This window comes from Taudactylus pleione, unplaced genomic scaffold, assembly GCF_031769625.1.
Source record: "Taudactylus pleione unplaced genomic scaffold, aTauple2 ptg000548l, whole genome shotgun sequence".
NCBI classification, from domain to species: Eukaryota; Metazoa; Chordata; class Amphibia; order Anura; family Myobatrachidae; genus Taudactylus; species Taudactylus pleione.
The window spans coordinates 831,803-1,408,518 of record NW_028284950.1 but is presented as its reverse complement, the minus strand read 5'-3'; the positions used below and the strand labels follow the sequence as shown (position 1 = coordinate 1,408,518).

The 576,716-nt window shown below is 43.5% G+C and overlaps 2 protein-coding genes across 3 annotated transcripts; one reads left to right on the top strand and one right to left on the bottom strand.

The window, feature by feature from the left end:
• Positions 1-22,224: 22,224 nt before the first annotated feature.
• On the top strand, positions 22,225-102,436 carry MGST2 (microsomal glutathione S-transferase 2). 2 transcript variants are annotated; one of them, XM_088451441.1, is made up of 5 exons: positions 22,225-22,311; positions 61,115-61,214; positions 65,698-65,768; positions 76,809-76,890; positions 96,255-102,436. In XM_088451441.1, the coding sequence occupies exons 1-5, from the start codon at positions 22,254-22,256 to the stop codon at positions 96,391-96,393; spliced, it is 450 nt and encodes a 149-aa protein (XP_088307567.1). In that variant the 5' UTR covers positions 22,225-22,253; the 3' UTR covers positions 96,394-102,436. The 2 variants fall into 2 exon arrangements, with proteins under 2 accessions (XP_088307567.1, XP_088307568.1); XM_088451442.1 differs by lacking the exon at positions 22,225-22,311 and adding an exon at positions 49,849-49,989.
• A 16,377-nt stretch (positions 102,437-118,813) lies between these two features.
• Positions 118,814-520,815, bottom strand: MAML3 (mastermind like transcriptional coactivator 3). The gene is made up of 5 exons (XM_088451440.1): positions 519,387-520,815; positions 282,358-283,836; positions 134,582-134,809; positions 129,872-129,956; positions 118,814-121,955 (listed from the first exon to the last, which is right to left on the bottom strand). Exons 1-5 carry the CDS (start codon positions 519,927-519,929, stop codon positions 120,979-120,981), a joined length of 3,312 nt encoding a protein of 1,103 aa, XP_088307566.1. The 5' UTR covers positions 519,930-520,815; the 3' UTR covers positions 118,814-120,978.
• Positions 520,816-576,716: the final 55,901 nt, after the last annotated feature.

Sequence of the window (576,716 nt, the reverse complement as noted above, 5' to 3'; positions counted from 1 at the left end):
ACATAGAGGCGTCACCAGACCGCAAGGGCCTGATTCAGACCCTGTCGCAAGCGCTGAGTACTCGCAACCGGGTCGATGGTTGCCCACTGGGCATGCGCACGACGGAGCCGGCTCCGTCATGCGCATGCACGAGACCCGGCTAGCAACGGTGCTCCATCGCTCCGGGTCTCGCACCAAAGGGGGCGAGCTGTCGATGGTGAGTGACAGCTCACCCGTTTGGTAGGCGTGGCCGGGGGCGGCTTCACAAACGGAGGCGTTCCCAAGCGAACGCCTGCCGTTTGTGGGCGGCCCCACTGACATTACAAGTGATATCAGTGGGAGAGCTTCCGGCTCCATTAGAGCTATAAGCTCTCTGGGGCTTGCGGCCACGAGACCCTACCACAAGGTTCTTGTCGCATGCCCGATGGTTGCGATGGTCTTGACCATCACGACCATCATCCTGGCCGCTCGCAATAGCTGTGGCCGCACAAAAAAAAAAATGCCCAGATTCAGAGCGAGCGCTGTTTCAGAGCGTCCGGCTCTGAATCAGGGCCTCTCTCTCCCCTTCTCTTGCTCTTCCACTCTGTCCCCTCCTCCCTCTTTCACCCTTCCTCTCTCTGTGTCTCTCAGTCTATCTCACTCTCAGGCTCCCTCCCCATCTCTCTGTCTCACTCCCCCTTTCTCTCCCTTTCTCCTCCCCTATCTACCTCCCTCTCTCCCCTTACACCCTCTCTCTCTTCTCCCTCCCTCTCTCCTTCTGTCTGTTTCTCCCTCTCTCTTCCTCTATATCGCTCTCTGTCTCCCTCCCCATCCCTCTGTCTCACTCCCGCTCCCCCCTCTCTCCATTTCTTCCTCCCTCTCTCCCTCCCTCTCCCCTTACTCCCTCTCTCCTCCCTCCCTCCCTCCCTCTCTCTTCCTCTATCTCACTCTCTGTTTCCCTTCTCATCCCTCTGTCTCACTCCCTCCCCTCCTTTCTCCATTTCTATTGCCCTCTCTCCCTCCCTCTCTCTCCCCTTACTTCCGCTCTCTGTCTCCCTTTTCATGTCTCACTCCCTCCCCCTCTCTCTCTCCCTTTCTCCTCTCCCTGTCCCTTCCACCCTCTCTCTCCCTTTCTCTCTCCCCTTACTCCCTCTCTGTCTTTCTCCTCCTTCTCTCTCTCCCTCTATCTCACTCCCTGGTCCTCCCTTCCTCTCTCTCTTCCCTCTCTCTATCTCTCTCCCCCTCCCTTCCCCCTCTTTCCCTCCCTGTCCCTTCCTCCCTCTCTGCTTTCTCTCTGTCTATACTGTATATATTGTATATATAATATATATATATTTCCATATCAATAAATATCTATATATCTATCTCAAGATTTATATATCTATCTTATCTATATATATCCCCCCACTCTAAATCCTACTGTGTACCCTCATTGTCACTGATGTGCGGGAGCGTGCAACATCAGTGACATTGAAGGAACACACTAGACGATGTTACCGACATGTCGTTCCAGCTGGATCGGACAACATATTGTCTAGTGTGTACTCGGCATAACACAGACACAGCTTATCATAGCATCCTGTGCTTAGTTATGTGTACTACACCCAAACTTAACAAGGTCAAGGAAAAAACAGAAAATACATTTGGTGCTTTTCAGCCAGATAAAGATCTTTTTCTGCTGCAACAGATTCAGAAATAGTTGAGTTTACTTGGAAATAATCACATTGTATTTACACTTGTTTCTCTTCACAAATAACACAGGATAAACTTTATAGATTTGTACCCAGCACAACGTTTCCACATGTGCAAATAAACAGATTTTAACAGGCTGGTTAACTAAATTCACCGACCCAACAAGACATTGTCTGGTCTCTGCCACACGGATCCACGCTAGCAGAAGGATACCATGAATGACACCACTTTGTAAGATTCTCCTTACAAAGAAACATGCATGATAGCAGTTTCACTTGTCAGATGGCTTTTACTGATGAAAATGTTACATCTTCACATTTCCCAAACAGCATATGGCTCCCTAACACTAAGCTAACATTACCAGCTCTCTATCACCTGGCTGACTAATTCAGCATCAGGAGCACCTTCCCCTGAATCCCAGAACCCTTTACGCTACACACACACACACACACACACACGTATCAGACCCATGCGGTACAGCTGTGTTTTAAAGGTATCCAGCAGGGCACAAAAACATCCTTGCCCGTGTCTATTCTTTGTTCCAGAGAATGAGTTATGTTCTTTATAGCATAACATGGCAAAGAACCATCTTTGCCACTATATATATATATATATATATATATATATACACACACACATATGTATATTCCCTCTAAAGCCTTAATAGCATAATGGATAATTAATGAAAGATCTAGAAGTGGTCTTTTATCCTATTAGTGCTCCAGCCCTGGAAGGCACAAAATGGGAAAGGATGGTTCTGTCCCTTTAAGGTCACTATATGCTGTTGCTGATTGCAAGGACAGCTGGGCAGTGTACTGTACATCTGACTAACGAAGACCATACTGGTGAGTGCCATGCAAATGGCTTGATGTCGCTATTTAAATGGAAATATGTGGGGTAATCATTGAAGTTTCAACCCCGCAACCTCTACTCCCTGCAAGAGGAGAATTGCTGCTCTGGGAGGTCCTGGCTTGCTCCTTTCATGCTACTCCCCTACCAGTGCTGATGACAGTGCTGCCCTCCTGCCAGTGCTGATGACAGTGCTGTCCTCCTGCCAGTGCTAATGACAGTGCTGCCCTCCTGCCGTTGCTGATGACAGTTCTGCCCTCCTGTTGGCTTTGATGACAGCACTGCTAATGTTGCTTATAGCACGTGTGGGGGGAAAGAGCTTGGGTACAGTGGTGCTTGCATTGCGGGGGGTGCTGCAGTGCCTTTTGAAGTTGGAGGTACCAGCTGGGGGGAGACAATACAGATGATGTACCAGTTGAGCTGCTGCTGCTGTCTCTCCCCCTCTGCAGTAGCGGCTCTGCTGCATCACAAGCAGTATCTCAGAGCCCAGGCACATCTCCCACAGCCACTACCACTCCAGACTGGGGGTCCGGGAGCCTTCACCACTGGGTCAGGAGGCAGCAGCAGTATCGGCTTTCAGAGGTGAGTGGTGACTATGACTAAGTAGGCGAACTAGACCTACTAACACTAGAACAATAGAACGATTATGTGGGAAAAATCAAACATGTTTGATTTTCCTAACTAGATGGACAGGCCATTTTTGGCAGTTTCTCATCATTTGGGAGCAAACAAATGATCATCGTTTGCTCCTTCACACTACCCATTTATCATTCCAACCAGCCAACTAGTTAAACCACCCCCAGCCTGCATGGTGCCTTTTTGACAATGGGTTCCATGGCCTCATGGGTTCTGCACCACATTCAAACCCTACCATCAACCCCAAGCAACTGGAACCATTACTCATCAGACCACGCTACATATTGCCAGTCCTCCAGGGTCCAATTAGCGATAGTCCAGCGTTACTAGGGGCATTCTGTTTGGTCTTCTGCTCCTACATCCCATTAAAACTAAAGAAAGCTGCACTGACCATAATACATAAATTGACTGAGGGCCTGATTCAGCAAGGATCGCAATTGCAAAGTTGCACACAGGCGGCTTTGCAATTGCTATCCTTTGACACCCCCTGCTGCATTTGCCATCCCAGCACTGCGACGGAGATCGCAGGCTGGGATCACCATCACGACTATCAGTGGTCGATGGTCGCAAAGGTGGATGATGCCAGGTGGGTGGGCAGCTGAGTAAACCTCAGCTTACCCAGGCTGGCTTGCGAGCCCAGCAGACTGAGTATGTCCACGCAGTCCCTGGGCTCGCCACTCCCGGAAAATGGGGTGGACACGCCTTGTTTCCAGGAGTGCAGGCTGCCCCCGCACCACGCTGCCCCGCCTGTCAATCAGGCAGAGACATTCAAGGGCTTGCGTGCGTCTTAGCAGGAACCATTCTGCACACTCACAGAATGGGTCCTGCGCACGTGCAGATTCCCGACAATAGGGAATATGCATTCGGCACTGCTGAATCAGGCCCTGAGTCACTAATTAAGTGACCTATGCACAAGCACGGGTATCCTTCATACTGGACTGTTAGGGGGTGTGGGGGCTGAATTTGGGAAACAATGACTTAGACTGTAAGCTCCCACTGGGTTAGGAACTGCTGTAAATGTAAAATCATTCTCTGGAAATGGCTGTGTGATGTGCTGCCTCTATATAAACATACCTCCCAACATTTTGAAATCCAGTCCCGGTACTTCTCTCGCACAGCCCCCAGTCTCTCCCGGCACAGTGTGGATATTATCAATTCTCATACTCCTAGCAATTGTAATAGCAAAACACATCTCCACAATTCCATTCAAATATACAGCAGGCTCTACACCCCAAACACTGTCTCTCTCTTGCCAAGGGCATGTTTACATCACTGAGTTTTAACTGGGCCTCTTTCCTGCCACCCTCCCCCCTATTCCCCCATCCCCAATGTTATGACTATAACCTCATGGAGCCAAACAAAACGTTTATTCCTATAGGATCTGATAGTGAAAATTACTTATTTTCAGAACAGGGAATGCTGTCTTTCTATGTGAGTTGCTGTAGAGCGTGCCTTGGAAACCTCTACGGTGTCAACAAGTATTACATCAGTCTATACAAAGATACCTGTATATCCAGTTCTACACTTTATCTTCACATACATTAAGCAAACATTCAATCCAAACTGTCTAATATGAGGTGATATTGCAGCAGGAGAGTTCCATATATGTTCAAACAGGCATTTACATATCATATCAAACTGTTCTTTATGTGTGCGGAAGCGTACACACTCCTCACTTGCAGCAAAAGTGCAGAGTTGTGGGAAAAACTTCTTACAATTCTCTTATTACCTGATTTTGTTTCTTTTCTACCCATCTGAGAACATTAATTTGTTATAAAGAACAATAAACAGAACTGTGATATTGTAGTACTGGAAACATGAGTGCCAACTACTAACATTGCAGCAAAGTATCATTCAAATAACCAAGAGATGGTGAATTGTTTATTTATTGTGCTTACTTTGGGCCTGATTCATAGATGTACACTAATGCTGCTCTGCTGAATCTGTGTACGCAGCGGCAGTGCGAAAATATGGAAATGCCGCAGATGCCTAGAATTGTATTGACATCCACCTTCTCAAATCCTATGGTCGCACAGAATGGCTTGATGTACTGAGATGCTGGGGGCCTTCTTGTTGCCTATGGGATCTCAGGCGCAGGCTGTGACACACCCAGAAAATGGTCGCAACACACTTGCGTTTTTGCCGCCACTCCCTGTTACATTCCCCAAATGCACACATACTGTACTTAGTTGCTGCGAGCGACGACGATAATGTACTCTGCTGCATGCGCAGTGTGTTTTAGACACATGCACGCGTTACCGATAATCGTTCAACTGTGTCAATATTTCCACTGCATCCATCGCTGAATTATTCATAATGTTGACACCATAATGTTGACAGTTGTGATGTTGACATAGGTGAACTGTCGACATCATAAATGTCGACGCCTGTACTATGCTCACATGGCCAGAATGTCGTCATATGATATGTTGACATTTCCGTTAGGGTTACTGTTAGGGAAACCATTAAGGTTAGTGTTAGGCTGAGGAATAGACTCACATTACAAACATAGGAGCATATTCAATTGAGTGCGAGAATATCAAAAATCCTGCACCTGCGAGATGTTTCCTGTAGGTGTGCGATTTTTGCTTTTTTTTTTGGTGAGTCGGGAGGTTTTTTTCTTTGCACCGCCAGAGCAAGTGTTATTTTTCCTAAAATCGTTAATTTTAGGTAAAATCAGTGGGACGTGCTCTGGTACCCTGGCGGCACCCCCCCTTAGGACTAATTAAGCAATGGGACTTTTTCAATTATGTCAGTGTGTGGTGTTTGTAAGTGTGTATGAGTGAGTGTGTACATGTGTGTGTATGTGTGACTCCCGGTGTATGTGTGTGTGTCCCAGTGTTAGTGTGGCCCCCCGGAATGGGCGCTGGGGGTACTACATCTCCCAGCAGCCCTTGCCCCTCCCTCCAGCCCCTGGAGCCTACCAGCAGCCCCCGGGACTCCCAGAAGCCCCCTCTCCAGTGAGAAGATAGAGGGGAGGCCACCAGGAGCCGCGGAGACCCCCGGCCAGGTAACTGTAGAAACCTTTTTTATTTTTACACAGTGTGGAGTTTTCAGAGCTGAAAACCCCACGACCATTATTTTTTTATTGGATACCGTGGGTACCGGGAGCGCGCATACCCGCGGTATTCTAAAATTGGGTGCGAAGGGCGCAAGGTTTTTTCCTTGCTAAACCTCGCGCCCGATTGAATCTGCCCCATAGTGTCGACAGTCTAACCATGTCAAAATGATATCAGTGTTATTATGCTGAATGTTGACATGTTCAATTTCGACATAACCACATGATGAATGTTGACATTATAGCAAACACCAACAAACCAGGCAACAATAGAAAGGGGAGACAGTATGGGTGCTGTTCTAGATGTCAGTCCTATTTCCTAGAACAAATAAAGCATTTAGGTAATAGATCCCTTCAGTTCGGTTTATTTGTTTGGAGGCTTTCCACCTAGCAACAGCAAGTGGGCAGATTACACATTCCTAGTTGTTGCTTTGAGAAATCAGAATTTTTCCAAGATGCGTAGTTCTCCAGTAATGCCTGCAGAGAGTCGCTAGTGCATGCATGATAGCCTATAAAGTCTGTCCTTTAAATGCTGTTCCGGTCACAGCAGCCCCACATAAGGAGGATCCATTAAAACGGCTAGTGCCACTTCCAGCTTTTCTCCTTTTTGCATCTAATTATTGACTAATAACACTGTACAACAAATTAATACTTTTAATTTGTTTCCTTTCTAAAAATAGTCATACATTACTAATTTGAGGTCAAGAAAAACTAAAATGATTTCAGAATGTTTTTACTAGCTCTATTTTTTGAGCTACACTACTTGCACTATACTGTATGTACATTAGTAATATAGTCATAGTGAAAAGCTATTTTAAAATAATCTGATATTTTCTTGATAGAAAATAAATAACAGTTGTTTTAATTCAATCAATCACAAATAAGAATACAAAATGAAACAAACATACAGCATACAAAACAAACATACAGCATAGGAAAGTACTATATAATATAGTGACCTATTCATGGGGGTGCTTTCTCTTTGCTTGTCGCTTGTACTCCTCTTCTGGGGCATCTCTTGTCACTGTCCAACAGTAGTGATTCACCTACCCTGATATCTTTGTTCCATTGCTGAAATGTCTTGGTGGAATCGCTCACTATGCTTGTCACTCAGTGCACCACAGTTATCTTGTGTGGGTAATCCCGTGAATCGCATACATTTGAATAGGGGAGGGGACAAATAACTGATTCATTTAATTGGGTCATTAGGCCCCGCCCCCTCTGCGCAGAACGCAGATTGCTGGTAAGATTCTCTCCATTCTGCCCACTTCACTAGTAAAACCTCTACATCGTCATAAATGGTCTATATCTTGGAACTCAGAGCTAACTGAGAGTTTTAAATGTCATATTCATTCTTTGCATGCTGAAATCAATTAGAAGTATCTATTTTCACATCGGAAACATTTTCATTGTTGTGCAGTGTAATAGCAGGCTGTTAGAAACAGTTGCTGAATCTCTTGCCTGACAGGAGCGATTAGAGAAATATAAATATATAAGGAGAAATGTATCAGACCTTCTTCAGATTAGAAAAGTTGCCCATAGCAATTAATCAGCTTCTACCTAATATTTTACAGAATATATTTGATAATGGCAGATTAGATGGGCCAAGTGTTTCTTATCTGCCGACAAATTCTATGTTTCTATGTTGCCAATGCTGACCCATAAAATCTTAAAGTAGCAAATGATAATCCTATTTCATAGTTGTAGGCCAGGGAGTCCTTGAGGCCTCCATATATCAAACTAATTTAAAATTTAGACAAATCTGCCAATTGTTTGAGGCTGAGACGTCAGGACGACATGTCGAGCAGCCGATTGGTAAGTGTGTATACTTACCTGAGTCGGACGAGCGTCAGCCAGTCGTCCATCAAGTCGACCTTGTGTATACCCAGCATAAAGTAGATGAATGTGCATATCCCCTTCAGGGAGATAGTCACTCTGCTGCTGCACTAGTATTGTAGCTTACTGTAAATTGAATACATGTAATTACATCAATTTAGGACACCTGCTGCGTAGCGGGTGCAGCTGTTTCAATTCAAAGTAGCCACGTAGGTAGGGAGTACAATGACAATTTTACAGAAAGATCACAGTGTAAACTCAGAGGTAGGCAGCAGACAGTCACCAGGCCAGTAGGAGCAAAGTTTGTGGCATTTGATATGTATATTTGTTTTTCATTCTTGCATTTTCTTCTTGTTTTATACCTAGACAGTAGTTGCAGTGGTGTGTGTGTAGTACAGGGAATAGCAGGGTGCATACATTGGGATAGATCCTATTAGTTGGTAGTACAGTATGGTCCCGGCAGCATGCAGGTAACCATCCTCCTCCTGTCCCACTGCTGGTTGGATTAATTGTCCGTACAGGGACTCGCTATTGGCTGCATATGCTCCTGGAGCTGCACGGTAGTGCTGTGTTAGTGTTGGGTCTGTGAGTGAGGAGACTGGGAGAGAGCATTGATGTCCGCATACAGAAGCCAAATAAGCAAAAGCAAAGAACCGTTAGGCTTACTGATCTCTGTATTCAGGTAGGTGGTGTGGCAGTTTACTCCAGCTGCCCCTGAAGGGGGCAACATTCAGCGATTTAGGTGCACCAAAATGAGATTATATCTTGCCCTTACCCCAACCTAAAAATGTTGTGACATTACTGAAGTCCTGACCGGCTGCTGGAGGGTAGGAGGTAATCAAGTGTAGTCCTACATCTCAGACACTCAGCAGTTCAGTTAATCCAGGAGACAGCAATGTTCAGGCTATCAGAGGGGGATGAGACTATCTGAACTATCCAGATGCTGATAGCCCTGTCAGACCTAAAGACAAGCAATCAAGGCTGGCAACATTTACAGCCGAAGTATTAAGCTAAATACCACCATACAGAGCCGTAACTAGACTTTTTGGTGCCCTGTGCCAGAAAGAGCATTTGCGCCCCCGTCATTTTTCAAAGGGACATAATGCACCCAAAAAAGGGCCATGGCTTCATGGGGAAGGATCAGGGAAGAGATATTGGTGGCCAGGAGATGCTGGGGAAGAAATAAGAGGAAGCTACAAGCAAGAATGATAATAAACAGAAATTTGACAGGCCCAAACAGCGCCCCCTGTCCTGCGGTGCCCTGTGCGATGGCACCGGCCGCACTACCCTAGCAACGGCCCTGCCACCATGAGCCTTATTACAGACGCAGACAGGACCAAGTCAGTGTAAGTCTCCTGGTCATGCTTATCTAACTTTCAATAAGCAAATTGTTACGTAAGGTATACGGGATGTAGTTAGCAGACCGGCGGACGGGATGCCACCGGGCTAAATCCCGACGGGGGAAGCCCGACAGGGGACTTAAGACAGGCATCAAAATACCGATGCTTATCTCAATCCCAACGCTGGAATCCAGAAGGACGCTATCCCGAACAAGGTCAGTCCAGGGCCTCTTAGCTGTTAGCCGCCGGGGTGAGGGAGTTTTAGGTTTAGGCAGCGTAGTGGGGTTAGGGCTAGGTTTTGGTGGGGGAGGGTAGGGTTAGGCAACCCTAGGAAGGAGGGCTAGTCACCACGGAATCGGTATGATTTACCGCCGGGCTCATGCCCGGTGGTTGGAATCCCGACAGTGGCATCCCGGCAGAAGAGGAAATCCCGATCGTCCAAGGTAAGCATTGTCTAACCTAATTCTACACCCTAACCATCCCTTAGGGGTGCCTAACCCTTACCTTCCCCCCCAGTGCCTAACCCTAACCTCCCCTTCCCTGCTGCCTAAACCTAAGTCCCCCGGGGGATGCCTAACCCTAACCTCCCATCAGGGGTGCCTAAGCCTAACCCTCCCTACCCCTAGCCTAACCATAACCTCCCGGGGGGTCCTAACCCTAAGTTCCCCCCGGGAGCCCCTAACGTAACCCTCCCCCCCGCGGCTGTCCGCGCTCGGCGCCCGGCATCACTTCGATCGGGATGCCGGGCGCCGGTCTCCTAGCGTGGGTAAATTGACAGGCGTCTATCCCTCACCGGGATTAAGCAGTCGGGAAGCCGGCTGTCAGGATGAGGTCCGCCGGCTTCCTGACTGCATACCGGCATCACTGGGGGGTATGTATAAACACTGTATTGCTAGCTATCTGTATATATTGTGTGTGTGTATATGTCATTTACATGATATTGAGATGTGTATTGAGATAGGTTATCAGCATATATCGTGGCTGAGAAGTGTATTATATGGGGATTGTATAAGAGTGTTGCGTATTGTGTGAAGTTATGTTGTGACGACTGTTTCTAAAATGGCACCAAGTGAACAATCAGGGTTTTTTAAAGGAAGTTTATATGTGGGAGTGTCCCCAAGCCCCTCAATCCCCCACTGGCATCACTAGGGTGGTGCAGGGGGTGCTTTTCTGTTATTTTGGTGTGACCCCGTAGGATGGTGTCACCGTGAAGCCAGGACATGGAGAGAGGCAGGGGAGAGACTGTGGGCTTCCCCAGCAGCTGCAGGAGCGATGGGGAAGCCCACTGTGTGCCGAGAACGGGAGACAGTAATGCCCCAAGATCGGCACACACAAGGGGACATGACTTCGCAAGTAGTGGTCATGCCCCCACGACCCCTTTCGAGAGCAAGCACCTATGGCGTACGAAAGGACTCAGTGAGCCGCAACGGTGTCACCCAGGTAACTGATGCCTCTATTCGAGGGAGGAAGCTCCTGGAATCAACTTTACACGTAAAAGCACAGAAGGGGTTATCATGAAGTGGGACTAATCATTGATATACACATGTCCCTTCATTAACATGGGCCAGACGAGTTCCTATTGCTCCACCAAGAGAGCAGGTAAACTCAGTGGCATCTAAAAACCATTGGTTACCTAGCAAACAAGGAGAAGGTCTCCACATGTCCTATACAGCCGTCTTGTTAACTTCTTGCCACTCACAGAGTATATTTTAATACGGTATCAGCTCAGGGAAAGCACCGAGTACATAAGATGGGAATTTAAGTGGCAACTGCTGGTTGCTGTGATTTACATTGGACAGAACTTGGGGTGTAGGGTGCTGCCTCCTCCCAGGTGCACTGTGTTGGTAAGACCTGCCTTTTGGTGATGAACCTGATAATTATATAATTTAGTTTGATATTGGTTTATTGTATTGTGTTGCTAACTTACAATATAATAAAGATACAGTTGTATCTTCCCTGTGGTCTAACCTGCGCAATCCTGAACCTTAGAGGTACCTTGAGCTACCTAGGGACTACAAAGTGAGTAGACTAACCTCTTAGGTCTCGCCTACTTCCCAGGGTTGCTATATTTCCAAACAAAAAAATGGGACACATTCGCAAGGATTCCATTGGCACAGTGAACTCGCACAGCACTCTATCACATAAACCCCATAATATGTCATCTACAATGCAGTGAATGCAAAATACAGGCTGTACATATATTTTGCTCATTTTTGGAGGATTTTGCAGTATATTTACTAAAGTGAGAGTTTTGAGAAGTGGAGTTGTTGCCCATAGCAACCAATCAGATTCCACTTAACATTTAACTACTAGCACATTCTTGAAGATATTAGCTAGAATCTGATTTGTTGGTATGGGCAACATCTCCACTTCTAAAAACTCACACTTTAGTAAATTTACCCCTTAGAGCACATTTAAAGTTCGCAATTTATCCTGACTATATGCATGTTCAAAAATGTGTCCACCGAAAAATGTTAAAACTATTTTTAAACGCTCACACGAGTATGATGTAGATGATGATGAGTAAGAGTAGAAATATTTGCATGAGCCATGGATTTGTTGCAGCAACTTTTTGTTCTTAAGAGTAAAACTGCACACAGGATCCTACTGTGTCAATGTCTAATCTGTTTCTGTCGTCCACCCATAGTGAGTTCATACAGTAGGTGAGAATACACATTCCACTGAAGAGTTGCTGGCAGAGATGCAACTAGGGTCTTTGGCATCAAGGCCAAGATGAAAAATGCCCCCCCCCAACTGTGTGCGGGCGCTGAAGGTGCGCTTGCCAAAAATGGGTGTGACCATATTCCACAATGGGCATAGCCACTGAAATATGGGGGCATGTCAACATTAAATGTAACCTCCCAGGGCACTCAGTATTCACTATTCATGTAGGATATCATGGTCCTGAAGATGCCTGTTTGTGTAGGAATATTACCAAGGTCATCATCATACAACAGCAATCAACCAGACTCGTGCCCCGTATGCCATTTCCTGCCCCTGCGTCTCTCAGCCACATCATCATCTCCCCCTGCACCTCTCAACCACACCATCTCCCTGCATCATCTCTCAGCCACATCTTCATCTCCTCCCTGCGTTGTCTCTCAGCATACCATCATCTACTCCCTGCATCATCTCAGCCACACCATCATCTCACTGCGTTGTCTCTCAGCCACACCATCATCTCCTCCCTGCATCTCTCTGTCACATCATCTCCTCCCTACTTCATCTCTCAGCCACACCATCATCTCCTTCCTGCGTCATCTCTCAGCCACACCATCATCACCGAGTCTCTGAGCCAAACCATCATCTACTCCCTGCATCATCTAAGCCACACCATCTTCTCCCTGCATCTCTCAGCCACACCATTATCTCCCCCTGCATCTCTCAGCCACACCATCTCCCCCGTGTCTGTCAGCCACACCATCATCTCCTCCCTGTGTCATCTCTCAGCCACACTATCATCTCCCCCCTGTGTCTCTCAGCCACATCATCATCTCCTCCCTGCATCATCTCTCTGCCACACCATCATCTCCCCCCTGCATTGTCTCTCAGCCGCACCATCATCTCCCTGCATCATCTCTCAGCCACACCATCATCTCCCTGAGTCTCTAAGCCAAACCATCATCTACTCCCTGTATCATCTCAGCCACACCATCTCCTCCCTGCATCTCTCAGCCTCACCATTATCTCCTCCCTGCGTCATCTCTCAGCCACACCATCATGTACGAGTCTCTGAGCCAAACCATCATCTACTCCCTGCATCATCCGCCACACCGTCATCTCCTCCCTGTGTCTCTCAGCCACACCATCATATTTCAGCACACCACCATCTCATTGCATCTTCTCTCAGCCACACCATCATCTCCCCCTGTGTCTCTCAGCCACACCATCTCCCCCTTGTGTCTCTCAGCCACATCTCCTTCCTGCATCATCTCTCAGCACACCATCATCTCCCCATGTCTCTCAGCCACACCATCATCTCTTCCCTGCACTATCTCTCAGAACACCATCATCTCCCCCCTGCTTCATCTCTGAGCCACACCATCATGTCCCCTGCATCATCTCTCAGCACACCATCATCTCTCACCTGTCTCTGTCACACCATCATCTCCTCCCTGTATCTCTCTGCCACACCATCACGTTCCGCCTGTGTCTCTCACCATCCCCCTACACTCTCTGTCACTCAGCCACCCACCTTCACTCTGTATCTCTGTCTCCCCCTCCCTTCACTGTGTCAAAAAAACCTCCTCCTTCATTCTGTCTCTCTGTGCCTCCCCCTTATTCTGTGTCTGTGTGCCCCCTCATTCTGTCTCTGTGCCTCCCTTCATTCTGTCTGTGTCCCCCTCATTCTGTATCTATGTGCCCCCCCACATTATGTGTCCCTGTGTCCCTCCTTCATTCTGAGTCTCTCTGTGCCCCCCTCCCTTCTTTCTCTCTGTTCCCCCTCTACCCCGGTAACTGCCAGCCACCCTCACCTCTGCTCTTCTTCCCGGCAAGACAGGGAGCGTGATGTTACATGATGCTGGCGTTGCGCTCCCTTCAGCAAGGTGGGGGGTGCATTCATGCCGTCGAGCACCATGGGCCATGCTCGGCTGCACAATGGCGAGTCTGTGAATGTTGTAAAATGTCTCTGTACTGTACATCAGCAAAATCTCAAAACTCTCGTAGACTTGCCACACGGACAGTATACGTATATATGAAAATATACTGGTACTTTGAATACTGTTGTGTAAAATGGGAGCAACACACCCCATTCCAATAATGTTCCTTTTTAAGTGTGATTTTATTTTCACAAAAACATTGCCTTTTCCCTCGCAACTGACTACCTGGATAGTCGGTGTTTGTATTATCTGCAGATAGTGCTATTATTTTAGCTGTCAGTTTGTATTTGTTCTGAACTTCAATAATCAAACCTGACATCAGATCAGAAGTTTCTCCCTGAATATTAGTAAAGTCAATAATTTTCACCATGATAACTACACCTGGCACAAATTAGCAAACAAGGACAGGGACTAGTAACTTTTTGGCCTTATGATTGGAACAGTCTATCATAACAGATATAATTTGTGCATCTTCCAGTTCACAAACAACTTCTTCCATTGCGTACAACACCAGTACATTATAAGTATTGACATTCCAGCGGTTCAAATCCTGACCGCGAAAACCTGACAGGAGGCGATCCCGACGAGGAATGGTAAGTATCCTAACCCTGCCCTCCCCCCCTAACTCTCCCTTTGTGGTGACTAATCCTAACCTCCCCTGGGGGATGTCGAACCCTAACGTTCCCCATGTTGTGCTCAACCCCTCCCTACCAGCACCCTAAACCTAAGTCTCCCGGGGGGGGCCTAACCCTAAACTCCCCCACAGTGATGCCTAACCCTAACCCCTCCTCTCCGCAGCCTAACCCTAACACACTCGGGGGGGGTGCCTAACCCTAATTCCCCCTGGTGGTGCCTAAACCTAACCCCCCCTTCCCCGAGGTCATGACAATACTTACCCGGCCGTGGATGTTCGGGATTCCGGCAGTTCGGGATTCTGATGCCAGTATCCTGATCTCATTTGGAGTATCTGCATTATGCCGGGTGGCGGGATTCCGGCGTCGGTATATCAACGGCCGGCATCTTGTCTGCCGGCAATATCGATACATCCCATTATAAGGTCTCTTGATTTGTGCCATACACATGTACAGTACATTTATTTTTTTCCCTTACAATTTCTGAGGTGCAGTTCTTTGAACAGAAACTATGATTATGCTTTACCATATGGAAAGTCATAGTTCCCTCATATGCTGCCAATTCATAGGACTCATTATCCGGTTTGGCAGGTGTAAAACAACTGGTCACTTTCCCAGAAGATGAAGTTACAAGTCTGTGTTTCTTTGTTTTAATATGATCCATAATGTCAGACCTCCAACCACTGAAAACACAGCACTGCACATTGAGCATAACACTGTTTTATTCTTGTTCTCTTTAATATTTTTAATAAAAGGAAAGTCAGCACGCAATTTCAGTTATCTGGCATTTCTCTTTGGTGGTGGTATTCTTTAATAAATTTTAATTAGAACTATTAGGTCAAATGCAAAATAGGATATAAAATAAATGACAGCACACGGAACTGGTTTAATATCACTGTACAACATATTAATACTTTTAATTTGTTTCCTTTCTAAAAATATTCATACATTACTAATTTGAGGTCAAGAAAAACTAAAATGATTTCAGAAGGTTTTTACTAGCTCTATTTTTTGAGCTACACTACTTGCACTATACTGTATGTACATTAGTAATATAGTCATAGTGAAAAGCTATTTTAAAATAATCTGATTTTCTTGATAGAAAATAAATAATAGTTGTTTTAATTCAACCAATCACAAATAAAAACACAAAACGAAACAAACATACAGTATACGAAGTACTATCTAATATAGTGGCCTATTCATGGGGGTGCTCTCTCTTTGCTTGTCGCTTGTACTCCTCTTCTGGGGCATCTCTTGTCACTGTCCAACAGTAGTGAGTCACCTACCCTGATATCTTTGTTCCATTGCTGAAATGTCTTGGTGGAATCGCTCACTATGCTTGTTACTCAGTGCACCACAGTTATCTTGTGTGGGTAATCCCGTGAATCGCATACATTTGAATAGGGGAGGGGACAAATAACTGATTCATTTAATTGGGTCATTAGGCCCCGCCCCCTCTGCACAGAACGCAGATTGCTGGTAAGATTCTCTCCATTCTGCCCACTTCACTAGGAATACCCCTACATCGTCATAAATGGGCTATACCTCGGAACTCAGAGCTAACTGAGAGTTTTAAATCTCATATTCATTCTTTGCATGCTGAATCAATTAGAAGTAACTATTTTCACATCGAAACATTTTCATTGTTGTGCAGTGTATGTTTTAACAGTCCACACACAGAGAGCACTGGATGTGAGTAGTGTGATGTGTGATCCCCCTGCTACGGCTGGTTCTCTGGGAGATGACTGTCACACTGAGAGAGTCTGACATTCCAAACTCTTTCACAAGGTTTACTGACACATCTACTGTACAAAGATGAGACATACAGATGTGTACTGCTACGTCTTTGCTCCATACGCCATGTAGCGCACCATGCTAGTCGCGTCACCCGTGGCATATGGAGTCACATCATAACGTACTGAAGCGCTGGAAAAGCCGGAGAGTGTAGTACAAGTTTCTGTCCACCAGATGTTGCTTTTCCTAAACTGCACATGCATAAAAAAATACTGCACTGTCTGTATTACCTCCTGCTCATTTGCTGACTGAAGCTGTCATTCGGTACGCTATTGTTGTCATCGATCAAGAGCAATAATTGAGTGTGTAATAAATTATTAAATAATTCTGTGTGCGAGTCCTGAGTACACTTTTGAAAAACAAATTATACATGGCTGATGCGCTGTGTGCTCAAGAAAGTGGTGCTCCATATGCCATGTAGCACCCTGCTAGTCGTGCTATGCTGCCTCATAGTACTGTGCATGCCCAGTGGATCTGGTCGGGAGTGACACACAGTGCATCAGCACTAGGCTGATGCACTGTGTGCTCAAGAAAGTGGTGTGCAGCACTCATACACTGTACTGTACTGTAGTGATTTCATGATAAGAAACTAATAGTGGGGTCTGAGTGAAGGAGGGGTCTCTGGATTACAAACTGACTGTGCGTTTTAAGCTGCACACTTGCAGTACTGTCAGCATGTCGGTGGTGTGGTGGCTGCCGGCTCCAGGGGCTGCACATGGGAGCTCCGGCACATGCCCAGTGGAGCCGGTCGGGAGCGAGAAACAGTGCATCAGCACTAGGCTGATGCGCTGTGTGCTCAAGAAAGTGTTCGGTGCTCATACACTATACTGTACTGTAGTGGATTAAAGACTAGAAACTAGTAGAGGGGTCTCTGGATTACAAACTGACTGTGCATTTTAAGCTGCACACTTGCGGTACTGTCAGTACTTCAGTGCTTTGGTGGCTGCTGGCTCTGGGGGCTGCATATGGGATCTCTGGTGCATGCCCAGTGGAGCCAGTTGGGAGTGAGACACAGTGCATCAGCACTAGGCTGATGCACTGTGTGCTCAAGAAAGTGGTGTGTGGCGCTCATACACTGTACTGTAGTGAATTAATTACTACAAACTAGTAGTGGGGTCTGAGTGAAAGAGGGGTCTCTGGTATACACACTGACTGTGTGTTTTATGCTTCAGACTTGTGGCACTATCAGCGCTTCACCGGCTGCGGCGCTCATACACTGTACTGTAGTGGTTTCATGACTTAGACACTGTAGTGATTTCATGTATTAAAAACTAGTAGTGGGGTCTGAGGGGTCTATGGATTACAGCACTTCAGGCTATGTGTCAAGTAGTGACTTTTGTACAGTATGAACAGCACCAACAGTGCCGCAAGTGTACAGCATAAAATGCACAGTCAGTTTGTAATCCAGTAATACAGTACTGTATGTGAGCGCCACACACCACTTTCTGGCTTTCTAGTGCTGATGCACTGTGTATCACTCCCGACCACTCGACTGGGCATGCACAGTACTATGAGACTCCATATGCCACAGCATAGCGCAACTAATGCTACATGGCATATGGAGTGCCGCACACCACTTTCTTGACCCTTTTTTTGAGCACACAGTGCATCAGCCTAGTGATGATGTACAGTACAGTGTATGAGCACCACAGCTGGGACAGCGCCGACAGTAGCATAAAATGCACAATCAGTTTTGCTACTCAGACCTCACTACTACAGTAGTTTCTCTGCAATACTCTAGTCTACAGTATGTGATTGGCAAGCCTGTCAGAGCTTACTGTTCTATTGTACTGTATTCTGTAGTGCCATAATGTAGTTTTAATCAGTGGAGAACTGGACACTCAGTGGTGAAGCTATGTATTGCATGCAGTGGATGTTGTCAAGTCTCACTGCGCCATGTCATGCTATTCTCATGCCGCGACTTAGATGCATATATCGCGCGCTATGAGCAACGATGAAGCAGGACACATCTGTAGCTAGTGAAATATCAGGTAATAGTAGCCACATATACAAGTACCCCCACTGCTTGTCTGTACTGTTCAATATTTGGTAAAAGATCATCTTCTTCTAATTTCAGATATGATGCATCCATTCATTTTGTTTCACTTTTTACTTCTGACTTTCCAAACTGATTGGGAACTGTACAAATTTTGGCAGACTGAGTAGAAAACTTCCATCTTCTCACTATGGACCTGATTCAGACCCGCTCGCTAGGATGCGATTGCTCGTAGCTGGCTGATATTTACATTCTGCGCATGCGTATGCATCACATTGTGCATGCCCTAACCACTGTGACAGATTGGGAAGCACTTGCTCGCCCAGTATAGACAGCCCAGTTGAATGAGTGACAGGAGAGGTCGTTTGTGGGTGGTAACAGGGGCAGGCCACTAGAAACAGGGGAGCCGAGGTACAAACGCAGGCGTGCCTGTGTGTTTCAACGCGTTTCATAGGCGTGCATAATTAACAGGTAGCGTCATTGTACACGTCACCTGGTTGTATTTCACACTGAAGTGATCGCAGTGCTTGCGGCCAGGTATAGTCAACCTCAAGTGCTGCGATCACATCCGATGGTGCTCGATGTACCAATATTTTCATGCTCTTCCTGGAGATGACGTGCGCAAGTGGGCGTCTTATGACTGGCTGGTCGGCGTCTGCATACACAAAGTGATTGCTCGCCAAGATATAGTGGGCATGCTAATACCTTGCCGTGCGATAGCCTGCCTTGCTGGGCGTGCGCTGAATTTGCATATGCTGGGAGCGAGCAATCGCCAATGATCTTCCTTTAAATCTGTAAACTTTACATTACAATTCACATTTGGTCTTAAAAACCCATTTAAATACAATTATGTTTTTCTGGAGATAACTCAAGGGGCATATGTACTTAGGTGCGAGCTTACTATAAATCTTGCACCTGCAGGGTTTTTTCGCAGGTGAGAGAATTTTGGTATTCCAGAGGATGCAATTTTTTTTTTTTTGAGCACTCAATTTTTTTTGGATTGCCTACACAGTAGGTCCAATAATTCCTAACATCCATATTTTAAGAAAAAATTGTCACCACCTGCATTGGACCCCTTTGGACCTCCCCCCCCAATGACTAATGGAGGTTTCCTATTAGCTTAATTAGTCCCTAATTACTCACCTTCTGCAGTGCTGTCCTCTTCCCCCATCTCTTTTCCAGTGTATCAGAAAACTTCCAAGGACTGGCCAGGCACAGAACAGGTACTACTCCTAACCCACTACTTCTAACCCTGCACCCCACTACCCTTAACCCTGCACCTCCTCCCCGCACACACCTACCTACACTCTACTACACTACCACTGCTAACCCTGCACCACTACACTACCTCTAACCTAGCCAGGAACTACATCTCCCATAGGCCTCCTCTTCCTCCAAGCATCCTCCTTCACAACTTGACCAGCAGGAGGGGAGCTGATAGGGAGGGTGAGAGACCCAAGAGCAGAACACATTGGTAAGTGCCAGTAAATTGCGCATTGCTCCAGTGCAGGGACAGTTGCTCCAAAAAGCAGTAGCAAGCATTACTTACCACGCCTGTTGCCGGCTTCTGTGCATGTGTGACCAGAGGTCACGCATGTGCATAACAGCTGGGTACACAGTGAGAAGGCAACAGGGAGATCCACTCCGATCCCTTTTTGCAAACTTCGGACCTGCGTCCCATAGGAAGGAGCAGAGCTCCGAGAAGCAGCATCTGAAGATGGCATTTGTTCCCGCAAATAAACTCCGTAAAAATTTGTTTTCGTAGTTTGCTTAGTATTATGCAGTCCTATCGGACCCCTAACAATGAGTGGCCCGAAACTACCACTTCCACATGTGTAACAGGCCATTTAAGGGATGTAGAATATCCCCCATTTTCTATTAAATAACTTTATCAGCAGCTGAACACTAATGACATCTGCATGGATAATAAACACGGTTGAGAACCATGGTTGCAGTATCAAAATGACACATGTCTACCAACGCTACAGCAAGATCAGTAGCATGAGGAATATTTTAGGTCTGTTCATCGGATGTGTTTCTATGGAATCAGTATGATTTACCGCTGGCCGCGGCAGCCCGACAGAGGAGGAAATCCCGATCGTCCTTAGGGTAAGTATAACTAACCTAATTCCCCCCCCTAACCCTCCTTTAGGGGTGCCTAACCCTAACCTCCCCCCAAGTGCCTAACCCTAACCCCCTTCTAAGTGCCTAACCCTAAGTCTTCCGGGGGGGTGCCTAACCCTAAACCCCCTTCCCCTAGCCTAACCCTAACCTTCCGGGGGGGGGTGCCTAACCCTAAGTCCCCCCCGGCAGCCTCTATCCTAACCCTCCCCCCCAGCAGCTGTCCACTCCCGGCGCCTGGCTTACCTTCGATTGGTAAGCCGGGTGTCGGGCTCCCGGCGTAGGTCTAATAACAGGCGTTGAGATTTTGACGCCTGTCATTTGTACCTTGCCGGGATTAAGCAGTCGGGAAGCCGGCGGTCGCAATGCAACGTTTTTATTATTTATTATTATTATTTATCTAAATGAAGCTTTATAATCTAATGAAAGTATACCATAACCTCAAAGTTAAATTCTGGTCATTGTACATATGAGCAATATCCTTTGCTATGAGCAATGTATCGCAATGGGAAGGAGCCTGTGTCTTCTTACTCCATGAAACTATAATAAATTATATTTAGGATACCATTATAAAATGTCTATCATGCATACAATGGTATTATAAGTATATATTATTATATACAAGTATATTTATATTTAGATTCTGGTAAAGCCACTTGCCAAGCCACCAGGTATAATGTGTTTTCTATAGTACAGGATGATATGATTATAGATACCCACTTATAGTAATGCACATTTTGCTTTTACAGCACTTACAGTATGTACAAATAATAGCGGTTATAAATGCATATATTTTAAACAGTTGCATAAATTGTCAACATAATTTACAAATCGGTACTTGTGTACTTTACGCAGAGCCGTAGCCAGACTTTTTGGTGCCCTGTGCCAGAAAGAGCATTGGCGCCCCCCTCATTTTTCAAAGGGACGTAATGCAACCAAAAAAGGGGAATGGCCTCATGGGGAAGGGCCAGGGAAGAGATAGGAGAGGCCAGGAGATGCTGGGGATGAAATAAGAGGAAGTTATAAGTGAGAATGATAATAAACAGAAATTTGACAGGCCCTAACAGCGCCCCCTGACCTGTGGTGCCCTGTGCGATGACACCGGCCGCACTACCCTAGCTACAGCCCTGACTTTACGGATTAATTGCAGAGAGAACCCAATGAATGTTTTAAATGGTACTTGTGTACTTTATGTATCAATCATGGTAATGTCTAAATCCCCTTCACGGAGAGGAACCTGACGTCATCAGCCAGTGTCCAGCGTCATTCCCTACCATCCAAGTGGGCATAAAGGGGGAATATAACCTTGTTGTGATCGTAGCGAGCCAACGAGCCCAAAGCGTGGCGATCGCAGTGGGCCCGCAAGGGGACAACTTTCTTCTTTAGGTGGGGACAACTTTCGGTACTTGTGTATGTAATGTTACATACACAAGTACCATTTAAAACATTCATTGGGCTCTCTCTGCCATGATGCAATGAGTCCGTAAAGTTCACAAGTACCTACAAATCTTTCAGAACTTATTTTTTTCAAATAGCCAGGTAGGGCAAAATAGGAATTAATCAGCCAACTGTTCAGGACCTTTGTCCGATGACCTATGGCATATTCAGTATACAGTACTACATACAGTACTAGACAGCACTGCAGGAGTTAATGTGTTGTTACGGATGTGGTGGGTGTGTCTTACACTACTCTGCTTACTGACAATCTTCTCTTCCATTCTCACTCTCTCTAATAACATGACTGCCGACATAGTCCTGCTTGCTGCTGTTTCCCTGCTCTCTGCCTGCCAGCAAGGTAAGTGCTTTGCTCCATATTCCAAATGGGCATGTACTGTACAACCCTGGTGTTTGCCAGTCCATGGTGCCATCCCTTTATGTTCTTGTTCAGTATCTGTTCAGGGATTTTACTGTTCATGGTTCTATAATACATTGTTATTATAAAGGTCTGGCTGCAAGCTTGGGGTTGCAGGTCAGCGAGGCTCTGGACCAGATGTGCTGATGAGAGAGAATACTTTGAAGCTAGTGTAAGCATCAACTTATTGTACAGTAAGTCCCCTATTCATCCAAGTGGATTGGTATTGGTATTCCATCTTCATGCAATGTGAGGTGCATCCGGCAAGTAAATGGGGGTCATTCTGTGTGATATGGACATTCCTTGGCTATATGTTCTGTGATTTAACGCAATGGCTTCTGATATTTCTAAGTATTATATACTAAAAAAAAATCCGCAAAGGAATGTAGCATCAGAAGGGTTAATCTGAAGTTATATGCCCTAGAGGCTTCCTTAGACTATGAGGTTCTCCTATTGCATCATGCACATACATTCAGCATACGTGCTATATTACAGTGTAAATCTCATGTTTGCTTACCTTATGTATGATGATGGTGTATCTCAGGAAACTCTTATAAAAGTAAAGAAAGAACTGTGGGGCAAATGGATCAAGTGGAGTCAAAATGAAACGGCCACTTACTAAATGCGAACAGATGAGCTTTTCCTCACTTGTCTAATAACACATAGCGACATCTGAGGATGGAGCTTTAGTTACTTATATCTCCCAATGCCGCCTCCAACATCCTCTTTCATGCTCCCTCCGTCCTACATGACATCTCAGGGTTTTCTCCTGCATTCGCAGCAGGGCCATCCAGAGGCTATTATTGGCTCCATTTACTAACAAAGCATAACGCTTTTAGTGCTCGCTAAAGGGGTTATGCCACCTTTCTGCATTTAATAAACAGCGGTAATCTAAGATTGCCGCTGTTTTCACAGCATTGCTCTCGCCATCTTTTAGTTGGCGAGAGCGATGCGGTCCCCATTGCCGGCAATGGAGACCCAGCGGTGCCTTTCTAGCTTCAGTGAAGCCTTCCAGGCACTGCCGGGTTCCCGTGTCATGCACATGCGCAAACGGACCGTCGCAAATGTGCATAATACTGGAGCCCCGTTGCTGGCAGCGTTAGGCCCAGCAGAGGACCTCGCCGAGGACTTTGCGGGACTTCGCCGGAGGGGTAGTATTAATAAATACTAGTGGCATTTTCATTTGTATCACAGTCATACTGAACGAAAATTGCTGCTGGTATTTTTGTTCTATTGTAAATGGGGCCCTATGTATCACATCTGTACCAGGATGATGTGATGGGACAGGAACCGCCAGAGGGCTCAGTTGTTACTGCAACATCTCTCCAGTGTAGGGTTGCTCTACGTGTGTCCTGAGTTACATTACCGGCTACAGAGAACCAAGATCTGCAGCATCGTCCGGCGTATGTAACCGACTAGCTGAGTCACCTTGCGTGTGAGCAAGGGGCACTGCAGGCATCATAATGCGGCCAGGCTACACATACTACATACACTTACAGCGCACTGACCTCCACCGCCACTCCGCAGCCGCCCCGGTACTGAGCTCGCTGCGCATATTATTTTTAAAACTTTTTTGGAGAGGGGGCGTGGCCACACCTCTCGGATTTGTCCACGCCCCCAGTGTGTCCCAGATTTCTTTTTTTTTTTAAATATAGTAACCCTACTCCAGTGACGCTCTTTTGGTACACTGCAGCGCTAAGACATATTGCATTGCAGGGCGTGCCCCAGGGGGAGCCGCACCCTGTGCAGAACAGTACCTAGTCACCCCTTACCTTCGCGTGGCCTAATCACCATAGGCTGCACCCCCTATATGATGTTGTTTGGGGGCATGCTTCCCGTTAACATCAGGCTGGGGGTGAGCCCAGCACTACGTCAGTAGCTGGCCTGCCCCTGCTTCCCCCAAACCCTCCGCTCAGCCCCTCACATACTGTACATACTGTATCTACTCCAGCTTCGTAATAGTACATAATAAATGTGTAAGCAAACTAAAAAAATGCAAACTGCAGCCAAATTGCAAAGCCGATGCAAAGATATATGGTGTGCTGGGCTGCTGTGATGTAAGACGGGGGGGGGGGGAAGTGGTGCCGGACCCTGGCCCATACTTGCCAACCCTCCCTCACTGTCAGGGAGACTCCCTGAAATTGCACCTGAAGAGTCTATTAATCTCCCTGATTGCACCTTACCCCATTATGAAGCTGTTATATTTAAAAAAAGCGGAGATATATACATTCAAATGGAATCTTTAGTATAATTTCCCTGCATTGATTATACGGCACAATGATCCCTATGGTACATGCATTTCTGAGAAGTATCAGTGTGTTTTCATCAACAAATAGATCTTACTGACTGCTTTTAGGCTTGTTTACATTTGGATGTAAGTCAGTTTTATGACACACCTTTTAGATGTAGCAGTACACTCCACTTTATAGCCACGCTCATTAGGTGTTGCTTTCACGGGATCGGTATGAAATACCGCCAGCCCTATGACCGGCAGTTCGCATTCCGGCAGCGGCAGGCCGACAGAAGCAGAGTTCCCGGCAGCGGAAGCCCGACAGCGCTGGAAATCCCAATCGTCCGTAGGTAAGTAAAAACTGACCTAACCCCCTAACCCTCCTTAGGGGTGCCTAACCCTAACCTCCCCCCCAAGTGCCTAACCCTAACCCCCCTTTCCCCGCTGCCTAAACCTAAGTCCTCCGGGGGTGCCTAACCCTAAGTCCCCCCCAGGGGTGCCTAACCCTAACCCTCCCGGGGGGGTGCCTAACCCTAAGTCCCCCCCAGGTGCCCTAAACCTAACCCTCCCGCCCGTGGCTGTCCACTCGCGGCACCCGGCATCCCTTCAATCGGCATGCCATGCGCCGGTCTCCCCTTCGTCGGAAAAATGACAGGAGTCTAGATTTAGACGCCTGTCATTTAACCCTCGCCAGGATAAAGCAATCTGGACACCCGGTTTCCCGATTGCATCCCGCTTTCACAATCTCCCTGAAATGCTTTTTCAAAAGTAGGCACGTATGCGGCCGGGCCCCTCCAGCAAGCCCGTGCCCGGGTAGTTAGTACCCGCTCCCCCCCTCTCAGCACCCCTGGATTTTACAGAGATAGATAGATAGATATGACAGAGATAGATAGATATGACAGAGATAGATAGATAGATAGATAGATAGATATGACAGAGATAGATAGATAGAGATAGATAGATAGATAGATAGATAGATAGATAGATAGATATGACAGAGATAGATAGATATGTAGCGTTCCCCCTAGGCTGTTTTAGCGGGGCGCGGCACCCTGCCCTCCAGGAGGAGGGCAAAAAGCGCCCTGCCCTCACAGCCTGCGGGTGCTGTCCTCACCCGCGGGACGCAGTGTCCTGCGGGTGGAGAAACGTGCAGTGACCCGGTCACCGCCGGAGAATAGATGCCGGGCGCATGCGCCCGGCATCTATTCTCCCTTTCTGCAGCACTTGGGGGCTGCCCGTAGTTTCCGTAAGTGCCCCCAAGTATGACGAAAAGGGGACGCGTCTTATAGACACGCCCCCTTTTCATGACCACGCCCCCTTTTCGGACGCGCGCCGTTGCCCTCTCTAGCTCCGGCGCCCTGACTGCCACCGGAGCTAGAGTGAACACTAGATATGCATAGATAGATAGATAGATAGATAGAGATAGATATGCATAGATAGATAGATAGGTAGATAGATATGACAGAGATAGATAAATAGATAGATATGATAGAGATAGATATGAGATAGATAGGACAGAGATAGATAGATAGAGATATGATAGAGATAGATATGACAGAGATAGATATGATAGATAGATATGATAGAGATAGATATGATAGATAGATAGATAGATAGATAGATAGATATGACAGAGATAGATAGATAGATAGATAGATATGACAGAGATAGATAAGATAGAGATAGATAGATATGACAGAGATAGATAGATAGATAGATATGACAGAGATAGATAAGATAGAGATAGATAGATATGACAGAGATAGATAGATAGATAGATAGATAGATAGATAGATATGACAGAGATAGATAAGATAGAGATAGATAGATATGACAGAGATAGATAGATAGATATGACAGAGATAGATAGATATGATAGAGATGGATAGATATGATAGACAGATAGATATGAGAGAGATAGATAGATATGATAGAGATATATAGATATGACAGAGATAGATAGATAGATAGATAGATAGATATGAGAGAGAGAGATAGATAGATAAGATAGAGATAGATAGATATGACAGAGATAGATAGATAGATAGATAGATAGATAGATAGATAGATATGAGATAGATAGATAGATAGATATGACAGAGATCGATCGATAGATAGATAGATATGACAGAGATAGATAGATATGATATAGATAGATAGATATGACAGAGGTAGATAGATATGATAGAGATGGATAGATATGATAGACAGATAGATATGAGAGAGATAGATAGATATGATAGAGATATATAGATATGACAGAGATAGATAGATAGATAGATAGATAGATATGAGAGAGAGAGATAGATAGATAAGATAGAGATAGATAGATAGATATGACAGAGATAGATAGATAGATAGATAGATAGATATGAGATAGATAGATAGATAGATAGATAGATATGACAGAGATCGATCGATAGATAGATAGATAGATATGACAGAGATAGATAGATATGATATAGATAGATAGATAGATAGATAGATAGATAGATAGATAGATATGACAGAGGTAGATAGATATGACACAGATAGATATGATATAGATAGATATGACATAGATAGATATGACACAGATAGATATGATATAGATAGATAGATAGATAGATAGATAGATAGATAGATAGATAGATAGATAGATAGATATGACACAGATAGATATGTCAGAGATAGATAGATAGATATGACAGAGATAGATAGATAGATGTGACACAGATAGATATGATATAGATAAGATAGATAGATAGATAGATAGATAGATAGATAGATAGATAGATAGATAGATATGACAGAGGTAGATAGATATGACACAGATATATATGATATAGATGGATGGATGGATAGATAGATAGATAGATAGATAGATAGATAGATATGATATAGATGGATAGATAGATAGATATGACAGAGGTAGATAGATAGATATGACACAGATAGATATGATATAGATAGATAGATAGATATGACAGAGGTAGATAGATAGATATGATATAGATAGATAGATAGATAGATAGATAGATAGATAGATAGATAGATAGATAGATATGACAGAGATAGAGAGATAGATAGTTAGATAGATAGATATATAGATAGATAGATAGATAGGAGGACAGATATAGATAGATAGATAGATAGATAAATAGATATGACACAGATAGATATGACAGAGATAGATAGATAGATATGACAGAGATAGATAGATAGATATGACACAGATAGATATGATATAGATAAGATAGATAGATAGATAGATAGATATGACAGAGGTAGATAGATATAACACAGATAGATATGATATAGATAGATAGATAGATAGATAGATAGATAGATAGATAGATAGATATGACAGAGATAGATAGATATGACAGAGATAGATAAGATAGAGATAGATAGATAGATATGACAGAGATAGATAGATATGATAGAGATAGATAGATATGATAGATAGATAGATAGATAGATAGATAGATAGATAGATAGATAGATATGAGAGAGATAGATAGATATGATAGAGATATATAGATATGACAGAGATGGATAGACAGATAGATAGATAGATAGATAGATAGATAAGATAGAGATATATAGATATGACAGAGATGGATAGATAGATAGATAGATAGATAGATAGATATGACAGAGATAGATAGATAGATAGATAGATATGACACAGATAGATATGACAGAGGTAGATAGATAGATATGACACAGATAGATATGACAGAGATCGATAGATAGATAGATAGATAGATATGACAGAGAAAGATAGATAGATAGATATGATATAGATAGATAGATAGATAGATAGATATGACAGAGGTAGATAGATATGACAGAGGTAGATAGATATGATATAGATAGATAGATAGATATGACACAGATAGATATGATATAGATAGATAGATAGATAGATAGATAGATAGATAGATAGATAGATATGACACAGATAGATATGACAGAGATAGATATATATGACAGAGATAGATAGATATGACACAGATAGATATGATATAGATAGATAGATAGATAGATAGATAGATAGGATAGATATGAGATAGATAGATATGACAGAGATAGACAGATAGATATGACAGAGATAGATAGATAGATATGACAGAGATAGATAGATAGATAGATAGATATGATATAGATAAGATAGATAGATAGATATGACAGAGGTAGATAGATATGACACAGATAGATATGACAGAGAAAGATAGATAGATAGATAGATAGATAATGACACAGATATATATGATATAGATGGATAGATAGATAGATAGATAGATAGATATGATATAGATAGACAGATAGATAGATATGACAGATAGATATGACAGAGAAAGATAGATAGATAGATAGATATGACAGAGATAGATAGATGATAGATAGATAGATAGATAGATAGATAGATAGATATGACACAGATATATATGATATAGATGGATAGATAGATAGATAGATAGATAGATATGATATAGATAGATAGATAGATAGATATGACAGAGGTAGATAGATAGATAGATAGATAGATAGATATGATATAGATAGATAGATAGATAGGATAGATATGACAGAGATAGATAGATCGATCGATCGATAGAGATGGATAGATAGATAGATATGACAGAGATAGATAGATAGATAGATAGATATGACAGAGATAGATAGATATGACAGAGAGAGATAGATAGATAGATAGGAGGACAGATATAGATAGATAGATAGATAGATAGATAGATAGATATGACACAGATAGATAGATAGATAAATAGATAGATATGACACAGATAGATATGACAGAGATAGATAGATAGATAGATAGATATGACAGAGATAGAAAGATAGATATGACACAGATAGATATGATATAGATAAGATAGATAGATAGATAGATATATATGACACAGATAGATATGACAGAGAAAGAAAGATAGATAGATATGACAGAGATAGATAGATGATAGATAGATAGATAGATAGATAGATAGATAGATATGATATAGATAGATAGATAGATAGATATGATATAGATGGATAGATAGATAGATATGACAGAGGTAGATAGATACATAGATATGATATAGATAGATAGATAGATAGATAGATATGACAGAGGTAGATAGATAGATACATAGATATGACACAGATAGATATGATATAGATAGATAGATAGATAGATAGATATGACAGAGGTAGATAGATAGATAGATATGACAGAGATAGATAGATAGATAGATATGACAGAGATAGATAGATCGATCGATAGAGATGGATAGATAGATAGATAGATAGATAGATAGGAGGACAGATATAGATAGACAGATAGATAGATAGATAGATATGACAGAGATAGATTGATAGATAGATAGATAGATAGATATGACACAGATAGATAGATCGATCGATAGAGATGGATGGATAGATCGATCGATAGAGATGGATGGATAGATAGATAGATAGATAGATAGATAGATATGACAGAGATAGATAGATAGATAGATATGACAGAGATAGAGAGATAGATAGATATGACACAGATAGATATGACAGAGATAGATAGATTAATAGATAGATAGATATGACAGAGATAGATAGATATGACACAGATAGATATGATATAGATAAGATAGATAGATAGATGTGACAGAGGTAGATAGATATGACACAGATAGATATGATATAGATAGATAGATAGATAGATAGATATGACACAGATAGATATGACAGAGAAAGATAGATAGATAGATATGACAGAGATAGATAGATGATAGATATGATATAGATGGATAGATAGATATGATATAGATGGATAGATAGATAGATATGACAGAGGTAGATAGATAGATAGATAGATAGATAGATAGATAGATAGATATGACACAGATAGATATGATATGATATAGATAGATAGATAGATAGATATGACAGAGGTAGATAGATAGATATGACACATATAGATATGATATAGATAGATAGATATGACAGAGATAGATAGATGATAGATAGATAGATAGATAGATAGATATGATATAGATGGATAGATAGATAAATATGACAGAGGTAGATAGATACATAGATATGACACAGATAGATATGATATAGATAGATAGATAGATAGATATGACAGAGGTAGATAGATGATAGATATGATATAGATGGATAGATAGATATGATATAGATGGATAGATAGATAGATATGACAGAGGTAGATAGATAGATAGATAGATAGATAGATATGACACAGATAGATATGATATGATATAGATAGATAGATAGATAGATATGACAGAGGTAGATAGATAGATATGACACATATAGATATGATATAGATAGATAGATATGACAGAGATAGATAGATGATAGATAGATAGATAGATAGATATGATATAGATGGATAGATAGATAAATATGACAGAGGTAGATAGATACATAGATATGACACAGATAGATATGATATAGATAGATAGATAGATAGATATGACAGAGGTAGATAGATAGATAGATAGATAGATATGATATAGATAGATAGATATGACAGAGATAGATAGATGATAGATAGATAGATAGATAGATAGATAGATATGACAGAGGTAGATAGATATAACACAGATAGATATGATATAGATAGATAGATAGATAGATAGATAGATAGATAGATATGACAGAGATAGATAGATATGACAGAGATAGATAAGATAGAGATAGATAGATAGATATGACAGAGATAGATAGATATGATAGAGATAGATAGATATGATAGATAGATAGATAGATAGATAGATAGATATGAGAGAGATAGATAGATATGATAGAGATATATAGATATGACAGAGATGGATAGACAGATAGATAGATAGATAGATAGATAAGATAGAGATATATAGATATGACAGAGATGGATAGATAGATAGATAGATAGATAGATATGACAGAGATAGATAGATAGATAGATAGATAGATATGACACAGATAGATATGACAGAGGTAGATAGATAGATATGACACAGATAGATATGACAGAGATCGATAGATAGATAGATAGATAGATATGACAGAGAAAGATAGATAGATAGATATGATATAGATAGATAGATAGATAGATAGATAGATAGATATGACAGAGGTAGATAGATATGACAGAGGTAGATAGATATGATATAGATAGATAGATAGATATGACACAGATAGATATGATATAGATAGATAGATAGATAGATAGATAGATAGATAGATATGACACAGATAGATATGACAGAGATAGATATATATGACAGAGATAGATAGATATGACACAGATAGATATGATATAGATAGATAGATAGATAGATAGATAGATAGATAGATAGATAGGATAGATATGAGATAGATAGATATGACAGAGATAGACAGATAGATATGACAGAGATAGATAGATAGATATGACAGAGATAGATAGATAGATAGATAGATATGATATAGATAAGATAGATAGATAGATATGACAGAGGTAGATAGATATGACACAGATAGATATGACAGAGAAAGATAGATAGATAGATAGATAGATAATGACACAGATATATATGATATAGATGGATAGATAGATAGATAGATAGATAGATAGATATGATATAGATAGACAGATAGATAGATATGACAGATAGATATGACAGAGAAAGATAGATAGATAGATAGATAGATATGACAGAGATAGATAGATGATAGATAGATAGATAGATAGATAGATATGACACAGATATATATGATATAGATGGATAGATAGATAGATAGATAGATAGATAGATATGATATAGATAGATAGATAGATAGATATGACAGAGGTAGATAGATAGATAGATAGATAGATAGATATGATATAGATAGATAGATAGGATAGATATGACAGAGATAGATAGATCGATCGATCGATAGAGATGGATAGATAGATAGATATGACAGAGATAGATAGATAGATAGATAGATAGATATGACAGAGATAGATAGATATGACAGAGAGAGATAGATAGATAGATAGGAGGACAGATATAGATAGATAGATAGATAGATAGATAGATAGATATGACACAGATAGATAGATAGATAAATAGATAGATATGACACAGATAGATATGACAGAGATAGATAGATAGATAGATAGATATGACAGAGATAGAAAGATAGATATGACACAGATAGATATGATATAGATAAGATAGATAGATAGATAGATATATATGACACAGATAGATATGACAGAGAAAGAAAGATAGATAGATATGACAGAGATAGATAGATGATAGATAGATAGATAGATAGATAGATAGATATGATATAGATAGATAGATAGATAGATATGATATAGATGGATAGATAGATAGATATGACAGAGGTAGATAGATACATAGATATGATATAGATAGATAGATAGATAGATAGATATGACAGAGGTAGATAGATAGATACATAGATATGACACAGATAGATATGATATAGATAGATAGATAGATAGATAGATAGATATGACAGAGGTAGATAGATAGATAGATATGACAGAGATAGATAGATAGATAGATATGACAGAGATAGATAGATCGATCGATAGAGATGGATAGATAGATAGATAGATAGATAGATAGGAGGACAGATATAGATAGACAGATAGATAGATAGATAGATATGACAGAGATAGATTGATAGATAGATAGATAGATAGATATGACACAGATAGATAGATCGATCGATAGAGATGGATGGATAGATCGATCGATAGAGATGGATGGATAGATAGATAGATAGATAGATAGATATGACAGAGATAGATAGATAGATAGATATGACAGAGATAGAGAGATAGATAGATATGACACAGATAGATATGACAGAGATAGATAGATTAATAGATAGATAGATATGACAGAGATAGATAGATATGACACAGATAGATATGATATAGATAAGATAGATAGATAGATGTGACAGAGGTAGATAGATATGACACAGATAGATATGATATAGATAGATAGATAGATAGATAGATATGACACAGATAGATATGACAGAGAAAGATAGATAGATAGATATGACAGAGATAGATAGATGATAGATATGATATAGATGGATAGATAGATATGATATAGATGGATAGATAGATAGATATGACAGAGGTAGATAGATAGATAGATAGATAGATAGATAGATAGATAGATAGATATGACACAGATAGATATGATATGATATAGATAGATAGATAGATAGATATGACAGAGGTAGATAGATAGATATGACACATATAGATATGATATAGATAGATAGATATGACAGAGATAGATAGATGATAGATAGATAGATAGATAGATATGATATAGATGGATAGATAGATAAATATGACAGAGGTAGATAGATACATAGATATGACACAGATAGATATGATATAGATAGATAGATAGATAGATATGACAGAGGTAGATAGATGATAGATATGATATAGATGGATAGATAGATATGATATAGATGGATAGATAGATAGATATGACAGAGGTAGATAGATAGATAGATAGATAGATAGATATGACACAGATAGATATGATATGATATAGATAGATAGATAGATAGATATGACAGAGGTAGATAGATAGATATGACACATATAGATATGATATAGATAGATAGATATGACAGAGATAGATAGATGATAGATAGATAGATAGATAGATATGATATAGATGGATAGATAGATAAATATGACAGAGGTAGATAGATACATAGATATGACACAGATAGATATGATATAGATAGATAGATAGATAGATATGACAGAGGTAGATAGATAGATAGATAGATAGATATGATATAGATAGATAGATATGACAGAGATAGATAGATGATAGATAGATAGATAGATAGATAGATAGATAGATATGATATAGATAGATAGATAGATAGATAGATATGATATAGATATGACAGAGGTAGATAGATACATAGATATGACACAGAGAGATATGATATAGATAGATAGATAGATAGATATGACAGAGATAGATAGATTAATAGATAGATAGATATGACAGAGATAGATAGATAGATAGATATGACACAGATAGATATGATATAGATAAGATAGATAGATAGATGTGACAGAGGTAGATAGATATGACACAGATAGATATGATATAGATAGATAGATAGATAGATAGATAGATAGATAGATAGATAGATAGATATGACACAGATAGATATGACAGAGAAAGATAGATAGATAGATATGACAGAGATAGATAGATGATAGATATGATATAGATGGATAGATAGATATGATATAGATGGATAGATAGATAGATAGATAGATATGACACATATAGATATGATATAGATAGATAGATATGACAGAGATAGATAGATGATAGATAGATAGATAGATAGATATGATATAGATAGATAGATAGATATGATATAGATGGATAGATAGATAAATATGACAGAGGTAGATAGATACATAGATATGACACAGATAGGTATGATATAGATAGATAGATAGATATGACAGAGGTAGATAGATAGATAGATATGACACAGATAGATATGATATAGATAGATAGATATGACAGAGATAGATAGATGATAGATATATATGATATAGATAGATAGATATGATATAGATGGATAGATAGATAGATATGACAGAGGTAGATAGATACATAGATATGACACAGATAGATATGATATAGATAGAGAGATAGATATGACAGAGGTAGATAGATAGATAGATAGATAGATAGATAGATAGATAGATAGATAGATAGATAGATATGACACAGATAGATATGACAGAGATAGATAGATCGATCGATAGAGATGGATAGATAGATAGACAGATATGACAGAGATAGAGAGATAGATAGATAGATAGATAGATAGGAGGACAGATATAGATAGACAGATAGATAGATATGACAGAGATAGATAGATAGATATGACACAGATAGATATGATATAGATAGATAGATATGACAGAGATAGATAGATAGATAGATAGATAGATAGATAGATAGATAGATATGACACAGATAGATATGATATAGATAGATAGATAGATATGACAGAGATAGATAGATAGATAGATAGATATGACACAGATAGATATGATATAGATAGATATGACAGAGATAGATAGATAGATATGATATAGATAGATAGATAGATAGATATGATATAGATGGATAGATAGATAGATATGACAGAGGTAGATAGATACATAGATATGACACAGATAGATATGATATAGATAGATAGATATGACAGAGGTAGATAGATAGATAGATATGACACAGATAGATATGATATAGATAGATAGATATGACAGAGATAGATAGATAGATCGATCGATAGAGATGGATAGATAGATAGATAGATAGATATGACAGAGATAGATAGATAGATAGATAGGAGGACAGATATAGATAGACAGATAGATAGATATGACAGAGATAGATTGATAGATAGATATGATAGAGATAGATAGATAGATAGATAGATATGACAGAGATAGATAGATATGTAGCGTTCCCGCTAGGCTGTTTTAGTGCGGCGCGGCGCCCTGCCCTCCCTCTGGAGGGCAAAAAGCACCCTGCCCTCCAGGAGGAGGGCAAAAAGCGCCCTGCCCTCACAGCCTGCGGGTGCCGTCCTCACCCGCGGGACGCAGTGTCCTGCGGGTGGAGAAACGTGCGGTGACCCGGTCACCACCGGAGAATAGATGCCCGGCATCTATTCTCCCTTTCTGCAGCTCTTGGGGGCTGCCCGTAGTGTCCGTAAGTGCCGGGCACGCCCCCAAGTATGACGAAAAGGGGATGCGTCTTATAGACATGCCCCCTTTTCATGACCACGCCCCCTTTTCGGACGCGCGCCGTTGCCCTTTCTAGCTAGAGTGAACACTAGATATGCATAGATAGATAGATAGAGATAGTTATGTATAGATAGATAGATAGATAGATAGATATGACAGAGATAGATAAATAGATAGATATGATAGAGATAGATATGAGATAGATAGATAGATAGATAAATAGATAGATATGACAGAGATAGATAGATATGACAGAGATAGATAGATATGACACAGATAGATAAATATGATATAGATAGATAGATATGACAGAGGTAGATAGATAGATATGACACAGATAGATATGATATAGATAGATAGATAGATATGACAGAGATAGATAGATAGATAGATAGATAGATAGATAGATATGACACAGATATATATGATATAGATGGATGGATAGATAGATAGATATGACACAGATAGATATGATATAGATAGATAGATAGATATGACAGAGATAGATAGATAGATAGATAGATAGATAGATAGATAGATAGATAGATAGATATGACACAGATAGATATGATATAGATAGATAGATATGACAGAGGTAGATAGATAGATAGATAGATAGATAGATATGATATAGATAGATAGATATGACAGAGATAGATAGATAGATAGATAGATATGACAGAGATAGATAGATAGATAGATAGATATGACAGAGATAGATAGATAGATAGATAGATAGATAGATAGATAGATAGATATGACACAGATAGATAGATAGATATGACAGAGATAGATAGATAGATATTACACAGATAGATATGATATAGATAGATAGATAGATATGACAGAGATAGATAGATATGACAGAGGTAGATAGATAGATAGGTATGACACAGATAGATATGATATAGATAGATAGATAGATAGATAGATAGATAGATAGATAGATAGATAGATAGATAGATAGCGCCCCAGCAGCAGCAGCAGCAGCAGCAGCAGGGAGGGAGTTGCACATATGTCTGCATTTCTGACAGAGGCACCTGGCACTTACCACCAGTGTGTCACTCTTCAGAATGCAACTGCAGCTCTCATCCCAACACAGGCTCCTCGTCTCAGTCTGTCTCTTCAAAGGGGCGGAGCGACCCTGTGCCTGGCTGGGAGTGAGGGGAGGGGAGGGGAGGAAACAGCAAGGGACAGGAGCTGTGCTGTCCGATGTCAGGCTGTCTGTGTGAAGAGTGACAGCACAGCCTGAGCCTATGTGACTAGCTACAGTAGACAGAGGGCCTGATTCAGAGCTGGACGCTCTGACCAGAGCGCTTGCTCTGAATCAGGGCCTCCTGCCTCAACTTGGAGCGGCCTTATGGACGCTCGCACAGCTGTGGGTTACCACCCACAGCTTATGCGAGCGTCCATGATGATGGTCGCGATGGTCAAGACCATCGCGACCATCGGGCTTGCGACGGAGACCCTGCGGTAGGGTCTCGCTGCCGCAAGCCCTGGAGTGATTTTGGCTCTATCAGAGCCAAAATCACTCCCACTGACATCACTAGTGATGTCAGTGGGGCCGGACCCAGACGGTAGGCGTTCCCAAGGGAACGCCTCCATCTGGCAGCCACGCCCCCAGCACGCCCACCAAAGGGGGCGTGCTGTCAATCAACATCGACAGCACGCCCCCTTTGGTGCGAGACCCAGAGCGACGGCTACCCCGTCGCTAGCCGGGTCTCGCGCATGCGCACGACGGAGCTCCCTACGTCGTGCGCATTTGGGTACCATCGACCCGCTTGCGAGCGTCCTGTGCTCGTGAGCGGGTCTGAATGAGACCCAGAGAGCAAGAGAGAGCAGTGACTGCACCTTCTAACTAGGGATGTGCGCCGGACCATTTTTGACGGATTTGGATTTGGTTCTAATTTGTCATCCGGATTTGGATTTGCCAAACTGCGGTGACTGGCTTTGGCTTTGGATTTGGATTTTTTTACAAAAATTGACAAAAAAAAAGCTAAAATCACATAAATTGGTCTGTTTTTTCTTCCTAGAGTATTATTAACCTCAATAACATTCATTTCCAGTCAATTTAGACCATATCACAGCTTATAATATTGGTTTCAACATTATTGGCCAAAGGTTGCAGTGAGCTGACAGGTTACTAAGCGACAAAGCAGCGGCACAACGACACAGACACCACAGTATAACATCTATGACACACTGCCACACAGCAGTGGCAGAAATGAAAGTAGTGCACCCACCCAGTGGGGTACGGCCAGCAGAATCACAGTACTTGTTTACATAGTGGGCTACGGCCCAAGGAGTCACAGTGCATCTTATTCACATTACACCACACATTGGACCTCATTCAGAGTGGGTCGAAGCGGCCGCACGGTCGTACGGGAAAAGGGGCCAGATATGCAAATGATTCCCTCACAAGTTGCGTCCCTAAGTTCGTATCGGTAGCTGGCCGACCAAGGGGAGGAAGCGGCCGGATTTTAAAAAAATACGCCCCCTTCTCGTACGCATTGCACGTCATCTCCGGGCATATAAGGATTAATCAAGACCATCGGAACTGGTCGTAGAGCTTTAGGTTGACCATACCCTCTCTTAAGCTCTACGATCATGTCAGTGTAAAAACCTCCCATGTCACATGTGCCATGACGCTACTTTGTTAATTATGCACTCCCATAAACCGTATGCACTCCCATAAAACGCCGTTTGCATAATTAGGCACGCCTGCGTTCGGATCTCCACTCCCCCGTTTTCAAGCACCTTCCCCTTACCACCCACAAACGCCTCAATCTGTCACTCAAACTACCGACCTGGCTATGTTCAAGGAGAGAGAAATTTCTGATCGTAGCGGCTAGTTTGCGCACGCGAATTGCGAACTTTACGCATGCACAGTATAGCGAACATTGGTGGCGTACGACCGTGCGGCCGCTTCAACCGACCTGAATGAGGTCCATAGTGCCCCTGATTCACATTACAACATAAAGTACTGTCTCTTATTTATGTTACAACAACACACAGTAGTGCCCCTTTTACACAATGCCCACAGTAGTGCCCCTTTTACACAATGCCCACAGTAGTGCCCCTTTTACACAATGCCTACAGTAGTGACCCTTTTACACAATGCCCACAGTAGTGACTCTTATACACAAACCCCACAGTAGTAATGCCCATTATACAATGCCCACAGTAGTAGTGCCACTTATACAATGCCCACAGCAATAGTGTCCCTCACACAATGCCCCCAGCAGTGGTGTCCCTTACACAATGCCCCCAGCAGTGGTGTCACTTACACAATGCCCCCAGTAGTGGTGCCCCCTATGCAGCCCCCTTAGTAGTAGGGCCCCCTATGCAGTGCCCCCAGTAGTAGTATGACTCCCAGTAGAATGCCCCCCATTAGCAGGAGCCCCCAGTAGTATGCCCCCCGTAAGCAGGCCCCCAGTAGCATGCCCCCCATTAGCAGGCCCCCAGTAGTAGGTCCCCCCCAGTAGTATGCCCCCATAAGCAAGCCCCCAGTAGTATGCCCCCCATTAGCAGGCCATCAGTAGTATGCCCCCCAGTAGTATGCCCCCCATTAGCAGGCCCCCCAGTAGTATGCCCCCCATTAGCAGGCCCCCCAGTAGTATGCCCCCCATTAGCAGGCACCCCCAGTAGTATGCCCCCCATAAGCAGACCCCCAGTAGTATGCCCCCCATTAGCAGGCCTCCCTAGTAGTATGCCCCCCATTAGCAGGCCCCCGCAGTAGTATGCCCCCCATAAGCAGGCCCCCAGTAGTATGCCCCCCTCAGTAGTATGCCCCCCATTAGCAGGCCCCCAGTAGTATGCCCTCCATTAGAAGGCCCCTCCATTAGTAGGCCCCCCATACACACATAAATAAATAAAAAAAAAAAACTTACCTGTATCCCCGCTCCAGCCGCCGAACCGCTCTGCTGCCATGCGACGAGGAGGGAGCCGGAAGACGGAGCTCCTGAGTGAGCTCCAGCCGGCTCCCTCCGTGCAGCAGCCAATGAGAGTCTGTGTGACTCTCATTGGCTGCTGTAACAAACACACAGCTGCCGCTGGCGGCTGTGTGTTTGTTCTGTGTAGGGCAGACCGCTATCACAGCGTTCTGCCCTACACTGAAGGAGCCCTGATCTCGGATTTTCTAGCGAGAATCCGTCATCAGGCGGCCGCCGTTCGGCCCTGAACGGGGATCCGAGTCAGGCGGGGAACACCCGAACACGGTTCGGGTGGACACGGATCCCCTATGTTTGGAGCCGTTCGGATTCCACAGAATCCGAACCGCTCATCTCTACGTCTAACACCCGTTTCCGGCAGCATGATGTAGATGAAAGATGTCTCGATCAGATAGTGGCGTCCCTCCCCGCAGTGACACCCGGCGTGGCGCGGCTGCCTAAAAGAGGGTGTGGCCTCGTATAAGAGGGCGTGGGCTCGGGGGAAGGGGTCTGGTCTCCGGAAGGGGGCGTAGCCTCGTGGCGCGTACCCCGTCTCGTGGTTATCACTAGGGTGGTGGGAGGTGCCGGAGGTGTGGGCAGTGCCGTTTCCCTCATTGTGACAGGAGCCGAGCGCTGCACTTAATGCTACATTGCAGCACCCGGCTCCTGTCACTGAGGGGGAGCCTGCTCCTTGGTGTCATCCCCCTTGGTGAGTGACACCTGGGTGCGTCCCACACCCCCCTTGTGACGCCATTGCGATCAGAGACATCCTTCATGTTTATGGTAGGCTGATCCAGTGGCGCCCTCTAGTGGCCGGCGTCCCTAGGTAGCTGCCTAATGGTAGTGCCGGCCCTGAATCTATCGATCTATCTAATTATATATATATATATATATATATATATATATATATAGACACACACATAGGTTGAGTCTCCCATATCCAAAATGCTTGGGACCAGCGGTATTTTGGATATCGGAATATTCCGTATTTTGGAATATTTGCATAAAATAATGAAATATCTTCGGAATGGGACCTGAATCTAAACACAGAATGCATTTATGTTTCATATACACACCGTCTGAAGGTTATTTTATTCTATATTTTTAATAAATTGTGCTTTAAACAAAGTTTGTGTACATTGAACCATCAGAAAGCAAAGGTTTCACTTTCACAGTCATGCCAAAAATATTCCCTATTTCGGAATATTTGGATATGGGAGACACAACCTGTATATATATATATATATATATATATATATATATATATATATATATATTTATACAGTGGTGGCCAAAATTGCGGCCACTTTTTGAAATTTGAATGTTTTTCAACTTCGAATGCTTATAAAAACTGTTACACTTCATGCAGTGCAATGATTTATATGTCAAATGAAAGGAAATTTAATGCTGAATTCAACACAATGAACAGAGGTCAAATATTTGCATTCCAAGGGAAGTTATGCAGTGAAAACAACACTGAATCAGGCCCTCAGTTCACTGCTAATGGCCGCAGAGCCATCTGTCCCTGACACAAATTTGTTTTATTCTCCTATCATCAATAGCTGTTGTGCACATTTTCCGGCCTTTTCCTTCTTTGTTTTGTATAGATTGTTTTTCCATATAGCGTAAACAAAACTTTCGTACTCCTGATGTTCCCACCAACTTCTCTTGCAATTGCTGCATACGAAAGACCATTTTCACATAACGCCACAATCCTGGATCTCTTCCTGGGTGACCAGTCACCACTTTGCCTGGACGATATTGTTGTAGTTATTTTTTACACCGTCAATAGCACTAAACAATACACACAAACATCCAACCGTAATTGCACTTCAATAACCAACTTTATTCTGCAAAATGAAACCGCCAAACTGACCTTTCCCACCTTTGAAAATGACCTTGCACCTACTCATAAACGACAGCTGATTGGTCCTCAGAACGACAATTCCGATTGGCTGGTAGTAGCTGTTACTACAATCCGCTTCTTGAATCTCACGCATCTGTGCTTCTTTGTCTGACTGAAAATAGCATAACTTCCCTTGTAATACAAATATTTGACCTCTGTTTATTGTGTTGTATTCAGCATTAAATTTCCTTTCATTTGATACATGAACCATTGCACTGCGTGAAGTGAAACAGTTTTTATAAGCATTCAAAGTTGAAAAACATTCTAATTTCAAAATGTGTCCGCAATTTTGGCCGTGTGTGTGTGTGTGTGTGTGTGTGTATATATATATATATATATATATATATATATATATAATGTTTACAGTGCTATTTTTCTAGAAAATAGGTTCAGGCTCTCCTGGGAGGGACAAAGGTGGGCGGAGCTGTGAATAATGTGGGTGGAGCTACAGCAGAGGTGGCCCATCAATCGGTGCATTAAGCTGAAAAATATGCATGAAATAACTGGTGTGAAATATGTCCCCCATGCTCTCTATGGCTTCCATGCATCTGGCTGCCATGTTAGGGGGGTAATGGATATCAAAGGAAGCAGGCAGCATCTGAGTGACAACCTTTATGTGCAGTGGACTTCTTTGATTAATGCACAAAATGTCTGCAATATCAGCTCTCCCTCCCATGACATCCAATTACGACACCATCTTAAGAACGTGCATGATATGTGCATGCTATATAAGTAACGTCATAAACAGTATTGGGAAGGTAACAGCCCCAGCAGAGCGGCAGTGGAGTACGCTATACCATATATGAGAAAGGTTACATTTTGTGGTTAAGTGATCCTTTAACTACTCTGCTCCAATAGACTCAGATATGAGCAGCATAGATAGGGAGACCTGCCTCACATTCTGGGAGGTGATAATGATGGTCAGGATAACAAATCAGGAATTCAGAATACTTGGGACTGTGTAATTAGATCCTCGATCAGCCCTGGCCTGGTGATTAAACACAGGGAGACGGGGGCATACAGAATAGTCCTCTCACCCTGCCAGGGAAGCCAGGAGGGGGATCTCGCTGTTCACTTCCCTGCGCTATTAGAGAGGAGGCTTGGGCAACCTAGTGCTCTCCAGATATTGGGGCACTACAGGTCCCATCACAATCTGATTGCCAATGCTGGCACCTCCACACCAGCTGGGGACGCTGACTGACCCTGGGCTGTGGAGACACTTACACTACTTGGGAGGTGACTCAGTACAACATTTTCCTCCTCCTCACTGGCCACATCGCTGTGCTGTCAGCTATGTCTCGGTCGGCCCTCATTGCGATGACAGATCCTCCGCGGGCCACTCTGGTTGTTATGACAGGTACCGATGGGCTGCCTGTAATGCAAGTTTATCACTACCGGGGGCGGGGCCACCTCATTTCAGCTCGTCACCGGTATGTCCTCAGCTTTCCCAAACATCCCATGCCACCAAACCGGGCAGCTTGCCATTAGTTCCCCCAGCTCAAGCAGCGCTTACCATGCTGCCTACAGGAAAAAGAAAGCTTACAGTGCGGTTCCAGAACGTCGTTCTGGATGGCGTCATTTTGCACATGAACTTCTGGAACGGCATTCTGGAGAGTTCCAGCAGAAATATAGCATATACATACATACATATATATATATATATATATATATATATATATACACATACATACATACATACATACATACATACACACACACACACACACAGATATACAGGCCCGCCAAGAGGGAGGCGCAGCCACGCCCCCTTAGAAAAAAATTAATAAATTTCAGCGCCGTGTAGCGGCGATGCGCGCTGGCGTGGTGGGCGTTCTGAGCCCCCTCAGCCGGGCGCAAAGCCAGGGGGGGCACAATCAGTGTAATCGCTCCCCCTCCACAGGCATAGGAGACTGCTGTGGCTGCTGCTCAGCAGCCATGAGCAGTCTCCCACTGCAGCTCAGCACACGCTTTGTGCTGGGCTGCTGTGAGGGAGGAGGGGGGGGGGGCGTTGGACCCAGGCCCCCGCCGTGCCCCTCAGGAAGCCCGGGCCATTTGTCCCCGCCCCCCCCCCCCCCTCTCGGTGCCCCTGTATGTGTATATATATATATATATATATATATTTATTTACTATTTACCAAACTCCTGGAACCCATAGCAACTATTATGGTACTTGTATACTTTACGGACTCATTGCAGAGAGAACCCAATGAATGTTTTAAATGGTACTTGTGTACCGAAAGTTGTCCCCACCCAAAGAAGAAAGTTGTCCCCTCGCGGGCTCGGTGGCTTGCTACGCTCGCCGCAAGGTTACATTCCCCCTCTATGCCCACTTGGATGGTAGGGAATGACGCTGGACACTAGCTGATGACGCCAGGGTCCTCTCTCCGTGAAGGGGATTTAGACATTACCATGACTGATAATAATAATGAGTGTAGGACACCTGGGTTCTCTCTGCAATGAGTCCGTAAAGTACACATGTACCCTTATTATTATCTATATATTAATAGCAAAAGGACGACTTTTATGCCTGACATATTTCTATGATGCCGTTGTCTGAGCAGGGCACTTCATATACCAAATGAAAGGTTTTGGTCCGTAAGTGCAGCATACAGCTGTACTTACTCGTGCCGTGATGGGACTCACACCTAATTGGATTGAGCCCACAGAGTATGTAGCTCTCCCAGCACACGTGCCCCCAATTATTGTGACTCATATTTTCTATCTGTGGCTGCACGATCCTGCCTGAGACACAGTGAAAATTCTGCAGCCATAGTGGTAGATGCACTGAGCCTTTCAAGAGAGATAAAGTGGAGAGAGTTAAAGTACCAACCAAGCAGCTGCTGTCAGTTTACAGGCTGTGTTTTAATAATGACAGTTAAAAACTGATTGGTTGGTACTTTATCTCTCTCCACTTTATCTCTCTCAAAGGCTTAGTACATCTACCCCTATGTATTTTGTTATGCATACATACTCCTATCTGTCCCCCAGACACATATTTCTACTACTATTTATTATTCAGCTGCACTCACAATTTATGGAACCTTTTAATGGTTTACACTTTACAGTCAGCGGTTCATAACCTCAACCATAAAGTTTTCCCAACAGGTCATGTTTTAAAGATTTCTGTCTGTGGAAGCAGGAGGGATAATGACTGACCTAGCAAAATACATTAGCTCACCTGTCCATGATTAAAGACATCCACAAAACATGACCAGTTGGTGGTACTTTAGCACTGGAGTTGATCACCCCTGGTTTAATTACAATATGTTCTGTGACAGAAGTGTACTAGCCGACAAAAGAGAGAGTCACTTTTTAATGATGGCTGTGAAATCCCTCGGGAAAATCTCCCGACATATGGGATAAGGGTACCAGGACTTTGAACATGCACACGAAAAGAAGGCATAGCCACGTGCCACACCTCCATTGCACATAACATTGGGCCGGTTGGCTTTGTGTCACACCCCAGTACATATTACCAGGGCCAGTGCTAGGGTGTTCAAACTATAAATTTGCGCCCTCCCACCCCTTTTCAAATGACCCCACAAAGTAGCACAAACTTACTCACATTACACTGCACATAGTGCCCCTGATTCACATTACACCACACAGTAGTGTCACTTATTCACATTACGACACACAGTAGTGCCCCTTATACATAATGCCCACAATAGTGCCCCTCACACACAATGCCCACAGTGCTGCCACAATAGTAGTACCCCATACACGCAATGCCCACAGTAGTGTCCCATACACACAATGCCCACAGTAGTAGTGGCCCTTACATGCAATGCCCACAGTAATAGTGCCCTTACATGCAATGCCCACAGGAATAGGGTCCCTTATGCAATGTCCACAGGAATAGTGTCCCTTATGCAATGCCCACAGTAGTAGTGCGCCCCTATACAATGCCCACAGTAGTAGTGGCCCCTATAAAATGCCCACAGTAGTAGTTGCTGCAGCAGTGCCCCTATAGTAATGCCCCCTGCAACAGTGCCCCTATTGATTTGTAATACACTCTGTAGTAGTGCCCCCTGCAGCAGTACCCCTATAGTATAGTAATGCTCCCTTCAGCAGTGCCCCTATAGTAATGCCCCCATAGTAATGCCCCCTGCAGCAGTGGCCCCTATAAAATGCCCACAGTAGTAGTCGCTGCAGCAGTGCCCCTATAGTAATGCCCCCTGCAGCAGTGCCCCTATTGTAATACCCACTGTAGTAGTGCCCCCTGCAGCAGTACCCCTATAGTAATGCCTCCTGCAGCAGTACCCCTATAGTATACAATGCTCCCTTCAGCAGTGCCCCTATAGTAATGCCCCCTTCAGCAGTGCCCCTATAGTAATGCCCCCATAGTAATGCTCCCTGTAGTGCCGCTTACACAGGAATAAACAAACAAACAATTCTTACCTTAAACCCCGCTCCTGTGTCCTACGCCATCCGGTCCGCCAGGCTGCTCCTCGGAACTATGACGTCTCTCCCATAGTGCCCATGGGGAAGTTGGAAGCTGGAGTTTAGGAGAGAACTTGAGCCTCTGGCTACCGCTGCGCTGCAGGGAAGGAGTCGGGCGCCAGCTGATAATAAAATCCCAGTGGGCGTCCAGCAAATGGAACCTCCCTGTGCCGCCGGGTGCAGCGACGCTGTTGGATGCAGGGGCTATGGGCCCCTGATCCGGCACCCGGTGCACGCGCAGCTCCAACCCCCCCTAGTTGCCCTGCCTATACAATGTCCACAGCAGTAGTGCCCCTTATACAATATCACAGTAGTAGTGCCCCCAATACAATGCCAGCAGTAGTAGTGCCCCTTACACATAAGGATACACAAACACAACACTGTACTTACATGAATACCCGCTCCTATGCCCACCACCATCCTATAGCTCCTTGTGCTCGGGACTGTGGGAGACACATAATGACGTCTCTCCCTACACCCACTGCTGGAGCCAAAAGGTCGGAGCTCAGGAGTGAGCACGAGCCTCTGGCTGCAGGGAGGAATCTGCTGGGCGCCTGCTGGTAACAAAATCTCAGTGGGCCCCCTGCAAATGGAAAAAGCGTTTGTGTCGCTTCTCCAGCCTGGCGCCTCCCTGCTGTGCATGGCCAGCTGAGTGTATTACGGCGGCTGTGCATTTCATACTGGGAGCGTGACCAGTGCTTTCCAAGCTGTCCCCAGCAGTACAATGATTTGCAGAGGAACAGTGAGAGATTACTCTCAACCTTCCCCCCCTTTCTGCAGGGGACTGAGGCTTGCAGGAGGGATGGGGGGACAGTGCCGAAACGCGGGACTGTCCTACCAAAATCGGGACAGTTGAGAAGTGTGCTTTCGGAACGGTTTGGTGAAGGCACTTTGCGACAAATAACATCACTATATTTCTCTCACACTCCATAGATGTGTCTAGTAAAATTTGTGTTGTTTGGCTACGGTAATATGTGCGCGGCACATTGCCAAGAACTGAATCTCCCTTCAAGATACCCTAAAGATGGTATAAGGTCACATGGTCAACAGGCACCATGTCGACATGTGAATTGTCAAAATTTTCAGAATACCAAGGGTTAGGCATTGCCGGGTGGGTAAGGGTTAGGCTGCAAGGAGCGGGGGATTAGGGTTAGGCACTAGGGGGTGTGTTAGGGATAAGGGATAGTAGTAAAATACTCAAGGACCGCCTCTCCATAAGACGTATCCTGAAGTGCTGGTCACATGGCCACTGGAACTCGGAAGATGGAGCTGGACACGTAGCTACTGCCATTACCAGGTAAGTGACCGCTGGGCCACCAGGGACTTTAGGTCAAGATTCTATCATGTCGACATGTCATCCATGTAGACATGATGAATTGACATTTCGACCATGTCAACATTCATGAGAACTGACAATCTGATACCAGCAACTAAATGAATTAGATCTTTTTCCTTTATCAGCATAATACAGCTTGTTGGAGCTTGTTGATTTATCTTCAAGTCAGCAAGGTTTCATATAGGCTCCCTTTGTTTTGGGTTTTACATTTTGATATTTCAATTAAATAGATTTATATACACATATATTATTATACTTCCTCTGGTGAATTTGAACATATGGTAGAAAAGAGTCCTGCTGGCTGAGCTGCTATTACTATTCCATTCACAGTGGTGTAAAATGATTAATTGGTCATCTTCTAACATTACGACTCCTCCAAAAATGTGCCCCCACATTATAGCGCTTCACACAAACAAGCTACAGCATCACATCCCAATTCTCTGCCAGCCCAGTCTGGATCAGTCCAGTACAGCAAAACTTGGACAGAATCCCCATTACTTCACGGAGACTGAACATCAGAGGGTGAGACTGTATTTTCATTAGAGCCCCACAACTGCAGAAATGGCCAAATACAGTAACAGTCGCAACCAAATACCTAATAACGACCTATGCTAGCTGTAAAATCTATATTCATATAGCATGTAATGAGACAGAACCCGAGAAGTAGTTATAAAATATTATTATACTCCAGAAGTAGTTATAAAATGTTATTATTGGAGATAAAAATATTTTATAACTACTTCTCGGGTTCTGTCTCATTACATGCTATATGAATATCCAAATGAGATCATTGTTTTTCGATCAGTGTTAAGTGTATGTATTTGCATATGTTTGTTTTTAATTTGTTGTGTGACTATAGCAACGTGTCGCAGGTCTGACTTCACTTTTTTTGGCGCTGGATATCCGGCTTAGTTTTCCGTGGTGTTGGTGGAAGCTATAAGGTTAGCACACTGTTAACTGTATTTTATACCCTGAAGACTATGCATTGAAGGAGCATCGAAACGTTGGCATCAAACCTGCGTCTGTGAACTTTCTTATACACCTGCCATCGCACATATATACATACATATATATATATATATAATGAAAGGAGTGCGCTCCATGGTGCAGATAAACACTTTTTTAATGTCACACAATATTGCTAAAAACACACGTCAGCAGTATAGTGCTGCTAGTACCTTATTAAAAACAGTGTGGGCTGGTTACCACGTGGTATGTTTAAAATACTCCACCGGACTACACTCCAGACACCGTCCCAGGGATCAGTCAGGCTCACACACCCCGCCGCTGGACACTGGCAACAGGCCGCTGCTGTTCGGACCGCGTCAGTCCTGGACATGCTGTGAGGAGAGCCATTACGTGGTAACCAGCCCACACTGTTTTTAATAAGGTACTAGCAGCACTATACCGATGACGTGTGTTTTTAGCAATATTGTGTGACATCAAAAAAGTGTTTATCTGCACCATGGAGCGCACTCCTTTCATTATATATTGATAGATTTGTGGACCTGGATTCCGGCCTTTTTTAAAGGAGAGCTGCTGTCCTTGAATAAGAGAACCAGGGCCTGGTGTTTAAAAAGAAATTCTAATACTGAAACCATATTAGTGTAATTGCTGGACTCAAATGAGACTTATTGGTCATCATACAGTGCATGTTTTAATATGCGCAACCACTGAGACACATATATATATGTGTGTGTGTGTGTGTGTGTGTGTGTGTGTGTGTGTGTGTGTGTGTGTGTGTGTAAACCAGAGGGTGCTATACAGAAAAAATATTAAAATATAAGAGTGATAAAATCATATGATAAGATCAGTAGGTCGACTTTATTGTGTCTACAAGTCCTTTCCACTAGGTTACCTCAAGATGTGAAATTGTGGAGACTGATATATCCAGGATGAAAATAATCTCTCACCAAAGGTCACACGACAAGAAAAATGCCCAATGGATGATCAGTAAATAATTGTCATTTTCTTTTATTTTTGATTAAAAAAAACAGTACATATTTTATAAAAATTGCTTACAACATATAGAAGGTGACAAAGTATCCACAATCACTATACAGTTGAGGTGATGATATAATCCTGACACCACCCTTACGGGTGTGAGCTCGATAGGCAAGATCCTCACGCTTAGTGTATGGACACAGCACCAGAAAGCCTGCGCGTTTCGTCCATAAATGGACTTCTTCAGGGGTAAGAAATCTTTAAAAAAAACAGGGTGACTTGAACAAAGGTATCCAAAGGAATTCATACATAGACTTTACCAGATAGATAGACATACAGTATAGAAGAACAATACAAAATACACACCAAGAATTATAATGCAATGTCGTGATTGATGTACTGGAAATCGTTCCTAGATCATTCATAACAATAGGAAAAAATTAAATGATTGCATGATCTAAAGAAGAATGAAGTTGCTTCGCTACCCAGCGTGAACACTTTTTCCTGTACCCCAGTTGCTCATGAACGATGTTGTGCACAGGACCCAATGAGATGTTCATTTTGTCAGCAATATCATTAACTCAAATGCATCTGTCTTCTTGAATCAGACCTTCAATGCATACAAATTGTCATCTGTGGTGGGCGTGCCTGTTTCTGTGATATGACGTTATCACCATACTCAACAACTTGGCGATAACTTTCAGCTGCTGATGTGCCCTTTAGATTTAAAAATCTGATCACATTACACACCTCAATGTTTGACCATGTTTCCACTAGCCCCTCCATCTTACACCCGATGGTGGGACAGTATGACTTATATGAGACGCAGTCTAATGGCCATGATGGGAAGCAGTGGTCTACCTGCTCTAGCCTGTCGGGAAATTAGAATGAAATAGAGAACTTTACACACGTGAGAGGTCTTGTTACCTTACTCATTGGACCACGGTATTGTATATATACGAGGGTTGTCCAAAAAGTAATGCCTAAATGCTCATAACTCTAAAATAATATGCAACATTTGTTTGAAACTTTGTCAGTTTGTAGTTTAATATGTCTGCTAGCTATATATGTATTTTTGTTTAGGTAGTCCAAGAAATGCTATGGAATCCAATATGAAACAAAGAGCCATCTTTGAATTTCTGGAAAAAAAAGGCTGCAGTGCTACAGAAATCCACAGAAGACTGAAAAAAAGTGTATGGTGAGCATACAATTGACTATAGCAATGTCAGAAGGTGGATGAAGTTTTTTCAATCGGGAGAATCGTCCATGTGCGACAAACCTCGTGGTGGCAGACCATCAACTGCAGTGACAGCAGAGAACCAACACAAAGTCGATGCCATGATTTAGAAAGACCGTCGTGTGACCATCAGACCATCATAGATATCAGTGATGAACTTGAATGTAGCCATGGCACTGTAGAAACACTAATCAATGATTTGGGATATCGTAAAGTGTGTGCTAAATGGGTTCCAAAGCATTTAACCAGGGGTCATAAGGCCCAGAGGGTGGAAGTGGCAATGACCTTTTGACCAACTTTGAAGCCAACCCTGAGACGTTTCTGGAAAATGTCATTACAGGAGATGAGACCTGGGTATTCCTTTATGACCCAGGAGCAAAGGCCCAATCAAAACAATGGAGACACCCAAGTTCACATAGGCCAAAAAAGTTTAAATCACAGCGATCTGTAAATAAAGTTATGGCCACATTCTTCTGAGATTGCCGAGGTGTTATTCTCATCGATTACTTGGAAACAAACCAATCAATCAACAGTGATCGATACATTATTACACTTAAGAAGCTGAAAGAGGCCATCCGCAAAAAAGGTTAACAATTCCACTGTCAAATGTCATCTTACACCACGACAATGCCAGACCTCACACTTCGATGGCAACATCTGCGGTCATTGCCAAAATGGGGTGGGCAATAATGCCACATCCATCATAGAGTCCTGATTTGGTCCCTTTTGACTTTCATCTGTTTGGTCCTCTCAAATACTGTCTCTGAGAGGGTCAACATTTTGAAGACAGAGTTTGTTAAAATCGTCATATGTTCCTGGGTCAAACACCAACCACTGGAATTTTTCAAAAGTGGATTCACATCTTGGGTTCAGAGGTGGAGAAAATGTTTGAGGACAGATGGTGAATATTTTGAGTAGAGTCATTCTGTTACTAAGACTTCAAAGTATTTTACTGCAAATTTTCAAACCTGTATCTATAAAAAAATGTAAGTTGCAAGCACTTAGGCATTACTTTGTGAACAACCCTCGTATATTATATTATATTATAATATATATATATATATATATTACAAGAAACTCGAGTCAGGTGGTACAGGAAGGCTCAGGCTGTCACTCAATTGGATGCTGCAGTCAGCTGATCGGGTCTTGTCATCACAGGACTTTAGCACAGGCTTTGATGTGGTCTGAGGCCTAGCAGGCTGGGAAATACTGCATCCTGTATGACCTGGATGTGACAGAGAGTGCTGGCAGAATAGGTTCTGCCAGTCAGATGGTGAAGTGCTGCATAACTCAAGAGTTCCAAATTGATGAAAAACCATACGGTGTATGAATTCGTATGTACCTGTGGGAAAACACTGAAATAAGCCTATTTATTCTTTTATTTGGTACGGGTCCACTTATCAGTTTATTGTACACACATTGGTGGCATTTGCACTTTATTGCACTAGGAGGCGCCTTTGTCGTTTGTTGTATTACAGATAGGAGGAGGTGGTGTGGATCCAGACAAGGAGCTTTTTGCCGTCCTTCACATGGATTCTCCTATGCACTTTTTATGAGACATTATTGGAATTGAATTCCCATGGACTGATTTGGACTTTTTTTTTCTATATTGTATACACTTTTTTAGCACCAAGTTATTTTTTTAATATATATATATATATATATATATATATATATATATATATTATATTTTATATATATTTATTATATTACATGATGTGTCTGGCTTCACCCGGGTGGACCTTAGATGTTTACTGTTTCCATTTCCATCTCACAACTACAGTAACACCTTAACACTTCACCTCTATAGTAATGCATCCCCTCCCTCACTGCTATAGTAACACATTATCCTCTCTCATCTGTGTACTAACACATTCCACTTCCTCGCCTCTGCAGGTGCTCACCTCTGTATTAACACATTTACCTCCCTCGCCCGTGTTGTAACACATTCCCGTAGTAACGCATTTTACATTCCTCTCCCTCACCTCTATAGTAACACATTACCCTCTCACTACTGTTGTAACACATCTTCCTCTCTTACCTCTAGTAACACATTACCCTCCCTCACCTGTGGCTATTGAGGAATCTATGAAAACACATTTTACCTCTTTGCAGTGCTGTCTCTTCATAAGTCATGTCAGGATCACACAGCTAGTGGCTACTCCAGAGATGGGGCTCCAGCACAGCTCAGTATTCAAATACAGGAGCCATACCAACTGCCAGTGATGTTTGGCAGCAGTTGGGGGTGACAGTTGGTGTGGCTCCCCTATTTGAATATGGAGCTGTGCTGGAGCCACGATGAGTCAAGCAGGACATTGCACAGGGAAAGGAATGTTGCCCTTTTCACTTCCTTTAGGAGTTGAATTTCGAAAAAACCCTGCTTAGTGGGTGCCTATGTCATGGAAGAAATATACTCCTCAAATTTCATGCTTCTAGGTCCAGGGCTTTGGGCTGGGCATTGATCAGTCAGTCAATCAGAACATTTGTTTCAGATATAATTCCTTTGTAAGGGATACAAAAAAATGAATACCTACACCCCAGAAAACAACATCCATGCCAATGGCTTCCTGGATGTCCATGGTCTGATATCACTTCTGGAACTGACATCACTGTGGGACTGCCCTGAAGCTAGTCACGCTGAACTGTGTAGGTTGCCATGGTGAATGTAAACAAGTGACTGAAATAACCACCACCAAAACTGTAAATAATAAAAAGATTGTAAAAATTGTGTTGGACACTGATGTCTATAAATAAAACTATGAGATTATGTAATATCAATCTGCATATAAATACAGAGCATTGTATAAAACTAACGCATAAGAACATGATCATCATAAAAAAATAGTCCACATCCAATAGCAATATCAACAGAGCAGGCATCATGGGAACATACATAGAACAAAATAAAGTCCCTGGTAGGCGTCTGTCTGTTTGTTCGGGCTAATCTCAAGAACAGTCGTGGATTTTGATGCGGTTTTCATTATTCTATACAGCATTTGTCAAGGAAGGTTTAGGTGTATGAAACATTAATGTATGATAAAAGGAAGCCGAGCAGTGAGAATTTTAGTGAAGCAAGTCAATGGAAAAACGTACGTCCGAGCGCCTTCTTGGCTCACACTGTCTAAACTGTTAAAGATATAGCACGATGGACTTTATTTTATACCATGTAGAGAGTGATACATATTATTCGGTTTGTCCCAAAAAATTTATGTGTTCCCTGTTTACTGATACAAAATTTCAGTTTTTCACTTTTGTTACCGTTCCTATTTTATTTATGTGAAAAACGATTCTTTAATTTCAAACGAGTCCAATTCCCGGTTGTGGCTTGCTGGCACTTATGGTTCTACAAGTTCCGCAGGGCAGGCTTCCTTGGACCTGTAGTCCTACTGTAAAGAACATTATTATTTCTATCTTTAACCCATTACCCCCACACCCACTTCCATCAAGGGGTAAAGGGCTTTCAGCCCAGGGCTGGTTGATCCTCAGGAGGGAAGACCCGATTTTATTTTTCAGGTCCCTAATTCTTGATTGCCAGCCCTGGGCTGACCTGTTGGTGAATGCTTTGGCAGGGGCACCCCACACTGTGTGTCTTCCTGCTATGGAATTGCCACCCTCGATTCAGCCCAGTCCTTGTTATAGCAAAATAGGGGGAACCCCCATAACCCCCCACCCCCGGAATTTTCTGTTCCAGAACGGGCTCAGAGGTGCAGGGCAGATTATGCTTTTTTTCGGGGGGTGACCCCACGCTATTTTATTCTTCATTTGTAACCCTTTTACACCTATAACAGAGAAGCACTGCACAGATGACACTAATCTGTACAGTGCTTCAGCAGAACACGCAGCTCACAGGCACTTCTATTGATTTATTCCATTATGCTCCATGTTCTATCATGTTTTTAAACATGATTCTTAGTAAATCTGTGAGTTGTGTTTCTGTCTGTAGAAAGAACTTGCGTGTTAGTTCGATGGTCTATTGACTTATATTTGCATGTTTTGCCATCTATTGCAATCTATTTCAGTATAGAATTGTGTTTTTGCACACGTATTTGCCTTAGTAAATCTCTGAGTTTAAAAACAGGGAAAACTGCAAGGGAATACAATCTCAGCCTGAAGCGATTTTTAAGGTGCGTACACACTAGACATCGTGTGTATGCAGGAATGTGACTAGCGACACCCCTGCATACTTGCCAACTCTCCCACATTGTCAGGGAGACTCCCTGATATAGTAGCAATCTCACTGATTGCACCTTACCCCCATTATGATGCTGTTTATATATATACACATATACACACACACACACACACACACACACACACACACACACACACATAAAATGGGATCATTAGGGGTACATTTACTAAGGTGGGAGTTCTATTAAGAAGTGATGTTGCCCATAGCAACCAGTCAAATTCCAGGTATTATCTTCTAGAAGGTGCTAGATAAATGAGAAGTAGAATCTGATTGGTTGCTATGGGCAACATCACTTCTTAAATAAAACTCCCATTTTAGTAAATTTTCCCCTTAGTATAATTTCCCTGCATTGGGTATATGGCACAATGATCCCTATGGCTACATGCATTTTCTGAAAGTATCAGTGTGTTTTCATCAACAAACAGATCTTACTTACTGCTTCAGGGCTCATTTACTTTTGGATGTAAGTCAGTTTTATGACACACCTCTCAGATGTAGCAGTACACATACACTTTAATGTGGGCTAACAGGTGTTACTTTCACTATTTCCCTGAAATGCTGTTTCACAAGTAGGCAAGTATACACCCCTGCTGACTGGCCGACATATCTGGCGTACACACTAGACGATCCGGTGCCCGACCGCCCAGGATGTCGGTTCCTGTTGCTTCCCATTGCATGGGGTCATCAGCCGCTTTTTCAGGTTGAGCTGTATGTAGGGCCGACCTGACTATCTATCTATCCGTACATTAACAAAGCACATACTCATATCATAACAAAAATGATTATATTATGTGAGCAAATGCCATGTAGATATAGTTATAACTACATCTCACACAGCCTTCGTACAGTGGAAAAATGAAAAGAAAAGGAGTGTGAATAATGTATGATATTTTCCTTCATTGTGAGTACATAATAGGTTCACTTTACTGGTAGGTGCTTCACAACTAGTACAATGTGAACTTAATATGGAACCTGTTATTTTACAGCATATGCTGTTGTTGTGATATAATACAAATGTGTCACTTACTACAGCCATGGCCAAAAATAATACAAATGTGTCACTTACTACAGCCATGGCCAAAAATAATACAAATGTGTCACTTACTACAGCCATGGCCAAAAGTTTTGGGAATGTCACAAGTATTGGTTTTCACAAAGTCTGCTGCTTCAGTTTTTATGATGGCAATTTGCATATACTCCAGAATGTCATGAAGAGTGATCAGATGAATTGCAAGTAATTGCAAAGTCCCTCTTTGCCATGACAATGAACTTAGGGCCCAATTCAGACCCGCTCGCCAGGAAGCGTTCGCTCGTAGCTGCCAATGGTTCGCATTGTGCGCATGCATCGCAATGTGCGTGCGCAAACCACTGCGAAAGATCGGAAAGCATTCACTCGCCCAGCATAGACAGCCCATCTGAATGAGTGACAGGAGAGACCATTTTTGGGTGGTGACAGGGGCAGACCACTAATAACGGAGAAGTGGAGGTGTGAACGCAGGCGTGTCTGAGTGTTGCAACGCCATTTCAGAGGCATACATAATTAAAAGACAGCATCTTAGTACACGTCACTTGGTGGGATTTCACATTGAAGTGATCGCAGTGCTTGCGGCAAGGTATAGTCAACCTCAAGCGCTGCGATCGCATCCGATGGTGCTCGATGTACCAATGTTTTCATGCACTTCCAGGAGACGACGTGCGTAAGTGGGCATCTTATGAATGGCTGGTGGGCGTCTGCATACACATAGTGGGCGTGCTGATGCCTTGCCATGCGATCGCCTGCCTTGCTAGGCGTGCGCTGGATTTGCATACTTATCGAGTGAGCGTATGCAGCTAGCGAGAGGGTCTGAATGAGCTCCTTAATCCCCAAAACAAAATTTCCACTGCATTTCAGCCCTGTCACAAAAGGACCAGCTGACATCATATTAGTGATACGCTCATTAACATAGATGAGTGTGTTGACGAGGACAAGGCTGGGGATCACTCTGTCATGCTGATTGGGTTAGAATAACACTGGAAGCTATAAAAGGAGGGTGGAGCTTGAAATCATTGTTCTTCCTATGTTAACCATGGTTACCTACAAGGAAACGAGTGTAGTCATCATTGCTTTGCACAAAAAGGGCTTCACAGGCAAGGATTTTGCTGCTAGTAAGATTGCACCTAAATCAACCATTTATCGGATCATCAAGAACTTCAAGGAGAGAGATTCAATAGTTGTGAAGAAGGCTTCAGGGCGCCTAAGAACATCCAGCAAGTGCCAGGACCATCTCCTAAAGTTGATTCAGCTGTGGGATCGGGGCACCACCAGTGCAGAGCTTGCTCAGGAATGGCAGCAGGCAGGTGTGAGTGCATCTTCACACACAGTGAAGTGAAGACTTTTGGAGGATGGCTTGGTGTCAAGAAGGGCACTCTCTCCAGGAAAAACATCAGGGACAGACTGATATTCTGCAAAAGGTACAGGGATTGGACTGATGAGGACTGGGGTAAAGTTATTTTCTCTGATGAATCCCTTTCAGATTGTTTGGGCTTCTGGAAAAACGCTTGTCCGGAGAAGGAAAGGTGAGCACTACAATCAGTCCTGTGTCATGCCAACAGTAAAAGCATCCTGAGACTATTCATGTGTGGGGTTGCTTCTCAGCCAAGGGAGTGGGCTTACTCACAATGTTGCCTAAGAACACATAAATAAAGAATGGTACCAAAACATCCTCCAAGAGCAACTTCTTCCAACCATCCAAGAACAGTTTGGTGATGAACAATGCCTTTTCCAGCATGATGGAGCACCTTGCCATAAGGCAGAAGTGATAACTAAGTGGCTCGGGGAACAAAACATCAAAATGTTAGGTCCATGACCAGGAAACTCTCCAGACCTTAATCCCACTGAGAACTTGTGGTCAATCTTCAAGAGGCGGGTGGACAAACAAAATCCCACAAATGCTGACAAACTCCAAGCATTGATTAGGCAAGAATGGGCGGCCATCAGTCAGTATGTGGCCCAGAAGTTGATTGACAGCATGTCAGGGCGAATTGCATAGGTCTTGAAAAAGAAGGGTCAACACTGCAAATACTGACTATTTGCATAAACTTAATGTAATTGTCAATAAAAGCCTTTGACACTTATGAAATGCTTGTCATTTTACTTTAATATACCATAGTAACATCTGACAAAAAGGTCTAAAAACAATGAAGCAGCAAAGTTTGTGAAAACCAATACTTGTGTCATTCTCAAAAGTTTTGGCCATGGCTGTACAATCCATATCCTCTTCTAAACATGTGGGTGCAGACTGCCTTGAGCTGGTTGGCTAAATGGGTTGGGTATGAGATGCTGGCAGTCGGGATGCCGCTGGTGAAAATACCAACAGCAGCATCACGACAGTGATGATCCCGACAGCGGTAGGTAAGTATAGTAAAACTAACTCTCCCTCCACGGTGCCCAAACCTATCCTCCCCTCTAGTGCCTAAGCCTAACCTCCCCCTCCCCGCACCCTAACTCTCGCTTCCAGGTGCCTAAACCTAACCTCCCCCTCCCCTCCACATCCTAAACCTAGCCCTCCCCGCTTAGTGCCTAACCCTCCCCTAACCCTGATGCATACCTTGTGGATGCCAATAGTCGAGATACTGGTGCCGGGGTCCCGACACTGTCGGGATTCTGGCGCCGGTATTTAGACCACTGGGATTCTGACTACATCCCGGCTATGGCCCGTATTCAATTTGAAACGAAAAGCCATTTTCGCGTGTTTTTGACGAAAACTTTTCACCGATGACATCATTTTCGCCTGTTTGGATTTTAATAATAACAGGCGGAAAAAAGTGCAGAATTGGGCTTTTGGGGTGCAACATTGCGGAACCCCCGTACAGCCTTCAGACAGTCCCCCAAAGGTAACCTGTGTCAAAAATGTAAAAAAAAAAAAACATTTAAGGACACTCCAAAAAATCACTTTGAATTTGGGGGCGAAAACAAAATGTTGGGGGACAAAGTTAAAAACTAGCGAACTATACTCTGGGGGTGTCAACAAGTATGCCCCAGGTGTTTTTTTGATTGCAGGTGCTTGCGGCAGGTGGATTTTTCACGATGTTTTCAATTTAACTTTAGCAACTTTTAAATATGCTGACCCCCATTTTCAAGTACCCCAAATTTGCTGGGATAAGTTATTTTCTGGAAAAAATACTCCTGAATACTATTCTGCACCACGTATAGAAAAACGATATTTAGCAGCTATTGAGCCCTTTTAAAACACCAAATACCTTCAGCAAGCCAAATCGGGGGGTACCATAGCTAACCCCCATGTCAGAGCATCTTTTGGGGGGTGTCAGGTTGATTTCCCCAAATGTGACAGTACTTTCCGCCTGTTCAAGTTTCGCCGGGTTCCGTTTTCGCGTACTTCCATACTGAATACGGGGTAAAACCGGCACGGCCACGATACTTTTCTGCCTACAAAAGACACGATGCAGGCGAAAAGTCTGGGAGGCGGAAAAGTATTTTGGATCCGCTTTAATTGAATACGGCTCTATAGATCAATATTGCAATAATAGCACATGTCTTAAGGTGGGTACATACCAGAAAGATATGCAGATGATGGTTGTTCATACACACTGAACGACCATCATCTGTGCTGCAGCGGGTCCTGGCGGCCGGCTGTGCTGCCCCTCAGCCCGACGCACAGCCAATGGGGGGCGCGATCAGCGTGATCGCTCTCCCCTTTGGCATAGGAGACTGCTTGGGCTGCTGCTTTAGCGTGTGCTGGGCTGCTGTGGATGGGGAGCTGTGCCGGAGTCAGGTAAGTAGTACCCGCTCGTGGCTCCCCCCCTCTCTCTGCACTCCTGTGTACGGGCGATTGGCTGATCGCCCGTACACACTTGCCGATGGACAGATATGTCTGCAGACATATCTGTTCATTGGCTGTGCAGCACGGCCAATGCGATATGTCTGTGAACGATGTTGTTCACAGACATATCGTCTGTACACACTGGCCGACGGGGGCACGATATATTGGCTGATCAGTTGATCGGCCAAAATATCGGCCAGTGTGTACCCAGCTTAAGTTACCTCACATGGGCGCAGCAGAGGTTATCTTTTTATCTGTTTTCCCATTGTACTAGGTCAAATCTAATTCAGTTTGATCACATATTGATGGTGAAGTATGATATTTTTTGGAGTCCACACAATGTACGATCATCAGCTTGTCAAACAACAAGGCTGACAAACCAATATCGCACTGTATGCATTCACTGTAAGCCAATATGTAGCCATTATATATTATATCATATTGTATTATATAAGATAAAATAAGGACTGATGGATTATGGGAAAATAGGCTTTGGAACACTTATACAGACACATGCATGAATAAAATGTTTCATTTTGTTTCTTTGGAGAAATTGCCCATAGCAACCAATCAGCTCCTACCTATTATTTATATGTACTTGATAAATGCTACTTCAAAGCTGATTACTTGTTATGGGCAACTACTCCACTGGTCCAGTGTTAGGAGACAGAGTGATAAGTCTGTGATAAGGTGCCAGCCAATCAGCTCCCAACTGTCATTTTTCAAACACAGCCTGTGAGATGACAGTTGGGAGCTGATTGGCTGGCATCTTATCACAGACTTATCACTCTGTCTCCTAACATTGCTTAGTAACTAGACTCCTTAGTGTGCTTGTTAGAGTGATGCGTTACAGTCTAACATGTTAAACATGATTATCTCATGCAGCATATTTTGCCAACCTGGTTGGAAAATCCAGAAGAAAGCACAAGGTGATACCTCCAGCTGTTACTGGGCCTCCAGAGTTTGAGAGAACCTTCAGAGCACAGTATGTAAAAGGAAAGATACAGATGTTGTCTACAAAAGTGGAGGACTCTAGAAATGTTCTCAAATGTTTTTATTGTGATGTGACACCTATAGATGTTCACACAATGGGCCTGATTCAGACTAACTCGCGAGCGGCTGTCCGCTCGCAAGTGGGTCGATGGTGTGCACTGCGCATGCGCACGACGGAGGGAGCTCCGTCGTGCGCATGCACAAGACGCGACGAGCGAAGGACTTTCCTTCACTCGTTGTGTCTGATCAAAGGGGGCGTGCTGTCGATGTTGATTGACAGCACGCCCCCTTTGGTGAGCGTGCCTCGCAGACGGGGGCGTTCCCAAGGGAACGCCTACCGTCAGAAGCCGGCCCACTGACATCACTAGTGATGTCAGTGGGAGTGATTTTGGCTCTGATAGAGCCAAAATCACTCCGGGCCTTGCGGTTGAGAAACTCAACCGCAGGCTTCGGCTCGCAGTGGCGATGGTCAAGACCATCGCGATCATCAACCTGCACGCTCGTATATGCTGTGGGTGGTGAATCAGGGCCAATATTATATCACAAAATCAGTATTTATTTTTAAGATGCAAAAATGTCCTCATTTATGTACTAAAATGTGTTTTTGTGCTGAACAAATAGTAATTTCGACGTTGTTTTTTAAAGCAGAGAGCTCTGTCATACAAGTTACATAAAATAATGACAGCGTTAGTAAAACCATAACATTTTTCTAATTATCATAAGAAGAGGTGAAGAAACAGATATAAATTACTATCCCTCCCCTGTTATAGAGTATGTATTGTTTTATTTTGGCAGCAAGTTGATGTAGATCGATTTGATATTGATATTTGATATTGTGTGAACATAAAATGGGAGATTTAATTATTTTTCCCTTTAATTCTTCCCGTAGTAACTACTAAATGCAAATCTTGTATGGAGCCATCTTTAGAAATATATCACCGCAAAGATGGCGCCACCAGATGAGTATAGGAGGGGGAGGGGTCACCACACAGGCAGCCACAATGGCAAATGAATGTACAAATATTTAAGAAGATAGCGCTGAGTGCATTTATATTCTCAACGAGATAAAATAAAATTCTTTATATAAAAGTCTTGATTTAATTCACTTTAATATATAATATAACACATTAAAACTTCCTTCTCCACAAAACTTAAATGGAAAGAACTCTTGCAAGACTGCTTCCAGAAAGCTGGTTTGCATGGGGACCTCGCACACAAGTGAGGAAGGCAATAGATTGGCACAAATCATAATAACATATACAGTATACGGAGAGGAGGTGGAGGAGATAAAAGTGCTCCCTCTCACCCAGGGCACTAAATTGTGAAGTAAGAGCTCCACCTATGATGTGATGTGGGTGTACTCACTACACTACAGATGGGGGCATGTGAGGAGTCTGATGGGCCTAATAAGGGGCACGTAGGAAACACCTGGGCCTGGGGAGCCTATTTTTTTGTTTGCTACCCCTCATGTCAAAAGCTGGCTACACCACTGTGTGGCACAGTGCCCCTCCTAACCCCATTGGCCCTTATGCACCGCAGATCCTGCACCCATGAAAATTATGCCATTGGCGATTTTTTTTTTGTATACACTCCACTTGAAAAAGGAATATAGATATTATTTTCTTACTTACAGACTTTCAGTGGAGTCTGATACATAAGAAAAATTATGGAATTATCCAAAAAATAAAACAAAGTACTGAGTGTTTTAAATGTACATTAATATTGAATATAACTCTGACAAGTTCTGCCTGCTCGAACCAGCCTTTTGTGTCTATTTATTAAGGGGTTTCTATTCTAAAATCATGCAGAAATGTCAGTTTCCGTATGAATTAAGAATAGTTGCGATTTAAGAAATCTAGAAAACTTACGCAGAATACAGCAGTATCTATTAATTGCAATGGGGACTGCGGTCTAAGCCAATTTGTCAGGCTTGGCTCTATTAGTTACTGCAATCATCAGATGGTGCTAGCCGCTTTATCCCCTATGGAGGTATTGTCACCAGAAAGGGATTGTGTGACCTTTCCCAGGGAGCCCCCAAGCTTCTCCCCTCCAGGTGATCAAAGTTTACATATGCACATGGCTTTACTGCCAGCCTATTAGAATCAGAGCTACTGTTCCAACAAGAGGTTTTTTTTTATTAAATAACCCTGAAAAATCATCACAGTGAATAATACTTTTCGGGGTTCCCACTTTACCAATAATAAAATAGGCCTCTTAATACATTACTTTCTATCAAGGAAGTGCTATTATTGCATTCATTAGGGATAGAACTGATATTTGTATTGTGAATAAAGTATTTTAATAAAAAAAATTTTGTCAGTAGGGACAGTGGTGTCACTGGGGTCGATAACTCGCAGTGCGCCAAATAGTGTACCCAAAAAGGGGTGTGGCCTCACAGGAAAGGGCCCTCTAAGGATGTGCCCAGAACTCCTGGAGACTGCCCCCGGAGGCTCTCCCTGCACTGCTAGCTCCTCTTCAGTGACAGGGAGCAAGGTGCTGCACAATAGCATCATTCCTCGAAGGGTAACACCCGATGCAGTGCGCACCCCCCTAGTGATGTCACTGAGTAGGGATCATTTACAAGTTGGAAAAAAAATACAGAAACATACTGCACCTTACTGTTCCCCAATTTGCATTCTCCGGAGCTGATGCAGAATTGAAAGCAATCTGTCCCCGCCATATCTCCACGGGTTACATTCAGGGGATGGGTATGGGATGCCAGCTCTCCAGATCCCGGCAGTCAGAATCCCGACGCCGGCATCCCGACCGGGTTAGCATACCGACACATGTTTTTCAGTATTCTAACCCTCCCTCTCTCCCTACTCTAACCCTCCCTCCCCGATGCCTGACCCCAACCTCCCCCACCTTATTGCCTAAACCTAATCTCCCTCTCCCTGCACCCTAAATCTAACCCTCTCCCCTTAGTGCCTAAAGCTAATGCTCCCCCCCAACCTTGCTGTGGTCAGGATTCTGGTGTTGGCATTCTGAGCGCCGTAATCCCCATGGTCGGGATATTGACCGCATCTCTATGTTCAGTAGCCCAGCACTGGGATGCCGCCACTTAAAATTAGCATTGGTGGGGAGAGTTAGGTTTAGGGTGTGAGGAGGGGGAGGTTATGTTTAGGCACTAGGGTGGGAGGTTAGGTTCAGACACCGGGGAGGGAGGGTTATGGTACCTACCGACAGGTGTCGGTATCCTAACCCTGTTGGGATGCCGGCTTCGGGATTTTGACCACCGAGATCCTGAGCGCCGCAATCCCATAACCGTCTCAACCCTGCCATCGCCACTATATTGTTAGTAAAGAATCCCGGCATATGCATATGCTGGGTCACCTACTCCTAACTGCCCGGTACCAGCAAAGCCACCATTATACACTTATTTTTATTGAAACTTTACATTCTTTTGACATTTATGAGTCTTTTTATGAAGGGAGATATAGGGTTTCACACTATTTATCAATGGACACCTCCCTGCTATTGCCGGCAGTAGCCCCCACCAGCAAGGACATTTGCCAGCTATTTCTGGTGAATAGCCTTCCCTATAAAAAAGCATGGTGAAGCCTATTTAAATATTGCGGCGATTCATATACCACCACAATCCTCCTTTTTCTATCCCCATAATGGCATTAGCAGGAAATATTTCTAGAAAAAATGCTTTATACTGTATAAATAAATCAGTTTTGTCATCGTAATAGTTGCAAATTAATTATTCAGTTTGTTTAAAAAAAAAAAAATTAAATATAATAAAATATAAACTGGAAGACTAAAGCTGGCCACACATCTAAAGATTATCTGTCCAACCAGCCAACTAGTTGATTGGTTGGAATGAAAATCTGGTAAGGTATGAAAGCAAATGACAATCAGCAATTTGCTCCCAAACGCCGGAAAATGGACTAAAACTGTTGTTTGAACAAATTGTTTAGATCAAACATTTAACAAACTTGTCTGAACGTCCATTTTCACCTGTTTTCTGGCATTTAGGAGCAAATTGCTGATCATCATTTACTCCCCTCCGAGCCTATAGGCTTCTATAGGGTAACGCCAGGTTTTTCTGGCGTTACCCTCCGCACCGATAAAAAGGTGGCCGGGGCATAGTACATATGGAAATGCGGTAAAAAAACCCGAAAACTTGGTTTTTACCACATTTTTCCTTTAGTACATCCCGCCCAGAATGTTTTTGCCATGTGCCATGTGTCACTTTTGTGTTTCAATTACACTCAGCTTTCTATTCTCTCCCAATTGCCATAATATTAGAATAGTAACTTTGACGTCAGCTATCTTAGGTCACTAACATTTTAACATTACTGTATCACTTACAAATCATATTCACATTCTAATCTTCAAATCCCATTTATCTGTTAAGAGACTGTTAACTAAGTAGATTAGTAACACCTTAGTCATTTATTTTCTATTCAGACAATTGACCTGGCTCAATAACCCATTTTACAGACTATAAATAACATTCTCTTTTGCAGACAGAACTGTATTGAATTCTATGCAATGTTCTTGGTTGATCTTTGGGCTGCCGGCTACTTCTTTAATCAAGGTAAATGTTTAATTATGTACATGCTTAGAGCTATGAAGAACGAGAGGCTAATACTGAGTTGAACACAAAGTGTCTGTAGTTGCTGGCAGCCGCGGAGCCTGATTTACTGCGTTGTGCTGATGTGGAGTACGTACAGTGGATGCCAAGATCTGTGCGTCTGCAAGCAGGAAACCACATCACCCACTGATTTTATGCCGGCACCCACAACCGTCATCGTTAGGGTCGGCACTTGCAGCCAAGCTAGCTGCCAGAGATCCATCAGGAACAGACTTCATTCCCCATACACATGATTCAGAATCGCACGGAACTCAAACTATGTGACACTCCCATTACACTCGTCACGAGCTGCATGCTGGCACTCGCCACGAGCTGCATGCTGGCACTCGCCATGTGCATCCATGCACAGAGATCCATCCAACTCAGAATCAGCCCCAAATTCTGCCTCAGTATATATGCCATACTAATACAACTGACAGTTATATACTGTACATAGTATAATGACCACAATGTGAAACAATAGATCACCAGAAGTGGCCAATGAGTTCTATGAAAATGTTACCATTTTGGTGTGTTTGGCATGCTAGTTTTATTAAGCTTTTTAATTGGATAAAGGAAAAATATCACACAGCTATTTTGTCAGATAAATCTATCAATGACTTTGGACATTTGGGAATTTGTGTGTGTATGAGGGGGCAGAACTGTGCAAGTGGGGCAGGTTCATATATGTGTGTGTATGAGGGGGCAGAACCGTGCAAGTGGGGCAGGTTCATATATGTGTGTGTAAATCTGGCTCTGATACTAGCCTGTGACTCCCATCCATTTACCTCACCGAACATCCCAAGTGCCGGGAGCTGTGAAGCCATGTAGACACTCCACCATGTGGCAATGCCTGCTGGAGCAGAACAGGCTTTTCTACCCTCCTGATATACGGGAGCCTCCCGAATATCGGGTACTGTTCCCGACCCCCCGGAAAGGCAGGCAAGACCTGCCGCCTGATCCCCTGATTACAACTAGAAACCCCCCGCAGCGGGGGGCCAGATGACGCGACTCGTGCTAAATCACGTCATCGTGGCTCCGCCCCCTGCTTCACAATGCCTTTATTGTCGGTACTGTGAAGATGGAGCGGGGGCACGATGATGCAATCGCGCAGACATGCCCCTGGACCCGCCCCCATGCTGAGTCAGTGCTCAGCCACGCCCCCCGCTGTGTGCAGGCATTCAGCACCCTCCCGGTAGAAGGGAGCTGAATGTCGGCAACTATGGGCAGCAACCATGGAGCAGGCGGGAAGCCAAACGGCCATTGGATCTGGAGGTAGAGGGGGCATGGCGGTAAAGCCGTATGTATCAGTCGGAGTCTCAGTGATAAAGATGGCTACCCAGCACACTTCTGCGAAAATATAAACAAAGTGAAAGTGTACATACTGAGAAATGAACAATGGGAATGCATCCAAGTACAGATGTGCAGTTATACATACAAATTTTAAATAATCTCTATAATGAATAGTTATATATATATATATATACACACACACATACTGATAGATAGATAGATAGATAGATAGATAGATAGATAGATAGATAGAGATATATTGTGAGTCGTCAATAGTATTATGGTTATTTTATAATATAATATATGGCAAATTTACACGTAATCTAAAGGCTTATGAGATCTGCAAGAACAAAAAGCAAAAGCAACCAAAAAGACAGCATTAAACAAAAGCTTTCAAGCTATTTTATCATTTAAGTCTTTAGGGTGGATGGTGTCTAAAGTAAAAATCCAGCTATACTCAGTTTGCAAAAGTATCTTAGCTCTGATGCTAGGAGGAATATGATCGATCATTTTGTGCCTTAGGCTGGACAGAGCATGTCTAGCTTCTTTAAAGTGTCTCGCAGTGGGCTGGTCTGAATCCTTTCCATCCAGTGCTGCTTTTATTACTGAACGGTGTAGGGCCATTCTCTCCTTGAAAATCTGTGTTGTATGTCATACATAACTTAAACCAGAATGGCAAGTACACAACATACTTGCTAGAACAGGTTAATACATTAGCGATCTTGGTTTTTTTTCCGAAGTGGTGATGATTGAATGTGGGCCCCATTTCCATATGACTACAAGTAACACAGGAGGAACATTTGTAACATCCTGGGTTTTTTCTTGTGACATAGGTGATTATATTAATAATGGAGTGATATCACTCTTCACGAGGATGTCATTTAAATTGCAACCACGTTTGTAACTAATCAAAGGAGTTTTGCTGGAAGATCGCAGTTAGTGCTGACAATTGACCATAATGCTTTTGCAGCCCTGGGGACCACTGGGCTGGCAACACCAAATACAGTTACGAATGGGATACAGGGCCTGATTCAGACCCGGTCGCTATGAGCGTACGCTCGCTCAATGCGTATGCAAATATTTTAAAGTGACGCGGCGGGGAGCGATTACTCGCCAAGGCATAAGCACGCCCATCTTACCTGTACGAGCGTTCACTTTGTGTATGCAGGTTCCCCTTAGCGAATGCAGAGACGCCCACTGTCCCACCTCATCTCCTTGAAGTTTGTGAAAACATTGGTATATCAACCACTGTCGGATGTGAACACAGTGCTTGTTGTAGCTTTTTTCTTCCGCAAGCATTTCGAGGAAAACAGAGTAAAAAAATGGCTGGTGACGTGTACTATGACGCTGCCTGTTAATTATGCATGCCTCTAAAACGGCGTTGAAACACTCGGGCACGCCTGGATTCGCACTTCTCGCACCACTCACTCTGCTGGGCTGGCTTTGCTGTACGAGCGAGGGATCAGCGAACGCACTGTATAGTTTGCGCACGCGCACTGCGATTCATACGCATGTGCAGATTAGCAGCCATCGGCAATAGCGAGCACACTGCGGATAGCGTCCGGGTCTGAATCAGGCCCTCAGTCCCTATTGTTTCCTTGGACATACAGTATTTGATAGTAGTTGTTCTCTATTGAGCTTAAGGACTTCCATTATTTTGTTGCAGAAATAATTTTTAAAGAACTTTTGCATAACTAGGTCCTCTTGTGATTCTACTACATCCAGATTTCTTGTTATACGTGCTACTCACATAATTTGGGATTTGGCCAATCCCTTTTTCTGCGTGGGAGGATAAAAGCTGGGGGGGGGGGTGACAGGGGCACCTGCCCCGGGGGGCCCCCACACATAAAGGGTCCCCACAAATTGCCCCCACAATACCCAGATCCCGGAGTACAGCATTTCGCTGCCTCCGGTCTGGTCTTGACAGTAACTGGCCGATCACTCTTGTTCCTGCTTCTACCTGTAGGGCTGGGTTAACAATGGGGCGACTGCCCACTGCGGGGGAGTGGCTTGAACGGTGAGCCGGACAGCTGCATGTGCGTTTGACAGCCACACTGCCGGAAGGTTTGCTCTTACCCCAGAACCAGTGCTCCGGGTGGCTGTAAGGCCCCTCATACAGGCCGCGGAGTTACCATTTCTGCTGGGTCCTGCTGCTGGAGCCTCTCAGTCACTGCACCATCCTGTCTCATTGAATACGGCAGCTGCTCCTCCTGGCCCCTGCAGGGTTGCTGCTGGATGGAATTCTGCTTACTGCTGTCCTCCTCATCTCCACCCCTGTAGCCTCTTACATTGCATCTGGATCTCTCTCTACCTCTACCACGGACAGACTGGTTACAGAAGTAACTTATGAGTAATATTTCCTGTGGGCGCCTATGTGTTTGTTTTTTTCCTGTTGGTGTCTATGGGCCCTATTTACTACATTCCGGTTGTAGTGTGATATTTTCGCCTAAATTTGCATTGTGAATTTAGCAAATATCACAGGAATTTATGAAAAAACCCTTGCAGGGACAGATAGAACTTGCAATAAAGCTCTGCCCCTGCGAATTCCCATCCTGCAGTTTTCTCACTGTATTTTTCACAAAGAATACAGTGAGAAGGTGTCCGCGCATTTGCTGCCGAAGATGGCGTTATCACAGGGTTTTCCCACTTATTTTTTTACAAATAATTTTTAGTAAATCTTGGGCAGATCACATTTCCCATTACAAGAATGGGAAATGTGATCTGCATACCAAAATAAGCGAATGAAAACTACTCTAATTGCCTATAATAAATTTATATGATACTAAAATAATGTAAAAATGGTGTAAAAACACCCTTTTTCAAAATATTTTAGTAAAAATAATATTGATAAATAGGCCCATATATGTGTGTGTTTTTTTGCTGTGTGTGTCTGTTTTTTTTTATGTGAAGCCCATGGGCCCCATTTAACAATGAGACATAACCCCTTAAGCACTCGCTAAAGTAATTAACAAACGGCGGTAAGCTAAGCTTATTGCTGTTTGTCAATGTACAACTTAAGCCACAATATAATATATATATATTTGATAGGGGCCCCCACAGACTTTAATCTGGTCCCGGCTGCAATAGCAATTTGTCCATTACTTATCCTGATGGTGACATCTGAGAGATGAACTTCATGCATTGTCTCATTGGGGGAGAGCAGGGCCATAACTAGAGTGGTGCGACCAGTGCCATAGCACAGGGCACTGCAGGGCAGGGAGCGCTGTTTGGGCCTGTCAGTATTTTGTTTATTATCATTCTCACTTGTAGCTTCCTCTTCTTTTATCCCCAGCATCTCCTGGCCTCCCCCATCTCTTCCCTGGCCCTCCCCATGAGGCCATGGTCCTTTTACGGGTGTGCATCTCATGTCCCTATTTGGAAAATTGGGGGGGGGGGGGGGGGGGGTGAGGGGGGTGCTAATGCTCTATCTGGCACAGGGCACCAAAAAGTCTAGTTATGGCTCTGGGGGAGACTCTACGTGACGTCACAGCTCCCGGCACCCCGGCAGCGTCCTGCACCTGTGACTGTTAAACTTTCTCTGTATTATGAGGTAAGCACATCTTTGTTTGTATCCTTCAAGCACCCTGATGAAAAGACCGTCCAGGTCTAGAAGCATTGGAATAAACAGCACCTAATTCTTCAAGAAGTCTGTGGAGTGCCACCTGTTCCTTTCTATATGGGACATTGGGCCTGATTCAGAGCCACTCGTAAGCGGCAGCTCGTTCGCTCCGAGCGATGTTTGCCAAACTGCGCATGCATACGGATTGTTATACGGATGCGCGAACCAGTCAGTGCGGCCGAAATTCATGTGCTCGCAAAATAGCGAATGCCTGATAATTTGAGTGACAGAATGAGGCGTATGTGGGTGGTAACAGGGGAAGGTGCTTGAAAACGGGGAGTGGAGATCCGATCGCAGGTGTGCTTAAAGGTCAAAACAGGCGTTTTATGGGTGTGCATATTTAAAACAGCAGCGTCATTGACCACGTCACTGGGTTTTTTTTTAGCCAGAACTGCTCGCAAAATTGTGGTAGCAAAAACCAACCACAAGAATAGCGAGCAGCTCGTACCCTGTTCGATGTACTCGATTAATCTAATAAATAGCGGACATGACGTAGGATGCGAGCGGCCAGGGGGCGTTTTTATCAAATAAACGAGCGCATGTTTTGTTCGCTCGTTCAGACATGGAGGTGGCAACAGACCGCAAGGAGCGTACGGTTCATTTGAATAGCCACCCCCTTTTTCTGAACGAGCGAGCGCTAATTGCGAGCGGCTCTGAATGAGGGCCATTGATAGCTATACAAATCTTGGGAAGAAGAAGCAGTCAACATATAAGTGTATATACATACACACAGAGCCGTGACTAGCCATTTTGGTGCCCTGTACGAGAAAGAGCATTGGTGCCACCCCCCTCCCAAAAAAAAAAAAAAAATAGGACAACATATTAATTTTTACTTTTCCAATATCTGTTATGCTGGGTTTATTGTGTGCAAGGAATGACTGCTCCAGCCAGAGGGCACAGACTTATGGACTGACTGTTGTCACGGCAAACACACATATGTAGTCTCTGTAACACATATGCATACACACACCCATGTAGTCCCAGCAAACACGCACACACCCTGCAGTCTCAGCAAGCATGCACACACCCTGCAGTCTCAGCACACACCCTACAGTCTCAGCACGCATGCACACACCCTGCAGTCTCAGCACGCATGCACACACTCTGCAGTCTCAGCAAGCATGCACACACCCTGCAGTCTCAGCACACACCCTACAGTCTCAGCACGCATGCACACACCCTGCAGTCTCAGCACACACCCTACAGTCTCAGCACGCATGCACACACCCTGCAGTCTCAGCACGCATGCACACACCCTGCAGTCTCAGCAGACTGACATGCACACACCCTGCAGTCTCAGCAGACTGACATGCACACACCCTGCAGTCTCAGCAGACTGACATGCACAAACCCTGCAGTCTCAGCAGACTGACATGCACACACCCTGCAGTCTCAGCACGCATGCACACACCCTGCAGTCTCAGCACGCATGCACACACCCTGCAGTCTCAGCACGCATGCACACACCCTGCAGTCTCAGCACACATGCACACACCCTGCAGTCTCAGCACGCATGCACACACCCTGCAGTCTCAGCAGACTGACATGCACACACCCTGCAGTCTCAGCAGACTGACATGCACACACCCTGCAGTCTCAGCAGACATGCACACACCCTGCAGTCTCAGCAGACATGCACACACCCTGCAGTCTCAGCAGACATGCACACACCCTGCAGTCTCACATGCACACAACATACACTCTCAGCAGACATGCACACACCCTGCAGTCTCACATGCACACAACATACACTCTCAGCAGACATGCACACACCCTGCAGTCTCAGCACACATGCACACACCCTGCAGTCTCACATGCACACAACATACACTCTCAGCAGACATGCACATACCATGCAGTCTGTGCACACATGCAGTCTCAGTAAATAAACATAGACACATGGGGGAGATTTAATAAAGTTTGGAAAGAGATCGAATTGGAGATAAATAGCACCAACCATTCAGCTCCTAACTGTCACTCTACAGGCTGTGGGTGGTATTCAATTAGTTTCGCACCCGCGATAATGTTTCACCTGCCGAACTTTTCGCCTACATCTCGTCTTTTGGCCGCGGAAACTTATCGCGCGCATCTCCGCTATTTACCGTATTCAATTCCAAGACGCGAAAACGGCGACACACAAAGTTCTAACAGGCGGAAAGTGGTGTCAGAATAGGGGGAATCAGCCTGAACCCCCCAAAAAGACGCAGAAACATTGGGGATCAATGTAGTAGTGCCAGATTTGCCCTAAAAAAACTGTTTGGGGTACTTAAGTTGGTACAATAGCATCTAATTAGCGTCTTTGCACAAGTGGTGAAGAATGGCATTAAGCAGTATTTTGTGGAGAAAATAACTAGTCCTGGCAAATTTGGGGTACCTGAAAATGGGTGCAAGCATCTTTTAATGTCTCTAAAGTGAAGTTTTAATAAAAGTGAAATTCCTCCATCATAAAAGCACCTGCAACCCCAAAAACACTTGACCCCTTCTTAGAGCACCCCCAGAACCTTATTTTGATAGTTTTTGAATTTGTCCCCCCACTTTGTGCTTTTTCGCCCCAAAATAAAAGTTCTTTTTTGGGGTGCTCTTAATTTTTTTCCTGGAATTTTTTTACACAGTTGTCCTATGGGAGGGTGTACCAAGTGCACCTTTGCACCCTAAAATAAATTTATGCACTTCTTTTCTCCTGCTATTCAGAGGCAAATCTTTTTCACCTATTACATGGCATTGACTTTCCGCGTACGCGATAAGCGGATGGAATTGAATATGGAGATAAGTTTCTGACAGGCGAAAAGACGCAATCAGCGATAGTTTTTTGCGGATCTCGGCTTTTCGCGTATAATTGAATATGGCCCTGTGTTTGAAAAGTGACAGTTAGGAGCTGATTGGTTGGTGCTATTTATCCCCAATTTTATCTTTCTCCAAGCTGTATTAAATCTCCCTCATAGGTAGGCTCAGCACACATACAAACACACACATGTAGCCTCAGCACATGCATATACACTTGACAGACTTCAGGGTCGGCTCTAGGGGCACTCGACCAGTGCGGTCGAACAGGGGCGCCACCCATAGAGGGCGCACCCCTCCCCAACATCCTGATTTCAGCGGGTCAGTATTGTCTCGCTGTTCCACCCGTTGGCCGAAGTGGCCCATAGGTGGACAAATAGGGAGGTTGGGGACCCCGGAGTCTGAATGGATGCTGCGCACATTATTTGGCCAGCCTGACATTATTTGGAGGTGTGCCTTGTTATAAGGCACCATGATCCCTATGGCTACAAGCATATTCATAGAATGTTTCTCTTGGACACTTATATGGAACCACTAGCACAATGTGAGCAAGCCCTGGAAAGTATTAGTGTATTGTCACCAACATGTAGATCTTACTGAGCAACAATTGCAACATATATACTGCTTTGGGCTCCTTTACATTTGGATGTAGGTCAGTTTTATGACATGCCTCTCAGATGTAGCAGTACACTCCACTGTAACACTGCTTTCACAATCTCACTGATATTCTTTTTCAAACAGGGGCGTGCAGTCAGGACAGAACCTCCCCTGTCATACTCCCTAGTCCCTACCCTATCATAGTCCCTGTCATGCTGCAGAGTTTTATTATAAAAACACAGTGCTAAGTGTCCCAGGTATTACCAAGAGGAGATGTTACTCACCGTCTGCTGACTTCTCCAGCGCTGATATCGCCTCCTGTAGCTGCCAGTATCTGCTTCTACTCACAGGAGAAGCAGGACTTGAGCTGTGTCAGGCTGGCCGTTTGTAAGTAAAGTTCGTTGAAAAAAAAGTCACTGCTGCTGCCGGCCGGAGCCCGGAGATGGTGAGTTAAGGTGGCCACACATCTAAAGATTATCTGTCCAACCAGCCAACTAGTTGATTGGTTGGAATGAAAATCTGGTAAGGTATGAAAGCAAATGACAATCAGCAATTTGCTCCCAAACGCCGGAAAATGGACAAAAACTGTTGTTTGAACAAATAGTTTAGATCAAACATTTAACAAACTTGTCTGAACGTCCATTTTCATCTGTTTTCTGGCCTTTAGGAGCAAATTGCTGATCATCAGTTACTCCCATACGTTACCAGATTTTCATTCCAACCAATCAACTAGTTGGATGGTTGGACTGATAATCTTTAGATGTGTGGCCAGCTTTACACAGGGTTGTAGGGGAAGGGAGCCTCAGCTGTGTTTAATCATACCTTTTACCTGCATTATTGCATAAAGTAATAGATTCCAATCCAGTATACTTAAGAATTTGTCATTTATTAATTAATTAATTCATTAAATAGATCTAGCCCTTATCTGGGAGCACATATTTCCCCAGGGTTAATGCAGCAATAATCACGATTGATGTCATTACCAAAGCTTTATAGCTTTCATTACAGTCCTCAGGTAATACACCCCCTGTACACCCACTGACATCATCAGATAGACAAAGTTTGCTCTTATGGTCTGTTCCTGTGCTTGGCAGTTAAAGAGAAAAATATTCTTTTATGAGATGATTATGGTTCAATATCTTTATATTTGGTTGCGTGAATTTCTCTAGCACACAATTATACATATATGGACAAGCTATTATCCCATTCTGCAGATAAACAACTTCCTTGGGAGTTGCCCTTAAAGATATCTCATCTAATTTTTCCATTTAAATGTGTACAAACCAAAATTGGCTGTGCAAAGGCCATACTGAATTTTATGAACTGTATTCATTATAAACCATACAGTATATGTAAAAATGGAATTCCACAGCTGTTACCGCCGAGGGGGTGATTTAACGTTCACCCTCCTCAGCTGGTCTATTTTTAGTAACTGCTGCATTAGCCAGCTCCTGCTTCGCAGCGATAGCAGGAGTGGTATTAACGCAGAGTCTTAGTAAATAGACCCCTTAATGGTAATGGACATGGCATATATAGACATGATAAATACAAACACTTTTCTACCTACTATATGCACTGGATAATGACATTTTCTTATGGCACCAAGTTTGACACTTGATAATGAGCTTCTCTATGACTTTCAAACAAAATTTCCAAAAACTAAAAAAAATCAATACTTGAAGGGTATGTGTGTGTGTCACCTCCCCTGTTTGTAGCAGTCATGGCCAGGCTCAGCCAGTGACAGTGTTTGCACCCCATTTGTAGCAATCAGGGCCAGGCTCAGACAACGACAGTGCCCCCCTCCCCATTTGTAGCAATCAGGGCCAGGCTCAGACAGCGACAGTGCCCCCCTCCCCATTTGTAGCAATCAGGGCCAAGCACAGATAGCGACAGAGTCCCCCCCCATTTGTAGCAATCAGGGCCAGGCTCAGACAGCGACAGAGTCCCCCCCCATTTGTAGCAATCAGGGCCTGGCTCAGACAGTGACGGCGTGTGCCTCCGCCCCAATTTCTAGAAATCAATCAGGGCCAGGCTCAGATAGCGACAGTGCGTGCCCCCCATTTGTAGCAAACAGAGCCCGGCTCAGACAGTGACAGTGTGTGCCCCCAAGCCCTGTTTGTGCCCCCTACCACCCCCCCGCATTTGTAGCAAACGGTGAGTACTTTACACTAATGTACTTGAACACTGCTGATAGGGCGCAGCCCGGGAACCTCTGCGCCAGAAACAGGGCTCAGCAGGCAGCTGCTCACACTCTCCCCTTCCTCTGTGCACGTCCTGGTTCCTCTCACTGTGTGTGACATCATGACTGGTTACACGCACAAGTCACAGAATGTGATAGGATGCAGGTGTGTGCTGGAGTCAGCACCCGGCAGCTGTCTAATCACTGACAGGCAGGAGGGACTCAGCCGGCCCAGAGCTCAGACTTTTTTGGTGGAGCTCGCAGTCCACCGGAAATACAAAATGCCCTCCAACGCACCTGGGGTGCCTAGGTGTAAATCCGCTACTGATATATATAGCCCAATGTTTCCTGTGTGTATTATCAAATAGACTGCTGTAATGTATGTACAAATGTAATTTATTCAAATATTAATATGCACGAGGCATGTGTATTCCACATTGCTGGGAAATGTCTCTATGATGTTAAGTTAATAATTGACATATATATGTAGAGGCTTCATAGAAAATAAACTGTTAGAATTTGCCTGTCGTTTCAGAACTGGCGTCCCTGTTCGGTTTGCTGTACATTTATGGGCGTCACCTGTACTTTGAGGGATATGTGCAGTCTTCTAAGGACAGGTATGTTGGATCAGTCTCCTACTGTATGTAGAACAATGTGTAGTTAGAATTATGTGGAAAATTATAAATTGCAAATACATTTGTGAGACTGTGCGCAATAATGTGCCAGAGGAAAGCCTGGCATATTATTGTATCACTAAGGATACAATGAGTGCAGGGTAAGACCAGGTACTATACATAGCTATTCTTCACATTTGCAAATACCATCATTTATTAAATAGACTTATCTACTGACAGGGTAAAGTAAATTAAATATTAGCTTTGATAAGTCTATACCGTATTAAACTAATGAAAACATTGTTTTATATATTGCTGTAGGTTTCATCATGTGTTTTGAGTTTTGTATTTTTTAATCAGATTTTCACTAAGACAGAGGACCTGATTCAGACCTTCAATCACTCGTTGCTGGCGATGTTAGCAAATGTGCGCATGCGTATAGTTCGCAGTGCGCATGCGCAAACTAGTACGAGCGACCGGGATGCGCTCGCTCGCCCGCCCTGCAAAAACAGCCCAGTGGAATGAGTGACAGGAGAGGCTTTGTGTGTGGTAACAGAGGCAGGGCAGTAGTAACGGGGGAGTGGAGTTGTGGACGCAGGCGTGCCTGAGTGTTTCAACGCAGTTTCAGAGGCGTGCATAATTAACCGGCACGTCACCTGATTGAATTATACACTGAAGTGCTCGTAGTGCTTGCGGTAGGGTACAGTCAACCGCAAGCGCTGCGGTAAGATCCGATGTACCGATGGTTGTATATACTTCCTGGAGATGACGTCCGCTAGTGGGCTGCTAAAGACAGGCTGGTGGGGTCTACATACACAAAGTGATCGCTCATCAAGACATAGTGGGTGTGCTTATGCCTTGCCGAGTGAGCGCCTGCCTTGACGTCACTTAGCTGAATTTCCATACGCTGGGAGCGAGCGGTCGCATCTTGCGAGCGGGTCTGAATCAGGCCCTGTGTGTTTATGTATACTCTTCTTATGCATGTTTTTTTTAATACATAGGGCCTATTCATGATACGTTAAATGGCCCGGTAACCCTGCAGAAATGCTAGTTTCCGCATATTTAGGTTACCGGGCCATTCATCATTAGGGATCCGATAGAACCCCTTGGTATTCAGCAAGCTCCGAAAACTGAGTTTTTGGAGTTTGCTTCCGAGAACAAGCGCCATCTTCAGATGGCGCTTGTTCTCGGATCCCCACCCCTTCCTATGGGAAGGAGTACCGAGAATATGAAGAGGGATCCCAGCGGATCCCTCCGCAGCCTCCTCACTCCCTCCCCAGGGGGTACGGGGAGGAGCAGGTAAGTAACATAGCTACACAAGTAGATGTGATTCTTTCCACGGGGACAACTGCTTTTCGGAGCAGTTACCCTTCACCGGAGCAATGATGAATTGCTCAGGTGTCATGCCTCCCCCGCTGTGTTAGTGTTAGTATATATATATATATATATATATATATATATTTACATATATATATATAGTGTTAGTGTGTGTGTGTATATACAGTCAGGTCCATAAATATTGGGACATTGACAGAATTTTCAGATTTTGGCCTCTATTCACTACCACAATGGTTTTGAAATGAAACGAAGAAGATGTGCTTTAACTGCAGACTTTCAGATTTAATTTGAGGGTAATTGCATCCAAATCGGGTGAATGGTGTAGGAATTACAACAGTTTCAATATGTGCCTCCCACTTTTTAAGGGGCCAAAAGTAATGGGACTATCAACTCAAAAGCTATTTCATGGACAGGTGTGGGCTATTCCCTCTTTATTTCATTATCAATTAAGCAGGTAAAAGGTCTGGAGTTGATTCTAAGTGTGACATTTGCATTTGGAATCAGTTGCTGTCAACTCTCAATATGAGATCCAAAGAGCTGTCACTATCAGTGAAGCAAGCCATCATTAGGTTGAAAAATCAAAACAAACCCATCAGAGAGATAGCAAAAACATTAGGTGTGGCCAAATCAACTGTTTGGAACATTCTTAAAAAGAAAGAACGCACTGGAGAGCTCAGCAACACCAAAAGACCCGGAAGACCACGGAAAACAACTGTGGTGGATGACAAAAGAATTATTTCCCTGGTGAAGAAAAACCCCTTCACAACAGTTGGCCAAATCAAGAACACTCTTCAGGAGGTAGATGTATATGTGTCAAAGTCAACAATCAAGAGAAGACTTCACAAGAGTGAATATAGAGGGTTCACCACAAGATGCAAACCATTGGTGAGCCACAAAAACAGGAAGACCAGATTAGAGTTTGCCAAACAACATCTAAAAAAGCCATTACAGTTCTGGAACAACATCCTATGGACAGATGAGACAAAGATCAACTTGTACCAGAGTGATGGGAAGAGAAGAGTATGGAGAAGGAAAGGAACTGCTCATGATCCAAAACATACCGCCTCATCATTGAAGCATGATGGTGTGTAGTGTCATGGCTTGGGCATGTATGGCTGCCAATGGAACTGGTTCCTTTGTATTTATTGATGATGTGACTGCTGACAAAAGCAGCAGAATGAATTCTGAAGTGTTTCGGGCAATATTATATGCTCCCTTTCAGTCAAATGCTTCAGAACTCATTGGATGGCGCTTCACAGGGCAGATGGACAATGACCCGATGCATACTGCATAGAGTTTTTTAAAGCTAAAAAGTGGAATGTTATGCAATTGGCCAAGTCAATCCCCTGACCTGAATCCGTTTGAGCATGCATTTCACTTGATGAAGAAAAACTGAAGGGAAAATGCCCCAAGAACAAGCAGGAACTGAAGACATTTGCAGTAGAGGCCTGGCAGAGCATCACCAGGGATGAAACCCAGCGTCTGGTGATGTCTATGCGTTCCAAACTTCAGGCTGTAATTGCCTGCAAAGGATTTGCAACAAAGTATTAAAAAGTGAAAATTAGATTTAGGATTGTTTAGTTTGTCCCATTACTTTTGGCCCCTTAAAAAGTGTGAGGCACATATAGAAACCGCTGTAATTCCTACACCGTTCCCCTGATTTGGATGTAATTACCCTCAAATTAAATCTGAAAGTCTGCAGTTAAATCACATCTTGTTTGTTTCATTTCAAAGCCATTGTGGTAGTGAATAGAGGCCAAAATATGAAAATTCTGTCAATGTCCCAATATTTATGGACCTGACTGCCGGCTGCAGCACTTCCGGGGTTTACGTTTCGCTATGGAACGCAAACCTGAAGCCCCAGGCACCACAATAATTGTGCGGTGCCGGTGTCCCCTCCCTCCCTCACACACTCTCATACTGCACAGCGATGACTTCTACCTGCTGGCATACTCATCCTCCTCTGCCGAACGTCAGCTCCGTGGGATGTCGGAGCAAGGCTGCGGGAGATGAGCCAAGGGGGCGTGACCATGCAGGGGGGCGGGGTGTATGCAGTGGTCAGTCGGCCTCGGATGGAGTAGACAGCAGGACACGCATGGCAGCCGGAGGAGCGGTGCAGGATTCGGAGGCTTACTCTGGCTGTGTGTAGCAGCCATCAGGGCAGAGAAAGGGACGGCGGCCAGGAGGACCCATGAGCTGAGGTGACCTACTCCTATTACTCCCTTTCTGTCGCCTGTTTTGAAATAATACAGCTCCCTGCCCCCACAGTACTACTACTCCCTGACTGCCCCACACTACTACTACTCCCTGACTGCCCCACACTATTACTACTCGATGACTGCCCCACACTACTACTACTCCCTTTCTGCCCCCACTACTACTACTCCCCGCCTGCCCCACACTACTACTACTACTTCCTGCCCCACACTACTACTCCCCACCTGCCCCAAACTACTAATACTCCCCACCTGCCCCAAACTACTAATACTCCCCGCCTGCCCCCACACTACTACTACTCCCCACCTGCCCCACATTACTACTACTCCCCACCTGCCCCACACTACTACTACTCCCTGTCTGCCCCCACTACTACTACTCCTTGCCTGCCCCACACTACTCCTACTCCCCACCTGCTCCATACTACTTCTTCAAGCCTGCCCCGCACTACTCCTACTCCCTGCCTATCCCCACACTACTACTCCAAGCTTACACCTGATCTGTGTTTTTATTTTTTTCCTACAGGGGCCAATGTGTTTTTTTCCTGCAGGGGCCAATGTATTTTTTTTCCTGCAGGGGCCAATGTATTTTTTTCCTGCAGGCGCCAATGTGTTTTTTTTTTCTGCAGGCGCCAATGTGTTTTTTTCCTGCAGGTGCTAATGTGTTTTTTTCCTGCAGGGACCAATGTATTTTTTTCCTGCAGGGAACAATGTGTTTTTTTTTCCTGCAGGGACCAATGTGTTTTTTTCCTGCAGGCGCCAATGTGTTTTTTTCCTGCAGGCGCCAATGTGTTTTTTTCCTGCAGGCGCCAATGTGTTTTTTTCCTACAGGGGCCAATGTATTTTTTTTCCTGCAGGGGCCAATGTATTTTTTTCCTGCAGGCGCCAATGTGTTTTTTTTCTGCAGGCGCCAATGTGTTTTTTTCTTGCAGGGACCAATGTGTTTCTTTCCTGCAGGGACCAATGTGTTTTTTTCCTGCAGGCGCCAATGTGTTTTTTTCCTGCAGGCGCCAATGTGTTTTTTTCCTGCAGGCGCCAATGTGTTTTTTTCCTGCAGGCGCCAATGTGTTTTTTTCCTGCAGGGACCAATGTGTTTTTTTCCTGCAGGGGCCAATGTGTTTTTTTTCCTGTAGGGGCCAATGTGTTTTTTTTTCCTGCAGGGACCAATGTGTTTTTTTCCTGCAGTCGCCAATGTGTTTTTTTCCTGCAGGCGCCAATGTGTTTTTTTCTTGCAGGGACCAATGTGTTTTTTTTCCTGCAGGGACCAATGTGTTTTTTTCCTGCAGGGACCAATGTGTTTTTTTTTCCTGCAGGGACCAATGTGTTTTTTTCCTGCAGTCGCCAATGTGTTTTTTTCCTGCAGGCGCCAATGTGTTTTTTTCTTCCAGGGACCAATGTGTTTTTTTCCTGCAGGGGCCAATGTGTTTTTTTTCCTGTAGGGGCCAATGTGTTTTTTTTTCCTGTAGGGACCAATGTGTTTTTTTTTCCTGTGGGGGCTAATGTTTTTTTTTTTAACATGTCGGGGGTCAATGTGTTTTTCTTCCTTGTAAGGGCCATTGTGTTTTATTGATATCTGTAGGGTTGAGCTTATTTCCCTTTCATTGTAAGGACCTGGAAGTGACGTGAGGTGAGGGTGGAAGTGCGGTCCCATACCCATAAAGGCCACCAAACAAAGACATTTGTCCCCTCATGGGCTCGGTTTGCTCGCCATGCTTTGGGGACGGTGGCTTGCTTCACTCGCCACAGGATTATATTCTCTCTCTATGTCCACGTGGATAGTAGGGAATTACTGTACATTGACACATGTACACATGACGCTAGGGTCCTCTCCATGAAGGGCATCTAGACCCTACCATTTTGGTAGGGTCCAGTGTTTGTTTATCCAGTGGGGACCACTGTGTCTTATTTTTTTCTGTGTGGGCCAATGTGTTTACTTTTTCTTGTGGGAGGGTCAATGTATTTGTTTTTTCTACTTCAGGGTCCATAGGGGGTCCACAGGGTTGACCTTTGGGTATAGCTGGATCTGGATCCATGGGCACCACGCAGTTAAAGCTTTAGCTGCTCCCAGGATGCACTTGGGTCCGTCCTCCTCTATACCCCGCCCCCGGCCACAGCACCTCAGTTTGAGTTGGTGCCCGGCCGGAGTCGGGTCACCTGCGCAGGGGGGCTGCAGGAGCAGCCCCCAAAAGATTTCTATTTTTATTTAAAAAAAAAAAAAAAAGAGCGTGTTAGATTTTTATTTTAAAACAGAGGCTCTAGTGTGGCAGCGACGGGCTGTCTAGGCAGACGCCCACGCTGCCGCTCTCCTTCCCCGCTGGCGCCGCGACGCCAGTACTGCACTGGGGATCGCGGCGGGAGGCCAGAGTCCGTACTAGCCGGACTCTGGGTCCCTCCCTGGACTGCTGCCGGAGTCGCCGGGGACAAGGTAAGCCGCGAGTCGCCGATTAGCGGCGGCTCGCGGGTTTTGCCTGCAAATGCAGTCCTTTGCCCCCGGTCCTAGGGAACAGACCGGGGGCCGCTAGCGGTGGCGGCGGGCTCCCCCTCTGAGGAGGAATAACCCGTGGGACCACTAGACCACCAGGGATATATGGCAAGCGGGATGCCGGCAAGCCCTGGGGTTAATATGCTAGCCAGGGGAGGAAGCCTTCCCTGTTTAGCGGCTCCTCCCCTCAGCTCAGCGCGCCTTTCAGCACGGAGTCTGGCGTCGCTGAGCTGCAGTTACACGGCCACTCCTCCTCTGAGGTCTCCAGCGGCCATTTTCTCACAGTGGCAGCGCAGATCTTCAAGGAGCACGCGGACCGGTCCCCCTGTGTACCTCTCCCCTGATTAAGGACAGCGTACACAGCACTATAGCCCTCCCAGACACTGAAAGTGGGAGGTTGATTGTAGTGTAAAGGTGCAGTGAGTATATCTTCCTGCATGGTATGTGACTTTTGCTAGTGCTGCCTGTCTGTGCTTACTTTCCGCTTACTGTCAGCTTATACCTATCCCTTTCCTTCTCCTACAAGCCCTACAGGTGTGTGGGGGAGGGGCGTTTCTACTGACCTCACTTATATAGATCACGTATTTGTGAGGTCCGTCACATACAGTTGTGTGCTACACAGTGCCGTATTGTGGGCTGTTGTTTAGCACACCGGTGAGTGCGTTTTCTTCTGCCCTGTTGCCAGATATATTTTTTGACTATATAATATATTCTGTCATGTCAGACGAGGAGGTTGAGCGCTCAGTGGCTCCGGTGTTGGCCTCCTGCGGACGCTGTTCTGCAGGAGTAGATAGGGAGGATTTGTCACAGGATGGCCTGTGTAGTCGATGCCAGGTGGCTCCTGGCCCATCCAGACCTTCTCTGGCGCAGGAACCACCGTGGGCGATGTTTTCTCAAGTGCTGGTGTCTATTGCGGACCGTCTGTCGGTCCCGACTGCTCTCCCTACTAGGGCGTTGGCCCAGCCGACCATCCCCCATTCCCCGGGTGTCCCGCAGTTATAGCGGAGTCCTCCTGGGTCTCAGTCGGTGGGTCCCTATGCGGGGTTGCCTATGTATATACAGGCTTCCCCTGTGCCGCAGCAGCCTGTGGTACCTTTTCAGGCCCCTATGGTGACTCCTCCACCCTGGGTGGATGTGCTCTCCAACTCCGTGCAAAATTTGGCGGCCGCTTCCTCGGCTTTTCAGTCAATGTTGCAGACTGACATGCCTTCTAGGATTTCAAAACGCCCACTCATGACACGGGCTGCTCAGGTATCGGACTCAGAGGGTTCCTCAGATGATGGGGAGGTCCCTGATGACACTGACTCGGACGCCTCGGTCCAGGAAATGGATACCAAGTCGTCCATTAATGTGCGAGCACTAGTTAGGGCGGTGCAAGCTATTCTTCTTATAGAGGATGAGGCACCGGTTCCTAAGTCGAAGTTTCCTAGTTTCAAAAAAACTAAGGTGGCTTCTGCGGTGTTTCCCCTGTCGGATCAGTTGACGGATCATATGGCGGTAGCTTGGCAGGCGCCCAGTAAGAGATTCCTTCCTCAGAAGCGGTTGGCTTCTAATTACCCCTTCCCTGAGGCACATTGTAAAAAATGGGAAACTCCACCGGCGGTGGATTCCCATGTCACCCGTTTAACTCGGGGCGCCACCTTACCATTACCGTCGATATCCTCGCTGAAGGATCCCACGGACAGGAAAGTTGAGACTTGCTTAAAGTCTATTTACTCCCTCTCCGGGGCGGTGGCCCGACCGTCCATGGCCATCTCCTGGGTGGCCAAGGCCATTGAGGGGTGGGCCAATGCATTGGAAGATACCTTCCCGGACGACGCTCCGGATGTCCAGCGGGCGTTGTTGGGACAAATGAGGGACGCTGCTTCTTACATTGGAGAAGCTTCTTTAGATGCTAGTCTGCTGACCTCGCGGGTATCGGCTGCAGCGGTGTCTGCCCGCCGATCCTTATGGTTGCGGTCCTGGAGAGCGGACTCTGATTCAAAGAAAGGTCTGGAGGCCTTACCTTTCAATGGGGAATTACTATTTGGTCCGGACTTGGACAAAATAGTGGACACCCTGGCTAAATCCAAGTCGGCCTTCCTCCCTTCGGCGGCACTGCCTGCTAAGGTTCGGAGTTCGGCTTTTCGTTCCTTTCGGGTTCAGGGTAAGGCGAAAGGTCAGTCCTTCCCGAGACAGTCTGTGAGTAAGACGGCCTCTAAACCCAAGAAGCAAGCCTGGAGTGCTCGGCGCCCTTCTTCCAAGCAGGAAGATAAACCTGCGGCCTGATGGGACGGGCCTCCCTCTGGGGGACCTCAGAGTGGGAGGCCGACTTCTTCTATTTGCCCAGTGCTGGCACAATACCACCACGGATGCCTGGGTTCGAGAAGTGGTCTCCCAGGGGTACGCCCTGTCTTTTCGGCACAGACCACCCCACCAGTTTTTCTGCACAGGTCCTTCTCAGGACAAGACCAAGGCGTTACAGGTTCAGGAGGCTATAGAGTCCTTGCTGAAAGCAGGGGTCATTGTTCCCGTTCCTCTATCACAACGAGGGACGGGGTATTATTCGTCTCTGTTTCTGGTGCAGAAACCCAATGGTTCTCATTGCCCTATCCTCAACTTGAAGTCTCTGAACAAATTCCTCAGAGTTCCCAAGTTCAGGATGGAAACGTTACGTTCCATTATTCTGGCGATGGAACCGGGGGATTACATGGTGTCCCTGGACATCCAGGACGCCTACCTCCATGTTCCGATAGCATCTTCACACCAGCGGTATCTGAGGTTCGCTATCCTTCAACACCACTATCAGTTCCGGGCGCTACCCTTTGGTCTCTCCACGGCACCGAGGGTGTTCACGAAGATTATGGCGGTCATGGCCGCACATCTTCGGAACCAGAATGTACGGCTGCTGCCGTACCTGGACGACCTCCTGTTGCTGGCGAGCTCCCCGGAGGTACTGCTTCAACATCTCCACCTGACGATCGCTTGCCTGCAAGCACACGGGTGGTTGATAAATTGGAAAAAGTCCTCCCTGATTCCATCACAGCGGATGGTTCATTTGGGAGCCCTGCTGGATTCGCGTCAGCAAAGGATCTTCCTGACTCCGGAGAAGGTCGCCTCCCTACAGCTGCGGATACGCAGTTGCCTGAGCCGTTGCCGCCTGTCGGTCCATTCGGCTATGAGAGTTCTGGGGTCCATGGTGTCGACATTCGACATGGTGGAATTTGCCCAGTTCCATTCCCGGCCCCTGCAGGGGCTGATTCTATCAGAATGGAACGGGTTACCTCACCGGATCCGCTCTCAGGTGCTGGTGTTGTCTCCGGACGTTCGGCTATCTTTGGCTTGGTGGCTTCAGACAGCTCATCTGGTCGAGGGGCGCCCATTTTGGATCCCGGACTGGGTCCTGCTCACGACGGATGCCAGTCTCCGGGGTTGGGGGGCAGTGACCGGCTCTTTGTCGCTTCAGGGTCGTTGGTCAGCGGAAGAAGCACTTCTCCCCATCAACATCCTGGAACTGCGGGCCGTATACAGGGCCCTGCAGTCGTCCGGCCCCGCTCTTCACGGAAGGGCGGTACAGGTGCAGTCCGACAACGCCACCACGGTGGCGTATATCAACCACCAAGGCGTAACTCGCAGTCAGGCAGCGATGTCGGAGGTGTCTCGTATCCTGACTTGGACGGAGGGTCACATTCCAGCGATCTCGGCGGTCTTCATCCCCGGAGTCCTCAATTGGGAGGCGGACTTCCTCAGCCGTCACGACGTGCATCCCGGGGAATGGTCGCTTCACCCAGAGGTGTTTCAGCTACTCGTGGACAGGTGGGGACTGCCGGAGCTGGACTTGATGGCCTCCCGTCACAATCACAAGTTGCCCGTTTACGGGTCAAGGACAAGAGACGCAGGTGCAAGTCTGGTGGACGCGCTGTCGGTGAAATGGACGTTTCACCTGGCGTATCTGTTTCCTCCGATATCCCTGCTTCCTCGGGTTCTGCGGAAATTCAAGCAGGACGGCGGCATGCTCGTGCTGGTAGCTCCGGCGTGGCCCAGATGTTCTTGGTACTCCGATCTCAGGAGCCTCTCCATCGACGCTCCGTACCTTCTTCCTCAGCGTCGGGACCTGTTGTCTCAGGGGCCCTGCCTTTACCCGGATCTGGGTCGGCTGTCTTTGACGGTGTGGCTCTTGAGACAGCCGTCTTGAGGTCTCGGGGCTTCTCCAGTTCGGTTATTGGTACCATGCTCAGGGCACGCAAGCCTGCTTCAGCACGGATTTATCACAGAGTGTGGCACACTTACTTTCAGTGGTGTGAGTCCAGACATTATGATCCTCAGGTGTTCCGAGTTTCTAGGATCTTGGAATTTCTTCAGTCAGGATTGGATCTCGGCTTACGCCTTGCATCTCTGAAGGTTCATGTGTCCGCCTTGTCCGTGTGGTTTCAACAGCGGATTGCAATACTACCAGACGTTCACACCTTTTTCCAAGGTGTTCTCAGGATCCAGCCTCCCTTTGTGCCTCCTGTGGCTCCTTGGGACTTGGCGGTGGTGCTACGGGTCCTGCAGGGTCCTCCGTTTGAGCCTCTTGAGGCGGTGGAGCTCAAGTGGCTGACATTTAAGACGGTTTTTCTCCTGGCAATTGCTTCGGCCAGGAGGGTGTCTGAATTGGGGGCGCTTTCCTGTCGCCCTCCTTTCCTGATTTTTCACCAGGACAGAGCGGTGCTCCGCACTCGTCCTGAGTTTTTGCCCAAAGTGGTCTCGAAGTTCCATATTAATCAGGAACTTGTTGTGCCAGCTTTTCAGTCCCCTGATCTTTCAGCTGGTGAGACTTCCTTAGATGTGGTCCGGGCGCTTAGAATTTATGTAGACCGGACGGCTTTGGTTAGGAAGTCTGATTCCTTGTTTATCCTCTTTGGTTTTCACAAGAGGGGTTGGCCTGCCAACAAACAAACGTTAGCCCGTTGGCTTCGTTCCGTGATTTGTGAGGCTTATGCACAGGAGGGCTTACCTGTGCCAGCCTCTGTTAAGGCTCATTCCACTCGTTCTGTGGGTCCCTCTTGGGCTGCTAGACGTGGCGCTTCTGCTGTTCAGCTGTGTATGGCGGCCACTTGGTCTTCAATTCAAACGTTTTTGAGGTTCTATGCGTTTGACACCTTTGCCTCTCAGGATGCATCCTTTGGGCGCCGGGTACTCCTTTCAGCACAGGAGCGTCCCCGCCCTTAGTTGTACTGCTTTGGGACATCCCCAAGGTCAACCCTGTGGACCCCCTATGGACCCTGAAGTAGAAAACAAGAGATATGGTAAGAACTTACCTTTGTTATCTCTGTTTCTACGAAGTCCATAGGGTCCACAGGGCGCCCGCCCTGACGCACCTGGCTTCAAATGGGCTGTGTGGCTGGTCACCGGTTTTCCGTCTCCCATTTCTGTGAGTATGGTTTCTTGTGTGTTCCAGTCTTCCTTCTCTCTGTTTAGTCTCCTCCTCCGGCCTTGGCTGCTTACCAACTGTGGTGCTGTGGCCGGGGGCGGGGTATAGAGGAGGACGGACCCAAGTGCATCCTGGGAGCAGCTAAAGCTTTAACTGCGTGGTGCCCATGGATCCAGATCCAGCTATACCCCAAGGTCAACCCTGTGGACCCTATGGACTTCGTAGAAACAGAGATAACAAAGGTAAGTTCTTACCATATCTCTTGTTATTCTGCGGGGACCGGTGTGTATTTTGTTTTTTTATTGCTGAGGCTAATGTGTTTTTATGTATTTCTTGTGGGGGCAATGTGTTTTGTTTTTTTCCTGTGGGGGCCAAAGTGTTTTATTTTTTTTCTTGTGCATTGTTTGTCATCTGCGCAGGGGTCTGAGTTGCAGTGCGGATTTAGACGCATGCACCAAGAAGTGTGTTACAGGAGGTTGTCTAAAGACTTAGGGACCTATGTATCAAGCTGTTTGATGCATAATATTATGAAAAAACTGCAGTTTCTGCATAATTTTATGTATTGTACTAAAAGCACAATGCAGGAGATTTCACAGAAATCTCCAGCAAAGTGCTAATTAGCGCTGCAGATAGCGGTCCTCATTATTATCAATGGGGACTACTATCTGACCCCTATGTACTGAACTCCAAAAAGCGATGCTATTCAGAGTTTAGCCCCGTTAGTTTATACCATCTTCAGATGGTGTAAACTACTGTAAGCCAATGGGGACTCCAGGGGCAGGAGAGAGATCTTTTGATCTCTCCCCTGCAGCCCCAGCCAGCTCTGGAAGCTTACGCTGTGCCAGCTTCCACCGGTGAAGACTTTCAACAAACGCAAATTCTTTTATAATTTGCTGGTGATTCAACTTGCAGGGACACAGTGGTTACCACAACCTCTGTCCCTGCGAGCTCCACTTGGTACATAGCGGGGATATATTCATTACAGATGAAAATATCCCCATGCGAGTTGAACTGATAACAATCGCTGCAGTACCGCGATTATTAGTACATAGACCCCTTAGACACTGACAGTTGGCATCTCAGTACTTCCATATTCAAACGCATGGCTATACACCAGGGAAGGGCATTGTAGTGTTTATAGCCTAAAGTCACAGACGCAACTGCAGCAAAAGACACAAGGACAGAGGCTACTGTGTCCATCTCAGAATCAGACCCTATGAGAAGGGATCCCGACCCCCTAGACAGTCCCCACCTCCTCAACAGACCCCGCACCTATTAGGGCTGCTTCCATAAATTTCCCGGGCTGGTTTTCCGTCCCAATCCGCCCATGTATATATATATATATATATATATATATATTGGGTGCCCTAATGAGGATCACCACACAAAATGATGCTTTGATATCTTCAGCATACAGCAACAGAATATAAGAAACAACCTAGCTCCATTTAGGGCACTACCTCACTTCTTCAGCCCTATTTTTGTAGTCTTCTGTATGTCTTGTACCTTTGTCTCATGGGACAGAAGATCGCTATTTGTATTTGTCAACTCCATATCACCAACTTTAGGTACAAATTTATCATTGGAATCTGTACCTCTAAGAGGACTGCACACATACAGTATAACAGAGAGCTGAAAATCACTGCAAGACATTTGACATGTTCTTTTGTGGAGTTTTGCAGCTTTAACCCATCACTTGTAAATGGATCAATCGTATCAACATGGTCAGAATCAAATTCCAGGGTGTTGTCCAACTTCTTTTCCTTTTCTGCTTTTCCCACTTCCAAGTGCCACATTTCATCAAGTGCAGTGAGCTGGTCTCAGGGCCTCATAAAGGCTTGTGGGGGCCCCAGGGCAACTAAGTTGTGGGGGCCCCTTCCAAGCCGCACATAGCTTACACTCCCCCCCCCCCCCCCCCCGAAAGCCCCACACAGAGCCTACCCCCACATGAAGACAGGGGCAAACGCAGGATTTTTTTTGGGGGGGGGGCTCCTAAATATAAATATATATATTTATAACATACACTCTCACATAAACAGTATACACAACATACTAACACATATATACACAGTATACACATACCACATATACACAAGGAGTCACATACATACATATATATACATACACACAGGGCCGCAATCAGAAATTATGGGGCCCGGTACTGACATAATAGTCAGGGCCCCCCCCCAGCGCCTCCTTCCCTGCAGCCGGAGGACGGAGCTCACTCCTGAGCTCCGGCTCCTGCAGTGCGTGTTCGGGAGAGACATCATGACCTCTCCATGACGTCTCTCCCTCTCCCACAGTGCAGAGCGCGGAGCTGACGGGAGAGGACTATGCACAGTGCACTGTGGCGGACGGCGGCGGGCACCGGAGCGGGGCTTCACGTGAGTATGTTTTTATGTGTGTTTGTGTGTTTATGTGTAAGGGGGCTCTACTTCAAGGGAAACTACTTCAAGGGGCACTACTACTACTACTATTGGCACTACTTCAAGGGGCACTACTGCTACTACTATGAGCACTACTTCAAGGGACACTACTTCAAGGGGCACTAATACTACAACTATTGGCACTACTTCAAGGGGCACTACTGCTACTACTATGGGCACTACTTCAAGGGGCACTACTGCTACTACTACTGTGGGCACTACCAGTACTATGGGCACTACTACAAGGGGCACTACAAGAGGCACTATTACTCTACTTGAAGGGGCACTACTACTGTGGGCACTACTGCAAGGGGCACTACTACTATATACTGTGGGCACTTATACAAGGGGCACTATTATTGTGGCCAATGTATTGGGGGCACTGTTACTCTTGTGGGCAATGAATAGGGGGCACTACTACTGTGAGCAATGTATAGGGGCACTATTACAAGGGGCACTACTACTGTTGGCAATGTATAGTGGACACTATTACTATTGTGGGCAATATATAGTGGCACTACTACTGTGGGCATTGTATAGAGAGCACTATTACTGTGGGCATTGTATAGGGCGGACTACTACCAGGGACGCTGCATAGGGGCACTACTACTGTGTACATTGTATAAGAGCACTACTACTGTGAGGCAATGTATAGGGGTCACTACTATAAGGAGCACTACTACTGTGGGCATTGTATAAAGAGCACTACTACTGTGGGCACTGCGTAGGGGGCATTGTATAAGGGAGGCAATTGGGAAGCCGACTGCCTAAATACCGGCAGCCGGCTTCCCGACTGTCTTATCCCGGCATGGGTGAAATGCCGGGCATCTAGATGTAGACGCCGCATTTCCCCGATGCCGGGAGACCGGTGCCCGGCATCACGATCGTAGTGATGCCGGGCGCCGCGAGCGGACAGCCGCGGGGGGGGAGGGTTAGGTTTAGGGCTTCCGGGGGGGACTTAGGGTTAGGCACCCCCCTGGGAGGGTTAGGGTGAGGCTAGGGGGAGGGAGGGTTAGGCACCCCCGGGGGGGACTTAGGGTTAGGCACCCCCCCGGGGGACTTAGGTTTAGGCAGCGGGGAAGGGGGTGGTTAGGGTTAGGCACTTAGAGGGGGGATTAGGGTTAGGCACTTGGGGGGGAAGTTAGGGGTAGGCACCCCTAAGGAGGGTTAGGGGGGTTAGGTTAGTGGATACTTACCTATCCACGATCGGGATTTCCAGCGCTGTCGGGCTTCCGCTGCGTCGCACTCTGCTCCTGTCGGGCTGCCGCTGACGGGAATCGGCCGGCGGTATTTCATACCAATTCCTTGTATAAGGGCTCTACAACTGTGGACATTGTATAAGGGCACAACTACTGTGGGCATTGCATAAAGGGCACTACTACTGTGGGCATTGTATAGGGGGCACTACTATTGTATGGCATAATGTGTATAAGGGGTACTACGGTGTGGCACACTATACTACTGAAAAAGAGTGCGTCGTAACTACGCGCACCCTTTTCCAGTGCATGCGAGCCTTCGGTGCGCACATAAGTGCAACCTTAGATTTTCCATACCCCCACTATAAAATTCCCAATTCGACCACTGGATATACATATATATATAATATATATATATATATATATACACACACACACACACATATATATACATATACACTTCTAGTTACAGATGGCACCTTCTTGACTTGTATTTTCTCCCAGCCTACTTACCGCTGGGTGATGTCCTCAAGGAACAGGTCTGTGCCATGGTTCAGGGGTCAGGGCAGGGGAGCACAGGATGAGAGGTGGGGCGCGCGCAAGGCCCAGCAGCTGCAGAGCTTGTCTTGATAGCATTGGAGGCGGAGCTGCAGTGGGCCAGCCGGTAACATAGTGATGTCACCGGCGCCGGGCCCAGCTGCTGCAGACCCCAAATCCACCGCAACTCACTGTGTGAGACAGTGAGACTGTTTTATTTTTCTAGCCTTCTCTGGGGGGCGAGTGTAAACAGGTGCTGGGTGCCGTCACGTGGGTGCTGGGTGCCATCAGTGTGTACGGGTGCGGTCGCTGGGGTAAGGACATTTTCACCTGGAGAGGCAAGACCGACACAGCTTCAGCAGGCCACCCTACAGGTGCTTAACGGAAGCGCCGGCCCTGCCGGAGAGAGAGGGGTGCCGGCTGCAAGTCAATCCACAGCTTGCGGGCCGGCAGCCAATCAGGAGCGGGCGCTCCTGATTGGCTGCCGTTCCGCGAGCTCTGATTGGCTCGCGGCCGCTGACCTATGTTGAAGTGCTGCCAATGATATTTCTACCTGAATGCCGGCCGCACCGCTGCCGCAGCCACCCGGGCCCCCCTCTCTCCGGGCCCGGTACTGGAGTCCCGGCAGTCCCCCCCTGATGGCTGCCCTGCATACACACACACTCACTGAAACAGTACACAAACATACCTTCACTTGATGCTGCAGCTGCTGTCATATTGACTCCGCCCCCAATGTGGCCAGTCACTGTCGGGAGGAATCTGTGTGTCAGGGGGGTTTCTGAGTACCTAGAGGAGCTGGCCCCTCTCCTCCCTAGATGAAAGCTGATGCAGCAGCACTGACTGTGAACAGCAGCTGCTTTTGCTGAGCCTCAACCTGGGAACAGGTGTCGCTGGACAACTGTTCTCGACAGGGTCACATTGGCCCTTTGTGGGGGGGCCCCGGGACGACCACCCCTGTCGCCCCTCCCTTAATCCGGCCCTGGCTGTTCTTACAGCTGGGTAATTTTTCCCATTGCAATTTCCAACTTGTTCTGAGTCTGCAGAAGTTTACTCTCCAACAAGTCCCAAATTTTGTTCACTATTTCAGATTCTGCAACTTTTATTTTACAGTCATGCTCTTGTTCTCTGGCACTCAGTTTCACCTGGAGATTGTGCAACTGTTTCTGTGCACTTGATAATTTTTAAAAGTTCTTATTTTCTTATTTTCTCCTCACAATTCCTCAATCACATCATGTGGATTCACCAAGTTCTTTCACCAAAAATTCACTTTGCTCTGCTGTTTCATGCAAATTTAATCTAGAAATAGATTTATTTCAACAGGACACTCTGAAGCTACTCTGTAGCCAAAATAAATTCACCTGGAACATCTGTATTTGTTTCTCAAAACTTGCTTTAAGACATGTCTTTTGCATTCCTGTCTCTTTATCACTGAGCGTGATTCTGCAGCATATACATTTCATTTTTCCCCACAGCATTCATGGAGCTTCTCATTTAGACAATCTCTCTATAATTCACACTTTGCAAGTTTTTCTTGCGTGGACACAATTAAAGAGTCTTTTTCTTTCAACACCAGAGCTGAATGCACTACCTTTCCATTTGTGTCACTTTGATATACCTTTACATGGGGATGTAGTCTGGAACCCGACGGTCTAAAGGATATAAAAGGATATAGCAGCCGTTTAATTGGTGAGTGTCAGAACACTGGGGGAATATATGATATTTGGTATACATAGAGAAGATCAAAGATACCTTTTGATGCATGCATTTTCACTAAGTGATGGTGAGTCTGGATATGCAGACGAATACATAAGAGAAGAGAAAAAACAGTGTTTGATAAACCCTTGTTTGTTTTCTGACTTGTTATAACAATAGAAAATTACTACAATGGAAATCAAGTGTTCTATATATTAATCCGAATCTAACAGCGCTTGTGAACCACTCCATTTTTGTATTTGTCTGTTTAAAAGGTTTGGTGTCCTTGTTGAGTTGGTATTGAGCTGCAGTTAGGGGGCGCAAGGTACTTTACCCTCTCTTTCTCTTTAGCTTTGTATCCCACACCAATTGCCACCCCTCTGTGACGTTTTCATCCAAATCCATCCAGTGGAAAGCCCAGAACAGGTTCCCCGGGATGATCGGGATTGGGATGAGACCAACGCTAGGAGGTTCAGTTGGATCCTGGCCAGTTTTATTCAGAACTTTGACCCAGAGAGGCTGGATGGATTTGGACGACATCACATAATAAAACTTAATAACTTGAAGATTTAAACCCAGGCAGTGTCGGGTACTTCAGCTAGTACTACTATAAAAGAAATATGATAACTTAATTTGTACTGTAAATTACATAATTCTCTAGCAGATCAGTGTCACATATTATGTTTAACTGTTATGTTTAAAGTGACCTTAGCCTATAGATCTATCTATCTTTTTATCTCTCTCTTTCTATCTATCCATAATTAATATAGTAAATATGCTTCACCAGTTGTGGCATATAAAACATTGTTAGAAAGTAAACTGCCTGTGTGTTTTAAATAATATTATTTGTGTATTGTGAGTATTAATGAGCTATATTGTTGATTTTGAGATTGCTATATTTATCCTGTATTTATAAAGCAAGGAGATGTACTGACCCACTCAGTGTTAAAAAATACTCATTACTTTGTACCAAAACTAAAACTAAATTATAGTAGGAGAAACATTGTTTTAGGATGAGATGCATCAATGTATATTTTGAGGTCAAATAAAGTTTTCGGAGGTTTGGCCGCTTACCACTTTTAATGTATGCACCATGCTCCGGAATGCGATACATTCTGGAGTTTGCATGCGGTGGGCAATGCAATAGAAGCCTATTTGCACTTCTCCCTGAGAGGAATACAAACAAATCCCTCCCAGTATCCCACATGGCGCGTGTCACTCAGGTCATGTACAGAAGACCTCCCAGGACCTAAACCCGGGAGATCCTTCTATCGCAAAGGACAGCGCTTACTGTGAGAGCTGTGCTATGTGATTTTCTTCAAGAATACGGCATTAGTAAATGTTGTTATGCTTGCAATGAGTGTCAGGATACATCGCATTCAAAATGTGATGCATCATGCATCCCGCCCTTTGTGTGAAACATTTATTTCAATCTACTAAGGAACATTGATGTTTTGAGAAACAGGTGGAGTAATTTCATGCAGACTTCCTTTAATAGATTTTATTTTTCTTCTGTTTTCATGTTATGTACCATGTACTCTGTACACTATTATACACTGGACAATGTGCTAAATTCCATGTATGTTTCTGTTAACCCAGTATTTCTCAACTCCAGTCCTCAGAACCCTTAACAGTGCATGTTTTCCATGATCTCCAAGTTGGTGTAGATGGTTAGAGGGAAGCACATTATGGTACTGACCATGACAGGGCACTGGTCCCACCTCCTCAACTCCTCCACAGTAGGCATGTGATAGTTTTCAGCCCCAGGCCCATATCACCCTTAATTTCACCCTCTATACCTCTGGTGCTAGAAGCAACTCAATTGTGTTTTTAGGGGATGGAGAGGTTTGTGGATGGCCTAGCGCTTCAAAGGCACTAAACATTCCCTGTGGACGTGGCCATGATCCTTTGTGGCATCCTATAGGATGTGTGGCTGTGTAGTTTTAGTAAATGCTGGGAGGTATGATTATGAGGTATAAATGGAACCAAATAATGTGTGATTTCCCAATATTTAGCAATATAATATGTGTATCCAATAAAAAGCTGTGTGTTACACGGAGCTAACACTTGTTTCATCATTCTCTCTAGGATGAAGGGATTTGCTGTGAGCAAGATGGCATTGATTCTGCTACTGGTCATATCTGTGACTGGAGTCACTAACAGCCTCTTAGACAAATACCTGCATGTAAATCCTTTGAATAGCATACGTCACAGAGTACTGGGATAAGGAAGCAGAGAACTCATTGTTTACGAACATATATATTTTCTTTTTTTTTTATTACTATCACTTCGTACTAATTTTGAAAAAAATCGGATGTGTGGAATTGATGATTTTCAGCCATCTTGTTCTGTGATGTCACAGTGCTGTTCACTGGCTGGATCCAACTCAGAACAGGCAGCATAAAATAATGGTTAAAGTGATAAATAGGAGTTCATGGCAGGGAAAGAAGGGGAGAAAGGATCATGGGAATCAGTACATTGCAGCGAGAGAGACGAGATATGTTTGTGCTCTATACCACAGTTGAGCGACTCATTTTAATATGATAAAAGTTTGGACCATTTGCAGCCTGTTGCCAATGTATTTCCAGCCCCTAATTGGAAACATGGATGATTCATCATATGAAAATGGAGGATAGTTAATAAGTCTCTCGAGATATTTTATTCTACCTCATGTCAGCTCTGTTGATACTTGCATTGCCTTTTAAAGTATTTGTTCACAAGTCCTACAGTATGTGTGGTTACATTTCCAGTCAATTGATCCATGACCAGGATAAATATCTGATTCTTAGCCTGTAGTCAGTTTAAGAAAGTATCCTTCATAAAGATGATGCTGCAATTACAATCATCGGACAACACCTCACCCCATTAGTCACCTAGTGCAGAATTATACACCCAGGCATTGCCTTGTTACTCTCACACAGAGGACAGATCTGTCAGTGCAGTAGTGTTACTTCCAGCGGAGGGTAAATTATATTACTATATAATCTCCTATGTCAGTGTTGTACTAAGTATATTTGTACAGTATGTGCTTTCTATAGGAAAATGTGATTCTTCCCAAAGCTACATTTAGGCTATTATTACATCTTCAGATATTTTCCAAAATGTAGCCAGCTAATTCTCCAGAATAATAGGGAACCCAAAAATGTATACTTCAATTGTGGCCTGACACCGTTCTAGAGCCCAGAAGAAAACGTAACCATTTTAGTTTTTTCTCCTGAATGTGTTTTACAACTGTGCATCAGTGTGCAATACCCGTAAGGTGCGTACACATGGTACAAATAAAATGCACGATATGAACGATAACGATATCGATCATATCGTTATCATTCATATCATGCATTTTTCGGTGCCTCCAACCCACCAACGACATGCGATGCGTGGACACGTATAGACGATAAAGATATCGTCCATCGACCATGCATGCAGGCCAGCCTGGTCGATATCGACCAGGTTACTATAGGGCCGTCGTTGGGGAGTTGGTGGTGTGCTGGATGATCGATATCGATCATCAAGCACACCCGGTAGATCATTCAACTATATCATTATTGTTGACAATCAACCCGTGTTTATGCACCATTAGGATGGCAGGAAGTGTGAATAGGGCTTAGAGTGCTTTTCCAGTGCTTTTCATTTTGTCACCCCTAAAATGACATGTCTTTATTGGCTATTTTAAAAATAATTTTTGCCTAATTTTCCATTAGAGGGGGTGTCCTAGGGGTTCTGAACACATTTTGGGCCAAAAATAGTGATTTTGCACAACTTTCCACCTGCGCTGAGATGATGAAAACTTTTCGCTGGTGTTTGTCTATGGAGGATTCACACATTCAAAAACTTCGACAATAGGACTGCACGATAAGCATTTTTGTGCGCAAAGTTCACACGTTCTGAAGTAAAATCTGACATATCTGACATGCCTGGACGATGAACGATGCGCGTTCCCGATGGTCAGATAACGATATCTGACATCTGATGTGTTTGCAGTTAGACTTGGACGATTCCATTCATTTTAATGCAGTCAAAAATCGTTCAATCGTTCAAAACTTTGGTAAAATCGTTCAAATCGTTCAACTGACAAATCTGACCGTGTGTATGCTCCATAACAATTATTTCGGGAGTTGGCAAATAACAAGTATATAAAATACTGCTCATGAATAAAATAGTTTGCTAAAGAAAGTTGTGCCATTTTGTGCTTTGCAGATTTGCTGGAGCATCAATAAGGTATGCATTACCAGTACTAGGAGGTTAGTAAATTGCCTGTATCTGCAATACAAATGAAGATTTATCAGCAGTATCCGGCCTATACTGACCAGCAGATGAATTCTGAATCCCCACACAATTATTTGCAGTCGTATATGTCACTATATAATTTAGGTAGTGGACGATTATACTACATGTCAAGCAGTTGCCTCTCAACCTAAAATAAATATAAAATAAATTGGGTAAAAGTAAACAATAATTAAAAGTATGGTATATCTTAGTAAATTAAATCATTATTTCAAACATGCACTACAAAGTATTTGAAATAGTTAATAATATATAATAAATAATAACTAGTATGCAGCAAGTTTTATTAATTCCTAAGGCTTATTCCTGTGTGCCGCTTTAGGCAAGGTTTTCCAGATCTCCTAAACGTAATTGTGTGTGGGTTTGGTGCTTAATCCCCCTGTGCCAGTGGGTGTCCCAAATCCCTCTGGGTGTCTGGGTTTATGTCACTGTAGCTATTGAACTACCTGTCAGGGGCTGCTCTGTCAGTCTGTTCCAATTGCGTAGCATGGCATCTCCTACTACCAGGAAAAGCTGGCCTCTACCGAATTGTTTTCATAAATTGCCATTTTGTTAGCTATATGGGACTGCTGTCAATGCCTGCATCATTAGTGACCATGCCATCTCATAGTAGCATAAAGACGACATAGCCTTCAGGGTAGATATCTGGGGCTCCATTTAACGAAACATATTACATTTAACACTCGCTAAAGGGGTTACGTCCTTCTTTCAGTATTTAACAAACAGCCGTAAACTTAGCTTATCACTGTCACTGTACTGCTTACCATCTATAGATGGTGAAAGTGATACGTTCCCCATTGCCGGTAAAGGGGACTCAACAATATCCTTTCCAGCTTCAACTGAGCTTTCCAGGCATTGGCGAGTCCCCGCCAGGTGAAAGTGTAATGCGCATGTGCAGACTGGCCGTCGCTGCTAGCCAGTCAGCAGGGAGAATGCTGCCAAGGAGGGGGGCATCTTTGAACCTCGCCGGAGAGGTAAGTAATGTTACATACCAACGGGATATTCATTAGTACCACTGTGATACTAAACACAATATGCCACTGGTAATAAACATTGTTTTTAAACATTGTTTTTTTTCTACTAAATAGGTAAAGGAAAAGAAACTCTACGTCAATGTGTGTAATCTATAGAGAAAGCTCATTTTCCATTGACCACTCATTAATATTGGCTGTAGGTCAGCGGCGTAATTATAATGGGTGCAGGGTGTGCGGTCCACATGGGCCCCTGGGTCCAGGGGGGCCCACACTGCACACTCTGCAACCATAAACTCTTTATATTTACCTGTCCATTGGCTGGCGCTGCAGAGCAGCAAAAGTCACTGGGAAAATGGTGGCGGCCATTTTCCCGGTGACTCTCGCATGTGCAGTACTGCTGTCCTCTGAAAAACGGTGCTGGCGCCATTTTTCCAGAGACCTGGGCATGCGCAGTAGTTTTTGACACTAAGCCAGAATCTACTGCTGCACCACCCGCCGTGGCACCACTAGAGAGAGGAGGGGGCCCACACTGAGGGCCTGATTCAGACCCGCTCGCAAGCGGGTCGATGGTTGGGCATTGCGCAAGCCCCGTAGTGAGTGAGAAATTCACTCGCTCCGGGGCTCACTACAAATGGGGTGGCTGTCGATGTTGATCGACAGCTCGCCCCGTTTTGTAGATGGGGTGACTGTACAAACGGAGGCGTTCCCGAAGGAACGCCTGCCGTTTGTGGGCGGCCCTACTGACATCATCAGTGATGTCAGTAGTGAGCTTCCTGCTCACTACTGAGCAGGAAAACACTGAGGCTTGCGGCAGACAAGACCCTACCACAAGGGTCTTGTCGCAAGCCCGTGGCTCGCGACCATCACCTGGCCGCTCGCAAAAGCTGTGGGTGGTCACCCACAGCTTAGCAAGCAACCAGGAGGCAGGTTTTTAAGCGGCCGCCCTGATTCAGAGCAAGCGCTTGCTTTTTGCGAGCGGCCCTGAATTAGGCCCTGAGCCTGCACACGGGCCCCCATCTCTCTTAAAACGCCCCTGGTGTAGGTAACATCTTTTAGACAGCCAGCTGCACCATTGGTCAATGTTTCTCACAATTTGGACTCTTAATAGTTAGGGGCTATTTGCCATGTTCTTGTGATGCAAGGAATAGAAAAGCAAGGAAAACACTGCCTGCTTGTGCATGTAGCCCGCAGTACTGAGCAGCTCTGAAGTTTTGAACTAATGTAGGAATCACCCCTTCCCAACACTCAGGGCCTGATTCAGAGCCGGACGCTATTTGCGCTCGCTCGTTCAGAAAAAGGGGCCAGATATTTAAATAGAGCGCTCGCTCTTTGCGGTCTGCTGACGCCTCTATGTCTGTACGAGCTAACGAAACATGCGCTCGCTATTTTTTAAAAAACGCCCCCTGGCCGCTCGCATCCTACGTCATATCCGCTATTTATTAGATTAATCGAGTACATCGAAAGGCGTTTGAACTGCTCGAAGTGCTTGTGGTAGGATTTTCCTACCGCAATCATGCGAGCAGTTCAGGCTAAAAGACAACCAAGTGACGTGGTCGATGACGCTGCTTTGTTAATTATTCACACCCTTAAAACGCACGTTTTGACCGTTTGGCACGCCTGCGTTCGGATCTCCACTCCCCGTTTTCAAGCACCTTCCCCTGTTACCACCCACAAACGCCTCATTCTGTCACTCAAATTAGCAGGCATTTGTTATTTTGCGAGCACACAATTTCCGACCGCAATGACTGGTTCGCGCATGCGTATTACAACCCATACGCATGCGCAGTTGTGCGAACATCGCTCGGAGCGAATGAGCGGCCGCTTACGAGCGGCTCTGAATCAGGCCCTCTGTCCGCATATTTTATATTTGCAGCATCTGCAGTGTTACATGGTTCTGCCAAGATGCGAAACTGCACGTTTTACATTCTAGCTAGATATACTGTAACTCTTATTGTGCATACACACGTAGAGATTTAAAAGATCAATTTGAATGATATCGTTATCTTTCAAATCGGTCATTTAAATGGTCCCTACCAACTTACCATCGACCAGCAATGTGCAGCCATGTATGGACAATAGCGATATAATCCATCGGCCGTGCATGCCGGTCAACTTGCTTGATATCGAGCAGGTTACTATAGGAATCCCCCATTGTTGATTGCTATAGTCGCCGGTGAGTAGGTGGTGTGCTGGATGATCGATATCGATCATCCAGCACAACAGGGAGGGTGCATGACAATCAGCCAGCGATATTGTACCGCTGGCTGATCGCTACGTGTGTATGCACCATTAAGCTAGGTACACACTAGACTTGCAAACGATGTGATGTCGTCAATGATTATCTCTTGAACTCCCGGACAAACGATCTAGTGTGTAGCTAGCTGTAATAAGACCCAAGATTACTGATTGTGAGGTCATTATAAATAGGTTGCAAGTGCGTTTTCAGTAACTGAATATACTGGAGCTAAATGCTAAATCAAGAGCAAAACACCAATCTGGTTTTATTAAAGCAAACAAAAAATAAACTAAAGTAGCTTTAGAGTCTAAATCGGGACAGTGGCTCTGGCACTCTATAATAATGCAGGATGGTTTGTGCTAAATAAGGCTACATCTCCTCACTCTAGATACAGGTGTGACCATGTCTCATGTTTGCTGTATGTACCATGAAATGCTGGCTGTTTTTTTGTGATTTATTTTGGCTCTTCTTAATGCCTATGACTTGTATGTGCGTGTATATACAATTTATGTATGGAATATGAATGTATGCATGCCTTTTATAATATTGTTCTTTCCTACAAAAATGTTGTCAAATTTAAAGTGTAAAGTCATATTTTACAATGTACGTGTTACCACTATTCATTAATGTACATTTGTATTGTTTACGATAAATAAACATTTCTTACACTCTTTGTAGCAATGATTTTCCTAAAAATGTAGTGGAAACGTGCAAATCAGAACAAGGAAACCATCAATATTCTAATGCTATAATCCATTCCTGCACATGTCCATGCCGCACCAGTCTCTGGCAGTAGATGTAACAGTAGCAGACGACTGACACGTGTAGGCCGTTCCAGCTATCACGTTTTTAACTCGTTCAGTGCAATTTTCTGTTATTAGTCTTCCTGCAAAGTTCCCAGTTTGTAAGGAGACAGAGATAGAAAACCTGGAGCCAATCAAATCATTGGACAGATCGCAGCAGCAGGAGACCTCTTAGACATGATACAGCTCTGGGGGCCATGGTGGATAAGTTGAACAACAAAACCCAGTTACGTAACACACCATTTAATGTTAACATCCTATACTCTACTCCAGTGTTTCCCAAACTTGGTGCCATGGCACCCTGTGGTTCCGCAGGGCACTTGCAGTGGTGCCACGGGTTGGTATTCCATTACCAATTCAAATTATTTATAGTCAATGTGATGGGCAAAACCAGTGCTGGTGACTGCCATTCATAAAATTTGTGAACAAACAGTAGCACAACCCTGTCTACCACCACATAACTGGTGACATAAGGGTGACATTTCATAACTGAATCATTTTTGCTGAATTTCTCAATATGAGACGTTTGATCTAGGGGTACTGTAAAAATATGCTGATATTCTAGGAAAGCGTGATTCAACAATGTTTGGGAACCACTGCTCTAACTTATGGTAGATTTTAGTTTTTGTGTAAAAATATACCTGTCATCTACTGTATGTACACATTGGAGGCAGCCATTTTGTGGTCCTATTCAATATTTATGACCTTGCAGCACACCAATTCAGAATGTAAATTTCTAAAAAAAAAATATATATATATATATATAAAAACTAGAACGTAAGACCTTCCAAACCAATACCAAAGTGATCTGTTCAGTATCATACTGTAAACATTGAGAACCTCATTCAGAGTCGGTCGTTGCGGCCGCACGGTTGTACGACCAACGACCGCAAAATCCGATCGTACGGCAGGGTGATCGTAAACAAAGTGATGCCCTTTCGTTAGCACTGCACCTCCTCTAGCTACCGACTGATCTGAACGAACGAACGAGTCAATCGTAGTCAGGCGCTGTCAGTTGCTGTATGCTAATTATGTTCTGATGTTTGCGGCCGTATGTGTTGTATTGATGGTCACATGTCATGTTTACATGGACTATCGATCAGCTTGTTATTAGCTTGTTGTCAATTATCTAATTAAGTGTTTAACTCTTGCTGTTCTTTAAAACGAGTTTTTATCATATGTCAATAAACTTTATTGTTCATTTTGTGGTTGTTTTCTCCGTTTTTTTTTTTTCACACAATTTTAAAAACAAAGTAAGGTTTATTAACTGTGAATGTACATTTGCTAATTGTGTTAACTTTAGAAATGCATGTGCATTTTGCGTTCGGATCATTTGCACTCTTATGTTTGCAATTGCACACTGCGTGTTGTAGCCAATCAAATTCTTTTTATTTTTTTTTTATTATTTATTTTTCGGGACACATGATTAAAGGATTGGCCAATAGTGTTTTTTTTGAGGAAAGTGTAAATATTTTAGCCAATCATATTTTTTGTACCCCATGTATATTTCATGTTTTCTGTAAAATCGGCCATTGCCATCATGAGAGCCGCAGCCTTTACCAGGAGAGAGTTGCTTGTCCTGGTAAACATCCTGGACAAGCGGATTACCCACGCTGTGCCGCCCATTTCCAACCGCATAAAGCGGGCAGCCTATGCGGAGGTGAGGCGAGCCCTCCGATCAGCGGGGTACAGGCGCAATATTGCACAATTAGAGAGGCGCTGGTCGGACCTGCGCCGCCGGTCGCCTGCGCTCCTCATGAATTTGCGGGCGCAAATATGCAGACGTAAGTATGCGTTTGTTTTAAAGTAATAATTAGTGGACTGTTAAAAATGTATGTTCCTTTGCCAATTATTTTAGTCAATGTTAAAAAACCCTCCTGTATGTTGTCCCTATTGTCCAGAATGTGTAAAGTGTACTTGTATTGTGTAGCCAAAATTCTAAACGAATTTTTTTTTTTAATTTTATGTTTACATTTTAGAAGCACAGCGGAGATAGAGAAGGGCACGCAGAATGCAAAGACATGCTGTTGTAAACTTGCAGCCCTCACCTGCATCTCCTCAACCCAGCCCTCCCTCCCCACCACCATACTCCCCCAGTAACCCTCCCTCCCTCTTCCAATCCTATCCAAGTATTCCTCCCTCCCCTGTCCACCCATCCCAAATGTCTCAAATCTCCCCTCCCTTGGATCTTTCCTGCCCCATTTCCCCTTCAACCATTCCCCCCACTCCCGAATATTCTCCTTCACCGGAAGGATCTCCACCCACATCTGTTGCTGTGTCCGAGCACTCTGAGGGTATGTTTTTTTATAATTTTTTTTATATTTGGGTGTTGTTGTTATCCATGTTTTTGTACAAATTTATGACCTTTTTTATTTCCTTAAAAAATTTTCTGTATGGGGTTCCAAATCATTGCGCAGTAATGCTATTTTTCAGAATTACGACCTTAGGTTTTGTGGCTGGGCCTTTTTTTTATTGTGGACCCAAAAAATATAGGTTTAGTAGTTTATTAAAAATGTTTTGTATTTTTAGGAAATAATGATTACATTCGGATTAGTATTTTACAATGTAAAAAAACATGTCACCAAACTTGGCAAGGTGCTAGGAACCAGACTATCCTTGTTGATGTTGTGTACACTGTGTTTAAAATGTACTAATGTACTTAGGCAAAGTGATGTTTTCCATAGCAAACAAACACATTGTATTTTAGGTTTATCCACAACATTCTAGAAGTGAATACGTGCATTGTGTTTTAAGGATATGGCCATCATGACTTAAGAATACACCTCCCATTATTTGTAACATCATCATAGTGGTTTTTGGCTTATGCCACATAGTTAGGGTTTCCAATTAGTTTAACAACATAAAATTAGAAACCTATTAATAATGTTGTGTGGCTGATACTTTCAAACACACCTTAACATCATTGTGTTTAAACACTTTTTGGTACATTGAATAATGTGTAATGTTCAAATGTTTGTAATTTTAGTATTTAGTCCTCAAAATTTTTTTATTTTCCACAGATCTAACCCACATCCTGAGGGAAATTCGGGAGGACCTCAGAGAGACCTCGGGATATTTAATGCAGGCCTACTGCTGCCTCCAACAAATAGTGGGGCGTTTGGAGGATGTTTAGTTTTTTTGTTTTCATATTTTTTCATTTTTCTGACACAAAAAAAAAATTAAAGTTTTTGTATTTCAAACATTTGTCCTCTTTTTTGCCACACATTAAAGGGTGTAATTCTGCATGTAACCAAATTTGTGAACAAAGGTGGGTGCCTTTCCATAATGTAAGAACTTAAAAAATGTATTAGTAAACCTTAAGAACATTTGCAGTAATGTTGTATATTTTTTAATTATGGGTTGGCATACATTATCCACCTCTAAATGGCTATCTTTTAAAAAAAAAAAAAATCAACATTTGTATTTAATTGAAAACATTTATCAAATAAGAAACATGTTGCCAACAGGCTTTTACTGGTAAAAATAATTGCATAACAGATTCACACATAACAAATGTCCTCATGGTTTGGGCAAATAAAACATCTGGCGTAGTCAAACATTAACAACTATAGTAAAAAACAAACAGATTTTTGAATGGGAAACATACAAATTACTAAAACAAAAGGCAAATTAACTAAAGATGTTGGGGGATATCGATGCAAAATGTGTTAGTTGTCCAAAAACATACAGGGTATTGCCAATGGGTTCCATTTTTTTTGCAGGTTTTGGAAAGTGTTGTGATTTGGTTGGTAGGAAAAGAAAACAAAAGAAAAAGGTACACATTAAAATACATTATGCAAAAAGTGTTTTTTTTAAAATGTAAATATGCCTACCTAAAAAAACGTGAAACAACATAATCGCGTCTGACCCCCCCGACAGCATCACAACACCTTCCTCCGGGGTGCCATCCTCTGGCAAGGCCTCCTCTGGCTGCATAGGTACTCGACTCCTTATTGCAATGTTGTGTAAAATCCCACACAGGACCACAATGCGAGAAACCATATCCGGTGAGTACATGAGTGCACCACCAGAGTGATGGAGACACCTGAACCGGCCCTTTAAAAGGCCGATACAGCGCTCCACCACCTGTCTGATGGCAGTAAACGCGGCATTATAGTGAGTTTGGGGCCCTGGTGTGGGAGTCAAATAAGGAGTCAGCAGCCAAGGCGTGCAAGGATATCCACTGTCACCTGATGGAAATGGGACACCAAAAGATACATACATTTACCATGAGAACCTGTTTACACTATTACTAGAAATACTTAATGGATTTTTACTTACCAAGAATCCACGTGTCACCAGCTTGCAGTGTGCTTAATATTGGCCAAATCCCTGAATGCTAGATCACATACGCATCATGGCTGCAGCCTGGGAATTTGGCATTCAGGGAGAGGATCTGGAGGGAGGCATCACATAGCACCATTACATTTAGGGAATGGTAATGTTTTTGGTTCCTACATATTTGTTCCTTGCATGCAGGGGGCTGAAGTGCTATGTGAGTGCCATCCACTACCCCTATGACGTGTGGAAAGCCTGCAATTTCAAAAAACTTCTGCTTTACCACATCAAGGGCTTCCGTATCCAAAGGCATACTAATAAAATGTGCTAGATGATTGAAAAATGCATCTAGCACATGCCTCAGGATCCGTGAAAATGAGGGCTGGGAGAGGCCACCCACCAGCCCCACAGTGGTTTGGAAGGACCCTGAGGCGCAGAAATGTAACACCGCCAACAACTGTGTAAGTGGTGAGATTGCTGTAGGAATGTTAATCTGACTTTCTAGATCATTATTTATTATTGAAAGAGTGTCTAGGATAATATTTGGAGGCAGGCGATAAGTGGTTACAACCACATCATAAGGCATTCCAAAAAGGGTGACACGCATTCTATATATCTTGGCCCTTGCACACCTGCTATGCCTACTCCCAGAAGGAGGCTGAGGAAGGTTGGTGGGGGGCAACATGGCCACTATTAGCTATCCAACATCACTCTGTAAAGTTAAATTTATATTTTAAATTGGTTCTACAGAGTATTTTTTTAATATTTGTGCAAAAATACTTAGCTTTATAATAATAGTGCATATTCTTACAGGGTCGGGCAGTGCCATCTTCGGAAATCACTACATGTGTATTTGTTGTATGTTTTTAAAATTAGAGGGAATAAAAAAATTATTTAGATTTTTGGAGTAAAAACCAATATTACTACTATTATTGTTAAAACCATGCTTAATTTTTATAATCGCAAATATGAATTGTTGGTAAATGTACAAATTTACATTTACCAAATAGATCAATAAACAATATTAAAAGTAATATTTTTCATTATTTTAAAAATAAAATTAAAAATAAGTGTAGGTTTGAATAAATAGGCACTTACCTGATTCAAGTCCGAAATGTACTGTTAAACACCTTTAATAAATTTAAAAAAAAAAAATTAGTACCAAAAAATTTAAGTTTTTTAGGATTGTTGATCCAAAAAAAAAAAAAATTAAATGCAGTAGGCTGGCACACTTACTTGATTCTTCAAATAACATTGGATTTTTAAAGGAGACAAAAGCCCGGCCAACCAAACCGAACAAGTAACCGGCTCAAGCACAACAATTAACAGGGTTTGTTAAATGTCAGAACCAATCAAATTTGACAAACAAAAACCACCACCAAAAACAAAACACTAAAAAAACCAAAATCACAAAATAAAGGAACACGAAAACCACCACCAAAAAAATTAAAAAAACCACCACCCAAAAGAAAGTAAACAAAAAAAACCCCACCCAAAATAAAGGGACACAAAAAACAACCACCAAAAAGAAAGGAACAAAAAAAAACCTACAAAAATAAAGGAACAGAAAAAACAAACACCAAAAATAAATTAAACAAAAAAACCCCACCCAAAAATAAAGGAACACACAAAAGACATACACCAAAAAGAAAGGAACACAAAAAATAACCACCCAAAAAAAAAGAACAAAAGAAAAAAACCCAAAACCAAAATAAAAAGAAAAAAAGAAAAAAAACACAAACAACACACACAAGCACCTCTCAAACAACTCACACAAGCACCTCTCAAACAACACACACAAGCACCTCTCAATCAACACACACAAGCACCTCTCAAACAACACACACAAGCACCTCTCAAACAACTCACACAAGCACCTCTCAAACAACTTCAAACAATTTAACTACTATCAAAAACCTCCTGCACCACCAAACACTCCAACTACAACCCACAAGTAAGGGAACATTTGGCTTTGCCTTAAATAAAGAAACCAAACCCCAATTATTGAAACATGCAGGAAAGGTGTGCATTTGTAGTTAGGGAAATAAGGATGCACGGGTAACCAATCCAGGGATGCGCTCACATCTAGCACAACGCACGCAGTAATTACGGAATGCAGGAAAGGTGTGCATTTGTAGTTAGGGAAATAAGGATGCACGGTTAACCAATCCAGGGATGCGCTCACATCTAGCACAACCCACGAAGTAATTACGGAATGCAGGAAAGGTGTGCATTTGTAGTTAGGGAAATAAGGATGCACGGGTAACCAATCCAGGGATGCGCTTACATCTAGCACAACCCACGCAGTAATTACGGAATGCAGGAAAGGTGTGCATTTGTAGTTAGGGAAATAAGGATGCACGGGTAACCAATCCAGGGATGCGATCACATCTAGCACAACCCACGCAGTAATTACGGAATGCAGGAAAGGTGTGCATTTGTAGTTAGGGAAATAAGGATGCACGGGTAACCAATCCAGGGATGCGATCACATCTAGCACAACCCACGCAGTAATTACAGAATGCAGGAAAGGTCTGCATTTGTAGTTAGGGAAATAAGGATGCACGGGTAACCAATCCAGGGATGCGATCACATCTATAAAAAAATCTGCACAAGCAGTATTCTTCATGCTCTCTCACAGGTTAGCAGAATGTCAAGCGAGGAGCATGGTGAGCAGAGGCCAACTGAGCCAATTAAGTGCAAATCACATTTTTTACACAACACAAGAACTGGTCATATTTCCCTTAAAAAATGTTAAATTTTTTTTCTATTTTAAAAATTGTTGTAGGTGCTGGGAATCAAAGTCCACCAGTAGAGGAGGAGGAGGCAGACCCAAGCAGGCCAAGAAACCCTCCGTTTTCACGGATCGAGCTTGAGACATTGGTGACCATGACAATGGAGAACCTAGTCAATGCACCAAGAAATATGGGTGCTGGAGCCAAAGACAGGATTTGGGAGGAGATATCCAAGGCTGTTAATGCTGTGGGGACAACCTACAGAACACAGAAAGTCATTAAAAAACGGTAAGAAAATGATATTGTGAGTGTACTGAAGTCCAAAGCTTGATCTTATTTAAATAAAGTAACACTTAAAATATCCAAAATAACATTGACAGCTGGACGGATTTCAAGTACCAACTGAAGAGGAAGCTACGGAGTAGGGTGGACCATGCTGCGGGGACAGGTGGTGGTCCCATCCCTGTGGAGCTGGCCTTGACAAGGTTGGAGACGTTGGCTCAGGGATGTGTGACGGAAGAGGAGATAGTCGGCGTGTCCACTATGGACACTGACATGGCCGACTTCAACGCTCCACATGTGCAAGAAGGTAATTTTATTTTGTTAGACAAAAAGTATAAAGCTCAAACGTCTGTTTTTTTGGGGGGGCAAAACAAATAACTATTTTTTTTTTATATTCCAGACTCAGAGGAGGTAGTGCTTGCTCCTGAGGTCCGGTCTGGGTCCAGCACAGATGGAGACTCTGCAGGGGAGGACCCAAGTACTCCATCTGGGGACCCTGTGGAGTTTACTCCAGGGCAACCATCAGACCGAGCAGTGCCTCTCCTCACCAGGTTGGTCTCCCAAACTCAGGAGAACACATGTGTTCTTCTGAGGATGGAGACCACTCTGGTGAGGGTGGCGGTAGCCCTGGAGACCATTGCTGGGGCCCTAGATCGTTTGGCCAATACCCAGGAGCAGGCCAACCCACCTGCCATGATGGAGTGAGACTCCCTTCCTCCCAGGACCACCACTACTGGCGGCCCAACAGCCACCCCCGAAAGTATGGAGAGCCCTATGCCTAGGCCAGAGGAAATCCCATCTACCTCTGGCCAGGCCAGTCAGCGTGTTACACGCCAGTCGGCTGTCCGTAGCTTACCTCTTCCTCTGAGCCGGCCCAAACGACGCAAGTAGCCCTGGATATCTCCTCCCTCACCTGTTGTCCAGTCCCCATATTTCTTGTCACCAATGTCTCAAGCTCTTTTTTTTTTTAAATAAAAAATGTGGGTTTTTTTAATTAAAAAAAATTATTTTAATTATATGCGAATGTTGCCTAAACAATTATTATTTACATTGTGATGAAAGGCAAATTTCAAAATAATAAAAAAATGTAATACCAAAAATGTCTATCTTTAACTATATCAATGTATATACAAGGTTTAAAAAGTGTGGTATCTGAAAAGGCTGCTACGCAAAACACAATGTTAGATGTTTTAAAAACTGTTTTAGCAAAAAAATGTTTAAAAAGCACAAAGAAACATTTTGGTTACAAATTCACTGATGCACACGCAAGTGAAATGAGTTACAAGGTAATTAGCAGTGTTAATAGTTACAATGCAGCAATCTTAGCTGCTTGGTTTGTGTGGTTCCAAATCGAAACATCGCAGGTATCATCAGATTAACGATTGTACTCTTGTGGCCTACGGATGCTTCTTGCCTACCTTAGCCTGGACGATCATCCTGTTCGTAGAGTGACGTTTTCATGCATCCGCAATTCGTGGTCGTACGAAGCAGGTAATTTATGCACTCCCCTAAAACGCCTGGAAACGCTGAAGAACGCCTCCGTTTGCAGACCACCACCCCCGTATACTCCCACAAACGGTCTTTCCTGTCAATCAACTTTAGCAATCCACTTCCGTGTCGGAAGCCCTACGACTGACAGTATTTTTGATCGGTAGAGCTCGTACGCACATGCGCACTGCTAGCCGTGCACAGGCGCAGAAAGAAAAACATCGTATGCGTACGACCGTGCGGCCGCAACGACCGACTCTGAATGAGGTCCTGAGTCACCAGCATGAGAAGATGAATTCGTGAGTATGAATGTAATTGTTGAAATTAATTTTATTGCATTATTGTTGTTTTTCAATATATATATATATATATATATATATATATATATATATATATATATATATATACACACACTTTGTGAATTTATCAGTAATGCTTTCCTAAAAAAGATAATTAATAAGGCTTTCTTTATATGCTGCTGGTGGATATTCCATAAAATGTGCATTTGTTATAGGTTACACTAATAGCTAAATGTGTGGACACCACAAGAACTTTGATACATGGCCACAGGCTGTGGGAAATCCCTACTGAACAGTAAAAATAAAAGATATCACTTCTTTGTCATTAGGGTCAATATTTATTTATTTTTGAACACATGGATACCTACATATAATGATAAGGAATCCAACAGAGCTCATGAATCTGGCTTGTGTGTAAGGATTTTAATTCATATAATATGTTTTTAAGGTTGGTGTCTGTGTTTTTGTTTCAGCATTCCTCCTAAGTGCATTACAGGTCACAATGCACCCTAGATACCAGGGCATGGAGGAACTGGTTCTACAAGTGCCTACATGTCCTGGCAGTCATGGGTATGCTGGTGCTTGCAGTACTAAACCCACTACTATACACAAAGACTTGAAGCCGGTAAGGGCATACTGGGATCAGTAGTACACCATGTAGAAGTGCTTAATTTAACTTTTGATTTTTTTAATTATCCCACATCCACCTACCAGGGGTGTGGAAAAAGCACTAGTGCATTAAGCATGGAGCTGGTTATTCCAAGGAGTACACAATACCCCTAGAGAATACAGACAAGTGCTGATGTCCTAAGGCTGGTTGGCACTGTAGCAGGGAAACCCCATCCTGCCGGCTTACCTATTATTATGCCACCAGAATAATTTAGAGGTCCACACAATTTGTAGCCCCTTATATCAGCCTAGGCTGGCATTATTAGAGCTGGTATAATTTTTTATTTTACTCTTGAGCAAGTGGAGTTGTTGTCTGCCAGTCGTGGAATATCATCATTACCCCCACTTGCAACTTCTTTATATCTCCCTAACATCAACACCATTATCTTTAAAATAGAACTGTGCCTAAGCTTTTTGTATTAACTCCAAATTACTCAGACTTATTACCATTGTCACAGCCCCCATTCCCATTAGAACTTAGAAAAAGAAGACTTCCGGTTCCGGCTGTGATGTGGTGAGCAGCACGTGGCTGAGGCTCCGTTGCTAAACCCGTCACTCCACAACTTCACGGTCGTTTTACCAACCTCCAATCATCACCACTCACCTGCGGATACTACCTGGGTGGTATATGGAAAAGTAGGCTGATGCCCGGAAAGAACCAGAGGCCACGAGGATACAGACGCCGCACTGAAACCAGCATGGCGGGCTTCATTACCTGCTTCTACTCCGGACTCGCTCCAGACAGATACGGAGCTGCAACATCAGCCTCTTGACACCCAGCCAGACCCTTCAGGTACCGATAATGCTCCTATAACGTATGGGGAATTAGTACAAGCAATAAAGGATACAATGCGTCCACTACTGCAGGAACAGGCAGCTACGTTTGCCCAGGCCATTAAAGAAATACAGAGTCAGGTACAGCAAGTGTCTCAAAAGCTCTCAGTTGTTGAGCATAGATTGGGAGAGGCATTTCAAGATATATACAACCTAAAGCAGGATATTACCAAACAAACTAAATCACAGTAACAGATGTGGAGTAAAATAGATGACTTGGAAAACAGGTCCAGACTGAATAACCTGCGCATAGTAGGGCTCCCAGAATCCCTTAAGGGTCCGGCATTATATTCTTTTCTTGATACCACACTCCTAGACTTACTGCAGATCTCGGATGACTGTCCTGGTATCGTTATTGAAAGTGCACATAGAGTGGGATCTGTCCGTGACTCACCCCAATCACACCCTAGAGTGGTTATAGTCCGGTGTATGAACTATATCCACAAAGAGGCTATATGGTCAGCATCCAGGAAAATTCGCCCCCTGACTTGGAACGATTTGAGATTATATGTATTCCAAGACTACTCAGCAGAAGTTACAAGAGCCCAAAAAGAATATTCACCTATCTGCTCCCGTCTCATTAAAGAGGGACACAAATTTGCTTTAATGTTCCTGGCACGTTTACGCAGTGGCAGAACTGCCGGAGACAATGGAGTCAGTTGCCGCCGGGCGCCAGCCCTGAAGGGGCCAACTCCTCCATTGTCACCCGTTCCGTGTCCTGCTCTACCTGCAGTGCTGTGTGAGCCTGTGCTGAAAAAACATAGGAGCCGCCGAGCTGAGCCCCGATCAGCACCAGCGGCGCTCCTCCTCCTGACCTGTCTGGACTGCTCTGGATGGAGGACTTCACACAACATGTGATCGTGACCCTGCCTGCCTGTCTGAGGAGCCGGAAGACAGTGCGGCCGGCACTGGCGTGTAAGAGCTGCGCCCCGCTGTAACTATGGGGACACTGGAGAGAAGACGGGAGTCAGCGCACATATTTAAATAAAATTAAAATAGATCTAATCTGCTTACAGGAAACACATTTACTAGAACCAGAAGTCTCTAAACTTGGGATGCTTTGGTGGAAGGTTGTTTCCTCTGCTTCGTATTCTTCTAAATCCCGCGGTGTGGTATTATTACCACATAAACGTGTTCAAATATTAATTCATAATTCATATAGTGATCTTGCTGCCCGTTTTTTAATCACAGATCTATGCATAAATGATATACATTAAATGATATGCTTTCTAAATTGTACGTGCATGCTTCTTCCACTCTAATAGTATGTGGAGACTTCAATTTAATTTCCTCCTCATATCTAGACCGTCAAACCTCAGCAAAAAAGACTCTGCGTCCACCTAAACAGGGCGTACTCTATCTCTCCCAGCAGCTACACCTCACAGATACATGCTGAGTCAGACACCCGCTGGAGAGAGAATTTACATGCCATTCAACAACTTATAATTCTTTTTCTAGAATAGACTACATCCTTTCAGCAGACTCCCTTTTTCCACGAATCAAGTCGATAGAAATAGAACCCATAGTGATATCCGATCACGCACTAATATGGATGTCCATTTCCTCTGAAATGATGCTGGTTCGTTTAGACATTGGAGATTTCCTTCTCACTTAATGCAATCATTTAAATTCCGTGATAAAGTAGAAACCTTCTGGCAAAATTATAAAATTGATAATTTAGAATATGAAATAATTGACCCGTTACTATTTTGGCAGGCTTCTAAATTTGTCATTTGCGGCAATATAATTTCTTATTCGGCACATGCAAAAAAGGAGCTTGATAAATTTTTTCAAATCTTCCCAACAAGCACTAACGGAGGCATATCAGCTATATTAATTATCCCCTACCACACCTCATAAAATTGATTACATTGAAAAAGAGAGACAGTTTGAAGAACTATTGGTACAAATGGGAGATTGTTATTCTTTCTCACAAAATGATACATTTTTTAAATTTGGAAACAAAAATAGTAGACTTCTCTCTAACTTGTTGCGGGGTTAATTTCCCACTACTTTAATTAAGCACCTTCGATGCCAAGATGGTACTCTTACCACAGATAGTCAGCAGGTTTTGGAGATTTTTTTCTAATTTTTATAAACAATTATATTCAGTAAAACCATCTGATGACAATCTCCACTTGTCATTTCTAAACTCTTTAAATATACCTCAGCTATCTTCCTCTCTGGCCTCCACACTACTGGAGCCTGTAACACAAGAAGAAGTACAAATGGCCATCAAGTCCTTAAAAACAGGCAAAGCTCCTGGCCCAGACGGACTGACGAATGAATATTACAAACTCTTATCCCCAAGAAACTTTGGTAATGGTATTTAATCATATACTAGGGAATAAACTGCTCCCCGACTATTTCAACTCGGCTTATATTAAGATACTCCCTAAGCCAAATAGAAATCTAGAACTTCCGGGATCGTATCGGCCGAGTTCTCTTTTGAATACAGATTATAAATGATTAACTAAATTTCTAGCTAATCGCTTGAAGACCGTACTTCCATCTATTATACATAAAGACCAGACAGGGTTAATTTGGGGTCATCATTCTGTACTGAATATAAGGAAGGTCTTATCTGCAATCCATTGGTTACACTCCTCAAAACCATCGGATATAAATGTCCTTCTCTCGCTTGATGCAGAGAAGGCGTTTGACTTAATTTCCTGGAATCATCTCTTTGATACTATGTCTTGATTTAATTTTCCCACGCAATTTATAACTATAATTAAGACGCTATATAAATTCTCTGCATCACAAATTATATGTAATGGCCATCTATCCTCATCTTTTCCAATTTTATGCGGCACTAGACAGGGGTGCCCATTGTCACCTCTGTTATTTGCGGTGGCTTTAGAGCCTCTGGCAATTGCACTGCGTCAATCTTTAGAATTTCGGGGTATCGAGTGGGTCAGATGGAGTTAAAGTTAGCCCTTTTTGCTGATGACATGCTCTTATTTGTCTCAGATCCGGCTCGCTCGGTCCCTATTATCTTAGACATTATCACACAAATTGGTTCCTTCGCAGGATATAAAATTAATATAGACAAGTCAGAATTGATGCCCGTTTCAGATCAACATTGTCTACTTACCTCTTTATCAGCATTTCATTTGAACAAGATCAAAATCAAATATCTTGGGATATACATTACTCCAAAACTAGAGTTGCTGTGTTGAAGAACGTGATTCTTCCCAATATTTCCTACGCTATGCAGATGTTGCCAATAGCCTTGTCAAGAGAAAATATTGATTTATGTACAAGGTTATTTTCTAAATTCTTATGGTTAGACAAGAAACCTAGAATAGCAATGGCCAAATTACAGAGATCACGTGCTGATGGGGGATTAGGAGTTCCTAATTTAGCTGCCTTCTCAGCAGCGATATTTTTCAGATACATTTCCGATTGGTTCTTAAATAAAGATAACTATACCTGTAATGAGCTGGATAATATACTGTAATTACGAATCCTTACTCTCCATTGCTCCACTCCACTCGTAATCTTATACCCCCTGACATTATTTCTAACCCTCTATTTGCAGATACTTATAAAGCATGGATATTTATTAACAGGAAGTTGAGAAGGCGCCACAATAGTTCCAATTATACTACCCTGTGGGGAAACCCACTTTTTAAACCCTCTTTGGATAATATCACTTTTTTGATGTGGAGAGATAGGGGCATCATGAGGGTAAAAGATGTATTTGATCCAGGTGGACAATACAATCTTTTTCGCACTTACATACTAATATTGGAATTCCACACAAACAATTTTTCATGTACCTACAGGCACAACATTTTATTTCATCATTACCGCCAGCAATGTTACAGACAAATTAACCCGATCATATATCAGCGCTTGTTACCTTTCTCCACCAACACCCTTATCATACAGCATACCTTTACAAGAATCTTATTACCACAGATCCAGAAAAATTATGGAGGAATACTGTTCAGAATTGGGAAAAGGATGTTTGACTTGTATTTCTCACTCCTATATTCTGAAACTTTTTGACTCTATGATGAAAATCTTACGTTCAGCGATTTTACAAGAAGTTCCTTTAATAACCATCAATAGGGCCTACATTTCTCAGTTATGTAGAAAACATATGGTGCCAGAGGAGACGGGACCGTGCCCTAAATGCCATTACCACTCTGCCTCCTTCTTTCATAACTTCTGGGAGTGCACTAAAATAAGACAATTTTGGAATAATTAACCAGTTTTCTAAATTTGATGTTTGGATTGTCAGTGTGTCCTGACTCTTTGGCTCTTTTGTGCACCAATTTTAAAAACTGGGATCTTGGTCAAAAGAAAAATAGCATTCTCCCATTGTTGACGGTGGTAGTTACTTTAGCGAATAAGGCAATTCTTCGAAAATGGATCTCAAGCTCTGCCCTTTTGATTACTGAACTAAAAGCCTTGTTATTACAATTGCTGTAATTTGAACGCAAAGCAGCAACCTTAGATATTGGTAAAGGTGCTTAGAAATTTAATGACAAATGGGAACCGTATATTCTGATACTTGAACCTCAGATACAAGAACACATATTTAAGCTGTTTGAAAGTACTGAATGGTACTTATATAAACAATTACAATCATCAGAATAATTTCTTGAAGTCCATTAGTAAGGTATGTATTTATATACTTCCGTGATATCAAAATTGAGGAAGACCATATTAGAATTCACATTTCTATCCTTTCTTGTTGACAGGAAGATAGACTTAAGTACACTACAGAACCATGGTTGCTATTACTACTATTATTATTATAATTTGTATTATTTTTACTGTTATTACTATTGTTTTTGAATTATACTGATTTCCATTTTTCTTATTTATTTTTTTATTATTTATTTATAGCTATTATTGTTATTTTCATTATATGATTGTTGGAATGATATGGCAATGTCACTATACCATTTTTCCATAATGTATGGGTCATTTGGAAATGTTTATGCTATATGTGTCCTATTTACTGGCACATTTGACTACTTTTCTAGTTGACTACAATTGTATAACATTGTCTAATGTTGGAACTCTTTTTCTGATTGTTATGCCTTTGAAAAATCTTTAATAAAAAGATATTACAAAAAAAAAGAACTTAGAAAAAGTTGATTTTTTTTTCTTCCACTTACATAGCAGAGTTTTTGCCTATGTAGCAGTAAGAATTTTTTGAAAAAAATCCAATTTTATTCCATAATGTGACAAATAATCTGTTCATTGCTATGGATGAAAGGGGCTCACAAAGATTGGCAGCAACGATAGCTAATATTGTAGTTGTAGTCAACGTTTCAGAGCTGTACTTTCTCCAGGACCTGACACGTTGAAACATTGACTGCAATGACTATATTAGCTGCAACTGTATGAAATTATTTGTATGAACTTTTTTGTTCCTGAGTGCAATACATTTCCTTCATATATCATTACAAACTTGGGAAGGGCACCTGGACACGTTGTTCATATGTATTAGGTTGAGTGCCAGGTATTTTATTTTTTTATGGCGCCACTACATAGTTTTATATAATTTTAAATATTTTGCTCATCTTTAAGCTCAACCTCATACTATATAAATAATTTTTTTTGTCATAGAGGAAGGCAAAACAAAAGTCTGAGTGAAACAAATTTACCTGTACGAGAGGAAGATTTATTTTTCCCATACTACTGCTGACTGCCACCAAATGGGAAGAAACGGCAATATACACCAGTCCACACACCGTACTGTTCATATAACATTTTATTTTTCATCAAAAGTGGTATGCCAATATCACCATTTTCTACAGCCCAGGAATCTACAATTTCAAGAAACAACCCAATAAAAAAAATCTGAAAACTCTAAAAACCTAAAAAAAAAACCTCAAAGAAATAAAAAACCTGATTTGAATGGAGAAGGTTGTTGTAAGTTATACATAATACAAAAAATAAAATTAGAAGTTATTTGAAGTGCAATACCACTGCTTTGATGATGTGTTAGAGAAAGAAATAAAAATACTCTATTTTAAACAAACAGTATATATATATATAATATATATATAATTATATATATATATTTACTTTTATTTATATATTTGTACAGACAGTAGACCCAGTGATATCTGCATTATTGTAAAAAGATATTTACAAATAACCATTTTCAAACATTTACATCAGCACCATAGTTAAAAAAAAGGAAACATAATCTCTCTATATATTACTTGGTCCCAATGTTGAGCATTTGGAGGAAAGCTTTACAATGACAGAGATCAATCTAAGTTTACCCACAGATTATGCCCTTTTGTCTACCGGCCACTAATATGAAAGTGAACTATGTAGCAGAAGCATCGGTGTGTGGTGTAATAGAGTCAGTGACATCTAATGGTGGTGGATGACCTACACATTGCTGTCATCTTAGGAGAATGCGTCACTAATGTATATCTGTCTCAATTTCAAATGCGGATTTAGATATTGGATAAAATTTCTGCTAAAAAAAAAATTAATGCTCCCCCCGATAAAGTTTTGTTTGGAGGTTTATGTAGACTAGCTATACCCTGGTCACTTTTCAAAATCATGATAGAATGATATTATTATTAAAAAGAACTAGGGGGACATACACGTGACTACAGCTACATGATTTGACATTACAGAGCAGTGCAAACATACCAGTCAATAACTAGTTAGAAAATAAATACAATAAACTGTATTTAGACCCACCCCTAACTAATTTGGTGAGACAAATATGGGGCAAAATGAAACAGACAAAATTCAGTCACATTCATAAATTAGATTATTGTTTTTCTTGTTGCTAAAATGCTCAATGTTAAACCACAGTTTGTGGTGAGTCCACTGTCGCTATGTTTTGGCACTGGATTGTGTTGTCCTCTTCTAGCAGCAGGGCAAGTATATGCTGTGTTATCACACTGAAAGATATCTATGTTTGGATACAGTGATTGACAGGAATGGACAGTTACATTCTACTGAAATTACCCGTTTTTTTTTTTTTGTTGCGGTTTTTGTGTTTTCCCACTTTTGTCTGTTGAATAGATGTTCCTGTTCTCATACTCTACAAAAAGTGGAATAGCAGTAATGAATTCAATTTACAAAATAAGATTGGTGAAAGAGCTTTTAGTGGCTAGCCATACAGTAACAATTGCTCTGCTGATCGGCCCTACTTTATTTTAGGACAGAATCTTTCTGTTTGATCAATACTTATCTGTGATGTAGAAACGTGTCGGCCCCCAAAAATATTGGACTCTCTGAGCAGAGGTCACTTAAAAAAAATAGATATAGAATGAAATTGTAATGCCAACTTCTAGGACATGAAGTGCAATCTGTGCCTTATATTTTTTTCATCACTAAAGTGGGATCTTACGTATTTACTGCACTCTCCACTTCTAGGGCCCTGTGAGACTTCAGAGCTCTTTCAGCATTGGAAAGGTATACAATATATTTCTGTGTTTTATCTGGTTTCCTGATGTAAAACCGGGTCACTTGTTCCAGCCGCCTCCCTGTCTGCTTTATAAAACATGATAGTTGATGGCTAAGCCGGTTAGCCAAAAGATTACGCAACAGCAAATAAATAAGTTTACTCCATACGTAGTATCTCTGCCCCCATGATACAGACCTATTGCAGTCTCTCGGGTTGTCGTGCAAATATTTGGCCACTCTTGCCTTATCACATCTAACACATGAATCCACTGACAATGGACAGTCTCTGTAGAGCAGACCACACTTGCTCACATCACACTGAGGCTGCAAACTACAGAACAACCTTCTCCACACAGCCTGCTACTGGGAGCATGAAGTGCTACTGCCACCCTGACAGACATGCGTTACCACCTGACATTCCTGTAACTGCCCGCAGTTGAGCTCATCTGTACAGAATAGGCACGGACGTGTGTACCGTCCTTTTCCATTTAGCACAGTATCATTTTTTATTTTATTGTTAGGGTTGTTATGGATTTCCGAATAATTCATCAAGTTCCTGCATCCACTCGTCTCCAGGCCCCCTGCTCATAATTGAGTCTACTAGGTCTGCACCATCTGATAGACCTGAAAAAGGACCAGCACTGGCATCTGTGTAGCTGTATGACATGTCCTGACTGGGATTCCTGTCATAACCCTGACTCTGGTGGCTCTGAGGAAAGTTTACACCAGGTAATTGCTGTGTTGGAACTTGATTATAACTTGGCATACTGGGAACTCCAGGGTTCATAACAGGCATTATTTGTCTGGGCTGATTGGTGCCTTGTTGTCCCGGTAACGACTGCATCATTTGCCTGCTCATTGCTGGGTTTAGGGCTCTTACTGCGCCAGTATTGTCTACAACACTTTGACTGAGCCCTTGCTGGAAATGCTGTTTGCTCATCCTTGACTGCCCAGATTGCACTGTATAAACTGCTCCATTGTTGTAACCCCCCATTTCACCACTAGTTCTTATCCCTTGTAATCCACGCTGGGGCCAATTTTGTGCACCCTGTGGTAAAGATGTCATCATGTTTTGTAGTCGTGGAGCTTGAGGTCTGGTCATAGTTTGACCTACAGGTCCTTTCATTTGCTGATGTTGCTGGGTCATCACAGAGTTTACAAGCATATTCTGGCCAAATCCTCCAACCATTCCCAATGTTTGTCCAGAACTGGGCTGCCGCGGGCCCTGCACAGCACTGTGGGCCATGTTTATGCTGTTTTGGTTTGGATGCTGCATCATTTGGTTTACTCCAGTGTTCATGCTGTACATTCCTGGCTGACTTGATGATGTATTACTATATGGAGCCATGCCCATCTCAGGTTGCAGGGGGCCTGTAGGCATTGTGCCTGGATTTTGTGAAGGGCCCATAGACAACATGCCAGCATTTTGAGCCATCATCCGGGAAGCTCGCATATTCTGGAGTGCTGCTTGGTTTCTTGCAACTGCAATGTCCTGTGGAGACCCTGCTGGCACAGAAGAAGATCATGAACATGAAGCAATGACATCTACACACATAGATGTGTACATATAGCTCAGTCACACTGAATATGTTAGTGCACACATGACTGGAGTGATTAGAGTATACTTGCATTCTATAGGTCAGACCATACCCATATTCTAGTGAGTATATCATATGCTTATTGCAGAGACTTGAACATACCGATAGTGTCATGATAAAACCATTGCTTAGTATGAGCAACATGAATAATATTCTAATTCTGGTGATTGCACCACACTCTCACTTTATTGAGTAGATTTTTGAAACATTGCATGTTATTTACTAATGTTTGATAATTGTTAGTAAATCTAAGCCTATACACTCAATAAGTCATCTTATTACAGGTCAGGTATTGTTCTGCAAATTCAGGACTTGAAATATCATTATCCAGCTACTAATCCATTTTCTATCAATAACGCTGGAAGAATAGACTGCATTTTGAATAACAGTCTAAAAATCAAACTGAAGTTCAAGAAGTTGTACTAGAGCAGGAATAAGAGGAAAAAAACATAAAAATCAATATAATAGGAAAATTGCATGCTGTGCTAGACTCATGATGTGTAGTCAATCATGTTTAACCTTGTTCAATACAGTAACAGTTAAAATCTATATGCTTGCGTCGCTGTGACAGGATGTATTGATTGTAGTAAAACAAGTGCAGCTCCATAGCACCTGCTCCTGTAAATCTCTGGGATAATAATTATATATTCTTATACACGTTGCCAGAATTCTTCAGCAATTCAAACGAACGTTTAACAGAGGTAAACGACATAACCCTGCGCACAGTACACTCAGGTGCACCACTATTGCATAAACACTGTATGAGAGTAGCCAGCACCAACACAGCACAACCTAGCCTCCGAGCTCCTAGCTGCATTACTTGTATAAAGGATGCGCCAAATTTAGCTACACTTGAATTATTATATAGGAAAAGCCAGAAGCATGGCAGGTCTGTCAAGCTTGTAGTGCCTGGTAATATCCCTTTACATCCAGTAATATGTGTTGAAAATTCAATACCAGGTAGACTGCAAGTCAATGACTCAGTAGTATGACGTTTTTGGATTATCCTGTTCCTGACACTCCAGAGGAATGTAAAATAAAGGATACCCCCTTCTCAACAATGGAATATAACACGTTAAGTGAGTGTTTAGCACATATTGTTAAGCAAAGACTTCAGTTGTTCATGTTAATTATTTAACTCAGTTCCATAATATAATTAATTAAATTGGGTTAACTTAATACATACTGAAGAGTTAAATTCAAATAAAAAAGGGTAGATAATTTCCAAAAAAAAAAAAAAACTTTTATTCCTAACGTCCATGATTAAAGGTTGCTGCATGGAAACAGATGCTAGTGGTATTTAATACTAAGGTAATGTAGGCTACCCCAATAGTGTGTTCACACTCAGCTCCATTAATATTTTGATAGAGCATGCCTTGAGCTAGCGAAGAGAGGATACTGTATGTCTGACACAAAACTGCAGTGATTGAGAGTTCTGTCCCAGTGTCTCTGTGTGGCATGATGATAGAGGCAGAGAAACAGGCTTTATCATGACATGATGAATTATTATTATCCAGTGGCTGGAAAGACCTGATCTATGCAGTAATCCCTCCGGCAGCTAAGAGGTCAGGAGCATCAATCTTGGGTTTACTATTTCCAGATTGCTGAATCCGTTTGACATGAAGTCAGGATAACTTACACGCAGAGCAGACACAGGTGTTATTGCTCCTGCAATGCAATATCTCTGAGCCAGTGTGAGGGTAACCCAGGTTTATCAATACAGCAGTTTTGTTTTATTTGCTAACCGGCATTTCTGAGCGCTGTGGAAACACAATATAGTTTCGCCTTAGCTTTATGTTTGCCAGGCACAATTTACAACTGACTCGTGGAGTTCATGGTTTGTCTCCATAAATATCCCCATGAGTTAAACATGGAGCAGAATGTATTACTCTCTAATTCCCTGCAGGGTGGATTTAGTGCCTGAAATATACTGCAATCCTCTTCATCAGACTAATATGCTGTATTAGGAAGCAATTGGAAATCTTAGCAGACTGTACACAGACCTGAATGTACAGATGAGGTAACCATGCCACTTGGCAGATGATCCTATGTAAATCACACACAGTGCAGATAAAGTTGTTTCCAAAATACCTGGAACATGACACAGCCATAATTGAAATATACTGCATTGTCCTAACTACCGGTGTGAAAATTGTCAATGCAACTTTTTTTTTATAATAATAAAAAATAATATAACATTTTTATTTACTATATAAAAGCAAAAATTTGTCCTTCTGTTTTTCTATACAAATCCACAGTTTACAAGCCACGATCGTGAAATTTTACATACAAGCGTATTAAAACACGGCGGAGGCAACTAAAAAAATTTGAAATCGAAATTAATTACTGTTATTTTTTAATTAATGAAAAACCACAATTTTTGCATATCATTCGCCCTCTACAGGTCAGGTATGGAATTACAAAAGGATTTAGCTTATCTACTATTTTTTATTTTCTATCATCTCTACTATATCAAAGTGGAAATTTGTCCTACTGTACTTCAAATCCACAGTTTACAAGCGAAGATCGTGACATTTTACATATTAGCGTTTTAAAAGATGGCGGAGGCAACTTAAAAAAAATTTAAATCGAAATTAATTACTGTTAATTTTTTATTAATTTAAAACCCCTCTTTTGCTGGACGCTCATTGTGAAGCCTCACGACATATGGGTAGGGTCTCGGAACAAGAATTTTGTGTTGTCATGTTTTGTCATGATCTTAATGTTTATTATCGAAGAGAGCTTTAGCAGGCTTTGCCAGCATTCTCAGCTCTCTGACTACACCAAATTACGCAACAATATTTACTTCTTTCTTCCAACTGTGTCAACATGATGACTTTGCAAGGACACTGCTGTACTGTGAGCTGCCAAAATATTACACATGGAATGCTTCTCCCGAAGTTTTTCTGCGCAGAAAACAGGGAGTCACAGTAGATGGTCATCCTGGTATCAGAGCAACAGAAGTTCTTGGCCATGTTTACACTGTACATCCTACAAATTTAGAATGCTTCTATCTCCGAAGTTTGCTTTACACCGTTACATGTCCTACTTCCTTCGAAGACCTTAGGACTGTTGATGGGGAAGCGTGTCACACTTTTCGTGAGGCCTGCCTAAGGAGAGGTTAGTTGGAAGATGATGTGTAAACAAACATTCTTAAAATCCCGACCAACGCCGGGTAGTAGACTATAAAAACTGATGGTTCTGCCAATCACCATGTTGGGGTTTATAATGTTGAAGTTGGCAAACTGAAAACAAATGTACCCTCTCTATTTTCTTTCTTCTGGTCTACCCATTAAATGACAAGATGTGACCAGTTTGGCCATAAGGTGTATCACCAAGTTGGGTTAAGATTTGGTCATTTAGCAACAATTACATGCTGATACATGTTTGTCTAGCCTTGTGGATACAGAATGGCTATGGGTATAGTGTCGGATTAACAACAGGGCAGCCAGGGCTCTCACAGAGAGCCTCCACACACGTGGGGCAGGGTGGCATAATGTGAACTGGGTCATTTAGTTGTTGTATAATGTGAACTGTGTGCACTACAGTGTGTTCCATGCATTTGTGGTGCTGGAAGTATTTACACATAACACTTAATAATGCCGTCAGTATATAATTTTGTTAATTTTACTGGTAGGGGCCGCACCAAGTTAGTTAGTTGCCCTGGGGTCTCCACAAGCCTTAATCTGACCCACGATAGGCAACTGCATTTAATATACAGGTACAGAAAATGTCAATATTAAAAATGGAAATATTCACTATTCACTAACAAAGTGTAAAAATACAGTTACACTTACCAAACAAAAAAAAATTATCTAACAATAATCTAATACAAATTAGACTATGAGATGAAATGTCTAATTGGTCGTTGTAGATTACTCCACATTTGCTCCTTTTTGGTAAATGACCTGCATTGTTTGTGATATATTAGGGAATGGGGGGGGTAGTTGGACCTTCCAGGACTGGAGCAATGACTGGACTGGAACAATGTCTACAATATTATTTATCATGCCTTGACGGGATGTAGTTAAATGAGCGGCGGGGAATTTCAGATAGGCGTCGAAATGCTGACGCATATCTTAATCCCGACGCCGGAACACAGAAGGACTGAACAAGGTAATTCTGGGGTGCTCTTACTGTTAGCTGCAAGGGCGGGGGGCGGTTAGCTTTAGGCAACTCTGGGGGAACCAAGGGTTAGGCACCCCCCCCGGGGAGGGTTAGGCTAGGGGAAGGGGGGTTAGGGTTAAGTGCCACTGGGGGGAGGTTAGGGTTAGGCACCCCCTCGGGAGGGTTAGGTTTAGGGTGCACGAAGGGGGGGGTTAGGATTAGACATACCCAGGGGGACTTAGGGTTAGGCACGACCCCGGGAGTTTTAGGGATAGGCACTCCCAAGGAAGGGCTGGGGGGGGTGGGGACAGGGGAGGGTAATAGTACTTACATGCCCCAGTTGGGATCTTCATCCTGTCGGGCATCCGCAGTCTGTATTTGAACCGGCGGCTAAACAGCCGCTGGCATTTCAATAACATTTCGCCTTGACATGTAGCTAGAAAGTGTACAGGCTCACATGGTATCTTTATGATTGTGTGCACAAACTGTGGAGCTCTGCACGTGTGGATGGCTCTCTGGAATTGTACATATCATACATATGTATAGCTATGTATATGTGCAGTGTAGCATCCACCACTCCACATCGTGTCTTATAACATGGGCTCAAAATGTATTTCTGTTCTTAGCAGTATGTGTTTGAAGTGTGGAAGGAAACCAGGAAGCGGAAGAAACCCATGCAAACATGGGTAGAACATGCAGGGCCTCATTCAGAGGTAGACGAAGAAGCAGCTGCGTCTATTGGTGGACGCCCGTTTGCAACTTTATACCATTACAAAGCCCTTCCCTGGTGTACATTGGTGTGTCTGAATGTGCAAGGACTAAGACGCCCACTTGCAGCATCTATAGGCACTGCAATACCGCCTGGTGCATCTTTAGATGCCACCATCGGTCGCACCAATGAAACTTGCACCAGCCTTATGGCAGCTGCACATTGTCCGTCAGAGTATGGCCTCCAAACTGAACCATTGAGCACCTGAGTGAGCGACCAGTGACAAGCCAATTACACTCCAATAACACGCAGACCATCTCCATGTATCTATTTAGTCACCGCCCGGGAATGCACAATACATTTACAAAACACTTCTGTGTGCATGCATCTGAAACCGCAACTGCGACACTGTATGAACACAACCAGGACGCCTGCGTGGTGCAACTTAGCCGAATACGCAGTAGCAAAATATTGCTCTACTGCATCAACATCGATACCAGACCTACAAACTCCATGCAGATAGTGCCTTGGTCTGGGATTGGACTCAGGGCTGTTGATACTGTCTTGCAGAGGGTTCTTACCTCTGGAATGTGTCTGGAGCTTTATACATCAAACCACAGAGTTTTAACCACATTTTACCTGTAGTACATCCCACCCTCAAAGGTTTGACACCACTGTGGGCTATGCAGAATTGTGCATGCACATACATCTGTCTGAATTCAGAAGAATCTCTTGCACCAAGGATAGGTCTGGTGCAAGTAGCCGCTGAGTATTAGGATTACTATATGATCAAGAACATTGATAAGGGCAAGGCAGGAGCGTGAATCAGCCCCTGTATGCTTTCTCCCCGTGTTTCTTCTGGTTTCCTCCCACATTCCAAAAGACATACAGGCAGGGGTGTAACTCACAGAGACAATGGAGGCGCCTGCCTCTGGGCGCCAAGCCCCGAAGGGGCTCCTCCATCTATAGCATGTGCAGCAGCACTTGTGTGATTCAGAGAGGAAAACGAGTGTGCCGCTGATCTTCCACTGCAGCTCTGCACCCGCTTCTGCTGCAGCATTGATCAGCTCTGTACTGGGAGCCCTGCTAACACCTGCAATAGGGGACATGAAGGATCCCATCTGATACCTCTCAGCCTGCGCTGTAGCAAGCGATGGTGCACCCACCATTGCTGCTGGACAGTGAGCTGGGACCACAGACACCTGCCTGATCTCCTATCCCAGTGACCACTGTTACAGAGAGCCACACGCCGGGAACCGTTGGAGGCTCACCAGCATATGGTACTGCAGGGTCAGCTGAAACTCTGTGAGTCTGTATGACTCTGACCCACCATCGTAACTGGGGCCCTGGAACAAAATGTGCATTTTATGTATATATATATATATAAATATATATATATATGCCAATTTTTTTCCCCCTTATTTGGGGGGGGGGGGGGGGGGCACCAAACTCTAACTTGCCTCCGGGCGACTGAGATGAACTTACGCCCCTGCATACAGGTAGGTTAACCTTAGTGTCTTTGTGGTGGGGAATAGATTTGAAATTCCACTGGGGCAGGGACCGATGAGAATTATTGACAACAGCAGGCGGTATGTTTTGCCATTCCGCCTTAAGTACAGTGACCAACTGTCACACTGAAGACGGTGAGTCAGCCTAGAACGCGCTCGTCGCTCCAATTCATCCCAGAGGTTCTCAATGGGGCTAAGATATGAACTCTGAGCTGGCCAGTCCATCCGGGTTACCGAATTATCTGTATACCAGTCCAGCATCGCCCTGGAACCATGACAGGTGGCATTGTGGTCCTGATAAAACACAGTTGTTTCTGTAGAACTGCAAGTGCATGGGCCTCCCTACGAAGTGTTATTGTCAAAACCACCACATTCGTGGCCATTTGGAACTCGTGTGCAATGGTATGACGGTATGCATTATGCTTCCGCGGGGGGGTGTCCAATCACTTTTGTCTACATAGTGTATATGGGATCCGGTCAGTGTCCCGACAGTTGGGATGCCGGCGCTTAGAATGAAGGCACCGGAATCCCGACACCTGTCAGAATCCCGGCGCTAACATCCCGATGGTTAGTACTGCAGTTATCGGGAGGGTTATGAATTAGGGTTAAGCACTAGGGGGGAGGGTTAGGTTTAGGGTGTGGGTAGGGGAAGGTTAGGTGTAGCCCTAGGGGGGAGTTTAGGTTCAGGCACCGTGGAGGGAGGGTTAGGGTAGGGAGAGGCATATGTACGTCAAAAGTATATTTTATATGTAAAAACACATGGCAGTTATGATAATTGTATAGTGTAAGCGTACATGGATTTGTAGAAAGGCCATATAGACATAGATGGGCTGTTTCTGAGTGATTCTGAGATCACTGCAGCCTAAGGATATGCCAATTAAGCTATGTGTTCGTCTATGTGTACATTTGACGGATTTCATGTGTCTCGGTCACACCGCCCACTGTTTTTTTGCGTCCGTGCTTCAGTTGTAAATATCCACTAATGAAGCCTGACTTACACTAACTGCAATGTATACTATGCTTATTAAGTGTCAGGTTATAAAAGTGCAGTCGAAGCTACTATATAAGTGATAGTTACTATTATTGGTCTGACTGAGGCCAGTACTCCCAGCTGAGGTGGTTAACATCATAGCACCGTACTCCTGCCCATTACTGACAACACAGGAGCAGCATCACGGGCAGACGTGCGACTGATAGCCCCTCGACCTGCGTGCCACCCCCATTCCCCAATGCTTTCTCAACAGCTGGTAAGAAGAAAAGCGGGGGCTAGGGCACCAAGTAACCTTGCAATGGCCGTGAAATATAAGGTGTACATGGAAGGAAGCTACTTTGCCATATTGTCCATGTTAATCCCGACAAGTATGAAATATGCAGGTTGCATGGTGACTTAACTGGTTATATAATTAGTGACTAATGAAAAGAGCAATACTATACTCAAGAACACTGTGGTCCCTTCCTCACCCCTCAGTGACAGTGCAGTGTGCACTCTCAGCTCACCTTGAAACTGGCTAACTTGCTGGACAGTGTAAGGATTCCTCTGTTGCGGGAGATGCTGCCTGTTCATGTGTGGCTGCTGCAGCTGCTGTGGAAATAAGAAAGAGATAGTATAAGAGAGGAGACAAAGCTGAGTGAATGAGAAAACATGAGGACAATATTCCCTCCCTGAAGTCACTATAAGGTCTAGCCAGAGCCGTAACTAGACTTTTTGGTGCCCTGTGCCAGAAAGAGCATTGGCGCCCCCTCATTTTTCTAAGGGACATAATGCACCCAAAAAAGGGCCATGGCTTCATGGGGAAGGGATAGGGAAGAGATAGGAGAGGCCAGGAGATGCTGGGGATGAAATAAGAGGAAGCTACAAGCAAGAATGATAATAAACAGAAATTTGACAGGCCCAAACAGCGCCCCCTGACCTGTGCTGCCCTGTGCGATGGCAACGGCCGCACTACCCTAGCTACGGCCCTGGGTCTAGCTTTGAAGTACAGTGCTTCCAAACCCAGGGCCATAACTAGAGTGGTGCGACCTGTGCCATGGCACAGGGCACCGCAGGGCAGGGGGTGCTGTTTGGGCCTGTCAATTTTCCTGTTTATTATAATTCTCACTTGTAGCTTCTTCCTTCTTTTATCCCCAGCATCTCCTGGCTGCCCCAGGAGGAGCCATATCTCTTCCCTGGCCCTTCCCCATGAGGCCATGGCCCTTTTTCAGGTGCACTATCTTATGTCCCTATTTAAAAAATGGGGGGGAGGGTGGCACCAATGCTCTCTCTGGCACAGGGCAGCAAAAATCTAGTTACGGCTCTGTCCAAACCATTAGTGCTCATTGTGCTCCAAGTACACCAACTGGATGTCTGTTGTAGCCATACCATGTCTCACTACGTGTCAGGGGCACAGCCACTCAACACTCCCTGCTGGCTGCTGCGGCTACAGAAGTGCTGGGTGCAAAGCAACTAAGTAGCTTTGTCCATTGCATACATGGCCAAACTATCCACACATTCAGTGCTTTGTAGATGGAGCTGGATGAATCAATCCACATACTGTAGGTGTAGCCAGGCTAAGGGCATGAAGCATGGGATATGCAAAAGTATGACCTGCCTGTGCAGGGCAGGAAGTTTCTCATTGGTGGTAGGCTTGCTGGGAGGTTCCTGTTTCCTGGGCAGTCTGGTATGTTTTAGTCGTGCTGAGTTGCTGAGATATTTTGTTTCTCTCCAGAACGTTGTTACCCCAGTCTTTCTACACACACATACATCTACATGGTGTCAGAAGTTGACAGACATGGCTCAAGGTCTCATTGATCCCCTCGTCTTCGATGAAAACATAACTGACAACTGGCTCCCTCTACACCCACATCTACAGGATACATCGTGGTACAGAATCCAGTATAAGTGAAGGGTTCATTTACAGACCCACAATGCTCCTTGATGTGTGTGTCTACTTGTCCACATAGCACGTCTCACAGTGTACAGCCCCTTCTCTGTCCTTGGCATTGACTACAGAAAACCTTATTCTACATTGTAAATCAGATGTGTACACAACTAAACATACACATGGGAAAATTGTAATATAGTACAATGTATGTTATAATGTGCATCCACTTTAGGACCACTACCTTCATTCATTCTAAATGTATGTTACTAATCTAATCAGCATCCCAACAGATTGTGGAGGTATTAGGGTTATGGGGAGGCTTATGGTGGGTTCACACTGGTCGATATATCAGTTGAACGGCCGATATATTGTGGGTGCGTCATCAGGTGTGTACCAGCGATATGTCTGTGAACAATGTCGCTCACAGACATATAGCATTGGCTGTACAGCACAGATATATCGGCACATCGTACTGTGTGTACGGTCAGTCGCCTGCGCGCATACTTGCAGAGGCTGCCGTTGACTGACATCACGACTGGGCGGGCACATGTAACGTCAGGCATGACACAACGAATTGGCGACTGGTAAGTTTATATACATGTGCCAATCGTCAGATAGGATGGCGGATCGGACGTATGGCCGATCCGTCATCTTAGCTTGTACCAAGCTTTAGAGTTAGGGGGAGGGTTAGGCTGCGGAAGGGGAGGGTTAGGTTCAGTGGAGGCCCCAAGGTTTTGACTACAGCGCAGTCCAAAATCCAAATAGGGGAGCCACACCAACTGCCAGTGAGTCCCAGCCATCTATGTTTGGCAGCATTTGAAATGACAGTTGGTGTGGCTCCCCTATTTGAATTTTGGATTGTGCTGCAGCCAAACCTCTGGAGCCGCCACTGGTTAGGTTTAGGTTGCGGCATGGGAGGGTTAGGGTTAGGCTGCAGGACAGGGGGAGTAGGGTTAGGCTGCAGGAGTGGTGAGGGGCGGGGTAGAGTTATGGGGGGCATCCACTAGACGATTTTATCCCTGTCCAACCTCTTAACGATTTTCCCTTGAAGTTTCCCTTGAAATATGATCTTCCACTCTGAACAATTTGCAAAAGATTTGCAAAAGATTTGCAAAAGATATGCAAACGATTTGCAAAAGATATAACAATAAACTATGTTGTTTTAATCTGTGATTGAGAGTTTTCAGCTATAGTGGGCAGATAGTGGTTCATCGTTTGATCGTTCAGCGTGAACGATGTGTAAACGATGTGTAAACGATGTGTAAACGATGTGTAAACGATTTGTAAGCAATCAAGTGAAATTGACCTGCATGTTCAGTCGATGGAGGAGACGATCAAACGACCAGCGGGAGCGCGCATCGTACATCGTTAGAAACAATTACTGCACGATTTGCAAACGATGTTCAAACGATGTTCAGACGATTATCGAACGATTTTATCATTATCGTTCAATCGTTCAACTTTATCGTCTAGTGGATACCCCCCTTAAGGGTTATAATACTTACAGAAATCTGTCAGTACTCTATCCGTATGTTATTCTCCTAAAATACTGCCTATATTAATAATTAGGATTAGGGAACATTGTGAGGGTCTTTATTCCAGGAGTCACTTTTTTGTGGATGGAACTTTTTATTACATTGACCAAATTGCACCTAGAAATGTGCTTTTGAGTAGTAATGCAAACATAACTAGCAACATGCATCACATTAAAGCACCTGATCTCTTATTATTCATCAATACTGCCCCTAAGATATGTGTAAACTGCTGATTCCAGATATTTAAGGGCAGAATTAAGTGTTGCTGGAAAGTAACAATAGAGAAAGCAGGAGATAATCAGAGCTGTCTCCTGCTTTACGGCAGTCGGCCCTTGCATCTGCCATCCCCATTGCATGAGTGAGCTAACACCATCTTCAGCTGCTGCTAGTCCATAATCCTCACTGGGGCAGCCCTGCCAGAGAGGAATCTTGCTCCTGGAGAGCCGTACATGTAGTAGCTCACCCAGTATCTGAAGGCATTAGTAAAGTGACCGCATGATCTAATTCTAACTGATTGCCGGGATGGGCTCTTATTTTGATTTAAATTAGTGCATCTGAAAGAAAAATGAATTCTCATTGCAACAATATGCTGTGATAAGGATTATTACTTTTCGGGGGCAGACACATATTATAATAAATATGTCCCTTAGTAATTTTAAATAATTAAAACTGAGAAAAAGAAAAACACTGGCTTTGCATTTTATTCTGAAACAAAAGTTACTTTTCACAATGAACCTATTAGTAGCATTTAGAGATATATAAAAGTTCCTGCATCTTGAGATACATCACATTATATTAACAATTGCTGGGTAGCTGCATATTATTATACTACATTATCAACCAGAGAAGTTGGTTGCAGTGTCCTTCAGTGGGATTAGCGGACAGGAAATCAAGTTGGGTATAGGAAATGTCTGCTACCACAATCACAAATTAATCTGAAGATATCTTCCTTCCTTATAAGATCCTGAAACCTTCAAATATATATCTGTGAATTTTATTTGTAGGTCTTGTGTAAAAGGCAATTTAGATTTTATATTTACTTTATAGCATCAGTAAAGGGGTAGATAATTCTTTATAATACATAAATTTAAATTTTAGTCATGGCAAGTTACTTGTTTGTTTATCTCTGTAAGAATACTAAGAATATATTACCCCCACTGGTCTTTATATAGTCTATTACTGAACACTGTCAAAATGAGTCATGTGACACAGCTGCCATCACAGCCATCCATACATAGGGTAAATTGTCTGCCAATCACTCAGTCATGTGACACAGCTGCCATCACCACCCTCAATACATTGGGAAAAATGTATGGCAATGACATTATTATATATATAACATAGCTAATGTATAAAGTATCACCCAGTTTACAACCTGAAAGGTAACATTTTCCGAGAAGACGTGTGCAGTTAGTAAGCATGGCTACTAGAGGGCACTGCTGCTTCATTTCAGCTCAGTCATGGCTGATGTTTATTTATCATACTATTTTCTACAAAATGGAAAAAGTTGTTTGATTATAAGATTATTCAGAGCCTGGTACTGTAGATATTAGGATCATGTTTTTACCTTAAACAGAACAAGATTATAATCATGCTTCAGATTACTTTCTGAAGTACATATTTTATCTGGTGAGAGGAAACGCGTAATGTGCTCACAATAGTGTACAATAAAGATGACATAAGATGGCAACGCTCGCTGCTCCACTAGGACCAGAGGGAAATGTGCCACCGTTTACCAAATGAGGAATCGTGACCACAATTGTTACTGACGTGGGTTTGTTGACGGAGGTAAATAAGCATTGTCACTGCACCTGCTCAGCCAGGATCTGCTGCTGCTGCTGCCTCTGCTCCCTGAGAAACTGCTGCTTTTGCTGCTCCATAGCATGTAACTGGGCCCTCTGTTCTATCAGCATCTGCTTCATTATGGCAGCTTGAGGCTGGCTGGGCATGAAGCCAGGACCCCCCGAGTTTGCACTAGCTCCTGGCACAGACTGTTGCATGGGACCAGCAGGTCTTGACATCCCAACCGTATTCTGCTCCTGCGAAGAAGAAGAAGAAGAAGAAGAAGAAGAAGAAGAAGAAAGAGGCTATTACTTTCCTCATTTCCTGGGGATACAAAATAATCTACAGATAGGAAAATATCATAATAAAATACAGATTGTTCAGTGCATTTCTGATAACTTTCAGATGTATTAATATGAATTTTAGCTTTTCTATTAATAAAATATAAATCAGATACAACTTGGAGGACAAAAAAATAAATCTTGAATCAATACACAGCACAGTTCAGCAATTTTTGAGGGGAAAACGTGTACGATCCTAATAAGACATAAAACATATACAGAACAAGAGGAGGGATAGGACCAACAGAATAACCATTCCCTAACACTGACGCAGCTAGTATATGACCTCACTTGCTGAGCAGGAGAATCAAATTATGGGATGATATCCAGACCTAAAATATATTTTACAGGAGCCCAGAGCTTCAATCATTGATCAGCCAACCCATTACCAGACAGTAGTGACACTTCATGCTCCTCTATATCAATCTAGTCCTCCTAATCTTAGAAATAAGTGAACATTTTAAGACTGCTCCTATCTGTATGCTTTGATTTCATAGCAGTCATCATTATCAGTGCACCAGACTCATCAGGAACCTGGCACAATTACACCTGTGCCCAACTCAGCGTAGTCTGCAATTACAATACCACATGCTCACTAAACCTAGTCTGTGTGTGACAAAGGGCGTATTAAGAGATGAGGGGGCCTGTGTGTAGTCTCCATCCGGGGCCCCCTCCTCTTCTCCGGTGGCCGGCAGCGCACTGGGCGCCATTTTCCTGGCGATTACCCTACAGCGTATGCGCAAAATGACGGGAAAATGGTCACTGCCGCCATTTTCCAGACGATTTGTACAGCTCTGATACCGCCGACGTGGGACTCCTGAGAGGTAAAAATTCTAAATATGGGTGCAGGGTGTGCAGTGTGCACACCTTGCACCCATTATAGATACACCCCTGGTGTGTGACCACCCTACCACTCAGTTATACCCCTCAGCTGCAAGTGGAGATGGCTCTGGAGCATGCAAAGTAAATAAGCACACAATATATGTCAGCAAATCTGACGTGTTTAACCCTGCATCAGCCCCTTTATATTTCATATGGCTTTTGTGTATCGTTGATATTGATGTGAACGGTCATAGGAAGGAGAAGCAACAGCATTCCTCCACAATAAAACCATGGTCATCCTATAGGAGTTGTGGTTTCCTGAATAAAGTACAATCAGATCACCATCAGATCCATGCTTCTGTAATGTAGGCAGGGTTACCAATAGAGAAAGTACGGCTGGTAATATATTGTGTACATCTACACTTGTTCCAGTTACAACCTCTGGGAACAATAATTTCTTTCTGTTCATTCCCTTTGCTATGGATGCCGATGATCTGTCTCAGTGGCAATGCCATCACTTTTATTTGTCTTTGTGGTTACATCATATTAGAACAAAACACTAAAAGAAAAAAAAACCTTCAGTTGCTGTTAATTTGCTCAACAACCAACTTCAAATTAGTTCCATTATAACAAAGGATTGTAATGTGAAATGGTGAATTAAAGAGACCTTTGTCTAGGCTGTATTAATTCATTGTTATCAGCCAAGGAGACAGCCTGTCATTTGAAGACTGCTTATCTTTAATTTCCCAAGGGCAGAACATCTACACTACATTATGATTTTTAATCTAGCAGCAACTAGATGGTCACACAGTTTACTCCTCTAAAATACGATCATGCCTGCACAGGCTGTGTAATGAAGGGAGGAGGCAGCAACCTCCCTCTTATACATTTCACTGCTCTTATCCACATGCTAAACGCCCTCTCTGAACTGGTAACGAAGTGCCCCTCCCAATGTCGCTCATTACCACATCACACAGGAAAACTTCTTCCCATCTGCAGATGCCTAGTACATAGAGCGGCATGCGTCACACACACACACTGATGGAGATAAGTGACCCTTATGGCCCTGGTGATGGATATATGAAGTGCTGCTGGGAATATAGAAATATGTCAGTCTCTGCTATCTAGTAGTGACTCACTCTTGGCTGGCTTTTGCACAGCATTACAGTCATATAGACCGGAGGATCAGTAACGCATTAAATCAATATGAACAAAACAACTTTAGCTGCTTTTGCTAATACAGTAGCTGACAGAACCTACACCGATGCAATGGTGTGACGTTTAGTAATATTCAGGCTTTAAACTGACCATGGCACCTTAATAAGCACCCTGTTCTGTTCATGGTTCTATTGGGCCATGCATAAAAGCCTGTTCCTCAAAGTATCGTCCAAATGATCTCCAATGCTCATATAACAAGGCAAATTAGTATCAGCTTTTTTAATAAAGCACCTTTTTAATAAAACTCTAAAACCCCAAACAAACTACTGACTAAAAGTAAGATTGGCAATTACTAAAGCTATGAAGAATTTACTACATTATGGTATAAATGCACAATACCGTCCTAAAGGAGGGCAAGGTACTCGCTTACAGCACATTGAGGACATGGCATTATCACCTGGATTTGTATAAATGCTTTTGGTTCATTGTAATTTTCGTTATGTAGTCATTATGTCGACATTCAGAATGTCAACAGTACATGTCAGTGTTAGGGTTAAGTTTAGGGTTAGGGCTCAAACATTTTAAAAAAACTATGTTGACATGCACAATGTCCGCAAAATGACGGTGTCAACAGAACGTCCATGTCAACATACCATATTGACATTACATACCACACCTGTCATTTCTGGTGTTTTAAAACTCTACATTACAGAGATTAAAAACAAGAGGCTAGTAATACATAGACTTCCTGTATCATCCCTTTAATTCTGGACATGTGAATTACTCAGGTTCTATGGCTGAATAAAACCAGGTGAAACAGAGACTTGAAGTCACCCAGCCACAGAACCTGTGTAATTCATATGTGCCCCAAATGAAAGGGATGATATGGCAAGCCTAGCAACTCTATGTACATTTATTTTACGCCATGGATATACGGCATGAAAGGATATCTACTGAAGCTGACTTACTAAACAGATTAAGACTATTGAGATGGAGTTTATCCTCTTACATACAACATGCATACAATAAAGAAGAGTACCAAGACCTAGTTTAGTGGTAGGCTGATCCTATACCATACAGTCTTGAAAATACTTTAATAAGATTTGTGTTAAAAATCTGTTTCATATTGTTGAACCTGGCATAGTGTCAATTGTACATTACATGGACGAAGCACAAAATTCTTGCTTTATACCAGCAGATGGTGTTATCAGTCTGATGCTGAGTGTCATTCCCCTCTCTGGGTGATTGCTGCTCTCTCTACGTCCCCCCCACCCCAACTCCCCTTTCAACATCACCACCTTTTTCATTCCCTCCCCCATACTTGCAGATGGCTTAATCGTGACTACAGTTCTCCCCACCCCTCCAGCCCCCACAGTACGTCTGGGATAATGCTGCTAACATACAACTAAGCAGTCAAGTGTGACAGCATAGAGCAGGTAGCCTGGCAACTGAGAGCATAATACTGAACAGATGGTGTAATGGACAACACCAACACACACACACACACACACACACACACACACACACACACACACACACACACACAACGGCCCGGAATTCCCTGCCGCGTGAAAAAAAACATAAAGGCTTGTTTAAAACTTGAAATGCATTACATCTTACACTTTTCTCTGGCACTTGCAATCATTTTAATGAACAGTAAAGAAAGCCTTCAGCTTGTGACAGGCATGTAAACAGCATATATTGACTGGACGCCTTTCGAATAGTCTTGTACGACTGTAATGCGTCAACGGTTTTGATGTTGTTAGACCAGTGTCACTGTGGTACAAGAAGTGCAGCTGCTACAATAATATGCTGAGAACATCCTTCATGCTAAAAGGATCAGAAATGATTGTTGCAATGCTAAACCCACACCTAATACTGTTTAGGACAATTTGGATTTATTACCGCTTCACTAAATTAAATGATTTATTTATCAAACTACCATTTTGTTATAACTAGATAAGTGAGGCATAAACACTGCAGACTGCTTCAGCAACAGCTAACTGGCTGCGTTTCAGGGACGTATCTATAATGGGTGGATGGTATGCAGTGCACCCATAGACTATACTTAGTTTTCTGCTTATGCTGCATAAATCACAGGGAAAATGGCACAGACTCCATTTTTCCAGAGATACGCAAATGTGCGGTAAACCCTGAAACAAAGCGCATGCACCTTCATGAGAGGTGAACGCTCAATGAAAGCAGACAAATCATGCTCTTAGTATTCGGATGCCTGAACATTACACTATCAGGGACTGTATTGACATTGTATTCAAATTATGCCTGAACATTACACTATCAGGGACTGTATTGACATTGTATTCAAATACATATACTTTATTATGGAGTTGGTCCCCCTTTTGCAGCTATAACAGCTTCCACTCTTCTTGGAAGGCTTTCCACAAGATTTTGGAGTGTCTCTGTGGGAATTTGTGCCCATTCATTCTGTAGAGCATTTATGAGCTCAGCCACTAATGTTGGATGAGAAGGCCTGGCTCACAATCTCCGTTCCAGTTCATCCCAAAGGTGCTTGATGGGGTTGAGTTCAGGGCTCTGTGCAGACCAGTGACAGTCAAGTTCTTCCATACCAAACTCATCAAACCATGTCTTTATAGTTCTTGCTTTGTGCAGTGGGGCACAGTCAAGTTGGAATAGAAAAGGGCCTTCCCCAAACTGTTGCCACAAAGCTGAAAGCATAGCATTGTCCAAAATGTCTTGGTATGCTGAAGCCTTAAGATTGCCCTTCACTGGAGAGAAGTGGCCTAGGCCCTCATTCAGACCCACTCGCGAGCGGCTGTCCGCTCGCAAGTGGGTCGATGGACTGCACTGCGCATGCGCACGACGGAGGGAGCTCCGTCGTGCGCATGCGCGAGACGCGACGAGCGAAGGACTTTCCTTCGCTCGTAGTGTCTGATCAAAGGGGGCATGCTGTCGATGTTGATTGACAGCACGCCCCCTTTGGTGGGCGTGCCGGGGGCGTGCCTGCCAGACGGAGGCGTTCCCAAGGGAACGCCTACCGTCAGAAGCCGGCCCCACTGACATCACTAGTGATGTCAGTGGGAGTGATTTTGGCTCTGATAGAGCCAAAATCACTCCTGGCCTTGCGGTTGAGAAACTCAACCGCAGGCTTCTGCTCGCAGTGGCGATGGCCGCGATGGTGAAGACCATCGCGGCCATCATCCTGCACGCTCGTATAAGCTGTGGGTGGTGACCCACAGCTATACGAGCGTCCAGGAGGACGCTCCATATTTATGGAGGTGGGCCCTGATTCAGAGCGAGCGCTCTGGTCAGAGCGTCCGGCTCTGAATCAGGGCCCTAGTCCAAACACTGAAAAACAGCCCCATACCTTTATCCCTCCCTCACCAATGCAGTCAGGCTGGTAACGTTCTTCCGGTATCCGCCAAACCCAGACTTGCCCATCTGACTGCCAAACAGAGAAGCATGATTTGTCACTCCACAGAACACAGTCCAGTGTCAGTGTGTTTTACACTACTCCATCCGACGCTTGGCATTGGACTTGGTTATGTGAGGCCTGTAGGCAGGTGCTCGGCCATGGAAACCCATTTCATTAAGCTTCTGTTGTACAGTTTTTGTGCTTGCATTAATGCCAGTGGAAGTTTGGAACTCTTCAGCTATGAAATCAGCAGAGCGTTGGCGACTTTTACGCACCATGTGCCTTAGCAGTCGTTGACCCCGCTCTATGATTTTACGTGATCTTCCGCTTTTAGTTGCTGTTGTTCCTAAACGCTTCCACTTTCTAATAAAATCCCTTTCAGTTGACCTTGGAATTTCTAGCAGGGATGAAATCTCACAAACTGTCTTATTGCAAAGGTGGCATCCTATCACAGTACCACGCTTGAAGTCACTAAGCTCTTCTGAATGACCCATTTTGTATCACAAATGTTTGCAAATGGATACTGCATGGCTAGGTGCTTGATATAATACACCAGTGGCAACGGATCTGACTGAAACACATCAATTAAATAATTAACAGGTGTGGCCAAATACTTTTGTCCATTTAGTGTATATATATATATATATGTTCCAATGTAGCCTGGCACTACAAACAACGTGAGCATGAGCTGGGTGCCTTCCTGGATAAAGATACACTGTCCAAGGTTCCCATAAAGAAGAACAAGACGGCACTCCAATTGATAATATGACAAAAAGTGTATTCAAATCATCAGCGTGACATCAATAGCATGATGCTTTTGATGTCACGCTGATGATTTGAATGCACTTTTGTCACATCATTTGGAGTGCCGCCTTTTTCTTTTTTATGGGTACCTTGGACAGTGTGTGTATATATAATATATATATATATATATATATATAAAAATATAAACACACACAAGGGTGGTTCAATAAGTAAGGTAACAAGACCTCGCACATGTGTAATGTTCTCCATTTCACTCTAATTTCCCGCCAGGCCAGAGGAGGTAGACCACTGCTTCCCCTCACGGCCATTAGACTGCGCCTCATACAACTCATACTGTCCCACCATCAGGTATAAGATGGCGGGGCTGGCGAAAACATGGTCAAACATTGAGGTGTGTAGTGTGACCAGATTTCTGCGTCTAAAGGGCACATCAGCAGCTGAAACTCATCGCCAACGTGTCGCAGTGTACGTTGATAACATCATGTCATAGACAGATTTTTGGGTTTGGTGCACTGCTTTTGAGAACAGCAGGACAGACATTTAAGATTAGTATCGATCTGGCCGTCCAAGCACGTCCACCACAGATGACAATTTGTGCCGCATTATAGGTCTGATTCAGAAAGACAGACGCATTTGAGTTAGTGATATTACTGACAAACGGAACATCTCAGTGGGGACTGTGCACAACACTGTTCATGAGCAACTGGGGTACAAGAAAAAGTGCAGCTTACAGAAGTTCAAAAAACCAATAGGATGTCTCTCATGCACTTGACGTGGTACCATGAGGAGGCAGTGCAGGTCCTGCTGCATATTGTTACAGGTGATGAAACGTAGGTACATCATGTGACACCAGAGATGAAGCAAGCATCCATGACATGGAAACACACAATGTCCCCACCTTCAAAGAAATTCAAAACAAATCCATCAGCAAAGTGGGTCATGGTGACTGTGCTTTGGGACCAGAAGGGGATATACTGTGAATGGTGTCCGCTATTGTGACACATTGAGCCAATTGCGGAGGACCTGGATTGCTGAGAACAGGCATGGCATTGCTGCACGATAACACCAGGCCACACTCAGCCAAGCAGACACGTGAGTTGACCTGGCACCGAGCGATTTCCATCTCTTTGGGCCATTGAAGAAGCACCTGGGTGGAAGGCAATTTGCAACGGACGGTGAAGTTCAGTGACAACTTTATATACAGAGAAGGACATAAGAATAACCACCAAATGCAAAGATCCTCATGGAATCCAAATATAATCCCTATATTGATTTTATTTTTCTTTCATTTAACGAGCTCCAACATATAGCACAGCACTGTGCAACAGACAGACAGAAACAAACACAAAATGAGAAACAGCACATTAACATAGAGAGGTACAAGGACCCTGACTGCCATGGTAATCATTGAATCAACCAAGAGCTGATTGCCACAAACTAATGTCATCCTGAGGGACCAGATGACATTATCCTCCAGTGCAGTAAAAATACACTGTAAACGTTTATAGAGATTGATTGGATATTCCAGCTGTATTTTATGTTTGTTTCTGTGTTTGTGTTTGGGGGGACGAGGAATGAAGGGGAGGGGGGGTAGTTAATCAGATAAAAGTAAGTGTCTGGTAGAATGTTACAGCTCTGGTCTACAGGGGGTAATATCTATTTAAGTATTGCTTTCTTCCCTATAGCACACCATATTCCATCACACAACATATTCCAAGATTATATTGCGCAAATAGAACTCCATGTCTTGCGTCAACTTTATATATGGAGTATTTTGACTTTTAAAAAAAATATCTATTCTTTTCCTTGCTGCCTTGTAGATGGGAGTCTCACTTGTCATACTGGGATCTATGTTCTAAGCCTTGGAGAGAGATAAAGTGAACGGAGATAAAGTATCAACCAATCAGCTACTAATTGTTACTTTACAGACTGTGGGCCTCATTTATCAACGATTGATATTCTTGTTATCACTTGTTTATAAACTTAAATGGTGCTCCAACCAATCAGATCCTAACTTAGGAGCTGATTGTTTGGAGTACCATTTTAAGATTAGTAACAAGTGATAACAGTAATATCACTAGTTGATAAATGAGGGCCCATATTTGAAAAATGACAGGAGCTGATTGGCTGGTACTTAATCTCTCTCAACTTTATCTCTCTCCAAGGCTAAGTACATAGACTCTACTGTTAACAACCCAAGCCGATAAAATTTACTGGATAGCGGTAGCTGGAGAAAACTGTAATTATTGTACATGGCTTCAGCTTATAGAACATGTGTTTTGATCCATATATACTATTTCAGCTTTACCAGGTGATAATATGTAAACCCCAAATGGGGAAGTTGGAGTACAAAAATGTAATAAAATCACATATGTTTCTTTTACAACAAATAAAAATATAAGGTTAGTTGTTTTATACGTATGCCGCTGGTCAGAATACCGACAGCAGCACCCCAACAGTGATAATCCTGACAGTGGTAGCTAAGTATACCTAAACCTAACTCTCCCCCCTTAGTGCTTAACCCTAACCCACCCCCTAGTGCCTACCCCTAAACCTCCCCTAACCCCTGATATGTACCTTTGGGATGCCGGCAGTCGGGTTACTGGCGCCAGTATTTAGACCATCTGCATCCCGCACGCTGGGATGCTGACAACATCCCGTTTTCTACAGTGCTATGAAGAAATAAGAGGTCTATAGAACATCAAGTGGTATTACAGCATCTGACGATGCACCAAGCGGTATTACAGCATCTAACGATTCACCAAGCGGTATTACAGCATCTAACGATGCACCAATCTGTATTACAGCATCTAACGATGCACCAAGCGGTATTACAGCATCTAAAGATGCACCAAGCGGTATTACAGCATCTAAAGATGCACCAATTGGTATTACAGCATCTAACGATGCACCAAGCGGTATTACAGCATCTAAAGATGCACCAATCGGTATTACAGCATCTAAAGATGCACCAAGCTGTATTACAGCATCTAAGGATGCACCAAGCTGTATTACAGCATCTAACGATGCACCAATCTGTATTACAGCATCTAACGATGCACCAAGCGGTATTACAGCATCTAAAGATGCACCAAGCGGTATTACAGCATCTAAAGATGCACCAATTGGTATTACAGCATCTAACGATGCACCAAGCGGTATTACAGCATCTAAAGATGCACCAATCGGTATTACAGCATCTAAAGATGCACCAAGCTGTATTACAGCATCTAAGGATGCACCAAGCGGTATTACAGCATCTAAAGATGCACCAAGCGGTATTACAGCATCTAAAGATGCACCAAGCTGTATTACAGCATCTAAGGATGCACCAATCGGTATTACAGCATCTAAAGATGCACCAATCGGTATTACAGCATCTAAAGATGCACCAATCGGTATTACAGCATCTAACGATGCACCAAGCGGTATTCAGCATCTATAGATACACCAAGCGGTATTACAACATCTAAAGATGAACCAAGCGGTATTACAACATCTAAAGATGAACCAAGCAGGATATTAGAGCATTTACAGATGCACCAAGTAGTATTACAGCATCTTAAGATGCACGAAGTGGGTGCCTCAGTCCTTGCAGTCAGACACACAGCCGTACACAAGGGAAAGGGCTTATATTAGCATTAGCTAAAGCGATGGCGGCAGTGTGCGACTCAGAATCAGCCCCATAAGTACATAAAGTTCATCACTTGGTGTAATGTCTTGTTTATTTAGTAGCGCTTGTGTTTATTTATATGCATAATATAGATAAAATAAACATGTTATCTATTTTCTTCAATATGTGATATCTTTGTTCTTCATTAAATGTGTGTTAGCTACATATATGTTACCGTTGTTTTGTTAAATACCAGCCTTAATAAACGGATGACCACTTGGCAATCTGCTTACAGTTGAGTATTACCAGCTACTTGAATGGTTATGTAAAATTTTACTGACACATTGGGGGGTATTCAATTAGCCGTGGGGTTTCCCCGAGGCTAATTCCCGTGCCGGAGCAATTTAATTAGCGGGAATTAAACCGCACACGAGCCCCTGCAGTCGGACTAAACCTTCCAGCTCATGGAGGTGCGAGGTAAAGTCCACGGAAAAAAACACAAAATTGGGTTCGTTCGCAGGGAAAAAAAAACATTGATTCCGCAGTTTACGCGGAATCAGTGGGTTTCCACGTCTGAATCCCGATTTTCCGGCGCGGGTGGGTGTGGACAGACAGAGACAGAAAGATTGATTAGCTGAATTTAAAGTTCATGGAAAATCTTACTACACAGGCCTGATGATTATTGCATGACTTCTAGTGGCTAAATCCAGCACAGCACCCTGCTAATAATGATCCTTAACACAGTGAGATAGCCACAGCAGCACCCTGCCCAGTATCTGTGGTGAGGAAGGAAGAGGAGGGGAGGAAGAGAGGGATCTATGATAATGTCATTGTGCTGGAGGGGGAGGGGGGATACATAGATCAGAAGAGGAAAGAGGGGGATAAGGAGGAGTCATCAGCCTCTTCCGCGACAGCACAGAGACTTAACAATGACACAGACAGAACAACATGTTTCACAGCCAAGGCAAATAAGAGGCTGTGAAGAAGCAGCTCACTCTAGGTACATCCCTACTAAGTGGATTAGCCTGAACCCGGCTTCAGTGTTTTTGTAAAGCTGCAGGATAATAAACGGAGATGAGGCTGAAACCTCATTAAGTCCCATGAAAATAGTTTTTGTATTTTTCAGTCTAACGTTAGCTTCCAAGTTCTCACAAGTATAACCTCAGCATTGTTTTATATCAGCCAGATTTTTCCTATAGCAAGTCATCCAATGTGGTCTAACTTTATTTAATGCTATGTTGAATTATGATAATACGTTATCCAGAATCTTATTTACATGTGTCCCTGGGCCATTTTTCATATCCCCCTACAAATCTAGCTCTCTACTGTTACAACGCCCAATACATTTAATCTGTATATATTAAGCTGCTTGAAACTGTATATACACATGCACACCAAAGGTTTGCATTGTCCGACGTACAATTTTCTGGTTGCTTCCAGAGTCTTATTCTGGGTACACAATAGGCGACCCGCCAATGTGACGCCTGACGGTCAGATATATTGGACGATTGGTACACACTGCACAATCTGGTGAACGACCGCCCGATATATCATTCACCTGCACCATTCACCTTCCTGGAGTCGGCAGCTGATTTGCTCCGTTGGTCGTGCATGCATGGCCGACAAGACGACCCTGATGTCTGCGCGCGAGCGCGTGCATACACACTAGACGATCCAGACAATATGTCGGTCCAATCTGGTATATCGTCCTAGAAATCGCCTAGTGTGTACCAAACATAAGTGGCTCATTCATCAGCACAGACGGTGTAATGGTTAGCATTACTGCCTCACAGCACTGAGGTCATGGCATGGGTTCGATACCCACTCCGGCCCTAACTGTGTGGAGTTTGTACAGTCAGGTGCTTAAATATTGGGACATTGACAGAATTTTCATATTTTGGCCTCTATTCACCACCACAATGGCTTTGAAATGAAACAAACAAGATGTGCTTTAACTGCAGACTTTCAGATTTAATTTGAGGGTAATTACATCCAAATCAGGGGAACGGTGTAGGAATTACAACGGTTTCTATATGTGCCTCCCACTTTTTAAGGGGCCAAAAGTAATGGGACTATCAACTCAAAAGCTATTTCATGGACAGGTGTGGGCTATTCCCTCGTTATTTCATTATCAATTAAGCAGGTAAAAGGTCTGGAGTTGATTCTAGGTGTGAGATTTGCATTTGCAATCAGTTGCTGTCGACTCTCAATATGAGATCCAAAGAGCTGTCACTATCAGTGAAGCAAGCCATCATTAGGCTGAAAAATCAAAACAAACCCATCAGAGAGATAGCATAAACATTAGGTGTGGCCAAATCAACTGTTTGGAACATTCTTAAAAAGAAAGAACGCAACGGAGAGCTCAGACCCGGAAGACCACGGAAAACAACTGTGGTGGATGACAGAAGAATTATTTCCCTGGTGAAGAAAAACCCCTTCACAACAGTTGGCCAAATCAAGAACACTCTCCAGGAGATAGGTGTATATGTGTCAAAGTCAACAATCAAGAGAAGACTTCACAAGAGTGAATATAGAGGGTTCACCACAAGATGTAAAGCATTGGTGAGCCACAAAAACAGGAAGACCAGATTAGAGTTTGCCAAACAACATCTAAAAAAGCCATTACAGTTCTGGAACAACATCCTATGGACAGATGAGACAAAGATCAACTTGTACCAAAGTGATGGGAAGAAAAGAGAAGGAAAGGAACTGCTCATGATCCAAAACATACCACCTCATCAGTGAAGCATGGTGGTGGTAGTGTCATGGCGTGGGCATGTATGGCTGCCAATGGAACTGGTTCCCTTGTATTTATTGATGATGTGACTGCTGACAAAAGCAGCAGAATGGATTCTGAAGTGTTTCGGGCAATATTATATACTCATATTCAGTCAAATGCTTCAGAACTCATTGGACGGCGCTTCACAGTGCAGATGGACAATGACGCGAAGCATACTGCAAAAGCAACCTGAGTTTTTTAAGGCTAAAAAGTGGAATGTTATGCAATGGCCAAGTCAATCCCCTGACCTGAATCCGATTGAGCATGCATTTCACTTGATGAAGACAAAACTGAAGGGAAAATGCCCCAAGAACAAGCAGGAACTGAAGACATTTGCAGTAGAGGCCTGGCAGAGCATCACCAGGGATGAAACCCAGCGTCTGGTGATGTCTATGCGTTCCAGACTTCAGGCTGTAATTGCCTGCAAAGGATTTGCAACAAAGTATTAAAAAGCAAAAGTTAGATTTAGGATTGTTTAGTTTGTCCCATTACTTTTGGCCCCTTAAAAAGTGGGAGGCGCATATAGAAACCGTTGTAATTCCTACACCGTCAGGGGCAGAACTATGGGAGACAATGGAGGCGCCTGCCGCCGGGCTCCAGTACTGAAGGGGCACCTCCTCCATTGCTCCATGTACCAGGAGTGTACCATCACGGCCACCCAATACATGGCACCTCTTCCCGGCACCTGAGAAGCCACCATAGACTAGTGGAGAGCTCCGTGTCAGATCATCAGCTGCCACCTCGGTCTATCTATAGCCTGTCCCTGCTCATTAGTGTCGCCGCTGCTTTTGTCAGTGTCTCACTCCTCCCTGGCGATTGTATCTGCATGCAAAATGCTACATTACAGTGTCAGTGGCTATGACAACATTCTAACTTGCCTCCGGGCGTCTGGGATGAACTTACGCCACTGTACACTGTTCACCTGATTTGGATGTAATTACCCTCAAATTAAATCTGAAAGTCTGCAGTTAAAGCACATCTTGTTTGTTTCATTTCAAATCCATTGTGGTGGTGAATAGAGGCCAAAATATGAAAATTCTGTCAAACTCCCAATATTTATGCACCTGACTGTATAATCTCCCTGTGCTTGAGTGGGTTTTCCCCCGGGTACTACACAAATATACTGGTAGGTTAATTGGCTCCCAACACAAAGTAACCCTAGAGTGTATGTGTGTGCACATGTGATAGGGAATATAAAGTGTAAGCGCCACTGGGGCAGGGGCTGATGTGAATGGCCAAATATTCTCTATAAAGCGCTGCAGAATATGTGTGTGCTATTTAAATAACTGGTAATAAAATAAATAAATGTATTTTTACAAGCCTTTACTGTAAAAAAAAAATTACATTTGCAGTAAAGGACCCATTCATTATCCTTGTAATGCAGGAAATACCACTGATATCTCCCGGTTACATTTTACCCCTGATAGCTGCAGGAACGTAGAAACTATTCAGCAAGCTTCGAAAAGCTTCTTATTTTTATGGAACTTGTGTGTGTAACTGTATGCCACCCTGAGATCATGGAGTACAGGCCCCTGTAAGTCTTCACAAGCATCCGTTTACACAGCAGCTTGTGCGCGAGAGGGATCTTTTCAGATCCACTGGAAGGGGGGCGGAGCTATGATGGAGCAGGTGGGGTGTGTGTGGGGGGGACAGTGAAGAGGGTCGTAGCAAGGGGCGGGGCTGAGCGGTGTGCGGAAACCGAGGGCCAGGTTTGTTACTATGTACATACATAATTTAATACACGTGCCATTTTCCAATCTAATTATTCAAACTGACCCAGGTTCCAATTCGTTTCGATAATAGGCATTCTACTCACTATAACTGTGCTATATAACCTGTAGTTAAATATAGTAAAGGGAGCTAGGTGCAAATTTCCTATATTCCCGGCCTCAAGTTATTTGAGAGTGAAACCTTTCAGAAAGAGGCAATTAAAAGACAATGGGATAGATTTACTAAATGGCAGGTTTGGTGATGGTGAGAAACCAACGCGCATTGCTGGCAGTTTTGACCTGAAAACAAGCTAGCTACTATTCAGCAATTTGGATGGTGAGTTTCAAACTGCCATCAAATGGCAAAACTGCCGTCGGTTTTATCAAACCACCAGAAAAACCTGCAGCAAAACTGCCATAGCTATCTGGCAAATCAACTTATGAGGAAGCTCAATTATGAGGGCAATCATTATGTATTGATTTTGGAACCAAATAATTAACACGTTTCTTAGGGGGGCAATATTATTTTATTACAGGTTGAATCTCCCATATCCAAAATGCTTGGACCATGTGGACCATGTGCAGGGCCGGATTAAGGTCTGTGGGGACCCCTGGGCAGCAAACATGTGGGGGCCCCTATTACATGTGACAAACTGGGGGTATGCGCAATGGGGACTTTATGCAGAGCCCCCAGTAGTGTCATTGCCCACAGTGGTAGTGCCCCGTATGCAGTGCCCCCTATGCAATACTCCCATTAGTAGTGCCCACTGTAGTAATGACCTCTGTATAAATGCCCCCAGTAGTAATACCCCTGTAGTTGTGCCCCAAATAGTAATGCCCCCCCCAGTAGTAATTGGGCGTGTGCCCAATAGTAATGCCCCCCTGTATAAATCCCCCAGTAGTAATACCCATGTAGTTGTGCCCCCAATAGTAATGCCCCCAGTAGTCATTCCCCCTTTAGTAGAGCCCTCTGTAGAAATGCCCCCAGTAGTAATGCCCCTTTATTAGTGCCCCCAATACTAATGCTCCCTCTCTAGTAGAGCCCCCAATAGTAATGCCCCCTGATTAATACCCCCAGTAGTAATGCCTCCCCCCCGAGTAATGCCCCCAGGAGTAATTCCCCCCCAGTAATGCCCCCAGTAGTAATGCCCCCCATAGTAATGCCTCCCCCCTCCCCGAGTAATGCCCCAGTAGTAATGCTCCTCCCTGAGTAATGCCCCCAGTAGTAATGTCCCCCGCCAGTAATGCCACCAGTAAAAATGCCTCCCACCTCCCCGAGTAATGCCCCAGTAGTAATGCTCCCCCCCGAGTAATGTCCCCTGTAGTAATGCCCCCCGCAGGCCGCTTGCACTAAAAAAATAAAAATAAAGCTCATACTTACCTTAAGTTAAGCCCCATGTCCGCTTGGCTGCTCCTCTGCACTATGGCAGAGACGTCATGACGTCTCTGCCATAGTGCACTGTGTGAGCCGGAGGCTGGAGCTCATGTGAGCTCAAGCCTCCGACTCCGGCTGCCGGTTACAGCGGGCGCCTGGTAAATGGAGCCTCCCTGCTGCGCCGGGGTTAGGTTGGCCAGAGGAGGCGGAACTGGTTCCGTCTCCTCCGGTCCACTTTAACCCCGATGGGTGTGGGGGCCCTTAACGTGTGGGGCCCAGGGACGATCGCCCCTGTCGCCCCCCCCGTTAATCCGGCCCTGACCATCTGTAATTTGGATATCGGATTTTTCCGTATTTTGTAATATTTGCATACCATAATGGAATATCTTGGGAATGGTACCCAAATCTAAACACAGAATGCATTTATGTTTCATATACACCTTATACAGCCATGGCCAAAAGTTTTGAGAATGACAAGTATTGGTTTTCACAAAGTTTGCTGCTTCAGTGCTTTTAGACCTTTTGGTCAGATGGTACTATAGTATTCTGAAGTAAAATTACAAGCATTTCATAAGTGTCAAAGGCTTTATTGACAATTACATTATGTAAAGAGTCAATATTTGCAGTGATGACCCTTCTGTTTCAAGACCTCTGCAATGCGCCCTGGCATGCTGTCAATCAACTTCTGGGCCACATACTGACTGATGGCCGCCCATTCTTGCCTAATCAATGCTTGGAGTTTGTCAGAATTTGTGGGTTATTGTTTGTCCACCCGCCTCTTGAGGGTTGACCACAATTCTCAATGGGATTAAGGTCTGGGTAGTTTCCTGGCCATGGACTCAAAATTTCGATGTTTTGTTCCCCAAGCCACTTAGTTATCACTTTTGCCTTATGGCAAGGTGCTCCATCATGCTGGAATAGGCATTGTTAGTCACCAAGCTGTTCTTGGATGGTTGGGAGAAGTTGCTCTTAGAGGATGTTTTGGTACCATTCTTTATTCATAGCTGTGTTCTTAGGCAAAATTGTGAGTGTTCCCACTCCCTTGGCTGAGAAACAATCCCACACATGAATGATCTCAGGACACTTTACTGTTGGCATGCGCGAACCACCCAATACAATCAGGAAGCGATCACAGTGAGCATGCAGAGTCCTCACACAGTGATTGACAGGAAGTGACCGTTTGAGGGTGGTGACGGGGGGTGGTCAGAGATACGCAGGCGTGCCCGGGCGTTTAGACGCCATTACAGGGTGTGCATAATTAACCCCCTGCGATAGCATATGCTGTCAGTAGTCTAGATGGCGACAGGAAGTTTAGCAGTTTGTGCAGTAGGGTCAGGTCAACCACAACTGTGCGAGTGGTTCCGATGTTACTCGATGGTACTGACAACTTGCGGACACCGCCATGAAATACTTTGTGGTCCTTGCTTCAGCATTAGTGCACCTTTTCAAACAGCAAAAATCTTGATTCTACACGTAGGTTGTCATAATAAAAGCTGCACTTGAATATTATAATGCATTTATTTACCTGTTTGAATGAAACATTTAAAATGTGTAAGAATAATATTGCAGCCCAACAAGTCACACCATTTTGAAAAATAGCCAACCTACTACATTGAATGAGGGAACCCCTGTGTTTATTGATGCCAGGATGTGGGAGATCTGTGATCTGCGGTGATCACCAGAAAACAAAAAGTTTAAGGGCACATTGTTTGAAAAAAGGGTCTCCCCTCTTTCATATGAGCATGCCCCCAAATGTGTAGATGCCAGGATGGTGGAAATCATGCATGGTAAGTGCATACTTCCCTACTTTTGAAAAACCATTTCAGGGAGATTGTGAAAGCAGCACCTATGAGCGCAGCGTTACAGTGGGCGTGTACTGCTGCATCTGAGAGGCGTGTCATAATACTGACTTACATACAAATGTAAATGAGCCCCAAAGCAGTCAGTAAGATCTATTGTGAAAACACACTTATACTTTTTACAAAATGCATGTAGCCATAGGGATCATTGTGCCTTATAACCAATACAGGGAAATTATACTAATGATCCCATTTGAATGCATATATCTATGTTTTTTTTATATAATAGCTTCATAATGGGGGTAAGGTGCAATCAGGGAGATTGCTAGACTCTTCAGGGAGTCAGTGAGATTGCTACTATTTCAGGGAGTCTCCCTGACAATAAGGGTGAGTTGACAGGTATGGTTAAGTGCCCTCCGCTACTTGCCCGATATACTAGTACTTCTGCAACTCAGGACAATATCATCTGGTGATCATAGGGGATCATCATTTGAAAGAAGGGGCTCTCCTCAATCACAACTGCATCTCTGTTAGTACACGCCGTCAGATGCATACGATGTGCGACTTTATAGCAACTTAGATGTATGCGCAATTGAAAAAACATTGACCATTTGTGTATTGCTTGGGTCTCGGAATAAGACCCTATATATGAATGTACTAATAAACATGCATAAAATTATTTTATCAGTACCCAAAACCTATTACGTTACCCTGAGAAAATGATCAATCTGCCACCATGACCTATTTTCCCAGTGCATACCCCCTTAACTGTCCTACTTTGAGCAAAGCAGGACAGTCCTGTTTTATGGGCACTGTCCTGCAATCAAACCCGCGTGCCGCAGTGTCCCGCGGGTGGAAAGGATGGGGGGGAGCACTTTCTCATTGCTGCTTTGTAGCGGGTGAATAGATGCCATGTACTGTACAGCATCTACACAGTGAAGAGAAGAGCCTGGGAGCCGCCCGGCATCTCCAGGAGTGCTGTACACAAGGGACCGTCAGTGATAAGAGCATCCCGCACATCCGGCCGCAAGTCCGCCCAGCCAACATCGCCAGTGACCAGCTCCATCCCGGTCACACTTTCCACATCCCCCCTCCTCCCTGGCTTTTTTTGAATCAGTGTCCCGGGCAGAACACCCCCCAGGGGTGGTCCCACCACACACACTGCAACCCAGCCTCCCAGCAGCTCACCCATCCACACCTCTGGCTCCGCACCACCAGCGGCACGACCAAGAGCCAATTTCAGCTGCATACTCCGGTCGCTGACCTTCGCAAACCAATCAGAACAGCCGTGCACTTGCAGCACACCAGCAACACGCTGATCCAGCTCACCAACAAACCTGCAGCTTCCAACCTATCTGCAACGGCCGCAACGTCGACCTACATCACCATAACAAAAAACCTACCGGTAGGTAAGTACTGCCAAGACTCACACCAACACGCGGGACGCCGCACAGGTGTTCCAACCCACTCTGCAAATCCCCCCACCCCCCGAGACTTCCTAGACTGTCGACCATAGGTCCAGCAGGGGTGACGTGCAAGGTCACTGAACCGCACGGGAAGGAGCCCCCTAAAAAGGTCCACCTACCTCCCCAGTCTCATCACCACTCATCACTGAACCCCACCCACCTGCCCGGGATCTTAACAGAGCAGCATTGTGACTACTCAATAAAAGATTTTGCCCAAAATTACTGTGTCTCGCTGGCCTCATTTTGATCCTATTCCATTCCCCTTTTCACATTACTCCAAACTACACTCCATACCCAATCACACCCTCCTCACTCCCAAAACATCACCACCACCAGAAGAAACATTCTAATTAACACCACTAACAAACACACACAAGTCATCACCATCACCATTACTAGCAGGAAGAGCGCACCTTACCCCCCCTACCCCCATACGTTTTCAGTGCGGGAAAGGTACTCCCACACAAAGGTGCAGCATCCCGAAACCACAACACACCACCCCCTGGTCAACGAGAGCGCAGTTCTACCGCCCATCTTCATATGTCCTGTGGCTCCTTTCATGGGCGCACGGAGACTGTCACTCCTTCCAGACTCCATATGTTGGGATGTATGTCAGTGTAATAAAAAAATAGAAGAATTTCAGGATCATCCTGTTAAAATGATAAAAGTATGCTACACTGATGAATCCACATCTTAGGATATACTTTGCAATACTGCATTTTACTCTCATCACATGAGCATATTTATTGCATGCATTGATAGCTATCTACGAAAACATGGAAATCATTTCTACCAGAATTAAGAACAGCTCCCTCTTTCCGACCCTTATAGTGCTACCCTAATAATATTAATTTATGCACCTCTATATGTATCCACAACCAATAATCTATACCAACAGTCTGACCAAATACTTAATCACCAAGTATCCCCGGCTGCAATTGTGTGAGTGCTTAACACAAAAATCATTCCCAATTAGAAAAAAGATCCACTGCCGATGTTTATGCTTCCAAATCCCGACACGTAACATAGAGTACTTAGCTTGCACCATATAAGTGTTCTCACCCAGGCAATTATCTACCTAACTGTAATGAAGCTCTGTTGTATTATTCAAAAGCACTCTGGCTGAGCTGGGGTTAATGCAGACACTGCACACAAGTTGCTGCTACTAAAACTGGGACTAAAGCCAATAGCTTCCATTTTTTGACAAAACATCACCTGCTGCCAAAAGGAGGCCCCTTGCCGCAGCCAACCTACATGAAATCAACAGCAGAAAACAGGAGGTTCCTGAGCATGGTGTGAAGTGACATCATCCTCCACACCTTCCTGAGGCCTATTCAGTGTGCTATACCTGACCATATGGTATACTATGGGGAGCTACTTCCTCCAAGAAAACAACCATTGTGTCACCATATGCACAAGCTTAGACTGGCTACCTCAGCTTACAGCATTCTCCAAAATGTAGAGAACGTCCACAGGGATCAAGTTGGCAATTTGACTTTTTCCTCAGAATTGTTTCCATACCAGTCCCATGCTTCATTTATTAATCTTACAATACAAACGTGCAAGTTCAGTGACACTTTCATTTTAAACATATAAATATATACACCTAAGTAGGGTTGAGTCTCCCATATCCAAAATGCTTGGGACCAGGGGTATTTTGGATATCGGATTATTCCGTATTTTGGAATATTTGTATACCATAATGAGATATCTTGGGATGGGACCCAAATCTAATCACAGAATGCATTTATGCTTTATATAACCTTATACACACAGCCCGCAGGTAATTTTATACAATATTTTCAATAACTGTGTTGCTTAACAAAGTTTGTGTACATACATGAAATCAATTTGTTTCATATACACCTTATATACACAGAGCCTGAAGGTTATTTTATACTATATTTTTAATAATTTGGTGCCTTAAACAAAGTTTGTGTACATTGAACCATCAGAAAGCAAAGATTTCACTAGCTCAGTCATGCTAAAAATATTCAGTATTTTCGGAATATTCCATATTTCTGAATATTTGGATATGGGAGGCCCACTGGGGCATGAAGGGCCCACCAGGGAATGCAGTGGTAGGGGCCCATGCTGGGTGTGGCCCAGTCACCCAAAATGCTTGGCTAATCAATAAGTCTGGTGTAGATTCTATAGAAGGGAACCAATCACCCATATTGATCAGTGGTACTGCTCCACCAGATAACTGACCAGAGTAAATGTATAATTTGAGGTCTGGAACCTGACACCTTGAAGAGGGGGTGGGCCCTTAGGCAGTGGGGCCCACCAGTGATTTCCCCTGTACCCCTGTGGGCCAGTCCAACCCTGGTTATACATGTATATTACAGTCAGTTCAAGTGATTATTTACTTTATCCACTCATCCAAATTGTGTTACCTTGGACCTGACTGGACATAAATATAAGTATATACACAACACAACACGTAGAAAATATCCAGGGAGAAATCTGTCATCCCTGAAAAGCATGATTCATTTTTGCATGTGCAGGGAAATGTCTGATTCCCACCGACACTGCTGTCAATGTGTGACCTGACCTACAGTAAGTGTGTGTGTCTCAATAAAACGCGCCCAGTTCTGCATTTCGACAATGATTTTGTAAAAGAATCGGCAAATTTAGATTTCCAACATGTTGGACCTTGCCGATTCTATTTACAAAATCATCAGCAAAACGCAGAATTGGTCCGATCGATTGCTGATGTATTGGCTGGCCCCATTACTTGACAGCATGGTTGAAACACGCTAATCTGTGAGTGACTATGAACCAGGTAAACCAACACCAACATCTATTGACTATATCACTCTCTAATGGCACTAAGAATCCAGATGGTTGGCAATTGGGCGGCTTTCTGCTCACCGTGCTTTATTCTGCCAGGCTGTAAGTGGATGTACAGTACTGTGCAAAAGTTTTAGGCAGGTGTGGAAAATGCTGCAAAGTAAGAATGCTTTCAAAAATAGAAGTGTTAATAGTTTATTTTTATCAATTAACAAAATGCAAAGTGAATAAACAGAAGAGAAATCTAAATCAAATCAATATTTGGTGTGACCACCCTTTTCCTTCAAAACAGCATCAAATCTAGGTACACTTGCACACAGTTCTTGAAGGAACTCTGCAGGTTGTTCCAAACATCTTGGAGAACTAACCACAGATATTCTATGGATGTAGGCTTGCTCAAATCCTTCTGTCTCTTCATGTAATCCCAGACAGACTCGATGATGTTGAGATCAGGGCTCTGTGGGGGCCATATCATCACTTCCAGAACTCCTTGTTCTTCTTTACGCTGAAGATAGTTCTTAATGACTTTGGCTGTATGTTTGGGGTCGTCGACCTGCTGCAGAATAAATTTGGAGCTGATCAGATGGTATTGCATGATGGATAAGTACCTGCCTGTATTTCTCAGCATTAAGGACACCAAAATTTGACTCATCAGTCCAGAGCACCTGCTGCCATTTTTCTGCACCCCAGTTCCTTTGTTTTTGTGCATAGCTGAGACGCTTGGCCTTGTTTCCACGTAGAAGGTATGGCTTTTGGCTGCAATTCTTCCATGAAGACCACTTCTGGCCAGACATCTCCGAACAGTAGATGGGTGTACCTGGGTCCCACTGGTTTCTGCCAGTTCTGAGCTGTTTCTGCCAGTTCTGAGCTGAAGGGCTGGAGAGCGGTACAATAATGAGTGTTTAGTTCTCCAAGATGTTTGGAACAACCTCCCTGCTGAGTTCCTTCAAAAACTGTGTGCAAGCGTACCTAGAAGAATTGATGCTGTTTTGCAGGCAAAGGGTGGTCACACCAAATATTGATTTGATTTAGATTTCTCCTCTGTTCATGCACTTTTCATTTGGTTAATTGATAAAAACAAAGCTCTGTTGTATTATTCAAAAGCACTATGGTGCACTTCTATTTTTGAAAGCATTCTTACTTTGCAGCAATTTTTCCACACCTGCCTAAAACTTTTGTACAGTAAGCAACTGTATGTATAAAAGGTTTCAGGTATTCCACTTTCCCATGTAGATAATTTGCGAGGGGTCCATCCACACCCGGAAACCTCACAAATACCTTTATATGTCTATTAGGGCTTTGAATAATCAATGCTGTGCTGCTTGAGATCAGGAACCTGCAGAACTGTATATGCAGCAACACTGAAAATACTGGTCATGTGATTTGTGGTGAAATCAATACCTGACTGGGTGTACAATTACTAGCAAACAATATATAGCTTGTGGTGAGAGGTCCACAAAAGGGATCCCCACTTACCTATTACACAATGTAATAACAGAGACACTACGGAAGAGGGACATCAGTGAAAGTGGAAATGTCCTTTACGGAAATTTAACATTGTTGGTTACTGTTTGATGTAGTTACTTCCAGTTTTCCCTATTCTACACATCATCGGTCTATTGCTATAAGGGCTGGTGGACTCCTGCCCATGAGACATCATAGTGGCTTCATAAATGCTCTTCCAGACGATTGCCCTTCTATGGAACATAATATTTTGTGCACAAGGCACTATGCGCTACAGCACAGAATGACACTACAGGACCTGGTGATAACTCTGTAAGAAACACAGGTGAGTAGCGACACAAAAGTATCACTGACATATGAATATCTTACCCCCAAAACAAAGTGATTTCAATGTGATTAATATTCAGAAACCAATATATGTATGCAAACATAACCTCAGAACACCCAGAAATACAAAGCTCAGGGTCAGATCCCACATTTGGATAACAATAACAAGAAAATAATTGGAAATAAAAAAAATCATTTATTTTGGGAAATATAATATAATAGGCAGGGCTTTATGATATTAAGCTATACAAAGATACTCCAGCATAATGGTAAATATGCTTCTTGACAAGCCAATTACATTTACCTTGTATGTTTTGCAAGTAAACAGGTGGTAAATGAAATGTTGCAGTTTATTTGCATTTACAGTAAGAGATCTTGGGAGTATAACTATAAGAAAAAAATATCAGATCAAATTTCAGCTGTCAGTATTATTTTTGTACAAGAGGACAGATATTTAGTTCTATTGAGATGTTACTGTTACATTACCACTATTATCAACTATCAATTCATTTACAAAGTACTAACATTACGAAAGAATAGAACAAATGCAAGTAAATGTGCACAAAGTTATTATTATTATTATTCCGGGATACGACACATTTCTGCCCTCTGGATAACCATATGCACTGCAACGAGTACAGCTGTGCCGTGTCCTGGGGTAAAAAATAAACAACTGGCTGCTAAAATATATATATATTATGTGATGTCATCCAAATCCATCCAGTGAAGACCAAGAACAGGCTTCCCGAGGTCCAACCGAGACCCTATCCCTCCTAAAACCTGGACAGGATCCAACTGGACCACCTTGTTTTGGTTTCATCCCAATCAATGCAGGAGTGTCCAAATGAATAACCGGACAGACAGACAAGCAAACAATTAAACAAACAGGCCAATGAAATATTATATATATATATATATGTATATATATTAGGCTTTATCCACGGCACTCAACCATCTACGGTACATTAAAAAATCATACAAGCTCGGCACTCACATTTCAATCTGTATATCCTTTCAATTCTGGTAATGTTAGTTCCAAAGTATTGCAATCATTTGTCCAGCTGACCAGTCACGTCATGGTCTTCCCATATGGTCAGTGTCTAGACTGAGTCTCAAAAATACGACATTGTTTTGTCACATTTGGTTTCAGCTATCACACAGATTTTAAATTCAAATTATGCTTCAATGAGTATGGGTCCAGGAATGTGAGGGTTTGTATTATTTTTTTATGTAAATGGTGTGGTCACATGCCAAGGGCACCGCAGATGGTTGAGTGCCATGGATTAAGCTTATTATTTATATACTTTTTTTGTGGTCACACTTTCTAGGGTATCCTGCTTTTACAAATTTAAGTCAAACTTTGTCAGTTTATTCCCAGGTGCTCAATAACTTATATGCCTGGGTGTGGTTCTGTCTCTTTAAGCCAGGACCCATACTTATGGAAGAATCATCATGTAATTTGTATTTAAAATCAATTTAGTAGCTGGAGCCAAATGTGGCAGAGCAGTTCTCATATTTTTGAGAATCAGTGTAAGGACTTTGCCACTAATATGCACTTTATATAATAGGCTATAAGTCCTGTTGTTTTTTAATACACACTAATAGCGGTATTGTCGCCCTAAGTCAATCCCCCCCCCTTTTTTTCTTAATTCTATAGTAGTATTTTCACCAATACTACACATTATTGATATGGAGCTGACGCCCTTTTAGATATATCTATTTGGGCTTTTCCGCATTAATATATACTAACAGTTTTACTGTTTACACTTGTCACTATTACTTACTGGCGCCGAATCCACTTTTTTGTATTATATATATATATATATATATATATATATATATAATTTTTATTTATTAACAGTTTCTTATATAGCGCAGCATATTCCGTTGCGCTTTACAATTGGAAACATTGATAGAACAAAACAGGGTAATAACAGACAGACATAGAGGTAAGAGGGCCCTGCTTGCAAGTTTACAATCTATAGGGAAACAGGCATTGATACACAAGGATAGGTGCTATATATATTGTCTGGCCAGAATGCAGAGTTTCTTGGTGGGCTGCATGATCCAGTCACACATGAATGTCGGCAAAATGTCAGGAGTATGTGAAAGAAAGACAATTTGTGAGGTTATGTGTGGACTGTGAGAGGGGATGTGATAAGACATGGAAGCTATGAAGGTTATGTGGTCGGTTCTGGAATCTGATAAGCTTGTCTGAAGAGGTGAGTTTTCAGGGAACGCTTGAAGGATTGAAGAGTAGAGGTAAGTCTTATTGTGTGTGGTAAGGCATTCCATAGAGCGGGTGCAGCCCGAAGAAAGTCCTGTAACCGTAAATGGGAGAAAGTAATGCGTGGGGATGAGAGACGCAGATCTTGTGCTGAGCGGAGAGGTCGGGTTGGGAGATATTTTGAGATGAGTGAAGAGATGTATGTTGGTGTAATTCGGTTAATGGCCTTATGTGTAAGTAACAGTATTTTGTATTGAATACGGTAGAAAACCGGCAACCAATGGAGGGACTGACAGAGCGGGGCAGCAGACGATGAACGTTTGGCAAGGAAGATAAGCCTCGCAGCTGCATTCATAATGGATTGTAATGGCGATAGCCTGTTTTTGGGAAGACAAAGTAAGGAGACTATTGCAATAGTCAATGCGGGAAATAATGAGTGCATGGATTAGAGTTTTTGCAGTGTCTTGTGTGAGATATGGTCGAATTTTGTATATGTTTTTTAGATGTATGTAACATGATTTTGAGACAGATTGAATGTGGGGAACAAAGGACAATTCAGAATCAAGGATGACACCAAGGCAGCGAGCTTGTGGGGTGGGGTGGATTGTTGAGTTATCAACAGTGATAAAGAGATCAGATTGGTAACTGTTATTGGCTGGTGGAAATATAATTAATTCTGTTTTAGAAATATTAAGTTTCAGGTAGCGAGATGACATCCAAGATGAAATGGCAGAAATACATTCAGTGACACGGACCAATACAGATGGTGATAAATCATATATATATATATATATATATATATATATATATATATATATCCTGAAGATAGTACTAAAAGTACTGAAATGTCGATTTAGGACATAGTTGCCTTGTCTGTTTATTTTGGAGAGTGTCGCACCTTGGGCTTGCTATATATACAGAAGAAAGCTCCAAAGATAAAGTAAATTTGTGTCATCTGAGAACAGAAGCTCTCTATAAAAGCAGCATGTCTTTGTTACAGGTAGCTAAAATACACAGGACAGACAAACTAAGTTGTGCAATTTTTTACCGTGGGTAAAACCCAAGATCATTTTGCTAATCATTTAGAAACCAGGGAACTAACGTGGCGTGTAGTTCGCACCTCCAGACTAATTGAAAAGTAGGAAAAACCCTTATATTAATATCAAAATCTTAGGTACAACCTCTGGTAAACCCAACAGATAATAATATATTTAGAGTTTTTTAAATAGGAAAATATGGCCAATAAAGACATAATTTTTCATGTCATTCGCTCTTAAAAGCAGAAAAATTGGTAAATGATTTAGGACATGTACGTTGAGGGGTTGTGTTAATGGGAAAGGTTTTCTGAACTTGCCGGTGAGAGTTGCAAATGTTTTTCCCCACTTTTTACAAACTTCTATATACACACATAAAAATCACTAGAGACATACTAATATACTATAGCCACTTTTATTTGCTAAAATACACTTGCTGGCTATAATTTTCCATAATTTATAAAAGTTGCAAAAATCAACCATTTGTAACTATATAACTGCCTTCAATACTGTGATAATTATTTGCATGAGATGCAAAATGGGTGTGTTGTGGGAGTAACAACCTATTAAATTAATAACCAGTCAATATATTTTTTAACATTTGGAGATATAATATTTGTTGTTCAATGACTATGAACATATTAAAATTGTACACTAAATCAACAATACATAGTAATAATAATAAATGAGTTGACCAACTGCTTGTTTAATTTTACCCTTGGCCACTGTAGGGATCGATGATCTCTAGGACTAAGGGTGTAACCCAAATTGGGATGTAGTCGCCATGCTTGCACCGGAATCCCGGCTCCAGGATACCGACCGCCAGCTTTCCCCAAGGTAAGTATTAGGGTTAGGACTAGGAGGAGGGTTTTACACTTAGGGGTTAGGCACTAGGTGGAGTTATAGGCTGCAGGAAGAGGGTTAGGGTTAGGTTGCGGGGTCGTAGGGTTATGGGGAGGGTTAGGGGTTCAGTGTTAGTATACTTACGTAGTTGTGACAACCGACCACCCGGATCCCGTACCCAACCCCCGAAAATACCTTCCAACATTACAATACAGGCCAGAAAAAGATTCTACTCTCTCCCGGTAACATGACTAAAAAGCCTCTGTTGAAAAGAAAAGAAAAAAAAATATATATATATATATATATATATATATATATATATATATATATATAAAGAAACACAGCTGATCCGGCACTCCTGATTGATGAAATAAGTATACCTGCTCATGGTGCCCTCCTTGCGAGGATCAGCGCCCCCGATATATAAGAACACATAGAGGCAGCACTCGGAGACTTTCAAATGGAATGTGCAAAAGCAATAATTTAATCCATCAACGTTTCGGGACCTCCCGTCCCTTCCCCAGGATGTACAGTACAGAATATTCTGTACTGTACATCCTGAGGAAGGGACGGAAAGTCCCGAAACGTTGATGGACTAAATTATTGCTTTTGCACATTCCATTTGAAAGTCTCCGAGTGCCGCCTCTATGTGTTCTTATATATATATATATATATATATTAGGGGTGTGCACCGGCCACTTTTCGTGTTTTGGTTTTGGATCTGGATCTTTCTTCGTGTTTTGGATCTGGATTGGTTTTGCCAAAACCACCCTTCCGTGATTTTGGGTTCTGGGTTTTGTGTTTTGGATCTGTATTTTTTTTTTTAAAAAGCATAAAAACAGCTAAAATCACAGAATTTGTGGGTTTTTCTGCTCCTATGCTATTATTAACCTCAATAACCTTAATTTCCAGTCTATTCTGAACACCTCACAATAGTGTTTTTATGTCCAAAAGGTTGCACCGAGGTAGCTGGATGACTATGCTAAGCGATACGAGTGGGCGGCACAAACACGTGGCCCATCTAGGAGTGGCACTGTAGTGGCAGACAGGATGGCAGTTTGAAAAACTAGGCCCCAAACTGTACATAATGCAAATGCAAAGTAAAAAAAGAGGTGCAAGATGGAATTGTCCTTGGGCCCTCCCACCCACCATTATGTTGTATAAACAGGACATGCACACCAAACCAATCATTTCAGCGCCAGGGTCAGCCACACGACTGTGGCTGAAATGATTGGTTCGTTTGGGCTCCCACAAAACAAGCTGGCAATTAATCTGTCCCTGCACAAACTGGCTCTACGGAGGCAAGATGTCGTCCTCATCCTCCTCATCCACCGATTCCTCACCCTCTTCAGTGTTCTGTACATCCTCATCCTCACAGAGAATTAACTCGTCACTGCTGGAATCCACCACCACAGGTCTCTCTGTACGTTCTGGAGGCTGGTCTCCCTGGAAGAGTTGATAATTCATTTTTATGAACATCATCTTCTCCACATTTTGTGGAAGCAACCTCCTACGCCTTTCGCTGACAAGGTTCCCGGCTGCACTAAACACTCTTTCGGAGTACACACTGGAGGGGGGGCAACTCAGGTAAAATAGAGCCAGTTTGTACAGGGGCCTCCAAATTGCCTCTTTTTCCTGCCAGTACAGGTACGGACTGTCTGACATGCATACTTGGATGCTGTCACCGATGTAATCCTCCACCATTCTGTCAATGGTGACAGTATCATATGCAGTGACAGTAGACATGTCAGAAATTGTTGCCAGGTCCTTCAGTCCAGACCAGATGTCCAAACTTGGTCCTGCCTGCCCTGCATCACCGCCAGCGGGTTGCTTAGGATACCTAAGTTTTTTCCTGACAGCCCCAGTTGCGGAAGAAGATGAAGAAGGAGCTGTTGACGTGTCACGTTCCGCTTCAGCTGACAGTGTTTTCACCAGCAGGTCTTTGCACCTCTGCAGGCTTGTGTCGGCCGGAAAGAGAGACACCACATAGGCTTTAAACCTAGGATCGAGCACGGTGGCCAAAATGTAGTGGTCTGATTTCAACAGATTGACCACCCTGGAATCCTGGCAAAGCGAATGAAGGGCTTCATCCACAAGTCCCACATGCCGAGGTGAATCGCTCCGTCTTAGCTCCTCCTTCACTTTCTCCAGCTGCTTCTGCAAAAGCCTTATGAGGGGAATGACCTGACTCAAGCTGGCAGTGTCTGAACTGACTTCACGTGTGGCAAGTTCGAAGGGCTGGAGAACCTTGCACAACACGGAAATCATTCTCCACTGCGCTTGAGTCAGGTGCATACCCCCTCCTTTGCCTATGTCATAGGTGGATGTATAGGCTTGAATGGCCTTTTGCTGCTCCTCCATCCTCTGAAGCATATAGAGGGTTGAGTTCCACCGCGTCACAACCTCTTGCTTCAGGTGATAGCGGGGCAGGTTCAAGAGTGTTTGCTGGCGCTCCAGTCTTCGGCACGCAGTCGCTGAATGGCGAAAGTGGCCAGAAATTTTTCGGGCCACCCAAAGCGTCTCCTGCACGCCTCTGTCGCTTTTCAGAAAATTCTGCACCACCAAGTTTATTGTGTGAGCAAAACATGGGACGTGCTGGAATTTGCCCAGATGTAATGCCCGCACAATATTGGTGGCGTTGTCAGATATCACAAATCCCCAGGAGAGTCTAAGTGGGGTAAGCCACTGGGCGATGATTTCCCTCAGTTTCTCTAAGAGGTTGTCGGCGGTGTGCCTCTTACTGAAACCGGTGATACACAGCATAGCCTGCCTTGGAACGAGCTGGCGTTTCTGAGATGCTGCTACTGGTGACGCTGCTGCTGTTGCTGCGTAAGGTGATACATCTACCCAGTGGGCTGTCACAGTCATATAGTCCTTAGTCTGCCCTGTTCCACTTGTCCACATGTCCGTGGTTAAGTGGACATTGGGTACAACGGCATTTTTCAGGACACTGAGGACACTTTTTCTGATGTTTCTGTACAGTCTCGGTATCGCCTGTTTAGTGAAGTGGAGTCTAGACGGGATTTGGAACCGGGGACACACTACCTCCATTAATTGTCTAAATCCCACTGCACTAATGGCGGATACCGGACGCACGTCTAACACCAACATAGCAGTCAAGGCCTCAGTTATACGTTTTGCTTCAGGATGACTGCTATCGTACTTCATCCTCCTCGCTAAGGACTGTTGGAGGGTCAATTGTTTAGTAAAAGTAGTGGTGTTCCTACTTCCTCTCTGGAATGATGAACGACTCCCAGCAGCAGCAGCAGCGGCAGCAGGAGGCGTAGCAATGCAGGATCCTCCGGAGGAATCCCGGATAGGAGAGTCAGTCATGCCAGTGACATGGCCTGCAGGACTACTTCCGATCCTGACTAAGGAGGAAATTGACGAGGAGGGAGTTGACGGTGTGGTTTGCAGGCGCTTGGATACAACAGGACAACGGGATTTAGGTGTCCCTGGACTGCTTACGGTCTTAGCCAAAGTTTCTGAACTTGACAGTAACTTTTTATGAATGCGCTGTAGGTGCCGTATAAGGGAGGATGTTCCTAGGTGGTTAACGTCCCTACCCCTACTTATTTCACCTTTACATATGGTACATATGGCAAGACAGTTGTTGTCCGGATTTGGATAGAAATATTGCCAGACCAAAGAGGTGGAATGTTTGGTCGTCTGCCCAGGCATGACCGTGATGGGCTTTTTCATCCCACGGTCAACAACTTTCTCCCCCCGGAGCCTGATTTAAACAAACCACATCACCATCAGAATCCTCGCCAACTTCCTCCTCAGCGCCAGCTACACCAGTATCCTCATCCTGTTGTACTTCAACAGTGACATCTTCAATTTGCATATCAGCAAGTGGACTGTGGGTGCTCCTTTCAGCACTTGCAGGGGGCGTGCAAATGGTGGAAAGAGCCACCTCTTCCCGTCCAGTGCTGGGAAGGTCAGGCATCGCAACCAAAACCACACTTGGACTCTCCTTGGGGATTTGTGATATCTTCTTAGAACGCACAGTTCTTCGCTGTGCTTTTGCCAGCTTAACTCGTTTGATTTTTTTAGTGGGAGGAGAGCTTCCATCGTCATGTGAAGCTGAACCACTAGTCATGAACATAGGGAAAGACCTTAGCCACTCCTTGCCACTCCGTGTCGTAAATGGCATATTGGCAAGTTTACGTTTCTCTTCAGATGATTTAAATGTTTTTTTAAGGTCATTTTCCTGAACTTTGTCATTTGGGATTGTATGTGCCCTCTACTATGACATTGGGCATCGGCCTTGGCAGACGACGTTGATGGCATGTTATCGTCTATGTCATGACTAGTGGCAGCAGCTTCAGCACTAGGAGGAAGTGGTTCTTGATCTTTCCCTATTTTATTTTTATCGGAGAAAGTTTGGTCCTCCATTTATGTTATATTGATATATACGTGCGGCTAAGGCGCACACAAACACAGAAAATAATTTTTTATTTTTGTTGGAGACTAGTGCACTTTGTGGGTTACACCACCCTTTAAGAAATGAGCCAGCCGGCCCTTTACTTATGGGACACAGGCGCACGCTTGGCGCTGCTCCTTTGTTGATGCACGTGCAGCTACAGCCCACACAATTCACAAACACAGAAAATATTTTTTAATTTTGTTTGGAGTGTCCTTTGGGGGTTACAGCACCTTTTAGCGGTCAATCCAGCCGGCCCTTTATTTATGGGACACAGGCGCACGCTTGGCACTACTTTGTTGATGCACGTGCAGCTACTGCGCACACAATTCACAAACACAAAAAAATATATTTTTTTATTTTGTTTGGAGTGCCCTTTGGGGGTTACAGCACCCTTTAGCGGTCAATCCAGCCGGCCCTTTATTTATGGGACACAGGCGCACCCTTGGCACTACTTTGTTGATGCACGTGCGGCTACTGCGCACACAATTCACAAACACAAAAAAATATATTTTTTTATTTTGTTTGGAGTGCCCTTTGGGGGTTACAGCACCCTTTAACGGACAAGCCAGCCGGCCTTTTACTTATGGGACACAGGCGCACGCTTGGCACTGCTCCTTTGTTGATGCACACAGTGCACACAATTCACAAACACAGAAAAAATATTATTTTTTTTTCCACTTGGGGGGAGCACCCCTGACGGACAGAGCACCCCCTGGACAACACTACAGCACCCCTTTAGGACTGGGACACTGCACAGGACTTTGGAGTGGACACAGCCCCTATGGACAACTGACTGCACAACACAGTCCAGCCAGCCCCAATGGACTTTGAAGTAGTGGACACAGCCCCTATGGACAACAGCAGCACAGCGCAGCACAACACTGCACTGCACTACACTACACAGCCCAGCCAGCCCTAACTCCCACCCTCCCTCTTCACTGTCCACAGCCGAGTGAGAAAATGGCGCTGACGCGTGTACCTTATATAGGGTCCAAAACCCGCGAGACCCGGAAGTTTTGCCTCGATTTCAGATCCGAGTCAGGCGGGAAATGTCGAGCCTGACTCGGATCGGGGGGGCTCGGGGGGGTTCGGATTTCAGAAATCCGAACCCGCTCACCCCTAATATATATATATAGCATACTTCCAAAACTTTAAACAAATATTATAATGTACCGTATAACTATTCCAAATAAAATTTTTTTTTAACAACAACTAAAGTACGTTTTACTTCACTGTTGGAAATCAGACACAATTATATGCGGTAGTAACAGACACAGCACCCAACATCAATTTCCCTTAAAAAATAAAATATAGTAAGTGTGTGAATGTCAGTGCTTTTTAAATATGTAGGCAGGTTGCTGAGCTAACTGTTGTGTGCTGACCTTCTGAAAGAAAATAACTGGCCTATTGAAGCAGCATTGTGCCTGTGGTTCATGTGAGCCTGGAACTAGTCGGACTCCGGCTCACGCTATCAATTATGGACGGCAAGGAGCAAGCCTGCATTGCGACCAACCATTTAAAAAAAGGAAACATAATGGTCATTATGATGACATGCACTAAGTCCTTGTAGAGGATATTTCTATGCTTGTAGATGAAAGAATTATTGGTCTCTCTCATTCTACATGTGTGGTTCTGACTGCCCTTTGCTGGCGATGTGGAGAGGTTTGATGTGCGTCATTCTTTTTCTTTGAGATCAGTTCTCCAGGGGATATAGAAGAATAGTGTGGTTTGCTATTACTGCTGCTGTGCTGTTCCAGTGGAGTGATTTTTAGGGAAGGGGTTATTTGTATGCACAGCAGAGACACTGAAATGGACTTTCTCTTTCTGACCTATATAAGACTGGGAAACAAAGCCAGCATTCAACATATAGACATGGAGCTGCTGCAGCATAGAGTCTATTGTTCAGTTATGAATTGAGACATGCCAGCTCTGTAACTTATACCAGACTTTTCCAAAAGACCTTTGTGTTCTGAGCTTGTTCATGATAAAGTCAGGAAGCTGCTCCAACTCTGGCACTGCTGTCCAGACTATAAAGTGCAATTATTTGGGGGCTCCCTACAGTCCTATAATACCAAGAAAAGTGGAATTCTGTAGTCAAGGTTATCCCAGTCATAACAGCGAGGCTTGATATGTATTACAGAAAGGGAAGGGTCAATGCACCAAACATAAAGATCAGGATGTTCTCTTCTGATGTAAGGGTTTGTACCTTGCTTATTCCGAGTACAGAGCTTCATTCCTCACCATATTCCACTTCCTGGCAGAATATGTCTCACGTTGCTTAACAGTATTAGTATCTGTGTTCTGGGACTCTCCAGAGAAATGTATCTAGTAGTGGTCCAGTAGCCACTGCTTTGTATTGGCTGGTGCTGATCCTATCTTATTAAATATCTGTCTGTAGGTCTTGGCTATAAAAGGATGAACATGCTGACATGCTTTACAGATTACACATTTGCATTTTCTCTATACCAGCGCTATTGAGTATGTTTTTGCTTTTCTTATAGAATACACAGAGAATATATTTCCAGTAATTCTACATAGTGGTACACCTTAATGTTAAACTGTTATACCCACACTATCCAGAATGCTCTGCAATCAGGTTCTTCAACCCAACTGCCAAGTTATCAGCATGTAAGCAATTTACCAACAGATTGCTGAATCATTACTCTGCTTTATGCAGGTTTACACTTTGGGATAGAAGCAGAGCTGAATGTACGCCAGTTTGCATAGCATAACATGTGTGAATCTGCACTGTGCATATTCAGAAAAGTTATCAGCTGTACAGAGGCGGGACTGAGGAAGGAAAGGCGTTCTCGCGTAGGCAGAGGGGCTGTTCATGGAAATGTGGCCTGAAAAATGCGGTCAAACCTCAGAAAATGCAGTTTCCAGAGGTTTGACCGCAATTACCGCATGCACCAAGCTCTGGAAAGCGAAGCCTATGGGCTTCCTATCTGAGCTTTCCCCAAGAGCTAGTACCCGCGCGCCCCCTCAGCGCCCTGGGGCTATGTACCAAGTAGCATAGACACGCAGGTAGACAATACCTTTTAATGTAGAATGCTGGTTTTGAACGGTTTTATCTATATATATATATATATATATATATATATACATACACACAGAGAGAGAGAGAGAGAGATACACATACATATATATACACACACACACACACACACACACACACACACACACACACACACACACACAGTGAGTATCACAGACCAATGGCATATGAAAAAGAAAAACAGAGAAAATCATCAAAAACAGTGAGGCTGGTTCTGTGGCAGAAAATTCAGATGAGTCATTTTCTGCACCGCCACCTGGATACAAGTAGCGAGGACAGGAACAATGAGTCAGCGGAGGTTGTTTACTGTTTGTATGAATTTATTTCAATTTTCAATCTGGAATATGTGTTGAAGCTTTGCACATAAAGATGCACGTTTGTTGACTTTCTTTTGCACAGGAATGGAAGCATGCACAATACTTGTAATGAGCCAAACTGAGGCAACATGCATTAGGGGGAAAACAATGTGGAAACTAATTTTAAAAATATCCATGTTGTAAGTGCATTTATTTTTTATCAGTTATTTATATAGCGCACACATATTACACAGCGCTTTACAGAGAATATGTGTCCATTCACATCAGTCTCTGCCCCAGTGGAGCTTACAATCTATGGCATACTTGCTTACTCTGCCTGAAATAGTAGCAATCTCCCTGACTGAAAAGTCTAGTAAGCTCCCTGATTGCACTTTACCCCCCCATTATGAAACAGTTATATATATATATATATATATATATAAAAAAATCCCCAGAGATATTACTGTACATTTAAATGGGATCATTAGTATAATTTCCCTGCATTGGGTATAAGGCACAATGATCCCTATGGCAACATGCATTCTCTGAGAAGTATCAGTGTGTTTTCATCAACAAATAGATCTTATTAACTGCTTTGGGGCTCATTTACATTTGGATGTAAGTCAGTTTTATGACAAGTCTCTCAGATGTAGCAGTACACTCCACTTTACCACCATGCTCATAGGTGCTACTTTCACAATCTCCCTGAAATGCATTTTCAAAAGTAGGCAAGTATGATCTATGGGTCTGATTCAGCAAGGATGGCAATTGCATAGCTGCACACAGGAATATAAAGGCAGCTTTGCAATTGCGATCCTTGCTATTATGCAAATGCAGCAGGAAGTGTACGACACCCCCTGCTGCATTTGCCACCCCAGCACTGTGACGGATGGTGGACGGCGCTGGGCCTCCGGCCAGCTGAGTAAGCCTCAGCTTACTCCGGCTGGCCATGTTGATCAACACAGATACTGGGCTGGCCACTCCCGGAAAATGGGGAGGATACGCCCCCGTTTCCGGGAACGCTGGCCGTCCCCCGCACCGCCCCTTAAATGCCTCTTCCTGTCAATCAGGCAGAGGCACTCAAGGGTCTGCGTGCGACTTTGCAGGACGCAAAATGGGTCCTGCACACTGATTCCCGATAATCATGAATCTGCGATCAGCAGTGTGAATCAGGCCACACACACACACACACACACACACACAAAGACTAGGGGTTTCTTGGAAGCCAATTAACCTACCAGTATATTTTTGGGGATTGTGGGAAGGAAACCCAAACCCGTGCAAGCTCAGGGATAATATACAAACTCCACACAGTTAGGGCTGTAGTCATGACCTCATAATGCTCTAATGCTAACCATTACACCATCCTTGTGCATTTCACTATAACCTATCTAACCCTGCTGCTACAATTTCTGTAGGAGCGTTATGTCCTCATAGGAAGGGGGGCACTTATGTAGTATTGGATTTGCAGGTTGGTCAGAGCAAAGCTGATGTTTCTAGCAAATATCTGAATGTATTTACACTAGACTCATTTAATCTCTGCCTGCAGCAGTGACCTGTATAACAGCAGCTGATGGTGGCAGACTATGTGTGCCGGGGAGCACTGTCACAGGATACAGCTGCAGCACAAGGGAGCTCAACATATGTTCCGTGTTTTTCACATGTAAGCACGACTTTCAGTATACATTTCCCCCACCAGACAGATGGCTGACTCTGAAACTCAAACCTCATTTCTCCAGCTATTTGGATTCAGTGTGATGTACCAACCCCAGGGTCAGGGCATAATCGCTGTCAAGTGCTGAAAACCAACAGCTAGTTCTGTGCTCATCAATTTTGATCGTGTGACTGCCGGGCGCTCATAGAAAACTGCGGTGACCATGCCAATTGTCAACCAGCTACTCCTAGAACCAAGCGTGCATATTAGCCCATTCATAGACACATCTACTATATGTATATGACAAGCATTAGAACTACCACAATAGCACACACACAACCTAAATAGTGTACAATGTTTAATACTGAGGAAAGAAATGCATTAGGCCTTATTTACTAAAGAAACAATGTAACAGCATTTTTTCTACCTAACAATCATTCTATTTACAAAGTAGTACATTCACATTTATGGTATGAATTTGTTGCATTGTTTTATTGATACTGCAAGGCAAAAGCACTGTAATTATGCACCCACAATACCTATGTATGTACTCGGTTATCAATAAGGGCTATCCCGATTTCTGGCTCAGTTACTGACTGCAGTGAGTGCAAGAAGCTGATGGGAGCTATAATAATAGTGTCTCTGCCATTATTCATCCTTTAGCTACTTTGCAGGGGGAGCTGCTGACCATAATGTAAATTCAATTCTAAACGTGTTTTGTGTCAGCTTATTATTATCCATGTCATGATGTTACAGTGATCAGGCGTGAACTGTAAGCTACAATTAAGGCAGTGGAGAATAGGGTGAAAGAAGTAATGGATCAGCATTGAGACTGTATAGGGGTCATGTTATCGGGTCATTTTGTTGTAAAAATGTATGTCTGGTGCTCACATGTCATACAACACCACAGTCTACAACTTGTAGTGGGTACAGATTGATCCGTCCGTTGATGGAGCACACTTTCTGTGACATGGGCGTCTCTGGACAGGAGCCATGCTAAGGCACGGAGTTGTTCTGTCTCATGGGAGAGTTGTGGGCGTGTATGGGGGTTTCTGTACTCAACCATAGAGCGTGCAAATGGGAACTGGACACCGGTTTCAGATGGATCTTTTAAACTCAGCATGGGGAGGGGGCAAGTCCAGATACTCATGACGATTGCAGGCGGGTGGGATAGGGTTTCACATGTAGCGCGCGGCTCTTCGGCATATACCAATATGGTTTATCGCATTAGCATAAGGAAATTAGCAGCCTGCCTTGGCCGTACAGAAGTGGGCAGGATGGGGAGATATTACCAAGAATTTTCGGGTCCACGAGTAGGGGACGGGGCTAAAATGATGCAAATCTAGTCCCGCCCCTTGAGGTAATCAACAGAATCTCCTCCCCAGGCTTCTACCGGGGAGGAGATATATAAAGTCGGCAAGTATGATTTAAAGATGCACACAGGATGCCATACTCAGACAGAGAAACTGCCCCAGCCATAGGGCTGGTGCAAGTTGCCATGGTGAGTCGGAAGCAGGGCACCAATAGTGTGTCTAAATATGCAGCGTCTTAAGACACTGCAAGCGGGTGTCTCAGTTATTTACAAATCTGAGGGCTGTAGCACAAAAACTGCAAAAGCTGCAGCCGCTGCCACGGCTGAGTGCACCTCAGAGTCAGGCCCTTTGTGAATAGGACCAGATGACAGATACCTATAGGCCTGATTCAGAGATGGACACTATGCCGATGTTGCCGCAGTTGAGCAATTAATGGTGGTCTGCGCATGCTTTGGTGTCGCACTGCAAACGTGCCATGATGGTCTTGCAACGGCGGTCACAGAGGGGATTTATTCGCAAAGTGAGTGACAGGCAGGGACCATTCGTGGAGGTAACAGGGGAGTGGCAGCTCAAGCGCAGCCATGTTACAGCTTGCTATTTCTATCCCATGTGCAATCACAACGGCTCCAGCATCTCAAATCACGTCTTCATTCTGCGTGACCATAGGGTTACATAGAAGACTGATAATCGAGTGATCTGAATCTAATGCTGTTTCTTTGTGGGCAGTTGCTTGGATTTGCTAAGCCCCTGGTGGGCATCTCAATATAAATCCCGCCGGCTGCAACGTTTGCATATTTTCGCACAGCCAATGCGCACAAATGTGAAACAGTGGTGACATTAGTGTACATCCCTGCATCAGGCTGTCCTTATAGGTGATTTATATGAATACATAGGTATAAAAGTGGGGGCTTTTTGCTTCTCACACAACCAGTTTCTTGGGATTGTTGGTCCCCGACTCTAATCAGTCACTGTAACGCTGCCCACCTAAGGTGGTACTATAGTAGAGAGATACAATGTCCTTGCCCACACCAAGATAGTTTACCATAATCTGTGTCTGGGAAAGATGTCCATCTTCAGTGACATTTGTGAAGCAGGAAATAGGCTACACATTAAACACTGTCATTAGTGCACTTCGGTCCTACAAAAGGACTGATCTGGCTATAAATATGTCATTGCTATTAGTGTAAGTTGGAACTAGGAAGGCCTGACTCATAAATATGTCACTGCCTTTTGTACTCTTTGGTTCTGTTAATTTGATCTGTCAAGAAGAAGGATTAATGGAGTTAGACAGCTCCCACATTGTGTAAATGTATGTTACATACACATAGGGGGTCAACTGACACACAGGAAGAACAACCCATCTCTGCATAAAGCACAACTACGGCATAGCCCTAATGCTGCACATAGCCGGGGAGCCAGTTAGGCATAGGCCCCAATTCTAACTCTTACATACAGCTCTATCAATACATTCCTGCTTGGAAGTTTTATTTAAAGACAAACCATAAACCCCAACAATAACAGGTAGTATCATTTAATTTTCAGTTTGGTTCCCAGATTATGTTAAAACAGATATGTAACAATAGTGATATTGCTATTTCACATACCTACAATGCATTACAGCCACTTAGTATTTTTTATTACTTTTTTTTTGTTTTTCAATGTGTTAATTACAATTTATTTAAAGATTAGATTGTATTACAGATTCCATTATAGTAGTCAAGGAACGGCATTCTGGAATCAATTTGAATGCATAAACTACTTCAGTTTATTTGGTGCAAATATATATATACAGTCAGGTGCATAAATATTGGGACATTGACAGAATGTTCATATTTTGTCCTCTATTCTCCACCACAATGGCTTTGAAATGAAACAAACAAGATGTGCTTTAACTGCAGACTTTTAGATTTAATTTGAGGGTAATTACATCCAAATCAGGTGAACGGTGTAGGAATTACAACGGTTTCTATATGTGCCTCCCACTTTTTAAGGGGCCAAAAGTAATGGGACAAACTAAACAATCCTAAATCTAACTTTCACTTTTCAATACTTTGTTACAAATCCTTTGCAGGCAATTACAGCCTGAAGTCTGGAACGCATAGACATCACCAGACACTGGGTTTCATCCCTGGTGATGCTCTGCCAGGCCTCTACTGCAAATGTCTTCAGTTCCTGCTTGTTCTTGGGGCATTTTCCCTTCAGTTTTGTCTTCATCAAGTGAAATGCATGCTCAATCGGATTCAGGTCAGGGGATTGACTTGGCCATTGCATAAATTTCCACTTTTTAGCCTTAAAAAACTCTTTGATTGCTTTTGCAGTATGCTTTGGGTCATTGTCCATCTGCACTGTGAAGCGCCGTCCAATGAGTTCTGAAGCATTTGACTGAATATGAGCATGTAATATTGCCCGAAACACTTCAGAATTCATTCTGCTGCTTTTGTCAGCAGTCACATCATCAATAAATACAAGGGAACCAGTTCCATTGGCAGCCATACATGCCCACGCCATGACACTACTACCACCATGCTTCACTGATGAGGTGGTATGTTTTGGATCATGAGCAGTTCCTTTCCTTCTCCATACTCTTCTCTTCCCATCACTCTGGTACAAGTTGATCTTTGTTCCAGAACTGTAATGGCTTTTTTAGATGCTGTTTGGCAAACTCTTTTCAAACATTTTCTTTATTGACAGATTGCCAAAAAAGAGCAAAATACAAAATACAATGTCAGGTACAGATATTTGATAAAAAATATCCAGTAACATACAAACAAATGTAAATAATAATATATAGCAGAAAAGGGGATAAAAAACACATGCATAAATCCCATATAAAAAATTTGGTCAAGAGGGCCAACCGCATCAATCAAAAAGGTATTCCTGAATTTAGGATCTCCGACTGATACCATTCCATCAAACCAAAACATTTTCTTAATGCTTCTTTTAATACATCCGAAACTGTATGAACATAGGGGAGCCATGTTTCAAAAAAGGTTTTCGTCTGTTTTTCTTTATGTAAAGAAGCTGCTGTCCAATCCATAACAAATAAATGTAAAATAAATTTATGGGAAGTGTATCAGTCGAGATCCATTGTGATAAAATGACTTTTTTAGCAGCTGCTGCCAGTTTAATGAGTAAAACGCGGTTGCCCCTGGTCAGACCGTCACTACCTCTATTTGAATAAATACCCCAAAATAACCATTCATTGTTTGGCAAACTGTAATCTGGTCTTCCTGTTTTTGTGGCTCACCAATGGTTTACATCTTGTGGTGAACCCTCTATATTCACTCTTGTGAAGTCTTCTCTTGATTGTTGACTTTGACACATATACACCTACCTCCTGGAGAGTGTTCTTGATTTGGCCAACTGTTGTGAAGGGGTTTTTCTTCACCAGGGAAATAATTCTTTTGTTATCCACCACAGTTGTTTTCCGTGGTCTTCCGGGTCTTTTGGTGTTGCTGAGCTCTCCGATGCATTTTTTCTTTTTAAGAATGTTCCAAACAGTTGATTTGGCCACACCTAATGTTTTTGCTATCTCTCTGATGGGTTTGTTTTGATTTTTCAGCCTAATGATAGCTTGCTTCACTGATAGTGACAGCTCTTTGGATCTCATATTGAGAGTCGACAGCAACTGATTCCAAATGCAAATGTCATACCTAGAATCAACTCCAGACCTTTTACCTGCTTAATTGATAATTTATTTATTTATTTATTTATTACCAGTTATTTATATAGCGCACACATATTCCGCAGCGCTTTACAGAGAATATTTGTCCATTCACATCAGTCCCTGCCCCAGTGGAGCTTACAATCTGTATTCCCTACCACATTCGCACACACATACACACTAGGGTTATTTTTTTTTTTGTGTTGGGAGCCAATTAACCTACCTGTAGATATTTTTTGGAGTGTGGGAGGAAACCGGACTACCCGGAGGAAACCCACGCAAGCACAGGGAGAATATTCAAACTCCGCACAGGTAGGGCCATGGTGGGGAATCAAACCCACGACCTCAGTGCTGTGAGGCAGTAATGCTAACCATTACACCGTCTGTGCTGCATGAAATAACGAGGGAATAGCCCACACCTGTCCATGAAATCGCTTTTGAGTTGATAGTCCCATTACTTTTGGCCCCTTAAAAAGTGGGAGGCACATATAGAAACCGTTGTAATTCCTACACCGTTCACATGATTTGGATGTAATTACCCTCAAATTAAATCTGAAAGTCTGCAGTTAAAGCACATCTAGTTTGTTTCATTTGAAAGCCATTGTGGTGGTGAATAGTGGCCAAAATATGAAAATTCTGTCAATGTCCCAATATTTATGCACCTGACTGTATATATATATATATATATATATATATACATATACACATACACACAATTGTATATATACTAAATAAATGGATCTGGCATCGCCAGGAGGTCACCTCAGCTACCCCATCCCCTCAGTAGCAGCTAGCCCTGGTCCCTCTGTTCCTTTCCCCCTCCTGGACCGTTATACTTGCCAACCCAGTTCCTGGCCCTTTTCTCCGTCAGTGCGGTACGCATGTGCAGTGGGTTAAGGTTTAATGTGCACATGCCACAGCCGCAATTAGGTCATCACGCAAACGTGCATAATTATCTAATTTATTTCAGGAGACAATTTTATTATATATATATATATATATATATATATATACACACAGTCAGGTGCATAAATATTGGGACATTGACAGAATTTTCAGATTTTGGCCTCTATTCACCACCACAGTGGCTTTGAAATGAAACAAACAAGATGTGCTTTAACTGCAGACTTTCAGATTTAATATGAGGGTAATTACATCCAAATCAGGTGAACGGTGTAGGAATTACAACGTTTTCAATATGTGCCTCCCACTTTTTAAGGGGCCAAAAGTAATGGGACTATCAACTCAAAAGCTATTTCATGGAAAGGTGTGGGCTATTCCCTCGTTATTTCATTATCAATTAAGCAGGTAAAAGGTCTGGAGTTGATTCTAGGTGTGACATTTGCATTTGGAATCAGTTGTTGTCGACTCTCTATATGAGATCCAAAGAGCTGTCACTATTAGTGAAGCAAGCCATCATTAGGCTGAAAAATCAAAATAAACCCATCAGAGAGATAGCAAAAACATTAGGTGTGGCCAAATCAACTGTTTGGAACATTCTTAAAAAGAAAGAACGCACCGGAGAGCTCAGCAACACCAATAGACCCGGAAGACCACGGAAAACAACTATGGTGGATGACAGAAGAATTATTTCCCTGGTGAAGAAAAACCCCTTCACAACAGTTCGCCAAATCAAGAACACTCTCCAGGAGGTAGGTGTATATGTGTCAAAGTCAACAATCAAGAGAAGACTTTACAAGAGTGAATATAGAGGGTTCACCACAAGATGTAAACCATTTGTGAGCCACAAAAACAGGAAGACAGATTAGAGTTTGCCAAACAACATTTAAAAAAGCCATTACAGTTCTGGAACAACATCCTATGGACAGATGAGACAAAGATCAACTTGTACCAGAGTGATGGGAAGAGAAGAGTATGGAGAAGGAAAGGAACTGCTCATGATCCAAAACATACCACCTCATCAGTGAAGCATGGTAGTGGTAGTGTCATGGCGTGGGCATCTATGGCTGCCAATGGAACTGGTTCCCTTGTATTTATTGATGATGTGACTGCTGACAAAAGCAGCAGAATGAATTCTGAAGTGTTTCGGGCAATATTACATGCTCATATTCAGTCAAATGCTTCAGAACTCATTGGACGGCGCTTCACAGTGCAGATGGACAATGAGCTGAAGCATACTGCAAAAGCAATCAAAGAGTTTTTTAAGGCTAAAAAGTGGAAATTTATGCAATGGCCAAGTCAATCCCCTGACCTGAATCCGATTGAGCATGCACTTCACTTGATGAAGACAAAACTGAAGGGAAAATGCCCCAAGAACAAGCAGGAACTGAAGACATTTGCAGTAGGGGCCTGGCAGAGCATCACCAGGGATGAAACCCAGCGTCTGGTGATGTCTATGCGTTCCAGACTTCAGGCTGTAATTGCCTGCAAAGGATTTGCAACAAAGTATTAAAAAGTGAAAGTTAGATTTAGGATTGTTTAGTTTGTCCCATAACTTTTTGCCCCTTAAAAAGTGGGAGGCACATATAGAAACCGTTGTAATTCCTACACTGTTCACCTGATTTGGATGTAATTACCCTCAAATTAAATCTGAAAGTCTGCAGTTAAAGCACATCTTGTTTGTTTAATTTCAAAGCCATTGTGGTGGTGAATAGAGGCCCAAATATGAACATTCTGTCAATGTCCCAATATTTATGCACCTGACTGTACATATACACACACACAGTATGTATATGATGAAAGTGCTGTTGCACTGAAATGTCGACTAGACTGTATTCTATGGGTGTGTCGTCCTTTCTTTTCAAATCCACGAGTGCCTCCGGTATTGGTATGTTTTATATATATATATATTCCAAAGGACTGTATTGCATGTCTTTATTTTCTGCCACTATAATGGTAATATCTCTTTACACGTACATTGATTCATGCAGCAAGACATTTGTTCTCTTTGTAGCAGGAGAGGACCAAAAGAAAGCAGAAACAAAGAAGACATAGCACAGTCAAGGGCAGGGGGGATTACACATGCCTGGAATTCCCCCTCTGGGACAGTGATACTGAATTGTCTTTTATAGGAAAATAAACTGTTGCACGCGTCTTTCTAGCACTTCACAATCCTTTTAGGTTTTGCAAGGCAGCAGGATTAGTAGTGCTGCTTGGATGCGTGGAGTATGCATATGTACAGATATTATGAAGGTCTTGGAGAAAGGCAGGGCTTGCCCCTGTAGATGTGATGATAGATGATAGCGCATGGATATGACAAGCCACAGCGGAGGAGGCTGAATTATTAGTTATCTGTGAGCAGATGGGGGTTCTAATGAACTGGTGCAAGTCTGTTCATGTGTAATGTGCTCTCTTAGTATAAACAGGGTTTTATGTACAAAGGTCAATCTTGATCAGTAAATATATAACAAAACACGTAGCAAACAACCATCTAACAATTTGGGCACAGGCAGTCACATCTTCCTTTCCATTGTAATTCAACACCTTGTAAGAAAATATAGCTTGCCTTTTGCCACTGCAGGTGTGATTTATGAGTAGTGGAGAGTGTTTATCATTAACTGAATGTAACTGGAAGAACACTGTCAAAATGTTTTTTTTTTTTATTGAACAATGACAATCATTTAATAGAAAATAACGGTAAGAAAGCATAGGGACAGGCAGGGCTGGCTCCAGGTGTTCCAGCACCCTGTGGGAGAAATGTTGGAGCACCCAAGCGATTCTAAACCTAACATCCTCCTCCCTGCACCCTAAACCTAACCACATCCCGAGATGCTGACTACACCCCCACAGCCCCTTCACCACCTGCACACACACACAGAGCCCCTTCACCGCCTGTACACACACACACAGCCCCTTCACTGCCTGTACACACACACAGCCCCTTCACCGCCGGTGTACACACACAGCCCCTTCACTGCCTGTACACACACACAGCCCCTTCACCGCCTGTGTACACACACAGCCCCTTCACCGCCTGTACACGCACACAGCCCCTTCACCGCCTGTACGCACACACAGCCCCTTCACCGCCTGTACACACATAGAGCCCCTTCACCGCCTGTACACACACAGCCCCTTCACCGCCTGTACACACACACAGAGCCCCTTCACCACCTGTACACACACACACAGCCCCTTCACTACCTGTACACACACAGCCCCTTCACCACCTGTACACACATACAGCACCTTCACCGCCTGTACACACACACAGCCCCTTCACTGCCTGTACACACACACAGAGCCCCTTCACCGCCTGTACACACACACAGGCCCTTCACCGCCTGTACGCACACACAGAGCCCCTTCACCGCCTGTACGCACACACAGAGCCCCTTCACCGCCTGTACACACACACAGCCCCTTCACCGCCTGTACACACACACAGAGCCCCTTCACCGCCTGTACGCACACACAGCCCCCCTTCACCGCCTGTACACACACACAGCCCCTTCACCACCTGTACACACACACAGCCCCTTCACTGCCTGTACACACACACAGCCTCTTCACCGCCTGTACATACACACAGCCCCTTCACCACCTGTACACACACACAGCCTCTTCACCGCCTGTACACACACACAGCCCCTTCACCGCCTCTATGCCCACACAGCCCCTTCACCGCCTGTACACACACACAGTCCCTTCACCATCTGTACACACACACACACACACAGCCCCTTCACTGCCTGTACACACACACAGCCCCTCACAACCTGTACACACACAGCCCCTTCACCACCTGTATACACACTCAGACCCTTCACCACCTGTACACACACACAGCCCCCTTCACCACCCGTATGCACAAACAGCCCCCCTTCACCACCTGAATAGGAGACTGCGCGGGCACGGATGCGTGTGATGTCACACCCGCCCAGCCCAGCACTGCCCAATCTTGGAGCACCGTGGGAGTGTCCAAGAGCGCCGCTCGGCCGCTGGGAGGGTGGGCATCCCGGCACATGACAGGCAGCACAGTCAGATAGTGACAGGGCCGGCCAGGGCAAAATGGCTGCAGAAAATCAGCTCGCCCCCTGTAGGTGCGCCCCTGTGCGGCCGCTCAGGTGGAACATGCCTAGAGCCGGCCCGGGGGGACAGGGAAAGCATGAACGTTTGCTCTATGAACTTGCCAACGATAACATTTGCTTGGTTTTTCAAAGCACAGAGGAGACTATTTAATAATATTTATCAAGTACCGCTGTAATACTTGTTTTGTTATTGCTGTCCTGGGATAGGAATAACAAAGTAACATTAAATAAAAAATACTTTAGTCTGTAATTAAAACAATGTTTCAAAGATCAATATTCTTAAAATATGTGATTTCTTTATATATATATATATATATATATATATATATATATATATATATATATATATATATATAGAGTAGCACAGGCCCGGCACTCAAATTCCAAATAGAAAGTAGGTGCCCTTCGCAATGGTATCAAAATAAAGTCATGAGGGAGCGGCGGCACTCAGCAAAAACAAGCACAATAAAGAAGGGTTACATAAACCTCTGTATTCACTTCAACGTTTCAATCGTCAAGATTTTCATCAGGAAGTACAGAAACCACATACAACACTTACCTATATGCACAATACACACCACGAGTGCAGCTGATCGCGTCCATCAGGATCACCATCTGACGTCATCACCCCGCACTATGCAGCGGGCGCGACGTCTGACGTGTCCGTCACTATGGAGACCAGAATAAACACCTAAGACAAACCGTGCCTTCACCAACATAGAAAATAAATACATAGACAAAACAATAAGGTAATCTACTGTAGGTGAAGACCGTAAAAGTAGAATGTGAGCATCATTAGTACACAGTAATACAGAGACAGAAATAGTAGAAGGAAGATACGGTAGCAGAGATGTACAGTCTAATGGGACCTACATGTAGGCAAATTAAGATTTAGCTGAAGCATGTTAGCGACAATGTTTCATTGAGCCCATTAGGTTGTAACGTATTAAGACGGTGTATCCAAGGGCTTGGCGGATGGCCGATCTGTGCAGTTGCGTGAGAGGATGGCATTGCACAGATCGGCCATCCGCCAAGCCCTTGGTGGCAGTGACACTGATCAGCCTGTGGCACGCCATTTTAAACTTCATCGACACAGTTTGTCGACTCTGCGTTACAAAATGATTGATCATGTCCCTGTCAGTGTGAGAGGGGGAGATAGAGCTAGACGTTTGCTGCAGATTGAGGCAGGTTGGATACACCGTCTTAATACGTTACAACCTAATGGGCTCAATGAAACATTGTCGCTAACATGCTTCAGCTAAATCTTAATTTGCCTACATGTAGGTCCCATTAGACTGTACATCTCTGCTACCGTATCTTCCTTCTACTATTTCTGTCTCTTTATTACTGTGTACTAATGATGCTCACATTCTACTTTTACGGTCTTCACCTACAGTAGATTACCTTATTGTTTTGTCTATGTATTTATTTTCTATGTTGGTGAAGGCACGGTTTGTCTTAGGTGTTTATTCTGGTCTCCATAGTGACGGACACGTCAGACGTCGCGCCCGCTGCATAGTGCGGGGTGATGACGTCAGATGGTGATCCTGATGGACGCGATCAGCTGCACTCGTGGTGTGTATTGTGCATATAGGTAAGTGTTGTATGTGGTTTCTGTACTTCCTGATGAAAATCTTGACGATTGAAACGTTGAAGTGAATACAGAGGTTTATGTAACCCTTCTTTATTGTGCTTGTTTTTGCTGAGTGCCGCCGCTCCCTCATGACTTTATATATATATATATATATATATATATATATATATATAGTGATAGAAACACTGGAGAAGTCTGGGATGGCATATATGTGTGTCCCAGATTCCTTTCATATGTGTTTTAAAAAAAAACAGGAAAAGTATGCCAAACAGACCAGAAGTGTTGGTAAAAGCCAGATAAAGGGTCCTGGGGGTGTGGATGTGAGATGAGAGGGAGGGCTCCATCCACAGGCCATTCCAGGTGTTGGGCCTTTCAGTCTGAGAGCAGGCTGATTAGTAGTTGCACCTGGAAGTGGCTCAGATAAGCTGTATTAGGTTTTGGTTGAGTGTCTCACATACCCTGGGGGAGAACAGACACTGAGGTTTGTTCAGAGACACTGTGTTATTTGGAAGTGCTGTGCTTGTGGTAAGGCAGAAGGCCCTGTCACTTGTAGAGAGGGAATAACCTGTCTAGTTAGTGCCCAGATGGGCTAGGATTTATTTTTATGTTTTGTTTTTGTGATTTACATTGCACAATAAAAACTGGTTCCGACCAGCTTGCAAGAAAAGCCTGGACTGGTGTGCTGTTTCCTGGCAACTGTGTGTAAGGAGGTGTCCATCTACCCTAGGAGAGGGACCCCCTACCCCGACTATATCACTATATATATATATATATATATTCCATTATTTTACAATATTTTTTTCTAGCTAAGGAGAATTGAAAACCCAAGTTTGAGCTTTCAGTTTCACTGTTCTAGCCGGGTCCCCTTAGGTGGTGGTAAATTAACCCTTACCGCTCTGGGCCAGAATCACTGATTTCACAGATAAAAGGATAAACTGTAACAATAACAGGGTTTTTTTTATTGCTTTGATAAGTAACAATGAAAAAATATGTTGTTAAACAGGCTCCTAAATTGGAATAAAGCATACCTCCCATCTGTCCAGCTTTTGGCAGGACAGTCCCGCTTTTCAGGGACCGACCTGCCATCCCACCTGCAGGCTGCAGTGTCCCGTGGTGGTGGGGAGGTTAGAGGAAGCATGGCATTTGCTCACTGTGCGGGGAGAGTCCTGGGGCAGCCCAGGAGCTCCGGGAGTGCTGGGCACTCCCCCATAGTGATGAAAAAGGGGGCATGCAGTGAGGCCAGCCCCCTTTCCATGAGAACATGCCACTCTTTTTCGGGCGCGGGCAGGATCCCGATTTACAGATTCAGAATGTTGGGAGATATGATCGTGTGGTTTTTAATGATATTTAAAAAAAATATCCTAGAAAATTAACTGTCCACTTCTATATGGTTAAAAAACATATACCCAGAATATTTAGAATAACAGACAATGTAGAAAACTACTGATCCTGGAAATATATTATACATGCCACTGTTCCCGAACAAATCTCCGGGGGAGGTTACAGTGGCTGACAGATCGTTATCATCAGTACATGCTGCATTACTATATTATTGGGCTAAATCTGCTACAACTGGTAAAAGGAAATTGATGCCAGCCATAAGACCTAGATATTTCTCATTGTTGAAACTGGATGACAAATAAAATCTTATACTTATGAACTTATTTAATTATTCCAAGAAGCCATGTCTAGCAGGGACAATCCTGGAAGCTCACAGCCGTGTCTGTACGTACAGCAACCATTTTCTGTTTCGCAGCCCATATGTAAAGTTGAAGACAAGCGAGCAGGTCCTCAGACCAATCTCCTCAGCCTTCTCACCACTTTGTCTCCCAAGGTCAGAAGATAACATTCTGTGTGTCAGGATCTGCAATTCTTTTACTGAAAACTATTTTCATTTATTTTCTTTTACAACAGAGTAGGAGACGCTGTCATAAAATAGCAAAACGCATTACAGTTCCTTAGCATTGAAAACAATCATCGGTGAAGCATATTTTGTTGTAGTGATTTATGTCTATTTCTAGCATACTTATAAATATAAATTCATATTTCAATAAGTGTTGTTTGTGAGACAGCTGTGTGACCTCCTGTGGCAGAGAAATGAAGGCATACCTCCGCACACTGTGCTATCAGGCAGTCTGAAATGGCTATTTGGTACAAAGGTCATGCGAATATTAATGACAGACAGCCACAACAATGAATTATATCTGGGATAGTTTAACTTCTTCAAAATGCAAAGGTCTGTTTGCCTATGGGAGATTCACAGCCTGCCGCACTGCTTAACAGTTAGCAGTAGGAGACTATACAGTATATCATAGCATGGAGGTGTTATCAGAATGTCCCCGGTCATAGAATCTGCTGATGAATATGGTATAATGTGCTAAATTGTGAAGAATGACTTGTAGGATTTGAATACACTGAGAATATTTTGGTACCATATATAAAACAGATTCAAGAATTTCAGTATCACAGCTAGATGGGAACCAGCTCTACTTCAATGGGGGCTGCCACGGAATAAAAGTTAATAATAATAATAATAACTCAATGTATCATCATACTATTTGACATATTAGCTCTGGATATTGAGACAAAGGGCCTGATACAGAGCTGTACGTTGATGCCGCTGCGAATGTGCAGAAATATGCAAATTGCGCTGCTGTTGGAATTTATATTAAGACGCCCACCTGCCGCTTCACAAATCCAAGCAATAGATCAGTCGATTATTGGTCTTCTGAGTAACTCTGTGGTCGCAAAGAACTGCCTCCGGAACGGAGACACAGGAGCCATTTTGCAGTTGCAGGCAGAGACGTGTCCCAAATATGATTGCGAGACACCTGTGTTTGCATTGCCACCTACACATTACCGCCCACAAAAAAGTCCCTGCCTGTCAATCACATTGCGAATAAATCCTCTCTGTGAGTGACATCGGTAATGAAATTTTAACGCATGCAACTCAGACGCATGCGTAGACACTGATAATCGCTGAACTGTGTAAACATCGGCATTGCAGCTATCTCTGAATCAGAGAGGTGTTGAGAAAATGAAAGAAGAGACTTCTGTAAAATATGTGAAGACCTGCGCGCGCCAAAGGCCCGAAAAGGGGTGTGGCCAATGAAATGGGGGCGTGTCTTTATGACGTGTCCCATCTTCGGCACTTACGGACATGCCGGACAGCACCCAAGCGCCGCGGTCACTATGCAGGGATGCCAGGCGCATGCGCCCGGCGTCCATTCACTGACGGTGACCGCTGCTCTTCTGGTTTCCCCACCCACGGGACACTGAGGCCCGCGGGTGGAGGACAGGGCTGTTTCAGCGGGGCGCCACACTGGAGGGCAGGGTGCTTTCCGCCCTTCAGAAATAGGGCAGGGCACGGCGCTCCGCTGAACCAGCCTAGCGGAAACGCTACATAAGTGTGGCAAATAGCTGTACTTACTTGTGCTGCTAATAAGATCTACTCCTATGTGTTTTATGTACCTACCCCCAACCATCTACGCCTTAGACCCCTGCTTACGTTTACCCAATACCATGCTTTCTATGTAGACATTTGCCAAATGCCATGCTTTATATGCACGGTAAAGTAGGCATTTCTCCCGCATCCTGCCCACTTCAATAGGAATGGGGAGAATTTCCATGGTGATCGGAGCCATGGCGATGAATTGATTGGCCAGTATATCTGCCAGTGTGTACCCAGCAGGACTACAGATGTGTCTTCAGCACGTAGTATCAATACGCCATACAGCACGAGACGCCTGGTCCAAGAGGAGAAGTGTAGCATCTTTTTTTCTTAAAATTTAGCATCTCATTTCAATCGTAGATGCAGCTAAACACAGCTCACAGTGTACTAGAGATGCTGGGCTGTGACTTTAACCGCACAGATATTAGTTTTACACACATACACAGTTGCAAATGAAGCACAACACAACTTGGCATGAGAAAGAGCCACGGACGCTGCATTATTTTACTCACAATTTTTATTTGTCAATAGTGTGAAGTTGCACTACCATCTTGGGGCCTGAGTCAGAGTTGTACGCATATCACACAGTACTGCGTCTTTGTACGCATCGGCTGTGTGATAATATACTAATGCTGCAGGAGACGTATTGTGTAAATAGATGTCTCCTGATGTCTTCTTTTTTTTAATAACAATAATTTTTATTGAGACAAAAAAGATTTTACAGTTATGAAGACATATATGAAAAACATCACATATAGAACATATAAATAAAAAAAAAAATAAAAATAAAAAAATAAAAATAAAAAATAAATCGAGGATGAGAATACAAATGTAAGACTGTGAGATAACAATAATCAGAGTAGCGTGAATGTCCTTTCAAAGACTAACAAAAAAGAAAAGTCTCCAACACATTTTGGACGTAGCAGGAAATATGGAATGTAGTTTAGTAGGGACTAAATACCAACGGGTATATACTTTATAGCAGGTTTCACGTATTGAAACACTGATGGAGGCTTTGGCAGTACGTAATTTAATTTCTTCCCATTGGTCATCGTCTAAGATCACAGCAAGATCAGATTCCCATAGTAACTCATGTGATTCACGTGGAGGACGGTCAGGGGTTAGAACTGAATTGTAAATTGTTGAAATATTCCCTCTCTTCCCAATTGAATATAAACACATACGTTCAAATGAGGTAGGCTTGCGCAATATAGGAGATTTGGTTTGAGAGCAGATAAAACTAATAATTTGAAAATATTGGAAGAAACAAGAGGAGGGTAAATTTAGGTGATCTTGTAAGTCTTGGAATGAGGAAGGAGCGAATTCGCCTTTGATATGGAGAAATCTGTCTACGCCTCGAGCTCGCCATGGAGCTGCCATATTTCTATCACATCCTGAAGGGAATTGTGGATGGTCCCATATTGGGGTGAGTGGGGACGGATAGGGAGAGAGGTCATAAGTGATGCGTGTTTTGTCCCACAACTGGAGAGAGAACTTAACAGTAGGGACAGAGTACACTGATGCCGGCCTACAATTTTTGGGGAGCCAAATCAAAGTATTAAGCGAACCACATTGAGTCAATGAATTCTCAATATCAACCCATTTTTTTGTTTCTGGGCCAGAATGCCATGACAAAATATGATTAAGATGACATGCGTCGTAATAAGACTGTATGATAGGGAGTCCCAGGCCCCCCGTGATTGTACTTTTGCTGAGAACTGATCTCTTGATACGGGGCCTGCGTCCCGCCCACACAAATCTGTTACAGAGTTTTTGTAAAGAGGCAAGGGTTGTGCGGGGTATCGAAATTGGGAGAGTCTGGAAAAGATATAGTAAACGGGGGAGAAGATTCATTTTGAGAGCGTTTATTCTACCAAACCATGAGATATACAACCGATCCCATTTCTGAAGATCATGTGTCAAATTATTAATCAGAGGGACAAAATTAGCCTGATACAGAGAACAGTAGGTTTTAGTGATGGATATCCCGAGATATTTTATAGCGGATGGCCTCCAAAGAAAAGGAAATTTAGACGTGAACGTGGTCTGCAAATGGGGAGAGACATGTAAAGCTAAAGCTTCCGATTTAGAATGATTAACTTTGTATCCTGAACAGGAACCATAAACGGAGAGTTCTTTTTGAAGGTTAGGAAGGGATATTAACGGATTGGAAAGGGTCAGGAGGACATCATCCGCAAAAAGGGATATTTTGTAATGGTTTTGACCAACTGTAATACCCTGGATATCAGTATTAGCTCGAATACGAGCTGCAAGTGGTTCGATACATAGGGCGAATATAAGGGGTGACAATGGGCATCCTTGTCGTGTTCCATTGGTAAGGGTGAATCTGGGAGAACAGATCCCATTTGTCAGAACCGTAGAAGAGGGACAGGAATAGAGGGCCTTAATAGCTGTAATAAAGTGGCCCCTGAATCCAAATGAAGAGAGAGTAGAGAATAGGAAGGGCCATGAAATGCGATCAAACGCCTTCTCAGCGTCGAGTGCTAGGACTATAGAAGGTATTTTGGAAACATTAATATGATGGATCAAATTGATAATGCGTCTTGTGTTGTCTGAGGCCTGACTTCCCAGCATAAAGCCTACTTGGTCAGAGTCAACCAAAGACGTCACCACCGAATTTAGTCTAGTAGCAAGAACCTTGGCAAATAATTTAAGATCGGTGTTTATTAAAGAAATGGGCCTATAGTTGGTACAAAGGGAAGGGTCTTTACCGGGTTTGGGAATAACTATATTACGAGAGGCCAAAGAATCAGTATGGAACGGGGTTCCATTCATGACTCCATTAAATAGTTTAACCATATATGGCAACAACTGAGGGGCAAATGTTTTGTAGTAGGCCATTGAGTATCCATCTGGGCCTGGAGCCTTAGATGGTTTCTGGACTTCTAGTGCCGCTTCAATTTCCTCGATTGAGATATCACTATTTAGGAGCTGACAAGCAGATGTATCAATTTGGGGGAGGGCACAAAATACATTTGGGATTCAGTGTTATGAAAGGAAGGGTCAACAGGTGGTTTTAAATTATATAGAGCTCGATAATAGTCTGAAAATACCTTATTGATACATTTAGGGTCATAGGTTAAACTGCCAATGGGGTCTTTAATTGAGTAGATGGCCTGGCCCGCTTTTTTAGTGTGAAGTTTATTAGCCAATAAGGTATGAGCCTTGTTGCTTTTGTCGTAGAAATTTTGATTAGCCCAGCGTAGAGACCGTTCAACCTCCTCGGCTTGGAGAGTTTGCATTGCAGATCTTGCTTTAGAAAGTTGGGCAAGAGTGGTCTTGGAGTGAGTGCGTTTATGTTCTCTATCTAGATCTGCAATGGATTTAGTCAGGTGAGCTATCTGTTGCTCCTGTTCTCTTTTCCTACGAGAAGCATATTGGATAATTGATCCCCGTATGACCGCTTTATGGGCCTCCCAGACTATCGATGTAGTACAGTCTCCCTGTTCATTAAGGACGAAGTAATCCTGAATTTTGGTTTTTATCAATTCTTGAAATTGGGGGATTTTTAATAAAGTTTCATTAAGTCTCCATGGAGATCTACCAGTTTTAGATTCTAATAGGTTAAATGTTACCAACAAAATTGAGTGATCCGACCAAGTGTTAGGAATTATCTTGGACTGAATTGCAGACTGTGAGAGAGAGGCACAACAAAGAAATAAATCAATACGAGAATATACATCATGGGGTATGGAATAAAAAGTATAATCTCGGGTTGTAGGGTTAAGAAAACGCCATACATCGAATAGCCCAGTTTCTGCTATATTTTTTTGTAGTGCTAATGATGGGGTTGACATGTCTCTACGAGAGGGGGAGCCTGATTTGTCCAGGTGAGGAGAGAGAGTCATATTAAAGTCTCCGCCCACTAATGTTTTACCTTTACGGTAGATATTGAAATCATGAAAAAATTTACGAAAGAATCTGGTTTGGTCAGTGTTAGGGGCATATATGTTAGCTAACGTAATCTCCTCATGGCCAATCTTACCTCGTATCATAATATATCTGCCCTCAGAGTCACATTTTGAATCTAAAAATTGAAAAGGGAGAGAATTTCTGATCAAAATTGCCACGCCATTACGTTTAGAGGTATGGTTGGAGTACCAAACCTTTGGGAAGGTTTTGGAGGATAATGACGGGTGCGAGTTATTTTTCAAGTGGGTCTCCTGTAAAAAAATAATATCTCCTTTCATTTTACGGAGGGTCTTGTGAAGATGTGAGCGTTTTTGGGGTGTATTAAGCCCTTTTGTGTTAATGGATAAACTCGTTAGAGGCATTGTAGCAAGGGTTCAAATTACGTCTAAATGAATACCAGTGAAAAAACTCCGGAAAACGTTGAAAAAAAATAAAATAAAAAAAAATAAGAGAGATGAAAAGAAAAATAGAGACTAAATAAGCGTCCGATAATATCCTACAGAACTGGATAGTCGGACACAAAGGTAGAGCTCCACAGGGGTGGGAGCTCACAGGTGGGATTGAATAATGTAGTCAATAATAGGCCTATTAACAAGCCCAATTAATATATTTAACTATAATCCCTAATTTTGGGGGGGTGGAGAGACAAGTAAGAATACCACCGCTCCCCCCTAAGAGCTACATATAGTAATCATTGGTTGATACTGAACATTAGATAACACTATGAGCAAGAAAAAGAAGAACAAAAGGAAAAAGAATAAATAAATAAATAAATGTTAGGTCCAGTGATAGAGCCATAATAGACAATATAACTGTGAAACATTATAGTAACAGGTAAAGAGGCAAATCTAGTAGTATTAGAATCAAAAACCCACAGTGCACATGTACATATATGAACTCAACATTTACATATAATAACATGAATATGTTCCAGTACATAATAAATCAGACTGAAAAACATCAGTATTAGTAGGACTAAATTAAAATCCTGAGAAAAATATCTTTACCTGTAAATTAGGCAAGGCCATAGCAATAAAAAATAATAATATTCAAAACATTTCGTAAGCTTCTAGTGATCAGTGGAGATATAGGATTAATTAGAAAATAGCTTGTAAGAAACAGTTAGAAAATTAACCTTAGACCTACAATAGGCAACAAAAGATTCAAACCCAAATCGGAAGTAAATCAGGTTGGCGATGATGCTCCAGAGCGATTAGGAACTGGATCAGGGGTAGTTGCCAAGTGCAGTTTTCTAAGCAGTTGATTCCCCTCTTCCACAGAGCGGATAGAATGAAAGCGGCCTTCAATGTTCACCGAGAGACGGAAGGGGAATCCCCATCTGTATTTATAGCCATGATCCCGGAGTGTAGCTGTGACTGCTCGAAGGTCGCGACGTTTAGCTAAGGTAGCCGGGGCCAAGTCTTGAAATACTTGTATATGGGATCCATCGAACAAAAAGGAGGTGGCGTTCCTACTGGCCAAAGTGATGGTGTTCTTGATCTGGAATGACAGCAATTTAAGAACAACATCCCTAGGAGGTTCAGAGTCTTTAGGTTTGGGTCGCAATGCCCGATGAGCTCGCTCTATCTGTATGGAATCAGCAGTCAATGAAGGAGCTATTGAAATAAATAATCTCTTGAGATAGGGTTCCAAGTCGGAAGCTGCAATGGCCTCCGGGACATTACGGATTCGGAGGTTGTTTCGTCTCTCGCGGTTTTCGAGATCCTCCGTCTTATCTCGGAGAAACTCCAGTTCGCTGTGAAGGCAGTCCATGTTGTTGCCTGTTTTTTCTTGAAAGTTCCGATAGGTGTCTGCTTGTGATTCTAACAGGGATGTACGAGATTCCAGATTAGCAATGTCAGATTTCAATTCACCAATAGCCGTTTGGAGAGCAGTCGTGAATGAGGTTTTGAGGTCCAAAATCATAGACTGAAGGGATTGAATGTCCTCTTTTGTCGAGGGGGCTGACATAGGATCCATCCTTGATTGAGATATAGATGTAATAGGTGAAGTAACTGAGGTCTGTGACCCACGACGGGAGAAATGTTGTGAGATATCTTGTGATGCGGTTTTTCTTGCTCTATTTCCTGATCTGCTCATAGTATCGCATTAAACAAGGATAAAATAGCAATGTGTGAACACATAGAGAGAAATAATGAGTATGCTGGTAGCTCGGGAGCGGGGGGAGCAATGGATCACATCTTACCCCAAGTACAACATGAGTCTATGTCCAGAGCGACTACAGTGTCCACGAACTTTATAACAGCTGGTAACAGATGTAGATCAATAATACTAGTGCTCTATGTTCCAGCAAAACAGAGATCCCGGTCCAGCCGACAGATCTCACACTGCAGCCTCTGTAAGGAGTGAGACCCCGGGGGAAGTGCAAGAGGATTTCAGGAGTGTGCAGACATTGGCATCCAAGGATAGGGTGAAAAGAAAAAAAAAAAGTGGCAGGGTACCAATTTGTGATTGTAATCACCACAGTATCCCCTTTTATAAGAGTCAGGTGTTTAAGGAGTAGCAGGCAGGGGCCGCAGGTCACTCTGGCACTCAAGCTGCAGTAGACGCTAGCTATTTGTATAGTGTGCCAGTCTGGTACACTGTCAGGGAGGATACAGGGCACAGGAGGATTGTGTCTGGGGATGTGTGGGAGGAGGACTACGGGGGCCCGTTAAGGGATAGAGCAAGGACTCATCAGCTGCTCTTCCCTCAATACACACTTCGGGCAGCTCTCACCGCAAACGCAGCATGCAGGGGCCTTCAGGTGTGTCACCCCCACTGTGTCCAATCCTCCGTCCGTCAGATGCGGGGTCCCGCGTCACAGCAACTCCTCCGCTGGTGGGGGCCCCCGAACTCTCCGGTGGTGCGGCAGGTAAGACGTAGGGCTCTCACCGCAAACGCAGCATGCAGGGGCCTTCAGGTGAGTCACCCCCACTGTGTCCAATCCTCCGTCCGTCAGACGCGGGGTCCCGCGTCACAGCAACTCCTCCGCTGGCGGGCGACCCGAACTCTCCGGTGGTGCAGCAGGTAAGACGTAGGAATTTGGTGGGTAGCGGTGTGAGCGGGGGGGACCCGCGAGGGCTTTAGGTTGAAAAGGGGGGATGATTTCGCTGGGTGTTAGAGTCGCGACGGGCAGCGCCCGTACTCTAGGTCGCGGCTTTTCGGCGGCAATAAGGTCCCAGAGTTCCTAGGTTCACTGAGCTGTCTTCCTAGGTGCAGTGTCCACACAAACGGGTCCGCAATGTGCACAGTGTTGGGGACCTGCAATCAGGGGTGACATAGATCCCAAATTAGCGGGTAAAAGGGGTTATTTCATTTGGAGTAGCTGGAGCTCCTGATTTATGCTGCCACTCAGTTCTGCAGTCAGGCCACGCCCCCGTCTCCTGATGTCTTCTGTGATCCACTGCAGTGTCCGAAGATGCAGCATTGGATCATCTGTGTGACCATCGGTCATCTGAGTAACCCTCAGGTTATTTAGGATGGCATATGTTTTCACGCTGCCGGGGCCAGTGAAGCAATATTGGAAGATGCGGAAACTGGCCTCGGCACTGCCCTTCCGTTCATTAGGGAGCACTGCGACCGTTGTCATGGATCAGGGCCTTGGAGCATTATAGCTGCTCTGTGCAGCCGCCAGTCCACAGGCTCCCTTAAAACCATCCCTGCGTGCTGTATTGGAGGGGATGTGATCAGAAGGGCCAATAAAAAAACACAATCATAGGCCATGGAGCTTCTCATTGTTCTGCAGCCATTGCAAAGTGTTGAATGCTGCTTAACATTGCAAATAAACCCAATTTAAGAGGACAAGTGGGAATGGGTTCCTACAGCATACTTGGAACCAAAAATGAAATGCGGGGTGGAAATTATGGTCTGACAAATTATCAAGTCACATGAGTGTCCTGGTTTTTCATATCTAAATAACAAGAACCCTTCTGCCTGCATATCTAGGGTGCACCAACACACACACTGAGAGATGATGCACCAGTCCACTATTTCTTGCTCTAGAAACTCACATGGCACAGCAATAGATGGCATTGATGTTCAATACAGATATTCAAACATAATAAAATCAAATCAAAATATGTATGCATTACTTCTGGGAATGTACAAAACACTAGACAGGCAGTAAGTGTGAACAGCAGGTGTTCCTGCAGAGATGAATCTCCAATGCCAGTGGCAGAAGCGTGAAGTGCCAGTCAATGTGCAGGGCAAACACAGCTACAGTCATCTTTTAGGTACTTTTGAGCTAAAAAAAAAAATGTAATCTGAAAATTATTGCTTTTTAAAAATAGGCTTAATATTGACTCACACATACTAAGATCAGATTACAATGTGTGATATATTTTGTGCGCTAATAGAAGTGCATTCCTTTATATTTCTTGAAATACACATTCTTGCACAAAGTGTACTTGGAAATGCAAAATGTGTCCCATAGTAAAAATAGGCTGACACTTGCTGTACAGCTCCTCTAATGACCTGTTTTATGGAAGGAAAAATGCTCTATGGCTCCTAGCTAACAGCAATGTGCCCCAAACCCACCCCCTTTATTGTACTATCTACACCCCATCCACCAGTCTCATGTAAATAATATTGCGTCACTAAACACATGTGGGTATGTAGCTCCCAACACTCCCAATTTAGGTAGGACAGTCACATATGAATCTGAAATGCCGATAACAGAGTAACCAAATAGGTGAATACAGATAATACCAACTTCACCATAGCGTAAGTGCAAAACGGGTGGGAAAATCGTTCCTTCCCTAAAACTCCAAAATAATACTAAAAAGAAGGGAATCCTTTAGCTAAACTTTGTAGGTTATACCAGGATGTTAGTTTAACCACTTGCCTGGTGAACTCTTTAATACCCCTTTCACATCGCAAACCTGGGTCGGATCCGGGTTTTGAATCCGGGTCAGGGCCTTTCACATCGCCATAATAACCCGGGTTATTGCAGATTTGGTGCCTTTTAACTCAACCCAGGTTGCCCATGTTAAAACAGTGTGATGTAATTTTGAAAGGATTGAAAGGGGCCGGGGAATGCTTGCAGTGCAGCAATCATGGCCGACAGAGCACATGTCACAGATGCAAAGTGTGCAAAGGGCCTGATTCAGAGACGGACGCTCTGAACGAACGCTCGCTTTGAATCAGGGCGTTTTGGTTTTTTTTGTTCGGCCTCCTGGCCGCTCGCATAGCTGTGGGTGACCACCCACAGCTACTGCGAGCGGCCAGGATGGTGGTCGTGATGGTCAAGACCATCGGGCTTGCGACGAGACCCTTGCGGTAGGGTCTCATTGGCCGCAAGCCCCAGTGAGCTTCCGGCTCTAAATAGAGCCGGAAGCTCACCATTGACATCACTAGTGGGGCTCAGTGGGGCCGCACCCAAATGGCAGGCGTTCCTTCGGGAACGCCTCCGTTTGGCCAGCCACCCCCCATGCCCGCTTACCAAACGGGGAGAGCTGTCAATCACCATCGACAGCTCGCCCCCTTTGGTGCGAGACCCCGAGCGACGGAGCGACCTTCGTTAGCCGGGTCTTGCGCATGCGCACAACGGAGCCGGCTCCATGAATAGCATGAAGCAGAGAAGAGCCCTGATTTCAGCTAAACAGGGCTCTTCTCTGCTTCATGAATAGACCCCACACACTTAGGAGCTGACTGGTTGGTACTTTATCTCCATCCACTTTATCTCTCTCCAAGGCTTAGTTCACACTGTAGGTGTCATATTCACTGTAGGTGGTAGTGTAGCTTTAAGATCAACCATAAGAAGCTGTAACATGCCTTTAAAAACAAAGATGATGAGGATGATAAATGATGAAGAGCTCATTCTTTTGAGCACATGCAAGAAACTAATCATCTGCAATCTGCACTAAAACAAATATTACAGACGTATTTATTATTTATTATTAAATGCAGTTTTAGCCTTTGGACATCCTCTCATTAAAAATGCATGAAGCACATGATGATTGCTCCATAATCCCAGGACTACTGTAACTGCTCTGGAGTTCATGCACAACAGCTGAGCATGAGTGACCTACAGGTACAACCCACTCTGGGGATCTGACAACTTAAAGCCATGAAAGGCTATAACACAGCATGTACCTGCTGGCCGGCATGCTGATTTACATCCTTCCTTGCTCTACCACAGGTCCGTGTAGCTCTAGAGCTGAATGCGACAAACCCACACACTCGAGCGAAGGAGATTCTGTGGCTTTTTGCAGAACACTCTATCATTTTTTAATTTCTGATCAAGTTTAACATGATTTTAACTTAAAATGTGGTCACCATTTATTCTTTTTTAATTTTTTCTCCACCTGGACGTTATACTTCCGCTACTTGCACACCCTGCCAGATGTAACCTGCGCAGTGCGCCCCAGATGGCTGCCTCGGATGGTTCTTTCTTGGGCAGGATGAACAAACACGTGGATCTATTAATTCAGTGCATTTCATATTTCAAATGTTTTAGTCACCCGTAAATCTCATGCCCGAACTGTAGCACTGTTTGCTGTATTTACTAATCCCTGTTTTTCAAAATGTACTTCCACCCCCACTGTATGCTATACTGGTGTGCTATACCTCCACTGTATGCTATACTGGTGTGCTATACCTCCACTGTATGATATACTGGTGTGCTATACCTCCACTGTATGATATACTGGTGTGCTATACCTCCACTGTATGCTATACTGGTGTGCTATACCTCCACTGTATGATATACTGGTGTGCTATACCTCCACTGTATGATATACTGGTGTGCTATACCTCCACTGTATGATATACTGGTGTGCTATACCTCCATTGTATGATATACTGGTGTGCTATACCTCCACTGTATGATATACTGGTGTGCTATACATCCACTGTATGCTATACTGGTGTGCTATACCTCCACTGTATGCTATACTGGTGTGCTATACCTCCACTGTATGATATACTGGTGTGCTATACCTCCACTGTATGATATACTGGTGTGCTATACCTCCACTGTATGATATACTGGTGTGCTATACCTTCACTGTATGATATACTGGTGTGCTATACCTCCACTGTATGATATGCTGGTGTGCTATACCTCCACTGTATGCTATACTGGTGTGCTATACCTCCACTGTATGCTATACTGGTGTGCTATACCTCCACTGTATGCTATACTGGTGTGCTATACCTCCACTGTATGCTATACTGGTGTGCTATACCTCCACTGTATGCTATACTGGTGTGCTATACCTCCACTGTATGATATACTGGTGTGCTATACCTCCACTGTATGCTATACTGGTGTGCTATACCTCCACTGTATGATATACTGGTGTGCTATACCTCCACTGTATGATATACTGGTGTGCTATACCTCCACTGTATGATATACTGGTGTGCTATACATCAACTGAAGTGAATCCTCCATGGGCAGGATGTACTTCATGTGGATCTATTCACACAGGATATATCATACTGCCACACATGTGTCACTTTTCCCATATATGCCTTGGGTCCTTGTATGGTTTATCACCCACAGTGCAACCTTTGTAGTGCGCCCACCATGGCTGCCTCACCTGGTACACTTGTGGATGGGATGAAATATACGTGGACCTAACTATTATGTTGGGACCCTACTCCTAGCATCAGGACGCTGCCACCACCCATTTGTGTCATCTCTTCTAGGCGTAACCTATCCCACCCAGGGTAATCCTACATAGTGCGCCAAAGACGGCTGCCTCATTTGGTACCTTTGTGGGTGGAATATATAACCCATGGAAGTTATTTCCCAAAATGTCTGCACCAACCCTGCAATATGCTTATTGTGCTCTCTAGGTTTCGGTTGATTTTAAATTATCTCTGTGTGGTTTTCTATTCTTTTTGCAACACCAAATCCTTGTACAATGTACCATGTTTTCTGATGTCTGTAAAGCGACTTTGAGTCCTATTGGAGAAAAGCACTATATAAATAAAATTATTATTATTATTATTTTTATTATAGAACTGGTGGGTCAAGTAGACTGCTGGGAGTGGGATTCCTGCAGGCCAGACAAACTGACCACATTGTATTTGCTTCAATCACATTTCCTGCATTGTGCATGTAATACCAACATCAAACCACAAAATCACTCACATAAATATACCGTTATTCAAATATACAGTATGTATTAGTGAGGCAAAGTAACACTAACATTTACAAGGATGCTAACACTCATTTTTCCTCCTTATTTTCCTTCAAATAAAATGATCAATGTTTTTTTTCGTTCTATAATATTTTATGTTTTAAGGTTGTTTACACAGTATGCGCTCGGGATGCCGACGCTTACATTACAGGCGCCAGAATACCGACGCCGGTCAGAACCCCGCCGCTGGCATCCCGACCGTCGGGATGCTGAAGGGTTGTAGCGGGGTGGGGGGAGGGTTAGGTTTAGGGGTTAGGCACTAAGGGGCGAAGGTTAGGTTTAGGGAGCGGGGAGGGGGAGGTTAGGTTCAAGCACTGGGGGGGAGGTTAGGGTTAGGCACCACAGACAGAGGGTTAGGGGGAGGGATAGCATAGCGACCACCAAGTGTTGTTATGTTAACCCTGGCGTCGGGATTCTTACCGCTAGGATCCCGGCAGTCGGTATTTCGTACCGATTTCATTTACTCAAAGCCTATGATGACACTACCTATCATTAACCTTAATCTCTCATATCTATAAGGAAAACTGTCATACAGAAACAGAATATCCTAAATATTCCTGCAGGTCAGCCATATGAGAAGCAACCCGAATGTATACAGGCTACAGGACGAGTGTGAGAAACAATGGCAATTACTACGACAGAGCTTGCATATCCACCCAGTATTTATACAGTATATATATATATATATATATATATATAAATATATATATATAAATATATATATATATATATATATATATAGTGGGGCAAAAAGTATTAGGACAGCCACCGGTTGTGCAAGTTGTTGCATTTTAAAAGATGAGAGAAACATAGTTACACTTTAACTGTGAGAGGCAGAATCAGAACAAAAAATTCCGGAAATCACATTGTATGATTTTTAAACAATTTATTTGTATATTCTTTTGGAAAAGATCTGTTACTTCTTCTTTGGGAAGCTCATCTATCCTCCACTCATTACCTGTATTAATGGCACCTGTTTGAACTGGCTAACTGTATAAAAGACACCTGTCGATACCCTCAAACAGTCAGACTGCAACCTCTCCACCATGGCCAAGACCAGAGAGTTGTCTAAGGACACCAAGGACAAAATTGTAGACCTGCCCAAGGCTGGGATTAGCTACTCGACAATAGGCAAGCAGCTTGGTGAGAAGAGATCAACTGTTGGCGCAATTATTAAAAAATGGAAGAAATACAAGATCACTGACAATCTCCCTCAACCAGGGGCTCCATGCCAGATCTCACCTCGTGGGGTATCAATGATCTTGAGAGCGGTGAGGGATCAGCCCAGAACTACACGGGGGGGACCTGTTCAATGACCTCAAGAGTGCTGGGACCACAGTCACAAAGGTTACCATTAATAACACACTATGTCGTTGTGGATTCAAATCCTGCAGTGCCCGAAAGGTCCCCCTGCTTAAGCCAGCACATGTCCAGGCCCATCTAAAGTTGCCTGTGACCATCTGGATGATCCAGAGGAGGATTGGGAGAATGTCATGTGGTCAGATGAGACCAAAATAGAACTTTATGGTATAAACTCCACACGCCGTGTTTGGAGGGAGAAGAATGACGAGTGGCATCCCAAAAACACAATACCCACTGTGAAGCATGGGTGGAAACATCATGCTTTGGGGAAGCTTTTCTGCAAAGGGGACAGGACGACTGATCCGTATTATGGAGAGGATGAATGGGGACATGTATCGTGACATTTTGGGGAAAAGACTCCTTCCCTCAGTAAGAGCATTGAAGAAGCAACGTGGCTGGGTCTTCCAGCATGACAATGACCCCAAACACACCGCCCGGGCAACTAAGGAGTGGCTCCGTAAGAAGCATTTAAAGGTGCTGGATTGGCCTAGCCAGTCTCCAGACCTCAACCCAATAGAAAATCTGTGGAGGGAGTTGAAAGTCCGTGTTTCTCGGCGACAGCCCCAAAACATGACACATCTAGAGAAGATCTGCAATGAAGAGTGGGCCAAAATACCTGCTGCAGCGTGTGCAAACCTAGTCAAGAACTACAGGAAACGTTTGACCTCTGTAATTGCCAACCGAGGTTACTTTACAAAGTATTGAGTTAAACTTTTTGATTGTCCAAATATTTTTTTTCCTAAATTTTTTCTCACAGTTAAAGCGTACCTATGATGGAAATTACAGACCTCTCTCATCTTTTAAAGTGCAACAACTTGCACAATCGGTGGCTGTCCAAATACTTTTTTGCCCCACTGTATGTGTATATATATATATATTTTTTTTTTTTTTCTCGAAACATTGTTGCACTATTTATTGTTTTTATTACAACAATCTATATACAGATGTGTCCTCATACATCTATTCTTTTTAAGCTGTATGACATGAAACACCTAGTGCAACAATGCTCTGCCAGTACACCAGTGTTTCCCAACGCCAGTCCTCAGTATCACAAGTGAAATAATTACTCCACCTGTCGATCTTATAAAATGTGTCAGAAGAGATGCACGCCGCGAGGCACTGGTATCGGGTCTCTGTCTTGATTTTTTTAACCGGAATGTGTATTTCTTTCCCTGAATTTTAAGACTTATTTTGCTTATCGTGTACAAGGGGCCTGATTCAGAGATGCACGCTAATCTGATGTTTATTAATTGGCAATCTGCGCACGTGCATAAGTCACATGGTACATGCATCAAGGTACATTACCGTAGTCGCAGTATGATTAACAGTCAGGGATCATTTGTGGGAGGTAACAGGGAGTAGCGGCGACAAGAACGGAGACATGTCGCAACCATTTCGGCCAGTGTCACATTCTGCGTAAGAAAAATGTCTCCTGCGTCTCAAGTCCCACAGCCATTCTGCGTGACCATAGGGTTATGATAATCATAGGATCTGCTGCGTCTTTGTATGCAGATGCTAGGATTTGACAAACCACAATCATCGGCATCAGCAACATTTGCATATTTTCACACATGTAGTGCGTACACAGACTGCAACCTCTCCACCATGCAAACAGGGTTATTTGGTGCAACATGGCCCCAATTGTGAGACAATAATGCTAGCCAGAATGGCTCAACAAAATATTACTACATATGCCAACAGGGTATTTCATTTTTTTTTTTTAAGACATTTTCTGCAACAATTGGTCCACGGTCTGAATAATTTGGCAAAGTACTGTATGACCGCACAGGGTCCCCATTCTAAAAGTACCTAAAATTCCCATTAATGTTTCTAACATAAGTTGTGGATACTGTGAGGAGGGGTTCAGGTAAGTGGAAATCGTTAATTTTGTTCCACCAAGTTTCTAACTTACCCCTAAACTATAAACTTATTTCCCACCAATACAACTAACCAATCCACCAAACTGAGGGACCTAAAAAGTACTTCTATGCCCTAAATAGGCTCCAGGGGGAAATATTTACTATGGTTCGATTTTGATTTCTGTTCGATTTTGCATTAGATTTTGGTTCGATTTTTTATGAAGGGATTTACTAAAGGCCAAATCGAATGTCAAATATAACAGAAAAAGGAATTTATGAAATCGAATTTCTGAAAAACATCGATGTTTTCACATAGAGGACAATAGGTTCCCTTCATTTACGAACATTCGATTTGTAAATCGAATGAAAAATTAACTCAGGCTCGAACTGCAAATCCCAAAATGAACAGAACTTCATGCATTCGTTTTTCAGCATGATCAGTTCGATTTCACACAGATACATGCATACATCAGTGAGATGCATGCATGTATCTTACTGTAAAAAGCTTGTTTTAAAAAATGTTTATGTGGGGTCCCTCCCCTAAATACACAACCAGCCATGGACTTTTCATAGCCAGTCCTGGTTGTGTAAGTACAGGGAAAAAATTGCGTAGGATTCCCCGGTACTTAGCACAACCAGCACCAGGCTCAGATCCGGTCCTGGTTCTGGAATTACAGGGGAAAAAAAGGTAGGGTTCCCCTGTAATTTCCACAACTAGCACCGGACCCTTTCTAGCGGGGGGGAAGGGGGGTAATGTCACAGGCCGGGAAACCCTATCACCGGGTTCCCCAGCCGAAACATTACTCCTGACCGCTATTCAGCCCTGGCTGGGGAGTTGGGGACACCCCCAATAAAGGGGTCCCCCTCTCCAGGCCTAGGGTGGCGGGTTGATAGTGTAAGTGTAGTGTAAAAAAAGAATACACATTGGCCCTGATTCAGAGCCGGACGCTCTGACCAGAGCGCTCACTCTGAATCAGGGCCCACCTCCATAAATATGGAGCGTCCTCCTGGACGCTCGTATAGCTGTGGGTCACCACCCACAGCCTATACGAGCGTGCAGTAAGACCATCGCGACCATCGCCAGTGCGAGCAGAAGCCTGCGGTTGAGTTTCTCAACCGCAAGGCCAGGAGTGATTTTGGCTCTATCAGAGCCAAAATCACTCCCACTGACATCACTAGTGATGTCAGTGGGGCCGGCTTCTGACGGTAGGCATTCCCATGGGTACACCTCCGTCTGGCAGGCACGCCCCTGGCACGCCCACCAAAGGGGGCGTGCTGTCAATCAACATCGACAGCACGCCCCCTTTGATCAGACACAACGAGTGAAGGAAAGTCCTTCCCTCGTCGCGTCTCACGCATGCGCACGACGGAGCTCCCTCCGTCGTGCGCATGCGCAGTGCACACCATCGACCCACTTGCGAGCGGACAGCCGCTCGCGAGTGGTCTGAATCAGGCCCATTGTCTTTACAAGTAGAACTGCAGGTACCAGCAAGCCTCCCCCGCATGCTGGTACGTGGAAAACACAAGCACCAGCATGCGGGGCATTAACTCTTTACAAGCTTTTTACAGTAAGATACATGCATGTATCTCGCTGATGTATGCATGTATCTGTGTCAAAACGAACTGCTCATGCTGAAAATGAAAGCATGAGGCAGTTCTATTCATTTGGGGCTTTGAAGTTCATTTTGGAGTGGGATTTGCTGTTCGATTGGGATATGAACATGCAAAAATCGAACAGCAAATTCCTTCTTAAACTGAAACAAGATCGAATTTGAGTTGAAAATCGAAAGCAAAATCCATTCTTAGTAAATTTGAGATTTGCTAAGGGTTTTTGCTGTTCAAGTTCAATTTGATCTCAGTGATTCATAAAACTGAATCTCTAATCAAACTTTAGTAAATTTACCACCAGAAGTTTTAAACTGATTTTAAAAAACATTCCCAATGATATCTCTATTTACCCACATAGTTCCCAGTAACTCTAGGGTGACTTGAAGAAAAAAAGGTTAATTCTGAAAGTGGTTTTACAGTTTATCCCTTGGCTTGAACAAAAACATCTGGTAATAAGAGAGATAATACTATTTTTTCAGGCACCAGGTTACTGTTTATCTTTTGGTCTTTAAGGTATAGTAAGACCCCAGCCTGAGCTCACAAGCCATGTGACCGACCGTTTGTGTGACAGAAACTCAAGGTTTATGTTGCCTATTTATCTTAGAAAAAGTACAGTGTTTTTGTAGCTTTAAAATGCGGGTACAATAAGCATCAAATGATTACTCACTGAAATACTTTGCTAGGGATCAACTTTTTTCAACTATTTTTATATATTTCCAGTCTTGAAATGGAGAAGAAGAAAAGTAGACACAGAGCCTAGAGAATTTATGAAAGAGTAGAGTTCTTATTTTCAGAGCGTGACCAAAAAGGTATTTGCCTGGTGTGTTGTGAGATTACGGCAGCAATTAAAGAATAGAACATAAGGCGGCACTATCAGCCAAAGAATTTACAATACTTTACTGGGCTTAGTATTAAGCAAAATGTGTCTGCCTAAGTCTTTAGAAGTGGGGCATCTAGTATGGTAGGAAAGAACAAAGGTGTCTAGTACGCTGGACGTAAGACAGTTTTGTTTTGGACAAAACATGAAAGTGTGACTGCATCACACGCCGAGGGTCTCTACGCTACAAAAATTTACCATGTTATGACAGAGGATGTCTGTGTTGTGCATAGAACAGGGTGAAACATAGGAAATGCTAAATATGGCGGTGTTCTGTATCACGTGGAAGTACACATGCCAAGTCGAGGAAATGTGCCAGAAATTAAACAATTTAGAGAAAACTAAGGCAGTACTTCCAGAAATGATGGAAATTGTACTGTAACTGGCTAACACAACAATTACATTACCTTACCAGAGGTCAGCAAGGCAAGGGTAACCTAGCAATACATATGTAGGATAACCTAGCAACAGATATGTAGGATAACCTAGCAATAGATTTGTAGGATAACCTAGTAATAGACATTTAGGATAACCTAGCAATAGATTTGTAGGATAACCTAGCAATAGATTTGTAGGATAACCTAGTAATAGATATGTAGGATAACCGAGCAATAGATATGTAGGATAACCTAGGGGTGTGCACCGGCCACTTTTTGTGTTTTGGTTTTGGATCTGGATCTTTCTTCGTGTTTTGGATCTGGATTGGTTTTGCCAAAACCACCCTTCCGTGTTTTGGGTTCTGGGTTTTGTGTTTTGGATCTGTATTTTTTTTAAAACAAAAAAAAAAGCATAAAAACAGCTAAAATCACAGAATCTGTGGGTTTTTCTGCTCCTATGCTATTATTAACCTCAATAACCTTAATTTCCACTTATTTCCAGTCTATTCTGAACACCTCACAATAGTGTTTTTATGTCCAAAAGGTTGCACCGAGGTAGCTGGATGACTATGCTAAGTGACACGAGTGGGCAGCACAAACACGTGGCCCATCTAGGAGTGACACTGCAGTGGCAGACAGGATGGCAGTTTGAAAAACTAGGCCCCAAACAGTACATAATGCAAAGAAAAAAAAGAGGTGCAAGATGGAATTGTCCTTGGGCCCTCCCACCCACCATTATGTTGTATAAACAGGACATGCACACTTTAGCAAACCAATCATTTCAGCGCCAGGGTCTGCCACACGACTGTGGCTGAAATGATTGGTTCGTTTGGGCCCCCACAACACAAGCTGGCAATTAATCTGTCCCTGCACAAACTGGCTCTACGGAGGCAAGATGTCGTCCTCATCCTCCTCATCCACCGATTCCTCACCCTCTTCAGTGTTGTGTACATCCTCATCCTCACAGAGTATTAATTCGTTCCCGCGGGAATCCACCACCACAGGTCCCTCTGTACATTCTGGAGGCTGGTCTCCCTGGAAGAGTTGATAATTAATTTTTATGAACATCATCTTCTCCACATTTTGTGGAAGCAACCTCCTACGCCTTTCGCTGACAAGGTTCCCGGCTGCACTAAACACTCTTTCAGAGTACACACTGGAGGGGGGGCAACTCAGGTAAAATAGAGCCAGTTTGTACAGGGACCTCCAAATTGCCTCTTTTTCCTGCCAGTACAGATACGGACTGTCTGACATGCCTACTTGGATGCTGTCACCGATGTAATCCTTTAACAGACAGACGCACGCTTGTCGCTGCTGCTTTGAGGATGTAGGTGCGGCTACAGCCCACACAATTCACAAAGGCAGAAAAAAATTTTATTTTTTATTTTTTGTGGAGCGCACTTTGGGGGTTACAGCACCCTTTAACGGACAAGCCATCCGGCCCTTTACTTATGACACAGGCGCACGCTTGGCGCTGCTCCTTTGTTGATGCACGTGCAGCCACAGTGCACACAATTCACAAACACAGAAAATCATTGTTGGCACGTCCTTCAGTCTGGACCAGATGTCCAAACCGGCCCTTGACTTATGACACAGGCGCACGCTTGGCGCTGCTGCTGTGTTCATGCACGTGCGGCTACTGCGCATACATTTCGCACACAAACACAGAAAAAAAAAAGAATTGTTTATTTTTTGTGGAGTGCACTTTGGGGGTTACACCACCCTTTAACAGACTTATGGGACACAGACACACGCTTGGTGCTGCTCCTTTGTTGATGCACGTGCAGCCACAGTGCACACAATTCACAAACACAGAAAATAATTTTTTATTTTGTTTGGAGTGCACTTTGGGGGTTACAGCACCCTTTAACGGTCAAGCCAGCCGGCCCTTTACTTATGACACAGGCGCACGCTTGACGCTACATTGTTGATGCACGGGCGGCTACTATGCACACAATTCACAAACACAAAAAAATATATATTTTTTTTTTTTGGAGTGCACTTTGGGGGTTACAGCACCCTTTAACAGACGAGCCAGCAGGCCCTTTACTTATGACACAGGCACACGCTTGGCGCTACTTTGTTGATGCACGTGCGGCTACTGCGCACACAGTTCACAAACACAGAAAAAAATAATAATTTTTTTTGGAGTGCACTTTGGGGGAGCACACCTGATGCACAGATCACCCCCTGGACAATACTACAGCACCCCTCTAGGACTACAGCCTTTATGGGACACAGCACAACACAGTCCAGCCAGCCCCTATAGACTTTGGAGTGGACACAGCCCCTATGACTGCAACTGACTGCACAACACAGCCCAGCCAGCCCCTATGACAGCAGCACAACACAGCCCAGCCATCCCCTATGGACAACAGCAGCACAACACAGCCCAGTCAGCCCCTATGGACTGAGTGGTCACAGCCCCTATGGAGAACAGCAGCATAACACAGCCCAGCTAGCCCTAGCTCCCACCCTCCCTCTTCACTGTCCACAGCCAGAGTGAGAAATGGCGCCGACGCGGGGACCTTTTATAGAATCCAAAATCCGCGAGATCCGGAAGGCGGGATGATAACGTTTTGCCTCAATTTCAGATCCGAGTCAGGCGGGAAAAGTCGAGCCTGACTCGGATACGACTCGGATCGGGGGGGCTCGGGGGGGTTTGAATTTCAGAAATCCGAACCCGCTCATCCCAATAGATATGTAGAATAACCTAGCAATAGATATGTAGGATAACCTAGCAATAGATATGTAGGATAACCTAGCAATAGATATGTAGGATAACCTAGCAATAGATATGTAGTATAACCTAGCAATAGATATGTAGGATAACCTAGCAATAGATATGTAGGATAACCTAGCAATAGATATGTAGTATAACCTAGCAATAGATATGTAGGATAACCTAGCAATAGATATGTAGGATAACCTAGCAATAGATATGTAGGATAACCTAGCAATAGATATGTAGGATAACCTAGCAATAGATATGTAGGATAACCTAGCAATAGATATGTAGGATAACCTAGCTATACATATGTAGGATAATCTAGCAATAGATATGTAGGATAACCTAGCAATAGATATGTAGGATAACCTAGCTATACATATGTAGGGTAACCTAGCAATAGATATGTAGGATAACCTAGCAATAGATATGTAGAATAACCTAGCAATAGATATGTAGGATAACCTAGCAATAGATATGTAGGATAACCTAGCTACCGTGTTTCCCCGATAATAAGACACTGTCTTATTTTTTTTTTGGTTCCAAAAAACACCATAGGGCTTATTTTCGGGGTAGGGCTTATTTTAACTAACATTGACAGCAGTGCCCCTTATGCAGGCCCCCCTGTAGCAGTTCCCCTTATGCAGGCCCCCCTTGTAGGAGTGCCCTTTATGCAGGCCCCCCCTGTAGCAGTGCCCCTTATGCAGGCCCCCCCCCCCTGTAGCAGTGCCCCTTATGCAGCCCCCCCCCCTGTAGCAGTGCCCCTTATGCAGCCTCCCTTGTGTATAAGTGCCCCTTATGCAGCCCCCCCCCTGTAGCAGTGTCCTTTATGTAGGCCCCCTTATTGCAGTGCAAGCCCCCCTGTAATTGATCCCCCACCAGTACAGTACCGTACTTACCTGAGTCTCCGCCATCCGGGATGTGCCTCTCACTTGCGCGCTGACTGGATCTAACATGATCCAGCAGGCGCGGCTGCACAGGATCCTCAGCGAGCGGGTGACGTCATGACGTCACCCGCGCACTGCATGACTGGGAACGCTGATCTCTACAGCGTTCCCAGCTCAAAAAGAGATTAAGGTAGGTCTTATTTTCGGGGTAGGGCTTATTTTAGACCGGGCTACAAAAGTAAGGGTAGGGCTTATTTTCAGGGTAGGTCTTATTATCGGGGAAACACGGTATACATATGTAGGATAACCTAGCAATAGATATGTAGGATAACCTAGCAATAGATATGTAGGATAACCTAGCAATAGATATGTTGGATAACCTAGCAATAGATATGTAGGATAACCTAGCAATAGATATGTAGGATAACCTAGCTATACATATGTAGGATAACCTAGCAATAGATATGTAGGATAACCTAGCAATAGCTATGTGGGATAACCTAGCAATAGATATGTGGGATAACGTAGCAATAGATATGTAGGATAACCTAGCAATAGATATGTAGGATAACCTAGCAATAGATATGTAGGATAACCTAGCAATAGATATGTAGGATAACCTAGCAATAGATATGTAGGATAACCTAGCAATACATATGTAGGGTAACCTAGCAATAGATATGTAGGATAACCTAGCAATAGATATGTAGGATAACCTAGCAATAGATATGTAGGATAACCTAGCTATACATATGTAGGATAACCTAGCAATAGGTATGTAGGATAACCTAGCAATAGGTATGTAGGATAACCTAGCAATAGCTATGTGGGATAACCTAGCAATAGATATGTGGGATAACGTAGCAATAGATATGTAGGATAACCTAGCAATAGATATGTAGGATAACCTAGCAATAGATATGTAGGATAACCTAGCAATAGATATGTAGGATAACCTAGCAATAGATATGTAGGATAACCTAGCAATACATATGTAGGGTAACCTAGCAATAGATATGTAGGATAACCTAGCAATAGATATGTAGGATAACCTAGCAATACATATGTAGGATAACCTAGCAATACATATGTAGGATAACCTAGCAATATATTTGTAGGATAACCTAGCAATAGATTTGTTGCATTGTGTTAAGCTTTGTTTGGTACAAGCGTATACTCGTCTCTTTCACTACCAGATCTCTAAAGGGGATTTGTCACATTTTCCAACATGTGACTAGATTTTTACTACATACAGTATGATGCTGATAGAAAATGTGTCTTGCTATGAAAAATGCAGCTAGACCAATACACAAACAGAACCATTTGTGATCTCTTTGCTTTTGCACTACAGTAATATGAAGCTTCTTTGCAGTTGGGATAACTGACTTGCATTGTTCTCTCCACTGTAAAATGAAAAACACAGAGAATGATCTCCTTTAGGATTCTTCAGGATGTGAAACAAATCTCAACACAAATCTGTGAGCGAACAAACTCTTAAAAAAGCTTGTGTGTGTGAGCAAACATCCTCCATTATAAAGTTAAATAAATCCTTTTTAGAGGTAAGGTGAAATTTCACTTGAACTGTCAGCTTCGCAGAGGTTTGATGTGCCGGCTATACAATGTTTGAATTCTGAAAGGATTTTGAGAGGACCTGGCTCTCTGCTGGACCAGATAAATGCAATAGTCATCTTATCGCTCCATCTAATGTGTTATTGGGATGCAGTCAGGAAGCCGACGGTCGAAATGCCGACCCCCAGCTTTCCGACTGTCTAATCCCGGCAGGGGTCCAACGACAGGTGTCGAAATTCCGATGCCTGTCATTTTACCTACGCCGGGAGCTCGACGCCCGGCATACCAAACTAAAGTATGCCGGCAGCGGCCACAGTTGGTTTAGGTAGGGGCTCTTGGGGGACAGGGTTAGGCACCCCCCCCGGGAGGGTTAGAGTTAGACACCCCCAGGGGGAGGTTAGGGTTAGGCACCCCCCGGGAGACTTAGGTTTAGACTGCGGGGAAGGGGGGGTTAGGTTTGGGAACATACAGGGGGGGTTAGTGTTAGGCACCCCTAAGGAAGGGTTAGGGGGGGTAAGGTTAGTTATAGTTAAAATTCTTACCTACTGGGATCTTCAGTTGCCGGTCTTCCGATGACGGCATTTGCGTCCGGCGGTATTTCATTCCGATCCCTTATCATTTTGCAGTGTAGGCAGGATCTCATTCTAGTGAGCAGTTTGGACCCAAGATGAGAGACCCCCTCAATTGTGCTTGCTATGGTAAAATACATCCTTATCTAAACTTGTCTATAGGTGATTATCTCCTTTGATAGACTTAACATTTATAATGAATCTTGTGAAAAGATTTTTTTATTGTCTTAAGGTGTTACAGTGATTACTAGGGGGTCTATTCATCATCACTCATGGGCCAGTTACACATGCGGGAATGCTAGTTTCTGCATGTTTTTTTGCAATAGGCCCATTCATTATTAGGGGCCGACTAATATCCAGCAAACCCGGAAAACATCAGTGTGTGCCCTACGGCTCTGCCCATGCATGAACTCCAGTCACGCATGCACAGTTGGCTGGATTGGCAATAGTAAGTAGGGATGGTGGGGACAGCTGCTTTTCGAAGCAGTTGTCCCCACACTGGAGCAATATTAAATTGCTCTGCTACTTAATTATAAGCAAATAACCACTAGTTGCAGTTTAATGGGTTTTGGTCCCAAGCATTACAGGCACTCATGTACTGGTATCAGTCTGGGGATCTTGAGAGAGTATGTTCTAGATAAATAGAGCTATCAATATGTGGTGATTGTACCCTTGCTAAGGTCTGCATAGCATGCTCTTGGATGGTGTCAGGGTGTCCCATGTTTGCTGCCTGGGTTTCATTGGTTAATGCCATAGTTGCCCATTAAAAATATCTCAATATATCTCACAAAGCTGAGTCTAAAGTCTAAACACAAACGCATCTGGGGCAGATGGCTACAATCAAAATACTCTAAATACCCTGCTCAGCCCAATATTTACCTATTCCCCATTATCAGCTTACTCCCCTCAAAACTGGAAAAAGTCTTCTTGGCGCATCTGTCTGGCAATTTGGAGAACGCCCTTCTCCTATGGCGTACTGTGTTTGTTGGCCTTGCCCCCCTCCCTCTTCCCCTCTATCATGCTTGACTCTAGACCCCCTTCTCTGAGGTTCTTACATGTGATATAATGCGGCTTATCTTAGGTTATCATTTACTTACCTAGCTCATCTAATATCTACATATTATATTTTAATCTGTATATTTGGCATATTGCTAATGCTAACTGCAGTTTGTAATTGTTCTTATATCTCAGATTTTCCACTGTGTAATGCTTGACATGTGTCACCCTACTGTAAGTAAAATAAACATGTAACACTTCAGACATATACAGGGCCAGCGATCACAGCCATTAGATGTGTCAATATGGCCATCATATCTTGGCTGGATGTGGGCACCATTCCACAATCCAAGTCCCTGCTCTGCGGAGCATTGGAGTCCAGGAGTTATGGGGAACTGCAGAAGAACCTAGCACCAGCCTTGGACGTATACGTACACATTGATCTCCTTATACACTGGATAGTTTAAGTAATCCAGTATTAATAAGTAACAATAAAAATGGTCTATAGTAGTCAGTGTTTCCCAAAACTCATTCCTCAGGGACCCCTAACAGTGCTTGTTTTCCAGATGCTTTTGTTGTTGCACAGATGTATTAATTACTAGCTGACACATTTTAAGAGATACACAGGTGATACTAATTATATTAATTGTGATACTGCGCGGATCTGTAAAACTTGCATTTGTTCTCTGAATGCCAAGTTTGAGAAACACTGGTCTATAGTACAGTGGTTCCCAAACTCGGTCCTCAAGGCACCCTAACAGCCCAGATTTTAAGAATAGTCATGCTTAAGCACAGGTGACTTAATTAGTACCTCTGTCAGTTTAATTATACAATCTGTGCACAGGTATGGATATCCTTAAAACTTGGACTATCAGGGTGCCTTGAGAACAGAGTTTGTGAAATCCTGGTATAGGCATTAGCACAGAAAGTCTAAAAAACATACTTTCTGGGCAAAATTTACTGTGGGTTGGCGGCGGTTTTGCTATCTGCAGATTTACTAAGGCAAAAACCGCTGCAAAACTGCCATCAAAACACATTTTAGAATAGAATAGAACAGGGCTGTCATTTAGAAACTGCTGCAAAACAAAACCCCCGGGGTTTAGAATAGAATAGAAACCGCCACCAAACCACCGAGGCTTAGAATAGAAACTGCCACCAAACCGCCGGGGTTTAGAATAGAATAGAAACCGCCGCTTAGTAAATTTTGCCCCCTGTATCAAACATACAGAATGCCCAGCTACATCCTTGCCGCTGGTGTTCGCACCCATGCCTCCATAGTAATGTATGGTGCGTTCGCAGTGCGCGCCATAGCATACCGTAACATATGCAGGCACAGGGAATCGCATGGCATGATGTGTGCAGACGTTCATGGCGCGATCAGCAGCAATGTAACTGGGTGCATCTCTATCTCTCCAGTGGGTTGATTGAGTGCTCACATTCATACACACAGCAGACTAGGAGAAGCTACTACTGCCACCTCGCATGCACAGCAGCTCTGTTCCATCCCTTATACTGCACTATGTGGCTGCAGTTCTAGTAAAAGTACTGCTATTGTGGGCATGATTGAATCAGTTTCCAAGCAAGTGGAATCCTATCCTTTGCCTAGGACATACGCAATCCCTTTATTTTTATATTTTGCAAGACAGCGCCTATCAGAGTCCATGTATTTGCATTAATGCTTTGATACATTGCCCAGGTAAGTAATTTCTCATTGCTATGATATGTGGCAATAATAATTATAGTCATCGGGGCGGGCTTTTATGCAGGCATTGATAAATATACCCCAAATAGCCTTAGTAAGGAATACTGGAAAGTTGCAGTAAATAAGTCAGACTTGCTAACGTTCCTAGAATGTTCAGAAGAGTCCTGAATTTTGGGGGCTCTCCTGGACTCCTGAGAGAGTGGGCCAGCTTGGAGCATATCATCTTTATTAGTAAAGTGGGTGGCCCAGAGCATAGAACCACTATAGATATTGCATTGTAATATTATGGTGGCGCCCCCTGCAGTACACTGTTGTGAATCACAACTTTGAACAGCAGAGCCATGATGATGCAATGTCACTGCCCCCCTCCACCTGGCACATTAGACATAACATGGTTGCCCACTCCATGAATCTCCCAGAGAGGGGCATTTAAAATGTTGGCTAGTATGCTTGTTGAGGGGATTGGGAGAGTAAAAACCCTATGTCTGGCAAAAAAAAAATAGTGTATTTGCTGGAAATATAGCTTAGTCCTATACATCAGAGTTACCGATGGTAACAGGAAGTCTATTTAACATGGTTTGCAGTGGTACATGTACTGACACAGGCCTTTTACTGTTAAAAGTACTGCTTTATTTATTCAGGATGCTTTATTACGTAAATAAAATATATATTTTTTCAATTGCCAGTTCAGATATTCTTTACTTTTTTTATGTTTTATTTTTAACTGTTATTTTTTTTGTCACTTTGTGGAACTGACAGCCCAAGTAAGGTAACTGCTCTGCCCAGTATCTCTGAGGAGTCAATTTTAACTATGCCATGGTGATTTTCAATTGCTGTGATAAGTAGCTATAGAAAACCAGCCCTATCACCATGATTTAGTAAATAGATGCTGTAATCTTGAAGACTATTCTGTATAACCATAACATCCTCGGCCTATTCATCAACACTAAAATATCGATGGAGGTATAGTAATTAGGTGTAGACGCATGGGGCACGATTCTATTCAACGCGATATAAATGGCTCCGGGAGTGAGCTCCCGCAGCTATTCAATACACCGCGCTGCCAAGTCCAACTAATGATTTCTTCTCTCATCCCTCCGGGGATGAGAGAAGAAATCCAACAAATGTCCCGGCGCAAGGCTGTTTTCTGCCCTTCGCGCCTGGAAAACAGCCTCGCGCCGGGAAGTTAGGTCGGGGAAGTATGTATCCATATCCTGCATGTGACATGTTGCTACAGTATGTATCCACATCCTGCATGTGACATGTTGGTACAGTATGTATCCACATCCTGCATGTGACATGTTGGTACAGTATGTATCCACATCCTGCATGCCACATGTTGGTACAGTATGTATCCACATCCTGCATGTGACATGTTGGTGCAGTATGTATCCACATCCTGCATGTGACATGTTGGTACAGTATGTATCCACATCCTGCATGCCACATGTTGGTACAGTATGTATCCACATCCTGCATGTGACATGTTGGTGCAGTATGTATCCACATCCTGCATGTGACATGTTGGAACAGTATGTATCCATATCCTGCATGTGACATGTTGGTACAGTATCTATCCACATCTGCATGTGACATGTTGGTACAGTATATATCCATATCCTGCATGTGACATGTTGGTACAGTATGTATCCGTATCCTGCATGTGACATGTTGGTACAGTATGTATCCACATCCTGCATGTGACATGTTGGTACAGTATGTATCCACATCCTGCATGTGACATGTTGGTACAGTATGTATCCACATCTGCATGTGACATATTGGTACAGTATGTATCCACATCCTGCATGTGACATGTTGGTACAGTATGTATCCACATCCTGCATGTGACATGTTGGTACAGTATGTATCCACATCCTGCATGTGACATGTTGGTACAGTATGTATCCACATCCTGCATGTGACATGTTGGTACAGTATGTATCTACATCCTGCATGTGACATGTTGGTACATTATCTATCCACATCCTGCATGTGACATGTTGGTACAGTATCTATCCACATCCTGCATGTGACATGTTGGTACAGTATATATCCACATCCTGCATGTGACATGTTGGTACAGTATCTATCCACATTCTGCATGTGACATGTTGGTACAGTATATATCCACATCCTGCATGTGACATGTTGGTACAGAATATATCCGTATCCTGCATGTGACATGTTGGAACAGTATATATCCGTATCCTGCATGTGACATGTTTTTACAGTATGTATCCATATCCTGCATGTGACATGTTGGTACAGTAGGTATCCACATCCTGCATGTGACATGTTGGTACAGTATGTATCCACATCCTGCATGTGACATGTTGGTACAGTATGTATCCACATCCTGCATGTGACATGTTGGTACAGTATGTATCCACATCCTGCATGCCACATGTTGGTACAGTATGTATCCACATCCTGCATGTGACATGTTGGTACAGTATGTATCTACATCCTGCATGTGACATGTTGGTACATTATCTATCCACATCCTGCATGTGACATGTTGGTACAGTATCTATCCACATCCTGCATGTGACATGTTGGTACAGTATATATCCACATCCTGCATGTGACATGTTGGTACAGTATCTATCCACATTCTGCATGTGACATGTTGGTACAGTATATATCCACATCCTGCATGTGACATGTTGGTACAGAATATATCCGTATCCTGCATGTGACATGTTGGAACAGTATATATCCGTATCCTGCATGTGACATGTTTTTACAGTATGTATCCATATCCTGCATGTGACATGTTGGTACAGTAGGTATCCACATCCTGCATGTGACATGTTGGTACAGTAGGTATCCACATCCTGCATGTGACATGTTGGTGCAGTATGTATCCATATCCTGCATGTGACATGTTGGTACAGTATGTATCCACATCCTGCATGTGACATGTTGGTACAGTATTTATCCACATCCTGCAAGTGACATGTTGGCACAGTATCTATCCACATCCTGCATGTGTCATGTTGGTACTGTATATATCCACATCCTGCATGTGACATGTTTGTACAGTATCTATCCACATCCTGCATGTGTCATGTTGGTACTGTATATATCCACATCCTGCATGTGACATGTTGGTACAGTATATAGCCATATCCTGCAAGTGACATGTTGGTACAGTATGTATCCATATCCTGCATGTGACATGTTGGTACAGTATATATCCGTATCCTGCATGTGACATGTTGGAACTGTATGTATCCATATCCTGCATGTGACATGTTGGTACAGTATGTATCCGTATCCTGGAAGTGACATGTTGGTACAGTATGTATCCACATCCTGCATGTGTCATGTTGGTACTGTATATATCCACATCCTGCATGTGACATGTTGGTACAGTATATATCCACATCCTGCATGTGACATGTTGGTACAGTATATATCCGTATCCTGCATGTGACATGTTGGAACAGTATATAGCCATATCCTGCAAGTGACATGTTGGTACAGTATGTATCCATATCCTGCATGTGACATGTTGGTACAGTATATATCCGTATCCTGCATGTGACATGTTGGAACTTTTTGTATCCATATCCTGCATGTGACATGTTGGTACAGTATGTATCCATATCCTGCATGTGACATGTTGGTACAGTATGTATCCATATCCTGCATGTGACATGTTGGTACAGTATGTATCCACATCCTGCATGTGACATGTTGGTACAGTATGTATCCATATCCTGCATGTAACATGTTGGTACAGTATGTATCCATATCCTGCATGTGACATGTTGGTACAGTATATATCCATATCCTGCATGTGACATGTTGGAACTTTTTGTATCCATATCCTGCATGTGACATGTTGGTACAGTATGTATCCATATCCTGCATGTGACATGTTGGTACAGTATATATCCGTATCCTGCATGTGACATGTTGGTACAGTATGTATCCATATCCTGCATGTGACATGTTGGTACAGTATGTATCCATATCCTGCATGTAACATGTTGGTACAGTATGTATCCATATCCTGCATGTGACATGTTGGTATAGTAAGTATCCATATCCTGCATGTGACATGTTGGTACAGTATGTATCCATATCCTGCATGTGACATGTTGGTACAGTATGTATCCGTATCCTGGAAGTGACATGTTGGGAGGTATGTTTCTACATCCTGGATGTGACGTTAGGAGATAAGTATTCATAAACAATTACTTATAAAATCTGTCTCTGCAGTTTTGCTAAATGGTGCTGTGTTATTATCGTCCTGCATGATTACCCTGAAAGTTAACACTGGAGACGCCTATTGATACTGCTGGGACTTTCCATCCAGCAATAAATACCTGATATACACCATAGTATATTGCCTTAACAAAGTCGTATTTAATAATTTATACTAATGCATGTGTGTTTTAATATTTGGAATATATCCAAGTATTTTAACCTTTCCCTGACATGTTGTTGTATAACAATTATAATATACTATGGAAAAGTACAAATCACCACCTTGGGGGCCCAGCAATGGCAGATTATGGTGGTGACAGATGGACCCATCCGCTACCCCATTTGAGCCACATTATTTGCTAGAGAAAGTGACAGCATGGACCTATAGCTCTGCTCACACGTGAATACTCTCAGCGGCCCTGCCAGTCATAGGCGGCCAAATGAGTAGGCACTGGATGGGCCTTTTTTATTTAGGAGTGCAGTAATAAGAGTATTATTTGGTACTATGAAAATATAGCAATATAACTGCGCTGCTTAACAACTTTCCCAAGAAGAAGTGTTTATTTTGTACCGCTTGGAATGTACAGTATATGGTAGTGAGGACAGAAAGTCTTCTGCAGTAGAAGAACATGGTCATCTTTGCTTGCTCTAAAAAAAAAAAGATCTGAAGGCAGGAGAGATCCCTGTCAGTCTGTGCCAAGGACTGTGCTGCGGCCACGTCAAACAGACAATGGTTATGGAGAATAATAGATGGAGAGTGAGATAAGAAGAGACAGATTTTAGAATCCTGTGTCCCAATGCTATTACACCTCTCAGCACAACATCAATCCTCATTTTGCTCCTCTGGGTGTCTCTGCATGTGTCTGGCCAAGGAGGCTCACTGCACAAAGCTGGCTTATCTCACCTCCTCTCCAGCCAGCTAAATCAGCAGGCATTTCAGTCTCCTTGACAATTAAGATATCAGTGCATCTGTCAGTGTGAGTCTCCACATGATGAGCCCCTATTCTCAGGATTCTGCCACTCACTGTTTTCAAGATCAACAGTAAATACAAGTTATTATTTTGTCATTTCACAGTTTATGGAGAGACATTGCTGGTGTAAAATGAGATAGTCTCAATCATGTGGGGATGGCACATTTCAAAGTGTAATATTTTTTTAAATAGGTTACAGGTAAGTGAAAACTCTAACATGGCATCTTAACCTCTTCTTGAACAAATGTATTTTAGATCTTGGTGAACAAAACATTTATTCCTGTTTGCACTTTATTGTCTAAGCTAAGGGTTAGCTTTTTTAATTTTGTTGTGCCAACTTTGATGCCAGTTTATTGCCCAGAACAATATAAACCAACTGATACGATTTGATTTTGAGTCAGTACAATATTGTCCCAACTTCCGGGAAGGTGAGAGCGAGATATACGAGCATATACATCACTGTTGTGAGCGGGTACCGTCTGCAATTGCCTCTTTTATGCATGGTAATCTTTTTAGAGGAAGGCAAGGTGTTGGTTCAGTCTAGTGCTTCTTACACTCTAGGTATGCCCCAGAGATATGGCAGCACCCACCTGATGTGATCATGCTCTTAAAGTAGAATAATCAAGTGACAAATTGCCTTGCCCCAATTTCCGAGGAGTCACTTTGGGCCTGGCTGAATTCAGGTATTACATACAGGACAAACATGCTAGTTGAAGTCACTATTCCAAAGTCAGTTCTCTCTTCAAACGTTCTTTTATGAAAGCTCTCCAAAACATTTTAAAAGCTTGTCCCCAATGGGCTAGGGAGTGTTGTGAGGAGATGGAGAGTGTTGCCTTTTCTAGGCAGTGTGTGCCATGTGGTCAGGACTGAAGTCAGTCTCCATTGTTTCAGGATTGTTCTGCTGTTTTCTTTGGGAGAAAGCAGTGCATTTTCAGGGTTTACCGGGCTTCAAAGCATGTACCCTAGTACTAGCCTGAAGGCTGTGTAAGAGGGCTCTAGGCGATGATGCTGGAGTATTATGATCGCAACAGTGAAGCAACAGTGTTAAAATGACATATTTAGTCATGTACAATAACTTTCTTCATTGTATTAGTGGTTCCTGAGATGCCTGCAACCAGGGCTGCCATCAGAGATTGTGGGGCCCGGGACTGTCAAAATAGGCAGGGCCCCTCTCCTTGGGTTGGGGGGAGGGGGACAGTTTGTCAGAGGTGGATATTAACATGATAATCTACAGTATAATAGAGAGAGTATAATACAGTGAGAGCGAGAGAGTGGGGTGAGGGTATGAGAGCAAGGTGTGGATGTGAGATCAAGGTAAAAGTGGGAATGCAGGGTAAGGGTGGGAATGCAGGGTAAAAGTGGGAATGCAGGGTGAGGGTGGGAAAGCAGGGTGAGGGTGGGAATGCAGGCTAAAAGTGGGAATGCAGGGTAAGGGTGGGAATGCAGGGTAAAAGTGGGAATGCAGGGTAAGGGTGGGAATGCAGGATGAGGGTGGAAAAGCAGGGTGAGGGTGGAAAAGCAGGGTAAAAGTGGGAATACAGGGTGAGGGTGGAAAAGCAGGGTGAGGGTGGGCATGCAGGGTGAGGGTGGGATTGCAGGGTAAAAGTGGGAATGCAGGGTGAGGATGGGAATGCAGGGTGAGGGTGGGAATGCAGGGTGAGGGTGGAAAAGCAGGGTGAGGGTGGGAAGGCAGGGTGAGGATGGGAAGGCAGGGTGAGGGTGGAAAAGCAGGGTGAGGATGGGAAGGCAGGGTGAGGGTGGGAATGCAGGGTGAGGGTGCAAAAGCAGGGTGAGGGTGGGAATGCAGGGTGAGGGTGGGAATGCAGGGTAAAAGTGGGAATGCAGGGTGAGGGTGGGAAAGCAGGGAGAGGGTGGGAATGCAGGAATCTCTGTACCTATATGGGAAGTGGGACCCCCGCAGCCTCTCCTGCTCCTGGCCGATTGAGCATTTCCTTTTTACTGTGGCCGCTGCTGCTGCTGCTTCTCCCTCTCCCTCGGATGCTTTCTTCTTGGCCCAGCCTCTCCCCGCTGGCTTGCGGTTGCCAGACTGGCTGCTGCTGAGAGTGTCTCCCAGAGAGAGGGGCCCGGAGGCAGCGGCATTTTGAATTTGGTGCCGACCGCGAGTTAATATGAGATCGCGGACCGGCAGCCAATCAGGAGCCGCTGCTGTGGCCTCTCCTGATTGGCTGCCGGTCCGCGAGCAACGAGTGGCTCGCGGCCAGCGCCACTTTCATAACTCCTCCAGCGCTTACCCAGTAAGCATCTCACGGGGGCGTTCCACTGCCAGGCTGGCGGGCCCCCTTTCTGTCAGGGCCCGGCAGTCCCCCCCTGATGGTGGCCCTGCCTGCAACACATCCACATATTCCATTATTCAAACATAAAACTGCACCCAACACTGTAAGTTATAAGGATACCAGGGGGTTTATTTACTAAAGTGGAGGTTTTCAGAAGTGAGTTTTAATAGAGATTCTACTTAACATTTAACTAGCACCTTCTAGAACAGTGTTGGCTAACCTTGACACTCTAGCTGTTGTGGAACTATATATCCCAGCATGCCCTGCCACAGTTTTAGCATGCCCTAATAGCAAAACTGTAGCAGTGCATGCTGGGTTATGTAGTTCCATAACAGCTGGAGTGTCAAGGTTAGCCAACACTGTTCTAGAAGATAATAGCTAGAATCTGATTGGTTGCTATGTGCAACATCTCTTCTAAAACTCATTTCTAAAAACTCTTACTTTAGTAAATTTACCCCTAGCTATTATCTTCTAGAAAGTGCTAGATAAATGATAAGTAGAATCTGATTGGTTGCTATGGACAACAATTCCACTTCTAAAAACTCTCACTTTAGTGAATATACCCCCAGAAGTCATCAAAAAGGATAGAGGTGCAGCAGGGAAAGTTATATTATTCAGGTCTTGTAACTGCAAGTTCACTGCTTATAACATCATCTTAGCAATGTCTTTATGCAGTACTCACATAAATCTTTTTTTTCATCAAAAGACTTTTGACTTTTTTTCAGAAAATATCATTAGTGTGCTCATTCCTTCTGACATAGCAAATAAAATGTATTCAAATGAGCAAAACAATTATTTTTTTTATTGAACTGCAAAGTGACCTAAAATTCAAAGTGCAACTGGTGCTATGTAAGTAAATGTTAATAAAAGCAAACCTATTTACTAAATACTTTTGGTTCCTGTCGTTATCAAACCACCTTTTTCAAACAGCAAAAAGCAGAATTGCCCTCCCAGCTTTCCATACTAAAGCTGCGTATCCACTTGCAGATGATAGTGGAACGACAGTATGATTACAACATCGTAATCGTACAGTCGTTCCTCATCCCCTGTAGTGCCTACACTGAATTATATGTCGTTCAGTGTAGGCACCCTCTCTCATCCCTGAACATGGCCAATCTGCTGTTATCGGCAGATTGACCAACATGTTCAGGCGATGATTGATGTCGGAAATGACCAGCAGGAACGCGCGTCGCTGGTTGTTTACGACATTAAACTGAACGATTTCTGCACGATAAATGAGCGATTGAACAATTACGATGTCGTAATCGTTCAATCGCTCATTTATATCTGCAAGTGGCTATTTTTTTTTGCTAGTTTTCAGTGTCTTGAATAAACGTATACAATGTGTTGGAATAATATGCTAGCCTGACAAGCAATACCAATTTAGAAAGTAGAACACTTGCTGCATCAGAAATATGCAAAGGCATCCTCTATGATGTGGCCATGCCCCGGTTCCGAATGCCATAACAGCAGTATTGGGAGGTATGAAAGATGATTTGCATAAAAAAGCAGCCAATCTGTCGGCCAACCAATAGTATAGGAGAAATAAGCCTCTCAGACCAGCAGGGAAGGTGTGCCTCTGTGATGTCCCATAGTTTTCTAGAGTATACTGGTACGTGTCAAACATGGCTACACTACTCTGTGTGCCGGTGACAGATCTGACTGCCAGTCCATTTGTGCCCAAATAGGCCATGCCTTGCATAACAGCAGTCAGGTTAGGGGGTGTGGTTCAAAAGGTCGACAGTATAAAGATCGAGCCCAGAAGGTCGGCTGGTTCTGAATGTCGACAGTAAGTAAGATTGACACGGTCATTAGGTCAACCATCTTTCTGTTGACATGGTTAAATGGTCGACACATGCTAAAGGTTGACATATCGATGCTAAAATGTTTTTTTTTTTTTTAGCCTTACCGTAAACCTAACCTTAACACTAAGCCTAACAATAAAAATCATGAAGAAAAACATGTATCGTAATTTTAATGACATGTTAAATGTCAACCTTTTGAATGTGTCAATCATTTAACCCTGTCTACCTAAATACGTGTCGACAGAATGACGATCAACAAAATGACCATGTTGACCATTTTTTACTATCGACATTCAGAATGTGTTGACCATCTGGAGTTGATCTTCTGAACATCAACCTTTTTATGGCCGACCAATCGACCGGTATCCCTTGAAAGAAAGGATTTGTGAACCTGCTAAGGCAAAACATCGTTTCATAGAAGGACTTCTTTATATAAATAATTCTGGTCATTCCATAGTCTTACAGGTAAGAGTTAATGAGCTCTGCTTTTCATTTCCCCCTGAAGGATGAAAGAAACATATGACCAAAGCAGATACAGTCATTTACAATTTTACTGCTGCATTATAATGGAGTAATAAGTGCAACTTGAAACTGCCAATTATCTCATAAGAGGGTGATCACCTTCTCCATACATAAATGCAGGTTTTCCATTCTTTCAATCTTTCCATAGAAGCAGCAGCCGCCATAGAATGACAGATGTCGCAGCTCTTGCTATAATGCAAACTATAGCCCTGGAACTCACAAAGGCCAGAACAGAATGAGAAGGGGGCCTGTATGTGCTGAGAGGGAGAGGAGACAAAAGTGCAAGTGAATAAAATGAGGAAAAGAAATATGTTACAAGGAAAATAGATTGTGCAAGATCAAGCAGTCTGCATGCCACACACACACACACACACTGCAAAAGCAAACTTGTTTTACTAAGAGACATCTGTGCCACCGCTTCGATGCACTGTAGCTAATTACACTACGCCCGCTCACAGGAATGACAGCCGCTTATTCTCCTGTGGTCTGGAACATCAGAGCATGCTCAACAAGGGGAGGGCTGGTGGGGAGAGGAAAGGCCAAACACTGGGGACAGACAGAGAACAAGTGGAAAGATTGGAGTGTTATATCTGAGAAGAGGCTGGATTTTCTACATGCCTACCCATGACATTCCAGCTCAGTTCATTTCTTTGATCCTGACATTTCAGGGACAACTACTGTATTCAGGAGAAAACGATATACATATATATTACAGCACTACGGAACATGTATGCAGAATTGAATGATACAATTTACAGGCACTCATCCAGGCCTGCCCAGTTCGACCATTCAGATAACTAACGAGTCCTAAAATATTAAAGCAAAAATAAAGTTAAAACTTATGCTGGGCATACACGGCCATTTTATCTGGCAGCCCGCCAGCCGCAGATGTCGCCGGCATACACTGTGAGATTTCTCTCACAGTGTATCAGCCCGACATCCGCGCTCTGCCCCCGGGGGAGGAGACATTTCCCTGTTCCTTCGAACACAGGAAATGTCTGTCTATCTGCCGCGGCTGGGCATGCACTGCCCAATGCGGTCGACAGTTTACCGGGAAATATCGCATCGGACGGGCATGCTGGACAATCCGGCATGCCCGACCGAGCAACATTTAACCCTCGGTCGCCCCCCCACACTACAAATATTGGGGCGATCCGCCGATATCAGGCGGATCGCCCTGATAATTGTAGCGTGTATGACCAGCATTAAACTATTTTTTTTTGCAAACAGAAATTGTTGGTGTACACGGATAATATGTTATTAAATCTACAATACAGTAATCACATGAGAAGAAAAGTAACTATGGGGCCTAGCTTTAGCTCCCACAGCCTGGCTGAAGGGACAACAATCGAGACCAATTGTTCCGATGGTGACCCCAAGCTGCAACCTGGGATCACGCAAGTGCAGCAAGGCGGTGTGTGACACCTCCTTCTGCATTTGTATTTTAAATGGACGGAATTGCAGAGCCGCTTGGGTGCGGCTGTGCAAATCCGTCCATCTCTGAATCAGGCCCTAAGTCGGAAAAGCTGGTACACAGGGGTGAGATCGTAGTCCCCATTGATAATAATGGGGACTGTGATCTGTATTAGCCTTCTGCAGGAGAATTAGTCTTGTGCAGGAGATTTCTGTGAAATATCCTGCATTAGGCTATTAATCATAGCAACAATTACTACAATTATGCAGAAAGTGCAGATTCTACATAATTTCATGAAACAAACACTTGAGAAATAGGCCCTATGACTCCAATGCCGAAAATTTGTAACCTAAAGCGAATGTGCTGTTTTCAAGGATTCGTCTTTAACCCCAAACACATTATACTGGAATACTACTGATCTGTATTGATTCCACGATTTCCAGATTTGTCTTATTTGCTGCACTGATGTTGCGGGCTGGTCCCAAGTGTTTGCTGATTAAATAAAATAAATCAGTGTATCTTTCTGGCCAATAAACTGAGCAGAAAGAGAGCCATGTGCAGTATGCATGTGATAGTCACTGGAGAACTGCATTACTTTATGGCCCCAATAGGCTCACACATTTCATCATAGTAAATCTTTTCTGTATTACTGCAAAGAAGGCACATACGTATCACTGCTATCTGCAAGAGGACAGACTGATGGTAAGAGACATTATAGGGGTAAATGTAAGACTCCAGACAGTCCAGTGCGAGACTGCCCAATGTTATAAAGTAGCAGTCATTTGACAGGCAAAACCAGGCTGATTTTGCCTATTACTGTAAATAACTGCTACTTTATAACATTGGGCAGTCTCGCACGGATCTCGCCAAAGCTTGAAGTCCGCAGCCTATTACATACTGTATACCCCTTTATCTCCTGAATGAACAAATCACTTCAGGTCATCATTTAAAATGACTACACTAACTTTAAATGCATCTAAATGGCTTTAAAATGACATCTACTGTGGCAAAGCAAGTCTATGAACTTATTTGGATCAGAATAGGTCAAACAGGATGCAAAAAGCAGATGGCTGGTGATGCACATTGGCGCATGATTGGGGTCATTGGCTGAAGTTCCATGAGGCCACATCAGACCAGGTTGTTCGCTTCCAAGCACTGAATGACTGAATAGATGTGACAGTAGATTTGGCCACAGTTTGTGTACAGTCAGTGTGGCCACATGTCAGTAACTGCACTACTGAAATGCATCTATGTCATTTACAGTCCTGTTTTGTTTGTCTACCTTAGCATGTGAGCTCTTAAGTTTTAAGTTTTAAGATTTAAGTTTCTCAAACAATCACATCCATGTCATTAAAATAATTTCTTACAGCGCACCTGAATCCATAAAATGACGTAGACATATAAAGACAGGAAGCTATGGATACAAAGATCTTCCTTCATTATAGAGCTGTAAACAAATTCTTAAAACAAATAAATCTATAGGGTGCCGCAGGGATTGGCTTATTTATTTCTTATCAGTGATGTGGAGTCCGGTAGTATAAAGGATCTCTCTCTATCTCTAAGCCCCAGGGCACTCATCCTTCCCCCTCTCACAACAGTCCTGGAAGAATCAAATCTGGGTGCTGGAGTATGTTTCCAGCCTTGCAGTTTGCCAGACAGGAGATCAATCAAGCATTTGCTCTCCTCTTACAGATCTTCTCCTGCCACACACAGGCAGAACAAGGCAGAGAGGAGGGGAGACTGTGTGCAAGGAAATGACATATTTCATCTTGCTGAGCAGGCAGAGAGAGCTTGGCAGTTAACCCTTCCTTGCAGTTACAGCGGCCAGCAAGACAATGGAAATTTTGGAGACGTGATATTGGACTGTTTTAGACTTTGTGGGAGAAGGATTTAACTACACTTGTGCTGTTTATCTTTAATCTTGCTGTGATAGTTGCATAATTTAAATAAAAAATACCTTGTGTAATGTTGCCAGTATACAGAATAGTGCATCGCCTTTAAAACTGACAAAAACTCCTATGCTAAACTAATCATAGAGGGAATGCAATTTGGAAACAAATTCAGGTAAAACAAATGGCAAACGTGGGGCAATTTGCACGCACAGGTAAATACACTGTATACAGTAGCTTACACAGGGTTTAGCCTGTTTACATTGCAACATCCGAAGATGAGGAGAATATGTTTGTATATGATCAGCATAAAGCTATACATGTATAAGATACACATCAGCTGGTATATTTCACCAAGACAATGAATGTAAATATTCTGTAGTATGTACTGAGAGCACCGCCTGAAAACTACACACAAAGGAGGTTGATGTATATGTTAGGCCAGTGGTTCCCAAACTGTGCGCCATGGCACCCTGGGGTGCCTCAGGACACTTGCAGGGGTGCCTCAGGCTAGTGGTCCAGCACCAAATCAAATTCTTTATGGTCAATGTAATGTAAATATATGGGCAAACGGAAGCACAAACCTGTCCACCACTATATAACCAAACCAAAGAATGACAGATAAGCACAATTTACATCACTTTACTACATTTTTTTCTGAATTTCTCCATAACAAACTATTGGCTTAGGGGTGCCATGATAAGAATGCTTATACTCTGGAGCGCCGTGATTCGAAAAAGTTTGGGAATACTTCAACAGTACACAGATATGTGGCATAACAGCAACTTTTGGAGGGAAGCAGAGGCCTGCAGTGCTTCCGATTTTTAGTTTAAAAAAGTTGGCAGGACTTCCACCGTTTAATATTAGCTGGTAGTTAAACACAGAGGGGTGCAAGTATAAAGGCAGATAGGAGGGAGGAACGGTGCATTCAAACACTTTCCTCCATATCTGCCAACAGACTTTGGGCCTGATTCAGACCCACTCGCAAGCGGCTGTCCGCTCGCAAGTGGGTCGATGTTGTGCACTGCGCATGCGCCAGACGTGACGAGCGAAGGAAAGTCCTTCGCTCGTTGTGTCTGATCAAAGGGGACGTGCTGTCGATGTTGATTGACAGCACGCCCCCTTTGGTGGGCGTGCCGGGGGCGTGCCTCCCTGACGGGGGCGTTCCCAAGGGAACGCCTACCGTCAGAAGCCGGCCCACTGACATCACTAGTGATGTCAGTGGGAGTGATTTTGGCTCTGATAGAGCCAAAATCACTCCGGGCCTTGCGGTTGAAAACCTCAACCGCAGGCTCCGGCTCGCAGTTTCGATGGTCGCGATGGTCACGACCATCAAACTGCACGCTCGTATAGGCTGTGGGTGGTGACCCACAGCTATACGAGCGTCCAGGAGGACGCTCCAGAATTATGGAGGGCGGCCCTCATTCAGAGCGTGCGCTCTGCTCAGTGCGTACGGCTCTGAATGAGGGCCTTTGTACGGTCATCCATTGTGGGGCACCGTGTGAGACCTATTGCGAGGATGCCTCTTGTCCTCTTAGCACCAAAATACTTAGTCACCTCTGTGGATGTCATCTCTGTTGCATTTTTGAGAAGAGCTTCGCTATATGTAATACCTAAACACAGGGCTGGTGCTAGGGTCTTTGATGTCCACCTGCAAAATATACATTTGTGCTCACCTACAAATATGTCCTTTTGACATGTCTCATATTTATTCCTTATTCACGTTACGACACACAGTAGAGCCCCGTATACACACTACGCCACACAGTAAAGCCCCTTTTTCACCTTATACCACATAGTAGTGCCCCTAATACACATTATGTCACAAAGTAGTACCCCTTATGCCACACAGTAGTGTCTCTTACACACCTTATGCCACACAGTAGAGCCCCTTATTCATCTTATACCACACAGTGGAGCCCCTTATTCACCTTATACCACAGTGGAGCCCCTTATTCACCTTGTTGCCACACAGCAGAGCCCCTTACACACATGCCACACAGTAGTGCCCCTTATACACATTATGCCACACACTAGTGCCTCTTATACACATTATGCCACACAGTAGTACCCCTTCTAAACATTATGCCACACAATAGTACCTCTTATAAGTATTGTGACGCATAGAGCATCTTATATGCATTATGCCACTCAGTAATACCCTCATACACATTACGCTACACAGTTGGGACCCCCCTTACCTATCTGTTAGTGAGTAGACTCTGACTAATGCCCAGCCACTCACCAGGGGCTCAGGCTATTGGTGCCTCCCTTAGGGTACATAAGGTGACCTAGGCCTAATGCACAAAGTCACTTTTACTTGTGGCATGAGCAATCTGCCCACCTAACATGCCCCACAGGCATGTGGCCTGATTGCACCTGTGTACCTAATACCTGACAACTGGTGGTCTAGGGAGGGGGAGTGATAAATTACAGGTGGCCAAGGCTACCAATAAGTAGAGAGAAGCTGCAGTGTCACATGTGATATCATGCGATTGGCCACAAGATATCGCATGCGGGGCTGTGTAGTTTAATGAAGGCTGGAACGAGTGATCATTCCATCGTTCATTAAATCTTCCTAGTGTGTACTGGCAATGGGTATTCGCCCCAACCACCGGCAAGATTGCTGGTCGTTCTAGTGTTTACCCACCTTTAGGCAGATCTAAATCAAGCAGATAATCCACTAAATGTACGCATTGTTTTATGTTGCCAAATACTTTAATGCCTGTCCAAATAGTAGACATGTTTCTGGTCACCTTCTTCTTATTGCCTTTGTATTTCCCACCCCATTCTCATTTCCAAGGAGGTGTGATGAGTATCCATTTATCATGTCCTCTGACAGCTACTTAATGTCATTAAGAGGAAACCGAACAAACACCATATTGCCACACCAAGGAAACAAGGCACTGTACACAGACTAGAAAATTACAACTCCACGTTTGTGCTAGTACTTGCTTTATTCTTTTTATTTTGATTCATGAAGAACCTTGAGATAATACATTAAATGCTTTTGTTACGCAAAAGATTTCAGGGCACTGCATAAATAATGCATGGATCCCAGAATGCACTGCAGGCAAATAGGCCAACACATTAAAGGCATAAATGTCAACAAGTCTTTTATATTAGCTCCAAGCTAATACCTTGAGTGAAATAATGGCTATTATTCTCTTTATTTCATTGTACAGTCATGTGACAAAAAAACTAAGTACACCCTCTTTAAAATCTGTGAATTTATTTGATCAGAATATACCCAACATCAGCTACTGCTTTATATTCAAACAGCAAAAAACTTTATTTATTAAACCAAAAATAGCAAAAAAAGAAGCTAAAAGGAAGAAACTAAGGGGGAATATAATTAGCCATGGGGTTTACCCTGCAGCTAATTAAATGCGCTATCCACGCTGATTACCAGAGGCAGCATTTTAAAGAGCGGAGTTACTCATTGATTCCTCATTTTACGCGGAATCAGTGGGTTAGCGTGTGTAATCTCAATGTTTACCGTGCGGAGAAAAGGCTAATTCATTGAATAGTTATTCCCCGCTCTGTGTGATTAATTAGCTGCGGGGTAAACCCCACGGCTAATTCAATTCCCCCCATGTGTGAAAATGTAAATAAATGATATGATTCAGTAGTCTGTGAACCACTTTTTAGCAGCAAAAACTTGAAATAATCATTATCTGCAGGAGTTTAGTGCTTTTCTCTTACATCATATTAGTGCCCCTCTCTTCCTCACAGATTAGCTGATGTTTGTAGGCTTACTTGTTTTGCCCAGTTTTCATCTCAATTGTTTTGAGGTCTGAGGGCCTGATTCAGACCCGGACGCTAAGCCGTGATCACTCGCTATGGGCGATTGTCACCCGTCTGCGCATGCGTATGCAGCAAAATACGCACGAGCGAACCAGTCACTGCACTCGGGAATCGTGCGTTCGTAGTACACAGACTGGACGCTGCTTTGAGTGACAGATGGTGCCGTTTGTGGTAACAGGGGAAGGTGCTTGAGAATGGGGGAGTGGTGCTGCGAATGCAGGCGTCTAAACAGCATTTTATGGGTATGCATAATTAGCATGGAGGCGTCATTGTACATGTCACTTGGTTGTATTTCAGCCTGCGGTGATCGCAGTGCTTGCGGCGGGGTAGGGTCTACCTCAAGGGCTGCGAGCAGCTCAGCTTGCTTTCGATGGTTCTGATTAATCATACACTGCCTGGAGATGACATGTGTTAAGAAAGAAAAGTGGGCGTCTTTAGACCAACGTGTGCTCGCTCTGCTGTCGCTCTCTAAGACATAGAGAGCGTCCTTACACCAGACAGCGCGATCGCGGAATTTGCATACCCAGCCCCTTTTGGCTGCGAGAGAGTGCAGCTTAGTGTCCGGGTCTGAATCGCCCCCTGAGTTTTGACATAATTATTCCAAAACTTTTTGATTTTTCCACATCAGTCATTCCATTACATATTTGCTGGCATAGAATTGCCTCTAGAATTCTCTGGTACAAATAGGAATTCATAGTGGACAAAATGGCGCCCTAGTCCATGGGCTTCAAATCAAATTCAAATCATTCTTCCAGCTCATAACAATTGGTGTGAAGTGCAAGTGATTATACCGTTTGTTGGTTTTTGCCAAACATTAAATTCATTAAGGTTAAACAACTCCATTTTGCAGGGGCGGATTGGGCCGCCGGGACGCCAAGCTAGTTCCCGCTGGACCAGTCTCCTTGGTGGCCGGCAGCCGCCCAACCCACCCCGCACCCTTCAATGACTATCTCCCTCCGGCTCCCCACCGTCTCGGTGCCGCAATCAGCTCCGATCGGGCAGCTGAACAGCGCAGCGGCACGGCGGCCGCCCTGCCCTTCACTGAGAACCGGACCCACCCGAACTTCGGGGATCCGGGGCGATCCGAGGCGCCCCTCGGATCTCTCCTCCTGCCCCGGATCCCTAATTATCACACGAAATAGGAGATAGTCTTCCCCATGCAAATCAAGAGGAAGCCTCAGGATAGAGATGACAGCAGAAAAGCAATGGAAAATGCTTTTTTGTGACTATCTTGGGAAGGCCAAGTGTTACTGTTTTATTTATATGAACCTGTGCACCACGATGATAGATAGATAGATAGATAGATAGATGGATAACACACACACAGAATAGTTAGATAGCTAGAGAGAGAGATACTTATTTATTAACAGCATATTCCATTGCACAAAGGAACTGTTCAATGACAAAAACTGGCAGAGAGGTAAGAAGGTCCTGCTCGCTTCCTTACTAGACAGAGATGGGTGGCACTCAAGTAAAATTGCCTTGACAAGGATGAAATTCTGTGTCCTGCAGTCAGACGTCAATTTCCCCCACTTACCAAGAAACATATCACCTGTGGCCCTCTATCAGCAACACTGTCTCTGACAGACAGACTGAGGACAGATGCTCACCACTCAAATGCAATTATATTTATCGGCAGGCTGGGAGCAATACCTCTGAAGCATGCAGAAATAACCGACTGAAGATGTTCCTTTTTGTGTCTAAAGTAGTGTGTAGCTACTATATATATATATATATATATATATATATATATAATACACCAAAGAGGCAGCACCCCATGCACTTGCAATGCCAGCGGTGGATGCCCTCCTAGGTAACTCTGCAAACAGGATACCACAAATAGCGAGTGGATAGGTAGCACACCGCACAATAAAGTCCAAGCACAGCTGGTTTAAAAATATCTTGAAAGATATTTTGTTTTTGAAACCAGCAGTGCTTGGACTATATTGTGCGGTGTGCTACCTATCCATTGGAGATATATATATATATATATATATATATATTCCATAGACAAAACACCTTACGGTTTCACATGTCCCATTAACTCTTCTTAGACATGATCTGAAATTTCACAAAACCTATAGAATTTCTGCCACTCAAACTTAAAAACGCAATGAAATTCCGATCATTAAGACTGACGTCTTAATGGACGTGTTCCTATCGCAATAAAGATATGGTATGCCATCACACCCTGTGCTTAACTGCAGATTCAGCACTCTCACAGTGTGAGAATGTTGTCACTCACAAAATGGTGGAGCTGCTAATTCACAGAATTGTGAATTCACCGGGCCCCCCAGCCGAAGCATCACCCCTGACCACTAGTCAGCCAAGGCCGGGGATCCCCCCAATAAAGGAATCCCCCTCTCCAGGGCACCCCAGGCCTGGGCTGATAGCCAGGGGCTATCCCTGGCACCCCTGGTCGGTGGGTGCCGGGTTGATAGAGTAGTGCAGTGCATAAGTATAAATATTGTCTTTTGAAGTAGGACTACAGGTCCCAGGAGGCATCCCCAACATGCTGGTACTTGGAGAACCACAAGTACCAGCAAGCAGGTGATTAAGGGCCCGCTGGTACCTATAGTACCCCATGGCGGCAGCCTTTAAGCTCTTTTTCATAACTGCCGCTTCCCCCAGGAATTCCACAGCATCTTCACCTGGAGGACGGCAGCCTTTAAGTTCTTTTTCATGGCTGCTGCTTCCCCCAGGACTTACGCAGCATCTACACCTGGAAGGCGGCGGCCTTTAAGTTCTTTTTCGTGGCCGCCGCCCATCCAGGACTTCCCCGGCGTCTTCTTTCTTTGGCAGGTCTTCTCTCCTGCCACCCGGCCGATGGACTGCCATGCCGTGTCCTCGCACTGGCTTATATAAGCAAGACGAGGGGGCAGGGCGATGACGTCTTTGAATTTAAAAAATGGCGCTGAGGCGCCATTTTTTTAACTGGGCACGCGCGGTTCTCACCATTGAAGGCGGAACGTTCGCCTCTCTCAGCCAATAAGCGCTCCGTACGGGGATTTCTGTATTGAAGTCGCGCGGCGCAGCGGTCATTCGGGTAGCACTGTCCTTAGAGGACTGTACTAAAGTTCGCTGGTCCACATATTTCATTTTGGGTTTTTCTGCCAAGACCCTGGATGCCTACTTTGGAATGAAAAGGACCTGATCCACGCATAGGAGGAGGTGAGTATGGATTTTTTATTACAGGTACACCATTGAATTATCTACATGGAGAAGAGGACCGATGGGCTACAGCAGGGGTCTTCAAACTTGGCCCTCCAGATGCTGTGGAACTACACATCCCAGCATGCACTGCACATAGTTTTAGCATGCTGTTATATCAAAAAGGTGGCAGTGCATGCTGGGATGTGTAGTTCCACAGCAGCTGGAGGGCCAAGTTTGAAGACCCCTGGGCTACAGGGATACATAGGTGAGTATGTGAGATAGTGTGTGTGTACATGTGTGTGTACATGTATGTGTTAATAACATTTTTGCTGTGGAACTACAGGTACCAGCGTGCCCGGAATGCCCCACATGCTGGTGCTTGTGGCACTCCAAGTACCAGCATGTGGGGCAGGCTTGCTGGGAACTGTAGTTTCACAGCAAAAAGACAATATTTTAACTCTTTACTTGCACCACACTTTACATAATCAACCCGGCACCCACTGGCCAGGGGTGCCGGGGATAGCCCCAGGCTATCAGCCTGGGGTGCCCTGGAGAGGAGGACCCCTTTATTTGGGGGGTCCCTAGCTCCCCAGGGATCCCCAGCCTGGGTTGACTAGTGGTCAGGGGTGATGCTTCGGCTGGGGGGCCCGGTGAAAGGGCTCCATTGGCTGTGGCAAGGCCGAGTGGACTTCCTGCTCTAATAGAGCAGGAAGTCCACTACTGACATCACTAGTGATGTCAGTAGGGCTTCCCACAAACGCCAGGTGTTAATAAGGGAACGGCTGCGTTTGTGCAACCACCCCCCCTCCTCGCCTACAAAATGGGGCGAGCTGTCACTCACCATCGACAGCCGCCCTGTCTTGTAGCGAGCCCCGTAGCGACTGAAGTTCAGTTGCTCGGCGGGCCTCACGCATGCGCACGCCGTACATGCGCAGAGGGGAAAGATCGAGGTGCTTGCGAGCGCTGTGCGCTTGCGAGCGGCTCTGAATCAGGGCCATTGTGCAAAGAGGACATTGCTCATCGCGATGTTCGGCAGCTAGGGAGGGGTACACATGGAGGCTGCGGAAATATGCACAGGTGCCCCAGCCCGATGACATGCTTCTGATAATGCTTACGGTAGCTGCAATACAAATCTCTCATCCATGATCCTGCCCTTCCCAGCACATTCCAGTGGCCGGGCCCCAGCCAGCTGCAGGGCAATAGCAGGGGGAGTTGTGGTGAGATGCAGGGGACAGGAGTGAGAAACAAGGGGCTGTGGTAACATGGCATAGTTTATGAGATGCAGGGGACTGTGGTGACATGGCATAGGTTGTGAGATGAAGGGGACTGTGGTGACATGGCATAAGTTGTGAGATGCAGGGGACTGTGGTGACATGGCATAGGTTGTGAGATACAGGGGACTGGTGACATGGCATAGGTTTGGAGATGCAGGGGGCTGTGGTGACATGGCATAGGTTATGAGATGCAGGGGACTGTGGTGACATGGCATAGGTTATAAGATGCAGGGGGCTGTGGTGACATGGCATAGGTTATGAGATGCAGGGGACTGTGGTGACATGGCATAGGTTTGGAGATGCAGGGGGCTGTGGTGACATGGCATAGGTTTGGAGATGCAGGGGACTGTGGTGACACGGCATAGGTTATGAGATGCAGGGGACTGTGGTGACATGGCATAGGTTATGAGATGCAGGGGACTGTGGTGACATGGCATAGGTTATGAGATGCAGGGGGCTGTGGTGACATGGCATAGGTTTGGAGATGCAGGGGGCTGTGGTGACATTGCATAGGTTTGGAGATGCAGGGGACTGTGGTGACATGGCATAGGTTTGGAGATGCAGGGGGCTGTGGTGACATGGCATAGGTTATGAGATGCAGGGGGCTGTGGTGACATGGCATAGGTTTGGAGATGCAGGGGGCTGTGGGGACATGGCATAGGTTTGGAGATGCGGGGGGCTGTGGTGACATGGCATAGGTTATGAGATGCAGGGGACTATGGTGACATGGCATAGGTTATGAAATGCAGGGGACTGTGGTGACATAGCATAGGTTATGAGATGCAGGGGACTGTGCTGACATGGCATGGGTTGTGAGATGCAGGGTGCTATGGTGACATGGCATAGGTAGTTTGAGATGCAGGGTGTTGTGGTGTCATGGCATAGATTTGGAGATGCAGGGGGCTGTGGTGACATGGCATAGGTTTGGAGATGCAGGGGGCTGTGGTGATATGGCATAGGTTTGGAGATGCAGGGTGCTGTGGTGACATGGCATAGGTTGTTTGAGATGCAGGGGGCTGTGGTGACATGGCATAAGTTGTGAGATACAGGGGACTGTGGTGACATGGCATAGGTTATGAGATGCAGGGGACTGTGGTGACATGGCATAGGTTGTTTGAGATGCAGGGGGCTGTGGTGACATGGCATAAGTTGTGAGATGCAGGGGACTGTGGTGACATGGCATAAGTTGTGAGATGCAGGGGACTGTGGTGACATGGCATAGGTTATGAGACGCAGGGGACTGTGGTGACATGGCATAGGTTATGAGTTGCAGGGAACTGTGGTGACATGGCATAGGTTTGGAGATGCAGGGGGCTGTGGTGACATGGCATAGGTTATGAGATGCAGGGGACTGTGGTGACATGGCATAGGTTTGGAGATACAGGGGGCTGTGGTGATATGGCATAGGTTTGGAGATGCAGGGTGCTGTGGTGACATGACATAGGTTGTTTGAGATTCAGGGGACTGTGGTGACATGGCATAGGTTTGGAGATGCAGGGGGCTGTGGTGATATGGCATAGGTTTGGAGATGCAGGGTGCTGTGGTGACACGGCATAGGTTTGGAGATGCAGGGGGCTGTGGTGATATGGCATAGGTTTGGAGATGCAGGGTGCTGTGGTGACATGGCATAGGTTGTTTGAGATGCAGGGGGCTGTGGTGACATGGCATAAGTTGTGAGATACAGGGGACTGTGGTGACATGGCATAGGTTGTGAGATGCAGGGTGCTATGGTGACATGGCATAGGTTGTTTGAGATGCAGGGTGTTGTGTGGACATGGCATAGTTTTGGAGATGCAGGGGGCTGTGGTAACATGGCATAGGTTTGGAGATGCAGGGGGCTGTGGTGATATGGCATAGGTTTGGAGATTCAGGATGCTGTGGTGACATGGCATAGGTTGTTTGAGGTGCAGGGGGGCTGTGGTGATATGGCATAGGTTTGGAGATGCAGGGGGTTGTGGTGATATGGCATAGGTTTGGAGATACAGGGTGCTGTGGTGACATGGCATAGGTTTGGAGATGCAGGGGGCTGTGGTGACATGGCATAAGTTGTGAGATGCAGGGGCCTGTGGTGACATGGCATAGGTTTGGAGATGCAGGGTGCTGTGGTGACATGGCATAGGTTATGAGATGCAGGGGGCTGTGGTGACATGGCATAGGTTTGGAGATGCAGGGGACTGTGGTGACATGGCATAGGTTATGAGATGCAGGGGACTGTGGTGACATGTCACAGGTTGTGAGATGCAGGGGACTGTGGTGACATGGCACAGGTTATGAGATGCAGGGGACTGTGGTGACATGGCATAGGTTATGAGATGCAGGGGACTGTGGTGACATGGCATAGGTTTGGAGATGCAGGGGGCTGTGGTGACATGGCATAGGTTATGAGATGCAGGGGGCTGTGGTGACATGGCATAGGTTTGGAGATGCAGGGGACTGTGGTGACATGGCATAGGTTTGGAGATGCAAGGGGCTGTGGTGACATGGCATAGGTTTGGAGATGCAGGGGACTGTGGTGACATAGAATAGGTTTGGAGATGCAGGGGGCAGTGGTGACATGGCATAGGTTATGAGATGCAGGGGACTGTGGTGACATGGCATAGGTTATGAGATGCAGGGGACTGTGGTGACATGGCATAGGTTGTGAGATGCAGGGTGCTGTGGTGACATGGCATAGGTTGTTTGAGATGCAGGGTGTTGTGGTGACCTTTCACAGGTTTGGAGATGCTGGGGGCTGTGGTGACATGGCATAGGTTGTGAGATGCAGGGGACTGTGGTGACATGGCATAGGTTGTGAGATGCAGGGGACTGTGGTGACATGGCATAGGTTTGGAGATGCAGGGTGCTGTGGTGACATGGCATAGGTTGTTTGAGATGCAGGGTGATGTGGTGACATGGCATAGGTTTGGAGATGCAGGGGGCTGTGGTGATATGGCATAAGTTTGGAGATGCAGGGGTCTGTGGTGATATGGCATAGGTTTGGAGATGCAGGGGGCTGTGGTGACATGGCATAGGATTGGAGATGCAGGGTGCTGTGGTGACATGGCATAGGTTTGGAGATGCAGGGGGCTGTGGTGAAATGGCATAGGTTTGGAGATGCAGGGTGCTGTGGTGACATGGCATAGGTTATGAGATGCAGGGGGCTGTGGTGACATGGCATAGGTTTGGAGATGCAGGGGCTGTGGTGACATGGCATAGGTTTGGAGATGCAGGGGGCTGTGGTGACATGGCATAGGTTTGGAGATGCAGGGGGCTGTGGTGACATGGCATAGGTTGTTTGAGATGCAGGGGACTGTGGTGACATGGCATAGGTTTGGAGATGCAGGGGGCTGTGGTGACATGGCATAGGTTTGGAGATGCAGGGGACTGTGGTGACATAGCATAGGTTGTGAGATGCAGGGAGCTGTGGTGACATGGCATAGGTTGTGAGATGCAGGGGGCTGTGGTGACATGGCATAGGTTTGGAGATGCAGGGAGCTGTGGTGACATGGTATAGGTTTGGAGATGCAGGGAGCTGTGGTGACATGGCATACGTTTGGAGATGCAGGGGGCTGTGTTGACATGGCATAGGTTTGGAGATGCAGGGGGCTGTGGTGACATGGCATAGGTTTGGAGATGCAGGGGGCTGTGGTGACATGGCATAGGTTTGGAGATGCAGGGGACTGTGGTGACATGGCATAGGTTATGAGATGCAGGGGGCTGTGGTGACATGGCATAGGTTTGGAGATGCAGGGAACTGTGGTGACATGGCATAGGTTGTGAGATGCAGGGAGCTGTGGTGACATGGCATAGGTTGTGAGATGCAGGGGGCTGTGGTGATATGGCATAGGTTTGGGAGATGCAGGGTGCTGTGGTGACACGGCATAGGTTATGAGATGCAGGGGGCTGAGGTGACATGGCATAGGTTGTGAGATGCAGGGAGCTGTGGTGACATGGCATAGGTTGTGAGATGCAGGGGGCTGTGGTGATATGGCATAGGTTTGGAGATGCAGGGTGCTGTGGTGACACGGCATAGGTTATGAGATGCAGGGGGCTGAGGTGACATGGCATAGGTTGTTTGAGATGCAGGGGGCTGTGGTGACATGGCATGGGTTTGGAGATGCAGGGGGCTGTGGTGACATGGCATAGTTTTGGAGATGCAGGGAGCTGTAGTGACATGGCATAGGTTGTTTGAGATGCAGGGTGTTGTGGCGAGATGAAATTGCTCCTGTGTGAATACGGGAAGGGTCGCTAGTTTAAAATAAAATATATATTAACAATTTAAAAGTGGGCCAAAATGTGGGAGATTATTTATAGACTCTCTCAATGTGTGTAAGCTATCCGAAATAAAAAAAGTGTATTCTTGTTGGGTTTTTTTCTGTTAAAGTCTTAAAATATAGAATACAAGTTTCTACTGTGCTGCAATGGACATATACAGTATAAAAGGAACAATGATCCTCATGTATAATAAAGTCATGATCATTCTGCAGCTGCATATTCTGAATTTGTTCCTCTCTCTGTGGAACCCTGTAAATCAGGGGTGGGAAACCTTTTTTTCTGCCGAGGAACATTTTGATATATATATAACATTATTTGTGTGCCTGGTTCAGGCCATGCCCCCTCTGTGTGACGTCACACAGAGGTGGGGCCACAATCGTTGGTGATTACAGCAATGCCCAGAGCATCCTGAGGATGCTCTGGGGAGCTGTAAGGGCAGCGGTGTGACCGTCTGAAGCATCCTAAGGATGCTCCAGGCGGCTCTGCTGCATAGATTCTGGCTGCAGTGTGCCATTCTAGGCACCCTGATAGCCAAATGGGGCTAGCAGACAAAAAGGCTCAGAGGACCAGACCAAATGATTCCGCAGGCCCGGGCAGGAGGTTCCCCATCCCTGCTATAAATGAATACTCTGCAAAAGTAAGATATCTTTGCAGATGTTTCCATGCATTTTTGTGGCAGCTATGTCTAATACAATTGTACATTAAAGAAAGTAGACACACAGGCAACAATTAAATAGGCTGTCAAAACAGGTGGTGAATACAGCAATATAATATTTTTTTTCCCTTTTCTCCTTCACGATTCCTTTCTTTTTAACAAGCAGTGTGGGCTTAACAGATAAAATGGAGCATTCTATCTGCACTTTCCAAGTCACACTTATCAAGAGAAAGGAGGAACAATGCTCTATTTGATATTTAGTGCTTGGTGCCAATGATAGCACGCCAAATTTCTAACAAGCTGTCCATTAGAGTGATGAAGATACTAATAATAGTCGCATATGTTTTTAATCTTTCTAGAGTTTTTTTTTGTTCTGCGTTGGCATCACTGAATGGCTTTTAAATACGCCTTTGAACAAGGAGACCTAATTACCTTGTGCAATGGCAAACACATATATGAACAGATCGGTTTGTCTGACACAACAAAAAGCACATTTATTAAAGAGGCAGCGTATGTTCTGCCCCCTTAGAGCCAGAGGAGGCCGCACTCTAAGCTTACAATGGGAAAAGTTATCCCGAATTTAAAAATCACATCCAGAGAGCACATTAATTTTGTTTCAAATATTATTGATTGGAGATTATATTTATGAATAAAACAAAAAATGACCCTTCTCCTGCACTATAACACTTAAACCGCAAGTTAGAACACGTCAATAAATCTAGGTAGATCCCTTGTCACCACGAGATCCAAATCAACACATACAAACCCAGAATATCCAGAAAATGCCTACATATGTTGTATATATTATATATTATTCATAATGATAAAGTCAATATAAAGTCAATATAAAGTCAATAAGAATATAAATATCTTGCAATCATATACTCTGGAGTCCTTTATTAAATCAGACATATTCTCACATCAAGGAATCCTCTTATTTGGACAGAGGGATGAAGATAAAGTACAATACACAAGTTCTTCCCAACAAAAACGTCTTCTTTTATGATTGGTCAAAACTTGCAAACTTCTTACAGGTTGAGTCTCCCATATCCAAACATTCCGAAATACGGAATATTTTTAGCATGCCTGAGAAAGTGAAACTTTTGCTTTCTGATGGTTCAGTGTACATAAACTTTGTTCAAAGCACAAATGATTAAAAATATTGTATAAAATAACCTTCAGGCTGTGTGTACAAGGTTTAAATGAAACATAAATGAAATTCATTTATGTACAAACTTTTCTTAATGCACAAAATTATAAAAAATATAGTATAAAATGACCTTCAGGCTATGTGTATAAGGTGTATATAAAACATATATGCATTCTGTGCTTAGATTTGGGTCCCATTCCAAAGATATTTAATTATTTTATGCAAATATTCCAAAATACGAAATATTCAGATATCCAAAATACCCCTGGTTCCAAGCATTTTGGATATGGGAGACTCAACCTGTATATACTTTTGTATCCTGGAATTAGAACCGTATACCAGAAGCACCCAAAAAAGGCCACTTACTGTGTAGTATTTTAAAATTCTCTATTCATAAAAGAAAACTGTAGTATAAAATAATGCATACATAGCACTTGTAACAAGTACAAGACTTCATACTTTAATGAAAGTCATGATTGCTGTAATTAAAATCACCAAAACACACCAAAGAAAGAAAATGCCATTCATGGAGTAGTATATAAAGATGTAAAACACGGTTAACATATGTGGTCACACTTCACCTGATCCTGGATACTAGTTCACAGGTTCACAGTGGATGCTATCACTTCAAGGTACAACCACAAGAGGATCCAGCCAATCTACACATTTCATTGCTGCGTAACTTCATAAGTGATCGTTCTATCAATCAGCAACATGTCAGGGAAGCAGTGCGCCCTGTGCCACTCTGCTGCTCCCGTCTCCTCCCCCTAAGTGCATACCATTACCGTCATGCAGTGGATGGAGGGTTCTCTATCACTGGGCAACTCCTGCACTGCGAGCAGCTGTGCAGGTCTCTCTACAGTCCGCACACACTCCCAGAGCCGGGCAGACGGTGAACATGGTGGATTCCGCCTGTGTGGAGGCACTGGCAGCACTGCCTCCTTATAGCCCTGCTATCTTTCTCTCTCATTTTTTTTTTGTGCCAGCACTCACGCACAACTTTTACAGCTTTTGGGGTGCATCCTTCAGTGATATCTTACAGGCACAGATTCAATGCAATATAGCAGAAATAATAGGGCACTCACCAATCACCCTGCAGTAAAAAAGGCTTTTTCATTTGTCTACACATCGCACAATGAAAGAAGCTAAAGTAACACTGTTCTGTTGCTGATCTACACAAAGATTTATTTGCATCTTTTTTTTTAATTATTATCAGTTTAAGAATGACATTCTGAAAATTGGCCAAACCGCATGGATTTACTAGTATAATTTTCCTTCTGTGGCGTACGGGCTTCAGGTTTTCTGAGATTAATATTAGAATACTATGATATAAGTATGATTCTTAATAAACCAATTGTGTAGATGTAGTTTTCTTGTTAGATTTATTTATTTTAATGTAGTTGTAAACTAATGTAGTCCCATGTTTTTCTTTTAGTGCAGTTCCCAGCATGTTGGGATATGTGTAACAATGTACTTTAATTAGTAGGCAAACAGTGAACCTTTGATAAAAAGGTATTTGTAGTTATTCCAAGTCTAATGCGTGAAGAATATATATATTGCTAATAAACTGTATATCACAATAAGTGAGTGCGATTGGTGGAACGCTCTATGCTACAAGAACTTTGGCCGACACAGTGGAACATTTGCCAAGTATTTTGGAAGCCAATGAGTTTTATATTTTCTCTATGTGAAATCTCTTGAATTTATCATGAACGTACACTTGTTAGTATGTATGAAAAGTGTTTTACAAAGACAAATCATTATTTATGTGTTGTGTATCTCCCTTTTAGACCAGGCCATACTTTATTGAATGTACAGAAAGGCCCTGCACATACGGTTGGTTAGGTTCCGGACCCCACCAATCTTCTGATGTCTGAAAAACCACTAAATGAACAGAACATGCACCAAGACTATTGAACACATTGCACAACAACAAAAGTGCTGTATTAGTGGAACGACAAAAAAGTGGGGCCCTCTTGTATATGCGTTTTAAAATTGTGGATCAATTGACATGAGTGTATAGGTGTGCTAATTAGGACTATTAAAGAAGTTGTGGGACAGATGGAAATGTTTTGCTCCTCTGATGACGTTCTATAACGAAATCCGTTAGCACTGTACAACCGCAATATAATTTTTTGTATATGCACATGACTGTTATATTGGTGGACATCATAAACATCAAGGACTGAATATGAGTTTCTTTCTTCCAATCTTTGAATTGCAAAATAAATTGCCACTTGTTGATTGCCAGAATACAAGGCCTGCTTTTTACCCTCTGGTTGGGATGAACAAGTTTAATTTTCATTACAAATACAGATAGCAGTGTGGAGACTGGGGGCCTTTGTTCTTAATTTTTTCAATATGAAAATGCATTTGAATTTCACACTGAAAACTATTGGTATTAGTATTACTATTGCTAGTACACTGTAGTATATTATATGCTTTTATGTGAAATGTGTAATTTTTCTACTAAATTAATATTTTTCATGTGTTTCACGGTTAGTTGGCTTTATCACTCCAGAGTATAGAAGCTGATATATTATTTTTTTCTCTTTTTATAGTTATTTATTTGGTAGTAACAAGTCCCATTTACCAGTAGCCCTCTATGTGAATTTACTTTATTATTATTATCTAAAAGTCTAATTTACTAAACGGCAAAATATTTTATTTTGTTGTTGTAGACTGCGCTGATAAAAGATTTTCACTGTGATAGAAAAACTGTGTTATCACAGAATCTTATACATGTAATAACTAATGATTAAGTAAATGGAAATAGTAAAATTTAATATTTCAGTACTCTGAATCTGACCTAACTAAAATATTGGTGTATAATAATTATATATAATATTACGAAGAGATTATTTACATTAATAATAGGAAGTATATAATACACCATTTTACTGACAAATATAATTTGGACACTACTTTAATTTTAACTAGATTTAATTGGTTTTAATTAGAGATGAGCGGTTTGGTTTTGGTTCAGTTAAGTTCCGATCGGCTCTCACGTGCTTTAGATAGTCAATAAGATAAATCCGAACTTGCACTAACATGGCGAAAAGTCAGTCATCGATGATTGGTGATCCGTTGCCGGATCAGGAAATTGCAACATGTAAAAAATCCCTGACTCACCGATACCGACCATTTTCAGGTCAGGTTCAGGGAATCAACATTTTTCAACATATTAAATATCCCCGATTCCCAGACCCCACCATCATAGAATGGGAATTACGGCTATCAGCAGATGTATGCCCCATTAAATTGGGATTATGTTTAAATGGACAAATACAAAGTTAATATAATCTGGTGTAGTAGACACTGGGACTGATTCAGCAAGGAACGCAGTTGCTAATACGCACGCAATTGGCCGATTGTCACGTTCTGCGCATGCATATGCATCACAGTGTGCATATGCGAACTAGCCATTGCGATCGGGACTGCGATCGCAGCAGCTACGCAGACCGATCGCAGAGTGATTGACAGGAAGTGCTGTTTGTTGGCGGTAATGGGGGGTGGTCGGGCGAACGCAGGCGTGCCAATGCATTTGAACGCCGTTGCAGGGGCGTACATAAATTAGCCACTTCAATGCCATACACAGCCTGAGGCCTAATAGCGTGCGTGGAAGTTAGCAATTTCTGAGTAAGGTCAGGGCTTGTGCAAGTGTGGGTGAGGCTGCGATGGTACTCGATGCTACCAATGTTTTTGCAGTCTTGCTAAACATTACTGATGTGTGTACGGTAAAGTGGGCGTCCTTATGTTGTTCTGCGACGGCATAGTGATGGCAATGGACTAGCATACTATCGCAGTTGAACTGCATGCGTAATCGCTATGGCATTTACAGTTGCGTTCTGTAGTGAATCAAGCCCACTGGGCATTTATAAGATGTTAAACTGTAACTGGTCAGGGATCTGCTGCAAGAATATACGAGTACTACTGCTTGAATGGTGCTGCCAGAGATGTTTGCCAGCTCATGTGAGATACATGTCGGTAAGAGCATTTCTCTTTCTTCAAGCTTATTTTCTCCTGTGAGCAAAGTCCTCTGTCCAAATCAATACCATCACCTAGGATGTCAAGAACTTGTAGCCTGCCAGAAGTATGCCAATGATCTCTGGCTGACAGGACTGGGAAATGCACCAAAATCTTCTGCCTGAGTTTGATGCGCTTGGCCTGCCAAATCCCTACTAAGCCAATGCACAGGCTCTCATTTCCTTGCCTCAAGATGTTATTCTGGCACAAATACAGGACTAGCGTCAGTACAGAGCTTCTGTAGTGCAACAGGATCAGGATGAGGGATCCCAGACTACAACATTATGTGAATATAACTTGCACCCTTCCTCTTTAGTATTAGTAAATAGAATTACAATGCAAGTTTTCAATGTGCAATGCATATGAGGTATGTCTATAAAATAATGAGACTGTGATTGCACCTAGTAAACAAAGCTGTCAGAACCGGTTCTAACTGCATATGTAGTAACCTTGAACTTGACAAGCAGCAACACTCTATGACGTTCAGCTGATTGTGACTCGCCATTTAATTTGGTTGTGTTTTCTGTAGAGTGCCGAAAAAATGCTAAGTATAAAAGTTGAACGTGTCAATTTGAATTTTTTTGTAAAATTGCACAAATCATCAACAGAATGTTTTCAAATTCTTACTACGGCCTATGGGAATGACTGCCTGTCTCGTGCGCGTGTGTTTGAGTGGCACAAAAGATTCAGCGACAAAAGACAGTCAATGCAGTGGAAAACAACCTCATCACCAAGAATGAAAAAAACTCGTCAAAGCAAGTTATAATTCAAAGCAATGCTCATTGTTTTTTTCTTTATCAAGGGTGTAATTTTGCAAGAATGGGTTCCAGAAGGCACAACAGTAACCAGCATTATTATTAGGAAGTTTTGAAAAAGCTGAGAGAAAGAGTCAGAAAGGAACGGCCGGAACTGTGGAAAAATGGTTTCATTCTTCACCAGGACAATCCGCCTGATCACAAAGCACTTTCTGTGAAGCAGTTTGTGACCGACATCACATTACTACACTTGAACATCCTCCATATTCGCCCGATTTAGCACCTTGCGACTTTTATCCTTTCCCAAAAGTTAAATCAGTGCTTAAAGGGACACATTTTGAATCAGTTGATGCTGTAAAGAAGAAAACGGCAGCTGTGTTGAAACAATTAATAGAAATGTATTTGCTCCATGCCTTCAACCAGTGGAAAACAAGACTACCGCGATGTATTAGTGCAAATGGGGAGTATATTGAAGGGGACAAACATTACATTTGTAATACTAATAAATAAAGATGAGTTATTTAATCAGTCTCGTTATTTGATAGACATACCTCGTACTTGCCAACTCTTCCTGATTGTCAGGAAGACTCCCTGAAATAGTAGGAATCTCCCTGATAGTGCCTTTAACCCCATTACGAAGCTGTTATATATATATACTGTATATAAAAAAACAGAAATATATACTTTCAAATGGAATCATTAGTATAATTTCCTTGCACTGTTTATGAGGCACAATGATCCCTATGGCTACATGCACTTTCTGAATAGTATCAGTGTGTTTTCATAAAAAAATAGATCTTACTAACTGCTGTGGGGCTCGTCTACATGTGAATGTAAGTGAATTTTATGACATCCCTCTCAGATGTAGAAGTACACTCCACTTTACCGCTGCGCTCATAGGTGTTACTTTCACAATCTCCCTGAAATGCTTTTCCAAAAGTAGGCAATTATGGTTCAATGTAGAAAAAGTACTATTCATTGACAAACATTTTTCACAGTCCAGCATGAAAAAGATCTATATTATCTTATAGGTGGGGTTAGATTGACTAAAATATCTAAAACCAGAAAAGTGGAAGTGATGCCCATAGTAACCAATCAGATTATTCTAGAGCAGGCCAAGCCAAACTATGACTCTCCAGCTGTTGTGAAACTACAAGTCCCAGCATGCTTTACCAGCTGTTCGGAGGGAGGGTATGCTGGGACTTGTAGTTCAACTACAGCTGGAGAGCCACAGGTTGGCCAGGCCAACCTAGGTAAATGGCAGCTAGAATGTAATTAATTGCTATGGGCAATATCACAAACTTCCTTTTTAGATGTTTTAGTAACTCTACGCAACTTAAATATTACACAGTCCTAGAATTATAAAAGCATGCTACAAACTGTAGGCTAAATCTGTGTAATCTAAAAAAGTAATATAATTCATACCACCAATTAAGTTTGGTTTGCAAATTGTGGTCATCTTCTGGTTTGTAGAAGAAAGAATAAGCCCAATGTAAAAAAAAGTGGGTTCTTTAGTGCGTACCTATAAACGTGCACCCTATCTATCTATATAGGTCTCCCAAAAAAAACTCAATATAAACATACAAAATAGCAATAGATAAATATGGTGCTTCTAAATAAACATATAACATAGGAAAAGTCTGTTGTATAATAAGAGTTTTGATAGCAGGTTATTTCTATACAATCCAACACTGTACATAGCATCTACTCACTAAACCTAGGTGAGAATGGAGCTTTTAAAGTTTTCTTTTCCTCTTTCGATTTCCCCTTTAGGGATATTACTCCTCTCGGTAAATAGGGCAATCCTGATATGATGCAGTGGTTCTGGTTTCCACTGATCTCAGCCTCACTAAAGTCCCACTAAACCCTGACAGTAGTAGTTCCTGGTGCCAATTATTCTGATCCAGCTGCAAGGTCTGTTTCTGAAAGCAGATATTCATTGCAGATAGTGCAAATATATAATCGCTAGAATCAAGATGGCAGCATTCACTACTAAAATTTCTCCCTGCCTAGCTGAGTGCACATGAAGATATCAGCAAGGCAGCGGGAGATATGAATACCACTGTCAATTTAGCAATCCTAGCAAATTTATGCTGCGCATTGTATATTTTTTACAGTATGCTCTTACTTTCCTAGCTGATATAGTTCACCCTGAAAATATAATAACTGTGTGTGTGTGTTCTGAAATACAGGTAGCGTTTAGAATGTACATGCAACGATAAAAAGGTGGAGCCCGTCAGTGGCGGGACTACAGAGTGGTGGCCCAGGTGCAAGAATATGCTTTGCCTCCCCCCCACCCATTCCTGGCATCCCAACATATTTTCACCACCCCATAACTCCAGTCTGTCCAGCCCTAGTGTGTCAGCCTCATTCTCTCCCCCAGCCCTAGTGTGTCAGCCTCATTCTCCTCCCCCAGCCCCAGCGTCTGCCTCATCCCCCCCCAGTACCAGCGTGTGTCCCAGCCCCAGTGTGTCAGCCTCATTCTCCCCCCCAGCCCAAGCGTCTACCTCATCCCCCCCCAGCCCCAGCGTGTCCTAGCCCCAGCATGTCAGCCTCATTCTCCCCCCCAGCGTCTGCCTCATCCCCCCCCAGCCCCAGCGTGTGTTCCAGCCCCAGCGTGTCAGCCTCATTCTCCCCCCCCCAGCCCAAGCGTCTGCCTCATCCCCCCCAGCCCCAGCGTGTCCTAGCCCCAGCGTGTCAGCCTCATTCTCCCCCCCCAGCCCAAGCGTCCGCCTCATCCCCCCCAGCCCCAGCGTGTCAGCCTCATTCTCCCCCCCCAGCCCAAGCATCTGTCTCATCCCCCCCCAGCCCCAGCGTGTCCTAGCCCCAGCATGTCAGCCTCATTCTCCCCCCCAGCCCCAGAGTCTGTCTCGTCCTCCCCAGCCCCAGCGTGTCAGCCTCATACTCCCCCCAGCGTGTCAGCCTCAGTCTCCCCCCCAACCCCAGCATTTCAGCCTCATTCTCCCCCCCAGCCCTAGTGTGTCTGCTTCGTTCTCCCCCCCAGCCCAGTGTGTTCCAGCCCCAGCGTGTCAGGCTCTTTCCCCCCAGCCCCAGTGTGCGTCTCAGCCCTCCCCCCCATTCCGCTGCCGCCAGTTATTTATGTTGTTTCCTTGGCTGCTTCTTCCTCGCTGCTCTTCTAGATCCTCTCCCTCCAGCGGCCCGGCCCCTTGTTATGACACGGCGCGTCATAACAAGGGGCCGGGCCACGGTGCATGTCTTTCATGTTGGAGCCGGAGTGTGCCCACTCCGGCTCCAACCATTTACTTAATGGGGACTGGGTCGGCGGGCAGCGGTGCTGTCGGAAGCAGGCGGCCATGGGTCCCTGCACCACAGCGGGCCCCGATGCAAGGCACCGGCTGCACCGCCGCTAGTTCCGCCCCTGTAGCCCGTATAATTAACAAGTATCGAAAGTCATATGTCACCCACTGTGTCTCACACAAGACAATGCAAAAAGGCATTAACAATTACTAGATTTCCCCTAAATAAACATTCACTCCTACAAAGCATTTTGAGCACAGTGGCTAGGTAAGTTGCTAGACAAATGAAGATCTCTGAACCACCAAAACTCATTTTGATCTTGTTTTCCTCAATAAGGAGCAAAATGAGTAAAGATGCATGCAAAGCCACATTGTAAGATATACAAAATTAAACTGGACATGCCCGTTAAGTTAATGTGTCTTTGATGCTATCACACCTGCATTTTAGCTAACCCTATTGCTGGATACACACTGACAGATACATTGGCCGATCAATTGATCTGCCAATATATCTGCTGCCCGTCGGCCAGTGTGTACCCGCGATATGTCGGTGAACGTCGTCCTTCACTGACATATCACTGTCCATCGGCAAGTGTGTACGGGCGGTCTGCAGACATATCTGTCCATCGGCAAGTGTGTACGAGAGAATCAAAACCAATTTGCGACAATCTGGTTTAATCTTGGAATTAGTCGTACAAATACCAGAAATGGCCCATTCTGGGGTCAATGGTAAATAATTTACCAAGTCTGATAATGCAAATTGTTTAACATGGAGCCAAAATGTTTTTTATGGAGGTGCAATTTTTAAAAATAATGATAGAGGGAAGCATCTGGTCTTGTACATTTTGGGCAAGTTGATGAGGACGAGAGTCCACTTAAATGATATCCTCTATGAAAAAAAAGTATAAAACATTTCCTGGTAGGTTGTAGCAGACAAAACTCGAATAGAATATAAAAGAATAGTCAAAATTTTTGATTTGCTGAGGTCAGGAAAATGCTTCTACCAACGTATTATACCAGTATCATAATGACCGCTGTAATACGGTGCCCGAAGTATTTTGTAAAACAAGGAGATGGCATCCCCAGACCCAATAGAGGATTGAAGGGCTGTATCCTGTATATGGAAATTTTAAGTAATTGTGTGCAATTGGCATTTAGTATATAATTGATGCAAAGTAAATGTAAACCAACAAAATGGATAAACAAAGAAATCTGAAATACCATTATGGAATATTATATAACCTTATGTCCATTTATAGAAAAGAACACACTGCTTGGCCTCATTTAGAGAATACAAGCTGTCTACTGTATGGTCATGGCGAGGACAAAGCTGCACTCTCCAGAGAAAGTTACGTCTCCTATACAAGGACACTGCATTGTTTTGGCAACAAATTTATAAGTATCAACTTACGTAAACGTAACGTAATGTGTTACTTACTAAAACATTAGACTGAATTTTCTTAATACATTTCATGTCACTCAAAACACAACTTTTAAGGAAAAATTAAATGCTAACTTATTTTATTAAAGATGTGTATTTTCTTATTAATGAGGAGTCGTTTTGGTGCTTCCGAGAAATGAAATGGAAACGTTATCTTGGGAGAGTGGCTCAGAATAGATTGGTGACATCATTCTCACGGTCCCCTCTCAGTCGCGTCTGTCTCTGCGTCGGTGTGGACAGCAGGGACAGAGCAGCATAGAGAGCAATGCAAACACTGGCTGCTCTCCGGCTGTTTTCTTCAATTGCAGCTCAACTTGTGTTGATGAGCTCTAAAAGCTGAAGGAGTGTGAGACAGCCTGGAAAGACTGAGGATCAAATGAAGACTTTTACAAGGATATATCAAGTATAATGATGCTGAGCAAGTTGTGAAATGAAATACATAACTGCGTTTGATGCCAGAGACTATGGCAATGCAGTAAACAAAACAAAAAATTTAAGAACTCAGCCACATTTGTGTAGTACCTCAATGATATAAGGTAAAAGGTACACAGGCTGATAAAAACTATGGATCTCATGGCAGCTTAAGACTGTGTGTCACTACAAAGGCTTAGTCATACCTGCCTACACTTCCGAAATTCAGGTGGCACTCCCGGCCGCCTGCAAGAGAGGGCAAGTCTCCCGGACCATCGAGACACCCATGCCACCCCCCCCCCCCCCCTCCTCACAGTCTCCCACTTACAGAGTGAAAGTGGGCAGTCTGGAGAGCGGGAGAATTTTGATACGTCATGGTAGCCAGAAAGTTGGCACGCATGGGCCTAGTACACTCCTAGTAGGACAAGAAAACAGGTAGTAAAGGATGCATGTTCCTAACACCTATTTGGCTTACAGTTTAACCTACATGGTGAGTAATGCGCCATTAGAGCGGAGATAAGAAGACTATAGATTTTAGCTGCCACTGAGCTCAAATCCCAGAATTCTTAGCTAGTCGGTAGCTGACATGATTCTTTGGGAATAGCTCAGCCATATCATGGAGTAGTGCTGACCATTCTTTAACCTGTCAAAAATGTAAGAACAAATAATACACATATTTAGTTAATTCAACTTAATTTACTGCATGTTAAGCAACACGGTTAGATAATCAATAATTAATATAATAAGATGCTTTGTTCAGTATGAGTTTCTATTGAAAAGAAAACACTTGGCCTAATTCAGAGATGTACGCAAACCCGATGGTTTACGTACATCTCCGATGTTTGTTGATACGGGCATGCAGAGGATCTGTACTGCACATCTGTAGATGTCTGTCTGCGGTGACAATCGCAGTGCCCCATCATCTTTCATTGGATAAAAAGGATTTGCAAAACTATTGTTGTCAATCTGTCTGCCACCTCATTCTGGAATAATAGCATTTACGTGTATCAATTTTTCAGCAGCATCAAGGGTTAACTGTTTGTAAAATGTGTTAAAAGTTAGAAATCGAAGCTGGCTGCCAGCCAAGGTCTGGTTTAGTCAATGAGTTTAAGTAGCCAGACAAGTGCATATTCTCATCCAAGAGTTGAGTGTCAGGAACATCATTCAATGTATCCAAACACATGGATGGTCATATCAGACAGATCAAGTGGCCAGATCACTTCTGCCTTTATTGAGGATGGTTAGTCAGAGAGGAGAACGCACACACAGGGAGTGTGACAGCAGGGGTTCACAGCACTGCGCTGACAATTCATCATAAGCGCAGGTGAGCGCGGCGGCTGATCTCAGTCTGCTGCATACTATTCATCTCACCCAGATTCACGGATCTATACACATTACCCCATTGTGACTTACTTCCACTTTGGACGCTCTATACCCATTTATTCAGATGGGACTCCCTTTGGACATCCCTACCAGCCTCATTAGATATTGATTACAGCTATCAATCAAAGCAGCACATTTATGGTATACCGTAGAGGCTGAGGGCCTGATTCAGAGCCGCTCGTAAGCGGCCGCTCGATTGCTCCGAGCGATGTTCGCACATCTGCGCATGCGTATGGGTCGTAATGCGCATGCGCCAACCAGTCCGTGCGGTCGGAAATTGAGCGCTCGCAAAATAGCGAGTGCCTGCTAATTTGAGTGACAGGATGAGGCGTTTGTGGGTGGTAACAGGGGAAGGTGCTTGAAAACGGGGAGTGGAGATCCGAACGCAGGCGTGCCAAATGGTCAAAACGGGCGTTTTAAGGGTGTGCATAATTAACATAGCAGCGTCATCGACCACGTCACTTGGTTGTTTCTTAGCCTGAACTGTTCGCATGATTGCGGTAGGAAAATCCTACCACAAGCACTGCAAGCAGTTCAGACGCCTTTCGATGTACTCGATTAATCAAATAAATAGCGGAGATGACGTAGGATGTGAGCGGCCAGGGGACGTCTTTACAAAATAGCGAGCGCATGTTTCGTTCGCTCGCTCAGACATAGAGGCGTCAACAGGCCGCAAAGAGCGAGCGCTCAATTTAAATAGCTGGCCCCTTTTTCTGAACGAGCGAGCGCAAATAGCGTCCGGCTCTGAATCAGGCCCTGAGTACACACAAACTGACACACAGGTAGTCTGTTGCTCTCCCAGTGGCTGCAGCCACATGTGGCTTTGATGTTCAGTCTGAACTGCTAATTAGTTATTCATTTATTTGGTGGCTCTGTAATGTTGAACAGGTTACTTGATTGCATAGGATGTTTTATAATGTATTAGCCTTTTTTGAACTTCTGAAATCAATAATGGTGCTGTAATGTTTAAAAATGTGTAATTGTATATTTTTATAATGTTTTTTAATAAAAATACATTTACAAAACCAAGCCGATCAATTGTATTGCCTGTATTAGCACTGCTTTCTTCACACATTGCTGTTCCTTTTTCTGAGGGTTGGCAGTCCCTTTACGCAGCAGCTGTACAGTCAATTTATCTGCCTTGCGCCTGAGATACTCTTTAGTTTTGTTAGACGCACGCACAGTGGTTAGCTAGATAGTGGGCATCTATTGTCCTAGTTTTCCATCATGCCTTATATGATAGCGTCTGCAGTGGATTCATGATTTATGACCACACGTGTTACGCCAATTGCTCAATATCTACAGTGAGATTGACCAGTGTCAAAGCAAGTGAGGAGTGGGGAGTATTTGATAGTGACGACAGGACTAGTGATTTATTTTTAATCTACTTTACATGCTAGAAGTACATTTAACTATAATCAGAATGCCCAACCACATAATAATGCCATTTTCAGATACATATGTACTTTTTTTGGTTTATTCTGAAAAGTGGACATGTGGACAGTTGCTCTGTTTATTTAAGGATTCAAAAATGAGATATGATAAGATAACAGATAAGTATCTACTGCTAAGTGGCACAGTGATGGCTATCGACCTTCTCAAACTTAGAACCTAATTTGATTTCCAGTTTTTAGCGATGTTTAGATTGTGGCTATTTGTTGTAATTGTACTCTGTTTGCTTTGCAGCTTGAGCATCCTTAGCATAGCATAGCATTATGTAGGATGATATAAAAAAGGATAATTCTCAACATGACACATATGTCCATAAGAAGCCCGGAGTGCATCCTTACCAATGCTCAGATATCTCTTCATCCATATCTGCCACGTATCAAAATAAGCAAACCTGGGGCTTAGTAACTGACCCTGCTTTCCAGAAAACAGACTCCAGTTTTAAGTTCCAGTTCATTTCTTGTTGATGCAATTTCTGTACTATGAATTCTTGTTCTGCCCGCTACAAATGTGACTCAGTGCCAATGGTTATTGTGCCAGAAACATACAGTAATATATATAAAAAGTATCAACACAAAGTATAAGTATTAAGCTGGATACACACGTAAAGAATTTCTGTCCAACCATCCAACTAGTTGATTGGTTGGAATGAAAATCTGGTAACGTATGGGAGTAACTGATGATCAGCAATTTGTTCCTAAATGCCAGAAAACAGATGAAAATGACGTTCAGACAAGTTTGTTAAATGTTTGATCTAAACGATTTGTTCAAACAACAGTTTTTGTCCATTTTCCGGCGTTTGGGAGCAAATTGCTGATTGTCATTTGCTTTCATACCTTACCAGATTTTCATTCCAACCAATCAACTAGTTGGATGGTTGGACAGAAAATCTTCACGTGTGTACTATGCAGCTTTATATTTGATTGATCTGTAAAATGGAAAATACAAGAGGATATTGCATAAGGTCCACCAAAGTGTCCCCAGAAATGTAGTATAGTGTTGGATATATTGTATTTTGCTTGTATGGCAAGCATTAAGGAAATACCAACATGTTACTTTGCACCTGTTAAGTGTGCATACGAATAATCTCCTGTCTAATGTGGCACTTCTATTACTCTCTCCATTACGGAGATAGGTCCAGCACATTTTTAGGATATTATTACCATATTAATGAAATGCTGGGGCCACCAGCCACATTTTCTTTTGATTTTCTCAATAGCAGCAATGGCTAAACTATACTACAGCAGCAGTCCTCCATGGAACACAATAAGAATTACATATATATATATATATATATACATACATACACACACACACACACACACATATATATAAAATTTACAGTTAGTTGCATCACACAGAGACAATACAATGTATCTTATTAACAGGTTAATTATACAGAACACATATTATGCAGCACTTTACAGAGAACATGTAATAATTACGTAGTAGTCCTGCCTCCATTAGAGTCAATTATGTCAGAGCCAGGTAACCCCTGTGTCTTTGGAGCGTGGGAGCACCATAAGGAATCCCTGGTTGAAATTCAACTCCGAGTCATTACCCTACCGCCACGAGTGAGTTTGTGTACCAAAATGTGCCTGTATTTAGACCCCACTTGTGGCCCCTTGTGCATGGAGACATATAGGAAGAGTTGGCAAGTGCAAGTTGAGTATAGTAAGGACAACTATATAATAATCCTACAAGGTCTGTCTCGAATCAGACATACACAGTGAGAGCAGGCACACACCCCTGTTCCCCACCAACAGCTTCCATTGCAGGCGTGGTGAGGACTGGAGCCAGCTGAAAGAAGTTGTTGCTGGCTGGGGTAAGTGAAGGTGGAGGTCGAGTTGCTGCACTTCGCCGGGCTAGAAGGGGTCCTACACGATAAAGGGACCCACCCCATGACTTTTGGCCCTTCACTGGATATCATTTTGTGTATTTTAGTCATAAACAAAACTTGGTAGCTACCCTTGAATAACCTCTTTAACTCTTAAAGGTAATTAGGAACCCGTGGAAAAAAAAATCTAATTTCCTTTTCTAGTATGGTCATATTTTTCACAAGACAGATCTTCAAATGATGGTCACTGCAGTGCGTTCCATTGTAGACACATTCTTGGGACATGTCCAATTGCCCTTGACTTCGGAAGTTTGATATTATTACAGATATGCAATTATTCTTCATTATTCTTCATTAAAAAGGTCTCGGTGCTGCAAAGCTATACAGAGCGTTGGATGAACTTTTACCACCCATTTTCCTAGCAACAGAATGAAAGAATGGTGGGGGCAGAAAATATTTAACTGTGCCCAAGACAGATTAATAGACAAAGAGAAATCAAGCGTTTGCTCCTGTTTCATTAAATCCTCCCAGCCTCCTCCATTTCTAGGAGAATGGGCCTGAGCCAGCAATCAAAATAACATGTCTTGAGCGGCTTGCTGAATGCAAATGATAACATCGACAATTAAGGTTAACACTTTCTTTGCATAGGAGCATTTATCAAAGCAATGAATAACATTCATAACAAATGTTCTAAAACATCAGTAACTTTACTAATAGAGAGAATATACTCCTATACAATTCTATTATTATTATTAGTGCCTATTGTGGGAACTATTTGTCCTAACAAAAATATTTCAAGAAAAACTCAAACAACATTTGAAAGCAAAAGAATAACATCATTAAAGTAATGTATGTATGTATATGATTTTTCTAAGGGACCGCTGCATACAGTAAGTTTTGAAATCTTAACCTTGCTCATGGGCTGTTATGGACAAGGACATTACATGCGTTTTCTACATGGGCCACATTATAGTAAATTTACCCTGTGTGAATCAGGACTAAAAATGTAAACAACAAAGCATAGCATGCCAGTTATATTTACCCTCATCAATAGCCTCTCTAACTCCACAAATCTCTAGAGAGTATTTCTGTTACCCGGGCTCTAATTCAGTGTTCTCACCGGTCCTAGCCTAAATTCACTGGATTTCAGCAATTATTATTATTATTATTATAATTTATATGGCGCCACAAGTGTTCCGCAGCGCCTTACAAGGTACATAACCAAAAAGTGACTTACATTAAAATACAATACAATGAAGGACAAGGACATGGATAATATACATTGATACATAGGTGGCCATAACACTCAATAAACAACAAAGCATAAGCACCAAGTCTTAGGTGTCCTAGTGGTGAGTAAGAAGTAAGGAGAAGCACAAGAGGCTAAAGGGCCCTGCTCGCAAGAGCTTACATTCTCAAGGGGAGGGGCAGACAGATGGGCATGATACAGATGGGGAAGACAGGGAGGAGGGAGCATGTAGTAGCAAGTTAGGATGAGAGCTGGAAAGCATTGATGAAGTAGTGGGTCAAGGAACAAGAAAAGGGAAGCATTGGTATACACTTTTGTCTAGCATAACAGAACATAAAGGAGGGGGGTTTGACCAATTAAGAGTTAAATAATCTAAGGGCCTGATTCAGGTTGGATCGCACGGCTGCGTTCGCACGAACCGGCTAGCTGCGGAAATATGCTAATGAATGCACGGCACCCGCATCACTATACCAAGATGCCCATCACTGTATAAAGCAGCCCACTTCCCATGACATGCATCTGCAAATCAGCGAAAACATCAAGTAACATCGGAACGATGCATGCAAGAGCACAAACATCGACCGGCAGCCATGTAATCCAACCTGAAAAATGCCCTAAGTTCCTAAAAACAAACCCTGCACTTGTGAGACATATACTAATATAGACAAGGAATGAACTGCAAGTACCACTCTAAGATACTACTGGAGAATTACAGGATGTTGAACTGATGGATTCAGCAGACACTGTGCAATACTGGAATATAAAGGATGGATTATCCAACCTGTACATGCTGGATGTAGTACCCAAAGCTTACCAGTAACACAGTTCAGAAATATAGAGTAGGGATCGCCATTGGTGAGGAGTCCATCAATGGTTACCATCGGTGATTACAATTGATGGCACAAAAAAAATAAAATATCTATGGTGAACCATCGATTGTTTGCACTCCCTTGATGGTCACCTCTGCTGTGTGCACGGTGGGCGGCGGGCCAATTAAAAATAGGGGCAGGGCTTAGCGGCCACCAGGTGGAAGGGCTAGGCTCTGTCCTGCCCCAAAATAATATATAAAAAATTGGCTCCCTCTCAAACATCGATGGCGGAGAACAATTGGTTATCTGCCATCGATGGCAAAACCCGTTAGCTTCGGCAGGCAACCATCAATGTTTTGAAAACATCGATGTCCGATGGCCATCCCTAGCATATAGCAAATCACAGATGAGGCAAATGCAAAAGGTAGAAGTTGGTAGGATGCAGCAAGCAATAGGAAAATGCAAATCCAGAATACAAACAGGTGGTCAGCCAAGCAAATAAGGCAGTGTAAGTGCACAAACAGAAAGTTGGTTTGGGCGGAGTGGAGCTCACAAACTGAGATCAGAATACAAACTGAGCGGGAACACTGGAGAATATCAACGCTGGTGTGTAAACTCTATAAGATAGTAATGCTAAGGGCTGTTATTTCATTCCAGTCTTATTACCAGGGGCAAATTGGTATCAACAGATGGGCAATCACACATCCATTATTGTTAGAAACAATAGAAATATTAGGGAATTTTGTTTTGTTTTGTTTTCTTTTTCCACTTTTTTTTTTTGGGTGATTCTCTTTCTTTTTTTCTCTGTGTTTTCTAATGCTGGGTACACACTGGCAGATATATTGGCCGATCAATTGATCGGCCAATATATTGGGTGCCCGTCGGTGTACCAGCGATAGATCTGTGAACGACGTAGTTCACAGACATATTGTGTCGGCTGTGCTGCACAGCCGAAGGCAGATATATCTGCAGACATCTGTCCATCATGCTGTGTGTACGAGCGGTCTACTGTTTACTGTTTATTATCATTCTCACTTGTAGCTTCCTCCTCTTTTATACCCAGCATTCCCTGGCCTCCCCTATCTCTTCCCTGGCCCTTCCCCATGAGGCCATGGCCCTTTTTCAGGTGCACTATGTTATGTCCCTATTTAAAAATTGGGAGGGGGGGGCGCCAATGCTCTCTCTGGCTTAGGGCACCAAAAAGTCTAGTTACGGCTCTGTCTGCAGAAATATCTGTTAGGTGTGTACTCTACTTTTCATAACCCTTCTCACAATTTTGCTCTATCTCTTCTCTCTCCTGTTCACTCTCTCTGTGCCTCTCACTGTGTAAACCAGTTGTCTTCCCACAACAGCAATTAGTATAACAGAGATTTTTACAGTGTTTTCTACATGGCACAGAGCTGCCACCATGGCATAATGACAAATGGATCCGTTTGAGTCCCACAAACTGATATAAAGCTGAGGCAATAAGTATATGCTCCAAAATGATGACGGCATATACACATTGGGAGAAAGAGACAACAACGAATATAACAAACAGGTAAAATAAACTGAGCATTCCTCATATAGTGTAATAAATAAATTGGATCATAAATTATTTCCAAAGTCTTCGACCCAGGAATTTACCAGGGTAGGAGACTCGGGAATTTCCACCCGGGTTGACCCTTTCTGACAGAAATAATACCCGTGTTAATCAGCAATTACTGGGTTGAAATGTTTGACTTGGTAATTTTCTCTTCTGTCTGAATGGGGGTTCAGACTGGGACAGGTAAAACGACCTGGCACGCAAATGCCGGCTTTTTGGGGAAATTCTGTCTGAAAGTGGTATAATATCACCATCAGTAGTAAATAAACCTAAAACATGCCCACCACTACTAGTGCCACTGATAAACAGTTTCAAATCTCTCATATAAATCTCTAACCCTGGCAGGAGCATCGGAACAATTTTATGTTGGGGGTGGGCAACATAAAATTGTTCAGACGCCCCTGCACCCCTCCCTCTCTCTCAGACTGCACGGCCCCTGCACTGCACTGAGGAGGTGTAATGTGTGGTCTTTTAACTTAGAGACCGCACATTATACCTCCGTGCGGTGCAGGGGCCATGCAGCCTATTGCTATAAAGTACAGCCCCTGACTGTCCACAGTCACCGTGCCTTTCAAATGTTTTTTTTGGGGGGACCGCCCCTTTGATCCTCCACCCTGTTCCGACACCCATAAACCCTGATAAGTAGAAACAGCACAGATAGTAGGGGGTATATTTACTAAAGTGCGGTTTTATAGAAGTTGAGATGTTGCCCAAAGCAACCAATCGGATTCTACTTATTTATCTAGAATCTGATTGGTTGCTATGTGCTACAGGCAACACCTCCACTTCTATAAAACCGCACTTTAGTAAATATACAGTACCCCTAGGAATGCATTGCACTGAACATGGCAGGGGTATCTGGACATGCAGATCCATTTCATATTTGACGGGGTATCTGGACATGCAGATCCATGGCAGGGGTATCTGGACAAGCAGATCCATTTCATATTGGAAATTACCATGACTAATTAAATGCATACTTGACGACTTCTAAGTTTTCCTCCCTGGGAGAAGCCAGGGGAGGAGACGCAGATGGATGGTGCTGGGGGCGGGGTCAGACGGTTCACATAATTAAGACCCATAATGTAATTTGTCATGGACGCAGCATATTTAAATAGGGGGTGGGCAAAATTACGCTACTCTAATAGAATCGCATCATTAGGTCCCGCCTCCTACTCACGGACCCGCCGATCCCTTGGAATATTCTCCCCATTCTGCCCACTTCACCGGGAAGTGGGCGGAATGCGGGAGAAGTGTCTATTCTTCTGGGGGTGCGTGGGGTTACCCGACAAATCGGGAGCCTCCCGCAGGTCCCGGGAGGGTAAGCAAGTGTGATTAAATGTGGTCCTTACTGGAGATGGCTGTATATCTATTCTCAAACTGTTTCAACAAATGAATTTGAAAACACAAAAGTATTTATTACATTTTATATGGCTTATAAAAAATAAAATAAAAAATTCAAGCTAAATTCACGAAAGTTGCGGCTCCAGCTGGTTAGCACACAGTTGAGTCAGTTTGTATTGTACACGGTCCACCCAGATTGCTTATGTGATACAAATCAGCGTTTGGAGCTAAAAATGTGTACATTTACAGTAGGTGGTTCTTAATTTAGAAAATGTGAAAAAGGAAGGAAGTACAAACATTCGTTATGTAAGGCACAGCCTGGGCTTCATTCTTTTCCCCTTTATTAGCAGTTTAAAGTCACATCACTAAAGTGAACCAAAAAATGCCTTGTGCTAAGCGATCCTGCTAATGGGAGCAGAAGTGCACATAATATGGCACTGTTCACATTCTTCCTCCTACCAATACCGTTTGCCTTTTGTCTGTGATAAAATAAAAGGCACACAAGCTTTTAATATGATGGAGAGCAAGTAGCCAATTTGTTAAAGCTCTGCAGTGGCCGTGATCTATTTAGACTTCCTGAAAGACAGTCATTCTGCCTTTGTTATCTCAGGTTTTCATGTTTACAAAAAGAGGCTATTTTTTCCCATTCGGATAGACCACCAATTTAACATGCTGCCAGCCATCCAATTATTCATATTCACGTGGAGCCAAGGCTCCCCCACCCTTGCGCACACACTTTTCTTTGGGTGCAGTACGCCTTTCTTCTAAATGTAATTAATGAGGCTCATTGCACATCTAGGAGAAGTAACCTCACAGCACCAGCTATCCTCATTGACATGTTAATGGGAGGGTCAGCCGCTCCTGACCTTCTCCCCGGGATGTTTATATACAACCAAATCAGCCAATAAAATGCTATACATCTGAGCTATACAGGCAATGTGGAGCATTTTACAAAGCATAGAACATTTCCTTTAGGAAACATTGGCCTTGGATTAACCTGTTTCCTAAGAGGAACGTGTAATGCACTGGTTAAGCGGCACATGTAGCACATTCATCTGTGTATACAAAAGGGACTATCAGTGAACAGAGAGATTTTTAACAGTCACTATTTACGATTGTGTGCTTAAAGCTGTTAGTACAGGATAAGTCTGACATACGGCCTCATACTGTACACTGTTGCAAGTCTCAGCTAACAGACCCTCTAGACGCGCCAGATCCCGGGTGACTCAGCTGTGCCGGGCATTTTACTCGTTCAAAATGTGCACCTTATTCGCTTAAATAAAACAACTGGGAGCGACAACACAACATTGCTAGATTACACCAATCACTTTAATGTGCGATATTTGTATATCTGTCTGCAAAGAAGTCTGATTCTGTGCCAGAAGAGCTCAGATGCTAGAAGCCACAGTTTATCCTCATGCTAAGTTCCATTGTGCTTCAACTGTGATATCTATGCGGCTAAAGTGACAGCTCAGCGACTCTAGTACACTGTGGTGCAAAGATGAAAGAATAATACGGTGCACTACTCCTCTCGGAGTGTCTCAGTCGCACCGGGGGTCTTGCGCCATATGGCATATAGACAATAGGTGTATGAGGACACATTAGTAAATTTGGCAAGCCCTAGGCTGGAACACTATCATGAACACTTTATTCAATTCACACATACACTCATCAGCCATAACAATAAAACCACTGACCAGTCAAGTGAATAGCATGGCTTATGTTGTTACAATAGCACCAGTCAGGGGGTGGAATATATTAGGCAGCAAGTGAACAGGCAGTTCTTGACGTTCATGTGTTGGAAGCAGAAAAAAATGGGCAAACGTAAGGATCTGATCAACTTTGACAACGGGCAAATTGTGATGGCTAGTAGATTGGGTTAGAGCATCATCAAAATTGGTGTTCCCGGTATGCTGTGGCTAGTGCCTACCAAAGTGGTCCAAGGAATTAGAACCGGAGAAACGGACAACAGGGTCACGGGCACCCAAGGCTCATTGATGAGCGTTTATCCGATCTCACAGAATAGCTTCTGTAGCACAAATTGCTGAAACAGTTAATGCTGGCTATGATAGAAAGGTGACAGAACACATAGTGCATCGCAGCTTGCGGCGCATGGGGCTGCGTAGCCATAGACCAGTCTGAGTGCCCATGCTGACTCCTCTCCATGGCCAAAAGTGCCTACAATGGGCACGTGGACATTAGAATTGGACCATGGAGCAATGCAAAAAGTTGGCCTGGTCTGATCACGTTTTCTTTCTCATCATGTGGACGGCTGGGTGCGTATACATCGCTTACCTGGGGAAGACATGGCACCAAACAAGCAGGTAAACTTCATTTGAAAATAGTATCTACACATCTCTTTGCTAGCTTTGGAATAATCCCCACTCAACTGTACGCTTTCTAAGCCTGTTCTAGGCATCATGACTTCCCACAGTGTGAATTAAGTAATAGTTGGAATTTATGAGGTTAGGATAGGTGAGGAAAACAGACACTATAAAATATGTCACTAACTAAGAGCAACAAATGTATGACATTCATATGATAAGCGTTCTGTGACAGGTTCGTGCAAATCTATTCACTGTGGAATTCAGGTCAGGAAGTCTTGAGTCAAATATTTGGTTAAAGGAAAAAAGTGGGTCGCAGAGTCATATACAATGCTAAGGAATTAGAAGCTGCCGCTATTGAATGGGGCAGTGGTTGCTCCAGGGTCCGGAGGAGAGGTGGGGGATGGTAATTCTGATCCATCTTACAGAGGAGGACAGCAATGGCATCCTCTGAGCATGCAACTGTATGGGGGAAGATTTGACCATTTAGGGACCTATATATCATAGTATAAAATGTGGATGGGCTCTTTTTAAAGTGCATGACATGGCGTCTGAGGCATGATATTACACTGAGATGGCATTCCATAATGAATGTAACTTTTCAAGGCTTTCATGTAAATATTAATAAATGGGCCCTTTACAGTTCACACATGTCACACAATGCACATCCGCCCCCACACACGCAGAATCGCCAGCGAAATCTCTGTTTGCAGCAATGCTGGAGAATGAAAGGAGTGGTTTGTTCTGAGTGACAACTGAAATGCTGGTGTGTAATGAGTAGAAGAAAGAATACATTTTCTCTTACTGCCCATCAGGAAATGGTTTGGGGCTTCAATGGTAATAAAAAGAAGAAAAAATCAGGCAGTTCTCTACCTTGTTGTGATAGTCGGATATCACTGACATGACAGCAGCAGGCACAGGCTGCTTAGTATTCCGAGCCTTGCCTTGTCAGCAGGTGTATACTTTACAATTGTAATGTACCGAGGAACAGTCCAGGGACATTTCAAGATTCAATCGTAGACCATGTACAAAAAAAACAAGGTTTCAACCACATCCAGAAAGTGTAAACATATATAATTAACAAGGACAAAGTATACTTTAACTCCATGTGGCATTTGTGAGCACAGATTTTATTAAACCACATAGAACCACACTGTTATCCTGAAAAACATGAATTAAAGATTTGTTTTTAACTTAGAAAAAAGGAACCAACAAATGTAACCAACATGATGCCAAAGAGTACAGCAGAGTCTGGTGCCTATCTGCCCCTGTTCTCCAGCTCCGCACTCATTCTCAAAGGCAGCTGCACCATATTTCAACACCGGTGAATCTGCCATTTTAGTACTGAGAATAATGGTTACCCTCAAATATAACTGGCATCATATGTAAATCAACACACCCTGCATCATCCCTCTTCATTCTTTTACATAAATCTTTCTAGCAATTCGACTGGTGTCAGCGTAACATTACACAGACTTTTACAGACAGGCTATTTGGCACATGTAAGAAATGGTAACATGCTAATATTTGCTGACAAGTTAGCACATGGTGTGACAGCCAATAAGAAGTCAACACCGGGCCATGAAAGAAACACTTTACACATGCATCACAGCCAGCACACAGTATATCCAGACAGTATTTCCACACTGTGTTACAGTATGGAGTTGCAGCTCCCAGAGGGAACTCATGCCTGAAATACGGTGCATCAGAGCAAGCACACTCACATTAGTTGTATTATTCAGTCAATATGTCGACACCAAATGGTTGACAGTTAAATGATCGACATGGACTAAGGTTGACATGGTCACAAGATCGACACACAAATAATTAGTTTGACACAGAAAAGTCAACACTTTTTATTTTAACCCAAACCCTCCTTCTCTAGTGCCTAACTGTATCCCTCCCCCTGGTGCCTAACCCTCCCCCTAGTGCCTAACCCTAACATCCCCTTCCGCAGCCTAACTCTAACCCTAAAAAGCCTTTTTATCATGTCAACCTTTTGCATGTCAACCATCTGGCGTCGACTTATTGACTATCTAGACACTGTAGATCTTCCATCCCTATACCCTCAAATTATAACATAATATATAACTATTATCAAGTTTTGTTTATATAACACCAACATATAATGCAGCGTATCACCATATCTCCCAACTGTTCTAATTTAGGAAATCCCTGATTTTAGGGGACTGTCTCATCATCATGAAAATCAATGTTACATTATTCCAAACAGTCAAATCCAAATGTATGATTGTATGTTTTAAAGAGCATCATTAACTATCCACAAAAATACCTGTGGAACTTACAATACAGTTTATTTATCTACCACACAAACACACGCACATTAGTCAGTGTTGTCAGACGGCAAATAGTATGTTTTATTTATTTGGATTGTAATTTGAGACTGCACCACCTAGAGGAAGAAGTGCACATGAGCTTGGGGGAACAAATAAACTCCACACAGATAGTAGCAATTCCGCAACTGTCTCTGTGGTGTATGCAAGACCCAAACATCAGAAATGTTCATTTTGACTGCCGGCACGTGTGTCCCTCTCCGCAGTGGGCGGGTGATGTGCACACCTACCAAAGGTGCTCACAGCAATGCACGCGTGTTTGAAGAAATAGAAGAGAAATGGTTGTGGCCTAGTGAATCAGAAGGTTTAGGCACACTCCAGGGTTGGGAAAACAGATGGAGCCATGGTAATCTCATACTGTAATTTTTGATGGTGAAATGATTTGTGGATAATATCTTCACCCCTTGGGCCTGACTGCAGGCAATACTGATGGCCACATAGTTGAGCGATATTTTGCTACTGCGTGTAAAAATGAATAATTCCTCCGGCACATGCGTTACACAGAGAAGCATCAGAAGTAACTAGGAAAGTGATGGAAGTTCCTGGGCGGTGGCTTAGCGCATGCTTAGTAGATGTTCCATCTTATGGGCGTATTGTGGGTGTGTTTTGGGCGTGTTGGTGAAAGTGTTTGCATACACAGATGCTCAACCGCCCACATAGAAGGCCAAATACAGACGGAGACACAACACCTGCCATAAGGCTTCATTAATTAAGGATCGCTATTGCGATCGTAGCTGCATTTACGCACAAAGACCCACTGCAAAAATAATGCTAATGTTTGCAATCGCAATGCCGTTGCAGCCTAACATAAGGATGCCCACGTCCCCTTACTCACATCCGTAATTCTTAGCAAGTAGGCAAAAACATCGGTACCAACAAGTAACATCGGGGCCACACGCACAGTTGCTACAGGTCCGACATTACTCCGAATTTTCTAACCTTAGCGCACGCAGTGAAAACTCAAGGAGCGTATGCCATCGCATTGGCTAATTTATGCGCGCCCCTGAAACAGCATTCAAACACGCTGTCATGCTTGTGTTTCTCTGACAACCCCCCGTCACCACCCCCAAACGCTCAGTTCCTGTCAATCACTCTGCGATGGGTCTGCGTGGTGTCTGCAATCGCAGTGTGATTGCGGTAAGATATTTACGCGCAGAAAGCCACAATCGGCCGCCTGTGTGCGTGGTCCATAATGAATCAGGCTCATAGTTCTAAAGATACACCAAATTGGTATTTCAGCACCTACGGACACTGACAGCGGGCGTCTCAGTCCTTGCACATTTGGACACACGGATGTACACCAGAGAACTTTGTAGCAGCATTTCTATAAATGGTCTCCATCCACCTCTGAATCGGCACCATTGTGTTTTCCCATCTGCTACCTGCTTTGTTCTTCTGAAATGAACTGAATTTCATGACTCCAATAATCTGAAAGTCAGAAAACCTATCTCATCTATAAAGGGTAAACCTGGTTCACCATGCATTGACCAACATACACATGTGAGTAGCCACACTAGTGGTCATGCAAATTCATTCTGATAGTCAGAAGATGACTCCACACACAAGTGATACTGTAGACCAGTGTTTCCCAAACTCGGTCCTCAAGGCACAATAACAGTCCAGGTTTTAATGATATCCATGCTTGAGCACAGATAGTAAAATCAAAATAACTGAGGTACTAATTAATATACCTGTGATCAAGTACGGCTATTCTTAAAACCTGGACTGTTAGTGTGTCTTGGGGACCGTGGTTGGGAACCCTGCTGTAGACTCATCTTTTGCTTACGTTCTGCAACATGCTCGATAATGTCCTGAATTTATTTGGATTATCATCAGACTTGTTTTCAGCAATGTACACTGTTGTCAGACACTGGGCTGCAATATTGCAGTGTTTGCAGCTGCATCTGTAAATGTCACTGCTCAGACCATCTAATGTATTGGCAAACATGTATTTAATACAGTAAACATCAGTATGCTATGTATGTTGAAGTCTAGATATCCCAATTAGCTAGCTACCACTAGATGGCAGGGTGAAAACCGAGGGCAAGGATGTGGTTGCTTTGGGGGTCCAGAGGTGATGGACTGCCATTTGGGGGCGACAAGCCAAGTACTAGGAAAATCCACACTTGTGGCATCATGTCCTATGCCCATCAAAGGTCCTATCTGAGCCAGACTATATGTAGGGGTAAATGGGACAGGGAGGTAGAAGGTGGCTGTGTGGACCAATAGCTTCCTATTGATCGACAAGGTTGCCCTCCTAACCTGTAGTGGCTTTTGGCAAGGATGCGTGTACAGCCAGCAGTTAGCATCAGAGACTTAAGGCCCCCACACACCAGAAAGATATCGTCCCAACTAACCAACTAGTTGGCTGGTTGGAATGATAATCGTCTAGTGTGTGGGAGCAAACGATAGTCAGCCGTTTGCTCCCACACGCTAAAAAATGGCCAAAAACGGTCGTTCCAACTAGTTGGAGAAAATCAAACATGTTTGATTTTCACCAACTATCGTTCTAGTGTAAGGGGAACACTCCCCCCAACTGAACGATAAGTAGCCGGACACTGGCCAGTAGTGTCCGCCTACTTCTCCACCGTGCACCTTCCAGCCTGGGATCCCTGTCAGCGGCAGTGAGCATCAGTGTTGCAGCTGGATCTGTCCTGCAGCGCTGCTGCTGAACTTCAGTCAGGTACCTGTCCGTCTCACTAGTTTCACCGCCCGTCCCCCCCGCCCGGGACGACCCTGCCCCTGCGATCATGGTAGCCCCCCCGGATTACCACACACCCGCGATTGCACCTTCCTCACTCCCCCCCTCGCACACCGGCGATCGCGGCAGCCTTCTTCCTCCCCCCGGGAATACCACACACCCGCGATCGCGGAACCTTCCTCCCTTCCCTCCCAGACCCCAGCCATCGCGGCACCCACCTCTCCCCCTCAAACTCCCCTCCCCGGGAGTACCGCACATCCGCGATCGCTGAAGTTTTCTCTCTCCCCCCAGGACTACTGCACACCCGTGATCGCGGCATACCCCCTCCTCTCCCCCCCCCACAGACCACCGCACACAGCGATCGAGACCCCCCTCCACCCCTCGGTACCACCACACCCTGCGATCCCGTCCCCTCTCTCACTTTCCTCATGGAGGTGGTCATTCAGACCCACTCGCGAGCGGCAGTCCGCTCGCAAGTGGGTCGATGTTCCCCACTGCGCATGCGCATGATGGAGGGAGCTCCGTCGTGCGCATGCGCGAGACCCGGCGAGCAAAGGACTTTCCATCGCTCCGGGTCTCGCACCAAAGGGGGCGTGCTGTCGAGGTTGATTGACAGCACGCCCTTTTTGGTGGGCGTTCCGGGGGCGTGCCTGCCAGACGGAGGCGTTCCTATGGGAACGCCTACCGTCTGAAGCCGGCCCCACTGACATCACTAGTGATGTCAGTGGGAGTGATTTTGGCTCTGATAGAGCCAAAATCACTCCTGGCCTTGCGGTTGAGAAACCCGACCACAGGGTTTCTCTCGCAAGTCCGATGGTCGCGATGGTCAAGACCATCGCGACCATCTTGTTGGACGCTCGTATATGCTGTGGGTGGGGACCCACAGCTATACGAGCGTCCAGGAGGACGCTCCATTTTAATGGAGGTGGGCCCTGATTCAGAGCGAGCGCTCTGGTCAGAGCGTCCGGCTCTGAATCAGGGCCGGAGTCTGATACCTGTCTGGTCCATATTGTCATTGTGTGTGCATACATATATATGCATATATTTACATGTATATGTGTATACAGGTTTACATACATGTATATGTGTATGTATACGTATATATGTGTGTATATACATGTTCATAAACATATGTATATATACATATGTGTATAGGTATATATACATGTGTGTGTGTATATATGTATGTGTGTGTGTGTGTAATCATGTATATATATATACACACAAACACACACAACGGCAGCACTCAGAATAATAATCGGAATGGAATTGAAATGCCGGTGGCTGAAGTCCCGACAGCAGATGGCCGACGGAGGAGATCCCAGCTGGGGTAGTTAAGTATACTAACCCTCCCCCTAACTCTACCTTAGGGGTGCCTAACCCACCCCCCATGGGTGCATAAACCTAACCCCCCCCTCCCCGCACCCTAAACCTAACCCTCCCGGGGGGTGCCTAACCCCAACCCCCTTCCCCTACTTCCCCTAGCCTAACCCTAATCTTCCCCAGGGGGGGGTGTCTAACCCCAACCTTGAGTTACCTTTGTGGTTTTCACCATTGACTTCAATGGTGAGAACCGTTCACTGACTGAGAGGCGGTGGGCTCGCGTCTCTCAGCCAATGAACGCTCACCGGCAGGGTTTCCATGGTGAAATCCCACCACTAAGCTCTCATTCGGGAAGTACCGTTCCTATAGATCGGTACTTCAGTTCGTGGCTCCGCCATTTCCGGGTTTTTTTGCCAAGTCCCTGGATGCCTACTTTGGAATGAAGAGGACCGAACTTCGCATAGGAGACGGCGAGTATATTTTTTTTCACAGGTCCCCTATGGATACTCTACTGGACAAGTGGACCGATGCTACAGGGATACATAGGTGAGTATGAGTACATGTGTGAGTGCATGTATGTTTAATAATCTTATACTTTGTATGGTGTGTGTGTCCTGTGTTTATTTTAATATTACTTTTGTAGTGGAACTACAGGTACCAACGGGCCCGTAATGCCCCGAATGCTGGTACATGTGGTTCTCCAAGTACCAGCATGCGGGTGAGGCTTGCTGGGACCTCCAGTTCCACAGCATAAGACAATGGCCCTCATTCAGAGCCGTACGCTCTGAGCAGAGCGCACGCTCTGAATGAGGGCCGGGCTCCATTTTCATGGAGCGTCCTCCTGGACGCTCGTATAGCTGTGGGTCACCACCCACAGGCTATACGAGCGTGCATTGTGATGGTCGCGATGGTCGAGACCATCGCGACCATCGAATTTGCGAGCCGGAGCCTGCGGTTGAGGTTTTCAACCGCAAGCTCCGGAGTGATTTTGGCTCTATCAGAGCCAAAATCACTCCCACTGACATCACTAGTGATGTCAGTGGGCCGGCTTTTGACGGGAGGCGTTCCCGTGGGAACGCCCCCGTCAGGGAGGCACGCCCCTGGCACGCCCACCAAAGGGGGCGTGCTGTCAATCAACATTGACAGCACGCCCCCTTTGATCAGACACGAGCAAAGGACTTTCCTTCGCTCGTCGCGTCTGGCGCATGCGCACGACGGAGCTCCCTCCGTCGTGCACATGCTCAGTCCATAACATCGACCCACTTGCGAGCGGACAGCCGCTCGCGAGTGGGTCTGAATCAGGCCCAATATTAGTTAATCTATTTTTTACTCACACTATACACAATCAACCCGGCACCAACCGTCCAGGGGTTCAGCTTTTGCTGCACATAATGTCCTGGAGTGCTGGGGAGCTGCCAGGGAAAGTTCAAGGGAAATCGCACACGATATCGTATTGTGACCACATCGCCTAGTGTGTAGGCACCTTAAGTCCCCACGGTGGTTCCTAATCCTAACCCCCCCCCCGTCCCCGAGCTAAGTGTTGCACTTACCTGGCAGGAGGACGTTCGGATCGGCGTTCCGGCGTCGGAATTAACATAGGCGTCGGTATTTCGACGTCTCTGTTAAATCCCATGTCAGGATTCCGCAGTTGGAATTGAGACCGCCGGTCTCATAACTACATCCCTATCGATCATATTAGTGCTCATGATCGCATTGCAGGATGCGATCATACCACCCGGATGTATGAAGTTCCACCTTCAGAGACAGCGGTCACTTCACTACTGTGCTTGGATCCTGCGCATGTGCGGTCTGCAGACCACGCATGCTCTGCGGCCATTGCCAAGGGAGGGTTTCTATGGAACCCTCTCACGGACAGATTTGTGATGTGTAGCCCATAGGCTACAGCGGCTTACGCCATGTTCAGATGGCTTAAGGTGCGCGCATCAAGGTCCAGAATGTTTTGCATTCTGGAACTTAATAAATCTGTCAGCACTGCATCCCCTATAGAAACTAATGGGGGTTGCATTGCCAACGGAAATGGAGGGATACCAACAGATATCGGAGAATACTTAATATTTGCGGCTATCCCCTGAAAACGGGTGTTTTCTGGGATTACAGCACAAATATTGAATGATAAATGGGCCCCTATATATTTTATGACCATCTGACTTCTACTGCATCCGGCCACCGTCCTCCCGACCATCGCGGCTCCGTATCCGCTGATCCATTCCAACTCTCCTCCCCTCATTCGGCACTGTCCAGTGTCATATATATATATGCATGTATGTATGTATGTATATGTGTGTGTGTGTGTGTGTGTGTGTATATATATATATATATATATATAATTGATACAATTTTTTTATATATATATATTTATATATATATATATTTAAACACGCACAGATATATGTTTGTTCAATATATTTATTTAAAACGTGCAGGAGTAGGCAGGCAGTCTCCGTCTACTTCTGTGACATCACAAGTTGGACAGAAGTTGGCTGGTCTGATAAAAAAAAGTTGGCAGGTTGGCTGGTTGGATGGAAAGTTGGTTAGATGTGTGGGGAAGCGTTTTAGTTGGACAGACAAGTTTGACGGAAGGTCAGTTGCTTGGTTGGAGGAAAGTTGGTCTGATGTGTGGCCAGCTTTACAGTAAACACCCCTATTGTTAGTGCAGGAGACGAGCACAGGGGTACATTCAGGTGGGGGCATGCACAATTGGGAGATAGTTCTCTGTATCTGTTCTTGGTTACACACGAGCCATTACAATGAAAGCATGGCACATCTTATTATATTACTTTTCAATATCCTTACAGTGCTACAGGACATCATCATACTTTACCAAACAATCATGTACAACAGTGTCTGATTCCTTGGTTTGCTAAAGGACAACTGACTCTGGGCCTGATTCAGAGATGGACGGATATGCAGAGCCGCACACAAGCAGATGTGCAAATCTGTCCATCTCAGATGCAAATGCAGAAGGAGGTGTCAGACACCTCCTTGCTGCATTTGCAATTCCAGCACTGCGACTGATGTCGCAGGCTGGGATCACCATCGGGACTGAGGGTCACGATGATTGCTCCATTGGTCAGGCTGGCCAGGGCCTGGTCACGCAAGAGGCCTGAAATCTGCATCCGCCGACACAGACCCTGGCCTCATCCATCCTGGAAAACAGAGACGATACGCCCCCATTTCCGGGAATGGTGACCAGGCACACCCCTGCTCTGCCCCTCCCAAACTCCACAGCATGTCAATCATATTGCTGCTGGGGCAGTCTGTGAGTGAGATCTCAAATGCGCAGACACCTAACCATCGGAGATATGCGTCCATCCTGAATCAGGCCCTCTGTGCTTAGACTAGGTGCAAGGTTGGTACCTCTATATATGTGGGATCAGGTACAGCATATACCACTTTACAGTTACAAATTTCTTTCAGCACAAGTCAGGGCCAGTTCTAGACTTTGCGGAGCTCAGGGTGAAAGTTTCCTTTAACGCCCTGAGCTTATGAGGGCGTGTCCATGGGTGCAAAAAAATAAAAAACAAAGAAAATACTAATTGTGCGCTGCATGGGGGGGGTCTGTTTGCCTAATTCTTTCCTTGTGAAGGCAGACAGGTCACTCTTCCTTGCTGCTGCTCCTCTGTCCTCTCTCTCCCACAGCTCTCCCAGAATGGCACTTTACACTAATGAGTAATTATCCTAATTGCTTCTGCACATGGAATGTAGTTTTATTGTCATGTGTGTATCAGTGTGCAAAGGTAGAGCTAAAGAAGATGAATGGCTAGAAATCTTACTAGTGACCTGGGGTTACTTACAATCTCTGTCCATCTGATAAAAGAGCAAGATCATGTTCCCTATCTCTATCCTCTCCCATTATGCTCAGACTACCAGCAAACAGCAGGGAGCAGACATGGGATTTCCTATCGAGGAACTTTGCATACAGGAGGCGCTGTGCAGCCACTGTATTCTTGCCAACATTTTTAATGAACTCCTAGGGACACTTTGCTGCTGAGATGGTGCATGTAATCACAGTGGCACAATACTGTCTCTGCAGTCCTAAAATTGTTTCCAAACATGCCATTTTACCTGTATTTGACCATGATTATGTTATTTTGCATTTTAACTACTGTTCCATGTACACACTTAGTGGGGGTTTCCCATATCCCAGGATTCCACCCTCACCACCATCATTGCATTTCAGATTTTTATTGAAGCTTTTTCAATATGGAAAACAAACAAAAAAGACAATACAGAACGAGCGTTTAGCAAAACATCAATAAACACAAGCACAGAACAATAACAGAAAATCTGAATAATAGGTATGGCCAAGTACATACATAAGATATAGTAAACATGGCATGTACATAGCAAAAATAATAACATATCACAGGAAATAGATACTGTGAAACACGGAACCATAAAGGGAATACAATATTATTAAACAAATACCTATGCAGGGGAGGTTTAAAAGAGGAGGTGGCCTGTCTGCAGCCTCCGTGCGGGCCCCCTCCTCTCTGGTTGCCGGATAGGAGGGGGCACGCACAGCAGCTGCACACGGACCCCATCGTCTCTGGCTACCGGAGAGGAGGGGGCACTCACAGAGGCTGCACACGGACCCCCTCCTCTCTATGGCTGTCGGAAAGGAGGGGGCACGCACAGAGGCTGCACACGGGCCCCCTCCTCTCTGGCTGCCGGAGAGGAGGGGGCACGCACAGAGGCTGCACCTAGTCTCTGGTTGTCATAGAGGAGGGGGCACGCACAGAGGCTGCACACAGGCCCCTTCCTCTCAAACCTCCCCTGCATAGGTATTTATTTTTTCTTTTTACGGCGCCTGCGAAATATTCCTGAAGATATCTCTAGTGCGCTTGTGCAAATCTCTGGAAAAATGGCCATTGTGTCGTTTTACCAGTGATTTCAGTCTGCAGCACCAGCCGAAGCGGGACTCTTGAGAGGTAAGTATAATAATTGTTTGGGTGCAGGGCGTGCTAAGTGGACCCCCCCTGGACCCAGGGGCCCGTGTGCACCAAAAACCCTCAACCCATTATAGATACGCCAATGTCCCTATGATAGAAAAGAAAAAGCGAAGCGGCAGAAACATACCATAAAGTTATACTGAGGAGTATAGGGCTACTAAGAAGTAGGAAGTTCTAGCGCATACTCAGATGATTGTCAGATTCGCCAGAGTCTGCCAAACTTGAGAGGGCACTTTCTGTTAAGGTACTGTATATGAAGCGTTAATGTGAGACGGTAGCAATGGTCAGAGCCACCCAGGATGGAAAAGGGGCAGTATTGGAATTCATCAAGGTTCTGGCAATAGAGACACTGGCCAAAACTAGAAAACTATTAAAAAAATAGGTAAGTGGGAGCTCATGGAATCCGCCAGGCTGAGGCCAAATTCAGGGATTAAGTAGGGGAAGTCATATCCAGGTGCCCTGTATAGAGTAAGACTGTTTTTAGTAACGTGTCTTTTTGAAGCTTGTTATTATGTGCGCTTTCCTCCAAATCTCCAAAGCTCAGTACTTTAGGTAAAGTCAAGTTCTTGTTTGGTGAGAAAATGTTCGTCAGTCCCATTATCCCATTTACATAATCCCATCCAACAAAATTAAATCATTATAAGTGCCTAACCCTAACCGTTGGGGTAAGTGCCTAACCCTAACCGTCGGAGTAAGTGCCTAACCGTCCGGCAAGTGCCTAACCTTAAAAATAATATGTGGCGACCATTTAGTGTGGCGACCTAATGGCCCTGTTGACCTTCTGTCCCTGTCGACCGTTAGTTTGTCGACCTCCAGACCCTGTCAACCTATTGCCTGTCTAACTTGTATTGTCTATCTAAACATAGTATACCTTTTTACTGTAGATCTAATGACCGGATACCCTTAGACTTGGATGTAGGTCCATATATGGTGCATACAAACAAATTTCCTTGCTTGTAATTACAGTGGCGAATATCATACTTGTGCCCCCTTGCACTGGGAAAGGTGTGTTAGAGATATTTACGTGTACATTTAACACAGTGAGGGCATGGAGAGGCAATCTGACCACTCCACTTAGAAATGCATCCAATTGTCACTTACATCTATCTATGAGATAAGCTTTTTAGGAAGCATATCCCATACGCATGATGTAATTGTCTACATTGCTGACAGTCGTATAATTGACTACAGACAATATGTTAGATTACAGGTTGCAGGTATCCGATTCTTAACATGTGTAACTCAAAATAAACAGATAGAACCGCAATTTTGTGGCCATATTTTAAGCAGAGTTTTGGAAAAGAGACATCTCCAATACCAATGGGACACGACACTTGTGATCTAGATATCCTGAGGTGAACAATGTCTGCACATATCGAGGCTGATTCTGAGGTGGGAGCAAAGCAACAAAAAAACAAGAAACTGGCTGCACCTATTCTGCACCGCAGGGGGAGCAGATTTACGATGTGCAGAGAGATTTAGATTTAATTGGGGCATGTCAAAAACTCACATCTACATTTCAGTGTAAAAATAAAGCTATCTAGCATTTGTGGGCCACATGCAAGAGCAACTAGCAGGGCCAGATTATAGGGAGGGTGACAGAGACGGTTGTCCCGGGGCCCCCAAACATAGGGGGCCCCCCTTAACTGTCCCCGGCCGGCCAGCCCCTTCCCCAAGATTAACCGTTTTTTTTTCTTATATCGGAGCCGCCTGCACCGGGCTACGATTAAGCTCCGCCCCCTCTGCCATTTGGCTCCGCCCCCTTCTGCTGCTGCTGGCCTGCTGCCTCTTAAGTAAGCAATAATGTTTATATGTGTGTGTGTCTATATGTGTATATATATATATATATATATATATAATATGAGATATGGTAAGAACTTACCCTTGTTATCTCTATTTCTACAAAGTCCATAGGGTTCCACAGGATACCTTGGGGTATAGGTGTGACGTCAGTCATCGGGCACCAAAGAGTTAAGCTTTCAGCCTCCCAGGATGCACTAGGTCCCCCTCCTATACCCAGCCCCCGAGCCAAGGCACCTCAGTTAGTTATCAAGCCATAGGCCGGAGGAGGAGAAGGAAGAGAGAGAAAAAAGATCTGGACACATACAAGAATCACATTCTCACCAGAGGGAGACGGAAAACCGGTGACCAGAGCAAAGCCCATCTGCAGCACAGGTGCGACAGGGCGGGAGTCCTGTGGAACCCTATGGACTTCGTAGAAATAGAGATAACAAGGGTAAGTTCTTACCATATCTCATATTTTCTACTTCAGGGTCCATAGGGTATCCACAGGATACCTTGGGGATGTCCCAAAGCAGTATCCGAAGGAAGCATCCTGAGAGGCGAAGGTGTCAAACCTGTAATACCTCACGAAGGTATGGACAGAGGACCACGTAGCAGCCCTGCAGATCTTGACTGCAGAGGCACCATGTCGAGCTGCCCATGAAGGACCCACAGACCTAGTGGAATGAGCCTTCACAGAAGGAGGAACCGGCAGGCCTTCATGAAGATAAGCTTCAGAAATAGCCATACGGATCCAGGCTGCCAAAGTTTGCTTTGAAGCAGGCCAACCCTTTTTACGGAAGCCATAGAGGACAAACAAAGCGTCCGACTTCCTAAACGAAGAAGTGCGGTCAACATAAGTCCTTAAGGCCCGCACAACATCCAAAGAGGCCTCACCCACGGAAAGACCCGGTGAGTTAAAGGCCGGAACAACGATTTCCTCGTTAACATGAAACTGGGAAACAACTTTGGGAAGAAACTCGGGCCGAGTGCGGAGCACTGCCCTGTTCCCATGAAAAACCAAGAAAGGGGGTCTACAAGAAAGAGCCCCTAACTCAGAAACACGTCTGGCTGAAGCAATAGCCAGAAGGAAAACAGTCTTAGCTGTTAGCCATTTAAGATCCACTGAGCCCAGTGGTTCAAACGGCGGTCCTTGGAGAGCCCTCAGGACCACAGCCAAATCCCAAGGCGCCACAGATGGAACAAAGGGCGGCTGAATGCGGACAACACCTTGCATAAAGGTGCGCACATCCGGGATTGTAGCAATCCTATGGTGAAACCAGACAGACAGGGCCGAAACCTGTACCTTCAAAGAAGCAAGGCGAAGCCCATGATCTAGTCCCGCTTGTAGGAAGGCGAGAATCCGAGACAGACGAAACTCCCGCGGTGCATAACCTCTCGGTCGACACCACTGGAAGAACGTATGGTATATCCTCGCGGAAGACGGTTTCCGAGCTCGTAACATGGTACGCACCACAGAGCTGGAAAACCCCCGGGACCTCAGCATGGCCGTCTCAACAGCCACGCCGTCAAAGACAGCCGCGTCAGGTCCGGGTGAAGGCAAGGACCCTGAGACAGAAGGTCCGGTCGTAGCGGCAACCACAGAGGACTGTCCACGGACAGACCCTGAAGGTCTGAGAACCAGTGCCGTCTGGGCCACGCGGGAGCTATCAACAGGAGCATCCCTCCTTCCTGTTTGAATTTCCGGATTACCCGCGGAAGAAGGGAGACCGGAGGGAACAGGTATACGCCCCTTCGTCTCTTGTGCGAGACCCGTACACCGGCAACTTGTTGTTGTGCCGGGACGCCATGAGGTCGATCTCTGGAAGACCCCACTTGTCCACCAGCAGTTGAAAAACGTCCGAGTGCAGGGACCATTTCCCCGGATGAACGTCCTGGCGACTTAGAAAGTCCGCCTCCCAATTTAGCACTCCCGGGATGAGGACCGCTGATATGGCCGGAAGATTGCGCTCCGCCCAAACCAGGATCCGAGAGACCTCTACGAGAGCCGCCCGACTGCGAGTTCCTCCTTGCCTGTTTATGTAGGCCACGGTGGTAGCGTTGTCCGACTGGACCTGCACCGGGTGACCCTGGAGAAACCGATGTGCCTGCTGGAGAGCATTGAAGACCGCACGGAGTTCCAAGATATTTATTGGAAGCTCCGCTTCTGTCGGCGTCCACCTGCCCTGGAACAAGTGTGGACCCGAAACTGCTCCCCAGCCCCGAAGACTGGCGTCCGTTGTCAACAGGACCCAATTTGGAACCCAGAACGGACTTCCCTTGTTGAGGTGGGTCGTCTGTAACCACCAAGCAAGGGACAGGCGAACCTCCGGGGTGAGCACAATCGTCTGGGACTTCAGAGACTGAGGCAGCCCGTTCCACTTGGACAGGATCAGGTGCTGCAGAGGTCTGGAGTGAAACTGGGCGTATTCCACCATGTCGAACACCGACACCATGGAGCCCAGTAACCTCATCGCCGAGTGTAGGGACACCCGGCGGCTGTGCAGACAACTGCGCACCCTTGACTGTAAAGCAGAGATCTTGTCCTCCGTCACGAAGATCTTTTGCTGTCCCGAGTCCAATAAGGCTCCAAGATGCAGAATCCTCCGAGACGGGATTAGAGTGGACTTCTGCCAGTTGATTAGCCAGCCGTGCCGTTGCAGCAGTGCAATGGTCAGGTCCAAGTGGCGTAACAGGAGCTCTGGAGATCCTGCCACCAATAACAGGTCATCCAAGTACGGCAACATGCGGACTCCCTGCAGCTGCAGAGAAGCCGCCATGAACGCCATCACCTTGGTGAAAACACGTGGTGCTGTCGCCAGGCCAAAAGGTAACGCCCGAAACTGGAAGTGGTCGCTGCAGATTGCAAACCTGAGGAACTGTTGATGGCGCAAAAGAATAGGGACATGCAGGTAAGCGTCCTGTAGGTCCAATGACACCATGTAGTCCCCAGGTTCCAGCGCCAGAATGATGTACCGTAGGGTCTCCATCCGAAACTTCGGTACCCGCAAAGACCTGTTGAGTGCTTTGAGGTTGAGAATCGGACGATACGACCCATTGGGTTTCTGTACCAAAAAAAGATTTGAATAGAAACCCTGGCCCCTCTGGGAGAATGGAACAGGCACTATAACTCCAGCCTGGAGCATAGTGTGCAATACCTTCCGCAGCTCCGTAGCCTTGTTCTGGTCTGATGGTAGACCCGTGGTGAAGAATCGAGCCGGAAGGAGAGGGCGTACCCGTGGGAGACCACCTCCAGAACCCAAGTGTCTGTCGTAGTGGTCGACCAACACTGGGCGAACTGCAGCAGGCGGCCTCCCACCCTGGGATCCCCCAAAGGGAGGCCCGGACCGTCAGGCCGCAGGCTTGTCATCTGGCTTGGGGGCCGGACGTCTGGTACTCCATGTCTGCTTCCGGGGCTTGACCGATTTCTTAGGGCCAGCCTGTCGAGGAAACGACTGTGGTTTGGGCCTGCCCTGGGCCCTAGATGACCGAAAGGACGATGGTCCAGAACCAGAAGGAGCAGCGGCCGACGGGAGACAAGCCGATTTGGCTGCCGCCAGCGTGGCCACAATCTTATCCAGATCCGGACCAAAGAGAACTTCTCCGGTAAACGGCAACGCCTCCAGACCCTTTTTGGAATCTGCGTCCACCTTCCAGGATCGCAGCCACAAGGTGCGACGAGCAGCTACCGCTGCTGAAGAAATCCTAGACACCAGAGTACTAATGCCTAGGGCCGCCTCGTTGATGTAGGTGGCCGAATCACGGAGATTGCCAATCAACTCCGCCTGTTCGGCCGGACAGTCGGAATCAAAAGAAGCCTCTAATGAATCCGCCCAGCGCTCCATCGCTCTGGCAACCCAGCAAATGGCCATAGCGGACTTCAGGCAGATCTCCACCTTGCGGTCCGTAGCATCCTTAAGGGAGGACATGGATGGCATCGGCAATGTGGCACTACGGACAAGACGGGTCACGTGAGAATCCACCTGTGGAGGGGATTCCCACTTTCCAAAATAATTATCCGCGAATGGATAAGCCACCGCCAGGCGTCTCTGCGGCTGGTATCTTTTGCCAGGCTGTTTCCACGCCTCCTCTAAATGGTCCACCAACTGACCCGAAAGAGGAAAGACTGTGGCATCGCCCTTCACATCTTTGAAAAAGGCATACTTAGATTTAGCCGCTGGGGGAACTTCGTCCTCAATCACCAAGGCTGTGCGGACCGCCCGAATAAGTCCAGGAATATATACTTTGGACTTAGCATCAGCGTCCTTAGCATGGAGAGGTTCCTGATCGTAAGGATCCAGAATCTCCCCATCATCAGACGTCCCCTCGTCATCCTCATAAGGAGCCGTCAGAGACGCCACCGGCCGTTTATGCGGCCGCATCACAGACTCCCCTTGCAACACATCCGACAAGTGCTGTACAGAACTCGTCAGGGAGTTAACCCACGCTGGCTCCTGAGAAACCGGGAGCGGGGAAATAGGGAGACTGCGGGGTACCACCAATTGTCGTGGGAAACCCTGCATGGGTGACGACACCACTGACTGCTGGGACAAACCCATCGGTGTAAACGCGGGCTGCGGAGCTAACTGGCCCACTAAGGCTGTAAGCGCTTGAGCGAAACAAGCCCAGGGCGGCTCCTGTACCGGTGCAGTAACCGTAAGAGGCCGCGCCATAGACAAACACTGCCGGCAGAGGCCCTCCGCGCTACCCTCCCCCTCCGCTAACGGTACTTTACACGTAGTACACTGTAGCCGGAGGAGAAAATCACTTTCAGACATGATGGCACCACGTATGTGACCCCTCTCATCAATTATATATTTAAGAGGCGAGAGACCACCCTGCAGCACCGCACCACAAGGGCTTAGCAGAAAAAACAGGGACAGTATAAAGCTGACAGTTTAGAAAAAAAGTTACAGGCAGCAGCGCTAGCACAGTCACATACAATGCAGAGAAATAACAATTCCTGCACTAACAGCGCTGATCACTCAACTACACAGACACAGGGCTTGGTAGGACACAGCGCTGCATACACAGACCTGACCACAGCGGATGAGAGGTATGCGGGGGGACCCAGACCACGATGCTTCCAATGCAGGCTTCCAGCAGCGTTCACCATGCTTCAGAAAAGATGGCCAATGAGGAGCAGAAAGAAGGCTGGCCTGGGGGAGGAGCGCTGACACAGGGCCAGTCAGCACAGTGCAGAGAGGGCTGTGTGCAGCGGGGGAGGCGCCGGCTGTGAGACAGGGAAGGCGCGCTCCCCTGGCATGCATTTAACCCCTGGGACGCCGCAGCGCTACCGCTCTGCTGCGGTCCGCTGTCCCAGGGGGTAGTGGAAGCGCAGGTTGGTCGCCTGGCTCCACGCTGCAGCCAGTCCCCAGGGAGCCCCCTGCCTGGGGACTTAGGACCATGTGATCAGCGGGGACCCCCCGCGGGACCCCGCTGCTTACGTCTGTCCCCCTTGAATCCGGCCATGGTCCGGAACATCTGGGGTCACCGCTAGCTGTGACCCCAGATGTCCACCAGCATCCCGGGATCAGTACCGGCGTTCTGGTACCGGCGGGGTGTAGGGAAGACAGCATGGACGTCAGGACTGACTGTCCATCCAGATGTGCAGCCACAGCTGCATGAAGAAAAAGCTTCAGGGGCTCTTCTAAGCCCCCCTCTAGCAGGTGCCTCCGACTACGGCTGGGCACCAAACGAAAACTGAGATGCCTTGGCTCGGGGGCGGGGTATAGGAGGGGGACCTAGTGCATCCTGGGAGGCTGAAAGCTTAACTCTTTGGTGCCCGATGACTGACGTCACACCTATACCCCAAGGTATCCTGTGGATACCCTATGGACCCAGAAGTAGAAATATATATATATATATAAAAAATACACACACACACACACACACACACACACACACACACACAATAGGCCTGCCTGCCTGATACACACATATATATATATATATATATATATATACTAATACATACATACATACACACACACATATCGGGAAGGTCGATGCATGTATGTGTGTATTTTTATATATATAGTATATATATATATATATATATATACAATAAACATCTAAACATTTATTGATAGGGGCCCCAACACATTTGTTGCCCAGGGGCCCCCACAGACCTTAATCCGGCCCTGGCAACTAGTATGCAAAAAAATAAAAATAAATGTATTTGCACCACTTGCTTTGTTTCAGGGCCCTTTTTTGGGGGGGAAGTTCAGTATCCCGGCATAGGGAAAGTCGCTTAGAATACTGGAGCCGGGATCACGAGCAACGTAAACCCGTACCCATCCACTTTTTTGGCTTTGCTCCCAATTCAAAATTAGCCCCATTATCTCTGCAATCTACATACACATACTAAATGCAAATTTCTATAATTTAGGTTAACAATCCTTGTGCACTTACCTGACTATGACCTGGGAGAGCTCCATAAGCCATTTGTTGATTCATGAGTCCCTTCTGCTTCATAATAAGCAGGCGTTTCTGTTCCTCTGTCAAATGGCTCATCTGGGGCGGCATTGGAGGTTGCTGCTGCTGCTGCTGTATGTATGGTAACATGGTATTCTTGTTTTGATTAGCAATTGGGGGAGTCAATCTTTGACTCATATCAACATTAAAGTGTGTCAGTGGTTTAGTATTACCATAATTGAGCATATTCTGTGTTTTGCTGATGGAGTTTGAATTCAAATTGTTTGTCTGCTGGCTTATCATGTTCAAGTGGCTTTGAGGGAGGTAGTTATTCATTGTGGTTTTCGTTGGATTATTTGCCATTGGAGGTACAATAGGGTTTTGGTTGTTGAATGCTTGAGGATACATCATTGGGCTATTTGGCTTCTCAGTAACATAGGCTCCACCATATGGACTAGATGGAGGTCCCACAGGTACGGGTGACCAGTTGGATGGCTGGTTTGTATGTTGCTGTTTCTGCTGAATGAGTTTTGCTCGCTGTTGCTGCTGAACTGCCATTTGTTTAAGCTGCTCAGCTGGAGACAAATCAGCACTTGGAAGGTTCACAGATCCACTCCCTGAACTAGAAGGGGGGGTCATGACATAGCCATTTCCAGGTCTTGTAGAGCTCTGACCAGGAGTATGAGGTGGATTAGGTGTTTGTGGCGATTGGACAACACAACTTGCTGGTGAGCCAGCAAGCATTAAAGTAGATGGAGCACTGGAAACTGAGTGTATGCTAGACACAGAGGATACATTAGAAAAAGAAGGACCAGATGAAGAGGGACGAACTTGAGGAGAGCCCATGGAGACATGTGGGAAAGGAGAGTGAGATGGATCACTCTTTACACTGGCACTTTCTTGAGGAAGGGGTGTTTGGGTTGTAGGCCTGGAGAAATCTAGCTCCTTTTTTTCCTCAAAGTTCTCATTAAATAAATCCTCAATGTCATCTTCAGGAACAGTGTTTGCAAATTCATCTATCAACTCCTGCCACTCCTGATCATTCAAATTTATGTCCGAAAAAAGTTTGTTTTGGTTGGAAAGGGAAGTATCAGAAGTGTCTATTACTGAAGGATCATCTAGTGGTTCTTGCTTCATTTCCTTGGTTAGGATATTAAAGCTCTCCTCCAGTTCACTAGAACCATTTACTGCTAGTTTAACATCCTGCTGTCCACCATTCTTATTTATGTCTTCAAGTCCACCAGAATGAGTTACACTGCTCGGAACTGGTAAGTGTGGCTTTATATCAAGCTGGTGAAGAGGTGACACTGAAGGCAGTGGCATGTTTGACAAATTATTAAGTGTGTCCATACCTGGAATCTCCTTCCTCCGCCGTTTAGCTGATGGAGAAAACCTTTCGTCACAGATGCCATTTTGCTGTTCTCCGTTGAGTGGTGACCTCGCACCTTCTAATTTTTTCTGCACGGCTTCTTGGAGCTATGAAGAAAAGACAGAATATGGTTGATATGGGTCTGAACATTTTTCTGCAGCTACCTGAACATTTACTGTCACAAATATATTCATAATGTTTACCCTCAACAGGAATATATCATATGCATACTTGTTTGTAAGACCCAAACTTTGAAAAAAAAAAAAAGTTCCAAGTTATCCTCTACCAACTATAAACAGTGCATAGTAACAAATAAAATGAAAGAAAACTAATCTATATAAGATTCTTGCCAATGCAAGTCGAAAGCTTTATAAAATACATGCAAGACAAGAGGATACTGAAACCTTTTGATATTTATGCCACATGCACACAAGTCAACACAGTATCAGAGTGGCTTCAGCTTGGGATATATATGCAATATATATATATATATATATATATATATTTACACACACACACATACATATATACAGTATGTTGATTGGAACAAATAAAACAAAAATAGCTTTGATGAAAGTGAAACACCACTGTAGCATGTCTCCACCAACATGTACATGCAGCAAGATAATGAACCCTGCCGCTTATAAGTGGTACATGAAAGAGTGTCTGAGTCTACTAAACACACAAACAGCAGCAGAAATAAAGCACATCTATGACATTTATCTTAGTCATACTTGTTAAGGTGTTTGAAGTGTTTTCAAGACACTCCTTTGGCTTCCTCAAATCAAAGACTTATCCTGGCTTAGACCGTAGTGGCATCACAGACACTCCAGCGGATACATGGAGGCATGTTCTTTAATACACTTTCTCTTGTCAGGGCCTGTTACACCCAAGTGTTATGGGACCTGAGGAAGGTAAGGCCTCTTGCCGACTGCAGATCAAAGGAAGCATAGATCCACAGCACTGAGATCACATCCCTGCCCCACAGTAGCTATGGCAGACAGTACATGAATACAATAATATTCACAACTTGCAAAACACATTATCCATAAGATCTGTGATCCGTCATGCTGTTAAATAGGTAAACGAAGCATCTTGTAAGAAGCATTGTTTACCATTCACAACAGCATGCGATGCATCGGGCTGAATATGAAAGCGCACCGAGGTGTCGTAAGTTTTCAAATCGCACAGGGTATGGGCCGCACAAAGGTGCCTTATTCCTTCTAATACACGTTTTCCTAATGAAGTGATGACATTAGAACTCATCGCTTATACATATTATTTACAGGACTCTATGCATATATTAGTAACACTTATGTATTTTGTTATCAGATTAATATTTTACTTTCTCATACTGCTAGCATGTGTAATAAAGAGGAAACTTCATTTTCACTCCTACCTCAAGGAGCTGCTGCAAAACTGTCCCTGTGTACATATTACAATGTGATTTATTTCACCCTGAACATACAATATCCGGGCAAAAATTATCAATTTAATATTTTGAACACAGAAAAAAAAAGATATATAAATAAATATAAATAAATAAATAAAATGTCTGATAAACTGTTGAACAAGAGGTTGAAATGAAGCCTTATATTTATAAATGCAGTATCTTTTGCATAAACACAAGAAGGGGTACTCGAGGTTTTATGTGCCTGGAGGAATAGATCTGCTGTAAACCACCAGCAGCAATTCATTCCTCCAAAGAGATTAAGTCAAGGTGCTGTTGTTATGGTAACAGTCTTTGCCTATCATGATCCGTCTTCACTTGGCTCTGATAACCTATTCACTGCCAGCACCACCTAGAATACAGGAACACAAGGCTCCTAGCAGTTCCAAGGCAGGTAGAGGATGTGCTCTGTAAGAAAGTGCTGGGAGTTTTATTCCAAGCATCATTTTCAAACATTCATCGTCTCTGCTTAGTAGTTGTTTTCTCTACAGAATTTAAAGCTTCGACTTTATGTTAATGCAATCAATTAAAAATTTGGGCTGTGAATAAATGGCTGCTATAGTCACATGTGGAAAACATTCTCTTAACCAGTCAGATGAAAATCAAGACAACTGATCCCTATGACAACTAGGGCAGGCCGTACATGTAAGAAGACTTATCAAGTTTGTTATGGGCTTGTGGGAATTTTTGTAAGCTGCTTTTTTTTTTGTTGTTTAGCCATGCTAATATAAGCTAAATAATAAGCACACAAATCTTCCTATGTGGCATCTGATGAAGGATTTATGCAAATGTATCATCCTGAAAGTGTTATATTTCTCAGCAAAGTTCTCTATTCTACCTTACGTATCCTTGATTTTTTTTTTTTAATTACAACTATGATTAAAGTACAATAAAAAGGCTAGAACTCCAGATGGTGTGGATGACCTGTTGATACAGGTGCGAGTGGAGATGAAGGGCTGGCCTTTCCTATATGATGTATTTTATCAGTCATTACTTCACTAGTCACTAGTCCTGTCACACTACAGATCCTTCATATACAGTAATAATCCCTGCTGCTCATTATTTCTAACTACCAGTAGAGGAAGGTCTTAAATGAAGCTTCCCGGAAATGTCCGGATTCGAGCACGTTTCCACTATTTAGCCCCACCTGCTTGCTGCCCGTCCCCGTCCGACACTCCTTTACCTGAGATGACCAACTTCCTTTAAGTGTCTGCTGCAGGAGCAGAACACAGTGCGCATAGCAAATATAGTGCAGGACATGGTAAAGTCAGACCAGCCTCCCTAGGCCCATTCTGCTTAAATGTTGTTATTACTAAATGTGAAATGAATGAGAAGGTTGCTATTATTAAACATATATATATGTGTCCATAAACTGCACATCCTTGTGTTTAGATTGCATATTTAGAGGGGATTGTGACATTTCCACTGCTATAGAATACTAGTGTTAATTTACATGTTTCATAATTAAAGATGATTCAATAAAAGTCTTATAAATGTATCACAACAAATATCAGTGACAAATTGTTACAATATTTTTTCATAACAACAGATTGTGGATCCCTTCTCCTGCTAGCATGGAATAGTTGTGAACTCTACAGCTTACATTCAGGAACAGGTTTATAGTCTACATACTCCAGATGGTTACTATTAGAGCGGTAGAGGCGCAGAAGTTACACTTGCTTTGTCATTCTCAGAGAACTTGTACAATCACTTACATAGTAACCATGTATCTCTTATTCCAAGGATAATCCATGTTTTTATAGAGTTGTCCTTAGAAATGTTGTCCCTGACAATGCCCTTGTTTTATAATACTGAGTTACATTTGCCTAGATGCAGCTGTATATGCTAACAATGACTAAGTTTGTGTTGTAGTATGAGACAGGCCCCATGTTGTTTTTTAGGGGATGCATTCTACACGTCGATTTATGTGCATAATGTAGGGGGTAGACTAAAGATGGATACACACCATATGATGGTGCAACCCGGCGAGTGATGTAACGATATAAAGCGAGCTCCATACACAATGTACGATTCACCATGCTGTATGTAACAGCACTGCTTCCTTCATTGCATCGTCCCATCTGACGTGCAGGACAGCATATGGGACGATGTAATGAACAATGGCAAGGACTGACAGATCGATGTGTACAATATATCGATGTGTACGATATATCGTTCAGGTCCGCGTCGGAACTATATATATCATGCATTTTGTTGTATAGTGTGTGCCCAGTTTAAGAAATATTGCCTGATATTGAATCACCTTGAAATACCTAGAATCACGGCGCCCTAGAGTATCAGCATAATTTTCCACGGCACCCCTGGGGCAATAGTTTCTTATTGAGACATTCAGCAAAACTTAATTGAAATATATTGTGCTTAGAAGTCACCCTTAGGTTCAGTCATGTGGTGGCTGACAGGGCTCTACTTTTTTTGTCCACATATTTTTTGATTGGCAGCAGCCACTGGTTTTGCCTACCACACTGACTTAAAATCATTTTACTTATACTGGACCTCCAACTCAAGGCATCCCTGCAAGTGCCCTGAGGCACCCCAGGGTGCCACAGAAACCCAGTTTGGGAACCATTGCCATATGGGCAATCTTGGCATGTATTTTTTACACTTTGTTGTACTTTCATACTTTTTTTTTTCTTAATAAAGTAACAGATGTATCTACCAAAATATTTTACAATCTAAAGACTTCGGGCCTGATTCAGATGGTGGGGATTGCACAGCCGCCATACAGTTTATTATTTAAATGCTGCAGGAGTGGCTATAGGAAGCAGACACTTCCTGCCAGCAAGTGCAATCTGAGTGCATCACTGGATCATCATCGTGACCATCAGCTTACTCAGGCTGGCAGTTTGTGAGGGCAGGAAATCTGCGTCCACCGATGTAGACCCTGGTCTCGGCATTCCCGGAAATCGGGGGTGACCCAGGCACACTCCCACTCCGGCCCCAAATGTTGCAGCATGTCAAGCTGCAGCTTGGGGGATCTGCGAGCAACATCACAGTAACTGTTCTACACATGCGCATATCCCAAATAATCGGATTAATACGTAAACTATTGGGTTTATGTACTAATCTAAATAAGGCCCTTAATAAACTAGTAATTTTCTATGTATTAACTTCAAACCTACAAACTATTCCCATGACCTGCAGAACGTTGGTGACTCCTTAATTCTGATTTTATTGCATGTCAATTTTACAGATCATCCTCGCCTAGATTCCACCAATATTCATAATGTAAAATATCTGTATTATACATTCAAATTTAGAAAGTGCATTAAATCAGGAAGCAGTAGCAAACTTTCATTCCAATGAAGAATAAAGTAAACAGTTTAACTTACTATAATGTTAAATTATGTTTCCTCCCTGCAATCGGAGAAATATACCCCTTTCACACTGCCATCAAGTTACCCAGGTTATTGCACATGAGCACGCAGCAACCCGGGTTACTGCCTAGTGTGAAAGGGGCCAGTTGAAATAACCCGTGTCGAGTGACCCAGCATTTCCACTCGCGGTGTAGTGTGAACGGGTAACCCAGGACAAGGTGACCCGGGTCCCGATTACTGCCTAAGGATCTAATCTCCAAGAGCCGGCTCAGCAGCGATGGCGGTGACGTCATCGACCCGGCTTTATTGCCGGGTTGGGCTGCCAGTCTTCAAGGAATGTCAGGCGGGTCACACCCAGGATCGGCGCATGCACAAATCCCGGATGCGACCCGCCATTAGTGATGTGAAAGGGGTATTATATTCTATAACAAACAGTAAATGCAGTTGACCATAACATGGAAGATGTTGAAGAATAAGAGAAAAGAGAGAGAATGATCTGTGGAATAGGAGACTTGGGGGTATATTTATTTAATCGTAAAACCTGCTGTTTAGTAAATAAGATATGTGATATTGATGTCAATGAACATGATGAACATGACTGAAGTATAAAGTACAGTATGTCAGTTATCTGATGTTATACCAGCATTGGAGAGATTAGCTCTGTATAAGAGCAAACAGACAAACATACTAATAGTGTATGGCTTGCCCTTGGCGTAATATGCACTCTATAACCGATCAATAACATAATTAATAATAAGCATGCAGGAACTGTAACCTTTCTTTCTGCTTTGCTTTGTAGTAACCGGGTGTAGAGTCAAACAGCAACCTCAGTAATCAACCTTGACTTGACCTCATTATGTACAGTGCTGCAGCAGTTACATATGCCTGAACCTTTATCAACACAAAAAGTGTCACTATGTAAAGCAAATCAGTACTTTGTGTTCTGCCTGTGACTCCACATACAGCATACAGCATATTCATTGCAGTTGTGACTGAATACTTTGGTCCTGGGCTTTTGAGGTTTGTCTTCTGTACATTCAAGCAAGAATTGATTACACAATCATGCTTGTTTTCCATAGAGAAGGCCCCTCCCCTTTAGAATGTAAGCTCTCACGAGCAGGGCCCTCTACCCTCACGTGCTTCTTCTTCCCTTACTTATATTTTAATTTACAGCAGCACCTAACACTTGGATGCTGACACCCTGCATGCAGCACTGTTATGCAGTAATTTTTATAAATCCTGTATTTGTCCTGCATTGCTTGGCCGGCGGTTGTAATCCTGACAGCGGCAGCCCGACAGAGGAGGAAATCCCGATTGTCCTTAGGGGAAGTATAACTAACCAAATTCCCCCCCCCCTAACCCTCCCTTAGGGGTGCCTAACCCTAACCTCCCCCCTCCCAAGTGCCTAACCCTAACCCCCCTCTAAGTGCCTAAACCTACCCCCCCTTCCCCGCAGCCTAACCCTAGGTCTCCCAGAGGGGGTGCCTAAGCCTAACCTCCCCCCGGGGTGCCTTATCGTAAATCCACCCGGGAGCCCCTAACCTAACCCGCTCTCCCCGTGGCTGTCCGGCTTACCTTCGATCGGTATCCCGGCCTAAGTCTACTGGCAGGCGTCGGGATTTTGACGCCTGTCATTTGTACCTTGCTGGGATTAAGCAGTCGGGAAGCCGGCTGTCACAATGCCGATAGCCGGCTTCCCGACTGCTTCCTGTTTGTACTGTTAATAACTGTTTTTCTTGTGTGCTCATTTGTTTATGTACTTTGTAAGGTGCTGCAGAACCCTTGTGGCGCCATATAAATAAAGGATAATAATAATAATAATAATAATAATAATAATAGAGACCTTTGTTACTTTTGTCTTCCACTCATAGTATTATGGCTAGAGTAGGACTACATTGCTCTGTGCAAACATGTTTGAGACATGTGGATGCACCTCAAAAAGCTGTTTTCTTTTCCATCTTTACGTGGTCTCTTCTGCCCGGATATGTTTAGGAAGCCGGCGGCCGTAATCCCGACCACCGGCTTCCCGAATCCTCTATCTCGCCTAGGGATAAATGACCGGCGTCTAAAATCTAGACGCCTGTCATTTTCCCTGCGCCAGGAGACAGGCGCCCGGCATCCCGATCGAAGGGATGCCGGGCGCCGCGAGCGGACAGCCACGGGGGGTTAGGTTTAGGGCACCCGGGGGGGAATTAGGGTTAGGCACCCCCCGGGAGGGTTAGGCTAGGGGGAGGGAGGGTTAGGCACCCCCCCGGGGGACTTAGGTTTAGGCAGCGGGGAAGGGGGGGTTAGGGTTAGGCACTTAGAGGGGGAGGTTAGGGTTAGGCACTTGGGGGGGAGGTTAGGGATAGGCACTCCTAAGGAGGGTTAGTTAGGTTAGTAAGTACTTACGTTAGGGACGAGCGGGATTTCCAGCGCTGTCAGGCTTCTGCTGCCGGGCTCTGCTGTTTTGTCGGGCTGCCGCAGCCGGGATTCGATCTGCCGGTCATGCGGCAGCCGGCTATTCATACCGAATGCCTTTTGCCACCCCTATCTACTGTGCTGGAAATAAGATGGAGACGCCACTCAGTGCTTATCACAGATTTCACATCCAATTGTCAGATGATTGTCTGTTGGCTCCTGGCAGCACTGGTAGCTCTCATCTGCTGTAAACACCCTTCCATTAACTCTTACCATGCATTTTATCTCCTTTATCTAAAGTGTTCCTGAAGTCTGTAAATGGCAATAAAGGGAAATGTGCTGAAATTCCCAGCACAACAAAAGTGTTTGCTATGTATGTATCTCAGGACTTGTTAAAAATAGTGTATCATTAATAATGAAAAAGAAAAATCAGACCAAACAAATAGTGATTACCAATCACAAGCCTGGCTTATGAAAAGACAAACTAAAAACGGACTGTATACAACTGCATAAAAAGTGAGGGTGTAAGGGGCCATCCAGGGCTGTATGTGGCCACCAAGCCTTCACTTGCAGCCCCCAGCACCTTCCTGCTTTGTTGTCAGATTTGTTTGTTAAAACTTGTTTACAATGACTACTATGTTATTAAAGATAGGTGTATCCTTATTTGATTAAATGTATTAATTTAACGTATTCCTCAGAGTAAAGAAAGGTACACACCAGACAGATAAGAGGAATGATTAGCTATTTTATATTTATTTATTCTTCTAACATCTGAAACAATCCTATGGACATGCGATTTCCTGTATACACACTACACAATTATAGTTTGTATCTGAATGATAAAAGAAATTGAGGTGATGTTTGTAAAAGCACCTTGTCGGGCAGATCAAGTACACATTGCATTTGTGCCACAATTACTGGTGATTGTCGTGCATCACTTCTGATGTTGGGAGCCAATCCAACTGATTTGTAAACATTCATTGGCTCCGGGCGCTGTGTACATACTGTGCAATAATCAGACAGATCGGGTGAGAATTGTGCCTATCTTACGGGTAATGTGCAGCCTTTTTGGAGGTTTAAGGGCCACCCATGCGGTCCCAGAAGTAGACCATGTTGCTTATCGCTGTTATAAAACAACTGCAGTCATATCCAGTAGTCATGAACACTGTCATATCAACATATTATATACATATAGACAAATGGATCTGAATGTTTACAAAACAGTCACAGATAGTTTTGCATGTTTATTCACTGTGGCAATGTGGTAAATGCAATATGAAACTGATGCCAGTCTGAAAAATACAACATTTTTAAAACACGGATGTCCACAAACAGACAAATAAAATGTAATAAACGCTGGACAATACAGCATGGTAAAATATATAGACAGAGCAGGCTTTACTGCAACATTTATACCTGTGCTTCATTTGTACACTGAAATGATACATATGGCTAGGCATGGCACACAAAAGTGGTCTTCTACAGTACCTTCGGGGGATTGCAGACCCCAATCGCCTTTTCTCATACACGCACAACCTGCCTCTCATGACTAGAAGCATTTCTGTGTTTGGCTGCTCTAAGATTCCGCATACTTGTACTTGCCTACACTTTCAAACACCACCAAGGGAGATCCTAGAGTTAGTTCAAGAGGAAGGGGAAGGGGGGATTATGTAGCCACATCATCAGAATGACATGATTCACAGTGAATTGTGTCACCAAGGCCCTTCTCCAAAGGTGGGCGAGATGTAGGACTCTTATGGGAGTTCCCCCCAAACTTCTGGAGTCTCCCAGATGTGGCTACATATGAATAACAGCTTATGATTAAACTACACTGTCCAGTCAGGAGTCAGCTGCCGTTTCAGCCCTGTATATGTGATGCCTCCTTTCCGTCAGCACTGCTGATAAGGTTATTTCTTGAGGAGGAGCTATCACACAAGAGAAAGACTTTATTCCCTTCTTACTTTTCTAAATCGGGAAGGTCAACAAACATTTATACTAATTACCAAATATTTTAAAAATATCAATAAAAACTATGATATACAAATATTATATATATGCATTACATCAGTGATTCCCAACCTCAGTCCTCAAGGCACATTAAAAGTCCAGGTTTTAGCGATATCCATGCTTGAGCAAGTAAATAAAAATAATTGCAGTACTAATTAAGACACCTGTGCTCAAGTATGGCTATCCTTTAAACCTGGACTGTTAGTGTGCCTTGAGGACCGTGGTTAGGAACCCCAGCAATACATGCTTTATAGGAATAACTTTGCTTTATGTAGTTCAGACACATTTGGAGTGCTAAAGTTATCCTACATGTAGATTCTCATTTTCTGCCCATACTTGTTGCATATAGGTATTTTACATGCACTCCATGTGGTGTAAGGTAATCTATACTAATATAATAAAAACGTTATGTCTGTCTGTTCCAAGTTGGCGTGAAAAGTAGTGAACCGATTTTCATGAAACCTGCATCATTATGTAGTGGATACCCTGCACTTTATTTCATCTGGATCCGTCAAGTTAAAGCTGAGCAATAACAACATAATGTATTGCTAACATCAATACAAGAGATAGGTGTGGCACAATGCGCGCCGCCGGTAAGGGGTGGGGGAGAGGTGATATGTGCCCGCGTTCACTTGTACAGGATAAGCTACATAGCAGCCTGTGCACATGGCACACAGTGACATTGCTATGAGTAGTGGGTGAAGGCGCTGCTGCTACCAGTCTGTATAGCGCTGTGGGTCACGTGAGGTTGCGGGAATATGCAAATCTCAGCTTTCCTTTTGAGTGGGATGACCACAAACCCCTTCTCAAGTGTTAGCAATGCTGCACGCAATTGTGGTCACCATTGGAGACTTTGGTACGCACGTGCGGCAGTAAGGATGTCTCTGACTTTTCACACATGCGCAGTAGCAAAAATCACTCAACTGTGGGAACATTGAAACTGCATCCATCAGCAGGCCCATTGTTGTGTTATAGGAACTTCAACTTTGTATCCAAGCACTGATATTTCAAACAATCTTGCACTGCAAGCAATTCCAGCATTACATCATCATTGGCCAAATATACTGGCATTCATACTGCTAGCACTTCATCAACATGCGACATTGGGGGCCTGATTCAGAGTTAGGGGCAAATAAAAATATTGAGCCATTTGCACTTTGGCAAAACTATGTTGTAATGTAGGTGGGGCAGATTTTAAATGTGAAGAGATATTTATTTAATTCAATTTAAAACATAGCTGGCCAGTACATGCAAAAGGTGCATGCAAAAATATAAATGCATTTACGGCTCTTTCATTGTTTGTTCCAGGAGAAAATGCTTCTTTTTTTCCTACAGTATCTCTGAATCAGGCCCTGAGAGCACACACACCTGATGTGGACAGACGGGATAACATGTAGTTATACATACTGTGTCTGAGCAGACTATATAGCACAGTACAGGTTGTGCCGATCAGCCTAGGAGTTATGTGTGGGCTTTGAGTAGGCAAACTGAAACAGCTGCTTTGAGATATATTTTCTGCCAAAATAATGTTCAAGTGGGTTTTAAACAAATGTATTTAGTACATTTGCAACATAATATTAAAGGGCATATTTCTCTTAGATAGACACAGTGACACTCTTATTTACAGCATACAAATATCCTAAAAAGCCACATTTCCTCATTTAGGGCCTGATTCAGAGGTGCACACCGACGGGGCATCATTTGCCGCAGCCATGTCTGCATCTTTATGCTAATGCCGCTGCTGATTATGGGTCCGATTCAGACCCGCTCGTTAGGCTGCGTTCGCTCGTAGACTGCCGATGTTTGCAATGTGCGCATGCGTATAAGTCGCAGTGCACGTGCACTTACTAGTCCATGCGATCGGGAAGCGATCGATCGCTGCGCATAGCCAGCTCGCTAGAATGAGTGACAGGACGAGCCATTTATGGGTTGGGACAGGGGGTGGTCAATGGAAACGGAGGAGTGGTGGTGCGAATGCAGGTGTGTCAGAGCGTCTTAACGCCATATCAGAGGCGTGCATAATTAAGACGCAGCATCATAATACACATGACATGGCTGAATTACACACTGAAGCACTCGCAGTGCTTTCAGGGGATGCAGTCGGGATGCTGACGGTCTAAATGTCGACCGTCGGCATCCTGACTGTCTAATCCCGGCAAGTGTCTAATGATCGGCATCGAAATCCCGACGCCTGTCATTAGACCTACGCCGGGAGCCCGACACCTGGCTTACCGATCGAAGGTAAGCCGCGGGGTGAGGGGGAGGGTTAGGTTAGGTGCTCCCGGGGGGGACTTAGGGTTAGGCACCCCCCCGGGAGGTTAGGGTTAGGCTAGGGGAAGGGGGGCATAAGCATCCCCGGGTGGAGGTTAGGGTTAGGCACCCCCCCGGGACACTTAGGGTTAGGCTGCGGAGAAGAGGGGGTTAGGTTTAGGCACTTGGGGCTGAGGTTAGGGTTAGACACCCCTAAGGGAGGGTTAGGGTGGGGAGTTTAGGTTAGTAAATAGAAAAAATACTTACCTGTCGGGATCTTCACTGCCGGTCCACCGCTGTTGGGATTTGAACCGCCAGCCGCATGGCTGACCATACTGGTTCCGCTTGCGGTAGGGTATGGCCAGCCACAAGTGCTGCGTATGGGTCTGATGTTACTCGATGATACCGATTGTTGCATACATTTCCTGGAGATGATGTGAGAAAGTGGGTGTCTTAAGACAGGCTGATGGGCGTCTTGATACTCACCGCAATCGCACGCCAAGACATAGTGGGGGCCTGTTAATGCCTTGCCATGCGATCGCAGGATTTGCATACTTTGGCTGCGTGCCAACACATCTAACGAGCGGGTCTGAATCGGGCCCTATGTTCCTACTGAGCTGCCCACAGACAGCGGCGCTAAAGTGTTGGTCACAACATAGAAGCTTGCACCAGCCCTATGGCAGGTGTCAATTCTCTGTCTGACAATGGCGTCCTGTGCCAGCTGTCAGCGGCACACATGCATCTGGCTAACCACCATATGTTCTGCATCTCCCAGCAGTTACCATCGGGACTCATGTGCAGTGCAAATGGGACGCATGCACAGTACTTTTACCATTGCCCAACTGCATGCATATCAGCAGTGAGTGCAGTTAGCGTGCACCTCTTTATCAGGCCTTTAGTCTCCTTTTAAAAACAGACATGATAATGCTTGCTATATATGAATGGGATTTCTGTAGAGGTGTGATCTTTGTCTTTTTTTCCCTCTTGTCTTTTGCATGCTCCAGACATGTACCCTGCACCCTGTACAGCTGCATCGGGCAGTGCTGTACTCCCCGGAGCTAGTGGCAGCTCACGTTTACTACGGCATCATGACATCATGTGTTCAGGGGGCGCAGTGTGCACTGCCGCACTGTTACGGCACTGATCCTCCGTCACTACAGACAAAGCTGAGGCCGAGTGTTGCCTTTGTGACACGGAAATGACAAGCCTCACTTTTTGCAGTCTGACCCTGTGTAAATGCTGCTACAAAAAGCTCTGCTCCTGTCCCTCCTATAGTAGTCTCTGACATGAATTGTTAGCTCACTAATGATTTCAGAACACTTCTCTAAAGGAAAAAACAGTAAGTGTGGGAATCACCTTTACTACATCATTGGGACATTTATTAACAATCGCTGTCATATGTATGCTAGATTTTGAAATAAAGGCCACTTGATACAATAGTTCTGATAACCCTTTGGGTGGGTAGATTTCCTGATTCTTACTTGTGGTCACACTGGAGGAAATAGGACACATTTTTACATATTTAGTTCCCATAAAGGGACTAGTGTGACATGAATATAGCTCAGGGAAGAGCTTATACAGTTTCTATATGTATTTCTAGTCACTAGGAAAAAAATGGTATGTAGTCAGGAAGCCGATGGTCAAAATGTCGACCGCCGGCTTCCCGATTGTCAAATCCCAGCAGGGGTTTAATGATAGGTGTCGAATCCCGACGCCTAGCATTATCCCTACGCCGGGAGCCCGACGGCCGGCATACCGAACGAAGGTAAGCTGGGCGGCGGGCGTGGTCAGCCGCGCGGGGGGGGGATAGGGTTAGATTAGGGGCTCCCGGGGGGACTTAGGGTTAGGCACCCCCCCGGGAGTGTTAGGGTTAGGCACCCCCCCGGGAGTGTTAGGGTTAGGCTTGGGGGGTTAGAGTTAGGCACTCCCCCCCGGGAGGGTTAGGTTTAGGCTGCGGGGAGTGGGGTTTAGGTTTAGGCACTTACAGGGGGGAGGTTAGGGTTAGGCACTAGGGGGGGAAGGTTAGGGTAAGGCACCCCTAAAGGAGGGTTAGGGGGGGGAGAGGGTCTTCACATCCGGTCTTCCAGAGTTTATAGTATTTATAGATATTGTAATAATAAACATTAAAGTCTAAAGCCGGGTACACATTAGACGATGTGCAAACAATGCGATGGTCTTCCCGATTACCCTTGAACTCCAGGACAAATGATATCGTTCGTACACACTGTGTAATCTTCCAAACGACATATTGTGCGTCGTTCGGTCGTTAGATTGTTATGATATAATGTTAACATATCTCCTGGTCTGGTAGTGCGTACACTGTACGTTGACCATATCCTCAGATTTAACAGCATGTATGACAGATCTGAAGATGCGACGGACAACCCGACAGAGCTCGCATAGTGCATACACACTGGACGATTTGAAAGATTTGTCGTTACGATCTGTCGGAAATCGACAAATCATTTAAAAAATCGTCTATTGTGTAGCCAGTTTAATGCATCAGTACCAGGTTGGAACACCTGGGAACATCCAACAAGATTAATATTCTGATCTTTTATTTACATAGTCACGACATATTACACAGTGCTGTACAAGTTGAGAAATGTAATTAGGCACAACAGTCATTTCTCCCAATGTAACCACACTGCCACATAGCTGAAATGAGATCCTCAGTTCATTATGTTGCAGTGAATATACCACCATTCCGCACATGATTAAAGTTGATGACAAAAGTCTATCAAACTTTAAAGGATAAAATCAAAAACATTTTCAGTCCCTCCTTTAAAGAGTCTCACCAATCTCTTTAGTCTATAATATTTCTGTTCAAGGGGGAAGGAGTATCATGTTTTGATGAATTTGCAGGAAACATCAGGACTTGTCATGCAGTCCCAACACCCAGTACACATTTAGTGAGTTGGAGAAACAGCGATTTTGTAGCGATAATTAAATATTGCTTAGGGGCACTTCAATAAGCATTGATCCCACAGAATGTTTGAGAGAGAGCAAGTTGATTCAAGGAGAGCCTTGCATCTGCTGTAGGTGTATTCTGTAATGTGTGTTAGATATTCTCTGTCCAAAATCACTTGCAAAATGGCTCATGTGACACAAGTGTTCAGACCCGTTGACTGGGTTCATACAAAAGACAGACGGATAAGGCAAGCACAAAAGGTACAGTACCTCTTGCCTTGAGAAAATGTAGGGGATAACAGGCAGCTACAGTCTTGTTGCCAATGATTTCCTGTCTGTGTTAATGAGGCTCAGCTCCCGACAATCCTTTATTTAGAGGTTTAAACAAGCAGAACCGAAACTGAAAATCTATTTCTCCAAAATAAACACAAAGCAGCATAACAACATAAAATGGCCCCAATTTGTGTCATTGTTTCTCAGTGGCACGGAATGTGTTAACGTACATCAGCTGTGATATTGCTATGAATATAATGAGATATTAATGGGCTCTGAATGTATCCCTGTCTGCAAATCTGGTTAAGCATAAAATAAGAAATCAACTAAATTCTCATAATCTCCAATTTTGATATAGTAAAGCAGAAGTAAATGCTAAAATATAGTAATGCTGAAGGGAGTTTGGGTATTTCTCTTTATTTCAATTATTTTCTATACAACTATTAAAACTGTGTCTTAAGTGAGTAATGCATTAGGATACCTTAAAACAAGTATGGAAGATAATCAATCAATCCTCCTCTGATAGAGACCAGTACAGATCCCTTTCCCATTTGCTTTGATAAGCCAATTTATGTTTTTTAACTTCCAAAACTTGGGATTGGTACCATCATGTTATCCCCCCTTTATGGCTGGGTGAATTAAGCCAATCAAGAACATATGCTGGGAAAAAAAAAAATTGTGCTAATTGTAATACTCTGATTGGCTACCGGTTGTATAAGCACCAGTTTTGAAGAAAAAATACAATAGTTACTCTGACCTGCATCTAGAGACAACAGTTGCCCATTAAAATCAGCAGCAAGTCTAAAAGACTGCCATGCTACACTTCTCAAAATAGATGCAATTGTGCGCTTCAAAATAATTACAACTGTTACAAATATTAATACAAAAAAGTATTATCCACTGATTAAAGTGAGGAATTAAAATAAAGCCTACAGGTTTAGTGTTGTAATTATGCATGTTACATACAATCTACAAAAAGCTCTATTCATATGAAGTTTTTCACACTATTCCAAATAATAGGCTAATTTAAAAAGGTTACTAGATATAGCACATATTCAGAACAATATTAAATGCACATAAAAATTAGGGATGTGTGCCGACCCCCGTGTTTTGGTTTTGGATATCTATATCCTTGTGTTTTGGATCTGGTTTTGGGTTTGCCAAAGCCATTGCGTGTTTTGGTTTTGGATCTGTATTGTAACAGCTAAAATCACATAATTTGTTTGGCTTTTTTATTGTTCCTACAGTATTATTAACCTCAATAACATTATTTTACACTAGTTTCCAGTCACTTTTGACCACCTTACAGCTCATAATATTGTTTTAATCTGGTTTAGACCCAACATTTGCACCAAGCTAGCTGGCTGACTAAGCTAAGCGGCAGCAGCAGTGGGCGGCACAAACACGTGGCAGTTCAACTTCCAACATGGCACATAAGGAAACATATGTTTTCATTATTCAAGAGGCCTGGGGGAGTTGGGGTATGTATGTAGTTGAAGGCAGGGGACAGGAAGGGTTGATTGGTAGTAAATTTAATAAATTTTTTTGATTCCGTACCAAATTTATGAGGGAGAAGTGGAAAGCTTAGGTGAACAATATGTCCCATGTTTTGCCCACAAAATCAACTTGGTGGTTCAGAATATTTTTTTTATTAAAGGGGCATGCAGGAGATGCTGTCTGTGGCCATAAACTGTTCTGGACATTTTTGGCATTCAGCAACCACATATCAAAGATTGCAGTGGCAGTTCAACAGTACAGTTTTCCCCAAATAGGTGTGGCCACGCCTCCCGCGATTAGGCTATACAGGTGATTTCTCACATGCGGAAATTGTTATTAAGAGACTGCATGTTCTCTACAATATGTGCTGCGTTTGATTGTCACTTTACTTTGCGCCTTTTTCATTTTGCACTTGATTTTTGTACCCATTGATTTGACTTGGTGGCGTGACCAGTCTCAGATCAAATGCAACAAAAATCAGGCAGTGGGAAAAAAAAATTGACAAAATCAAATGCGAACTGTGACAGTCTTTCCATTCGTTTTCATAACGCCAATGTGATTTGTTGCATGAGAGCTAAAACATTAATGTAGTCCATGGCTTAGAGGGAACATTTATATCTCTATATATCATTCATGCTCGATATACCTAAAAACATTTAGAACGTTATTAGATAACACTTCTTAGAGCAGAATGAGAAAGTGGACGTCAATGACATGTCTCATTAAATTCCTTGTTATTTGACAAAGAATGCTGAGAACCACAGCTTTCAAGCAGGTTTTTCCTGTACAGATCTTTCTGCATGCAGATTTATTAGCATATCAAATGTGAGGGAAGGCCTGAAAGAATAGCAGCAGTCTAGCAGACATATAGGAACTGTGAATAAAAGAAGGACCCCCAACTTTAGAAAGAACAAAGCCTAAAGCCCAAATGAATGATTAGAGAGACTAATATTTCACTGTAAGCTGCCTTTGTGTTTGTATAGGCAGGAAGTCACTGTGCTGCTTGTTTAACAGAGAATGAGAGACAAGCGGATCCGGATGTGTCAGAGACTGGGGGCGTCTCACCAAAGCAAAGGCTACAGCTTACAAATCACCTGTCCCAGTTTTCCAGTCATATTAAGGGAATAGTTGGAGAGTTCAATCTATCTGCAGTTCTCACTGGTGACAAAAGTGGAGAAAGCAGATTTATACGCAGCAGCATTTAATAGTCTGACTGGATGATTGGTATCATGGCTGCATCTGAAGATTACAGGATCCTTGTGGAAGAACTTTGGAGAAACTCTTACACCCAAGAAATGAAGCTAAACTTGAGAGTAAAAGGGCTCATTCACAGAGACCTGTGTGAGCATCTATATTATGCTTGAAATGACACTATTTGTATGCATTAAACTCACCTGAGGGCATATTTTTTTTAAGCAAAACTTAATTGTGTTTTAAGAATTTTAAATAATGCTGCTAGAAGTTTAAGTAAGGACAGTACCTTAGAACAACATATAGCACAAGTAATAAATAATGACAACTTAGAACAATTCTGTTAATTTGGATACCATTCAAAAGTGTATCAGTAGTACACGCTGCCATGTCCAGTTTTGTGTTAATGTCTGCCCTATATTCCAGTCACTGATCGATAAATGAACTAACATTCGCTTCAATCCTTAGCAAACTTTTATCATTTTAGCTGTTTAAATATCTATTAAATAAACTATTAGAGCAAATTATGTCCATTATGAGGATTTTCTTGCCAGATGTTGTCCATACTTTTTCTGGTGACATTGGCCTATACAGTAAGTGGCACATTTTACTTACTAACTGGATCCTATTAAATATGTTACTATATACATTCTCATTATTACATACAATATATCATCCCACAGAAAGATAGTCCCGCACCATAACCACTCTGACCAGATGTGCAAACAGGTACAGGATCATGGAAACTCATGGATTCCATTTCCATTCATGTTTAAATGCTAGTAAAAGCAGATTATTTTTACAGCGGTGGGACCTCTATCTTGTGTTCTGAAGTTACAATGTAGAATTGGTACATTCTTTTGTAATCAGCCACTTAAATATTCAAAGTATTGTAACATATAATATTTACTGTACAGTAAAATAAAATGTTATTAGTAGTCCCACCAGCACTCTGTTCTTATATTTATATGGTAACTTACTCCATATCATGTACTAACCCATTTGTTATCAAATATTATTTGATTGTATAGCAAAACAACTTCTGCCATAATCTATACAGAGGACATATAGCTAGGGACAAAGTCACTTTCCAAATACAGATGTCACATGTTTTTGGGATATAAACAGAAATTGGGACTAAAGTGAAAAACTTGGAACAGTTTGAGGAAAAAAATTGGTGGTACGACTGTTCAATAGTAATCCAAGAACCTACTAGTACTGTATATCTGATGAGGGAACCTCTGGTTAATTTACAAATACTGGTGTTATTAGTGATTATAATATTACAATTGATCTGGGTTTATGTTGTTAGGGGATTTCATATAACATCCTCATCTGCTGTGAATTTTTAAAATGACTCTCTTTGAATAAAACTTTTGCAGTACATCCCAACAAAATAAAATGCCACATGTTTTGATAGGGTGGCATTGGGTTAATGGATATGGCTCCATAGCATAATCAATGCTGCCTGTGTTTCTGATGCATATATAATGTACAATAGTAGGAGGTATACACAAGAAGCAGAAAAAGGGGGGTATGTGATCCAATTTCTGCAGCTACTAATAGGCTGTCTGGAAGTTCCCCCTCTGAACAATGTGCACTTGCTCTCACTTGCTGGAGTATTGATTTTCTGCTACCTGCTTCAGACCCGGCTGCAGTTTAAGCCTTGTGTCCTCCACGTGACGCTGAGCAGAATCAGATTTTCCTTTTAGTCAGTTCGATCAGATTTTCCTTCCTAGAGCTTAGAAGGCACACTTGGGACCTTGTAGTAATTGCCTCCCAACGCTGAACTGCTGATACCTTTATTGGATTGGCGTACTGTTTCAGAGGCCGGTGTTTAACGTGCAGTGAGCCACAGCAATGCAAACACCTCTAGTGTTTAAACAAGCATCCATTAGGGCTAGGAAACAAGGCTGTGCCTGGCTATAATCTGCCTTTTTTTTTTTTTTTAAAGCATTTTAACCCTTTTAAAAATAAAATAAAACCTTTTAGTCTATCTGAACACGTTTTTTTATATGGAAAATTTGCTGTGAGACAATTAAAATGATCAAGTTGCTCAATAACATTTCTCTACTGCTGGTTATCACCCATATTTCAATAACAGCAGCAATGCAGTTACTGATGATTTCAGTTATCATATAATATATATATTCTTGTTGTTACTTTACATAGTGAGGTTACAAAAGACTCACGTGCAGCAATTCACCACCTTATGTGGTTAGAAGTACCATTGTTTAACCGCACTTATAGCAAAGAACCCTTTCTATGCTAATGGATGGTGAACCATCTTTCTTCCTTTCACAAATGATGACCTATTGTCCTCTGAACAGTCCGTGTTATGAATAGCTGCATAGAAAAATCTTTATATTAACTTTTGCATTGGTTTTCTTCAATTTATAATAGTATGCATCATGAGTTAACGTTAAAAAACATATTTTTATTAATCCACATAAAGAGTAGAATTTTGATTGAGACACCAAAAATGCACATTTCAAGTTAGATCCACACAGTAACTTATAATACCGTAAATGCTAAAAAAGCATTCTAGCACTTATTTAAATAGTCACACCATTAATTTCCACCAATCACCATCCATAAATACACAGAAGTCAAAAACTAAAGAGAAAGACAACAAAACAAATCAAAAACATTCAAAAGTAAATTAAAGTAACTACTAATTGTATTATTTGTATATATAATTTTGCACAGTTATGAGCCAAAGCCAATGTGATAGTTAAAATAAGGCATTCTCTGCGGGTACTAATAACCGGGCTCAGGCTCGTTAGAGTGGCCACCAGAACACACGTACTTTTTTAGTCCATAGTTTGTGCTTTATTTGGGTATATTTTATAATTTTTACTATTGTCAATATTAGGGGGTAAATTTACTAAAGTGAGACTTTTTAGAAGTGAGTTTAAAAAGTGATCTTGCCCATAGCAACCAGTCAGATTCTACTTAACATTTAACTAGCACCTTCTGGAAGATAATAGCTAGAATCTGGTTGCTATGGGCAACATCACTTTTTAAACTCACTTCTAAAAACACTCACTTTAGTAAATTTACCCCTAAGAGTTTGAATTCTGAAAAAATAATCTTTCCTGTGTCACAAAATGGCACTGTCTGACACAATCTGCCGTTTAATGGAGATCATTGCATGAGCTCTGTCACAGGGAAACAAATGGCTTGGCTTGTCGCCTGAATGTATACCAGAAGCCATCAATCAATTGTGTGGGAAAAAGTGTCACACAACAGGCTCCTTGCTCCAAGCTTTGCACAAGTGTGACTATAGTTGCACATATATGATCACATGATAGCACACGTCATAGAAGATTATATGAACATTCACACGATAATCAAACTATTTTACAAGTTATCTAGTCCACACCAGACATCATCAATCTCGTAAAATCATCAACAACTGTTATAGTGTGGTGATAAGAAAATTAGTTACTTTACCTTCACTACATGTTATTGGATGATTTTATGATTATTTGCAATTATTTGAATTAACTCAAACATATTTTTCTCCAAGTCATTTCAATTAAATATTAAACCCTATACAGTATTTCAGAATTATTCCATCATTTTAGAATGGAGATGACAGTGGTAGTAATACAAGTTGTGGTGGAAGTATCTCCTGAAGAAAGGGAATTATCTTACGGCAGGTTGTGAGTCCATCAACCAACGTTTATAGACAATAACTCCATTATAGGAAATAATGTGCACACCTTCATATAAACCTATACAGGTGAATGATGTTTGTCCAATAGGTAAAATGCTGCTGTATTGGAGGAACAAGCTGACATAATGTGTAGTCAAATTGATCTGTTAGCAGGTACTGAAAAAGTGGGCAATGCTCTCACAAAGGGCGGGATATACTGAGCATCGCATCCGCGATTCTGTACATACCGCCAATCACCGTGTATATACCACGAAAATATTGTTTATGACCCACAAGTCCCTTTGGCGTCATTCTGTGGGAGAGCTGGCAGGGATCCGATTGGATCCCTCTCAGGGGGCGTTGCGAAACGAAGCCCCTGTGGACAGAAATCCTCAAGCTGTTACAGAGCGTATCTATCCAGCAACGAGCTGTAAATGTACACAGGGAACAGAGATATACTATGAAAAAGTATTTTCATTTTGATCTGTTAAACATCCGCTCATTACAAAAGAGAAACAATCACACGATGAAAGACAATAGAATGGTAAAAATAAAGGTGATCTGAAACAGAATTATAAGAAAGAGGAAACGAGTTGGCACAATACCTCAGTAACTAGTCCTGAATAGCAGTATACATTTATAGGACAAATAAGCATGTTCCTCAATATTCTAAACTACAACATCACATATATGGACTAAGTGATTTGCGTCATTAAGGTCTCCTACTAATCCTGAAGTTTCACTGACATTTTAGGATAGTAGGCAACTATGTTTTAGACACTCCCATATTAATGTGTTTGAGTGAAACGTGGAACTACGGTAAGTTAAGGTGTAAATGGGAAAAAAAAACAGTTACCACAGGAATCAATGATCCTTATGGCAGATGCGTTTCTCAGAAGTAAACAATATTGTATGAACACTCTGGGGGAGATGTATCAAACCTTGGAGAGAGGTAAAGGGGAGAGAGATCACGTAAAATCCAACCAGCTTCTTACTGCCATTGTACAGGCTGGGATTAAATTACAGTTAGAGGGTGACTGGTTGGTACTTTATCTTTCTGCACTTTATCTCCCACCAAGATTTGATAAATCTCTCCCTCTGTGTGAAACAGCCATGAGTGTAATGCTGGGTACACAATGGCCGACATATGGGTACACAATAGCCGACATATCGGCCGCTCAATTGAAAAGCCAATATACTGTGTGCGTCAGCTAGTGTGTACAGACAATACAATCTGTCTCAAAATCATATTACATACGTCTAAAAAAACATATCCAAAATTTGACCATATCTTACACAACACCTTCCAAAAAATTGTATATATGCACTCATTATTTCCCGCATTGGCTTTTGCAATAGTCTCCTTACTGGCCTTCCCAATAACAGACTCTTGCCACTATAATCAATTTTGAATGCAGCTGCGAGGCTGATCTTCCTCACCAAACGTTCAGCTCTATAAGTCCCTCCATTGGTTACCGTCCTTCTGCCGTATTCAATATAAAATATTTTACTTACACATAAAGCTTTTAACCAAACCACACCAACATACATCTCTTCACTTATCTCAAAATATCTCCCAACCTGACATCTCTGCACTGCACAAAATCTATGTCTCTCATCCACATGCATTACTTGTTCCCATTCATGGTACAGGACTTTTTTTCGGGCTGCACCCACCCTGTGAAATGCCCTCCCATGAACAATAAGACTTTCCGCTAGTCTTCCAACATTCAAGCGTTCCTTGAAAACTCACCTCTTCAGACAAGCTTATCAGATTCCAGAACCGCCCACATAACCTTCATAGCTTCCCTATGTAATTACATCCCTTCTTGCAGTCTACACATAACCTCACATGTTTTCTCTTTCTTCAAATTCACATCCTCCTAACCCTAGGCCAACTTTCCTGTGTGACTGGATCATACAGCCCACCAAGAACCTCTGCAATCGGGCTGGACCAATTTGCAATATGTAGCACCTTTCCTTGTGTATCAACACCTATTTCCCTATAGATTGTAAGCTTGTGAGCAGGGCCCTCTTACCTTTATGTCTGTTACTACCCAGTTTTGTTCTATTAATGTTGTTTGCAATTGTAAAGCACAACGAAATATGCTGCGCTATATAAGAAACTGTTAATAAATAAATATGTCTGTGTACATCGTTGTTCACAGACATATCGCGTCGTCTGTGCAGCACAGCCAATGACAGACACATCTGCACATTGTTCTGTGTGTGCAGGCGGTCAGCCGACTGCCCATACACTTGCTGCATAGGCCGCCGGTGACTGACATTACAACTGTGTGGGCACATGTAACTGCCCGCCTAATTATGACGTCAGGCATGACACATTGGGCCAACTATTGGTAAGTGTGTATGCCCTTACCAATTGTCAGATAGAACGGCGGAGCATCCGGATGGCCAATCCCTCACCCTAATGTCTACCCAGCTTAACACAGTGTTTTAATTCACATGAATATATGTTTATTAGAACAGTTTCTTATTCAGTTGTGATGAGACAAAAGTTATTATGTTAGTATGTTATTCAATTAGGATACAGTAACGGTATATTAGAGAACAATATTTCAATTTTTTTTTTATCTTTGCCTATATATATGGTCAATTCCACTGAGTGTTTCAACATTGAAATACAAATGTGTCAATAATCTTAACAATTCTTCACTTGGAGCATGGAAAATAATTAACTCCAATGGGGTTTTAGTGTTTATTTCATTGGCTTTCAGAATCTAACAATTTAACATTATGTTCAACTCAAATGTTCCAGAATAAGCATGTTTAACAAAGAGAAGAATATGTCTAATGATTGAAACGAGAATCAGGGGTGGAGGTTCTTAGACCTCTATGACATACTACTGTGACTGCTGACATACATAGAATATTTTTTTTTATCACAATTTACTAACACTGGATGTCAAAACTGGCACCACAAAGTGACAAGAACACCTTAGTAAAGTGAACATGAGCCACAAAATGCTTTCCAACCTTACTCATTGCGATAAAAGTATGATTCTGCTTTTCCAATTTTTTCCCCTAAATCAGCTCAGTTTACTGCAATTGGAAAGTGAGATAAAATAGAAGCTAGGTATTATAAGGTGAGCTCTGAGCCAGTTTTGCAATTATGTTAGTTACAGTATGTACAGTATGTATTACAGACCATACCACAGCTGTATCAGGTGTTACTTCAATTCACATTAGATTTCCATCTTTCTTGTGGCAGCAGACAAATTGGGGGCATGACTGTTCAGATCAGTCCTTATTTCCACACACAAAGCTCAGAACTGCTCGTATCATGCAGTCCTGCAAATTGGAGCCAATACCATGTCCTCTGTTATGCTAGGATTGTTAGTACACCAGGTTTCATCATTTACATTGCCCAACCAATATTTCTGGTCTTGAGTGTGATTCAAAACACATGGCACTTGGTGGTGTAATAATAATAATAATAATGGATGCGGAGATCTAATTTGGACAGAACGTAGGAGATATCTCCATTATGTCCTGCGTTAAAGGGTTTATAAATGCTGCTATCCTATAGTCCCGAAATAATGTGGAAAATACTGTTATTTACTTTACCATTTTTGTCAGTAGGCAATTAACCTGCCAGTATGTTTTTGGATTGTGTGAGGAAATCGTAGCACCTAGGAACCGTGAACACAGGGAGAACATACAAATTCCGCACATATAGGGACATTGTTGGACTTGAACCCAGGACTGGAGAGCTGTGAGGAAGTAATACTAAACACTGTAAAGGTGGCCATACACGGGACGATTTTTAACACGATTTTGGCAGTTTCTACAGGTTGGACAGACTAATCGTTTGAAAATAGTTGTATTTTGAGTCTTCTGTGACCCCGATGTGCGTCCACGCCGTCGTCTATTTGGATCGTAGATCAGATGGTTTTGCAGAGAGATCTCAAATGATCGTGTACGATGTGATACACTTCTATGCATCTTATCCTATGATCGTAACGATCAATCGTACACCATTTGACCACATCTTATGAAGAATTTCAAGGGAAGAATTTCAAGGGAAATCGTACAACTGATCTTACCAACTTTGAATCTCACCATGTATGGGGGCCTTACCTCTGTGCTGCCAATGTCCTAATACAAATATTTACACACAGCTGAATCTCTGTTTTTCTAAGATGCTAAACAACTACTTTGTACACTTCTTTTGGTAATGAGCTATAGATTCTTGACTGCTGGGCCATATAGTTTATGTATAAGCAGTGGTAGAGGTGTTGCTCATAGATGTGGTCAGGCATACAACTCATGTGAAATAGTTATTATAATTATTATCCTTTATTTATAGGATGCCATAATGGGTTTGCCGCACTTGCATAGTACTGTACATAAATATAAAACAGTGAAAACATAGCAAAAAAAAGTGCAAAAGACTTACAGTACAACATATTGCAGTAATATGCTGAGCCCAATTCTGTGCTAATGATTGTAATGGGGAGGTGATGGTATAGGTCAGGGAAGTAAAAGCACAAAAGGGAAGAGGGCTTTGTCCGGGAGAGCTTACAATCTAAAGGTGAGGGGCAGATAGGCAGGGGTGAGACAGTGAGCAAGGAGCATAGAAAGGTGATTTAGGATGAGAGTAGGAAGTAAATGATTGGGTTTTGGGAGCCAATTTGAAGGTTTGGAGAAAAGTAGAGCGTCATTTAGGGAGAGTTCCAGTGGTGGGGAGCAGCATGGACAACGTTTTGTAGGCAGGGGTGGGAGGAGAAAATAAGTTGGGAGAGAAGGTGACATTCATTGGCTGAGCACAGCGGAAAGAGATGTAGTCGGAGATGTTGGTGGGGCGGGGGTTGGTGAGGTCTTTGTAGGTGAATGTGAGAATTTGAAACAGGTTCTGAAGGGGAATGGGAGCTAGTATATGCCCTAGCGAAGAGAAACAGTTTGTTTGAGAGGAAGATGAGCCAAGCAGAAACATTGAGGACAGATTGGAGTGGTGAGGCGTTGGAGTCAAGCAGGCCAGATAGGAGCAGGTTACAGTAGTCCAGTCTAGAGATGACCAGTGACTGGATAAGAGTCTTATAGGGTACTTCTTAGAGGTTTCAGTGAATTCAGCAGCTTGGTGCAAAATTTGTATGTAAAAAAGCCACTTATTGCGAGGTTTATGGGACCTAACCTAATGTTAAAACGCAGTGGAAACATAGAACTGGTCAGCATGTGTCTGCAGAATACGAGAACATGCAGTATAGGCCTTGCATGTAGAAGGAGGCTTGCATTTGCACCAATTCCAATGTACAGTATGAGAAATAAAAACATGATGTGTTCACTATCACATCTACACATGTGTGCATATCCATACACACTTAATAGTCCTAAAATCTTCTTTTCAGTTATCCACTCAACCAGGGTCTTCAATGTATTCAATCCTTTTTTCCTCAGTAGTGTAGTGTATGAAAACAAAAAGAAAAAAAGGACACAATGTGTAGGTTGTTCCAGGTAACACACAAAAGAGGGGCTCTTAAAAAACCGCTTAAAGGGAAACCATTCAATTCAACCAGAACGTACCAGAACTTACACAATTGTAGTTAGGTTTAAACCTATAACAGTATCTTTATATCGTGCACATATAATCCGACGGGAACACCAGAAAATGTGTGATACTTTTAAGAGGTCGACGTACCCCACTCACATTAAAACATAGCTGAAAAAACACATCAAGGTATCTTCTCTCCCAATAGGATGCGTACCATACTCACACAAATACTTTGTGGATTCCTCCTATAAAGGTATCTTTTCCTTTCCTTCATTCATATATGAGTTGATTCAAACTCCATAGCACGTTTAAAGTAAGTAATTTATTCCAAAAAAATCCAATAAAAACAGGATGATGAAACAAATTAGATAAATGTCCCAAAATATATGTATAATAAGTCCCAATCTGAAGTGTGAAGAAAGCCCAGTCTCTTCAAAGCAGGTATGATAATGATGGAAACGCTAATGGTTTAAAATAATCGTCCGGATCGATATATAAACCAAAATAAGATATACCTTCAATGCTTCAGAGATCTAAAGGATTCAATTGTTTCAGAATGGTACATACCCCTAAGCCTGAAGGTATATCTTATTTTGGTTTATGTATCGATCCGGACGATTATTTTAAACCATTAGCGTTTCCATCATTATCATACCTGCTTTGAAAAGACTGGGCTTTCTTTGCACTTCAGATTGGGACTTATTATACATATATTTTGGGACATTTATCTAATTTGTTTTATCATCCTGTTTTTATTGGATTTTTTGGGAATAAATTACCTACTTTAAACTAGGGGTGAGCGGGTTCGGTTTTACTCGGTTTTACCCGGATCTTTTTATTGGCTATCGCCGAACATGTGTTTTGGATAGCGAATAAAATCGAGCCAAATTTGCGGTAAAGTGGCGATAAGAACCGAGTAAAACCGAACCCGCTCACCCCTACTTTAAACGTGCTATGGAGTTTGAATCAACTCATATATGAATGAATGAAGGAAAGGAAAAGATACCTTTATAGGAGGAATCCACAAAGTATTTGTGTGAGTATGGTACGCATCCTTTTGGGAGAGAAAGATACCTTGATGTGTTTTTTCAGCTATGTTTTAATGTGAGTGGGGTACGTCGACCTCTTAAAAGTATTACACATTTTCTGGTGTTCCCGTCGGATTATATGTGCACGATATAAAGATACTGCTATAGGTTTAAACCTAACTACAATTGTGTAAGTTCTGGTACGTTCTGGTTGAATTGAATGGTTCCCTTTAAGCGGTTTTTTAAGAGCCCCTCTTTTGTGTGTTACCTGGAACAACCTACACATTCTGTCCTTTTTCTCTTTTTGTTTTCATACACTACACTACTGAGGAAAAAAGGATTGAATACATTGAAGACCCTGGTTGAGTGGATAACTGAAAAGAAGATTTTTGGACTATTAAGTGTGTATGGATATGCACACATGTGTAGATGTATAACTATTTCTCTTAAGTGCGCTCTTTGATCTTTTTTTCCCAAATTTTTTTACTTTTGTGTATACATTTTCTTGATATTGGGCAAGATTGGATAATAGATTGGAGCTGACATTTATATATAACTTTGCGCCCCTACAATATCAATTATCACTATCACATCTGCTTGGACATGTCAGACACTGGTATTGTGTAAACCAGTGGTTCCCAAACTTTTTCAGTTCGAGGCACCCTTAGGGACTCCATCATTTTTTTCAAGGAAATAATTACTGAGCAATCCCATTTTGTAAGCAGTTGGGTGAAAATAACTTAAGTATTTAAAAAAGAAAGAGAATAAAGAGAAATCTGAGCTATTCTTACCCATTGCCCCGTGTCTCTCTCCCTTTGCCCCCTTAGTCTCTCTCCCTTTGCCCCTCCATGTCCCTCCCTTTGCCCCCTCCGTGTCTCTCCCGTTGCCCCTTTCATATTACTCCCTTCGCCCCCTCCATGTCTCTCCCTTTGCCACCTTCATGTCTCTCCCTTTGCACCTTGTCATGTCCAAAAAAACTATCATGGACAAAATAAAAACAAGACACTGGCCGGCCTCATTAGACCACCGGCCGCCGTGACACCCCAGTGACAGCACTGCGGCACCCCAGGGAGCTGCGGCACAGTTTGAGAACCACTGTTCTAAACCATAAACCGCATATGAAGAACACAAGTATAACTGGAAGCATTGTTGGTTAATTTCAGGATTAAATATATATACACAAGTATACCTCCATATATACACACACTTTTTCCTGGTAGCTATAGAAAGTGAAGCATTTTCCAAGCATGGCGGCAGTGCAGCCATAAAAAATTTTTTAATTAAGCATTACTAACCATAGAGATGTAAAACAATTACTTTTAATCATTATTTAATAAAATTTTATGTCAGTGGCAACTTAAGACTCCAGGTATCCAGTCCCCACGCTGCTCTTAAGTCCCCAGGCACATATGCGGAACTAAAAGCCCAGATTTAGCGTCAGTACCACTGCTATAGAGAAACAGTTATTAAAAAAGCTGTTTAAAAATAAAAATATATTTAAAAAAATAAAAATGTACACAAAAAATGATAAAAACATATAGACTCCGATATATCTAATTATATATTAACTACCATTCCCTCACTACCAGCAAAAACGTGGGTCGCTGTCGAAATTTAGCATTAATGAGACAATGACCTGTGATTACAGGGTTATTGCCGATGGTAGCCATATTGGTATTCCGGACGAAGTAAAAACACAGCCTCTTACCTTGTGAGTCACATAACATAACATTATGGTAAATTCTACTTTGTTAACTAGTACAAAATACTAAAAGGATACTTGTATAAATAGAAGCCTACTATGATTTTCACACATAAAGGAAACATAAGACTCTACATACATATAAGTACATTGCTCTGTAAAAGAAAAAATTAAAACATACACATCATATTGTATGTTTTATTGTTTAAGAAGATGCCATTAAAAAACAGCAATAACATATTAAAGGACCCTTTATATCTAAATGGATGTCAGGAATCCAGCTTCAATAATATTGTTAATCGAGATTCGGATATTTCTGAATCTTTAGCATTAACAAACCATACTGTCACGTTACTTCACTGGAGGTCACATTACTATATAAACAGGCGTGTATGGAGCAGGGAGGAAGATCGGTGGGGAGCGCACATGATAGGTGAGAATGGCAATGATTGTTTAGCATTACAATTATTTTAGTTTGATTGGGGACATTGGGATAGCTGGGGATTGATGTTTGGTAGTCACGTCTTGTGCTGAAAGCATTGTCACAGCAGAATAGCCATATTCATGGGTCTGATTGCAAGTCAGTTTTATTGTGGTAATGGATTTGTTATCCTTGGCTATGGTCCCAAAAGAGAAGTTCCACCCCTTTTGTGCTGGTGTAATGTGGCGAGGGATGAGTACGTTTTATCCGATGTGAGGTTGAATTCATTTAGCATTTTATTACGATCAGACTCAGGAATGTTTGTCTGGAAAGGTTACATAATGTACAGTGTAATAAATTATAATATTTTCCAATTTACGTACTCTAAGGGTTATAACTGACTTGATGACACCTAGTCAAGTAGAGATCTATAGATGTTTTTTTTTCAAATGTTGTGACTATTATCACCCAGTTTTGTAGATGGAAATTGATTTTGGTCTCTTTCCTTTATTTGGCTGAACATTTTGAGACAGGATTGGGTGCGTCCCTGAGATGTTCTGAATAAATTAACCAATATAATGACTTGTTACGGCCCAGCCTTCCAAAATAATGCAAACTAAGTTATATTGGCCCCTACTTTTGCTATATAGGAGTTATATCCATAGCCAGGGAATACAGAATGGTAAGGCAAATAAATACCATACCATGGACAGTTGTTTTTTTTTCTACTTAAGGAGGATAATAAATACTAGAAATACTAGAACTGTGAATGAATGTGTGTAAACCCACATGATTAAAGTTGAAGTGCTGTTTATTAGACAGAGATAGAGAAGCCTCTCTGCTGTATGTGATATTCATCAAAGCCTGTTGTGAGAGAACTTTTACACACTTCAATGAATGCACTCTAGAGAAATACTTCTCCAATTCTTCAGTGCTTTGTGCATCAAGACGACAGGTAAAAAAAAAGTACACATGGATTATAGTGAAAGTGAATACAGGCATTTTCTCTTCTATCTCTTAAATGTTGATATTCCAAAGCTCATACAGTATATGCTGTATAATAAAGCTGCGCAACGTATACAAGGCATGAGTTGGTGGGTTGTGTAGCTGAATGTTTCAATTGCATTGTTTGCAAAATAAAATCCAATTTCTTAGGTTCCAGGGCAGTGTCTGGGAGGTGGCTATTAGGTTGTGTAAAAGGGTCTGTCTTATGGCTGTGATATGCGAGTGTGGCTAAAGTGTATTGGTAAACAGACACCTCTTAGTTCACAGTGGAGGCCAGGCCATACTCAGACTGAAAATCTGCAGGTGCCATAGGGCTGGTGCAAGTCTCGATGTTGCTACCGATGGTGATGTCTAAGGGCGCACCAGGCAGCATTACAGCGTTTACAGATGCACAAAGCGTGCATCTCAGTCCTTGCACATTCATACGCACAGATGTACACCAGGGAAGGGCTCTGTAGCGGTATTTGCATAAAGTCATAGACGGGCGACTGCTAAAAGATGCAGCCAAGTCCATATTCAATTTGGAGCAAAAAGCCGTTATCTGCGAATATCTTTCGCTGATGACGTCATTTTCGCCATTTTCACGTTTCCCCATATTCAATTTCAAAGACTTTTAGCAGATGCGAAAAGTCTTTGCAAAAATCCAGGGAAAAGTTTTCACCATAGAATAGGTGGCAAAATAAAGTGCAGAATTGGGGTTTTGGGGTACAAACTAAAAAAAAGTACCCTGCCCCCAAAGGTAGTCTGTGTCAAAAAACATTTTTTTTACAACAGGACACCCCAAAAAAATGTACTTACGTTTTCGGGCCGAAAAAAAAAAGTTGGGGGACAAACTTTTAAACTAGCGAAATAGACTGTGGGGGGGTCCCCAATTATGATCCAGGTGTTTTTTGATTGCGGTTGATTGCGGCAGGTGGATTTTTAACAATTTTAAAAGTTCACTTTAGGGACTTAAAAATAAGCTTGCACCCATTTTCATGTACCCCACATTTGATGGGACTAGTTATTTTTCCCCAAAATTTTTGCTAAATGCTATTCTTCACCACTTTGTCAAAGACACATAAAAGCACCTATTGAGACCGTTTAAAGACCCAAAATACCTTTAGCATTGCTATTCCGGGGTACCCATAGTGATCCCCATGTCAGTGCATCTTTTGGGGGGTGACAGACTGATTTTCCTAAATCTGACAGGACTTTTCGCCTCAAATTGAATATGGCCCTAAATGTAATGTACTTGTTTTGCCATTATAAATACAAATCTTAGAAATATTATTTTACATGTCCCATAAAACATGACCTGACCATTACAATGTACATCACATATGACGTACCAAATAAGAGCCATTATACCATGCACTCGCTCTGAAAAACATATATATATTAAAAGACAGGAAATTAGGGACAACTGTCAACTATTTTCATTAATTTGAGACATAAAGAGTAACATTATATTATACATTAAGCAGGCAGAAGAACAGAATTTGAGCAAATATCTGCATGCATTAAGGCATTAACCTACTAAAAGCATGCAAATAAGTATGGAAATGGAACCCATTGGTTCCAATGACCACACACCCACTAGCATTTGTGCTTACAACTGGGAGCATTTGCGCTTATTGCGCCTTTGTTTGGACGCTGCATGCTCTATTAAATGGTCAATGGAGTGCCCCTCTACCCACAACTGTAGGTTACCACCCCATGTCAAAAATAATGTCAATGCGTAACCAATCTCTTATTGTTATTTCTAGTACAGAGGTTCCCAAACGCGGTCCTCAAGGCTCCCCAACAGTTCAGATTTTAGAAATATCCATGGTTGAACACAGGTGTTTAAATCAAATTGACTGAGGTACTAATGATGTCACCTGTGATCATGCATGGATATCCTTAAAACCTGGACTGTTAGAGTATCTTGAGGATCGAGTTTGGGAACCTCTGTTCCAGTAAATGCACGGCGGTTAAGCTAACAGCCCACATCACCAGACTGGCTTGTATTTCAAGGGGTATATTTACTAAAGTGAGAGTTTTTATAAGTGGAGATGTTGCCCTTAGCAACCAGATTCTAGCTATTAACTTCTAGAAGGTGCTAATTAAATGGTAAGTAGAATCTGATTGGTTGCTATGGGCAACATCTCCACTTATTAAATCTCTCACTTTAGTAAATATATCCCCAAATCTGAAGCTGTATTTTACATTATTTTTCTTTTCATGATGAATATTTGAAGCCTAAGTTAGTAAAACCATTAACTTACATTATGAACAGCAGTTTCTATAACTGTTATATACCAAGATTGAGTGTGTTCCATTTATTGTCATTCTAACAGCAGAAAGTCTAGGAGCAGAAGTCACCATGCACAATTCTAGCAATGCAAAGTGTAAAGACAATAATGACAGGTATGTGTGTTCACTATCATCAGCTCTTTACACATTTAGTTGTCAAACTAGCACGTAAAGGAATCCATTTACAAAAGACAGATGCTTTAGAGAGTGGCATGTTTAGGAGGTCATATGTGAGGGAATCTTCATTGCCTGCCATCCAATTAGGTGTGACTAAGTCAAACACGTGAATAACTGTGGTCATAAGTAGCACTTACGTTACCGTTGGACTTGTGGATTTTTGTATGCAGACCCATAGGGTTGCTTACAAAAATCCACGAGTCCTTTGTGAGATAGGCCTGCATTCAGTTGCAGCTGTCGGCAACTCGCCCTCCTTTCTCCTAGTTGAATTAACCCCTTAGATCAGGGCCTAACTGGCCATCAGGCTCTTCTGGCATTTGGTGTCATTTTGTGTCAGGGCCGGTTCTAGGAGGACGGAAGTACCCCTGCCTTCCACCCCACGTCCCCGGATACTTGCTATTAGCTCCGGGGGAGGAAAGGGGTGGGGGAAGTAGGCCGGGAAGAGAGGGGGGCATGACGCGGGCACAACTCCTACAGTTGTGAAAAGGGGGCGAGAATCAAGGCCAAATTCCCCTTTTTGAGTGAACACGCCCCCATTTCGGATGCACACATAGGAGTGCCCTTCTGTGATAGCCACCTGCCTACCGTAGAATGAACACTAATAAGCATGAGGCTATATAAGAGTCCTTCATATTTTGTGAATGGCTACTAATAGTTAACCGGTTACTAGGTAGATTAGCTTTGGTTGGAGTTGTGATTGGTAAATGTTAGCCATGGGCATAGCTGCCAAAGGTGCAAAGGGTGCAGCTGCCGTGGGGCCCAGTGCTGAGGGGGGCCAATCTTCCTTGTCAAAGTTGCATTAGATTAGATTACATTATATAGATTTTTCACCTTTGGGTGGTACATAGGGGCCCTTACAAACTTTTGCTATGGGGCCTTCAAATAACTAGTTATGCCCCTGATTTTAGCCTGTAGAGTTATCTGGGGGCGTTCCTGCTTGTGGTCCTCTACAAGGTTCATTTGAACTTGGATCTGCCTCTTTTCAGTTGGAAAGTCCCTCCCCCCCAAAACCTTGCTCATTTCGTGTTTGTTTGTCCTTGCTAATCTTTTTACGATTTACAATGATGTGAATCTAGATGGGAAGGCGCTAGAAACCAGTGGCGATTAGACTTTTGTAGGACAGTGAGTATGTCCTACTTATGCTGGGCAGGGCATTGGGCGATTACATTTGCAAAGGCGCCAGTACTGTGCCATAGTAAAGGGTGGTGAGTTCTTCACAACACCGGTTGCGCTTGTAAAGTGGCATTTATTCATCCTCCATTTTAGTAGTAGAATAATTGGCCAGAGCTGAATGTTTCATAGCATCTTCTTAGCCACCGTTTAGGAATTAAGGCCCTGATTCAGAGCCGGACGCTCTGACCAGAGCGCTCGCTCTGAATCAGGGCCCACCTCCATTAATATGGAGCGTCCTCCTGGACGCTTGTATAGCTGTGGGTCACCACCCACAGCATATACGAGCGTGCAAAATGATGGTCGCGATGGTCTTGACCATCGCGACCATCGGAACTGCGAGTAAAAGCCTTTCGGTTGGGTTTTTCAACCGCAAGGCCAGGAGTGATTTTGGCTCTATCAGAGCCAAAATCACTCCCACTGACATCACTAGTGATGTCAGTGGGGCCGGCTTCAGACGGTAGGCGTTCCCTTGGGAACGCCTCCGTCTGGCAGGCACGCCCCCGGCACGCCCACCAAAGGGGGCGTGCTGTCAGTCACCATCGACAGCACGCCCCCTTTGATGAGACACTCCGAGCGAAGGAAAGTCCTTCGCTCATCGGGTCTCGCGCATGCGCACGACGGAGCTCCCTCGCAGTGCGCATGCGCAGTGGGGACCATCGACCCACTTGCGAGCGGACAGCCGCTCGCGAGTGGGTCTGAATGAGGGCCTAAATTCTGGTAATTTAATTAATAAAAACTGTGGCCTTAATCCAATGCAGCTGTTTTTATATTTAGAGTTTGATGAGTTATTGGTGAGTTACTATTGTTAATTACATTAAAGGAATGGACACCTTACTGAAATGAACGAAGCTTACATGACATAAACCCATTATTGGATATTAAAATAGTGACACCTATAGTTATTGCATTTACCCAACAAACAGTCTGTCCTATGTCTTTGCTGAAGGCTGACACATTTAAATAAGGTACCCAAAAGATTCAACATTTCCACAAAACCAATAGCAACCAATTACACCTTCCCTTCATTGTCTAAGTGGTAGTGGAGATGAAAGCTAATCAGCAATTGGTTCTAATGTGTCACCGCATATTTTACACCTAAATGCAATATATGAAGGCTGCAGATTGTATGTTGCACTACCGCATTTACATAAATAAATGTTATGTAATGATATTTACTAATAATTTAAAGCTTGTTTTCTGATTATATTATGTTCTGTGTCACTTTTACGAAGCTCTTTCTCACCAAAATAGAATTTCATTCAATGATTGACTCTCTCTCACTTGTAGTAAATACATGATGATGGGAAGAGCAAAACATATGAAAAATATTGACAAAATGATAATAAGTAGTACGCTTCATAAAGCTCATTTCAGTAAGTGATGGTTTAGAATAGTGAGTGCTCTGAAATGTAACTGAATGTTAACAGACACTTTCAATAAAATGGAAATAAACAAAAAGAAAGAACTTTATTATAGCATGCTAATACATACTAATTAATTACAACAGTTATTTTTAATTTTTATAGCTGCACAGAGCTATCTGTATTCCCCATTTTTTGGAATGTACCTACCATTATGTAATCCAGAGGTTCCCTTACTGGGGTGCCATGGGGCACTTTCAGGGGCATCACGGGTTGGTGGTCCAGGACCAAATCAAATTATTTATGGTCTATGTCAGTGGTTCCCAAACTTTTTTGAATCACAGCGCCCCTAAGCCAAAGTTTGTTATTGAGAAATGTAGAAAATAATGTAGTGAAGTAGTAAAGTGAAGTAAATGGTGCTTACCTGTCATCCTTATGTTCAGTTATGTGGTGGGGACAGGTTTGTGCTTCTGTTTGTCCATATATTTACATTACATTAACCATAAATTATTTGATTTGGTGCTGGACCACCAACCTGAGGCACCCCTGCAAGTGTCCCGAGGCACCTCGGGGTGCCACGGAGCATAGTTTGGGAACCACTGGTCTATGTGATAGGCAAAACCAGTGCTGGTGACTGCCAATCATAAAATATTGGACAAACAGAAGCACAGGCCTGTCCAGCACCACACAACTGTACCCAAGGATGACATATAAGCACAATTTACTTAGTTTAATCATGTTTGCGGAATCTCTCAATAAGAAACTTTTGGCTTAGAGGTAGCCATGAAAGAAATGCTAATAATCTAGGGTGCCATGAATCAAGAAAGTTGGGGAACCGCTGCTATACAGTAATCATGGCCAGTTACATAGCAGCCAAGTTAAATGGTGACTAATGACATGGATGCTGACGAAACGTCAAACCCTTAGGCATTCTTGCCTACTCTCCTGGAATGGCTGGAAGGCTCCCAAAAATCGTGTGGTGCTCCTGGCCATCCGGAAGAGCAGGCAAGTCTCTCGGCTGGTAAGAGAATGTTGATAAATAACCAGAAACATCATTCTGTAATACTGCACAGTAAGAAATTATACTTTTACCCCCTTAATGATACATTAGCCTCTTAGTATGACTGGTTAAATATTGTCTAGTTTGAGTATTAATTGCAGCAACACATGGATATCTCCTTATTCCAAAAAGCAGTGATAATACTACATAAATACAAATAATAATAGGTTATCAGTAAACTTGATGTAAAAGTGGAGCAATGCTGTAAGAGCATATTTTTAAAAATGAGTTCTCTGATGTTGTTCCACACAAACCACCCTAATGCCACACACTAACCATGAGATGTTCTAACAGACAAACCTAGCTGTCTGATATTCTCACAGACCATAAGCCTCACGTCTGTGAAACTGTCAGTCATTTGTGGGTTTCACATCATGATCCACCCATACTAGGGCCTCCATAATTTCATGAAGGGTGGTACTGTGCATGGTCATTGCAGACATATGCTAATGATTCTGATGGTGGATTGTTCTTCATAGTGTACTCCTGCAGGTTGAGACATTTATGGAATAAGCACCCATTGATCAGACAAAAGATTAAAGGCTATGACTAGCTACCCAATGTATTCAAAATGCTGTGTGTGTATCACATAATTCTGTATGTGATGAACACAAAGCTCTGGAGGTCAGTTCCGTGTTGTTCGGTATTGCTCATTTATTGTTTTATCATACAAATTACTCGCTTTGTAGGAGCTATACAGGCCATGTGATATATTTTCCTCTTCGAGAGAAGTGTAAACAGCAAATATGTTCATCTCCACATGTCAGCTTAACCCCTTACTGAGGTAACAGACCCTTACTAGGTAACAGCCAGGGATAAACACAGACGCACTTTGCTAAAAACTAAGCATCCTACTCTTACTGAATACTGTTATAGCTCCCATACTATAGCCATGTGCCCCATCCCCACATGTATAATTCTCCTTTATTATTATAATTATTATTATTATGTTATATTCTCATTTATGGTAATAGCACCCGTAAACTGACCTTTAACAACAATAGTACATTTCAGTGTACAATCCTTCATCAATATATTTAAAAAGACACTAGTCATCCAGATAATAAAATGTATACATATTTATTAACTAGCTGATGTACCCTGTTACACCCAGGAACGCAGATATTTACTGTCTCCATTTCCACCTCACTACTCCAATAACACATTAATCCTTCACCTCTATAGTAATGCGTCACTGCTATAGTAAGACATTACCTTCCCTCGCCTGTGTACTAACACATTCCACTCCCTCACCTGTGTAGTAACATATTTCCCACCCTCGCCCCATGTTGTAACACATTCACCATTACCCCCCTCACTTGTGTAGAAATACAATCCCCCCTTCACATCTGTTGTAACACATAACCCCCACTCACCCCTGTAGTAACACATTCCCCTACATTGCTCGTATTGCAAGTGTAACACATTCCATTCCTTCACCCCGTAGTAACACATTTGACATTACCCTCCCTCACCTGTGTAGTAACATATTTTCCTCTCTCACCACTGTGGTAACACATTCCCTTCCCTCACTATTCAAATAGGGGAGCCACACCAACTGCCAGTGATGTTTGGCAGCACTTGGGATGACAGTTGGTGTTTGAATACGATCTGTGCTGCAGCCACGATGAGACAGTCAGGCAGGACATTGCACAGGAGGAGGAACATTTTAGCCCTTTGCAACCACTTAGGAGTCGAATTTCGAAAAATCCCGTCTTAGTGGACACCTAAGTCATGAAAGGAATATTCTCCCCGATTTTCATGTCTCTAGGTCCAGGGGTTTGGGCTGGACGTTGATGGGTCAGTGAGTCAGGACATTTGATGATTATATATATATATATATATATATATACACACATACAAACATAAATACATACTGCACTAAAATAGAATAGTCTAGTAAAACAAATAATCCATACATCCCTTAAGCTGGGTACACAGACAATATATTGGACAATTTGCCAAATTTCAACAATTCGAAACGACAAATCGTCCACAGTGTACAGTGTGCACACACTATTGCGCGCTCCCATGCGTCGTTCGTTGCATCTTCATATCGACCTGGAATGCAGGTCAATCTGAAGATTCTAGGAAAGACAGCATGCTTCTGGATGCGGCGGGGGAACATCATATCAGGAGGTTATACACCAGATCGTCCAGTGTGTATGGACCCAGCCTGATATATCTTTCAGTCGCATCTCCTGTCACTGGGTACACACATCGTCCAGTGTGTAACTAGCTTTAGGGTTCTTAATGGTGAGAAAGATAAGAGGGGGGAAGGGGAGACACAGAGAGAGAGTATCTCCTGGGGACCCATCCAATTCCAGACACTGCATTCTGGACTTATCCGTAACTGGCTCAATAATTGCCAAGAGCAAATGGGTGACCAGGTTTTTTAGCTCAGTGTTACTTAATTTTGAATGACAAAACACGTGTACAAACAACTGCTGGAAGAGATCAATCCAGAAGGTCAAGTGCAGTTGTAAAATAATGATAATAAAAAAAACCCACAGAAAAGTAATAGTACAGGTAGAGTCTCCCGTATCCAAATATTCCGAAATACGGAATATTCCAAAATACGTAATATTTTTAGCATGACTGAGATAATGAAACATTTGCTTTTTGATAGTTCAATGTACACAAACTTTGTTTAAGGCACAAAATTATTAAAAATAAAGTATAAAATTACCTCCAGGCTGTATGTATAAGGTGTATATGAAACATAAATGAATTTCATGTATGTACACAAACTTTGTTTGAGCCACAAAATTATTGAAAATATTATATAAAATGACCTGCAGGCTGTGTGTATAATGTGTATATAAACACATAAATGTATTCTGTGCCTATATATGGGTCTCATTCCCAAGATATTTCATTATGGTATGCAAATATTCCAAAATACGGAATATTCCATTATCCAAAATACCCCTTGTCCCAAGCATTTTGGATATGGGAGACTCAACCTGTAATAACATAAAATGAAACATAACTTTGTGCGCTGCTGAATTAGGCCCTGTGTTCTCACTCAAGTTTTGCTATAGGACCATACTTGCAAACTTTTAAAGTCACCTCTCTGGGAGAAAAGCCCGAAGATATGTTGTCATCCCCTTTGGGGGGCGGGACCGGACTTTCACGACCGACATTAGGCTCCGTCATGCAAAATGCGGGTCTGTGGGGAGGAGCTAAAATCACGAGATTCGAGTCATTTTGGCCCAACTCCCTCCCTACGTACCGGTATTATATTCTCATCCTGTCTACTTCACTAGGAAATGGGCAGGATGCAGGAGATCTGGCCACTCTTCCAAGGGGGTGGGGACTACCTGAAAAAATCATGAGACTCCCACAACTTCTGGGAGAGTAGGCAACTATGTATGGGACCCGCATTGCCGTGTCCTGAACCTGGCAGTGCTGTTGAGACCTGTGACGAGTTATGGTTGATGGTTTTCACAAGGAATGCCCCCCAATAGTCAGGGCCTGTTTAACATTGGGGTGAATGGAGCTACAGCTCAGGCCTACACATAAAAGTAGGGTCATTATTATGGCAGCATGATGACCAGTTGCCTAGCTGACCATACAGTTGGCCATAAATCATAAGTATTAAAATAGTAATTCTAATTTTTCTCTTTTTATGTATTTATGGAGACAGTGGGGCTGATAGTGTAGGGGATGTACACACCCATGTGGCTCTGGCCACGCCTCCTCCCCTTCTAAGTATAGGCCCATGTGATCCTTGTCCTGCTAATAGTGCTAGATACCAACCAGCTCTCCGGATGCTTATGCTGGCAGGCACTTTCGAATGTAATAAGGAATTTAAAACATCTGCCCTGTCATATACCAAGGGTACTGCCGACAATTAGAATTGTTTCAATCACACAACTTGATCTTAATTGAAAATATTTGGTTCATGCTGCTATGTTCAAACAACTTCACCAGATCCTGATTTTGTGCCGGTAATTAAAGCCATTAAGTCAGCAGACAGACAGCAGGTTATTCTTTTACTATTTGACAACCCAAACCTTCTTTTACATCTATATGACAGGACCATAATTAAACATAATCAAATACAATTTATGTTAGGTGTTGCATGTTTTTTTCTGTATGCTTCAATGGGTACAGTCTCTGCTTGCTTCCAACATTAAAGCTGCCTTAGAAAATGCAAAATACATGTAAAATAGGTTACATGCAGAGGAGAGTGTTTATGGCACCCGGTGAAATAAAAGACCAGTATTTTATGACACTTTAACAAGACTTCTGAAATAAATGATTACTTATTGCTAAAATGTAAGAATGTACTATATATAAACATGTCGCAACAGAATGTGCCACTTCGCTCAACCCTTCATAACATCATTCATCACCCATTGACCTGATTACCGAACACATGTGCCTCAAAGAATCTCAAGGAATGTAACATTACCTACATATCTGGCATTATAAATATGTCAGGGCATCATAGAAAATTTATTAATTTGCCAAATAAGTTTATAAATATTATCCAATCTAATCAACTATATCACTGCAATCACACCCCCGACCCTATCTTTTTAATACAAGATTGTGTTCCTAGAGATTCCTTTGTACCCACTGGGAGTATTATAACAAGTCCCTGCACTATCCAGCATATACTGACCAATGCTGCAATGGGAAAATACACAAGTGATGTTTCCTACCTAAATACCAGACTTATTTTATTTGTAAGAAGACAGGACTAGAATTGCATGAAGTGGGCAAAAGACAGTAGGGTAGCCTCCTCTAATGGGATAACCCTAAATTAGGGAGTCTCCTGGAGTAGGCATGTATGGCTTAGAGCAGGGTTTCCCAAACCAGGAACTTCTAAAACTAAAAAAAAAACAAGACCAAAGCAAATGCTGCTACCCAACAATGTGGTGCTGGTACCACAAAAGGTACAGAAACAGACAGATCTCAGGTGCACAACTCCAAATTACTGATAATATATAAATGCAATAAAATTTTGCAATCAATAGAGTTTTATAGCATAATCATGGCCAAGGTTATGGGCCTACCCACCATATCCAGGTAACCTCTTTAGGGTAGGTCCCAAACATACTAGGGTTCAAATCCAGAGTGAGGACACCCCCAAACTAGCCCAGCTAAGCCGCCCCAGGGCACCGCCATAGTAAGAAAAGTGCAATGTAAGAGAGATAGTTAAGAGCAGCCACAGCTGCATATAAAGAATGAAAATAAAAAAGTGAAGTACATGTATAATAAACAGTGAAGGGTTAAAATGTGTTATGAAAGAAAATGTGTTATAATGCGGTGCCCTGAAACAGATCAACCAAAGCAATCCAGGGGGACCCACGCCCCAAAAATGAACCATAGTTGCACTACAGTATATAACTTGTAGGACTTACCTAGAATTGGGCCTAATACTAGTGTGCATATACATTACCAGACTCCATGCTTTTAAACCAATAAGGGAGGGGTGCTAATCCAGACTGAAGGCGTCTCCTTTCCCTCAGGTGTGCAGTAAAGCACATTAAATGGAGTATATAGGAAAGATTCCTGGACTGCACACCCTGAATATATATAATGGGAGGTGCTACCTGATGAGACTAATTGCAGGCACAGAAACACACAAATCTCAGGTGCACAACTCCAAATTACTGATAATTTATAATACAATAAAGTTTTGCAATCAATAGAGGTTTTTAGCATAATCATGGCCAAGGTTAAACTGTTGCCACATAGTTGGAAGCATAGCATTGTCCAAAATGTCTTGGTATGCTGAAGCATTAAGATTGTCCTTCACTGCAGATAAGGGGCCTAGCCTAAACCTTGAAACACAGCACCATACCATTATCTCTCCTCCACCAAACTTCACAGTTGGCACAATATCCAGGTAACTTCTTTAGGGTAGGTCACAAAAGGTACAAAACAAGACAAGAACAAATGGCATGTTAAATTTAATGACTATATAAAATGATGTCATATACATTAATGCATGCAAAATAAAAACGTTATTATGACAAAGACGCTTATACAATAAAGAACATATGTGTATATGATAAATAAAAATGCCAGCTGACAGAAACAATGAAAGGGAATAAAATAAAAAATAAAAACTTAAAATCTGGATGGAAGAAGTTACTTGTTAATCAGTCAATTTAATAATGAAGCTAAAACATTGTTAATATTTTGAAACAATGTATCTGACTTCACAGTATGGAAACTTTGGCTTTGGTAACCAATAAATGTCGTGAAGATAAAAGATAATTAAAAAAAGTGTACCAACATATATTAGAGGAGGGTTCCTGACAAACAGCTGCTGTTAGTTTAATTGTAGCAATGTTTCTAATATAACTTTATGTGAGATCTCAGAGCTGAGACTAATGGTTACATCAAATTGACTGAGGCACTAGTTAAGTCACCTGTGCTCAAGCATGGATATCCAAAACATGGACTGTTATGGCAGAGTTTGGGAAACCCTGAGTTAGGGGGCCTATGTATCAAAGCTTGATGAGAAATAAAATTGTGAGCGAAAAAGTATTAACCAATCAGCTCCTAACTGTCATATTTCAAACACAGTTAGAAGCTGATTGGTTGGTGATTTATATCTCACAATTTTATCTCTCATCAAGCTTTGATACATAGGCCCCTTTAGAGTATTCCCAATCACAGAAAATTACTGGAAAGCATTTTGCTAATTACTACAAATATATGGGGCCAAAACAGCTCCGCTCTTGTGTGAGTGACACTGTATGATAAGTGAGCAGCATAGCTAGGTACACACATGCAAATAGGTCCGATAGATGCTCTGGCATGACAGAGCGATTCCTGATCGGTTTGCACCTATACAGACTGAACAGAGGCGGGCTGGGGGGCAGGGTGCCATCTGCCCCCCGGTCCGGTACAATCCTGACACTTTGGGGCCGCCCGGTAATGCAGTCAGTCGGAAAGCATTCTCTGCCTGCTCCCCGGCCGGCGGCAGCGATGACCCCACTGTGTGCCTGTGTCTCGGCCCCTCTCTGCAGTGAAGGGGCAGCATATCTCTGGCAGCACCAGCAGCGCTGTGTGCAGCAGGTACCCGGCAGGCAGCGCAACGCTGTGTGCAGAGCAATCCGGCTGGGAGCGCGACGTTGACCTCGTGACATCATGCCACGCTACCTGCCGCAAAGAGGAGCCGCCAGCCACCTGGGAGAGGACCAGCTACCAGAGGACCAATTAAATGGTAAGACTCAGTGAGGGGGACAGAGTCTGTGAAGTCAGGAGGCTTGAAAGTAAGGGGGCCAAGTGGCTGGAAAGAGGGGGAGGGGGCAGGAGGCTGGAAAGAGGGGGGGGGGGCAAGAGGCTGGAAAGAGAGGGGGCAGGAGGCTGGAAAGACAAGAGTGCTGGAGGCTGGAAAGACAAGAGTGCTGGAGGCTGGAAAGACAAGAGTGCAGGAGGCTGGAAAGACAAGAGTGCAGGAGGCTGGAAAAACAAAGGGGCTGAAGACTGGAGTCATGAAATGCTTGGCAGGGACTTGTTGGATGAGGTGGAGGTTGGGGCACATGCGACAAGGAGAGAATGACAGGAGGGTATATATGACATGAGGAGAATAAGTAGGATACATGTCACAAAAATTAGGGCACGAGCACAAGCCATTTACAGACGACCCAGCTGGGGCCACATGCTTATGCTTGCCCCCCAGGATGAAAGTTGCCAGCCAGCCCCTGAGACTGAACAATTTTTAGCTCATTGTGTGATGTCTACAAAGGGATCAGGGAATGAGATTGTCAAACAGGACATCAAATCCCGACCTACTGATCCAACCAATGCAGGAGCGTTTGAAGCTGTTTATCAGCTAACGTTCCTGCATACACACTATACAATTATCAAGCCGATCATACAATTGTCATCTGATCGGCCTGATAATTATAATTGTGTTCCCAGATTAAATCATATTATGCATGTATTTGTATGCACAAAAAAGTTTTGGTTTAAAAAATGAAAGAAAACCTGTACTGGCACTTATCTGCCATTTTGTCATCTTCAAAAGTTTGATCAGTAGAAAAGGCCAAGATGATTTAGTTACAGTGCGCGTACTGATTGTGAATGGCTGCATGTCACATAATATATCAGCCCCTGCAGCTCTGCTCTACTTCTCAGCAACTCTTCAATCTTTATAACTCAGTTGATTGTGACATTTAACAAAGCAAAAACTTCACTGTATGACAACTGGACCTAAGGAAGTGGATTGGCACTCACTGAGTGCTTTATACATAAAGGAATCTATGAGACAGATAACCTGCAGGTTGTGGGCAAATACAACGCTCACCTCTGCCTTACCTCCAACTAAAGAAATGACATTCTCGGCTTGTAGGATTTTAACCACTATTTCTGACAGAGAACTTGGGTAAGAGAGTAAAAACCAACCGAGCCATTGATCGGCTAAATTAGGTGTATAAAATAGTTTCTATAAAAGTGGAAGAAGCTAAAAATGTCATTGATGGAGAGACGATACAATAATACATATTCTATTCAATTTAAAAAGTTTTATTTAGAAATGTCCTTTTTCTAGTCTTTAAAATATATTTTTTTCCGCCTTCTTAAAGCAGCAAGCTTGCATTTTCTTTAAGTAACAAATTTCTATTCAGCACTGCATGCAGCAGTTATTTATCTTATGCTGGGTACACACTGGCCAACATATCAGTTGTTGAATGGCCCTTATACATTGTGTGTGCGTCAGCCAGTGTGTACTAGCAATATGTCTGTGAATGACGTCGTTTACAGACTTTTTGCGATGGTTGTGCTGCACAGCCGATGTCCAATATACACTATATGGACAAAAGTATTTGGCCACATCTGTTAATTATTGAATTGATGTGTTTCAATCAGACCAGTTGCCACAGGTGTATAAAATCAAGCACCTAGCCATGCAGTCTCCATTTGCAAACATTTGTGATACAAAATGGGTTGTTCAGAAGAGCTCAGTGACTTCAAGCGTGGTACGGTGATATGATGCCACCTTTGCAATAAGACAGTTTGTGAAATTTCATCCCTGCTGGATATTCCAAGGTCAACTAAAAGTGATATTATTAGAAAGTGGAAGCATTTAGGAACAACAGCAACTCAGCAAAGAAGCGGAAGACCACGTATAATCATAGCACTGGATCAACGACTGCTAAGGCACATGGTGCGTAATAGTCGCCAATGCTCTGCTGATATCATAGCTGAAGAGTTTCAAACTTCCACTGGCATTAATGTAAGCACAAAAACTGTGCGGCGGGAGCTTAATGGAATGGGTTTCCATGGCTGAGCAACTGCATGCAAGCCTCTAATCACCAAGTTCAATGCCAGCGTTGGATGGAGTGGTGTAAAGCACACCGATACTGGACTGTGGAGCAGTGGAAACGTGTTCTGTGGAGTGACGAATCACGCTCCTCTGTTTGGCAGTCTGATGGGAGAGTCTGGGTTTGGCGGATGCCGGGAGAACTTTACCTAGCTGACTGCATTGTGCCAACTGTGAGTTTGGTGGAGGAGGGATAATGGTATGGGGCTGTTTTTCAAGGTTTAGGCTAGGCCCCTTATCTGCAGTGAAGGACAATCTTAATGCTTCAGCATACCAAACCATTTTGGACAATGCTATGCTTCCAACTTTGTGGTAACAATTTGGGGAGGGCCCTTTTCTATTCCAACATGACTGTGCCCCAGTGCACAAAGCAAGGACTATAAAGACATGATTTGATGAGTTTAAAATAAATAAATAATGGGATTGCTGCTTTAAGCAAATCTTTTTTGTGCTCCTTTCAGATAAGAAACATTTCAATCTTTTGTTTGTGAATTAGTTGGAAAAAATATGACTATGCAAACTATATACTATAAAAAGTTATTTATTGTGATGTTATCTAAGCCACACCTACTTAATACTTATTATAATAAGAGCGGTAAGTAGAAGAAACAATGGCAGGTATTTGTTACAGAATATGGAATACAAAGATGTCTTTCCATTTCTCTGCTTTTATAGAATCCCCCCAATTACTCTGAGTGGATATCACGAAAAGTATAACTCAATAAGTACAGGATAAAATGACAACACATTTGGGCATCACATTCCAGCACTATGGCATATAGTGGAATGTAATATGTGTAAAAGATATTCAAAAGCTAAACATAAAAGAATAACAAACATGTTTATTTCATTATTTTCAAGCATAAACAAATCCTGGAAGTCTGAATTGCGAGTAGGTGGACGGGTTTGGACGTGTCTAGTCTGTACAGTGAAAATTATCTAGTAACAGTGACATCATTTGGGTTGGGGGGTTGGTTGAGAAGTTAATAAGAATTTCAGCCTTTATGGAGTGATGTACAAAACAAAAGGGTAAGTACTTAAGAAGAGACACAGGAATTAAAAAATAAACATTAAATTGGGAAACAAAAATCTGCAAATATTTAATAATAAGAAAGAATAAACATATATATGTTAAAGTTTTCATCATAATCATTGGCCAGTCTGAAATTTAATTTTGTATAGTATGTAGAAAATTGGTGGTTCAGCTCAATCGTAATGGATCTGCTCAATTTACAAAATTTGTCAACAGTTGTGAGAAGAAAGTCTGGAAAAATATAGTCCATGAACAATCTGCTTAGCCATGATCCACCTCGCTAATTATCCATTTGACCAAGACTTAAAACAGCAAAGAAGCCTTGACAAAACAGATATTCTCAAATGTAATGAACTATTCTTGTTGAAATAATAAAAGTTAAGTTACAATTATATACATTTATAATTCACTATAGTCTGATATGTAATATTTTGCTATTTGAAGACTTCCCTTATTCACTGCCCTTTATACAACACTCAACAATGAACCATGCTCAACTTGCATATGGGCATTTTACCAAGACAACGAAAAGATCTTACGGATTGCTAAAGGCTTCATAATAAAAAAAAATATATACTGTATATATACACTTTAAAACACATTTAAAAAAATATTGAAATGTATGCAAAATTCATAATTTACAACTTTAGTCCAATATTTTCTTATTGCTTCTTATTTAAATATCTATTCCATGTACACATCAGTTAAAAAAAGACAAGCAGAGTTTCATTACATTACTACAGACTTTGTAGTAAACCAATATTTTGATTATAAAGACGCTAAAAGCTAGTTATTGACAATAGCAGAATTGGGGGCAGTACATGATGGCACCCTTAGTAGACAACATTTTAAATCTTTCCCAATGGGACTTTGGTATTAAATAATATATTCCTACGTAGAAAAACAGTGCTGGCTGCAGATGTTCCCCTAATCTAGGACAGATGGCAACCTTGTCTGGTGCTTAAGAGGCCAATTAAGTGGTTATGGATCATGTCTAATAAGAACTTATGTGGATTAGGTTAGGAAAAGGTCTGCTTATACAGTGCAGCTTATACAGTCCAGCGCTTCGAAAAATAGGCTTCTTCTAGATCAACAGAGCAAATGTGCACTGGCTGTACTGTTGTTATACTGCATTTTACACACTAAAAGCAGGATTGTTTGAAGGTACAAAATAGCAACCTTTTGATGCACGCTATATAAATATATATATATTAAACACTACTGGTCAAAAGAAAAACAGCCCAGTTTTACAGTCTTTATTGAAATGTAAGCAATTCAAGTCCAGGAAATAGCTGGTGATGGTCCAAAGGTCAGTGGTAAACTGCTAGAGATGAAAGAAAAAGTGAAGGTAGCAGGAAGGTAAAAAGTTAAAATAATGTCACGAATCACCGCCACTAGGTTTCTGAAGGCGAGAAGAAGTTCTTATGGACAGATAAATCAACATTTGAAATCTTTGTTTCATCATGCAAAGGTTTTATACGCCGTTGAGGCATCAGGGTTGGGTATGATACTGTATGTTCCATGATATTGTAAGATATTGTATGTTGACAGTCATAATGTCGACAATCATCATGTACAGGTTGAGTCCCTCATATCCAAAATGCTTGGGACCAGGGGTATTTTGGATAACGGAATATTTCGTATTATGGAATATTTGCATAATATAATGAAATATCTTGGGAATGGGACCCAAATATACACACAGAATGCTTTTATGTGTTATATACACCTTATACAACAGCCTGCAGGTAATTTTATACAATATTTTCAATAATTTTGTGGCTCAAGCAAAGTTTGTGTACATACATGAAATTCATTGTTTCATATCCACTTTATACAGACAGTCTGAAGGTAATTTTATACAATATTTTTAATAATTTGTGCCTTAGACAGTTTGTGTACACTGAACCATCAAAAATGAAAGGTTTCATTACCGGAGTCATGCCAAAATAATTTGGTATTTCGGAATATTCTGTATTTCAGAATATTTGGATATGGGAGACTCAACCTGTGTATATATATATATATACACATATATATATATATATATATATATACACATATACAGTATATACACACCCACAAACATTTAAGGGCTAATATTAATGTCATACATAATATCAAAGTCTTGCTCTGTAAGTCCATTAACTGCAATACCCTATTGCATATGTCATGGCATTTTTGGAAAACTAGGCCCCTCTCACAGATCCATTTATATATTTTTTTACTGCATTCGTTTGTGTATTTACAACATACAGTACATTAGTACATATGGAAGTTCCTACGGTGGCTCAATCCTGTGTCACATTTTCTGAGACAGACTCACTAGTAATTGCTCAGAAAGCTATACTCAACAAGCAGAAATAAAGAAAGACAATGGTTGGTAACAATTCAACATGTCTGACACTAATACAGCACTTCCCAGATGTCACTGTGAAAAAGGAGGGACCCGCTAGACGGCACAATGTAAGTATACTCTGGGTGCAGCACCCGTTATCAATAGCCTATGGATAAATATATTGTTGAACAAAGTTGTACTGTATTAGGAGGCATAATGAAACTATGTAGGAATGCAGACGCTTGTCATTTTACCTACGCCAGGAGCCTGACACTCGGCTTACCGTTTGAAGGTAAGTCGGGCGCGGACAGCCGAGCGGGGGGGGGGGGGGAGTTGGGTTAGGCACCCCCCAGGAGTTTAGGCTTAGGCTAGGGGAAGGGAGGGTTAGGCACCCCCGGGGGGAGGTTAGGGTTAGGCACCCCCCGGGGGACTTAGCTATAGGCGGCGGGGAAGGTGGGGTTAGGTTTAGGCACTAAGAGGGGGGATTAGGGTTAGGCACCCCCAAGGGAGGGTTAGGGGGTAGAATAGGGTAGGAAATACTTACCTTGGGACGATCGGGATTTTCACTACTGCCGGGATGCCGCTGTCGGGATTTGAACCGTCGGCCATGCAGCCGGCAGTCAATCATACTGAATCCGAGCGTAATATTTTTTGAATGCATCCCAGGGTTGTTATATTTGGGGTCCTTTTACTCTAGAAAAGGACATCACATGGATCTATTCACACCAACATTGCTATAAAAGTCCATTAATGGTTAATCAGAACCAAATTGATGGGATCTAAATATACACAGCTGCAGGGCCATATATTGCCTAAGCTTAGTCTAAAGCTGGGTAAACACCTGAAAGATATATCTGCAGATCGAGTGACCTGCAGATATATCTTTAGATGATGGTCGTTCATACACACTGAATGGGCATCATCTATCCAGCAGCCGTGGGTCCCGCTGGCAGGGAGGTGCGTCCGGGATAGGGCTGTCCCCCTCCACGCGGCTGCCGCTGTGTGTGTACGGTCGGTTACACACTTGCCGATGCAGCACAGCCAATGCGATGTCTGTGAACTACGCGGTTCACAGACATATCGTCTGTACACACTGGCCGACGGCCAGCAGATATATTGGCCGATCAATTGATCGGGCAATATATCGGACAGTGTGTACCCAGCATAAGATGACATTAGTGAATAACACTGCTTTCTGTTTTTCTTTTTTTAATTAATTACATTTTTTCCTTATTAAAGCACTAAAGTAAAAAAAATAAGAAAAACAATTGAAATAATTGAGACATCATAAATGAACATCATCATCTAGATCAGGTGTGGGGAAAGTCCGGCCTATGGGCCGTTTAATAAATATGAATTTATAAATTCCAGAAATAAAAATATTGGGGAAGAATGTGCCAAATATGCAGAAGAAGTGATGTACTGTGCAGTCAATTTGTAGTTAAAAACAGGAATTTTTCCAAGCAGGGGTAGAACTATTGCTGCTGAGTCGCACCTGGACCTCCATTGAGTGAGAGATCCTACAGGCCCCCTACCGCTGAGCGGATCATCATCATTGATGTTCCCCAGCACAGGTAGCCGTTACACTGATTTGGTTCCTAAATGTGCCGCAGCTTGCGGATCAGTCCCTTCACTTCCTGCTCCCTGCTTCTTCATCCCTTGGCTCTCTGGCACTGACAGGTGCTGTAATGCACCTTGTAATTTCGACATGCCGAGGGGTGTATCTCTTCTCCACTGCTCCACTCCTGTCATTGGGTGGGCCCTGCTTCCTCGCTGTCCTTAACAGAAAAAGCAGCCACTGCAGCAGTTCAGATCTTTGAGTAAGGAGAGGAGCCATGAATCATGCCGGCCAGGCTCCAAAGTAGGTACACAAAGCAGGCACATTGTTTTTCTCAATAAATAATATATGTTTCTCTGCTGCTAGCAGTGGCGTCACAAGGGGGGTGCGGGCCGCACCCGGGTGTCACCCACCGAGGGGTGACACCAAGGTGCAGACTCCCCCTCAGTGACAGGAGCCGGGTGCTGCACTGTATAATTAAGTGCAACACTTGGCTCCTGACACTATGAGGGATCTGGCCAGCACTGCACACAGGGCAGTCCGCACCCCCGGCAACCCCCCTGCCCCCAGTAATAAGCACACGGTGACAGGGTTCGGCTGCGAGGCCACGCCCCTTTCTGCAGGGAAACACTCTAACCGCGAGGCCATGCCCCCTTTTCGGTGGTGCATGACTACGCCGCGCATACAGCATTCCTCCCCGCCCCAGGGGACACCAAGGGGAGGGATGCCACTGGCTGCTAGCTACATCTCATTCATATGTTATGATCTGCATTCTACAATGTTGCTTTTGAACTGGTCATTTCTCTGTATCTTTGCAATGTTTCCCTTTTTTTCAAATTAATTATCCAACCCCCTCCTCTCTCTATCTGCCTTAGCCCAGTCCACCTTGTACGACATGTATTGTTTACTGCTTAGCTCTCATGAATCACTTTTATAGTACCACTATAAAATGTGTAATAAAGGAAATCTTTAAAAATAAATAAAAAATAATATTGTAAGTACAAATAAATATAAAGGGAGAGCTTGGTGCTTTGATAGTAATGTATAGGGACATGTATGGCGGTCACTAGAATGTTTTCTGTATTGTATGGCAATCACTAGAATACTCTTAGCATTGTACGCATCACCCTCTGCCTTTCCCTGTCACCCTCTGTGCTGCTGACATCAGACATTTGTGAGTTTAAAGGTGGTGTTGGAAATATGTGTGTACATGCTTGATGATGTAGCAGAGTTTCTGTAATGCCCCAAAATTACGAACAGCCCAAATACTTAACCAGTGTAGTGGTTTTATTAAAGGTAAACAAAGTACAGCCGTACTCACTGTTATACACACTGGTAGATGGAGCAGAGCTTGAGTGGAGCAGTGTGTTATACAACTCACCAGCTGGTGAGTGCAATAAGGCAGTGGTTAGCAGTGCAGGAACCGTGGAAGGCGTTGTGGGTCGTATGTATTTGCTGGTCTCTCTGTAACTAAGTGGAAGATTACTGTCTCCCACTGTGGCACTCTAACAAGATGGTGAATCACATGAGCAGTACTTAGGTTGGTGGCCATCTTGGAACAGGGAATGAAGCCTCACTGGAGGAGTAACATGGAGTTTGCGCAGTAGCGTACTCTACATCCAACAGGAGGCACATATTATTATTTGATTAAAAAGGGAACATATTATTATGAGATACTGGGGTACTGTCTGTAATATTTGGCGTTTATGTGGCGGACAAATATTTAAAATCTGACACTGCTACTGGAAATTAGAGTCAGCTGGCAGAAATGTATAAGAAGTATGCGCCTTCTCGTCTGCACCATAGAGCTAATAAACAAAAATAAAAAAACCTGCCAGCTAACACATGGAAAGATAAAAACAGGACTATAACCATGCAAACCCTCTGACTTATTAAGCAGTATAGGTATATATCATTACAGGGGAAGGTATGAAGACGATGGTGAGGGGAGCCCTGTAGAGGTAGAGAGGAAGAAGCCAGAGTCAGGCAGACATTCATAGCTCTTTAGCTGAGTAAATGAGAGGCCATAGGAGGGCTCTCAGTAGGCCCTGTGGTGATTGATTCTGCTAATGACAGGGCTTTGTGACTTTTCACTAGCAAGTAATAGATGGCTGAATGGGCTGAGGGAAAAGCTTGCTGTGCAAATAAATGACTAATGATTAGCAAGCAACCCCCTCGCCCAGTCTCTCTGATATGTCCCCCTCCCGCTCCCTCCCTATCACAGGACAATGCAGCTGGTGCTATCCCTTAATACCCAGCCTCTATTTCATGTCTGTGTTATCTCTAGCACCCAGAGAAAGGCATTGCTTCAGAGACTGCTAGTGTTCCTTCATTCAGAGATAAAGCTCTTTTCGCCTGTCAAAAGATACAGATCCGGATTATTAAAGTATGATATTAACAGCAGTCCCCACTTATGCTATTGAAGAAACATATATATTTTTTATTTTTACAAATTGACTTTATACTCCCATCTTTTTACCACATCCATCACTGTGCAATTTCTCAGTAATTTTCTCTTAAGCTGCTATTACATGCTGTGAAGACATCTTACTGGTACTCAGTACCCAAAGTCTTCGCCAGCCCATTGAGAAGAGACTTGCTGCATACAGAATAAGTCACCAGAGGCTATACAGTGGGTGAAATCTGTACTGGTGTCTCAGAATTACTATGGCCATAGGTTCCATGCCATAGGAACATCGCATCCTTAAGATAGGAAAAATGCTGATGCCAATTTCACGGCTTGCAGCAATGTACAAAAAGCCATTTTCAGTAAATATTACATATTCACATGGGGCAATGATTACTTATATAGCATAGTGTTTTAAACACTTATAATCAATCCCAAAACAACAAAAAAAGTAAATTAAACGAACATATAATTACTAAACATATTATCTCACATTAACAAACAAATGGCACTTTGATGACACCGCAATTTAAAGTCGCATCGTTAATGTGCAGAATGGTGCAGAGGGCACGCTCACAGAAACACAAGCAATTATGTGGTGGCACTTAAGCTGGGTACAAACAAAACGACGGTGCGATGGGCCCAGCAAGGCAATGAGCGATGTAACTATACATTGCGCACACCGTACACACTGCACGATCCCGCGTACAACGGTGCAATGTATCGGTACATGCTGCTTGTAACTATACCACCTCGTTCCGTTCATTGCATCATCCCATCTGACTGAATGACTGTCAGGAACTATGGATCGGGCGTACACACTATACTATGTGTGCAATATATCGTTCCGATCCGCGTCGGAATGTGATATCATATGATACATCGTACAGTGTGTACCCAGCTTTAGACTGTGCTTTGTAACTAATCCTGGCAGTATTTATTCCATTAGGATGGTTTTTATCATCAACTAATCTCAGTGCAACAATACGTTTATACAGCTTTATAAGAAAACAGTGTGATCACTCCTATATGAGTGCAGTAAAATGTGATGACACACAGAGTTTGCTGACTGAAATAGCCAACACTTTAAAATATACTATTGCCATTCTGCTGGACGGGATCGGTATGAAATACACAGTCGGGATCCTGTTGGTCAGAATTCAGACTCCGGGATCCCGACTGGGTTAACATACCGACACTTGTTGGTTGGTATGCATTGCTAACCCTCCCCCTCTCCCTACCCTAACCCTATGCTGAACGCATCCCTGCTGGACAGTTTCTGTTTTTATCATGTTGTAAATTGGAGAACTGGTTCCCAACAATGGCACAACAAATCAGGTTTTATCTCCACTTCAATTTGGCCACAGAGCCCATCTAACAAGAGAACAACTTGTATAACATTATGGACCTTATTCAGAGGCGGCCGTACGGTCTACGACCGCACGGCCGCCTCGATGTTTTGCCAGTGCGCGTGCGCACGAGGGAGCCGGCTCCCTCGTGCGCATGCGTGAGACCCGCTACGACCGACAGCGCTGGTCGTAGCGGGTCTCTTTCCAAAGGGGGCGAGCTGTCGATGTTGATTGACAGCTCGCCCCGTTTGGAAGGCAGGCCGGGGGGGTGGCAGCCCAAACGGAGGCGTTCCCATGGGAACGCCTGCCGTTTGGGGGAGGCCCAACTGACATCACTAGTGATGTCAGTGGAGAGCTTCCGGCTCTGACAGAGCCAGAAGCTCTCCGGGGCTTACGACAAGTGAGACCCTACCCTAGGGTCTCGTCGTAAGCCCCGATGGTCGCGATGGTCTCTGACCATCGTGACCATCACCCGAGCGGTCGTTAGAGCTGTGGGTGTTAACCCACAGCCTAACGACCACAACAGAGGCGGGCGGTCTGGATGCAAGTGGCCGCCCAGTTTCTGAGCGACCGCTTGCATCCTCCGACCGCCTCTAAATGAGGCCCTATGTGTGGTGGGTCGTATTTTGCCGGAATAGAGATCTTAGATTTCAAATGTAAGATGAAATAGAAGAAGTAAAAGCAGTAATATGACGATGTTAGTGTAATATCATTCTTAGCATCACACCAATATGTGTTAGTTAAGCATTCCATTCAAAAACCATGGACACTAATATGGAGTTCCCCCCCCACCCCCCATTGTTGCTATAACGGGTTGGTTACGGGATGCCGGTGTCAGAATCCTAACGCCGGTATCCCGGACTGGCTGATTCACCCTCCACTCTACAATCTCATCTACCTATCGGTGTTTTAAATCAGCTGTTATATCACCAGCAGACCGGACCTGTGCCAAAAGTTGCACTGCAAAGGCTCTCCCAAGCGTTGCTTAAGGACCCTGTACTATCTTTTGGACACTGAAATTGGTAAATATATACTCATGCTAGATACATCTCTTCATATAACACAAAAGACTATATATGACTATGGACTTTATTTTGGATGTATACTCTCAATGCTACTATATTGCTTGAGATCTATACCATTTACTCATGTGGACTGGTGATTTTTACTGTTTTCATTTATTCTATATCATTGTGTTGATATAGTTTTATCTATATGATTTATGTGTTTTTTATTGTTTTGTGCATATGAATTTTATTGAAAATAAATTGTATATTTATTAAGTTCTACACTATATACAGCGCATTTAGAGCGCTGTTCTTTCAGTTGTTCATAACGCCGGCATCCCGTCTGGGTTAGGATGCCGACACCTGCATGTAAGTGTCCTAACCATAACTCTCCCTTCCTCCCCACAGCCTAAACCTAAACCTCCCCCCCACCTGGCCTATCCCTAACTCTGCCCCTAATGCTTAACCCTCCCTCTAACCCCAATACTTACCGTCGAGATGTCGGCGGCCGGGATGCTGGCGCCAGGATTCTGACTGGTGTCAGCATTCTGAGCGCCGGCATCCCGACCGCTGGGATATAAATTGCATCCCGCTATAACAGCCTCCACTCTTCTAGGAAGGCTTCTCAGGAGGTTTTGGACCAAGTCTGAGTGGATTTGCTTCCATTCAGCCACACAGTATTAGTGAAATCATGTATATATTTTTATTTCAGGAAAGCGCCTTGATAATTACACTATATGGCTTTGCACCACCTCAGAGTAAAACAAAATAACAATGAAAATAGATTAAACTGCATGTGGGAAATATGATTATTTATTTAATTTATTTATTAACAGTTTCTTATATAGCGCAGCATATTCCGTTGCGCTTTACAATTGGAACATTAACAGAACAAAACTGGGTAATAACAAACAGATATATAGGTAGGAAGGCCCTGCTCGCAAGCTTACAATCTATAGGGAAATAGGCACTGATACACAAGGATAGGTGCTATATATTGCATTTTGGTCCACCCAGAATGCACAGTTTCTTGGTTGGCTGCATGATCCAGTCACACAGGAATATCGACCAAATGTCATGAGGATGTGAGAGAAAGACGATGTGTGAGAGTGTGTTTGGACTGTAAAAGGGGATGTAATTAGATATGGAAGCTATGAAGGTTATGTGGTAGGTTCTGGAATCTGATAAGCTTGCCTGAAGAGGTGAGTTTTCAGGGAACGCTTGAAGGATTGGAGACTAAAAGAAAGTCTTATTGTGCGAGGTAGGTTATTCCATAGAGTGGGTGCAGCGCGAAGAAAGTCCTGTAACCGTGAATGGGAGCAAGTAATGCATGGGCATGAGAGACGCAGATCTTGTGCTGAGCGGAGAGGTCGGGTTGGGAGATATTTTGAGATGCGTGAAGAGATGTATGTTGGTGTGGTTTGGTTAATAGCCTTATGTGTAAATGAAAGTATTTTGTATTGAATACGGTAGAAAACCAGCAACCAATGGAGGGACTGACAGAGCGGGGCAGCAGAAGAAGAACGTTTTGCAAGGAAGATAAGCCTCGCAGCTGCATTCATAATGGATTGTAATGGTGATAGCCTGTTTTTGGGAAGACCAGTAAGGAGACTATTGCAATAGTCAATGCGGGAAATAACAAGTGCATGGATTGGAGTTTTTGCAGTGTCTTGTGTGAGATATGGTCGAATTTTGAATATGTTTTTTAAATGTATGTAACATGATTTTGAGACAGATTGAATATGAGGAACAAAGGACAGTTCAGAGTCAAGGATGACACCAAGGCAGCGAGCTTGTGGGGCAGGGTGGATGGTCGAGGTATCAACAGTGATAGAGAGATCAGGTTGGTAACTGTTATTGGCCGGTGGAAATATAATTAATTCTGTTTTAGAAATATTAAGTTTCAGGTGGCGAGATGACATCCAAGATGAAATGGCAGAAAGACATTCAGTGACACAGACCGATACAGATGGAGATAAATCTGGAGAGGATAGGTAGATTTGAGTATCATCCGCATACAGATGGTACTGAAATCCAAAAGAACGGATTAGTTTGCCAAGAGAGGTGGTATAGATTGAGAATAGTAAAGGACCTAAGACAGAGCCTTGCGGTACTCCAACTGATAGAGGTAGTGAAGAGGAGGCAGAATCAGAAAAACGAACAGTAAAAGAGCGATCAGATAGGTAGGAAGAAAACCAGGAAAGAGCTGTGTCCTTAAAACCTAGGGATTGCAGTGTTTGTATGAGAAGAGAGTGGTCAACAGTGTCAAAAGCAGCAGAGAGATCTAGAAGAATTAGGAGTGAGTAATGGCCTTTAGCCTTGGCAGTGACAAGATCATTTACTACCTTAGTCAGTGCTGTCTCTGTGGAGTGTTGGGAACGAAAGCCGGACTGAAGTGGGTCTAATAAGTTGTGTGAATTAAGAAAGTGTGTGAGGCGGGTGTAGACAAGTCTCTCAAGTAGCTTGGAGGGGCATGGGAGCTGGGAGATAGGACGGAAATTTGAGAGAGTATTAGGGTCAGAATTTTGTTTTTTCAGAATGGGAGTAATCACTGCATGCTTGAACAGTGATGGAAAGTTGCCAGTAGAGAGAGAGAGATTACAGATTTTAGTTAGGGTTGGGATAAGCACAGGAGACAGAGCTTTACTGATTTGTGAGGGTATAGGATCTAGAGGAGATGTAATAGAGTAGGAGGATGAGAAGAGTGTAGATACTTCATCTTCATTTGTGAGATCAAATGAAGAGAATGTGCCAGAGGGTTCAGGTAGGGAATTGAGCAGGTCACTAGCTGAGGAAGAGTCTACCATTTCATTTCGGATCTTATCAATCTTGTCCCTAAAATAGGAAGCAAGATCTTGTGCACAGATAGTAGCAGGTGGTATGGGTGATGGAGGGGTAAGAAGCAGTTTATATGTATTAAAAAGTCGCTTGGGGTTAGAAGCTTGAGCAGAGATTAGAGATTGGAAATATGTTTGTTTGGCAGTGTCCAGAGCAGTACGATAAGAGTTGTAGATAGTCTTATATGTGAGGAAGTCACTTGGAGTATGAGACTTTCGCCACTGATGTTCAACTTTACGTGAGGGTTTTTGTAGACGTCTTGTTAAGCTAGAATGCCACGGTTGACGTCTAACTCTACGTGGTGTGTGATGGGTAGCTGGAGCTACTTCATTGAGGGCTTTTTCTAATCTGGTTTAGGTGTGATGCAGCAGTCTCAGGAGAAGTGAATGTAGAAATTGGTGAAAGTTGTTGTTGTAGAGAGGTAGATAGTTGTTGAAGGTTAATGGCATTAATATTTCTACGGGTTTTAGGTTTAGGTTTGGTTGATTTCAATAATGTTGATGTAATGGAGGAGAGTGTGCAGGTGATAAGGTTGTGATCTGAGAGAGGGAAAGGAGCATTAGTGAAATCAGAAACTGAGCATAGTCTGGTGAATACAAGATCAAGACAGTGGCCCTCCCGATGAGTAGAGGAGTCAGTCCATTGGGAGAGGCCAAGAGAGGATGTTAAAGAGAGTAGTTTGGAGGCATGAGGAGATTGTGGACTGTCAATGGGGATATTGAAATCACCCATAACGATGGTGGAGATGTCTGAGGATAGAAAGTGAGGGAGCCAGGCAGAAAAGTGTTCCAGAAATAGTTGAGGTAGCCCAGGTGGGCGATAGATAACAGCAACTCGCAGAGAGAAAGGGGTGAAAGTCCTGATAGAATGTACTTCAAATGATGTAAATGTGAGTGAAGGTACCTGTGGGAGAATTGTGTATGTGAAAGATTGGGAGAGTAATATTCCCACCCCACCTCCTTTACAATTACAAACACAACACTTTGAGTCCAAAGTTGCTGCTTGTGTGGGTAGTTGAAGAGTGACAGAATAAGTGCTCTGAAAACAGCTGTAAGGCTGTGCAAAGCCATATATTGTAATAATCGAGCCTCCCTAGAAAAGTGGAGTAAATGGGGACCAAATCCAAATTAGTGTCCATGGTTTTGCATTGGAATGCTTAACAAACACATATAGGAGTGATGTTCAGGTGTCCACATACTCTTGACCATGTAGTGTACTATACATACATTATTATCCTCCTTTATTTTTTGGCGCCACAAGGTATACGCAGCACCATACAAAGTACAAAAACACACAGTATGAACAGAAAACACAGGAACAAAAGTTATATATAATACAGAACATTGCAGAATATGGACATTGCTTTTAAACATTGCTGCATCAGCAGCTATAAAACTCAAATAGGCAACAAGGTGGCAGAACCGAAAGGCTGGGTTCCATTGTAGGCAGATATTGTGTTAGAAGCAAGGGAAGGAAAAGCATATGAGGGAAAAGGGCCCTGCTCGTGAGAGTTTATGGGGGTATCTGCTTAGCGATTTAGTCAAGCAATTGCACAATAACGACATCGTTATCGCGCAATCGCTTGCAAATCGCGCATGCATCAGGCATGTTTTGGTCGGAAGCGACCAGCGATGCGCGTGCCCGCTGGTCGCTTCTGACATCAAACATCGCCCGTACATGTAGGTCAACCTGACGATGAGGGATGAGGGGATGAGAGATGTGCCGGGACTGAACGAGTGAACGTTCATTTCGTAAAAAAAAGTACAGCTGCGAAACTCATTGACTGCTTAACTAATTACTTGGTTAATAGTAAAGAAAAAAAATGCACTACAACAGTGGTGATATTGTTGAATCATAGACCACTCAATAAAGTACACTGTGATAGCTATAACCCACCGATTTGTAGACAAGTGGTTTATTAAGTTCAATAAATAATATTATGTGCTGTAAACAGAATGGTATATGAGTGACAAAGAAAGGTATTTAACATGTTCTTAGAGCTCAGACTACATTGGTCCCTGTTTCCAAAATATACACAACAGTATTTCAAGTTGCAACAATATATTAAAAGAAATACATTAACACTAAAAACAAGAGGGCACCTAAAAGTAGATCCAAATTAATTTAGTAGAACATTGGAATTGTTGTCCCCTCTAGAACAGCCCAGTTTTAATCAATCCAGCCTGTCCTTGGGGAAGACCCATCACCTGTATTGAAGAGCCAGTGTGTTACTGGCAATAATAATACACTTCAAGCTGTCCAGTGCTAGGAACGTGTCTACTCTAGACATAAGCCTGATTTATTACCGATCGCTACTGCGATTACACAAGCAGATGGCCGATTGTTGCGTTCTGCGCATGCATCACAGGGCGCGTAGGTCTCACTGCGATCGGACTATGCAGACCCATCGCAGAGTGATTGACAGGAAGTGAGATTTTGGGGGTGGTGACAGGGGGGGTGTCGGCGAAATGTAGGCGCGCCAGTGCGTCTGAACGCCGTTACAGGTGCATGCATAAATTAGCCACTGCGATGCCCTACACAACTTGGGCGTTCACTGCGTGCGATGAGGTTAGCAATTTCTATGTAAGGTCAGGTCTTATGCAAGTGTGCATGAGGCTGCGATGGTACTCGATGTTACAGATGGTTTCGCAGACTTGCTAAGTATTACGGATGTGTGTAAGGTGAAGTGGGTATCCTTATGTTAGGCTGCAACAGCATAGCGAGGGCAATCATTAGCATATTTTCGCAGTGAGACTGCGTGTGATCCGTAATGAATCAGGCCCATTGTTAGAGTGAAGAGATTTTATTTTCATAAATCCTAAAACAGGTTTCAACCTTGCCCAGTAGATTATTGTATACCTGAGGAAAAGTGTTTGACAGGTGTGCTCTTCAGGCATTCACTTTCCTAGAAAGCAGTTTTCAATACCTAACTGCAATACACTTAGGGTTGGAGTGACACATACTGATCCCCATTAGGCTATTTCAGGCTTCTGGCAGAGAAGAGTTAGCTTGTAAGTTTATCTTCCCTCATTTACTTTTGAATATTTACAAGTGTTACAGATCTGAGTAAGATGTATATGATAGAACAGCAATCTAAAATAAGAGGCGTACCTTTCTGCTATATTACTGCTATACTGTCCACTAATACATTTTATCTTCCATAAGGATAACTGCTGGACTAGCAATTGCTTTGGCTACTGTATAATAACATGCGACTAAGCCCTTAAAATGTATTGTTTGTTGTACTTTTATTATGAAAGCTAATACCAGTGGAGTCAACAACATGTTTTGCACACATGTAAAGGGGTAAATCTGGGTACACACTTTGAAGACAGTTTGGTTACTGTGTATGCTATAGATTACCTATTGGTGTCTGTTGACCAATCGCCAGCATTTAAGATTTCCCGCCCAGTTGTCAGTGTCGGCAGTCCCTGGAGTCAGTGTATGGGCAATCGGCGGTTCGCCTGTACACACAGCCAAATGCACAGATATATTTTTCAAATACAGGTTGAATCTCCCATATCCAAAATGCTTGGGACCAGGGGTATTTTGGATAACGGGATATTCCGTATTTTGGAATAATTGAATATACCATAAGGAAATATCTTGGGAATAGGACCCAAATATACACTCAGAATGCATTTATGTGTTATATACACCTTATACACAGCCTGCAGGTAATTTTATACAATATTTTCAATAATTTTGTGGCTCAAACACAGTTTGTGTACAGAAGTGAAATATATTTATGTTTCATATACACACAGCCTGAAGGTAATTGTATACAATATTTGCAATAATTTGTGCCTTAGACAAAGTTTGTGTACATTCAACCATCAAAAATCAAAGGTTTCATTATCTCGGTCATGCCAAAAAATTCCGTATTTCAGAATATTTGGATATGGGAGACTCAGCCTGTATATCGGTATCGGCTGTGCTGCAGGGCTGACCTGATATGTCTTTGAATGTCTCATCGATAGAACGAGGGATATATCACCAAGTGTGTGCCCAGCATAGAGCACAAATATCTTGCTTAGCATTTAAAAAGAAAACAAACATTTCTCACTATTAGCCGGATAGGATGCACTAACTACTGTATGTACACAACAAGCATCTCCTGAAAGGTACGATCAGCCTGGTAGTACTGAGGCACAAGTAACGCTGGTTGTTCACAGGCAGAGGACCTTGTTTTAAATATAGAGAATTTTTCCCTATCCACAAACATAACAATGCCTTGATGTCAGTGTTAAACAGTGACCAGCGCATGGAGAACTTCCACTCATCTTTAACAATGAAAGGGTTTAAGTCAATTAAAATTGCATCGGAAATGAGCTTTAAGTTGTTTAATCTGGAATCACACAGAAATTCCTTTCATGAGCAATTTGTATTAAAAAAAAAGTCATTAGCTGCCCATAAATCACACTGATATTCTAATGTGTAATTTATATCAGCATAAGTAACAAATATCACATGGCGGCTATGCTTTTATTTCATATAACTGTTCCTTGATAAAATAATTTGACACCCCTAGAAACCAATTTTAGAATCTCTTATGTATAAGGTGCCATTGTGTGCCCGCAATGCTGTACATAAGGGATGACAGAACAGCAATGAGTTAAAAGCGTATATAACAAATCATGCAAGTAAAGACAACCATAAGAAAAGTGAGCATACATGGACAGAGACAAGCAGAATAATAAATGCATGGATGCAATAAGCAGAACAAATCACATGGCATACAGAAACAATTCTACATAAGGCATGACAGGAACAAAGGAGGAGGACTGACATGAGACATAAGGAAAAGTGCCCTGCCCGTCAGAGCTTACATTCTAGAGGAAGAGGGTAATGAGAAACAATAGGAGCTAAAGGAACATTTAACTTAAAGTGAGAACTTAAGGCCCCCACACACTGTGCAATTTTTTTTACACGATTTGGCCTTTTTTCGATCGATTGGAACGACCAATCGTTTAAAAAGTGCCTTGTGTGGGCATGATTACGACGCTGATGCACGCTCCTATGGTCGCTGATCAATTGAACCTGCAGAAAGACAGCGACCTATCTTTCACGATTTGGCACACATCATTTCGTGTGTATGCACGATGAACGATGCAATGGACGATTTGCCGTCACTGGTCCTGGCCACTCCCCTCCACTATTTTTAAATGTTCCAGCAGATGCATCGTGAGGTTGTTTGCTGCCAAATTATATATCGTTAACGTTTTGCAATCGTTAACGACCCATCTATATCGTTTGTACAATCATTCCATTTGTAGGCATAATATCTTTTGTTCAGGATTTCAAGGAAAATCGCAAACGACACTTTTGATGCCACCATGATGTACAGGGCTACAAAGCTTTGAAGGGCTGTTTAGGTGAACAATTTCCAGTAGCATTCCACTAGGCAGACAATGTAGGCGCAAACTCTGTCAACACAGAAACTCCTTGATACTGGCAGCAATGAGCTGTGATGAGTGTAGTGCAGGTGTACTTTTTAAAACAGATGTATGGCTGATTTGTAAGAATTACTGTGCAACTTACACTTTTTACCACTAATTTGTGATATATGCTGGGCACTAGGATCCAGAGTCTGCAGGGTGGTCTGTATTTCAATCTGATGTGCTACTGCACATATGACTGCAGTAATTGTAATACTTTGTAAAAGTCTCACAGTGGAAGACAGATGTCTTCCACTGAGGTGCAGGTGAGAGATCCCAGTGTATACCTACATAAAGCTGTTCTAGCATGCTGCATGACTACCTGCAAGCAGCATACACTCACTGGCCGGTGAGCTGTATAGGACCCTAACTCCGCTCAAGTTTCACTCTACTACCAGTGCACACTTAACAGTGAGTACAGCTGTACCTGTTAACTATCATAAACCAACACCACTGGTTAAGTAACTGGGCTGTTCACAGTTTGAGTCATCCACTGGTGTGTGCCTCCATAACTCTGCAATAACAACACCTGCACACACATCACTAATTGCTAGATGACATGCATAAGTACAATGCACATGTGTGTGCTGACATTCTTTCATATATATATTTTTCTATTCAAGGCAGTTGTTTAAAGTTTTCTATGGTCTATCAAAATATCTGTACTTCTAACTGATACGAACAATTGCATATGTCAGAAAAGGTAGCTGAATAATATAAATCTATGTTTGTATTCTTCTGTTCTGGACATTTCCTATGAATAAAGATGTCACACAAAATGAAAAAAGAAGGCACAGGGAAGATGCCGTGCTCGTTATTACACAGAGTGCGAGCACACACTGTACCCAGAGCTCACTGTGAAATCAGACGAACTGAGGAAGCCAGGGACTAGATAAAGTATTAGCTGATGCCCTGTGGGAAATGCATTTGTTTCAAGTGTGGGATGTGTAAGCTATAGTAATAATCGTAAATAGGATAAATATTACATCTAACAGCTTCTTCCTCTAAGAAATGTTTCACTTTATTTCATTACTGTTTCCAAGAATGACAGCTCCATGTAAAAAAGTCAGTCTCAGCCCTGTGCCTCTAAGCAGAACGTAGTTAATCTACATTCCCATCCCTAGGCTTGGGGGATGCACAAAGTAGCACATTTGTACAAGGGAAGGCTTTGAGTGCCAACACATCCACACAAAAAATTGGTTGTTAAAAATTTCTGCCTGTAAAACAGTGAATCGTTTTAGAACGTTTTATTGAGAAACAAAAACTGAAAACACTGTTCCATTGTGTCAGACATTTTTGTACTGTGCAGCCTGCTAGATAGACAAGGGGTGTCTAATTGGCGGATGTGTGCAACATGGAGGTCACTGCTGCCGTCTAACATCCAAAACCTCCGTTATACATTATCATTTTTAAAAGCTGTCTGTGCAAACAAACAAAAACTCCTTCGTATGTGCAAAATATGATCACAAACCACAATGGTGACGAAAAAGATTTATACACGCTCATTGTTCGGGTTTTAACAACTTTTATTACTTTTGCTTAAACTCTACAGATATAAGTTGTAATCCAATATGGTCAAAAATACTTGGCACTTTCATGTATCGAGTTTAAATATTGACCTAAAGCATAAACCAATCTTAATGGTCAAATACAGAAAAAGAAAAAGTCACGTATATTAGTGTTCAGTCTAGGATTTTTTTGGGCAGGGTGATGACCATTCATTGAGGAGGGTAGATTTTGAAGGACAAAATTTTGGATACCCGGGCTAAAGCTGATGTATACAGTTACTATACATTAATAGAACCAAAGTTACATTATATGTACTGTAGTATAATGCCTTTAAATCACATTATGCCACAAATGGTGCCTAAAATTCACATGCCACACAGTAGAACCCCCAATGCACAGCAGTACCCACAAGTCATCTTATGCCACACAGTAATACATTCACTTCATATTATGCCACACAGTAGTCCATTCACTTCATATTACACAGTAGACCATTCAGTTCATATTATGGGTATGTGGTCAGGAAGCCGGCGGTTGAAACGCCGACCTCCCCGGCTTCCCGACTGTGAAATCCCGGCATGGGACTAATGATAGTTAGGCATTATCTCCACGCCGAAATCCCGAAGCCCGGCATACCGAATGAAGGTAAGCCGGAGCGGAGAGCCGCAGGGGGGGGGGGGTTTATGTTTAGAGGCTCCCGGCAGGAATTAGGTTTAGGCGCCCCCTGGGAGGGTTTGGCTAGGGGAAGGGGGGGTTAGGGTTAGGCACCCCCGGGGGGAGGTTAGGGCTAGGCACCCCCCCGGGAGGGCTAGGTTTAGGGTGTGGGGAGGGGGATTAGGGTTAGGCAATAGGGGGGGAGGTTGGGGTTAGGCACCCCTAAGGGATGGTTAGGGTTAGTGGTGGGAAAGGGTTAGGAATAGCTTAAATACTTACCCTGTCGGATTCTTTATTCTTCTGCCTTCCAGCGTCGGTATTACATCCACCGGGCTTTAGTCCGGCAGTATGTCATAACGATTCCATATTATGCCACCCAGTAGTCCATGCACTTCATATTATGCCACACACAGTAGTCTATTCACTTCATATCATGCTACACAGCAGTACCCACAATTCATCTTATTCCACACAGTAGTCCATTCAATTCATATTAAAACACACAGTAGTGAATAATTTGCCATATAAAATGGTCTAAGATCTCATGTCTTAGAGGTTTAGAGGTCCTTAACCACACCTAATAACGTTTTTTTCTCTTTAATTGAAGGGTGTTTGTCATTTTGAGCACAAACTGTACTAGGGTCACAAGTAAATGATGTTAAGTGATGTATTAGCACTAAATATAAAGAGATGTAACATCTGATAAAGACATGGGTAGATGCATGTTTAATGTTACATTATTTAGAGTATTATGACATGGCTAAGTTTATTGTTATTACCGGGTCCAAACTGATGACGCACCAACTTACTATGTGTAGTACTTCACAGATCATTTTCCACCTTACTTCTGCCTCGGCAGGCTACAGGCAGGGCTGCTGAGAGCGGGTACTACTTGCTCGGTTCAGTAGCACATCAGGTACGGAGTGAGAAGAGACTACAGTCTCTTACCCCAGCCTAACACATGCTGCTGTGTGCTGGGCTGTGGAGGGTCCTGAGCAGCAGCAGTCTCCTCCCACTCCCTGCATGCCTCCCGGGTGGCTTGTGTAGGGTCAAAGGTGGTGGGCCAACAGTGACATTGAGCTGGAGTCCCGGAGCCCTCCCTCCGGGGGGCTGGGCTGTGGACGGTCTCCTGGCCCTGTGTCCTACCCATCAGCTCCTTGATGGCTCCCAGACTCAGTCAGGGGTCTATTTACTAAGCAGTGTCAGGAGACAGAGAAAAAAATTATAAGGTGCCAGCAAATCACCTCCCATTTTTCAGACACAGCCTGTGAGATGACAGGTGGGAGCTGATTGGCTGGCACCTTATCACTTTTCACTCTGTCTCCTAACACTGCTTAGTAAATAGACCCCTCAGTCTCCGGCATGCTCCGGAGAAATGTTGGTTGCAAGTCTGTAGTCAAAAAACAGGCAGGGTGCATCTCAACATTTACCAAAGGGGCTGGGTGTGGTGCCCTGCTAAAAGATCCAAGCGTGAACACTATATATTTATTAAACAAACAAGCAAGCACATTATAAGGAGGCTGGCAGCACTGGTGCTGGGGAATATATTATGACCATAGCATTGCCAATGCAGAGGTCAGACACATAGGGTCGTGTAGGTATGCAGCATGCATCATCCATTGTAATGAGAACAGGGCTGGTAATGCATGGACATGAAGTACAAGCTACCATGCCATTAAAAATCATAATCTACATAATAATCTCCAAAGGGCTTAGTAAAAATACCCTATTTGCTCCTGTAAAAAAAGTTCTCCCCTTACACAAATAGTGAATAGCTCTAATTGTTGAGTATAGACATAACATATGATTGTAAGCTTGCGAGCAGGGCCTTCCTACCTATATATCTGTCCGTTATTACCCAGTTTTGTTCTATTAATGTTTTCAATTGTAAAGCGCAACGGAATATGCTGCACTATATAAGAAACTGATAATAATAATAATAATAATAATAATAATAATATGACATTATAGAAGCATAAAACAGCAAGAACTGGTTTAAATACTGAGCAAAAAGCCTAGGGTGGATGGGGAGACAACTACAAGAGGAAGGAGTGCCCTGATCATGAGAGCTAACATTCTAAAGGGGATGGGTTGGAGTAGAGACTAGAGGGTGTCAGACAGGGAGGCTAGATGGTGGATTGACTCAATATCCTGCCAACCGTGACAACACACAAACCACCTGGGAGCCAAACAGGGAGGGGGAGGAGGCTGCTGTGTTCACTATTGCACAGTACTACCACTCATTTCCGAACACTGCTAAATTTTGTGGCACCCCACAAATAGCCTATTATAATTATAATAATATTAATTTTATTTACCCGGACATCACACATTATTGCAAATAATTGTAACAAAACTAAAAAACTGTCTACAAACATTCCACCTTACAGGCCAGCTACAAGATAACATAAAAAGGGGACTGATTTTCCTTTCAAGGTTGATGTTCATAAGGCAAGTCTACATATACCATAGCTACAGATGGAGTCTACCACTTTACACTATTGTTACATAAGGAGGAGAAATACCTTCCATCAGTCCCCACCCACATAACTAAAAATAAAGTGTTCTGTATGAATTGCCTAACACATATATCTGAGGGAGGAGCTAACATTAACCCTCATTGTTCTTTTTTATAACTATGCTAATATTTGGAAATGTACTCAAAGCCAACAAAAGGTTTTTTGAAAAATCTACATATAATCTTTTTGCAATGCCTTTTTTTTAACGTATGTTAAAACGTAAAGAAGCAACAAAATCATGCTTTAATATGCACTAATATAGGTGGGTATGATAATATTTAGATGCATTTACAATTGCAATCTATATGCTTTTTATATATATGTTTTTGAAGCCAAAAGCATGTAAAAATGCTTAAGTAAATGATTTTTCCCGTATTCATTGCAGTTTCAATTCGCTCTTATTGAGATAAATACAATTTCTCAACTGCTATGATGTGTGTCAAATGCAATGCAAGTTAAACAGTAAAATCCATTAAATAAAACAACAACTATTTGGAACCTTAAATGGAGAATTTTAACACCAGTGGGTACGTAGCTCCGGAGTTCTGTAATCCAACAAACAATCATTAGCAGAGCACAAATTGTGCTGCCATTGATCTTAAATACTCTTTATAAGGCATCATGTAATATAAATCATATCTGAAGACTACATTCATTTCTATTTCCATAGCTCACCAGTAATTCCTACCACAAACCTATGCACACATCAAGAAGGGGAACTTTATGCAGATCTAATCTGATTCACAGCATAACACATTTTCTCAATGAAGAATTTATGTAGGCAACAACAAGAAGATGTCTGTTTAACAAAGGGCCTTCAGTTGTAAATGGGCTGCTGGTAATTAACACACACCAGAGCATAACTAGCTGCTGCTCATGCTATGCACAATTGTCCTAGCTCCCTTTCAATGAAACTGTTAAATGACGTTAGTGGAAAGGCACTGTGGTGTGTGTCACATCTCAAAAGGCACAGTTTATGATTTTAATATTTTACATGTGATACCGTCACCTAGCAACAAGGCTGTATGCACTCTGGGTTCTCCTAACAACCTGGAATATCAGATTATCACAATAGCATGCCTGCTTTTCAAACACTAGCATCTCTACAAAAGATGCCAGAATCGTATCGCTGGTCTCTTTTAGGCTAATTAGGGGTGGACACCCCTTTTGCAAACCTGCCACCGTTTCTGGAGAATTTGCTGCTAGATTTACCAATAAGTACTAATTATACATATCTAAATGTAAAGATAAAGGAGTTCTCCATAACAATTGGTTTATGTGTGATTTGCTGCTAGCAGTTTAGCAGTTCAATGTACTTCCCTCTTTCTTCTCTTCTGCGTCCACTCCCTGACCATTTACTTACACCTAATGACATTATTATCCATAAAAAAAAATAAAGAAATAAACAAGTTCAGTTCAAAAGGACTGTTCACTTAGGCCTTTCCTTACCACAGCATGTCCTTCCCTACCACAAGCAGGGGGACCCTCCAGAGATGTAGATGTATATGTACCATACTAGGGTGGTGCAGCCATAGCCAAAGCGCTAGGGGTGGAACTGACCGACACCGCAATCTGTATTTGCAGGGCGCCCTTTGCGATGTATGTTACACAGCAGTGCGCCCAGGCAACTCCTTCTTCACTACGGAGCTCTCCTCCCGGCTCCTGCCCTGTGTGTCCTGACGTCTCTTCCCACAGTGCCTCCTCCTCCTTCCCGTGCCGTCTCCTCCCTGTGCCTGGTCACGGTGTGCTGCTGGGGCAAAGGCAGTTTTCATGCGGCCACAGGCAGTGTATGTGCGGTCAATGTGGCTGCTAAATCCTAGTGTGGCACATTAAATTATGATTTGATAGCAGCAGCTGATTAGCTTAAAAATGCCACCAGCGCCTGCACAGCTTCTGAAGTAATTAACTTCCATCTGCCCTGGCCTGAGCTTGCTTTTCATAGGACGCTGGTCACTGCTCCTGCTCCCGACTCACACAAGCCCAGATTCTGCCCCTATAACAGGTCAATGATGACCAGCAGGACCAGAAACAGGCACCCATCCCTGCTGACCTCTATAATGCAGGCCTCTGCAATGGGAAGGGAGGAGGGGGCAGGGCTATTTATTTATTAGTGTGAAGGGGGTAAGTTATTAAATGTAACAAGGGTGGATCCTAGGCATGCAGACATGAGGGTGTGGGTGCTGGGGATGCAGATGGAGCCTGGTGTGGGTGCTGGGGTGCAGACATGGTGCTGGGGATGCAGACATGAGGGTTCTGGGGATACTGCCATGGCCCATAAGGGTCATAGGAGCAAGTGTTGGTGCTTTAAAGTGGGTGAAAAATTGGGCGATGAGGTCTTCTTGGATAATTTCTGGTTTCTATTTTGGTATGCATTACAGGGGAGTGCCCCAAGACCATGCCCTTTAATAAATGATGGGGTGGGGGGCGCCAATGATCTTTCTGGCACAGGGCACCAAATGTATAGTTACAGCTCAGTACCATACTTGCCTACTTTCCCGAGAATCGGGCACCGCTCCTGGCCCCTTGCTAGAGTAGGCAAGTTTCCGGTAATGTCCGCTGACTCCCCCCTCCCGGCTACTGCCACTTAGCAAGCGAAAGTGGGCGTAGCCCCGCCCCCTGCTTTACAATACCATTACTATCGGCATTATAAAGAGCGAAGGGGGGGCCGCGATGACGCGAACACGGTGGCACGCCCCCGAACCGCCCACTTAAGCCGTCCCCTGCTGCACCAACCCGGCAGCCCCTCCCGGAGGGTTTGACAGAATGTCGTTGAGTATGATATGTACAAGTAAATCGTCCAGTCTTGCTCAATAGAGAACTAAACAGAACATTTCCATATAAATCTGAATAGCATTTAGGAGAAAATAAGTTCATATGATGCAATATTCTCCTAAATGTAAAACATACAGCAGCATTATATTCTATTTCTCTTACCTATTTTTGTCTAGCTGAGTGAAACTAGTCATTTATTAGAGGTTCCAAGTCTCTCTGTGCTGCTTTTATAACTTTACTACAGACAAAACACCAATCATTATTACTCAAAACAGTGGGCACATGAATGAGCAGATGAAATTGGTATAACTGGTAACCAAACAGAGAGGCGCATTTAAGCTTAAACAACTCCCGAGTCTCCATAATTAGGCAAGTTTGTCTTCAAAAGACCTATGCCAACAAGTAGCCAATCCAAGCGATATATTTATTTACTTATTTATTACCAGTTATTTATATAGTGCACACATATTCCGCAGCGCTTTACAGAGAATATTTGGCCACTCTCATCAGTCCTTGCCCCATTGGGTTCATTTTGTTGACATTCACATCAGTCCTTGTCCCAGTGGGTTCATTTTGTTGACATTCACATCAGTCCTTGCCCCAGTGGGGCTTACAATCTATGTTCCTTAACACACACGTTCATTTTGTTGGGAGCCAATTCACCTACCAGTATATTATTGGAGTGTGGGACGAAACCAGAGTACCCGGAGGAAACCCACACAACCACATGGAGAATATACAAATTCCACACAGTGAGAGCCGTAGTGACGCTAACCATTACACCGTCTGTGCTGCCCTATTAACAACATCCAAATGTAATGATATCAAACACTCTTCTCTGAGGTACAGTTCAAGTTTCTAGAGTTCATTCAAGCACCCTGCACCTGTCACAAACCTTCCAGTTCCTCTTTCCTGCCCAGGGTGTCACTGTCTGCTCTGATGCTTCTAGACCACTCTGGTCTGTATCTTAGCAGTTTGTTGATTTAGCTGAGTGTGCTAGAAGCACCAGAGCAGAAAGCGACACCCCAGGCAGAAAAGAGGAACTGCACCACATGTTGAGACAGGTGCAGGGTGCTAGAATGAACAATAGTTTTCCCATGGTGAACATAAAAAAGTATGCTGCTCTTGCCTCTGCTATGTGTGTCTTTAGTTTTGCTATCTTCTAGTTATTTTTTGAGAGTTACTACTAGGACTTCAATTTATTTTAACTAAGTTGCTTTTATTGTTTCTGAGAATGACAGTCTCATAAGAACATAGAACTTACTAAGCTCTAAACTATTGTTGGGTCAATTAGAAATATCTTCATAACAGTTCCACAAATGCTAGTACAGGTATCAATATAAGCAGAATAGTGTACAAATATAACACCTTAAAAATAAATGCATTGTACTGTGTAGTATATAAAGCCAGGCGGGGTGAGTGTATGCACAGTGTAGGATGAGGATAAATAGATACAAAACCTTCACATAATATATGTATTTAGAGTACTCTTAGATACCCACATTGAGTTGCTTTATTCAATCAGGTGTTTCCTTCCTCTGAAATACTGTGCAACTTATTTACTAACCTTTTGAAAAGACGCCAAAAACAGAGAGAAACGTTTCTTCTGCCACATTAAAGGTAATTGTCTTCAACTACAGTTTGGATGCAATTAAGTTTTTCTATTCTCACAGGCACTAACTGTACTATTATGCAATACTACTACTATTTGCTGGTCCACTCCATAATCCCAGCAGGAGAGATTTAGAGGCCAGGTGTGGGGGCATAGAGACAGGAATTGCAGCATAATGAAGTAGGGTTGGGCTATAATGCCGCAAATTCCATCATCCCGCCCATGTTTTGTCCACTACTCTGGGAAACTAGGTGGGATCTGGGCTACTTTCCCAGAAGTTTTGGGCAAACTCACTGAAATTTGGAGTCTCCAAGACACAGCGGAGTAGAATAGTATCTTTATTCAGAGTTGCAATAGATGTGTGTTGGGCAATGGATCTCCTTTGCCTTGTACTAACAAGTTATGTCATTTATTTTGTAATCACTTTAGTCATTATTGGATGTACATTTGCCAGTTCCAAATACCCACTGACATAAAGGGTGATTTTCAGGCGTGTTATGTAGACCTAACAAACTTGTATGTACTTGTTTATATAAATGCTCAGGAGACCAAAACCTAACTCAGAAAGTCAGGTAGGCAATTATTTATTAAAATACCTGGATACATTTCTAGAGACTACGGGGGAGATGTATTAACGGCGACATCGCCATTGTGGTACATCCCCCCCGACTTCGCGTACATACCGCGGTTCATTACCGCGGTATGTACCAAGGATTTCGCAAAGGACAGCTCTCTCGATGAGAGCTGTCCTTTGCGATGCTGCCGGGCAGAGGGACTTCCGGGTTGAACACCCAGAAGTCCTTCTGCGCATGCGCAGAAGGCCGCGGGCCGCGGGGGCTCATGGGAGGGATCCGATCGGATCCCTCCCAGCCCCGAGCGTCGCGCTAAGAAGCCCATAGGCTTCTATTGGGTAACGCCACCTGAAGGTGGCGTTACCTAGCGACGCGAAGCATTCTGCTGCTTAATACATACGGGGAATGCGGTAAAACCCCCGAAAATGCAGTTTTTCAGGTGGCGTTACCCAATAGAAGCCTATGGACTTCTTACCGCATTTTGCCGTTAATACATCTCCCCCTATATCCCTTATTGACATACATATGCTGACCTAATTTAAAGACCATTTAACAATATTCCAAAAACAGGATTTATTAAATTGCATTTGACGTTCATTAGAGAAATTATTTTTCTGCGTTAATTTCTGACAGGAATTCCTTTCTTGATGGCACCTTTCATTACTATTAGGGTGTGCAGTCTAGAGCCCTTCCTTATACTCCATATTGTGTATTTATACACACATCTGAAGCCTGAGATTGCTCCAGTCTAGATTTGCACCCCTACCCCACCCCCTCATATGTTTTTAAGCAGGGACCTAGCATTTGACTGCACAAGGCAACAGGCATAATTACAAGTAAGTCCTACTTATATTGTTAGTATCAGTTTATTTGGGGTGAGCGTTTGGGTGTGGGGCCCCCTGAGCTGTTCTGGCTGGACCTCTCCAGGGCATCACCATTTAATACATATAGTCACTTTGTATATCACTTTCATGTTTGTTTAATATTTATGTATTTTTTCACACACATTCTACCCTTATCATTATTATAACACTTGTTAATTACTTTACACACCTGATACTTTAACACTTCACTGTCACCCTTTTTTTCGTGTGATGCCCTGGGGAGGTCTTTGGCTGAGCTGACTTTTGGGGTGCCCTGCGTCCCAGATGTGAACCCCAGAGTGTTAGGGACCTGCTCAGTGAGGGGACCTTGACGCTGGTGGGCAGGCCCGTATCAGTGGCCATTGATATGCAAACTACCTCTGAAATTCTATATTAGAAATTTAAATGTATACAGTAATGATCGCATAGTGCATCTGCAACTCTGTTTTTTGTATAGGAATTCCTTTCTTGCCTATTCCCTCTTACCTTAGTGACATGAATCAAAGGCATAAAAACTGCTTTTTTAAGCCTTTCTCTCTGACTTAGTGACTTGATAGTGATTTCTGGGAAATTACCCAATTATGAATTATAAATTATATTTACAAAACGGCATTTTTAAAAACTTGGTACACCAACATAACTATAGGTCAACAAGTATCACGTCTGTACATAAATGTCTATACAAGTCCCATATAGAATAACAGGCAACATACTCAAATATGTCCTTCACAGTTCATTGGAAAACTGTCAGGTTACGGCCTAGGATCAGCTGTTACTCACCCCAGCACCGACTTCCCCTGACTTCTCAAGTGGTCAGACATCTGGTGCAGCGGCGAGTGATGTGCTGAGGATTATACCTTAGGATCACTTGGACTTCCATGTGCTGCCCGGTGACTTGGTTACTGTGGTTGCCGTCATGGGCGCAGCCATGACAGTCTTTATCACCTGACTGATCCTTTACTGAATGGTAGCGTGGCTGCTGTCAACTGACGCTGTCCTTCAACTGCTACCTTAGGCTATATAGGGTATATAACGTCGTTACTACTGGTGTATGCTTGCCGTTACTGTGTTCCAGGTTCCTTGCTCCTTCCTCTCACGAGTCATCTCTGGTGTTACGTATAAACTCCTCAAAGTGTTCCTCCTGTGTCTGAGTTCTCAGCCCGTTTACTCAGTACACCTCCCGAGTACAACACAGGTGTCACCCTCCTGTGTCAGCGGTGCGTCTGGGTTCTCAGCCCGTGTACTCAGTACAACATCCAAGTACTGCCCAAGTGTCACTCTCCTATGCCAGTGGTGCATCTGGGGTCTCAGCCCGTTTACTCAGTACACCTCCCGAGTACAACACAGGTGTCACTCTCCTGTGTCAGCGGTGCGTCTGGGTTCTCAGCCCGTGTACTCAGTACACCATCCCAGCCCGTGTACTCAGTACAACATCTGAGTACTGCCCAAGTGTCACTCTTCTGTGTCAGCGGTGCATCTGGGTTCTCAGCCCGTGTACTCAGTACACCTCCCGAATACAACACAAGTGTCACTCTCCTGTGCCAGCGGTGCGTCTGGGTACTCAGCCTGTTTACTCAGTACACCTCCCGAGTACAACACAAGTGTCACTCTCCTGTGCCAGCGGTGCGTCTTGGGTCTCAGCCCGTGTACTCAGTAAACCATCCCAGCCCGTGTACTCAGTACAACATCCGAGTACTGCCCAAGTGTCACTCTCCTATGCCAGTGGTGCATCTGGGGTCTCAGCCCGTGTACTCAGTACACCTCCCGAGTACAACACAAGTGTCACTCTCCTGTGCCAGCGGTGCATCTGGGGTCTCAGCCCGTGTACTCAGTACACCATCCCAGCCCGTGTACTCAGTACAACATCCGAGTACTGCCCAAGTGTCACTCTCCTATGCCAGTGGTGCATCTGGGGTCTCAGCCCGTGTACTCAGTACACCTTCCGAGTACAACACAAGTGTCACTCTCCTGTGCCAGCGGTGCATCTGGGGTCTCAGCCCGTGTACTCAGTACACCATCCCAGCCCGTGTACTCAGTACAACATCCGAGTACTGCCCAAGTGTCACTCTCCTATGCCAGTGGTGCATCTGGGGTCTCAGCCCGTGTACTCAGTACACCTCCCGAGTACAACACAAGTGTCACTCTCCTGTGACAGCGGTGCATCTGGGGTCACAGCCCGTGTACTCAGTACACCATCCCAGCCCGTGTACTCAGTACAACATCCGAGTACTGCCCAAGTGTCTCTCTCCTATGCCAGTGGTGCGTCTAGGTCCTCAGTGGGCCTTATCCTATTCCCTCCAGTATATTATTCCGGGAAGTTACTCTATCGTGCCAATACAGTACCAGCAGGGTACAGGGTTCTCACTAGTGCTTCACATTGAAGTATGTTCTCCTGGGCCTTCTCTGTGTTACATTACTCCATTTCCCACTTGTATCAGATATTTGACCAAAGGGCCTGCTTGCTGGGTGCAGCTTAAAACCAATATTCCGCTTGGAGGGGTCAATGGTAAACAGCTCTCAGCAAGTTAGACTCCGCGCCTTTGGTCAGGTCTCGTCAATGTACGGTACTTGTGGATTATAAGGACATACATCCAGGCCCCTCACCTCCAATTTCAGCTCCTCAGATGGAGATCCTTCTTAGCAGATCGTGACAAAAACATTTGATTTAGTTTTAATTGCTGACTACGGGAGTTGTTATTCAGCCACATTTAATGACTGCACATATAAAGCATGAATACCTTTCCACTAGTGTTAAATGCTCTTTAAATAGAACTGAACACAGTTTACAGCCAGAAAATGTGAATATGTCAAACTAACTGGTCAAATTCCATTGCAATGCTTAGTTTATCAACTATCCTGTTGTTTTTATCATTGAATAAAATTGCATTTCATGTAAGAGGTTCAATTGTAATGTTGAATATTTTGTTGTATCCTTTCATGTAGATCTATTATAACACATGCTGCACTAGGATGCAGTAAGCCATAAAATGTTCCTTTTAGGAATTGTTTATACTTGAATAAACTAATGCTCTAAAACCGTATTAAAAATAGGATGAATTACCATGAGTCAGTTGTAGGCTAAATTCCACAAATTCTGGTAATCCTGTTGCTCCCTCACCTTATTTACTTATGTCAATAGTGATACATATATTGACAGACAGGAATAAACAGTGTGCATCATTGCCCCTCTGATACCTGCTCTACTTAGTACATATATTCATTTACAAGCGATGAATTGGGCTCAGAGATATTGAAAGGTGGTTTGCCCAAGTGTAGGGATTAGACCTCTTTATTTCGGGAGCCTGTGTAAACATGAATTCATGGCTTGTTTCTAGCTCTTACACAGAAATGAATTACAACACTTTACATAGGGCATACTTCATGTCTAAATTGAAATTCATTATTGGAAATTACGAAATTCAAGCTGAAATTAATGTTGCCCAGATATTTTGCACTGCTTATGGTCATGTAGTAGACTAAATGACTATTGGAGAGTGGTTCAAATTTACTTAACACATGCTCTTAAAATCTTATTTACTATCACCTGTGAATGGCTGTTCTGGAATGTTCACCCACCTGATATGGTACGGTCACCCTCCCCCCAGGGGCTGCTAAAAAAAACAATTATGTTGCAATGGATAACATTAATCTGATGCTGCCTAGACTTTCCTACTCGTATACTATGGATTAGACGAAAAAAACATCTTCAAACTTTCAAATAAAATATTTTTAAAAAAATAGGATATTTTTTGTTCTTTTGGCCTACTTCCCACATTTTAAAATTTCTCATGCGTTAAAACATAATACCAGTACAATTGTATGAAGTGGTAAAATCACAATGCATGTAAACAGCATGGGAAGAGAGATATACTGTATGTATTTCTAAAACATGTCTAACAAATATTTTAGTTATCACGTATTTTAGCTATTTTCATAGTAAATATAAGTGAATGATTGTAATAAGTTGTGATTATGCAGGTTGTGATTGTGGAGCCTGGTGACTAGTGGCCACGCTACGCCATGAATTGGGTTTTAATAGTGAAATTTTAGTTTCAACATACAAAAGTGTTCCCAGTAATACAAAAGTGTTCCCAGTAATGGCTGTATAGGCTTCAGAAGCATGTGACAGGCCACACTTCATACACAGTTAGTAGTTCGAGACGGAAGGGCTGTACACATCTGGCTACCCAGTAACAGAACACTGGGCAACAAGGGTCTGTTCAACAGTAATAGTCATGGTCAAAACCAAAGATTTGGTACACGTGAGTAATTTCAACATGTTCTCCAACCCAGCATGCCCAGTACTGGTAGATATGAGCAAGAGAGAAAGCATGATTCATTCATCGCATCTTCCCGTCTGATGTGCTGCACATCAGATGGGATGACCAGGCTGACGACGGCATGCAGGTGAATGCGGGATGGAAGGGTCGTACGTCGTATCGTGCAGTGTTAATGGCCACCTGATATATCCTTCCATCGGGCGCTCAGGTCGACTGCGCAGCACGTCTTCTGATGTGTACCTGGCCTTAGATTTACAATGCGCTAGTAACACTTCTCCATATCACTATGAAGTATATGGTGTCGGTCCTGTTCTTACTTTTGATGTCTTTATACTCTTTACACAATTTTTGAAAAACTATGTCCACATATGTATTCAAACCATACATGCCTACTCTCCCGGGATGGCTGGGAGTCTCTCCGGGTCCCCCCTGGAAGAGTAGGCAAATCTCCCGGCCGCTGCCACCCCTTGCATTGCATTCCCATTACATACATGCCTGCAGCGGGTGTGGTGACGCGATTCACGCGGAATCACGTCATCCTGGCCCCGCCCCCTACTTCCCAATGACATTAATCTTGACATTGTGAAGAGGGGGCGTGGCCACAATGATGCAGTCACAACCCTGCTCCGTCCACAATGCTGCATCATTGCCACGTCACACCTCTTTCTGCCACGCCATGCCCACCCGCAGTAGAAGCCTGGCTCCCCCCTCCCGGAAGGAGGGAGCTATCAGTAAGTATGATTCAAATTCCTGTTACCTAGCTCATTGGTTCCCAAACTTTTTTGAATCACGGCGCCCTAGAGTATCAGCATACTTATCACGGCACCCCTAAGGTAAAAGTTTGTTATTGAGAATTCAGAAAAAATGTAGTGAAGTAATACAGTGAAGTAAATTGTGCTTATCTGTCATCCTTATGTTTGGTTATACTGTATACAGTAGTGGTGGACAGGTTTGTGCTTCCGTTTGCCCACATATTTACATTACATTGTCCATAAAGAATTTGATTTGGTGCTGGACCACCAACCTGAGGCACCCCTACAAGTGTCCTGAGGCACACAGTATGGGAACCACTGACCTAGCTTATTTCCCTGTGCTACAAAGTGCCCAGTAATGTCTGAGTATTCAGGGTTGCATTGCATTTTTACATTGCAAGTAATAATAAAATAGACAAAGCTGCTAGAGAATGAAAATAACATAACTGTAACATGTGAGGAAAGACAGAAGTGGTCATTATTACATTACTATGCTTAATAGTATTTAGAAAGACTGCATTTATCTATCACTTCAATTACATGTCTCTTACCCACGCTGAAAATAGATACCCATAATCATTTTTGAAATGTCATTTCCTACAATTGTACAAGCAGTATCAGGTATTATACAATGCCTGAAAATAAGCACTCAGGCATCTAACAGCTGGAAAATACACCATCAAAGCATTATTTAAATAAAAACTCTAAAACTAGTGTTCAATGTAAATCTGCTATTATGTGTTCAAACTTATTATCAAGTAATATTTTATGCAGGCTGTTTTGGAATATCAGTGTGGAGCATACTTGTCATCTCTCACTGATTGTCAGGGAGACTCCCTGATATATAGCAATCTCCCTGATTGCACCTTGCCCCTATTATGAAGCGGTTATAATAATATATATATATATATATATATATATATACATATACACAAGCACACACATATACACAGAGATATATACATTCAAGTAGTCATAGATATATAGTGTTCCCTCTAGCTCTGGCGGCAGGCAGGGCGCCGGAGCTAGAGAGGGCAATGTTGTGCGCGCGCGTCCGAAAAGGGGCGTGGTTACGAAAAGGGGGCATGTCTATAAGACACATCCCCCTTTTCGTCATACTTGGGGGCGTGCCCGGCGCTTACGGACATGCCGGGCAGCCCCCAAGCGCTGCAGAAAGGGAGAATAGACGCCGGGCGCATGCGCCCGGCGTCTATTCCCCGGCGGTGACCGGGTCACCGCATGTTTGTCCACCCGCGGGACACTGCGTCCCGCGGGTGAGAACGGCTCCCGCAGGCTGTTAGGGCAGGGCGCTTTTTGCCCTCCTCCTGGAGGGCAGGGTGCTTTTTGCCCTCCAGAAGGAGGGCAGGGCGCCGCGCCCCGCTAAAACAGCCTAGCGGGAACACTAGATATATATATTAATTTAGTATAATTTCCCTGCATTGGGTATGAGGCACAATGATCCCTATGGTTACATGCATTTTCTGAAAAGTATCAGTGTGTTTTCATCAACACATCGATCTTACTAACTGCTTTGGGGCTCGTTTACATGAAGTGAATTTTATGGCACACCTCTCAGATGTAGCAGTACTCGCCCACTTTACCGCCGTGCTCATAGGTGTTACTTTCACAATCTCCCTGAAAAGCTCTTTCAAAGTAGGCAAGCATTGTGTGGAAACTCTTAATCTTTGGGGTAGATTCAATTGGTAGCAGGTTGAGTGATGCGCTTTATTCCTGCAGGTAAAGTACCCAGAGCTATAAATGACAGAACCGTGATCAACCCACGAACAGCCCTGAGGCAACAGTTAAGGTTTATTTCCGTTTGCAGGACAACTTCAGGCACCCCTGGGCTCTCTCCCCCAGGTACACTGGTACATCGGGCTTCCCGGAACCGGCACTCGGAACAGCCGGAACAGCCTCGACTAAGGCAGCACAGTTCCATCAGTAAGGTAAGAATAGGCAGTCCCAATAAAAACAGATACTTTTCTGCCTTTTGGCTAAGATTTAAGTGTAGTAACTGTGGTAACTATACCTTATATCAGAGGTTCCCAAACTGGTTAAATCAAATTGACTTAGGTGCTAGTTAAGTCACCTGTACTCAAGCATTGGATATCCTTAAAACCTGGACTGTAATGGTCGGAGTTTGAGAACCTCTTTCTTAAATCACAGGATTTATGAATTACAGTGGTTTAATCAAAAATTGCTCTTAAATTTAATTAATATGACAGCAAAATGTAGTTCATCAAGTCTGATCAGTTTGTCTATTTATCCAAACAGTGATATGTATTTGAAGACAACTAATGCTAGGAGAATGTAAATGTGAGACGCCTAATAAGAGGCATGATATTACACTTAGCGCAGGTATATCCAAACACTATTATACAGCACTGAGGAATAGGCTGGTGCAGTATAAATGAAAGATAATATAAATAATAAAATAAAATACCCATAAAAATATGCTATGTGGTTACTGAGGGCCTGATCAGAGGTGGCACAGTGCTGATGCTTGCGTAGTTGAGCAATGTTTTACTACTGTGCAAAAAAGTCTAGGAAACCCTTAAGGTGCACGTGCGAACCTAGGTGTGGTATGGTGTACGCAGATGCATACAACAGTGCTATGATTAGAAGGCCTGATTCAGAGGTTGAAACAATGCCCGTCACTGCTACAATCCCGTACGCAGCAGCTGTGAGAATATATACAAATGTTGCAGCCGTCGGGATTTGTATTGAGATGCCCACTACGAACTTCTAAAAAACCCTACGGTCGCTCAGAATGTCCATCACAAGTAAGACGCTGGAGCCTTAACCATACGAATTTGCAGTCACAGGCTGTGACATGCCCCTAAGAGGTCGCCAAGCGTCTGCATTTTTAGTTGCCACACCCCTTTACCTCCCCCAAATAGTAACTGACTGCCAATCACTCTGCATCCTAATCCACACTACGACCTCTGTTGCCAGACTATTGCAGCACATGCACAGGCTGAACACATTGGCCAATTGAGACCAAAATCTACACTGCGTTCACCTCTGAATCAGGCCCAGAGAGACGGCATCTGCGATTCATGGGCGTTTCACGGTGAAGACTTGGAGGTGACCTGAAGATGGTGCAAAAAAAAAAAGGACGTCTCATGGGCATGTTATGGGAGTGTCATGGGCGTGAGAACAGTTTTTTTGTTCACCATAATCTCATTTTAAACAAAAGAAGGTGACAATTTCTTGGACAACTGGCAAACGGTGGGTATACTTAAAATGGTATTCAGCCTCTAACAAAAAAAAACATTGTTCCTGAACCGCCGAGCGACAGTGGGGAAGATCACGCTCTAAAACAGATTTTCTCCATTTCAAATTTATGCTCTCATCCTACAGTGCTGCCCTTTCCCTCTCTAAATAGTCATATTTCAAGTACCTCATCTCCTCCCAGTCCTCAAATTCCCAGCGTCTCTTCACCACCTTCAAATCCCTCCTCTGCCCACCCCCTCCTTGCTCTCTGCCCTTGACTTTGCTACCTACTTTACATCTAGAATTGATTCCATACGTCAGGACATCATATCCCAACAGTCCCCCAGTTCTCCACCTCCTTTCCCGGATCACCCCTCCCCATCCATTTTACAGATTTGGACATCCTTCTCCCCTGTATCTGAAGAGGAAATCATGGCCCTCATCCGGTCTTTCCCCCTTTTACCACCCCCCTTGACCCTATCCCCTCCCGCCTCCTCCACTACCTCTCTCATTCTGGCTGCTCCCATCTTGCCAACCTCCTTAATCTCTCCATCTCATCAGGCACTGGGCCTAATTCAGACTCGCTCGCGAGTGCTGAGCGCTCGCAAGCGGGTCGATGTTGGCCCAGTGTGCATGCGCATGACGGACCCGGCTGCGTCGTGCGCATGCGCGAGACCCGGATAGCGAGGGGTAAGCCATCGCTATGGGTCTCGCTACAAAGGGGGCGTGCTGTCGATGGTGAGTGACAGCAAGCCCCCTTTGGTGGGCATGCTGGGGGCGTGGCTGGCCAGGCGGAGGCGTTTCCATGGGAACGCCTACCGTCTGGGGCTGGCCCCACTGACATCACAAGTGATGTCAGTTTTGCTTTCGGCTCTGATAGAGCCAAAAGCACTCCAGGGATTGCGGCAACGAGACCCTACCACAAGGGTCTCGTCGCAAGCCCGATGGTCGCGATGGTCTTGACCATCGCGACCATCTTCCTGGCCGCTCGCTATAGCTGTGGGTGGAGGAGGCCGCTCTAAAATTAGGAAGGACGGCCCTGATTCAGAGTGAGTGCTCTGTCAGAGCGTCCGGCTCTGAATCAGGGCCACTGTCCCTTCTGCATTCCAGCATGCCCTTGGCTCCCCATTTTTAAAAATCCTACCCTTGAACCTAAAGGCGGGTATCCACTTAGCGATTTTTATGAACGATTGAACGATAACGATCGTTTGATCGTTCAATCGTTTGCAAAAATGTCTAAAACGACCAGCGATGCGCGTGCCCGCTGGTCGTTTAGACATTTATGATATCTCCAACATGCTGGTCAACCTGACGATATCGTCAGGTTCAGCATGTTTCCAGATGATTGATGACCCTGCACTGAACGTCTGCTCGTTCAGTGCAGGCTCATCACACAACTAACAAACGGCCGCATGATTACAATGTCATAATCGTGCAGTCATTTTCAGATCTGTTAGTGGATACCCCCCTTAACATTCTCTCTAACTACTGACCCATCTCTCTCCTCCCTTTTGCCTCCAAACTCCTTGAGCATATTGCTTACAACCACCTTACCACCTTTCATTCCTCCCACTCCCTCCTTGACACTTTTGCAGACTGGCTTCCGTTCTCTCCACTCCACTGAAACGGAACTCATGAAAGTCAGCAATGACCTCCTTGCTGCCAAATCCAAGTGCCACTACTCTCTTCTCATTCTCCTTGACCTCTCTGCTGCTTTCGACACTGTGAACCACGCTCTCCTGCTGCAAAACCTTCATCCTTTGGTCTACGTGACACTGCCCTCTCCTGGCTGTCCTCCTAACTCTCTGACCGATCATTCTCTGTTTCTCCCTCTATACGTTCTCTCTAGGTGAACTCATCAGCTCTTTTGACCTCCATTATCATCTGTATGCTGATGATATTCAGATCTATCTTTCCTCCCCTGATCTCTCCCCCTCTCCACTGACTCGTATCTCCAACTGTCTCTCTGCTATCTCTTCCTGGATGCCCCAGCGATTTCTTAAACTTAATATGTCTAAGACTGAGCTGATCATCTTCCCACCCTCCCACATAACCTCACTTCCCACTATTTCTTTATCAATTGATGGCACAACTATCTAATCTAGCCCCAAAAGTGCGCTGTGTTGGAGTTACCCTGGACTCATTCCTCTCCTTCAAACCACATATCCAGAACCTTTCACAGTCCTGTCGTTTCCATCTCAACTTTATATGAAAGACTGGCTGAGGTAGACAGACAGACAGAGTCTTGTGGCCCAATGATTTAAAAATTAACTTTTCGGCCGAAATGCTAATGCTGGCCATATGTTACGACCCTGGCTAGTTTTTCACCTTTTTGCCTTTAGACTTACCCCTGCCAACTGTCCCGTTTATCTGTGTGTGTATTCGCCTGGGAGATCTGCTCTAGTCATGCTGGCTGTAACACTTCTGTGTATACATTTGGACTATGCTCTCCTTTTCACAGTGATTATTCACCTAGGTCCTCTTCTGTCTGTGAACACTGCTAGCCTTGATTTAAATCGCAGGTGTAGCTCTGACTCTCAGTTCTGCAGATATGATTGCTCCCTCTGCATGTTGTGCCCTCCACCACTCAGAGTGCTTCTGCCAGACCACCTGACCAAATCACCAATTCCTGCCAGACCCAGGGTATAACAATCCTACTCTGATAGCATTCAGGGCATGAGCATCTCGTTACTTCCCGTGGTGTACAGATTGTGCTACTTCTGTCTCCCTGTGTACAAGTGTATCCCAGGCTCCTGCTGGTTCCCAGACCAGTTCATCAAGTAATCTTGCTGGCAGCTACAGTATACCTGGCACATCTGGAAATCCTGCTGGTTCTCAGACCAGTTCATCCAGTAATCCTGCTGGCAGCTATACCTGGCGCATCCAGAAATCCTGCTGGTTCCCAGATCAGTTCATCCAGTAATTCTGCTTGCAGCTATACCTGGCGCATCCAGAAATCCTACTAGTTCTCAGTCCAATTCAGCAAGCCTATCTACTGGTTCTCAGTCCAATTCTGCAAGCCCACCTACTGGTACCGCGGCCAGCTCAGCAAGCCTTCCTTCCGGTCCCGGTCTGGTTCCTCCAAGTTTTCTACTGGTTTCACTCCAACTTTACAAGTTTCCTGTTATTTATCATAAAAGGCAATTCTCTCTGCCATACAGTTCATATGCAAATAGAGCTATTTACATCATCCATGGTTCCAGCCAAGCCGGTCTCCACTGAATCCAGTTCAACGCCGTCAGGTAACTCTCAAGACACCAACCTTGACAGTATACACTATACAATTAATTCAATAGATCTGCCTAATATCTGCAGATAATTGTACTATTTATGTGTGTGACCGATCCAAAAATATCGGTCAGGCATGCCGAATCATCCAGCATGTCTGTCCGATGCAATATTTTGGAGATACAAGTAGGCAGTGTAAGCCCAGCTCTGGCCGACCGACAGACAATTCCTCTGGTCCTTCACAGGCGAGGAACGGGGAAATGTCTCCTCCCCAGGGGAGGAGCGCAGATATCGGGGCCAATACAGAATGAAATATCTGATGGTGTATGGCCATGATATGTGCTGGTGTCAGGCTCTCACATAAAATGTCTGTTGGTCTGACACACATTTTATCTGTCAGTGTATGCCTAGCATCAATGGTAAACTTTGATCCATGCTAGTGGTCCCATTTCATATAGCGTTACCTGAAGAGGCTGCTGGCTGTAATAGCAGACAGAGGTGGTTCAACTAGATATTGACAAAGAGGGATGACTACTTAATAAATTATATAAAATTTTATAAATTGTATTAACATTATCTCTTTTTGAAGAGCAGGGTGAAGGTGAATATGTGACTCACAAATAAGAACCCCCATTCTAAAATCTAAAAATTCCAGCCCAGAAATATGTAATGGTGAAATAAAGAGATGTGGACACTATGGAACTGATGTAAAGATAGACGTATTTTGTGCCATAATGCAGGTGTAAAATGCACCTGAAAGCAATCGCAGCTTGCACATGTGCAAGGAAAGAACAGTAGCGTATGTACAATTTGTATGCCAAGAGATCTGACTGACCAGTATATGCCATTTCTACGCCAGGATATGTGACTAAAGTTACAGTACCCAATTTGTACACAATATAGTATTATAGTGAGGTATCATATAAATAATATTGTCTATTTGTGTCTGGACAGTGTTATTAAGGGAATCGGTATGTAATACCGCCGGCCGCATGGCCGGCAGTTCGATTCCCGGCAGCGTCAGGCGAACAGTGGAACAGATCCCGGCAGCGGAAGCCCGAAAGCGCTGGAAATCCCGATCGTCCCCAGGTAAGTATGAACTAACCTAAACTACCCCCCTAACCCTCCCTTAGGGTTGCCTAACCCTAACCTCCCCCCCAAGTGCCTAACCCTAACATCCCGAGGGGGGGGGCCTAACCCTAAGTCCCCCCCAGGAGCCCTAAACCTAACACTCACTCCCCCTGCGGCTGTCCGTTCACGGGGTCCGACATCCCTTCGATCGGGATGCCGGACGCCGGTCTCCCAGCGTCGGTGAAATGAGCAGCGTCTACATCTAGACGCCAGTCATTTCACCCTCACCGGGATATGACAGTCGGAAAGCCGGCTGCCGGTATGATGTCAGCCGGCTTCCCGATTGCATCCCTTATTAAGAAATGCCAAGTCACATTTACCCATACTTACCGTCTTTTAGGCTGCCCCCTCATCACAGCAGGTGGGCGGTGCGGGGGTCTTTGTGGCCCTGCCCCCGCTGCACACAGCTGGTAATACAGGCACTGTAAAGCGGGGGCGGGGCTACGATGATGCGATTGAGCCTGGCCACTATTGCACAGTAAGTGGACAGTCACTGTGGGAGTGCGGGCCGCAACAGGGGGGGGGGTTGTTGTGGTTCTGGGAGACTTGCCTAGTCTTCCGGATGGTCGGGAGCGCCACCCGATTTTTGGGAGGCTCCCAACCATTTTGGGAGAGTAGGTAAGTATGCATTTACCATGTAACATGCAATTACATACAGCCAAAAATACAATAAAACTCTGCTTTTGTGCTGCCGACCTACTGCAAATATCAAATATATAAAAGTCTGCAGCAGCCACACTAATAAATAGTAATAGTGACAGTGGGAGGGATCGAAATACACACAGCAAAACATAATTGACTATCTTACACCAGGGGTTGAGTCATACTTGTCGACCTTTTGGCTGCCTCCTCCAGGAGGAGACAGGCAGGTCGGCACTGCAGGCTGTGGGGCTTGGCAGAGGTGGGCGGTTTTGAGGGGCGATGATGAATCACGTAATCATAGTCCAGACCCTCTCTATGCAATACCGCGATTACCGGCATTGTGAATCTGGGGATGACGCGATTCAACGCAGATCTCGTCATCGTACGCCTGTGCAGCCCACTTCACTGTAAACGTGGGCGCCCGCGGTTAGGTGGCACCAGCCTCCACGAGACTTGTCCGCTTCACAATCTGGACAAATTAGTCCCTGCCTACTGTAGATTCCAAAAAAGCATACCCATTTCATACAAGACATCCTTTTAGATTGCCAAAAACTTTGACTGTGGGCAAAATGATGACTGTAGGCAAGTATATACAGTAAGCGGTAATAAATGTAGGAGGCAAAAAGCAAGTGCAGGAAGCTTCCATATAGCTTTATTGAAGGAATAAGAGACCGTTTAGGGTACACGTAAGCCTCTAATATGCCTTGCTCATATAGGCAGTACACCATTATAGGCTCTTCCTTTACAGCAATGATTACTGATGTGCATTTTAAAGCAGGCTTCAAGTATCAAATATTACTTGACAAGTCAGACAGGTGAAATATTTGGTGATGGACAGCTAACGTCTGTTTATCTATGTAGTAACTATGTAAATTTCATATTTATTCTAGAATCTGAAATGCCTCAAGCTCTGTACTAAACTGAATGCTGTGGATTCTGCACACTGATGTAGTATATACACAGAATTTATTTAAGCATGCAGAGTCTGATCTACCTATATTCCTACCACATCACTTTGAGCAATGGTTTTCTCACTTTCCTAGTGCTGTAAGTACATGAGCAATACATGGTTCTATATTATATACCTACTTAGCTTGTTTTCTACAGCTTTTCCATAAATGTGTGTTGTTGTTATTATATTCAGGGCTGTGTATGCAAGAAGGCCTAGCACAGTATTTTATTATTTATTAAAATGTATTTACATAGGACCAGCATATCAAACATTAATTTATTAAACATTGTTTTGAGGTTTACCGTCTAAAAAGAAAATAGCATTTACTATGCATCGGTTTTCACTGTCCTTTCAAATCTGATCCTTTCAAATCTGACGTTGATACCCGCAGCAGTACATGTGAAGCACTGCAAGCTCCATTACTGGAAAACATGTTTAAATGGTTAAAAATAGAAAAACAATGTATAGGGTTCCCCCCATCCATATCCATAACCAGCCCAGGCCTCTGAGCCTAGACTGGTATTGAAAAAACAAGAGTAAAAAAAAGGAATGGGGTTCCCCTTATTTTCCAGTAACCAGCGCCAAGCTGTACCACCCGGGGGTCTGATGCTACAGTATGGCAACCAACCCCAAATTGGTCAGCCCAGTGCTGGAATCCCTAGAGAGGTGTGTGTCCCCCCTAAAAAATAAAAGGGGTACCCCCTCCGCAAGGACAATCAGCTCTGGCTCGTCCCCGCACCCCTGGTGGCAGTGAGTGCAGGGGTAATTGTCATTACCGTAATTGTTTATTGTATAGACTGTTTACAAGTCCCAGGAAGTCCCTGCCTCAGCATTTGTAAGACCTATTCTTTTATGTGGTTATCATTTTAGTAAGTGTCTTTCCACTTCAGTGGGCAAAAGTGCTGTTTTATGGAAGTTATCCATTTCTTGTGGTTGAGCCACGTTGGAAGATATATTGATTTCAGCAAGAGGACGAATGAACGACTGCTGAAATATACCAACCAAATAGTGAAACGCTGAGCTTGTGTTTATTTGTATTGTAAAATGTTACAGTTAATAGAGTTTGAAGGAACTTAAACACCAAAAATAGAGTCAAACAATTGTTTTAAACATATTTTGAGATCAACTGTTATTCTTGGTGTAAATTTCCCGTTAATCGGAATTAACAATGGAGCGTTGCAGAGATTTAGTGAAATATTGTAGAAGATCATGTTCAGCTGCCGTAAGAAAAGTGACATATTCTAGAAATATAATTTAGCTCAAAGAGAATTCCAGCTGGTGCTAAACATTATCTATAGGTCTCTTTGATTCAGCCTGTTCTGCTGATATGCTTCCCTTTGCAGTGATAATTGGCTTGGCTGTCCATTCCGTTCATCGAGTGATAGAAAACTATCAGTCTAAATGCAATGTGAGAGAAGTCTCTCTAGCCAATTAGTCTGTAATGAGAGCATTAACTGCAGTGTCTTCCACAGAGGGCACCTTAGCCATTTTTGTTGCTCCTCTAAAGATGAGAGTGCTACCTGTGTTATTATTACAAAGTGCATGATAGGAAAGTCATATTATAAAGGGAAGCGAGAATCATATATATTTGGGGGACAGTGCTGAAAGGTGAGTGAGTCATTAATTCAATTTAGGGCAAATAAATGACAGAAACTACTCTCTCTTCTTATAGTGCAATTTTTGAAGAATGTTTTTACTTAAAAGTAAAACTGTTATTGATATCTTAGTAATGAATACAATAGGTCACACATTACAGCACACATTGAGAGGTAACAATGGGCTTGAAGCAGATCTGAATGCATGCAAAGTTTTGCAAGGGCGTCAGTGCAACTGTGGGTCATGCAGAGCAGTGCAGGAGTAAGGATACCTCTGATTTCAGACTGTACCTCTGGCACCTAGATAGGGTTTTTTCTCAAGTGCTCACTGATAACCATGACAACTTTGAAACCAAGCATATGTATAAGGGAGGCTCAGTGGTATAGATGCGGACAGTTCTGTACATGGGCCAATATCTGCATTTTTATCTGTGCTCCCAAACCAGGAGTTACACCCAACAATCGTTCAACCCCAAAATCTCCAGTGCAGGGGAATATATACAGCACCTAGCTTATTATGAAAAGTCATAGAAACTGAATAAGAATAATGACCAACATGACCCATTCATAACATTCTGGGCGATCTGAAAGAGTGTGAATGGAGCTTGCTGTATATCAGGGGTAACCACAGGAATCACAGAATCAAAACAAGTTTATAATGGCTGCACCATTGTAACACATCTTTAGGGATTAATAAGGGGGAGAAGTATCAAGCTGTGTAATGAGTGGAGAATTTGCCCATATAAAAAAGGTGTAAAGGTATGAGCTTACTTACACTGAGTCAGTGTACCCCATATGTACTATCTCACCCAGTCCAATGGATGTGGCTGAGGCAGCTTCCCCTCAGATGTAGGCCGATCTGTACAGGTAGAAAGTATTTAAACTCTGGCACTTGCTGTGCGCTCTCTTGGCTGAGAGTATCAGCAGGATCATGATATGACACCATCCAGCTCTTCATTCTTTCTGCTTATTATTCTCCCCTCTGTCAGCTGCTCATCTCTGCTCAATGGTATCATCAGTTCTCCCTTCCCAACGGCTTCAACTGTTACTCATCAAATTATTATTATTTTTTTAAATAAAGTTTATTCAAAATGGCACTGGCCTCTGTGCCCTTTTCCAAAATGGTCTTATTTTAATGGGATATCATATTAACGGCACTTAAAAACTTAATATATGTAAATATTAACCCCATCCCAAATAGGAACAAATATGTCATGAGTTAGTCATTTATACATATTTCATTAGTTTGATATTTCCACTTTTATATGGTGGTGATGTTGTCCAAATATCACATGAATATGTTTAATTTATATGTACAGTAATGATTGATGCTATTTACATAAGAAAATGTGCCAGATCCAGAACAACAGAGTTGTATGTATTTAGGAACCCAATGCTTTTCACAGTTTAGTGTTGCATACTCTAAATATAGATTACAAGTCTTGGTGGAGTAATGCTCCATGTACTCATTAGTATCATATGGAGAAAGGTAATCCATCACACCAGTTCTGTCATACTCTCCTCAAAGGTACTGAGTATAACGGTTACCATGACTACCACCATATTTGTACAGCCATTGTAAAAGTGCAATAGCTCTTGCCACTTTTTCTGTGATGAATATGAGTATCATGAAGAAACTTAGTTGTATACACACATTTATTGTTTTATTTAATATAATTTAGAAGAAAAATCTGATCTAGTTTTGATTGTATGTTAAAAAAAATAAATAAATAAAAAAATTCTCACAAAATAATTGTATAATAAATATGTGGTATAGAACACAATCTAAAGGTCCATTATGTACAAGAGCACCTCCACCTGAAAGGTAAGTTATCCTTTGTTTATTTGGTAATTCACGATTAAAATTCTGTACATTGTAAAATATAGCATTTCTAAATGACAGTTTGGTAACACAATGTGTCAAATGCATACCTCACAACATTCAGTAAATTGAGATTGGGACTTTGTATGCACATTTGGTGTGTGCCCAGAATAGAGGGTGTGGCCTTGTATCAAAGGGTGTGGCCATGCAACAGATGACATAACCGCGAATCATGCCCCCTCCCCACTTTCGTTCTGCTAGGTGTCATGTCCATCGCTGGAGGAGCTGCTGGGCATGCCTCCAGTCTCTCTCTGTAATGAATAGACGTGGTGTGCGCATGCGCTCGGCATCTATTCGCTCCTTGCTCTGCTAGACTGATAAGCAAAGCAGCAGATGAGAGAGGGCCTCCCAACCCTTACGCCCCACACCGCAGGACACTGTGGCCTGTGGGTGGGACAATGCCCGAAAAGTGTGAGTTTCCCGACAAAATGGTTGGTAGATATAATATGCGTAACATACACACTACATTGCCAAAAGTATGTGTTTGCCCTTCAGCCTCCCCTATTGCTAACTGGTGTGCAAATCCAACATACAGACAGGCAATCTCCATAGTGAACCATTAGCAGTAGAATGGGTCATAGTAAAGAGCAACCTGACCTTCAGAGGAGGACACCTTTCCAACAAGTCAGTACATCAAATGTCTGCCCTGTTAAAGCTGCCGTGGTCAACTGTAATCCCTGAAGTGGAAATGCCTAGGAGCAACAACAGCTCAGCTACCAATTGACATGTCACACACAGTTTATTACATTTCCGCCATGCCGTACACAATATAGGAAACATATAGTGTAAACTAAGTAATAAAATATTATATTTATATACAAGGGACAACATAATTACAGTATATGCCTAATGGCTGAGTAAGTGACCCTAGAGGGAGGGATTAAAGAGGAAGTGGGTCCTGTTCGTGAAAGCATACATTCTAATATGGAAGGTGGAGTCATAGGGGTATTGGGGAGATAGAAAGTATTAGGGGTGGAGGAAGGAGCACCGGATCAGATAGATCTGGTACGCTAGGAGGAAGAAATGGGTTTTGATAGAGTGTTTGAAATCACAATCTCACAGAACTGGATCGCTGAGTGCTGGAGCAGAAAGAAATCCCCTGCAAATATTGTCTGTCCTTGGATGCAATACTCACTACCGAGAGTTGGAGAGATCCCCAGACCTGACTTTATGATTGTCATGAAAAATTCTTCTTCCAGTGGGACATTAACACATTTGTTGACCACTGTGGTTTGTGATTGGTGGCACAGAAGCTATACACATGTGCACAATGACCTAACAATAGTAAAACTTTTCACATTACTCCACGAGTTATTTATCCCCTTTAGCAAACAGTAAAGATATCCACCTAATGGTTCTGAAATCAGTACCAGGTAAAGCAGCAGGATAATCCAGGTACGGATGGTGAAACAAGCTTAACAGGTATATTCCTAGATTTGTTTAAATCTAAATAAAAAAGCAATAAGACCAAAGTGTATTTTCTAAATGCAAATCATTGCATAACTTTCATAGAAGTATATAGATATGTTATTTTAAGTGTATTTATTGTTATTTGGATTTGCCAAATCATCACTGTATATCAACCAGTTTTATATCGTTAAAATCATAGGCTTTTCGCTGTGGCGATTACAAAGTCACTTACAGTACATCAGGCAAATTAGGTAGTGGGCGCCAGGAGTATGCCCAAGTCCTGCAGGCAATTCTCCTTTTATTTGAACTCGGGCTCGATTCTATTCTGCGCAATGTGAATAGCTCTGGTAATCAGCTCTCGAAGCTATTCAATACACCGCACAGTTAACCCCGACTAAGGATTTCTTCTCGCACTCCGGGAATCAGCTCTCGGAGCTATTCAATACACCCCACAGCTAACCCCGACTAAGGATTCTTCTTGCAGAAATCCGACAAAAGTCCCGGCGCGAGGCTATTTTCTGCCCTTAGCGTCGGGAAAACAGCATTGCGCCAGGAAATTAGGTCGGGGAATGCCCGTTCTCGCGCCTTAAAAAGGGTGTTTAGTCGTGAGTACGGGCATTCTCCGACTAAACACAGTGCACAATTGAATAGCTCCGGTAGCTATCTCCCGGCGCTATTTACATCGCAGGTTATTGAATCAAGCCCATTATTTGAGAAGTATTGGAACACAAATACTGTATATACTGAACTTAGGGCCTGATTCAGACCCACTCGCGAGCGGCTGTCCGCTCGCAAGTGGGTCGATGTTCTGGACTGAGCATGCGCACGACGGAGGGAGCTCCGTCGTGCGCTTGCACCAGACGCGACGAGCGAAGGAAAGTCCTTCGCTCGTTGTGTCCGATCAAAGGGGGCGTGCTGTCAATGTTGATTGACAGCAAGCCCCCTTTGGTAGGCGTGCCGGGGGCGTGCCTCCCTGACGGGGGCGTTCCCACGAGAACGCCTCCCGTCAAAAGCCGGCCCACTGACATCACTAGTGATGTCAGTGGGAGTGATTTTGGCTCTGATAGAGCCAAAATCACTCCGGAGCTTGCGGTTGAAAACCTCAACCGCAGGCTCCGGCTCGCAATTTCGATGGTCGCGATGGTCTCGACCATCGCGGCCATCAAAATGCACGCTCGTATAGCCTGTGGGTGGTGACCCACAGCTATACGAGCGTCCAGAAGGACGCTCCATTTTCATGGAGGCCGGCCCTCATTCAGAGCGTGCGCTCTGCTCAGAGCGTACGGCTCTGAATGAGGGCCTTAGTATGCAACACATAACCCCGTATTGATCGGAGGCCACAAATCACTACACCACCAAAAAATTAAGCTGTGGTAAATTAAATCACTCAGCCTTTGTTTCAGGTTCAGGTCTAAGAGTACCCTAAATTTCTGTTTAAAGCAAGAATAGACACAGGACACAAAATATTTCTTTAGGCTTTGACAGCTAATAAACGTGGTACATCAGTTTTACATATATGCCTTTTCCGGGACTTTGTCTAATAAATGAATGCAGTTAAGTGCACTTATGTGTAAGAATGGGTATATTTGCACAAAAGACATCGCCAAAGAACATTATACTGCACTTTTGTACTTTAATAAATAAGCCTATTGAATTATTATAGCTTAACAAATAAATTATGAAGGCTATTCTGACACCCAAAGAGTAAAATTATACCTAATGGTACTATATATGAATTTTGGAAGCATTTTATAATTTTTGCATTAACAACATATATAACAATTATAACAGGTTTTCAACCGTTTTGCGGTTGTGAAGTGTGCAGTGCGTAGTGCGGTTGTGAAGTGTGCAGCGGCGCGAGAACAGTCGGTCACATTAAAGAACTGCTTACTGGGCAGCACTGCCGCTGAGCTCCTCTGGGAGGCTCAGGCGCGCCCGGGCCGTCACCTCCCTAGATGTGACGGCGTGACATCACAGGTCATGCACGCCGCATTGCCTACCCACCCCACCAGACTCTGCCAGCCCTTCCCTCCAGCCCGCAGCCCGCCAGTCACCCCCTGTCCGCGGCCAGCCAGCCCTTAATGGACACTGCTGACAGCTCTGCAAGCAGCTGACAGACGGCTCTGCACTGTGGGAACTCGCAACCGATGAAAGACATGTCGGTCTAGAAAAATTTACATTTATGTTGTATGTGGTAGTCAGTGTGATTTGCTCTTGGGGGGAGCAATGTGTTTTTTTTTCTTTAGGGGCCAGCCAATGGTTTTATTTTTTGTGGGGAGCAATGTGGTTTATATTTTTTTCTGTGTGGTCAGCAATGTGTTTGTTTTCTTTGTTTCTGTGTGGACCAGCCAATGTTATTTTTTTTCTGTGGGCGCCAATGTATGTGAGTTTTATTTCTCTGGGGCCATTGTATGTGCGTTTTATACCTGTGGGGGCCAATGTATGTGCGTTTTATTTCTCTGGGGCAAATGTATGTGCATTTTATTCCTGTGGAGGCCAGTGTATGTGCGTTTTATTCCTGTGGAAGCCAATGTAGTGTGTTTTATTCCTGTGGAGGCCAATGGGTGTGTTTTATTCCTGTGGAGGCCAATGTATGTGCGTTTTATTTCTCTGGGGCCAATGTATGTGCATTTTATTCCTGTGGAGGCCAGTGTATGTGCATTTTATTCCTGTGGAAGCCAATGTAGTGTGTTTTATTCCTGTGGAGGTCAGTGTATGTGCGTTTTATTCCTGTGGAAGCCAATGTAGTGTGTTTTATTCCTGTGGGGGCTAATGTATGTGCGTTTTATTCCTCTGGGGCCATTGTATGTGTGTTTTATACCTGTGGAGGCCAATGTATGTGTGTTTTATTCCTGTGGAGACCAATGATGTGCATTTTATTCCTGTGGAAGCCAATGTATGTGCGTTTTATACCTGTGGAGGCCAATGTATGTGCGTTTTATTCCTGTGGAAGCCAATGTATGTGCGTTTTATACCTGTGGAGGCCAATGTATGTGCGTTTTATTCCTGTGGAGGCCAATGTATGTGCATTTTATTCCTGTGGAGGCCAGTGTATGTGCGTTTTATTCCTGTGGAAGCCAATGTAGTGTGTTTTATTCCTGTGGAGGCCAGAGTATGTGCGTTTTATTCCTGTGGAAGCCAATGTAGTGTGTTTTATTCCTGTGGAGGCCAATGGGTTTGTTTTATTCCTGTGAAGGCCAATGGGTGTGTTTTTTTTATGTGGAAGCCAATATGTATATTTTTCATAGGTCGCGCACATTGTATCGCCGGATAGTGTGCCTTGGCAATTTTAAAATCTTGCGTAGTGTGCCTCGAGTTGAAAAAGGTTGAAAATTACTGAATTATAAGGTCTCCCACATGCGAATATTAATGCCTCTCTATATATGCAGAAACAGGCTATGACAATACTTGTGTTCATAAGTTATGGTGTGAATCAATTATAAAAACATATAGCAATCAATTACGTTTTGCAGATACTGTAGCTGTAAAGCAATAATACAGTAATCCAATACAAGCCTTACACACGGGAAAGTACAGTGTGACACAGAGTGACAACTTTTTTATAAGCTTGTGAAAACATGACCTTTTTATGGCATTTGTGACAGCCAGTTAAAGCCTGCTACAGCTATGGCTCCTTTCTCACTTCTGTGTATCTAACTAAGTACATAGTAACTGGGCCTGGGAATTTGGGATTACAGAGTTGAATCTCGGCTACAGGAACATGGTGTCCAGACGTGTGATGTAATCATAGACTTACCCTAAGTGCGCTGTGGAAAAAGCCAGTGACCTAAAAACACTGATTCAGGGTGGCAAGGAAACCAACGGCAGGTCTGGACTGCTTGGCTTCAACAGCATACCTACTATGCCAGAATTCATATTTACTTTAACCAGACCACATTTTCTTGCAGAGGAACTATTTTGCAATGTTACAGCAAACATGGAAAAAAATAAATAAAATGTATTTTAAGAAAAAAAAAAATCTGTTACTAATTCAGGTTAATTTTCTCTCTTGTTTAATAAGTCTTCATCCATAGACACCAATGAAATAATGCATCCTGCGCCAGTTTTTTATGCATGATCATAGAATACTTGAATGTTTTTATTAAACAAAGATTTTTACATTTATTGATTGGAAAACATATACATTGTATTATTTTAATGTTATGTTTCGTTATCTAATTCCATTCGTAAGAGAATATAAAAGAAAACCTATTTGTTTCTACAAGACACAAAAAGTAAACCTGTACAAGTATTTCTCGAAAATATACAAATATAGAACAATGTGTCAGAGCTTTAATTCCGCTTGATAACAGATATGGTTCTTTTACCCATATGTACTGTACACTGAATAGTAAATGAGACTCAAAGAATCTGATACGGACTATCATAAAATAATTAGCGAGAGCAGTGTTTTATCCAATCTCATTTTGCTATTGAAAATTCGGGGGCAGATTCAATTAGCAGCAAGTAACGACCTGTGTTAATTTTTCTCGCATACCATGGCATATTTTTGGCCAAACAGTTGGAACAGTTATTCAATTAGAAATGGCAAGTCGTTGGCATCATAGCAATGACACTCATTAACTCTGCAGTATGCAACAGTGGGAAATCACACTGACCCCCCCAAAAAGTGTCAAATAAGATAGCAGGAGAGAGTAGAAGGCTGTCATTGGCCATAAGCAACGTTTGGAAGGTTTCAAATGGTTGCCGTTTACAACTTTTATTAAGGAAGGAAAGATGATAGCCAGCAGGTAATAAACATGTTTACTGTATTCTGGGGTATAATAAAATATCTCTATTGTTATTTTTAAGTGTTTACATACAATGTCAAATATTGGAAAAACAGTTGTAATCCATCTGATCCAGTTCAAATCTCCATTTCCCATCAATATAAAACCACAATGTGTCTCACAGCCTTACATTCATTTTTCTGCTTTTTAGAGAAAATTACATTTCCTTATTGGCCATATGTCACTATTTAAACACCTCATTATCTATTTGGAGGGGTGTACCAGAGGTACTGCACTATGTGCATATTAAACACAATTTGCAGGTAATCCCTCGAAAACTGATGTTTTCGGAAATACTCGCAAAATATAAGTATCCCCTAGATGTATTACACGGGTTCCGCAGAAGATATCGGAGATATCTGCTGTGGTTCCTCTGTTTCTGATCGCAATAGCAGCTCTCACAGGTTTCTATGGGGGCTGTTATATTGTGATATTTAAATTCCAGAGCTTGGCTCCATTAGTTAATGTCATCTTAAGATGGCATGCATTGTGGATTATGGGCTACATAATGCATCATTTACCAGATTCCTCTCTGGTAATAGCCTCTCGCACATGTGCTGTGTGATGACCGGGCATGCACAGTAGGCCATCTGAGGTCCTTCAGCATAAAGTAAAGTAATCGCTGGTGCATATGATTTTTAATACATCTGGGCAGTAAAAAATGTCTTACTGCCGCAAAAAGAAGCAATAAGAAATTCTATTTATCGTGTCTACAACCCTATATATATAAATGGGCCCCTATGTCCTAAAGTTTTTACATTAAAATAAGAGCTCTTACATAGTAATTACCTAGCCTGGAGATGTGAACTAAAAGCTGCAACTTTTCCCATTGAAACCAGCGTTAACTTAGAGATCATTTCAGATTGAATAGCAAAAGTTCCTGCTTAAAACTTTGATTGGCGATTGACTCCCTTTAATGAAGTACAGTAGAAAGCTAATGTTTGGTATCAGGGTATCAAACTGCTCTGAATGTGTGTACTCCATGTAATACCAAGCTGGTACTTTGATCTTAGTCTGTCAAAAGTAAACTTAATGAGACAAAAAAATCAAACAAATAAGAGAAAAAAATTAGACATGATCCAATATCACATATCTGTGAGTGGCAAATGTATGTGAACATTTAGGCTAAGTAGATATTTTGAAGGTGAAATTAGATTCGGGTATTTTCAATCTAAGGGATGACAATTGGTTATGAGTGGACAACCTGACTTTTTAAAAGAACAGGGATCTATCATAGTCTGATGTTCACAACACTTGTTTGTGGAAGTGTATCATGCCACAAACAAAGGAGATATCTGAGGACCTCAGAAGAAGAGTTGTTGATGCTCAACAGGCTGGAAAAAGTTACAAAACCATCTCTACAGAGTTTGGACTCCACCAATCAACAATCAGACAGATTGTGTACAAACGGAGGAAATTCCAGACCATTATTACCCTCCCCAGGAGTGGTCGACCAACAAAAATCATGCCAAGAGCAAGGCGTCTAATAGTTCGCAATGTCACAAAGGAACCCAAGGTAACCTCTAAGCAACTGAAGGCCTTTCTCTCATTAGCTAATGTTAATATTCATGAGTCCACCATCAGGTGGACACTGGACAACAATGGTGTGCATTGCCAGATTGCAAGGAGAAAGGCACTGCTCTCCAAAAAGAACATTGCTGCCCATCTGCAATTTGGTAAAGTTCACCTGGACAAGCCAGAAGACTATTGGAACAATAGTTTTGTAGGCAGATGAATCCAAAGTAAAGCTTTTTGATTTAAATGAGAAGCGTTATGTTTGGAGAAAGGAGAACAAAGCATTCCAGCATAAAAACCTCATACCATCTGTTAAACATGGTGGTGGTATCATGGTTTGGGCCTGTTTTGCTGCATCTGGCCCAGGACAACTTGCCATCATTGATGGGACAATGAAATCTGAGTTATACCAGAATATGCTAAAGGAAAATATCAGGACATGTGTGCATGAGCTGCATCTCAAGAGAACGTGGGTCATGCAGCAACATGACCCAAAGCAGACAAGTCATTTGACCAAAGAATGGTTAAAGAAGAATAAATGTAAAGTTTTGGTACGGCCAAGTCAAAGTCCCGACCTTAATCCAATTGAAATATTGTGGAAGGACCTGAAGCAAGCAGTTCACGGGAGGAGTTGAAGCTGTTTTGTAAGGAGGAATGGGGTCAAATTTCTCCAAGCCGATGTTCAGGACTAATCAACAATTACCGGAAACATTTAGAAGAAGTTATTGCTGCACAAGGGGGTCATACCATATACTAAAAGCAAAGGTTCACATACTTTTGACACTCACAGATATGCGATATTGGATAATTTCCCTCAATAAAAAAATGAGCATGTCTAATTTTTTTGTCTTTTTTTATTTGGTTCACATTATTTACTTTTAGGACTTGTGTGAAAATCTGAGGTAGTTTTAGGCCAAATTTCAGCAGAAATATAGAAAATTCTGAAGGGTTCACAAACTTTCAAGCACCACTGTACATATATGGCTGTTACATACAGATAATGTTTATTTGTATGTGTGATCAGATATCAGTTTACTATGTAGATAACATGTAATTGACAGTCACTTTAAAGGTAGGTGTGAGTGACCTTTACATAAATAAAATCCAGAACAGTTTGGATCAGCAGATTTCAGTAGAAACAAACATGCTGTAAGGAGTTATTTCCGGCAATGATTTTATTATGGTTTATAAAAATAAATTAGAGAGAACTTTCTCTGCTCACTGCTACCATCTGAGAGAGACTGTGACTATAAGAAGCATTATTGATCTACAGTACACACATACATTCTATTCTCTAGCCCTTGACCAGCCATTGTTAGAACATATCAACCTCGGCGGCATGGCTGCTCATAAACACTGTTTTTCAAACGTGGGTCTATGATTAACTGGATAGCATCAATTAAAATGTTTTGAAAGCTATCATGAAGCTCATGGGCAATTAAAGTATTAAAATAAAAGAAGGGGCAAAATAGAGTTGTTGAGCTTGTAAGAACTTGCTGTAAAAAATAGACTGCTGAATATTTTTTTCAGCATCATAGCAGAACTTAACACATTCCATGCCACAATACTCCTAATTATAACTTATATGGACAAATGTACCTTGGGATTTGAGTGGAATCATCTGCATGTGTTAAATTTAAGTATATTTGTCATCTGCACATACAACTAGCTTGCTATCTATGGAATAGAGTTTTGTGTAGTTGACTCGGAGTAGGTTGGATTAGTAAAATAAAAAGGTACCTGGTCATTCACAACTACTAAAGAACACTGTGAATGTGTTGGTTACTGGGGAGTTTTATTAATTTCAAAATAAAGGTGACAAAAAGTCACCCCACCTGAGCTCCTTAAACTTAACTATATGTTTGTCTGTTAAAATAAATGAGAAGCGATTATTAAAATAAGAAATCTAAAACAAAACATAAAAACAATGATTGTTCAAAAGTTTAATAATCTACCTTTACTATGTATGTTATGAAAAATACCCGTCAGCCATAACATTAAAACCACTGACCGGTAAAGTGAATACCATTCATTATCTTGTTACAATGGCACCTGTCAATGGGTGGGATATATTAGGCAGCCAGTAAACAGTCAGTCCTTGAAGCTGATGTTTTAGAAGCAGGAAAAAATGGGCAAACATAAGGACATAAGTGACTTTGACAAGGGCCAAATTGTAATGGCTAGACGACTGGGTCATTGCATCTCCAAAACGGCAGGTATTGTGGGATGTTCCCGGTATGCAGTGGTTATTGCCTACCAAAAGTGGTCCAAAGAAGGACAACAGGTAAACTGGCGACAGGGTCATGGGTGCCCAAGGCTCACTGATGCATGTGGGGAGAGCATGCTAGCCCTCCGAAGAGCTACTTAGCAAAAATTGCTGGAAAAGTTAATGCTGGCTATGATAGAAAGGTGTCAGGACACACAGTGCATTGCAGCTTGCTCCGTATGGGGCTGCATAGCCGCAGACCGGTCAAAGTGCCCATGCTGACCACTGTCGACCACCGAAAGCACCTACAATGGGCATGTGAGCACCAAAACTGAACCATTAAGCAATCGAAGAAGGTGGCCTGGTCTGATGACAAGCATGTGGACAGCCAGGTTCTTGTGCTTTGTTTAACTGGTGAAGAGATGGCATCAGGAAGCACGATGAGAAGGCGGCAAGCTGATGGAGGAAGGTGGCCAATGTTCTACTGGGAAGCCTTGGGGCCTGGTATTCATGTGGATATTACTTTGACACATACCACTTACCTAAACATTGTTGCAGACCAAGTCCACCCCTTCGAGGCAGCGGTGTTCCCTGATGACAGTGGCTCTTTCAGCATGATAATGCGCCCTGCCACACTGCAACAATTGTTCAGAAATGGATTTAGGAACATGACAAAGAGTTCAAGGTGTTGACTTGGCCTCCAAACTCCCCAGATATCAATCCGATCGAGCATCTGTGAGATGTGCTGGAAAAAAAAAGTCCTGAGACATGGAGGCCCCATCTTGCAACTTACAGGACTTAAAGGATCTGCTGATAACGTGCCAGATGCCACAAGACACTTTCAGATGTTTTGTGGAGTCCAGGCCATGACAGATCAGTGCTGTTTTGGTGGCACAAGGGGGACCTACACAATAGGAGGTTTTCATTTTATGGCTGATGGGTAGATGTATGTTATTTTATCTAGGATCGAGGTGGACCATTTTATTACTCATTTTTTGGTATTGCTTTTTAATAAATAAATGAATGAAGTATGAACGTAATAATCTATATAATTCCCATCTAATTGTCAGTCACAGAAACAACTTATTTTGCATAGAACAAACCCTGTCTGCTATCCATCAACAAATAGTTATAGTATCCAACCACAATGAAATTACACAATATTATCTATGTCATGTACATCTATATAATTGTAAATTTTTGGAGGTATCTACATGTCTTACAGGCTGAAACTTTTAGAAACTTTGTGTATCCTCCCCTACACCCTCCTACACAATACACTCCTACACAATACCATCATTTATAAGCTATTAATGGACAACCTCTCTAAAACCCTCCCACGGTTTGTTAATGTGTGGGAAAGGGACCTGGGTCTGTTTCTGATGGACGCTGACTGTCAAAAAAAAACTTTTTTAAAGCCCATTCCAGCCTCATCTGTGTCATAGTTAAGGAGACACAATACAATATCTTAATGCGATGGTATACATACTATGTAGTATGGCTACAAACTATGGGCCTGATTCAGAGCCGTTCGCTATTTGCGGTCGTTCGTTCAAAAACAAGGGGTGGCTATTCAAATGATCCGTTCGCAAATTGCAGTCTGTTCACACCTCTAAGTCTGAACGAGCGAGCAAAACATACGCTCGTTTATTTGTTAAAAAAGCCCCCTGGCCGCTCGCACCATACGTCATGTCCGCTATTTATTAGATTAATCGAGTACATCGACCAGCGTATGAACTGCTCGCTATTCTTGTGGTTGGTTTTTGCTACCACAATCTTGCGAGCAGTTCTGGCTATAAAATAACCGAGTGACGTGGTCAATGACGCTGCTGTATTAATTATGCACACCCATAAAACGCCCGTTTTGACCTTTAAGCGCGCCTGCGTTCGGATCTCCACTCCCCATTTTCAAGCACCTTCCCCTGTTACCACCCACATACGCCTCCTTCTGTCACTCAAAATAGCAGGCATTCGCTATATTGCGAGCACATGAATTTCGGCCGCACTGACTGGTTCGCGCATGCGTATAACGATCCGTACGCATGCGCAGATGTGCGAACATCGCTCGGAACGAGCGTACTGCCGCTAGCGAGTGGCTCTGAATGAGGGCCTATGTTCTTGTCCAATCTTGGTACATGCTGGAATACTTCCAGCTCCTTTGGTACACTATTCCACATATGGTGGCATTGCACTCTGATTTCACCTTTTTGGCTAGATGTCATCAGAGTTTCTAAACAAATTCTAGGTGCTGTATGCACCCACATACCTGGCTTTTTGGTTACAGGCCCACTCCTCCACATTAACATACAAACAAATTCCTTCTCTGTCACCTCCATATACTGGAACTCTCCCAAACCCCCCACATGTAAAGATTGTTTCAAGAGACTAGACTATTTTATGTCCATGGAAGATATTTAGCTTTTCTCAGTTTATACATTTTAAGATTGTAGCGGGACATGGTTCTGTTGACTGGACTATAAAGCTTCAGAAGCCTATAAAATGTACATTTCTGCCATCACAACGGGCCCAAAAGCCTCTATCAGTCCGCGACCACTTGTCCCGGGCTAGGGTGAGTTTAGCTTTGTCATTTTTCAATATACCTATCTAGTCTAATTAAGGGTCTTATACTGTGACACCTCCCACCTTCTTTTTTCCCTTTCTTATCTTTCCTACCTCACCATTATACCTTATGTTTTTTTTTTATACTGGTCTTCTGTTATTATTTTCTCTTACTTAAGGTCCCCATACACGGTGCAATTCAAAGTTGGTAAGATGTGTTGTACGATTGCCCTTGAAATTCTTCATAAGATGTGGTAAAATGGTGTACGATTGATCGTTACGATCATAGGATAAGATGCATAGAAGTATATCACATTGTACTCAAAAGATCGTAGGTCTCTCTGCAAAACCATCTGATCTGCGATCCAACTAGAGGACAGCGGGGACGCGCATCGGGGGTCGCAGAACACACAAAAAAACACCTATTTTCATACGATTGGTCTGTACAACCTGTCGAAACTGTCCATATCGGGTAAAAAAATCATACGGTGTATGGGCACCATTAGTCTGACGCTACAATCCTCTCTATGAGCCATTATATTACTTACTGTTCTAAACCTATTGTATAAGCTCGTTATGTGGATTTTATAATGTCTTTCATACTCCCTTGATAATTCTTCAATAACAACAGATTGAAACAAAAACAAAACAAAACTGCACAATATATCTAAACAGTATAATACATTATAATCAACACTTTCTCGATGGATGGTCACATTGCAAAATCAACATCAGTCATTTATGCAGTACCTAGACAAAATATACCATGGCTTTCTTTTTGTTTTATAAGAAGACTTAAATTTTCCTGAAAACAGGATTAGTTTGCTTATTCCTCCACATATGGTAAAACCAATCTATGCAAAATTTCTAGAAAGTTAAATAAAAGCAAACCAAACAACCACCAAGAATTACTTTGTATCCCCCTTGGATTCTACACACGTTTTTATAATAAAATCTGCACGTAATAATCTTTTTTTTTTTTTTTTACGTGTATGAAAAACCATAAAATGTGTAGGAATAATATGGTATCCTATTTTTTTTTTGCTGAGAAAACCGAAGCACCTGGAGAAAACTAACACAAACACAGGAATAATATAGAAACTCCACACTGATAGTGCCTTGGTCAGTAATTGACACATGACCTCAGGGCTTTAAGGCAGTAATGCTAACCGCTATGTCAAACGTGCTGCCCCGACAATAACCACTATGGAGCTACTTATTTTGAATGAGGGGACACTGCTTTTTTTTTTAAATAAGTGTGCCCCTGAGGTTAATGATGAGGGAAATATTCCAGCACTCATTTAGTCCATAATGATTGTTGTGTCTGGTGATCATACATGGGAGTTGTATCAATCCTTGGAGAGAGATTAGTTGAGTAGTTGCCCAACTTTCAAATGAAGGTTCTCCTAAACCTGTGTTTGTGTTAAGATGGGGGAGATATTTCCTGGCTTGTAAAAAACTGATGCAATGTCTTGCCTGGAAGGGGCAGGACTTAAATACATAATTGTGGTCCCTGCATTATTATTATTACCAGTTATTTATATAGCGCACACATATTCTGCAGCGCTTTACAGAAAATATTTGGAATTCACATCAGTCCCTGCCCCAGTGGAGCTTACAATCTATATTTCCTATCACATGCACACACACATACACTCTAGGGTTAATTTTATTGGGAGCCAATTAACCTACCAGTATATTTTTGGAGTGTGGGAGGAAACCGAAGTACCCAGAGGAAACCCACGCAAGCACAGGGAGAATATACAAACTCCACACAGTTAGGGCTGTAGCTGGAATCGAACCCACAACCTTAGCGCTGTAAGGCAATAATGCTAACCATTACACCGTCTGTGCTGCCCTGCATGATGACATCATGCTTATAATGTGACAAAGCACATTACAATAATCTGCCAGGTTTGTACACTATATGCTCCTAGCTTAGTTTCCACTGTGCCACCTGGGACATGAGGTCTAATGGGTACTTTGTGCCATGCCCCCCCCCCCCCCAGGGAAGTGCTGGGCTTTGCAGCACGATGCCCATAGGTCATGGTCCCCAGGTTACCCTAGCAGACTGCAAATTAGAATTAGGTAACTATTATCAGCAATCATACCTTATTCTGACAATATGAAACTATAACTAATTAATACTATAAGCTTATTATGTAACCCTCCCTCAGAGGGGCTAACATACCACAAATATTTTTTCATAATACCATAGTCCCAATTATAACCACTTTGTGGTATAAGAAAAGCAATGTCAACACAACCTTCAGTTCATTTCACAGGAAATACACAAACAAACGATATAATTTATATTCCACATATAACCAGCTAGCTCTGAAGTGAGATCCATCTTGTTTAGGAATCAGTCAAGACAGAGTTAAAGAGAATGTGACGCCTTTGGTTGTCCACGGTGCTACAAAGCTGTTCTCGGGTGTCAGCTAAGGCAGGTGGCATTGCTCTGCCTCTCTATCTCCCTGTTGCTAAGTGAGCAGTGCTGTATCGCAGGCACAGATGAGCCAATCGCTGTACAACTTACAAAGACTGACAAAGGCTGGAGAAAACAGCGAGCTGCCTGCTAGACAGAGTGAAAAATGAAGGTGTAAGAGTATTAAAACAGCGCTCGAGGGAGAGATAGCAGGACCACCCCAGAATTAATTTCCAAGCTGTGAAGATATAAGTTGTGATGTTTGAGGGTGCAGTGCTATCTATTTTTTATAACAGGAACATCTGGGAAGCAGTGCCTGCCGTCTGTAGTTAGAGCTTGATATCTATGCAAGAGGAAATGACATATTGTTGAAATGACCTTTCTTACAGATCAGGTAAAACAATCTGTCCTACTCAAGCATCCTGACCTACTCAAACAGCAGGGCTTATAAACTGTGAACCTACCATAACTATATATTACATGCTACATGCAGCTACTTAGCTTTCAAACGGGCACGTGTGGAGCAAAGATATTCCAGAACATCACTGCATAAAAGTGGGGTTTACTTAAAGAACATCTGAACCCTTACTGAATCCACAGGAGAGTAGTAACGAAACCTCAAACATCCACAGGATTACGATGTGACTAGATGAGCTACTAAGCCACCTTGATTCACACAACCCGGCTGACAAGCATACGTATTTGTTAAGCTTGAGGAACTGGAATCATTATAATAATCTCTATGTGAGGTGAATGTGCTAATTAGAGAATTATGACTTCCTTCCACTGTGCCAACATATCTTGCAGCAAAATGGGTACGAGAGAAGTAGGCTAATCTCCCCATATTTCATACACCAATATATTACATTGTAAATTCTTCTAGGCTCATACAGTGCATAAAGATAGATGTTCATAAAAAATACAGGGATTCTTTTTCTGATCTATTCACAATGTAAGTGCCAGGCAATGGTGTCATTATTTTCTCACAAATTATTTTTTAAAGGCATGTCTGCATATGTATGTGCCTGACAATTCTGTACGGGGCACACGGCAACCTTATTTAATTTCACATGTTCACGATTTATTGTCAAACTCCAGTCAGAATTATATCATTCCCCCCCCCACCCATACACAAGTAGAAGATTCCCAGTCTGGAGCATCCACAGTTCAGAACATTCACCCCAAGGAATCCTGCAAGGGTGGTTTTCCAGGCATGGCAGCCATATTGTATACATACTCTCTGCAAGGGTGGTTCTCCAGTCATGGCAGCCATATTGTATACATACTGTCTGCAAGGGTGGTTCTCCAGGCATGTCAGCCATATTGTATACATACTGTCTGCAAGGGTGGTTCTCCAGGCATGGCAGCCATATTGTATACATACTCTCTGCAAGGGTGGTTCTCCAGTCATGGCAGCCATATTGTATACATACTGTCTGCAAGGGTGGTTCTCCAGGCATGGCAGCCATATTGTATACATACTGTCTGCAAGGGTGGTTCTCCAGGCATGGCAGCCATATTGTGTACATACTGCACTGTGCAGTGCTATCAGAGAATATATTTTGTTGTGAGGAACTGTACCAATGAGGAGTGAAAGGAGAAGAGGAAACTAAGAGGTAATTGGTAAGTTAGATCAAATGACTAAAGTGTAGGCTCACTATAAGCTCAGGGCAGGATCTGAGACATAATTTCAGTAGTATGAACAACAAATTGTGCGGTGCTCAAAAAATGGTGGCACTGTGGGTATTGAATCAGTTATCCAGGTCTATACTGCAGCCAAACACCTGAGGAGATTTCATATTCCCTCCATATAATGGTTAAACAGAAACACAGGGAGTGTGTTATGAAGCGGAGAATCTATCAGGGTGTTCTTAATTGCACTAAATAGTACTAGCAAGGAAGTCATGTGCACTAAATAGTACTAGCATAGAAGTCGTGTGCACTAAATAGTGTCTAGCAAGGAAGTCGTGTGCACTAAATAATACTAGCAAGGAAGTCATGTGCCCACTAAATAGTACTATCAAGGAAGTTGTGTGCACTAAATAGTACTAGCAAGGAAGTCGTGTGCACTAAATAGTACTAGCAAGGAAGTCATGTGCACACTAAATAGTATTAGCAAGGAAGTCGTGTGCACTAAATAGTACTAGCAAGGAAGTCGTGTGCACTAAATAGTACTAGCAAGGAAGTCGTGTGCACTAAATAGTACTAGCAAGGAAGTCATGTGCACACTAAATAGTACTAGCAAGGAAGTTGTCTGCACTAAATAGTACTAGCAAGGAAGTCGTGTGCACTAAATAGTACTAACAAGGAAGTCGTGTGCACTAAATAGTACTAACAAGGAAGTCGTGTGCACTAAATAGTATTAGCAAGGAAGTCGTGTCCACTAAATAGTACTAGCAAGGAAGTTGTGTGCACTAAATAGGACTAGCAAGGAAGTTGTGTGCACTAATTAGTACTAGAAAGGAAGTCGCGTGCACTAAATATTATTAGCAAGGAAGTCGTGTGCACTAAATAGTACTAGCAAGGAAATCGTGTGCACTAAGTAGTATAGCAAGGAAGTCGTGCATACTAAATAGTACTAGCAAGGAAGTCGTGTGCACTAAATAGTACTAGCAAGGAAGTCGTGTGCACTAAATAGTATTAGCAAGGAAGTCTTGTGCACTAAATAGTATTAGCAAGGAAGTTGTGTGCACTATATAGTACTAGCAAGGAAGTAGTGTGCACTAATTAGTACTAGAAAGGAAGTCTTGTGCACTAAATATTATTAGCAAGGAAGTCGTGTGCACTATATAGTACTAGCAAGGAAGTCGTGTGCACTAAGTAGTATAGCAAGGAAGTCGTGCATACTAAATAGTACTAGCAAGGAAGTAGTGTGCACTAAATATTATTAGCAAGGAAGTCGTGTGCACTATATAGTACTAGCAAGGAAGTCGTGTGCACTAAGTAGTATAGCAAGGAAGTCGTGCATACTAAATAGTACTAGCAAGGAAGTCGTGTGCACTAAATAGTACTAGAAAGGAAGTAGTGTGCACTAAATAGTATTAGCAAGGAAGTCATGCGCACTAAATAGTACTAGCAAGGAAGTTGTCTGCAATAAATACGACAAGCAAGAAAGTCGTGTGCACTAAATACGACTAGCAAGGAGGTTGTGGCTAAAAAATAAAATAAAGACAAAGTAACATTAAACATATACAAATAAGTAACAGTTCAGTAGTCTCACACAAAGTCACTTAACTGGTTAAAACTAGAGATGTGCGGGTTCGGATATACTCTGTTCTTATCGCCATTTTACCGCAAGTTCGGATTAGTTCGTACTTATTTTATTAGCTATCCAAAACACGTGATAGCTGATAGCCAATAAAATGCCGTTTTGAGATCCGAGTAAATCCAAGTAAAACCGAGTAAATCCGAACCCGCTCATCTCTAGTTAAAACTAGTAAGTCCAGGTAGAGGGCTTAACTTTATTTCAATTAATAATAATAATGTAAATATCACTGAGTGTTAATTCTGCATTGCAATAGGGTCTGACACATTCATTCACATTGGAAAGTGAAGAAAAGTACTGGTGCGTACACACTGGACGATCGTCAACGATAACGATATCGTTGAACGGTCTCCCGAGTGTGCTGGATGATCGCTATCGATCATCCAGCACACCACCAACGATGGCTAGGGACCCGTGATGGCCTGCATGCACGGTCGATGGACGATATCTTTATCGTCCATATGTGCCCGCGCATAGCAGGTCGTTGGTGGGTTGGAGGCACCGAAAAATGCACAAAATGAACGATATGATCAATATCGTTATCGTTCATATCGTGCATTATAATCGTACAATGTGTACGCACCATAACACTTCAGTCAGCAACAAATGAAAAACATATAGAACTGATGAAGTCCATAAAGAATATGCAAAATCATTGACATATCTGCAAAGATAGATGCCTCAAATCAATTTTTTTTTTTTTACTTAATTTCTTTGGAGTTTAGTTTCCCTTTATCTTAATTATGATTGTTCATCATTATTGATGTCAAAGGTAGAATTTGCAGAGCATTTGTACAGTAATTTGCTATCGATGAGGATGCAACTCCCATCGTGTAAAATATGCCCAAATTGTGAGTGTCCACTCACAATCACGATGCACGTCCCTGCAGGTCGTGCATCGCATCTTCAGATCTGCCGTGCCATTCTCAGTCACGATGGACTGGAATAGTTAGGAGGCACGATAGATCGTTTGTCACATTGGACAGTTTTTAACACCAAATCGTGCCCACGACTGCCGGGGAGCTGCTGGGGAGAGTTCCTGGGGAAATCGGACACGATATCGGATCATGAGCACATCGCCAAGTGTGTAGGTACCTTTACTCTGATCTGCATGTAGTCATCTTAACCCTATATTTCTACAAAATGACATTATAACTTGTTCAATTAAGTTTGAACAACTAATATTATGTGTGCATCTTTTGAAGCATGGTCCTCATGATGAAACCACCAGAGATTTGTATATTTCACATCTCTAATCTCCATCAGAAATTCAGAATGTCAAACAGAACAAGCGCTCCTGAGGGCTGAGGTTCTTCATTTGACACTGTTTGCTAAAGCTCTTGCCATCCTCACAGTAATTGATCATTTTATATTAATAGTATAAATCTCCATGTATAGTGTCAATATTAATAATTGTCTTACATTACTACCACAAATAATGATTAGCTTGTAAGCTCTTTGGGGACCGCCTACTTAATCAGGATGCCAATGTGTTGGGTCTTTTCATCTTTTGCATTTGTGTGGCTCCTATGAGCTTTTAATAGTCTAAATAATGACATCATCAATGCTATCCACAGAGCAGGGCAAGAACCATTTCTGGGGAACACAGCATGGCTTTGCAGCACATCAAATGACAATCTGCTGTGTGAAATCACTCTGTCCGGGAGTGTTTATTATTGGCTCAACCCTGATCAGTGAAATATAGATCTGGTATGTTTGATACCAAGGGGCTGAGCCAACAGATAACACTTGTGGCTGTCTGAATTAACCTGAGTAATCCTTCTACATGACAGACTTCTGCAGGAAGAGGGAGAATGCATTTAGCTAATACACAGCAAATTTGTGACACTGAAATATTGGACTATCAACTGGAGAGTAAGCAGCTTCTGTTGCTTGAAATATAGATACTTGTTTGTTCTGTGCAAGGAAATACAATGTTAATGTAAAGTTAAATAGCTAAAAATCAATACAGAACCAACATAAAACTGTATGAAGCTTACACCAGGATTTTCTCATCTGAGAGCTCTAAATTATCCAGGTGCATAACACAGCACTACCAGGGTTATCTTGCAAGGCTATACTACTCATTAAGGGATTAACCTGCAATGTTATTCCTAGTCTCTGGAAAACTAAAACACAGGAACATATAAAATACTTATTTTTTTATCACAAGTTATTGAACAGTTTATTTTTTTCTCAATTGCAGTAGCGGATTATAACGACACGAATGAGGACTTTATGGGGGGAATTAATTTAGGTTAGATTATCTGGCACTCGCGCGTGAGGGGGGTGAGTTGTCGTTGCGTTGGCGTGTAACCGACGGTAATGGCATTGGAACTCGACCCCCCTCGCATATTGGATTCATACCGGACTCGCACATACAGTCAGGTCCATAAATATTGGGACATTGACAGAATTTTCAGATTTTGGCCTCTATTCACCACCACAATGGATTTGAAATGAAACAAACAAGATGTGATTTAACTGCAGACTTTCAGATTTAATTTGAGGGTAATTACATCCAAATCAGGTCAATGGTGTAGGAATTACAACTGTTTCTATATGTGCCTCCCACTTTTTAAGGGGCCAAAAGTAATGGGACAAACTAAACAATCCTAAATCTAACTTTCACTTTTTAATACTTTGTTGCAAATCCTTTGCAGTCAATTACAGCCTGAAGTCTGGAACGCATAGACATCACCAGACGCTGTGTTTCATCCCTGGTGATGCTCTGCCAGGCCTCTAATGCAAATGTCTTCAGTTCCTGCTTGTTCTGCATTTTCCCTTCAGTTTTGTCTTCATCAAGTGAAATGCATGCTCAATCGGATTCAGGTCAGGGGATTGACTTGGCCATTGCATAACATTCCACTTTTTAGCCTTAAAAATCTCTTTGGTTGCTTTTGCAGTATGCTTCGGGTCATTGTCCATCTGCACTGTGAAGCGCTGTCCAATGAGTTCTGAAGCATTTGACTGAATATGAGCATATAATATTGCCCGAAACACTTTAGAATTTATTCTGCTGCTTTTGTCAGCAGTCACATCATTAATAAATACAAGGCAACCAGTTCCATTGGCAGCCATACATGCCCACGTCATGACACTACCACCACCATGCTTCACTGATGAGGTGGTATGTTTTGGATCATGAGCAGTTCCTTTCCTTCTCCATACTCTTCTCTTCCCATCACTCTGGTACAAGTTGATCTTTGTCTCATCTGTCAATAGGATGTTGTTCCAGAACTGTAATGGCTTTTTTAGATGTTGTTTGGCAAACACTAATCTGGTCTTCCTGTTTTTGTGACTCACCAATGGTTTGCATCTTGTGGTGAACCCTATATATTCACTCTTGTGAAGTCTTCTCTTGATTGTTGACTTTGACACATATACATCTACCTCCTGGAAAGTGTTCTTGATTTGGCCAACTGTTGTGAAGGGGTTTTTCTTCACCAGGGAAATAATTATTTTGTCATCCACCACAGTTGTTTTCTGTGGTCTTCCGGGTCTTTTGGTGTTGCTGAGCTCTCCGATGCGTTCTTTCTTTTTAAGAATGTTCCAAACAGTTGATTTGGCCACACCTAATGTTTTTGCAATCTCTCTGATGGGTTTGTTTTCATTTTTCAGCCTAATGATGGCTTGCTTCACTGATAGTGATAGCTCTTTGGATCTCATATTGAGAGTTGACAGCAACTGATTCCAAATGCAAATGTCACACCTAGAATCAACTCCAGACCTTTTACCTGCTTAATTGATAATGAAATAATGAGGGAATAGCCCACACCTGTCCATGAAATAGCTTTTGAGTTGATAGTCCCATTACTTTTGGCCCCTTAAAAAGTGGGAGGCACATATTGAAACTGTTGTAATTCCTACACCGTTCACCCGATTTGGATGTAATTACCCTCAAATTAAATCTGAAAGTCTGCAGTTAAAGCACATCTTGTATGTTTCATTTCAAAACCATTGTGGTGGTGAATAGAGGCCAAAATCTGAAAATTCTGTCAATGTCCCAATATTTATGGACCTGACTGTATTTGCACATAACCTAAAAAAAAAATCTGTGCCAGAGGTATTGTAAATGCGGCATAATCGCACTTAATCGAATCCTCCCCTATGTCTCCTGATTTTACCCACCTTTCTAAAGAGCTTTATGGATATTAGTGACAAAAGAAAAGACTGTGCATATCCAGTAACCAGTGCACTTAGTTCCTGAACCGCTCATTAACTATAAAGTAATGTCCTGAGCCAAAATGTATTTTCCATACAATACGTTTTATTTTAAAGGTCATTTTGAGTGCCTTCTTTTATAAATACTATATGTATCTAGAAAAATAGCCCTGTGGATACTTACAGTATACCAATACAGTTGTCTACTCTAACAGAATTCTGGGAAATGCCCAGATTAGGGTTAGACCTCCCAGACTTCAAAGAAAGCAGAAGATTCTCCCAAAATGTCGCACACCTGCAAGGTGGGCAGGGATGTGTCATAACTTCATATGCCGTAGCTCATTAAACTAATGAGTGCAAATGGTTTCAGCAAACTCTGCCTACCTCAATGAACAAGTGGCTAGGGGGGTGATAACAAATGAACATTATTACAGGTCCTCCATACATGCCTACTCTCCCGGAAGTTACGGGAGTTTCTGGTAACCCCCCCCACCCCCGGTAGAGTAGGCATTTCTTTCGCATTCTGCCCACTTCCTAGTGAAGTGGGTAGAATGAGAAGAATTTACGGCAGTCGCGGGTCCCCATGTAGGGGGCGGGCTGAATGACGCGATTCTTCAAGAATCGTTTTGTTTAGTCCCGCCCTTATTTAAATTTGCACCAATCATGGCAATTTACCGTGAAGGTGTGTCTCATTAATTTTTATTTTTGTGACCTAGTTCTTTTTCATTACATTTTAAGCACATATTGAAGCACAAATGGCTTCTCATGCCAAATCCTAGTTACAACCAGCATGACACAAACATAACAATCCCGTCTTCTAACTTTTTTTTTTGTATAGGTCTTCATATTTTATTCTTACTGGGTGATTCAATTGTTTTACGCTCCTGTAAAGTAGGGCTTTGGGGCTGGTTGCAAGTGCCAGGTGAGCCTTAACTGCAGCACGCCCAGCACGGGAAAAGCCGCTCAACAAGGCAAACCCCATACATTAGGGAACGAGAATGCACCCGTCGTGACCAGATCTGCAGTATCAGTTTAGTTTTGTCACAATTCGGTTCAGGGCTGAAGGCGCGCCGGTCACAGTGACATTTGGCTGCATGACAAGGATGATTGTGAGATGTACGATGCTGTTAGATGTCACTTGTGATTGTGTCTGTTTTGTATCTAACAAAATCGGGGCAGTAGTTGAAGAGCAAATAAATTGATTATACTGGGTAGAATTAATAATACATCTTCTAAAAACTCCTTTCAACATAATATGCAAATGTGCAATTTTTTTCAATTTTATTTATGTATAAGATAAACACAACCATAAATAAATATGACCACGTCAGGCTGTAGCCAGTAAAGGTGACTGAACATAAAACATGTACTAGTCAGGCATACTGCATTTTCACTTTGGATGCATTTCTTTGTATAATATAGCAGACGTTAGGAGTGTAGTAACAGATGACACTGATCCCTAATTACCCTCTTTTGGTGCAGTAGAGACCTAACCCCCAAACTCAGATCAATACTGCCACATCTCAGGGGGACACGTTCACAGATTCTGAAATACAATAAACTGAGTGACATACTGTATAACAATGTTTGCACCTGTTTTTATGTCTGTTTCATAATCTAATACCAGAACCCTGCTGCAGACAGCTCCATAAGCAATGCATTTATACACCCAACCGATGCCAATACTGCAAGGGCTCAAACACGCCTGTGGCACTGTATACACTGGTAAAAGAGGTAAGAACAGATTAATTAGTCATATGCGCACTTTAAGAGTTTTAGGGATGTGGTTTTAATGCATTTCTGGGGGAATTCAATTAGCCGCACTAATGCAATAATTGTTCACGTGCTAAGTTTTCGCACCGTTTGTGTGTGAATTACGCTTACCGTGTCTTTGCGTGCTACCGTTTTTCAAACAATCCAATTATAAAAGTTACAATGCGGCATTCGCACAAAAATTATTCCTGGTTTTACTCACGATAAGTATAGGTGAAAATGGAGAAATCTGCCTGTACCCCAAATAAAGGCGAGAGATATAGGATAATTATATAGAAGTGTACTAGTGACCCTAATAAAAGTATTTGGGGTTTTCAAATTGTGTCAAATTGCTGTTTTATGCATATTTCTAAATCAGTCAAATAATGATAGAAAGCAAGTGGTTTTTTTGCAAAATAAATCTTCTTATTAAATTGAGGGTGCATAAAAATGCATATAAGTATATATTTCTGTAATTTAAAAGACACTTTAAAAAACCACCTTCATAATATGCCTCTAAAGGTCCCCATACATCAGCAATTGATTGCAGCAATCGTGCAATTTGCATTTGATTGTGTATAAAAATCTTTCCCTTTTTCAATAGATTGTGGCAATTGTACAATCTGCAATCGATTGAAAAAGGGAAAGATTTTATACACAATCGATTGCAAATTGCACAATTGCTGCAATCAATCGCTGATGTATGGGGACCTTAACACCCACTTGCAATCTTAAAAACACCTGTCCCATTCATACAGACCACCATACACCTGTCCCACATCAATTAACCCATTTTCCTGCACATTGCATCCCAAAAATGTAATTATTGGCCAAATTAAGCTAATTAAAAGTTTATGTTTGCCTAATTAGTCATTAAGGAGGGTGCACTAGTGGTTCTGAACCAAATCCGGCATTTTTACTTTGAAATAGGGATTTTCCCACACTTTTCTCCTGCTCAGGAGGTGGTGAAAACAAAGGGCCGTATTCAGTTAGCCGCGATAAGTCAGTTTCAGCGGAAAAATATAGCCGGTGACATCATTTCGCCATGCGAAAAGTTTCCTCCGTATTCAATTCCAAAGACTTTTCGCCGGTGGGGAAACTCATTGCAATGGGACCTGCGATAAATTTTCGCCTATGAATAGGTGTAGAAAAAAAAAAGTGCAGGATTGCGGTTTTGGGGTGCAAAGCTGCGGGAACCCCCCTGCACCCTTGGGACAGTCCCCCAAAGGTAAGCTGCGTTTAACAAAGTCCTTAGATCACCCCAAAAAAGTACTTTCATTTTTGGGGCAAAAAAGTCCAAAGTGTGAGGACAAACTTAAAAACTAGCGAAATAGACTCCAGGGGGGTCCCCAAGTATGCCCCAGGTTTTTTGAAGTTTGCAGGTGCTGGCGTCAGGTGGATTTTTAAAACTTCACTTCAGCAACTTAAAAATATGCTAGCACTCATTTTCAGGTACCCCAATTTTGCTGGGACTACTTATTTTCTACAAAAAAACCTGCTAAATGCTATTCTTTACCACTTCTGCAAAGGCGCTAAATAGCAGATATTGAGACAATTTAAGTACCCCAAATACCTTCAGCAGGCCTATTCGGGGGTAACTAGAGTGAACCCCAATGTCAGTGCATCTTTTGGGGGTTGTCAGGCTGATTTCCCCAAATCTGACAGCACTTTTTGCATATTACAGTTTCGCCCGGACCCGTTTTCGCTGATTTCTAATTGAATACGGTGAAAAGCAGGCACGTACGCGATACTTTTCCGCATTGAAAACAGGCGAACTAGTCGAAAAGTCCAGCAATGCGAAAAGTAAGGGACTTTTCGCGGGGAATTGAATATGCCCCATAGTTGTAAAAGCTGCATGTCAAATTTGCACCCGCGAAAACAGCAGCCAATAGGATTGCGAGATAAATATATAGTCACCCGACAACCATTTTTTTGCGCGAAAAAGCAGCTTATCGCAGATAATTGAATTCAGAGGCGTCATCGGGGTCTGGTGACACCCGGTACGCACTCTGACTATCCCCCTGGAGCTGCCTGTCCTTTGCCACCAAGTGTCAATTGATCGGCCAATATATCGGGTGCCCGTCGCCCAGTGTGTACCAGCGATATGTCTGTGAACTATGTCGTTCACAGACATATCACGTTGGCTCTGCTGCACAGCCGATGCCCAATATATGTGCAGACATATTGGGGCATCGTGCAGTGTGTACGGGCGGTTGGTAGCAGTAGAGGCTGCAAGGAGGTGGGTGCGACAGACGACAGATGATGGTTTTTCAGTGTGTATGAACAACCATCATCTGCAGATATATCTGATCAGCGTGTACCCAGCTTTAGACACAATTAGAAAAGTAATTTTATGTGATTGGAGGTTGTGCCATCTGATTACATCATCCTCTCACATTTACTTATCATTCTAATTCACCTATGTCTCAGGTTAATAAAATATTCTTCCGAAAGACTACTATTAACATAAGACACAACTGCATCCCATATTCACTTTTTTTTTTTTGCACAATAAATGCATGAAAAATAATAAACATTATTCTAAAAGTTTAACTGAAGGGGCAATCCTCTTAGCCGCGAGTCCCCTTGGTACCTCTGGACTCGCTGGTTTATGTTCGTAGGGCTGCATAAGACAAGATCTGTGAGTCCGGGTTGAGACTGGGCCGCCAGGAGTTGCATAGCTGCTGCTGGCAATGTAACTCCCTCGTGCCTAACTGGATTGATCCCTTAGAACATATGATATGCATTAATGCACACTGTCAGTAAAATAGATTTTATCGATAAAAGGAGCAATGCAAGAATATGAATGGAACAATTACATCCAACAATAAAGCATGTGTTAGTGTCACATGTTTTCACTCATCATCAGTGCATATGTATTAAAAATAGAGATGAACAGTTCGGTTTTGACTCGGTTACGTTCGGGATCTGAACATGGCATCTTATTGGCTATCTGGCTCTCACGTGTTTTTTGATAGCCAAATACGTTAGCGAAAAGAATAGGGTCGAAAACAGAACCACTTATCTGTAATTAAAAATAATGTAATATGTGACATCTTAAAAAACGAAAAACCTCTATTTTAATTCAGTACAGCGTAGTTATACTATTTTAGCTTTGATCTCCCAGATACATCGATGGTTGATTTATACCATTAAACTCAAAGTGATGCAAGAATGAAACAAAACAAGTGTAATATTTATGTTTTACCTGACAATGACTAGCTTAGTTTGGTTAGACTTCTCATATTTAGGGTTATATAAACAGTAGGGAATTTAACATATGTCTGTTCACTCTGTCCAAAAGTGTACACAAATATGGGCGTATCTAGGCTGTAACAGGGAGTTCTCATGGAGGCAATGTTCACTGCTGGCTATGGAGAAGTGTGTAAATACGTGCGCTTTCAGAAGTATTATTTGCTGCAACTGATGGTGATGACAGGTATCAAATCAGGCGACTGGATAGGGGTGATCTGGAGCTAGATGCGTGTATATATATATATATATATATACACACACACACACAAACTGGTGACTATGCATACCTAGCTCCATGCACGCATGTGGGAGCAATTATTATCATTATCCTTTATTTATATGCCGCATTACAAAGGCTCCGCAGCACCTTACAAAGTACATAAATGAGCACAAAAGAAAACCGTTATTAACAGTACAAAACAATGCAGAACTAGGACATGGCTTAAACATTGCTGCATAACACTGAAATAAGCAACAGGGTGTCAGCAACCGTGTTAGGTGCCGTTTGGGGTGCTAGGAGTTCATGATAGTATAAGTAGGGGAAGGAGAAGCACGTGAGGGAAGAGGGCCCTGCTCGTGAGAGCTTACATTCTAAGTGGGAGGGGCAGACAGACAAGGTTGACAGAGATGGGGTAGACAGTGAGGAAGGAGCATGGAGCAGTGGGTTAGGATGAGAGCTCAAAAGCTTTGAATATATATATATAATATATATATATATACACACACATGCGCATCTGTGTATATATATATATATATATATGTGTGTGTTTTAAAATGACCTGATGTTATATCAAATTTAAATTCATCATTCACCTACCTCTATAAAAAAAAATGCATTTTATTTACATGAGAAATGTATAAAATAAAGTTGTTGAACTGACCTCAGAAACATAGCCTTCAAAACTACATGCCACCTATGAAAATAACTTTTAATGTAACTTAAAGAAAGATATGAATCCAAGTAACATACAGTGAGAAATATACAGACACAAAAGGTACAATTTAATTAGCTTCAGAGCCTCCAATAAATGCTTACTACATGGCTAATGGCTGCTTTCTTTTCTGAAACAACATATTCAGCCCCGTGGTAATTTAAAAATCCTTTTGTTCCCCTCCCCTTCCCACACCATTTCTAAAATAAGATCAGCCTGGTGCACGGTCATGTAACAGCAGTAATGCGATACTCCCTGCACACACAGGCTAGGAGCATCAGGCGTCACACACATTTTCTATCTGCTAATCCTCATGGCAGGCCACACAGGCGGAAATGATTCTGCTCCACATAACTCTGGTCTCTAATTTACTTTCATTATGAAGGGATAGGTCACACAGGTGGCTTTGGTGTGTCTACAGGAGCAAAGTATAGGTATAATTATTTTGTACAGAGTAGACTTTGTGGAATACAGACACAGCATTATTGAACATACAAGCTTATACAGAGATTTATCAAAGATTTACTCTGCATCATCTCATTTCTAGTGATTATTGCATACAGTAACCTTTACAAAATTCTGTCTGATGAAAATGAGTTATAGAACAAGCCACTGTTGTCTACATCTAATATATATGAAAGTAAAATAGGTACTTGTTTATTTATATGTGTGTCACTTTCTTACACAGGTGTGAACTTCACACACCTGTTATTCGAGGCAGGGACATAGTGGGCCCCATAGCCTTACTTGCCTACTTTTGAAAACTAGTTTCAGAGAGATTATAGTTGGTAGTACAATGTGCTGCACAAATTGCGGTGTGCTGTTCAGGGGCGGTGTCATTCTCCACCCAAAGGGCGTGTCTAGTTCCACCTATCAGGCAGGCATATCTATTGCCACTCAGACGAGTGCCCTGCAGTGGCAGGGGAAAACTAAAGTTATAAGTGCAGCATGCTCCAGAGGGCGTGTGTGTATGGGAGTCGCTTCAATGATGATGATGAACAGGGCTGCCATCAGAAATTGTGGGGCCCGGTGCAGACAAAATAGGCAGGGCCCCCCTCCCAGGAGTATGGGGCAGAGGTGGGCAGATATGTGGATAATGTGGGTGGAGCATCAGTTGGTGCGTAAAGTCTGTAAACCAGTTTAAAAATTCCCAATGTATGGACTGTGTGGGGCGGTTGTTATTATAACATGTCAATCTATAATATTATATCTGAAACTATACAAATACAGAAATATAGGAGAGAAAACTGCTATAAATTCACACACACACAGAAAACCAGAATCTATACTACATACATAGGGAAAGCAACGTCAATTCTCTCTCTATCTCCCTATATAAATACAAGAAAAGCCGGATCTACATAAAATACATTGAGATAACCCGACCCACATAAAAATGGAGGGGAAGTGCAGGAGAGGGAGGGCCGGACCTAGTGGGGATACAGGGATGTCTAGACATGGCGGGGGGGCGGGGGGCACTGGGCTGGGAAGGGTGGACTAGGGGTGACAAAGGGCAAGAGAGGCTGTTGGAATAGGGGGACAAAGGGCAGAGAAGGCTGCTGGAATGTGTGGAGGCAGGGCAGGCAGGCTGGCTATCTTGACTGGGGCGGGGAGCAGGGAAGGCTGGCTGGACTGAGAGGGGCAGTGCAGGGAGGGCTGGCGGACTGAGAGGGGCAGTGCAGGGAGGGCTGGTGGACTGAGAGGGGCAGTGCAGGGAGGGCTGGCGGACTGAGAGGGGCAGTGCAGGGAGGGTTGGTGGGACTAAAGGGGACACAGGGCAAGGTCAGGTCTGGTATAGAAAGTGATTATTTTGATGTGCACATGAACACATGGAAGTCATAAGATCACAAACTTTTATAACATGTTTAATTATATTATGGAATTAAAAAAAAATCCAGATAATATGAAGCAGCATTGTGTGTGCACATTTTTTTTTCAATAACACATGCATATTACTATATGTATATGCTTTCTAGATGCACAATTTAAAGTACATACAGTTGCTGCCTTACCGCACTGGTGCCCTCGGTTCTGTTGTGACCAGGGCATTAGGTGTCGGGGATATGTATCTCCTCCATGTGGTTTCCGAAGAGAGAGCAGACCCAGAGAGGCGGCCCGCGACCGGTACCAGCGGAGCTCAATGCATCAGGTGGCCGAAAAAAGAAAAAGCACTAGCGGCATTGGAAGTATGGAGCCGGCCGCAAGCCAATCACAGCTCGCAGAACGGCAGCCAATCAGGAGCGTCACTGTCACTGCCTTTCAGTCATTGAGCTCCTATAAATTCAATACAGCCAGTGCCCTCTCTTTTGCCAGCCGCCTGATGCAATGCATTTTTCTGTGCGGCTAGCCGGTCCCGGACCCCCTCGCTCTCCGGGCCCGGGACTTGAGTCCCGACAGTCCCCCCCTGATAGCGGCCCTGATGATGAGACAATCCTTGTAAATGACCACTGCATACCCAGAAAACACAGGATGGGCATAGGCAAGTGCATTTTTAAAACAGGAGAAATATCTCCAATGCAATATGACCCCTACTGAGTGAATGACTTATACAGGACAACCTGAGCATTGCTGGAGTAAGAGCCTGCAGCGGGCTTACAAAGATCAGTGAAGGTAATGGCATGTCACATAAGTTACAGGGGCAGTCAGAGAGGCAATAAGCCCATTACATAGAAATGACAATGCCTGGCAGATGGCCAATAACAGGGAGTCTCCCGCAGTAGGTAAGCATGCCCTTAGCAACAGTGTAAAAGGCCCCCTACTCCAATACTTTTAGAGACACCTTTCTCTACAGCAGTTGTTCATTGAATGCCATAGTTAATTGTATTCCCCAGTAGTATCCTAGTTAATGTTATGCTCCATATTAGTGCTCTAATTCATTGTATGCCCCTTAGTAGTGCCCAATTCATAATCTGCCATTGTAGTGCTGTAGTTATACATTATGCCACAGAGTGCCCCCAATTCACATTATGCAATAAATTGTCCCCAGTACATATTATGTCACATTGAAGTGTCACCCTCAGTTCATAATTCCATATTGTAGTGCCAACAGTTCATATTATGCCACACACTGTAGTGCCCACAATTCATACAGTGCAACATTTCAGTGCCCTGATTTATATTATGAACATCACAGTACCCCCAGTTCATATTATGCCATATTACAGTGTCCCCTATTCATATTATGTAACATGATAGTGCCCTCTAGGTCATACAAATTACAGGGCGCAGTTCAGATTATGCCACATTACAAGCCCCTTTTACCATTATAACATCCACTACATGCGCCATTCACTGAAAATGGAATATCACCCCATTTAGGCCTGCAACGGGTCAGAATCAAATGCTTAGCAGGCAATTCTGGTAATTTGGTAGACAACTATATGACCTGTGTCAGAAGCCCCCTAAACCTCTAAGCCCCATAGCGATGGCACCCTCTGCAGGTGGTGTGCTGGATGATTTTCCCGAGACTTGCAACCCAGTCGATGACCCGGCTCAAGTCTAAAAGGAGTGACCAGGGTCTTTATGACCTTGGTCAAGCCTAAAAGAAATTGATTGGCTGGAGACAGTAGTGCTTGGAGAGGACATCATCTCCAAGCGTCCACTGAATGCCGGAAGACCCAGGTCACTGGAAGACCCGGGTCCGGTGTGAAGGGCATAACCCGAGTCATCAACCATGAGTGAAAGGGGTAACCCTGGCTTCAACCCATGCTCAGTGTCCCGGTTCCGAGCCAGGTTGAAGCCTGGGTTTTAGGTCTGAAAGAGGTTAAGTCTGTGCAGTCTACTGAAATTGTAAAAAGCATTAAAAGGATGTGTAATAGGGTGTGATTGGCAGATCAGAGTACTGTAAGGTGTGGTCCACATTGCACTTTATCTACAAGTCACATGGCACCATCTGACCACTTATTTTTATACACTTCATTTTTTAACCATGTAATGGATAAGACCTTACTTAAGTGAACATTTGTGAGAAGTTTTTTCATCAAAATATAAATTTAGATTTTTTTTTTAATAAATACTGTAATTTAGCATGCAGAACTAAAATGTACAGTTGGCATAAGTTGAAAGAGCCTGTCTTAATGTTGCTCACAGCTTCACAACAGAAGCTGTGTATGTGGCTTATAGATGAAAGCTATGACGGACATAATTTTGACATGTTACTGAAATTTAAGAAGATCTCTAAATTATCTCTTTCTCTTGCTCAATAAAACAATTATACTGGGTACACATCAGAACGATGTAACGAATGATGGACCGATCACTCCTTTCGTCCTTCATTACACTGCAATGCGCCATATGCGATATCGTCATATTTGATGTGCAGCACAACAAACCTGGCGACGTCGCATGGGAGCGCGCATATCGTGCATAACCACTGCACGATATGATGTTCCGGTTTGGCCAAATCAGCCAATCGGAACAATGTCGCCCCAGTGTATATACCCAGCTTTAGCTCACTAGTGCCATTGTTGTGTCGTCACTAGACACATATTAGCATTTTTGTAGTGTGCTGGTTACTTGCTGTTTGTTATAGTTTGAGTAATTTTTGTCATTTTTGTGACATATCAGACTGTCTTTTTGTACCATTTAAATTACTCTTTTACAATTTACGGATATAAAAACTAAATTAGAAGAAAATAGTAAACAAACCCTATTTTTTAGGACTATTCTCATGACTATTTTCAAGCAATTACTGGTACCTTAGGCCCTCATTCAGAGCCACTCGTAAGCGGCAGCTCGTTCGCTCCGGGCGATGTTTGCCAAACTGCGCATGCGTACGGATCGTTATACGCATGCGCGAACCAGTCAGTGCGGCCGAAATTCATGTGCTCGCAAAATAGCGAATGCCTGCTAATTTGAGTGACAGGATGAGGCGTATGTGGGTGGTAACAGGGGAAGGTGCTTGAAAACGGGGAGTGGAAATCAGAACGCAGGCGTGCTTAAAGGTCAAAACGGGCGTTTTATGGGTGTACATATTTAAAACAGCAGCATCATTGACCACGTCACTGGGTTTTTTTTTAGCCAGAACTGCTCGCAAAATTGTGGTAGCAAAAACCAACCACAAGAATAGCGAGCAGTTCATACCCTGTTCGATGTACTCGATTAATTTAATAAATAGCGGACATGACGTCAGATGCGAGCGGCCAGGGGGCGTAGTTTCCCAAAAAACGACCGCAAGTTTTGTTCGCTCGTTCAGACCTAGAGGCGTGAACAGACCGCAAACAGCGAACGGTTCATTTGAATAGCCACCCCTATTTTCTGGACGAGCGAGCGCAAATAGCGACCGGCTCTGAATCAGGGCCTTAGTCCTCTTGTTTGTGTTGATACATAATATATGTCTTATTTTCTCTAGCCAAGGGAAAGTATTAGGATTCTTAGTCTTCTTAAGTTATGTACACACCTCAACGATGGGCCGACCTAGCAGAGCGGCGATGTGATGCAACGGTATATCGCATCACCATACACACTGCACAATCCGCCATGCATACTTAATGTAACAACACTGCATCGCCCGTGGCATTGTCCAATCTGGTGTACAGCATATTCATAGTTTGATGAATTGGGTGGATTTGGGGGTACACACTATATACGATGGTCGCTGCGCTCCATACTATATACGATGGTCGCTGCGCTCCATTGCAGAATGCTAAATTTACCAAATTAGGCAGATATTCACAAACTCTGCCATTACAATCCACATGTTAAGGATATCCATGCTTGAGCACAGGTGACTTAATTAGTACCTTAGTCAATGTGTTTCAACCATCTGGACTCAAGCATGGATATTCTTCAAACCTGATCTGTAATGGTGGAATTTGGGAACCTCTGTAGTGTGTACCGAGCTTTAGGACCAGCATCTCTCTGTCTTGCATGGGGCTCAGGAATCAGAAGGACAGCATCCTGTATAAAATGCACAGAATTCTACTGAACACTGAGCCTCATTCAGAAATGTACGCAAACCCGATGGTTTTGACAGGCTGCAGCTATTTTGGGGTGGGGAGGGGGGTCTATGTCAGAAGACTCATATTTCCTGGCCTTGGCTATGCAGGTAAGTTGGCCATTCTGAGTAGCCTTTGGTCGTGATGGTGCTCAGATGCTGTGTATTTGGACGCAGCACTCGGATCTGCGATGCTGTCAGGAGGCGTCTTTTCTCCTCAGACGCCTCCTGCTGCATTAGAATATATTAGCATCAGTGCTGCATCCAGACACAGCAGCGATGTAACTTTGTCCATCTCTGCATCAGGTCCAAGGTGCAGAAATAAGCAATTGGTCAACAAATGTTTGTAACAATCCCAGACGATCATCTACAGTAATAACACAGCTAGGACGTAACAAGGCAGTGGTTAAGTTATTCAGCCCAAAAAAGTATCCTTTGATGTACAGGATATTTATGGAAAAAGCATTATACAGTAAATGTATGCACAAGTCTGGATTGTGCCGAGTAAGACAGGAAATATATGGATTTATAGCATAGCCCATAGGACCGTTTATATAACCTACTTGGGTGTCAATTCTATTAGTTGCGGGTTCATTGCAACATTGTAATTTGCAACATTTTTGATCACCAGACTTGCCTTTTTCCTGCACGAACAGTGCGAGTGTGCGAATCCAAACAAGTGAGTTTGAAACTTGCACCTAATTGGATTGACCCCTTGGACAGAATTTTAATTTGGATATTGTAAGCATAGAGGATAAGAGGTTGGCCTCCCAGGCAAGCAAGTAAGGACTCTTACCAACCTGCAAGATGCTTGGGGAAGTGCTGTGAAGGTGCACTTCTCCTCATTAAGCCAAGCTCACCTTAGTGACCACTGAGCTCGTATGGATACGATGACGCATTTAGCAACATTATATGCATTGTCCTGCCCACTTCATGCAAATGGCATCAAGTTACAACAGAAAAAACATATATGAGTAAAATGTGCCTATATATGAAACAAAGTTCATACATTACACTTGTATGCAGGAGTCAGGTTACAGCAGGCTGTTATTGCTGTCAAGAAAGAGGCTTATGCTTGGCATACATTATACAATTATATGGCCGATCTGTGTATGCTGCCCCTGGCTGACTGCCCAATATTTCCCCGGGTGCTTCACAGGGGAGGAACGGGGAAGTATCCCTTCCACAGGGGAGAAATGGTGATATGTCTACTTCCCAGGAGAAGAACAGGAAAATGTCTCCTTCCCAGGGGAAGAACGGGGAAATGTGGGAAATGTCTTCTTCCCAGGGGAGGAACGGGGAAATGTCTACTACCCAGGAGAGGAACAGGAAAATGTCTCCTTCCCAAGGGAGGAATGGGGGAATGTGGGAAATGTCTCCTTCCCAGGGGAGGAACGGGGAAATGTCTACTTCCCAGGAGAGGAACAGGAAAATGTCTCCTTCCCAGGGGAGCAACGGGGAAATGTGGGAAATGTCTCCTTCCCAGGGGAGGAACGGGGAAATGTCTACTTCCCAGGAGAGGAACAGGAAAATGTCTCCTTCCCAGGGGAGGAACGGGGAAATGTGGGAAATGTCTCCTTCCCAGGGGAGGAACGGGGAAATGTCTACTTCCCTGGAGAGGAACAGGAAAATGTCTCCTTCCCAGGGGAGGAACGGGGAAATGTGGGAAATGTCTCCTTCCCAGGGGAGGAACGGGAAATGTCTACTTCCCAGGAGAGGAACAGGAAAATGTCTCCTTCCCAGGGGAGGAACGGGGAAATGTGGGAAATGTCTCCTTCCCAGGGGAGGAACGGGGAAATGTCTACTTCCCAGGAGAGGAACAGGAAAATGTCTCCTTCCCAGGGGAGGAATGGGGGAATGCAATATCCTGATGGACAGGTTTTTTTTTTGAAGATTATTTATGCGTTTGCTTTAATGCTTCATATATACCCTTGATTAGTATTCTAAAAAACAAAAAAATAAAAAAAGTGAAAAAGATGTCCATCTATCTGTAAGGGTAGGAGCCCAATGGTAATAAACAAAACCCCAGGTATAATGTATAAAGGGTCCCTGACTTTAGCTTAGGACAGGCGAAGAGAAATTTGCACAGAAGTACTAAATAAGCAACAGGACTTGCTGTGCAGTGTATGGTATACAGGTGCATTAAAGATGAGTTGTTGACAATCCTTTTTTATTATAATTTCTAAAAAAAAAAATAAGGGGGGTAAAGAAATTATTGTCAATCCACTACACGATTTTAGCAGGCGATTGAACGATAACGACATTGTTATCGTTCAATCGTTTAAAAATCATTTATAAATCGTGCAGTTATTTGGTCATTAACGATCAACAATGCGCGCTCCCGCTGGTCAGTCAGTCGACCGAACATGCAGGTCAATTTCACTTGATCTATTAAAGATAGTTTGCAAATCGTTCAGACTGAAAGATAAAATTTCAAGGGAAAAAATCAAGGGAAAATTGTTTAGAGATTGGAGAGGGAGTAGATCGTCTAGTGGATGTGCCCCTTTAGCCATATCAGCCATAGCTAAAATATGTATTCTTCAAATGTGGATACAATCTGCCCCCCCATCCATTCTCCCTCGTTTTAGAAAAACTTTTTAATATTTTTAGAATGGAATGATTAGAGGCCTCATTGCAAAAGGAGAGGTTTACCGAAAGATTTTTTCGAAACATGGGAAAGTTACATAGAAACTCTCCCCCCTTAAGGAACAGATTTGGAAGTGTTTCTGAAACACCCTATGGCAAATGTTCCCAAACGCGCTCCTCAAGGCTCCCCAACAGTTTATGTTTTAGAGATATCCATGGTTGAGACAAGGTGATTTAATTAGTACCTCAGTCAATTTGATTTAACCACCTGTGCTTAACCATGGTTATCTCTAAAACATGAACTGTTGGGGAGCCTTGAGGACCGCGTTTGGGAACCTCTGCCCTATGTATGTTTTCAATACCCTCCTATTTCCCTCACTGCTGACTAGACTATGGCTGATTTTATCCATAATAAAAATTTGTTTTATATTTGTTACACAAGTATGAAATGAATAGGGGAAGAGTGGACAAGATGGATTTGGGTTCTTACCATAATTATTATGTTTATTGATGTTTATTTATTTACCACCCACAAACGGCACTTCCTGTCAATCACTCTGCGATGGGTCTGCGTAATCATTGCGACTGCAGACCCGATCACAATGGCTGGTTCGCGCACTTGTACTGCGATGCATACGAATGCACGCAACAATTGTCCGATTGCGTGCATATTAGCAATTGCCTTCCTTGCTGAATCAGGCCCTATGTTAGTACTAGGTGGTCAGTCTCAATCGCAATGGCTGGTTTGCTTCACTCTAATTAACACTCAATACCTTTTTCCCTTATCTTTGTTAATTGAAGCATCCTCACCTGTTGTTAGAAAATAAATGATTACACATTGTGCATTTATCTTTTTATTCTATCTTCTTTTGCCTGTAACAGCTGGTGATATATGTGGAATGTGTGCACTATATAAATAACTAGTAATAGTAATAATAATAATAATAATAATAATAATAATGGTACTTCCTCATCTTTGCGGCCCCCTGCTGGAGGCACTGGTTACGCTACTTATGTATCTTCACTAGTCAGTGAAGATACGTAAGTAGCGTAAAGATCAGCCAGTGTCCAACGTCATTCCCTACCATCCAAGTGGGCATGGAGGGGGAATATATCCTTGTGGCGAGCGAAGCAACCAACTGTGCCCGCAGCATGGCGAGCGAAGCGAGCCCGCAAGGGGCCGAATGGTATTTCCTCATATTTACGCTGCTTACGTATCTTCACCGCAAAGATGAGGAAGTACCATAATAATAATAATAATAATATAGAGATCTAGCAAACCTCAAACACATCACCTATCTTACATCACTTTCTAAAGCCTTTTAATGTGCCCTACTGAATGCACACAATGCATTCCATGACCTCTTCCGGCTTACACAATCAGATACTGCCTCACCTGAAGCCCTCTCACACAGTGGCCTCCACTACACAGACTCCTCCAAGGACTGGAAGCAGACAAAGTGGGGTTGGACAACTCCTTTCCACATGTTGAATACTCACAGATGTACGGAATGCTCCATCAATTAATATTCCTATCCATGGTTCGATAATTTCTTATCTTTTGATGTCCTCCACAATTATCTTCAACATCCTATTTATTATGCACATTCTCCTACATTTCCCTGTGCCCCAAACTACTTTCTCCAATCTTCACTCTCGGCCTCTACCTGTGGACTCTCTCTTCTATAGGATATGTTAAGTTTTTGATTTTTCTTACACTCCCTTTGCCCCTCTCAGATCATCACTTTATCAGCTGCAACTTTTTATCTAGTTACATTAACATCTCTGCTGTCAAAGTCTACAAAACCAGCACATACCTGCACAATTTTAGGCTTTATTAGTTATGCTGGGCATACACTCTGCAATTATCTGTCAGATATCTGTCCAATCTGGCTGGTTGGAATGAAAATCTGGTAATGTATGGGAGCCAATGACAATAGACCATATGGTCTTAAACACTGGAAAATGGACAAAAATTATTGTTCACATTGGTTAAATTCATTTGATTTAACCAATTTGTCTGAATGACAATTTTTGTCTGTTTTTCAGTGTTTATGAGCAAATGGACGATTGTCATTTGCTCCCATACATTACCAGATTTTCATTGCAACCATCCAGATTGGACAGATATCTGACAGATAATTGTATAGTGTATGCCCAGCATTAGCAACAACTTTTCACCTTCTCTCTCGTGACCTGGCTGTAAAACATCTTAATAAAATCTAGGAACAGCTCTTAATCAAGTGGCTACTCTTAACACTCTGGGCCTGATTCAGACCCGCTCGCGAGCGCCGAGCGCTCGCAAGCGGTTTCGATGTTGGGCCACTGCGCATGCGCACGACGGACCCGGCTCCGTCGTGCGCATGCGCGAGACCCGACGCTCTGTCAGAGCGTCCGGCTCTGAATCAGGGCCTCTGTATCAACCATGGCATCATCTGTGGCACACTAAAGACACATGTTTGCCTTCAAAAGTATTTTTTCATAAAGTAGAACAACATTGGCTTGTACTTCTGACTTGCTCACATATACTGCCATCAATTACTGAAATGATCTGGACAACCAACCATAGTTCCAAACTCTTATCTTTATTTCTGCTCAGGGTTCTAAACTCAAATTCCTTTTTTATAAATTTAGATTAATTCTCAACCCCCATGTCATCCCTCCAATGGCCAATCTTGCCAAGGACAGGATTAATGACATCAGACATGCTCTTCCTCAGCCAGCAGCCTTCTCAATTCCTTCCCTGAACCCTCTGGCACCTACTCTTCCTTTCTTCCACAAATGAAGATGAAGTATGTACTCTCTCCATTTCTTCCTGCTCTACTACTTGTCATCTTGACCCTTATAACCTCACAAATCAGGTAATCTCTTTCTCTTTCTTCCAAGACTTGACTAAATCTGTAATGTCTCTCTCTACACTGGCGCATTTCCTTCACTATCTAAGCATGCAAGTACTAATCATGTTATGGAAATATCCTGACCTAAACTGTCTCTCGGATAAAATCAATAAAACTAAAACTCTACTGGATTTCAAAATCATCGGATGATTCCCAAATGCACCCATCCTCTATGTATCTATCACCATCTGCGTTAAGCTGGGTACACACCTCGGCTGATCAGGTAAAATTCTAACATCGACCCGTGCAGTGTCCCCCCAGTGTGACCCCCGGTCAACTGCCTGTGAGCCACGTACACACTGTGCAGACATAGCACAGTGTGTATGGGCCTCTATGGGATTGGGTGGTCGGCCGATAAATATTAAACAGCACATGAGATTCGACCACACGATCCCAGCCGTTGCAGGAGCGTTATAAGCTATATACCTGCTAACGCGCCTGCATCGGGACAGTGCACACACCTATACAAACCAACAGCCGTTCTCTCGATATCGAAAGAATGGCCCGACAATTGTATAGGTGTGTACCCAGCTTAACTGAATGTCTTTCTGCCAGATCACCCTGAATGTCCTCTCGCCACAGCAAACTCAATCTTTCAAACACTGGGCTAATAAAATATTCCCACCAGGCAACAGAAGGTACCTACCTGACAGTGAAATAATAAACCCTGACCCTCAAGCTTCCTTGACTCAAAAGTACCCTGTCCCTCACATCAAATTTGTATCAGAGTCCTGTTACATACATCTAAGAAACATTTCCAGTATACACACGTCTCACACAAGACACTGCCAAACTTTAATTAATGCACTCAAAATCTCCCACATTAGCTATTGCAATTCCCTCGATACTAGTCTTCCCAAAACCAGACATTAATCATTATAATACATTTTTAATACAGAGGCTAGGCCAGGGGTAGTCAATCTGTGTTACTCCAGCTACTGTGGAACTACACATCCCAGCATACCCTGACACAATTTTGCTGTTATGGCATGCTAAAGCTGTGACAGGGCATGCTGCCATGTGATAATTCCAAAGCAGCAGGAGTGTCCCTTGGCTAGTTTCTTGTAATGTTCTTTTACTGTGCTCCTCTCCATCAGTCCCAACACTGGTTGCCTGCATTTTACAAGATCCAAAATAAAATATTTTGAACTAGTCCTTAAACAAAACATACAATAGTTCAAAATCTCTCTCAACTTGACCCATACACTCTTTGGGTAGATGTACTAAGCCTTGGAGAGATAAAGTGGAGAAAGATATAGTACCAACCAATCAGCTCCTGTCATTTTTCAAACCTGTAAAGTGACAATAGCTGATTGGTTGGTACTTTCTCTCTCTCTCCAAGGCTTTGTTATGAATCCGAAGCCTGCTCCCTGTGAACCCCCTAGAACCCAGGCTAGCGAGGTCTTCCGGCACTAACAACCACCCGTTGTTCCCTTAGAACTGAGACACGTTCACCGGTACTTAGGCGGCCGCCTGGTCTTAAAACTCGGGGTAATAGTGATTCACTTGAAGGTACAATGGGATTCAGTGGCGAGAGGAACGACAGGATCAGATACAGGTAAGGCTTGAGAGTCGATAGTACGACATATTGAACTGAAGGTGCAGTTTGGGAACCGATGGTGGAGCAAGAGCAAGAACTTGTAGCAGAGCTTGGAGTAGAAGTGATGCGACTTTGAAAGCTGATGGTGCGGTTTGTGAGCCGATGGTGCGGCAGGAGCCGATTGCAGAAGTCGGTATGCATGTGCAGTGGCTTTGGAGCTGATGGTGTGTCTCGGAGCCGGTAGCAGATGATAGTACACAATTGATGTGGCTTTGAGAGAGGATGGTGTGCGGCTTTGAGCTGGTTGCAGAAGAAAGTACACAATTGATGTTGCTTTGAGAGAGGATGGTGTGCGGCTTTGAGCCGGTAGCAGAAGAAAGTTCACAATTGATGCGGTTTTGAGAGCCGGTACACGTTTGTGTACTAGTTTGTGTACTAATTAGTGTACTGCGGCCTTGAGAGCCGGTACACAAGTTTGTGTACTGTGATACGGCTTTAAGAGCCGGTGGCAGCGTGGAGGCTGCTGGTGTGGCTAGGGAGCCGTAAAAGTGGCTGGAGAGCTGGTGGCAGCACGGAAGCTGCTGATGTGGCTAGGGAGCTGTTGAAAAGGCTGAAAGCATGGTAATTCCACTGGAGAACCAGAATACACTTCCACGAGGTGATACAGAATGCTGCCAGTACAGCTGAGCCGAGTAGACCTAAAGGAACGCTATAGTCGACGAGGCGGCAAAAGGCCAGCGTGTACAAAAAGGGGAAGGAACCAATCATGCCGTGCTGTGGACAGTGTGTGACATCCTGCGGTGTCCAGATCGCCTAGCAACCGACGAAACTGGAACCAGACTGCCAGAAGGAGGTAAATTGCTATAGGGAAGCAAGTCGTGACCGCGACTTGTAACAGGCTTAGTACATCTCCACCAATTTGTTTCTCATCCACACGAAATACCTGCTCCCAGTCCCAGTTACAGGAACTCTTTGGAAATAACCATCTGATTTGAAACTAATATTGCTGTGTGTCTGGGTCATACAGTACCACAAAGAACTTTTCCCTTAGTAATATGGCAGGACAAATATGCAATATATGGTATTTAACCTTGTGTATCAAAATCTATTGTCTTATAGATAGCATGAGAGGAAGGCCCTCTTACCTCTTTTTCGGTCAGTTAAATTGAGTATCATTTAATTTCTGTGCTTATTTCCAATTGTAACACGCTACAGAAAATGCTGACGATATATAAACACATGTTGTTCTTATTATTATTATTATTAATACTACTACTACTAATAGATCTGTTTAATAGTAAAATGGTAAGTCTAAGGGATTCAATTGTTTTTTACGTTGCGGTAATTAAGGGGCGCATAATGTTGCAATTCAATTGTTTTGGGTGCCTATTAATTATCTCGCTCTTCGCGGCCAATAAGACTGGGTTTAGCTGTGTAAACCGGCTAAACCAGTCTATAGTGCAGGTTAGGGTGCCCAAAACCAGTACTCCCATTTGGGCGCACCCAAACCTGGAATTATGGCACATTTCTGCTCACATCCTCAGGAGGGGGCCAGCAGAAACGCCGGAAGCTGTTTGCGCCCTAATGGAGCAACGTTGCTCTGTCTGGCACCGGGCGCTACTATTGAAAACAAATGAATCGCCCCCACAATATGCAGGAACATAATCAAATAAAAATAGATATCAATGTGACAGTGAAAGTGTTAAGTGAATACAAAGCAGCTGACTGACTCCTGATGGAAGTGATTCAGTGCAGGGGCAGGTAGAGATCAGCCTTCGGTTCACTAAAGTCTGCTGGTAGTATCAGGACTTTGGACTCATTATGCAGAGTAGAGGAACAGAAACATTTGCTCCTGGATTGAGTTAATCTGTGCTGCCAAAAAGTGAAAGTAAGTTTTATTAAAGAGCTTGTGACATTTTATTTAGTTACACCAATAATATTAAAGAAAATAAGAAAATAGTGGTAAATGAAAAGTTAATGATAATTTTATTCACTACTTTTTACCTACATTGGATTGGCCAGACCCAGTACTGATGCGCAGAGTGGAATATGCGGGTAGTATTCACCACGGACCACCGCAAGGAGGTTTAGACTTAGCTGCTTCCGACGCGCAAGTCACGGCCCTCAGACTTAGTTCCCTAGTACAGGTGCTGGGGTACTCTGGATTGGAGCAGAGTACTATGAAGATGCACAACATACTCGACAAGCTGGGTCAAAACCAAACGGACAAGACCGTACCAGGGATTAGACGTAAACAAGTAACGGAGAATAGCCAAAGTCAAAACCGGAGAACCAAACGCAGTACCAGGGAGGAGACGGAATCAGGTCACAAACAAAGTCACGGTCAGTTACGAGCGGTAGGGATCACTGGGAACGCTGGAGTAGAGCCGCAGCCTCCTGCACACCGATGCCGGGAGCTGGGGGAGGAAGCCGAAGGAGAGAGGAGTGGGCACCAGGAACTACCCGCCTGCTGCCCTGCTGCTGACCAGTGCTGCCGGACTTGGTAAGTGCTCGCCGGTGTACGGCGCTCTGCGATGATGACATCACAACTCACAAGCAATTACATATTTCTCTGTTTATAAAGATATTATTTACAGGAGATTGTACATAATATTAACAACACTTACTGTATGTATTACAGGTGATGTAAAAGAAGGCAACACACCCAACAAAATGACCCCTTGCACAACCAAAAATGTATTCCGAATGTCCCACTTACATTAATATACTGACACTGAATTTAAAAATGACAAACAATGATTTTATATATAAGTTATTTCATTAAACTGTATGATAACTGAAAAATAAGTGGGAAGTTTTGTAGCCATGCATTCTGTGCCAGGCTGGAGTCATGTTGCAGTTGATCCTTGTGAGTGTGGGCTGCTGTGTATCATGGCTAGGTATGACTCTCAGCATTTACAGCCACTGTACTGCAGCATGACATTAATGGGAGCCCAGATGTACAAAGGTACAAATTTGTGTCAGCTTAGTAAGAAGACACATGCTGCTAAACACCTCCTTATTTGATATGTAGGTTGTGAGGGGCTCACTTTAAAGTTAAGTACTCCGTATTAATGTGTTAAAATCCACTGTGTAAAAATAAAAGACCACTTTCATCTGAAGTAAATGATGTGCACAGCACATAACCTGGCTGCTGTATGCAGCACATTTTGCTCTCCCCAAGAGGATCGAGTACTTCATGCCCCTAACTCGTAAACAGGATGCCAAGCCATGAGAATCAATTTGATAAAACATGACACGCACAGCTGGCAAACTGTAATTGAAAAACACTTCACATTTGAAGCAGCTTTGGGACAGCATTACCATCAGAACACAGACATTTTGTAGAAATCTGGTCAGTCTGTGTCTCCATCTTTAGATGTATCGTTATCTGCATTAATAAACGTCATATAGGGCAATGATAATATGGTATACATGAACAAGCTAAATTATTACCACAACACCTGTCCAACTGTTAACACACACACACACACACACACACACACACACACACACGCTCTATTCTGTCACATATAATGGCTATGAAGTTAGGTATAGCACGTTAGGAATAGTCCAGTTTGTTTCTTTTATTTTATTTTTAATTAAGTTACCTAAAGTTTTTTTTTCTTACACAGCACATGAAGATATTAAATCTGTAGTTTAACTAGCATTTATGGTCATTGGCGTATCTATAATGGGTGCAGGGTGTGCACCCATAATTATACTTGCCTCTCCGGAGTCCTGCTTCGGCCGGCACTGCATAACAGCCGAAATCACTGGGAAAATGGCGTGACGGCCTTTTTCACAAAGCCAGAGTCTACTGTGCTGCCAAGGAGGAGGCCTACAAGGAGCCCCCGCCAGTGGTTGCCAACCTTAATTAGGGTGTGAGCTACTCGTGAAAAATGAAATGTCCCGTAGAGCTACTAATATTGTATAGTGATATCTTGATGAATTCCGCTATTCTCTCTTATGCCCATGTATGTTGCCTTTATATTTGCTCTTTGTGTTGTTGTTTTTTTGTCATTCAAGCATCACAATAAAAACCCTGTAAAATATTCTACAGCAGGAATTAAGCCTCATAAGTTCTGTTTGCACTTTACACTGTAAGGCTCAATGCAGATTTTTAGTAAAACAAATAATGAAGATTTGATGAATTAAAGCATCCAGTGTTCTACCACACACACGTTAAAGTGGTCTAGCAACTCACTTTGTAACTGTTTGCTCTTATTCTGGAGAAATAAGGACTGGGAAGGAGTCACTCGTGGTATCCATCATGTATTGTGCCGCTCCGCTGTGGCGGTGATGCTGTGGGTGGAGCCACAGAGAACTGCATCAAGTGATTGCTGTAGCAGCTATGGAAATCACATGACACGCTTCCCTGTGGCTCCACGCTCAGCATCGACGCCACGGGGTAGCGCGCGTCAGAGGTCACTCCCTCAACACTTTTATACTTGACTCCGAGCTACCCAAATTATGGCCGGTACGGGTTGGCGACCACTGCTTTAAGCACTATTTCATTGAGCTGCTTTTATGGTCAGAAGTTCCTGTAGCCCTAAGGTCCGGTGATCATTCAGAGTCTATGTTTTCTGATGATGTTACATGATGTTTTTCAGGAGTACGGTAAGCATGCCCTTACCAAGCCTATATTCACTATCATTAATCAAAATTAATACTCATGAATATTCATAGCTGCCAAGTAGATGGGTAACTTCAGGCTGAAATATAAAAATGATATTAAATACTATACAGCTCTAAAACTGATAATGTGACATACGTTTAGTTATCTGTTTAATATATATTTGTGTAGGTGATAGTTTGGGTTACTTATTTACATTTTTTGGTCCTTTCACCATACTGCTATGGGCTGTAATTGTTTAGTGGCTTATAAAAATAAAAGCCACACACATCACTCAAGTGATTATTTTACTAATGTGCCTCCTCCGCTAGTAGGAGCCCCAAGGCCTGCTCCATGGAGACATAATCATCCCGATCTGCTCATGGCCTGGGTAAAACCAGATAGAGGAGGGATGTGAGCAAGATGACGAATCACAGGCCACATTCACACCTCAAAGCTGATGAGCATAATTTATTTCTCAGTTGTATTTTACAGAACCAACAGAGCCCCGGGGAAAACAGCTGTGTGAAACATCACAACAGCAGAGTGACATCACAGGCCAAAGTCTAGTCCATTTTAATTAGTTTAGAAGTGCACCTATCACCAACATTTTTTATTTACGGTTTGCTGTAGGTATGCATTATTTCATTCTTTTCCATGTCTAAGTGTGCTCCTGAGCTTTATGTGCACAGTGTATTACCATCTCACGGCACAGAGCATTACCATCTCACAGCACAGCACATTACTATCTCATGGCACAGTGCCTTATTGTCTCACAGCACAATGTTCTTACCATCTCACGGCACAGCACATTACTATCTCATGGCACAGTGCCTTATTGTCTCACAGCACAATGTTCTTACCATCTCACGGCACAGAGCATTACCATCTCACGGCACAGCACATTACTATCTCATGGCACAGTGCCTTATTGTCTCACAGCACAATGTTCTTACCATCTCACGGCACAGCGCATTACCATCTCACGGCACAAAGCATTACCATCTCACAGCACAGCACCTTACTATCTCATGGCACAGTGCCTTATTGTCTCACAGCACAATGTTCTTACCATCTCACGGCACAGCGCATTACCATCTCACGGCACAAAGCATTACCATCTCACAGCACAGCATCTTACTATCTCATGGCACAGTGCCTTATTGTCTCACAGCACAATGTTCTTACCATCTCACGGCACAGAGCATTACCATCTCACGGCACAGAGCATTACCATCTCACAGCACAGCACCTTACTATCTCATGGCACAGTGCCTTATTGTCTCACAGCACAATGTTCTTACCATCTCACGGCACAAAGCATTACCATCTCACAGCACAGCACTTTACTATCTCATGGCACAGTGCCTTATTGTCTCACAGCACAATGTTCTTACCATCTCACGGCACAGCGCATTACCATCTCACGGCACAGCACATTACTATCTCATGGCACAGTGCCTTATTGTCTCATAGCACAGTGTTCTTACCATCTCACGGCACAGCGCATTACCATCTCACGGCACAAAGCATTACCATCTCACAGCACAGCACCTTACTATCTCATGGCACAGTGCCTTATTGTCTCACAGCACAATGTTCTTACCATCTCACGGCACAGCGCATTACCATCTCACGGCACAGAGCATTACCATCTCATGGCACAGTGCCTTATTGTCTCACAGCACAGTGTTCTTACCATCTCACGGCACAGCGCATTACCATCTCACGGCACAGCACATTACTATCTCATGGCACAGTGCCTTATTGTCTCACAGCACAGTGATCTTACCATCTCACGGCACAGCACATTACCATCTCACGGCACAAAGCATTACCATCTCACTGCACAGCACCTTACTATCTCAAGGCACAGTGCCTTATTGTCTCACAGCACAATGTTCTTACCATCTCACGGCACAGCACATTACCATATCATGGCACAGCGCATTACCATCTCACGGCACAGTTCCTTAACATCTCACGGCACAGCGCATTACCATCTCACATCACAGCGCATTACCATCTCACATCACAGCACCTTAACATCTCACAACACAGCGAATTACCGTCTCACGGCACAGCACAGTACCATCTCACAGCACAGTACCATCTCACGGCACAGTACCATCTCACGGCACAGTACCATCTCACGGCACAGTGCCTTACCAACTCACGGTACAATGCCTTACCATCCGTGTGCATTACCATCACACGGTACAGTGCATTACCATCTCACGTCGCAGTGCCTTGCCATTTCTCAACACAGTGTATTACTGTCTCATGGCACTGCGCATTACCATCTCTTGGCACAGTTCCTTATCTCACGGCACAGCGCATTACATCTCACGGCACAGCACCTTACCATCTCCTTACCATCTCACGGCACAGTGCCTTACCATCTCACAGTACAGTACCTCACAATCTCACGGCCCAGCAAATTATCATCTCACAGCACAGTGCCTTATCATCTTACCACACAGTGCCTTACAGTCTCACGCACAGCGCATTACCATCTCACGGCACAGTGCCTTATCTTACCACACAGTGCCTTACAGTCTCACGGCACAGCTCATTACCCATCTCGGGATGTAGTCTGGAAGCCGACGGTCTAAATGCCGACTGCCGGCTTCCAGACTGCTTAATCCCGACGAAGGTTGAATGACAGGCGTCTAAATCTAGACGACCTGTCATTTTACTGACGCCGGGAGACCGGGCGCCTGGCATCCCGATCGAAGTGATGCCTGGCGCCGCAGCGGACAGCCGCGGGGGGTGGGGGGGGAAGGTTGGGTTTAGGGCTCCCGGGGGGGACTTAGGGTTAGGCACCCCCCTGGGAAGTTAAGGTTAGGCTAGGGAGAGGGAGGGTTAGGGTTAGGCACCCCCGGGGGGAGGTTAGGGTTAGGAACCCCCCCGGGGACTTAAGTTTAGGCAGCGGGGAAGGGGGGGTTAGGTATACGCACTTAGGGGGGGTTAGGCACATGGAGGGAGGTTAGGGTTAGGCACGATAAAGGAGGGTTAGGGGGTAGAATTGTGGCCGGCGGTAATACATGCCACACCCACCATCTCACGGCACAGTACATTACCATTTCACGGCACAGAGCATTACCATCTCACGGCACAGCGCCTTATCTTACCACAGAGTGCCTTACAGTCTCACGGCACAGCGCATTACCAACTCGCAGTACAGAACACTACCAACTTACGGCACAGAGCTTTATTGTCTCACAGCACAATGCCTTGCCATCTCATAACACAGTGGTATTATTGTCTCACAAAAGAGGGCATCTCCACACTGTATTTCTGTGTTCAGGAGATCAGGATAAGAAGACGCCAGAAGAGCACCGAGAACATTGTCCAGAATTGAGTCTGATCACCACATTGGAGATGGCCTATAAGTCCATTATGGGTAAGTATGACGCAAGAGCCTACGCAGCAGCTATTGGTGTGAATACTGAAACTGCAACAACACTGTGTAATATTGTAAGAGCAGTGACCTACAAAGCTTCATTAACGGCAACACAAACATGGGAATTTTATCAATATGCTGTAACATTGCTATACTTTGTATGCAAGTGATAGCAGAATGTGAACAGAACAAAACAGATACTTAGATACATGACTACCAAATGTATGAATTATTTAATACTTTAGAATCCAGATAGTATTTTTCCTTGCAGTGCACTGTGCTTCAGACAATACTGGGTCACCAGAAATGATAATAAATTATGTAAGAAGTATGAGAAAACTTCTAAGATGTGAAACGATTCAGCGATTACAGACGCACTGTCCCGCAGTAGTCAGATGAAATAGCCAAACAGTTCAGTAATTTCATGGGAGGCCTGGAGAGCCCTGCTGAGGAAATGACAGTAAATAAGTATACAAAACTCAATGACTGTTGCCCTCCGTAAAGAAATATTTTATTAGCCTGTAAGCTGTCTAACACTGAGGAATAAACAGATCCTTAAAATGACTGCAGCTGACAGCATCTACTGGGCACAGAAAACAGCTCAGTTTCCTAGGCCTCAATTCTCGTCACATCACTAAAACTCAGCTTCGCCTATGAGCAAAGTGAGTTAATGTCAAGGGGACAGCCACAACGCCAAGCGAGTTTTACATCTTATTAACTTTTAAACAAGGCCTTCAGACAAAAGCTCCTATTGCTAATGCTTCATTGCAGTCACACTAGAATAATGTGCACGTGGAAAGGAACGTCTTGTCTCCTTGACACCAGGCATCAGCGGCATGCTCTGGCTGCAGCCCAACTTTCTTCCCAAGCCTTTTACATGACCGCTGCCAAACTTTTGGCAATGCAAAACGATGCTTTATCAAAGCAGCAATTCAGCATCTCTAAACGCATCTGCCGAGGAAACAAAAGCTCCCTCTTTCTTTATTTAATCCTGACTACTTTAGCTCTCTGGATCTATCCATGCCATTGGCTGAGGCACTTGCACACTGTGCTTTGTTGCTGGGGCTGAAAGGAACCAACAGCTCTGTGGCATCTGTCTGACTCTTAGTAAGTATACACAAAGTCTTTTTCTAAAGAAACTGTCCTATGATTGAAAGATATAGCTCCCCAGTTAATTCCGGGTTGTGGAAGGTGGTCATATTGGACCTGAGCACACCATTATCTGCTATATACAGCCAAGAGCCAAGGTATATTCTTCATCTCAAAAAATAGCCATATTTCAATTTCAAATTGAGCTGAACACTGAATTAATATAGACTAATTTATTTATTTATTTATTTTTTAATATTCTATGTGAATTTAGTTCATATCTGACAGATCCTGTTAGGGCTAAACAACACAGAGTTTGTAATTATGAGATTTTATATACATACTGGCATACTACAGGTATTTCTACAGTAGCTGCAAAATAGCATATTGTTTAGGACATTGCTTCTCAAACTGTGTGTCACAACACCTTAGTAGCGTGTCATGAGTTGGCAGTAACACAATGACCATGGGCAGAGGCAGATTTAGGGTCAGGCAGCCCCTAGGCACAACATTATGGGCAGCCCCCTCCCTCTCTTCCTTCACAGGATTGGGCAGTTAAGCATAGCTTCAGAGCTATCCAGCAGGAGGGACGGGTGATTCTGCATAGACATCATGCAGGCCCAGACTCAACCCCTTTAATGACAGCCCTGGCTGGCTGGTCCGGAGACTAAAGCCTTATGGCATGCAGCAATTAGACAGGTAGACCTACTGCTTGCATGCAAATCGCCACCCGCAACCCTACCCCCACTGGTGCTACATAAAATAAATAATCAGTGTCTCTGATGCAGGGGAGGCGGGGCCAAGGGGCACAGCATGCTGAGCCGCACCCAGCAGGTGACACCCCTAGCCACGTGCCTAGTGGGAAAACGGTCACTGACCTTGGGGTGACAAGAACAATTAGGCCGGGTCCCACAAGATACATTCCAGCCAATCAGCAGAGACTAAACAGAAATGAAGAGGAAAGGTGGAGTAAGGTAAGTAAACTACAATGCCTAAAGAGAATGGGGGGATGTTTGGTATGTAAAGAACCAGTGGGAGTGTGTGCTTATGGTAAAATAATGCTCATTTACATTTATACCTTTACAATTTTGTGTCACATAGGTGGCTGTCACTCTTCAGTTTGTCACGGCAGAAAATTTTTAAAAACCACTGGTCTAAGAGCATGATCTATGGTGTAAAACATCTGCAACAGGGCTTTTACTGTTATTTATTTTACGCTGTCTACTGCAATGTTCATAGGCTTAAGCTGGGCACACACTGACATATATTGGCAAAACATTTGATCGGCCAATATATCTGGTGCCCGTCGGCCAGTGTGTACCAGCGATATGTCTGTGAACGACGTCGTTCACAGACATATAGCGTCGGCTGTGCTGCACAGCCGATAGATATATATGTTAATTCTGGAGGAGTCTGAAGAAAAAAAATGCCTTCAGTCAGCATCGCAAATCCGAGTGCTGCATCCAAAGATGCAGCATTGGATCACTGTTTGTGAACATTGATCGCGATAGCTGCAGTCATTGCCCATAAGTCTAAGCTTACTCAGAATGGGCAACGGAACTCCTCCCCTGGGAACAGGAAATCTGCAAGGGAAGATGCAGACCGTGGCCTCGGCACTCCCATAAAACAACATGCCGTTTTGGGGAACAGTCCCTGTCGCCACCCATTCCCCACCCTCAAACAGCCGCAGCCTGTCAATCATGCTGCAGCATCCAGGGCACTGAGACTGGGATCACAGTGGCATAGCAGCAGATGTGCACTGTGCCCTGGCCCATGCACAGTCCACCCCCCATCGGACTAGTACGCAAAGCATCAGTATGAATCAGGCACATTATGTTGAGTGTTGCGTTTATGCATATTCTACTTTTAGGTGTTTTTTTTTTAAGTTACAGTACATTGATTTATGGTTAATAAATACAAGCCCAACAGGCTGCCAAATCAAGCTGAGAAGAGAATACTTGTACTTGCATTGTGCTAACTTGTTAATCGAATGCCTTTTGATCATGAAGAATTGAAGAACACACTATTAAAAACTGGAGACTTTATCTAAAAGGCAGAGTACGTCTTAGAATACAGTAGAGAGAATACTCTTTCATTCTCTCACACTCAGGCTGCTATGAAGACAGCATGACAATAGTGATAAAAACTATATAGAGACTATTTAAACACGGAAGAATAAAGATATAACAGAAGTATTTGGACTGTCTCAATGGGATACTATAAGCCATAGGAAATAGTATTAGATGTAACCAATAACAAAGTTCATTAGCGCATTTAGTTCCACAGACCATTATAATAAGTATAAGTGTCAGTGCCTTTAATTAGTATGTTTACTCTATATGCAGACTATACTGGTAATATGTGTGACCAGAAATACAGCTAATAGCCTCTTTTTTATAGATACAATTTCAGATCATGATGAAAGAAATCCTCTGTTGTGCCTAAAAAAAGACATAACATTGAAAGGTTTTAATTAACTAGACTTTACTGACTTGGATTTTTGCTCAACTATTTTTTTTTTATGTAACCATTTCCAAGTCACAGAATAAAACCATTTCGAACCAATGCATAAAACAGATGCGGTACTGGGTGCTTCCATCTTTGTCTAAATTCAGACTGCAAGTAACTGCTATCGACTTTCAGTTCTGTGCTCAAAACCTACTTCACTGCGTTCCAGAACAAGTGATCACTGGTTTACAGTATCCAATAGGAGTGCTAAATAACTCACAGGACTTCCATATTGGGGATCACGCCAGGGGAACAGGTGATGTCACTGTACTTACTACTCCAGGCTCAGGCCCTGATTCAGAGCCCGACGCTCTGACCAGAGCGCTCGCTCTGAATCAGGGCCGTCCTATTTAAATGTGGAGCGGCCTTTTGGACGCTCGCATAGCTGTGGGTTACCACCCACAGCTTATGCGAGCATCCATGATGATGGTCGCGATGGTCAAGACCATCGCGACCATCGGGCTTGCGACGAGACCCTGTGGTAGGGTCTAGTGGCCGCAAACCCTGGAGTGATTTTGGCTCTATCAGAGCCAAAATCACTCCCACTGACATCACTACTGATGTCAGTGGGGCCGGACCCAGACGGTAGGCGTTCCCATGGGAACGCCTCCGTCTGGCAGCCACGCCCCCGGCACGCCCACCAAAGGGGGCGTGCTGTCAGTCACCATCGACAGCACGCCCCCTTTGGTACGAGACCCGGAGCGACAGCTTGGCTGTCGCTGTCCGGGTGTCTTGCATGCGCACAACGGAGCTCCCTCCGTCGTGCGCATTGGGGTAACATCGACCCGCTTGTGAGCGTCCTGCGCTCGCGAGCGGGTCTGAATGAGACCCTCAGTGTGGCCATGTCAGAGCAGTGGAGAACTCTGACATTTTGCAAGAGTCTCACGCACATATTTGTTATCCTTATATGCTTAAATACTAGTTAGTTCCAATTTGAAGGAAAGTTGTGGTGTATTTAAAATACTTGCAGATTTCTGCCATTTAAATCCTATTCTTGTACTGCAAAATTAAAGCTCTATGTGTCCCTAAACAAATCTATAGAATTTACTAAAGTCATCTATGGAAACAATATTGCAGAATTCAGGAGCCAATTAGTCAAATACAGGAGTTAGCAGGACCTTTTAAGGAGTCAGGAACAGTGTATCTATTGACATCAATACAAATGACTCCCCAAAGTCATGGGCTAGCAGTGACTGTTTAGGTGTATTGGCTACCTGGCTCCTGGGATTTTTCCAGCTCTGCATTAAGTGCTTAATTAGACTTTAATTAACTTTATTTTGCTAGAAAGGCTGTAACAACAAGAAGTCACTTGCAGGATACAAATCAGGCTGTAAGATGAATAGAATATCATGTTGCCCAAATATGTTACTACTACATACATACAATGTGTTAGGAAGATACAAAATGACAGGTATCTAGTAATCCAGGTGGCACAAAATAGAGACATCTCAGATTAGACTAAAGTAAATGCAAAGGATTAAGCCATTAAGGAGCATATATGCACAAAAATGTGTCAGGTCATGTCTACGATTAGGATTACCAATGCCTGTGTGGTGCTATAAGGAGAGGAGGGGCAGGTGTAGCTGTGTGTTTCATCCAGGGCTACCAGACTTTGGGAAATTATTGGCATTCATGGCAAAGCGGTAATTAACCAATATGAGCCATTTGATTTGACCAATCTTTAAAGGAACAGGCAGTGGATTTTCTGATCCTCTATACCAGGGGTTCCCAACCACGGTCCTCAAAGCACACTAACAGTCCGAGTTTTAGGGATAGCCATACTTGAGCACATGAGACTTAATTAGTGCCTCAGTTATTTTGATTTAACCATCTGTGCTCAATCATGGATATAACTAAAACCAGGACTGTTAAGGCCCCCATACACTGTGCGATTCAAAGTTGGTAAGATGAGTTGTACGATTGCCCTTGAAATTCTTATCTTGAAATTTTTCATAAGATGTGGTCAAATGGTGTACGATTGATCGTTACGATCATAGGATAAGATGCATAGAAGTGTATCACATTGTACTCAAAAGATCGTAGATCTCTCTGCAAAACCATCTGATCTGCGATCCAACTAGACGACGGCGGGGACACGCATCGGGGTTGCAGAACACACAAAATACACCTATTTTCACACGATTGGTCTGTTCAACCTGTCGTAACTGGCCATATCGTGTAAAAAATTGTTCCGTGTATGGGCACCTTTAGTCTGCCTTGAGGAGCTAGGTTGGGAATCACTGCTCTATACAATTAATACGACACACTTCAGGTATAAGTTGAACCCATAGCACTATGCATACACTTTACAATTAGCCTCCAGTAGGAAATAAGTTACGGGTGTTAGTTCAACATCTACTATTGATGCTGTCATAACACAACATGTTCCCATTTGTCATCCTCTAACCAATAAAAGTAACAGCCTTGTTACCCCAAGCTGCCTTTACTACCCGGTTACCAGGTTGATCAGGTGAGACAGAGCCGTTCCTGTCATACTTAGGTATACTGCAGAGTTTTGACTCTAAAATGACAAATTTTAATAATATATTATAAATATTTTATTTGTATTATTCTAATCAATTTTATAGTCAAAACTCTGGAGTAAAAAGTGTATGGCAGGTGAGGCACTGCCTCCCCTGTCTACTTTTTCCGCACATCCCTGATCAAACACACTAAATTTCCAGCACTATGTACTGCTGCACCTTTGTATAATGCCCGCATGAATCTTCAGGATCATATATGTATCTGTAAATCTGGCTCAGATACTGGCCAGTGCCTCCCCCGCCATTTACCTCACATCACTGCTGATTACTGCATGTACTACCAGACAACCATCTGCGCTACCTGGTTACTGCATATACTACCAGACAACCATCTGCGCTACCTGGTTACTGCATATACTACCAGACAACCATCTGCGCTACCTGGTTACTGCACGTACTACCAGACAACCATCTGCGCTACCTGGTTACTGCATATACTACCAGACAACCATCTGCGCTACCTGGTTACTGCATGTACTACCAGACAACCATCTGCACTACCTGGTTACTGCATGTACTACCAGACAACCATCTGCGCTACCTGGTTACTGCACATACTACCAGACAACCATCTGCGCTACCTGGTTACTGCACATACTACCAGACAACCATCTGCGCTACCTGGTTACTGCACATACTACCAGACAACCATCTGCGCTACCTGGTTACTGCATATACTACCAGACAACCATTTGCGCTACCTGGTTACTGCATGTACTACCAGACAACCATCTGCGCTACCTGGTTACTGCATGTACTACCAGACAACCATCTGCGCTACCTGGTTACTGCATATACTACCAGACAACCATCTGCGCTACCTGGTTACTGCATGTACTACCAGACAACCATCTGCGCTACCTGGTTACTGCATATACTACCAGACAACCATCTGCGCTACCTGGTTACTGCATGTACTACCAGACAACCATCTGCACTACCTGGTTACTGCATATACTACCAGACAACCATCTGCGCTACCTGGTTACTGCACGTACTACCAGACAACCATCTGCGCTACCTGGTTACTGCACGTACTACCAGACAACCATCTGCGCTACCTGGTTACTGCATGTACTACCAGACAACCATCTGCACTACCTGGTTACTGCATATACTACCAGACAACCATCTGCGCTACCTGGTTACTGCATGTACTACCAGACAACCATCTGCGCTACCTGGTTACTGCATGTACTACCAGACAACCATCTGCACTACCTGGTTACTGCATATACTACCAGACAACCATCTGCGCTACCTGGTTACTGCACGTACTACCAGACAACCATCTGCACTACCTGGTTACTGCACGTACTACCAGACAACCATCTGCACTACCTGGTTACTGCATATACTACCAGACAACCGTCTGCGCTACCTGGTTACTGCATATACTACCAGACAACCATCTGCACTACCTGGTTACTGCATATACTACCAGACAACCATCTGCGCTACCTGGTTACTGCATGTACTACCAGACAACCATCTGCGCTACCTGGTTACTGCACGTACTACCAGACAACCATCTGCGCTACCTGGTTACTGCACGTACTACCAGACAACCATTTGCGCTACCTGGTTACTGCACATACTACCAGACAACCATCTGCACTACCTGGTTACTGCATATACTACCAAACAACCATCTGCACTACCTGGTTACTGCATATACTACCAGACAACCATCTGCACTACCTGGTTACTGCATATACTACCAGACAACCGTCTGCGCTACCTGGTTACTGCATATACTACCAGACAACCATCTGCACTACCTGGTTACTGCATATACTACCAAACAACCATCTGCACTACCTGGTTACTGCATATACTACCAGACAACCATCTGCGCTACATGGTTACTGCATATACTACCAGACAACCATCTGCGCTACCTGGTTACTGCATATACTACCAGACAACCATCTGCGCTACCTGGTTACTGCATGTACTACCAGACAACCATCTGCGCTACCTGGTTACTGCACATACTACCAGACAACCATCTGCGCTACCTGGTTACTGCATATACTACCAGACAACCATCTGCGCTACCTGGTTACTGCATATACTACCAGACAACCATCTGCGCTACCTGGTTACTGCATGTACTACCAGACAACCATCTGCGCTACCTGGTTACTGCATATACTACCAGACAACCATCTGCGCTACCTGGTTACTGCATGTACTACCAAACAACCATCTGCACTACCTGGTTACTGCATATACTACAAGACAACCATCTGCGCTACCTGGTTACTGCATATACTACCAGACAACCATCTGCGCTACCTGGTTACTGCATATACTACCAGACAACCATCTGCACTACCTGGTTACTGCATATACTACCAGACAACCATCTGCACTACCTGGCTACTGCATATACTACCAGACAACCATCTGCACTACCTGGTTACTGCATATACTACCAGACAACCATCTGCACTACCTGGTTACTGCATATACTACCAGAGAACCATCTGCGCTACCTGGTTACTGCATATACTACCAAACAACCATCTGCACTACCTGGTTACTGCATATACTACCAGACAACCATCTGCACTACCTGGTTACTGCATATACTACCAGACAACCATCTACACTACCTGGTTACTGCATATACTACCAGACAACCATCTGCGCTACCTGGTTACTGCATATCCTACCAGACAACCGTCTGCGCTACCTGGTTACTGCATATACTACCAGACAACCGTCTGCGCTACCTGGTTACTGCATATACTACCAGACAACCGTCTGCACTACCTGGTTACTGCATATACTACCAGACAACCGTCTGCACTACCTGGTTACTGCATATACTACCAGACAACCATCTGCACTACCTGGTTACTGCATATACTACCAAACAACCATCTGCGCTACCTGGTTACTGCATATCCTACCAGACAACCGTCTGCGCTACCTGGTTACTGCATATACTACCAGAGAACCATCTGCGCTACCTGGTTACTGCATATACTACTAAACAACCATCTGCACTACCTGGTTACTGCATATACTACCAGACAACCATCTGCACTACCTGGTTACTGCATATACTACCAGAGAACCATCTGCGCTACCTGGTTACTGCATATACTACCAAACAACCATCTGCACTACCTGGTTACTGCATATACTTCCAGACAACCATCTGCACTACCTGGTTACTGCATATACTACCAGACAACCATCTGCGCTACCTGGTTACTGCATATACTACCAGACAACCATCTGCACTACCTGGTTACTGCATATACTACCAGACAACCATCTGCGCTACCTGGTTACTGCATATACTACCAGACAACCATCTGCGCTACCTGGTTACTGCATATACTACCAGACAACCATCTGCACTACCTGGTTACTGCATATACTACCAGACAACTGCTGATTTAACTGGGTTTTGACGCCCGGCATATGGAACGAAGGGAAGCCGGGCGGCGGGGGGGCTCTAGGTTATGGGCTCCCGGGGGGGACTTAGGGTTAGGCACCCCCCCTTCCCGGGAGACTTAGGTTTAGGCACTTAGGGGGGGTTAGTGTTAGGCACTAGGGGGGGAGGTTAGGCTTAGGCACCCCTAAGAACGGTTAGGGGGGGTAGGGTTAAGCTCTCCATACACCTGCACGATTTTGGGCCGATTGTACGATTTTCGATGAGTCATAAGATGGCTCTTGTGAAAATCGTGTATTATTTTAGTAAGATCAGATCCGATGCGCGCTCCCGCAGCTCCTAGAATCGGATCTTATGATCAGATGTGCAGCACATATGATCCATCTTATCGTGTGCAGATCGTGATGTTTATTTTGTTCATACGATCCATCGTGCGGCAATTCAAGTCATTTCAATGACTGTATCCCAATGAGCGCGTGAGGCACAGGATCGATCATACGACAGATCCTGTGCTAAGAAAAACAGCAAACATACTACTGGGACTGCCAGGGAGCTCCGGGGAGTCGGATGGTGAGTTGTGTGTAAATGCTAGTCGTGCAGGTGTATGGCCATCATTGGTTATACTTACCTGAATCCCGTCTGGATTTTCACTGCTGTCGGTCTGCCATTCATACTGATTCCCTGATAACTGTCCGTACTACCACCCATACTATCTGAAATCTGCCAGTACAACATGACAGATAACTGCCTGTGCTACCTGATTACTACATGTACTAACAGATAACTGCCAGTGCTACCAGACTACTGCATCTATCACAACTATCTTTACCGTCCTTACTATCTAAAAACTACTATCTGACAAATGATCATACTACCATATAACTGCCCATACTACATAACAGCTGTCTGTACAACCTGAGTACCGTCTGTGTTACCAGACAAATGCCGCTACCGGACTGGTCCCTGCACTACCCAAAAATTGCTCATACTACCCGACGACTACTTGTATAACCAGACTACTGCCTGACTGATCCCCCATACTGCCTGACAGCTCCCTGTACTATCTCACTACTGCCTGCAATTCCTAACTACTGCCTGCACTGCCAATGCAATCTGACTACTGTTTGTACTATCTGACAACAATATGGACTGTGCAATTCTTCATTTACAAATCTAGCAGCAGGTGTATACTGACAAACCTAAGTTTGGAAAACAAACAAGCATAAGTTTTAAACATAGAAAATTCAGACTGTAAGCTGAAATGGGGGAGGGCCTGTTGTTAACTATAGCTGTGTAACATAGCTCTTCCCTTTTCGTCTCTTATGGAGGTGAAGCAGTAACGAAGATATGTATTACATCGCGGCCACCAAAGTGGGGGAGAGACCCCACACAGAAGCCACCCAACCGATGCAGGTTAGCACGCGGCAGTATGTGAAAAAAAAACCATAAGCCACAAAAGTGCACATACCTATTTTTAAATTACATCTTAATGGTTCTCCGTCACCATACAATAGTATGGCAAAAAACGAAATCATTAGATATTTGTAGATAATGGAGAAAAGTGATTTTTTTTCTCTACATTATCTGCTTTCATACATACCTTGGTTTAGTGTAATTGTCAAATAGCGCTGGTTATATAGAGTATTTGCCACTTACCACCTCTACATTTCCCCCCATATGTGTGTGGATTGTTAAATGTAAACACTCTATCCTAGAATCACATGGAATACATGGGACACATTGGTTACTAGTGACATTTTAGAGATCTTGTAGAAAAAGAATCTTGACTCATTTAATTGCTATTAGGTGTGATCAGTTTTAAGTGATATATGCTCCAGCCACACTTAAAGGTACGTATCCACTAGCACAATGGTTCTCAGACTCGGTCCTCAGGACCCCCACACAGGTCACGTTTTCCAGGTCACCCAGCAGGTGCACTAGCAGATAGTGGGACAACAGTACGATTACAACATTGTAATCGTACAGTCTTTCCTCTTCCCCTGCAGTGCCTACACTGAATGATATGTCGTTCAGTGTAGGCACCCTCCCTCATCCCTGAACATGGCCAATCTGTCGTTATCGGCAGATTGACCAGTATGTTCAGGCGATGACTGATGTCCAAAATGGCCAGCGGGAGCGAGCATCGCTGGTCGTTTTCGACATTTTCATGCACGATTAATGAGCGACTGAACGATAACGATATCATTATTGTTGAATCGCCCATTTTAATCAACAAGTGGATACCCGCCTTTAGGGGCATATCTATATATTGGTTCACTGACTATGTTTAAGTGTGTTGTTCTGTTTTATACTGTTGTTGCTATCGATGATGAGGATGTTATAATTATGCATTTTATAAAATATTCATCTTTAGGCTATAATTATATGGGAAAGCAAAAATTCCAATGCCCTGTTGCTCTTATTACTTTGTAAAGACATTAATCAGATTCAAGCAAGGATTTTAAATGGAAAAGTTGTAATTAAAGTGAAAGTAGGCATACCTGTCTTGGCCCGTAATCACTCACATAATTAAAAAGTATAAAGTGCTTGTGGCCTATTTTAGTATTCCAGACGAATTGCGTTGCGCCCCCCCCCCTCCCTGCGCTGCAGGGTTTTCTATTGCAGCTGCTGGGGTGGCTGCCGGGAGACTTGCCTGCCTTTCAGAGGGGATGGGAGCGACACCTGATTTTCGTGAGGCTCCCGGCCGAATCGGGAGGGTAGGCAAGTATGGGCTAAACTCCTATAAATAAATGTCAAACTTCTCCATACAGCATATACATTGCAAGTTCAAGAAAATATTTAAGTGGTTCCCAAACTGGGTGTCATGGGGCACTTGCAGAGGTGCTACGGGTTGGTGGTTCAGTACCGGATCAAATTACTTATGGTCAATGTGATGGCAAAGCTAGTGCTGGTGATTGCCAATCATAAAATATGTCTCCAAACAAAAGCACAACCCTGGGCCACCACCACATAACTTAAAGAATGACAGGTAAGCACAATTTAGGGGAGCTGTGAAAACAATGCTGATACTCTAGGGCGCCGTGATTCCAAAAAGTTTGGGAACCACTGGTATATAGACAGGACTGTATCAAAAACGCAAGAGAAATGTGACTGTCACAGGTTTAGAATTCTGTAGATCTGGCCCTGGGACCCGAGTGCAGTTGAGACATGGAGTTTGTATATAACTCTTACTCATGAGTCAGATAGTTAGTAAGGTACACTAGGGACAGGAATAGGAAACATAGGTCCTGATACAGCAAGGATCGCTATTCTGCTAGAACGCACGCACCACAGTTGCTAATATCAGCTGTGAAATGCAAATGTGTGCAATCGCATTGCAATCACAGCTTACCATAAGGACGCCCACTTCCCTTACACACATCCGTATACTTGGTCAACATAGTGAAATAATCGGTAACATCGGACCCATACGTACAGTTAAGGCAGGTCAGACCTCACTCAGGAATTGCTCATTTCAGTACACGCTATGAGGCCTCATGCTGCGTATGGTATTGCAGTGGATAATTTATGCACGCCCCTGCAACGCACTGGCACACCTGTGTTCGCCCGACCACCCCCCCGTCACCACCCACAAACGGCACATCCTGTCAATCAATGTGCTCTGGGTCTGCGTAGCCTCTGCAAATGCATTTCCCATCGTAATTGCTAGCTCACGCACTGCAATGCATGCGCGATGCTAATTCATTGACTGATTGCATGCATCTTTGCTACAGCGATCATTCCTGAATCAGGCCCACAGACCGAAGTTATGCCGGTATACAGACCTGGAACAGAGGAGAATTATCACACGGCCCTCTGGGCAGCCCTTAGCCCACTGACCAGAAAAGACAAGCACAGCTAAGGAAGCACTCCAGGGACCAAGATGACCACCCCGGAACTCAGGCCAATATAGTACCGGCAGAGTGGAATTGAGGCTAGGAATCAGAGTCTTATATATGCAGAACAAAGCTTGAGGAAGAAATTACTCTGGCACTGCTCTGACGCAAAACCTGGAACTGGAGCCTGGTTAGGAACTCAGACACTGAGGGTTCAGGATAAGAAATACAGATCTGCCGATCACCCCAATCACTGAATTCTGCATACTGAACACAGCCCTGGAACCTCACATCTGCCTCAGCGACAGCCCCAGACAACACACAGCACAGAGATACCAATATTCTGTCAGCACATTAATGTGACCGCTAACCTGAGACCAGTGCCGTAACTAGACTTTTTGGTGCCCGGTGCCAGAAAGAGCATTGGCGCCCCCTCACTTTTCAAAGGGACATCATGCACCCAAAAAAGGGGAATGGCCTCATTGGGAAGGGCCAGGGAAGAGAGATGGATCGCCAGGAGATGCTGGGGATGAAATAAGAGGAAGCTACAAGTGAGAATGATAATAAACAGAAATTTGACAGGCCAAACAGCGCCCCCTGATCTGTGGTGCCCTGTGCGATGGCACTGGCCGCACTACCCTAGCTACGGCACTGCCTGAGACAGACCTGCAGAGAGCTCAGTGTAACAGCGTAGTAAAATAAGGCTTGCACACAATGGGCCTGATTCAGAGCCACTCGCTATTTGCGGTCGTTCGTTCTAAAACAAGGGGTGGCTATTCAAATGAACCGTTCGCTCTTTGTGGTCTGTTCACGCCTCTATGGGCCTGATTCAGAGCCGCTCGTAAGCGGCCGCTCGTTCGTTCCGAGCGATGTTAGCCCAACTGCGCATGCGTACGGATCGTTATACGCATGCGCTAACCAGTCAGCGCGGCCGAAATTCATGTGCTCGCAAAATAGCGAATGCCTGCTATTTTGAGTGACAGAAAGAGGCGTATGTGGGTGGTAACAGGGGAAGGTGCTTGAAAATGGGGAGTGGAAATCAGAACGCAGGCGTGCTTAAAGGTCAAAACGGGCGTTTTATGGGTGTGCATATTTAAAACAGCAGCGTCATTGACCACGTCACTAAGTTATTTTATAGTCAGAACTGCTCGCAAAATTGTGGTAGCAAACACCAACCCCAAGAATAGCGAGCAGTTCATACCCTTGTCGATGTACTCGATTAATCTAATAAATAGCGGACATGACGTAGGATGCGAGCGGCCAGAGGGCGTATTTTTCCAAAAAACGAATGCAAGTTTTGTTCGCTCGTTCAGACATAGAGGCGTGAACAGACCACAAAGAGCGAACGGTTCATTTGAATAGCCACCCCTTGTTTTAGAACGAACAACCGCAAATAGCGAGTGGCTCTGAATCAGGCCCTATGTCTGAACGAGCGAACAAAACTTGCGTTCGTTTTTTGGAAAAATACGCCCCCTGGCCGCTCGCATCCTACGTCATGTCCGCTATTTATTAGATTAATCGAGTACATCGACAAGGATATGAACTGCTCGCTATTCTTGGGGTTGGTGTTTGCTACCACAATTTTGCGAGCAGTTCTGACTATAAAATAACTCAGTGACGTGGTCAATGACGCTGCTGTTTTAAATATGCACACCCATAAAACGCCCGTTTTGACCTTTAAGCACGCCTGCGTTCTGATTTCCACTCCCCATTTTCAAGCACCTTCCCCTGTTACCACCCACATACGCCTCTTTCTGTCACTCAAAATAGCAGGCATTCGCTATTTTGCGAGCACATGAATTTCGGCCGCACTGACTGGTTAGCGCATGCGTATAACGATCCGTACGCATGCGCAGTTGGGCTAACATCGCCCGGAACGAACGAGCGGCCGCTTACGAGCGGCTCTGAATCAGGCCCAATGTCTCAACAGTACAGCAGCCAGGTGACGCAGATGCTATCGAACTCCACAGCGATGGATGCTTGGCGATGAAACACAGCGGCAGGTGGTAGTAAGCCGCGGATGATAATGCCAGCTCTGTGGAAGATGGAGACAGGAATAGCAACGGCACTTGGATGAAGCTGTATGCGGTATGGTGGCTGGAGTGCAGATAATGGAGAAAACTTGAAATAACATATTAAGCAGAGGGAACTGGAGTCCGTAGATGTAGCAAGACGGCAAATAGTGCAGTCCATTGAGAAATAAATTATAGTTCACAGGGAACGCGGAAAACAGGAGATAGGAGACAGGAGTACGGAGACCTGGAGCCTAGAACTATCCTGAAGTTGTTCAGGCAATGTGCTTACCCCAGGTTCAGATTCAGAGTCATTGGTCTGACAGACCAAGAGGTAGATTTACTAAAGCTTCTAAAATGTAAAAGTGATGGTGTTGTCATAGCAACCAATCAGATTCTAGCTATCATCTCTCTAGTGCATTCTAGAAAATAAAAGACATGATCTGATTGGCTGCTATGGGCAACATCACCACTTTTCGTTTTTAAAAGCTTTAGTAAATCCAATTGTAGGAGAGCACACAGGCGAATCAAATGATGTATGTGGAATGTCTCAAGCTGACCATACACCAGACCAACTTTCCTCTAACTAGATGGCTCGTGGGAATGAAAATCTGGTAATGGATTGGAACAAATAACAATCAGCCATTTGCTCACAAACACAGGAAAACAGACACAAAATTGTTGTCCAGACAAGTTGGTTAAATCAAACAGATTTAACTAAATTGTCTGAAGGACCGTTTCCATCTGTTTTCCTGCTTTTGGGAGCCAATGGCTGATTGTTATTTGTTCCAATCCATTACCAGATTTTCATTCTAACCACCGAACTAGTTGGATGGTTGGAGGAAAGTTGGTCTGGTGTATGGCCAGCTTCAGAGGTGTTTTGAAAGCACAAATTCACAAATAAATGTTTTTGAAAACACAAAAACTTCTGAGTCTACATAGGATGCTAATGGTGCATACATACGTAGCGATCAGCCAGCGATACAATAGCGATATGATATCGTTGGCTGATCGTTATGAACCCTCCCTGGTGTGCTGGATGATTGATATCGATCACTCAGCACACCACCTACTTACTGACAACTATGCACTTGCTCGATATCGAGGAAGTTGACCGGCATGCATGGCTGATGGACGATATTGCTATCATCCATAAATGGCCGCGCATCGCTGGTCGATGGTAAGTTGGTAGAGACCATTTAAAAGAGCGATTTGAACGGTAACGATATCGTTCAAATCATTCTTTTAAATCGCTACGTGTGTACACACCATAAAACTCTGATTTGTGACAGTAGCAACTTCATAAGTTTGGATTGCACAAACATTATCCTATTTTAGCATAAAATTAGAGAGTATCTGAACTCAAATTAATTTATTGGAGTACGACTCCCCATGAGTTATGATTTTCTCAAGCTTTGGTACTTGACCAGTTAGCCTACCTGACCACACTAGCAGACCAATTTTAACCCTGCTGGCCTAGCAAAAAGCCATTTTAAGCAGACACCTCTTAAGTCAGACCTACTTAGACTACTGCATTTTGACATGGCAGCTTTTTTTGGATATAGGGTTCTGCACTTATAGATGAAAAATTGTGACTATCTCTCAGAAGTGACCCCAGCCATTATTTCCCTATTCTTTCTATTTCTTGGACTAGGACTGACCTTGCTTTTCTTCATCCCCCTAACTTCTTCCACTCAACTAATTTCCCCTCCCTTCATCTTTGATTTACCCTCTTTCCCATTCCCTGTTTGTTTATCTGGGCATACCTAAATTCTTGGTTGATGGAGGGACACTTCCTAAACGTAATTACACATTCTTAACAGCTATAAAAAGAAATAAATAAAAACTTCTACAATTATAATAGACAAATCATTTGTGCTTAATATTTATTTTGTCTTGTTATAAACCGGATTGTTCTTGGCCCGATTTGCGCAATAAAGATAAATATATATTATATATATTTTAGCTGCATATACTGTGTGGTAGAAATAGTGACCCTAGCGGCTCACAGGACACATAGGCCCTCATTCAGAGCCGTACGCTCTGAGCAGAGCGCACGCTCTGAATGAGGGCCGCCCTCCTAAAAAATGGAGCGTCCTCCTGGACGCTCGTATAGCTGTGGGTCACCACCCACAGCCTATACAAGCGTGCAGTTTGATGGCCGCGATGGTCTTGACCATCTCGACCATCGAAACTGCGAGCCGGAGCCTGCGGTTGAGGTTTTCAACCGCAAGCTCCGGAGTGATTTTGGCTCTATCAGAGCCAAAATCACTCCCACTGACATCACTAGTGATGTCAGTGGGCCGGCTTCTGACGGGAGGCGTTCCCGTGGGAACGCCCCCGTCAGGGAGGCACGCCCCCGGCACGCCCACCAAAGGGGGCGTGCTGTCAATCAACATCGACAGCACGCCCCCTTTGATCAGACACAACGAGCGAAGGACTTTCCTTCGCTCGTCGCGTCTGGCGCATGCGCACGACGGAGCTCCCTCCGTCGTGCGCATGCTCAGTGCACACCATCGACCCACTTGCGAGCGGACAGCCGCTTGCGAGTGGGTCTGAATCAGGCCCATAGTGCCTTGGGTGTCATACCCTCCACACATACAGATAAATCTGCCCCATAGTGCCTCACATGTCATAACCTCCACACATACAGATAAATCTGCCCCATAGTGCCTCACATGTCATACCCTGCACACATACAGATAAATCTCCTCCATAGTGCCTCATGTCTCATATCACCCACACATACAGATAAATCTGCCCCATAGTGCCTCACATGTCATACCCTGCACACATACAGATAAATCTCCTCCATAGTGCCTCATGTCTCATATCACCCACATATGCAGATAAATCTCCCCCATAGTGCCTCACATGTCATACCCTGCACACATACAGATAAATCTCCTCCATAGTGCCTCATGTCTCATATCACCCACACATACAGATAAATCTCCCCCATAGTGCCTCACATGTCATACCCTGCACACATACAGATAAATCTCCTCCATAGTGCCTCATGTCTCATATCACCCACACATACAGAAGTGTCATACCCTGCACACATACAGATAAATCTCCCACATAGTACCTCACGTGTCATACCCTTCACACATACAGATAAGTCACATAGTGCCTCATGATATCATACCCTACACCAGTGGTTCCCAAACTTTTTTGAGTAGCGGCACCCTAGAGTATCAGCATTGTTTTCACGGCATTCCTAAGCCAAAAGTTTGTTTAATTGAGAAAAAAAATATTAAGTCATCCTCAGGTTGTGGTAGTGGACAGGTTTGCGCTTCTGTTTGTCCACATATTTACATTACATTGACCATAAATAATTTGATTTGGTGCTGGAGGCACCCCCAGGGTGCCACGGCTCATAGTTCTGGAACCACTGCCCTACACACATACAGATAAATCTGCCCCATAGTGCCTCACATGTCATACCCTCCACATGTACAGATAAATCTCCCCCATAGTGCCACACGTCTCATACCTTGCACACATACAGATAATCTCCCCCATAGTAAGGCTTACCAAACTATCCCTTTAAACCGGGACACTCATGAATTACACAGGTTCTCTGAGTGGCTGACTATAAGCCTGGATTTCACCTGGTTTTAATCAGCCACAGAACCTGTGTAATTCATGAGCGTCCCAGTTTAAAGGATAGTATGGTAAGCCTACCTATAGTACCTCGCGTCTCAGCCCTCCACGCATACAGATGAATCTTCCTCCCTCACTCCATATTCTTTGTGAAACTCACCCTAGCCTTGTGTTAATGCTGTATCAATTACACAGCTTTTGTTACTATGAGGCCTATTTAAGATGTTAATCACAGAGGTCCGAACCGACCCAATAATTAACACCCTGACTCGTCAATGACGCTGCTCCGGCGCTGAGGCAGCTGATTCGAAAATCAGCTGCCCCAGTTTCGGAGCAGTGAATCTTTTCACTGCTCGCGAGAAGAGTGCACATGCGCACAAGAGCCCCGACATCCGGCGGAAGGAGCAGGACAGGGGCAGAGGGATCCAAAAGGATCCCTCTTCGCGCCCCGGGACTCCTTCCCATAGGAGTGGGTAGTAGTAGCAAATGCCATCTGAAGATGAAGATGGCGTATGATACCGCAATCAAGCTCCGCAAAAATAATATTTTCTGAGCTTGATGAATTCTGTCCCCATACTAGTGTATGGGGACAGCCGGCCATTCCGCAAGAGGAAGGTAAGCAGAAGATATCTGTGATACCTCCTGCTTTACCTTCATGATGAATAGCCCGATAACTTAATTTCTACAATTGCAGGTGATAATGTGCATTTTCACCTGCTTTTGTAAAAACTAAGTGTTGATGAATAGGCCCCTTAATGATGCAGAAGTTATATTTCTGAAGGTGTTTGCCATAGTATTTGTGGGGGGAGGTTGCTGTACCATGGACACTGGAGTATCTGTCATGGTGATTTTTATTGGCAGATCCCTGATGACAGATGAGTTTTATTCTCTTGAACACACTGAAGGTGCCTATCCACTTGCTGACAATGAAGGTCTGAACGATTATGATATCGTTATCGTTCAGTTGTCATTATACTGTGGAGTGCCCACACTGAGCGATATGTCGTTCAGTGCAGGCACCCTCCCTCACCCCCGAACATACTCAACCTTACAATATCGTCAGGTTAACCGTCATGTTCGGGCGATGAGCAATGCAGACAACGACCAGCGGGAGCGCGAATCGCTGGCCGTTGCCGGCATTTTACCGCACAATAACTGCACGATTAATGAACGATTGAAAGATAACAATGTCATAATCGTTCAATCGTCTATTTATATCGGCAAGTGGATACGCGCTTTGAGTGTATGCTTTGTATAAGAAACCTTTTGTATAATGCCTATGGTTTGGTTATTCATAATCATTCTATTGATTTCAGGTGGTACAGTTCCTCCCTGCAGGTTATCTTTGCGGAGAAGGTTTTTTGACTTCACGAGACAGGGAGTTGCTTTCATTTTTGGCGATTACCCACTGTACTGCCTATGACATTTTGACTTGTGCTGGTCTTTTTCCCTCTGTTCTATTAACCTGGTACAAATATATATTTGAACTGTAGAGGGCTACAAAAGTATTCAGAACTATGCTCAGTGTCTAATTCTGTGCAACACCCGTACAGAACGATGAAGTCTCTAAACTTCTTGCTGTGTCATGGACATCAGTGAATAAGCATCTTCCCTAAAAAAAAAAAAAAAAAAAAGTTTTATTGTGCTTTTGTTCTCATTGGCAGCTGATATGTGAAGTATAAAGCCTTGGATGAGGAGTGCAACTGGAATATAGTATCATAAGTCAGTGAGCTCTGTGCTATAAATAATACTGCTACCCAGGTACAGCCACTTGCCAAATAATCTATGTACATATATTTTCTGCATCTCTCACTGCTCTTTGTATTATATCCAGTTGGGGGAGGAGGATATACTCCTTGGCAGACACTGAAGCAGAAAAAAAACAGGGCCTAGTGACTCTCCATTCAATTTAAAGATACACTAAAGCTGGGTACACACCAGGGTTAGCTGGCTTAGTTTAAACCATGGTTTAAACAGAAGCCGCGTATCCACTTCCCGATTAAAATGAGCGATTGAACGATATCGTTAACGATCAATTGCTCATTAATCGTGCATGAATCGGGCATGAAAATGTCAAAAACGACCAGCGATGCGCACTCCCGCTGGTCGTTTCCGACATCAATCATCGCCTGAACATGCTGGTCAATCTGCCGATAACGACAGATTGACCATGTTCAGGGATGAGGGAGGGTGCCTACACTGACGACATATCATTCACTGCAGGGAAAGAGGAACGACTGTACGATTACAATGTTGTAATCGTACTGTTGTTCCACTATCTGCAAGTGGATATGCACCTTATATGTTTTGTTTTTTTAAACAAAAGTTGTTGTTTTTTGCTATGACTACAGGCACGGTGCTGTGACTTCGTTAAATTTAAGCCTATTATAAGGGATTACTTATACCACATTTTTGCTGCTTGTGGTCTTCATTTGAGTGAGCTGAACCAATACAGAAAATTCACACACAACTGAGAAATAGGGAGGGTGGACTAGATCAGAGAGGTACTAAATCTGCCTAGCATCAGCTAAGACTCCACAAACTCCTCCCCTAACCATCCTATACGACAGGAGGAAACCCATAACTAACATTCTCAATTTTAAAGAGTAAACAACTCCAACACATTAAAGAGGCAATACACAGAGAAACACCTCATGGTTTAATCTCCTTCATGTTTATTTCAATTCAAAACCTTCAGTCCTACTGAGATGTGTGGAAGGGGTTATAGGGTTAAGAAAGACTTAGGGTTATATTTACTAAAGTGCAGGATTTTATAAGTGAAGTTGTTGCCCTTAGAATCCAGAGTCTAGCTATTATCTTCTAGAAGGTGCTAGATAAATAAGTAGAATCTGATTGCTTGCTATAGGCAAAAACTCCACTTCTAAAAACCCGCATTATAGTAAATATACCCCTTAAGGTGGGTACACACCTAGCAGATATATTTGCAGATTGAGTGATATATACACTGAACGAACATCATCTTCCAGGCAGCCTCGGGTCCCGCTGGATGTGCACGGGCGATGGACAGATATGTCTGCAGATATGTCTGTCCATCGGCTGTGAAGCACAGCCGACGCAATATGTCTGTGAACGTCGTTGTTCACAGATCTATCTCTGGTACACACTGGCCGACGGACACCAGATATATTGGCCGATCAATTGATCGGCCAATATATCTGTCAGTGTGTACCCAGCTTAAGTCTGGCTCTCTTTTGATGAGATAATAAATCCTAATAAGTTTGAATTGTTAATGTTAGAAAGCATTAAAACATGGTTGATCGAGGTTTCTAATACATAGCAATGTTTCACAGTATTAATATAATAAGCAGGATTATTAATATAATAAGCAGTTATATCAGTGGTGTCACAAACGGTGCAGGCCACACCTGGGATGGGTGACACCAAAGAGCCAACTCCTCAGTGACAGGAGCCGGATGCTGCACTGTAGAATTACGTGCAGCAATCAGCTCCTGACACAGTAAGGGAGGCGGCAATATACACAGAGTGGTCCCAGGGGGCAGTCCGCACCGCCGGGACCCCTGGAGTGACAAAACAGGGGTTTGGCTTGCGAGGCCATACCCCCTACTTGTGAGGCCCCGCCCTATTTTGCTGACGCACAGCTTCTTCCCACATGCTACAAGCCTCCCCGCACCGGGGAGTTATATTCCAAATATACAGCAATTATTCCACCTATTATCCGAAATCACAGTAATCCAGATCCAACATCTAAAGCTAGCCACACATCTAAAGATTATCTGTCCAACCAGCCAACTAGTTGACTGGTTGGAATGAAAATCTGGTAAGGTATGAAAGCATGGGTGTGTACAGAGATTGAATGATGGCCCCCAGACTACCATCTCACGGTGTAAGAGGGTTTGATCTAGGAGGCTGGACTGCTCTCCTGGGAGTACAGGAGATCTTCCCAAAATTTGGGAGTAGCCAAGTATCAGTGGCGGCTCCAGAGGTGTGGCTACAGCGCGGTCCAAATTCAAATAGGGGTGGCACACCAAATGTCAGTGATGTTTGGCAGCAGCTGGGGTGGCTCCCCTATTTGAATTATGGTCTGCGCTGCATCCCCACCTCTGGAGCCACCACTGGCAAGAATGATCCGTAGATGCAAAAAAATATAATAATGCAATATATGGTGACCGCCAGGGGCGGGCTGGGCCGGGGGGCAGGGTGCCACCTGCCCCCTGGGCCGGTACTATTTTGACAGTTCCAGGGCCGCCAGGCTGCGGCAGGCAGAGGATGCTCCTGCTTCCTGGCCGCTGCCCAGCTAGAGAGAGATCTTTCATCAAAGTAGCAGTAGCAGGGGCTAAAAGAAAATGGCTGCCCCCCATATCAGGCTACAAAAAGATGGCCGCCATCAGCCAATGGGGAGCCAAGGTTCCCTACCCAGAAACCCAAGAGGCTGGAGAATGAGAAAAGGGGGCGTGGCTTATCAGGGAGAGTGGGTAGAGTAGCTGAAAAAATAAAGTTTATGGCACCGCACCCATGGAGGAGTCAGAGAGGGAAGAGATGAGGAGTGCCTTAGAAAGGAGGAGATCCTGCATCCTGTCTTCTCCACCCATACCAGGCAAGTGGAGGGAGGAGTGGGGCACAGTTGCATAAACTTTGCAGGGGGATGTTGTTTTGTTATTTACAAAAAAATTTTGGTGGTGCAGGGTCCAGTTAATCAATATTGTAGAATCCTTTCCAAAAGCTCCATCAGGGGCCCTGGTGCAGACAAGGCCAGCACTCTCTTATGTTAGAGTTAAATAATTTCTTTATCTCCATTGCATTTTCTTTCACATAATGGAACAAAATGAGTAACCTGAGTGATTCTCCCTGGGGTTTCACCATCCTACCCAGCAGGGATGTATCTAGGGATCCGAGCGCCCCTGGCAGGGTATAGGACTGGCGCCCCCTCCCCCCATAATTTCAGGAAGTAGTAGTAGTACCCCCTATGCAGTGCCCAAAGTAGTAGTCCCCCTTATGCAGTGCCCCCAGTAGTAGTCCCCCCTATGCAGTGCCCACAGTAATAGTCCCCTCTATGCAGTGCCCCCAGTAGTAGTCCTCTCTATGCAGTGCCCCCAGTAGTAGTCCACCCTATGCATTGCCCCCAGTAGTAGTCCCCCTATACAGTGCCGCCAAGTGGTAGTCCCCTCTATACAGTGCCCCCAGAAGCGACCATCCCCCCCCATAATGTGCCCCCAGTAGCAGCCCCCACAATACAGTGCTCCCAGTAGCGTCCATCCCCCCGTAACATGCTCCCAGTAGCGGCCACCCCTATACAGTGCCCCCCAGTAGCCACACCCCCCCCACCTGTGCTGTGCCAGAAAAAAAAACACACAGAAAAAAAAAAAAGCAACTTACCCGCTCCCCGCTCCTGCCAACGATTGCCGCTGTCCACTCCTCCGGGTCCCCCTCTTGCTCTGCACTATGGGACGGGAGAGATGTCTCTCCTATCACCCACTGCGGGGGGGAGCCAGAAGGCAGAGCTCATGAGTGAGCTCCAGCCGGCTCCCTCCGTGGACGCAGCAGCCAATGAGAGTCTGTCTGACTCTCATTGGCTGGCTGCTATAACAAACAGACAGCCGCCGCTGGCGGCTGTGTGTTTGTTATGGTGTAGGGCAGATCTCTCTCACTGCGGTCTGCCCTACACTTGTGGTGCCCGCAGGACTAGCCGGGCTAGTTCAAGCCCCTGGGGTAGTCCACCCATTGGCTGCTGGTGGAACTGCCGGACGGCGTCCCCCCTTTGGCTGGTGTCCCTGGCAAGTGCCATCCTGGTAGATACGCCCCTGCTACCCAGTTACTGATCCCAACAGCTGTTTCGGTTGTTAAACTGTCTTCAGGGGAATATCAATCATAGAATGCTGGTATAGTCTATATATACTATCCTAATTGTCCCAACAACACTCACATGTCTGGTCATCAGGGGACCGATCGCACCCACCGGAACAAGTGGACATGTGCAGCTGAACCCAGGCACTCGGCAGCACACTGAAGTCATCCGCCGGAAGTGATGCCGGCGGTACAATAGCAGCATCTGCGTTACTCAGCAACCAGGACACGCGGCACCGCTGGAGACGTCCGCCGGCCCATCAACAGCGTCCACGTTACCCTTGCAACCGCATCAGCATACCACAAGCCCGGAGGTAACGCGATGTAATCCATCAATGGTGCCTGATGGATTAAATGAAGAGCTCTCATTTTCTTGTTTTTTGTAGTAGGTTGACACTATACTGCCATAATATAATTTGACTATGTATTATGCTTACTGATTTCTATGTGGGCTAATGGATGTTTTTCCCTGATGTCTAGTGCCATGCATATATGTTATATGTAATAATATGTTTATTGTTAATTTTTTCTTTGGGTTTATTTTGATATGTATATTTTCTAATATTGGAGCTTTAGATAGTTTGTGGCTTTACCTTTATGCCCTTTACTCTATATAAAGTGTATTAATTAAGGTTTTTCCATATATTTGTAGGATTAGCCCTTTATAAACTAGTGCATACCCATACATCTCTTTTGGTGTTATGCACTAGAATGCTTGGTCTATTATTAATCATTGCTCCGATATCTAGTTAATAATATTATATTCCTTTATACTGTGGTTGTTTAGATCTTTTTATTGATGTATATGCTGGTTGCCAGGGTGATAGATAGCGTTACCTCCGGGGTTGTGGTATGCTGATGCGGTTGCCAGGGTAACGTGGACGCTGTTGATGGGTGCATACAACCTTACCAATCGTTCAGGCCGATGTGTCTGCGCTGACATCACAACTGGGTGGTCATTTAAATTTTCCCACCTAGTTGAGATGTCAGTCACTGGCGGACCCCTGCAGCAAGTGTAAGGACGGTCGGCGGGTCACCTGTACACCTAGCCAGACGTGCCGATATATCTGTAAGATATATATCGGCATCAGCTGTAATGCAGGGCAGATGCGATATGTCTGTAAATTACGTCGTTAATAGACATATCATTTGTACACACTCACCGATCATGCTCTACAAATATATTGCCCGTTCAATGGAACATACAATATATCTGTCAGTGTGCACCCAGCATTAGTCATATGGGGCTGGTATGTGATATATTTGTTTATAGATCTTTGTCGTAACAATTTTTCATATTTAATTTGCTATTTAAATCATACCCACATTACGCAAACCACACCCCAGGGTTTGCAAAATACGCGCTATAGCGCGTTTTTAAGCGCTACAGGAACTTTGGGACCCGTTTTTTAAAACTGAGCGGGTCCTACAGGACCCGCTCAGTTTGTCCTGTGCAGCGCTGCAGCATCCAATCACCGCCGGCGGCTTCTCAGCCAATCGCCGCCGGCACATTCTCCTGACTACAACTCCTGGAATCCCTGTTGCTTGCGGCTCCTCCTCCGTGTCCATGTTCTGCAGCGTGCAGTGCCGCCCGCTCGCTCCTCTCAGAGTCTACGTTAGACAGACTCTGTCACTCTTCCTCCTATGCCTCCCCTGTGCTCCCGGCTCCCTCAGCCACACTCCGGTCCCTCTCCCATATGCTGTGCTGCCGCCGCAGCCACTCTGCTTTCACTGCACCTCAGTGGGGATCTCGGACCCGAGGAAGGGGGAGGGGTGTCTGTGGGGATGTCGGACCCAGGCGGGGAAATTGTTGGCTGTAGGTGGGAGAGGTATCGGCCGCGGTGCAGAACTCTTCAGACCTGTTGGTGCTGCACAAACAGGTGAACACGGTGCTGGTGGACAGAAGCGACCTGAAAGGTGAGGACCTCTGTCCCTAGTGTTACTCACTGGCCGGCTGTGTGGCCCTTCCCCTAGTACTATTACTGGCAGCCTGTGCGCCCCCCCCCACTAATCCTGACAGTGAATGCCTTCACTATCCATAACTGTGTACAGCTACCACCTTTCCCCCCAAGCACCGCCTGTCCCTAACCTCCTCCTTACCCCCAAGCACCACCTGTCCCTAATCTCCTCCTTACCCCCAAGCACCGCCTGTCCCTAACCTCCTCCTTATCCCCAATACTGCCCCAGCCATCTACTCTTGTACCCTCCCTACACCCTGTAGTCCCTAACCTCCTCCTTGCCACCAGTACTGCCCCAGCTATCTACACTTGCCCGCTTCCTACACCCAGCACTGCCTAACCTCCTCCTTACCCCAAGCCAGAGCCGTAACTAGACTTTCTGCGCGCCCTAACTCTCTATCTAGCCCCAGCTTTACCACAACTTCTCCATGCCTTTACCCCCAGCTCTACCCCTACTGCTTATTGCCCTTAACCTCCTCTATCCCAACTGCTAACTGCCCCCAGCTCTGTCCAAACTGCTGCCTGTCCTCACCCCCAATAAAATGTAATGGGACCCAAAAACAGTGGAATAGGACCCCAATTTTTGAAAGTGTGGGGTCCCTGGGACCCACAATTCTTTTCGCTCACCGCGATCACTGCACCCCCAGCATTGTCATGCCCATTTTTAAAATTACATTTGCTGGTGGAAAAGCTGGGCCACTTGCTCTAGTTTGCCCTCCAGGTTGAAAGTTGCCAGCCAGCCCCTGGTGACCGCTCCTAGTTTTTCCTTTATTCATAATTTTTCATGCCTTCATGCTCATTAGGCTGTTCTTTATAAGAACTCTTTCTACTTAGTTAAGGATCGCACAATTAAACAAAATTGTTACAGCTCACGGAAGCTTTACTGAAAAGGCAAAGAGAACTTCAAAGCATTATAAAAGAGCAGAGCAACCAGGCCACACACAATGTAACAGCAGTGTCACTCAGAAAAGACAGGGGATGCTTTGGAGTATGAGGACCTGGGTTTAGCATGGAGCATAGATGCAGTGCTCATGTGCTGTTAACCCCTTCACTAACAGAGCTGGTGGCAGTCGCAATGTACAGTAGTAACAAAACAGTTACACAAAAATAAGAAGGATTAGATATGCACTGTTCAAGGAGGAACGTGATGATTAGCTGAGTGAGACTTGTTAACAGCCAGACTCTCCAATTAATGTGCTCCAACACCTTTAAACAGAGGACAGACGATAGTAGCACTCATGATACTGTAGGATGTAGAGCAGTAATTGTCACTTAGCCACTTAACTCCCTGCTGCATTGCTCACTGCTCATTGTGGATTTATCTCTTAGCCAATTATCGCTGTCATTTGCATTTCAATGCCTGCAGTCAGGAGGCAGTGCAGTGTCAGGGAACTAGATCAGGAAACTCAAGTATGGTGAATTGAAAAGTTAAAACCATACAGATTAGTTCATGTATACACTTAAAACACGGTGGTGTATAGATTGATGGTTTACAATTCCACAACAGTACACTAGACTTTAACTGACAGAATGTCTCATCAACCCACTGACTTACAGGAGCATCAGGCATTAATTAAGCACCTGCATTGCAAGGAGCTTGCCAGAATTTACCTCGCGCACATACTGCTGCACTGCAATATGCTGTACAAGCCGTACTGTATAAGTCATTACACCAGAGAATCATTCTCAGGCATTACTTCAAGAAGGGATTACACATTTATTTATGGTATTAAGGAGAGTGAGGTTAGTTACTAACAGAAGAAAATACTTTGAGTGTAGTATTATACAATTACTAAAGTGTAAGGGTAAATTATATTTTTCCAACAGCAGATTCTTAGAAACTTTGAATATAGAGGCTTTAACGGGTTGGGTATGGGTTGCTGGTGCTTAGGATCCTGTCGCTCAAAATGCTGACGCCGGAATCCAGACTAGGTGAGAATGCCGACACCTGGAGGTAAGTATCCTAACACTAACCCTACCCCTAACCCTCACGCAGCCTAAACCTAACCCTCCCCTCCCACAGCCTAAACCTAACCCTAACACTCCCCCTAGTGCCTAACCCTAATACTTAACATTGGGATGGAAGCATTTGGGGTGCTATTGTCGGGATTCTGACTGGTGTCAGGATTCCGGGGCTGGCATTCTGAACTCCGGTATCCCGACAACCAGCATGCCAACTACATCCCGCTTTAACGTCCCTTTTTTGTGACAATTCAGTAAAGATTGCTTATATACTGAAAACTATGTGATTGCACAGTACATTGCTAAATGGAGTGTGCACACAGCAATACTTATTATGTAGAAGAGTAACAATTTCACATGTGTACAAAGAAAGTCTGTCGCACCTATTTCACTAGGAAAGTGGGCAGAATGCAGGAGGGAGCCCTGATCTCTCAGGAGGACTTCCCGAAATCCGTCAGTTCCCAGATGTATGGGAGAGTGGAGAAGCATAATATTTTATGGGAAGGAAAGTGCACAGGTATGCCTGTTTTCCCCAATAAAGGACCCATTCTTTATATGTCCTAAGAAGTGCTGGAAGCCGGCCTCTGCCTTCTGTGTGTTCCATTTGGACTATATCTGGGAAAATATATTTCTAAGTGCACTTTTTACCAATGTAATTAAAACATTTAAATGTACGATAGTGACATATGCAACAAAGACAGTCTTAATGTCCCCTTCTCTCATGATTTAATATATAAATGAGGCTTAACAGAGCAATATTATGGAGAACATGGAGCAAATTAAGTAAATAAAGGGATGGTCTTTACACTGTAATGGGCTAGAGTTTGAAGTGACATTTTGACTCTTTGCACTATTCACAATTCGGGTTGGGTATGAAATACAGGCAGTCGCCATGCCAGCTGTCAAAATACAGACAGCGGCATGCCGGTAGGGGTTAGGTAAGTATCCTAACCCTCTCCCTTTAACGCTCCAACCCTAACCCTCCTTTTCTGCACCCTAACCCTCCCTACCCCCGCATCCTAACCCTCCCCATTAGTGCCTAAATCTAACCATCACCCCTTAGCGCCTAACCCTAACTCCCCTTCCCCCAGTGGTGCCTAAACCTAAGCCCTCCTGTCCGTAGCCTAACCCTAACCCCTCCCCCATAGCCTAATCCTAAGTCCCCCCATGGCACCTAAACCTAACCCTCCCTCCCCGCAGCGCGGCCAACACCTAACCGGCCATGCTATACTTACGATGCCGTTTGTCGGGATTCCAGCGTCGGCATCTTCACTACTGTCGGGATTCTGGCGCTGGTTTTCTGGCCGGAAGTGGGGATTCTGGCGCTGTGATTTGAGAGCCGGCATCCCAGCTGTAGGTATCCCAACTACATCCCTCGCAATTCTAAGTAAATTTCACCGTGTGACCTACAAACTTATTTGCAACAAACAAAATGCTTTTACTCACTACATGTGGATGTTAAATGAACCCTTCTAGGTTGTGGGTATAGGTTAGTGGTAATACAGGTGGCAGGCCTGGGTGTGGGTATAGGTGAGTGGTAATACAGGTGGCAGGCCTGGGTGTGGGTATAGGTGAGTGGTAATACAGGTGATAGGTGTGGGTATAGGTGAGTGGTAATACAGGTGGCAGGCCTGGTATGGGTATAGATGAGTGGTAGTACAGGTGGCAGGCCTGGGTGTGGGTATAAGTGAGTGGTTATACAGGTGGCAGGCCTGGTATGGGTATAGGTGTGTAGTAATACAGGTGGCAGGCCTGGGTGTGGGTATAGGTGAGTGGTTATACAGGTGGCAGGCCTGGATATGGGTATAGGTGCATGGTAATACAGGTGGCAGGCCTGGGTGTGGGTATAGGTGAGTGGTAATACAGGTGACAGGTGTGGGTATAGGTGAGTGGTAATACAGGTGGCAGGCCTGGGTGTCGGTATAGGTGAGTGGTAATATAGGTGACAGGTGTGGGTATAGGTGAGTGGTAATACAGGTGGCAGGCCTGGTATGGGTATAGATGAGTGGTAGTACAGGTGGCAGGCCTGGGTGTGGGTATAAGTGAGTGGTTATACAGGTGGCAGGCCTGGTATGGGTATAGGTGTGTAGTAATACAGGTGGCAGGCCTGGGTGTGGGTATAGGTGAGTGGTTATACAGGTGGCAGGCCTGGATATGGGTATAGGTGCGTGGTAATACAGGTGGCAGGCCTGGGTGTGGGTATAGGTGAGTGGTAATACAGGTGACAGGTGTGGGTATTGGTGAGTGGTAATACAGGTGGCAGGCCTGGGTGTCGGTATAGGTGAGTGGTAATATAGGTGACAGGTGTGGGTATAGGTGAGTGGTAATACAGGTGGAAGGCCTGGGTGTGGGTATAGGTTAGTGGTAATACAGGTGACAGGTGTGGGTATAGGTGAGTGGTAATATAGGTGACAGGTGTGGGTATAGGTAAGTGGTAATACAGGTGGCAGGCCTGGTATGGGTATAGATGAGTGGTAGTACAGGTGGCAGGCCTGGGTGTGGGTATAAGTGAGTGGTTATACAGGTGGCAGGCCTGGTATGGGTATAGGTGTGTAGTAATACAGGTGGCAGGCCTGGGTGTGGGTATAGGTGAGTGGTTATACAGGTGGCAGGCCTGGATATGGGTATAGGTGCGTGGTAATACAGGTGGCAGGCCTGGGTGTGGGTATAGGTGAGTGGTAATACAGGTGACAGGTGTGGGTATAGGTGAGTGGTAATACAGGTGGCAGGCCTGGGTGTCGGTATAGGTGAGTGGTAATATAGGTGACAGGTGTGGGTATAGGTGAGTGGTAATACAGGTGGAAGGCCTGGGTGTGGGTATAGGTTAGTGGTAATACAGGTGACAGGTGTGGGTATAGGTGAGTGGTAATACAGGTGGCAGGCCTGGGTGTGGATATAGGTGAGTGGTTATACAGGTGGCAGGCCTGGGTATGGGTGAGTGGTAATACAGGTGGCAGGCCTGGGTGTGGGTATAGGTGAGTGGTTATACAAGTGGCAGGCCTGGGTATGGGTATAGGTGAGTGGTAATACAGGTGGCAGGTGTGGGTATAGATGAGTGGTAATACAGGTGGCAGGCCTGGATGTGGGTATAGGTGAGTGGTAATACAGGTGGCAGGCCTGGGTGTGGGTATAGGTGAGTGGTAATACAGGTGGCAGGCCTGGATGTGGGTATAGGAGAGTGGTAATACAGGTGGCAGGCCTACGTGTGGGTATAGGTGAGTGGTAATACAGGTGGCAGGCCTGGATGTGGGTATAGGAGAGTGGTAATACAGGTGGCAGGCCTAGGTGTGCCTTGACAAGAGTGCTGCATGATGAAGAGACGGATTTTAGGGCACACAGTTCTGTATGCAGAGCAAACAAATGTAAGCCTGTGACAGGAAGCACCTGCATTTTAAGGCTAATCAACACTAGTTCATTAATTTGAAGAAAGTTGCTCTATCCTTTCCCACCATACCATATTTATGCTTTACTGAACACATTTATTTACAGGTGTATGCATATAACTTGGAAAATAATCAACCCACATTAACTCCCATGAAAGAATGAATATCAAATAATAAATTTAAATGTAATGCATACCAAACATTTAAGCTCAATATAAAAAAATAATGGCAAATACTGTGTTTTCTGTAGCACATGAAACAACAATGCTTGAGAACAAAGATGGAAAGATGCTTCCTTTCAAGCTACATTTCCTTCCTGTTTCTAATTTTGCTTCTCAAGCAGCTAGTGTTTACACTCCAGTTCCGTTAACCCCAGAGAGATCTGCAGAGCGAATTGATGAAAATACGCCCAACATTTTCCAACAAGTGTCTCCCTATGAATTATTTACAAGATTTATGTTCTTTTTAGCATATTAGCGGAAGGGTTCCACCTCCACTATCTAGCTGAAGACCTGTAATAACTAAAGCTGGCTTGGGTGCAATCATGCCTTCATTACAGTGGGTGGGTGTGCTGTCTGCAATGGCTGCATGACACTTGTCTGACAGGGGACACAGCAGATTCTGTGTCTGTCAAGTAGATCTGACATTGTCCTGTTTTCCCTGTACACAAAAATACATTTAGCAGCCAAAATAAATGTTCAGTGAAATAGAGAAAACTGATACTTTAATGAGTAACATGATCTGTTGTAAGAGCTTCATACAGTATGTGATCTCAATTGTGCCTATTCTCCACTGTCACTCCACCCTTACACTATAGGACCAAAGTGGTGCATACACGGAACCCCAACAGCAAAGCACGACTCACTGAATGATATCCTCCAACTCCCCTGACTTAGGAGTGTCAGTCTCTACATCAGGGGACTCTCTCTCTCTCTCTCTCTCTCTCATACTCTGGTCCTGATTCAGAGTTGCACGCAAGGTGGGACGCAAGTGCAGAATTTATTAGCGTGCCTTAAAAAAAAAGATTGAATCGCCCTCAAAAAGTCTACTTTGCAAACATTGCCTGATTCATCACGGATGAAAAATTCAACAGCGCACGCAGATCGGCCGATGCGCATGAGTATGCATCACAGTGCGCCTGCGTGGTCAGCATTGCGATCGCACTGCAATTACTTACGCAGATACAAAGCCATCGCAGCGTGAGTGACAGGATGTCAGGGTTTGGGTGTGGTGACGCGGGAGCGGTTGGAGAAACGCAGGTATCTGTGTCCATTTGAACGACGTTTTCTGGTCATGCATAAATTAGACACTGTGACGGTATACACAGCTTGTGTACTCACTGCGTGCGAAGGCAGGTCAGACCTGCTGTAATTATGCGTGAGGGTCCGATGTTACCGCAGGATTGCGAGGTCTTATGGATGTGAGAAAGCAGTATTGGGCATCTCTATGCTGGGTGAGCAATTGCAGACATTAGCATATTTTCCGATTCCGTAGTGAATCAGGCCCTTAGTACAGCCGGCTCACCGGAGACTGCAGGAGAGGCAATCAGTATACATTGCTCTACAGAGTATATATAACAAATGGCTAAACACAGTTTTATTTCTAAGTATACCCTTTGTTTCTTTTACACATTTTTGCTTGAAGAAAAATTCCACAACTCAATGGTGATGGTAAAACCCCCCAGATATTCTCTTGTTTGAAGATGACGGAACGATACACCACATGCACAGACAACAAAGCCACGTTTTTTTTACTAAGATTCAGTATCTGAGATTTTGGATAAATATTGTACACAATAAACTTACTGTATACATGAAACATATAAGAAGTTCCCCTAGCACTGCACACCAAACATAGAACTAACCTTGTATGATAGCACAGTAATCAGTGTGTTACTGTATTCTCCTTTCTACATGTGAGCAAGAAGCTACCATCTTCACATATACTTATGGGAGAAACATCCTGTAACACCAGGAGTTAGCTTTCTGTGCATTGGCCCTATATGATCCCATTACAGCAGTGTCACAGAAACATTGCAGTTAAACTTTTTGTATTACTTTATATTATTATAGGCTCAGTTTTGTTTTTCTCTGAAACAGCACGACAGGAACACTTTAAGGGATATATTTACTAAAGGTCGATTTTAATCTATTTCAAATCGTTCAACATCGATGTTGTGTTTCTGGGGCTAATCACACATTTACTAACACTTAAAAAAAGCAAATAAAAAAATTATCAATTAGTTAATGAGTGATTTAGCCCTAGAAACAAAACATTGATGCTGATCGATTGGAAATTTATTAAAAATCGACCTTAAGTAAATATACCCCTAAGTGTTATGCTGGCCAAACTGTTCTCTCAGTACCCATGCTTATATCCATACTCTTCAAAGTAACTACATTAACTTTTCAAAATGATCCCATGACATGCCATCCCATTAACACACTCACCACTCACTGCTGTCGTCATGCCCCATACCTCCCTAATGTCCACTTATTTGTAACGTGCCAATGACCTGGCTGATTGTGGTCATTTCTGTTTGCCATGCTATAATCCCATTGTTGCGGCAACCTTTCTAATTTGAAAACCAAAAATAAATGACTACAATAAAAATAAGATGTTCATTTTTTATGACAAGTCCACTTAAGAATCATTGTTACAAGTTAAAATGACACGGGGTGTGTAGGTGCACATTGAGTGTTCACATTTATGAAGCCATGACATTCATTAAGCACAAAGGTCACATTTCTGAGTCGATCTAATCACAATTAGAAAATGAAAGTGAGCTACATAGTCACAGAATACATGGTCTGTAATATGCTAGATTGAGTGATTTGCCTAATAAGTAGCCTTTATAAGCAAGACATTCATTCTGTATGAACACATTTCTGTGCACTTTAGACATGAAAGCAATCTCCCAGATTTTTACTTCACTTTAACACACACTACTTTTGTAAATAAGTCCTACTGTGTTAATGGAGTTTTGTCCCTTTACCTGATAGCTACAGGCAGGGATAATGTGGTTCTTACAGCTCAAATATACCTTCCTGGCAACCTTGCAAAGGAGCTGGATAAAAGGTAATGTACGGAAATTATGATCTCCTAAATGGGATTTCAGAATAATAAGTATTTTTCAGCTCTCTTTGCTGCAATGGGTTAGGTAAGCCATTTTAGTAGCTCTAGAAGTGACTACCTTGTTTATGTGTTTTATTAGCCATGACTTTATAGAATATAATTACCCAAACCATTTATTGTGGGAGTGGACAACTGAACATCTCTGGGATGAGTTATCATTTAGTGATGTAGGTGTAAGTGTGATATATTGCGAGTGCATCGGCGGGTGTGTACACCCGATATGTACACAGACATATCAGGTCAGCCCTACAGCACAGCTGGTGCAGATATATCTGAGAAATATATATTGGTGCATGTGTATACTGGCAACCCACCGACCGCCAGGACACTGGCTGCAGGGACCGCTGCACTGACATCACAACTGGGCGGGCAAATGTAAATGCCCGTCCAGTTGTAATGTCGATTGGTAAGTGTTTATAGCTTACCAATCGACCGCTTGGACAGCGGATCGCTCTTCTGAGTTAAGCTTTGTTCCACACATGTTTATTAAAGCTAACCATATCAGGGGCAAACGCAGGATTGCCCCTGAACATTGTAGAATCCTTCACATTCAATAAATTTTTTTACAGCATTTCAATAACGATATAAAGACGTACAGTAGACTGTTTTGTGACATCACTATTAGTGTTGCAGCTGTGGCATTTTTCACTTCATCATCTTTTTAGAACTTCTTTCTGCGCAGTTGTTTTTTCAGGGTTGGGAATGCACAGAAATCACAGAGTGCTGCCAATGCAACAGCAGCAACATGTGGTCGGGCATTGTCTTGGAGCAAAAACCACTTTTTCTTCAGCAAAAGTGGTCTTTTCTTCCTCACGGCTCCATGCAAATGGGTTTTCAGGAGGTTTGCATAGTAGTCACCATTAATTGTCTGTCCATGGGGAACCCAGTGCTGTAGGATCATACCGTGTGCATCAAAGAACAGCAGAAGCATGACTTTACACGCTGAAGGAATCACGCAGAATTTATTGGGCGGAGGCGAATTCACGTGTTTCCATACACTGGACTGTTGTTTGGATTGCGGATCATAATGACGAATCCACGATTTGTCACACATCACAATCGATGTCAGGAAATCGGGTATTCTCTCCGACATTCAAACTGTGTTCTTGCACAACTCAACTAGTCATGGCATCTGCTCTTCTTTGAGATTTCAGGGTACCCACCTGGCACAGACGCAATGCATTTTCAGTTTCATCACAATATGCTGAACCCGTTTAAATGAGATGCCAAGTGAAGCCGAAAGTTAGCGCAGAGTTAACCTTCTTGCAACATCTCCGCAGCTTTGACATATGTAACTGTGGTGGTTGATCTCCAAGAACGCGCTTCGTCAGTCTCTCGCATATTACCCTCTTTGAAGTGTTTCCACCACTGGAATACAGCAGCACAGCTAATTGTTTCTCCGCCGTATATTTGCTATAACATTTCATGAGTTTAATTTCCACTTTTTCTAAGTTTAACACAAAATTCAATCACACATCTCTGACATAATCTCACAGACACGTCTTCCTCATCTGACATGATGAAATGTACATAAATCTTCCACTCGCTGTGACCAAACAAAGACGACTACGGCAGCCCAACCGCAGGTTCAGATACATCAATGTATGAGCTACACAATAACCAGCATACCATTGCCACGTCTACCTATCGCAGCCTCATTCAATCAGCCCTCGTATATATGAAGCCTGACTTTGAAATAATTCCTGAGACACTCACAGCCTGAAGAGTTTCTCAGCTCAGAGATGCAGGTGCTTCTGTGACATTATGCAAAATTAATTTTTCCAACCTTTTATTAAATACAATATATATATTTATCTATGTTTCTTGTATCCACTCTGCCACCGCATAATATGACAAACGAACAGGTTTCCGCAAACATTTTAGTGGTTTTAAAAGATGGCCAGGGTATAGTTTCAGATATTAATTCAGAGCTATTTACAAACATTACTTTCTATTTTTAACTCAGTCTGCTAGACACACTTTCTGATTACTTAATTGTGCTTGCGTATGTAGTGGAAAAGTTTACTTTGAATGGCATCATCCTATAAGTGTGGCTGTGAGTGTGGACTGAAAAGTTACTCTTGCAAGAGGCATGTTAGTCATATGTAGCTGGATAAATACAAATTCAGATTTTTTTTCCTTTACATTATAATATGGAAAAATAAACTTTAGATATGACAGAGCTCAGCCCATACAGACACATAAATTCCCTAGGACTTGCATGATAGTGACATGTGGGAATTGCAGTCTTGTGGTGAAATCCAGGACGTCCAGTATTGTGAAAAAAAGGTTTAGCCCTATTTCGGTCTATGCATTATTATATGTATTATTATTGGTTTTACGCCTATGTCGATGTGTAAATGTGTTCTTACGGTATGATATTGAATGTATTCTTAAATGACGCCAGGTGGGGTCACCCACACTAATACTGCAATCATCATTTAGTCTTTGGAGATACTTACCATCCAGCAGACGGACCACTGGATCGCATTTGATCTGCAGACTTGCTGAAACAAACATGACAAGGTAAAGGCTAGAGGTGGATCCAAGGCTGGCCCAGGTGAGGCCAGTCACTGTAAGGCCAATAGGGTTTGAAGGGTGCAGTTGTAAACTGGACAGTGCTGATGTGGGGTAATGGCTCTGGTTGGACAAGATGCAGGACGGCAAGGATTGTCATAAGGAAGATGCAGAGCAAACGAGACCTCAAGTGGATTAATTCCTCTTTTACCCAGTATTTGCCTAAGTGATTTCTTTAACCCATGTCACTGTACCAGAAAGATCAGGGATGAAGCAGTAAGCTGACCTATAGGCAGATCAGCCGTGTGCATGACAAAAAGAGCCACATATAAATCCCCCAGTACCCTCACAAGTCTAATGCATGGCTTTTCCATTTCCTAGTTTTCAGCACCTTGAGTTATCATCATACAATTACACAAACGGTGTAAGCTTCACCTAACATATATTCAATATTACATTATGGTGATCCAGGTCCTGAACAGTTTCCCTCCATACTTGTGTAGACTCTAATTAAACCCCTCAAAAATACAAAAAAAAATGCAAAAATGAAAGCTAAATAGTACCAGGATGGACAGAATTTAAGTTGCATCTTAGCAAATGAGATCTCACACAAGCATGCCGTCCCTTCCCTTTGTCTGTCTTCAAAATAATTTAAAATGTTTTTCTTGGCTGACAATTGATCTGAAACTCCCTCTCTATTAACAAGCTGATCGCTGCGGCTGCTGATGTCAGTGGCAAGCTGCTCTTTTTCTTTTGTCTTTTAGCCAAGAGAAACATGATAGATACAAAAGCGCCCGCCCACCTCTGCCCTGACCAAGAAAACAATAGGTATTAAAACATATTAACCTAAATAAATAAATATTTCTATTTTTGACAAGTCAATCAATAAAAAAAATGTTGCCTGTTTTTGCACTATATATAGGTAACAAGCTTTATGTAGGGAGATAGTGTTGTTTCTGTTGTAAGGTTGTATTGAAAAAATGTCTTCTTACTTTGACTCTTCAGTGTGTGAACCCAGCAGAACCCATCCCCACAAGCATGGCTTCCTGTTGCTCTTGTGTTATGCTACATAAAATGTATGCGTCTGAAATCACTGTGCATTTTCTCTGGTTGTGTTTCACTTTGTGATAGCTCTCATGTACCATTACCTGATGGAGTCTGTTTCTGTAGCAATACCAACAGCTAATTTGTATTGAAAGAAATAAGTCATTAAGGTTGAGAGAAAAGATAAGCCACTTGCCGATATAAAAGAGCGATTGAACGATAACGACATTGTTATCGTTCAATCGCTCACTAATCGTGCATAAATCAGGCAGTTTAATGTCGGAAACGACCAGCGATGCGCGCTCCCGCTTGTCGGTTCCGACATCAATCATCGCCTGAACATGCCAGGCAATCTGCTGATAATGACAGGTTGTGCATGTTCGGGGATGAGGGAGGGTGTCTGCACTGAACGACATATCGTTCAGTGTAGGCACTACAGGGGATGAGGAACGACTGTACGATTACAATGTTGTAATCTTACTGTAGTTCCACTATCTGCAAGTGTATACGCGCCTTTACTGTAATAACCGCTGTGGATCTATCATATGGGTACATTTAAATCAACAATGCAACATTAAATATATACTTTTGTGCATGTTTTATGTGAAAAGATAATTTACATTTATACAATTTAGATGATAGAGTTGCTATTTAGTAGAAACGCACAGGCAATATGGAGTAAAATTAGGCAACTTGTCCGATGCGTATCTCAGGCTGATTAATAAATTGGCAAATCCACGCTAAAAAGCCCAACTGTCACTGATCATACAACACACGCTGCCTTCTTCAGCTACCTTCATTATCTGCTCCCTACTGTTTGCTTTCTGCACATTAAATACCCTTAATCCTAATCACACACTTTTCAAGCAGATCCTTAAGCAATTTCTAACATCGCGGAACACGGATGTTAATCTACCTCAGAAAAGGTCTAAAAGCAAAAAAAAATAAAAAAAAAAAAATAAAAATAAATATATATATATAAAACCCTAATATTAAAGGATCATTCCTATTAGGTGGGAGAGGGGAGCTGTCTTTGCAATGGCACTGCTAATCGTTCCCCCTTGCTGCCTAACCTTGTGGATTTATGTAGATGGTTCCATGGGGTTACGAACAGAAATCATCGAGTCTGGAGGTACCGTAAGTGCGGCATATAATGAGATTGAGCCCATACAGTACAATAAATGCTTCCCATCTCAGATATCTTCAATTCCAACAAGATTCTGACATATTTACATACGTATGTATTTGTGAGGAAAATTGGCAGTTTTTTTCATATAACATGTTTTATTTTTGTTCTTTTCCTTTAAGTAGGTCTTTGAAGTGGGCTGCTGGTAAAAGTAACAAGACCATTGGATGAGTTCAACATTTATTTTCTTTACTACAGTGAAACCATTGACACCAATTCCAAAGCTCTTAGGATTCTGAACATTTTTTCAGTTAGTGACGTGCTTGAAGGAGCTGTTAGGAAACATCTTGGAAAAAAACAAAAAGACAGAAATATTTCTTGAAAAATCCAGGACATGATGATAATCCTGCAAGTGGACTAGCATTAACAGTTCTGTCAAGCTACTCTGGAGTAGTATTACACTATGTTAGGTAGGAATATAATGCTTTTTTAAATGTTTTTAAATATATAAATTACTATAATCTCCTACTGTAGCTCTGTAAAAAAAAACAGAAAATGCAATAATCCCTCCATCCAAAACCAAAGACACATCCAACAGATGAAAGTCACTGACTTTGGTCAAAACCTTATGCAGATATAAAAGACATTCCCCTTTAAACTTGCAATGACACAACCGGTCATGTCTCTGTTAAGGTGCATTATCCACATAGCGATTTTAACAGGTGATTGCACGTTAACGACGTTGTTATCGCGCAATCGCTTGTAAATCGCACAATGTATCGGGCACATTTAGGTCGGAAACGACCGGCAATGGGCACGCCCGCTGGTCGTTTCTGACATCCATCATCGCCCGTACATGCTGGTCAACCTGACGATCACGTCAGGTTCAGCATGTACGGGGATGATGGATGTCCCTACACTGAACGAGTGAATGTTCAGTGTAGGCATATCATAGATGGAGAAACGACAGCATGATTACAATGTCGTAATCGTGCTCTCGTTTCTCCGTTTTGTAGTGGATATGCACCTTTAGACTACACTAACCTGTAGAGATCATTTACATTAGTACAAGACGGAATGTGGTCAATATCCCGGCACATGGGACGCCACCGGCTCCGGAATCCCAACACCTGTCACAATCCCGACCGCCGGCATCCCGTACCCAAACCGTAGAAGACTACATGCCAACTACATCCAGCATTAGCCTTTGCTGAAATGAGTGTATCCAGTGTGTGGTTTCCATCACGTTAATTATAGAACACCCTTGGCATGCAAGTGCTACTAACCCCAAAAACGTACATTCTCAGATATGAACTATGCAGGTAAAATACTTTGTTCAGTGTTACGTGGACTTTCCACTGTATCTGTTAAAAAGTAAATTATTACTTTTAATTGCATGACCCTTCACTGTGGAATAGCTGGAGAAAATTGTGTCAAAGGTTCTATGGAAATATGCCAGAAATCTATACTGTACATCATTTTTGGCAAACTTTACTGCAAATTGACAGAAATATTCCACATGTTATGTGGTGTACAGGAGTCCCTCTCAGACTAATCTGCTAATGTTTGCAGTGTTGGTATGTCTGCTTTTCTGAGTGGCATCACCAGCCAAATTTCACTCTGGGGCCTGTAGATGCATCCCTGTATACAGTGTAAATAAGCATAAGCTTACAAATCAGTGATTTAGGGTATGCACCCGCAGAACTGCACATTTGTGTACACTGTAACTCCCATTATCATATAACGCAACCTATGGATCTCAGTTTCCCAGTTAGAAGTTGTCACATCCTAATTGTGGTCCTGTACAGTAACAGTAGGTTTTGCTGTTGTGAAAAGCTCAAGTTACGGAATCTATCAGGTTTTTCTCATAGGGCAGACAGTACACATTGCTATTATAATGACAGATAACAGGCATATCTGATTTTCCTATGGGAAAATATGTGACCCAGTTATTAGATATATTTTTCAGACAGGAATCTGAATCTGGGCCTCTCGGATCTGGCTCTTCTCCAGCATGCAGATGTGGATGTGTATTTCCTTCAGTCTTCCGCTCACCTAAACTGAAGTGGATGAAATGGGAGGCACTGCTATAACATAGCACACAGATACAAGGGGAAATGTATCCCATGCAGCAGCTTCCTTATACAGCAGCCATCACCTCATCTTTTCTTATCAGTTAGTGCTAAACACAAGTTCTGTACAGAGCACTATATAAAGGATATATTACTATAAACACCACATATGGAAGCCACATTGTATAGTATGGTGCACACAGGGTAATTTATTTATGTCATTACTAGTTGTACCAATATATGTTTTACATGAACTATTCAGTAAAATCAGTTAGGGCAAAACACAGTTTAATATGAATAACACCTCATACAACGTAACCTCAGGCCCCAGAGTAAGGATTACATTCCACTTTGGCCAAGTCGGATTTCTTCCAGGTAAAGTATCACAAAAAAGTAAAAGTCTTTACATCTATCGGCTGCCCTTTGTCCACCCTATCTAGCTCATATTAATATCCTGCCAATATTTTTGATATAAAAATATATATAAAATCAATATAAAAATATGGCACCAACCAGGACACACCTGTGTTCCATTTATGGCAAGACCATTCCAGCAACCAATGTGTATTTCAGACAGCTGAAAATGAAGACTGTTGCTACGTAATCCTATGACGGAGATGATTTGCTCAATGTACTGCTTGCAAAGTGCAATTTACCTGTATATTCCTACAGAATCCCTGGTGACATCACGTTAAAGATGATAATAATTGTAGGCACCATAACTACAGTACACCTGTACTGGATTTCAGAATTATTTTTTTAGGACATATTTACTTTAGCCATAGTTTTACTTTGAACACCTTATAGATTTTATTAACAAGTTTTCTACCTTTTAATGTAAACCTGATAATCATTATTCAAGTGTTGTGTCTATTGTCCTGTAGGGTGATTTATTGTACGGCTACCACTGCAAGAAAAACAAGCAAAGTGTTTAGTCTCCTGGAAACATTTGTTTTTTTTGCTTGCTCGGCCACGATTATGTTTATGTTGAGATGTCCACCATTGATGTCGGAGTACAAGGAGGTAATATTGGTTACATTATACAGAAAAGCTACGATAAGAAGAAGACTTAAAATATACACTGATTAATGCTTAGAGAACATGCCATTTACTTGTGATACATCATTCAAGCAAAAGCGCTGCTAGGTCTTCATTGAGCAATAGCTCATTTAAGCAATACTAGAAGCACTACTCCTTAATCTCTGTGGCCTGCTGAAATCCCTCTCAAGGTTTCCCAAGAACTGTATTACTTGCTGAGTTCCACTTCAATGACTCATATCTCAAAGATGCTTTCAGCTCACTTACAGTTATCTCACCCATAAAACCTGTGACTTACCACACTGCATATCTCAATTGACCATTATCTACCAGCTTTTCCATAACAAAATAAAGGGAACCTAGCTCTGACAAGCTTTATATCAAAGTAGTAACTCTGAAAAAGCCAGATCAAAAGATCTTTCCAAGACAAAGGTTTATTTACTAAAATTCCATAACAGTTCTGATTTTTCTGTAACCACGTTAATCACTTACTGCAGGAATCTACCAATAGACTAATGCACAATCAGCAGCCTAGGCGATACTGGCCCAGAGCATTAAGTGTTATTTGCTGGGCCAGTCTCAGGGGATCTGTGGATGTGGATGTGTGACCCAGCAAGCCGATTCACACGTGCTGTGGAAATGAAAACCCAGACTTGGAATTCAGTTCCACTTTGGAAAGCAAATTAATAAAAGAATAGTAAAAAAAAATGTTTAATAAAACAAAAAACCTATATGTAACAAGCTATCATAAAAAAAAGTGTTTTCAACAATAAATTATTGTTTTTTATAATATTCAAATAATTAAGCATTTTATACTTGCTTTCTTCTGTCATTGCCATTAGAGATGAAGGAGTTTAAATGTTTTTTTAAATCTTCTTAAATCCTTCTCCTGATTGGTGTCTTTCATAACCTTTTTTCATATTTTCCTTAAAATGTTCTTCAGTCTACATGATGAAGCTTTTTTTTGTACTTTCCATCTGTAGGTGCTCTCACAGACAGGTGCATTGCTTTTGATGCCTATTGAAACTGTAATTGTACACAACTGGACTCCAGTTAATTATATGACCTCTGAAAACAAGTGTTTGTACCTTGGATTTATTTACAATGTGATAGGCAAATACAGTGCTGGTGTCTGCCAATCATAAAATACATGGACAAACAGAAGTGCAACTCTGTCCACCACCACGCAGAAGAACTTAAGGGTGACATATAAGCACAATTAACGCAATTTAATACATTTGCTGAATTTCCTCATAAGAAACTTTGGGAACCACTGTTGTAGGGAACATTACACAAGTTCTTATAAGTCAAATAAATGGGGACATAGGGCCTGATTCATTACGGATCGCGACTGCACCAGCATACGCAGATCAGCCGATGGTGTGTACTGCGTATGTACCGCAGTGCACTTGCAAGTTGGCATTGTGGTCGCACTACGATCACCTTAACAGACACAAAGCCATCGCATATCAAGGGACGGAACGGCAGCATTTGGGGGGGGGGAGGGTGAACAGGTAGCAGAAGTACAACGTCCAGGTGGAGAAAAAATAAATGGTGACCGCATTATAAGTTAAAACCATGATAAACTTAATCAGAAATACAAAAATGATAGCGTGATCTGCAAAAAGCAGAGCGTCTCCTTCGCTCGAGTGTGTGGTCTTGTCGCATCCGGCAGTTTGTGGAGGTCGATTTGGCTGCAGCATGAGACAGCACCCGAACCCAGTCTCAGGGGAGTGTAAAGGAAGGTGGAGTGGCAGCAGTCCTGTGCTGCTGTGTTTGGGAAATGGTTTCATTTTTGGTTAGAAGTAGTCAGAGAAATAATTTTAAAGGTGCATACACACGTAACTATTTTATAACCAACGATTTTCTGTCAGATTTTCCCTTGAAAAAGAGAACGATTTTTTGAAGTGTAATGAACGATTTTTTGAACGATGAACGAATCTAATGTTCCCTTAATGAAAATCGTCATGTTGGACAGTCTGACATGGACGACGAACGATAACTACAAACTATAAACAGGAGTGCGCATTTGTGATTATCGTTCATCGCTATAGCTCATAAACTGAACAATTTTTTTGAACGATTTAATGATAACGACGTCGTTATCGACAAATCGTTAAAAAATTTGTTACAAGTGTATAACACCTCATTTAGTATAGTCTTCTAATATCTATTGTAATAGTGATACCTTTGTGTGGGAAGTTATTTTTTTATAACCTAATATAATAATAAAAATAATAATAATAATACAAAGTTTGTATTTAGCGAAGGGACTACCGGATTTCATAAAAACTGCTGGTAATTTCTTCCTGTTTCTCTCTGGGTCCTGTGTAACATATTTTCACTTAGAACCAGTTTGATGTATAAGATCTGACAAGCCAGGCAGTAATAGGCCACCTGCATCACAGTCGCCATGACAACAGTGAAAGACAATCCAAGATCTCCTGCCCTGGTCACAGCTTATCTGGCCAAAGCCACAGAGTCTAATGGAAGATAGTAATTACAATCTTCCACTTGCTGTCAAAATTTCTGCACCGGATAATAGGCCTCCAGAATTATTTAATTCCCATCACATGGAGGCTTTTGCAAACATTGAAACAGTAAAATACACATGTATGTACATGTAAATATTCTAGGAAAAAATATGCTTATTTACCCTTTCAGATAAAGAACAAGTGAGCTTTGTTTTGCCCCCTAGCCCTGCATAAATTCTGCACAAATTGTGAAGATGCCAAAACCAGGTACAGTACTTAGATACAGTGCACAGACCCCAATGTGAATGTATACACATGAATAAAATGCTGTAAATAATTACTGTATACACAGTGAGTTATGATGTCAGTGTTGATTAGAAACACTTGTGTGCTACACGGAATAATGCTCCCTTTACAATCTGTTACCTGTATGAGGCCTGCACAGGGTGCTAGTTGGCCTGGAGCCGGCCCTGCTCCATGATCTTTCAGGTACTATGACTTGTCTGTGGGTATTATATTATCTCTATAAAATAAAGATAGCAAAACCAAAAAAATATGTTCCAATTCACTTCAAACAGGTATGGTCCTATTCAGGGTGGGGTCAAGGGCCATTCGAGTGTAGCAGCCACATAGGAGTGCCATCCCATAGCGGGGCACAGCGCTGCGGTGGCCAAAGACCAGTAGATTACAAAATGCATATATTGTTAGCCGATCTCTGACTTGTCCAGTGTCACTGATAGATTTGCCCCGATTTCAGATAACGACCAACCAATCAGCGTTGCCAGGCAAAGCAAACAGGTAGCCAATGATATGCCCGTGGCAACCAGCATGCTCTGCGCCCAATCACTCAGCCCCGTAGCCATGCACTCTCTGTGGTGGAGATGCATCAAACTTTGGAGAAAGATAATTGGAGATATAAAGTACCAACCAATCAACTCCTGTCACTTTACAGGTTGTGTTTGAAAAATGACAGTTAGGAGCTCACTGGTTGGTACTTTATTTCCGTCCACCTTATTTCCAAGGCTTAGTAAATAGACCCAACAGCCTGGAAAATGGCAGTTAGTTGCCGATTGGTTGGTACTTTATCACTCTCCAAGGTTTGATACATCGCCCCCTGTGTAATGTCACCAGCTTTCAGACTCTGGGCCAGCTCTGTGAGATGAAAGGTGCAAGTTGTCTGCTGTCCACAGGAGTGTGTTACAGCAAGATAGGGGTAATGTGGGAATGTGTTGCCGTAAGGAGCGAGGAGGAATGTGTTACAGTGAGGGGTGAATGTGTTACAGTAAGGGGTGAGAGGGGAATGTGTTACAGTAAGGGGTGAGAGGGGATTGGGTTACAGTATGGAGTGAGGGGGGAATGTGTTACAGTCAGTGGGAAAGTGTAACAGACAACGCTGGAGCAGTGCTCTCCGGCACCCTGTGCCACCCCATGATATCACTTGTGGTCTCAGGGTGTCATTCCAGGCACCCAGCCAGTCAGATGCTGGGGCCATGGGGCAGCGACAGTGCCGCCCTCAGGGCCATGTGCCATGGGAGATGGCACTGCTCGCACACCCCTCCCTACGTGCATTTCAGTGGGTGGCGTGAGGGTGATAGTAGACGTGGTCTTGGCACTGGTCCTATTGAATATTGCAATGTAGCATTATACATTAACACTAAGCGTACATATGGATACTTACATTGCCCTAATACTGCTACTCCGATACCATACTTACACTATCACAATGTCTTCATTGATGCCTGCGCTCCTCAGTCATACAGTAATCCTGTGCCCACATACTCTTGGGGGTAAGGGGGTGTTAAGAGTTTAATATGACTGCCTGCATTACACAACAAGATGTGATCCAGTAACATTCTAATTCAATTGACTATGAAAATTAATTAATTTAAAGTAGGGATGTGCAGGCTCGGATAGGTTTGAGTTTGCCTGCCGAGTACGGATTTTTCCCTCTAAAAACGGGACTCAGAAAGAGGCAAAACGTCATCTTGCATGGACAAACATCATCATTCCTGGACAAAAGTCCAGGAATGATGATGTTTGTCCATGCAAGATGACATTTGCCTCTTTCTGAGTTCCGTTTTTTGGAGGGAAAAATCCGAACTCGGCGTGCAAACTCGAACCTATCCGAGCCTGCACATACCTAATTTAAAGTTTGCAATTGGTACAATAGTTTGGCTAAAGAAAATAAGTAAAGGCCCCCATACATCACCAATCGACTGTGTTAGGTCTGCGTTTTGCAGATGATTGTATAAAAAAAATATGCAATGTGTGGGGGTTCACAGATCGCAGATTGCAACCAAAAAGTGATTGGAATTATTAAATCAGGTTGTCCAACATGTTGGATTTCACAGAAGGATTGGGGCTATAGATTGCTAGTGTATGGACATGATCAGCAGATTTGCAGACCGTTATTAGTAAAATGATGGGCCTTTCAAGATTGGCAAATCTGTATTTGCTGAAATCAATCTGTAAATCACTGAAAAAGATCTGTAATGTATGGGTGCAGATTGCTACATTGGAAAATCCTAAAATCGAATTGTCCAATTGTGGTTTTCTGACTGCTGATGTATGGGGGCCTTAAGACTACAGCATACAGTCTAAAGCTGGGTACACACTTAAACTATATCGTCCCGATTTGTAATTTCCAGGCTAATCAGAAAAAAACATCAAATTGTGCATCTCATTAAGTGTGTACACCTGATTTGGGCGCTCCCGCGGTCTCAGGCGATATCTTCTGGTCGGTCCTGCTGCAGAGTCAGTCAGAAGATATCGCTAATGATGCCATCCTGCTGAATGCAGCATGACGACATGTTAGATTGCGCTGTCATCTCCTGCATCGTACAAGTGTGCATGCACTGCATGATGCAGGGTCCGTCGCCCTTCGGATCGGCTGGCTACACAACGTTCTAGCAGGCAGAAGAATAAAAGTGTGACCACTCAAGGCTCAGTTTCCCATGTGTACCCTTCTAGACAGTCCTAGTTTTGCCAATAGAAATCTAAATACCTGAGTACTTTTGTTTTTTTATCATTTAGGTTGTAAATGCGTCAATAATCAGCAACATGATATTTTATTCAGGGTGCTCAGAAGCAGCCCCACACTCACTATAATGGAGAAACATTAAATCATTATGCTATCAGAACACCAGCGATAAGTGTTCACACAGCCCAAACAATAGGTTAACCTATGGCTGGATAATTAAACTTCTGTGAACCTATCATTATCCATTTACAGGTTAACCTGCTATACAGACTGTGTGAATGCACTGTACTCACCATGTGACCTCACAATGATTAGATAGGGCAAAACAGTGGAAATAACTGGTCAGGAGGGACTGCATGTAATCACTGTAAGGGGCCACATTTAGCTCCCAATCCTTTGTTTCCCAAAACTAAACTATATTATCTCAATTATTTATAATAGGTTAACTCTTCTCTTAATTTTTTACATTAATTATGGTCTTTGCAGACTAAATGGTGGCCTTATTAAAAAACACAGGCACTTGTGAGAGTAGGCCCCAAAATATCACAACTTAGGCTGGTTACACATCAGAACGCCGTGTATCCCAGCCGACCCGACGCCTGATGGAAGGCTGTATTGGGCAGCCATACACACTGCAAGATCAGGTGTACGACTGCGCAATGTACCCTTCCATCGCGCATTCACCTGCATGCCATCATCAGCAACGTCGTCCCATCTGACGTGCTGCACATCAGATGGGACGACGTCACTGACGACGCACGTGAACGTGTGATTGAGTGTACACACTGAGTGATATGGACGATATATCGTTCCGATCCGTGCCCGGAACGATATATCATCCAATATATTGGCTGATGTGTCCCAGGCCTTAGTGACACCCTCAACTGGATCAAGACACTTTCAGATGTAGTTATGCTTGAAGTTTTTTGTACTCCTCTGCTAATTACTGCTCGTATAAATGTGTGTACAGAAAACACTTAGAAGTACGAATGGGCAATATGTTGTGTCTATGGGGCTGTGATGAATGACTGAGCACATATGCCCCTAATGCAGTAGGCTCAACAGTGCTCATTTTCCTGCACACCTCTATAGAACGTAAAAAAATGCGATGTTGCTCATCGTTATTTGCCGTTTTGGAACCACACATCGTGGCCGAGCTACTATTTGAGTCGCTCCCTATATCTTTAGTGGCCGAAGCTGAAAGTCAAATGTGCAATTTATAAGTGAATGAGGCAGACATCTTGTGAACGGTTTCTTCTCTTCTCTAGTTAGTGCTCATTAACCCTCTTACAGTACATGAGATACAGTTTATTGTACCTGCTCTTCCTCCCCATTGCATCACCACAACTTCATACTGCCAAATATCCTGGTTCCCTGAATGAGTACTGGAGAATCTATGCTCAGAAGTCCATTGTGATTATATATTGGGAGGAACTGCAGATTAGGGGAAGAAAGAGATAATCTATGACATAGTCCTGCACTTTCTTCAGAGTTTTTGAAAAAGGACACCTGGAGCTGAAATGCATTTAAGGTGACTTAGTTGGTCTACTAGGAAATGGTTTTCATTTAAAGGTTTTGAATTCAGGTACAGACTCAGAACGAGTATATCAGCAAAATGTAATGACAGTATTTGAAAAATAAATAAAAAACAACTCATTGTAGGTGGTATACATTGAATTATAAAGAAAACCATTTAAATATTACAGACAGCATTCAGATTAAGACGTAAATCTGTTTGGAAACATAATGAAGGAAAATGTGCCTAACTTGTTATTTGTATAATTACTGGGAACAGCATACAGTGCGCACTCACTAATGTCTTACAGAGAAATACAGAACATCCTTGCAGACAGCATGCTTATGTGGAAGAGGGGTTAAATGATGTCAGTAAGCGATGTACTGAGCAACCACTTCAACAAGTTTCAACAGATGTCTTAGAAATGGTACTGCTGGATTTTATTTTCAGCAATGATGTCTCCAGACAGCAGTTTACAGAGATGCCAATGATTAGCGTACTAGGAGTTATTGCTGCTCATGTTTAAGGTGCATTAACCTCATTTTATATCCGTCATTTGTATTTGTTTGATGTAAATATTAATAGATGAATGTATGAAATGTATCTTGCAGGAATATTCCTAGAGTTTATAAAGGTGTTACTATGACTGCTTGTTTACATTGCATATGGAAACCGTGGTTTGTTTCTGGATCTGGGCCTGATTCAACAAGGAACGCACGCACCCAGACGCTGCGAGAATATGCTTATCAATGCATACGCACAGAGACCGCAGCACAAGAAGCAGACACCCAAATAAACATAAAGCCGCCCACCTATGCCGTGATTGACAGCAGAAACATCGAGTGCCATCGAAGCTACGTGTAAGCTAAGGGAAGACCTGACCCTGCCGCAGGACTTGAGAGATTCCTGCACGCAGAGAGGTGCCGGGCTGTGTGCGGCGCCACTGAGATTAATTTATGCACGCCCCTGTAACGGTGTGCGAACGCACAGGCACGCCTGCATATGGCCGACCACCCCCCTGTCACCACCCACAAACGGCACTTCCTGTCAATCAACATCGAAGGTCTCCGTGGGCTTCCGGCGTACTCAGAGAGCCCTTACCGTACTCAGCATCCTGTTCGCACGTGCGCAATGCGATGCATACATATATCGCAAACATCGGCTCGCACCCTGCTTTCTCTCACTTGCGTTGCTTGCTGAATCAGGCCCTCTGTCCCTTATTTTTTCCCCACAAAGTTCCTTTCAATCTCCTTCGGATGTGATAATCCTCTCACAATACAACAGAGGGGTTTTGCTGATGGTTTGTAATTTTGGATGAGGTTATCCTTCAAATTGTGATAAACTCCTGAAAATTGCAGACATTTGTGAATAATAGTAATGGCAGAGTTGGTAATAGGTTCTGTGTAAAGTGAATTATGTAATATTAAGGCGCTGATGCAGTGTTGAATGCAAGTCAGCCATAATTTCTCCCGTAATACGTGAATGGAACTTTGTATATTTGCCCGTATGCACACTTTACCTCTCCATAACGCATAGTTTCATTGTCATCATCAATATCAGTGCATACCCGAGCGATTCCCTATCCTTGGCGAAAAGGATTGGCCTGAAAGTACTCACTACTTTACAATTAGTGGCATTTAGTGGCTATTCCTCCTGTGATGAGCCTATTTCACCACTTTTTCGGATGGTCACCTTCCAACATCAATATCAGTCATTTTTTCATGCAGTACCCACACATATTATAACCAGGGAATACCTATAGTCTGCTTACTACTTCTGACACTGCACATAAAATCTATCCAAAATTTGCAATAAAAAGGTTTGTTTTTGTTTTTTACTGGATTTGCAAGAAAGTTTGTAAAAGCAAACGTGTATTTATTTCTTCATAACCAACCCCAGAGATATTAGGCCAGAGGTGCACGCTATTAAAGCCGTGACTGGGTCTTTTACCGCAGCGCGACTGCGTCTTTATGCTAATACAGTGGCCGATGGACTTCGTACAGAGACGCTCACTAGGCTGCGGTGCTAGTCTGCCGCTGTGCGAATTATACGCACCATCGTAGATTGCATTAGTCTTATAGAGGCGCTGAATGTCCATCTGAACATGGCCTCGGTGTTAGTGCAAAACATGCAGTCGCTGACTGCGACACATCTGCGTCTGGCTAGTCACCCCCTTGTTACCTTCCAGAAATGCATACTGAAATTGCCTCCCTCTGTGTCCAAATTCCTTCTGGGTCTTTAGTCGGCAAACATCAGGATGCATGGGCAGTGTGACTCGGACGCATGTGCGGACTGAAACTATCAGCCACTTGCTTGTGGTATCAGCACTGCGTGCACTTGTGAAACTTGCCCATTGTGTAATTTTTGCTGCGACATTAAGTTACTTTTCCAATACAGCAAAAAACTAGATTCCTCATATCTCACAGCAAGGAGGTCATGAATTCAATGCCAGACCATGGCTTTATCTGTGTGGAGTTTGTATGTCCTCCTGTGTTTGCATGGAATTCCTCAGAGTGCTCTGATTTCCTCCCACACTCCAAAAGCATCATGGTAGGTTAATGGGCTCGTGACAAAAATGAATCCAAGTGTATATTTGTGTCCATGTGGTAGGGAATGTAGATTGTAAGCTCCACTGTTTTCACTGTTTGGAGTGAAATGCATAGAATGTATAGGATTAAGATGGTAGCCCAACAAGACATGCAATTTTGAAAAAGATAACAGGTTTGCATAGTACAGAGGGCATCTAAACCTCTTGACATAGATTGGGTTAATTAAGTGAAAGAAGGGGTTATTTAGGATTGACAGTTATTAAAGTTACAGGGATAGGTTGTTTGTTATTAAAGGGGAGTGGTTACTGGGCTTATGGGTAATGTCTCTAAGATATCCTGCCTCTTTGATTCTGATCTCCCACCCTCCCTTCCCTATTGTGTCTTGTCTTGGCTTTATTTCATGGCAGGAAAAGACCGACAATCTGTAAAGCGTCCATATTGCTGCAGTAAGGAGCGGTGCACTCCCCTTCAATGCGCTAGTTAGGCTGATTTCACCCTACTGGGGTCAGTGGCGCCTCTCATCCGGGTGGGCCGAAATGGTGCAGTGGCATGGGTGTTGGATACTGCACCACTTGCTTAGCAAGGCTGAGAGTTGGCCCTTGCAAGTCTTTGATATTGGCATGGGTATTTATACCGCCTTACTTGCCTAGAAAGGGAGAGTTGGCCCTTGCAAGTGTTTTATATGTCACTTATCATTAATTGGGATAGTTGGCCCTGGTAAGTTTTGGACATCTTTTGCCTAAGTCAAGTGGGCGCCGGTGGTTTGCCATTCTTTCTTCTGCCACCATACTCATTATTGTAAATAAATAAAGCTGACCTATTATTTTGAACGGCATTAACTTGGTCTGCGTCTTTATTTTTTTGAGCAAATATGGTTTAAGGAATTTATGGTTACATCCATCATCTGGCAATAGAGAGTTTACTAGAAAACATACAGCATCAAATAAAGGAATTCCTGTTTTACTTGACACATTTATGCATGAGAATGCCAGTGCCACCAATGTCTGGGAACAAATGTTTTCTGTAGTTTACGGAGTAATTAAAAAAATTGCTACAAAAGGGGCACAGAATTTGAAGGAGGGTCTCATATCTATGAAACGAGGATGCCCCAGGAGTGCTTGTGCCAAAATGACACATTTTTGGAGGGTGATTCAAAGGTGGACGTAGGGAAAGCATCAGGTGAGAGTGGCCGATGGTTTCTCTCTGCACATGCAGCTGAGCAGCACTGCACATCCATCACGATGATTAGGACACAAAGACACAGATAGAAATTGCATGTAGATCTATACAATCTGGATGGGCAGTTCTGGGTGGTAACTGGCGGGGGGGCTGCCGGATGCAGATGTGTCATGGGCGTGTCAGTATCAGCGACTGCGTCTAAGGTGCAAAGTCCGATGGTGTGGCCAATGGTGCCGATTATCACCTCAGCCGGTGGGTGTCTTAACAGGAAAGCTATTGGCCGTGGCATTAAAGACATAATAGTGGGTGCGACAAAAGATGCAGCCACTACTGCAATAGCGTCCACCTCTGTATAACCCCCTCAGTATAGTCACCTCCATTAATGAAAAACGTACAGTATATTTGTCTCAGTGCAGGACAATATTGTCATTACCAGAAAATAAGTGGAAAAATTGTTTATCCCCCTCTTTATTGTTGATTCTCCTCTTTCAAATGTGGGTGGCTTTGAATGAATGGAAATCTGAATGAAGGAGGTCTTCCCCCATCCCTGAATTGTATTTTATCTGCCACACAGGGGGTTATTTTCTGGCAATCACATCGATCAACAGGCAATAACTAATGGGGCACAAAATTTGATAAATGATACCCCCCCTGAAAATAAGGCTGGGTTCACACCTAAAGATATATCTGTCCAATCTGTCCGGTTGGAACAAAAATCTAGTAATGTATGGGAGCAAATGACAATCATTTGCGCCCAAACACCGGAAAACTGACAAAAACGATTGTTCGGATAAATTGGTTAAATCAAACTGATTTAACCAATTTGTCTGCATAACCATTGCCCGTTTTTCAGTGTTTGTGAGCAAATGCTCCCATACATTACCGGATTTTCATTCCAGACAGACAGATTGGACATATACATCTTTAGGTGTGTACCCAGCTCAGCAAAATACATTCACTTACACTCTTACATAGGTCATGAGGCGCTAATCACAATGCTAAAATAATCACATGCCATTTTTCAAACCCTTGACCTGGTTTTAACACATAGCCAACAGCACTTCCACAAACTAAGATGTTCTCAAAATCCATACGCCATTTTTTTTATTTATTTAACATCTTCTTAACAATACAATAATGCAGTGCTTTAAATCAGCCGCAAATTGCCGGTGGATTTTTTGCTGAATAGGCGGTTGAAATCTGACGAATATCGACGGCAGATAACAAGTGACAGTCTAAATCGATGCATAGTAAATAGTAATACTGGTTTTTTTTTAAACTGAAATCCGCTGTCCGTGTTATCAGTTTCAATTAGACATCAAAACCAACGCTTAGTAAATATACCCCTTAGTCCTGGACGCAGCAGATTATCAGTGCAAAATTCGTAGAGCCATGTCTTTGTCTCCAGACTACAAATTATCAACTAAACATGAACAAATTAACTTCAAGAAAAGAAGGACAGGAAACATTTATGTAAGTACCCATCCATTACTCTTGTTAAAATGGTGTTAGGACTCGGAAAAAAAATTGTAAGACCGTTGGTCTGGCACCCAAAGTGAAAAACGTTGCCTACCCCTGCTCAGGAAGGACTACGCTCCCAAAATAAATTATTAAAAATGTATATATATATATATATATATATTAGGTATAATTTACCATCATTAAAACACAGCCTTGCTTTACACAGAAGAAGGAGACAGACATAGGTAGTGTTGTCATGTTTTCTCTCAGAGAAGTGACAGGGTTACCCAGGATTTCACACACCAGACTGCTGGCCTAATGCCAGACGGAGCGCCAGGCAGGAAGAGAAAATGGTTTAACTCTTTCCCTGCCGTGACCCAACTGCTTTCTGGCAGCTCTCGGATTAAGTATACAGAGCAGCGCACGTCACAGGGGCAGGAGTGGCAAACATGCAATGAATTTCATGGGTGGGGTTACAAGAGGGCAAGTTTGTATTGCAGTGTTGTTATGGTGAGCAAACAAAGTGGGTCAGTTCAAATATTACTTGAACAGCGTCAGGGATAAGTAGCTCATGACTGAAAAAGTCACACTACAAATTTGCTTACACCAGCACATTGTTCTGTCTGAGCATTGCTGGGCATGGCAAACACTGTGGGAGGGGGAAGCACACAGATAGCTAGCCACTTATGGATGGGACAATAGGGATAAGAAGCTATTTACTGTCACCTATGTACAGCTCTAAAGGAGGCAGACACATATAAACATACACAGAGGAGCCAGCAGAGGTTTTTCAGACCTGGTAATTGTATTCTGGACACCTGAAACCCCAAAAGTACTTGCATATGGCAGGGAAACTACTGATGCGTTAGTAGTTCATGCTTTACTATGTTACATTACAGTGGACTAAAACTGACAGTACAAGAATTTTATATAAATATTTTTCATCAGGGCCGCAACTAGGGTAGTGCAACCAGCGCCAATGCTCTCTCTGGCATGGGGCACCAATAAGTATAGTTACGACTCGATTTTTATATGCCCATGGTGTCAAGTGTGCCCTGATCAATAGGCGTACTTACATTAATTATATATTTAAAGTCTCTTGGTTCTAGTTATTGGTAAAATATTTATATTCTTGCCCCCCAGTGGACAGGGACTGATGTGATTAAATATGCTGTGTAATGCCCTGCACTATATAAAAACGTATTAACAGTAAGAAGAAGAATAAGCTGCTACAATTCTGCAGTGCTGTACAGTGGGAAGCAGAGCACTGTACATAAAGCAAATATGTCAAACACGCAAACTATAGTACAAGCAAACATCAAGCCCGTAACTAGGGGTGAGCGAGTGGTGCCTTCGCACAGGGTGCAGGAACCTGGGGGCACCTGCATGTGGTTTGCAGGGCGCCTAGAGTGGCACCTGCAGCCAGTAGCGATACAGCAAAGCTTCCCGGAGCATCCAAGGGACACTCCAGTCAGCCTGAAGAGCTGCGCAGTGCTCTACTTCTCAGGTGTGAGGTCATGACATCACGTGTTTAGTTGGCCAGGTCGGCACAGGGCGCACTGCCGCCCTGTTATAGCACTAGCAAAGACAACATTTAAATTTAATATGTAAGGTATAAAAGGGAAGTTACAGAAGAAATATTAAGCTTAGTACAGAACATGCAAGAGGCATAATAGAAGGAAGCACAAGTGGATGAGGTGGGAGTGAACAAGAAAGATGGTTATTCTCCTGAGAGCTTATAATCTAAAGGGACCACAAGCAAAGAATCATGCACTGGGGTTATAGCACTGAAAGTGCTGAATTGTACAGTGGGAATGATTACATTTCAGAAGTGACCCCTCCTTTTTGAAATATCCAAAGTACCTTTCTGTAATGGGTAAGTAAGTATTACGGTATAACAAATGAGTAACCGCATGATCAACAGTCACTATAATGGCCAAAGTCCACATCACACAGCTTTGCTAAACTCAAGAGCAGAAAGCCTCTAGCAGTCCTGACACTTGTCATACATAAACATTAGTCAATTATATATATATATATATATATATATATAAATAATCTATTTTTTTTATTATTATTTTTTTTATTTTTTTTAGTATTTTTTTAATTTTCATCAAAAAGTGTCATCCTCGTCTCCATCTTCTGATAAATGTCAACTCAGGTGACTAATCTTTTGTTGTAAATTTCTCCCAACATCTAACACATAAAGGGTGTGTTGTAAAGTAGGGACCTGAGTGCAGGCTGTGCCCTGTGTCTGTGCTTCCCACGCTCACCTCACACTGTGTTCAGTGATGCCTGGAAATGCTGGGAGCCATTATAAGTGATGTCAGCAGTTACATTATTTCCACTTATCCTGCGTCCCAGCCAGCTGAATGATGCACAGAACTTGAACCTTTTACTAGTCAGCAGCTCAGTCAGGGGAAGTAAAAACCACCCTTGTTCTGCTTCAATTCATTACAGTCAAATCCAATGCAACATATCACTCTTTCTCTAGACTGTGTGCAGCGATCAGCCCTGCCTGATAATGTCAATGCTGCTTGTGTACAGCCCGGATTAATCAATGTTAGCAACTCACCAAGTACTAATCCAAAATGTACAAGTGACACAAGAGTGTGAGTTAAATGCAGCCTGGCAGGAATCATCCTGCCCTCATTGCCTTCTAAGTTCCAGACACTAATCATGAGTTAAAGAAGTCAAAGCAGGAGCCTATTTAATCAAGTGTGGTTGTCACTCATTCATGTAATAAAGAATATTAAGTAAAAACAAAGAGCATTGTTCACAAATGGAAAACACTGCACACACTGAAACATAGGGGTCTATTTATCAAAGTACTATTTTACATTAGATTTGATGCTCGATTTAGCTCACCTCAAATCGAATCAAATCTCCTTCATCAAGTCCCCCGTATTTACACAACCAGGACTGGTTCTGAAAAGTCCGGGGCTGGTTGTGCTTTTAGGGGGGGGGGGGGGGGGAGCACGTATTTTTTTTCAATTCATTTAACACTTTACACACAAATGCATGCACAAATCTCACTGATCTGTGCATGCATCTGTGTCAAACAGACCTGCTCATGCTAAAATCAAAAGCATGAAGCAGGTCTATTCATTTGGGGATTTGAAGTTCGATTTAAAGTTAGACTTTGTGTTTGATTTCAAATCGATTATTAGTAAATACAGTCAGGTCCATAAATATTGGGACATTGACAGAATTTTCAGATTTTGGCCTCTATTCACCACCACAATGGTTTTGAAATGAAACAAACAAGATGTGCTTTAACTGCAGACTTTCAGATTTAATTTGAGGGTAATTACATCCAAATCAGGTGAACAGTGTAGGAATTACAACAGTTTCAATATGTGCCTCTCACTTTTTAAGGGGCCAAAAGTAATGGGACTATCAACTCAAAAGCTATTTCATGGACAGGTGTGGGCTATTCCCTCGTTATTTCATTATCAATTAAGCAGGTAAAAGGTCTGGAGTTGATTCTAGGTGTGACATTTGCATTTGGAATCAGTTGCTGTCAACTCTCAATATGAGATCCAAAGAGCTGTCACTATCAGTGAAGCAAGCCATCATTAGGCTGAAAAATCAAAACAAACCCATCAGAGAGATAGCAAAAACATTAGGTGTGGCCAAATCAACTGTTTGGAACATTCTTAAAAAGAAAGAACGCACCAGAGAGCTCAGCAACACCAAAAGACCCGGAAGACCACGGAAAACAACTGTGGTAGATGACAGAATAATTATTTCCCTGGTGAAGGAAAACCCCTTCACAACAGTTGGCCAAATCAAGAACACTCTCCAGGAGGTAGATGTATATGTGTCAAAGTCAACAATTCACAAGAGTGAATATAGAGGGTTCATCACAAGATGCAAACCATTGGTGAGCCACAAAAACAGGAAGACCAGATTTTGCCAAACAACATCTAAAAAAGCCATTACAGTTCTGGAACAACATCCTATGGACAGATGAGACAAAGATCAACTTGAACCAGAGTGATGGGAAGAGAAGAGAAGGAAAGGAACTGCTCATGATCCAAAACATACCACCTCATCAGTGAAGCATGGTGGTGGTAGTGTCATGGCGTGGGCATGTATGGCTGCCAATGGAACTGGTTCCCTTGTATTTATTGATGATGTGACTGCTGACAAAAGCAGCAGAATGAATTCTGAACTGTTTTGGGCAATATTATATGCTCATATTCAGTCAAATGCTTCAGAACTCATTGGACGGCGCTTCACAGTGCAGATGGACAATGACCCGAAGCATACTGCAAAAGCAACCAAAGAGTTTTTTAAGGCTAAAAAGTGGAATGTTATGCAATGGCCAAGTCAATCCACTGACCTGAATCCGATTGAGCATGCATTTCACTTGATGAAGTCAAAACTGAAGGGAAAATGCCCCAAGAACAAGCAGGAACTGAAGACATTTGCAGTAGAGGCCTGGCAGAGCATCACCAGGGATGAAACCCAGCGTCTGGTGATGTCTATGCGTTCCAGACTTCAGGCAGTAATTGCCTGCAAAGGATTTGCAACAAAGTATTAAAAAGTGAAAGTTAGATTTAGTATTGTTTAGTTTGTCCCATTACTATTGGCCCCTTAAAAAGTGGGAGGCACATATAGAAACAGTTGTAATTCCTACACCGTTCACCTGATTTGGATTTAATTACCCTCAAATTAAATCTGAAAGTCTGCAGTTAAATCACATCTTGTTTGTTTAATTTCAAAGCCATTGTGGTGGTGAATAGAGGCCAAAATATGAAAATTCTGTCAATGTCCCAATATTTATGGACCTGACTGTAAGTGATTTGTGTGTTGGCCTATGTAAAAGTACATATGTTTTTCTGATGTTCGATTTTGAGTATGATTTGAGTGAAATTTGGTTTTATGTTCGATTTGACATTGAAAATCGAATGTCAAATCACACTAAAATCAAAATCGAACATTAGCAAATTTACCTCATAGGGCTGTAATCAATTAGCCGCGATAATTCCTTTTCTGCGGAAAAGTTTTGCAGGTGACGTTATTTCGTCATGCGAAAATTTTTCTTCACATTAAATTCCAAAGACTTTTCGCCGATGTGGAAACTCAGGGCCTGATTCAGACCCGCTCGTGAGCGCAATGCGCTCGCAAGCGGGTCGATGGTGGCCCAGTGTGCATGCGCACAGACCCGGATAGCGCGGGCAATCCGTCACTCCGAGTCTCGTACCAAAGGTTTTGAACCCGGGTCCGACCCAGGTCAGACCCATGTCAGGGCCTTTCAAATCCGGGTTATTCCCAGGTTATTGAAGATTTGGTGCCTTTTATCTCAACCCGGGTTGCCCATGTTAAAACAGTATGATGTCATTTTTAAAAGATTTTATTGGCTCACAATTATGATGACGTTTTCAGCAAAGAAAAGGAGGGGCTGGGGAATGCTTGCAGTGCAGATGACTATGGCCCTCATTCAGAGCCGTACGCTCTGAGCAGAATGCACCCTCTGAATGAGGGCCGCCCTCCATAAAAATGGAGCGTCCTCCTGGACGCTCGTATAGCTGTGGGTCACCACCCACAGCCTATACGAGCGTGCAGTTTGATGGCCGCGATGGTCGTGACCATCGCGACCATCGAAACTGCGAGCCGGAGCCTGCGGTTGAGGTTTTCAACCGCAAGCCCCGGAGTGATTTTGGCTCTATCAGAGCCAAAATCACTCCCACTGACATCACTAGTGATGTCAGTGGGCCGGCTTCTGACGGGAGGCGTTCCCGTGGGAATGCCCCCGTCAGGGAGGCACGCCCCCGGCACGCCCACCAAAGGGGGCGTGCTGTCAATCAACATCGACAGCACGCCCCCTTTGATCAGACACAACGAGCGAAGGAAAGTCCTTCGCTCGTCGCGTCTGGCGCATGCGCGCGACGGAGCTCCCGCCGTCGTGCGCATGCGCAGAGCACAACATCGACCCACTTGCGAGCGGACAGCCGCTTGCGAGTGGGTCTGAATCAGGCCCTATGTCACAGGTCTGCTTAATGCAGTATGGCCAAATGCATTGGCACACAGCTCAAAGAACTTCCAGTCCATGCAGGCAGCACCACTGCGATTTTCTATTGTGGTCGTTCACCTTATGAAATTGCTTCTTCAGTGCCTTCAGTTTATTGACGACCTGCTGTTGGCTCCTGATGAATCCAGATGCAGCCAACGTTTTGCTGATGTTGCGATAAGTTATCACATCCTTGACAGGGCCAGTTATCTGTTTACATATTTCTTCCTCAGGCCTGATCCGCAGTAACTCCATTACTTCTTCATCACTCCCCTTTGCCATGATTCCTCCAAAGTGAAAGTACAGTGCAGTATAGTACACTCTGCTGTCTGTATATAGCTTATTAATAGCTGCCTTTTCCCCAAAGTGTGCAAAGTGTGCAGTGCAGGACAGTAATGTAACTACAGAGACATGTGCTCTGTGTGCAGGCTGGTCAGCTGACTGGAAAAAGCCAATCAGCACTATTTTCTCAGACCCTGGTGGAATATCCCAGGTCTGTACCATTTAAGAGCCAAATAACCCAGGTCCGACCTGTGTTTAACCCTCCTTTTAACCCGGGATGAAATACCAGGTCGGTCGACCAAGGTTATTCATTTTGGTGCTTTTTAAAATCACGTCGACCTGGCAATAACCCGGGTTATTTTGGCGATGTGAAAGGGGTATAAGTAACTCTAACCTAGAAAAAAAATTATCCTCAATTTTTGTTTCCATTTATATACACTAAACAATGTTGCACACAAGTATTGGCAGCTGTTGTATATATGGCCTATTCAGCACAATATGCAGCAGGGTATGGGGATTTAAAATAAAATTTTCTTCATGCATCCTATAACTTTAAATAAACTAAATTTGTTTGGTGCCACTGTACACAGCAGCTGTATAATTCAGATGCAGCATTAATTACATTACTGGGGAAACAATCATGGAAAACTAGGGGCCAAATGTAATAGGGTGAGAGTTTAGAAAATGTGATAGTTTAGCAGTAAACTCTCTCACTTTTTAAACTCGGTCAATGTAATAGAGTGCGTGAACATGCAAATTTGCATGTTTTTAGACTAAAAAAAGTCTCATGATTTAAACTCTAATCCAGATGTTTTTCCCATCCCCCCCCCCCGCGGCCGCTGTGCATGTGTACGGGCGGGCGGCAGAACGCTCGTACACACTGCCTGATGGACAGATATATCTGCCATCGGCTGTGCAGCACAGCCGACGCGATATGTCTGAACGACGTCGTTCACAGACATATCACTGGTACACACTGGCCGACGGGCACCAGATATATTGGCTGATCAATTGATCCGGCCAATATCCCAACAGTCAGGATGCCGTCGCTTAGAGTTACGGCGCCGGAATAACAACACCTGTCAGAATTCTGGCGCTGGCATCCCGACGATAAGCACTGCGCTTAGGGGAGGGTTAGGCACTAGAGCAGTGGCGGGCTGGGTCGGGGGGCAGGGTGCCATGTGCCCCCCGGGCCGCAGCGTCATGCGGGCCGCGGGCCGCGGTGCAGACTGTGTCACTGTGACACAGACTGCACCGCGTGTGTAGCGCGGACGGAGTTCGGCCAGCGCTACACAAGTGACAAACACACAGTCGCCGGCTCCGGCAGCTGTGTGTTTGTTGTAAGCAGCAGCCAATGAGAGTCTGTCAGACTCTCATTAGCTGCTGCTGCGCCCACTGCAGGAGCCGCTCCATCTTCCGGCTCCTGCAGTGGGCAATGGGAGAGGCGTCATAACGTCATATGACGTCTCTCCCATAATGCACAGCGGCGTGGCCCGGGAAGGACAGACAGAGGAGTGGATGGCGACAGCGGGAGCGGGGATTCAGGTAAGTGTTTTTTTTTTTTTTTTTACTATGTGTGTCTACTGGGGGGGGGGGGGCTGGCACTACAAGGGGGGAGACCACTACTGGGGGCACCACAAGGGGGGAACCACTACTGGAGGCACTGCAAGGGGGGGACTGCTACTACTGGGGGCACTACAAGGGGGGCACTACAAGAGGGACTACTACAAAGGGGGAATCACTACTGAGGGCACTACAAGAGGGACTACTACTGGGGGCATTACAAAGGGGAACCACTACTGGGGGCACTACAAGAGGGAGGGACTACTACTGGGGGCACTACAAAGGGGAACCACTACTGGGGGCACTACAAGAGGGAGGGACTACAACTGGGGGCACTACAAGAGGGAGGGACTACTACTGGGGGCACTACAAGAGGGAGACCACTACTGGGGGTACTACAAGGGGGAGATCACTACTGGGGGCACTACGGGGGGGCACTACAAAGGGGGACCACTACTGTGGATTATAACTGGGGGCACTACAAGGGGGGGACTACTATTACAAGGGGGGACTACTACTGGAGCACTACAAGGGGGGACTACTACTACAAGGGGGGGCTACTACTGGGGCACTACAAGGGGGGGACTACTACTACTATGGGCACTACAAGGGGAGGGGACAACTACTAGGGGCACTGCATAGGGGGGAGGGGACTACTACTAGGGGCACTACTTAGGGGGGAGGGGACCACTGGGGGCACTGCATCGAGGGACCACTGCTGGGGGCTCTATAAAAAGGGCAATACTGGGGGTACTGCATAGGAGGGAGATTACAACTGGGGCCACTATTTAAGGGGCACTGCATAAGGGTTACCAGTATTGGGTGCACAGCATGGGGTGTGGACTGCTACTGGGGGCACTACATAAGGAGCACTGCATAAGGGGTACCACTACTGGGGGCACTATATAAGGGGCTTACTACTGGGGGCACAAGGGTCACTGCACAGGGGGGACCACTACTGGGGGCACTGTATAAGGGGCACTGCATAGGGGGGATCACTACTGGGGGCACCACTGGAGGCCTGCATAAGGGGGTCCTCTCTTGGATCACAGGGAGGCACTGCATATGGGCACCAAGACGGGGCTGTCCCTAATCTTTATTTTTACTTTACATTAATCCCATATGGCCAGCCTCCTCCCTGGAACACTTGAGGGGGGGGGGGGCGCCGTAGCACGCACGTTCTTCGGGCGCCCTGGCTACACGCTACTCCTCTGCCAGGGCCGCCTGCATGCATTTGCCCCCCAGGCTAAAAGTTGCCAGCCAGCCCCTGCACTAGAGAGAGGGTTAGGCACAAAGGGGGTGGGGGGGGTTAGTTTTAGGGTGCAGGGAGGTTAAGTTTAAGCACTAGGGGAGGAGGGGAGGTTAGGTTCAGGCACCAGGGAGGGAGGGTTAGGATACTGACCAACAAATGTCGGTATCAGGGCCGTATTAAGAGAAGAGAGGGCAAGTGTGCATTCCCCATCCGGGGCCCCCACCCCTCATCCCGGCCCGGCAGCAGTGTCCACTTTCCAGGCATTTTATTTAGGGCTGCTACAGATGACGCAGGACTTCGGGAGAGGTGTGTATTAGAAAATATGGATGCAGGGTGTGGGCCCCCCTAGACCCAGGGGCCCATGTGCACCGCATACCCTGCACCCATTATAGTTACCCCTATGGTCTGTATCCTATCCCTGTCGGGATGCCGACGTTGGGATTCTGACCACCGGGATCCTGAGTGCAGGGACCCCGTACCCAACCCGTTGGGGCAAAATGAATGTGTGACTCACATCAGTTACATCTAATACGCTCATCTTCCTTTCAACAGCTTCTGTTACTGACATAACTGATTACATATATAGACATACGTAAAAAAAATAAATTAATGTTTACAGGTTTTATATAACTTCTGTCTTCTCCACTGGGCACAACATGCAATGCAACGGATTAAAACTTCTGTTCTGTAATGACCAGTTCTGCAAGAGCAATTCTATTTATACTTACACCTAACAGATCTCACTTATGAAGAAGATTCCATGTGCCCCACAATACACCTTGGTTTTGCACCTGAGCGTCTGGATGGTCTTTACTTATTTTGGGAGATCTTGCTGCAAAGTAGGTATGTGAAGATGTGCAAAAGTGTAAACGGCAAGCTCTTATCACCTTACTACCATGCCTTTCATTAAAATACACTTTTCTTCTCAATTACTGTTTGGTTTGACTTTAAGTATGGCTTAAATAATGATGAGAGTTAGGGGATAAGTTTACTGCATATATTACATTATTGTGTATGAGTAGCTTTGTATTACATTGTTCTTTGTGCATCTACAAATTCAAAAGATGGAGGTGCAAAAAGGGTCTCATTAGAAGTACAGGACTAGACCTAAAGACTGCCATTCAAGCTGGCACAAATGTAAGATTTTTTTTACGGCATAGACAATGGACATGGTAGCAAGGAAATCCACTGGAACTGTCTGCTCTCCATGTCTTTACAATAATCTCACTGCACAAAAGGAAATCTCATTTCTGTACTGCTCTGCTAAGTAGGTGCACCAGACGACCAATCCCATATTTTGCCAGGAATATCCTTTGCTCTGCCTGTGCAAACTTCTGCTCCACCACCAATGCTGGCATCATGTTCCACCTACCCACTTACTTTGGTGATAATGTAAGTGCACTTGCAAAGTTGCACAAATCATGGCTCAGGGTTACACAAAGCTTAGTATGGACAGTGCAGCAGAAGTTTTTTGCTTTGTTAAAGATCCAACTGCCAGCAAGTCTTCCAATTTACATCATATTAAGGAATTATTTAGAAAAAATGCAGTGCTGTAATTGGCATAGTGTAGTGATAATATATGAAGGTAAAATCACTGGCATCAGTTTAGAAGTTTGTATGTCATTCACAATGTCGATGGCTGTCTTTAAAGCCAATTGTATAACAAATACTTCTGACTATGAAATTCGAAATCTCTCCTAGAGATCCATCTCCGCCTCTCTCCTTCTCAAGTCTCTCGGCTGCCTTCCCATTAAATTCCATTTCTAACCTACAAAACTCCCCTCCTCCAATTCAAGGCACTTCCCAACTCTTCTTATGTTCTGTATAGCGTACCTATTCTTTACCTTTCCTGTACTTAAATCTTCTCAAGCACAAAATAACTCATCTAACTCATCTAATTATTGGAAAAGTTGTCCTGTAGTTATCTATCACGCTATTCCTCTTCCTATTTTCCACCTGACTGAGCAGTCACTTTGGCTAAGAAATATTTCTATGGTATAGTAAGTAACCTCATTAACTGTTGCATAAGTCCTGGCTGAGCACCGGCCTGGTTGCCATGGTACCTAAATTTCCACAGCTGAAAATGTGGGCACCCTGGGTGTTCCATGTTTACATACAGTACATTCACTTTTTCACGTATATAAATTATCACGTTGGCGATATTAGATGTGGTACTGCTTAATAAAATTCTGCACTCTTATGAACTTATAGTAATGTAAATTAATTAATTGTTCTGCAACATTAACTAACGTACCTATACTGTTTTTGTTTTTTATTCCCAGCTTACTTCTGTGCTTTTCAGCCATGAATTTATTTAATCAGACAGGTTATTTTATTGCTGCCCTGGGATAAACCTGTATCCAATGCATAAAGCCAGGGCCGTATTAACCCATGGCTGGGCCACTAGGCTTTCAAGTATTTCAGCTCTGTCTGATTTACAAGTAGTGGTAATAGGTCCCTGTGGCGTGTCAGCAGTGCAGCGTCTACTGATAGTGCAGTCACACACTGGGAATGGGATGTGTAAGATGACCCTTGCTTGGGGGGAAGGGGGAGGAAGGGACCTCTTCCCTGTGGTGCGCACACCAAACGTCTCCCTCACGCTGAAGGTGGATGTCAGGGTTTTGGATGTCCTTGTGTGTGTGTTTTGGTGGCGTTCCACACAATGCACTTATCAGTAGACTGCAGCGTTCGTCCTGGTATGTGCACTCCGTATCATCAATCCAGTTGGCTCCACCTGTATGCTGGGGTATCCTTGCTCTGCACTTGGTGGTGGTTCTCTAGTGGGCTGCCGGAATTCCTGAAAGACCTGCGGAATCTCCTGTCCCTGTGTGTGCTAAGCTTCTCCAGGTAGTGGTAGGGACAGCAGCTGTGAAGGCGGCGGTCATGTGTCCTCTCATGGAGGTTTAACAACCCTGACGCTAGTGCGCTATTGGTCCGATGTCCCCCCCCCCCCATTGTCTCAAAACAAATCTGAGCACTCTACAAGTGTGCCTGCCAATTTCTCCCTGTGGGCCCATATTCAGCCTAGTCAGCATTATGAAGAATACAGCTCTGCAAGGGGCACAGCGTAGCTGAGTCATAGTCGAATAAAACAGGAAATAAAACAACCAGCACTATTCTATAACATGTACTAAGAGGACCCAAAGCTTCATTTTTTTCTACAACATACACAACAATTGATAAAACACTCTTGTAAACAAATAATTTAAATGAGCTCATACTTAAAAAAATTATTTGTCTAAATGCTTTCCCTTTCCAACAACAGTGCACTAACATACCTACCTATAATTTATCAAGACCCTGCAAAAGCGTTCACGAATCGCCAAGCGTCAGTGGAGAAGATCACGCTGATTTTCTCCATTTCAAATTTATGCTCTCGTCCTACAGTGCTGCCCTTTCCCTCTCTAAACAGTCATATTTCAAGAACCTCATCTCCTCCCAGTCCTCAAATCCCCAGCTTCAACTCCATCCTCTGCCCACCCCCTCCTCGCTCTCTACCCTTGGCTTTGCTACCTACTTTACATCTAAAATTGATTCCATACGGTAGGACATCATATCCCACCAGTCCCCCAGCTCTCCACCTCCTCCTTTCCCAGATCACCCCTCCCCATCCATTTTACCGACTCTGACAGCCTTCTCCACTGTATCTGGAGAGGAAGTCATGGCCCTCATCTGGTCCTCTCCCCTTCCACCTCCCCCCTTGACCCTATCCCTTCACGTCTCCTCAGCTACCTCTTTCCTTGTGCCTGTTCCCATCTTGCCCACTTCCTCAATCCCTCCCTCTCATCAGGAACTGTCCCTTCTGCAATAAAACATGCCCTTGTCTCCCCCATTCTTAAAAAACCAGGCCTTGATCCCAACATACTCTCCAACTACTGTACGTCCCATCTTTCTCCTCCCTTTTGCCATCCAAGCTCTTTGAGCGTGTTGTTTACAACCGCCTTACCACCTTTCTTTCATCCCACTCCTCCCTCCTTGACCCTTTTCAGTCTGGCTTCTGTTCTCTCCACTCCACTGAAACTGCACTCACAAAAGTCAGCAATGACATCCTTGCTGCTAAATCCAAGGGCCACTACTCTCTGCTCATTCTCCTTGACCTCTCTGCTGCTTTTGACACTGTGGACTCTCCTGCTGCAAATCCTTCACTCCCATGGTCTACGTGATACTGTCCTCTCCTGGCTGTGCTCCTATCTCTCTGACCGATCCTTCCCTGTCTCCTCTCATGACTCCTTTTCCCCCCAACAGCCTCTTACAGTAGGTGTTTCCCAAGGTTCTGTTCTTGGACCTCTCCTATTCTCCCTCTATACGTCCTCTCTAGGTGAACTCATCAGCTCTTTTGACCTCCATTATCATCTCTATGCTGATGATACTCAGATCTTCCTTTTCTTCTCAGACCTCTCTCCCTACTCGTATCTCCAACTGTCTCTCTGTCATCTCTTCCTGGATCTCCCAGCGATTTCTTAAACTTAACATGTCTAAGACTGAGCTGATCATCTTCTCACCCTCCAACAAAACCGCACTTCACACCATTTCTTTATCAATTGATGGCACAACTATCTCCTCTAGCCCCAAAGTGCGCTGTCTTGGAGTTATCCTGGACTACTCCCTCTCCTTCCAACCACATATCTAGACCCTCTCGCAGTCCTGTCATTTCCAGCTTAAAAATATTTCCAATATTAGACCCTTTCTCACCCAGGAAGCCACTAAAACCCACATACACTCACTGGTAATCTCCAGATTGGACTACTGTAACCATCTCCTTTCTGGCCTCCCCAACTCCCACCTCTCTCCTCTCCAGTCTGTACTGAATGCTGCTGCTCGGCTCATCTTCCTCTCTAAACGCTCTACATCTCCCTCCCTTCTCCTACAAGCCCTCCACTGGCTCCCCTTCCCTTTCAGAACCCAATTAAAGGTTTTCACACTCGCTTACAAAGCGCTCACCCATTCACATCTCTGAACTCATCTCCCTTCACTTTCCTGTCCACCCTCTTCAACAAATGCACACCGCCTCTCATGCCAACTGATTACTTCCTCCCACTCCCGCCTCCAAGATTTTGGCCACGCTGCTCCCCACCTTTGGAACTCTCTCCCTCTTCCCATCAGACTCTCCACCTCTCTACAATCCTTCAAACGGGCTCTCAAGACCCACTACTTCATCAACGCCTTCCAGCTCTCATCTTAACTTGCTGCTAATGCTCCTTTCTCCCTGTCGACCCTATCTGTGTCACACCTGTTTGTCCACCCTCCCCTTTAGAATGTAAGCTCTTATAAGCAGGGCCCTCTACCCTCTTGTCCTTTCCATTACTTTATTTTCATCTACTTCTTACTCGCCAATAGGGCACCTAACACTAGGTTGCTTATGCTCTGTTGCTTATCTGGGTGTTATGGTCGCTAATGTAGCAATGTATATTATCCTTGTCCTCGTCCTGTATTGTATTGTATATATACTAAAATGTCAGCTAGAAGAAACGGATTGCTTGATATGAGCAACTTCTGATATAACTCCCCCCAAGACCTGCAAAATACGTGTTATGAAAAGAAGCAAATTGATTTTAAAGTGAAAACTCCATTTAAAGTATACAGAAATAAATCTAACAGCCAACTATACACAGGTGCTCAATTTGTTTCACCTTTTTTATGTCTAGAGTTCCTTTTTGTCATATTTGCTGACATTCTGTGTCAAGTCAGTGGAAAGGAGAATGCCATTACAATGGTGTGCAAAGAATACCACTTCTAAACACACTACTGTTTATTCTAAGTCAGTAAGAGACAAAACTGTTTTTAAGACACCAATGAAGATTTTGAGGGGCAAAATAGACCCACTTTAATGCTGGGTACACACTTTGAGGACAGATCAGCCCGCGGCCCGATCTGCCTTCAGAGCCGCCGATATGTGTGCTATACACACTTACCAAGCAGCCGCTCAACATGTCTGGCCAGACATCACAACTGGGCGGGCATATAAATTTGCCCGCCCAGTTGTGATGTCAATGTCGGCGGTCCCCTGCAGCCAGTGTATGGGTGGTCGGCATGTCGTCCATACACACAGCCAGATGCACTTATATATCTTTCAGCTGTGCTGCAGGGCTGACCTGACATGCATATATGCAGAAGTGAAAAACGTATAGAGGTTGTCTAAAGTTGCGAGTCAGAAAAGTGCTAAAACAATGTCATCGTGTTCACACAAAGTAATTCACAAAGAGGAAACACAGCTCATGCAAGCCCCATCCAGAATAACAAGTCTGCTACAGATGGGATCCTTTGTAAAAAGCTGCTTTACAATTATAAATTGTTTATTCGAAAAAGCTGATATCTACTAAAAATGAAGATACAATTTGACCATATCTGTATGCTGCAATATGATCCCACCGGACTCCTATAGGTAATGCTCTGCTTTCTGAACTGCCCACAGTGATGTTAGATAGAAAAGAACCGCCCTAATACATATCACCTGCTTTCTCTACATTTACACACATGCTGGGCAGGTCCAGCTAACTGTAACATCCTTGCCTACATTATCAATGTTATTTATCTAAACAATATGTCGCTATATATACACAAAATTGATTTACCTTTTCTTACAATCAATTATGATTGAACGTTTTCAACTGGAATTTTCATTTTTCAAGTTATTTATTGATGCTGCCTCCCCTAGTTACTAATATACTGTAATGCTGGAACATTTTCTGCAAACACATCTTGCTAGGTATAAAATTAATTTATTAGTTTATGTTGTTAAATATTAATGCAGTTCTTTCAATGTATTGTTTAACCACTTACACTGTAAATTATATATTGTATTGTTTTGTTGGTGCACAAATGTATAAATTCTTAGCTGTTATGAATGAAAAAAGTATGTGAAATATAATGATAATACAATATAATTTATGTCAATCACTTCAAGCATGTAGAGTTTATTAGATCAGATATGTTACCAAACAGCATATTTATATACAGTTCCAGGTCTCCTGGGTTAAGTGCTAGGTGATACTGTAATCTCAATAATTGTCTCACCGCCTGGGAGTGTGCCTCCTGTATGTGTATCTTTCACTGTATTGTCTGCCATGTCCCATGTTCACGTCCTTGCTCACACAGCAGGCTAGGTGTGCATATTGTAGATCCGCATACATAAACAAATTCTAGAACATGACAAATAAGTAAAAGACCTCAATTCCACCAATGTCAAATTCAAGCGTAGTACAATATATTAATGCATGACAATAGGTCTGAAAATGGAAACCACTGATTGCATAGTAATCACGCACACTGGTGCCATTACTGAGATTTGGACCTGCCATCTTCCTGATTTTTGCCAAAGTGATATTGTGGAGCTAGATTGCATCATTTCACTGGATGCATTGGGCAGAGTGAAAACATTCCTTGCAATCCTCCAAAATACCCAGTTTTTTAAAACAATACAAAAATGAGATTTAGCTTTGCTGAGCACAATTATTGAAATGAGATATAGGTGTGTATAGAGAACGTTTTTAGGAGGATTCCTTGTTGTTTATAGTGGAATATGCCCATCTTTACTGTATAAAAGGACTAGACATTTTGCATTAGCTCTTAGCTGACAGTCTTCCTCTACAGCTTAAGTGGAACCATTTTGCACCGCCATGTTAAGGTGCATACACACGGGACGATGTGCTGTATGAACGATATTGGTGAAATATTTCCCTTGAACTTTCTGTAGCGCAACTCTGCTAGCATTGGGTGTCTTTTTTTTTTCCCGAAAATGCTTCTAAGTTGCAATGTGATGTAACTAGGAAGCACCAGGAGAATGTGCTGATTAATTTCATATGCAACACTTTTTATATCTGTGTGCTACTGCCTGTATATGAGACTTTGGGCCTGATTCAGAGGCGCACGCTATTTGCGTGCACTCGCTCTGAATCAGGGCATTTTTTTTTTCGTTTCGGCCTCCAGGCTGCTCGCATAGCTGTGGGTGACCACCCACAGCTTTTGCGCGCGGCCTGGCGATGGTCACGATTATCGCGACCATCGGGCTTGCGAGGAGACCCTGTGGTAGGGTCTCATGTCTCGCAAACCCGAGTGGACTTCCTGCTCTAATAGAGTGACGTCAGTAGGGCATCCTAAGGGAACGCCTCCGCCCCCACCCCGCCTACAATACGGGGCGAGCTGTCAATCAACATCGACAGCCACCCCGTCTTGTAGTGAGCTCCGGAGCGACGGAACTGCTGGGGCTCGCGCATGCGTACGCCGGAGGCGGCACAGGGGCCTAACATCGACCAGCTTGCGAGCGCTATGCACTCGCGAGCGGGTCTGAATCAGGCCCTTTGCGGGGAAAAAGTGTGAGGCCACTGCATTGTAGCACTTCCTATGGCGATTCACAGACACAGTCTTACACAGATATACAAGTGTTGCATATCAAATTACTCAGCACAGTCAGCATTTTTGACAAAAATAGACGTGTTAAAGACGCCCAGTGCTATCAGAGTTGCACAGGACCTAGCGCACCAAGAGGTGCTGTTTTTGTGCAACTGCAGCAAAGCTTTTGGAGGACACATCTGTATGTTTTGGGATAGGAAGAAGATACCAACCCAAAACGCTGCACCATCAGACGTCTGTGCTGGGAGCAACAGTCACATGACTGTCAGGACCCAGTAGCCATATTGGTGCTGTGGCAGCTGTCGGGACCAGGTCAGCGACCGTGTGCCGCCAGAAATGGTAAGTCGATATGTCACCTGTGTATACATGATGAACGTCGACATGGTCAGTGTTGACATGCAGCATGCCGACATTTTCACATACCACACCCCATAAAAGAGGTCTGTTCCACTGCAACCACTAAGACACTGAGAGTCAACTCTTATATAATAAAACTGCAAAAATACCATACATAATTATCACAGCAAGCAATAAGAAAGAGGCACAATAGCTGTTTGTCTTATTGTTGTTTATTTAAAAACCTGTGGTCTCATAGCTAGCAAAGTATGGAAGTATGACAGTGAAATTAAAAACTATTTTACAGTGTCCCTGCATCACTCAAGTAAATACCTGTAAGAAAATGGCCAATGTTAGAACCAACTTGATTATTACTAATACCAGGACAGCAAGCTGCAAGATTTTTATGCTTTACTTATAATTCCTATTGATTTAAATGCTTTAGTTAACATAACAAAGAACAGAAGAATGAGCAACTGCTGCGGAAACCCTCACATTATGCCGGCTACATATTAGCTTTGTTAGTCTCAGTTTCATAAAAGTCAAAGGCCCTCATTCAGAGCCGCTCGTTAGCGGCAGTACGCTCGTTCCGAGCGATGTTTGCACATCTGCGCATGCGTACGGTTTTTAGTACGCATGCGCGAACCAGTCAGTGCGGCCGAAAATCGTTTGTACGCTATATAGCGAGTGCCTGCTATTTTGAGTGACAGAATGAGGCGTATGTGGGTGGTAACAGGGGATGGTGCTTGAAAATGGGGAGTGGAGATCCGAACGCAGGCGTGCTTAAAGGTCAAAACGGGCGTTTTATGGGTGTGTATATTTAAAACAGCAGCGTCATTGACCACGTCACTGGGTTATTTTAGAGCCAGAACTGCTCGCAAATTTGTGGTAGCAAACACCAACCACAAGAATAGCGAGCAGTTCATACGCTGGTCGATGTACTCGATTAATCTAATAAATAGCGGACATGACGTAGGATGCGAGCGGCCAGGGGGCGTTTTTAACAAATAAACGAGCGTATGTTTTGCACGCTCGTTCAGACTTAGAGGTGTGAACAGACTGCAATGTGCGTACGGAACATTTGAATAGCCACCCCTTGTTTTTAAACGAACGACCGCAAATAGCGAACGGCTCTGAATCAGGCCCAAAGTACTGTATAAAAGTCTGATAAAATAGCTGGACAATAGTGACTTTTATATACATTTTTACTTTTTATGAAATCATTATTTTACTGTTTCTTTTAGTAAAATATATCCCCATTTATCTATTACCCCTTGGATTCAGCAATCCTGTAGAGCACGTTTGCCTACTGGAACGACAAGTCTAAGCCATACTTACCTACCTTTTATCATCTCTTCCCGGGAGAAGCCCGGGTAAGAGAAGTAGCAGGGGGCCGATGCCTAACGATTCGCGTCATTAAGACCCGCCCCCTCGCTGCAAAACTGCCGCGATTGGGTAAAATTTACATAGGGGTGGGGCCAAATGCTGTGATTCATGCAGAATCACATCTTAAGCCCCGCCCCCTTCACGGAGACCCGCGATCGCCGCGGGTATTCTCCTCATTCTGCCCACTTCACTAGGAAGTGGGCAGAATGCAGGAGAAATGCCTACCCTTCCGGGGGTGCGGGGAGTTACCCGAAAAATCGGGGGCCTCCCGCGAAAACCGGGAGGGTAGGCATGTATGGTCTAAGCATACCTTACCAGCCTACTTCTGCGCTGGACAGCACGTAGTAAAATAAAAAGAAACGTTACGTGTGACAGAGCAGGAATGGCCTTAGCCTGAATGATTGGTACTGCACAAGTACAACTGTCAAGCAACGGTCGTCTGCAGACTCCTAAGTGCCTACACACATAGCGATGTGCTCACAATCCCACGATGTGTACGATTTCCCCTGAACTCTCCCCAGGCAGCTCCCCGGCAGTCGTGGTCACGCTTTGGAGTAAAAAAATGTCCAATCTGACTTAAGAGCTATCGTGCATCCAGTGCATTGTGTCCCTGATTGGCAAATCTGCCCTACAGCACGGCAGATCTGAAGATGCTATGTACGATGAGCGGGGACGCGCATTGGCATCGTGAGTGGAAACCAACGATTTGGCCATTTTACACAATTCCTCGAAATCGGCCAAATTGGGTAAAAAAAATCGCTAAGTGTGTAGGCACCTTAAGAGTAGGGACCTCATTTCTTTTCTTATCAGCATATAATACTTTCTTAAACAATAAAAATACATTTTCTATACTGTTCAGTCAGTGCCATGGAATATGCAGAATATATACAACAACGTAAACTCCAGACAATCCCTACTACCATACTGTATGTAATTACTTGGACAGAGTGGCACTGCTCAGTGTAGAAACAAATGTCTGTATCTCCCATGCTTTATGTTCTGCTCCTACTAGCTGCCCTTTTATTCAGTCAGTCACAACCATAGAGGTTCAGGTGTTGGGTAGCTGAATATGATCATGTTTGGTGCACAAATACTAATACACTATTGATTACCACCATCCACCATTCTATATAAGCAGCTAACTAAATGAAATAAATATTATCTATGGCTGCATTTTACCAAAAGAGATACAGCTACAACCACTGCAACATCTTCTGTGAGCAGACACTACACTAGGACACATCCGAGCAAACCATTCTAGGCATTTACAACAGCGCTCTTCCTGTTTTGTCGTTCAGATAGCTCAGGAGACTTCTGCTTTTGTTGTTTTGCTACTTTTCCTAATAAGAATAAGAGGCCAATCTGTGCCGTTTCCTGTAGTAAACCAGTGATATTATAATAATTTCAAAACATTCACAGTTCATTTCCTCTCTTCATAGACATGTGACCAGCCCTTTGTGCATACCATGCGAATTGCTCTTCCTACTTAACCTACAGTATGTCAGCTTCTACATAACAAGTGTTTTTCCAACACGCAAAAAAATCTGGAGCATAAATGCGATACATGCAGTGCTGAGTTATAGGCCACTGGATCCAAGGGCTGAATACGGGCCGACTATGATGGTCATGCTTTAAAATTCTCAATATGATTGTCTTTTGCTTGCACGCTCAGCATGGCCAGTGTATGCTGTCAAACTAAAAGAGCATCTTTTAGAATGGACATATGTTACTGGACAAATATACATCAGAATTGTCATTTTCATAGTTTATCTTGACTTTACATTGCAGCTTTGTTAAAAATGAAAGTTTAATTATTTAATTTTTCTTCATCACAAACATATTCAATCCAACACTTGTACTGGAGAGACACTGGGTCTATAATTTAACATTAGTGCAAAATTTGCATTAAGCCATCCCAACAAATCAGACAATTGCTTTCAATATCAAATTTGCTGTGCACTTAAAAAAGCTATATCAATAGTGGATTAACATGCTTCAGTGCAAAATATTCATCTAAATGCAATGTTAGTAAAGAAGCCCTAAAGTCTAAAGAAAGAAGTGTTGTTACAGTTCTACAAAAGGCTAAAATGATAAAGATCAGTATTGTCAGTTATCCATATTTAGGCTTATACACAGTGTAGGACAAGCTATCAGTCTGTACAGAGCATTTTAGTTTTGTCGGAGACTTGAAAAGAAGTCATCTTCACCCTTGCAATCTGGCTGAAACAGTATGCAATATGTGACACAACCTTATATAGGTTGAGTCTCCCATATCCAAAATGCTTGGGACCAGGGGTATTTTGGATACCAGAATAGTCTGTATTTTGTAATAATTGTATACCATAATGAAATATCTTTGAATGGGACCCAAATCTATACACATAATGCATTTGTGTGTTATATACACCTTATACACAGAGCCTGAAAGTAATTTTATACAATATTTTAAATAATTTTGTGGCTCAAACAAACTTTGTGTACATACATGAAATTTATTTATGTTTAATATACCCATTATACACAGAGCCTGAAGGTCATTTTATACAATATTTTTAATAATTATGTGCCTTAAACAAAGTTTGTGTACATTGAATCGTCAAAAAGCAAAGGTTTCACTTTCTCAGTCTTGCTAAAAATATTCCGTATTTCGGAATATTCCGTATTTTGGAGTATTTGGATATGGGAGACTCAACCTGTATATGAATCTTCTAATAGCTATTAGATTGTCAGCTTGCGGTTTTATTCCTGTCAAGCGCTACAGAATATACAAATATATTTTGATAGTATTATTACTAATAATAATTATAATAATAATAAAACATTCTCAGGGGTCAATCCAGTTAGGTGCGAATTGCGAGTTTTCCCTTCAAGCTCGCACACTGAATGCATTTTGCAATCCAATTAAACCAGTCAGAGTAAGTTCACACTTTTCCATTCGCACCTCCCTGAAAGGATGGAAAGGAAAAACTTTATTCTAAGGTTAAAATGTCAGGACATCGGGCTGAACCCATTGGAAACCCCCCCCTAATAACTAATTAGGCAATTGGAAGTTTCCAATTAGCTTAATTAGTCCAATTATTACATGTAATTTTTTTTTGTAAAAAAAAAATGGCCTCAAATGACCCCAAAAAACAACTTTTGTGATAGTTTAGGCACCCCAAATATAATTATAGTAATTTTTTTTTAATGGAAGAAAAAATTCTTTTTATAATTTTTTTACAATTTTTCAATGTCCTCAAAATACCCCCAAATTTAATTTTTTCCTTCTCTTCCTTTTTTTTTTGCATTTTTTAGTTTTTAATTCCTATGAGATTAAACGAAAAAGTACGCTTTTAATAATTTTTTTTTCATTTAAAAAAACAAAAAAAAAAAACACACAAAATCAGCCAGTTGACACCATTTAAAAACCTTCAGTACTTTCCTAATGCCCACAAACCGCATTCTATACGGTCCTGCTAATGAAATTATCAATTTTGGGGGGTCCAGGATGGTCTCCCCACTTTTTTATGCACTTCTCTCACATAGCATTTGGCAGTCATTCGCACCCCTCCGCTGCGAGTACCACGAATAGGCATTTTAAATTGGATTGGAGAATTCTCGGGAGCACGCATGCTTGTGAAGTCTGTGAGTTTCATGAAACAAACTCGCTACTTGCAATTTGCACCTAACTGTATTGACCCCTCAGACTGAAGCTACAGAAAAATGCTACAACCTGAGCAAAGTCAAGTTTCTATTAAGGATAAAATATATGATGGACAAATCTATATGTATAAACATGTTCATTCAGACAGGGCCATAATTAGGGGTGTACGAGCGTTGCCATCACATGCCCTGCATCCTGGTGGTGCCCTTCTCCGGCACTGAATTGAAGTACTTATTATTAATAGTTACTTATATAGCGCAGCATATTCCGTTGTGCTTTACAATTGGGAACAAACAGTAATAAAATAAGACTGGGTAACAACAGACAGATATAAAGGTAAGAGGGCCCTGCTTGCAAGCTTACAATCTATATAATAGTTAGCACCGCAATACCTGCTTTGATATGTTAAAGAGTGCCTGTTTTTAAGATTATTTGTTAGTATGCTGGCTCTACTCATGTTAGAACATTGTATAGACATGTAATGAATCTGATTGTGAGTTGTGGCTATACTGTATAAATAATACTGCTGAGTACTCCCAGGAGACCACATTCCTATGTCACATTGTCTATGCCCCATGAGCACCTGGGTCAACAGGAGCCAATATAATCTAGCAATTTCTGTGGCACTCTCTTTCTCACGCCAAGAGACCCAGGTGTGATGTATCAAGCCTTGAGGCACAATTCAATTCAGCGCGCTGTTAAGTCGGAGAATGCCGGTTCTTGCGACTTAACCTGGGTATTCAGTCGCAAGAACTGACATTCTCAGACTAAAGTGCCAGCCGCGCAGCTGTTAGTGCTGCGCTAAACCGGCAAACATCCCAGGGGGGTGCAAGAAAAATCCTTCAGCCCGACCAAACATCGCATTGAATTGAATAGCTGCGGGAGCTCCCTCCTGCGGCTATTCATCATCGCTTTGAACTGAATTCCCCCCGTGGAGACAAAAGTGGAGCATTTTCCCAAAGCAACCAATCAGCTAATAACGGTTATTTCAGAGACTGTGCTAGATAATGACATAAGCAGATAGGTTGCTTTGGGCAACTTCTCCACTTTGCTACTCTCAGAGGCTTGATACATCTCTCCCAACTCTCTTTTCAGAATAGCAGTGTGTGGATGTCATATCTACACTAAGCTCAGCTACTTTAGTAAACAGAAATCACACTGCCACACACAAATTAGGATTCTAGAAGAGTATATAAAATACATTATCAAGATTATTAAATATATTGTTATACTCTAAGGGGCATATGTATGAAAGCTTGATGTGAGATAAAATTGTGAAATATATATCACCAACCAATCAGCTCCAAACTATCATTTCTTAAACACAGCCTGCAAAATGTAAGTTAGAAGCTGATTGGTTGGTGATATATATCTCACAATTTAGCTCACATCAAGCTTTGATACATATGCCCCTAAATGTGAATATTAACGAGGGAATTAATTTAGCTGGGGTAACTTACCGCGGGCTAATTGATCCCCCAGGGTTATTCTATTAGCCCCGAAGTTCAGCACGTATTGGGGATTTTTTTTCACCACTGCACAGGCAGTGAAAAAAAACCCCAATAACTAGATGGTTAAGGGGTGATGTGACCCTGTTAACGCACGAATCAGTGAACTTTTCACGAATCTGTGTTAATGCCTGCTAACCAGTGTTGACGCCTGCCAATATGTCAATTTAATGGGTGTTAACAAAGGTGACGGGTGAAAAAGGGTGCCTAATTGAATAACCTCGGGTGATAATGCCTGAGGCTACCTCCCTTTTTTTACCCGTGAAAACTTGTCACAGCTAATGGAATTCCCCCTTAGTATTAGGGATGTGCAGGCTCGGATAGGTTCGAGTTTGCACGTTGAGTTCGGATTTTTCCCTCAAAAAAAAACGGAACTCAGAAAGAGGCTAAACGTCATCTTACATGGACGAACATCATCATTCCTGGACTTTTGTCCAGGAATGATGATGTTCGTCCATGTAAGATGACGTTTAGCCTCTTTCTGAGTTCCGTTTTTTTGGAGGGAAAAATTCGAACTCAACGTGCAAACTCGAACCTATCCGAGCCTGCACATCCCTAGTAATAACAAATACAAAGCTGCACTAATAACTAATTACATTATTTTTACTTAAGGATTTGGATAATATTTCTGGATTGACAATTATAGGTAGACATGGGTTTCCTGACACCCCACTGTAGTATCCTTTCTTGGTTGTTGTGTAATATAGCTAAAGCTTTAGACACAATGCTATCCACTGGTTAACCATGAAGGGAACAACAACCAACATGCATTTCACTTTCTAACTTCTAGAAGATAGGGGGCACCAGGGTTAATATGGAAAGCTGTAAAATGAAATGGGAAGCAGATGTAAGCCTTCTAAAATGAGGAAACATTAGATTGGGGTTTAACGCTATTAAAGTGGCAGTGTTTCATTCAAGAAATACTCACACTAATATATTTGCATATATATTACACCCCCTGACAGTTCTGCACACAGGTTAATCTATATCTCCAGTGTTCTTGAGATGAAATGAAAAATTACATAGGATGAAGGAGAGTTTATGAAAATAGTAAATTGTTAATAAGAAATGTTACAAAATATAGGTATAAACGCCCGATGCTTCTATCATTGGCCTCTGCTCCACAAATCCCCACCAATATTACTGGAACATCATTGCAGTTCTGTGTAACAGGGATTCTGTGCTTGTGACTGAAAATGATGCGTGGGACATGACCTCCTGAACGCTCTGTTTCATTATTGGAAAGATGCGCTGCTTACAAGCGCCCATGTGGTTACCACCAAAGGCTACATTTTATATATTTTTTGCAAAATGACCTTACGTCAAACGCAAAATAAATGGCAGACGCAGAGAAAACACAGGTTACATGCTACAAACAGAGAACATTGACACCCTTTGCTATTTTTAGAACACGCCAGGTACATGCAAGCAATACCAGGGATTAGTTATTTGACATGCTCCACAATACAGTCTGAGGAGAAAAATGCATAGAACTAAGAAATAAAATGTCCATATAGATGTACCAGTTAAATGTGTATGAAGTTCAGAGTTATAAACACTTTTGTGTCTATGAGATACACCTTCTTTACTCCACCCAGCTAAGGTGACCAGAAGGAGCACAGGCATTGTATGCAGCAAGCTACAGCTGCTTTCATCAATTATTCACAGTGTTATCTAGAAACCACAATGTATATCAGCAGGTACTGCTTCATAAATCTTGGGTGTCCCGGCAATTTATGCACAATGTGCACTGTGCATTTATATGTCAAGATTTTAGAACTCTGAACATTTTAAATGAATAAATAATACATTACTATTTAATATGCCATCAAATAAAACATGAGAATGCAGCCACTTTTTAAAAATAATATGCTAGTACAAGCTTGAAGTACTAGGAACTACGAATATTTCTGTTGTGTAAACTTCGGTGGAATTGAACCAGCCTGTCACACCTGACTCCGCGGAATCCCCTACTGAGGGGCTGAAAGCTGTGGTCCCGGGTTGAGGGAGAAATTGGAGGGGAGGGGCCTGGATGTACGTTCTCCTCATCCACAAGTATCGGATGTTGATGAGACCTGACCAAAAGGTATGGAGTCTAACCTGCCGGGAGCTATTCACCAGTGACCCCTCCAAGCGGGATATGGGTTTCAGCTGCTCCCGGCAAGCAGGTCGCGGTCCTTTGGTCAGGTATCCGATGCGAGTGGGGAATGGAGAGAGGTATACCGCTATGGCCCACTGGAAGTACTTGAGGAAAATATAAGTACAGTTTCTATACCTACAGGTACAGAGTAGGCACAAGGGGAATTGCTTCCTGAAGTGGTATAATGGGAGACCAGAGGAAAGATCCACAGAGGAGTAGGATGCTCTGCTGGCACTGGAGGAGGGTGGTGATTGCTCCGAATGGGAGAGCACTGACTGCACGGAGTACGGATACTAGAGCACCGTTGGTACAGGATATGGACTCAGAGATAGTACAAGGATGGAGGTACACTGAGTATACAACGTGCAAATCCAGATGCACTTGAGTGGTTCAGTGGTTGCACTTGGTTGGTGCGTACTGAGTACATGGTGTGCGGATCCAGACGCGCTGGAGAGTGGTTCAGTAATTGTACTCGATAGTGTGTACTGAGTACACAACGTGCGAATCCAGACGCATCGGAGAGTGGTGCAGAGACGGTATTTGGAAATAACTTGAGAGCAAGGAACAGGAACCTGGAACAGATTGAAAAGAAGCATACACCAGTAGTGACGACGTTGCACAGGCATGTTCAGAGCCCAGTTATATACCCTAAGGTAGCAGTTCAGAGGAGATCAGCGTCGGCTGACTGAGACATGATACCATTGGTTGAAGGAATAGTCAGGTGAGAAAGACCATCATGGCGGCGCCCATGACAGCACCCTCGGAAACCAAGACACATAGCCGCACATGGAAGTCCAGGAGCACCTAAGGCAAAATCCTCAGCACGTCACCCGCCGCCGCTCCTGATGTCTGACCACACGAGAAGTCAGGGGAAGCCGGTGCTAGGGTGAGTAACAGCTGATCTTAGGGCATGATTCAGAGCCGGACGCTATTTGCGCTCGCTCGTTCATAAAAAAGGGGTGGCTATTCAAATGAACCGTTCGCTCTTTGCGGTCTGTTGACGCCTCTAGGTCTGAACGAGCGAACAAAACATGCGGTAGTTTTTTGGAAAACTACGCCTCCTGGCCGCTCGCATCCTACATCATGTCCGCTATTTATTAGATTAATCGAGTACATCGACCAGCGTATGAACTGCTCGCTATTCTTGTGGTTGGTTTTTCCTACCGCAATCATGTGAGCAGTCCTGACTATAAAAAACCCAGTGACGTGGTCAATGACGCTGCTGTATTAATTATGCACACCCTTAAAACGCCCGTTTTGACCTTTAAGCACGCCTGCGTTCTGATCTCCACTCCCCGTTTTCAAGCACCTTCCCCCGTTACCACCCACATTCGCCTCCTCCTGTCACTCAAAATAGCAGGCATTCACTATTTAACGAACAAACGATTTTCGGCTGCACTGACTGGTTCGCGCATGCGTATTACGATCCATACGCATGCGCAGTTGGGCAAACATCGCTCGGAACGAACGAGCGGCTGCTTACGAGCGGCTCTGAATCAGGCCCTTAGGCCGAACCCTGACACAGCCATTTGTTCAGATAGGACATTGAGAAATTGCATTCAGGTCTACTGTCTATTTCCTGACTCAGAAAAGTGTATGGCGTAAGGAAAAATAATTCCTAACCTAAAACCAAAATGTTCAGTGCAGGCTACACATGCGCCCACCTTAATAGACTAGAGATGAGCGGTTCAGTTTTGGCTTAGATCTTCACGCCAAGTTCATATCTCAGAATGAGGCATAACATAATCTTTCACGGACATATGCACCAAGATGTCTGTGAAAGGTGATGTTGCCTCATTCTGAGATCCAAACTTGGCGGGAGGATCCGAGCCAAAATTGAATAGCTCATCTCTAGAATAGATCCTATAATAGAACAAATTTTGTAATCATTTCATAGGTCTATTTGCACACCTTGGGAGGCGATTCAGAGGTGGATACAGGAAAGCCATCTGGTGCAAGTGGGTGTCCCAGCCTGCGCCCCAATGGTTACCGCACACAGAACTAAATTGTATTCAGATGCATGCACTTTTGATGCTCTTTTCCTGGTGGTAACTGGGAAGGAAGTGGCTACCAAACGCCAAATGACACAGTTGCTGTAACATTCTGCTTCTGCCATAGGGCTGGTGCAATGTTCAATGTTTTGGCCAATGGTGCGTCTTTGTACCATTTGCGCCGCAGGAGGTGGGCATCTCAATAGGACACCCACTGGCAACAGCATTAGAAAAAAAAGGCGCAGACGTGGCCGCTACTGCAACCACATCTGAATCAACCCCCTTATCTGCATTATACGACTTACATTTAAACTACACACAGGATAATGTTACAGCATAGTTTTATTTAATTGATCATAATGTAAATTACTATTACTGTCCTTTAAAGGTGCCCATACATGGTGCGATACAGTAGCCGATCCGATGGATTGGTACAATATCGCTGCTATACCGTACAGTGTGTGGGCATGATATCGGCCAGTGCGCGCTCCCGTGGGGACGTACATCGCACCTCCAGATATTACTGCAGGTTCATTTGATTTGCAGATGCGATGTACGATCCCATGCAGTGCTATGCGGGTAGGGGAGGGGGGTGCCGGCATATTGGGCGGACGGCCACTCGATCGCTCCGGATGTGGGGTCCGCGCGATATTCGGCCATCGGAACCCAAGTCGCAAAGCACGGTGCATATTGTACAGTGTATGGGTAGCTTTAGACTGGCACTACAACTACTGTATTACAGGAAAACATTTACTTGTCTTTATGATATGTGCTGGATAAGTAAATGTTTGTGGACCCTCCAATAACAGTCTGTGTCTACCTAATTTAGTGTGTTAGATATAATGTAAGTTGATCATACATGTGCTCCTCATTTTTGATCACTCCTACCCATGCAACAGCTGCCCGAAGTCTGTGGATTTGAATTCCAGAGTAAAGCTCCTCCAGAGTAGATATAACCCAAATATTGTGTGGACAAAATAAAGTCATTTGATAATTAAAGCCAATACTACATCATCCTCCAATCAAATTCTCTATCTTGCTCTACATGTAAGAGATTGAGGTTGGTTTGACAGGTCTTTGGATAAACACCAAAGGATTATTTGACCCATGACATTTTCCTGATCTGCCTGAAGTTTACTTAGTGACCTCACTAAACATATAAAAACTATCAGAGGCATTGATTCTTTAATGCAAGATGAATGTCAAAGTTAGGGTAGGATGTTATAAATGCAAATACTGAACTAAAATTCTGACACCAAATAAGATAGAGCATGGTTCATAATGTCTAGAAAGAACACAGTATGGTAAATAGTGATAGACCCCCACTAAGAATCATTTGTGTCTGTTGAACTATAAGGAGTCCTTTATAAAGGTATATTTATCAGGTGCTGTCTTCACAAGCCAACTATTTCTTATTTACTTTCCAAGAGGTGATAATCACAGGAAATTATTTCCAGTCAGCGTGAACTCTAGGCATGCTGCCTGCCCTTGAACACCGAGGAACTCTGACACAATACAACAGTGCAAATAAGCCACGATCTAAATTGGTTGGTGTGGTACAAGTGCTCCAATGTCACAATCATTTCATGTATGCACTATAACCTAGACCCGTCTGAATAAATGGTGTTTCTCAGCTCTTTTCTCAAATGCACGTTATAGAGATTTCTTGGTATGAGTAAACTAGAAAACATCTAAAATAGTAAATTCATGTAATTCTAGGTATTAAACCAGTGATAGGGACCCCACATTTTCAGTCTACTAAACTCCTGATATAAGAATATCCAATATTAACTGGTTTTATGTTAATAAAAGTATTTACTATGTAGCCTATTAGAAATTAACTGTCTACAGAAGCCAGTCTAATGTAATGCACAAAAAATTATCGGTGGTGCCTATCAATTTGAGATAAAATCTGTCTCTCAAAAGAACACCTTCCTAAAGCTGGGTACACACTATACGATCCACCATATGAGATATTGTTCCGTCTCGGATCGGAACTATATATATTGTGCCCATCGCATAGTGCGTACACCTGACGGTCATTCACCGTATTGTCCCTTCTGCTGTCAGATGGGACGATGTAATGTATGATGTGGTGTAGTTACACGCAGCGATAAATTGCACCATTGTACGCCGAGTTGTGCAGGTTGTACGACGCGTGCAATATAATGTTACAACGCAAAGTCGCTGGGTCTCACCATTGTATGGCGTGTGAATAATATATAAGCTCATCCAGCTTGTCATAGATCAATAGAAAATACTGTTTGACACAAAGGGGTAGATTTAATTAAGCATGAGGCTCCGATATGTGGCTGCGCACCTCGCTTGTCTTCTGGTTGCGCCTTTATGGGCCTTGAGCAAAAACAAGCAAGATTTTCCTTCACATATATCCATGTAGTATTATCATGAGAGGTTCCGTTTGAATGTCGCAATTTACTGATCTTCGGCAAAGTATTTTCCTCAATTAGTGTAAAACAGGTGCAAACAGCAGCTACAGTACGTGCAGTTAACCAGCACAAATTAGGTTTATGATTGCAACAGTCTCCTATCAGAAATAAGGTAGCCTGAAGGTGGAAGATTTCCTGTCCACCGCACACATGCTCATGACATCACGATGAATAAATAGCATGGTCTGAGACTAGAGGTGCAACCCCTATAAACTGGACATATTCCCTAGCAAAACCACAGCAGACATATCAAAATGCTATGTGGCTCTATTTCCCTATGAACTGCAAATACTGATAATGTTTCCACAAGTGCTTCCTTCTAAGAATTCTCTACCTAAGCAACTGTTCTGGAATGAACACGTAGCTGACAGAAAGATAAAAAAAAACAGCTAACGATGGTAAAATGGAGAGATCGCTGCCTAGAATTCTTGGATGATTGCATAAAGTCTCTGATTTAATAAGGCAAACAGTGATCCGGGTGAATTTTAAATCATTTACTGAAATGCAAGAAATTGTACGTAGTATAAATCCCACTGCTCCATTGATAATATATATCAAGTCCTTATGATCAGTTTTATTAATAGCAATTTTCAAAACTTTAAAGGCATCAAAAACTTGCCATGCTGTCGGGATGAGATGTGGGTGTGTTGAGGTGACACTGCCGGCGTTTCCAGGCTGTTGCAATAGCAATGTGCCTTGATCGCTCCTAATTGATTCGACCACCATAACTTTAAGTCCTGACCAAGGCTCTATCTGTGTGGAGTTTGTGTGGGTTTACTACGGGTGCTCCAGTTTCCTCCCATAGTCCAAAAACTTAATGGCAGTAAACACATACAATAACCCTATTGTGTCATACATGCCTACCCTCCCGGTTTCGCGGGAGGCTCCCGATTTTTCGGGTAACCCCCCGCACCCCCGGAAGGGTAGGCATTTCTCCCGCATTCTACTCACTTCCTAGTGAAGTGGGCAGAATGAGGAGAATAACCGCAGCGATCGCGGGTCTCCGTGAAGGGGGCGGGGCTTAGGATGTGATTCTGCATGAATCACAGCATTAGGCCCCGCCCCCTATGCAAATTTTACCCAATCGCGGCAGTTTTGCAGTGAGGGGGCGGGGCTTAATTATGTGAATCGTTAGGCCCCGCCCCCATTGGCCCCTTGCTGCTTCTCTTACCCGGGCTTCTCCCGGGAAGAGATTGTTGAAAGTAGGTAACTATGTATTGTGTATGTGTGCACCTGTGATAGGGAATATACACTTAAGTGCCAAAAGTCATGGATAGCAGTATGTAAAGGTAATGGTAGGTGGTGCCACCATACTGTAATGTCTTGGAAATGCCCAGACCTGCATCAGTTTAACACGTGAGTCCGTTTGAACACCAGCTAGGCTGCTCATGGCAAGACAACATGAAGTATCAGAGTTCGCACAGGGCATGATAGTGGGTGCCCGACAGATGAGACCTTTAATTTTCGAAGTTGTGCGGAAATTAAACATTCCTCGATCTACGGTGTCATGTGTGTACTGTGATTACCTCATGAAAGGCATTACCACCCACTGTGGACAACGCAGTGGCCGACCGTGAGTTCAGTGGCCGACCATGAGTGCTTAATGATTGTGTCTCAAATCACATCCATGATTGTGACACTGTCTCAAATCACATCCACGTTCAATGCAGGAGGTACCAGGCGCATATCCAGCAGGTCAGTGCAGCGCTCTTTAGCTTCCATGGGATATGGGAGCAGAAGACCCACCAGAATGCCCCTGTTTACACTATGACACCAGACACAGTGCATCACCTGGGCTCATCGCTAATGGAACCCTGGATGACTGGCAACATGTGGCATAGTTTATTTATTACCAGTTATTTATATAGCGCACACATATTCCGCAGCGCTTTACAGAAAATATCTTACCATTAACATCAGTCCCTGCCCCAATGGAGCTTACAATCTATATTCCCTACCACATTCTCGCAAACATACACACTATGGTCAAATTTTGTGGTGAGCCAATTAACCTACCAGTATATTTTTGGAGTGTGGGAGGAAACCGGAGGAAACCCACGCAAGCACAGGGAGAATATACAAACTCCACACAGACAGGGCCGTAGTGGGAATCGAACCCATGACCTCAGTGCTGTGAGGCAGTAACGCTAACCGTTACACCGTCTGTAGTGCAATGAGTCATGGTTCCAATTGTTTCGGACTGACCGAGGACTGGCAGCATGTGGCATAGTCCAATGAGTCACAGTTCCAATTATTTCGGGTTGACAATAGGGTTAAGGAGCGGTGCAGACCCCAGTTGTGAGCAAGGCACCATGCAGGCTGGTGGTGGTTACAAAATGGTGTGGGGTGTGTTCACGTGATATGGGTTGGGTCAGCTAGTCTATCTGAACACGTCATTGATATAGCAGCATTGTGTCTCTCAATAAATGATTTGGCCCCATTTTTGGCTGTCTGTCATATTTTCCATGGCACTGTACACCACACTGTTCGCCACTCACAGCACACACACAACACTACCCCCATCCCATCCCATCTCAAACATCAGCATACCCACCACCCACAAGAAGAGCGCACCTGCCCTATATATAACGACTCTATCATTATCAGGACCTGGTACTCCTGTAAGACGGTGCAGAACTTCACATACACCCAACACAACCACCCAACCCACTGACAACACACACACTCCCGCACCCACCCTTCTGCTTCCCCACAACCAACCTAACGAATCCCCCCTTTCTTATACTTTCTACTCTCTACCCTAAACACCACCCCCACTTCCCCCAACCCCATGCCAACAACATACAACCACGAACACAGTATCTAATTCCCCCCACCACTCCCTTACAACGCCGCACCGTGGACATGCGCAGTTCACCCCAAACCAGCTGTAGACATCTGAAAGCATTGCACAGGGCCCATAGTAGCTTTAATTCACCAATGTCTACACCTCAGATTGATAATATTTTAATATTGCATGCCCATAACAAAACATCACTAAGGTATCTCCTAGGAGTACATAATTGACAAAGTATGTGCCACTGTGGATAAACAGTTACTTTTCCATAGAAATGCCTTAAGCCTCCCACCAACCAGAATAAAATGTTACACTATCACAAGAGAAATTTAACCTCTTAATTCATCAGCAACAAGTTAAAAACAGGTTCACCAAGTTCAAAAGTGGTCTTGTGACTTCACAGCAGGGGGATAAACTCAAGTATTCAATGCTGCCCATTAACAAGTTACACATTTTGGGTGGAATTCAATTGTTTTATCATGGCCACAGCTCCCGTCTACAATGATGGGAGCTATTCAATTGTTTTTGGGTGTCCATCACTATCGCAGAAGGTGCAGGGTGTTAGCTGCGTAGAGCAGCTAATCCTGTCTAAAGAGATAGTTAAGTGGCCCAAAAGCCCTATTATGCGTGGATTTCTGCTCACACCTGCGGGGACTTTGCAGGGACAGCGTGTTAATGCAACCGCTGTCCCAGAGAAGAATTTTGATAAATAGCTGTGCAAAGTATTGAGAATAAACAACATTGTATCGATCTTGTCTGAAAATATTTGGGACAATATCGGCTCTGGTGCTGAATAGAGCCCTATGTATGTTGGCAGAGAGAAGTGCTCCCGTTACCGTTTTTTGTTTCACACAGGTAACTTGTCATTAGAAAAGTACTTCTGTAATGTATAGGTTTCAAAGGAGATGTAGTTATGAGACTGGCGGCCGATGGCTGAAGCCCAACAAGGGACTTAAGATAGGCGTTGAAATAAGGACGCCTATCTTAATCCCGATGCTGGAACACAGAAGGTCGCCTGCCCAAACGAGGCAAGTCCGAGGCGTCCTTAGTGTTAGCCACGGAGAAGGGGGGTTTAGGTTACATAGCAGGGTCAGTGTTAGGTTTTTTGGGGGGAAAGTTAGAGTTACGCATCCCTAGGGGGGAGGGTTAGGCATCACTGGTGGGGTTAGGTTTAGGCACGAAGGGGGGAGACTTAGGTTTAGGCACGAAGGGGGGAGACTTAGGTTTAGGCACGAAGGGGAGAGACAGGTTTAGGCACGAAGGAGGAGAGACTTAGGTTTAGGCACGAAGGAGGAGAGACTTAGGTTTAGGCACGAAGGAGGAGAGACTTAGGTTTAGGCACGAAGGAGGAGAGACTTAGGTTTAGGCACTAACGGGGAGGTTTAGGGTGCGGGATGGGGAGGGTTAGGGTTAAGCTACAAGAAGGGAGAAGGGGGAGAAGGGGGAGGGTAAGTATACTTACCCGACCCCTGTCGAGGCACCAACCATCGGGATGCGCTGTCTGTATTTTGACAGCAGGCATCGCGATAGCCGGCATTACATACCGATTCCGTTTCAAAACTACGAGATACATAAATTCTAGTGACGTTTTGCAACTTAGGGGCATATGTATCAAAGCTTGATGGGAGATAAAATTGTGAAATATATATCACCAACCAAACTATCATTTCTTAAACATAGCCTGCAAAATGTAAGTTAGAAGCTGATTGGTTGGTGATATATATCTCACAATTTTATATAAAATCAAGCTTTGATACATATACCCTTCATTGCAAAACTTCTTCAGAAGATCCATATATCCATGATTAGAATGAATTATGCATCTGTTATATATAGACATTATTATTTATTTTATTACCAGTTATTTATATAGCGCACACATATTCTGCAGCGCTTTACAGAGAGAATATTTGGCCATTCACATCAGTCCCTGCCCCAGTGGAGCTTACAATCTATATTCCCTATCACATGTGCACACACACACACATACACACTAGGGTTAATTTGTGTTGGGAACCAATTAACCTACCAGTATATTTTTGGAGTGTGGGAGGAAACCGGAGTACCCAGAGGAAACCCACGCAAGCACAGGGAGAATATACAAACTGTGCACAAGTAGGCTTCAAACCCATGACCTCAGTGCTGTGAGGGAGTAATGCTAACCATTACACCGTCTATGCTGCCCTGACATGTAACCTACACAGTAACATACATTTTTTAACACAGATAAAACCCCCTGAATATTACAAGATGTTGGCTATAGCTTGTGATCTTTTGAAATACAGCAAGCTTGTTAACTTCCTGTTTAAAAGAAGAAAAATAATAATAAAAAAAAGCCATGTGCCTGATAACACACAGGACCCCTCCCCTTGTGCTCATGATCCAACTACTGAACAACAGGCAAGAAGATCATTGGACACAAAGGCTTGGAAGCAACAGCAGTGGTGAAATAATTCCAGTAGCTAATACAGAGAGCACATATTACCATTGTTGTTGTGTGGCTTTGGTTTACTCACTCGACAAAAAAAAAAAAAAAAAATTAACCCTTTGCGACCAGTAAAGTTACTTTGATTGACAGTTCTCTATTCTTGATTTGTAAAACAGTCGGATAAATGCAAAAATCAACCCACACATATCTGCATAACCTACCAAGACTTTGTAATATAAACTTAAAAAGGGCATACTCGCTACACAGGGAAAATGTAGTTACTAAACAAATATATTTTACAACTAGCACAAGTTTCTCAACATAAAAATGTACAAGTCTGCTTATGTAAAAAAAACAAAAAACATGCTATAATTCCTGATACAAATGCATATAGGGTCTGTGGCAAATGTATAATTTTTTGCTGAAGACTTAATTATCTATTATTGATTTATTTTTGTTTTATGTTAAAATAGGTTATAGTTTGTTAATCCATAAATGTCAACACAAAAATCTGCCCTACACTTAGGGGCATATTTACTATGCCATAGATTTTCAAACCCACAATATTTGCAGATTATGGGGTATATGTATCAAAACTTGATGTGAGATAAATTTGTGAGCTATATATGACCAACCAATCAGCTTCTAAATTACATTTTGCAGGCTGTGTTTAAAAAATAATAGGCAGGAGCTGATTGGTTGGTCATATATATCTCACATCAAGCTTTGATACATATGTCCCTAACCCTGCCATGTTTTAAAGGGTGATAATAGTAATTAAATATTATTGCTTTTTAAAATCTGGCAGACAAAAAGAGTTTTGAAAATCCACTGCTTAGTAAATATACCTCATAAACACAAAATAATGTATTGATGTTTACATCTATGTTTTTCATAACACAGTGTCTACTATATTATACTGTAATATGTAACCTTGTCTCTTAACAACACTAAATAAAGCATATGTGTTTAAGGGAATTAAACTCTGCCCTCCCCTCTCTCTGGGGGTATTGAGGAGACATGATCTTCTCTTTTTACAGCATTATGTGAGGGAAGATTCTGTCTTAATGCAGGAGAAACCAAATAAAGGGAGGGGGGTTGCTTCCTGTAAGATATCTAACCAGTCTAACAGCAGAGTCAAGGTGGAGGGAGTGAGGGAAAATAGCCACTACTGTGCAAACAACCCTCCCCCACAACACACAGAGACACACACACTTTGCCACTCAGAAGTGAGCAGCCTCCTCTCTGACAGTGTCCTGATTACTGAAGCAAAAGATGTACACTTTACACTTGTACCCCACCCCCAGCCCGGCGCTCCTCCCTAGCTTATGACTGTATTTAACCACAAAAATCCAGTTGTCTACATTTATCACACTGCTTTCCTCCCCTCAGACAATGCTTGTAATGATACGCCCTTTTAAATGGACTGGGAAAAGGCTATGCTACAAGCTGATATTATTTGTGAAAACAATAAATACAAAAAAATTTAAACAGACCACAAAAAAATAAGTGTATTAATTATGTTAACTCAAATATGAATAATTTAAATCTACAATGGTCATTAGTTACCTTTGTAACTTATCACAAGTGTAACTAGCGTATAATATAGATTGCAAGCTCCACTGGGCAGGGACTGATGTAAATGACTGAAATAGTCTCTGTAAAGCGCTAAACAATATGTGTGTATTATGTAAATAACTGTTAATAAATAAATATTAGTGACAGTATCATTTTCTGTTGCACAAGACAAACAAGTACTCATTTTATGAGTGCAACTGTAGGTTAAGTTACAGTACATTGACAATATTCTTTTGCAAGACATTTGGTAAGAACTCATTTTGCTGTTTTTAAAAATAATTTGTAGAACAACTATGATTTATTAATCTCCCAAATATCTGGAAACTAAGGTAATTCACAATATGCTGAGTTATAAATGTATACCAACTTGTATTCATTATTAAATGACCCCAGCATGGCATTGCTGGCATAAAGTGCATGACTGTAACAGATATATCCGTCAAGTATTGACCACTTGTGACACTTATGTGAGAGGCGTATGACATACTGTATCAGAAGTGAAAAGCATGAACTGAGAGAACTGATATCTAATCTGGCTTCCACAGTTGGGTTTCTGAATGTGAAAATGCAGAAATATAAAGCACAGATAGGGTTAATCTGGGCAGATCTCTCAGGACAAGTCTTTCACTGGTAATCTATTAACCAATCCAATCCAGGATTTATGTAGGGGTTAATGTGAGGCAGCACATACACAGCACACAATGACTTGGAATGTTGCTGTCCTTTGTTACATGATCAGCCTGCACGGCTCTGGTACACTCAGGGGGCTAAGCCACTTATGAGATAACACTGAGGGATCACGACACAAGCTGCCTCCTGTCAATAACTGCATTATCAGTAAAAGTATCAAGGACCGGAATAAATACAATCATGTAACCTCAATAAGACAAAGGCATTTTTACAAGCATCCCTATAAAGACATCCTCAACTGATATGTACCAAATTCATATCTTGCCAAAAATAAAACAAATATTCGTGTATTTATTTGTACATTAAAAAATGGCATCATTTCATCGCCCTTTTCTCACTCTTTATTTCACCTGAACTCGCCTTCCCTGCAGCCAGCCAGCACAGGAAGGCTACAATCAATAAAACAAAATGCCATGGCAGAAACAAGCTTCCATAGCCTTCACTTAACTTCCTACTGAATTAAAAAGTGTTCAAAACTTTAGAGGCATTGCCCATTTCTCTTAGCTCCACCCCTAAACCCCGCTCTGAAAGCAGCAAACACACGGGATAACCCCCTCCCTCCACCTACTTCCCCCCTCATGCCAAGCAATGAGACTCCAGCAGCAGCTATAGTGCCCACTAGTAGCTCCCCCTCTTACCATGATTAGCGTGTGGTTCCTGTGCTCAGCTGTGCCGCTGGCCGGTGCCTCTGCTGCCTCATGCTGCTGCTTGTGCTGGGGGTGGTGGGGATGATGGTGCTGTTGCTGCTTGCTGACTCCAGTAGCACCACCACCAGCAGCGGTAGTAGATCCAGCAGAAGCTGCTCCCCCTTGGCTGGTGCCTGACTTCTTGGCCCTTTGCTCCAGTGTCCTCTGATACAGACTCACCGTGTCCCTTCTCTCCATTTCAATCTGCTCTGCCTGCGCTTGCTGGTACCTGCTCTCACAGCTGACATGGTGCCTCCTGCAGCCCTCTATCCTCTGCCGGAGCCGCTCCACCACGGTGCTGTGCTTTGGAATGCTCACGCTGCTGCTGCTATTGTTCGGCGCATTGGGGGCAGCAGCGCTGGGAGGGGTATTATTACCACTGTGACTACCAACCCCAATACCGGTGCCAGCCCCAGCGATGCTGCTGCCCAGGGTACTGCTGATGCACAGGCTGCTGCCGTTGCTGGAGGCAGCGGGGGCTGCGAAATCCCCCATGTCAGTCCCCGGGCACACTATTTTGGAGAAGAAGTTTATAGTGGCCCCCAAACTGTCCCCGTTTCTTACAGGTTACAGCCCCCACTACTTTTTGTTTGTTTGTTGGGGCTCCTCCAAGTGGGTGGTTACACAGGATCAGGAGCCAGGTTGGGGTGCAGACCCTGCATGGATAGCACCCAGAGTTGTTGTACACCCAGGTCAGTGCATCACCACTTTGTACAGCCCCCAGAGATGAGAGGCGCGGGGCTCTATCATCAGATCAGACATACAAAAAATATATAAAAATAAATATATCATAAGAGAGAAGAGCAGGAATTCGGGAGGAAAGCAGCAGCAGATCAGCTCTCTTCTTCTGTCTATAATCCAATGTTTCTGATCAATCCCCAGGAAGGAGCAGGAGGTCCAAGCAATGGGTGCCTACACATATACTGTCACTTACACACTTTCTGGCCACAGTCGTGTACTAGAAGACATGCCTAGGTATACACAACACACACACATGCACACACTCCTCCTCTCAGTCACAGCATTAACACACACACTGGCTCCTATTGGATTTCCCTTTCCAGAGAGCAGAGGAAAAAAGTTTACTTGTGTGTGCAGCAAAAGCGTCCAAAGTACTTTTTTTTGTGGATCTCTTGCACATTAAAAAATAAAAAGAGGGCAAAAAATAAACAAGAGATTGTACAGAAGAACCAATACAATGAGTATATCTTTCTACATAAGTAATAAATCCTCAGGGAGAGAGGAGGAGGAGGGATGGGGGGAGAGAACACACAGCTCAATAGCCAGAGCAGTTGCAGAAAGTAGAGCAGTGGAGGCTGGTGAAGGGAGCTGATAGAGCAGGGCTTGCTGCTAATGCTGCTGCTTCTGCTGCTTTTGCTCCTCCTGCCACCATCACAATGATCAAGTGCACTCCTCCTCTCTGTGCTTCCTCCTCCTTCATGCCAGCGGAGTGATATCAGGACAAGAGATCAGTAAACAGCAGCAAGAGGCCGCGAGTGAGGCGGCCCCAGGGACCAGGTGCAAAACCAGGACTAGAGTTTGAGCTTCAGCAGCAAAGGGAGCTGATCTTGCAAGGGAGGGAGAGAGGCAGAGGACAGGGCACAGAGTCAACTTTTGACCTTCCCTTGGTTCTGTGTGCACAGGGGAGGGAGCAGCAGGAAGAGCTAGTCTTTTATATTTGCTTCACTGTCTCAGTGACTGAACCTGCCTGTCACGCTTAGGGAGATGTATCAAACCTTGGAAAGAGGACAAGTGGAGAATACACTGTGTGATGTTTCTGTTTCCTCCACTATGGGGGAAAGGAAACCCCTCGGGCTGAAGGATCAGTGAAGTGGGTGGCATGTCTGTCGTGTCTATACGTGGTCATGCTGCATACCTAAATAATGTATACCTGATGCTACAGCAGGGTGATGTGTGCTGCCTGATACCCCATTTATGCCATAGTGGGTAGCAGCAGGTTCAAACTTTACACTGTACTTCTGTATGATCCTCGTAGGTGACTGAAGAATTGCAAATAGATGTGCACATCAGGTAGCTGCTAACCACATTTCCTGCAAAGGATAACCCAGCATCAGGATTTTCCCAGTGGTGTGACTGACAGTTCCCATTCCCAAGTTATTCCACCTGCACACATAGCCGTCTGTGCATGATTGTGCAGAGCAAATTATGTTTCAAATAACCAGAATCAAAAGAGAAATAGTTGTAAACTAGATGCACTTCCAAAGCATCTAATGTGATCAACACAGAAGAATCAGCTTTAATATGTTAATTAGCGTTATGTATTGTACACACTGGAACGACGGATAAGCCAATACCCTGTGCAACAGCATCACTGGGGCTGGCACCAGCATTGGGTTTTGATCGGCCAAACAATATTGTGCATACACACTTACCAATCAGCCATACGATATGTCTGGTCAGCAGAACCACTTGTGCGGTAATTTTCACTGGTTCCTGTAGCCAGCATATAGGTTGGTCATTTGGTTGTGTGTGCACACAAGCAGATGTGAACGCTGTATCTGCACAATATATTAGGGATGAGCAGGTTCAGTTCCCTGAGAATCGAACCCACTCGAACTTTGGGGATTCAAGTCGGCTCGGGTTTTCCCGCCTGACTCGGTTCTGAAAACGAGGCAAAACATCATCCTGCTGTCTGATTCTCACAGGTTTTGGATTCTATAAAGGTCCCGCGATCGCCACCATTTTTTATTCTGGCTGTTGAGAGTGAAGAGGGAGGGAGCTGGGACCTGTGCTGTGCTGACACTGTGCATAGGGGGCTGGCTACTGTTGTCACTCGGGCTGGCTGCTTAATGTCCATATAGGGGCTGGCTGTTGTCCTGTCCATAAGGGCTGGCTGGCTGTTATCTATAAAATGGCTGGCTGGCTGTTGTCCTGCCCATAGGGGCTGGCTATTGTCTACAGAGGGGCTGGTTGTTGTCTATAGAGGGGCTCGCTGGCTGTTGTCCTGGCCATAAGGGCTGGCTGGCTGTAGTCCATAGGGGCTGGCTAGCTGTTGTCCATAGAGGCTGGCTGTTCTGCTGTGTTGTCCAGGGGGTGCTCTTCACCCACCTCCAGTGTGAAAAAAAAAACAATTTTTTTTGTGTGCGTGTTAGCCACACCTGTCATCAGCGTAGGTGCACAGGGGTGCTGTGCTGCTGTCTGTCAAGGGGCTGCTGCCTCTTTCAGGGATTCACCCCCAGTGTGAAAAAAAACAATTTTTTGGTGTGTGCGGGTTAGCCTGCCAAACCACCGGTGAAATAAACAAACAGTTTTTTTGGTGTGTGCGTGGTAGCCCGCCACACCACCAGTGAAAAAATAAAGACAATTTTTTTGTGTGTACACTACCAGTGTGAAAATAAAAACAATTTTTTGGTGTGTGCGTGTTAGCCTGCCACACACCACCAGTGAAAAAATAAAAACATTTTTTTGTGTGAGTGTTAGCCACACCACCAGTGAAAAAATAAAAACATTTTTTTGTGTGCGTTAGCCACACCACCAGTGAAAATATAAAAACAAATTTTTTTGTGCGTGTTAGCCACACCACCAGTGAAAAAATAAAAAAAAAATTTGTGTGCGTGTTAGCCACACTAATAGTGAAAAAATTAAAAAAAAATTTGTGTGTTTGTGTTAGCCACACCACCAGTGAAAAAATTAAAACAATTTTTTGTGTGCGTGTTAGCCACACTACCAGTGAAAAAATGAAAACAATTTTTTGTGTGCGTGTTAGCCACACCACCAGTGAAAAAAAAAAATACAAATTTGTGTGCGTGTTAGCCACACTACCAGTGAAAAAATGAAAACAATTTTTTGTGTGTTCGTGTTAGCCACACTTGTCATCAGCGTAGGTGCGCATGGGTGCTGTGCTGCTGTCTGTCAAGGGGCTGTGCCTCTTTCAGGGGGTTCGCCCCCAGTGTGAAAAAAACAAACAGGTTTTGGTGTGTGCATATTAGCCTGCCACACCACCAATGAAAAAAAAATAAAAAATTGTGTGTACACCACCAGTGTGAAAATAAAAACAATTTTTTGATGTGTGCCGTGTTAGCCTGCCACACCACCAGTGTTAAAAAAATAAAACCAACTTTCTGTGTGTGTGTGTGTGTGTGTGTGTGTGTGTGTGTGTGCGCCTGTTAGCCACACTTATCAGCAATGTAGGTGCGCAGGGGTGATGTCTGCGTTGTTTATCAAGAGGCTGCTGCCTCGTTCGGGTGATCTCCCTCCCAAGTGCCCCCCAAAAATTAAATCAATCAATGTGTTTTTTTTTCTGTGTGTGTGCACGCTAGCCATGGCATCACAAACGCCTCTGCTGAGAATTGCATAAACATTTTCAAAGGTGAAAAAAATAGAGGATATGGTTTAAAAATTGGAATAAATCAGCTTAAACTGTGTTCTCTGATTATAGTGTCCCTACCCATGGCCCCCTACCTGACTTTGAGTGAGGCAGAGGGGCAACTCCATGCAACCATATTCCAGAGTGCAGCTGCTCCTCTTGTAGCCCAGGTCAGAAAATGTGCAGGGGGTGTGGTGATGATATTGGCTAAAATGGAGTTCATATCCACTAAAGTGGACAATGAATCCCCAATCTAACAGGAAGCGCAGCTGTAATTTGTACACAACACAGGATGGGATGACGATATAGCCTTGAGTGATGGTATAATCTGGGGTGACGTATACATCATCTTCTTCACACAATATTAATTTGTCCCCGCTGGAATCCACCATTACAGTGTAATGTGGATCTGTAATTTTTGCAGGTAATTGACGGTATAGGTCTTTGTCCTGGAATTTGTAGTTCATTTTGATGGACATCATCTTTTCCACATTTGGGGGAGTAGTGGCCGATCACTGACAAGGTTCCCGGCTGTGCTGAAAACTCTTTCTAAGTACACACTGAAGGTGGGCAGCTTAAGTGAAGCAAAGGCAACCTCGGACCTCGAGAGCTACTAACAGTTCATGTTTTCCAGACCACCTAGCTGGTGCACAGGTGTATTTATTACTCACCAATACATTTGGAAAGATCCACAGGTAGAGTTAATTATTACAGTTGTTGACCTGTAAAACATGCACTGTTGGTAGCTCTCAAGGACCAGGGTTTACTAACCCTGCCTTAAATCATAGATCTTGAGGCCACTAACTAACTATGTTTTTTTATGTCCCTGTACAAGTTGGGAAATACTGTTTCATGTGGAAAGCACTACTAGAAGTCTTCCTGGTGCCCTTCTGGGATGAGAAAATCCACTCCCAGCAGCAGCAGCCATGCTCAAGGATTATTCTGTGGCAAGGACTGATGTGAATGTGTAAATGTTTTTTGTAAATGCCTCTTCCCCTCCCCTGCTCCCTCATAAATTTTCTTCTGAATCAAAAAATTAAATTAAATTTACTTCCAATCAACCTTTCCTGTCCCTACTCTGCCTTCAACTACATACATACTCCAACTCCCTCAGGCCTCTCTTGAATAATAAAAGTGTTTCCTGATGTGCCATGTTTGAAGTTGAACTGCCATGGGTTTGTGCCCCCCACTGCTACCGCTTAGCTTAATCAGCCAGCTAGCTTGGTGCAAATTTTGGGCCTAAACTGGTTGAAAACAATATAGTGAGCTGTGAGGTGGTTAAAATTGACTGGAAACGAGTAGAAATAAATGTTATTGAGGTTAATAATACTGTAGGAACAAAAACAGGCCCATTTTATGTTATTTTAGCTGTTTTTATGATTTTTTAAAGAAAAAATCCAGATCCAAACCGAAAAACAAAACATGGAGGTGAGGTTTTGGCAAAACCAATCCAGATCCAAAACCAGGGGAGATCCAGATCCAAAACACGGGGGTCAGCGCACATCTCTACAATATATTACATCTATCAAGCAGCATCTGTGAAAGACTGTCAGGGTTCAGCCTAGGATCGGCTTCTCTCACCTCCTTGCCGGCTTCCCCTGACTTCCTTGCAGTCAGACGTCTGGTGCAGTGATGGATGTGGGCTGAGTATTCTGCCTTAGGTGCTTTTTGCGAGCTTCCATGGTTGGCTGTGTGTGCTGTGGATCGGAGTTCCCATCATGGGCGCTGCCATGACAGTTCCTCTCATGTGACAGTACTCCTAACCTATGGTAGCATGATTTCAGTCAGCTGATGCTGTGCTCCAGTAATCTGCTACCCCTGGGTATAAATCTGCCTCCAGAACTCCAGGAAGACGCTGTTCAACTTCGTTATTCCAAGTGCCTGTGTTACTCCCACTGTTGCTCTGTGCTAAATCCTTCAGCGTGTTGCTTCAGCCTGCTCACAGTTTCCCAGTTTCCTGTATTAGCTTCCATGCTAAACCTTACTCTGAGACTTTAGCTTTCTCAGTACTTCAGTGTTTCATGTCCCTACCCTGTGTGTCTTTGTATATGTGCTGCTAATTCTATTGCAGCTTTCCTGTGGCTATTACCCTGTATCACTGAAGTGTCAGATTACCTGCTGGTGTTAATTAGCTCACAGCTGGTCCTCCCAGCACATGTCTGTGTCAATCTGCTCTGTGTCTTGTCAGTGCAAATCTGCACTTGCAGTTAGCACTCTCCCAGTGTATGCCTATCTTCTCTATATGTCTTGTCTGTGCAATCTGCACCTGCATATATAATTATTCCCAGTATTTTGCCTTTGCCCAGTACCAGCATTTCTAGCTCTCCCAGTATTTGGCCTTTGTCCAGTACCACATTTCTAGCATTCCCAATATATTCCTTGAGTCCACTCTACTCTTGTATGTGCAATCCCCAGTATATGTTTGTGTTTTCCTGCATATTTAGCAAACTCCAGTACCTGCTTGTGTCCACATCTCCCTGAGCTGCTGAGCTAGTCAGCTCCTGGATTTCTTAGTGATTCTTAGTACATTCTCAGTAATCTCATGCAAGCCGGTGATCAGGATTTCTAATTGTGTTCCAGTGTATCTCCAGTGTTCTAGCAATAACTTAACATATATAGTTTCCGGTCTTCTGCCATTCCCAGGTACCTGTCCAGAGGGCCGCGACCTGCTCACTTGGTGCAGCGGAAAACCAAATCCCAATTGGAGGGGTCACTGGAGAAAACCACCAAGTGAGTTAGACTCTGCGCCTCTGGGCAGGTCTAGCCAAACCTGGGTTCGGCCGCAAATAGGAGACCTAGCCACAGTCATTCTGATAGTCACCTGAACCCCCCGGCTCACCGTCCTCCACAGAGGATCACTTTCACCGGATTGTGACAAAGACGTTCATAGATATATTGTTGTGTATCACACTGCAGATGGTCGGAACAATAGATTGTTCATCGGGTGAATGAACAATATATCGGCCAGTGTGTATCCGGCATTAGAGTGAAAACAATTTTAAATGCAACTTAAAAAATATATACACAAAATGTTAGCAGTTTTTTCTTTTAACACATGTACAGATGGAATACATACGACAGCAGCATTCCGGCAGAGGAGGAAATCCCGAACGTCAAAGGTAAGTATTGACTAACCTAATTCTACACCCTAACCCTCCCTTAGGGGTGCCTAACCCTAACCTCCCCTCCAAGTGCGTAACCCTAATCCCCCCTCTAAGTGCCTAAACCTAACCTCCCCTCCCCCGCTGCCTAAACCTAAGTTCCCCGGGGCGGGTGCCTAACCCCCCGCCCGGCTGTCCGCGCCCGGCTTACATTCGATCGGTAAGCCGGGTGTCAAGCTCCCGGCGTAGGTAAAATGACAGGCTCTCATGAAATAGAGAGCATTACACACGAGAGGTCTTGTTACCTTACTTATTGAACCACCCTCATACAACTTGGTTTTATTTATTAATTTGGGAGATAATTATACAGGTTCTCTGGTATATTTATTTATTTTTTATAAATTCTTTATTGAAATTTTCATATCAAAACAACCTGAAAGTTTCCAGCAGAAATATTGTGACCACACCGTCATACAGAACCCAATACAATAACATATTACTCTTGAAAAAAAAAAATATTTCAATTCCTAAATTCACAAAAAGTAATATATTTCATATTATAAGCAAATGGGAACCTTCAATTCCTTAAACTTATCTAACATCATACTGAAAATACATAACAGAAAGCGGGGTAAAACAAAGGGAAGAGGGGGACGGGAGAGGGAGATGCACAGAGAATAGTGTGATTACAGACATCTCTGGTGTATTTTTTTTAACCCCTCTTCCAGTCAGTACTTTACATTTACAGTATATGGACGATGAATATGTGTATTACACTAAAAGGGCAGCCGAAGTGTATTCAAGCTATTATGTTATCTACATCAAATTTAGTGTTGCTAGACATGCAGTGTCTTCAAATTATTTACTTCATCTTTACCTCTACAGGGATTTCCAACACTTAATAGAGTATTCTGCTGCAAATCCCAATTACACTAAAATTAATGTCCTGTCTACAGAGTTTGGTTATGCCAGTAAGCTAGTAGTCTATGGCCCGTATTCAATTAGGGAGCGAAAAGTCTGTGCTGGACTTTCTGCTCCACATCTGAGCTTTTCTGGGGATAAAGTATCGGGCGCGTGCCTGCTTTATCCCCGTATTCAATTTAAAATGAGTGAAAAGGGGACTCGGCAAATTGGAATCTACGGAAAAAAAACGGGAATTTTCAGGAAATAATTGTAGGACCCCCCTAAAGTTGTCCAGACATGGGGGATCACTATGGTACCCCCTTTTTTGCCTGCAGATGAACGTCAGGGTTTTAAATAGCCGCGGCAGGTGTTTTTTTCCTGACATTGAAGAAGTGATGCAGAAGAGCACTTATGTTTTTTATTTTCTTTTTTTAAGTGGTCCCATCAAATTTGGGGTACATGAAAATGGGTACTAGCATATTTTTAAGTCCCTAAAGTAATTTTTTTTAAATTCTGCAATAATGCACCTGCCGCTAATAGCCTATTTTTGAAAACACCTACTGCATACTTACAGAATACCCCTGAACATTTTAAACACTGTTTACCCTTTTTTTTTCACCCCAAACTTTTAATTAATTTTTTTGGGGTGTCCCTATTTTTTTTAATTACTTTTTTTTACACAGTTTATTTTTAAATTACATTCCCAGGGGTACAGGCTATTTTTTTAAGCCTGCACCCTTAAACCCCAATTCTGCACTTTTTTTACCATATAAAACATGGTGAAAAGTTATCACCGTTTCTTTTAAAGACTTTTCGAACCTGCGAAAAATCTTTGAAATTGAATACAGGGGTAATTGAAATAGACGATAAATTATCGCCGATTCCGACTTTTCGCCTAATTGAATACCTCCTATGTAGGATAATTCAACTTTAATTGCATGCATTAAAAGCAAAAGTTTGGGATGTAAGGAAATTTCTAGAAGACATTCTGGGGACGATTCAGTTGTTTCTGTGTAGTGTACTGACCAGCCCCGAGGCAGCACTTACTGCAGATTTCTGGCGCACCTCCCTAAAGGAATGGGTACAGGATCACGGCGGTCAGAATCTCGACGCGGGCTACCCGACAGGGTTAGGATACCGACACCTGTGGTCAATGTCCTAACCATCCTCCTACCCTAACTCTCCCTCCCCGCTGCCTAAACCTAACCTCCCCCAAGTGCCTAAACCTAACCTCTCCTCCTGCACCCTAATGGTGCCTACACACTTGGAGATGTGCTAACGATCTAACATTGTGTATGATATCCTTTGAAGTTCGGATGTGCAGGCTCGGATAGGTTCGAGTTTGCACGTGGAGTTCGGATTTTTCCCTCCAAAAAAACGGAACTCAGAACGAGGCAAAACGTCATCTTACATGGACGAACATCATCATTCCTGGACTTAAGTCCAGGAATGATGATGTTCGTCCATGTAAGATGACGTTTTGCCTCGTTCTGAGTTCCGTTTTTTTGGAGGGAAAAATCCGAACTCCACGTGCAAACTCGAACCTATCCGAGCCTGCACATCCCTACTTTGAACTCTCCCCGGGAGCTCCCCGGCAGTCGTGGTCACGATTTTGTCTAAAAAGCTGCCAATTTCATACACGATCTATCGTGCATCGTGTCGGAAGTCCAAATTGTGAGATCATGCACTATAGATCGTGAGTTTACCAAACAACACACGAAGATCTTCATGATTGGTTGGAAATTTAAATAATGGGCGTGGCTAGCTAGGGGTTATAAAAAGCAGACGCCATTTTAAACCTGTGCACATTCTGCTCTACTACTAGTGAGGTTAGGTGTATACCTGCTGAACTCTGTTCTTTGCTACTGTGCTCTGTTTTGCATTTGGCTTGCCTTTTACAAAGTGTGTTCTACCTGCAAACAGGGCCGGATTGAGGGTCACATGGGCCTGGAGCTGAAAATGACCATGGGCCTATTATGAGAAGCAGAGGAAGTGTGATCAGTACTGTGTGGGTGTGACCAGTGCCATGTGGGTGAGTACACCGCTATACTCTCAGCCCCAATGTCTCCCTAAATATGTAAAAGAAAAATACAATTTTACTATTTATGATTTATGGCTGACCGTGTGGAGAGCTGATGGCCAGTCAACATCATGTTGTCATGACAATGGGCCTATTTTTATGTGGAGGCCTGGAGCTGTAGCTCCATCCGCCCCATTGCTTATCTGGCCCTGCCTGCAAGTGAGTGCTACCTGCATTCTATCCTGTTCCTGAATTCTGTGCTGATGTTTCCCTATCGGTATAGAGTGATGGTCGCCTATGCTGGGCTCAAGGTGATAAAAGAGAGGGCCCAGCGAAGGAGGACAGCTTGCTGGACCAAGGAGTGGCTTCTGCAAAGGGATACTCACTCTCACATGTCCCTGCTGATGGAGATCAAGGAGAACAACCAGGACGATTACCGCAACTACCCGCGCATGGATGATGACACCTTCTAGGAGTTGCTGAGTATGGTGACCCTCCACATCCGGATGCAGGACACAAGGCTGCAGAGGGCAATCCCTGCTGAAGAGAGGCTGGTGGCTACCCTGAGGTACCTGGCTACAGGAAGGTCACTGGAAGACCTGAAGTTTGAGTCTCCCCTCAGTCCTTGGGCGTCATCATCCCGGAGACATGCAAGGCTATTGTTAAAGTGCTGCAGTACCACAATTGCAAGGTAAGAAAAAAAAACATACTACACATTTGTTTCTTGTGAAAGAAAAACTTTATAAATTTTGTTTTTAACTCTTTAAATAACAGTATTGTCAGCCAATATGGCTGCATTAACAACACTGTGCCAACAACACTGCACAATAATAACAAACATTTTTTTTTTTTCAGATATATAAATTTTTAAGTATGCATAGAAAATGTAGAAAACAGCATTATCACCAAATTTTATCAGTCCCAATAGCTATGCTGCTGTAAGGTATACGGTGAGTCAAATGCCAGATTGAACAGGCCAATACACACATGGCACAAGTACAGGTTGTGGCCCCAGCTTCCATCAATCTGCGCCATGTGTGTAGTGACCTTGTCCAATCAGCGTCATCACCACTGTATACCATACAGTACCTATTGGGAGTGATAACATTTGGTGATAGTACAGGAAACAATAATAAAACAAAAAAAATAGCTTTTTCAAAAAATGTGGCAAATCATCTTCTGCCTCCAGCATGGCAGTGTAAATTGCCTGGCTTGTGGATGGGGTAGTCTCCAACTGGGCTGGGGGTCCTCACAGAGGCGGTCGGGGCAGGTGAGTACATAAGAGGGTCTGCTATATATGTGGAAACATGCAGATTTGGATTAAGAGACCTAGGGCCTGATTCAGAGCCGGACGCTATTTGCTCTCGTCGTTCAGAAAAATGGGCCGGATATTTAAATAGAGCGCTCGCTCTTTGCGGTCTGCTGACGCCTCTATGTCTGAACGAGCGAACGTAACATGCGCTCGCTATTTTTTAAAAAACGCCCCCTGGCCGCTTGCATCCTACGTCATCTCCGCTATTTATTAGATTAATCGAGTACATCGAAAGGCATCTGAACTGCTCGCAGTGCTTGTGGTTGGATTTTCCTACCGCAATCATGCGAGCAGTTCAGGCTAAAAGACAACCAAGTGACATGGTCGATGACGCTGCTTTGTTAATTATGCACACCCTTAAAACACCGGTTTTGACCGTTTGGCACGCCTGCGTTCGGATCTCCACTCCCCCATTTTCAAGAACCTTCCCCTGTTACCACCCACAAACGCCTCATTCTGTCACTCAAATTAGCAGGCATTCGCTATTTTGCGAGCACACAATTTCCGACCGCAATGACTGGTTCGCTCATGCGTATTACAACCCATACGCATGCGCAGTTGTGCAAACATCGCTCTGAGCGAACGAGCAGCCGCTTACGAGCGGCTCTGAATCAGGCCCCTAATCAGCAGCTCATAGACCAGCCTCTGGAGCTCCTTCTGTGTTTGGCCATTTGTTTTGCGCATAGTGCTATTTATATGTGATGTAAAGTCATCAATATGGTCTGGCTGTCTTTGGAGGATTCGTTCCGCCTGCTGCAGGAGTATGTCCTCCGGCTCAGTGTGTTGCTGTTGCTGCTGCTTTCTCCCCTGCCTTTTTTCTTTTCTTTGGGGAGGTGCGGAAGATGTTGGGGGGGGGTTGAATGGTCAGTGGGCATGGGGATGAGGTATCCACCTCACTGTCCCCGATCAGACTGATGTCCGGAGTTGTGGACAAATCAGGCTCTTGGTTGGGAGTCTGTATAGGAAAAAAATGTAGAAAAAAATATTATAGTCATGTTTTAACCCATTTTTTACTATTTTTCTAGTTTTCAAACACCGTGGATGAGTGGAAGACCATAGCTGAAGAGTTTGAACAACGTTGGAATTTCCCTAACTGCGGAGAAGCCATCGATGGAAAACATATACGCATCACCCCACCTGCCAACACCGGATCATATTACTACAACTATAAAGGCTTCTTCAGCATCGTTCTCATGGCAGTGGTGAATGCCAACTACGAATTTTTGTTTGTGGATGTTGGCAAGAATGGCCGTGCTTCGGATGGTGGGTCCTTCAAACAGACGGCATTCTACCAGAGACTCCCCAACAAAACCCTCAACTTGCCATCACTGGACGAGACAAATCACGGCCTAAATTAAGTTTTCGTTGCAGACGAGGCTTTTGCTTTAGATGAACATGTGATGAAGCCATTTGCACAGAGGGGCCTGACCAGAGAGAAGAGGATCTACAACTATCGTCTATCCCGGGCACGGCGCATTGTGGAAAATGCGTTTGGAATACTGAGTAACCGGTTCCGCATTTTCCACACCACCATAAACCTACGTGTGGACAAGAAAGACTGGGTCATGATGGTGTGCTGTGTGCTGCATAACTTTTTGCGAAGAAAAACTACACAACGGGGAGGGTCACAGCTAGACCAGAAGATGCAGGACATCCGGAGGAGATTGTCCCGTTTACATCAGTGTCTGCACCTCCAATTCCAACAACATCAACCGCACGTGCCAAAGAAGTGAGGGAGGAGTATATGGCATATTTCAATGGACCAGGTGCGGTGCCATGGCAGGAGGACTGTCTGAGATAACTGACTAAATTGTACATTTGGGATTATTCTAAAATATCCTCAGACGGTCCACTCACTTCTGCCGCCTCCTCTTCTCCCTCTCGCTCGGCCATCAAGACCAGAGACTGGCGTTGTGGCTCCTGATCGCTGATGAAGGTTATCAGGTTGTAATACCACAGCGTGGGCTGATAGAGGTCGTTGGTGCCTGCTCCGGACTGCTTGGATTCGTCCACTTTCTTACGTTCCTTCACGTACACCGTCCTTAAATTTTGGATTTTGGCACGGACAGTTTTGAGGGTAGCATCCGAACAAAACTTTTTGGTATACTCCAGCAACTCCTCCAACGCTGCCAATTTTTTAGACTTATTGGCGTATTGTCTACAGCTTACCTGCCATAGACATTCTTTGGACTGAAGGATCCCCAGGAATCCTGTGATAAATTCTCGCTCCTTATCAATAGACATTTCTAGGAAGAAGATAAATATGGACATATACAGTTTTAGCGATAATTGTAACTAGTTTTGTGATTTTTAATGCTGATATTTAAATTTTTAGGTACATTTTTAAGTGTTTGTTCGTGTTTTAATATGCTTTTTTACAGGGTTGTAATATGTTTGTTATGGTGCATTAAATTAATATGTTTTTTTTTTTACAGGGTAGTAATGTGTTTGTTATGGTGTATTAATATGTTTCTTTTACAGGGTTATAATATGTTTGTTATGTTGTGGTAATATGTTTTGTTATGCTGTTTTAATATATTTGGTATCGTGTTTTAATATATTTTGTTATGGTGTTTTAATATATTTGGTATAGTGTTTTAATGTTTGTCATGGTGTTTTCATATTTTCTAGGTATTTAATAGGTGGCCCGTGACATAGGTGGGCAGTGGGTAGGTGGGTGGCTCACATTGGTGGACAGGGCCTCATATAAGCGAGTGGTGGCTGGGTCATGCATTATACTTTTAGGGGGACAGTGGGTGGCTCACATTGGTGGACAGGGCGTATAATGCATGACCCAGCCACCGACCCACCTCATATAAGCGGGCGGTGGCTGGGTCATGCATTTATAGGTGGACAGTGGGTGGCTCACATTGGTGGACAGTGGTGGTGCATCAATGCAGCAGCAATACTCACCAAACCACAGAAGTCCAGACTTGGGTGTGCAGGCTCAATCGCATCCTACCTTCTCATTCAACCCACGCTGCACAAGATGGTGATTGGGCGTGTACAAGGATCTGTCAGTCAATTTACGCGACGTACGATGGATCGTGCGATAGATCGTGAGTAAAAAATACTCACGATCGGCACCACATCATGTCCCAGATTGGCATATCTGCCCTACAGCACGACAGATCTGAAGATGCGATGTACGACCAGCGGGTACGCGCATCGTGATCGTGACTGGACACTCATGATTTGGGCATATTTTAGTGTGTAGGCACCTTAACCCTCCCCCCTTAGTGCCAGGGATTCTGACAGGTGTCGGGATTCCAGCACCTGCATCCCAACTGTTGGTATTATGACCGCATCCCCTCCTAAGGTGAAACCCGCGTAAAGTAGGGCTTTGGGGCTGGTTTCAAGTGTTAGGTGCGTTTTAATTGCAGCACATCTGGAGCTTAACATGGAAGAAGCTGCTTAACATGGTTAATCAAGCGCATTAGTGTGCGAGAATGCAGCTGTCATGATCAGTGCAGGGCTGGTTGTGCAAACATTAGCTTCCGGCCACTTTAGAAGTGCATGAATTTACATGATACCATGTTGCTCAGAAGTTTATTTAGGCTTGCTTGCAATCCCTAGATGACCTCAATGTGAAGTTTTTTTCCCTAAAACTGCATTCAAAATAAAAATTCAAAGGTTCTATCTACAGGATGTAGTCAGGAAGCCGGCAGTTGTAATGCCGACCGCCGGCTTCCCGACAGGGAAAGCCCGGCATGTGACTAATGATAGGCGTCTAAATAGCGACATCTATAATTCGCCCCACGACAAAATCCCAATGCCCAGCATACTGAACGTATGTAAGCCGGGCATTGGGAGCTCATAGCCGCGGGGAGGGAGGGTTAGGTTTAGAGACTCCCGGGGGGGAAGGGGAAGGTGGGGTTAGGGTTAGGCACCACTGGGGGGGTTAAGGCTAGGCACCCCCCCCAGGGAGGGTTAGGGTGCGGGGAGGGGTGCTTAGGATTAGACACCCCTGGGGAAAGGTTAGGGGTAGGCACTAGGAAGGGGGGGGTTAGGGTTAGGCACCCCTAAGGGAGGGCTAGTGGGGGAGAGAAGTGGGTTGGGTTACTTACTTACCTTAGTCGGGATCTTCATCTGCCGGCCTTCCAGTGTCCAGATTTCATCCGCCGGGCTTACAACTATCTACAACTATAAATCGCAGACAAAACGTCTTCTTTGAATCCACAAAATATATACTATAAATGTTCAATATTTACACAAATAGTACAGAAAAATTTAATATAAATGTCACTCAGGGATCATACATACAGCGATTGACAAATGACAGCTTCTACTTTGACCTTGCTTACTTAATGAGCGTTACCATAGATCTCCGTTATATTTTAGAGAGCGTTACTACTTCTGAACACTGCAGAACACTGTTATTGAATACTTACACATTCTTTTGTCTTATCAGGCCCATCTCACACATTTCCAGCCTATCATGCTCCTGTAGTGGCGGAGGTAGAGCCTGATGAGGAACACAATCATGCTCACTTTAGTGCAGTGGTTCTCAAACCGGTCCTCAGGACCCCCACACAGGTCACGTATTGCAGGTCTCCCAGCAGAAGCACAGGTGTATTCATTACTCACTGACACATTTTAAAAAATTCACAGGTGGAGCTAATTATTTCACTGATTCTGTGAGGAGACCTGGAAAACATGTACTGTTTGGGGTCCCAAGGACCAAGTTTGAGAACCTGTGCTTTAGTGAATCCAGCTGAGCCTACAGAGTAATGTAAACGTTGGTATGATATCCCAGTTGTCGGGATGCTGCTGTTCAGAATACCGACAGCGGCATCCCACAGCCAGAATACCGACACCCATTGGAACGCAAGGTAAGTTTTTTCCCTTCCCCCTACCCTAACCCCTACCCTAACCCTCCCTCCCCGGTGTCTAAACCTAACCCCCCCTTCCTAGGTCCTAAACCTAACCTCCCCCTCCCTGCACCCTAAACCTAAGACCCCCCTCCCTGGTGCCTAAACCTAACCTCCCGCCCTAGTGCCTAAACCTAACCTCCCCCTCCCCGCACCCTAATCCTAACCCTCCCTCCCGGTGCTTAGCCCTAACCCTCCCCCTAATGCCTAAACCTAACCCTGCTACCTAACGACACCCTTCCTGTGAACCCCGATACTTACCATTTGGGATGCAGACGGTCGGGATACTGGTGCCGGGATCCCGACACGTCGGGATGCCGACTACATCCCGATCTACACTTGCAGCAGTGAAAAAGGTATTGCCAACCTCACCCACACAAGAAAAAAAGCAAATACCTGTGCAGGTGTATCTCTGAAAAATGACATAAACCAATAATAAATATATCACATTTATTAGATCAGTAAAATGCATAGAAACTACTTACTCAATAAAACATATATCATATTCGTTCAAATTCCAATCTGTATTCAAGAAAAAGTACTAATGAATCTTTGTATCCACACTATAAATTGTTACTTTCCTAATTACTTAGGATTAATCCTGAAACAGATACAAAATATCCAGCTAAGTGATACTATTTTACCCCTTTTCCACCGGGTCAGACCCTGGATTTACCCCATTTCCATTGCGGCGTCTATCTGGGAATATCCCGGGTCGACGCTGTTTACACTGCATCCGGGTGCAGTGCCGGTGCTTGGCGATGATGTCAACACCAAGCACCGAAAAATCCAGCTCTCCCCTGAATGCCAGAGCAGGCCAGTGACCAGGAGAGGTTGTCCTTCCCAGGGGGAACTGTCACACCGGGCAGGGAAAGATTGCAGCCTCCCCGTCTGAACGGGGATGGGATAAAAACCGGAACAGTCTGCACCATACAGGGAGGCTGTATTCTGTCCCTCCCCGGCGACAGCTGTCACACAGACAGCCTCCCGAATGACAGCCAATCACCATGCGGGAAACGGGTCCCGTGTTTCCACTAAGCCTGACCAGGGTTTTACCCGGGAAGAAATGCCAGGTCAATCTCGGGATTTTTCCTAGGACCTTTTCCACTGAGCCGATACCCGAGTTGACACTGCAATAACCCGGGTATTTTGACCAATGTGAAAGGGGTATTAGACACAGAAGTAGCCGTCTTTTTCAAATGTAGCTGCACCACTATATGTTAAAATCCTATTTTTGTAAGGGGGCTGGGTATGAGATCCCGCTGGTCAGAATACTGACAGCGGCATCCTACAGCCAGAATACCAAACGCAAGTGAGTCCTTCCCTTACCCCTTCCCCTAACCCCACCCCTAATGCCTAAACCTAACCTCACCCTCCCCGGTGCCTAAATCTAACCCTCCCTCCCTGGTGCCTAAACCTAACCTCCCCCCCTAGTGCCTAAACCTAACCTCCCCCTCCCTGCACCCTAAACCTAACCCTCTCCCCTAGTGCCTAACCCTCCCTCTAATGCCTAACCCTCCCCCTAATACCAGATACTTACCTTCTGGATGCCGGCGGTCGGGATTCTGGTGCCGGGATCACGACGCTGTCAGGACTTTGGCACCGGTATTTCATTCGTTAGCATCCCGCACACCAGGATGCTGACTACATCCCGATGTAAAGTGCTGTAATAAATTCAGTGTAAAACATAAAGTTCAAAATGGGTATACGATGGCCACTGTGTAGATTAGAAACACTGTAACTTCCAGAGGTACCCTGATGACTTGCCAGAACCAGAGGTCTGCTGTAAGCTAATTGACGGCAATTAGCTTACAGCCGACCTCTGGTCCCGGTACATCATCAGGGAACCTCTGAAAGTTAAGGTGGGTACACACCTACCAGATATTCCTGCAGATCGAGTGACCTGCAGATATATATGTAGATGATGGTCGTTCATATACACTGAACGACCATAATCTTCCAGGCAGCCGAGGGTCCCGCTGGCTGGGGGGCTTGTACGCCCCCTCCCCGCAGCTGCCGCTGCATGTGTATGGGCGGTCGGCTGATCGCCCGAACCACTTGCCGATGGACAGATATGTCTGCAGATCTATCTGTCCATCGGTTGTGCAGCACAGCCGACACGATATGCCTGTGAACGACGTCGTTCACAGTCATATCGCTGGTACACACTGGCCGACGGGCACCAGATGTATTAGCCGATCAATTGATAGTCCAATATATCTGCAGTGTGTACCCAGCTTTACAGTGACTCTAATCTACACAGTGGCCATTGTATACCTATTTGAGCCTGCAGAGTAGATAACACCAGGCACCTTTAAGGCCACACAGGACTCCAGGCAGGGCTTGCTCTGCCAACCACAAACCCAACCAAGTTTGTCTCAAATATCTGACTCACTTGTGGAATTCAAGCAGCTGCAGTTGGAGTTTATGCTGGACCAATCCAGACACTTTGCTAGGATAAGCTCCAACCTTTGCAAATTAACAGTGGCCAAATACACACACAACAGAATGGCCTCAAATATTTACTGTATAGGCAATTGGTAGAATTGACTGAAGCGATTTGTGAGCAAACCAAAGCACAAATTATGATGCACAGACAGAGAGCTGCAAGAACAACGACCCAATTTACCAGCTGCTACTACATCATCAACAAGCAGCCAGACCACTGCACCGCCTACATCCACTCCTACAACTTCACCTAAGCTGAGTGTGCAGACCTGTGGAGGACAGGAAGGGGTAGGGGTGAGATGGGGAGACACGATATAAACAATATAAGATAGTACTGTTATTTAAAAGCTATATTGTTTGTATTTATGGAATTTTCTTCCCAGTAAGTTACATTTAAAATGCAAACTTGCTTTTCTTTTACATATTTACCTATATATATTTAGAAATACTTTTGTCTTCACAAATGGCAACATATTGTTTAAAAGGTAAATCACACTGGTTTCAAAATAACCCTCACACAACTTGAAATACTTTGGGTACACTAACTTACACTATCTCAAAGGGGTAATGTACAGTGCCCTGATTCACTACGGATTGCTATTGCGATCGCAGCTGCGATTACGTACAGAGGTCTGCTGCGAAAATATGCTAATGAATGCAATCACAAAGCCATCGCACAGCCCACTACTCACATGCGTAATATTTTGCAGTCCTGCTTATACATCGGTAACATCAGACCCTCACGCAGAATTAAGCATGTCTGACCTTACTCAGAAATTTCTAACCTCATCGCACGCAGTGAGTACACAAGATGTGTATGCCGTCGCAGTGGCTAATTTATGCACGCCCATGCAAGGGACTGGCACGCCTGTGTTTCTCTGACACTCCCTCGTCACCACCCCCAAACTCTGACCTCCCGTCACTCACTGTGCGATGGCTTTCTTTCTGCGTGAGTGATCACAGAGCGATCGCAATGCTAACTCACGCACACGCACTGCGAAGCGACCGATCTGCGTACTCTGTTGCAGTTGCGATCCGTAATGAATCAGGTCCATTGTGTGTATTTTTTTGGGCTAAGATATTTTGAATGACTTTGCACATGAAATAGACACAGAAGTAAAGGACAGCACCTCACATAGGTAGAGTGTTATATTTTATTGGAGTACTGCACAAAACAGAATAATAATATCACTTTCAAATGAAAAAGAGTGTACATATGACATTACACATAGTATATATACAAACAAAAATGAAAATACTAAAGAAAACAGTTGGGGCGGTATTCAATTGTTTCTTCCCCCCTTCAAGCCCGGCGTAGCTATTCAATTGTTGCTCCTGCTGGCGCACCATTCCAACTCACACCCCCCAGGAGGTGCAAGCTGAAACGGGCGAAAAGTGATCTGTTTAGGCGCCCAAACGGCACTTTTCGCGATTGCGCCCAGCCCTTTGGTCAGGGGTAGCTGTTTTACGTAGCTAAACCCGAACTATATGGGCACAATCAGCGCGATAATCGGCATCAATTTAATAGCACACCGTGATCTCCCGTAACTTTAGACAGGAGAACGGGCGCGTTAAAACAATTGAATCCCGCCATTGGAGTGAGAAATCCGTACACGCGACAGGAATATATGTGGAAGACGAATGTGCCATCCCAAAATAAAGCTGACCATTAGAGGCATGGGAGACCATGTAGCAAAGAACTACTATTCTCAAAATAGCGGAGGGGCGCCCTAACGAGAGCATCTCCAAATTATGCCAAGAGGTTAAAGTAACTGCTTTACGAAGTGAGTACTTTATGTAACAGGAGCAGTTAGAGTGTTGACGTATGGCAACCAGACATCGAAGACATCTCCACTTTACTTTCTTTATTAATCGACATCTCCATCCAATCCATATTAAATAGATATGCTATCTGAGGCATTAGCAAGGCTAAGTCAGTGTATCTGACGATATCCATTGTGATAAAATGGTCTTTTTTCCCCCTGCCGCAATTTTAGTTAGCAACAAATGTGTCCCAAATGGTGGCTTAGACCTTATGGAGGTCGGATAGATATCCCCCATAGCCCATTCAGGGGTCATCGAGAAGACAATTCCCAAAGTGTTAACTTCCGTACATTCCCACTTATGATGGTAGATGTCTGTCTCAGGCTGCTGACATTTGAAGCACTGGGAATCCAAGGAGATCCCCAGGAGGAATCTCAATTTAGGAGTTATGCAAGAGCAGTGTAACAATTTATAATTAATTTTTGCATTTGATGCTGAGATAAGATGTTTATTGACATACAAAGGCTATGAGTGTGGTCTCTAGAGCCATATTAGGAAAATCCACCTTTCATTTGAATAAACCATTGTTCATCACTCCTAGATTAAGTGGGCGTCTAATATGAGCATAAAGGAAGGATGTCAAGCTATCCAACCTGAGGCAGTGGCGCAGCACACAGTCAAGTGCATGTTCTCTATCTGCCACTTTTAATTTAGACAATACCTTAGCTATATAGCTACAGATTTGGTAATACAACAAATAATGGAATATATCAATGTGGAAAGGTAGGTCCCAATTTGATCATAAGACAATACCCTTAAATTCTATTGACCCAAGAACTGATAGATCAGACGAATACCCTGAAGACCCTAAGAGTCCATCATAGTGGAAGTAAGGCTCCTATGAAATCCCTCATTGTGAGTCACTGGGAGATAAACTGTATTATGAGCTGATACACCCATTCTAGAGCGAGACCATCTCCAATCAGTACAGGTGGTGGTTAGTAACACATAGGGAGTGATATGTCAGAGGAAAAAAAAGCTGGTTCCAGTCCCGTATTAGCAAATTCCTCTGAATCTCTGAGCCAGTGTACTGTATAACAGTAAATTGCCACCAATATATAGGTTCTGATACATGGAAGGTTACCTCCCCCTAATGCTGCAGGTTGACTCAGTTATAACAAAGATATTCTAGGTTTTTTGTTTGACCAGATTAAGTTGCTAATAGCCCTGTTCAATTTTTTCATGTCAATATCCGATAATAAGAAGTGTAACATTGGAATAGGATATAATAATCTCAGGAAGGAGATCATTTTGATCAAATGGCATCTACCTACCCTAGATAGGATAGTGGCAAATGTCCCTATGCTTGAAAATTGGCTAATGTGGGGCGTATTACATCAGGAAAATTGACCGCATATAATTCAAATGGGTTGACAGGGACCTTGATCTCCAATTATGGGAAGGTAGAGCGAGTCCAGTGGAAGGGAAAGGAGTCACCCCAATGTTCCTCAGCACCCACATGTAAATCTAGTGTCTCCGTTTTGGTCTTGTTTATTAAAAACCCAGATATACTCTGAAAATTGTGTAGCAACTGAAGTAAACCAGGGAAGGCCATAAGGGGATTTGTGAAGTGTAACTCTGACACTTTCAACTCATATGTACCTATCTTAACCCCTTGCCAATCTGTACTCAGGTAGAAGTGACAAATAAGCGGGTCCAAAGCAATGTTAAAAAACACTTCTGAGAGGGGGCAACCCTGCCTCATGCTGCAAAGCAATTGAAAGGTGTTTATTCCATTAATATATAAAAATGCAGTTGGAGATTTATACAACATTTTAAAGAAGCTGACAAAATTAGCCATAAAATATTGGAGGTGAAAGACCCGCGAAAAATGCACCCAAGATCAGGGGCGGCTCTAGACTCTTGCTTTAGGGTGGGCGGTGTGTGTGTGTATATGCAGTGGTGGCTAGGATGTGCTTGACACCATGTCGGCGATCCGTCCATCATCATGGATCCCAATGGGGGCCCATTGAGTGAGGTACGTGTCGCCTGGGTCCTCAGAGTCCTCATTAATCCGGTTTTAGTCACCTGTAGGAGGGGGACCTTGTGTGTCATATCAGGGATGGGCTAGACCAAGTAGGGCAAAAATTCCTTTTGGTGCCCCACTTAAAAGAACAAAAAAATCAATACTATATGTGTCTGTACTAAATAAAAACTCACCTAACCTATATTGTGGTTTCTCGGCAATGGGGAACCTCTGAAGAAATTGATCCTCTGTGGGCAGACAATGTCCTCAATCAGTAGTCACTATTCACGTTGAAGATCACATGGTCCGGAAGATGCCTGTTTGTGTAGGAATATAACCAATGTCATCATCGTACAACAGAAGTTCAACCAGAAATGTGCCCCCTGTGTCCCCTCCAGCCTCCTGCCCTATGTTCCGTCCAGCTTCCACCCCTCTATGTCCCCTCCAGTCCCCTGTCATTCCAGCCTCCAGTGCTCTGTGTACCCTCCAGCCCCCCTCATTCCAGCCTCTAACCACTTGTCATTCCAGCCTTAAGCCCTCTGTGTCCCCTCCAGCCACCTGTCATTCCAGTCTCCTGTCCCCTCCAGCCCCTCATTATTCCAGCCATTCAGCCCTCTGTGTCCCCTCCAGCCTCCTGTCCCCTCCAACCCCTCATCAATCAAGCCTTCAGCCCTCTGTGTCCCCTCCAGCCACCTGTCATTCCAGCCTCCTGTCCCCTCCAGCCCCTCATCATTTCATCCTTCAGCCCTCTGTGTCCCCTCTAGCCACATGTCATTCCAGCCTCCTGTCCCCTCATCATTCCAGCCTTCAGTCCTCTGTGTCCCGTCATTCAGCTTTCAGCCAGCTGTGTACTAGTGATTCCTAATAGTCGCTATTTAGTGCTGCAAGTCGCTTAAGAAAGAATTGCTTTCCAGTCCAATCGTGTGGTTCCAAAGCACAAAAAGTTATTTATGTAACATGATGAAAGATTTAACAATTAGAGTAAAAAGCAATAATAAAGTACAAGCCAATACCTACTCATGCGCACTGGTCCCTGTATACAGTCATCAATCCAGACGTCTGTGGTCGCAAGAAGATACCTTTACACTGGGTTCGGGACACAGCTTATATACCTTACAGAGTTCAGAGTTAACAAAGGGACTAGTTGACAAGTTTTCATTGGTTCTTGCTTCTGGATAATCTGGTCATTGGTTAGTTTATACGGTGTCATCAGGGGCATGGCTCAGTCTTCCAATGGTCTCTTTGTGTAGCTTCCGCCGAACAACTGGTTAATACTAGCTACAACACTGAGGGGGCGTGGCTACGAGGAGCATGTAAGTGCACGCAGCTTGGTGCGCTCTCCTGTCTCAGCTATCCGGACTGCATATCCTGCCAGCTCCCCCGGGATTTTCGCTTGGTTACCTGACTGGCTGAAGGTGCAGTGACTGTGGTGCGCTGCCTGTCTGTGGCTCCGGCGGCTGTTATACCCGGCAATCCGAGTCCGAGTGTGGAGGGGCCTGGTCACGTGTCCCGCTGGCGCCATCTTCCCCGCGAGCGCAGTGTCCAGGCGGCTGTCTGAATCCCTCAGAGGCACTTCTCATCTGCGGCTGCCAGCGGAGCAGCAATATAAGAGGAAGGTATTCCTGCAGTGGCTGCTTGTGTGAGTGGCTTCCCCCATACCCTTCATATTGGATTTGGGGCCCTTGTCATTGTGCAGCGCTGTTATCTCCCACGCAGCGCTTCACAGGCTGAGGCTGTCTACCCTTCACTATATCACCTGTCAACTGCTGCTATTGCCACAACTTCCCTCTGTGTCACATACTATTAAGGAACGGCAGTCTATTCATTCTCTTTCACAGCACTATTATCTGTACTATACAGTAATATACATCCAGACTCTCTCCTGGTATATAATCTCATGACGGGGAAGAATTCCGCGGCTGCGGCGAAGCTGGAAAAATTCTCCAGGGTACCCCCTGCCCAATCCACTTCTACTGCACGGTGTGATAACTCCCCACCTACATCTCTAGCAGAGTCGACAGCGTTGGCTGAGCCATCAGACGCTGCGCTGCAACGCGTTCTCGAGGCTGTGACGGCCTGTGAGACTAGGCTGTCAGAAAAAATTGGAAAAGTGCAGTCAGATCTCTCAATTATTCACCATGACCTGCAGTGCGTGCGTGAGAGAGTTGGCGAGGTGGAAACTCGCACTTCTACACTGGAAGATAAGATATCACCTTTAAGTGTCCGAGTTAATTCTATGAATTCACAGCTCCTTTCTATACAGAGGAAAATGTCTGACATGGAGGGACGCCTAAGGCAAAACAATATCCGCTTCGTGGGGTTATCAGAGAAGGAGGAGGGTTCCAATCCGGAAAAATTATTGGAAAAATGGCTGTCAGACACGTTTGGTTGTACTTCCTTCTCATCATATTTCACAGATGAGAGAGCTCACAGGGTGCCCTTTAGACCCATGCCGCCTGGGGCGCCGCCGCGCACTCTAATTGCAAAGTTCCTGCACTATCGTGACCGTGACTCTGTTCTTAGACTGGCCCTTACAATGGAACGGCACTCGTGTCTCTGTGTTCCCGGATTTTGCTATGGAAATACAAAAGGACAGGGCCCAATTTATCCCAATTAAAAGACATCTTCGTGACCTTAACATTTCCTATGCCATGATATACCCATCTAAACTCCGTGTAGTGGCAGATGGTGAAACCAAATTATTCATGACGCCGAGGGAGGCGGCGCTGTGGCTGCATCGCCGCAGACCCGCCAGAGAAGCATTGGCTAATGACTGAATTTGTGATACTCCCTTGTCATTGCACAGCCATTGCCTATTTATGTTATGTTATACACGGTTCGTGGAACAATGTTCCGTTTTATATGTATAGACACAATAAGTATATAGACGGGTATTCTGGTAATAGTATTGTATACTTACGGTCCTATTTCCGACATCCAGTGATATATAATGTCCGGGTGGGTTAGCTATTTTGACCGTCTTTTTTGTGCCTAAATTTTACAATCTTTTAGTGGTGGAGTAATATGTGTTGCTCAGCTAGTTAGGTGTCGACTAATTATATACTGCAATTTTTCAGATGTGTGTTTTTTCCCGGGGGACGACTCCGTGCAAGGAGGCCTCCATGTGCTTTGCTCTATTGCCATCATATATTTTGCTTCTTGTTTCTTACTTTTTGTTTTTATTACGGTGATATTTCTTTAATTGTATTGCCTAGTTTAATTTAATAGTGTGAAATAGGGCGTTCTGGTATAAGGTATGCCTAAGTTGGGTCTGGTGTACAGGGTGGGGGGCGTTTTAGGGGTTAGGCCCATATTAGTTGGTATGGGAATTTCTACTATGTTTTTGTGTGTAATGGTTTTCTTCTGCTATGTGTGGTACCATAGAAACCTTCTCCGTATGATGCCAAGGCTGTTTGAATCTTTTAAAGAACATGTCAAATGACAGATTCGCAAAAGGTTAATATTCTCACTTGGAACGTGAGGGGTTTAAATGACAAAGTCAAGAGATCATTGGTGTTTCGGCAATTGAAACAGTATGCTTCAGATATAATTTGTTTATTGGAAACTCACTTAGGTGGGGGGAAATTGTTGTCTTTGAAAAAACCGTGGATAGGCTAGACATATCATTCTACACACACTTCTGCATCCAGGGGCGTGTCCATATTAGTGCGTAAAACTGTCCAGTTCTCCTTGGAGCAGGTGCAGTGTGATGCCTGGGGTAGATATGTGTTCCTAAAATGTAAAATTAACTCTATGTCTATACTGTTGTTTGCAATATACATCCCTCCACCGTACTCGCATGAAGTTCTAAAAAAGGTGGCTGAATTTATGGCCTTGTTCCCGGACACACCTGCTTTGTGCCTGGGAGATTTTAATGATATATTAGACCAATTGTTAGATAGGCATAGCAGGTCTGCTCCAGATATACGGGGGAGGGGCGCTGGGTTTTCAAATATGGGAATGAGCTTGGTAGATGCCTGGAGGACGAGATATCCTAAAGTGAAACAGTATTCGTGCTTCTCGTATACGCATTCTTCGTTCTCCAGGATAGATATGGCTTTGGTTACAATAGGTTTGTTCATAAGATTATATATGAAACTAGGGGTATATCTGATCATTCCCCATTGACAATCAGTTTGGATATGGAGGGTCTACGGGGTCAACAATTCTGGAAATTTAACCAGTTCTGGCTGTCACGTATGGGCACTGGAGCAAAGTTGGAGGCCGCTTGGACAGAATGTTTTCTATTAAATAGCGGCACTGTATCCGTTGATGTCCTTTGGGATACATTTAAGTAATTTTTAAGGGGTTCTTTAATTCAGAGAGTTGCTAGTTTAAAGTCTTTTTATAAAAAACTGAATTTGATCTGGAAGCTTCCTGCAAATCATTAGAATTAGCCTACCGTATATACTTGAGTATAAGCCGAGTTTTTCAGCACAAAAAATGTGCTGAAAAAGTACCCCCTCGGCTTATACTCGAGTCAAGTGTAGCGCTGACCGGACGGAGTTCGGTCAGCGCTACACACTGCCAAACACACAGCCGCCTGAGCCGGCAGCTACGTGTTTGGTGTAATCAGCAGCCGCTGAGAGTCTGTCAGAGTCTCAGCGGCTGCTGCTGCTCCCACTGCGGGAGCCATCTTCCGGCTCCCGCAGTGGGTGATGGGAGACACGTCGTCATGACGACGTCTCTCCCATGCAAAGCAGCCGGAGGAGCGGACAGCGGTGGGACCAGGAGCGGGAGTTTCAGGTAAGTGATTTTTTTATTTTATTCTTATCACGTCTCTCTCTACTGGGGGGGGGGGACTACAGGGGGCACTACCAGGGGGATCGATTACTACAGGGGGCACTACCAGGTGGCGATTACTACAGGGGGCATTATCAGGGGGCGATTACTACAGGGGGGACTAAAAGGGGGATTACCACTGGGGGAACTACCAGGGGGGGATTACTACAAGGGGGCACTACCAGGGGGGGATTATTACAGGGGGGGATTACTACAGGGGGCTCTAAAAGGGGGGATTACCACTGGGTGAACTACCAGGGGAGGATTACTACAGGGGGCACTACCAGTGGGGGATTACTACAGGGGGCACTAAAAGGGGGGATTACCATTGGGGGTACTACCAGGGGGGGATTACTACTGGAGGCACTGAAAGGGGGGATTACCACTGGGGGCACTACCAGGAGGGATTACTACTGGGGGCACTACCAGCTGCTGCCATTTCCCACACTAGGCTTATACTCGAGTCAATAAGTTTTCCCAGTTTTTTGGGGTAAAAGTAGGTACCTCGGCTTATATTCGGGTCGGCTTATACTTGAGTATATACGGTATATATCTGATGAATCAGAAACAAATAAAAAAGCATGGTGTGAGGCCCAAAAACTATGGAAGGATTGCTTAATGGATAAGGCCCAATATAAAATTCTATTTAACTCGCATGTACAATATGCAACAGGAGATAGACCTGGTTCGTACTTGGTTAGTTTGGCTCGAATAGAACATCTAATGCTGTGGTTGAACTAGTTGGTTCAGATAACGCTACTTATGTGCGCACCCCAGAAATAGCGGAGGAATTTGTAAGGTTCTATCAACAGCTGTACAAATCTAGGTTAGTATATACTCAACCAGAAGTGCATGGATTCCTGTCTGATATTCCATTGCCGACACTATCTCCAGAGGCGAGGGATTTTTTGGACTCTCCCTTGACACTGGAGGAAATTGAGGTGGCATTAAACTCATTTCCCCGTGGTAAAGCTCCAGGTTTAGATGGGATCCCCCTCGAAGTGTACAAAAAAACATAATAAAATACTTGTACTCCATTTATTTGAGATCTTTAATCAAATGTATATAAACAATACACTACCTAAATCAATGTCCGATGCTTTAATAATTGTCTTACCCATACCAGACAAGGATCCTACCAAGCCCGATTCCTTCAGACCTATATCACTCCTTCCAACAGATGTAAAAATCTTAGCAAAAGTACTGGCCTCCACGATTAATCAAGTTATAACTCAACTGATTCATCCTGATCAGACAGGCTTCATGCCTGGTAAGTCTACGGCAGTCAATTTACGTCGTCTATTTACACATTTACAATTACAAAGGGCAGACGCACAAACATCTGTTATTGTCTCTTTGGATGCAGCCAAGGCGTTCGATTCGGTCGAGTGGTTGTTTTTGTGGGAAACTATGGAACGCTTTGGTATTGGCCCGGGATATATTAAGTGGGTAAAACTTTTATATATGAACCCTGTAGCAAGGGTGTCGGTAAACGGCTTTACTTCTACGGCATTTCCACTGTATAGGGGAACAAGACAGGGTTGTCCTCTGTCACCCATTTTATTTGCTATGGCTATGGAGCCTTTGGCTTGCATGATTAGAGGTCATTCAAACATTTACGGGTTTCAGCTGGGTCCTAGGGTAGATAAAATTGCATTGTATGCTGACGACATATTACTATTTATTTCGCGCTATGAGATCTCTATGCCCAAGGTCCTTGAAATTATCGACTTATTTGGGAAATACTCAGGTTTACTAATTAATTGGGACAAATCTTGTATCCTTCCATTCAGGGGAACCTGCCCCAAAAACCCTATTATAGATCTTCCCCTGAAGTGGGTGGACTCGTTTAAATACTTGGGAATTTGGATTTCTAATACACCGCAAAAATATTTATCTTTGAACGTACAACCGCAGATTGAATACCTTAAGTCCCGCGTCCCGATATGGGGTAAACTGCCATTAACTCTAACGGGTAGAGTAAATATAGTCAAAATGGTCCTCCAACCTAAAATTCTATATATTTTGAATCACTCTCCAGTATATATTCCTCAGAAATTTTTCAAACAGATTGATGGTCTATTGTCCTCACTACTGTGGGTCAGTAAGAGAGTTAGGATTAAATTACACACTCTGACCAGATCCCGTGACAGTGGTGGCCTGGCATTACCCCTTTTTAAATTATACTACTACGCTGCACAATTATCTCATATATGGGAATGGTTAAATGATAAAAGTTCTGAATCCCTACCTGCCCTTGTATTGGCACAGTCCAAAACAGGATTAACACCATTAAGCCTACTACTGAGTGATAACATACATATAGTTGATATCCCTTTAGTTAGGCAGGCCATCACTATTTGGAGACTTGTTTCACGTATAGTGCAAGCAGAAGGCATAGATCCAGATACCCCGCTGGCTCATGCTAAGTGCCTCAATGAACTTTATGCTATCCAGGTCGGAGAGGCTTGGGGTCAGTGGAAAGTAGTATCTCTGGGACAGATATTTCAGGCGGGCATCTTAAAATCTTTTTATCAATTGCAGCTAGAGTTCGGGGTCCCTAACCATTTTTTCTTTCGTTACCTACAGCTCTGGCATGCTATTAATGCCCAATTCTCTGAGGTTCCTTTATCCATACAGGAATCTCCTATTAAAACTCTATTACTGTCGGCCAGTTCTGGTCGCTTGATATCTGTGATTTATAATAACTTACTGAACAAACATCACAAGTCTGATTTGGTATCCATAAAACAACAATGGTAAAACGACATTAGGGTACTGTCGGAGGATGATTGGAGCATAGCCCTTGCCAGTCCTCGCATTGCCACTATGTCTGTGAGGTATCAGCAGATACAATATTTTATATTACATAGGCTATATATGACACCTGTCCGATTATTGAGAATTGGGGGTAGAATGGACTCAAAATGTCCCAAATGCAATTCCTCAGAGGGTACCTTCTGGCATATGTTATGGCTATGTCCTATAGTGAATTCGTTTTGGCAGAGCGTGATCAGAATTATTGTCTCTACAGGTGTGCCTCAGGACATTTTTACCCCTGCGGCATGTGTTCTGGCTGTTTTAGATGTAGACATTATTGACAAGCCTGTTGTGCGATACACTAATAACCTTTGCACGCTTGCTAAAGTGTGTATAGCAAGAGAATGGATGGCATCCTCTGGGCCTAGCCTTGATACCTGGATATCTTTGGTTGGAGCTGTTGCCGCACATGAAAAATATGTTTACACTGCTAGGGGTATAATACTGAAATATTATAGAGTATGGGATAGATGGTTGGACTCTCCATTTGGCCGGTCGGGTGTGGGATCTCCTTGCCCATATATTGGATAGTTCCAAGTATTATACTAGTTGGTCATTACTTTAAATGCAGAGATGTATGTGTTGACATTACTATATGTGTTATAGTAGACAGTAAAATTTAGTTCCTGCTTTGTTCATATGCGGAGGAGTGTGATACACAATGCTAAGACAGAAGAGAAACCACACATGTATTTAATTTTGTTTAATAGCAATATTGTAATGTTTACAATTGCTTTTTTGCTTTAATATTGCTTTAATGTTGTAACCTTTCATGTACAAGAAGAAAAATGACAATAAAAATTTATTGGATTTAAAAAAAAAAAAAAAAAATACTAGCTACAACACTACATGCATGTTATAACATGTCTATCCAATAACTCCCTATCATCCATAACTAGCGGACGCATGATGCGACTTCTTTGCCTATAGATACGGATGTCTGCAATTAAACAGGGAAAAAGAATGATACCAAACATGACATGTCCACTATATTCTAAACCTTAGATCTCGTTTAAGTACATATTACATCATAATTATTAGCTAAAAATACCTTTAATAACACTAGTTATTAACTATAATGTGTGGGAACCATCTTGCACATATGCGTCCGCATATGTGCGTCTGTGTTGAAATAGCAAATATGTGTCGGTATGTATGTGACTATATACAGAGGAGCGTCCATGTGTAAGTATGTGCATATGCATATGAGCGTCCGTATATATATATATTTATATATATACGTGTGTGTGTTATGTGTATCAGTGTATGTGTGTTGTGAATACGCAGTTTAGCGCATCGGATTGCACGACGCAAAGCATCGTCCTCATAATAAGTCATCCAACCATAGACGACAATATCGTCAGATAATAATTGTACAACGATCATAACCAATTATTTGACTTTGACAGTCCCCTCCAGCCACCTGTCATTCCAGCCTCCAGCCACGTGTCCCTTCCAGCCCCACAACATTCCGGCCTCCTGTCTCCCCTCCAGGGCCCTGTCTCCCCTCCAGGCCCCTGTCATTCCTGCCTCCAGCCCCGAGTAACCTCAACAACCAACCAGCTCCCCGGCCCCCTCCAGCAAATATGTGTCTGTATGTATGTGACTATATACAGATGAGTGTCCATGTGTAAGTATGTGCATAACATATGAGCGTCCGTATATATATATATATATATATATATATACACAATTATACGTGTGTGCGCTATGTGCATCAGTGTATGTGTGTTGTGAATATGCAGTTTAGCGCATCAGATTGCGCGATGCAAAGTAGCGTCCTCATAACAAATCATCTGACCATAGACTACTATATCGTCAGATAATAATTGTACAATGATCATAACCAATTATTTGACTTTGACAGTCAACTCTTTGATAGCAAACATTAACTATCACATTCTATTCTTAACCTACTCAGTCATGCATAATAGATTATTATTCAATGTTCTAGATGGTGTGACACAATTTGGTCACTGAACCGTCAATAATGCGTTTCAAGAAAGGGTAAAACAACCCTTATACACACTCAGCGGATCTATAGGGGACCATTGGTAAGATGTGGGACCTCATCGACCCTATAAAGGAAGTTTGGGGGAACTGAGACTACATTATCTAGGATGTTTAACGGAACATTTATAATATTTTATCAAACATGACCAAACCTATTCACATGTTATTTATCTGATGGCACATTCAATTTCAGGATTGTAATGCAGTTCTTCATTAACCTTAGTACCTATAGCACCTCCACTCACCACCATCATGATCTCATTTTCACGATTTACCTTGGTGTTACATTTTCCACATTTTACCACAGTAAGAACACATCTGACACATAAACCAATTACTAAGATGACAACAGGTATAAGAATAAGAAGCTTAACTACACTAGCAACCATCTCCTGTACCCACTCTCCCAGACCGGCGAACCATTTGACAGGGTTTAACCATGAGAACCATTTCTCTACCTTTACCTCAGTCTCATACAGCAAAGTATTATGGTCCTTCCAAAATTCCCATTTTAGTTGTAGGATATCATCCATTTTCCAGTCTATCACCTATTTGGGGTCATCAGTATTATTGGTGATGTACATGCAACACTTGACACCAAATTGGGTGGCCAAAGTCACACAATATCCACCAGTAACAGCTGTCAGGTAGTTTAACACTAGCCTATGTTGTACCAATTCCTTTTTATAAGCCTGTAGCTCCCTACCCATATACTTGAAAGTGTCATCATACATCTTGGTGATGTTGTCTATTAATTTAGCCAGGTCTTGGATATATCTAAAATTTAATGTTCCCGAGTGAACCTGGTGGGATCTAATGCTACTAACATTTGGAAGCCAATTATTTCACTAATCAACTGTGTGGCTATATGTTCTTCACCAGGGATCATATTTCTTTTGTCACAATGTTCATACTGTGTGTGTATGTATGGAGGTGTTGCGGTTTTATGGATACCAATCATTTCATCATGTGTAAGGGTCATGATTTCTGGTAATACCCTCACAAGATAACATAAACCTTCAGAACTCGGAGAGAACCACTTGTACGCTTTCCTTCCACATATAAAATACACATCATCTGGGAGAAGGTAAGGAACAGAATGCATCATTATCATTGAACACATTATTCTTACAAAGAATCCTGCTCCAATTTCCCCCATTTGAATGGTACACGTTTCTGTTTGTATAATATTTGCACAGTACCCTAGTGATACTCTGCCAACCATTACTGTATCGTATCTACGTGTTTACCTATACCGGAAGTATCTCCCAGTTGCAACAATTCTGTGTACAAGTTCAGAATCGATAGGCTCATTATCTGCTCGGTGTGAATAAGTCATTGTCTGATTGTTCCAGGTCACCTCCCAATTTCCTGGTTTTCAGAAATTTGTGATAATTAAGCATACCAGGGATCTATCTACCTGGTACTGGTGGAGCTTAAGACTAGGGGGTCTAGATATATTAAATTTCTTGTCCACCGGTCTTCCCCCATGTAATTCAAGTACCTCTGCTAACTTTAATGGATATGGCACTAATCCTGATTAACTCTGTCCTTGAGGTACTTGTGAGCACACCCAACATTCAGCCTGGTTTAAGACCTTACCCACCAAGGAATGGTAATACTCTATAGGATGCTCGCCCAAATACAGATTACTCTTGGACTGGCATCGTTGGATGCATTTTTCTTCAACTAGGGACCCACAGTACTCGCAAATACAATATTCATCAGACAATAACCCCTCACACTGTCTCCGAGTTACATGGCTAACAGATCTCTTAACAATTCCTAAACTGAGTTTAACCATAGGTTGCCCTGATCATTTTATTGCTCCCTCCTTCGACTCCACTCCATCGACATCACTATCAGCCTCCCACTCCATTATCTGTCCTCCATCACAGAAATAGGAAATCCCGTAACAAATAAGGATAAGAAGAACCCTGGAATAAAATAAAGACACAAAAACAGATCGCCACTCCATTGCTGGAATAGTAATCTGCACACGTCTCCAGCTCAGGTGTTTCACTGCAGTCTTTAGTTCTCCCGGAACAGGCTCACAATCGACAAGTCCACGTTGTCTCTCTCGACTTTGCCTTGTACCTCCTTCGGGTGATAGAACTTTCTGCAGTGAGTGGAATGGATCCAGGTATCCCTTTCTGCTACCTTTAACGATTTGGTACTTGTTATCAACACCTGATACAGACCTTCCCACAGGTCTGTCAAACAACCTGAGCGTAAGAAATTTCGGATTATAACATATTCTCCAGGTTCAACATCATGACAGTTTGTTTCTGGCATATCAGGTGACAACATTTTCAATTTCTGTTGCTGTTGTGTCAACTGTCTACTCATTTTTATAAGATATTGCACAGTAACCTCATTATTACTCTTCAAATCATCCTGTGGACTTATAATCAAATGAGGTTGCCTCCCAAACAGTATCTCATAGGGGGACAGATTAAGAGGAGATCTGGGAGTGGTTCTAATGCTATGGAGGATGAGTGGTAAGGCTTCTGGCCATCCTAATCCAGTTTCAGCCATGATCTTACTCAGTTTGTTCTTAATAGTACCATTCACTCTCTCCACCTTCGCACTGGCTTGCGGCGGTAGGGGGTGTGAAGTCTACTATTGATACCCATAAACTTATACATGTTCTGGAAAACATCACCAGTGAAATGAGTACCTCTATCACTTTCTATGATTCTAGGGATACCGTATCTCCATACAAACTCCTGAACAATCTTTTTAGCAGTAAAAACAGCAGTATTAGTGGCAGCTGGATATGCCTCTACCCAATTAGAGAATACAGCAGTACAAACTAATACATACTTGAGATTCCTGCAAGGTGGTAATTTATTTAAGTCAATTTGTATTACCTGAAAAGGACAGTTTGTCGGAGGGATACGGGATGTCTCAGTAGGTATTGTCTTCCCTCAATTTTCCTCAAACAAGTCAGACAGGACATTGCTCTCTTTCCAGCTTGAGAAGAAAAGCCGGGTGACACCCATATGCTCTGACCAACTTGCACATACCTTCTTTTCCTAGGTGAGTCAGACCATCCGCTGCCCCAGCCATTCTTGGGTAGTATGCCTTGGGAGCAACAGGCCTACCTTTTCCATCTCTCCAGAGTCTGGAGGACTCCTGAACACATCCCTTCGATCTCCAGACTGCCTTTTCCTGTAGGGAACACAAATTTTGCATTTCAATTAATTTCTGCGTGTCTATTGTCTGGAAGACCATCACTTTGTTAGTTGTTATATTTATGCGTAACCCTGCTGCCCATTTGGCAGCTTCATCTGCTCTGTTATTGTCCATTGACATCGGGTCTTCTTCGCATGTGTGGGGTTTGCATTTGATGACAGCTACTGCCTTTGGTAGCTGAATTGCTGTCAGAAGTCCTTTTATTTGATGTGAGTGTGCGACTGGTGTACCTGTTGCTGTCATAAAATTCCTAAGACGCCAAAGAGCCCCAAAATCATGTACTACCCCGAAGGCGTACCTAGAGTCAGTGTATATATTAGCTGATTTACCTTGTGCCAACTCACACGCTCTCCTTAATGCCACCAGTTCAGCCTCTACAACATCCTCGTCATTTACAACAGCATAATTCTCCTGTGTCTGTCTGCCTGTGATAACTCCCATCCGTGTAAAATGTCAAATCTACATTTTCTAATGGTGTATCACGTATGTCTGGTCTTGTAGTAAAGGTCTGATTCAAATACTCCATACAATCATGTGTGTCAGTATACCTGCCAAACTCACCTTCAACCAGAGACTCACCTTCCTCCACCCTTTGTGCATCTCGAGGCACCTATGGTAAGTACGTTGCTGGATTTAATGTATTGCACCTTTTAATGGTAATATTTGCAGGTGCCATTAGAGCTAGTTCCCATTTCATGAACCTTGCTGAAGAGACATATCTGGTTTGGGCAGAATTTAACAAAGCAGATACTGCATGCGGTGTATAGACAATTGTATCATGCCATAATACTACATCCTTGCTCTTATTTACCAGAAGAGCAGTTGCAGCTACACTTCTTAAACACATTGGGAGTGATCTTGCTACAGTGTCCAATTGTGCACTGTAGTATGCTACAAGTCTGCTAGCATCACCATGTTTCTGTGTGAGGACACCTGCTGCGTAGCCATCAGCTTCCGTACAAAATAACTCAAAGGGTTTTTCATAATCTGGTATTCCCAGGGCAGGTGCTCTTGTCAGACTATCCTTAAGGTTAAGGAAAGCCTGCTCTGTCTCCTCAGTGTGTGACACAGTCGGGTTTTGAGGATGAAACTAATTCCTGCAATGGTAAAGCCAAAATAGAAAAACCTGGGATCGACGTCCTGCAGTATCCACACATGCCCAAGAAGGTACGGATTTGCTGCTGGTTTTGTGGCAGTGTCATGGTCTGTATGGCCTGTATTCTGTCAGTTGTCAAGTGTCATAGACCCTGGGTTAGAAAGTGTCCCCAGTATTTGACCCTAGTCTGGCATGGCTGTAATTTGTCCTTTGCAACCTTGTGCCCTGTTTGTGAGAGATGAAGCAACAACAGTTTAGTATCATTTAAACATGACATAAACAAATCAGAGCACAACAGCAAATCATCTACATATTGAATGAGGACAGACCCATTGCTTGGTTGAAAAGATTGCAAACAGTCATGTAAAGCCTGAGAGAAAATACTGGGGCTATCTATGAATCCCTGGGGCAATCGTGTCCATATATATTGTACACCTCTGTAGGAAAATGCAAACAGATATTGACAGTCAGGGTGAAGAGGACCAGAGAAGAAAGCAGAACATAGATTAAAGACAGTGAAGTGGGTTGCAGACGGTGAAATCTGCATGAGGATGACCGCTGGATTGGGCACTACGGGGAATTGGTTTTCAACAATTTTGTTAACCCCCCTAAAATCCTGTACTAATCTATAGCCCCTCCACCCTGCCTTCTTCACTGGAAAAATGGGACTATTGGCTGGACTAGCTGTACAAATTAAAATCCCTTGTTGCAGTAACCTCTCAATTATGGGATACACCCCTAGCTCCACATCTGGTTTTAATGGGCACTAAGGGATTTTTGGAGCTTGCCTACCACTCTTCAAGTTAACCATTACAGGAGCTATATTTGCCATCAATCCAGTGTCTTGTCCATCTTTGGTCCAGAGGGAACCTGGTATTTGCACTAACATTTCTTTTACCTGAGATGGACTTTGTTCTACAACGGCAGAGTGCAACATTAACCTTTGTGGTGTGTCCAATATGTCCTGTACCTCATGCGCAACCTTTTCCGGTATATCTGGGAATATACCATCAGGTCTACAGTATGACACATCCCATTTTACACAGTAAATCCCTTCCCAGCAGGTTAGTAGGAGCCACCACTGCCAGGAGCAAGGAATGCTTGGTTTGCTGCGGCCCGATAGTAACATTTGCAGATCTGGTTAGAGGGTAATGCTGTACCCTCCCCGTTACTCTCATTGCTGCAATGGTCTTGTTGGTAACCTGTAAATTAAATGGAGAAGTATCACGGATCTGGTCGCCCCTGTATCTACATAGATATAGATATATCAACTGTCATTGTAGGTTCTTCCCTAGTATTCTCAGTTAACGTGACTGGCTGTAGACTACAGGTATGGCCTTAACCCTTAGCACTGACTATCATTCTCCAGTAGAGCATTGGCTGTCACTATGTGAGCTGGTAACTGTTGGAAATTTCCTGAATATTGTGAGTGCCCTCTCTGAGTGTACCTAGGTGTTCCCTTCTTAGGTGACCCCCGATTTCTCGATTTACAGTACCTCTGTATGTGTCCTTCTCTATTACAATTAAACACCTTACTATATGATTTTATTGCTGGTATGTGTTGTAGTTATGTGACTGTGTAGGGAATCACTCTAAAGCCTGAATGCTCACTGCCATTAACTTCTCACTCTGTGCCTCTTTCTTCCTGCAAATGTTCTTGTCATGTTCTATAGCAGACTCTCTAAATGCATCTACAGTAATTCCTCTCCAGTTAGGTAGAGAGGTTTGCACTCTAGTTGTTAGGTTATCCTTGAGACCATCCATAAGTACCGTAACAGCTACTTCCCTGTGGTGTACATCATCTTTAATATCTGCTATCCCAGTGTACTGGGTTATTGTTAGCAGTGCTCTGATGAAATAATCTGCTGCAAATTCACTATCTTTTTGTTTAATAGTGAAGATTTTACTCCAGTTAACTACCACTGGGAATTATATAGCCAATTGTGTTATTATACGTTTTATATTTACCTGGTTATCCTCATCTGTCAAGGATTCATCCTCCTCCAATATACAATCCTTAATAAACTTCTGCACATCAGTATTGGAGGGGAGACAGGCCCTTTACACCACTCGCCAATCTTTATTAGTTGGCTCATGAGCATTACCTAAATCTTTAACAAATTTCTGGCATTTGGCTAACTCTTTCCTAGGGTCTGGGAAATCTGACATAATTGAATGTAATTCTGCTCTAGTCCATGGACAATGCATTTCTACATTCCTTATGGGTATTATACCATCTTTGTCTGGTTTCCCATTGGGAACTACAATTGTACGGACAGGATGTGCACCTACCACATCACTTTGTCCAGTATTATCTCTCCTAGTACGGTCTCCACTAGTCTCACCCATTTCAGATGCTGGCCCTGCTGGTTGGATCGCTGCCTTTCCTCTCTGTGGAACATCTGATATATTAATAGCATGTATAATGGCTGAAATTACAGTATGCTCATCATCTTCTACCAAAACATTTTCCTGGAGGGGACTTAAATCAGGATATAAGTTACTTAATACGATTTTTTATTATTTTTGGTATCAGCTGTACTTTCACCTGCAGTCGCAGAAGGCGGCAGAGGTGCGCATGCGCTATCTTCTTTATGCACGATAATGTTACCTTGCAGCGTGGGTACGCTACCTGGTGGCATCTTGCTTTGCGGCATGAGTACACTATTTTGCGGCATGCTACTTTGCCACGTGTGTGCGCTATTTAGCAGCGTGAACACGCTACTTTGCAGCGTGTGCACGCTGCCTAGCGGTGTGAGTATGCTGCTTTGCGACGCACATATACCGTCGTGCCACGTGTTCCCCTCGTGCTGCCATAACTTTAAACAATCATTATACTTTTCTCTTTTCTTCAAAGATTTGACTAAACATATGTTATCTCTAACTGTATTTAGTACCTCCGAATCGAAACTGCCAACTTTAGGAAAGGGGTTCGCACATCCTTTGGTCATCTTGACCCATATTTCGCAGTACGCAGTAGCACTTCACATTCATTATATACTTTGCTGACCCGGTCGGCCCATTCATAAGCAGCATCTCATCGACCATCCCTAGCAACTGCTTAGCACCCATCTGGGACAACGCTTTGGCTACTTTCGCTAGAGATTTCGACCGGTGGACGAATTAACCTTCTACCCACTGTGCACAAATGAACGCTAAGCGTGTTTTGTCAGTTTTACACAAATGAGGAAACGGAATCTAGCCTATACTATACTCCTGCTTTCCAGATGAATTAAATCAAGCTTCGCCTGCTGCTTCCTACTTTGAGTTACTCCCACTGGTAGCATCTAAGTATTCCAATAACACTTAGCCTTGCCAGTGATTTCCTCCCACGACCCCCGAATCACAATCAAGGTTTACACCACCATGCGGTCCGATCGCATTGCCCATAGACACTACAACTTATCAATGGACTTTGCGATTACTATTGGGGGTTCGGCCAAGAAAAACGCCTTTGTTTTCTCGCTGAGTTATACCTGCTATGTATACTGCTTCAGCTTGCCCTATCCGCCTCTTGGACACCTTAGCTGGCCCTGTCTATTACCAACAGTTCAAAAAGCAAAAACCTCTCCGTTTTTCTTTTTCCTTTTTTTTCACATCACAAGCATACGTTCACATTCATATACCTTTGTTTTCTGCGCAGAAAAATGCTTTCCCTAGTTTGAATACCTATTCAGAGGATTTTAACAAGTGATACAAGACTATCTATTACGATTGTTCAAACATGAGGCAGTAATACAGGGAAGACGCATACGCTATTTGCGAATCGCCTATTGCAGCGCAAAAAGTGACGATAAAAGAAACTGTCTTTTCTCTCTTGTCCCTGGATTCTAATCAGTGCTTCTAGATCACCCAAAAAAGGATATTTGGTTTCACAACACAGAGTACAAAACAGGTTTTAAACAGACTGCGTTCTTACCCGAATGTGACGCGTCCACCCTTTGTTGAGGAATCGAAATCCAGTTGCCTGGAGTAATTTCCGGTAGCGTGACCTCAAGCACGTGCCCCCATCTATTTATTCCTAATAGTCACTATTTAGCGCTGCAAGTCGCTTAAGAAAGAAATGCTTTCCAGTCCAATCGTGTTTTCCAAAGCACAAAAAGTTATTTATGTAAAGAAAAAGTAACACGGTGAAAGATTTAACAATTAGAATAAAAAGCAATAAAGTACAAGCCGATACATACGCATGTGCACTGGTCCCAGTATACAGTCATCAATCCAGACGTCTGTGGTCGCAAGAAGATACATTTACACTGGGATCGGGACACAGCTTATATAGAGTTCAGAGTTAACAAAGGGACTAGTTGACAAGTTTCCATTGGTTCTTGCTTCTGGATAATCTGGTCATTGGTTAGTTCATAAGGTGTCATCAGGGGAATGGCTCAATCTTCCAATGGTCTCTTTGTGTAGCTTCCTGCCGAACAACTGGTTAATACTGGCTACAACACTACATGCATGTTATAACATGTCTATCCAATAACTCCCTATCATCCATAACTAGTGGACGCATGATGCGACTTCTTCGCCGATAGATACGGATGTCTGCAATAAAACAGGGATTTAGTATGATACCAAACATGACATGTCCACTATATTCTAAACCTTAGATCTCGTTTAAGTACATATTACATCATAATTATTAGCTAAAAATACCTTTGATAACACTGGCTGTTAACTATAATGTGTGGGAACCATCTTGCACATATGCATCCACATATGTGCGTCTGTGTTGAAATAGCAAATATGTGTCGGTATGTATGTGACTATATACAGATGAGCGTCCATGTGTAAGTATGTGCATATTCATATGAGCGTCCATATATATATATATATATATATTTATATATACATATATATATATATATACGTGTGTGTGTTATGTGTATCAGTGTATGTGTGTTGTGAACACGCAGTTTAGCGCATCGGATTGCACGATGCAAAGTAGCGTCCTCATAATAAGTCATCCGACCATAGACGACAATATCGTCAGATAATAATTGTACAACGATCATAACCAATTATTTGACTTTGACAGTCCCCTTCAGCCACCTGTCATTCCAGCCTCCAGCCTCGTGTCCCTTCCAGCCCCACAACATTCCGGCCTCCTGTCTCCCCTCCAGGCCCCTGTCATTCCAGCCTCCAGCCCCGAGTAACCTCAACAACCAACCAGCTCCCCGGCCCCCTTCAACTTACCTTCATGTCGCCAGCTGGACTGCTCCTTTTTCTTTGCGTTCGGCGTCCTGCTGCTCCAACCACGGCAGCCAGTGTAGTGTGCACTGCCTGCTCCTCAAGCTCTTCCTCTTCCTGAGCACTTGTCCCTGCAGAGAGCCGGCTGGATCAAGAGAACGTGGCCTAATCGAGGGTCTGTTGCCACGCTTCCTTATGGGAAAAAACTTTTTTTTTCAGTTGTGTTACGGGGGGCGATGGCCCGGATCCATTACCATTACCCACCAGGCCACGCCCTCATAGCATATATGTTACTATTTTCTGCATGCACATTTTATTTATTCTTTGTGAAAAAATTTTTTTGTTTTACTTAAGATACTAAACTATCATCATATAACTTTAATTGTGTAATTGAGAGCTTGTTGAGGTGTAGTGTCCTATGCCTGTATGGATAGTAATAGAAATGTATTATATGATCACATCCACTGGCCATTCATCATGTAAGATTGGTATATATGGTAGCCACATCACATTAAGTAGATGGGGCATTCTATATCTATACAGAGAATCGGTATGATTTACCGCCGGACCCATGCGTTTGGAATCCCGACAGCGGCATCCCGGCAGCTGAGGAAATTCCAATCGTCCCCAGGTAAGTATATACTAACCAATTTCTACCCCCTAACCCTAACCTTCCCTTAGGGGTGCCTAACCATAAGCTCCCCCCCCAGGACCTAACTCTAATCCCCCCTCTAAGTGCCTAAACCTATCCTCCCCTTCCCCGCCGTCTAAACCTAAGTCCCCCGGGGGGGTGCCTAACCCTGTCCCCCCCGAGGGTGCCTAACGCTAACCCACCCTTCCCCGAGCCTAAACCTAACCTCTGGGGGGGTGCCTAACCCTAAGTCCCCCCTCGGGAACCCTAAACCTAACCCTCCCCCTCGCGGCTATCCGCGCTCGGCACCCGGCGTTCCTTCAATTGGGATGCCGGGCGTCGGTCTCCCGGTGTATGTCTAATGACAGGCGTTGGCATATCAATGCCTGTCTTTAGACCCTTGCCGGGATATGACAGTCGGGAATCCGGCTGTCAGGATTAGTCCGCCAGCTTCCCGACTGCATACCCTATACAGAGTGTAATAGAATTGTATTATGACCATGCGCAGTAGTAAGTAAGATGCCACATATTCTATTTGTGCTTACAGTGTAACAATATGTTATTGAGAGCATGTTCGGCATAGATGCACTTGCCAAAGTGCCCTGAAAATAATTTCTAGATGTTGCCAAGGATGGTATATACAGTATGTCTGTAATGCAGCAATGGCTTCAGATTTATTTGCAGAAAAGTGCAACCTATTCTCATATGACTAACTGAAGGGAATACATTTATCAAGCAGCAGTTTTTTACAGGGGATTTGAAATTGCCACATATTGCCACACATTCCCAATGGTTTTGCCCTCCAAAACGTTGGATTTTTTAACTAGCAGTTTGGAGTATTAAAAAAACCCAAATCTCCAGTGATTGGTGGCAATGTACAACAACTTCAAAATACATCAAATCGCCAGCAACTTTAAAGAAATGCTGCAATTTTGAAATAATGCTTTTTATCTGATTGGCTAATTTAAAATGACAGAGAACATACAATTTCTACATTGCCAGCACTATATAAAACTGCCTAATATTAGTTGATAGTAATTGCAGGCACGGGATGCGGCCGCCAGTCTCAATACCGACATTGGAATCCCGGCAAGGGACTTAGGATAGGTGTCGATATACTGACACCTATCTTAATCCTGAATGCAGAATGCCGAAGGATGCCAGCCCGAACGAGGTAAGTCCGGGGCACCCTTAGCGCTAGCCATGCCGGGAGGGGGTTAAGTTTAGGGAGTGTAGCAGGGCTAGGGTTAGGTTTTGGGGGGAAGGTTAGGGTTAGGCATTCCTTGGGGGAGGGTTTAGGGAGTGGTAAGAGGGGGCTAGGGTTAGGCACCCCAGGGGGGAGGTTAGGGTTAGGCACTAGGGGGGGGGAGGTTTGGGTTACGCACCACTAAGGGAGGGTTTTGTTTCGGAGAGGGGTAGGGATAGAGTACTTACCTACCTTGTCGTGATCTTCTCCTTTCGGGCTGCTGGCGTTGGGTTATGAACCGGGACTTCATACCCATTCCGCAGGCATAAGTGGTAGGAGGGAGGAAATGTGAGAATGGAATGGTAATTGCTGTGCATCAATATTCAAGTATATTTTTGTCTGTTTAAAATGTTTCCCCCCCCCTGTCTTTTTAATGCAATCATTCTGTTTCTTATTTATGTGTGACTTGTGTGATTATGTTTGTATTGTCTTTAATTTCTCAGTGATTACTGTTCTGTCTAGCATTTTTGTGTCGGTGTGGTGAGTGGGAACAGAGGGAATGAAGAAGATAGATATAGTCAGGAGGAGGGCAGCAGGTAGAAGGGACAGTGGGGAGGGAACTAAGGGCCTGATTCAGAGACGGACACTCTGAACACTTTTTTGTTTTTTTTGTTCGGCCTACTGGCCGCTCGCATAGCTGTGGGATCAACATGGATCAGCGTAGTAGCGCTCTCCAATCTCAACAAGAACTACTACTTATGTGGCCTATATTTCTGCGCCAAGGGATAAATAAACAGCGATTGTGATAACAATAAATAGATATCTATATTTAATTAGCTTATATTATAAACATAATTATATTTACTTACCCTATATAGTAAACATTTTGAAAATACTGCTTTGTTAATATTAACATTTATACAATTAATTGTTATTTTTCAATAAAGACTGATTACAAAAAATACGCTGTTTTAAAACATTTTAACTTATGTCTCTTCTTTTCTTTTTATTAACACACTTCTGCAGCAAGATGGCGTAGTGTCATGACAAATTCCTAACTAATAATTACATATTTTGTTTACAGTTATTTGCTAAAGTAACTCCTAGATTTACTTTTTCACCTACTGTAAATCTATTTAGTTTAGTTTTATAGCAAAAAATGAATCCATTCATTTTAAACTATATCATATATTAAACTGACTTATTGGATAGAACCAATTTGCAATATGTAGCACCTATGCTTGTGTATCAACACCTATTTCCCTATAGATTTTAAGCTTGCGAGCAGGGCCCTCTTACCCTTATGTCTGTCTGTCACTACCCAGTTTTGTGCTATTAATGTTTTCAATTGTAACACGCAACGGAATATGCTGCGCTATATAAGAAACTGTTAATAAATAAATAACACTTTGGCGCCAAACAACGCCACTCACGCATTCCAGCACGGAACGCATATGACGTCTCACCCCCCTCACATAAAGAATTACTAAACAAAGACATTCACCCACACGGCACAAACAAATAATAAATAATGATTATTATCAATTATGTACTATGGTTGTATATGTAAATTTCTACATGATCTAACCTTTTTGGGGGCTTATATGTGGAAATATGTTTTTCTGATTTATATTATAAAGTGTTATTATTTATGTGTTATTTGATTATTTTTTATTATTTAATTGTTTTGTGTTTTTTAATTATCTATTTGGTTTATTGTTTATGCATATTTCTCTCACCTATCAGGCTCCATTAGATACCATGATTAGATAGTATTACTACTGTTTCTTTAAGCAACCATGAAGCTATTTGATTTTTCACCCTAATGACACAATGCATTCCAAATGGAATGCGGAAGTGTCATAGCATCAGTGGTTTCCCCAGGGAAGTGGATAGATCCCCTTCAGTTTTTATACCCTGACGTCATCAGCTACTGTCCAACATCATTCCCTACCATCCATGTGGACATAGAAGGGGAACATAACGTAGCTTGAAGCATGGCTCACTCCACATCTCTTCCAGGTACACAAACTGAAGGGGAAATATACACTACCATTTCCCCAGTTACTCATGATCTCCCTTGCTGGCCCTGGTTGGCCTGCTGTGTTGTGACTGAATCCGGAAATGACGTCTCGCATCCCGGCCGGGATGCGGACCTATATACTTTCGTGCACTAGTGTTTTGTCCTTTGTTTGACCTGGGTGTTTGTGTCATGTCTCCTTGCAGGTGAAGGGTGTACATTAAAAATTCAAAGTCTGTGGATGTCTTTGTTTAGTAATTCTTTACGTGAGGGGCAGATTTGACGTCACATGCGTTCCGTGCTGGAACAAGGAAGTGGCGTTATTTGGTGCCAAAAAGTGTTGGTATTTATAGAGGCCTGGTAGGCAGTGGTCACTTTGACGCTGGTTTCTTGTTGGGCTGTAAGTCCTGATGTTTATGCTGTACTGTTGTGCCTCCTGATGATGGTCCTATATGGACAAAACGTTGAGATAAGACTATGCTACACTGTGATAAGTATGAAATACAACTTCAGTTTTAAGTGCAATTTTGAACCTTGTGAGTGCCCCCTGTTTTGCTTTATGTTTTGGACTCCTTCTGTAAGTCGCGGGTGACACCCCAGTGGCTGACAATAGTGAATGATGAGAGTGCGACCTACTATACTGAAAAAAATTAAATAAATAAATAAATAAATATATATATATATATATATATATATATAATAAACTAAATTAGGCGCTCACCATTCAGTAGAAACTTATCTAATTACTCACGGGTCACATAACAAAGTCGACGTTTCCGCACCAAAAGGACCTTTGTCAAGACAGAGTTGCCACCACACAGCTACCACCAAACAGACTGTGTGTTTGGTGGTAGCTGTGTTGTTGAGATATATATATATATATATATATATATATATGTATATCTCAATCATACGATCAAATTTTTGACCCAGGATTTTCCCAAAGTGCCTTTGCTATATTTATTGCCAAAAAGTCATAATTTCTTGATCCATCCCCCAGTGAGGCCATTAATTTCATCAAGAGGCTCATTGAGTCAAAGTCTATCTCAATATGTAGACTACTATTTAGAGCCAGTTGTACAGAATACCCCATACAGTATTTTCTTAAGAACATTTCTGATTTAAATTGAGTCTATCTGGTCAGCCATCCACTGATTGTCTATTAGTAACCCTAGATGTGAATAGCCTCTATACGAATATTGAGCACCTTCAGGGAATCAGTGCTGTGAGACAGATAGTCACAACCAGTCCACACAATACAGGACCACCGATCGAGTTTCTATTGCTGTTGATGGAGATCATACTGCTTAATTCATTTTATTTACAATTGAACCTCTACATGTACGTATACGAACAGAGCCATCTTACGTTAAATCCACTTTATTCGCATTATATTGCTATTTACGTATGATTCATAGACAACCTATTTATGGTGTGGACTGGTGGGACAGACCATCTCAACAGTTTTATTCATTACTTAACTGAAATCCTATCCTAGTCCTATCAGATTTTTGCATGTCAGTAGCCCCTCAACCATTGATTTTTTTAGAAGTGTCAATATCGATCACGGAGAATCAATTCCATACTTGTTTTTAGAAAACCCACTGATAAGAACATGTTATTATTGGCCAGTAGCTTTCACCCACAACCTTTAAAACATGGACTTCCTTATTCACCACTCGTCAGAGTTACTAGAATTACTTAGGATGCAGACAAACTCCCAGGGGCTCTGAATCAGATGGGACAGAACTTCATCAATAGAGGATACAGCCCCAAATAGGTACTCGGCTATCCAAAAGTGCTTGGGCTTAAGAAGGGAGGATTTGCTGTCCTCCAAAAATCAGGAGAAAAAGATGGAAAGATTACTTTTCTCCATTACATATTCTGTTTCATCCAATTTGATATGCAAAGCCATTTTGAAGCATTTGCACAATATAAAAACTGACCCAAATCTTGAACCAAATTTTCAAAGTATTCTGATGTTTTGCTACAAACGTAGTGCGAACTTGAAAGAGCGAATCATGTATTCGGACATCAGCCCGAGACTCAACAACACTAATAAATGGCTGAGCCTACAGAATGGTGCATTCAAATGTACAGGGTGTGTCAATTGCCCGTTTATGAGAACAAGCAGTATGTTTCAGCATCCAAACACAGGAGTAAAATATTGTCTCCAACATAGGATGACATGTGATACTAAATTTGTGATCTATATAATTCAGTGTCCATGTAAACTAATCTACGTAGGGAAGACAATGTGAATGGTCAAAGAACATATAGCAATGCATCGCTCATCAATTAAAAAATTAATTTCTAATATTGACCAGAGTGGCCAAACATTTTGCTAATAGTGGACACACGCTGAGAGATTTTACCTTCATGCCAATTGTTTAAATTCCACCATTTAGGAGAGGTGGTGATAGGCATAAACTCCGCCTGAGATGAGCGTACCAATGGATTTACAAACTTCATTCGATGGCTCCCGTTGGTTTGAACGAAGAACTATCATTGACACCTTTTTTTATGAGAATACATTTTCAAGGTTGATGGTGTCATGTTTGGTGTCTGACTCAGGTGATGAATTGGATTCAGCGGAGACCGGCATGACAGGAATCACGGACAAGGTAAATAACTCTATTGCAAGACTTATGTGGCAGTGAGTACTGCCTTTGATGGTAAATTACAGGAACTTGGAGGAACCCGGACTGGGACCGGCAGGAAGACTTGCTGAGTTGAACTGGTGAACTTGGGCTTTGACTCCGGACTGGAGTGACGTGGATTGAACTGTAGAACTTGGGCTTTGACTCTGGACTGGAGTGACGTGGATTGAACTGAAAAACTTGGGCTTTGACTCCGGACTGGAGTGACGTGGACTGAAGTGAAGAACTTGGGCTTTGACTCCAGACTGGAGTGACGTGGATTGAACTGTAGAACTTGGGCTTTGACTCTGGACTGGAGTGACGTGGATTGAACTGAAGAACTTGGGCTTTGACTCCAGACTGGAGTGACGTGGATTGAACTGTAGAACTTGGGCTTTGACTCTGGACTGGATTGACGTGGATTGAACTGAAGAACATGGGCTTTGACTCCGGACTGGAGTGACGTGGATTGAACTGTAGAACTTGGGCTTTGACTCCGGGCTGGAGTGACGTGGATTGAACTGAAGAACTTGGGCTTTGACTCCGGACTGGAGGGACGTGGTTTGAACTGAAGCGTTTTGGGCTTTGACTCCGGACTGGAGTGACGGGAATTGAACAGAATCCGGATTGGGAGCGGAACGGGCAGAATCCAGGCTGAACCTGGAACGGGCTTAAAACTTGACTCTATGGGGTTTTTTTGAAAAAAAAATAAAAATAAGACAGTGTCTTATTATCGGGGAAATACAGTAGACCAGTAGGAGCAGGAGCCTGGGATACCCTTGTACTCTGAAGTAGCACGAACTAACACCATGGGAAGTAACGTGATGTTCAGGCCCAGAATGCTATTAGAGGAGGATGTTTATACCCTGGGTCTCGCAGGAATTGGTGGATACGGACAGGTGGTCTGGTAGTAGCACTCTGAGTGGTGGAGGCACAACATGCAGAGGGAGCAATCGTCTCTGCAATACTGAGAGTCAGAACTACACCTGCGATTCCAATCAAGGTTAGCAGTGTTCATAGACAGAGGAGGGTCCAGGTGAATAATCACTGTGAAAAGGAATGCACACAGATATGTGCTGCAGCCAGCATGATCAGATCAGATCTCCCAGGCAGATTACACACACAGGTCCATGAGACAGTTGGCAGGGGTAAATCTACAGGCGAAAGGTGAAAACTAGACAGGGTCATGACAGATGGGGTCTATTAAGGACTATTTTTTGCTACATTGTTTTATAATAGACAAGCATCATAGCTTGTGTGTTTGTAATTAGACTTATGAAGGGCTATTTTGTATCCATGCTTTCTATTCGATTATGAGATAATTGCTGTACTCGACTCGACAAATTATGGATTCATGCATCCCCATTGACATCTATTCTGTGGGTATTTTTACTATATGTTGTGTAGTTTGATATATTTGTGTTGTTGATTCTGTAGGGTGTTTGGAGGCCAATTATTATATAACAGAATATTGATCATTACTATATGAGATTATTTGTGTTGACAATATACAGATTATGTGACAGAATATTTTTCATTATAGATGAGATTATTTGTGTTTACAATACTATAGATATGGGCTAATAACGATGATGACTAGATATTACAATGTGAATAGACAGATAATACACAAAACTCTTTTAGTTTATTTACTGGCTATACGGGCTGGTCACGTGGCGACAAGCTCTGGTCCTGGAGCGGCTGTTGCGTGATAGATCTAACATTGGATTAATGATGACTGTCTTCAGCACATTGATTATAATTTATTTGTGTATCTTTTTAAAAATATGAATAGAATATTATACACCTACTGCTAGTTAGTATTTCATCATAGTTACTAAGGTCCTTTTTGTGTGCTTGTGTCGCCGAGCAACCCTGAGTTGTGAATGACCGAATACTGGATACATTGCGCTGGATTGCGTGTTAGTGTGCTCTGATCCCGGAACAGTTGGCATGTGACCAACCTATTATTCTAGTGGAGACCAGCCACCACTAATATGTGTTAGACTTTAATTTGCTGGTGAGAAATGGGTTATCCTAATATTTTCATTGGGAACTGGAATTCCATCTGAGTTATAGATTCCTTTTGTTGATTCCGGGTGGTTGCTTAACAACTGAGTCTGACTTATGATAGGTTGTTACATGTACTATGATCAATACATTTGTTTATGCTCTGTTTATATTTCACACGGCATAAGGGACTGTTTTTTTGGCTTCCAACCCCATACTATACATATTTATTTTGGTTTCTTTATTTAAATTTTGATGTTTTACACTGTGAGTGATACCGCCGTGCCCAATGACATCACTTCAGGTACAGCAGAACCGATCTGCATTCCCGAGCTTATGGGAAGGGGGAGATTAGTTCCGTCTGTTAGTGATTGGCCGGAGGGACCCATTGTCGGCAGCACAATGGAGGGAGGGGGAGACAGGTGAGTGCACTTTAGGTAATTAGTGTAAGGGATATTTATACTGATCTCTTGTGAGCTTAATTTATGGCAGACCCTTTAGGAAGGTGGTAACACACCAAACAGCTGTAGGACTGGGATCTGAAACTATGTATACCCTACTGCCTGTGCTCTGATAAGTATTGCACCTCTGTTATGCACTTTTTGCATTTTAAATGGATGGCTTGTTTTCTGCATATATAAATAGCAACATTCCGGCACTCCCAAATAATAGAAATATTCACCTGTGTGCTATATTATACACAGATCCACCTTACCAGTACTACAGTATGACTAGAAAGTAGTAAATCCTGGTAGTGTTGTACTACTTTCTAGTCTCTAGTCATAGTACTAGTAAAGTGAATCTGTATGTGTATATATATATATATATATATATATATACTAATCCTGTGATTGTGGTGGGCATGGGGGGATCATGGAGGCAGAGGGGCCAGGGGGTTAGTACAGACTGCAGAGAGGTATGGATGGTATGGAAGGGTCAAGGGAATAGTACAGAGTTGTAGTGGTGACTACACAGGGGTCAGCATACCTCCCAACATTTGAAATAGCAAGGAGGGACAGGTCTCGGTCCAAATGCAGAGCGCGGTCAAAAAGTGGGTGTGGCTTACACAAAGGGGGTGTGACCTTAGGAAACCGGGGCGGAGTCTCACGGCTTTCCCCGTTTTCGGTACTTTGGGGGCATACCCAGAACTCTCCGAGATGCTGGGCAGCCTGTACACATGAGAACAGATGCCGTGGGCATGCGCCCGGCATCTGTTCTCCTGCTGCACACCTGCTGTGCACACCCGTTTGTGCTCTCTCCAAGTCCCCTCCCCCCCACCGCGGGACACTGCGGACCGCGGGTTGGACAGCGGGACAATCCCAGAAAAACGGATGAGGATGAGGGACAGATGGGTGGTATGGGTCAGGGGGTTGTACAGCTAGGTAGTGGTGAGTATGTAGAGGTCAGGGTTCGATTCCTACTACGTCCCTGTGTGGAGTTTGTATATTCTCCCTGTGCTTGCATGGATTTCCTCGAGGTACTCCAGTTTCCTCCCACACTCCAAAAATATACTGGTAGGTTAATTGGCTCCCATCTAAAAATTAACCCTAGTGTATATGTGTGTACATGCTGTAGGAAATATATATTGTAAGCTCCACTGGGGCAGCGACTGATGTGAGTGGTCAAATATTCTCTGTAAAGCGCTGTGGAATATATGTGCACTATATAAACTACTGGTAATAAATAATAATAAATAAATAAGGAGGAATCAGGGGGTAGTGCACATAGGTAGCGGTGAGTATGGAGGAGTAAGGGAGGTAATGGTAAGCACATAGGAGTCAGAGAGGTAGTGGTGAGCTGCCCAGTAACCCTTGCAGTGCTGGTCAGTTGTGGGTAAAGGAGACCACTACACATGTACTAACAGTCCCCCACTGTAGTGCCCCATATTATACACCACTGTAGTGCCTACACATTATGCCACACTGTAGTACATCCACATTATGCCACACTGTAGTATATCTACATTATAACACACTGTAATGCAACACATTATACTACACTGTAGTGCCCACACATTATCCCACACTGTAGTACATCCACATTATGCCACACTGTAGTACCTCCACATTATACCACACTGTATTGCAATACATTATACTACACTGTAGTGCCCACACATTATGCCAATGTAGTCCCCACACACATTAGGCCACACTAGAGTGCCCACACACATTATGCCACACTGTTGAGCTCATACACATTATACCAGACTGTAGTGTCCACACACATCATACAACACTGTAGTGCCTACAAATTATACCACACTGTAGTGCCCAGTGCCCACACCCAGTGTACTCACTAGAAGAATCAGCAGCCGGAAGAGCAGCAGTCACAGGCAGCCTCAATGATTCACTTCCATGAGGCTGCTGCTGCTGATCTTCACGGGTCAGTGGAGTATGTGATGGGCTCCTCCAAATAGAGCTCAGCACATGCTCCTCTGACCCCTCTGCAGAGAATACTGGGATTTATTACCCATTAATGCACTGCTAACTGCACTGTGGCCTAGTCATGGGCAAAGCGATACACTGAACTGATTTGAGCCACATGACTCAGCTCAGTGGAGTGTCTTGAGACAGTGTCTCGGCGCATGGCTCTTTGGATTCTGCAGACTGCGCACACTGCAGTGCATGAGTGCAGAGACTGGGCAGTGCTGGGACACATAGCTCTTTGGATTATGCAGACTGGACTGGGGATGGCCATCGACCATCAATGATTCATAATCATCGCTAGTTCATGGCCGATGCTAAATACTTTTACCATCGATGGGGGACAACCAGATGGTTTCCCTACATTGATGGCTAAGCATAACCAACTTTAATTTATTTTTACATGGTACCAAGACACAGAGCATTGCTCCGTCCCTGGCACCCAAGAAGCCCCACCCCTAGGTTCAGATTGGTCCACGAGCCATGTAATGAACAGGGATGACCATTGGTTGGTGAAAACATCAATGGTCATCCATTGCATAGTTGGTAACCATCGATGGTGACTTGCTATATTGCCATCGTTGGTAATTATCGATGGAAACAACACCAATGGCCATTCCTAGACTACACACACTACAGTGCATGAGTACAGAGACTGGGGCAGTGCTGGGACTTGGGGAGGGACTCACTCAGTCCTCTGGGAGTAGGTCAGCTCTTGGGTCTCAGGGCCTGATTCAGACCCGCTCGCGAGCGGGTCGATGGTGGCCCAGTGCGCATGTGCAAGAACTGGATAGCGACGGGCACTCCATTGCTCCGGGTCTCGTTCCAAAGGGGGCGTGCTGTTGATGTTGAGTGACAGCACATCCCCTTTGGTGGGTGGGCCGGGGGCGTGGCTGCCCAGATGGAGGCGTTCCCATGGGAACGCCTACCATCTGGGGCCGGCCCCACTGACATCACAAGTGATGTCAGTGGGAGTGCTTTCAGCTCTGTTTGAGCCGAAAGCACTCTTGGGCTTGCGGCAACGAGACCCTACCACAAGGGTCTCGTCACAAGCCCGATGGTCGCGATGGTCACGACCATCGCGACCATCATCATGGCCGCTCGCTATAGCTGTGGGTGGCTACCCGCAGCTATGCGAGCGGCCAGGAGGCCGTTCTGCAAAACCAAAGGGCCGGCCCTGATTCAGAGCAAGCGCTCTGTCAGAGCATCTGGCTCTGAATCAGGCCCTCAGTCTGCAGCAGCCCTGAGCAGCAGAGGGAGCACCTCCGCCCAATCATAGTTTGGCTGTGCACAGTGAGTGAGACTGACTGACAGAAACTAGAGAGGTGACTGTCTCCACACACCAAACATTGACTCGAATCATTCGAAGATCTAAATGATTTGAGTCATTGTGTTGAGACATTCACTCTCTAGGCATCCCTATTATGGCCTCTGTGTGTAACTGCCTGCCAGGTCAATCACAGCCTTCATGACCGCTCGGCATGCAGCTGCACTGCAGCCTGCCATACCGAACAGCGCCATTGGCCCGCCCCCTGTGATAGAAGGCGTGGCTACAAATCACTGGGCGAGTCCGAGCATGATTGTGTGTAAAAGTCCTTATTCATTTATTCTTTCTGAATAAATTGCATGGCATTACTGCTTTTGTTCACTTATTGAAGTTTATATGTCCTGTGTTTACAGTATGGGACCCCTTCGGTGCACATCTAAATAAATAAAAACCGCCTATGAAGTGGGATGCTTTATAGGTATAGCTATCTCGCTGTTTGTTTTATTTTCTTATGGCCTATTGATGTAAAGTAACCTTGAGGTTTAAAACCCCCACCCGATTTTTTATTCATTTATTATCCATTATTTATCAGTCTTTTTCCGAGTGGAGCTTACAATATATATTTTCTATCACATGTACACAGTAGGGCTCCTTTTTATGTCAAGAGCCAATTGACCTACCAGTTAATATATACCAGGATTGTGGGAGGCACAGAGACCCTGTAAGAAACCCATGCACCCACAGTTAGGGCTGTTGTGGGAATCAAATACACAACCTCAGGGCCTGATTCAGAGCCAGACACTTTGACAGAGCGCTCGCTCTGAATCAGGGCCGGCCTTCTTGTTTTTTAGAGCGGCCTCCTGGCTGCTCGCATAGCTGTGGGTGACCACCCACAGCTATAGCGAACGGCCAGGAAGATGGTCGCGATGGTCAAGACCATCGTGACCATCGGGCTTGCAATGAGACCCTTGTGGTAGGGTCTCGTTGCCGCAAGCCCCAGAGAGCTTTCAGCTCTAACAGAGCCGAAAGCTCTCCCACTGACATTACTTGTGATGTCAGTGGGGCCGGCCCCAGACGGTAGGCATTCCCATGGAACGCCTCTGTCTGGGCAGCCACGCCCCCAGCCTGCCCACCAAAGGGAGCGTGCTGTCACTCAACATCGACAGCACGCCCCCTTTGGTACGAGACCCGGAGTGACGGAGTTCCCGTCGCTATCCGGGTCTCGCGCACACGCACGATGGAGCCGGCTCTGTCGTGCGCATGCGCACTGGCCTGCCATCGACCCGGTTGCGAGCGCACAGTGCTTGCGACCGGGTCTGAATCAGGCCCTCAGTGTGGTTAGGTAGTAATTTTATCTATCTCTTGTTATTTATTTGACCTAGTTGGAGGAGATATGCAAAATAAATGTACTATTGACTTGATATAAAACCCTCCACAAAAGTACTAAAGGCACTCAGGTGTGCTACCCTTTTGTCAGGGTTGTGCTTAGGGGACACCTGACTGACATATACTCTGTACACCCTACTTGTACACTGACATCAGGGACACCAGATTAATGGTAACTGATGCTTTGGGTTCCAGCTAATAAAAGTGTCAGCACCACTGCTCTTAGGTCTGTTTGACTTATTGTGAAATATGCACCAGAGGCGTCACCGGGTCTGGTGACACCTGGTGCGCACTCTGACTATATCTGCGAGCCTGCATCCAAAAAGGGGGTGTAACCTAAAATGTAGGGGCGTGGTCTCATGGGGGATCCCGATGTCTTTACTGCGGGGGCAGCCCAGCATCACCGGAGATGCTGGGCTGCCCCCGGAAACTGGGCTGTCAGCACTGTCAGGTCCTCTTCTATGACAGGAGCTGGGTTTTGCAGGAAAATGTTACACTGCAGTACCCGTCTCCTGTCACCGCAGAGGAGCTGGCATTTTGGTGTCACCCCCTCCAAGAGTGACACTCGGGTGCGGCCTGCACCCTCCTCGTGACGCCACTGAGATGCACTGAATGTTTTTCCAACAAAAATATAAAAGTGTACCAAAACATAACTGAACATATGCATATATGTTTATTAACTTTAGTAAAGTACATATGTGGTTAGTAAAATTGAAGTTAACCGGAGAGATAGAATTTGGATTACGTATTACTAGGAACGCCATCAGTAGCTATAATTAGTAGATTCTTTTTTTTTTGGGGGGGGGTGGGTGGGGGTGGTCATTGATTCGAAAAACCAATCTGGTTGCCATTATGGGGTCAAGAATAAATATGTTTCTTCTGTGAGGTCGGCTTTACAGCTGCCTCTCAGAGTTCTGCTTGGTTGTTTCAGCACAGTGAAAATTTAGACTAGGTTGATATTGTTGAAGGTAAAAATTTAAGGTCTTTTCCAACCTCACTAACTGTAAATATGTAGGCTGAATAAATATTCAGGTGTACCGCTGAAGGTACACTATCTGCAAGATAACAAAAACAACATTCAATTATTCAGTTATTGATTTTTAGTGATCAATTTTTTAAATTAAAAATAAGAATATGAACAGAAAAGAAATGTTGGTAATGTCAGTGTATGGGGACCAGAACCTATTAACCTAGGCTGCTGGTCTCATAACTTAGTAGCAGAGTAGTGTTAGCGAAAATGTGCAGTGGAATGACACTGGGTGGAATTAAGGTTGAATATGTAAATAGATCCACTAGATAACAGTTAAAACACAGAGCCAGAGGGTATAAGGTGTTAAATGTGTTGCGCAGTTGTTTGTTGCTGGTGGCGGTTGGTCCACACATGGTACAGCTTAACCAGGTCTTAGGATGGGTACACAATGGGCCAATATACCGCAAGCACATAGGCGGGTGTGTACCCCGTGTGTACCCTGATATGTCTGTAAATTACGTCATTAACTTTGCACATTGCAGCACAGCCGATGACCAATATATCTACAGATATATCGGCGAACCTGTGTGTACAGGCAGACGGCTGACCATATGTATACTTGCTGCAGCATACCATTTATCGGTATGCCAATGCCACCTGTCATGTTTCCAGGGCGACGCTGGACTGGCATACAGAAAATTCGGGAAACTGTTTGGACTGGCTAGCTCAGAGTTCTGGGGGTATATTTATCAAAGGTCAATTTTGTTTTTTGTGTGATTTGACTTCAAGTTGCATTAGATTTTCATTAGATTTTGCTTTTGGAAATTTACTAAAGGCAAAATCGAATGAAAATCGGACATAAAATCGAATCCCAGTCAA

Excerpts from the sequence above, each read along its gene's own strand:
- MGST2 (XM_088451441.1), top strand. The coding sequence starts at position 22,254 with ATGACTGCCGACATAGTCCTGCTTGCTGCTGTTTCCCTGCTCTCTGCC. Across the intron at positions 22,312-61,114 it reads GCTCTCTGCCTGCCAGCAAG|CATATTTTGCCAACCTGGTT; the intron begins GTAAGTGCTTTG and ends TATCTCATGCAG. Across the intron at positions 65,769-76,808 it reads CGGCTACTTCTTTAATCAAG|AACTGGCGTCCCTGTTCGGT; the intron begins GTAAATGTTTAA and ends CTGTCGTTTCAG.
- MAML3 (XM_088451440.1), bottom strand. The coding sequence starts at position 519,929 with ATGGGGGATTTCGCAGCCCCCGCTGCCTCCAGCAACGGCAGCAGCCTG. Across the intron at positions 129,957-134,581 it reads AGCAGATCCTGGCTGAGCAG|CAGCTGCAGCAGCCACACAT; the intron begins GTGCAGTGACAA and ends TTATTTCCACAG. Across the intron at positions 121,956-129,871 it reads GCAAGTTAGCCAGTTTCAAG|GGTCTCCACAGGACATTGCA; the intron begins GTGAGCTGAGAG and ends CTGTGCCAGCAG.